The following is a 576,716-nucleotide window of genomic DNA, read 5'->3' as shown; positions in this document are numbered from 1 at the left end:
TCACTCTTCTTTTGAGCAATACTCAATTTGCCTCCTCCACATCCTTCTCTTTGGGCTTTTCAAGAAGCTTAAAACTCCTTCTTCAATGTCCCCAAGTCAGGCGTAGTTCCACAGTCTCCTTTGTGCATCCACAGCCTGTCGTATTTCTCATGACGTTCGCATATCACATATAACACCTGTTAAGTAATACCCTGCACATTAAGCAGTGTGAGGGCTTGGACCATGAGAGTCTTATGTGTTGGGGTACCCCCAGTCCCTAATATACTCTAGACGTACCACAGAAATTAGTAAATCTGGAGAAAATGAGTAGATCTGGGGAAAAATTGGAGGGAAAAAGAGAAAGTTATCATACTACTGGATACTTGCCAAAATCTAGCACATCTAGAATAGATGTGTTTGAACTGTGTCACAGCCTAAGCTAAAATGGCCAAGCTTAAATTGACTATGAAGAGGAGAAGGCATACAGGAGGGCTGTCAGCCATGCAGCCTCATTCTCAGCCAGCATCTCAAATGGTCAAGGGCGACCAGCAAGAAGTCAGGCAAGTGGAAACCTGTGGGTTTTATGACTTTTGCTGCAACTAGGAAATTGGGAAGGAGCAGAAGAGCTGAAGGGGGAAAAGTTGTGGGCTGATGAGGAAAAGTTTGTTTTTACACACTTTTGCATTTGACTATTTATTGTTTTGATAGATTTTGTTTGGGTTCTCCCAAAGCAAACCCTAAATCAATAACTTGAGTGAAGGTAACTTAATTAGGATATGATCTTAGGAAACACATTTGAGGGAGGGGTCAAGCTAGTAGATGGTGCATTAAAGAGCAAGTTATCACTGAAAGCAACAGGACCTAATTCCATGGGGCCTCTAAGGACTGGGGACACAGAGCTTGAAGTTTAGCCACAGATGTCAAATCCCCAGCCCTTCTGGATCTTACCTGTATACAAGTTCAGCCAGCTATTATGGAAAAGGAGAGAGGATGGAGAAACAGAGAGATGTCAATCTAGGGTGAAGCTGCCAACATGAGGGATACTGCCTTCTGTGACCACAGGTGAACTCAGAGGCAGGCCGAGGGTCTATGCAATTGGGCATCAACATCACCAGGCAGAACAGGCCTCTAATTTTTCGTGATTGTTAGTACAGACATTATGGAAAACATAATGGCTGTTCCTCAAAAAATTAAATGTAGAACTACCATATGGTCTAGTAAGCCTACTTCCGTGTTTATTGTATATATCAAGGAAAGGAAATCAGCATGCCAAGGAGATATTTGCACTTCCATGTTTATTACAGCATTATTCACAATAGTTAAGATAACCTAAGTAACCATCAATAGATAAGTGGATAAAGGAAATGTGGTGTGTATATTGCATATTGTGTATATTGTACAATATGTACTATGTAGAATATTATTCAGCCACAATAAAGAAGGAAATCCTCCCATGTGGCACAATGTGGAAAATTTATGCTAAGTGAAGTAAGCTAAACCCAAAGGACAAAAGCTGCATTGTCTTATATGTGGAATCTAAAAATATATTACTCATAGAAGCAAAGAGTAGAATGGATGGATGTTGGTCAAAGGATACAAACTTTCAGTTATAAGATAAACAAGTTCTGAGGATCTAAAGTATAACACTGTTTCTACAGTTAATAATGCTGTATTATATACTTGGAATTCAATAAGAGATCTTAAACATTCTCACCATACATGGACCAAAAAAAAAATAACTGTGTGAGATGAGGTATATGTTAAATAGCTTGATTAAAGTAATAATTTCACCATGTACATTGTGTTAGCTTTGTGCTACTATGACCAAAGTTCCTGAGAAGAACAACTTAGAAGGGGAAAGTTTACTGGCTCACAGTTTTAGAGATTTAGTCCATGGTAAGCCAACTCCATTGCTCTGGGCCCAAGGTAAGGCAGCACATCATAGAGGAAGAGTCAGACAGAGGAAGCTGCTCAGGACATGGCAGTTGGAAATCAGAGAGAGGGAAGTGGGGAAGGGGACCATAAGGAAAATGAACCCTTCCACAGTACACTCCCAGTGACTCACCTCCTTCTGCGACATGCCAACTGCCTACAGTTACCACCCAGTCCATTCAAAATAGGGTGGACTGATAAGGTTACAGCTCTCAGAATGCAATTGTCTTACCTCTGAACATTACTGCACTAACATGGGAGCTTTGGGGGAAATATCTGTTTTCGTTAGCTTTTTGATGCTGTGACCAAAAGACCTGACAAGAAAAACTTAGAGGAATAAAAGTTTATTTGGGCTCACAATCTCAGAGGTTCAGTACATGGTCGGCCAACTCCATAGTTCTGGGCCCAAGGTGAGGCAGATCATCATGGCAGAAAGGCCCCGTGCAGAAAAGCAGCTCAGGACATGGCAACCAGGAAGCAGAGAGAGAGAGCTCTTGCCCACTGGGACAAAATATAAACCCTAAAAGTACACCCCCAGTGATTTCCTTCCTCCAGCCACAACCTACCTGCCTACAGTTACATCCAATGAATCCATCAGAGGATTTACCCATGGATTCCATTAGACCTTTCATAATCGTTTCATTTGACCTCTGAAAATTCTTGCATTGTCTCACACATGAACTTTTGAGGGGTACCTCGTATCCGAACCATAACATATCTCACATTATCCCCTTGTGTACCTTAAGAATATAGTGTTTATTTGTCAGTTAAACCTCAGTTTAAGACTGGAGGTGGGTATTTATGATATGGTAATCCTTATCCATTCCAGAAGTGTATAATTTCCCTGAAGTTAAGAATCGTCTCATTTTTTTTTCATACTCTGTATTGAAATCTTCACATGGTTGAGACTATTGTTCAGACTTTACAAAAGTTGAATGGAAAAGCTGCCATGTCTACCATCTTCCCCTGTAGCTTCTTGTGCTTATGAAATGTGAGGCTCAGGAGGCCAATCCATAAAGCTTGGAAGAGAACCCAAAGAAATAAAAGCTGCTTTTATAGTAGAGTGCTGCAATAAGAAATGGATTTCTAAATCTTTCTTTGGTATTCATCTGTTATTTTTTTAAATATAAAATACAATTAAAGTTGTTATAATAGAACTAAATGTCAGATCAAAATCTCATTTAAAAGATTTTGGAAAATTAGAATTAAATAGTTTTTCCCATGGTATTTGGCTATTCGCTTTCTAGACAATAGACAAAAGAATTGGTTTAGCATTGCACCAGATAACTCAGTAGGCAACACTTGGTGATTTATGAGAAGCAGCCAAAGAAGTCCTTGAAAATAAAGACATATTATTTTCGAAGTCTCTTTTTCATAATCCTTCTTCATTCACAAGAAGTTTAGTGTTGCAAAACTGCATTCCCTAGATAAAAATGCAGAGACTCCATTGTGGAAGCCAAAATCAGGAAGTTGTTGAGTGGCAGCTAAACTCTCCCTCTTCGTACTCCACTAATTACATGATTTTATGCCCAGAATAATAACCAGCTCTGTACACAGACTACTCTTTGTTTTGAAACTTGACCAGAGTGTCTTTGAATGTTACTTTTCTCTTTTACTATCACTCGTTCATATGCTTCTCTTTTCACTATCTAGATTTACCTTTTGAGCCTTTTTTCTTTAACTTTAGTTTTGGACCTCTAGTGTAAAAAAATTAATTGACCACATCCTCAATTAAGATCCCCTTTGTTGCTGAATTTGTTCTTTTTTATCTCCATACCTCATTCATTTTTTCCTCATTGCCATAAACAAACATTTTCATGTGTTTTATGTGTGTCTTTAAATGTGTTGTTGCAAAATGTGTATTGTTGTTATATTAATTTTTATTTTCATGAGTTTGTTGCATTCTATTTCTGACAAAGAGTTTTAAGATCTAGCCATGTGGCTTGGGAGGCTGAGACAGACGGATCACAAGCTCAAAGCCAGTCTCAGCAATTTAGTGAGGTCTTAAGCAACCTACCAAGACCCTGTCTCAAAAAAATAAAAAGGGCCAGGGATGTGGCTCAGTGGCTAAGTTTCCCCGGGTTCAACCCCTGGTACCCAAAACAAAACAAAACAAAAAGCAGCCATGCTGAGGTATGTAGGTCTAATTTTTTGCATTAAATCATGTGTTTAATGTTATACAACCAGCACAAGATTACTCAGTACTTTTCCAAAAATTGACTTACAGATTAATATCAACAACTCACCACCATACCACAGGGCTGCTTGAATGAGCTCCCAACATGGTAACTGGCATCCCCCCGGGGTCCATGAGAGAGCAAAGCAGAAGTCATATAATCTTTTATGACCTAAACTTGGAAGTCACAAATCATCATGACAATGAGATCCTCCTGGTTCTCAGTAGGTCAGCCCTACTCAATGGCGTAAATACAAGGAGGGAGAATTGGAGTCTTCTTGGACGATGACTGCCACGCACCTTTGGCCACTACTTTGTCCTTTTTTCCTTCAGGTTTCTGGATTTCCCAGGTAGATATACTTCTTTGTTCTCTGTTATTTGCATGAGTTGGTTAGTTGTCATGATAACTTGGCTTCCCAGGAGATGCACGTTATCTTCCTGTGCATGCCAAACCTCACTCACGAGAGTTCTATTATAAGAGTTGACAAATGGTTGCCAAATGCCTTTTCATAAAGAGAGAAAGCATGATAGATTTCCAAAACCTGGAAGAGAAGCCTATCATAGTAAGGACTCTGAATTTCAATTAAGTCATGGTGTTTTTGCCAACCTCAACTCTTCTATCCTTTTAAGTTGTGAGATTTGTTTCACTTGATTTCATATTTTCAAATACTTATATTAATGAGATATTTGGCCATTTCTAGAAGTCAGAGGAGGTATAGGAAGGGAGATCTATCCTCTTTAACACTTTTATAGGTTTCTAAAATAATGTTTTCTTAAAAACAAAAAAGAAAAAAATGTTATTATAATAGTTCTGAAATGATACTGCTTGGAAAACAAAAACCAATAAGTGTTCTTTGTGTTTCTGCTGGTTTGTGGCCCTTGAGTTTTTTCACAAATGAAGATATTGATGCACATCAAATAAAAGATAAAGAGTCATGACTAATAGCAATGGGAATCGAATATTCATTTTGCATTAGGAAAAATCATATAAATTTATTTCTGTTACTTTCAATCTGTTGAAACAAAAATGTTCAGCACAAATTCAGCCATTACCATCAAAATGGGACATATATTAGCACTGAGAGTGTAAAGGTACGGCGAAACGTTGGAGGGAGAGACCACCCAAGAGACTGACTCCATGCAATTGGCAAAAGGGGATTTATTAGGGATCCATTCCAGCGCACTGGGGCTCCGTGCTTACTCAAGAAGGGAGAGCAGCCCAGAGCCCAGAGCAAAGGTCAAGCAGAGCTTAAGTACACTTTTTGGAGAGGGCAGTGGGCTTTGCATACATCAGAACAAATCATCATGTGGCGCGGGGAAATTGAACAACAACTCTGAGAGGTGATTGGCACATTCATTGGCGGGAACAGGTCGGGCAGGGGTGATTGGTCATTCGTAAGCGGGTTACACATTCAAACTGATTGGTCCGGGCCCTGTGATGAACTGCACAGGGCCCTAGGCTACATGGCCAGTAGGGTGTTGTTTTAACTATCTCAGGAATTTCAGGTTCTGGGTGTAACAGAGGAACTTAATAATACCTAATCTTTTACATTCAAGCTTTCCAGCTTAGAAACTTTACCCTTTCAAGAGTCCAAGGGGAAAGAGAAGTCCCTCAGCCTGAGTGTTTCTCCCATGATGTTGGCCAAAGAGTCAAACTACTGCCTGAGAGTCTCACCTGAGTTTGTAGAGTCAGCAGAATTCAGAGTCTTACTATAACATAATCTTTACCTTGGCTACTCATTCCTTTTATGCTGAGGTTCCCAGTATGTTTGAGAGCATCAAAGAACACTTTGTCATGTGCTGATATAAGCATACGAAGGACCATTAACAGCCTCCTAAAGGAAACCTACCTCTAGATAAGCATGGTCCACACTGCTCGACCTATGTCCGACTTGAGGCAGAGACACACGCCCTTCGTAAATGGCACATCTAGTCAAGCCAGACTACACATTTTTTTTTCCCTTCCATGATCTTTCCAGAGATTTGTACTAAGGAATGGGAAATTGGAGGAATTAAAGACAGATGGTATTAACAACATCCATTACAGGTCAAGTTTCTGATTCCACTGTTAGGAATGAACTAACGTTAGGATATGTGGTAAGAAATACCTGAGTCAATAAGTAAAAGGGCTCTAAAACTGTACAGGCCATTCTAATAAAAGGCCTGTTTGTCTGTTTGTCAGCTTTTTGTGACTGTAACAAATATTTGAGCTAAATTAATTTAAAGAGGGAGAGTTTTATTTTGACTCACCATTTGGAGGTTTTAGTCCATGTCTGCTGGCCACGTGGCTTTTGGGCCTTTGGTGATATAGCATAGCAGAGCAGGAGCACATGGCAGAACAAGTCACTCACCTCATGGCAACTGGAAAACAAAGAGGGATAAAGATGAGGGGGTATGCAGGCTCCTCCCAGACCTCTAAGGGCACACCCCCATGACCTAACTTCCTTCCACTTGGCCCTACCTTCCAATAGCACTAAACTGGGGATTAATCCTTTAATACCAGGGCTTTCTGGGGATATTCAAGATGCAAACTATCACAGAGCTTATGTCCACAGATGGAAGAATCCTTAGAATTACTTTAAGAAAATGCACCGGGGGCTGAGGATGTGGCTCAAGCGGTAGTGCGCTTGCCTGGCATGCCTGTGGCCCAGGTTCGATCCTCAGCACCACATACCAACAAAGATGTTGTGTCCGCCGAGAACTAAAAAATAAATATTAAAAATTCTCTCTCTCTCTCTCTCTCTCTCTCTCTCTCTCTCTCTCTCTCTCCCCCCCCCCCCACTCTCACTCTCTCTTTAAAAAAAAAAAAAAAAGAAAGAAAATGCACCGGGCTTGGCAATGCCAGACAACATGCACCAAAACGAAGCACCCTGAATTTTTTCTGGTAAATGTATCTTCTCCACTTGACAGCAAGGAATCTAGGCCAGGACAAGTTTAGGCCTCAGATGATATGGAGTGATATATGAGTGGGTGTTTTCCCCACAGACTATTCTGCTTCTCATTTACCACTTCAGAGTCTTCAACAGAGCACGCCAGCAAGACATTACAGACATTAATCAGGGAAGCCTAAGGGGAGACTTAGTATAAGAATTGGCTCTTGAGTTTATGAATGCCAAGAGTCCCGCCATCTGATAACAAGCATTGCTATTGCTTTGGGTGTCAGATATCTGAGGATCCATTGCCATTTCCAAGGTCATAAAGACTTCTCTCAATGTTTTTTTCTGTAAGTTTTATAATGTTGACTCTTACATTTAGATCTCTGATCTATTTTTAAAAAATATTTTTAATTGTAGATGGACACAATATCTTTATTTATTTATTTATTTATTATTTATTTTTATGTGGTGCTGAGGATCAAACCCAGCGCCTCACACATGAGAGGCAAGCGCTCTGCCACTGAGCCACAACCCCAGCCCCTCTGATCTATTTTTGATTTTGTATATCGTGAGATAAGTGTCCAGCTTCACTCTTGCATGTAGCTATCCTGTTGTCTCAGCGCTGTCTATTGAAAAGACTACAGGGGAGGGAGGGTGTGATACCTTTCCTCCCCATCATAAGGGTCATCTCTAACACATCAGGTTAACAAGAAAAAAGCATAACAATTTATTTAATCAATTTACGTGAGGTGGGAGACTTCAGAAATAAAAGCCTAGAGACCCAGGGAAAACTGTCTGATTATTATGCTTAGATTCCATGAGGAAGGAACAGCCTTGTAGGCATGGGATTCGAGGAGAGGGTATGTAGGATCTAATGGCAATAGACTGAGGGAGGACCCTCCCAAGGCCTGCCTGTTCAGATTCTTCTTCCTCTCTCTCTCTCTGCAGCATTCCTTCCTTAAGGGTATAGAGTAGGGCCTCTTCTAGAACAAGGGTCTTATGATCTCCTATCAGGCAAGTTAGCTCAGAGAATTTCTTTATCATCAGCTCTTATACAGAAAAAGCAGGAAAAGATTAGATTAGAGTACTATCTCTAGTTTCAATGACCCTCCCTGGGGAAGAGGAATTCTGGTTTCTAAGAATTGCTTCAGGGGCAGGTGGGGAGAAAACCGCTGGGAGTCAGCAGGGCAGAAGGTCAGAAACTTTGCTTCTGAGGCTATTTTTGAGGAATTTCAATCTCCTTTAGTTAAAAGGACTTAGCATGCCAAAGCCATACTTTGGGGTGTCGTTTTCTGAGTTCCAATTAGTCTTTCCCCATGGGTTTTGTACTCCTGTTGAAAACCAATTTCTGTAGATACATGAATTCATTCCTGAGCTTCCAGTTCTATTCCATTAATCTATATGTTTATCCTTATGCCAATACTGCACTGCCTGGATCACTGTGACTGGTAATAAGTTTTGAAATTGGGAAGTGGGTCTTCCAATTTGTTCTTTTTATTCAAGATTGTTTTGGCTATTCTGGATCTTTTGATTTCCAATCAAAATTTAGGATCGGCATGTCAGGTTCTACAGAGAACCAACTGGTATTCAGATACAGATTGCACTGAATCTACAGTCAATTTGGAGAGTAATATTATTTTAACAATATTAAATCTTTCCACTCATGAAGAAGAGATGTCTGCTTTAATTTCTTTCAGCAATGTTTTGTAGCTTTCAGAGTTTATTTCTTCTTTTGTTAAATTTAACAATGCATACATTTTTAGTATAAGTATTCCTTATGCATACTTATTCCAAAGTATGTGACATACTTGTACTAAAAACCAACTATTCCCTGTTTATCTGAAATTCAAAATTTAAGCGGGCACACTGCATTTTATCTAGTCACTCTAACTCAAAAATGACCGAAGAAAAGAAGAAAGCACGTGAGCGCAGAGCTGCGAAGGGCATCTGAGCACCCAGGGACTAGAAGAGAAACAAAGACAATTGGAACTATATGAAAGCAAATATTTAGCTCATAGGAGGTAATAACAGTTAGATTGCAGTAAGCTATTTTGTTCCTAGAAGTTATTCTACTTTAAACTTTACTCTGAAATATCATGTTGCTTTGAAGAAAAAAGTAAACATTTTGAAAATGAGTGCCATTCATCTGAGCTTCCAAAAAAAAAAAAAAAAAAAAGAAAATTTTGGTATTAAGGTCCAAGATGGTAAAGCCTGTGTTATAATGGTATTGTCATCATTCTTCTACGGATGTAAACTCAAAATGCCTGTGAAGTCTATGTGATACTGTGACACTGGATGGCATGGCGATGTATTACACTTTGAGCTCTTACTGGGATTGTTTCATGTTTGAGAAATTGTTTCAGTCTGGTGTCTATTAAAAAATAACTCTTTGATTCCTCATAAAACTTGGAATGGAACCACCTTTTGACCCAGTTATCCCACTCTAGGTTTATACCCAAAGGACTTAAAATCAGCATACTACAGTGAAGAAGCCACATGGATATTTATAGCTGCTCCAACCCAGGTGCCCTTCAACAGATGAATGGATAAAGAAAATGTGGCATATATATACAATAGAATGTTATTCATCCTTAAAGAAGAATAAAATTATGGCATTTGCCAGTAAATGGATGGAACTGGAGACTATCATGCTAAGCAAAATAACCAATCCCAAGAGACCAATGGCACAATGTTTTTCTAGATATGCAGTTGCTAATTCACAATAAAAGGGGAGGAGAAAAGAGGTGCTTTGGATTAGACAGAGGGGAGTGAAGGGAGGAGGGGGGATATGGGGATAGGAATGATAGTAGAATGAATCAAAAATTTTACCCTATGTGTATATGTGATTACACAACCTGTGTAACTCTACGTCATATAAATGAATGTAAAAATGAAATGAATGAAAAAAGTTATATTCCATTTATGTATGATGTGTCAAAATGCTTTCTACTGTCATGTATAACTAATTAGATTAAATTATAAATTTTTTTAAAAAGAAATAACTCTTCATATCAAAATCATAAATGATCTAAGTATTACCCTGATTAACATTACTATGAAAGAGAAAAGAGTCAGCAAAGATTGAAAATGTTAGGACAGAGAAAAACAGATACGTAAAAGGCCCACATAAGAGAGAGAGGAGACATTGTTGGGGTAACAAGGGGCCTAACACCAGGAACTTTTGCAAAGTAGATTGGAGAAGGCAAAAAGACCTTAGAAATCAAATTTTAAAATAGTACTTAAATAAACTTGAAGTATCTGGAGTTGCAAAATCTATGCCTAATGAAAGCCTGACACAAAGATGCAACATCCCAGGCAGATCAGCCTGAGTCAAGGATACCAAGAATCTCACAGAAATGAATCAGCACAACTGGACAATGTTTTGTTATAAGAGGTAAACGGCAACTCTTCCTTATGTTACACTAAGGGTTCTTACTATATCTTTAGAGAAGGAATATGGTGTATGATAGAAACTGCATGCTTATATAAACTTACAAGTATATTGATTTTATACAAATATTTTATTATACCTATATTCAATTTACATGTGTCGGCATGTCCAATCACATGAGATGGATAGCTTTTGGGGGCCATTTTATAAAAAGCCAGCTCTTGCCCATGTCCTGCATGGGTGGTGGAAATGGGGTTCCCCTCAGAGGAATGGGCTGGTTGAGAAATAAAAGCTAGGAAAAATAGAACCAACAACAACAACAAAAAAAGCATAGGACACAGAAAATAATTTCAAAAGTGGAGGCAGGATGGGCAAGCCGATCAGATGGATAGAGCTTCTCTGGCAAAATGGAGCCTGTGCCTGCTTTGTTTATATCAGGAAACATCAAAGGCTTTCCATAGAATGTTCTTCACCAATAAAGGTTAAAGGTGGATTGTCCAGTTCCCAGTGGGTTACACCCATCTCCGGAGCTACTATGAGGTATCTTCCTAGTAGAGCAGAGATAAAGGTCACGTGCGTTGGGCAATCTTTTGCTGTGGGAGAGCCCCACATAGTTTGCAATACCTAAATCTCCCCGGCTACCATACTGAGAGAAGACTCTCAAGTAATTCACAGATGGCTGCCCGAAGCCAGCCAAATATCAGGTACTCCTTTTCCATTAGAATCCAGGCCTTTTGCAGGCCTTGTACTGTTCTCAGCCAGGTTTAGACTCATGTGATGAGCCAAGTTTACCCAGACCCTAACATCTAGGTAAGCTCATTTTCTTCCACAGAACTAGGTTTTTACTCTTTATTCTAATTCAGTGAGGGAAAGATCCAAACAAAATGTCAAACTTTAACTGCAAATTTTAAACTATTAAAAAAGTAAGCAAGGGGCTGGGATTGTGGCTCAGTGGCAGAACACTAGCCCTGCATGTGTGAGGCGCTGAGTTCGATCCTCAGCACCACATAAAAATAAGTAAATAAAAAATAAAGGTATTGTGTCCATCTACAACTAAAAAAAAAAAAAAATTTAAAGTAAGCAAACACTTTGACCTTAACTTTTAAATTAGAACTCTGACAGGAAGTAAGTGAAAATTGATTTACACTGTAAATAAACCACCCGAATTGTGTACACCGTTTTTTTGAAAACAAACACTTCTTGAAATTATGCACAATTGGATATTTGCAAATTGAACATTGTTTTTTTTTTGTCTATGTATACACTTTATTTTTTTTTAAATTTTTTTTATTGGTTGTTCACAACATTACAAAGCTCTTGACATATCATATTTCATACATTAGATTCAAGTGGGTTATGAACTCCCAATTTTACTCCAAATGCAGATTGCAGAATCACGTCGGTTACACATCCACAATTTTACATAATGCCCTATTAGTAACTGTTGTAATCTGCTGCCTTTCCTATCCCCTACTATCCCCCCTCCCCTCCCCTCACATCTTCTCTCTCTACCCCATCTACTCTAATTCATTTCTCTCTGCAGATTGAACATTGTAGACAAATAAATTAGTCAAGCAGAAAACAATCTTGAAAATTTGCTAGATGGAGAAAAATTATTAGATGATGATGATGATGATGAGAATAAAGTGAGATATTTAGGACATTTTCAAGAAATGAAATATAGTTATGCTAAAACTTTCAGAAGAAGTCAGAGCAGAAGCCATATCTAAAGAAATAACTGAAGAAAACTTTGCTAATTCAAAGAAAGGCCTGAATCTTACAAATAAAATAAATAAATAAAATTTAATCATTACCATCAAGCAAAATAAACTGAAAGAGATAAATATCTTAAACCAATCTTTCCCAAAAAGTACTCTATAGAATCTCATGAGATTTTAATATGAAAAAAAAGTGTTCTGTAGGTAAGAAGTTTGGGGTTTATAATTTTCTTTAAATCTTTTCAGTACCTTAATATGATTCTGAGATTATTAATCTCAAAGAAATAGAGATAAATAAACTGCAGTGTTTTTTAAATTCATTAGACCACTGAACTCTTTTTTGTCACAAAATGCCTCTTTGCCTGTCATACAGTTCACTTTAGGAGATGCTGGGTTTTGTTTAAAAATCAGTTTTACTTAAGAAATAGGTATTTGCAAAGGAGGAAAAAGATTGGAATTAAAAATAGGGAACTGTTAGCTGAGCTTATCTCTGCTAAAAACTCACTGTTCTTCTTTATGCTTTTCTGATTTCCCAAAGATTTTATAATACTTTTAGAGTCAAAATTAGAGGGTTTGTTAATTATGTAATATGAAAGAGATATTTTCCAGAACTGCATGTGGGGCACTTAAAGATGAAATATGGTGTGATTTTTCAGCTTGCTTTAAAAAAGAACAGGGGAAAAAAACTAAGCATTTACAGAGAAAGAGTAAATGTGGCACAAAGCAAACATTTTTTGAACCGAGGTGATATTATATATGAAAACTACTACTTTTTCAACTTTAATATGTTTGAACGTTTTCATGATGAAAGTTGAGGATAATAAAAATAAACTCATCTTTAATGACATGAAAACATAAAAACATTATACAAAGTGCCTGAAGGGAGATACTACAATGTCTGTGATCATTAACACTTGTCAACACCTGTTATGCAGTAGACACTTAATATACAGGACTTGTGATTTGTTTTTATCCCCATTACTCTTTGATATAAGCATCCCATTTTATGAAGGAAAAACATAGCTCTAAACATCTATAAAGTTTGTGAAAGGCTACACAGGACAAATTCTGCTGACCTGGAAAATACAAATGCTGAATTGATCTTTATAATTAAAATTCAACACAACACTGCCATGGGTAATGAGTGGGTCAGCTCTTTATTCTCTAAGGTTGCTCCATTACTGTGAATTAAAGGCTTTTAAGCACAAAAGAAAAAACAAAATGTCTGAAGTACATATCTGTACTCAGGTACAGATGGTCCCCAACTTATGATGGTTCAACTTAAACAACTTCTTGACTTTATGCTGGTATAAAAGTGATGCACATGCAGTAGAAGTGTACTTTGACTTTCAGTTTTGATATTTCCCAGCCTAGTGTCATGTAGTGTGTGACACTAGACAGAGGTGGCAGCAGTTAGGGTAAACCACAGCTCCCAGTCATCCATGAGACAACAAGGGTAAACCACCAACCCTCTACAGAGTTTGAGCTATGATGTTCTATGCATTTAATTCTTTTTTTTTTGAGTTATGATATTTCCATCAAACAATGGGTCTATCTGGACATAACCCCATAATGAAATAAGGAACATCTATATATAATGTATAGAAATCCTGTATGAAATTGCACATGAAATAGTGGGTGCTTCTGGGAATGAAAATGAGCATTGTAGTGAAGATTTCAACTTTATCTCTAATGTATCATATGTTTCCAGAGTAACGCTCCAGCTTTAGAACTGTTTGGTTATGTGTTCCAACAATGAAGAGATGATTCTGTGACATGATCCAATGGAAGACTTTGGAAGACTATTGAAGACTTTGGCCATGCAAGAAGGCTGAGCTCTTTTCTGAGTTTAAAGAACAGTATGACTGCTTTGGGTTATTTGCCAAGAAATTCTGTCATGGCTGGGAATTTCATCTGAGACTTCCTTTAGCTGTAACATACCACAGAGAGTGGTGGAGGGTACTTGTTTGGATATGAGGTGTTCCTTCCAAAGCTCCTGTTAATGCAGGAGTATCCAGAAGTGAAATGATTGGATTATGGGAACTGTAATGTCATCTCTCCATCCTAGTTTGAATGGACTGACTAGGTGGTAACTGTAGGCAGGTAGGGATGGCTAGAGAGGTGGGTCACTGGGGGTCTGCCCTGGAAGTTTTTTTTTTCCCCCTGCTACCGCTTCTCTCTCTCTCTCTATTTCCTGAGTCTGCCATGAGCTGAACAGGGCCTTTCTCCAATGGGCATCTTGGATGTCCATTGATGTGTGCATGATGTGTGCATCTTGGATCCCCACTTATCCAACATGGAGGTAAGATATATGGGCTAGCCAATTTGGAGCTGCTGGCTTCACCAGCAGCCAGGAATGGTGAGATTTCCCACCCAGACCTGGACTCCATCTTCGATCCAATTCCTGTGTCCAAACCAGCTCTGTGGACTGAGACCTCTGAAACCATGAGCCCCAAATAAACTTCTCCTCCTCTAAGTTGTTCTTGTCAGGTATTTTGGTCACAGTGACTCAAAAGCTGACTAAAAGAATACCACCATAGGACCCAATAGGAAAGGTAGCAGAATACAACAGTCACTAATAGGGCATTATGTAAAAATGTGGATGTGTAACCAATGTGATTCTGCAATCTGCATTTGGGGTAAAAATGGGAGTTCATAACCCACTTGAATCTAATGTATGAAATATGATATGTCAAGAGCTTTGTAATGTTTTGAACAACCAATAAAAAAAAACCCAAAAAACAAAAAAAATTAGCTTAAGGCAGTTCACAAAATTCCTTTTTCTCTAGCCTGTTACTGAGTTCAGGTAGTAAATGGAAATGAAAATGAGTACCATGCTTCTTTCTCCTTTGGCCTCCCAACCACTTAATTCTCTCCCTCATTTTTAAGAATGTATATTATCCAGTCCTTTCTCACTGTTGCTTAAGACTGGTCCTCGCTCAGTCATTCTGTAGTACCTGCCCACCCCATCCTTATACCCAACACAGGGTTCTGAGACTCCTGCCAAGAGACCTGGATTCCCCACTTATCCAACATGGAGGTAAGATCTATGGGATAGCCAACTTGGAACTTCTGGCTTCACCAGCAACCAGGAATGGTGAGAGTTCCCACCCAGACCTGGACTCCATCTTTGATCCAATTCCTGTGTCCAGCCGGCTCTGCCAAGGATCCCCTGAGTTTCCTGTATGGCTCTGCCACTCTTAAAGAGTCCTTCAGGTTTCTTCCACGAGGCTGACCAATGAGAAGTAGTGCTGCCCATACTAACCCGATTTTTAAAGCAAGAACTACAAATGGGGAAAAAAGAAAACTGATAAGTTTCTCACCCCAGTCCTCTGCCATTTGGCGAAGGGGGTGTAAAAAGAGGCATTTCTTCAGAGTGGGCTGTCTGATAATTAATTATCTAAATGAAACTCAGAAGCTGCGGTTGATGGTGCACTCCTTTCACCCCAGCGACTTGGGAGACTGAGACAGGAGGATGGCAAGTTCAAGGCCAGCCTCAGCAACTGAGAACCTGTCTCAAAATAAGAAATTTTAAAGATGGACTTGGGATGTAACTCAGTGGTAAAGTGCTCTGTGCTCAATTCCCAGTCACAAAAATAATAATAATAATAAAATAAAAATTTAAAAACTAAAAATCAGAGCACATGACCCCAATCTACGTGAATCAGTGGAGAAATTGTTCAAATGGTGCAGCTGCCAATTTTAGATACAGGATATGCTCAACTTCCTTCCTTCCTTCCTTCCTTCCTTCCTTCCTTCCTTCCTTCCTTTCTTTCTCTTTCCATAGTCGTCATTGTCTGTTGATGCTGGGGGTGGAGCCCAGGGCCTCACACATGCTAGGAGCACCCTGCCACTGAGCCACATCCACAGCCCCAACATGCTCATGTTTCTTTCTTTTTTTTTTCATTGGTTGTTCAAAACATTACAAAGCTCTTGACATATCATATTTCATACTTTAGATTCAAGTGGGTTATGAACTCCCATTTTTACCCCAAATACAGATTGCAGAATCACATCAGTTACACATCCACATTTTTACATAATGCCATAGTAGTGACTGCTGTATTCTGCTACCTTTCCTATCCCCTACTATCCCCCCTCCCCTCCCCTCCCATCTTCTCTCTCTACCCCATCTGCTGTAATTTAATTCTCTCCCTTGTTTTTTTTTCTTTCCCCTCACAACCTCTTATATGTAATTTTGTATAACAATGAGGGTCTCCTTCCATTTCCATGCAATTTTCCTTTTCTCTCCCACCTCATGTCTCTGTTTAATGTTAATCTTTTCCTCTTGCTCTTCCTCCCTGCTCTGTTCTTAGTTGCTCTCATTATATCAAAGAAGACATTTGGCATTTGTTTTTTAGGGATTGGCTAGCTTCACTTAGCATAATCTGCTCTAATGCCATCCATTTCCCTGCAAATTCCATGATTTTGTCATTTTTTAGTGCAGAGTAATACTCCATTGTGTATAAATGCCACATTTTTTTTATCTATTCATCTATTGAAGGGCATCTGGGTTGGTTCTACAGTCTAACTATTGTGAATTGTGCTGCTATGAACATCGATGTGGCAGTATCCCTGTAGTATGCTCTTTTAAGGTCTTCAGGGAATAGTCTGAGAAGGGCAATAGCTGGGTCAAATGGTGGTTCCATTCCCAGCTTTCCCAGAAATCTCCATACTGCTTTCCAAATTGGCTGCACCAATTTGCAGTCCCACCAGCAATATACAAGAGTACCCTTTTCCCCACATCCTCGCCAGCACTTGTTGTTGTTTGACTTCAGAATGGCTTCTAATCTTACTGGAGTGAGATGGTATCTTAGGGTGGTTTTGATTTGCATTTCTCTGACGGCTAGAGATGGTGAGCATTTTTTCATGTACTTGTTGATTGATTGTGTATCCTCCTCTGAGAAGTGTCTGTTCAGATCTGCCAAAGTCTCGGCTTGGCACAGAATCACGAGCCACCACACACCTTGTAGATTCAAACAGCAATTCTTTATTCCCGAACTCACAGCGGCCTCCACACAGGTTCAGGGGAAATCTAAATCTGCCCACACAATCCACCTCCTCCACGAGGCTTTTTTTCCAAATCCCATTTGAATCTCAATGAGAACTCAATGGGAACAAGCAGCAGGAACACCCTAATCCCAGCAGCAATAATCTTCAACCTCCAACTTCCCTAAAACCCCTATTGTCTTAAATCGGGAACGCCTTAAACCAGGAACACCCTAAACCCAAGGACCAGGATACTTCCTCAAACCTGTAGGATACTTCCTCAAACCTGGATCCACCCTCGATCACCTTGAGCAGGGTCATCTTTCTCAAACACACATGCAAGGTCACAGCAAATTTCCAAGGCAAGTCCATTTAACATGGGGTACGCTGGCAAGGAAATATCGATGCGTCATTCCTACTTGGCAATGGCCCTCGGCAAGGTCTTTGGCCCATTTGTTGATTGGGTTATTTGTTATCTTATTGTTTAATTTTTTGAGTTTGATTTATGACACACATAAATCAAAGGCATTCCTGTATATCAGTGACAAATCTTCTGAAATTGAAATGAGGACATCCACCCCATTCACAATATCCTCAAAAAAAAATAAAATACTTGGGAATCAACCTAACAAAAGAGGTGAAAGATTTATACAATGAAAACTACAGAACCCTAAAGAGAGAAATAGAAGAAGACCTTAGAAGATGGAAAAATATACCCTGTTCATGGATAGGAAGAACTAACATCATCAAAATGGCGATATTACCCAAAGTTCTCTATAGGTTTAATGCAATGCCAATCAAAATCCCAACGGCATTTCTTATAGAAATAGATAAAGCAATCATGAAATTCATATAGAAAATCAAAAGACTCAGAATAGCAAAAGCAATTCTAAGCAGGAAGTGTGAATCAGGCAGTATAGCGATACCAGATTTCAAACTATATTACAGAGCAATAGTGACAAAAACAGCATGGTACTGGTACCAAAACAGGTGGGTGGACCAATGGTACAGAATAGAGGACACAGAGACCAATCCACAAAACTACAACTTTCTTATATTTGATAAAGGGGCTAAAAGCATGCAATGGAGGAAGGATAGCATCTTCAACAAATGGTGCTGGGAAAACTGGAAATCCATATGCAACAAAATGAAACTGAATCCCTTTCTCTCGCCATGCACAAAAGTTAACTCAAAATGGATCAAGGAGCTTGATATCAAATCAGAGACTCTGTGTCTAATAGAAGAAAAAGTTGGCTCCGATCTACATATTGTGGGGTCGGGCTCCAAATTCCTTAATAGGACACCCATAGCACAAGAGTTAATAACAAGAATCAACAAATGGGACTTACTTAAACTAAAAAGTTTTTTCACAGCAAGAGAAACAATAAGAGAGGTAAATAGGGAGCCTACATCATGGGAACAAATTTTTACTCCTCACACTTCAGATAGAGCCCTAATATCCAGAGTATACAAAGAACTCAAAAAATGCTCATGTTTCTATAGAAACCTATTGAAATTTTAACTTTCTATTATCCACACAGGGTACATATGAATACAAAGATCTGATAATCCTTAGATTAACAGTCTCAGCCTCCTTTTCAATTATCCTATAAAACAAGCCATCAGCTAGTTACCTATTGTCACAATTCATGTTGCTTGACGACTTCAAAATCCAGTGGCTTGCAATGACGATCATTATTCTTGCTTGTGTGTCTGTGGTTGCACGGAGGTCAGCTGATCTGGGCTGAGTGAGTCAGGCTGCTTCATGTCTCTCCTGCTTCTCCCTGAAACACTGGGGCTGGGTAGAGGGTTCCCTTCCCCTGATAATGGCAAAGCACCAAAGACAATGGAGAACAAAGTACCTGTTAAGGACAAAGCCCAGGAAATCTGCACAATGTCACTCTGCTCACATCCCATGGGCCACAGCAGGCCACATATTCAAACCCTCACAGCACTCACCTGCCCTGCCTCAAATTAAATATGAGCCTCCAACCCTTCCTGGAGAAAAATCACCCTGATTTAAGTATTTTTGAATATGCTGTTTTGTCCTTTTTAGAGATCATCGTTTTGTGGAATCTCTGATGTGTTTTCCTGCAACAAAATATTCATCTCATTCTTTTGTTTTCCCAAAGACTTAATAAGGTCCTGGCCATGTTTTCCTTACTACAAATCAGGCTGCACAGGCTGATAGGGAGGAGGGCAGCAGGAAAGGCTATTTAAAACCGGCAATTGCTGCTTTTGACATATTGCCTATTACTGAGAATTTGTATTCTTCATCTTTCTCCTCACAAGGTATTAAATTTTGATTAAACCCAAGGACCTCTGACTATCTCCCATAAATAGGAAGAACTCTGTAGAGTCCTAGGCAATGTTTTCATATGCAAAATGAGTTACTAACTTATCATGCTAATTGTTCTGGTGTTTATCCCCCTAAGTCCTAACTGCTCCCTTTAGATTGCACTAAATCTTTCTACCAGCCTATGGCATTCTGGGTTATAAGTAATTTTTTTAATGAGCTTTCACTTTCACAAATATTATATTACCTCTATAAGAAGTATATGCTTCTGTTTGCCAGGATCTTGGGCCAAAAACTTTCAAATAAAAGATGTGAAAGATTCCTAGGAGTAAATAGAGGTCGATGTCACTGTATTTAGGTATCTTGGGCACAATCCAATCCTACAAAAATAACATCAGATCTCACTGTGCACCAGTCCCCTATTACTAAATGCCTTATGTACACCGTCCTAGCAAATTCTCACAAGAACCCTGTGAAATAGGTGCTTTTGCCTCCTAGGATACTGATGAGAAATCTGACCTGCCAAGCACTTGTAGATATTGGCAGAACCTGGATTTGGACTCTGATGCATCTGACCCCATAGTTTTTCACTTTTGAATGGTTCCCTGACTTCTGTCTTCATGTGAGAAGAGTTATAATGGAACTCCAAACCTAACCTCAGATGTGTTACCAAAGCCTGCTTCTTGTTACATACTGTAACAAGACCCAACAAGAAGAAATTCTTGCTACTAACCCATCAGAGCAAATCCTAATTTCCCCAATATATCTCCTGTATTTCCTCAAGAATATAGTTTTCAGAGTCCCTTGATTCCCTAGTGTGCATATTGAACCCAGGACCCAGATACTTCCACAGTGGACAGTTCCAGACTATTTATCCTAAGTTTTCTCCCAATGCATATGATTAATATAAGCATTTTTCTTCCACATGTTTTATTTGTTGCCTTATTTACTAATGAAAGTTTCTTGCTTGGAAAGACAACTACAATGCAAATATTGACAGCAACATTATTCATAGTACCAAAAAACTAGAAGCAATCCAAATGCCCATCAACTAGTAAATAGACAAGCATAGTGTGATACGTCAGTCCAATGGAATACTGCTTAGCAATAGAAATAATAGAATTCTGATAAATGATCCACATGGGTAAACCTCAAAAATATTATGCTAAGCGAAAGAAACCAGATCCCCAAAAGCACATGTATAATTCAATTTTATAAAAAGCCCAGAAAAGGAAAACATGAAAGCCTTTATGAACAGTAGACAGACTCTTGACTGGAGGGATCGTACTGTAGAGAGGAAGGGGGGGGATTTCTTGGGGGAGTTGAAAATGTTCTAAAACTGGACAACAGCAATGACTGTACAGCTCAGTAAATTTACTAACTATTGAATTGTACATTGCAATTAGGGAATTTCACAGTATATAAATGACATTTGATGCCATGTATTTTGAAAACAATGAATTCAAGGATAACATTTTTAGTCACACAAAACATGGGTCAAATTCTTTGCACAGTCAGGTGTTGAGAGATTAATCTCTTAATCAGTACAAAAAAGATAGAAATTCTTACCTCAAAAACCGTTGTCTGAATATTAAGTGAGATATTAAAATTAAAGTGCTTTGAAAAACTGGAAAATGTAAATAGATTGATTTCTTCCACTAAGCTGGGAATGAAATTATCTCATACTCACCTCTAGGTGGCGCTAGAATCTAAAAATGAGCAGCCCCCTGGCAAATGTGGCTGCTTTACAAAAAAGCACCTTTCCTAAGAGGTTCTGTCACAAAGGGGAGTTTTCAGCCCAATGTCTTTTGAATCCAGAGCCTTCTTCTGAATTGTTCTTAGGATAACAGATGTGCAACTTCAGTTCCAGACTTCTAGCCTCACAATTTTTTAGCTGTCAATCACACAGTCCAAGTTGTATGATTCCCTCTGTCCTATTAGACCACATTTATCGTTCATTCCTTTCCACTTTCATGGAACTTTAGTTTCTTTTGTAACTACACATTGCTTTCTAATTACATTTTCAGTACTCTCAGTGCTTTGGGATGTAAGCGGGAAAAGGAAGCTGATCTCATAAATAAACTCAAACATAGCAGGTACTGACGACATCCAGGAAAAAAAATGCAACCAAAGTGCCCTCACCTCTGCCACCTGTTTCGGTGCCAGAGATGGAATCACTGTGTAGCTTTTTATATAAGAAAGTTCATGCATTCAAAGTTGCAATAAGAGCTTCTATGTTATGTTCAGGACTTCCGTGTTTAGCCCAGTTCTACCCTTCTATTAAAAAAAAAAAAAGGTTATAGGTTGTTCCATATCTGATGGTTTCTAAAGGCATTCAGATCAAGCAGGAGAGCAAAGTCCATTGCACAAGATACAGAGGGGCCTGCTGTGCAACAAGGATACACAATGCCATTATTTGCACCCCTGAACTCCTGCATGATCACTTTACTCAGTTCCAACAGGCGGCAGGGCTGGTCTTTCAAGGGAGTATGAAAGCCGAAGCTTGTGTCCCACCATGCATCTTGCAAAAGGAAGAATACTGAAGCAGCATGAGAGCCACACTTGGGAGATGTACAAACTGACAGCACATTACCAAGAATTCCTCAGTGATAGAAATGCACAAGGAGAAGGGCTTGAAAGACAGCTCCAGCCTCCTGGAGCACTTTCTGCGTGGAAACAAATCAGCTTTTCAAAGACAATACCATAGTACCTTTAAAAAGTGGTATTTAAGCAACATGGAAATAGCCTACGAGAAATTAATGCAAAATCAATTCAGGCACATAATTTACATCTGCTGTGTTACCCAGAATGGCTCTCTTCTATAACTGGAAATCTATGGACCTAATTCTGGGATGACTGGAAGGAGTTTAATGTCTTCTGGGATGTAGCTGAGCAATCTGTCACTGGGAGGGAAAACCTGTAGCCCTCAGAGCCAGCAGAAACTGGGGTCTTTGTGTTAGAAAAAACACAGCAAATTAACACCTAAGGAACTAGGTGATGTTCACAAGTCCAGGTCATTAAACCCAGCCCTCTGCCCAAACCTGCAGTCTTCCCACACTTCAAGGGGTTTGTCTTTTCTAGATAGTGTGTAGCAAACCATGAGCTGCTCCTGCTTTGAAGGTCAACAGTAAATGTCCAGAAAAGACTCAAACTTATTGGTGAGCGGGCATTGCATGCAGACTTCTCATTGAGTCTCTAGGCAAACTGATTGTCAGAGTTTTCCTATCACCATGATGAGGATGATGCTGATTTTTAGTTCACTGAAATCATTAAGAGTTAGTTTTGTTCAAAACACATTTAAAGTTTCTGATAATTATAATGAAAGAAACTAAAAAGGAGCAACTGAGGAGTGCAAGAGGAATGGGGGGAAGGGTGGTCTAGGGAAGTCTTGGAAAGTGGCCATTGTTTCAAGAAAGACACTTTCAAGGAGAAAGGATTGCCAAATGCCTCAGAGAAGATGAATAAGATAAGGATCCTGATGTCCACTAAGTCCAGCCCCTAGGGGGACACCTTTTACCTTGGGGCGTGGTTTTGCAGAGTGGGCGGGCAAGCGGTGGGTTTAGAGAGGATGATGACTGACAGGTGAGACCGCCAGCTCCTAGGGAGCTAGGGCTGGTGGGAGGGGCATTGCCACCCGGACACATTGAATGAGAGAGGTTTTTCTATTGCAGAGACTTTCTCATCACATTGCATGTCTCTATCCAGTGCTGAAAACGCAGACTAGGAATTGTAATCTTGCCTGAGGCACCGTTTTCCTGTGAATAGCTAAAAGTAGGTTTTCAACCAATATTTGTGAAAGGAAGCCAGTTCGCCCTCTCCGAACTGTCTGCTTGCAGCTTGTGTTGAAAGCAGAAATTCTTTTTAATCAGATCGAAAGATTTCCACTTATTTTTTTAAGGATTTGCATTTCTTAATTGTGTGTGACCTTGGACATGTGGTTTCACTTCTCTGGGCCTCTATTTCTTCATGTATAAGAGGGCATGGCTTATGCAAGAGGGGATGGTCGCCCGTGGTACACACCTGTAATCCCAGTCACTCCGGAGGCTGAGACAGAAGGATCACAAGTTCAAGGCCAGCCTCAGCAACTTAGTAAGGCTCTGTCTCAAAATAAAAAGAACTGAGAATATAGGTCATGGTGAGCACCCCTGGTGGTTCAGTCTACGTACCAAAAAAAAAAAAAAAAGCACATGTTTCACAGTAAACAGATTAACAGATTATACTCTTCGTTGTTTTTATTATTATCATAACCATCTGCCATACAGAGGCAGGCAGAGGAGGGTAACATTTGCCCTGAATGTCCAAATAACTCACAAAATATTTTTTTCATATGGGGAATTTCAAAAACAACTCCTGCCTCCTGAGGTCCTTCCTGTATTGAAAATAAATTAGCTTTGAAAATATAATGCCATAAAAACTCCTTTAAAAGATACCAAATACACTTCGCCCCCCCCCCAAAAAAAAATATTGAAAGAAAGGAAAGCCTTTCTTTCCTAATGATGCCTTGCCTAATTGGATTTTCAAAAAGAAAACCAAAGCATCCTGCCAGAAACTCATGCCCAGCAGCTGAGGCTCTGGAGGGCCAGGTGGGATGCAGTCTCTGGGTGCTGTAAGAGGTCCAGAGGGAGGGGCTGCGGAGGACCAGGGCTCTGACAGTGCTTTGTGAGACACTGTCTAACTGCACAGAAATATTCCGTGGATTTTCCTGTGCTATTAGTCCTAACGATAGGTGCACCCCAGGGGAAGCACCCAGGTTGGATACCTCTGTCACCGAGTCTCAAGTACACTGTCCATATTCATGTTTAGGTGTTTTCTAAGACACAGAGAGGTGTATTAGAAAACACCCATACTGAGACAGTGACCAACTCTCAGAAGTGATCTTTGTTGATAAGGCAGCAGTGACAAGAGGTATCTGCCCTACTTTGAAAATTGGTCCTCAGTGCCAAGCTGAAAAGCCGTGGGCAAGTCACTAAACTGGAAATCTTCAGCTTCTTATCTAAATGGGGACGATAGCAGAGCCCAACTCCAGGAGCAGGTGGGACTGAGGAACTGGTGTGTGAGGAACTCACTGTGCTTGGTCCACAGGGGCTATTTTTTTAAGTTGGTGGCTCTAGCACCACCTTAACTTTTGTCCTTCATGCATTCCCAACATTCTGTCAGTTTCTAGAAGGCACGGCTTTCTTTCCTTGTTCCACAAAGATCCAGGATTGAAGCAGGAGAGGGATTAGTGATAAAATTGTTTTTCTCCTTTCTAAAGGTCAGACCCTAAATTCACGTTTCTCTGACGGGTTTCTCTCTGACTCATCTTAGTGCCTGAGGCAAATTACACATTTCCTGTCTTGTTTTCTTTATCTGAAAAATGGGCTTTAGTTTACTGTTTTCCCTGCCTGCCTTTCGGCACCTCACTGTTTTGAAGCTATATTCAGTAACATACCCTGCTTGTTCTGCTTCCTCTTTTCCTCTTTCAGCTTGTTTTAGATCCTTTCCAGTAGTACACAGTGAGGGAAGCATTTCTCTAAGGGCATCTGTGGAGAACACCACCACAGTGCAGTGTGTCTCAGTCCAGGGGACTTTGTCCCCAGGAGGGATATTGGCAATGCCTACAGACATTCTTGGTTATAACAACTGGGGCTGGGAAATGCTACTGGTATCTAATGGTTAGAAGCAAGGGATATTGCTAAATATCTTATAATGAAAGGGTCACACTCCCATCCATTTGGCCTCAAGTGCCACCTCTCTGCTAAATGGAAGAGTAGGGTCCTGAAACTTCTTACCAACCTGTCACAACTTTGGCTTGAGCAGCCCAAAGCAGGGGAACCACCATGTATAGCCCAGTTCTTCTCCGAGCTGCCTTCACCACCCCCAGCCCCCCTTGCTGGGCTGAACTGAAGGGAGTGTCTATTTCCCAAGCCCTTTCTCAGAGGTGAGGGTATGGGGGAGCTTGGGGCCTTGCTTGTCATCAAGTTCCCACAAGGCAGGCCTCATCTGGGACGCCCCTCCCTCTGTGTGTGACTCACTGCCACCGTCTGCATCTGCTTTCCTGTCTGGGGATGGTATGACACCAGATTCATCTGGTTAAACAAAAAAATGCTTACTGGTTCATTTCTTTACTGGGGACAAGATCTGCACAGTTGTCCTCTGAAAATCCTCCAAAGTTCACACAGGCCTCGTTGCCAGGATCAAAGCCTCAAGGCCTGCAAGGAGAACTGCTCTGGTCAGGGTCTGGCTTAGCTTCCAAAGGAGACAAAGCTTTCCTTTGTTGGGGTGACCCCTGCCTCTGAGTCCATGTCCCATTTCAGATCTGCCTTCCCTTCCCTTCCCTTCCCAGAGCTCCCCCAGCAGGCAGAAAATACCTAACAAAGAACTTTTCCCAAATTCTTTGGGGAGCAACATGCTGACATTTGCAGAGAGTGATGAGGGGCAATGTTTAATCCAAAGACATGACTAACTGGTTCCCAGGTGTCCTGAGGGACTGTTTGACCAACTGGCATCCCCAAAGCTTTTCCTGGAGGCCATGTCTGCTTTGCTCCCACTGGAAGAGTCAGAGAAGGAAGGAAACCCAAATTCATTGACCCTGTGGTGTGCTGGGCATAGTGCCAAGCGCTCTCCGTGGGTTTCCCTATTTATTCTTCACATTGGCCATTGTTACTTTGATTTTTTTTTAATCATTAAAATTTGTTCTGTTTAAATATACACAACAGTAGCATGCATTTTGACATATTATACATACATGGAGTATAACTTAAGATCCCATTCTTGTGGTTGGGTTACTTTGATTTTTTGTGATAAAGGTACTGGGGATTGAACTCAGAGCATTCGACCACTGAGCCACATCCCCAGCCCTATTTTGTATTTTATTTAAAAGCAAGGTCTCACTTAGTTGTTTAGTACCTCACTTTTTGCTGAGGTTGGCTTTGAACTCACAATCCTCCTGTCTCAGCCTCCCAAACCACTGGGATTACAGGTGTGCACCACCGTGCCCAGCATGTTACTTCAATTTTAATATAGAATAATTGGAATTGAAGCCAACAAATGTTAATTACAATGTTACATCGTCATGCTACTCCCATAATACTAGGACCTGTATATTTTCACAGAAACAAACAAAAACAAAAATAGCTGAGCCCTTAATCAGCGTCCTTCTACACTCCAATGTTTAGGTTAGTACAGCTTATCAACATCTAATGGAGACCTTTTGCGTCAGCTGTCTGAGACAATAGACAAAGGAAAAGAAAAGTCTCCTCCAATTCACTTGCTTTGACTGATTATTGCTTCCACTGCCTTCATCCTTCCATTGTAATTGCTTGTGCACAGTCACAAAGGTGAGCCACAGAGGACCTGGAGCAGAAAGTCCTTCAAGTGTGGTCCCCAGACCAGCAATTTTTGGCATCTCCTGGAAATTTGTTGGAATCTTATTTCTTAGACTCCATCCCACACCTGAATCAGAGATGGGAAAGTCGTCAAACTGTATTTTACCGAACGCTGCAAGAGATCCTGATACACTAAACCTGAGAATCACTGACCTAGAGAATGTCATTGGCATAAATCCTCAGCTCTACATCTAATGAGTTGCTAAACTCTGCAGATTCTGCCTCTGACTCCTGGTTGGCCTGTATTTGTCCTGGTTCAGGCTCTGTTAACTCCTGCTAGCAGGCTCCCCACTTCTTATTCCTCATTTTCTTCCGGTTCGTGAACCCATCTGATGTGACATTAACTCCCTCCTCTGGGGTTATCATGCAGCTGTAGGAATAGGGGGAGCATGGGAGGAATAGATGAACTCTAGATAGGGCAGAGGGGTGGGAGGGGAAGGGAGGGGAAGGGAGGTGGCAGGGGTGAGCAATGATGGTGGAATGTGATGGACGTCATTATCCAAAGTACATGTATGAAGACACGAATTGGTGTGAATATACCATACAACCAGAGGTATAAAAAAGTGTGCTCTGTATGTGTAATATGAAACAAACAAAAACCCAACTCCTTAGCCCTGGAGAAAAGAGTCCTGAAAATAAACATCCAACTTTTATTTTGAATCTTATTTCTTACTCTTACCTTCATGCACGTGATACTCAAGTCATACAAAAGACTCACAGTTTGCTACAGATTCAGACCTTCTCACCTCTGCCTCTGCCTTTGCTTCTGCAGCACCCTCTGGCTGGTGATGCCTCCTACTCATTTGCATACATTTTTTCAACGTCCAGCTCTATTACAAATCTTCCTTGATCCTTTTAATTACAGAATCCCACACAGAGTTTGTCTTTACTTCTCTTAAAACTCTTTGTAGACAATATGCTTGCTTGTGAGCATGTCTTAGATTCCTCCCTACTAGATGACAGGGAGAGAACTGTGTCCTTTTCCATCATTTCATTTCCTACAGCTCCCCAATCCGTGGCAAAGCTTCACAGAGTCATTGAGTGAATCAGTGAAAGTTGGGTCTACATAAAAAACTGACTTTCCATTCCTTAGTTTCTTAAAAAGTTTCTATCAAAATCAGTGATAAGACTCTTGCTGTTTTTCTTTTTTAATTATTTTTTTATTTATATATGAAAGCAGAATGCATTACAATTCATATTACACACACACAGAGCACAAATTTTTTGTATCTCTGGTTGTATACAAAGTATATTCACACCAATTCATGTACATGTACTTTGGATAATGATGACCATCACATTCCACCATCATTTATTTCTAACCCCAGCCCCCTCCCTTGCCCTCCCACCCCTCTGCTCTACCTAGAGTTTATCTATTCCTCCCATACTCCCCGCTCTCTACCCCACTATGAATCAGCCTCCTTATATCAGAGAAAACACTCAGCATTTGTTTTTTGGGGATTTTTTTTAATTCTTTTTTTTTTTTTTAAGAGAGAGGAGTGAGAGAGAGAGAGAGAAAGAGAGAGAGAGAGAGAGAGAGAGAGATCAAACCGGGCCGCAGGAATGCCAGGCGAGCGCGTTACCGCTTGAGCCACATCCCCAGCCCCTTTTTGGGGATTTTTCTAGTAAAATACCTTTTCCATTTTATCTCTTCAAATTGGGCCAGTTAGAAATCAGAGATTACAACACAAAGGTATCAAGGATGACATTGTTGTAGAACCAGATCATTGTTCCCATGGTGACTCGAACAATATTTAAGAAGGAGATTACAAATTTTGCTGCTAACATTCACCTTGACCCACACAATGGATAGCCAAGTCCTAGCAGTCTCTCTTGCTAAGCAAAGTAAGAATACAGCAGAAACGCCTCTCAAAGAAACACGGGCTGGTTCCTTAAAAGTGCCCAGTTACCATCGCTGGCCTGGCTTAATTCCAAAGCTGAAAAAGAAAACTTCTGCTTGGACAAAATTAGCTGGGCAGGTCATAAAATCTTGGCTCAATCTTAACATCCCCATTCATTGAAGACCTTTTTTTCCACATGGGTCAAAAAGATGAGAAGGGACATTTTTCAGGCATTCCACCATCATGTGTTAAGCGCTGAGCAGAAACCAAAGCAGAAGCCCAGGGTTGACTTTAAGCCTGGGTTTACCTACAGACAGGATGTGTTGCCATGGAGAGGCAGAAGCATTGGGTGCACTTTCAAGAGCAGTCATGATGCTTGCTGGTAGGTTTTAAGCATCCCTAGAAATCCAGGGATTAGCCATATAGCTTCTCCCACCACGGGCTCTGGCCCCCTGCTCTGTGCGGGGCGTAGGTCTTATCATCTATCTGCCTCAACAGTTACCTTTTCTTGGTAAAGACTTTGCAACCTTTCTGAGCACTGCTGTCTCCAGTGGGTCTTTTCTACTGACTCTTAGGCAGGCAGAGGGAAGGCGAGGGCACAGCCTATGGCTGCAGAGTTGCGCCAGCTGGCATGACAGACCTGAATGAAAGCAATCTCTCCTGCTTCCACCTGGCTGAGTTGGATGACCCTCTAGCCATGAGCAGCCCCTTCTGCTATTGACTCAGCTCTGGGGCTTGCCTCACATGTGCAAGCTTTGAGAGATGGGTCCCTGGATGATCCTTTGTTGTTCTGGTTTTATTTCTGTCATATGAAGTTTCTTCTGAGAAGCACAATCATTTCCCAGGTCTATACATCATTTTGTGTCTGTGAAAGCCTTTTCTTGGATGTCTTGTGGTGCCTGGCTACCTGTCCTTGGCAGAAAGCTCAACAGTCTTCTCTTTATGTCAAGATTAGGTTGGAAAGGGGCAGCGCATGTCAGAATAGGTGTCACTGGTTGGCAGTGCCAGTGTGCTCTGCTCTTAGCATCATGGGGCAGGCGAGAGGAGTTGCTGGCATTTTACATGACCCCAAATACTCATAGTACAATGCTCCCTCCTTGTGTCCCCACCTATGGGAAACCTTCCTCCTAATGAGCTAAGAAAGATGCTCAAGAAATATTTTCAGAGGTTCTTATTTTTACATGAAAGATCTCTGGAATTCACAAGCCAGGCATGAAGAAAGGGTCTTGAGCTTCAGGACAATGGAGAGTCCCGCCTCACCAGCTTTGAAGAAATAGATGTCTGGTGTACACCAATGATCAGCAGCTGGTTGCTGGGAAGTAAATGAGGATGCATGGATCGGTGTGGTCCCTGCAGCATGACGGGACATAACAGAACACGTTCCTGCAAGCGAGGGCACCTCAGATCATAAAATTATGTATATCAAAGTTAACCGATTCTAAATAAATAAATAATAAACTTGTTCTTGAAAGGTTTAAACCAGACTTAAACAGGGTGTGTGTTATGAAGGCTAATTACTCTCTAGGCTTAAAGTAAACCCAGGGCTTCCGCTTTGGTTTCTTCTGCTCAGCGCTTAACACATGATGGTGGAATGCTCTTGATAGCAAAGCAGATGTTCTACTGCATGGTGGCGGTGATGTCCTTTTTATTTTTAAAGTAGCCTGCCTCAGGTTACTATTAAAATTCTGATTGGTTTGGTGGGCACAGTGGTACCTTCCTGTACTCAGCTACTCAGGAGGCTGAGGCAGGAGGATGGCAAGTTCAACGCCAGCCTGGGCAACTTAGTGAGACTCTGTCTCAAAATAAAAAATAAAAAGGGCTGGGGATGTTGCTCCGTGGTAGAGCACCCCTGGGTTCAATCCTATTCCTCCCATGGTTAAAACCTTCTAATGACTCAGAATGAGGTCTGAAACTTATACAGGCCTATGAGACACGCATGATATTTCTTTCTCTGACCATATTTCTCTGACCATATCTTCATTAGTTTGTTTTCATGACTATAAAAATTTATGAAATCACAGTGTAGTTCCTTTCTGAGTAGCCTGTTAACTAAGGTGTACCAGCTCCTCTTATAATTCTATAAGCCAACCAAGAATTTTTTTTTTTTATCCTGAGGATTGAACCCAGGGGTACTCTACCACTGAGCCACATCCCCAGCCCTTTTTATTTTTTATTTTGAGACAGAGTCTCACTAAGTTGCCCAGACTGGCGTTGAACTTGCCATCCTCCTGCCTCAGCCTCCTGAGTAGCTGAGTACAGGAAGGTACCACTGTGCTCACCAAACCAATCAGAATTTTAAAAGTAAACTTCTTTTCTGTCACAATTAGCTGGAGTCCTTTTCTTTTCTTTTCTTTTTAAATATTTTATTAGTTATTAGTGTGTTAAGGTCTGTAGACAAGTCAAAATAACACCTGGTATTTTGCCTGAGAAATGTTAGAGTTCGTAAACAAGTCTGGATGGTGCCTGGCAAAATGTCAGAGGGAGTGGTTTGAGAAGTAACAAAAGCGAGCCATTAAGTGTGGAGATTCCTTATTGGTTGATTGGTGTATCTAGTTTATGCTAATTAAGATAAACTGTGCAAAATGTATAAATAGCTCTGTTGCCCTACAATAAACGGCTCCTATTCCTGCTGCATCAATCTACAGAAGTTATTCGTCACCCCCCGGTTATTCTGCTGCAGCCGGACTGTGGCATTAGTGGCCATTTATTTATTTTTATGTGGTGCTGAGAATCGAACCCAGTGCCTCACACATGCTAGGCAAGTGCTCTACCACTGAGCCACAACCCCAGCCCCGAGTCCTTTTCTTTTGATGAGGCCTAAGAAACTTGACTGATACAAACTCCAGCCTCTGTGTTGTTGAAAGCGAAGCTGCTTTTTCTGGGCCTCAGCTTATTCAGCCCCTCAAGCAACATCTGACACAGTTGATCCATTACTTCCTTCCTGCAACGCTTTCAGAACCACTTGGCATTTTGTGGCCACTCCAAGGACTTCTCCAAATCCCAGTGGTTACTCCTCTGTCTCCTTTCTGCTTCCTAACTCCAAAGGTGGCTTTGTAACTCATCCAGTGTCGTGAATGCATCTCCAGCCCTGGCCTTTCTCCTCAGGACCAGTCTCACATCTGACACCTCAGCATATACATCTACTACGGGGATATCTGGCAGATTCCTCAAGTTGGACAAGCCCTTCATCCCTCTCAGAACTGTTCTTCCCCAGGTCTCCAACTTCAACAACCAGTTTCCTCATCCGCCCAGATGCTCAAGCCAAGAATGAAAAGGTCAGACCTGTTTTCTTTTTCTCATCTTCAACATGCAACTATCAAGACTTCTCAGCACCAATGTCCAATCCTAAGCCAGGCTTGTCTTTCTATCTCAGCATCTTTATTGGATCCATCCTGCCATCAACATCTCAAACTCCCTGCCTCCTTTCCCACTTTTTAAAAAATTAATTAATTTATTTTAATTAGGTAAATATGACATCAGAATGCATTTTGATTCATTATACACAGTTGCAGCACAGATTTTCATTTCTCTGGTAGTACATGATGTAGCGTCACACCATATTTGCAATCATATGTGTACCTACCCTTTCCCACTCTTCACTCTATGTTCCAAACAGAAACCAGTGTGATTAAAAAAAAAAAGAACCAAATAAACATAAATCAGATCCTATTCTTCCCATGGTTAAAACCTTCTAATGACTCAGAATGAGGTCTGAAACTTACACAGGCCTATGAGACACCCATGATATTTCTCTCTCTGACCATATCTTCATTAGTTTTCATGACTATAATGAAATACCTGAGGCAGGCTATAAAAAGAAAAAGAGTTTATTTTGATTCATGGTTCTAGAGGTGCAAGGTCTAGGGGTCTCAACTGGTGATGGCCTTCTTGACAGCAGAGTCCCAAGGCAGTATAGAGCATCACATGGCAAGAGACAGGGAGTACATGTGTGTCCCTTTGTTTATAAAGCTGCTAGGTTGCAATTATGTGGGCTCCACCTCTTACCATTTACTAATGACCTTATGTAATCGAAAGCACTTCCAGAAGGCCCCACGTTTTACCCTAGTCAAATTAAGTTTCTCTTAAAACCAGTAACATAAGACTTTGGGGCTTAACCTTCTGCTTGAGTGTGTGGTGACAACCTATATTTAAAACAGAGCATTCTACTCCTGACCTCCTGAAACTCATGTCCTTCTCACTCACAACATGCAATCACTCCATCCAAATAGCTCCAAAGTCCCACTAATTCAAAAGTTCAAAATCCAAAGCCCCATCTGATACTCAATACCAATTCCTTGCCATTTGAGCTTGTAAATTAAGTCAAGTTATCTACTTCCAATATACAGAGGTGGAATAAGCACACAGTAAACACTCCCTTTGCAAAAGGGAAGAATAGGCAAGTAGAAGGGGAAAACTTTCTGTATTAGTCAGCTTTTCATTGCTATAATGAAATACCTGACACAATCTGATTTTATAAAGTGAAGATATTTATTTAACTCATGGTTTGGGGGGCTGAAAGTCTAAAGAACATAGCACAGGGCCCCATGCAGATGATAGGGCTTCTGTGAGAGGAGACATCACATTCGCAACTAGGAAGCAGAAAGGGGAGGGAGTCAACCTTTTTCTTTTTATAACCACACAAGGATACCCCACCCCTCCAAGGTTGCCAACACCACCACCCTAGGATCAAATCTTTAGCACATGGACCCTTGGAGAACACTCAAACCATGTATGTTATTCTGCCCCTTTATGTTTCAGTCACATGGGTCACTTACTGTCACTGTAACCTGTCAAGGTTGCTTCAGCCCAGGCCTTAGCACTTGTTCTCCCCTCTACCTGGAATTGTCTCCTCCTAGATATTTGCATTCTTCACTTTTCCTCATTCAGGTCCCAGTTCAAAACAATCTGGAATATACAGAACAAGCATTTGATACATATTATATTTTTAATAGATTCATTAATACTTTACTAAAAAAATACATTATTTCACCACTTGGAGAATCTTAGTTGTTTTTTTTTTTTTTAAAGGTCACCTTCCCTTCCTGCCTTATAATATATTAGGCAGTGAACAGAACTTTTCTTTCTCTGATAACCAGACATCTTATAGCAAGGAAGCATCGTTGTGGCCAATCAGATGTCCACATGGAAAGGGGATGGGTCTCTGAGCTAAACTTGGACTTCAGTCCCATTTCTGACATTCATTTATTCATTCATTCTACCCAACAGAAGATATGGATCAGGGAGTGGTCAGTGCATGGAGGGGATCACTAAAATCAAGGATATGGATGCACGGGAGGAAAAAAGACCAGGGAAGAGCTCTGTGTGATGGCAAGGTGTAGGCACTGGACCAGGAGAAAGATTCCAACAACGTGATTCATAGGAACACAAAGCACGTGTGGTCAGCCTACCGAGCGTGCTCAAGTCTGGTGAGATATGGGCTGAATCTGTAAGGTGGAACAGATCATTAAGAGCAAGGGTGACTTATAGGCTGAACAGAAATACTCTGTGATATGATCCATTAACATCCCACGCAAAATTCATTTCCCACTCAGCACAATGAGGATCTGTCTTCCACTTTAGACAACGGCTGTCAAAGAAGATGTGTTAGTGTGGGATTTCCAAGACCTATACGTTTGCAGGGAATTTATTGGCAGAGAAGAAGGGCAGTAGGGAGGCTGGAAAGTCATGGAACAAAGATGTAGATCTGATCCTTATGTAGGGAAGAGGAGAGGAAGGAAGGCTGGGTTAAAAAAAAAAAAAAAAAAACTCTTGTCCCTCCCTGTGGTCTCCCAGGATAGGCCTCCCTAGCTCCTGCCCAACTCAGTCCTTGCTCAGACCTGTAGGGCCTGTGGCTTTGGCATCAATGGATGGATTGCAACACAGCAGGGGAGGCCAGAGGTTTGTTAAGCTCCCACACTCAGATCAGAAGGGTGCATTTTATGGCCATCGTGTTAGTTAAGAGATTTCAAAGTCCTATATAAATGTGGAACAGGTGACTAACTCAAGCTGCCATTTTTAATCAACAACTGTTTAATGTTGGTTGCTGAGTGGATAAGAAAAGGAAAGTGCTCAGCTTACACATTCAAGTTGCTGAAAATCAATTAAGGGGCATTTCCATTGCACATTGCCACCGATATAGGCGAGGAAATCAATCAGACTGATTGCTATACGGATCTCAGGGCACATGGAATAGGATTAGAAGAGTTTTATCCCTAATTTTAATTTTCTTATTATGTGCTCTTTCACCTAAAATCAGCAGGAGACCAGGGTTTTAGTTAACAGGGAATTATAAATAGGTGAATTCTGGTTAATGAAAAATTTGGCCTTAATGCCAATTGGACTTGGTAAATTCAAAGTAACTATCATCTAGGTTTCAGCAAAGCTCTTAAACATTTATGCCCCAGCATTAAGTCCATCTAGTAAATGACCAGTTTCAGACAAACCACTTGTTTTCCAAGGCCTGGATAAAGGTGGTGCTAACAATTTTGAAAGCTGCCTTCTCTCTGAGCTCTTTAGAAAGTCTGCATAACTGTACATAGTGCTACTCTCCTGATGCAGCAGCTTTGCATTTCATTTTCTCTGCCTCTTCCTTTTGCTCTCAACCACTCGGGGAGTCAACCGCACTCATCTCTGAAACTGCCTCATGGAAGGGCAATCATCTGTGTGGTTCTGGGGTGTGTTCTAATCAGGGAACACTTTTGAGAGATGCACTCGGTGACAGCATTAGGGGTCCCTGTGCCTTGAATCCGGCCAGGCTGGACCAAAGCAAGCACTGGAACTCCTGGCACTGGTGCCCTCCACCTTGCAGAGGAGTTCCTCACCCAGCGTTCACCTTGAAGTCTTCACCTTGACTATGAACATGATAGGAAATGTGCTCATCCGGTGTCCGTCCACCGTCTTGCTGAAGCACTTGGGTTCTAGTTGGTGCTACCCAGTCTGTTTAAAGCTTGAGGCTGAACATATGGCCATTTAGTATGAGCTTCTTTTTCATTTATCTTTTTACACTGAAAACTCTTATTTGCTCTGTCTTCTCTATTGTGGACTCTTCTTCCCATAGAAATCATGCATTTGTAATTCCTTGGCATGTGAGAGGTACATCTGGATGCCCCCCCCCAAAGGGTTTTTTAAAATCTAATGGTTTAGCTGGGCACACAGCCACTTAGGAGACTGAGGCAGGAGGATTGCAAGCTTGAGGCCAGCCTCGGCAACTTGTTGAAAACCTGTCTCAAAATAAAAAGTGCTGGGGATGTCACCCAGTGGTAGAGTACCCCTGAGTTTCAACGTAATACTAGTGCTTCTAAGGAAAAAAAAAATCAAAGATTTGCTAGGAGATAACAAAAGGAATAGAAAATCGGAATTGTTTCCTAAGTCATTTTTTTTTTTAATTTGTCATTCGGAACAGGTGCTTAGAAGTCACATCTAAGATGTACATGGACAAGAATTTGAGATTTGGGTTGCATGGCTTAAGTCCAGTAAAATTCTAACCCATGGCGTTTTTTTCAGAACTATTGAATCTCTTCTCTCAGTAGGTAAAACTCTGTCCTGAACAAATGTTCCTGTCTCCCCCAGACCAATGAGATTTTTATTACAAACAAATTAAATGATGTAGCCTTCCATCTTCCCTCCGAGAGATTTCATAATGTCCTGAAAAGCTAAGTGTTACTTCAAAAGATGAGACTAGAAAGTGCTCAACTACAGTTTAACAGATCTGCCTAAGCATAGGAAAAATTCTCCAGAAAATGTGCCAGAATGAAATCTGGGGGTGGTAAGTTTAGGGGAGATTGCTATTTTCTTCTTTTATTTTCCACAATAGGAAAATGAGTGGCTTTATTGTTACAGGGAAATTAACTACTTAATTTCCAGTGGGTTGTTGAACTACCTTTATCTTGTGGCTCATGGAATCAGCTTTTTGATTTTATAGTCAAGCAAACTCTACATGGAAGCAAACTGATCTGTAGTTCAGTTCTCTTTAACATGTGTCTCACTTATCTGCAGGGTCAGCAGATCACTGAGGACTCACAACTGCTTGGATCACATTTAAGAGAAATATATTTTTTTTCAGCAACAACAGAAAATTCCAGCTGTCAGGAAGCCAAATTCACAAAAAGAAAGCTTTTGAAGAAGAAGCCGTTTTTCCCCACCCTTCCCAAATTCCTGCCAGTGGCCAAGGCCGTGTCAATGACAGAACTCCTGCAAGTGGACATGTGTTGGGAAGTTCCTACAATACAGGGCTGCTTTGTAAGGAAAGCCTGTGTGTCCCGGATGCCCATAGCAGCTGCGTGCCCCTAGGTCACCATGAACAAATTCCCTGCAAGAGGGAGTCTCACTTGGTAGCTAAATAAAATGGACTCATAAGAATGTGCTCATTAAGGGCTAAATCTGCTATAAAGATTCAACAAGTTTGAAATCTACAGAAGTGAACCCTGGAAATAACCAGCTTATCCTGAGACTCCTTTTCAACTTCAATTTAGGGGTTGGGGAGAATCTCTCATTGCATTCACCTTTTCTTTCCCCCACCATTGATTTAAGCCTCTTTCCTAATAAGAGCTTCTTTGTCCTTAACTGACCTCCAAGAATCAAGGAGAGAGAGAGTTAGAAAATAAGTCAGGGACCTAAGCTGGGTGATATCACTTACCATGAGCAAGATATTGAAAAGGCTCATTCTGTGACTGTAATGGAGATCTTGGCTTTAGGGGATTTATAGGAAGAGACCTGGGAGATTACATCATCAGGTCTCAGAGGGGAGAGCTCAGAAAGTATTAAAAAAAGGAAATGCAAAGCTTCGTAGTCCTGTAATTCTTCGCCTATATGGCTGCTGAGGCCCAGTATCCTCTGAGGACCTAGACTTTCTGGGGATCAGGGTGGGAAGCAGAGTGACTGAGATAGCCCACGGATTGCAAACTCCAATGCCTTACAGGGGCCAGGATAGTAACAGAAATGGATGAAGAAGACTGGATATGAGATAATAAGGGATGTCAGGGGCTGCCGCAAATCAGAAAGGCATGCAAATGCGGGCCAAAGAAAACCCAGCTACTGGTACACACTGTCTTTGTGACATACAGATAATCGACATTTATTTTGCAGATGAAGAAATAAAGAGAAGTGAAGGGACTCACTGAAAGTCTCAGAGCCAAGTGGCAGCAGAACCAGCAATGGCAGCTCAGTCTCTAGGGTTCTCCCCATCATATCCTGCCATCCATTTCTTGCACCTGTGGCAGAAATTGGGTGTCACTGGAGAGACCCTCTTTCTACTCTGAAAGCTGATACTGAGCATATTAGTGAGAATAAGAGAATTTATTTCAGTAATTCCACACGGATTCTAGTTTACCCAACAATTGATGGCAGCTGTACATGCTACCGCCACTGATGGTCTTTCTCACACTCTGAATTCCTTCTTTGACCTCATACAAACAGGTCCCTCTGTTGGATCCCCTGTGGGTACGATTTGAGAACCAGTTCCCCTCAGTTCAAGACTTTGGGCAACAAAGCCGTAAACCGGGTCTGAAACTTCTGAGTAAGACATCTTGAGCACCAGCGTAAGTTTCCTGAAAGTTACCTTTGAATTTGTCTCTAGGGTGTTATAGGAATTAATTACTAGTTGTAAAACACTTTGAAAATTAGGGATGAAAGGATTCAGGATCCACAAAATATTATAATTAATGAAGGCCTACCAATGAACCATGATTAAGAATAATGGGCCTTCTTTCCAGATTATCAAACGGAGCCGTCATTCACACAAGTCCATTAGCTATTTTTCCAGAAATGTTCTCTGTGTGATTTGCTTATGGGAATTTTGTCCAATGCAAAACAGTGCATTTTGTACTTTTTAAGAAAGTATCATTGATGTTTTTATAGGCCATGAATTAATAACAATGGATATACATACTTAATTTTCACTTACAATTTCTTATCCTTGAAAACTTCAAATTTTCTCAAGCTTGGTTTCAAAAACAACCTTGTCAGGTGATACATATTTTTAGGAAGTTTCCTCTCCAGCTGGTCCTCTAACCAAGAATTCACTGACCTTCTGTTTTACTGGCTAGGAGGGACTCTTTTGGTGTATGAATATCAAATATCTTTCAGAGCTCAGGATATGCATGTAGCAAATGCTCAATGAACACTTCTTGGCTGAGTGGAGGAGTGGGTGGCTGGCCACAGTTGCCTGAGCTCAGTTTGGGACCATGGTGGATACAAGCACACTGTGAGGTAGGAGGCCACAGTAGCTCTTTAGGAAATGTCCTCCAGTTAGAGGACTTGGCTGGGACTTGATTTGGAATTCTAGTCAATTGTGCAATCCCATCTAGTAGTGATTGGTAGTGGCCTCATTGCTCCGTGGTGATGGAGCCTGGTATGGACCATACGTAAAACTTTCAAAGCTACTGAAGTCTAAAAACAGAGCAAAATAATTATGAGGATGTCCATGAGTCTCACAAACCACACAGGCACAGATTTTTATACCTTTATTTTGTTTACTTTTTTTTTTTTTTTAATGCAGTGCTGGAGGTTAAACCCAGTGCCAAGCACTCTGCCACTGAGCCACCACCCCAGCCCCACAGGAACAGCTTTGAAACAGACATTTACTTAAGTTTAAATCCTATCCAATAATAGCAGCAAATATTTAAGCAGCAATTATATAATGCCTGGTCCTGCATAAAGCCCTTTTTGTGCATTTTCTCATTTAATCCTTGTAACTACCTTATGAGGGAGATACTAATATTGTGCTCATATTTAATTTGAGAAATCAGAGACAGATGAGTAAAATAATTTATCCCAAGTTACACTGAAAAGTAGCAGAATTGAGATTTGGGCTCAGGTCTGAGGGGTTCTAGGCTTTGATTTCTAGATCTCTTGTAGTATGGTTTCTCATTAGTCACAGCTGTGCCACTTTATGACCTCTGGATCAATGAGTCCCTGACCTCTCCAGGACTGGGTTATTTCATTTTTAAAATGATGAGACCCTGGCTAGCCACTCTGCAGAGGTATACCTGAACATGTCCCTCTTCATGGTTCCTCCTTCTGACTCCACCCACAGGTCCAAAGAGGGCTGCTGCTCTCTTCTTTCACAGTGCCGTATCTGACCCTTTTCATTGGCCAAAGAGTGAGCACACAAGCTAAAGAGGACCAATAAAGATCGCCAATCTCCTTGGCTATAGTTATTTGACTAAAATCAAACCAACCAAGCTCTTCTCTGGAATTTTTTTTCACTTGGCACTAGAGAAGGTGAATCTCAGCCCTTGCAGGGTAATAAAGGAGAGAGATGGGGCCAGGCTGTGCTTCCTGGCAAGAGGAAAAAGCTTACAGGAGAGTGAAATCAACACAAAGACAAAAGCAGAGGAAACCAATGTAGAAAATGCTCAGGTCTAAAAAAACCCTAAGTTCCAATAGCTCCTCTGCCATTTCTCCAGTATAGTTAGAAAACCAACGAATAACCATTATGTGCCTAAGCTGATATGAGTTTTTCTGTTACTGTGCACACATAAAGCCACAACAGACATCTTGACAAGTGCATAGCATTGGGCCTGTATAAGCCTATATGAATACATGTATAGCGACTATGATGATTAAACTTGTTTGCCAGTTTGATAGGATTGAGAGACACCTGGGAAATTATTAAAGCACATTTCAGGGTGTGTCTGTAAGGGAGTTTCCCAAGAAGATTGACATGTGGGACTGCAAACTGAGGGAAGAGATCTGCCCTGAATGTGAATGGCACCATCCCATAGGCCCAGTGCTAGGAAGGAACAAAAGCAGAAGAAGGAAGCCTGTCAATGAGTCAGCCCAATTCTTCTTGAGCAGGGGCATCTGTGGTTGCCACCATCACCCCTGAATATCAGACTCCCTGGACTTTAGCTCCAGGGAGCTTCCAGACGGTGAGCCTTGGACTGTGGCTGCACACTGGTCGTTCTTGTTCTGAGGCTATAACTTCTTGAACTGAACAGCTGGCTACTTGTTCCTTGGGCTCTCCAGCCTTCGGACAGCCATTGTGGGATATCCACCTTCTGATAGAAGCCAATCTAATAAATTCCTGTTTATAATTACACATATTCTGTTGGTTGTTTCTCTAGAGAACCCTGACGCACACAGAGATCTGTTTATAATGGATCCAGGTTTTAAAGATCAGCATTTTGAGGGCTAAAGAAGAGACTACATCAGCATCTATATCAGGAAAGATGTCCACTGCGGGTTTACAGGACACAGCCTCTGCACTGAGTCATGGACATGATCCCAACATCTCCAAAACTTTATACCTGACCCATGTCCAGTTAATGTAAACTTATTGCTCATCACAGACCTTTGAAATCTTGGCCTTTGCCAGGAGATCTATTTTGCTGGAACTAGTGCCAAGTATCAGAAAGGCAAGGAATTGAATATATGCTAAGTGCTCTGAAAAGCAGGAAATGGTGATTTTATTCAGGGTTTCTCAAGATTGTAAGTATCAATGTTCTTTTGTTCAATTCATTTTAGCACCTAAACTCCTTATAGATAGTACCAGGATACCACTTTATTTCTATCTCATTTGGCACCTGGATTCACACAAAATGGTGAGAGTTTCAAGTGTCAAGCAAGATTCAGAGTTAGTTCTTCTAATCTCAGACACTTGGCATGATTCTTGGCATAACCATTCCCTTCTGGAGGTAGGAAGTGGGCATCTTTTTTAAAAAAAATCTGTAAATGAGAAATTAATTCACAGAAATAACATTAAGAGAGTAGAATCCATGCCATTATATTATGGGTATGAGCCCAGTAAATGTTAGTTACACACACAGCATATGCATACAGTTATCTCTTGCTTTCAAGCTATCGCTATGTGAACTCAAGGACCAAACAGATACATGGACAATGTGGGGTTCTGTTCCTTCTGTTCTAATTATTCTCCCTTTGCTCTCTAGATCCCTTGACCACCCTCCAGTGCCTACATATTGCCCCTAGAGGCTGGCACCTAGGCTGTATCAACACCTTGCCTTCCAGCTTTTCATTGGGTATGGCCAATGGGATATCAATGGTGAGTGTGTTGGGGTATCTATTTCCCTCTTTTCCTGTGTGAACACTCCTAGTACTGTACCCACATGCCTGCTGCATGTGTCCGTTTCCTGGTTTCTTTGTCCTTTGCTTCTGTTGGCTGGCTCCTGCACCTTTCTTCTGGAAACCACCTATAGGCGGGTACAGTACTATAGGTGGTACAGTACTTCTTGCAGTACTGGTAGAGAGCTGGGAGTACCTAGGAGCTTATGTCCCTCTAGAGATTAACCAATAACTGGTATAGAGTGTGAGAGCCCAATTCCTTTGCCTTGAGGTGGGACAAAAATCATATTTTGACATATGATTTCACTTCAGAACAATCTTAGGGTTGGACCATGGTTGGGCTTTCTTGAGCTTGCTCTCTTACAAAGCTTTGTCCCTTTCCCCTCTCTTGCCTCTGCTGTTCTCTGATGTCTTAATTATTCATTTACACACAAATGCTTGTCTCAGGGTCTACCTCAATAGGATCTGCCCCATAGTCTTTCCATCAGAACTGAATCACAACCTCAGTAGTGGCTGAGCCCCTCTACAGCCACAGAGCCTACTATGATTTGGATATGTGATATTCCCCGCCCCCCCAAAGCTCATGTGTATGACAAAGCAGGAAAGTTTAGAGGTGAAATGATTGGGTTATGAGAGCCTAAACCTAATCAGAGCTTAAATCCACTTGGATGGATTAACTAGGTGGGAGGTAACACTAGGCATTTAGGGTGTGGTTGGAGGAGGAAGGTCACTGGGGGTATGCCTTTTGGGTTTCTATTTTGTACCTGGTGAGCAGAGCTCTCTTTCTCTGCTTTTTGATTGCCATGCCCTGAGCTCCTTTCTTCCTCCACAACACCATGATATGCTTTTTCACCTCCAACCCAGAGCAAAGAAGTCAGCTATCTATGGACTGAGACCTCTGAAACTGTGAGGCCCAAATAAATTTTGTCCCCTCTGTATTGTTCTTGTCAGTTCTTTTGATCAATCCAAGAAAAAGCTGACTAAAATAGAGCCTGTTGGATGGATCACCTCCCAGGACTCCAGTTGTCATGGAAGCTCTGAAAATGAGCTTCTCCCTTTAAGACTAAGGATATTAACTGCTTCCTGTTGGTACTAGTGTTTGGGTTGTTGTTGGTTCCCTTAACCTTGTCCATCAATCTCTAAATAGTGTTCTCCTTTACTCCTCTTCCATTAAACCCTTTGGGCTATACTGTCTTTTTCTGACTGGGCCAAGGTAGAACTTAACAGAAACTCTTCTCTGCCTTTTCAGAAGCTGAAAGTTAATACATGACAAAGTGATTCAGATAACTAGGTATCCCTTGCCAACCAAACTCTGTCAAGAATTTCTCATGTGGAGCAGGCCTGTAATCCCAACAGCTCTAGAGGCTGAAGCAGAGAATTGTGACTTTAAAGCCAGTCTCAGCAAAAGCAAGTTGCTAAGCAACTCAGTGAGACCCTGTCTCTAAATAAAATACAAAACAGGACTGGGGATGTGGCTCAGTGGTAGAGTGTCCCTGAGTTCAATCCCCAATACCCCTCCCCCCCAAAAAAAAATTAAATGAGGCTGAGAAATGTTGACTTTCCCATCAGTCATAATAGAGACCTCATAATGCAAGGGACATTGGCAGGGGACTCAGAGGGTATTGTTTTCCTAGTGAGACTAAATTAACCCTAAAGCAAAAACTTCTCTGGATCTAACCTACCAAAGCTTAAAAGCGAAGCTTGAGAAAATCAAGTTATTTCTAAGCAATTTAACTACATGTCAGAACAAAGCCCACAATTATTCAAAAGAATAACAAAGCCCAGCCACCATAAATAAAAGAACACAAGCAAATGAAAAATTCACAATATCTGTCACTTAATGAAAAATTACCATGCATAAGAATAAGCTGGAAAATAGGATTCATAATCAAGGTAACAATCAATGAGCACAAAGAAAACTAGAATTTACAGAGATGATGGAATTAGAGGAATTGACCATGAAGCAGTTTTTAGAAATATTCTCTACATGCTCAAAGATATAAAGAAAATGAGGATTTAATGATGTGAAAAATGGAAGATATTTTTAAAAATTAAATGACGCATACAGAGATGAAAGTGAAATATTTTAAATAAAGTCATACTGTATGAAGTAACAGCAGATTAATATGAAAAATATTTTTAAAAATAGTGAACATGAAGACATAGGAGAACACAAATTACTCAACATGAAGTAAAGGAGGAAAAATATTTTTTCATCAATAAAGCCACAGTGACATCTGGAGAAATGTCAAGCAGTGTAACATATGGTAAATGGATTTATAAGAGGGGAAACAAAATATTTGAAGAAATACTGAATGGCAAATATATAGGTCCAAGAATCTCAATAATCCTCAAATGATTCAACATAAAGAAAAATACACAAAAGAAGTTAGGCTACCTTGCTGAAAAACAGTGACAAAGAACAGCCAGAGAAAAGAAGTCCCTTTACATACTGAGGAATGAGATAGAATCACAGCATATTTCTTGTCAGAAACTATGCAAGTCAGAAGACAATGCAATCATATCTTTACAGCACTAAGAGAAAAACATAAGTCTAGAATTGCATTCCCACTGAAAATATCTTTCAAAAACCAAACCTAATTAAAGGCTTTTTCATAAAAAACAAAAGCTAACCGTTAGTTACTGCAATGAATGTTAAAAGAATTCTTCAGGCAGAAATAAACTGAAATGAATTGGGAATTTGGATCTAAGGAGTAAATAACAATGGAAATGAAAAACATGGTGTCAAGGACTAATGAGGGAAAAAGAAGGAAGATTCTCATCCATTAGTAGAGCTGAAGGTAGACTGTCAGCTAAAGACGTACAAAGCAAAAACTAGAGCAAACACTAAAAGTAAACAAGTAAGCAACAACAAAATGCAAGAAACAACAACTAATAAACTAGTAGTGAAAAGAAAAGGGGGTTATAGAAAATAAAGTAAAATAAAGGTGTAAAGGAAGAAGGAAAAGAAACAAACAACCAATAGGACAAAATAGTAAACAAACAGCAAGATGGTATCTTTAAATAAAACATCAGTGATTATATTAAATATAAATAGTCTAAACAAATGCTATAGTTTGGATCTGAAATATCCCCCAAAGGCTCATGTAAGCTGGGTCCTAGCTTGTGGTGGGTGTTGGAGATGATGGAGACTTTAGAAGGCAATGCCTAGTTGAAGGAAGAAGGAAGTAGGTCATTGGTTGCATGTCCTTGAAGATTGTATCATGTCCATAGCGCATGAGCTCACTCGCGCTCTATCTATCTATCTATCTATCTTACCATGAGGTGAGCAGCTCTGCTACACACTCTCTGCCATGATGTCCTCTGTCACCACAGGCCCAGAATCCACAAAGCCAAATGACCATGGACTAAAACTTCTGAGATTATGAACCAAAATAAACATTTCCTTCTTTAAGTTGTTTTGCTCAGGTATTTTGCAATAGTGACAGAAAGCTAACACAATATTTCAGTTAAAATACAGTGATTGTCAGATTGTCTCTAAGAAACATGCTTTAGGTAAAACAACACAACTGGATTGAAAGGAAAGAATGACAGAAGATGACTCTATGAACACTAATATAAAGAAAGCTAGATTATTAATATCAAAGTAGTCAATGGTCTAAGTGTCAACTGAAGAATTTAGAAAAATAAGAAAAAATTAAACTCAAGGTAAAAAAAATTATGTAAAGAACAGAGATCAAGAAACAGAAACCAAAAATAATAGATAAAATCAATGACTCCAAATCTGGTTCACTGAAAAGATCAGTGCAATTATAAACTCCTAATCAGACTGATAAGGAAAAAAAGAGAAGGCACAAAACTACCAATATCAGGAATAAAATAGGACCATCACTGCAGATCTTGCAGTTATTAATAAAATCAACATATAATACTAAATATATAAATATACATAAAATAACATGTAAATAATATAATATATTATAATAAGGGAATACCATAGATAAATATCTAACAATAAATTCCATAAATACCATAAATAAATATCTGACAACAAATTTCCATTAGAAATCATGGAAAAATTTCTTCAAAGTCATGATTTGCCAAAACTTAGCAAGGAAAAAGAAATAAGGGGACTAAATTAAACTCCCTAACTCATTTTCTAAATCTGGCATTATCCTGATACCCAAAGTAGGCAAAATCACTACAATAAAAGAAACCTACTGGCCAGTCTCTCTACTGAATATAAATGCAAAATTATCAAAACGTGTTTAAACTGAATCCAACAATTTGTGAAATAATAATTCATCCAGACAAATGACAATTTCTTTTTAACTGCAGCAAACTTCGAAGTGACCTGTCAACAGAAGAATAGCTAGGAAATTTAAAGATATTAATATGGCTAGTACATAGGTCCTCTAGAAAAAAATAATGGAAATGTTAACAATATGATATCTGGAAGAGTAAATATAATATGCTCCTAACACCTAACACGGTGAGCATGGAATAGAAGTACACCAGGGGTGACAGAGGCTGAGATCCTGAGATCCTGAGACCCCACCCCCACCCCTCCACCCCCTGTCACCTTTTTCCCCAGCTATATTGGCTGATGATGGCTCTTAACAATGATGGAACCTTCTCATAAGAGCTCACTTGGTCCACAGGAGGTTAAGCCACCACCTTCCCAGGATGCTTGTGTGGTCAGTGACTGTCTGACCTAAGCACTCAGGACTCTTAATCAAGGTGAGACAATCCCTGGTGCCCTTCATATTCTAAAGCTTCCTTGCAGGGTGGGGGAAGAGGGTCAGATTGAGATGAAATTTCTGCTGAGCCTACTGCAGACTCCTTTCCCTGCTGGGTTCTGCTTCCCATGCTTCTTGGTCGGTTTCACCTAGGAAAACTGCCCCCAAATTACTTGCATAAGACACCTCTCCTTAGGCATCCTGGAGGGAATCTGACCTAATGGTTGGTGCCCAGAGTGTGGCTGGGAATCAAACTCCAGTGGTGGGATTCTGCAGTTGGTTTATCACCTACCAGATGACAATGAGGACTTCATCAGTGGTGCTGGGTACTGAAGATTTCTGTTGTGCTATAAGAGAGTAATTGCCCAGACTTTCACTTGTGGAGAACAAGGATGGAATACAGGAGAAGAGTCTGCACTAGGGTGTGTAGTGTCTCTGACATTTGAAAAGTAGGAGGGAAATTAATTCTAAATACGGTGGAATTGAGTGGCTGAATTAAAATGAAGTGTGACTGTCAGAGGGACTCCCAGATAGCATTTGAGAAGACCCTTACTTTCTTCACTCAGAAGTGCAAAGAGAGCTGAGTGCCAGCTCAGCAACTGTAAAAGAAGTGGGGCTCTAAGAGAAGCTGAATTCTCAGTGCAGCCAAGTCCTATTCCAAAGTCAGAGCCTTGATGGGGAAGGGGTGGGGGACTAAAGCTTAGAGTGGGGATATCTAAGTCAAGGGCCCTGAGAACATTGATCTACCTGAATATGCTGGGCTTGCTACTTCTCCCCTTGCTTGAATACGATATTCAAATCAGGTAGATGCTTTAAAAGACAATATTTTTCCTCCTTAGGATCTGCCACCACCTCCTCTCCTGGCACAGAGTCAAAGCTAACTACGACCCAACTGAAGAAGTCTGGGCTGTCAAATGAAGGGGAAGGTTACATGCCACAGGAGCAACAGGACCTGGATGGCACAGGCCAGCAGGAATCGGTAGAGCATTCCTTTCCTGGGAGAGGATCATGAGGGTGCTGTTTGAGGGGAGAGGAGTGGAATATCAAGTGGCATAAAGGAGAATTTGTCAATATGTGATCAACCTCCTGAAAAATAGAATTTAATACTCTGGTAGGGCCTCAGGAGCCTGCTCTTTTTAATCTGCTCCTAGGAAGGCCCCTGGAATCATGTAAAGAAGCAATGACTCACATTAAAACAAGTATGAAGGAAAAAAATCAAAAAGCACAGAAAGTGAGACAACAGAAAAGATCTACTATATCAAACTAGAAAGCCAACCAGCAGACAGGTTCCTTGGAGCATTGTTAGGGACTGAATTTCGTGCCTTCCAAATTCATTTATTGAAGCACTGAACCCCAATGTGACACTATTTGAAGAAAGGGGTTTTGAAGATGTCATTAATGTTAAATGAGGTCAGAACACTGAGATCCTAATCTACAGAACTGGTGCCTTTATAGGAGAAAGAGAGAGCAGACTTCTATCTCTCTATGCACATAGAAAGCCATCTAAGAACAGTGAGAAGGTAGCAATTTGCCAGGCAGGAAGAAAAGTCTTAGTAGAAACTAAACCTGTTGGTACATTGATCTTCTGCTTCCAACCTCAAGAACTGTGAAAAAATCAATTTCAGTTGCTTAAACCACCAAACCTACAGTATTTTGTTCTGGTGATCCTAGTGGACTGGCACAGAAGATACCCTCCCTGACTTTCAAGACAACCAAAAATGATCTGCCAGTATTACTGAGAAGGTCAAATGGAAACACTTAACCATCATAACTGGGTGAACATAATGAAGATGATGGGCAGTAAAGTCAGAATGGAAGCCAGGCATGTCTGATCCATGGAATCAATGGAGATGACCAAAAGAATGTGGTGTTCCTGAAGGCAAGGTAAATGGGCCACTGGCAAGGATTACTCTTGTGTGCATGTTCTCTATCTATCTATCTATCTATCTCTATCTCATAAATTTTATAAATCATAATCCATCCAATTCCCCAAACAAATCCTGTGGTTATTTCCCTATTTCCAGAATATACAATTATCATAGATATATTCAGCAGCTGGCAGAACATAATCCCACATTTGTTCCTGACCTGTGGAATGAGGGCTATTTCGGTGGGAAAAGCCAAAGTAAAGCCATTAGATCTACCTCTACCAAGAAATATAGTAAACCAAAACCAATGCCAAATTTCTGGAGGGATTGTAGAGATTAATACTACCGGACTTCCAAGAAGCAGGTGTGGTGATTCCACATTCCATTCAACTCACCTATTTTGGCCTTCATAGAAGACAGAGGGATCATGGAGAATGACAGTGGCTTATTGTAAGCTGAACCAGGTAGTGACTCCAATTGCACTTTCTGTTCCAGATGTGGATTCATTGCTCAAGCAACTTAACACATCCCTCGGCACCTGACATGCAGCTATTGATCTGGAAAATGCCTTTTCCTCTATGCTGTCCAGGAGAGGACACAGTATGCTTCCAGCTGGCAAGACCAGCAATACACCTTCACTTCATGCCACAGAGATACATCCACTCTCCAGCCCCGTGTCACAATTAGTTCACAAGGATCTTGATCACCTGTGCCTTCCATAAGATATCACACTGATTCATTACTTTGATGACATTATGCTGATTGGAACCACTAAGCAAGAAGTAGCAATTACTCTAAACTTATTGGTAAGACATTTGCGTGTTGGCAGTGCTGATCATAATCCTAAAAGATTAGTATCCCAAAAGCTGAATTCCTGGAAAATACATAATTTCTATTGAAAAGAAGCCTATATAAAAGGAACAGAAAGATAAACCTAGGGAAAAGAGTAGTTTGTTTTCAGTTATGTGCAAAAGAATTGCAATGTTAGGCAGAATCCATACTTCGAAACTTGATAAACCCCCATCTTGGGTGAGTCTATGAGGGTCTCTCCGTAAGAGACGAATGTGTGGGTCCGAGTAAACAAAGTGGGAAAGATCCACTCTCAATGTGGCAGGCATCATCCAATCTCCCGAGGAGCCCAGAGAGGACAAATACAGAGGGTGAACTCTCTCTCTGAGAGTTGGGATACAGTTTTTTTCTTTTACCTTGGACACTAGAATTCTAGGCTCCTAACCTTGAATCTGGGATTTATACCCTCCTCCTCCTCAGTCCCCAGGGCTCTCAGGCTTTCTGACTAGACTAATAGGCTATCAGCTTCCCTGGTTCTTAGGGCTTCAGACTGGGATTAGGCCACTCTCTGCATCCCAGGGTCTCTGTGTAACATTGTGCATGTATATCAAAATATTAAAACTTCCTCAGTAAATGAATAGATACTGTTTCTGTACATCCTTTGTGAAAATTTAAATTTCTCGAGTTTTCTGCCCTTTGGGCAATTGCAAATGTTGTAGTTTTTTATTTATCTCATCAAAACTTAGGTGATCCAACATGATATTACAGATGATCATAGCTATAAACCTGGGGGCACAAAATTACCAACTGTAGTGATATGTGCTGATGCATTTTTCTTTTTTACCTACTTCTTTATAAATATTATCTATTTATAACTGTGATACTTGTGCAACACAGATTTTTGTTGCTCATAAAAATATTTATGTTATTATTTCCTCTTTTATTTTATGAAGTAGCCCAAGGAATATTCCATCATGCTTATATACATAAATCCCCCTTAGAATGTAAATGAATGTCTTTTAAATAATTTTTTAAATATTTTTCTCAGAATTATGTTTTGGGGACCAAACCCACAAGTCAGAGGGTAAGAAATAAATTCAAATAAAATTCAGGGGCTTCTCATTGAATTTCTAGAAGGACAGTGGTATGGGGCATATTGAGATATTCCTCCTAGATGAAGAAGCAGTCATTGCATCTGGGCCTCCTGAGAACTTAGCAAGAAGCACAACACCCCCATGATCCCCTCTCAGTTTTAAAGGAAACACATTCCTCATCTGAGTACGCTACTCTGGCACATTTACCAAGTGATCTATAAAGTTGCTAGTTTGGAGCGAGGCCTGGAACAAGAGAAGGCTCTGTTAAGAGTTCCAGGTTGCTCTGTAAACTTCTCTGCTACTAGAATCATATGAGCCAGCAGACTCAGTGGAGTTTGATGTAATAGTGGCAGTCTCCCACATGTGAACTACAGCACAGGCTCTTAGGATTTTGCAGCAAAGCCCCGCCACTCTCAACACATGACTATTCTCCTATTGAGAAACAGCTCTGAACCTGCCACTAGGTTTTAATAGAAGCTGAACACTTAAACATGGATCACCAAATTACCATGCAACCTGAGCTGACCATCAGGAACTGGGTTTGTATAGGATGCCCTAAGCCATAAAGCCGGGCATGCACAGCAACGCTCCACCATCAACATGATCCCCACTCCTGCCTTCTCTCTCCCAGTCTGCACCTGTTGGCTTCTAGATAATTCTGCACAACCAAGAGTAGACAGCTGTAGCACTATAGCTTCTCTCTGGGACATGACTGAAGGACAGCTGTGAAGGAAAATCCTCCCAGTGGGCATTCCTTCAAGCAGAGAAACTGGTTGTTCCCTTGGTTTGGCAGAAAAAAATGAGCAGACATGCAACTATATAGTGATTCATGGGCTATGGCCAATGGTTTGGATAGATGATCAGGGACTTGGAAGGAACATGAGTGCAAAATTGGTGACAAAGAAATTTGGGAAAATGTAGATGAAAGGCCTCTCTTAATGAGCTAAATATATAATATTGGTATCTTATGTAAATGTTTACCAGCGGATGACAATAAGTCTGCTTTTGAGTATAGACCTGACTAAAATAAAGGATACCCAGAAAACTGGTAAAGCATTACTCTTTCTCAATCATTCTATGAATTATTCTCAATGCCATAAACCCTCATACCATCCACTTCTGCTAAGAGGGAAATCCAGGTGGTTTGGCATTTGATTAGAATGGTCGTGCTGCCCCAGTGTGTGTCTATGAGAATATAATGGGAGGAGATTGGCATGTGAGTTAGTGGACTGAGTGGGAAAGACCTGTTCTAAATCAGAGTGGGAACCATCCAATTGTCTGGGGACTTAGATAGAATAAAAAGGTAGAGGAAAGGCAAATTCATGCTCTCTCTCTCCTGGAGCCAGTGAGCCCTTCTTTTCTTGCCATTGGACATTAGAACTCTAGGTTCTCTGGCTTTTGAACTCTAAGACTCACTCAGGGGTCCCATGGGCTCTTATACCTTCAACCTTTGACTGAGAGTTATTCCACTAGCTTCCTTCATTCTGAGACCTTCAGACTTGGACTGAGCTATACTACTGGCTTTATTCACTCTCCAACTTGTGGATAGACTATAGGGAAGCATCTGGACCTCCATATTGAACGAGTATACCAGCTCCTCTAATATTGGCTCTATCCCTGAAGAGCACCCTTGCTAAAACTGTGTACTTACAGAGAGGGATTTTAGCAATCTAATGAATAGGAAGACCCATTTCATGGACAACAGTCGATTTCTTTCCCCAGACACCCCTGTCACCATCCAGTGGGCTCATGTTGTATATGGGTGCCTAGTTGACAAGGGGGAAGCTAGTGATTCTTCTTGTTGTTTTGTTTTATTTTGTAGTACTGGAAATGGAACACAGGGACTTGCACTTGCTAGGCAAGCTCTCTACCACTGAGCTATACCCACAGTCTGTAGTATTTAATTTTATGTGTCAACTTGGCTGGGCCGTAGAACACCCAGGTTTGTTTGTGGGAGTGTTTTTAGATGAGATCAGCATTTGAATTGGTGGACTAAAATAAAGCAGATGACCCTTTCCAGTATGGGTATTCTTCATCCAATCTGTTGAAGGCTTGAATAGAATGAAAGAGCAAGAAAAAAGGAAAGGAACATGCCCCTCCCCCCTTTTTTTGACTCACTGCTCTAACTGGGATGTCTCATCTCATCTTCTCCTGCCCTCAAATTGGGATTTATATTATTTGCTCCCCTGGTTCTTAAGCCCTTGGACTTGGGATGAATCATACCACTAGTTTCTCTGGGTCTTCAGTTGTAATCTGCAAGCCGATCAGGAGACTTCTCAGTTTCTTTGATCATGTGTACCAGTTTCTCCTGATAGATGATTGATAGATAGCTTATTGGTTCTGTTTCTCTGGAGAACTTTGCCTAATACACTATCTAGTCCCCCCCCTTTAAAAAAATAGATGAAAAATAATGGATAGAAGACCGTGCTCAACCACCCAGTGAAAGACAAAATTCCTTCCTACTCTCTGACCTATGTCAGTTCTCAGAGCCCAAATTCCTCCATCAATAGGTCACTTTCCCATGAGAAAGGATCTTGCGATACCATAGCAGGGAATTCGGTAGTGATTCCTTCAGTCCTTCTCCCCAAGAGGCTTATGACCATTTGCTTAAGAAATCATACATCAAGGAATAAGGAATAACTACATCTTTGGAGAGATACAGAGTTCAGGTTGTCACTGGTTCCCTGAAAAGTCTCCCCAAAGAAAGTTGTATTAAATTCAGCAATTCCACTCCCAAGATAAATGAAGCACATGTCTCCAAATATTCTAGTACAGGAATGTTATAACTGCTTTATATCATAATAGTCGAACACCAAAAGTATCCCAAATTTCTATGGTATAATAAAGTATATATATCTGGTCTTTGTCTCCAGTTCCTGGCTTAGAGCTTCAAAATCCCTTGTATTTTCCTGAAGAATAGGGATTTTTGTTATGCAAATGAGGTACAAGTGGCAGAGGTCAGGGGCATGGCTAGATAGCTCCAGGATGGGACTGGTCACCAGAAAATCAGTCATATACAAGTTGGAACTCAGATCCAACCTGACCGCTGGGCAAGGTAGGGAGTTGGAGGTTGAATTCAATCCTGTACACAATAATTTAATCAATCATACTTCTATAATAATACATAATGAAGCTGCACTAAATCTTCAGTGTATCCAGTGGTTGGTGGATACACTGATATACTGGGAAATAACATGTTCTGATGTCACCAGGAGAGAACTTGGCAGTTCTATGTTCCCTCCGAAGGCTTATGCTGTAGAATTCTTTACAATAAAACTGAAATTATAATACAGTGCTTTCCTAAGTTCTCTGAGTTGTTCTAGCAAATTATCAAACCTGAGGTAGTAATAGGAACCCCAAAATATACAGCTAATTGGTCAGAAGTGTAGGTGTTGGATCAATCCAATTAAAAAAATGTAAAAGTAAGCATTTTATTTGGAGTCTTAGGAATTACATTTCAGAAAACACAGGCTCAAATAATTTGAATCAGTATTTTGAAGAAGGTAGGAAAAGTGGGAACTTATATAGGCAAGAAGCTCTTTATATCATTACCAGATAATTAAAATTGTTTAAAGAATCTTCTATTGAAATTGGAATAGAAAGCAAAGGCTACTTAGCAGGGCTATGTAACCAATACAAGAAAAAGAAAAAAATATATAAACCAAAGGGAAATGTCCATAAGACAAGAGGCAATAACCTCCTGACATGCATCTTGAGTTCCTAGGCTCTATGAGTTGTTCTGTCTGCTCTGGATGCTAAGAGTCAAAGTTCACATTGCAGCCAGTAGCCTGAGACATGCATAAATCCTGTTCCCAGCATGGCCTCCCAACTCCATTTTGAAAACTTCTTTCAAAGTTGTTGCCATTGTGATTTTCCTTTTATTTTCATACTGTGGATCCCCAAAGTGCATCTGACATCTAAGGGCAGTCTTGTGGAGGATTTTGCCTTTGATCTGTGGAGCCTGTTCTAACTCTGGGGAGTTCATATTGAATTGATTTGCGGTACACTCAGTTGGTGTGAGACTAGTTAGCTGAAGCAGAATATGCTCATCAACAGGAAAACATATGCCATGGTACATTTTTTTTCAATAGAATATTACTTAGCAATAAAAAGGGATAAACTATTGATTCATACAATAATAAGAATGATTCACAAATTTTATGTTGAGTGAAAGAAGGCAGCTACAAAAAAAATATGACATGAACTGAGCATTGAAAGCTAAGTAGGGGTTTAATAGAAAAGGTAGGAATGGAGAGTGCATTCCAGATTGAAGGAGCTTTTTTAAGCAAAGGTAGGAAGTTGGCAAATAGATGGGAATATTGGGAATGAAAAGCAATTTCAGATCTGTAAATGTGTGCACGTGCATGAATGTACACATGTGCTCATGTGTGGGTATGTTCATACATGCGCCTGTACATGCATGTGTATGCATGTGTGTACATTTGCATAGGAATGGAAATTATAGGCTTTCTTTGTTAGCAAAGTATGTCAACACATGCCACAGCGTCTCATACAAAATTCTTTTTCGGGGGGTGGGGCAGGTACCAGGGATTGAACTCAGGGGCACTCAACCACTGAGTCACATCCCCAGCCCTATTTTGTATTTTATTTAGAGACAGGGTCTTACTGAGTTGCTTAATGCCTCGCTGTTGCTGTGGCTGGCTTTGAACTCAGGATCCTCCTGCCTCAGCCTCCCCAGCTGCTGGGATTATAGGAGTGAACTATCACGCCAAGCCTCATACAAAAGTCTTCCCAAATTCAATTGCTTTGAAGAATTGGCCTACAGAAAATTCTGAGAGTTCCTGAAAAATCCAGGGTAGACATGTAACAGTAGTCATTGTTACATGCACAGGCAAAGTGTATACAACTGCCTTTGACGTGGCAGCTCTACTGCCTGCTCCATCAAGCAGCCAGGGGTTTGCCTTGTAATCCTGGAGTAGCAAATTCCTGGAGTGCCTTTCTCAGTGTGCTTCATGTCCCTGTTCTTGTCTTTAGAGGAGAGCTGATCTTCTGAGTACATTTAATTTCTTTCTTGAGGTTCTTTTAGGTTGAATAGGGTAGTGGCAGGCAAATTCTGCTGCATGATTGGGGCTGAATTTTGAAGAAGAGAGTAGCAGAATTATTACCCTGGAGAAAGTTTTGGGAAAGTTTTCCCAGCTATATGGATTTAGAAACATTTTGCTAGTCTTAGTTCAGCAGAAAATCCTTTTAGTTATAGTTTAGCAAGGAAGAAATAGAAACATTCTCATTCCTAAAATGATCTGCTTTTAAGAAGGACTTTTAATGTATTTGAGAGTTTCCATCTTATTGTAGCACATTTCAATCCATTTTCAATTTGCCTTAATTCCCAGTCTTTTCATCTGAACCTCTAATGAAATACGAATGGTGTGACCTCAACTAAATACAGACTTCCTCTAATCACATCAAATTGTTTACCGAGGTGGCTCTGGAACTAGCTATACTCTATCAGTTGCATTTTCTGAATTTTGTTGGTTTTCATCCTATGTTTCAAATGCTCTGACCGTGTTAGATCCTCTCCCTATTTGGGGCCTTTCGGGATGAAGATAACTTTATTAGTAGTAGCTAAACATGGCGACTCATTTTTTTTCATTGGTGTATTTGGAAAGAGCACTCTTACCTGAGGTAAGTGGTCGAAATCTCCTGAGCAGACAGACAGTCCCTCTGGTATGGCTAGCCCCTAAGCAGAGCTGCCCTTGATCCTGACTGGCCATCTAGCCACAGTCTACTTCTTACTGCAAAATAGTGCTATTTATTTTTGTATTTAGAAAATCCTTTAAGATTTTTATTTGTTCTAACTAAACATCATTTAACAAATATTTATAGAGTTTCTCTGACATATCTGTCTCTTTGCTGGTTAAGACATACATAGATCAAAAATATAGATAAAAATCCCTTCCGCCATGGAGCATTTTACTGTAGAGCAACTAGGAGATTCTACAGAAGAAATATCAAAACACAATATTTAAATTGAAAACACAGGTCTTCAAGACATACAAAGAAAAAACATTCAACTCATCATCAGGGAAATGCAAATTAAAGCCACAGGGAAGTATCATCTCACTCTAAAAGGAAACTACTATCAAAAAGACAAGACATAGCAAGTGTTGGTGAGGATCTAGAGAAAAGGGAACCCTTGTACAGCATTGGTGTTTTGGATATAAATCATTATAGCCACTTTGGAAAACAGTCTTATGGTGGTTCCCCAAAAAATTAGAAATAGAACCACAAGTCCCACTTCTGGGTATATATCCAAAGGAAATAAAAAACAGTATTTTTTTTTTTTTTTAGAATTTGAATCTAGGAGGTCTGTTTTCAGATCCCTCATTTTATTAATTTGTTTATTTACTTTTCATTCTAATTTGTTATATATGACAGCAGAATGCATTACAATTCATATTACACATACAGAACACAAGTTTTCATATCTCTGGTTGTATACAAAGTATATTCACACCATTTGTGTCTTCATACATGTACTTAGGGTAATGATGTCCATCTCATTCCATCATCTTTTCTAACTCCCTGCCCTCTCCCTTCCCCTCCCACCCCTTTGCCCTATCTAGAGTTCATCTAATCCTCCCATGCTCCCCCTCTCAACCCCACTATGAATCAGCCTCCTTATATCACAGAAAAGATTCAGCATTTGTAAAACCAGTATCTTGAGAAGATATTTTCATTGCACTACAATTTACAATAGCCAAGAAATGGAAACAACCTAAGTATTCATCAGTGGATTAATGGATAAATAAAACATGGTGTGTACACACACATACAATGAAACACTATTCAGCCTTTTAAAGAAAAAATTCTTTCATTTGCAACAATATGGACGAACCTACAGAACATCATGCTAAGTGACATAAACCAGCAACAGAAAATCAAATACTGCATAATCTCATTTATATGTGGAATCTTAGAAAGTCAAACTCACAGAAGCAGAGAGCAAAATGGTGGTTTCCAGGGGCTGAGAGACAGAGAGTGAGCAGATGCTAATCAGAGTGTACAAAGTTCCAGTCAATATTACTAAGTTCTGTACGTCTATTATATAGCATGGTGACTATAGTTAATAATGAATTATTTACCTGAAAATTGCTGAAAGAGTAGATCTTATGTGTCTTATAACACATACATGCACACACATATACACACACATACACACACACAAAACATAAATATGTGAGGTGATAAATGTGTTAATCAGTTGGGTTGTAGTAATTGTTTCATAATATATACATACATAAAAGCACCCTTTTCTTCACTGTAAATATGTATGATTTTCATTTGCCAATTATTTCTCAATAAGACTGGGAAATAAAACACAATGTCTCCATCCCTATAAAACTAATAGAAGTACAGAAAATTCTATAAATACAGTTGTGGTTATGTTCTAGGAAGTCCTACTGCCAAGGCTGAGTTAGTGAATATTGAACCACGGCTCCTAGGGCTGAGATCATGAAAGCTTCAGATCTCAAGTGGTCAATATGTAATCTTGCTTTTGTGTTCTTTTCTTTAAAGACGCCCTATTTAATATACATCACTGACCCATTAACTGTTGTAGTTAAAGCTTTGTCCCAGGGTTTCATAAACTGACTTCTAGACCACTCACGGATAATTGAATCAAGCCTTTATTGAAGTGCACTGGTGGTGGCTGACCAGAACATAAAGCTGTTACCCTGATCAGCCCCGAACAATTGCAAGGGAGCTCCTTACAAGACTGAAAACCGCAAAAGGGATGTTGGGGGGGGGAGGGGGTCTAGCCAATGCAAGCAAGCCAGGTTACAGAAGCGCGAGAGTGCAGTCAGGCAGTGGGAAGCCTAACCAATCACAGTCAGCCCAGTCACCCCAGTTACAGAAACAGAGCCCTGTTTCCCTAGTTACAGAAACAATGCCCCATTAGGTGGTTCTGTGTTCTTAAAGGTTTCTATAGCAAAAGGAAAAGAACATTTTGCCTTGGTCATGACCCTTCTCCTTGGCATGGTTGTTTTACAGGATGAAGTCATAAAACAAAATGGAGTCACATTTGCTTCTACTATCACAAACATTGAAATCGGAGTCAGACAACACCATAACCCAGGTCTGAACAAAGCCGATCTAACACTGATTCCTTTTAATGATCGGGAACACTGGACTTCTGCACTATACTTGGGGATCATTTTAAACAGCAAAATCACCAAAAAGAACAAAAAAAAAATATGAAAACCATTGGCACTAAATAGATCCCCAAAAAAGACACCATTCACAGTCTGAGTTAAACAAGAAGGCAGAATGTCATCTTGATCTAATCTTAACTGGAAATGTACTTGTTGGGTTAATTCAAATTTTCCACTACTCTGTGCTCGTTCAAGAATGATCACGAGATTCTATCCCTAGCACCAGAAAGAAAAAAATTCATGAAGGTGCTTCAAATAATTCTGGTGAGTAGGTGAATTTGCAAATACAGAATCTGTGGTAATAAGGATGGACAGCATATGCTTACTTATAATTTATAATTTGGGAAATCTACCCTTGTGTCAATTATATTTTTCCTTAGGTTGTTGAGAGGTACCTGGTCTAGTGCCCTTTGCATATTAAAGGACTTCACTGGGGGTCACCTGGTCACCTTTCCCAGTGATTCTGAACTTATGCTTCCTTTTGAACCCATGCCTTCTTATTCTTCTATCCAGATAAAGTTGACCCTCTTCTTCTGTCACTTGGATTAGAAATCTTAGCATTATTTATAATACCTTTCTTTTCTCCCCATCTAGCCAATAAGCACAGATAGCTAACCCCTTGTCTACAACATCTGTAACTTCCTCCACACCTACTCCATTTCTCCTATCTTAGCCACAAGAACCCTCTGCCTTTAATAATATGATATAATATAATTAATATACCCCCACGTCCTGCTTTTGTGTCTCTTCCCTCTGGTTAATTCTTTACCTTGATGGTATAATCTTTCAAACTCATGCCACTCAGGTCCAAAACCTACAAGGACTACTCACTATTTAACATATTAAAGACGTCTCATTTCCTTTTATGATATTCAAGGCCCTCTGCAATGTCAATCAACTAACTTCCCACTCACCCCTCCCACAAATTCTCACACCGATTTTATGTTGTAATGCTAGAATAGGTGCTAGAGTGACTATTTTTCAAAACCCAAATCAAGACACTTGCTTTGATTGCATTCAATAAATGTGAAGATGTTGGGATAAGAGGACTTCAATCCATACAGTATTGGAAAAGTCCAGGTCCTCTGCTTAAAATTTCTTATTCCCAGTTCTTTCCTGTCTCTGTCACCATGTCTTGAGGGTTTTGCTTTGTTTTTTCTCGTGCCTAGAAGCATGCACGGCTTCCCTTTGTCTTCCTCATTCACTAACCAGTTGATTGTCCAATTGTCTGCCCAGGTCCAAATCAAATCCTCACCCTCCACTGCACAATTTAAATTAGTTGCTCTGCTCTCCGTGCTCTCAAGACATTTTTTAAATCCTTTAACTATTTTTTCCTGCTCTAAAATATGTGTCTGTCTTATTCTCCTTCGATTTCCCCGTAGTACCTAGTGAGAATAAGCCTTTTCTCAGGTCTGTTGTACAAAAAGGACTCTAAACACCTCACTTCTTTCTCACAAGGAGCTTCTCCCAGGCCATTGCCCTTTTACCACACCACAGCAAACAACATCCTGTGGTGGTTAAGTGGCTCATCCAGATCCACATGGTAGTAAATGGTCAGCCTGGAACTTGAGCCCAGTCATCTGTGGCATCAGAGGTGCACACACAGGGAGCACTCACGAGAGATTTTCAAGAACTGCACTTGAAACAGGTGCACCAAGAGATAAGCAGACTGTTCTGCTAAGAAGTCAGAATTGAGAGAAGTCCTGATGTTCTTTCTCCTTAACAAGGAAGATACCAAATAATTGATTAGATTTCAAAGATCATTGTGGGTGAAGTACAAGAGAGATGAACAAAAGCAGAGAGTAAAAACAATATTTAGACAGTTTTTAAACATCATGTTCAAAGTGCATTTCCTCTCTCCTTTATTAAACACTTTCTCACTGTTTGCCCAGCAGTTGCTCAAACATCCCAGCATGCGCTGAGTCATGCAGAGACAGCCACACAGCAGCCCCTGATGGGACAGGATAGGACAGCAGACCACACCTAGGGGTACAGGCCATGCCTGTTGGACTCAGTAGCCCTCAACTCTCTCCCATACCGTCATTTACCTCCCTACATCATTTACTTTCCCCAGTGAGAGATGTCACCTTGGAAACACAATGATGAGGCCCAGACAGCAAAGCTTACACAGCTCCTTTGGAAGCATGTAGAAGAGCCAATGGTGAAAAGGCAGAAAGCCTTAAGTGACCTTGGAAAATATTCTTTGTCTCCTTCTGGCACAGGATGTAGGACAGGGCCCAGGCTTATCTTATGGGCAGGGACTGCAATGGGGAGTGGTATCATAATTATTACTGCCATTAATATTAATGCAAGGATTCCACCTCTATCAACCCATCTTTATGACCTTATAATGCGGTTCATTGCAGGTCTGACTAGTCCAAAGCTTCCAGAACAAAATTGACTCATCAAATGTGGACTTTCCTGATGAGATGCCTCTGGCTTCATCATGTGATCAGCTCTCACGGAGTTGAAAGCAGGCTGTGATGCTATTTTTATTTTTTTCTTTTCTCTTCTCACCCTTAGGGATTTTGGATAACAGAGTTTATTACCTAGGTTTATTTACCTAGGTTCGCTGGCTTGTTTCCCCAAAGCCTGAAACTACACTACAAATTTAGCCAATGCCTTTCTTTGTGAGCATGCCAAGTTCAGAAGAACACAGACAAGCAGGTGCAAACTGTTCAAGTCATCCTTCCTGCAGAAAGCTCGAGAGCAAGCCAGGCCAGGCAGCCGAGTGACGTTCCCAGCAGCAGAAAGCATGGATACCACGATCACTTTCATAGTCCGAATATGATCTTGAATTTCTTTTTTTTAAAATTTGTTTTAATTAGTTACACATGACAGTACAATGACCTTGACATATCATACATGATCTTGAACTTCTAAAGTCTAAAAAGCTCTGAAAAAATAAAAACATTTATTTCATTTTGCTTAGAAATCTGTAGTAAGCTTATTTGGTGGCAAAATCTGCCGGAACTGTCATGAAACTATCATCTTTATAGGCTTTACTTTATTTAGAAGGAAAATTTACACATTGTGCTACAAGACATAATATGTTTAATTATAAGGTATTCCTTGCTGAAGTGTGTGTATATTTATCTGAAATAGTCAAAATCTCAAAGCACACATAAATAACCTCAAGGATTGTCAATAAGGAATTATAGACACATAGCACAAAAAAGTTATTAAAATTCCTGCTTAAAAACAAATGAAAAGTTTTGCTCCATCTATATGTTCATGAATTCCATTTCTTTCACCTACTGGATTGGAACTTGCTTGCTGGCCTAAGAAAAATTACTTAGTTGTCATGGAACTGGTTCCTAATTGTGAATTTGGAGGCCTGAAGGAAGTCAATTTCTCTGAGCTTCGGCATCCCCATCTGTGGAATGGAGATGAAAATCCCAGCCCTGAATTTCCTATTTCTCATACTTTAGAAAGAGTATGAAGTGTGAGTTTGAGACTCAAATACATTCTACATACTGTGTCTATTTAGCGATATTTGTAAAACCATCCCCAACTCCAGCTTACCACAATCATTCCTATCTCTCGTGATACCCTGAATTCACTGGCCTCAACGGAGCAGTCCTCTTTTAGGATTTCAGATAGTGGCTATACGAAGTGGCTGAGGCTGGAGTCATCTGGTGACTCACCTGCACCCAACATCTTTTGCTAGCTTCTTTGCTCATGTCTGACTCCTTAGCTGGGTAGTAGGACATCTTGATGCTGCTGAATTGGTCTCTTTTCTCTTTAGGTCTTTTGCCATTATAAAAATATCAGATATGATTAGCAGAGCCAAGCTATCTGACTCCTTGATGTCCTTTACAAAAAAAAAAAAAACAACTTTCCGATAAAAAAATATATACAGCACATTCGTTCATCTAGGCCTGACTTCATCAATATCCTAAATCTTGTCCTCTCAGTCTTCAGTCATACTGAGTAAGTGCTGACCTGACATATTTATGACTCTATCTTTGCATACACTTAAAAGCATGGGAATACTCCTTCTTAGATTGCATTGTGGTTAAAATATTCCAGAATAAATGCTTCTGGTCCTTTGATTAATAAATGTCTTTAGTACTACAAAAAGACTTTAAAAGATTCTTTTTCCAATTTGGAAAAAGAGCAAGACAGAGAGAAGGAGTTTATGCCAACGGGCAACTAGCACAGTTGTGTACGGTAATTAATGTTAAGTGGTTTGTATTGGTGGATCAAAGGAACACTCTAAGCACAGCAGATAAGATCCTAGTCCCAGGCTGAAACTAGAGTGGGCAGAAACAGCCCAACAAATCCAGATCTAAAGAATTCGAGAAAAAGACTTCACAGCAAAGGGTAGGGAGTCCAGAAATCCCTAGGGCTTTTGGCTAATGTAGGTTTACCTTCCAAGGGGGCGAATACTTTGTTAGTTCTCAGAGTTTTAAAATATGCATGCGTGGAGCAAATTTGTATGAGTTAGCTATTTTTTTTAAAGGTAAATCCCCTGGGTTTATTTTTTTAAAACATTTATTTTTTTAGTTCTCGGCGGACACAACATCTTTGTTGGTATGCGGTGCTGAGGATTGAACCCGGGCCGCACGCATGCCAGGTGAGCACGCTACCGCTTGAGCCACATCCCCAGCCTGAGTTAGCTATTTTAAATAGGACTTCAGTAAGGCCTAGAAACAAATTTAACAATAATAATAATGCTTTATGTTTTACTGACTGCCTGCTATGTTCTGGGCACCTAAATACATGTAATCTTCATACTGTTTCTATATGACAGGCCTGATGATCATCCTCGTGTATTCTCCCTACTTACTGACATGTTAAAAACCACCCCAAAGCTGAGCAGCTTACAACAAGCACTTCATGTCTCATAATTCTGTGAGTTAACTGGGCTCAGCTGAGCATGTCTCCTTGGGGGTTTCAGGCAGTGGCTATAAGAAGCGGCCGGAGCTGGAAATGTTGGATGACCAAATATACCTGACATATAGGCTGGCTTCTTTACTTATAGGTCTGCCTCCTTAGCTGGGTAGTGGGAACATCTAGGGGCTGGCTTGGTATCTTTTTGATCCTGGTCTTCTTCACAGGCCTGTGTGGGCTTCCTCAAAACATGGCCACCGCAGGGTAGTTAGACTTCTGACATGGCAGCTTCTTCCCCCTGATGAAATGTCCCAAGGGAACTAGGTAGAAGCTTCGGGCTTCTTTTGACCCAGCCTCAGAGGTCATTTTGAGTTAATCTCCAACAATTCTATTAGCTAAAAGTGAATTACAGGACCAGCTCCCAAGAGGAGGTTCTAAAAGGTGTGGCTCATCAGAAGACCATCTTTGGAGACTAGCATATAAATGAATGAATGAATCAATCAATCAATCTATCTAGTTCTCTATGATTTCACTATACAATGCTTTACATACCAAGTAAAATTATCTGTAGAAAATTAGTTAATTTACCTAAGTGGTATTTATCAAGGTATTCTACAAAAAAGGCACAAACATCTGATCATCATCCTCCAAAACCTCTAGAAGGCTGAAGTTTAGAGTGAAAATAACATTGGACTTGGAGTTAGAAGTTCAGAGTTTGACTCCCCACCCTGCAACTCTGGACAACTCTTTTAACCTCTTTGAGACTCAATTTCCTCAAAAGGAAAGTGGAGGTAACTATGTATTCCTACAGGATTGATAGAAAATAAAATAAAACAAGGTATGTGAGCTTGATATTTTTAGTGACAGAGTAGTGCATAAAGGGTGGGCTTTTAGTTGTGAAGAAATCATGGTCCACCGAAGGTTATATAACCATGGAAAAGAAGAAAAGAAACGTCAGATGACCAAATATACCTGACATATAGGCTGGCTATATGGAAAAGAAGACAGCATCTCTTCCTGAGCCGTGTGCAAATTCAGCCTAATGAGTGTCAGTCAAGAAGGAGCTAGAAGTGATTCCTGCAGTCAGTGAGACGTTGTACCCAGATGCCCTGCAAATCTCCTTCCATCCCTGTTCTCTCTGACATTGTGTTTTCTTGGGAAATTCATATAATCCTTAAGAGTTGGATTCCTTTCCTTCATATGATGGCACACTGACATTTTGTCAGGCACTAAAGAGGATCCTAGAAAACCAGAGTGAAATGTTAAAATTTACTCTTGGATTTGATTTTTTTTTTTTTACCCAACCTTAACTTCATGGGATGAGAATGAAATACTATAAAAATGCAGGGGGAGCCATAGCTGAACCCTAGTTTGAGCTTGAGTTAAACCGTGCCTGATGAACTGGGATCAGAGTCCAGTAACACAATCCTGCAGAGATGGCTGAGGATAGAGAACAGCCCAAGTCCTGAGCTGTGCTGATCGACCAAGTCTGGAACCCTGAAGAAAGGGTGTTGCCGCTACAGGTGGAAATGCAAGAGCTCAAACTCACAAATGCTCTCTGTGATGCTCTGGGGAAGAGGCAGTATGGCTTTCAGGAGCAAGTGGTAAAGACTTAAAGAAGGATTTGGTCACTTTATCTTTTCTTTCTGGATTTCTTTATAGTTGGCACAGAGAAGCCTGTCTGGGTACCAGGGGTGTTACATAGGAAGGGGCAATGAACCTTTGAATTCTAAGTAGTGTGAATGCCACCTTGTTTGCATGGAGGTGGGTAAATTCAGGATACAGAACAGCTTGTTCTTAACATAGATTCAATCTATGTAGAGCAATGTTTCCAGACCTCTTCCCAAGGATTCATTTCATTCCGTTGTCATGAACCCATTTTAAGTAATGAACCATGGAACAAATTTAACTTTCTTAGTTTTTTTAAATGTCCAGATTAGTGGTTTTTAGTATATTCATAAAGTTATAATCATTGTCAATAATTATATCAAATGAAACCTATTAGCAGTCACTTCTCACTCCCACCTCTGATCTTTGACAAACACTAAATCCTTTGACTCCATGGATTTGCCTGATCTTGACATTGCATTTCAGTGGAATCATATAGGTCTTTTCCATCTTCTTGTACTTAGTATAATGTTTTCATGATTCACCTACATTGTAGCCTATGTCAGTACTTCAGTTTTTTTCTTGACAAATAATATTCCATTATATGGATACACCACATTTTAGTTCATTCATTCATCAGTTGACAGACATTTGGATTATTTCCACTTTGGGGCTATTAGAAATATTACTGCCATGAACATTCGTGCACAAGCTTCTGTGTGGATATATGTTTTCAATTCTCTTGCATATATACCCAGGAGTGAAATTTCTAGGTTATATGGTAACCTTCTGAGAAAGTGCCAAACTATTTCAAATTAAACATTTTGATCAGTAATTTTTCTTTTTGTCTTGGTGAAGATATTAATCAGTGTTTCTGATCCACAGGAGATAACCCTTGTTAAGCATATTGAATTCATATTTTTTTAGCCAAAAGCAGAGAAATTTGCAGTATAATCTATGTAGACTAATTTTGGGGAAATGGAACTTTTCTTTAGACTTTTTGAAATATTGACCTTTGAAGTCTTTCAGGGGCCAAATGTTAGGTTGGAAACAAGGCAAAGACTAAAAACAGCTCTGAAACGCTTACTGGACTGTAGGATCCCCTATTTTCTTCTCCCATCTTTTTTTCTCTTGAATGGAGACTGGAGGTCTTTTTCTTTTCTGTTTTTTCCTGCCTGCTCCCCGACCCTTTTAAACTTTCTTTTTAGATTTCTCTTTTAAGCAAACATTGGATTGCTCCTTCTTTCCAAGAAAATTCAATTTCTCTGCCACAAACATTACTAGGCTTTTGTGATATGAAAATGGGAAAGATCGCAAGAGATGATTAAAAAGAGGCCAAGTTGATGTACATGATAAAGAGCCAGGAAGGAGAAGGGTGAAGAATATTGAGAAGGAGAAAAACACCCTCTGGGCCAAAGGCAGTTTTCTTTAGTTGGGTGCAGTGCTGGGGATGCCAGATGCCAGAAAGTATATGTGGTGGGAAGGATTTAGGGATGAGGAATAAGAAAAAAAAATATGAAATACTGCTTAGATAAAATAGGGCCTCTTTATTGTTTTTCAGAAGAATTAAACCAAAATCTTGGAATTCCTTTTCTTAAAAAAAATTTTAAAGTCTAGATCTCATGACCTAGGACCTAAAAGTCACACAAAATCTACCAGTGTATGATGTTCAGATTTAGACTATCAATCTCCCTTAAAAATTAGTGTGTCTTTTATTGGGGCGGGTCTATTCTTTTTTTTTTTTTGGTACCTATAAATTATATAGAATAATGGATTATATTATGGCATAATCATATGTGCATGTAACATAATAATTTAATCAATGTATTTCTTTTTTTTTTTTTTAGAGAGAGTGAAAGAGGAGAGAGAGAGAGAGAGAGGGAGAGAGAGAGAGAATTTTTTTTTAATATTTATTTTCTAGTTCTCGGCAGACACAACATCTTTGTTGGTATGTGGTGCTGAGGATCGAACCCGGGTCGCACGCATGCCAGGCGAGCGGGCTACCTCCTGAGCCACATCCCCAGCCCCAATGTATTTCTTAATACCCCTGCTTACCCTTTCTTCTTCTCTCCCCGGCCCCTGATCCCCTTCCTCCAGCCTAATGGTCTCCATTCTACTTTTATGGTGTCCTGTGTTTTCTTTTCTCTCTAGCTTCCACATATGAGAGAAACCATAAGATACTTGTCTTTCTGAGTCTGGCTTATTTCACTTAGAATTATAGACTCTGGTTCCATCCATTTTCCTGAAAATTACATAATTTTGCTTTTCTTTGGGGAAGAATAAAACTCGATTTACATTTTCCTTATCTACTCATTTGTTTACAGACACCTGGTTTCATAACTTGGCTATTGTACATAGGCTGCAATGATCAGGAGTATGCCTGTATCTCTAGAATCTGACTTTAATTCTCTAGAAGAAATATTGAGGAGTGGTATAGTTGAACAATGTGATAGTTCTATTTTTAGTTTTTTGAGGAAGCTCCATGATGATTTTCATAGTGGCTGTAACAATTTACATTCCCACCAACAGAGTATATAACTTCCTTTTCCCCGAAATACTTACCAGCATTTATTACTATATGGTTGTTGGGTTTTTTGGTGGGTTTTTTTTTTTTTTTGGTACCAGGGGTTGAACACAGAGGCACTCAACCACAGAGCCACACCCCCAGCCCTATCCAGCCCTATTTTGTATTTTATTTAGAGACAGGATCTCACTGAGTTGCTTAGTGCCTCACTTTTCCTGAGGCTGGCTTTGAACTCACAGTCCTCCTGACTCAGCCTCCCAAACTGCTGGGATTATAAGTATGTGCCACTGAACCCAGTATTAGTTTTTTTTTATATATTCTGGCTACTGGTCTTCTCAGAAGAGTAGCTGACAAAGATTTTCTTCCATTCTATAGGTTTTCTCTTCACACTTTCAATAGCATTTCTTTAGTTCTTCTCCAAGACACTCTGGCTTGATTTTTCTACCTCCTACAAGAAGAAATAAAGAATTTTTTTTTTTGGTACAAGAATAGTATATCGGACTTCTCAGAAGAAGATATACATTTGATCCACAGATATATGAAAAAGTGTTCAATATCTCTAGTAATTAGAGAAATGCAAATCAAAACTACTCTAAGATTTCATCTCATGCCAATCAGAATGGCAGTTATCAAAAATTCAGACAATTATAAATGTTGGCGAGGATGTGGGGGAAAAGGCACACTTCTACATTGCCGGTGGGAATGCAAATTGGTGCAGCCAATATGGAAAGCAGTGTGGAGATTCCTTAGAAAACTTGTAATGGAACCACCATTTGACCCAGCTATCCCACACCTTTGTCTATACCCAAAGGACTTAAAAACAGCATACTATAGTAACACAGCCACATCAATGTTTATAGCAGCTCAATTCACAATAGCTAGACTGTGGAATCAATCTAGATCCCCTTCAATAGATGAGTGCATAAAGAAACTGTGGTGTATATATACACAATGGGATATTACTCAACATTAAAAGAGAATAAAATAATGTGTTTGCAGGTAAATGGATGGAGTTGGAGAATATTATTCTAAGTGAAGTAAGCCAATCCCCCAAAACCAAATGCCGAATGTTCTATCTGATAAGTGGATGCTGATCCATAACGGGGGTGGGGAGGCATGGGAAAAATGGAGGAACTTTGATTGGGCAAAGGGGAGGGAGAGATGAGGAGGGGGCATGGGGTCAGGAAAGATGGTGGAATGAGATGGACATCATTACCCTAGCTACATGTATGACCTCACATATGGTACAATGCTACATCATGTACAACCAGAGAAATGAAAAGTTGTGCTGCAATTGTGTACAATAAATCAAAATGTATTCTGCTATCATATAAGTAAAATAAATTAATTTTAAAAAATAATGGTATGTCTAGATACATAGATATGAATAATTATTCATTTGGTGGAGAAATTCCTTTTTTCATTCTTTAAATTTATTCATACTAAGTGAAACACTTTTACCAAAGGGCTATATATAGACAAATTTAATACCTACACCTTAAATTGTAAAATATTTTTTCTTCAGACATGTGAAGAAAGGAAGGAAGGAAAGAAGGAAGGAAGGAAAGAAGGAAGGAAGGAAAGGAGGAAGGAAGGAAGGAAAGAAGGAAGGAAGGAACTACAATAGCACACTGTAACAGTACAATAAGCCACAGAGGAGGAAGTGAGACAGGGGCAGCAGGAATCCATGACAAAATCCTCAATGTATCCACTCCCTTTTGGAATGTGGCTTTTCATTTTCTTAAGCTTAATAAGATATACAGCATTGAAACAGTCAGATTTGGGTGGGGAGAACATTCCTGGAAGAAAGAACAGGGAAGACTTAGTTCAGGGAGGAGAGACTGTAAAAAGTATTAAAGCCTGGAAACTTAACCAGCAAAGGAGTTGCTACAATCCCTGGGATGTGAGTAGTTTGCATCCTAAGCCACCTTAACTGACAAAGCCCCTGCCCCCTAAGGATCAATACAATACCCTCTACTGATCCTAAGGTGTACCTGAAAGCCAAGATAGATCACATCAGCCGTGGTAAAAATAGCAGTGCTCTGTTCAGCTCTGTTAGGTGGAATCATGGGATGCTCCCCTCCTGCTTCTTCTTGTCATGAATTCCTATCTACCCTCCTAGCGTGCACTTCTACCTTGTAAACTCACCCTGTAGGTTTCTTCACTTGGTGTTTAACCTTGGTTAGTCAGATGGATTCATGAGTAGAAGTTCTAACTAACGAGAATGGGTTAAAAACTCTAGCAACACTGGGGTCACTTCTCAGCCATGCTACTTGCCACTGTGTTTTCATGAACAGGTTATATCTTAACCTTTCTGATCTTCACTTATGTACAAAGTAATAATAAGAGACTCTACTACATAGTAGGATCTACTACATAGTAGGTACTCAATAGGTAAGTAATGTGAATGGACAAGTTGCAAGAGGAAACATCCCCAAACTCTAACAAGGTAGGGTTCTGTCTCATACTCCAAAACATGCAGAAGAGAAAAGGTGAAACAAACCAATTCTCTTTATCAGAAATTGGCAGAAAGGTATCAGGGAATCAGTTTCCCCAGTGTTCACCTTTTATGTTCCTACCACCTCACCAAATCCTTCCCTTCCTTGTCTGGAGGTGGGCTTTTAAAGTGCAACTCAGATGTCGGTGTGATATTGACCTAATGTGCTTTCACATTGCTAAATAAAACTAATGTACATTGCCGCAGGTTCTATTCTGTTTCCCCCCAAAAGACATTTCCCAGTCTTCAATTTTGATTTCCATGGAAGTGACTTTATTTGGAAAGAGGGACTTTGCAGATGTAAGGAAATCAAGATGAAGTCATGTTGGATTAGGGTGGATCCTAAATCCAATAACTGGATGACATTTTTTTTATGAAGAAAAGAAAAGGGAGATTCAAACACAGAGACAGAGAGACTTGCACAGGGAAGAAAGCCATCCATGATGGAAACAGATATTGGAGTGATGCACCTGCAAGCCAGGGAATGACAATGAACTCTGATAACGACACGAATCAGAAGAGGAGGCAAGAACAGATTCCACAGAGGGAACAGGACCTAACTGAAACTTTGATTTCAACTTCCAGTCATTGGAACTCTGAGGGAAAAAATTTCTGTCATTGTAAACCACCCAATTTGTAGCAATTTGTTATGATAACCCTTGAAAATCAGCACACATACAAATTTTCAGGCAACAGACCATGTTCAACAGCATGAAAATTAGTAGTGATAAGAGTAAAGTAGGGGGAAAGGAGAATAAGCAAGAGAAGGCAACAGTGGAGGTGAGAGCTAAAGGGAACTCACGATGGCAACTGTGGGCATCAGCGGGTAACAGCTGGCAGTGTTGGCCAGACCCAGCTTCCATCGGAGAGGAATGAGATGGGGCTGGCGTTCACAGCTGCCGCAGAGGACAGGTGTCTGAAGTCAGCCTGCTTAGGACAATTGCTAAGGTCGTACAAGGTCAAGCCAGAAGCCAGGCTGGAAGTGCCCATGTTAGTTCTTGCCGGGCATTTGATTCTTCCTTCCATCCCACATCACAGGGGCTCCTGGTTTGCTTTCACTTGCAAAGGGCCAGTTTGATAAGTAGATATCTCAATCATTCTGGAAAGTTGTGTTTCATGTAAATTTATAGTATCAGTCCCTATGCAACCTTCAATCAGGCACTAATGCACCACCTTATTTGTGTAGTACCTATGGGGACGTGGGTCAGTCCCTTCTCCCCACCTTCTGTATTCTAAGGTTGGGCCCATGCTCAATAAGTAGGCAGGACTCACCAGGTTTAGGGAAGGGAAACAAAGCAGTGTTGAAGTGCTCCTAGGCGCTCACAGCAGAACCCAGAGAACTGGCTTTGTCCCAAATAAATGGGTCTCCCCTCCCTCTGCCTCAGATGAGAGACAGAAATCTATGGGCCACATATAGTTTAAAATTTTGTGAACCACATATAGTTTAAAATTTTTAACTTGTACATGTCTAATTTTGAAAGACTCTAGGCCAAAAGCTGATTATAAAATGTTATTCAGAAATCATCCTTAAGGCCGCTCTATGTGCAAGACACTGAACTAAGCCTGTGGGAATTTTAGTCAGAGATTAAAACCATTAAAATCTCAGAATTTGGTGTGGAAGAGGGAGCTAAGCAGACATTCAGACACAGGCATGGAAGAAGGGGCAGAAGAAGGGCCAGTGGGAAGGCCGGTGGTGGAAGGATCAATCTTACAGACTGTGTCAGCCCATGGAAATACAAAGAATAAGCCACTAGAAGAGTAAGAGATCTTCTTCAGGAAGACCACAGTCGAAATAGGTTCAACAGCCAGGTACCACACACACACAAAAATGTTCAATATATGTAGTTTGTTTCTAGCAACTTCTCTCCTCCCCCTTTCTCTACCCACTCACCTACCCTCAATCACTATGGTGTTTCTTTATGGTTTTGTTTGGTTTGGTTTTGAGACAGGGTCTCCCTATGTTGCCCAGGATGAACAGTGATCCCTCCTCCTCAGCCTCCCCAGTAGCTGAGTCTATAGGCATGCACCACTTGGGTAGGAAACTGGCCTATTTTTCACCACCCCCCATAGGCTTTATTACTCCCTGAAACCATCTGGCTCATTTATTCGGTGACATGTTTTATTACCCTAACCACTAGAATGGAGTCTGGAAGTTGATGATTGTTCCATGAACATTCATTGACTGAATGAAATACAGCCCAACAGGAGCAGGAGACACTCATGAAAGAGATCAAAGGAGAGTAGGCCTGGGTCCACCCCGCCACTGGCAGACACCAGCCTGAGTTCAGGCTCTGGCACAGGACCACCACCTCCTCCAACCAGCAGACCCCTGCCAGAACTCAGGCCCAGCCCAGATCTGCCTCTGCCCACCTGAGCAAGACCCAGCCAGGCCCAGGGTAAGTCCAGGACTGTCACTCCCCACACACATCTGGGAGCCCAGCCCACTTTCATATTGGGACACTACAGACATTGCCATAGCCTTCCCCACACAATAACCTCTACCTTTTGGCAACAGACAGGGCCTAGAAGCAGCTACATCTCAGAGCAGGCATCTCAAAGCCTTTGTAAGGCCCACCCTTTCAGCCCCATTTCTGAAATACTTTGCATCCACCTTGGGACATTTTTACTGTATCTCAGGTTACCTCCGTTAAATTGACACCACCAACTTTAGTTGCAGTAGCATCCATTGTGGGAACCCACAGGGTATGGAAGTCCAGCATCAAGGTGAGATATAGACAGCATAAAAAAACAAGGGAGGAAAGTGCCCCAACAAACCAGGATACTACAATAACAGAACCCATGGACAGAGAAGTTGGTGAAATGTCAGAGAAGGAATTCATAAGGTTCACAATTAAAATGATCTGTGAATTAAAGAATGGCCTAAATGAGCAAGTACAGGCAAAAATTGATCACTCCAACCAAGAGATAAGAGAGCAAATGCAGGTAGCAAAAGATTACTTCAAGAAAGAGATAAAGGGTGGCTAGGGTTGTGGCTCAGTGGGAGAGCACTTGCCTAGCAGGCGTGAGGCACTGGGTTCGATCCCTGGCACCACATAAAAATAAAAACAAATAAAAATAAAGGTATAAGAGGCTGGGGATGTGGCTCAAGTGGTAGCGCGCTTGCCTGGCATGCGTGAGACCCAGGTTCGATCCTCAGTACCACATACCAACAAAGATGTTGTGTCTGCCAAAAACTAAAAAATAAATATTAAAAATTCTCTCTCTCTCTCACCTCTCTCTTTAAAAAAAGAAAAAGAAAGAAAGATAAAGATTCTAAAAAAAAATTAGAAATCCTTGAAATGAAGGAAACAATAAGCCAAAGAAAAAACTCAATGAAAGCATCACCAACAGACCAAATCACTTGGAAGACAGAACGTCAGATAATAAAGACAAAGTATACAATCTGGAAAATAAAGTTGACCACACAGTGAAGATAGTAAGAAACCATGAACAAAACATCCAACAGAAATATGGGACAGCATCAAAAGACCAAACCTATTATTGGGATGGAGGAAGGCATAGAGTTTCAAACCAAAGGAATGCACCATCTCTTCAATGAGATAATATCAGAAAATTTCTCAAACATGAAGAACGAATTGGAAAATCAAATATAAGAGGCTTATAGGACACCAAATATACAAAATTATAACAGATCTACACCAAGGTACATTAGAACAAAAATGCCTAGCATACAGAGTAAGGATAGAATCTTAAAGGCCGCAAGAAGGAGGAATCAGATCACATAGAGGGGGAGACCAATTTGTTTCTCAGCAGATTTTCCAACCTAGACCCTCAAATCCAGGAGATCATGGAACAACATATACCAAGCTCTGAAAGAAATAACTTAGACTTAACTGACATATATAGAATATTTCATCCTCCAGCAAGCAAATACACATTCGTCTCACCAGTACATGGATCCTTCTCTAAAATAGACAATATATTATGCCACAAACAACTCTTAGCAATACAAAAAAGTAAAGAGATACTACCCCAAATTCTATGAGATCATAATGGAATGAAACTAGAAAACAATGATAAAATAAAAAATAAAAGCTACTCCAACACCTGGAAGCTAAATAATATGCTACCGAATGAACAATGAGTTGCCAAAGACATCAAGGAGGAGATCAAAAAATTCTTAGAGGTAAATGAGAATACCGATACAACATATCAAAATCTCTGGGATGTATGAAGGCAGTACTAAGAGGAAAGTTCATTGCATGGAATTCATTCCTTAAAAGAAGAAAAAGCCAACAAATAAATGACCTAATATTATATTGCAAAGCCCTAGGTAAAGGAGAACAAACCAAAATTAGTAGAAGACAGGAAATAATTAACATCAGAGCTGAAATAAATAAAGCTGAAACAAAAGAAATAATTGAAAAAATTGACAAAACAAAAAGTTGGTTCTTTGAAAACATAAATAAAATTGATAAACCCTGAGCCATGCTAACAAAGAGAAAGAGAGAGAAAACTCAAATTACTAACATACATGATAAAAAGGAAATATCACAACAGACACTACAGAAATACAGAAGATAATTAGAAATTATTTTGAAAACGTGTACTCCAATAAAAGAGATAATATTGAAGTCATTGACACATCTCTAGAGGCATATGATTTTCCCAGATTGAATCAGGATGATATATACAATTTAAACAGATAAATTTCAAGCAATGAAATAAAAGATGAAATCAGAAGCCTACCAACCAAGAAAAGCCCAGGACCAGATGGATACACAGGTGAGTTCTGCAAGACCTTTAATGAAGAACTAATACCAATATTCCTCAAATTATTTTGTGAAATAGAAAAAGAGGGAGCACTTACAAACTCATTCTATGAGGCCAGTATCACCCTGATTCCCAAACCAGGCAAAGACACATTAAAGAAAGAAAACTTCAGACCAATATCGCTAATGAACATAGATGCAAAAATTCTTAATAAAATTCTGGCAAATCAAATTAAAAAAAGGTATCAAAAACTTAGTGCACCATGATCATGTGGGATTAAAACCAGGGATGAAGTTTGGTCCAACATACAGAAATGAATAAATGTAGTTCATCACATCAACAGACTTAATGATAAGAATTATAGGATCATCTCAATAAATGCAGAAAAAGCATTCGAAAAAATACAGCACCCCTTCATGTTCAAAACACTAGAAAAACTAGGGACAACAGGAACATATCTCAACATCATAAAAACTGCCTATGCTAACCCCAGGCCAATATCATTCTAAATGGAGAAAAATTGAAAGCATTCCCTCTACAAACTGGAAAAAGAGAGGGTTGCCCTTTTCACCACCTCTATTTAACATAGTTCTTGAAACACTAGCTGGAGAAATTAGACAGATGAAAGAAATTAAAGGATATGGATAGGAAAAGAAGAACTCAAATTAGCACTCTTTGTTGATGATATGATTCTATACCTAGAAGACCCAAAAAATTCCACCAGAAAACATCTAGAACTAATAAATAAATTCAACAAAGTAGCAGGATGTAAAATCAACACCCATAAATCAAAGGCATTTCTGTATATCAGTGACAAAGCCTCTGAAAGAGAAATGAGGAAAATTACCCCATTTACAATAGCCTCAAAAAAAAAAGAAAGAAAGAAAGAAAAGAGAAGAAAAAAAACTTGGGAGTCAACTTAATAAAAGAGGTAAAAGACCTCCACAAGAACGCTAAAGAAAGAAATCAAAGAAGACCTTAAAAGATTGAAAGATCTACCTTGTCCTTGGATAGGAAGAATTAATATTTTCAAAATGACCATACTACCAAAAGCACTATACAGATTTAATGCAATTCCAATCAAAATCCCAATGACATTCCTCATAGAAATAGAAAAAGCAGTGATAAAATTCATCTGGAAAAATAAAAGACTTAGAATAGCTAAAGCAATCCTTAGCAAGAAGAGTGAAGAAGGTGGCATCACAATACCAGACTTAAACTATACTACAGAGCAATAGTAACAAAACAGCATGGTATTGGCACCAAAATAGACTTGTAAACCAATGGTATAGAATAGAGGGCACAGAGACTAACCCATATAACTACAATTATCTTATCTTAGACAAAGGTGCCAAAAACATGCATTGGAGAAAAGATAGCCTCTTCAATAAATGGTGCTGGGAAAACCGGAAATCCACATGCAGCAAAAAGAAATTAAACCCCTGTCTCTCACCATGCACAAAACTCAACTGAAAGTGGATCAAGGACCTAGGAATTAAACCAGAGACCCTACATCTTGGGAGCAAATCTTTACACCTCACACATCAGATACAGCACTAATATCTAGGATATATAAAGAACTCAAAAATTTTAACACTAAAAAATTAAATAAATAACCCAATCAATAAATGGGCCAAGGAATTGGACACTTCTCAGAAGATAATATACAATCAATCAACAAATATATGAGAAAATGTTCAACATCTCTAGCAATTAGAGAAATGCAAATCAAAACTACTCTAAGATTTCATCTCATGCCAGTCAGAATTGCAGTTAATAAGAATACAAAAAAACAATAAGTGTTGGTGAGGATGTGGGGGAAAAGGTACACTCATACATTGCTGGTGGGACTGCAAATTGGTGCAGCCAATGTGGAAAGCAGTGTGGAGAATCCTTGGAAAACTGGGAATGGAACCACCTTTTGACCCAGCTATCCCACTCCTCAGCCTATATCAAAGGACTTAAAAACAGCACACTACTGGGACACAGCCACATCAATGTTTATAGCAGCACAATTCACCATAGCTAAATTGTGGAACCAACCTAGATGCCCTGCAGTAGATGAATGGATAAAGAAACAATAGTCTATATACACACAATGGAATATTACTCAGCATTAAAAGAGAATAAAGTCGTGGAATCTGCAGGTAAATGGATGAATATAATGCTGAGTGAAGTTAGCCAATTTCAAAAAACAAAATGCCGAATGTTTTGTCTGATATAAGGAGGCTGATTCATAATGGGCTTTGCTGGGGGGAGGGGAACATGGGAGGAATAGACGAACTCTAGATAGGGCAAAGGGGAGGAAGGGGAAGGGAGGGAGAATGGGGGTAGTAAATGGTGGAATGAGGTGAACATCATTACCCTAAGTACATATATGAAGACATAAATGGTGACTCTATTTTGTGTGCAACCAGAGATATGAAAACTTGTGCTCTATATGTGTAATATTTTAAAGCATTCTGCTGTCGTACATAACAAATACAAATAAGAAAATACATTTTTTAAAAAAGAGATCAAGGGCAAGGCTCTGGATTCAGACTTCCTGGGCTCAAACTTCAACTCTTCTCTTTACTCCCTGTTTGACTTTGATCTAGTCACTCCATCTTTTTATGCCTCACTTTCCTCAAGTGAAAAACGGGGATCCTAAATCTGGTAGGAAGATTGAATAAGCCAACTAACATATGCTAAAAAACTCCTAAAGCCGGGATTAGCAGACACTTCATTAAAGAGACAGATAATAAATATTTTAGAGTCTGTGCTCCATATGGTCTCTTGCAAAGACTCAACTCTGCCCTTGTAACACAAAAGTAGCCATAGTCATAAGTGAAGGAGTATGGCCCTGTTCCAATTTCAATATTAAGAAATTATAGCACAACATAAACATAACATCTGTGAATAATAACAAAATAGTCATCAATTGACCAGGGAAGTAGAAGTCTTTGTTTTGCAACAGATTTACCATGTGATCCCAAAGTCTCTGAGCCACAGTTTAGTCATCTGCAAAATAGAGATAATAACTGCCCTGCCCTACCTGGATTGTGTGGCAATCAGCCAAGGCAAAAGACGACATGAAAAGTGCAAATGTACTGTGTACAAATAAGGCAAAGTGCCTACAAATAGGGGTAAAAGTGATGTTTGGATCCAAGGTCTCTACCCAGCAGATAGGTCAAATATTATTTTACTCATTCTACAGATGAGGGAGCCAGAAACATTAAATGACTCATCTGAGGTTACACTGCTGATAAATGGAAGAGCTAAATTGAAACCCAATTTTTTATTCTAGCAAAAGATTCCTAACAACAACACAGCACCTCTCCCCACATACACAACACAACACAAACCTTACACTACAGTGTTTCTTTTTTTTTTTCTTTTACCCTCCTTACCCATTTTCTAGGCACCACCCACACCAAAGAGTTCCATAATTACTAGAGAAGTTGCTTCCTGTCCTTGCAGTTATCAAGAAATAATTTTAAACTCGGACCATACATTTTTTTCAAGTCCCCCCCAACCCCTGTAAAAAAATTAAAAAGCCAATTAAAACTGTTCCTTAATTAGCTTTCATGTAAAAATATAAAGGAGAAAATTTCACAGCACAATTCTGTTCTATCTCCATTCCCTTCCCAACCCCCAATGCACACATGTTTGAGAAGCACAAAAGTATATTTTGGTCAGTTTTATGTGGGTTGAGTAGCATTTTATGTGCTGCTGTAAGAAATCTACTTGGTATAAACCTATAGAAACAAGGAAATGAAGATCTTGATAGTTGATGAAGACTTAAGCTTACTTTTGATTTAAATGCCGGAGACCTCCAATCCGGGAAACTCGAGATCCCAGCTTTCAGTCACCATGTGACTAGAAATTACAGCCATGCTGACAACTCAATTCCTGGAAGAGAACTGTCCAAGTATTTTCACCCACTACAACAGCTAAAATTTAAAAAGACCAATAATACCAAGTATTGGCAAGAATGTGGGGAAACTGGTATCCTTTTGCATTGCTGTCAAGTATGCAAAATGATATGGTCACTTTGGAAATAGGTTGGCAATTCCTTAAAAATAAACTTACATTTCTCATATGACCCAGAAATTCCATTCCTAGATAGCTACCCAAGGGATATAAAAATGTATGTCCAGATGAATGGATAAAGAAAATGTGGTATATATACAATGTGATATTACTCAGCCATAAAATAGAATGAAATCATGACATTTGCTGGTAAATGAATAGAACTGAAGACTATCACGCTAAGTGAAATAAGCCTGTCCCCCAAATCCAAAGGCTGAATATTCTCTCTGATATACGGATGCTAACACACAATAAGGGGGTGGGAGAGAATAGAAGTGCATTGGATTAATCAAAGGTGAATTAAGGGAAGGGAGAGAAGATGTGAATAGGAAAGACAGTAAAATGAATCGGACATAACTTTCCTGTGTTCCTATATGAATTACACCACCAGTGAAACTCCACATCACGTACAACCACAAGAATGGGATCCTAATTAGAATAAGTTATACCGCATGTATGTATAATATGTCAAAATACATTCTTACTGTTATGTATATCTAAAAAGAACTAATTTTTAAAAATGTATGTCCATGCAGAGATTTGTAAGCACATGTCCATTGCATCATTATTCATAAGAGCCAAAGTCTGGAAACAACACAAATGCTCATCAATGGGTGAATGGATAAACACAATATGGCATTTCCATACAACAGAACACTACTTAGCAATAAAAAGGAATGAACTATTGATAGCACATATGACAACTTGAATGAACCTCAAAAACATCATGCTGAGTCAAGAACAGATATGAAAGAGTACATAGCCCCATTCATGTGAAATCTCTAGCAGAAGCTAAATACACAGTAACAGAAAACAAATCAAAGGGCTATGCATAGGAGCAGGGATGCACTACAAAAAGGGCATGAATGAATTTGGGGCTGTTGGAAGGATTCTAAATTTGTATCATAGTGATGGTTACGTGACTATAAATTTGCATCATAGTGATGGTTACGTGACTATAAATTTGCTAAAACACCTGTAACTGTATAGGTTGACTATTCAAAGTATATAAATAGAACTTTAGTGAATCCATAAAACAAATGTGAATTTTTAGTCAACATTTTTCTTAAAATTTTACATATTTATTTTAGAAAGTGCACAAGATATGAAAATGGGGGAAAGAACACTTTAACCAGTAGTGACCACTATTAATGTTTTCAGTGCATCACACTGGAAACTCCCCATGCTTTACAGTTTTTTGCCCCATGTTACTCCTAAGCATTGTAACATCCATTATAAATTATTCAAAAATATGATATTTGGTGGCTACACAATATTACATTATATGTACTACAGTAGTGGATTTACTGATTCTCCTTTGTTAAATATTTAAGTATTCCTCATTTTTCAGTTTTATTCTTATAAATATATATTCTTAAGATGTAATTGAAGTTCAAAGTTTACCACTAACTGCTGAGGTTCTTGAATATACATTTCCAAATTGTTTTTCAGAAATATTTCATAATTAGTGTAAGAAAATTACCATAGTACTGTTACTTTGGCAACACTGGGTATTTTTTTTAATTCAAATATTTTAGATTACTTTGATTTCCAATGAGTGTTTTGATTGCTGTCTTTATATATATATATATATACACACACACACACCAGGGATTGAACCCAGGAACGCTTAACCACCAGCCACATCCCCAGTCCTTTTAAATATTTTATTTTTAGGCAGGGTCTCACTAAGTTTCTTAGGGCCTCCCTCAGTTGCTGTGGCTGGTTTTGAATTTACAATCCTGCCTCAGCCTCCCAAGCTGTTGGGATGATAGGCGTGTGCCACCGCACCTAGCAAGGCTGATTCTTTCTTCAGTACTGTGGCAATCATCAAGGCTATTCACACATATTTCAATTGGGGGATGTAATGGGTTTGGACTTCTCTCCCTTTGAAGCTCAGCTTGGCCTTGAGACTTGTTTTGGTCAGTGAAATGTGAATGAAGTGACATGTCATTTCTGGCCAGAAGCATTAAGAGTCAGTGAAGTAATATGCCATATTCCCTATCTCCTGCCTGCATGATCATGAAAGCAGGGTGAGATGGAGCCTCTGCTAGCCAGAGGCCCTGAATGACCTCCTTGACCAGAGCTCGCTGGCCAACCCAAACACAAAGAAGCATGTGTGAGAAATAAACCTTTTGAAATCAATGAAATTCAAGATTGGTTTTTACTAGAGCATAATTGATATTATCCTTACTGTTACAGACCTTTGAATTTTTGTATGACAATAAGATAAAAATTTGATCAACATCATTTCACTTTGAGAAAATGTGTAACTTAGTACAGGACTCCGAATCAGAAGCAAAGGAAAAATAAGTTTTCACAATCAATGACTTTCCAATTTGAAAATAATTTCACAATACATTTCCATAAGTAAAGTGAAGAAAGGCTATTGCTTGACTTCCACAAATAAAGTAAACAGTATTTTTTTTTTCTGAAAGTGGTACCCAAAACTCAGAAAAAGTGAACTCCAAGACTCTGGATTAATCCATTCCTATTTTGACAAGTGTCCTTCTACATTGTTACCCAGACAACCCTGTGGGCAATGTGATTTAGCAGGCGTGTCCAGTGCTGCTCTGCGGAGGACAGGTGTTTAGAAGTCTTACACAGACATGTTATGACAATCAAGTTTCTGCCAATGAGAAAAGCACTTTGGATCCCAAATAGGAAGTTACTTGTCAAAGGAAAGAAACCACTTTATCTTCCCCAGGGCCACAATGGCAGAAATACACACAGGATGCAGAAGGTCAGGAAGAGCCACAGAGGCAAGGAAAGACAGGTTCATGAGTATAGCAAGATAATCGTGTTTTATAAATTAGGTTTTTGGATAGACCAGAAATATTCATCCATAAAAATGAAGCATATCTAAGAAGTGACTTCTCAGTACAAATAGCCTACAACTTGCAGCCAGAATCCAGACAGAACCCACAGAGCTTGTTTATACAAAGAGAAAAGAAACACCAAATGACTATGCATTCTCATCTTTTGAAACGATAACAGGACTCTCCTACACAGTGTTCCTTGTTGATACACATAATATGCAGTGTGTGTCTGTGTGTGCATGTGTGCCTGCATACATATATATGAATTCATAGTCTAAGTACAATCATTCTCAAAAAATTTTTTGCTGTCTTTACGAAGTTCCAAGTGTTAGGTACAGTGGCTTTTACCTGTAATCTCAGCTGTGGCAGGAGGATCAAAAGTTCAAGGCCAGCCTCAGAGACTTAGTGAGGCTCTAGGAAACTTAGCAAGATCCTGAGTCAAAATTTTAAAAAATAATAATAATAAAAAGGCCTTGGAATGTGGCTCCTGGTAAAGTGCCCCTAGATTCAATTCCCAGTACCAATAAATAAATAAATGAATAAATAAGAATCTCAACTACATTACCAGATGATGAGAGACTACTAGAAAGAGACTGTGGGGAATGAGAGACCATCCTGGACACTGCAGCCTCTCCAAGCATCCAGGTGTATGTTGTTGAGTAAGAGATAAAAGCAAAACCAGCTAAAGAATCCCAGGTGAACCCCAACCTACAGAATAATAATTTTTTAAAAAATGTTTTAAGCCACTACACTTGGGGGTGATTTTATATATATATATATATATATATATATATATATATATATATATATATATAATTTTTTTGTAGTTGGACATAATACCTTTTTTTTTTTTTGGACATAATACCTTTATTTTTTTATGTGGTGCTGAGGATGGAACCCAGCGCCTAGGCGATCCCTCTACCACTGAGCCATAACCCCAGCCCCTTGGGGGTGATTTTTAACACAGCAATACATAGCTAAAATGTGAGTAATGTAATTTACAATTGACAAATATGTAAATTGGAACTAAGAAAGTTAAAAACATTGTCAATCTTATAATAAGATTGTAACTCCAAATGTATCATAAAATCCTATGTTTCATTCACTATACTCTCCTCTAAGTTCCAGGCTTATATATATAAATTGCTTATTTGGTGGCATGTTTCCTTGGTCCTCTAATAGGCATCTTAAATATAACACAAAAAAAGGCTCTTGAAAACACTTCACTCCCAAATTTTCTGCTCCTTTTGGGGGGTTCCCTACCTCAGTCAGTGGCACTGGCACCCATCTAATTGCTCTGGCCAAAATTCTGGAATTTGTATTGACTTCTCTCTTTCACTCACACTCCTAAAACAATCTATCAGTAAATTCCTGTCAGCAATAATCTCTAAAATTACCTCCAGACTAAGGACACAGCTCAGTGGTAGAGCACTTGCCTCATATGCATGAGGACTTGTGTTCAGTCCCCAGCAACACATACACACACACACATACACACACAAACATACACACACACACAAATACACCTTTGAATCCAAATATACCTTTGCTATTAAAATACACCTTTGAACCTGACCCCAACTGTTCATTAGCTCCCTTCAACCACCTTAGTTCTGCCATGATCATGACAGAGTTGAACTAGCACAATAGCATTTGGGAGAGAGAAAATAGGGGTAAAATGGCACTGCAGAGAGCAGAGGGTAAAGGGAAGGTAGAGGGCACCTTCTGATTCCACAGCTCTTGCTGTCATCCCCACCCCCACCATCCTTCTTTATCTTCAGGAAGTGGGGCTGGAGTCTGGCAGGAAGAGAGGTGGCTATCTCCCTTTCCCCTCTGCCACAGAAGCTTTGTTTGTTTCTAGAAAAAGCTTAGTGAGTGGGTATTTGTGTATCACACCCTCTGCAATCGACTCAGAAATAAGGTTCTATATTTGACATGGGGAAGATTACAACTGGAGGGGACTAAGGTCTTGAACAAGCATGAGCCCTTGCTCTGCACACGGAAATGTTGCTTTGGATCTTGATGGTTTATTCCCCAAGAGAGTAGATCTGGCCAGGAGAAGGTTAATTGACAAAGCAAAGCCATGACTTCCAATAGAGAATGTTCTTTTAAAATAAAAAAAGGACCAAGATGCGTTAGCTCAATAAATAATTCATTGGACTGCCTATTCACAGTCTAATAGAAAAAAAATATTACAGAATGCCTACATGTCAATCAGTCTGCAGTAAGTTAAATAAACATTCTATGCAGATGTCACTTGCAAAACCCAGATTTATACATTAATTGTATGTCTTACCCAGGAAAAACACAGTATCTAGTAACTTCATTTCAAAGACTATTAAAATCTCACGGTCTTGGAAAGGTTGCCTGACATCTTGTAGGCCAGATCCAGGGCTGAATAGACATGTCCCCTGCCACTGAGTATACAATAGCCACTCAAATGACACTTCAGTTACATTTGCTGCCCTTACAGAGAAACATGAAGAGCTGTGATCCTTCTGGGCCTTTTGGAATTCTCTTGGCTTCAGGGGGCACAGCTGCAGCAGCAAATGGAAAGGCAAAATGGGCATCTGCTAAAGCCCCCATCCAGCCCCAGCAGCAACTCCCATCTTCACTTAAACAATTCCCTAATTATTTGATGTGCTTTTAAAAGAAAAAAAAATGAGAATGACAATATCCTACTATGTCCTAGGAATTGTGCCAAGTGATTTTCATGCCATTTTTCCCCCATTTAATGCTTACAATCACTATATGAGGCAAGTACTACCATTACCCTACTTTTTAGATTAAAACATCTACAACAGGATATTTTCAACACCATGTAAAATATCTAGAACATGACGATCTAGAAGACACAGAGTGATCAAAGTTAGCATCATGGATAACAAGACAAATGGATACCATGGGGCTCCTGATAAGATGCACTCAGGAAACTGGTTGTGTGATGTCCTTACAGAAAGAGCATAATCCAAACTCAATCCATATCGGCCAAATCCAAATTGAGGGATGTTCTAAAAGATTCTTGTATAGTACCCTTCATATGCGTCAAGGGCATGAAAGATTATAAAATAGACTGCAAATCTGTTACAGATCAAGGGAGACAACCAGACAAGAAAACTAAATGCAACAAGTGAAACCAGGACCAGATACTGGACCAGAAAAAGAACATGAAGTGGGGCAATTGATGAATTTGAGGACTGTAGGTGAGGGGATGGTACCTCATCAGTGTTAACTTTTTGATTTTAACATTTCTCTATGGCATAAAAAGGTCAACATTTGGAGAAACTAAGTGAAGGGTATTAAGGAATTATTTTGTGCTACTTTTCTAACTTCTTTCTTTAAATGTTTTTATTAGTGCTTATAGTTTTACATAATAGTGGGGTTCACTCTGGCATAATCATGCATGCATGGAATATAATTTGCTCCATTTCAGTCCCTAGTACTTCCTCTTTCTCTCCCTTCTCCCCTACCCATGTTCCTCTTCCTCTATTCTACTGGCCTTTCTTCTATTTATTGTTCGTTTGATTTTGTGGTACTGGGGGTTGAACCCAGGGGTGCTCCACCACTGAGCAATACCTTGCCCTTTTATTTAATATTAAATGAGACAGGGTCTTTCTGAGATGCCCCAGGCTGGCCTCGATCTTATGATCCTCCTGCTTCTAATTTTTTTAATTGATGCTTTAAGATATACATAAAAATGGGATTCACCTTGGTATATTCATATTTGTGTATAACATAATTCGGTCAATTTCATTCCTCCCTTTTCCTGTCCCTCCTCTCCCCTCTTAATCCCCTTTCTCTATTTCACTGATTTCCCTTCTGTTTTCATGGAATCCACCCTTTCTTTCCCCCTAATTTCTTTTTCTAAGTATGTGATAATAATAATTATTATTACAATTATAATAATTCAAAATTAAAAGTTAAAAAATGGAAAAAAGAAAAATAAAAACACAAAATGTACATTCAGCAGGGAATCTGGGGTGACAAAGGAGGTAGCCCCACATTTGGGATGAAAATAAATTCTCTTCCATCTGCTGCGGATACCATTTGAGGTTTGCCCTTGGAGTGGCTTATCCAGAAGATGGATTTCTCTTGTGTGAAATTCTTGTGAATGAAAGACTGTTGGAGTTGGAAGAGAATGAAGAGGGACTCTGAGGGTCCCCAGCTTGCAGGTAAGGCCCAGAAGGGCATGAGCATGATGGGCCTTAGTAGTTGTGTGACAACTAGAGAAACAGGATTAGGATCTAGCTCTTCTAGGTCACATGATATAGTTTCTGTGCTACCACTCATTCCTAAAGAGGACACCTCTAACCATGATGAAACTCAAGGCCAGAATCAATAATGTAGGGGCTTTCCCCTTTAGTCATGTGACTACCCACCTACTAGAGATTTGCTTCCAGAACCACATAATAAATCATTTATTTACTCATTTAACTAATACTTATTTGAGTGCTTCCCTGTGCCAGGCACTACTTGAAGGGTTGAGGATACAGCAACTATCAAACACAAAGTCCTCACATAATGATGGATGGATCCAGCCTCCACCATTAATAACCTGCATGACCTTGGGCATGTCCTATGACCTCTCTTAAGTCTCTGTTTGCTCTTTTGCAATACAAAGTTTTTAGAATCATTCAAAGTATTAAATAAGATATTGCACTTAAACTTGCAGCACCATTGTCTGGTAAACATTAAGAATTACCATTATTATGTTTTCTTCTCTAACCCGGAACTATTTCAGTTACACCAGAGTGGGGAGATATCCGGGTTCACTTGGAAATTCTATAGAGTATTTCTAAATGTGTTGAAAACTCATATTTAGAAAGGTAGGTTTTTCCAACAGAGTAATTTTCCATTTCCCACTCCATTTCTTTGTTATTTTCAAAGGTAGATAAGCAATAAAAAGAAGGGCAAGAAAGGCCAGCTGAGAAAATTGTTGCTGAGTGAGGAATTCAAATAGGAGTTGTAATAGGCAGCATATCTGATAGGGTTTATCTAGATTCAAATGAGACTAAGCTGGCTGTATCTCACCTCTTTATGGGCAAAATTTGAAATGCCACTTTGTCCAGCCCTTGATTATTTCCACAAATGGAAAGAATAATAGATAACTGTACATAAAACAAGATAAGCAGAACCCTCTAGTGCTGACTGGAGTAAGCTTCTGGTGCCCGCTCTATTGTTATATCCTAAGACTATGGTCATTGTCCTGTTGGCTGAAATTATCTCACTGCATCCTATAACTGTGTACAAATATCCCAGGTCAATTAAAAATAAAAAATGTCTATTTGTCCACATGCAAATGGTTGGTTCTTAAATAGGAAGTACTTTGGTTTCATGTACTTCCTACATAAAAATTTTCAATGAGAAAATTTTAGGGTTACTTCTTATATTCTGTAGTATCCGCTCTTAAAAGGAATTGCACTAAATCTATTTGAAAGATTTAGTTTGGCTGTATGTCTAGGAGCAGAATTAATGGGTCCTATGATGTACGCATCTTTAAATTCTTTGATAAACAGAGATGGATCAGTAGTTTTTAGAAGTGGTTCAGATGTGCTGGGTGCTGTGGTTCATGCTTGTGATCCCAGCTACTCAAGAGGCTGAGGCAGGAGGATTGCAAGTTACAAGTCAGCCTGGGCAACTTAGAAAGACTCTGTCTCAAAAATAAAAATTTGAAGGGCTGAGGATATAACTCAGTAATAGAGTACCTATCTAGTGTGCATGAGGCCCTGGGTTCAATCCTCAGTGCCTCAAAATCTTTTTAAAAATTAAAAAATAAATAAATAAAGCATCCTAGATGATTGATTGGGGCAGACAAGGTTGAGAATCCATGTTGCTGTCATGTACATAGTCAAGTACACAGCCTAACAGATTGTGGCATTTGTCAGTACCAACTTCAAATTCTTAGAGGAAAATCTGGGTGGCTCACCATGGGCCAGGTGTCTGCCTCAATTCCAGGCAAGCTGGCCAGATAGGTAAGATCACATAGAACAAGTACATTTGCTAGAGGTCTCCTCTCTGTGATAGCTCAAGCAATTCTTTAAAATGAGGGGAGATTTTTGTAGGTTGGACAGAATGTGATTTGACAAATATTTAGAATTGTTGTTCTTACTTGTTACAGGAAAAATTTAAGATAGCTTGCAAAGGCACAAGCAATGCAAGATTTAAAAGATATGCCAACTAAATGAAGAGAGCTAATGCAACCTAAAGAGGTTGTAGGAGGAATCAGGTATGAAATAAGTTAAGACTGGTGTTCCAAATTATGCATCAGGCCTAGCCCATGCTATTAGAAGGGGATCCCAAATTCAACTGTGAGTTTCCTTGCAGCAAACACACAAGAAAAGAAAATCAGCTATACATTTCCCTGTCTGCATAAGATAAAACAACAGTTGCAGCTTTCCCTGAAAAAGGTGAGGGCTTAGGAATTTATCTCAGTGGTAGAGTGCTTGTCTAGCATGCGTGAGGTCCTGAGTTTTAGTCCCAGTAGTGAAAGAAAAAAAAAAAAAAAAGAAAGAAAGAAAGAAAAGAAAAGGTAAAAAAAGGTGACTTCTTAGCTGGGAAGAATTGTTCTTGGGTGGTTCAGCGAACCTTATCCTTAATGGTCCTGCTGCAGAAAAGAGGATAATTGCTATGATGTCACTTGTCACCTAAGGCCAGGTGTAGAAGACAGGGTGAGGGCAAGAGAAGAGGACACAACCCAACACGTGAGGGAACCGAGAACAACTCTCAGTTGAGACTTCATGCTCTTTTCTGAAGACAAATCTCCTCTCAAACTCTCCCTCAAACCTGCTTTTGCTCTCCTCCAACCACACCCCCCTGACCCCCACCACAAACTTTCTGCTGTCAAAATTGGGTTGTTTACTTACACCAGAGCTTCAGAGTTAACTGGACAGAAACCACATTAGGGCTGGTCCTCTTTAAAGAGCCCTGAGGAAGTTGTTTGAGGTTCTCTGTGTGACTGACACTAGTCAGTTCTCAGAGGAAAGATGGGCGTGTGTGAGGTAGAGATGCGAAATGAAAAGGAAATGAAACTTGACAGTCGGGGTGCTGTTGTTGGAGTCCACTTTCCAGAAAACCTGCCCTACCTTGTATCCTCTATCTAGCTCTACCTACACCTGTCTCCAAAATAGACTTTGTTCTCAGTTCCATTTTGCCTCATTTAATCAGGTAATTTCTATTGCCCTGAATTGCATGGAGTCAACACATGGAGCAAAAAGCAATCAGAGCAAAACACGTCTGCTGTGTTGGCAAATAGCATGGAGAGGGGAGTAATTCAGCCAGGGGACATTTGGAGATCGAGTAGGCAGCTGTCTGCCTGGGTTCCACTTCGTGGCCTATCCAGACACAGATTCCTAATCCTGTGCTCTTCTTTCCCAGCAGCACTTGACTGGGCCACTGAGTAAGGCCTGGATTCTAATCCTACTCTGTTCAGCAACCCAAGCTCTGTTAGATTCAGTTTCGCCTCCTCTAAACTGGGAAGAATTCCTATCGAAGCTACAGATGATGTCAGGATTAGCAACAATGCCAAGCATTAGAACTAGGACAGCATATATTAGGACCTGGCAAATAAATCAGAGGTACTCTATAAGTGAAAGCGATGAATCCATTCAGCCATCAAACTGCTCATTGATTTTATTTATTTTTCCTGCTCTGTGCCAGGTCTGAGGACCAGCTACTCAGCCAAGCCAGGTGGAAAGAACAGAGTAGTAAGGAGAGATTTCATGGGCTTCCTTCAAAAAGCCTCATTCGGGAGGCCTCCTTGCATGCCTCCAGAGAAGCGACCGTGGGGCTTTGTGGCTAGTGCTCTCCAATTGTTCCACTGTTCAGAGCAATGGGAGTGGCAAAGCTCTCCTGGCCATCTTCACAGTGGAGTGTGGATGGACGGATGATGGACATGCTACAGCCCATCCACTGACTCTTGGGTGTTGGTTGTCCGCCTGCCCTTACCACCCTGTAGCACAGCACTGCTAAATACTCCTACATACAGTCCCCTCACGCTTCTCCGCTTGGAAAAAAGGGTTCTAAGGCTACTTGTCTTTGTGTTCCTGAAATGGGCCTGTCTGACCTTAGAATGCTTTTAATCACTTGATTAATTTAATCATTAATTTATTTCCCATTATCAAAGGTATGTGTATCATTCTAATTCCTGGAAGGTTCGTAAAAACTCAAAAAAAGAAAAGAGCAATTCCTGCAAATTTTCCCTGATAACTCCTCCAGGCTCTCTGTACTTAGCGCCCATCCATTCATTTTTTTTTTCCATTCGTTTTTCCAAAAAAAAAGAATATCATCTTCACATGACAACGTGTTATAAGCAGTGCCTCAATGCCATCATATATTTCTTTTTTTTTTTTTAAAGAGCGAGTGAGAGAGGAGAGAGAGAGAGAGAGAGAGAGAATTTTTAATATTTATTTTTTAGTTCTCGGCAGACACAACATCTTTGTTGGTATGTGGTGCTGAGGATTGAACCCGGGCCGCACGCATGCCAGGCGAGCGCGCTACCACTGAGCCACATCTCCAGCCCCATATATTTCTTTTTATTGTTAAGTCTCTTTTATTTGCTTAGAACCATTATGAAAGCACAAAAATCAGGAAGTTGAGATACCTGGTCCCACCTGGCTAGGTGACGCTGGGCAAATTACTCAGTCTTCACCAAGATGACCTGCAAACTCTGTCCAAGCCTGAAAGGTTTATGATTCTGAGCAAGGTAGTTATCTTTAAAAAGCACCACAAAACAGACTCCGGATTTAAAAAACAAAAACAAAAACAGATGCCCTGTTAAGCCCAGGGTTTTCACAAGCTCATACCTGTATGATCTATAGAAGGGGAGAACTGATGACCATCAAGGGTCTCTGTGCATGTCGGGAGTTATTCAGGAAGGACCAAGAAATGCCTCAAGTGCTCCAGTGAGAAATGCTCCTCTCTCTCTGCTGGCCTGTGTCACTGTGTAAGTCTTTGCAGTTGCTATTTCTGGAGCTTTAGGAATTTGAACTCTAATCTCTACTCAACCTTGACACTTTCAGAGGTTATTGAAGTGATTCGTATGGCTATGGAGGAGACAATTGAGGCCTCTATTTTTTGCTTTTTTAGCACTCTAACTTCTCACATAAGCCCTGTGTACGTTATTTGTAAGAAATATTTCAAGGAGATCCAGAATTTTCGTTTTCTACCAAACCAAACCAAACATGGGGTTGGTAGTGTAGCTCAATAGTAGAGTACATGCTTAGCATGTCAGAGGCCCTGGGTTTGATCCCCCAAGGAGGAATAAAAAGGGATAGATTTTGTGACTAACAGATGCTCATTTTATCCAGCCAACTGTTCACCATTAAACCTACTTTTTTTCAGATTTTATTTCATAAGTCTTATTTTTTTAAATCCTAATATTTCAAGGACCATTTCAACCAAAAATACTTTCTAATTTCTCTAACTACAAGGCAAGTAAACAAAAAAATCAAAACAAACAACAAAAATTTAAATGAGTCAAACGTGGTGGCCCATGCCTGAAATCCCAGTGGTTCAGTAGGCTGAGGCAGGAGGGTTGTGAGTTCAAAGCCAGCCTCAGCAAAAGCAAGGTGCTAAGCAACTCAGTTGAGACTCTGTCTCTAAATAAAATACAAAATAGAGCTGGGGATGTGGCTCAGTGGCCGAGTGTCCTGAGTTTAATCCAGTACCAACAAACAAGCAAACAAATAAACAAAGGTAGATGAAATAAACAAGTCATAGTGTCAGAAGAGAATAGGGAAATAAAAGCATATAAAACATCTGTCTATGCTCATGTGCGTGCGTGCGCACACACACACACACACACACACACTACACATAGATCCAACACATTTGTGAAAAATAGTTATCACACATCATAGTTATTTCACATAAATGTTTTAGAGGAGTCCAGTGCATAAAATTTGGAATCCAAACACTGGCTGGATGTGTCATCCTGAGCAAGCTTTTCCGGCTCTCATTGTAATAGAACAATAACACTGTCCATGAGAATTAAATGAGAAAGTGAAAATAAAACCAAATCTAAACCAAGGCATAATCCAAATATAAAGATAAAAAAGTTCAGCGTGGTTTCTTGCCACTCATAACAGGAAGACTGAAAAGATGCCAATTCCCCCAAACCATTTTGCTTTCTTTCACAGAGGTTTCTAAGAATGAATCTCAGAATTTTTCTTTTGTATTCCTCATGCTGACTAAGACAGCCTCAGGGTCCAGCTTCCCTCTGGCAACGAACAACCCAAGTGGAGTCCAGTGTGCAGAACGGTGAATTCATAAGCCTCCCTCGCTGACTGCTGGCTTCCGCTTGGCCCAATTGAGCTGCCCTCACTCACTGGGCTACATATTCACCTTCTTGGCAAGTCACTCTCTTCGATTCTAAATGGAGACAATCAGCCTCACCATCTGCCTCACTCAGTGGGTTATAATCAAGAAATATGAAGATGGGAGAAGGAGGATTTTTATGATGTTGGGAAATCTTTCCTATAGACTGAGGGACAGGAAGGTGTGGGTTGGTACAGTGGTGAGTGTGCAAGAGTCAGGCTCAAGATGCTTTGGCTGGTACTCTCTGTGTCTACTGAACCTCAGTTGTGTTGTTGAGAAAATGAAATTATTTGGGGCTCTAAATAAATTAATTTTCATAACTATTCTAGTTAAAGAGTGATTTATAATTTATAAACATAATGTTGCTTGATTTTGTTCTCAGGAGAAGGTGAAGAGAGTGTTTGAAAGTTAACAGTCTCCCATACTACAGTAAAGAAATGTGGACATTATGCATTAAAATGTTCAAGTGGTTAAAACATACTTCAATAGCTTCCAAATGGTTCTATCATTTAGTTCAAACTCCTCAGCTCGGTTGTTGTTCTAACATTTGATCTTGTCTTCAGCTTCAATGCCACTCATACTACTTATAGTTTCTCTAAAGCAGTGGTTGTCCAAGTATGGTCCCTGGACCAGGGGCACTGGTATCACCTAGGAACTTGTTAGAAATGCAAATTCTTGGGCTGGGAATGTGGCTCAAGCGGTAGCGTGCTTGCCTGGCATGCGTGCGGCCCGGGTTCGATCCTCAGCACCACATACAAAAAAAAAAAAAAATGCAAATTCTTGGTTTCCATCTGGGCCCAATGAGACAGACATTGTGGGGATGATACTTAGTTATCTATCCTTAACAAACCCTCGAGGAGATTCTGATGGGTGCTTAAGCTAGAGAAGCACTAGAAAGCATTCCATTTCTTCTCTCACCCGCAGGTCTTTAAAGGGCTGCTCCATTAACATGGAAAGCTCTCCAGCCCTGACTCAGGGCTACATACATCCCCACATTCCTCACCCCTCACCCATCTCGTCCTTGCCCAACACCCCTTCAGCTGGCACACTCCAACTATCCCAAGTCTGAGAAGTCTTCCCTGGGTTGATTACCCTCCTGCATGCTCTCAGAGGAACCTATCCCATCTCTCTGGGGAACCTCATGTCACATTGCTCACCATTAAATTGTCTGTCTTACATTATAGGCCACATGCTTCCTCAGATCAAGGTTATCTGTTTCTGTATCTGGGTCTAGTCTAGTATTTGGAACATACAAGGTGTCTGTCTAATAAAGATTTGATGAGTGGAGAAATGAATGATTGAATGAATGAATGCAATTAGTCACCATGTGACACAACTAAGACTTAAATTTGTATCAGCTGACTCCAAATCAGACAGGATTATGTAAGGGCTCAGCATGAAACCTGGGTCACAGTAAAGGATTCACAATTCTCTGTTTTCTTCCCCTTTGCTTCCTTTTCTCTCTTTGAAAACACTTGGCACAAAAATTCAAGCAATGGATAAAGACAATGTTCTATTTTGACTTTTTTTTTTTAGTTGTAGATGGACATAATACCTTCATTTTATTTGTTTATTTTTATGTGGTGCTGAGGATCAAACCCAGTGCCTCACACATGTTAGGCAAGCACTGTGTCACTGAGCCACAACCCCAACCCCCTGTTTTTGATTTTTTGACTGTAAGAAAATGAGAAGTGGTTTTCATCCACCTGGGTTTTTGTTGTTGGTGGTGGTGATTCTAGGAATTGACCCAGGGCACTTTACCACTGAGCTATATCCCTAATTCTTTTTATTTTTTATCTTAAAACAGGGTCTTGCTAAGTTGCTTAGGGCTTTGCTAAATTGCTGAAACTGGCCTTGAACTTATGGTCCTCCTATTTTGGCCTCCCAAATCCCTGGGATTACAGGTGTACACCACCACAGCTGGGGTTTTTACTAGCAGGCCTATCACAATTAAAACATTTGGCCATCAGCAATAAAAATTTTATTGTTGACTAGTTGGAAAGCTGTTTTTTTTCTTCTCATATTTTAATTTCACTTCAAACTCCCCTTAATAAAAATTTTAAAATATTTTGGACAGTTGAGAAAGTTAGACCATAATCATCTGTACATTTATTGCTTGGGTCAAATATTCTCAGCTTCAGCACAATGATGTTTTAAGAGATAATTCTTTTTGTTGGGGGCAGTCCTGTGCCATACAGGATGTTAACAGCATTCCTAGCTTCTACCCACTAGATGCGAGTGGTACCGTGTGTGTGTGTGTTTTAACTGGCTACTTCTGGTGCTGTATCTGAAAGATTACACAATCGTGTTTAACTATTAAATTGGGGCAAATAATTTGATTCCAAATGGCTTCATTCAACTTCAATGTCCTAATTAAGTATCTATCATTAAACTATGGCATTGTTGCACCAGGGCATTCAATTTTTTAAAAATAATAAAAATAAAGACCTTTAACAATGAACTACTAATCACATTGGTTGGCAAGCTGTAGACTTTGGTACTTTGCCTAAATACTTCCATTTTCTCTTTTCATCATTCTTTTTTTTCCCCCATGGTGAGTGTCCTTTTACTTATTTATTTATTTTTTACTTTGTTCTAATTAGTTATACATGACAATAGAATGCATTTTGACACATTGTACACAACGGAGCACAACTTCTTCCTCTAGTTGAACATGGTGCAGAGTCACCCCAGTAGTATAATCATACATGTATATAGGGTAATAATACTTCTCATTCCACCTTCCTTCTCATCCTTAAACTCCTACCCCTCCCATCCCTCCCTTCTGCACACTCTAAGTTTCCTTCTTTCTCTACCGTCCCCTTCCCCCAATATGGATTAGCATCCACTTATCAGAAAAAAACATTTGGCCTTTGTTTTTTGGGGTTTGGCTTATTTCACTTAGCATGATATTCTCCAGCTCCATCCATTTACCTGCAAATACCATAATTTCATTCTTATTTAAGGCTGAGTAATATTCCATTTTGTGTGTGTGTGTGTGTGTGTGTGTGTATCACATTTTCTGTATCCATTCATCTGTTGAAGGATTCCTAGGTTGGTTCCATAATTTCCACACAACTTTGATAACTGGTCCATCATTCTATGATCAATTTTTAATTGACTCCTCATCTTGTTTGCTCCACTGTCCTTCATTTACAATTCCTGGTAGATGGATAGCCTTTAAAGAATAGAACTGTTGTTACCTTCTCACATACACCAAGTATCCCAAGGTTTGTTGAAGAAAAATCACCCAAATTGATGCTACTATAAATGCTTGGTCCCCATATTCAGCTGGGTTTCTGATGCCTAGAAATCTTATGATATATTCATTATCTAATCTCCAGTGGCCCTTTCTTAGATTTCTAGCCTCTGCCCACTCACATTAGATGACCTCACTTTTGACTCACTGAGTCCACAGGAGTAATTCAATAAGAGAGTCTTCAACTTCCAGCCAGGCAGGCACCCTAAAAACGCACCTCCATTCTCATCTAGACTTTCTTCCTGGTTCCTGACTTAAAAGATGGCCCAACCTTCTTCCCAAGGCCCATGCCTTTTACTCTGATAAGGAGTCTCTCTGTCAATTTGGGCCTTGTTCTTCCAATTGAATATTCCTCTCACCTGCAGGGTCTCCAATTCCTCCTGCCTACTCATCTAAACACGGGTCAAGTCTCTCCCATTTCAAAAAGATTGTCTGTATGCCAATCTTCAACCATGTCATGATTTCACACATCATCTTAACAGACAAACTCTGGGAAGATATTTGTGGGAAAATGTTCATAGACTCCATGAGATTCTCATCTTTTCAATCCCATCACAGATTAAAAACCTCTTCTCCACACCCCTTTCCTGAGAACTCTTGTCCACCCTTACGGTTTCAGTTATTCTCCGTGTGCTACTGACTCTTGCTATGTCTTCTAAGTTCCATTTCCTAGATTTCCAACTTGACAGAAATCCAAACTCAACAGGGTCCCAGGCTGAACTTGTGACTTTGCCCCACCCTCAAACACGCTTCTGCTTGTTTCCCATCTTCATGAGTGACACAATCTCCTCTCTACTTCCCAAGGCCCAGGCTGGGATGCATCCTAGAAAGTTCTCACCCTAACCCTGCACACCTAATCAGAACAAGTGCTACAAGAGCTCTGCTTTCTAGATGTGTCAGATCCACATGCTTTTTCTCTGGGATTCCAGCCCCATCCAGATGGCCTAAGTGATGGGGGCAGCCATATAACTAACCTCTGCTTCAGGTCTTGCTCTACTCTAGTTCATTAACCACGACGGAAACTCCATAAACTCTCTAAAATGGAAATCCAATAATCTCAATGCTTTAAAATTCACTTGTTGCCTGGCAAAGTGGCACATGGCCTTAATTCTAGTGGCTCAGGAGGCTGAGGCAGGAGGATGGCAAGTTCAAAGCCAGCCTCAGCAACTTAACCAGGCCCTAAGCAACTCAGCAAGATACTGTCTCTAAAAAAAAAAAAAAAACAAGGCTTGGGATGTTGCTCAGTGGTTAAGCACCCCTGGGTTCAATCCCTGGTCCCTAAATAAATAAATAAACGCTACTTAGCCACTTATGGTTTGCTGTTGTCCTTAGAAAAAATGCAAAACTCTTTCATGCTTGTTTGTTCATTACTTGTCCACTTTTCCAAACTCACCCTGAGCTCTTTGCTCTCAACACCACCCACTCACATATGTAATATTCCAAACATAAGAATTATTTTCCCTGCATGCAAACTCAAGTCAACAATGGTCAACAGTCTTGGAATTTACTGGAGAAATATTTCTTTGGTGATAGTTGAATATTCTACATTTAAAGCCAAAGTCATTCTGCAAATAATGAAAGTTCCTTGTGGCTTACATGGTGCTTCATTTTTTTGTAGAAGTAATATATATTCCTGATAGGGAATTAGAAAAATCAGACTTGCATGTAGCATAGATTGTGAGTGTGTGTAAAATTTAGGTGTATATAACATGTACATATTAGATGTAGCTAATATATATACATTTAAAAATGGATTTTATACACACACACACACACACATTTTGAAAACCAAACACTTAGTTTGTGCTGAAAATTTCAGTAAATAATTTCATAACACCTCCAGTTGTATGCCAGTAGAATAGTCACAAACCAAAAGAAACCACTGTGGCTTCACATAAAAACTGTTTTTGACCTTACTGAGAACTTCCTACAATCTTCCAGCTACCTTTTTTAAAATACTGTGGCAACATTATAACACAAAATTTACTATTTAACCACTTCTGCAATTCTGTGACATTAGGTGCTATTCTCAGGGATGTGCAGCCACCACTATTATCCATTATCACAACTCTTTTTTTATCCTTAAACAGAAACTTTGTACCCATTGAATAGTTTCCTGTTTCTCACTCCCTCTAGCCTCTGGTAACCAATGCTTGCAAATATTGCTTTGTAACTGTTTCATTTTGTTTTAATTTTCTGTACCTTTAACTTTTCTCCAACATAATATTGTGTGTGGCGGGGTGGTACTGGGGCTTGAACTCAGGGGCACTTTACCACTGAGCTATATTCCCAGTACTTTTTAATTTTTATTTAGAGACAGTATCTAACTAAGTTGCTGAATAGCTTGCTAAGTTGCTGAGGCTGGCCTTGAACATGTGATCCTCCTGCCTCAGCCTCCTGAGTCGCTGGGATTCCAGGTGTGTGCCGCCATAACTGGTCCCAACAAAATATTTTAATGATTACAGAGATTTTGTTGATTGCATCATAATTTATTTAACCAGGTTCCTGTGTAGGTTAAGTCTGCTTTAAATTTTTTACTCTCACTACAACACTACACTCTATTTCTTTGTCTTATGTTTTTTTTTCTTTTAACAGTTTTTATCTTCTCAAGTCCCTGTGAGAATCTGAATTGATCATGTTATCTCTCCATTAAAGATAACTAAATAAAACTCAGGAAGGTTATGGCAGAACTGGAACTAGGACCCAGGCCTTCTAACTCCATACCACTGTCCCAGTCTCATTATTTCTCAATTTAGCAAAAGATGGCAGTTTGGACAGAAAGAAGTATCAGAAGATAAAAAAGCTCATGTGGGGAGATGGTCACACAAAGACATCAAGCAGGGGTTTTATGATATGCTTATGGCCTGTAAGCCACATTGGGATGTCACAAGTCAAAAAAGCAGGGAGCTAAATAAAGTGAAAGTGAAAGATATCTGGGACCTAAGGATGGGCACTACCTGACCTGCTGGTTCCCCCAAAATCCTCCATGTGAAGAACTTGCTAGCAGGAATTCCCAGCCTCTGCAGTCTACCCATGTTTGATGTGCCAATTTGATAGGCAATACATTATAATAATCACATTTGGGAAACTGGTTGGAACAAGTCTTAAGGAAACACACACATTCGGTCACACAGTGTTAAGTAGGCTACTGTAGTTAATTATAAAACTCCAGTCTTCCTTGCTTTTTGGTTAAAATGCTGTTATATTCATGGAGCAAACACTGAAACAGTAATTTTTTACCTTAAAACAATAGCATCTAGGCTGGGGTTGTGGCCCAGCGGTAGAGTGCTCCCCTAGCACATGTGAGGCCCTGGGTTCCATCCTCAGCACCACATAAAAATAAAGTAATAAACAATAGTATTGTGTCCAACTACAAAAATAAAACAGCAACAACAATAACATCTATTACTTTTTCAACAATTAATTTGTAGGGAATCTTTAAAACACTGGGTCTGCAGTGGAGAAGCAACAAAAGGGTTTATTCAAGGCAAATTCTTTCTAACTTTTCCATCTTTACTCACTTAGCCATTTTGTCACTTCTATAATTTTGAATTATGTGGGTTTCCCTGAAACAGAGACTAAGATGAAGAGTTGTGTGTAGGCAGCTAATTTTTGAGGAGAACCCAGGAAAGAAAACGTGGAAAGGAGGAAAGCCAATACAGTGTTTGTTGAGCAGTGGGCTTTCATTTTGGTACCTCTAACAAAATCTTGCTTGACTGAGGCTTCCCTGGAAATTGGTGCCTAATCCATTTTTATGGTTTAGATATGAGGTGCCCCCAAAAGCTCATATGTGAGACCATGCAAGAAAGTTTAGAGGTGAAATGATTGGGTTTTGAGAGCCTAAACATAATCAGTGCATTAATCCACTGATAGAGATTAGCTGGAGGGTAACTGTAGGCAGGTAGGGTGTGGCTGGAGGAGGTGGGTCACTGAGGGCAGGCCTTTGGGGTTTATATTTTGTCTGTGGGAAGGGGAGCTCTGTCTCTGCTTCCTGAGCTGCTTTCCTTCTCCACACCCTTCCACCATGATGATCAGCCTCACCTCAGGCCCAGAGCAATGGAGTCCACCAACTATGGACTGAGACCTCTGCAACTGTGAGCTGCAAATGAACATTTCCTCCTCTAAAATTGTTCTCGGCAGTTCTTTTGGTCACAGCAGTGAAAAAGCTACTAAAAGAACCATCCTTCTATTCTTAGGAAACCCTGTTATTTCTGGGCTCAAGAATGTAGCCAACTGTGTACAATGAATTGAAGAGCTTTCTACTGTCATGTATAACTGATTAGAACTAGTAAACAAATTAATTTTTTAAAAGATTTAATAATTACACACACATACACACACTCACACACACACATCAATAGCTGCAGAGAAAGCCCTGAGGGAATGGAGACCTTCACACACTGCTGTGCGGGCAACACAAAATACTATGGCTCCTTTAAAAAACAGATTGGCAGTTTCTTAAAAAAAAAAAAAAAAAGGAAAGTTAGAGGTCCATATGATCCAGTAATTCTACGCCTAGTAAGAGATTGGAAATGTGGAAATGTATCTTCACATAAAAAGTTTTTATACAAATGTTCATAGAAACTTTATTCATATTAGGTCAAAGTGGAAACATCCCAAATCCAATATATGATGAATGGGTAAATAAAATGTTTTATATCTATGCAATAGAATATTAATATAAAAGGAATGGAGTGCTACAACTTGGATTGGCCTTGAAGACATCATGCTAAGTGAAAGAAGCCACATATTATATGATTCTTTCTGTATGAAATGCCAGAATAGGCAAATTCACAGTTGCATGCATGAAGATTCTATTCCTGGATACAAAACACAGGTCTTATCCCTAGATTAGTGGTTGCCTGTGGAAAAAATAATAATGCCGACCCACTGTGGAGATTAAACTGAGTAATGTAAATAAGGTGTCTGATACATAGAACATACTTCCTAAGTATATAGTTATTGTTACTATTACTACTCCTATGATTATTATTAGGGAGAAAGAACACAGCGGGAGGGAATAAGAGACACAAAGAGCACAGTGGGCATAGACTTGGTGCCGAGATCACATCTTTGTCAATAATTTGATCACTATAAAGCATCAAGGTCTGCTTTATTTCACTTCTAACTATTAATATAGTAGATTAATGATGGCCTTTTCTCTTTAAAAAGAAATTCTTAGAAAGTTTTGTTAACTTAATGATGAAAATGATATTATTTTTGAAGTACCAAGCATACAAGAGGAATTTTTGTGTGTGTAGTTTTGTTCACTGATTTTCTTTCTTTCTTTCCTTCCTTCCTTCCCCCCTCCTCCTTTCCCTCCTTCCCCGCCCCCCCTCCCCTTTCTTTGTAACAGGAATTGAACCAAGGAGTGTTCTACCACTGAACTACATCCCCAGCCCTTTTTGTGTTTTATTTTCACAATTCAGTTTGCTGAATTGCCCAGACTAGCCTCAATTTTGTGATCCTCCTGCCTCAGCTCCCCACTCCTACCCCAAGGAAGTGGCTGAGATTACAAGTGTGCAACACTGCTCCCAGCAAAGGAAATGGAATTTTAACTTTAAAAAAAATGGATGGTAATTCTGTTGGTATCCAGGGGGAACTGGTTCCAGGACCCCCCTTGAACACTGAAATCTGCAGGTGCCCAAGTCCTTTATGTAAAATGCCATAGTATTTGCATATAACCTACACACACCCTCCTTTACACTTCAAATCACCCCTAGATGACTAGCAATACCTAATGCTATGGAAATACTATGGAAATAGCGTTACACTTATTGTCTGGGGAAGAATGACAAGAAAAACGAGTCTGTGTTCAGAAGAGTTGCATTTTTTTCCCAGATATTTTCAACCTGCAGTTAATTGAATCCAGGGATGGGGAACGCTGGACATTGAGGGTCAGCTGCTGTCAATTACGGACGGTGTTATTTCCACCCATAGGTCAACTTGGCAATAACTAGGAGTTTTCACCTTTGACTTGGAGTGCCAGGGCCCAGGTATTTCAGCAGATTTTTGGAGGCCAATCCCTAAGATCCCACTTCAGATGTGGAGTCTGACATGGTATATCAGCAACTTACTAAATAAATGGCTTATAGGACCAGTCTCAAAATCCTAGGTATTAAAGCTTAGTCCCCAACTGAAGTTATAATAGTATTTTTAATTATTGCAAATCCAATAACCATATCTGAAGTTTCTCAGATATTCTTAATTACTTTTTAAAAAAATCTTAAATGAAAGGTGGATCAATTCAAATAAATCTGAAGGGTTGCATTCATGGTAGCTTAAAATTTAATTACACATTTAATAATGTATTAATAATTAAACATTCAAAAACTGTATTGAGATATCACCCTTTAAGTAAAGCTTTCAAATCTAAACTACTGCCCAAGAATCACTGAAAACGAACATACTGAATCAAGTATGTGAAACATGCCAAGGCTGTGGATTGATCATAGTGAAGATTTTCAAAGAGGAAAATTCTTTGTTATTGCCATATAATAATTAAACTAATACCTCTATTCTAATAATGCCTAACAGTTAACACAGCTGTTTCACATTCATCTTTTTATTGATTCCTCACAACGAAAGGAGATATTATCATTCTCCTTTTACAGGCGTAGAAACAGAGTGAAATATGGTGGTTTTCAAACACTTTTGCAACTTCACAATTCTCATTAAGAACTCAAATATACAAAACCAGCAGGCACAAAGGGACTCTCTGCCCCCAAACTGCTGGGACCAACCACTCCCAGGAGATTCTTTATACACAATTTGAAAACCACCCATGCAATCTGAAAAACAGCATGGGTTTGGGATTCATACAAACCCCAATACTGAAGACTGGCTGATATTCATAAGCTAAGTATTTCTTGGAGTGCATTATTTAACTTTTCCAATCCTCTGTTTCCAAATTTGTAAAGTAAAAATGATAACATTGTAGAGTGCTTGCACTATAAGCTTCCTAAACTTAACCCTTTGTCTCCTGAAAGGCTTAAGTGATTTTTCTCAATGTATTGAAAGAGTGACTTCTTCGGCCAACAAACCCAGGACTTTTCTCTCTATATCCTAACACTGTATTCCTGTATTCCTGACCATGTGGGAGGAGATTGGTAGTATATAGCACCCTGTCCTAAAGGAATGATGGACACACATGACCTATCAATAGTGGCCTTCTTGTGACTAGCCACGATAGACTAACAGATTGGGAAGGAACATTTAAGGCATGTTTTTTGGGAGGGTGGGTGTACCAGGGATTGAACTCAGGGACACTCAACCACTGAGCCATATTCCCAGCCCTATTTTGTATTTTATTTAGAGACAGGGTCTCCCTGAATTGCTTAGTGTCTTGCTTTTGCTGAGACTGGCTTTGAACTCATGATCCTCCTGCCTCAACCTCCAGAGCCACTGGGATTACAGGCATGTGCCACCGGGCCTGGCTAAGGCATGTATTCTTAATGCAGGTCCTAGACACTCAGGTGGGCTTCAAGTGCTCTTTGAAGCACCCTTAAATCATTTAACAAAAATTCTGAACCAGATGTGCATTTTTTCTGGGTGCATGGTTCCTAGCTCCCAAATTATTGAAAGCATTCACAAACTAAGAAGAGTTCAGGACTGATGAATTAAGGAGTCAATACCTTGATCATGGATTTTTATTTTCCTTTGACAAAAAGAGCCAGAGGTTGTTAATCAGCTCATCCAATCTCTGTCCATCAGAGGTCTATGTTTCCCAAGTTTTCATAAGTGTAAGAATAATCAGAATATAGCAACCAAATAAAATAGGACTGAGTATTAGGTAATAAGCAAACATTGTTATTTTTGTTAAGTGCCTTTAAGGAAAAAATTTCCAATAATTTAATTGTTACCATGTGTGGAAATTTTGTTGCCATAAATTTTTGGTGCCATGCAAAGAAAAATGTCCTCCCTCAAGTCCATTCAAAGACTTGTTATTTTATTTTATGAGAAAAGAGACTAGTAAAATATTCAACATAGAACATATTTAAAAATAAAGAATGCTAATTATCACTTGACTCTTGTCTGGCAACCATTAGGGTAGATCAGTAACGAGTTTCCAGAATAAGCCTTGATTCTGTTCAAGTTCATCAGAAAAGTGCTTATAATTTTTATTATGAATGCAAATATCTTTGCAGAAGGTGATTATAAATTATATTATGCAAAAATGTTCTGTCTTTGACATGGTTTAGTACAATTTTTCATTTTAAGTGTAATAGTGACATTGTAGTTGTCCTGCCCCTCACCTTTTTAAATAAGAAAGTTTAAAAATTGTAGAATACTGAGAAGTTGCAAAGTAGACTCTCTATCCAATTTCTCCTTTTGAAACATCTTATATTACTCCTGTGCATGTGTCACAGCTAAGGAACCAATATTGTTACATGACTGTTAAGTGAACTACACCCTACTCAGATTTTACTAGTACTTTTCTTATTATATCAGAGTGAGGGTACTTAATATCAATGTGAATTATCACTGATGCTGTGACCGATGATGTTAATCTTGTTCATTGGCTAAGGTCCTGTTTACTGTTTGCTAGATTTCTCCACTGTGAAGCAGTCACGCCTCCCCCTTTTCATGCTCTATGCTTTGAAAGCACATCACTAAGCACAGCCTAGGTTCGAGTCCCTCCCCGTTTATTAACATGCATACTGAAATATTTAAAAGTAAAATGACACAATGTCAGATCTGTTTTAAAATAGTCTACCAAAATAAAAAAAATGCATGGAGATGGAAGATAAATAAAAATAAGTACGGTGACATGCTGATGACTGTTGAAGCAGGTGATTTATACAGGGAATTTAGATTTGCTCTATGCTTATGCATGTGTTTGGAATTTTTCAAATAAGTGCTTAAAAGTAAAAGAATCACCACAGAGGTCTTCTTCCTAAATTGCAGAGGTTTCAAATGTAATGATGCCATGTTCTCAGACATACCCATTGGAAAACAGAGCAACTGCAAGGCGTGACTTGAGAGGGATGGGTTTGAATTGCAAGAGGAATTTAACATCAACAACAACAACAAAATATCACCAGAGAATGGGCTCGTGATTTTTCTTTTTTTCAGCCTGTATTAGTCTGTGGGCAGAGGGTAGTGTGGATTCAATTTACAAATGTTCCAAGTTCTTAGGGTCATGCTAGAGGCAGAAAGTTTTAGTATTGGTGAAAAGACAAAACAAGGGCTGGGAATATAGCTCAGTTGGTAGAGTGCTTGCCTCTCATGCACATGGCACTGGGTTCCATCCCCAGCACCACCAAAAAAAAAAAAAAAAAAAAGAAAAAAAGAAAGAAAAAAAGAAAAGACAAAACAATAGAATGGCCTGATTGCTTTTCTACCACAAACCTGGAGCAAGGCTGACCTGATGCTTTGGTGAAGCCTTAGAATGTTCAGGTTGCTATAATAAAATACCATAAACCAGGTGGCTGAAAAAGAACAGACATTTATTTCTTGCTGTTCTAGAGACTGGGAAGTTCAAGATCAAGGCACCAGCAAATTTGGCATCTGGGAAGGGGTATTTCCTCATAGATAGTGGCCTCCTTGCTGTGTCTCTGCCCTCAGGTCCTGGCCACCACCCCAAAAGGCCCTACCTCCTAATACAACCCTCTTTGGGGAGTAGGATTTCAACATATGAATATGCAGGGGACACAAATCTTCAGGTCACAGCACTGTCCCAAAGAAGGAGCTCTTGGTTTGGTTCTGTTTCCAGAATTTCTAGCATGGTGCAGTCCTGAATCCTCAGCAGCTTTTCTGGGTCTGCTTCACTGAGAATTTACCAACAATACTCTGTCTCTGAATCCTTGAATCCTTTCCACCTTTGTCAGCTCTTTTGCAGTCACTTAGCCTATGTTTCATTACATTTGTTTGTAAGATTGGCTTTTGTCTCTTGCAGTGCTATAATCTGCTCCCGTTGCTGCCATTATAAATTCAGTCTAACCAAGGAGGGCCTTGCTTACCATAGGCACTCACCAAATATTTGGGAACGGGAAGAAAGGCACCTGAGAGGATACTTGTTTAAAAGTGAAGATTTGCCAGGTACAGTGGCACATACCTGTAATCTCAGTGACTCTGCAGGCTGAGACTGAGGCATGAGGATCATAAGTCTGAGGCCAGCCTGGGCAACTCAGCAAGACCTTGTCTCAAAATAAAAATATAAAAGGTTGAGGATGTAGCTCAGTGGTAGAGCATTCTACTGAAAAAAGAATACTTATTTACGTGTGTGTGTGTGTATACGACAGGTTGAAAATGTTGACACTTAGAGGGCTTCAAAGACTAGTCCAAAATTTACTGGCTTCAGAGTGGCTAGTTCTGTCTATCTTTAAGCAGCTGTTTCACTAGATTTCATGATTTATTGATTCATTTTTTAAATAAGCATCACTTTTATTCAAGTGTTCATTGAAGTCATTTAATATTTTAGGCATTATAGTTGGCACTAGAGAAATAGAGCTGAACCAGCAGCATTAGAAAAAAAAAAAAGCCAACAATATAATCTAATCTCTCAAGCACTGAAAGAGAAAGTATTTTCTGGTGTGTGCCTTAATATTCATCTAAGTAACCACATGATGAGAGTGTGATAGATCTTTGGGGATGTTGGGCTTCCACCCTCTTTGACCAGCTGATCCCCAAACCCCTCCTTCCTTGATTTATTCCTTGGACCCAAGGAACCTACTCATACAAGCACTGGCTCCGTTTTGACAACTTCTTCCCAGTAGAGCCAATGCAGGCACAGCAAACCAACTCATTTATCTTAAGCTCATAGGATGCCCACACTGTAAGGGAAATGCAACCAGGTATGGTGGTTTTTTATCTTAAAGGAACTGTACAGTTCCTTTAAGATAAAAAACACCACAAAAGTGGAGAGTACTTTAAAAGTCTGGGACACAATAGGGTATCATAGAAGGAGTAGTGGACTGGGAATCTCATGGGAAACAATATCAATAAATACAACCTTGCTTTTTTTTTTTTTTTTTGTTAAGTACAAAGCCTTCAGTCCTCAAAGCCCTTTTCTTGACACTGAGTAAGTCACATAGTGTCTCTGGACCTTGATTTCCTTATCTGTAAAATGAGGGGGTTGGACTTGGTTATCTCTAAACTCCCTTCTAGCTTTAAAAGTCTGATAAAAAAAAAGTTTTATCTATTCTATGACTTCATGGACAGACCCAGCTGGCCTTCCATCCCTTCCCCCAGCTCTAGCTGACCTGTGGGGTTGTGACTCTTTGTATATGTGGCTATCAAATGCAACACTGGAGGTTATTTTGTATGGATGATGGAGTAGGGGAAACTTTAAATCTAAAAATTAAACAGGACATGGTCCTGTAGAAAAGTTATGTGGAAAAAGTGGAAGCAAATTGAGATAGTCCGAAGGGAGTAAAGCACAGAAGGCTTCCGGCATGGTCTGGATAGGCCCTTGGTGATCCGAATAAATGTCCTTTAATCATTTCCATTACAGTATGTTTGGTCACTGAACGGATGTGTATTGAAGTGTTACTGTTGCAAGGTGCTAGGTTAGTCCCTAAAAATTATTGAAGGAAAAGCAAGCTGAAAACTCCATTATTTGGCCAGAATACAATTAAATTTAAAACTGCTTCAGGATTTAAGGAGATTAAGCAACTTCCAAGAAATTATAAACAATTAAATTTTTCAATAAATATTGAAGGATTACAGCTGCATATTAAAATTTTAATGCATATTTGTTGTTGGGAAATTCTCAAAGAATAAAAACAGAAAATGTTTTGGAAGTTCGTGCCAAATTTCTAATAAAAATAGTTTTCTGTGTTTAGAGAAAGTGTAATACTGGTATTTTAGATAAAGTGTTGTGTTTGTCTTTGGGCTTCAGTGATGCTGCATAATTAAGAAAATCGCTCCAAACTCATTTTATACAAAAGAGATGTAGTCACTTGGCATTATTGTTCCAAGGGTAACTAGATTTTTCTTTTAAACTATCTTTCTTCCTTCCTTCCTTCCTTCCTTCCTTCCTTCCTTCCTTCCTTCCTTCCTTCCTTTCCTCCTTCCTTCTTTTCTTTCTTCTTCCTTCCTTCCTTCCTTCCTTCCTTCCTTCCTTCCTTCCTTCCTTTCCTCCTTCCTTCTTTTCTTTCTTCTTCCTTCCTTCCTTCCTTCCTTCCTTCCTTCCTTCCTTCCTTCCTTCCTTCCTTCCTTTCCTCCTTCCTTCTTTTCTTTCTTCTTCCTTCCTTCCTTCCTTCCTTCCTTCCTTCCTTTCCTCCTTCCTTCTTTTCTTTCTTCTTCCTTCCTTCCTTCCTTCCTTCCTTCCTTCCTTCCTTCCTTCCTTCCTTCCTTTCCTCCTTCCTTCTTTTCTTTCTTCTTCCTTCCTTCCTTCCTTCCTTCCTTTCCTCCTTCCTTCTTTTCTTTCTTCTTCCTTCCTTCCTTCCTTCCTTCCTTCCTTCCTTCCTTCCTTCCTTCCTTTCCTCCTTCCTTCTTTTCTTTCTTCTTCCTTCCTTCCTTCCTTCCTTCCTTCCTTCCTTCCTTCCTTCTTTCCTTCCTCCTTTCTTTCTTTCTTCAATTCTTTCTATCATCAATGGAAAACAATAAGACTATGTTACTTTTCTTTTTTTATTTTGAGATTTGACCTCAAGCAGCACAGCTCCAGGGCCATTTCTTGCCCTCAGATCAGGTTGCATGGAATATGGTATATTGAATTTCAGGCTCCTGAACACTTTGAGGTCCTGCTTAGAAACAGAAAGGGAAATGGGCAAGAGGGTAAACCAATGGGAAAGTAATGAAGAATTCTACCAATGGACAGACATGGCACCTCAGAGAGGCAGAAAACAGTGGCGATGGCACAAGAGGCTACCAGGAAGTCATAAGTATAAGGTGAGCAATAGACAAAAGGAAATTGAAGCTTTTGTTTTCTAAGTAAGAGAGGTTTAAGATGATGATAAATTTCTGGTTGGATTCCTGGGAGCAAGTTTAAGTACAATGGAAAACAAAGGCCATTCTAGTTTTAAAAAGTTCCAAGAATTGTGAATTATATATCTAGATAAATATATTATATATATATTTAGATAAATATTTAGATAAATCTATTACATGAATGTTGACATATCCTAGTGATGTGGCCTGAAAATAGACATAAATGATTGATACTTTTTGGAAATTATCAAACATTACAGTTTGGTCAAAGTTCATGAATTTGCAATGCAAGATTTGAAAACCATGTGTATTATTATTATTATTATTATTATTATTATTATTATTATTTGGTGGAAGGTGGAGGCTGTGGGGTATTGGGTACCAGGGATTGACCTCAGAGGCACTCAACCACTGAGCCACATCCCCAGCTCTATTTTGTGATTTACTTAGATACAGGGTCTCACTGAGTTGCTTAGCTCCTTGCTTTTGCTGAGGCTGGCTTTGAACTTTGTTCCTCCTGTCTCAGCTTCCTGAGCCACTGGGATGACAGGCGTGCTCTACTGTGCCTGGCAGCATGTGTATTCTTAATTTAATGGGGTTATTTTGCTTTGTTTTTAAGCACTCTGAAAGCTTCTGTCTTTTAATAAGAAATTTAAATATTTTTCCTTATTCTGATACACATATACTTAGGCCTGCTACATTATTCTTTGATTTCAATGAAAAGCAGAAACCAGTTTTGGTTAACATGAGCAAAAAAGACCAAATATAGAGCACAGAGAATTGACAGTAAAGTTTGCAGAATGTGGTAGTTTTAATTTTCAAAAAATACTGGAATGGCATCCTCTGTCCCACATGCTCATTTTCAACGTGACTTCAATACTTCATTCATTGAAAGATGGGGCATATGTGCCGTCCTTCTGAATCTGCGTAGATTCATGACAGTGGTGAATTTAAGTTACAAGACTGCTGAGCCCAGTTCATAAAAGGTAACCAACTTCTCCCTGATTCTCATGGGACGCTTGTTCTTGCAACTTAGCCACATTGCTACAAAGAAGCCCTGACAACCCATGGAGACACCCACCTGGAGAGGAACTGAAGCTTCCAGCCATCATCCCTGACTGAACACTCCTGATAGTCCAGCACAAAACTATAAGCTCTTCATTGTTTTGAGTCCCTTCATTTTGAGATGGTTTATTATGCAGGAATAAATAACTAGCACAGGGAAACAAGCTTGGAACTGAGCAGGAAGCAAGGAAACATAACTTCCTATTCCAAGGACTAGAAAGGAGGAATTTTCTCCTGTGGGTTACCTCATGGGTGGGGTGGCTTAACTGGAGTGAAGGAACACTAGCCACTTCCAGTCTGGTGGTCATCCATCCTCAAGTTCCAGGTTTCAGGGAAGGGCCTTCCACTCTTCCAACTTCACACACCTCCTCACCCTTTGACTGCCAATGAGCAGAAATCTTGAATAACAGCCCCGATTATCCATAACTGAAATAAAAGAGAGATTACTTAAGAGGAAATTTGGAAAAAGGAAGTCTGTATTTTTTTTTTTTTTAATCACTGTGTGACAAACTGCCTCAAACTCGGTGGCTTTTAGCAACACAAATTTATTGCCTCTATAGTCTGTAGTTCAGAAGTTCAAAATAGGTCTTACTGGGCTAAAACATAGGTGCTAGCAGGACCACTTTTCTTCCTGGAAGCTCTGAGAGAGAATTTGTTTCCTTATCCTATGCAGCTTCTAGAGGCTGCTCACTCTGTGACATATGGTCCCCTTCCTTCATTCTCAAAATTGCATTTCTGTGTGCCTTTTCTGTATCACATCTTGCTCTACTTCTTTACTGTCTCCTTTTGTCACTTTTAAGGAACCTTGTGATTACTTTGGGTACAATTTGATAAGGAGTTGGGATGGTCTTTCCATCTCAGATTCCTTGACTTGAACACACCTGGGAAGTCCCTTTCCCTTGTTGGGCAACATAATCATGGGTTTCAGGCCCTGGACCATGGACATCTTTTAGGAACCATTATTCTGCCTACTATGGTACCCAAAAGTAAAATCAATGCTAGAAGGGCCAAATTGCCTAAAAATATGTCCTTTATGCTGTATATTCTATTTTATATTTTCTTTTATTCACTTTATTGAATTTGTCAAGTTACCCTTGTTTTTTTTTCCATTCAAATAGTTTATACTTTAAATATTCAACTTATATTCACTTATATGGTGACCTTATATTGATCATGCATCAATAAATTTTTTTCTGTGTATTTAAAAATAATACAATGTCTATATACATCTCCGAATAAGACAAAAATCTTAGCCTGATTTTCTCTCTCCTTTCTATTTATTCCCATGATATAATACTTTTATAGATTGTCATTATTTCTTTTTATTTTACAAATTAGCAATGATAGAGATTTAATCAAGTTTTGATTTTTATTTTAGGAAGTGTTTGGCTGCAAATAACAGAATACTCAACTAAATGTGACTTAAAAATGAGAAAAACTTATTTTTCATAGAAAAAAAAATTCACAGGTATGTTGTTTCTGGATTAATTTAGTGGTTCAGTGATGTCACAAAGGACCCAAGTGCTTTTCACTTTTTTCTCAAGTTCATCTGTCCTGGTAGGAAGAAGACATCTATAGCTCCAGCTATTATATTCTCATACTCCTTGTGGGAAGATAATGTATGACAAATCAAATGACTTAATCATAAAATGTATTATCTGTCATGTTTTCTGTGGGTCAGGGATTTGGGAGCAGCTGTTCTGGTTGGTTCTAGCTCAGGGTCTCTCATGAGGTGATAGTCAGGAGATGGAATGGCAGTCATCTGAGGACTTTGGCTGAGGATGTGCTTCAAGCTGGCTTTCTCACATGACTGGTAAGGAGCATGAGTGTCTGTAGGACACGGTGGCCGACATCTTTGAGAGCAGTTGTTCTCAAGGGTGATTTTGCTTACCAGGGGACATTCAACAATGTATGGAGACATTTTTGTTGTCACAAACTAGAAGATACTATTGATACCTGGTGGATGGAGACCAAGGCTGCTGATGAACATCTTACAGTACACAGGAGAGCCTCCTGTAACATGAATTATCAGACTCAAAATGCCCATTGTGCTAAAACCGAGGAACTCCTCTGCCATAGAGCAAGGAGCTAAGAGAGCAAAGTAAAAGCAGCAATTGCCATTTATTATCCAGCTTTGGAACTTCTTTGTGTTCTGTGTTGGATGAATCCATGTGAAGGCGTGAATACCAGGAGGTGCGTCTCTTTGGGGGCCATCTTAGGAATAGGCTGGAGGTTTTTCCTGGACAAATTATCTTCTTCCTTCCTCCCTCCCTCCCTTCATTTTTGATTTTCAAAGGAGAAGTCCATTCTCATAACTCCCACCAGACTTCTCTTTCCTCCTCGTTTGTCAGTGTTCTGTGATAAGCCTATGTCTAAACCAATCACTAGGGGACAGAATGGAATTACTATGATGAGTTTACATAATATAACATTCACTCTCCCACTGGGGCAGGAGAGAACTCGTATTCTTTAAAAATATGGAGTATAAATTCTCAAAATCAGTGTCTTACCAGTAAGGAAGGAGAATGGCTTCGAGTGGGTAGTAAACAGAGTTTGCTGGGCTGAGAGTAGGTCAGAGTTAGAGAATTTACTTAGCATGTGCAAGGCCCAGGGCTGGATACCCAACACTTAAAAAAAAAAAAATTGTATCACACATTTTCTTTTTGGATTCAGTTTCTCTTTAGTGGAATGTATTTTCTAAAAATAATTTCAGAGATGGTCAGTCATCTGAATCCTTATGTGTCTAAAAATATCTGTCATTATTTTGTATTCTCTCTTAAATGTTAATTTAGTTGGGTAGAGAATTCCAGGTTAAAAATAGGTCCCTTAGAATACTACTTTGTTCTATATTAACCTTCACTGTTGCTGATAAAAAAATAAAATAGGTAACTTAGCATTTTCTTTTTAGCTTTCATGCTCTGAAATTCCATTATGATGCGTTCAAGTATGATATTTTATATTTATGCATTTGGCTCAGCACCAAATGAGAACTTTAAACCTGAAGATACTGGAATATTTCCTATCATTTCCTTGAGTATTTTCTTCCAACCATCATCTAGATTTCCCATTAGATGAATATTGGAATTTCTGGATTTATTTGCTATGTTACTTAAATTTTCTCTTTATCCTCTTTCCTGAAAAAAAAAAAAAAAACTGGGCCCAGTTTTTTCTTTCACTAACTCACCCTTCAGTTCAGCTTGCATCCCTACAGCATGGTATTGAAGAGACTAAGTTCAAATCCTGGTTCAGTCACTTTTATTGTGTTGCTTTGGGTAAGTTGAACCTTTATATTCTTCAGTTTTCTCATGTGTAAAATGGATGTGCTAATAATATTGCCTGCTCTTTAAGATTATAAATATTAAATATGTAATGCTTTCTTAGTCCATTTGGGTGGCTGTAACAAGATACCTTAGACTAGGTAATTTGTAAACAACAGAAATTTATGGCTCACAATTTCAGAGGCTGGAAAAACCAGTATCAAGGCACCATCAATATGTTGGGCGAATGATCTTTCTATCTTTCCTCATATGGCAGAAGGACAAGCAGGCTCCTTTAAGCCTTATTTATAAAGAATAACCTAATCAGAAGGGTTCTGCACTCATGATCTAATCATCTTCTAAGGGCAATACCTCTTAATACCATTGCTATTAAGGTTAGGTTTCAACATTTGAATTTTTTTTTGGGGGGGGGACACAAACATTCAGACCATATAAAATTCTTAGAATAATTGTAGTATAAATACTTTATTATTAAATTACTCATTTTAAAAATTTCAATAAACATTCTTAATTAGTTCTCTAACTGGTTTGCTTTTAAAATAACCTTGCTGTTTTATGAATGCAAGCTCCCATATTATGCCTCTAAGGATTACAAAAATGTATATTATAAACTTTTTGCTGAGTGCAATGGTGCACACCTGTAATATCAGTGGCTAGGAAGCCTAAGTCATGAGGATTGTGAGTTCAAAGCCAGCCTCAGCAATTTAGTGAAGTCCTAAGCAACTTAGTGAGACACTGTCTCAAAATAAAAAATAAAAAAGGGCTGGGGATGTGGTTCAGTGGTGAAGCACCTATGGGTTCAATCCCTAGTATCAAAACAAACAAAAATTTTTTTTTCTTATAATAATATTAACTTTGGGTGTTGATTCTGTTTGTTGACTGAAGTGTCTCTCTTTCACAGTAATAGATTTCCACAAATGAATGGTGCTTTGGGGTTGGTTGTCCACTCATCCTGCTGTTGAAACTCTTATTTGTCTATGTATGGTGTCAATTCTGACTTATAAGTGCTTGCTTTGCTGATTGTGATGAGAGGAGGTCTGGAAAGTACATGGTGCAGGGAAGAGGATATTGGTAATCTTCTGTGTGTGCATGTGGTCCCATTTCCCCCAGCAATTGGTGATCCACTCTCTGGGATGCTAGTTTGCTCATTGGCCCAAGTACCCACACTCAAAACAGTATGTGTCAGGGCTGAAGGTAGTCATGTCCACCGGTGAGGCTTACATTCCTTCATATCACTCATCACTATATGACTAAAATAATCTTAGTTATTGATTATTTATTTACAAGTTTATTGTTCTCTATGAAGGCAGGGACTTTTTTTTTTTTTAACCAAAGTTTTGTCTCTAGGGCCTAGTACTGGTCTTACACAGAATGATTCACATATTTGTTGAATGAATGAAAGAGTGAATTAATATTGTTCTTTCATTACTCACCATATGAATGACATCTTTTCTGAGCTTGACCCTGCCCCAGATGATCCCAGTCCCTCCCTTTATAGTCTGGTTTGTGATTCTACTGGAAATCCAGTCCTGCCTGCTTTATATAATCCACAAAGTCCTCAGAGTCACTAGACCACTGATGTCGTTAGTCTTTTACAACTCCAACAAATGACTAAAAATCTACTTTCTGTTGTACTTAGAGATTTGTGGTGATAGAGGTGTATGGCATGTACTTTTGGAAATTCCACAAGTGGTATTTCTGATTTCTACTGTGTAGTTTTAGTTGGTGCAGACATTGACACTAATTAACACTGAATGTAATAGGGAGAGTATAACCTCCTTTGGGATTCTTTTTCTTTTATAAATATCTTTAAGTTATAAAAATATTTCAAATATATAAAGATACTGAAGATAATATAATGAATAACCATTACTAATCATCCAGATTTAACAATTCAAACATTAAAAAAAAAAAAAGGGTATCTCTCTTGGAGGCTCCTTTGTGCCTTCCCATTCCACTCCTCCTCCTCCCTTCTCACTAGTTGATCTGTATGCTTCCTGCCCATGTTGGTGCTTTTTATAGTTTATTGCCTATTTATCCCAGGCATAAATAGCATATCGTATTGTTCCGCAGGCTTTCAAACTGCTCATAGATGGCATCAGTTCCCTCAGTCCTTCAGATTACCCCAAGAGGAAAATATCACTTTGGTTGAATCTTGAATGCTCTTTCTGGCATTTGCCATTCTCTCTCCTAACAAACTAAGAGCGGGTCTTAGGCTAGAAGGGGGGGGGGATGGGGGGATGGGGAGGTGGAGGGGTGGGGGGGTGGGGAGGTGGGGGGAGGGGAGGCAATGATAGCTAGCTAGAATTTAATAATACTGCTTTATTTTCTATTATATTTATTTTAAAGGTTTCCTTCCTTTTCTTAAATCGAGTGTTGCTAGCTTTCCATTTATAGTAGTGATTTATGTTTTCTTTTAAATTAAAGGTAGGGAAAAATAAAAGTGTTGATTTAAAGAAAAATGTTAAGTAGTAATAGTTACAGGCAGTATACTGAAGAGGCCAAAAAAAAAAAAAATCAGGAAGTTTGTACTCATGTAGCTGAAGGTTGTTCTACACTTGATCTAAAGGATAAAGTTCAAGTTCCTAAATGAGGCATGCAAAGCTCCACCTGATCTGACCTCTGTTTTCTTCCCAAGTTCCAAGAATCACAATCATTACTTCACCTCCAGCTGTACAAACTGCTTGGAGCTTCCGCCTCCTCACCTGTGGCACTAGTTGGAGGTACATTTGCTATGCTAATCATTCCTTTTATGGCATTTCCTGTAGCCAGCTCCCCTACCTTCACCTGGCTCTTACCTCTGATGAGTAGGAGCTCTAAGGAAGCCCTCTCCATTTAGTACCTATCACTGTGCTGCATGTACAATCCTCTAATCCCATCCTAAACCCAAGAGTTGAATTTAGTGCCAGTGTCACTGTATGTATCTTCATGGCCTGAACAGGTTACTAATGATAAAAGAACTGACCTGCTTGCGATGTGGCAGATAAACTCTGGGGTATAAAATGAAAGCTCTCTGTAGTGGGAAAAAAGTTTATCTCACATTTCCATGTTTGACCTTTTAAAAATAGTTCTGTTTATGTGTCAATACCTGATCTTAAATTTTCTTTCACACTGAGACAATACATTAACCTATTGTTCAGATAAAGGGTAAAGATGAATAATAATAAAGAGGACACAGAAGGGGAAAATGATAATGATGGAAAATAATGTTTTTTATGTCATTCTGACATGGTGGTTTACTGCATGGTACTTATTACATCGACTTGGATGGCTTCATTAGAAAATGAGAAGTCAAAGAGCACAATTTTAATATAACACGTTTGACATATAACATTTAAAGATAAAAGCTCCCAAACTGTTACAGCTATTGAGATGTTGCAACAATTTTCAAGTTTCATGGTCTCTGATCCACAGTGCATAGGAATAAATTCAGTATTACTAACAAAAACAGTACAGCAAACACTGAATGCTGTTTAAAAGTCCTTTAATGTTAGCAGTCTTGATGAACTAACTGCATAAGTTTCCATTCATTCATTCAAAAAAATCTTATTCTGAAGCTCATCTTCACGCTACGTAATTAAAACCCTTCACTGTATTTGGCCATAGGTAGATCCCCGTCTTAACAGAGATTCAAAGAATATTTTATGAGCTGCTGGTATGTTTGTAGGGGAAAGTTCAGATTTTGCGTTTTCTTCCAAGATATTTCGCTTGGCTAAGGCCTCGAGAGCGCGGGGAAGCTGCGGGAAGTGACTTCACTTTCTTGATCACAGAATGTCACGTTTGCCACTGTAAACACCCAGCGTTTAAATGAGAAAGCAGGCGAAGTGAAATAGCTCTCACGCGTACGTCTTCCATGTTACATCTTATCCACCAGCCAAACTTTCTCCATCAATCTGGGTAGGTCAGCTCCGAAATGCCGCCTGAAGGAGAAATACTGTCCTAATGTGGCTTACCCAATGCCAGCCTTGGAGTTACCTGAAACATTCTAGCTAGTGCACCCAGAGAATAAGCTTCTCGTTTCAATTCGGTCATTTCCGTGGGGAATTGCGGCACGAGCAGGTCTTGGGTGTGGTGATGTCAAGAGGGAGCTCAAATCCCCTAGCTTTCCCGCTACTGGCAAACCTTCCCAGCCCCGAAGCAGCGAGTGACCGGCGTCCTGGGCCTGTCATCCAGCTTACCGGGGGCCACCGGTGGCCCCGACCTCGCGTCCCCTACACACTGCTGAAGCGCCAGGCTGCGCGCCCTGCGTGTGCGCTTCTCCCCCACTCGTTCCGCGTCTGGAGGCGGATCCCCTTCCCTGCACACAAGTCCTTATATGCACCGGTTGCACCAGCCCGCCTTACTCCAGCCCCACAAATAATTAATGGGGAGGGAGGGCGTCGTTCTTTTTTTTTCCTCAGGCTTCTTTTTCAGCGCTAGAGCTTTCGAACCCCTCCGAGAACCCCCAAAATGCGGCTGAAGGGCCATTTTGCTGCAGTGCATAAATCGGACACACAAAAATAGAGCTTGAGTCCTTGCGATAAGCACGCCTAGGTTCAGGAACAGCTCTTCCGATCCATCCCCATTAGCCCGCAAAAGCCTGGGCGGAAAGGGCGCGCGCCCCTCCCCCAATCCACGCTAGTGCAGAGGGACAGGGTCAGGAAGCGTGGCCTCTCCCCAGTCGGAGACCACGCCTCCTCCGCCTCCCCCCGCTTTTACTCCTCCCAGGAAGCGGTGATAGACAGTTCTGTGTGGTTCTCCACCCCCACCCCCCCAGCTGAGTGGAGGAGTTGATGTGTCTCATTATAACAGCCAATGCAGCCGCCATCCACGCACAAGCAAAGAAGCATGTCCCATTTAAATACACCCACGCAGCCCCAGCGCCCTTAGCCGATCAGGGCGCGCAGCCCACACGCACCGCGGCTCCGGGCTTGGAGATCCGTGCAGGTTGGGCTCCCGGACCGGCGGACAGACGCGCGGAGGATCGTGCTCAGGCTCTGTGGGGCTGGGGTGGGCGGGGGAGGTTTGGCCCGGGGCCTCTGGCGCGACACCCGCATGAGGACGCGAGTGAAATAGACCAAGGTGGAATTTCCAAGGGAGAAGCTTCGGGGTGGTTTTGGTCCATTTCTCCGGCAAAGTAGAAGACATGGCGAGCGACTCCCCGGCTCGCAGCCTGGATGAAATCGATCTCTCGGCTCTGAGGGTGAGCAGAAACGTGCTTTCTGGTTTCTTTCCAGTGGTTTGGGGCAGGGAGAGTGGGCTCCGGTGAGTGGACTGGGGCTGGGGCTGGTGGGCAGCAGCGGAAGCATGCAACCCCGAGGGAACCTGCATTCGGATTTTGATTCGGGGGTTGCTGCTCCTGGCTGAGCCCCTACGGCAGGGGCTGTGCGGTACGTTTTCTCCTCTGGCTGTGGCCGATGCTCCCCGAGAGCTCGGGAAGCTTATGCCAATTTCAAATTAGACCGGTGTAAGAGCATTAAAATGAAAGGCTCGTGGTGTGTGTGTGTGTGTGTGTGTGTGTGTGTGTGTGTGTGTGTGTATACACGCCCTGGGCAGCCGTCTCTTGCCAAGGCGCGAGACCCAACTGTCCCTTTCGGCCAAAAGAATAACCGCGTGAATAAAGCCACTGGCCCCCTCACGTTTTCCAGCTACCTGCAAGATGACATTGTGAGCCTCCTGTCCCCGCCAAGCCGAACCCACTGCTCCAAGGGGGCAGTTTTTGCTCTGCGGGTCTTGTAGATGGCAACTGCGTCCCCCTCCCCCTTTTCTGCCTCCCACCCTGGCTCCCTCTCAGCGCTCGCTGAAATGCCAGTCTGCCACTCACCTTTATTTATGGTTTTAACTCAGCCCTGCCTGTGCTTTCCGACTTTGTGACTGTGACATTTCAGTTTTATGGCTTGAACTTAAGCAGGTGAAAGGGATGTGTTTTCAGTTCTCTCCCAATCAGACCGGAACTCCCTGGAGTGTGTGAGAGTGTGTGTGTGTGTGTGTGTGTGTGTGTGTGTGTTTTCCCCGTGTCTGTGGCCATTCTTTGGTAGAGCACCTCCCTTCCCCCTGCCCCTCTGCTTCGCGTTTACCTTCACGTGAATTACCTCAGACGCTTTTCATTGTATTGACTAAGACATCACTGATACAGAATCCATTTTGCTGTTGTTTTGAGATCAGAACACCAGGAATCCCAGTGCAGCCTGCACATTTCCCCACCCCCAACCCCGGATCCCAACACACTCCTTCGGGGAAGGGGGCTGAGCTTTCTTGCCATTTTAATTAGATGTTGCCTGCTAGGAAGGGGGTGAGGGGTGGCGGTGGTGGGAGCAGCCGGAATCTGAGAAATATTGGACACCAATCTGGGGACGGTGTCTTCCTCTCGTGAACCAAAAAAATAAAATTAAAAAGAAAATAGCAAGTGCATGTACTTGATGTATGGAGTGTGGGTGAAACCCAGTCCAGGGTGGCTCTGTGGTCGCTGAGACAGGCAGTAGGGGTGGAAGTTCACTTGCCCTCCAGAGGAATACATTGTTAGATTGATGCTGAATCTTGGGGCCATTTACCTGAATGTCTAATGTTTCTTCTGACATTACCTCTCCTTGGATATTTGAAAGAGCTACCTCTCTAATCAAAGTGTTACTTTTTCTTTAGTCTCCATAAACCTTTTCCCCGATCTCTTTTTCTAGTCCTTTTCCCCTTCCCCTTAATCGGTTGGTCCAGGAGTTGAGGTTTTAGCAAGGCAGTGTTGGAGTTGAGAAGAAACAGGATGTCATTTGACATGGGCTGTTCTGATAGTTGTGTGGCCAGAGCTCATTCATGCATTATTACAGTAAGCCGGCTGTTTTCTTGGTGCCGGAATACCACATCCAGAACCCCTTGCCCTCTGGGCAGCTAGGGGTGGGGTTGGTAACAGGGTGGGTGCTTTGGACCAGTCTGTGGCTTCCTGCTTTAGGGACTGTGTGTGTTCACTTGCCCTACTTTCTGGATGGGAGTTGCTGCTGGCGGTTAATGTTAATCGGGTGGATGGATGACTGGGATTTGGGGAGGAGGGGAGTGGCAAAGGGGAAGGGGGTCTGAACAATGAGCAAGATTTGCAGTGATTCCCCTGAGCTGCAATCTGGACATTATTCCTAAATGGAAAGCACTCTGATGTGTTTTTAAGTTGAGCTGGGACTTGTCTCATGTGGGCTTTCTGTTGGCTGAGGTTTTCTGAGACACCAGACACAGTGCCTGCCTGTAGGCTTAAGAGTAACCATGAAGACTCCTGGGCCCACCTTGAAGGCATTTCTCATTGGGAAAACCTGTACCCTGGTAATCTGTATTTTGAAAAGATATCTTTGCATGATTCACGGAAATTGTTCTTTGTGGCCTGAGCTGCTGGCTTAGTTCTCTGCCTGCCTGGAGATGTACTAAGAGGGAAGGCAGTTTATCCCAGTGACTGCTGGCAGGAAGACTTAAATGATGGTGTGCAGACATTTGCTCCCCGCATTGATGGGGTCTTCCACCAGCCTTGTGTGCAGGCCAGTGTGGCTCCAAAGGCCAGAGGTGATTTCCACAAATCAGAGGGTGATCATCTCTGCCTCCTCAAATTTGGAGAGGTGGGCTCATGGAGATGAGAAGTCTGATTTGTCCCTTAGCCCTCCATAAGGCCTGCCTGCTGAGTACCTCCTGGGGAGTGAGTGCCTGACCCCTGAAATGCAGCCAAGGTCAGTGGCTTCTAGGAGAATTTGCTTCGGCCTTACCAGTCCCTTGCTGTTTCGGTGGCTCTTTAATGTACACAATCAATGCTCTTTTTGTAAACCCTGGGCTCAATGCATTAAAAAAGAGATCCTGTCTGGAGAGGCCTTATCTTTCTCACTTTGGGGGCTTATTGTTCTCAGCCAGTGATCCTAGACTGGACCCAGTCTAATTTTCCCCAAATAGGAACAATGCATAATTCAAACCAGAACAACCAGTGACAGTACTGATCATTTAAATTATGCAAGATTTGGATGGTTTTTAAAAGTAAAACGAAGCTGAGTCTTTTTTGGTTAGAAAATAATCAGAATTCAATTTTAGTCTTGATTTTTAGAACTCATGAAACTGAATCTTGGGGGTGGAGATATTTTCACAGATTTAGAACTGAAAGAAAATTGAAGATTGCTCTGCCACACCTTACATTTAACACACGGGAAGGAGAAACCCAGAGAGGTTGAAGTCTGTTGCTCTATGTCCACAGCCACAGGGGTTGGGGGGATGGGGATTAGGGGAGGTAAGAAGAATGGTTTGAGGAGAGATTCTAGGTTTTCTGACTCTTTATCCAGTGCTCTTTGCTCTAAGTCACGTTGTCTGTGGCTGAATCAGAAATCAATAATACATTTTCTGCCTGAGCACCAAAAAATGGCAGAGAGGAATAATTTCAGTGGGGTGATGGAATTTTATTTATGCAGAAGGGAAACTGCTTCATGCAAGTAAATTGGTAATACAGATAACCATGGAGCTTTAAGGCACCTCTGAAATTCATTTTGTCCCCCTCCTCTCTGTGCTTCCTTTGCAGGCAGATGACTGAATGATACAAGGCAGATGGCTGTCCTGCACGGGTAGCCTCTCCTAGTAACCCATCTCCATCTGAACATGTCCCAAGGGGTCAGTCTAGACACACACATTATTCAGATGTCTACACGAGAGGTTTATGGAGTCTGTGGATGTTTTGTACAATCTATGTGGATACGGATATTATATATATAGTATTATGGATATAAACTCTATCCATGTGGGTGTATGGAAATGTGTGTATACATACATAGGCTACAGCAAACAATTTACTCATTCAAACCTGGGCCTTGAGTCATTCTTGCTTCAAGACATCATGATATTAAAAGATGAAACTTGCCACCAGGATGCTTTATTGCACATGAGGTGAGCTCAGCCCAGAAAGCTTTTTGAAGATTAAAATATTTCTGAACCTGAGCATCTTGGCTGTCTTTAGCTTGGCCCACGGGGTAAGGCATTCAAGGCCAGGATTTGGCCACTGCTGATCTCATACTCTTGGCTTCTGCCAGGGCTCACACATACTTTTCTATTTGAATGGAATTAGATGACCTACACTTGTCTTTTCCAAACCCCTCACTCCGTTTTGGGCCTAACTGTTCCTTTTTCCATCAAAACCCAGATTTAAGCATTGACTATACCTGGAATCTTGCACATATTCTTAACTACACTTTTTATGCTTGTGATATCATTGGTGTGAGGTTTTCTTTCTGTCTCCTCACCAGACTGTGGGCTTGCTTATGGCCCACAGGGTCATCTTTGAGTCCCAAGTCCCCATTATTTAGATAAATGAATGAAAGTGGGAATGAATGTTTAAGCGAATGGAGTAGAATGAGCACTAGCTTTGGGTTCTGTGTCCACATCTTCTTAGTCAACCTAAAAATGGGAATGATCACAACTGCTTGCCTTCCTTGTTCACTGGTTTCAAAAAATCAAATATTTATGGCAGTGCTTTCAAAAGCCCAGCACACCATTACAAACGTGCTATTCCGTGTTAGGTAGAACTTTTGGGGGGAAATTGATTCCACCAACATTTGATCCTGGTGATTGCACCTGATAGAAAATGATCCTGGGAAAAAAGTATCAGAAGAGGCTTCTTTCCGGTAGCACCTCAGTAGACCTTCGTTGCCTGTTCCCTTTTATGTGCCAATCTGACCTTGTATGTTTCTCTGATGTCCTCAGTTGAGCTTAGCCTTGGGTATCAGCATTCATTGCATGTGAGGTAAGCTTGGCTCAGACGCTTTTTGGAGATTACCATATTTCTGAGCTAGTATCAACTATCGGGCATTATTCATTCAAACCTTCTTCTGTCTTTCTTTTTAAGTTTTTTCTCTTTGTAGGTGATCTGTTATTCAAATGCAAGCAATTTTATTAAATGCCTGGGCCTTTTCAAAGTGTTTGTTTTCTTTTTCTAGGAGGGTGAGGTGGACACCTAAAATGATAACACTAATAACCCAGTACTTAAAGCCTGGTCAGAGGTCTCCTGGGTCTTAAAGAAATCTCGAAACATTATTAATTCATTACCCCAGAGCACTTAATTAAATTTGGTCTAAAATGAGATTTCTGTAAAGTTACACAAATTGATGAGATAACGGTATCTTCAGACAACAACAGCATGGCAGTTTTTCTTTAGATGTATTTGTTGTTTTTCAGGGGTATTAAACAGGTGTTTTCTTTGCAATGAAACTGCCTTGAAATAAAATAGGGTGTATCAGTAGTTATCAGAACATCAGAGAAATGTGCATAAGCATTTTTAGTATTCATTACTAATTGCAGTAGTATTTAGTACAAAAGCTGATTTAAGTCATGGTTTGTTGTCTGAATAGTTATCTACTTAGGAGGTCATGGAATATTTTCTGGAAAAAATATCCATTATTTTTCCTTCTTGGACATATCTCATTTTGCCCCCTTATTTCTGAGACTCTTTGAAATCTTGTAATTTTGAGTCTTGCTAGCGAGGCCTTCTTTCACCTCTAGAATGCATCTTTTGTGCCTTCTGGTTTCAACAGGATTCCTTCTTCCAGTCATGGTGGTTCTAATGTCCACCCAGCCAGGGCTGCTGTGATTGAATCGTGGTCGCCATGCCCAGCTGAGCACAACCATACTGATTCTGTTTCTGATAGAATTTGGGATAACTTGAGTCTGAAAGATGCTTTAATGTCAAATTGGTTCTTCTATCCTGTGGAGGAAGTAGTTCTCTGAGAATAGGACCTAAACTAGTTTGTTAGTAGTGTGCTGAGAATTCAAGAGAATCTCTATGATATTTTTTTTGAATGAAATGTTATTCTGTGCTTATAAAAATAAAGTTCCTAGTGGAGAGAGAGGGAGGACTTAAGTAGATAATGTTGGATGAATTCTGCTTGAAAATTCTTCCATTCTGTTTGGAAGTTTATTTCCCTCTAGAGACAGATGATTCCATCCACCTTATTTATTTATTTATTTATTTTATAAAACATGCCCAGGATGATGGCTGTTGTCTCGAGAAGGTGCCCTTAAATTCTGAAAATGTATTTTGTTTCCTCCCAACCTTTAAAGTCCTTTCTTAGTATCTTTTGCATGGGTCTCCTTGTCTTTTTCTTCACTTCATCTGCTGTTGTTACTCTTCCCCTGGGAGCATTTGTGATAAGACCTATCTCCTATGTCTCTACCCCTAGCCTTCTACTCACTAGTGTCTCTTGAACACTGAAGCCAAAGTAGGGTTTCAGTCTGGCTATTTCTTTTTTCAAGGTCTTCCCTGACTCTCCAGTCTACAGTCCAAAGACTAGAACTTGGTATCAGGACCAGCTGTAAGTCAGCTGAATCTCCCACCAAGCTCTGCTGTTGTAATAATGACCACTCCTTCACTACCCCAGGGGCCAACCTCCTTCTTCCCATGGATGCTCTTTAGGGGGCGCCCTACCTTATTTTCCTTTTCTGCACCTGCTACTGTAAAGTAAACACTCATAGGCCACCTTTTCCATACAGTTTTCCCTGGTTTCTCTCAGAGAGATGTTCTTTCTCCCACTTACAGACTCTCTCAGAACTGACCTCACATCTCTTTCCTAAAACTCAGAACGTTCTATCTTGGATTCTATTCACTAATACACAATAAATCAAATATGCACATTGCCTTCATGAAGGCAATGTGCATATTTGATTTTCCTAGGGATCCCTACCAGTGAGTTTTTCACAGCAGGGGCTCAATAAATAAATATCGAACAAGCGAAATATATAATGTGCAGCCCTTTTAGAAAGGCTGGAGGTGGTGCTGCTTGGAGCAGGAATTGAAACTCCAGAAAGGTGGGGCCAATGCTGACCATAGCACAATTTCAGGGAACACGAATCCCATTATATCCTACTTGCACAACTCCAGGGGACACATTTTATGTAGGGTACAACTCCACTGGATGCCAATTACATAGAGTACAATCCCAGGGGCACCAATTATGAGGAATGTACTGTCGAGTCCTGGTAAGAATCCCTATTTGTAAAATTTTCTTACTATGGAAAATTGCTTCCATTGTGTCCACATTTTGAGTTTTTTAAAATATATATATATATATTTTTAGTTGGAGATGGACACAATACCTTTATTTTATTTATTTTTGTGTGGTGCTGAGGATCAAACCAGTGCCTCACCCATTTGAGATGAGCACTCTACCATTGAGCCACAACCCCAGCCCCCATATTTTGGTTTTGGGAGACTTAGTGCTCTGGGTTAGACTCTCAAAGCCAGTGTTGTGTGTGTGTGTGTGTGTGTGTGTGTGTGTGTGTAGGGTATTTCAGTCTTTTTACTGTCCTCTTAATTTTTGTGACTACTATTTTTATTAAATAATATTAGAGGGTAGGAAGGACTATTCCTGTACATTTCCCCACTGGAGGATGACCTTGAGTTTTTATCTTGACAGAGTTGGTTGGAAAAATTTTATACAATAAAATAGGAGAGATACCATCTGGGAGTTACCCGGAGTGCTGGCTCTGACCCCTCACCTTCAGAACCTTAGTATATTCACATGTAAGAGGAATGGTTTGGACCAGAAAATACTGGCGGTGACTTCTAAAGTTGTTATTCTTCTGTGATAAAATCTGGGATATGTAAAGAAGCCAGAGGCAGAACTGTGGATTCTTATTCTAGGAGACTCCTAGATACTGCAAGCTAAGCACCACAGAAAACCAGGAATTACCATTGAAAAGTAATATCTTGTTCTCATTTTTAGGTGAGTTATTTTTTCCAGTATAGATTCTGATTTATTATTTAAAATGTCATTCTGTTGTAGCTCAGTGGTAGAGTGCTTGCCTAGGATGTGTGAGGCACTGAGTTCGATCCTCGGCACCACATAAAAATAATAAATATAATAAAGACTACTGTCTGGTGTAGCTAATTAGAACAAATAAAAAAAGATTTTAAAAAATGAAAAAAAAATGTCATTCTGGTGTTTGAAAATGAAGTAATAGGACAAGAACTGACTTTTATTTAGACTCTGAAGTAAGGATAAGATATTAAGTACTCTCTCTCTGATCAGTGAAATCAGAACATTGGCAGTGTGCATCAAACTGAAAATTTGTAGACTTTTAACAATACATTATATATATATATATATATATATATATATATATATATATATATAATACTAGTGTTTGTTTGATTAATGTATTAGAAGTATAATAAGTCTGGGTGCAGTGTAAATTTGGAAGCAGTCCCCTATTCTATGATTCTGTGAAATATGATTAACTGAAGGATAAGGATGCATATGGTAGGTGTCCATCATTCATTCATTGATTTCTTCAGGTGTACAGTCACTCAGCACATGATCATGGACCACTAGTGGCTGGATTGTAGTTCTCCATGCCAAGAAATATTCTCATCAAATTTTCACATGGGGGGGCTTCATCTTGTTTTTTGGGTTTCAGATCAGATGCTCCTATATTATTACTTATCTATTGCTGCATTAACAAATGACCCCCAGACTTAGTGGTTTAAAGCAACTATAACCATTTGTTATTTCACCATTTCAGTGCCTCAGCAATTCAGAAGTGGCTTACCTGGTGGTTTTGGTTCAAGGGTTCTGAGGACTCAGCTCGGGCTGGAGAACCTCTTTCTAAGATGGTTCATGCATGTGATATTGACTGTTGGCAGGACGCCCTTCCATGGGCTGCTTGAACATCTTTATGGTATGGTGCTGCCTCTCCCTGGACAGAGCATTCCAAGAAAGCAAAACAGAGGCAACACAGTCTTTATGACCTAGCATTGGAAATCATATTACCATGATTTCCACCTGATTTTGCGGGTAATCCAGGTCAGCTTTATTCTGTGACCGTGTGGGAACATTAATACCAGGAGGCGGGTGTCATTGAAATCCCTTGTGGAAGCTGTCTATCACAGGGAGAGGCTTTCTTTGATACATATCACTAAATTAACATTCACTCCTACCCTGTAGCCATCCTATTCCGGTGTTTTATTGTCTTTAAAGCAGTTATGATTATCTGAAATTTAAGATAAAATTTTGTCTTCCTCCTGCATAGTTTCTGGTGTTTAGAACTGTGAATGGCTTGTAATAAATATTGATTAAGTAAATATCAGTTGAATGAATGAAATTAATTAATTTAAAAGGGATGTTATTTATTTATTGTACCTCATACCTGCAGAAAATTGGTTTTAGCAGCTTCTGATAAAAACTGTAAATAGGATTAAGTCATTAGATCATTGAGCTAAGGAGGAGTAAAATGAAAATCAGCAGGGGATTGTGGGGTTGGGGCTGTGGTTCAGTAGTAGAGCACTTGCCTGGAGTGTGTGAGGCACTGGGTTTGATCCTCAGTACCACATAAAAATAAATAAATAAAATAAAGGTATAAAGAAAAGTGACTGCATTTGTGTATCTTGCTCTTTATATCTTATCTATTTGTCTGTCTTCTAGGGTTTAATGATCTAACTTATACTTTTGTAGGTAGATGTTGGGGGTAAGAGAAGTTCCTTGTCTTGTTGAAGACCGAGCTAGGTCCTGTTATGACATACCACTCAATGGGGCTGTGAACATCCTAGCCATTTGAGTGAAGCAGTTATTCTCACCATACAAAAATAAGCCTGAAAACAATGGCTACAAAGATGGTCAAGTTGCTTGAATGTATAAAACACTCCTAAGACAATCTGGTAGTCAGTAGATTGGAAAGGAGAGCATAACTCAGTCAGGATAGGTAAATGGCAAAGTCTTTGATGTAGAATTAAAAAATTAAGATTCTGTGTGCTGAGAACCCAACTGTAGGAGCTTGAAATATATATAGGATCCTAACCGGAGTGAGTGACCAGAATGACCTCTGGGGCTGTAGGGGGGGGCCTGGGAAACCAAAGTAAATGAGAGCTAAGACTACTGAATTGTTAAAAATTTGTTTAAGAAACAAGGGACTAAGGTTGTGGCTCATCGATAGAGTGAGTACTTGCTTGGCACATGTGAGGCTCTGGGTTTGATCCTCAGCACCACATAAAAATGAATAAATAAATAAAATAAAGGTATTGTGTCCATCTACAACTAAAGAAAAATAAATAAATATTTAAAAAAAAACAAAAAGCTTTTTCTTCGCATAATAAAAGCAATGTATAATCATTGAAGAAAATTTGGAAAATGAAGAAAAGGCAAAAAGTTCCCATATCATCCAAATTTGTAATTCTTAGGATAACCATGATATCATAATCCATGTACTTTAGTATATGGATTAGTAGTTTGTTCTATGCAAAAGTAAATAGGTAGCTTTAAAAATTAAGATCATGTTGTATGTATTTTCTGCAATGTGTTTTTACAACTGAACAGTCATTCCTCGTGCTATTAATGTTTTTTTTTTTTCTGGGATAATTTATAAAACTCTTTATCTATATGGCTCTGGAGGCTGAGTCAGGAAGATCACAAGTTTAAACCTAGCCTCAATAAGGGTGAGGCACTAAGCAACTCAGTGAAACCCTGTCTCTAAATAAAATACAAAATAGGGCTGAGGATGTGGCTCAGTGGTTGAGTGCCCCTGAGTTCAATCCAGGGTGCTAAAAAAATGAACAAACAAGAAAACCCCCAAACTCTTTATCCTAGAGAATTTTGAATATATGTGAAAGTTGACAGAATATTGGAGTTTACATACATTACAGGTGGGAATGTGTAAAATGTACAGCAATTTTGGAAAATGGTTTGTCAGTTTCTCAAAATGTTAAATACAGATAGAGTTATGATGTGACCTAGCAAATCTCCTTCTAGGTATATATTCAAGAAAAGCAAAAGCAAAAACTTGTACAAGAATGTTTACTGTAGTCCCAAAAAAGAAACCTCCCAAACGTTTCATCAACGAATTAGTGAAAAAACAAAATGTAGTTTATCCATTCAGCAATAAAAGGTAGTGCTGACACAGCCTACAACCTGAGTGAATAATATATTAGTGAAAGAAGCCAAAAACAAACCATACCATGTTGCATGATCCCATTTATAAGAAATGGCACTTCTATAGAGATTTAAAGTGATAGTGGTTACTGGGGCTGATGGAAAGAGTGGGAGTGACGGCTATGCCCTAAATCAGGTAGTTTGGATTGTCATTCAGCTCTATAAGTATACCAGAAGTCACCTGAACACTTCAAAGAGTGAATTTTACAAAATGTGAATGAAATTTCAATGAAACTATTATAAAAAATAGAATAGGGGGTTGAGGTTGTAGCTCAATGGTAGTAGAGCTCTTGCTTAGCATGTGTGAGGCACTGGGTTTGATGTATAAATAAATAAAATACAGGTCCATTGACAACTAAAAAAGAAAAAAAATAGAATAATAGAATGATTCCCCCTTCTTAATGATGACCTCATGACTACTCTTGTTTCTGCTATAATTCTGTCCACTTCAATGTTGAAATTTCTAATATGCTTTTATACTGCTTAGCATTTTATTGCTGAGATGTATCATAATATATTTCACCAACTCCTATTGGTGACTCGAGGTTACTTTTAGCTTTTCAATTCTTAGAATGTTTCAATAAACATCCTTTACATAAGTCTTTGTATGTGTAATTTTCCTTCGGATAATTTCTTAGATGTGAAATTGAGAATGAAGCAACAGGACTGATCTCTAAGGCTCTTGACATTGTCAGATTACCCTCCAATTTCTTGTGAGGTTGATGTGTATCATTTACAGATGAACACACAAAGCTTAGAAAAATCAATTAATTTAGCAAAGGCAGGTCATAGAGCTACTAAATGTCCCAGCTTATGACTGACTGGCCCCAAAGCCAGGGCCCACAGGGACTTAAATGACCCTGTTTTGACTTATAGACCTTGTCATAACATCATAATTATCTAAGGCATCATCTTTCTGGCTTTCACATTTGGTGTTGGGGACAAGTTCTCTTTGATAGCCTTGTAGTGATTGTAAGCGTTATTCTAAAGCATTTCCTCCTTGTGATACTGTGTTTTAAGTAACCAGAGTCAGCTTGGAGTGTGTGAAACATAATTTATGAACCAGTTTATGATTAGCATATTTATCCTTGGACAAAATGTAGAGATATTTACAGTTAATCTGTCATTCTTTTTGGTAGACATCCACCAAGTGTGTTTGGAAAAGGTGTGGAATCAGGCTCAGAGGTCTCTGTTTTCTAAGCATTGGAGATCACTGAATTTGTGATCATCACAGAAGATAACAGGATGATTGCAGAAGCCTTACTCAACCTTTTATCTGCCAGATAGTTGTTAACATCAAAATCTTGAGTTGTAATTTAAGTTTTTCATATGAGTATAGATATTTTAAGATTACAATGGAGAAAATAGAAGATAGATTCAGGAACCAAAAGAGTAAAGAACTCTTGTATTTTGGAGTACAGTCTACTTTCTACCCAGTTTATAAGTAAGAAACTATTAAAACTGACACAACTTTATGACTGTACATTTTCTGGAGGCCAGTTCCCTTGATTTACTGGATTTTATGTCCAAACCCTCCATTTCAAATGCCTATAAATTATTTATGCCTAGGTTATACATCCAGAACTTCACATGGACATGGTTTCATCATTTCTACCTCTAGGTATTTTTTTTTAACTGCCTGTAATCAAATTATAGCAGAGTGGTGGGTGGGATAGGTTGTAAGCAGTAATTGCAAACTGTATTTAAATAATAATAATAATAATATTTAGCATTTATAGGGCACTTTATATCTTCAAAGTACTTGCAAACATTATCCAATTAAATACCTTCTCTGATTGCAATCTGGATATAAATGCACTTAAATCCAGAGCAGGGTCATGAGAAAAGTATGCATTTGAAAGTTAATGCTAGCAATGCTTAGAAACCTCTGCAGTGATGGGAAAGTTATAGTCAGAAGTTCCGTTGGATTGTGTTTGCATTTTGGTTCAGCCCAATGTCGGGATTATATTATAGCTGTACTTTATCGATGCCTCAGCTTAATTTCTGATCACTGAGGACAGAACGTTGACCATGACTTTGGTGCTTAGATATGTGAAAATACAAACAACATAAATAAGATTTAAAAGGGGCTCCCTCGTTACATTTTGTGTCTGGCCTCTGATGAAACTCCCATTAGTGAGTGAAATGAAATGAGGTAGTACAAGGAAGAAAAGCTGTGCATTGTGGTTTGGTAATGTCTATCTGAGAATAGTTAATTAAATTGCACAGTAGGATACATTATCAAGAAATGCATTGGAGAAATGAAACATCTTTAGTTTGACTGTACTAATTATTTCTTGCTGTTTTGGACATGTGTGTATGTATTGTCCCTTTACAGGTATATCCATGCATTGCCAATTTAGATAGTGTTTGGAGCAAGGACCTGTGCTGCTTACCCAGCAGGGAGTAGAGGGCTCTGTAGCCTGTAGATTCTCAGTAAATATTCATCCATGCATTGAGATTTTTGTAGGAGCTTTACCTTTACAGTTTTACTTCCAAGTCAGTGGTTCTCAAAGGGACATCCTTAGATCAGCAACTTTGAATCAGCTCTTAGGTCTGTTTCTCTGACCTCCTGAGTCAGAAACTTTCGGGATGGGTCCAGCAACCTGTGCATTAAGAAGTCTTCCTGTTAATTCGGTTGCACTTTATGAAGCTTGTGGGGTCTTGTTTGTTTTTGGTGCTAAGGACTGAACCCAGGACCACACACACAACCCTTCAGTTGCACTTTATAATCTCAGACCATTATCATAAATATTTAAAAGACAGTTTTCTCTCCTCTTGTTTCTTTCATGTCAGTTTACTTATTCTTTTAGCAGATATTTATTGAGCAACTGCTGTGTGACCAGCACTGGGCTAGATGTTGGAGATATAGTAATAAAATAATGCTAGTGAGTGGAAGAAGCTTGTGTTAATGAAATGGTAATAAAACTGGTTTACTAAATACAGATTTCTTTTAGAAAGACATGGAATATATCTCCAGAACTTTGAGTGTGTCTGAAAATGTTGGAGAGTAAGAATTAGTGATTTGTAAAAAGTAACTGCAGCTTCCCATAAGGGGTTTTGGCCTCAAAGAAATTGTGGAAGGCACACATTTTTAGGAATATGGAATTTAAAACCACACTAATTATGTGTGCATTTGGATTGTTTGTAAGGAAAAGGGGATCAAAGAGTCTATGATCAATCCTGAATTGGTCTTTGTATTGCCATTTTTTTTTTTTTTTTTTGCACCAGGGATTGAACTCAGGGGCACTTAACCACTCGGCCACATCCCCATCCCTTTTTGGTATTTTATTTAGAGACAGGGTTTTGCTGAGTTGCTCAGTGCCTTGCTGAGTTGCTGATGCTGGCTTTGAACTTGAGATCCTCCTGCCTCAGCTTCCCGAGTTGCTGGGATTACAGACATGTGCCATTGCACCCAGCGCCAATATTTTTTAATTCAGTGAGCTTTTTCAAGATGCAGAAAAGCTTCATCCCCATGATCAAAAAGTTGTATCTTTCCCTAGTACTGGAAAAAAAAAAAAGTACATCTTTCTGATGTTGATTTTCCATTTTTCCTTATAGGCCTAGAGGGATTTTTAATTTAAAGATCAGGAGATGCTGACTTTTGCCTGGAAGCTGAAAAAAAAGAAACCATACCCACAACCTTTTTCAGTCCGACTTTTATTTGAAGGATATGTTCTTTGGGTTATGTTGTAAATCCTGGGAAATGGAATGGGTGTCTGGAATCTTGATACCAGGTAAATGATTTCCTTACTGAGAAATTCCACAGAATTTCTTTGGAACAACCCATAAACTTTTCTTAGCCACAAAGAATGTCCCATGTTGTTATTTAATCTACATTTCTTAGAAAAGTAGACTACTTACATTGTGTGTGTATTTATTTGTGGGAAGGTTGATAGCAATCGTGGTTGTCAAGGCAACTGTATATACAACTTGAGCAGATATCCAAATTTTATTTAATGAATAAAATTTGGGGAAGGTGCTTTGGAAAAAGTGAGTTTGAAGATGCCATCTCAGAATACCTATTTTATTTTATATATATATATATATGTATATATATATATATATATATATATATATATTTTAATACGTAGTTTTTTTAGTTGTAGTTGGACACAAAAACTTTATTTTATTTATTTTTATATGGTGCTGAGGATCAAACCCAGTGCCTCATGAGTGCCAGGCAAGTGCTCTACCACTGAGCCCCAGCCCCAGCCTCAGCCCCAAATACCTATTTTAAATGGAAAAGATGGTTTGATAATCATCATTAAGCTAGAAGTGAAAGGTATCTTGTTGCAAACCATTAGGTTTTTCCCAATTTTGATTATTTGAGGGACAGATTCAACTTTCTCAGAAGTGGTTTTAATGTCATTATAGCATCAGAGAGTTACTTGAGCATTTTAGGAGTGTTACATTATTCTCTAGAAGGGGCTATGTATTCCATCTCCTAAAAGGTTTGGACAGTTTTCTGTCTAGGTGGTGATGTCATAGGCTTTTTTCTAAGAAAACTGACTTTCAAATGACTTTGCAGCCTCTCTACCCAGTTCCTGCCACACCCGTGGGGATTACAGTGCTATCATTAACTTGATTGAAAGGCCTTTGACTTGGGGAGTGCTGGGCTTTCCAGCTGAACTCTGAAGCTCCTGTAGAGCACAGGGATTCTGGGGACCCGGAGCTCATTGGTTTGGTGCTGGTGTCTTACTCCTTAATGGTCGGGAAGAAGATCAAATCCAAAGCACTCGCTCTTCCTACAGGCCTGTCCTCTTCTCTTTCCTTTAAACCGGTAGCTTCAGCACCAGAGAGAACTTAGTTTTCATTCTGGGCAGTTGAATAAGCAAAGCACTGTGGTGTGTTCCAGATCTTAATACCTGTATGCTGCTAGGAGGCCAGGAGCGTTGCAGACACTCTTGGGTCTGAACAATAAGTCATTGACTTGCGCTGGTATTGTAGTCATTATTTCCTAAATATGAGCGTCTCTTATTTTAGGAGAACAGACGTAAAAGTGTGAAATATACACATCTACACATTTGGGAGGAGGGGCCGGGGGAAGAGGAATAGTGTTTCTTTAAATCACGGTAACCTAATCTTAGTTACGCCTTTGTTTTCCTTGAGTGACTGAAAATCACCAGGGGAAATCTCCTGGAACCTGCCCAGCTGGGTACCTAAGTGTCCCTATGACTGATTGCACCAGAAAAAAGTGCTAGTGGATTGTAGGTCCTCATCATTAGGTACAAAAAATGTCCTTCCCCAGGAAGAAGCCCTTTGTGAAGAGAGGAAATTATCCACATTCTATGAAATGGGTATGAGGCTTGAAATAAAATCTTAGAGATTCAGAGATGGAGATCCCAGGTAGGGAGTTTGTTTTCCAGATTGGAAAGGGAAGGGGTTTGAAAGCCTGGTGTCCTCTGGGATCTCTGAACTAGAGCTCTTGCCAGTTCTCCAAAGCCCTCTTTTAATTTGTGTGCATATTTGCCAGAGGTGCCTCGGGTTTTCAAAGCAACAGGGGCTTTCTTGTGACTATTAGGCTCTCTGTCCCCTGGAGGTCAGGTCTGTTTCTTTTCTTTTTGGCAGCAGGGTCTCTGTTTTATTTTTCATGACCTCATACAATGCAAGTTGCATCAGAATTAAAGAAATAGTTCTGTGACCTTCTGTAAGCTGCTTCTGGTTTGTGGGATTCACAGTTACATTTATGTCCCTTGTAAGACTCATTTTCATATGCAGTGCCCATTCCCATTTGTTGTGCTTATTAGCTCCTTGATAAGTTCCTTTTGACATTTTGGTCAAATTTCCTATGACCATTAGGTTTGCTTAGTTGTTGGGTATTGTGTTTTTGATACCAAATGACTTTAATGATGTCCATGTTTTGAAATGGACATCTCCGGCAATTTTTTAAAATAAAATTTAAGGGAAATTTGGAATGCAAATCAATTATGAGGCCACGTGAACTCCACAGTTCACACACTTGCTCATCAAAATTTTATCTGGTTTATGCTTCCATCACAATAAATGTCAATAGGAATTTAACACTAAATTATACCTGACAATATAGATAAACTGTCACTCTCACATATTGCTGGTGGGAGTGGAATCTGGATCAGCCACTTTGTAAAACAATTTGGCTGTTTCTGAAAATGTTACAAAGGAATTTCCAATAGGAGCTAACAATTCCGCTTCTGATAAGAGAAATGAAAACATACTACAAAACCCTGTATGTGAACATTCATAGCAATATGATCCACAACGACCCCAAAGTGGAAATAACTCAAGTGTCTGTCAACTGATGAATAGGTAAACAAGATGTGCTTCCCTACCATGGAATACTGTTCAGCAATAAAAAGGAATGAAGTATTGATACATGCCACAACATGGATAAACCTAAAAAAATGATTCAATTTGTATGAAATTTTTGGAAAAGGCAAATCTAATAAAAACAAAAAGTAGATTAATGGTTGGCCGAGGCAGGAGATGAAGACGGTATGACTACAGACGGGCATGAGCGATCTTTTGAGGTGATAGAAATGTTCTAAAATTGGGTGGCGGTAACATGAAAGAATTTTAGGATATATAAATTATACTTCAGTAAAGGTCTTAAAATATAATAGGCCTGAAATACCACTTCATAGTTGGGCCAGCTCCATACACCGCAGGGGCAAATTCCCCAGTCAGGCCACAAAGTGGTACTTCTAGAAAGCCTGTATCTTCAGTACCTGGAGGAATGTGGGCTCTGACACTATCTTATGTTTTCTACTTTTCTTCATTCTATCCTTTATTCTGGAAGGCTTGTCATATTTTGCAGACACAATCATGATGCCTTCCATTGAGATAAGATGTCCTAGATAATGAAGCTCCCTCTGTAAAAAGCAGGATTTTGGAGCCAGGGATAGCATAGCTGTTCCTGCCTGAAACTATTCCTTGAGAGCACTTTCTGCTTTCTCAATGTGTTTTCTCTCACTTGTCTGTGCATTATTCTCCTGTCTGAAACTCTTCTCCAGACCCGTCATGATGCCATTTGTGAACATATCCTTTATTTGTTTGTCTCTGTCTACACCTCTGCCCCCATCCCAGAGGAGACTGTAAGCACCACAAAGGCAAGACCTATATTCCACGAATCTCCATATCCATTTATTTATGAAATGGATGACTTCTGACCCACAGCACTAGGCTTACCTCCTGAAGTCAGCAAGGCCTTCTATGATCTGACCATTCCTCACTTCTTTATAGCAACCACTCCCCTACTCTCCCTTTGTACACTTACTCAGTTTTTAAAATTGTTTTGAGTTGTGGAGGAAGTTTAATGTATTGTAATAAATCAGCTTTGGGGAAAAATTAGGTAGAATATGGAAGAAAAATATTATTCTACACATATTGTGTATGTGTGTGTATTGGGTCATAGTGGGGAGTGTATTTTTTTTTTTTTTTTGGTACTGAGGATTGAACTCAGGGACACTCATTTATTGAGACACATCTCTAGCCCTTTTTTGTATTTTGTTTAGAGACAGGGTCTCACTGAGTTGCTTAGAGCCTTGCTAAGTTGCTCAGACTGGCTTTGAACTCATGATCCTCCTGCCTCAGCCACCCAAGCCACTGGGATTACAGGCATGCACCATTGTACCCTGCTAGGAGTATACTTCTTGCAGAGTATAAGGACTGAAAGTTTGAAGTTCATTTTTTTTCTAGCTCAGGCTGTAGACTGCCTGAGACTCAACTGGAGGGATTTTAATGTACAAATTCTAATTCAGGAAATCAAGCCCTGATGTTCACACATCCTCACCCCTGTAGCTTCCACATGTGTTAAAGAACTATGATAAACTGCAGTTCCTGACATCTGCATAGCTGCCATAGGCCTCTCCCTCACTTATTAGGTACCTACTAAAAGCTGGGCGCATAGGATCCTGAAAGCAGCTGTGAACCCATGAGATACAGTAGCTGTGCGGACCAATGGTAGGTACCATTGGTCCTTCTGCTGGGAACCTTTCTCTCCCATCTTTGGTCCTGAGCAGCAATTCATCTTTTACTTTTTAACACAGAAGAATTAGACACATCGTCCCTATTTTTCACAAAGTTCAATGACATTTGATATCTGTGTAGCGATTCCAGGAGGGCAAGATACTTAAAGGAGCTCTGTTCACTTGAGTAAAGGCATTTTTCAACTTTGTGGGAGCAGAAGAGCTGAGTCCTACAGGTAGTAGTGGATGACAGGAAGAGGTGGTATTCAAGGAGGAACGAGTTACTGGAAACTTCAGTAGCCACCATGGCTCAGAGCTCCCTCTAGGAAATCTGGGGAGGGGAGAAGGCCTGGGAGGGTTGAGAGCAGGCAGTGGAACTGGAGGGTCCTTCAAGTAATCATTGTGGTCATTCCTCCAGGCTGGCCTGGCCTTGGAGATCATAAAACCAGAGAGAACAGCCTATAGGCTCCTACCATGGGCCAGAGTGAGTCTGGGGAGGCAGAGAGAGTGTGCCCTTTCCCTCAGAGCAATTGGGACACTCGATAGAAAGTTCATGAAACCACTGTGGAGACTGAGCACGTGCTTAGCTTTTGGGGACTGCCTGTGCCAGGTGCTGGTTGAGAGGCTAGGAGCACGTGGATCTGGCTGGTGGTTCACTCTGCCAAGGCAGGGCTTTCCTGGAGGATTTTGTAGTTCAGGGATTTGGTCCTCAACTTTGTGGTTCCTACAACTGCACTGTGATGTAGCCAGCAAATCTCAGGTCATAACAACACACAGATGTACTTGGAACTGATCTGCAGCATAATTTATATAATAATTATAATAATGATAGTAATGCTTATATTACATGTATTATGCATGATTTATACTAAAATATTTAAAATAACGTTATTAAAATATTGGGTATTTTTGCAGCTACTTGCCATAGGTCAAGCAGTAGGTTAATTTTTTAAACAATAAAACTCCAGTCTTATCAATGCCACCTAATTTTGAAATATGTACTGTTCTTCTAATTTTGCAGATGTGGAACGTGAGACCTGGGTTAAAGAGCCTGTTTTGTTTTGTTTTTGGTTGTTGTGGTAGATGGATAGATGCCTTTATTATATGTGGTGTGTTGAGGATCGAACCCAGGGCCTCAGATGTGCTAGGCAAGAGCTGCCAGTGAGCTACAGCCCCAGCCCAAAGAGCCTGTTTTTTGAACCTGGGTTGGTCTAATTTAAATTAGATCCATTAAATGTAAGCACTGTGCTATTGTTTCTTCCCATTTTCTAATATAGAGAAAACACCTTTCTAGTAGTAAAGCTATTGTCTACTCTCCAGGGATGTGTATTCTTGATTTTAAAAGGATCTGGGACTATGAAATTTTTATTGGAGATGTGCTTGTTGGGGTTAGAATGAGGCTGGCAGTGAGCCTGGAACTTGAGGTCAGAAGACCAATCCACCATGGGAGCAATGGTTGATCTGGATAAACCCACAGTCACCCATTTTAGACCCTAATCAATTTACAAAAGTCCCTGTTACTAAGACACCTTCTTAAGGAAAATATGTCATCTAGAGTTGTTCATCGGCTGGATCTACTGGTTAAAATTAACCTCTGCTTTGTTTTTGAGTCTTGCTTTGTTCACATTCTCTATAACCTGGGTTTCTGTTTTATTTTAAAACCATTTGTCTCATGTAGCCATTGGTGGCTTTAAACTATAAATGGCATAAGGGCAGGAGTAGCCTCTGGTTTGCATTTATGACCCATAGTATGTCCGATACATAACTCAGCCTGAGGTGCCTTTTCAGAACCATCCTGTCTGGATCCTGCATTTCCACTAAATACCAAGTGAAGAGAGGCCTGGCTATAAACTTAGTATGTTTTTGACCTTTGAGAGGAGAGATTGTGAAATTGGAAAAACAAACCTTTAGAAAGTGCAGAAACTCCTGAGAAATGGAAAGACCTGTGTCCCAGCTGTGGGGTTTAATGTTGGCATTGTCAGAAACGTCCTGTGTCTCCCAAGGTCAATGCGAAGAAGTAGATAGGGGCCCCCAAGTGGTGTAATGACCCTTACTGTTGCTTCTCTGTCTCCACTTCACACTTTAAAGTGGTTCATTTTTTTTTCCAAATATTTTTTAGATGAACACAATACCTTTATTTATTTATGTTTATGTGGTGCTGAGGATGGACCCAGTACCACACGTGTGTGAGGCAAGCGCTCTACCACTGAGCCACAACCCCAGCCCTAAGGTGGTTCATTAGCACAGCTGACTATTCACCTCTTAATAAGTGCAGGTTCAGTAGATGAGATGTGGGTGAATTTTTACTGGTGACGATCGGGTGGTGAGGGACGGTCTTTGTGTTCCTACTTCTGTTCATTGGACTCTCAAAGGCACTGCTGGTGGGCAGCTTCCCCAGGACCAGCAGGAAAGCAGGGGAAAGGACACTGTGAAGCTTCGTGGTGTGGACAGTAGCTAGCTGATTAGCTGGCCATCAGCCCCTAATTTCCTCATCATCTGTCATCAGTGGCACATGGTAGGCACTTGGAGCTCTGTCGAATGAGATCATGTTAGTCTGCTTTTTGTCATGGGGACCAGCATACCTGAAATAGACAACTTAAAGGAGAAAAGGTTATGGTTTCAGTTCATGGTCAGTTGGCTTTGTTGTAGAAGTGGAAGGGTGTGGCAGAGGAGAGCTGTTCACCTCATGGCAGTAAGGAGGCAGAGAGTGAGAGAGGAAAGGGCTGGGGACAAGATATAGTCCCCAGGGGCATATCCTGCAGGACCCCCTCTCTTTAACCAGGTCTCACTCCCATAGCCTCTGTCACCACCCCACTTCCCCGCAGTCCATTCAGCTATGAGTAGATTAATCCACTGATGAGAGCAGGTCCCTTATGATCCAGTCACTTCCCAAAGCCCCACCTCTGAATACTACTGCATTGGACACCAAGCCACCTACACACGCACCTTTGAGGGACAATCCAGTGCAAACCATAACAGAAGTCATCTGGCGCCTTCTAAGTTTGCTTCTAAGAAACATATGAAAGAGAAGCATCCTGTCCCTCTAATACAGGGCATCAGGTAAAGTTCAAGGATGGCTCTATTATGCTGTAGATGTGGCCCAGTGGGAGATTGCTTGTCCAGTAAGCAAAAGGCCCTGGAGTTGAAGGCAGATGACTCAGGGAGTTGGGATGCTGGAGCCAATCTGGTAGCAGACTCACTCTCACTCTCTCAACTTCCTTGACTGCTGACTGCTGGGGTAGAGGCCTGCACTGGCTGGGCTGGGCTGGGTTGGGACGCAAGGGAAGGACCAGACTGTATTTCTTGGCTGTCATGTTTGAGTCCATCAAGCAACTGACAATCTCTGTAACAGTTGCAAATGTTGGTTAGAATTTGGTCTTGGGAGCACCTGTGCTGCCTACCTGTGCTGACACTCATTTCATTCTTGGCTTAATTTTTAGCTTCTAAATATTGATGATCTTAAGCTAGTACTCACTGGCTCCTTTGGTCCCCTTTCAGTTGTAGGAGGCAGTTAAATGGAATTCTTAGAGCAAGGTGGAGGGGATATTTATTTATTTATTTATTTAAACGAGGTCTGCAAAATACAGTTCATGTCTTCCATGTTCTTTATTAGGTCCCCCGTACTAAGCGTGGGTACATTTTTTTTTTTTTTTCCAAATGTAGACTGTTGTACTTGACAGTAATTAGCTCTGACTATAATGGACTATGGCTTCCTTGGATAGCATCTTTGAAATCAGGTGTATTAAATTGACGCTTCCTTTCTCAGGTAATTCCAGCTATCCACAGAATTAATAGATTCCAAGCTTTTATAGGCTCTGGGGCAGTAATGAGGAGAGGGGAGCTGGTGCAGGTGTGGCTGCACTTGATTTAATTTTTTGCTATTATTGTTTTTGAGGTGTGCTGAGATTCCAGACAAGCTGGCCAAGTGATCCCAAGGGGACAAATACACCATGGGTTCTGTGTGAGGACCAGGAAAGGACAGTTGAGGTGGACTCAGTGCCTATTCCAATGCAGATTTGTGTTGATGTTCCAATCTTCAGCCTATTCCCAGTCTTTTTAAAATCAAGAAGTATAAAAATGAATGACAATGGCTCTGGCCTCTGGTTAGGATTCTCCAGATGACACCTTGGCGTGGAATTCAGCCAGAGCATTTCTGGCAGTTCCATATAGGTTCACCTGTATGGAGAGATCACAGTGAAATAATTCGGACTCATTTCTGAGCTTGTGGTTTTTCTCATTTGTTTTCAGAGTCAGAGGAAGAGAATGACTTAGAGGTTACATCAGCGTCAGGCTGTGGGTACTGCTTGCTAGCTTTTCAGCTTGGGACAAGTTATGTAAAAATGTCTAGGCTTTTCCTACACCTGTGCAATAGAGATGGTAATTACAAAGATATGTTTTATTTAAAGTACTTAGGTCAGTGCTTGCCATATGGCCAATGTATAATAACTGTTCAATACTTTGAATACCAGCATAATTTCTTTAATTTGGGAGCCCATTTTGAATCTGGTATGGTACAAGCGACTGGGTATATTTAGGTCTATGAGGTATTAGGTTTTGCCCTTAAGAAGCTTCTAGTGTAGTGGTAGAGGAGGAGATGGCTATTGGTATAGGGATGGGCGAGATGAGGCTGTGGACCAAAGTGGGTAGTGAGGTGTGCCATGGAGTTGAAATGGCCTAAAGCAATGGGAGCAGCAGTGATTTAAATGTCCATGTAGATGAAGGTTGAGTTTTTCTTTAGAAAAGGCCTTTGAAGGTCCCATGCTATCCTGCCCTGTTGCCCACACTCCAGAATCAGCCATATCACTCCCATGTCTGGATTGTCATATCTATCTTTCCTGCCTGCCACCTTCTCTCTCTAGTTTTTCCCCTCTTAAATCTTTCTGGCATAAGGTCTGGAAAAATCTCATATGAAGTATTATTTGTAATAAGCAGCAGTGCGTGTGTCCTGCTTTGAAAATAATCTGAAAGTTGCTCATCAACAATATGGAACTGAAAACACAGAAAGCCCCACTTAAGTACCCTTCTTTCCCTCTTAGGCAACCTATTAATATAACACGTTAGTGGACCAAAAGATTTTCACTGTAAAATCATTTCAACAGATGCCAGAAAGGCATTGGTAAAATGTAGCAGTCATTCCTGATTTAAGATTACTCTTAACTTGATAAAGGATATATCTAAAACCAGTAGTCAACCCCATATCTGATCTTTAACCACCAGAGACTCTTTGTGGTGGACATTGTTTGTTACCTGCTGTGGTCATCCCAATCCCCTTTCTCACAGGCAGAACTCTGAATTTCTTCTGGTATTTACCCTTTCACATTCTCAGTTAAAATGACCCTTTTCTCAACCTCATCCTGGAGTAGGTGGAATGGATTAAGTCAGTCTTTAAGCTTCTTGTTGATGATTGGGTTATACAAGTCATGTGACACAACCTGTCTAATGAGAGAACCAAAGAAAGCCTTTCAGTGTGGACTTGGGGGGTGTTATGGTTTAAATATGAGGTATCCCCCAGAAGCTCATGTGTGAGACAATGCAAAAACATTTGGAGATAAGATGATTAGATTATGAGAGTTGTGAGCTCATCATTGGATTAGTCCACTGATAGGGATTAACTGGATGGTAGCCATAGTCAGGTAGGGTGTGACTGGAGAAAGTAGGTCACCTGAGGCTACCTTTGGGGTTTATATTTAGTCCCTGGTGAGTGGAGCTCTCTGTCTCTGCTTCCTGGCTATGTCCTGAGCTGCTTTCCTCCACCACACTCTTCTGCCATGATGTTCTTCCATACCTTGGGCCCAAAGCAATGTAGCTAACTGTCTATGGACTGAGATTCTGAAACCATCAGTGCCAAATAAACTTCTCTTCTAAATTTGTTCTTGTTAGGTTGTTTGGTCATAGTCGTGGTGATAAAGTTAACCAAAACAGGGTGGTTTCCCTCATTTTTACATGTGGATTTTTAAAATGTGCCTTTCCCTATCCCAAATTTGGATATTATTTATAAGTCTGTGATATCTAGATTTGTTGCAGCTGTTTGGCAATTGTGAGGGGCAGATCTGAAGAATCTAAGAAAAATTGACTCCGGCCCTGTATTAGTTTCACATTACTATAACCAAATACTTGCATCGGTTAACTTAGAAAAGGTTTATTTTGGTTCACAGATCTGGAGGTTCAAGTTCAAAATTGAGTGACCTCATCCCTTTGGTGAGGGCTGCAAATCCTGGTAAGAGTGCTTGAAAAATCAGCCACTTACCTCATGATTCAGGAAGTAGAGCAGCTGACAGGCAGGTCTCTTACAGTCCCCTTTAAGGCATTCCCCCAGTGACCTAAGGACCTTGCACTAGCCTCTACCTCTTACAGGCTCCATCAGCTCTCAATAGTACCATCCTGGTGAACAAGCTTTAAACTTTGGAGGACACTCATCTAAATCATGGCAGGTCTTTCTGTTGTTGATCAGCAGAATTAATCTACCCTGGAACTGAACTCACTCCAAACTTAAAATTATATTGCATAGTATAGTGTTCACACTGTTTAAGGCCCTCCTGTTTGTATATTCTTTAACTTGCAGTTGCAAACATCCTAATTGGTATATATTCATTTTAAAGGATGATACAATGATGACAGGGTTAAGGTAAGGACCAATAATAATATAGAATGCTCTGGAAATCTTAGCCATTGAAAAAGGACATGTCATAGAAGAAACAAAGAATTTTAAGTGTTAGGTTACAGGAACAATTTTGTCATTATATAGATGATAACTTGAAAATATAAGAGAATCAAATGGAGGAAATTATTAGACCAATAATAATTCAGTAATTCGACTGGATAAAAAATAAATATAGCAAAATCAATAGTATTCTTATTAGACAGCTGAAATAAATAACTAGCAAATATATTTGAAAAAGATACCTTTTGCAATAGTAACAAAAATGTAAAATAGCTAGAAAAAATTTTAACAAGAAGTATGTAAGACTTATAAGAAGAAAAATTTAAAATTTGATGAGACAAAATGAAGACCTAAATGAACATAAAATATCCTATGTTCCTGAATAGGAAAACTTAGTGAAGGTTTGTATTCTTCCCACATTAAGAAGGGATTCCAATAAAAATATCAAGCAAGACTTCATTTTAGCATCTGACAATATGATTCTAAATTTTATTTGGAAGCATTATCAGATAAGAATAACTTAGACTTTGTGTTTCTATCATTTGTATGTGTATGTGTGTGAGTGTGAGTGTGTGTATGATATGCCTGTACTGCAATACTTGCTGCACAAAAGCTTTAACAGTTACAATTTCATTTTGGATTATGATTTTTGCTTATATAAACACACTCTGTTTCAGGTGATGGGTTTTCCTAGGAATTATATTTAGTTTTGTAATATTGTTATGCTTATTTTACTTGGTGTTTGATCAATACATTTGATCTTCCTTTGATTTCTAAACTTTGTCTTGATTTGTTTTTGCTGTATCTCTATATTTGTTTTTACAGCAAATATGGTAACTCCCTTTAACAGAAACCTCTCAGATTAGGAACCTAATCTGAGAGGTTTCTGTTAAAGGGAGTGTTTAAACCATTTGGTTTTATTGCTATAAATGATATGTTTATTTCATTTATTCCACATTCTTTAGTGTTTTCTTTGTTTTTCTTTATAAATTTGTGTTTAAAAATCCAATCTTGGGGCTGGGATTGTGGCTCAGTGGTAGAGTGCTTGCCTAGCATGTGTGAGGTCTTGGGTTTGATCCTCAGCACCACATAAAAATAAATAAATAAAGATATTTAAAAAATCCAATCTCAATATACACTTAAACTAGTTCTGTAATTATGTAAATTAATAATAAGATTGTATTCTTTGATATCTTCATTGCATAATAGGATTGAGTGAAACCTTATTTCCCCTACCTTCATCTTTCTGCACTCCCCAGGGCTTGTTTATATTGTGTTATATCAGTTTAAAGTTATACACTTTTTTAAAAAAGAAAAAAAAGATTAAGTTTTAAATTAAAATGTGAAGATACTGGGCTAGGGGTATAGTTTAGTGGTAGAGCACTTGTGTAGCATATTCGAGGCCCTAACAATGCAAAGAAAAAAGAAGAAGATATTAAATAAAACACATTGTTTTTCAAGGATGCTTTTTGCCTTTTGCGTTAAATTGGTTATCATATGAAATGAGTCATTTCCTGCTGTTATTTGAGTTCGCTATGTTGCTTTTTCTTTCAATGAGCTGAAATGTATATCTTGAATAATTTTGTTTTATGGGAATGTTATATATGTGTCATGTTTTATGAATTCTCACATAGCTCAAAATTTTTCTCTTACCTTTTTTCATGAACAATGAAAAACTCTCTTAAGAGTACAATCATTTTATCACCACTTCTCCGCATCAGACTTTGTAAATGGTTTATAGGTTTGTAGTGTTCACTTATGTTTTAGGAGGCTTACGCTCTTTTGATATTCATCTCTGTGTAGTTAACCTGGTTTTCTGTCTAGGTAGTTGTATGAATTTTAAAAATATTTTAAATTGCCTTTTGGGGGGCATAGGTAGAATTTGTTTGCATTTATTTTGTTTAGAAATTGGTGCCTTTTTGCTCTAGGAGTTGGTATTTGTCTAAGTATGAATGTTTACCTTTGCTATTATTATTAGTTCTGTTCCTCACTATTGAATTTCTTCCTGTTGAACATCCATCTGCTCAGTTTGTGTCTCTGTACCCTGGGTTTCCTGTGTATCAACTGTTTTGTCTTCACTTTCTGACTTTTAAAACTGCATCTGGTAGAGTTTCATATTTGTCTTTCACAGCATGGATATTTTTCCCATGGTGTTCCAGTATCAGTTTTGTTCTTTACTGCTTTCAGTTTTCTAGTCGCATTTTTAGACTTCCTTGTGTTCTTTTTAAAATTTCTACCCTCACCTCAATCTTTTCTTTCCTTTTGACCCTTTGCTCTAGTCTTCAGGAGCTATCCCTTCTTATCCTTTTTCTTCTTGAGAACATCATGACAGTACATCTTAGTTTTGTTTTTTTTTTTTTTTTTTGTACCAGGGACTGAACTCAGGGGCACTTGACCTTTGAGTCATATCCCCAGCCCTATTTTGTATTTTATTTAGAGATAGGGTCTCACTGAGTTGCTTAGTGCCTCACTGTTGCTGAGGCTGGCTTTGATCTTGCGATCCTCCTGCCTCAGCCTCCTGAGCTGCTGGGATTGTAGGAGTGTGTCACCACTCCTGGATAAAATTTTTATATGTATATGTTTTATTTTTTTATTATATGTATTTAATAAACCTATAACAGGTTTATTATTGATGTTGTTTTTGCTTATGTATTCTCAAAAAGAGGTAATTAACCAGTCTTGGGATTTTTCCCAGAAGGCCTGGTGGAAGCTGACAGTCTTCTCATGGATGACTTTAGTAACATTGTTATCAGTCTTCATGTGTTTGAATCCCATGTAAAAGTACTTAATTTCTGACTCTTTTTTTTTTGTCTGTAAAATTAAGAGTATTGATTTCATCCATCTCAGAGGGTTGTTGTGGAGATTAAATGACATGAAAAAAGCCCCAAAGAGTATTCACTAAATGTAGAGGTCAGTTTTTGTACGCGTGCTTACATAAAACATGATGTTTTTAAAATTGTTTTTATATTTTAAAAGTTAACATATTTATTGAAAAAATTGGTTATTATAAAAACAAAAAATAGTACAAAAATATATGTAAATCCCTATTCAATGGAACACCTGTTAATATTTTGGCATACCTGTTTCCTGTTCAGTTAAAAAAATTGCATTAAAAAGAATGTACTTACATATGAACCCTGGACATTTGCCAATAAAACTCCAAAAGAAGCTAGGTTAACAAAAATACATTAAGACTTGGTATAGTAGCTATCATTGTGTTCTGCTTGTAGTAGATGTGAAAAGAAAAAGTTGGTTGATATAAGGAACAAATGAAGCATGTTATACTATTTCAAGATATTTTTAGTGTTAATTATTATTTTCTCTTTTATCCAGAAGATGGTATTTTTATTTTAGGCCCTTTTGATTTAGTTTTTCTTAAATAGTAATTGTCTAAAGACTTAAAGCAAGCATGGTGGATGTGTCAGTCAAATTCCTGTTACTGTAACACAGACCTGAGATGAGGTAAAGAGATAAGGTTTATTGTGGCTCACAGTTCCAGAGGTTGGCCTTGTGCTTCAGGCCTTCCAGGAGATGTAGCACATCATGGAGGGAGCAGGGAGTAGAATAAAGCTGCTCACCTAATGGCCTGGGAAGTGAAAGAGGAAAGGGTTGCAGTCTTCTTCAGGTGCACCCCCCAATGACCTGAAGCCCTCCCACTAGGCCACGCCTCTTAAAAACACCACCGTCTCCCAATGGCTCCATATTTGGAAACAAGCCTTTAACATACAGGCCTTTGGAAGAAGTTTAAAATCCCAACTATAGCAATAAGCCTATTATGTAAGTATGTAGCTCATTATTACTGTATTTCCTGAAAGCAGAATGTTAAATCTGGTCTAGTTTGGCTTCGCTCTACTTTTCATGTTTTACAACAAGCAAATTGTTTAAAATTAAGGCTTAGCGTTCTCTTTGCAGGCGTTTTTATTTAGCCATCTTTTCCTGTGTTCACCATTAAGGTACAACCTGAAAACTTTACAGCCGTTTTTCTAAAGTTGAAATATATAGAAAATACAAAAAAAAAAAAAAAAGAGTCTCTGCTAACTTTAGTAATATTAAATTTTTTATTATTAACTAAAATGATTATAATTTTATTTATTTAAAAACAATTTTAATTAATTTTCCTGGTTCATGGCCTAAAGCCAGAGGACTGTGCTATTTAGTGTAATGGTTTTTTTTTGTTTTTGCTTTTATTTTTCAAAGTTAATGCTTGGAGGCAAAATTCAATGTATGTTTCCTGTGATGAAACTACTGGAAACAGTGTTGCAAAACTGGTTCCTTGAAGGACAGCTATACACTAGATACTGTAAGTTGATATTTTGCATATTGTTTATTTGGCAAGATCAAACAATGTTAGGCTGTGTTTTATAAGTCAGCGCTTCTCAAACTTTAGCATGACATTAGCTTTACCTGGAGAGCTTGTGAAATCACAAATTGCTGGGCTCTTCTGGAGAGTCTGAGTCAGTAGGCCTGGGGCGGAGTCCAGTAATTTGCTTTGTAACAAGGTTATGCTGATTCTTCTAGTCCCAGGACCACAGTTTGAGAATCACTGATGGCAGGTTACACAGAAGCGGTAAGGACAGTTCTAGGGTGATCGGGGCAGGAAAGTTGTGCACCAAACTTGGGGGGATGTGAATGGATGGCTCCTGGGTCAAGATCGGATTTGAGCAGGACCCTGATGAGTAGGTAGCATAGGGTGGGGAAGAGGACCTGGAAGACAGAGCCACCTGAGAGTGTGACAGTGGTACAGAAGGAATAATGTGCAGGGCCTGCCCGAGGGATGGAGAGACCATCTGCAAAGGGAAAATGTAACTACTAGGAAGTTTATTTGAAAGAAAAGCAAAATATGAAAGCAGGCCCTAGCAAGCATTCTCTAGTTCTCTCTCCTTCCCCCTCTCCTCCTATTTCTCTCAACTTCTGAATCCAATGTAGAACTTATATAATGGATCAGATGTATGGTATGGACAAAATAGTGTTTTAGAAAATTAAGCTGGTAGTATTATGAGATGAGTTGAAGAGGATGGAAGGGAGGCCCTTCTAGAAATCCTAGCTTGAGGAGATACAGGGTTTTACATGGGAATTGTCATATCCTTATCATCAGTAGGGTCAGTGGGAATAAGCAGCTTGCTCTGGGGAGGGGTAATCATGATGGGGGTTTGGTTTAGGCTGGTGAATTGACAGGGCAGCATGACTGGTAACAGGATATGTGGCTCACGGTGTGGATATAGAGCTGTAGCTTGGGAGACAGGTGAAAACTAAATACAGAAACCCAACAATTGATGGGCTGGTTGATTCATTCATTGGTTCAATAAGTGAACAAATTTGGGTGCTAGGGGCCCTCTTTAGAGAATAGCCAGAATGGCTGAGAGTCAGGTCCTGACAGCTTTGCTCAGAGGAATGTAGAGACCAGTTCAGAGGATGTAGTATTTGAAAGAAGAGACGAAAAAGGAGATGAGGAAAAAAGAAGAGAAGAACGCACGTGGAAGGACTGCCCACAGCCGCCATAGCAAATGGGGGCAGTGGATCTCCCCAACAAGAAGAGAATTTGAGGATGGAAGTGTTAGGCAGTGCCTCTGGTGTGGGTGATGAGAGGTTGCCTTGCAGGAGTGTCCTCTGGAAGGGAAGGAGGTGCCCCTTGTGGTGGTGGTGGGGGGGCAGAGGGTCCTGAAGGAGTCAACGGCATTGGCTATAAGAAGTTGTTCAGGAAGCTTAGCGTTAAGCTGTAGGAGAGATTAGAGTAGTGGAAGGCTAATGTGCCTTCTTTTCTTTTCTCAGTGAGCAAGACCTTTGCTGGTTGACTGTCAGGGGCAGGAAGCAATGGCGGGGAGAGATAAAGGTATCACCCCGAAGTCTTGTGCATCTCGGTGTAGAACCACTCCATCCTCCCAGTGACATGGGGCCAGACCCCTGGGAGACATCTTAGGCTTCTCCTTTTCTTTGCATTGCTGTTTGGACCCATCAGCAAATCCTTTTGGTACAATATTCCCTTGAAAAATATATCCACGATCTAACTGCTTCTGACCTTTACGGCTATCAATTGGCTAATGTCCGTCTTTCTCCTGAACTGTTGAAATAGACTAACTAGTCTCCTCTTCCTTCCTTGACCCTGGGACTGTTCTCAGCACTGTGTCTAAAGTTGGATCAAGCCACTGTACAAAATCCACCAGGGACTCCTCTTTTATTCAGTCAGAGTAAACGCTGAGTTCCTGACAGTGGCTTCCAAGGCCCTGTGTGGTCTGGTGGGATCCCCCACTGTCAACCCCAAACACACACTTTTCTCAGATCTCACACCCTGCAGGATGGGTCAGCCTCAGCCTTCCCAGGGGTACTTTTCTCCGGATATCTGCCAGGCCTCTCACCTCTTTCAGGTCTTTGCTCACATGTTCTCTGTGAAATGAAGCCTCCCAAGACATTCCTTGTAAATTGGAGCTCCATAGGACTTAAGCACCTCACATCCTATTTATCATCAGGCTCTTCCTATTAAGTTGTACATTTCCTGAGGGTTAGGATCTTTCGCTTGATTTTTGTTCACTACTATATGCTTAGTGGTTAGAACATCTCTTAGAGGCTCTTGATGAAATCTTACTGTGAGAGGAAGTGGGCATGGTAGTAGTTGAAGGAGACAGGCCTTAGAAGATAATAATAGCTACTATTTGTTAAGCACCTTACTGTGTGGTAGTTGTTTTATTTTTATTTAATTTTATTTTAAAAATTTTTATCTAATTTTTAAATGATACACAAAAACAAAGAAGTTGTACATATTTGTACATGAATATATTGAATAATGTTTAAGTCAGGTTAAACATCTCTCTTCAAACTTCATTTCTTTGTGGTGAAAACTTTTTGTTTTTTGGTGCTGGGGATCAAACTCAGGGCCTTGTACATGCAAGGCAAGCACTCTACCAACTGAGCTATATTCCCAGCCCTGTGGTGAAAACTTTTAAAATCATTTCTTCTAAGTTTTGAAATATACAGTATGTAATTGTTGTCTCTAGTCACCTACTGTGCATTAATACTCTAGAGCTTCTTGCTCCTACCCAACTATAACAGACCTCATCCATCAATCAGTATGCCAGGTGCTTTGATATGTGGTTGTATTTAACTGTAACAGCTGCCTTGCCCAACGGGCATTATGTTCCACGTATATCTAAGGGAACTGAGTGAGTGTTGGGTAGGTTGATAATCTTTCACAAAGTTAATAAATTTATGTAAGCTGTTTAGATCATAGAGACAGTCTAATTAGGCAGAAGATTTGATCTTAGATATCAGGAAGGATTTTTCTCAAATAAGAAGAAAGGAAGAGAAGAAACGTGAGAGCTGAGACCGAAAGGGGAATGTGTGAGGCATCTTTTTTTTTCTAATGACCTTCATTTTATTAAAGATCAAAGCCAATTTATCCATTGAAATTGAGAGGAGGTGAGCGGAGAGTTTAGAAGGGTAGCAAAGGTTACATTCTGCTGAAGACTCAGATCAACAGCATGGTTCTTGATGTGTTTAGGCTCCATGTAGAATAATGAGCCCACCAACCAAAGGTGTTAGCCATGGATGGCATCGTTGAGATCATTTAATTCAGCTCCCAACTTCATCACTTTTGTCTGTGATCTGCCAAGGCCATGGTCACTTCCATTTATCTTACACCTGTTTTCCATTGGCTTTTTGTTTGCTTATTGTCTTCATCATTGTTGAGTGAATTATTTGTCCTGTAGACAATATCCAATGCCTGTATCTCTTCCTTCATTGACCTCCCCTTCTTCAGTGACCCCCTCAGTCCACCTGTACCTGTGGCTGGGCTTCAGGAGTCTGTGGCTTTACCAGGAAAGCAGTGGAGGGTTGACGGTGGCAGGGCAGGGTGAGAGGGGTTACTGGACAGGGGGCCAAGGAAAGGAGAACTTTTGGTGGGAGTCTAGAGAAGATGGAGCTCCAGTTCAAAGTGGGTTAGAGGCAGGGTGTACCTGAAGAAAATTCATTCCTGTTTAAAGTGGTTCTTTGGATACTCTTAAGATGATTTTATTTATTTATTTATTGGAACTGGGGATTGAACTCAGGGGTGCTTGACCACTGAGCCACATCCCCAGCCTTATTTTGTATTTTATTTAGAGACAGGGTCTCACTGAGTTGCTTAGCACCTCACTTTTTCTGAGGCTCCTTTGAATTCGTGATTCTCCTACCTCAGCCTCCTGAGCTGCTGGGATTACAGGTGTGCACTACCATGCCTGATTCTGATGTTTAAGCACTATGCATTTTTACATTCATGGGGCTGTCATTTCTTCCTTTATTGTTTTTTTTTTAATTTATTTTGTTTATTCTTTTTAGTTTTAATTCGAATTTGTTATATGTGACAATAGGATGCGTTCACAACTCATATTACACATATAGAGCATAATTTTTCATATCTCTGGTTGTACACAAAGTAGAGTCGCATCCTTTGTGTTTTCATACGTGTACTTAGGGTGATGATGACCATCGCATTCCACTGTCTTTTCTACTCCTATGCTCCCTCCCTCCCCTTTTCCCCTCTGTCCTAGCTAGAGTTCATTTAATCCTCCTACCCCTGCCCCCACAGCATATTATGGATCAGCATCCTTAAATCAGAGAAATCATTCGGCATTTGGTTTTTAGGGATTGGCTAATTTCACTTAGCATTATGTTCTCCAGTTCCATTCATTTACCTGCAAATGCCATAATTTTATTCTCCTTTAATGCTGTATTTTTTTTTGTTATTGTTATTTTTTTTTTATTTTAGAGAAACCAGTAAAACATTTTTTAAAACATGGAAAAAATTACTAGTGAAATATTTGATGCATAGAATTAAGGATAAACACTGTGTAGATATGGGTAATAAATATAGCTTGGGTAATAAATATAATTTCTTAAAATTGGAATTTGTACATAGTCTAATTATGCATCCTTGTCGTTATATTTAGCCAGAGAGGTGTTACAGAATTGGCATTTATATTGGTGTGAACTAATGTTAATATTTATAACACCACTAACATTTAGCTGAAAATTGTTAGTTTGTATATCAGTTTCCCAGTATTTGCCATGTTGTTTAAATTGTAGTTTTTGAAATTGGTACATGTATATTTTTTAAAAAGCAAGTATTAATTTCATTGCTTTCTTCCAAACACACAAGTGAATCATACACAAGTCAAATGGGAGTACGCATAATGAAACCTCCTAGTTTATGTGAACTTGGATTTTTTTTTTAATATTTATTTATTTATTTTTAGTTTTCAGCGGACACAACATCTTTGTTTGTATGTGGTGCTGAGTATCGAACCCGGGCCGCACGCATGCCAGGCGAGCGCGCTACCGCTTGAGCCACATCCCCAGCCCCTGAACTTGGATTTTTTAAAAAAATTATGAAGAGTTTGTTTTTAAACAATTTGAGTGATTGCAGTCATTTCCTCTATTTAGCAATGTGTACTCAGACTTTTGTAGTTATGCAATAAATACATATTCACAGGTTGACACAGGGTCAAGCATCAACTCATTTGCACATTGGTGGTGGCCATGGAAGCTGATAAAACAGAGGAAAGGTTCATCTGGGGCTTACATGGCAATGAGAATCACGTTTTCCTTGGAAAAGGGATGTGATGGGCTGCTTGGGTCCAGTGTTCTCATTTGTGCAGCTGAAGACTCTGAGGTCCTGAAGGTTTCAATTGCTCAAAGCCACTGGGCTGGGAGCTGTTAGGGCACTGAGGAGCACGTTTATACCCACAAAGAGAATCTTTGATTGAAAAAGAAATTTTATCATGGTTTCTCTGGGCTGTAAGGTCCTCAAGGGCCCCAGCTAACTGGGCCCCCTGCTATTCATCTTTGTATCTGAGTGCATGGCTATTTCCGGTACCTGTTAGATATTTGATGAATGCATAATTTCCAAAAGTAAGTTATTTCCCCCTTTCTGAGAGTAGTTCTTTAAAAAAAATATTAGCAAAACAAAACGGTCGGTGCCGTAGCTCAGTGGCAGAGTGCTTGCCTATCATGTGTGAGACACCGGGTTCAATCCTTAGCACCATATAAAAATAAACAAATAAAATAAAGGCATTCTGTCCATCTACAGCTACAAACAAAACAAAACAAAAGGGTGTTTCAGAAAATACAGTTTAAAAAACAGGCTTAATAAATTGAGTTAAAGCATTTACTTCATTTTTTAAACTATAAATATTATCATTGTTTACAATCTAATTTACAATAGAGGGCCCATTTGCAAATAGTGTGTGTGTTTGAATGCGTATGTATAAACAAGTACATATGTGAGTTGTTTGTGTGTAAGGAATTTGATATTTTACTTATGTATGCATTTATATTATATTATTATTATTTTTTGGTTGTAGTTGGACACAGTACCTTTATTTTATTTATTTATTTTTATGTGGTGCTGAGGACTGAACCTAGCACCTCGCTTATACCGTATACCACTAATCAGGAGTAGAGCTGGGTCTTCTAATTCAATGTTCCTGTCTTTTTCCCAGCAGAACAGCCTGTCTTTGAGGTTAGCTTCTTCATATGCTACCCTGTGTACTGTGATTGGGGTAGAGCTGAAGGTGAGGGTAAATGCATTTCAGGAATATGTATTTTAACAGTTGAGAACTCTTATTTACAATCAAGAGGACCGAAGGTACTGTGATGTGAGAAGGAAACTAGACATCAAAGTCAAATCACAGCATTCCTTACACAGAGTCCATAAAAGGATCATAGAAAGAGGTGTGTGTTTTCTTGATGACATCCTGGTGGGCTGTCTTCCAAGAGAGCTTCTCTTACATGGGTCCATTGACCATGGTGGGTCAGTTCTGCCATGCAGCCTCAGGGACCTTACTTTGTATTTTCTGGGGTATTTATGCATACATGTGTCTTACAAGGAGGGATGCAGTTTCTGCATTTTCTTTAGAACATTGTGCCAATATGTCAGTTTATGGTGATAACTAGAACTGTCCCCGGCACTCAGATTATGTGTAATGAGAATATCTATCACTCCTCAGTGATGGAGACCCTAGTTGACTGTCTAGCCAGGCCTTTCATAACACGGTCATGGAAGCAGACATGAAGGAGTGGGTTTATACTTGTAGCTGTTCTGTAGCAGATTTGGGAATAGAACTAACTTCTCACCCCTGGCCCATAGTTCTTTCCACTGGTTTTGGAGTGGACCTGGGCCTCAGAAGTGCTGGGAGAGGGGGTACCACCTTGAGTGTTGGTACTGCTTTTAATTGCCTTCTCATGTATTCAGCAGTTTTATTGTTTATTCATGTGGAGAGCAGGACATTGGCCAAATGAAAGTGGAAATCAATCTTAAAATTAGTTTTAGGACTGAAGCTAGAATATGATGTCCTGAAGGCAGGGACCAGCTGTGTTCCTCTCTGTGTCCCCAGAGGCCCCAAGAGCCACAGAGAGGTGGGCCTGTCTCACCCACACTTATTAAATGCTGGCTGAAATAGAAGTCTTCATGATCCAGGAGTGGATACTGAGCATCATCAGCTAGCTTTGGTCCTGTCCTTGAGATCATTTGACCACTTGGAAATTTGTTGTAATTCTCCATTGGAACTAGACATGCTAAAAGCCTATTGGTTTTACTGACATGCCTTGCCTGGAGTCACAAACACATTCATAGGACAGCAGGCACTTGCTGTGTTGTCAAGAGATGAAGAATAAGTACTTCCAGGGGTGCACTAACTGTTAAGATCTTGAGGTCAAATTCATTGCCTCAGCTTTGAAATTGTCCATTCCAAAAAAGCAACCCGTTCTATCCAGGAAACGTATTAATATCAACCACAGCATCACTTACCAAGTGGCTCAGGACATGTTGGACTCTGTGTCACCTCATTTCCTTCCCAGCCAACAAGAGCAGAGTGCTCCCGGCTTCACAGGTCAGAGAGACTGGCCAGGCTCACACAGAGAGTGGGCGTGGGGAACTTGAACCCAGGACACAGTGAGTGGGCATGGGGGACTTGGGCCTAGGGCTTGTCTCTAAAGAACTTTTTCTTTCATCCTTGGTCAGTCATCTTGGGCCTGGTCTACTTATTTATTATTTCAAAAGAGTTTTACTGAGATGTAGCATATAATTCATCTATTCGAAGTGTACAGTTCAGTGGATTTTAATACCTTCACTGTTGTGCAGCCATGATCACAATTGTATCACATTCTCCTTACCCCCCCAAAAGAAACCTGATAACCCATTAGCAGTTATTCTGTTTTCCTCCAGCTCTCTTCCCACCCCAGCCCTAGGAAATCAGTAATCTACTTTCTGTCTCTGTAGATTTGCCCATTTTTGACATTTCATATGAATAGATTATGCAATACGTGGTGTTTTGTGACTTGGAGTTATTTTGGTTAGCATCCGTTCATCCAAGATGCTGTTTATTGACCCCCCCACCCCCATTCATATGTTGAATTTCTAACCTTCCTGTGACTGTACTTGGAAGACAGGGCCTGTGAGGGAGGAGACAAGGAAGGGTAAGTGAGGTGGTAAGGGTGGGCCCTAATCTGGGAGGATTATTGGCCTTATAGGAAAAGATTCTAAGGGCTTGCTGTGAAGATAGAACTGCAAGCCAGGGAGAGAGCCCTTACCAGACACTGACCCTGTCTGACCTTGACCTGGGCGTCTAGGCTTCCAAACTACAAAGCAATCATCTTCTGTTTAAACCACCCAGTCTATCATGTTTTGTTGTGGTCATTCCTAGCCAACAAAATATACCATGTATTTCATACCGTTGTGTGGATATAGTCCATTTTGCTTATTTATTCAATAATTGATGGACATTTGGCTAGCACCTCACTGGCAACCACTCTTTTCTTTTCTTCTTGGTTCTTTTTGTTTATATATAACATCAGGATTCATTTTGGCATAATTATAAAAGCTTAGAATATAATCTGCTCTAATTTAGTCCCCACTACTTATGTTTTCCCTCTCCTCCTCCCTCTCTCTGTTCCTTTCCCTCCTCTCTACTGATCTTTCTGCTATTTACATATTTTTTTTTAGTTAGTGACTTGTGGATGTAGATGAATATGACTGTGGCATATTCATATATGTACATAATAAAGTTAAGTCAGATTTATTCCATTGGCAACCACTAATTTAATTTTTATTTATAGATTTCCCTGTTCTGGATATTTCCTATGAATGAAATCATATAATATGTGAATTTTTGTGACTGGTGACTTTCATTTAGTACAATATTTTCCAGGTTCATCCCTGTAGTACCATATCAGTACTTTGTTCTTTTTTATGGCTGAATAATATTTTATTCTAAGATGGTAGTAAGATTTGTTTATCCATTGGTCAGTTGATGGCCATTTGGGTTGTTTTCACTATTTGGCTATTATGAATAATGCTGCTATGAACATTTGTGCACAACATTTTATACAGACATTATTTCTCTTGAGTATACACCTAGAAGTGGAAGTATATACCTATGTTTTAGGCCATACTTTAAGCTTTTCTCACCCCCGAGGTGCTAAGGATTGAACCCTTGGCCTTGAGCTTGCTATGATGTGCTCTCTACCACTGAGCTACATTCCCAACCCTTGATCTATAAGTTTTTATAAGTCCTTTTGGAAGTTGTCAGAGTACCCAAAATATATTACCTATGGGTTTATGCTGTATTTTTGAAATTTGACAGTCTTTGCCCCCTCTGTGCCATTTAGGAACATGCAATGGAATTATAGAATCCTTGAGGTGTGAGTTGGGTGAGAGGTGAGGAAACCAAAATTTCCTTTCCAGGATTGTGCCACTGCATAGTGGCTGAATCTGCACCAAACACCTGATCTCTTTTTCTCCTGGGCTGTGCTTTCCATGTGATGGCCTCTCAAGATGGAGCAGTTCTTACAAACAAGGCTCCGTTGCTCAAGTAAAGATGTTTTGTATGTTGTTTGCCTCTGGCTGAAATCTATTCAGAGTGACATTCTAGAACTAGTCATAGTACTTTGGGGTGTGCCTCAGAGAAAGCTTGCCATTCAAAGCACTTTGATGGTAGGAAGGTGGCAGGATGGGGCTCCACCAAGGTGAGGTTCTTGGGGATTGTCAGGAACGGGTGCTAGTAATTGAAGTTCTGTGAGCTCTCATTTCAGTTCTGTAGAATGGCAGTGTCTTGGAGCCTGGTGATCCAGGACATTTACAAATGTCAAGATTCACAAATGGAAATGGCAATTTAAAAAGCAAAGTTTGAGATGAAAAGCGGAAAATTACATGATTTTTAAAATGTTATGATACCTTTCACACCCCTGGAACCAATTCAGTAAGTACTAAAGAAATAAGCAACTGTGAAAATTCTTACTGAAGAGGGTCAAGTGCAGGTGCAGGTGGTATGAACAGGGAAAGATGTATAAATCATGAGACAGGGAAGATTTGCCAAGTTAGTTGGCAAAGCAAACCTTGTTAGCAAGCTAGGAAAGAGTATCCAAAAACTGCAATCACAATTTGAAATAAGGTGTGGTTCTGACTTGTTGCATCAATTATTGAATTTTTTATATGTGAAAAGAAAGCCTTGATTTTCTAATTCCTTAAAAAATACATTTTTTTGAGACGTGAAGAGTAGTTTAATTGTTAAATATTTCATGATATGCTTAAGAAGCAATTGAATAAAAGTTGTAAAATCTGAAAGTATTAGTCTTTTTAGTATATTTTGTAGCACAGATATACAAGGTCATTTAAAACTTCAAGCAAATAAGCAGTCATTATGTGGTCTAAATTATAGTAATTTAAAAAATTCAACAAACGTTTATGAGCTGTGTACTCTGTATAAGCCATTGTTAGCCTCTTGGGAATGTAAAGATTAGCTAGGTATCATCTCTACTGTCAAGGAATTTATTATTTAGTGGCTGAAGTAGTATTTAATAAGAACTTTACTAAATGTTATTGGCAGAGGGAGGGGGAGAGGGAATAAAATAGAAACACAAAAAGACAGGCTTAAGGAATATAGTTTTCATAATCACAAATAAAGATTTATAAACTGTGTCTCCTCCAATTAGTATTAAAAACATCCTGTGGCAGCCTGGCTCTATTGAACTGAGGATATAGATCTTACTGTGACACAATGTATATAACTGGAGGACATGATAGATGTGGAAAGTGCATAGTGATTTCATGTAGGAGTGAATAATGATAAATTGGATCTGGGTTTTAACGACTATGAGCACGTGGGTGTACCTCATGGAGCTTTTGAGACCTGTACAACCTACAGTCAACTCTCCCAGTTTATGAATATTATTACTGCCCTCTCTCCCCCCACCGTCCCAAAGAATTTACGATCTAATCCAGTTTTCTTTTTTTTTTTTAATTAAATCTAAGCGAATCCTTTAGACATTAATTTTTTTTTTTTTTTTTTTGAAGAATCCCGACCAGTTGTCTTGTCTAAAGTCCTACATTGTGGACCTGTGGATGCTTGCCTCATAGTTGCATTTAGGTTAACTATTTTTAGCAAGCATGCTTCGTGGCTGATGTTGAGTAGTTATTAGATCAGATTAGATGTCAAGTAGTTCTTCTTCCCTTTGATGATTATCAGTTTACTATTATGAATGTAAATATACAAGAAGTACCTTGGGTTTTCTTTCTGAAAGGATGGCCTACATAATTTATCTCTTGGTTTTTCACTTACCCCAAGGGTGAGGTACATTTGCCCTAGGCAGTGAGAGGACTCTTGGGTGGGAATGGAAAAGGAATGTTGGTCATTCACTTTTCTTCCTAGTCCATGGCCTAAGCCAGGGGTTGGTGCTCCAGGGAATTGGCCAGGACAGAGATATAGAGGTAGGAATGAACAAGGTAGGGGTGTGTGTGTGTGTGTGTGTGTGTGTGTGTGTGCATGTGTGTGTGTGTGTGTGTGCACGTGCGTATGCGTGTGTGTGTATATTATTATTATTATTATTTTCAAGGACCAGTGGGCTGAGAGACCCTGTCCTATGTACAAGGAAAGTTGCTAATGTTTGTAATCTATTATGTTGGGTTCATATCCTGGGGATTCTAGCCTTTGTTTATCATTCCATCTATGCATTAAATTTTCTTTGCATTTGTCCTAGTTGTGCTACTGATGGAGACCAATTATAAACAGATTAAAAACTTGTGGCATGTCAAATACTGATGAGTGCTATGATGAAACAGTAGTCAAGATGGTGTGTGTGTGGGTGTGAACGGGATAAGATGGGTTGACAACCTATCTGAGGAGGCATTATTTGTGTAGAAATGTGAATGAGGTAAGGGAGCAGGCCATGCATGCAAAGAGCCCCATGAACAGGTACCCAGAAGGAACATGCTTTCTGTGGATGTCTCAGGAAGAACCAACCAAGCAGCTGGTTGGGCAGCTGGAGGGCAGTGAGGAAGGGCAAGTCGGGTAGAAAACTGAATGTAGGAAGAGTATTTAAATGTGCTTTGTGCTGAGCATAGTTACAGGGAATCCCAGGAGGCTGAAACTGAATACTTTTATTTTCCTTATAGGAAAGTAAATGTAAAAGACCATGAAAATGGTGAGTGTAAAAATAGACATTCAACTAAGGTCTTCCACTTAGTCTCATGAGGTATAGAACTGAATTAAATACAATTTGACTGTTTTGCTTTACATTGTATCTCCAAGATGACAATACAAGTATTTTAGCCAAAATGCAAATTAGCCATGGGTTCCACACTTTCCAGCTGGGTATCTCTTTGTAAAGATGTGCAAATAGTTTTAAATCCCATGGTGCCTTTAACAAAACATTGAAATAGGACTTGAAAGATCTAAACCAAGGAACTGGCCTCTGGGAAAACTCTTGAGCCCCCAGGAGTCTGAGCATTCCCATTTATCACACTGAGATAAGCTCTCTGGGTATCTGATGGGGCTACTGGAAGGACTGACTGGCATGATGGATATGAATGTGCTTTATAAACTGTGATGCACTACATGAGCCTAAGGTATTATTATCATTTAGATCTTTATTATAGTTTTGCTAAACAGAGGCAGTCTATTATCTACCTTTCATTTGAAAGCAAATGACAAATAGTTACTTCAAGGTAAAAATGCTTTTTAAGAGCAGAATCTGATCAATGCACCTTAAAGGACCTGATGAATTATTCAGCTGTTCTTCCAACCAGCGTATCAGAACTAGGGAAATGATCACTTTTTATGTCTATTCCAGGCTCCTAGATATCAGCATGCTCTGTGTGAAACCCTATCTGGGGGAATCTTCTTGAGTTTCAATGATGGATTAAGAAACTAGAAAAGCTTTATGCATCTGGAAGAAATGAAAATTTGAGAAGGATTGACACATTTAAATTAGAAAACTGGCAAAGATTCATTGAGTCTTTAACATGCATGAATGGATGAATGGGTGGGTGGGTGGGTAGGTGGATAGGTAAATAGATGATTGGCACTATGGGATAGAAAAGAATGTGAGAAATGGATATTGGCATGAGCATAGCTGACATTATTTAGCACTTAGATATTCCAGGCATGAATCACACCCTAAACCCTATGAGATAACTACAGTTATTATCCCATTTTATGGAGGGGGAGATTCTATTTGGAGAGATTTAAGCTTACTCAAGGTCACATAGCTAGAAAATGGCAGAGCTGGGATTTGACTGTAAGTCTCCACCCTTAACCATGAGCTTTCTCAAGTTGCATATGGTATCACTGAGGAGAAAATTTTTCTTTAAGGAAAGTGATATAATAATACTGAGTTAAGCATAAATGCAATCGAAAGAAAAAGCTATATATGCAAGAATCTAGAAGAAGAATAGAACAGATAACTGAGGGCTGAGTTGGTCATGAGTCATGAGACTTGTTGGAAGAGGAGGGCTTTTAGCAGGATCCACAGGACTTGAACTGAAAAAAAAAGGAGCCAGAGGTTGGTGCTCCAGGGGGTCAGCCAGGGCAAAGACATAAGAGGTAGGAATGAACAAGGTGTATGGGTGTGTATCATTATTATCATTATTATTACTTTCAAAGGCCAATGGACTGAGAGACCTTGTCCTATGTACAAGGAAAATGGCTGATGAGGCATAGTGGTGGTAGAAGAAGGGTGATAGGATTAGAATGGAAACCTGAAAGGTACCTGAAAGGTAGAGGAGGACAGACCCAAAGAGACTGAATTTTATCCTCTTGCCATTAAAGATCTTTAGATGACTCTGAAGTCAGCTAGTGATTTAATCAGTGTTGTCCCTGATTTAGAATCAGATTTAGAATCAGATTTAAGGACCTAGCAAAGTCGGGAGAGATTGAATGAATGTAAGCAAAAATATGCACATATGTATGATATTGTCATATATTTATGTATGGCTAGGTAAAGAGAAGGAAAATGTACATTGCTTGCTTGAGTTTCAAACATAGAATATTCAAATTCTCCCAGAATTATCCCAGTTGATGTTTACAGAGAGGCATTTGGCTCTGGAGGGGAAATGGTCTCCAAGGTGGTTTTCCTGTGGGGCTGGGGATAGAGAGTGGATGTTCCTAATGCTTCCAGGTTTCCTTCTGATTCTTATGGTTCATTATTCTTTTAAGCTTGGGTGTGTTCCTTCTGGTCTTCATAATAAAAACAGCTACCATTTTCAAAAACCTGCTACATTCTGAGAGTTCAGGGCAACTATATGAATTAGATGGTATGATCCCTGTTTTGCTAGTGAGGAACTGAAGCCCAGAAATGTTGACAACTGAAGTCACAGAAATAGCACAGTATTTGGTGGAGATGGGGTGAGAAACTAGCCTTCTCTGGTCAGAAAAGCCCTGTTCCTTCTCTATTCTGTGTAAATGTGAGAGTTGGCCAATCCTACCTCCTATTGTAAGTGCCCTTGGGAATGTTATTAAATATCTTTGTTCTTCATTTTCTCTCCTATTAAATAGGAATAGTCATGACATCCAGGTGACATGCCATAAGGGTTCCATTAATAGCTCTTTTAGGGTTATTTATTATTATCTATGACTGAGTCCTTCTGTTGACTGTAACATGCTGGACCTCAAAAAAAAAAAAGGTTTAAATTCAGGTGCAAAGAAAAGAGGAACATCTTTGAAAATTCATTTTAGATTGTGCATATTAATTTGGAAACTCTAATTAGCTCTCTGTGTTTTCCCTGGGATTTTCTTAACCCAGTTTCGCACCGATGCTGCCTACCTTTTTGCTCTCTCTGTCATCAGCAGTGACTTTTCGATACTGCTCTGGGCTGGACGTGCACCTAGTGATGGACAGCAGGAAGGAAACTGATGTCTGCCTTACTGTTATCCTCACTAGGGAGGAACCACTTCTTCTCAAACAGGAAGGAGTAACTAGACCTGCCTTACCTTATTTTGACCTTGTGGGGCAAGGACAGGCTCAAGTAGGATGGTTTGAGATTGCTGAAGAAGTCCCTCAGCAGGTTTGACAAAGGATATTTTTAAATCCCAGATAACCAGAGTGGGGGCTGGGAGACCACACACTGGGTTGCAGTTACAAGGAAGAGAAAGAGAAAAGAGAGAGAACCAATAGGTTTAATAGTCATCCCAAACTGAAATTCCCCGCCTTGTCCTTTGTGTGTTCTTCCAAGGCGTAGAACACCAGAGATATTCATTAACAGGTCGCTAGTGGGGATAAGCTTCAGTATAATTGCTAAATTGGCCTTTGTAGGAGTGACTTCCTCCTTCCCTGGCTTTAATGAGCAGTTTTATATGCAGATATATTCTCTGGTACTAGTAATATTGATTTCTGGGTCTAATTTTAAAATAACCTGAAGTTATCCTGCTCATCTAAAGGAATATTCACAACAGGCATTCAAATGCAAGTTTGCATGGCTAATGCTGTGAAAATCTGTATGCCCAGTACTGCAAGATTATCCATTTGTTTCCACTGGTAAGACTAGTGTAAGAAGATGAGCTGTGAGCTCTTTCATTGATCAAAATTTGAAATTAAACCCATTGCGCGCCCATGCAAAATACTAACGGTTATTATTTTTTACACAGGACATATTATAAATACCCCAAAACATTTATTTATTAACTTGATTATTACCACTAATCAAAGTCAACTCTTTTATTTAATTGTTTTTCTAATAAGTTCTCCAACTTTGGAGGTTGTCAGTGAAATGAAAATAAAATACCCTGAACAATTAACTAGCCCAATTGTCCAGTGTCTCTGTTTCTCAGCATTAAGATCTTGATGTCCTAAGGGGAGTAGCCATTTGTATACAAATCTGATCGATGATATTCTCTATGTCTTATCTCTGTGATGGAGACCATACCAGGCCTCTCAGCATGTAATCATGCTCATTATCTCCTCAATGATATGGATAGTGAGGGCCTTTTTTGAGTCTGGAGTTGGAGTTTGGAGTTGGAGTTTAAGTAGTTTGGAGTTGAAGACCATACACACTTAGCAGGAGTCCTCCTCATTCATAGGCAATACCTTCTGAGACCCCCCATTGGGTGCCTGCTATGTTCTTCTCCTAGATGCCTATGATGAAATTTAATTTATAAATTAGGTGCACTAAGAGATAACAACAATAACTAGTAATAAGTCAAGCAATTATGACAATTTGCTGCAGTGAAAGTTATTAAAATTATGACAATTTACTGTAATGAAAGTTATTAAGATTCTGGAATTGTTTATTTCTGGAATTTTTGATTTTAATAATTTTAAGATAGTGGTTGACCATAGTTAACTGAAACCATAGCAAGAAAAACCTTGTGTAGGGGGACTATAATCTACCCATGGCCCTACTAGGAAACAGTCAATGGAACGATGAATATTAATCTAGCAGATTCAGTTTTGAGCCCCTTCTTTTTATCCATGGGCGGTAGATTGAGGTCATGTTTCTGCAGTCGACAAGTATCATCTATCAAGTGCCTTCCCTGTGCCAGGTACTTTGCTCATGTTGAGGATTCTAAGGAAGGTTTGTCCCAGAGGACCTCAGAGAGCTTTTGTTTTTGAAGCTTACTTTTCTTTACCTGACTACCTGTTTTCCAGATATTCAACTCCTTTTGGATCTTTGGTCCAAGGATAAGCAAATATTAAATTGCTTGCTACTAATGTATGCCATTAGCATTTCAAATTCTGGTTTTCTCAGATTTTACCCCTGGGTATGAGGACAGAACTCAAAAAAAAAAAAAAAAGCATTAATTAAATGAACACAATGAAAAGGAAAATAGCTGTAAAGTATGGTTGAGTCCCTCTCAGGGGGCTCTGATGTAAAAATATATTAACATACAGTGCTAAACAGGTGGGGGTGGAAAGAAACCACCTGAGAGATGTTCTTTGCTGCTGTTCCATGAGGTGCACTTGAATGACTGGAGCCAGTAACAATATTTCTCAGCATTTGTGTGTTTACATACATTATCTTTTTATGGTTTGCAGTGAGGAGAGTGATTTTTAGAGTTGCTCAGCTTCCCATAATCCTGGTCTGAGGTTCAGCCAGAGGGGAGGCAAGGGGACGAGGGAGAGGGCTGACCTAACTTGTATTTTAGTCACCATTTTCATTGCAGTGACTGAAAGACCTGACAAAAACAACATAGAAGAGGGAAAATTTATTTTGGCTCATGGTTTCAGAAGTTCAGTCCATGATCAGCCAACTCCATAGCTCTGGGCCTGAAGAGAGGCCAGAACATCATGGTGGAAGGGCATGGCTGAAGAAAGCAGCTCAGGACCTGGTGACCAGGAAGGAAGCAGGACAAAATATAAACCTCACCAAGCACAAAATATAACCCCCAAAGACAACCCCCCCACCCCCGGGACCTACTTCTTCTGGCCACACCCCACCTGCCTACAGTTACTACCCAGTTAGTGCTTACCAGTGGATTAATCCACCATTGGGTTATAGCTCTCCCAAACCAATCTTTTCCCCTCTGAAAATTCTTGCTTTGTCTCACGTATGAGCTTTTGGGGGACACCTCATATTGAAATCTTCTATGTCTGGAGTGTACCAGATTCTTTAACTTGTCACTTCTTTTTGTATCACTTCCTAACCCACCGAGGTGGGTATGGTTGTAATCATCCTCATCTGTCCGTCAGAGGAACTGTGGCTAAGGGAGATGAAGATACATGGCTGAGGCAGTTAATGAGTGTGAGGACTCAACTTTGATCCAGATCTGCTTGTTTTCTGGTGTCTTGCATCCCAAGAGTAGAGAATCTTGGTCATCTTATCCCGGGCCTTCCTTGATAAGTCTCTGTCCTTGGTGGATCTTCTCTTCCTTGCTAAATGATGACCGTGGTGTTCTCATTTCATAAAATCAGGGCTTCCATAAGTAAATGATCCTACTTTGCCAAAAATTCCCAAATTAAATGGGGAAAAAAGTCCTAATGTAGTATTTGAGTTCTCTGTGTAGACTTTCCCACTTCCATTTAATGAAGACATAGAATTTCTATAAGGTACCGCTCAGAAACATAATGTGAGAGATGTTATGTTTACTTTGTCATCTTTTTTAGAAGAAGCTGCCACCAAAACGATTTTAATGGAAATTATATCTTGTTATGATTTCCATTTTACTGTGTTATGATTTTTTTCTTTTTATCTTTAGCCATTTTATGGGTATTATTATATCAGAATATGTGCTTCAGAGTCGATGTGCCGTTTGCTGTGGGATATGAAAGCTGACTCAGAACCGTGATTACGGAGGAGATTGGAGATGGGAGGCTGTGGTGAGGCTGCGGTGAGGAGCCTGAACTCTTTCCTTTCTGGACAGTTAAATGATCCTTCTTGTTTTAATGAACCTGCCAAGATTGATGGGCACAGCTCCCAACTCTTGAGATTCTCCTGTGCGTTTTGTAGCCCGAGATGTTGGCATGTCACTGATGACACTTGGGGAAGCCTAACCTGTAGAATCACCTCAGAATTCTTGTTATATTCCATTTAAAAGCATTTACCCTTTGGATGTTTCTGGGAAGTGGAGATGTAAGTTCTTGGGTCCCACAAAAGGGCGTTTGCTCAGTGCTGATTTGCAGAGAGGGCAGGTGCAGTTTCAGTGGCTGCCTTCTCTCTCTTTGCCAATGTAGAGCAAGCAGAGAGGAAGAGGAACTCCCAGACTACTTGAAGTCCCATGAACTCGTTGAAAATGTGTGGTTTTAATAATGGTGGCCGATGGTCCTCTAACTCTATTACTCTCTAAGTGAGAAGAAATGTGCTTGTGTTTTACAAATAAAACGGTTTCTAAGCTTGGAGCAGGTAACTGGAAAGCCTATAGAATCTTACCATGGTTAAAGGTCATCTAGCTGGATGCTTGGATTCTCTCTGGCATCCCTACCAAGACTGGAATCACCAGTAGAGACTCCAACCTGCCATCCCCAGTCCTGAGTCCCCTTTAAGAGTCTCCTGACTTCTCCTCCCTGACAACTACTGACGGGGGCCCTTCTGCCCTCCTGTGCTTCTCCCTGCTTCCAGTTCCTCCACTAAGCATGACTGGCAGGGCCTCTCCCCTCCTATTCTTCCCGTCTTCCCCCGTGTCCTCTAGGTAGGGCCTCATGGAATTGGTTAGTCTCTGTGTCAGGAAATTGCTGTGTCATCTTGGGTGTTCAGTATTGACTCAGTGATTTGAGGAGTAACACAGTTCTAGATGCTTCCATTTGCCATCTGCCAAGGGGTCATGACCTCTTACTCTGGCTGGTTAACTTATGGGATCTCTGCTAGAGGGACTTGCAAAATCATGTTTGTTCTCAGTGCGTGGAGGGCTCTTCTGCATGGCTATAGCGTGTAGTGCTGTTCCCATTCCCTGACTCTCGATTGGTCTGGCCCCAGGGCCCTCCCTGCCAGGCGGCTTCTTCAATGTGTGATAGGATGGACTCAGATTTTCATCACCTGGGCAGGCAGAGTACTGAGGTAGCCGGAGGGTTCTGTGAGGAAGGAATGCTTGCTCACAGCCTTTATCACCACTGAGCCAAAGGCAAGTAGGTGCTATGGGTTTTTTTCTTCTAGCTCTTCTTTGGTCATGGATCAAAGATATTGAATTCTGGGGGCTGGGGCTGTAGCTCAGTGGCAGAGTGCTTGCCTGGCATGTGTGAGGCACTGGGTTCAATCCTTAGCACCATAATAAAAATAAATAAAAGAAAAGCATGTTGTCCATCTACAACTACAAAAAAATAAAAAAGATATTGAATTCTTCACTCGATTGTGTGTTTGTGGTTCTGATGTTAAAGATCCAGGTTTGCTTACCAACCTATATTGTAGGTTGATTATGAATTATCAGAGTGTAGGCCACACAGACTTTTAACGGATGGCTGCATCTTCTTCAAACTGTGCCATTCTTAACTCTGTGGAGCTGTGGTTCCCCTGAGAAGTTAGACAGATGCTATGGCTCAGGCTTTCTCTTAGTTCTTATTTGCCCTCAACCTGGCTATTTTCACCATGCACCTACCTCATTGTTCAGGCACGACTGCTACCATTTGTTTGTTTTATTTAACTAGTGCTGTTGGATGATTGTGAGATTTTATCTTTAAAGGTGTCTTTTAGCATGATATCACCCTCTTATTTCTGGAGTTTAAATTTGGTTGAGCAATTGAATTTTAGGATGCTCTGTGGAAATGTTAGAGGCAAATGCATATCCATCTTCTGCGTTGGTTATTGATCACAAGCATCATAATTTGCTACATGGAGTAGAGTCAAGCCAATGTCTTTGAAGTTGTTTAAATAAAATGGATCTGTTTTCTCCAAATTGCTGTTTTACTCAGTGTATTGTCTCTGGTTGTTTCTGTTGTGATCTTCTTACCAAATTGATGTTTTGGAGTTCTTTGCATATTTGTTTTTATAAAGTTTTTTTTTCAAGGTATAAATTGGTAAACTAAGGGTACAAAAAGTTTTAAATTTGTCACATCATCTAAATAAAATGTCCCAAAGCCTTATTTGATTATTTCAGGGATGTTTTGTTTCTGTTAAAATATTAGAATAGGACAATAATTTAAAATGCTGGTTTCAGAGGGGAATGAGTTCCTTGTTCTTAGATTTTGAGGTGACTTTTATACACCAGCAAAAAAGTTTTGAAGGATCTTGGTTTACATGTTACTTTCAGGGCTGAAGAGAACATTTCATTGTTAATCTAAAGCATTCTACCTACCAATTTTTATCATCATTCATCTTTCAGTTAAATCTTGGAAGTTTGTCCCACTGAGTTAGATAGCCTGCATTCAAATCCCCACTCTTGCTAGTAAGTGACTTTAAGTAACACAGCTGTTACCCTTTCTCTGCCTCCATTTCCTCATCTGTAAAATGGGGTGGTACCTACCTCGAAGAGCGATTGAGGGATCAAATAAGTTGGTTTGTATTAAGCACTCTGTGAGTTGCATTGATTTTTCTAATTGTGCTGTTTTATATGTGACACATTGATTTAAAAGGAAGAGGCTGGGTTTCAAATTTATAATTATTAGGTTAGAGATTTGAATCAAGCTTATGTATTGTAGGCTTGGCATAGAGGAAATGCTATCTCCAGTGAATATTTTAGCTGAGGGAAAAAAACTGCCTGACGGGTAAAACCAAAAGTTCTGATTTCTACTCCCAAGTTCTGCCAATTACAAGCTTGGAAAAAAAATCACTTAACTGCTCTGAGCTTTAGACTCCCCGTCTGTGAAAATGGGTAAAATAATATTTTTCTTGCCAAGCTTACAGGACTCTTAAGAGAATTAATTAGCATAATCAATGAGAATACATATATAAGAACTTTTTTTTTTATTATTAAAACGCACACTATGCAGTTATGAAGCAGGAGGTTTGACTGAAGCCTGGCAGGGATTCTAGATTCCTCAGATTTTCTTTAGCTCAGTTTTTTTTTTTAAACTCAACTCACAAACTATCTTTAGTAACAGCTGAACATTTGTAAGATCAGATTGCTCATGATTTCTGAACAAAACGTGTTATAAAGATTCATTAAATTAATGAACTGATGAAAATTAGGTGCAGTGATAGGCAAGAAAGAAGACAGACTTTTTAAAAAAAAATTTAAAAATGTATTCCTTGCAGTGGTTTTCAGTCAGGCTTTTGAAAATGCATGGAGAGAGACATTTTCGATTGCCCCAATGACTGGGGGTGGGGGGGTCACATTGGCATTTGATGGACAGGGGCCAGGGATTCTAAACTCTTCAAAATGCACATGACATTCTGACTTAAAGAATTCCACTACTCAAAAGCCTCAAGGAGCCCCATTTAAAAAAAGTTGTTATCCTATCTGATGTCTGCAGGTCATACCACAGGGACATAACCAGTACTACTTTCTGGAAAATAAGTGGTTGTACTTTATATTTTGATACATGGAAAATGCTTGTGCCACTTTTCTCATCTTCATGAGGGAAGAAACCATATCCTGTGGCCTCTTTGCCTTTGATTCTGTGGGTATGTGCAACACAGAAAGCAAAGTGTAGGTCAACAGCTGTTTCTGGGAAGAAAACATGGAAAGCCGCTGGCCTATCCCTATTGATAGGAAACAAAATCCTTTTATTATTCTTAGAATTTGCTTTCTTGTTATTTGCTTTTGAATAGGGAATCCATCCACATGGCTCAAAAATTAAAACATCCACGAAGGGTGCAGTATTTTAAAAAGCTTCCCTCCTAGTCCTGATCTGCCCATTCTCCTTCTCTGCTTCCTCTGAGTAGTCATTTTGGCTAATTTCTTATGCTTCCATTGTTTCCTCCTGCAAGCAGATGGGTGCATTCCATTCACCCCACTTTCTAGCACAGGAGCTCTTGTCTGTTGGCTTGTTCTGAGTCTCTTCTGTATTCATCTCTAGGTATCTGCAGGAGTCTGTCTGTCTCATTTGCTTGGAGTCCTCTCTTCTGAAGCCTCTGCTTATCTTCAACCTGGACTGCCCTAGCTCCAGGCCTGCTACTCTTGGGGAGTGGATAGGATAGAATCTCCTATCACCATCTTCTGCCCCTTGTCTTGGCTTCTTTTTCCAGATTCCATTTCCTCTTTCTTAGCTTACTCCCTTATTTTCATAGAACACATCTTTTAGTAGTTTTCCCAAAAAGAATAGAAAAGTTTTAAGCATTGCATGTTTGAACATGTCGTTACTGTGTCTTGAAGAGTTTTTGATAGTTTTGTTAGATAATTCTAAGTTGACTTTATTTGTAGACAAGTGATCATATAAGTTGTGTGTAAGTATGTGAATTTATTTCCTTCCATAAATGGGGACATTAATTTACTCATATAGATATATTTAAAAATGGTTCTGCCTAATGTGGAATAAAAAGGACTAATAAGTAATATAGAATTAGATCTGCTTTCTGAATTTTGGAGACCTACTCTTTAATTCTAGTACCTTGTCTCTTCTATCGGTAATAAAAGGGTGTTTTTTGAAGATGAAGGGAGAATGTATTTTAAGGTGATTAAGCCTTGCTGAAAATATGTATAATAGACATTGTTCTTTATATCATTCAATTTATGGAGAATTTTTTTTTTTTAATGAAATCTCAATAACAAGCAGTACCAGTGTCTCCCCTGAGTTTTGGAAGCTATGCGTTATATCACAGATCCCTTTTCTCTCTTTGCATTCACTGCCAGGTAGCTCACAGCCAAATTTGAGACCCACTTCTAGCACCCTGAAAGGGAACTATTTGCATGTCCATTCATGCCCACTGGGTACCAAATATATTTTTCCCTACCCCTTAATTTGTTTTTTAAGAGTGATTGTCCTACTTTCTTTTCTTAATTCTGTTCTGCCTGTGTCCTTGGCAACCTCCACAGATCCTTTTTGAATGGGGTGAGGGCTGCAATAACCAATACAGGCTCACAATGTCTCACCCTAAAACAACCTCACTTGGGCTTTCTGAAGAGAACATTTTTCATTTTTTTTTTTTTTTTTTAGTCTTTTGTACTGCCAGATTTGTAGCAAAAATGGTACCAGCTAGCTATCTTTAGTCATTATCACAAGAATGCTCAACCACTAACTATTCAGTCAATGGGAACTTATAGAAATGTATGGTCATTAGCAGCTCTTGTTGAGGGGCTTAGCACTCCACAGAGTTTGTGAATTTTCTCTGTTAATTGAGGAGTAACTGCTGACTTCTTTTTTACAGGTCCCTAAGAAACAGATGTGATCATTTTGCTTGGTTCTAGAAATAAATAACAACAGCAGTAGCAGCAATTACAGTAACAGCTAACATTTATCGAACTCTCATTTTGTATCAGACACTGGGCTATGTTTAAATGCATTATTTAGTTCTTCCAACAGCCCTGTGAGATGGATATTAAATTGCTTCCTTGTTCTTTCATGCCAGTTCCCCCAGAAGCTCCCACATACAGATTCATTGGATCACCTGCTTCTCACTTGCTCTCTCTGCATTGCTGAACCCTACTGGGACACAGTCACTCCATGATGTACCTCGGTGCTCCTGGACATCATACAGAGTGGCTTCGCTTCCTTGTTCTGGGCAGCACCTCTCTGTGCCTGCTGCTGCTGCTATCTCCCTTCGCAGACCTTAATTCCTAGTCCTTCCTTCTAGCTGGGCCTCCGGATCACCAGGGAACTTTTAGCAATTACTGGGCCTCATCCCTGTCCCTGAAGATGACAGTTCCGCACGACTGTCACAGGAGACCAGCCTGTGGTGGTTGCAGAATTGCCTCAGGAGATTCTGATGGGGCTCCTGGTTCAGGATCCCTGGGTGGGGTCCAAATGACAGAGAACCGTCTTTGTTCAAGGGAGACCCCTCCCCCCAGGCCCCCGCTGTCCAGAGCCTCCCTTTTTCTTTTCTCCAGGACTAGATCTGCTTTCTCTGAATTTCCATGGACCCCTTGGCCCTGTGTGCTCCACTGTGGCTTCAAACACACATTCATATTTTTCTCTTTGGTCCTGGAAGCGCTGGTCAGATTCCCTCCCATTCTTAGATGAACTTGTAAGGAAGAGTATATAAGGTGCATCCTTCATTATTCTGCCTTTGTTTTTTTCCAAGTTGCTTTTACAAAGGTCACCAGCACCCAAATCTATAGGACGCTCTGGGAAGCGCCTGCTGTCAGCTTTAATGGGGCACATAGTGTGGGGGAGACTCTTCCTTGGCCTTTTTTGGTACCATCTCTGCCTAGGTCTCCTGCTCACTCACCTCCATGTCTTAAGTGGTTCTAAAAAAATTTTTTTTTCAAGCAACTTTAAGAATAAAATAGAATCTTACTTCATTTATAAACAAGAGGATGTGAAATAATATGGTTGGGGAAGAAATGTCTTTCTTCTAGAGATCTGGATCTAACATATTTTTAATGAGGAAAATGTGGACATGAGGGAATGGATTTGGCAGAATTTCTTAAGACCCCTGTAAGCCAATTTCAGAAAACCTCAGTTTTGGGTCTTAGGTTTTCTCCTGGAAGGGGGAGGCAATTGTGGGTGCAGAGGATGGTTTCCACCAACTTAGGAAAACCCATCAGTCCTCAGGTCCTCGGAGGCTGATAAACCTCTTGGCAGCTGTCAGATGGAAGGCCCTTGTGTGTGATCCTGGGGGAGCTTTGCTACCCATGTGTCCTGTGACTGTGACAGTGCACCTGCTTCCCAGAACCAAGGGACATCTAGGTTCAGCCCCGAGCAGCACAGCTCAGCAGTTTGAACTCTACTTCTTTCTGCTTTGGCTTTTTTTGATTTTGTTCTTATCCCTTTCCTTCTTTCTTCTTCCCGTACTGAAGTGAAGCTTTGCTGAAGTGAAGCATGCGTGCTATAGAAAATTTGGAAAATACTGAAGAAGAATGAAGAATGAAATCAATTTTTTTAACAACCATTATTCTGTCACTCAGATGTAGGCACCATAAACATGGTGGCTCTTTCTTTTCTATCTTCTTACTTGTGCAAACACTCACATTTTTTTCCTTTCCTTTTCTTTTCTTTTTTTTTTTTTTGTAGTTCTGGAGATTGAACTTAGGGGTTCTCTATCACTGAACCACATCCCCAGCCATTTTCAGTTTTTATGTTGAGACAGGGTTTCGCTAAGTTGCCCAGACTTACCTTGATCCATTCTCCAGCCCCAGCCTCCCTGAGTTGCTGGGAAGACAGGCGTGTGCCACTGTGCTTGGCCTCACACAAATGTTTTTTATAAGTAAAATTTGGATCAAACTACATGTGAGAGTGTTTATTCTGTTTTTGTTTGGTAATGATATCTATGTCATGAAAAATTCTTTTTTTTTTTTTTTTTTTTTTGGTACTAGGGATTGAACCTAGGGGTGCTTAGTCACTGAGCCACATCCCCAGCTCTTTTTATGTTTTGTTTTGTTTTTAATTTTGAGTCAGAATTTCCCTAAGTTGCTTAGGTCCTCACTAAGTTGTTTAGGGCCTTGCTAAGTTCTTGAGGCTGGCATTGAACTCATAATCCCCCTCCCAAGCCACTGGGATTACAGGCCTGTGCCACCATGCCCAGATCATGAAAAATTCTTATTGAGATCGTTTTTTTGTTTTTTTTTTAAATGGTTGCCTAGTATTTTGTCTCAGAGATATTCATAATTTATTTAACTAATCCCCTGTTGTTGAACATTTAGACAGTTTCCAATTTGTGCTCTTATAAATAAATAATGCTACATTTAATAACCTTGAACATAATTGCTTGTGCATTGCTGAGTATTTCTTTAGGACATATTTTTAGATGTTGGGTATTGCTGGGTTTCAGGGTAAGACCAACACTCTTGTGATTGATTGGCCTCCAGCTAGACAAATCTTCCTTGAGGGAGGGAGGTTCAGAGGCCAAGAGATTCTGCCTGCTTGCTGTTCACATCTGCTTGAAATCTAGGCTGTATGCTGGATTTCAGAAGAAGGCTGTAAAGCATTTATTCGGGAATGCCTAAGTGGGAAGCTCCCTGCACCCCCAGGTGAAATTAAGCACATGTGTTTCCAGATCAATCTCTATTTGCTAGAGGCTGGTTCTGAATTTTCTCAGTTCTTTGCATGCTTTGGAGAAGTTCCGAATTATCTTAGAAAGCAGCAATGGAAAAATCTAATATTTGTCATTATTTTACTTAATTTTGGAGATACAAAAGTAAGTAAGCCCTCAAGGGACTAACTGCCATGTAGCAGACAGGCAGGGAAAAGTCTCATCATGTCATCATGGGTGAGAAGCATTGTGGGGGCAGAGAGGATTCTCCAATTTTGAGGGGTTGGGTGTCACCTCTGCTGCAGAGCTGATGTATGTATGAGCTGAATCTAGAAGAACAAGAAATATTTCTTTTGTAGAGAGGGAAAAGTGTTCCAGGGAGAGGAAACAGCATGTGCAAGCCACAGAATTGTGACGATTCTGTGACATGTCAAGGGAGCCATGAATACATGCTCATAGGTGGTATCTAGGCAGAACTTTTCCACCTCTGTGCTGCACCAGGTGATGAAATCTGTGCAGACAATGACACTCTTGGTCCTAGGACTCAAGAGCAATTTTGTTCATTTATCTCAGTGTGCCAAATGGCACGAATACTGATTTGTAGAAGAGTAACGGGACCTGAGATGGAAAGTTGGACAGGGTGCCAAACATGAAGGACAGTGTAGGCCACACAGAAAGGAGTTTAGATTGCTTTGTGAGCTATTTAGAGACAGTCCCCATTACAGACTACTATGGAGACAGGAGATAAGCTAAGCTGGTGTCCTTCTTTGCTCTCCTAACAATTCCACGACATACATCCCCACACAACAATTTGATGCTATTAACTCTGCATACTGACCTGCTTCACACTCCTTTGGGGGAATATCGCAGCATTGGAACTATACAGTGGAAACTCACAGTTGTGAAGTCTGTTCTGGGTTGGCAAAAGGTGACAGTCTAAGGAGGAATGATTTGAAAAGTGCTAATAGTAAAACATCAGTTATTTTGGTATCTCCAAAAGTGCTGTGCTATTTACTGTGACTGGTGTGAAAAGAATCAGTAAATGGGAAAATTGTGTTTTGGCCAACATAAATTAAGCCTCCACATATCACCAGTCTGTTGTATTTTTGTTTTCTGGCATTTCTTATTCATTACATACCACTTCATATCTGAGGTCTTAAGAATTCTTCAGCTATGAGGCTAAGAAAAAAATAAAAATGTTGGAATTCTCAAAGGGCTATTAGACAGGAATTTGCTTTACTATTTGTTTTGTTTTTGTTTTAGTAAACGGTGTAAATCTAGACCTTAGAAAATAAAAAAAAAATAGAAATAGTTTTATTTTTAAACTTTACATGCTAATGCTTGATATGGGAATCATCTGAAGGTGTTTGGATTTTAGGAAATGAAACAAGCTTTTGTCATGACACATTATTTTCTTTTAGATACAAATACATTACAATGATATCTCTGTGTTTCAAATGTAAATATAATTTTAAAAAAATTGTTTTACATAGTTGTAGATGGACAGCATGCCTTTATTTTATTTATTCATTTTTTTATGTGGTGCTGAGGATTGAACCCAGTGCCTCACATATGCTAGGCCAGTGCTCTGCCATTGAGCCACAGCCCCAGCCCTAAATATAATTATCATTTTTTTGCGGGGGGGGGGGTAAGTTGTCATTCTACAAGAGGTATTTCATTTTCTTTTCCCTTCTCTTAACTAATTCCACTTCAAGACCAGGAGAACATGTAGTTCACATGGGTAGCTGAGCAGTCAGCATATTTTCATGCCAATCACTGTAGGGAATTTAGAATTACCACTTCCTGGAGCCCACCCCACATCTCCCTCAGCAATGGTAGAACATGAGTCAAACACACCAGAAATTTCATATTAAAATTCAGAGGCATCTATGTGTTGACCAATTCTTAACCCCCTCAACAGAGCTCACGTAAAGGTAAGTGATGTATTCCTTGGTCAGTCACCTCGCTCTGTCCATCAATCTATACATGACTAACAAAAGAGGAGTGCAGCAGACCGTGGAGAACAAGGCAGGTATTCAGAAGGAAAATCAGAGACAGATGCCCTTCGCACTCTGGTGTCGAAGGCCACAGCGGCTGGCATGTCACACCTGCAATGATTTGTGAGAGTGGATAGATTTTCCAGATGCTACTTTTCTCAGGCTCCAATAGAAGCTCCTGCTCCTACCATTGGCATATTCCTGCAATTCTGACTCCTGGGTGGGAAGCAGATTTCTTGTTTATTTATTTGGTACTAAGATTGAACCCAGAATACCCTACCATGGAGCTGCATCCCCAGCTGACAGAGTCTTGCTAAATTTCCCAGGTGGGTCTTGAACTTGCAGGCCTCCTGCTCAGCCTCCTGAGTCTCTGAGATTACAGATGTGCCTCACCACACCCAACTGCTTTCTTTTAAATTTTATAAACATACTTGCTACAATTAATTGATCTGAAAAAATAGATCATGTCTCACAAATTGATACTTTTGTAAATCTTCAGTATCCACCCATTATTGTATTCCAGCTTTAGTGGCCTCATTAAAACAGTCATCCACCAACAAAGTGAATTGAGGCCACAAGAAATAAGGCTGCATAAATGGCATCTTGAGAATTGGAGGAGTCAATTGAGAGTGGCCAAGAAGTGGGGAGGCCCATTGCTTTCTTGTCTTGTGACTGGCTTTTTTTTTTTTTTTTTTAAGCTGGAAAATATCAGTTCTTACAAGATGGTGCTGCACAATATGAATAATTGATGTATAATTATTAGGTGAATGAAGAGTTTCTTTTGGCAGCAAGAGTCAACCCTTTGCCGAATAGGTTGGTTTCATACACCAAGTTACTAGTATATTTTGGTCTTTCTGTCTCCTGGGAATTAGTGTAAAAGCTGGTGAGTCCATTTCCTCAAAATGTCAGACAGGGTTAGTACGTGTGTGACAGAGAAGTGCTACCCTTAGGTGGAATGTACCCCATAGAAATGAAGACTTATGTTCACACAAAAATGTTGCATGCAGACATTCTTTGATCATCATTCACAATAGTCAAAACGTGACAATAACAGCAATGCCATCAACCTTCATGAAGAATATATCAAATTTGGTTATCTCCAAATAATGGAATATGATTTGGCCATAACAAGAATGAAGTGCTGATACATTGTCTGCAGAAACTTTGGAACCATTATCCTGACAGAAAGAGGCTAGTCACAAAAGGTCAAATATTGTATGTTTTTATTCATGTGAAATTTCCAGAGCAGAGAAATCTATAAAGATGGAAAGTAGATTAGTGGCTACTTAGGGCTTTGGGTGGGGAGGATAAGGAGATGGAGACTGAGAGCCAACAGGTATGGAGTTTATTTTTGAGATGATAAAATGTTTTAAAATTGCCTGTGGTGGTAGTTACACGTATTTGTAAGTACTATGCCCCAAACTGTTGACTTGTAAACTTCATTTGGGTGATTGTGTGGCTTATGAATTATATCTCAATAGAGCTGTTAAAAATCCCCACTTAAAACATAAAACTGTGGCTGTTACTGTGGAATGTGACAGGAGGGTGCTTCAGGGAGGAACATTTAGATGACTTGAGCCATAATGTTCCGTTTCAAAGCTAGATGGTAGGTACACAGATGTTCACTGTGTTCAATTTACTGTTTTTATTTAAATTCATGGATCTGTCATCAATATGGTTGGTGTATGTGATATATTTTGTAAACAAAAATGTCCCTGACCCATACTTCAAAAGCTCTGGTGAATCATGGAAAAGTATGCTTTATTATACATACTTTAAAAGGATCAAATTTTTTTCTGTGAAAGCTTGCTAATGCATCTCATTGTCATTCATCACCATCACCAACACCATGGCCATTGTCCAGTATCTAGGACATCTCCAGGGTGCCCTATCATACAATGTGGTCCGGTATTTCACTGGAGAAGGGTTTAGTTTTAGTTGTAGTAATGGTGGCCATTTATTTGGGACCTGTGAAATGCTAGGCTCTGTTAGAGGGGCTTTTTGTATGCGATCTTCAATTCAATTATGAGATGTGTCTACTCATCGTTCTTTTACTGAAGATGCCACCAGGTCTGGAGAGATTAAGTTTTGAGAATCGAGGAACTAGTTAGTAAAGAGCAGGTCTGGAATTTGAACCCCTGTCTAACACTAGAGTTTGCTCTTAACGACAGCACCATGCAGCTTTTACTATCCTACTGCTTCATGAACTTCTGAAATCCATGTCCCTCTTTGATAGACTTCACGAAAATATCATACCTTCTCTCCAGGTGAGAATCACAATCTTTTTTCTGTCTCCATGAGCCAAGACCACTTTGCTAAGCCTTATATTGTTTGTTTGCAATGCAGACAGTGTTTGTTTTGCAGGTATAAAATTAGACTGAATATGCATTTTCAAATGAGATATTTCCCCTGGAGTTTTAGACATACTCTTCCCTCTTCTCCCAACACATATACCTCCATCTTAAAGACTTAAATCCATTTTCAAAAAGATGCTCTGCAGTGGAGAGTAGTACTTGATTAACTCCTGATGAGGAGAGTAGCAGGTTGTTTTTATTGAGCATAAATAACAGAACTGTAGGATGGAAGGGAACTTTGGAGATCAATCATTTTAGAGTTTTCATTTTTCAGATGAGGGACCTGAGACCTAAAATAAGAAGGAGAGGTGAGATGGTCTGGTTGCAGGTGACCTCTGGAAGTCGGGTGTGAGTTGAGGAGGAGAATGTCCTGAGATCTGTTCTTTTGTGCTTTCTCTAGTTATGTTCTTACCTCTAACTCTATGCCAGCCAGTGTACCTGCACCTTTGCTTCAAAAGTGTACAAACAACAGCCTTTGTTCTTGGATATCACGGTCTATTAGGGGGGGTGAGAGTCTGATAATTCTAGAATAAAGCATAGGAGGTTGGGAATCACAGAAGAGGGACCTTTATTTTAGCCTTGGGGATGGGAGGATGGAGATATTAGAGAAGGAGGTTTCAGGTAATTAGTATTTGAGCTGAATCCTGAAAGTTGTATTGAGTTGAGAGACACTTGGTATATTGAGGAAAATGCCCATAATTTAGAGGAGGCAGGGAAGGGGAGATGGCACTGTGGTGTAGGACTGGGACATGTCATGAAGGGCTTCTTACGCTGTGCTTACCTTCAGGTAGGGGACTTATTGACTGATTTAAACATGACCAGATTTACTGTTGAGAAATCACTCTGGTAGCAGTGTCTGAGGTTTCCTTGGAGAGGGAAGGACAAGTTCAAGGAAAAAGATGACTTTACTCCGTTGAAAAGTATTAAGTAGTCTCTGTGTGGCATGGACAACTGATTATTTGCTGCATTATTTTATTTACTAAAACATGGAAATCAGTATCGTAATTTTCAGGTGCCTTCCAATTCCATAAATGTTCAAATGTGAAAAAATATGGGTTTTAGGATTGATTTAAGTCCTTAATCAATATTTGTTAGAAGAATGAATGAATCAATCTTTTCTGGCAGTGCCCTGTGTAGATGTGGAAGGGAATAAATGCCTGAGAAATGAGCATTACATTTGCTCTCTAAGTTGTGTGACACATTTTGTGAGAAATCACCAATTGTTTTCCTTGAACAATTTTCCTTTTTTTTAAAAAAAAAATTTAGTTGTAGATAAACACAATATCTTTATTTATTTATTTTTAGGTGGTGCTGAGGATCGAACCTAGAGCCTCCAACGTGCTAGACAGGTGCTCTAGCACTGAGCCACAACCCCAGCCCCAAACACTTGTCCTTTTACATTTTCTTATTGGTACATTAGAGTTGTATGCAATGATGGGGTTTGTCGTTCCGTATTCGTACATGCAATAATACAACAATATAATTTGGCCACTATCACTCCCCTCTACATCACTCGTGATAGAATTTTTGGAAAACAGATTTGAGAAATGACTGAAGGAGCAAGTTACTCTATGGGAGAGTGATGCTATTTCATTTAGATTTCAGGTCAAATAGTGGAAGCTGTGTTTGGGAACCCGCAGGCTGCCATTGGGCCCTTCCTATGGTTCAAGAGTCGGGGCTTAAAAACAAGTGATAAGGTCACCACACAGCTGAGAAGAAAACCTGGGGACAATTTAGAGGTCAGCCTTTGGTGGCACTCCTAGAGGGAAATTGCTGTTTGTAAGTTTGGCTTAAGTTTTTGATGACTGCTCAGTCCTGCAGCAGCTGGGTATTTCCTGGACCTCAGTCAGTCTTATCCTTTCTTCCCACTATTTGCTCAGTGGGATTCCAGCCAGGAATGTCTAAGAGACAAGGACAGCTGGGTCTGCCTTGACCTTGGGATTGCATTTTGCTTCTGTGGCTGTTTTGCTTCAGTTTGCACCATTTCAGGGGCACTTCCACAGGCAGAATGCAGTGGGCCTGCCAAACTGAGATGCATTCTTCACATTCTCCATGTGTCTGTACTTGTGCAACCTGAGAAAGTGAGCTGAGCTAGGAGAGAAGGGTCAAAGGAGGTGGTAGAAAGTGCTGTCTGTCCTTAGATATACTGATAGAGTGGCCTCTTTTACCGTGGTTCCTAGAAATGTGACTTATATGAGCCTGCCACATCACCTTGAAGGGAGAAGGCCCACTGTCTCTATGAGACAGAATGACCAAAAGGTTTTGGAACCTGTTTCTTTGGGACTAACTAGGATGATTATTCTAAAGCCCAGTAAAACGGTTGAAAATTTCTTCTCTTGGGAGACAAAGGTCTGTATGGAAAAAGATCCTTGTGTATGCTAGTTGTATTTTCTTAACAAGAAAACACTGATGGTCTCTGAGTGGACTGAAGATGGGCTATTTTTATTTTCTCAAGACGCTGCACACTAATTCTTTTAGGTGGGACCCTACAAGAAGGGATTTCTGCCATAAGCTTTAGTCTGATTGGCTGACTCCAGCCGTCTCCTTCCATCTCGCACAGCCACCAGTTTCCACATTGCAACCAGAGGAACTTGCTGGAAACACCCACCTGTCCACCAGTCCTTCGCTGTATTGGGGCCTTCAACTTCTGTGCCTGATTTTAGTTCTTTTTTTTTTTTTTTTACATGCAGTTTAAGAACATGTGAAGTTAATCTACTATAATAAAGGACAGAATAGTGGCTATCTTTGGGGAAAACACTGACTGAGAGAAAGCACAAGGGAGGATAAGAGTGTTCTGTACTTTATCTGGCCAATGATTACATGGATATATACATGTGTAAAACTTGACTGAAATGTGCACATGAGATTTGTGGATTTTTTTTTTTTAAATTTTTTTATTGTTGGAAAATCAGGCCGGCGTGGTAGACACGTCACCCTGATTTTAGTTCTTTTGATGGGCTTCTGTTTGCTGTCCAGATTCTATCTTTAAGCCATCTAGGCTCAAGATCAGGTTTCCAACAAAGCTTTTCCTACTTTGGAGGTAATCTCTCTCCTTTCTGAGCTGACTTGGCTTCATTCAATCTTTTTAGGGTGCCACTTGACTACTTTCCACCTCATGTCACAGACGCAGTCGTTAATATATTTCTGAAAACCAGAAATTCTGCTGGAGAAGCTACCAAGGGCAGGTTTCCTTTTTTACTAAGTGGGAAAAATGATAATGTATTACATTTCAAAGCTCTCAAAGCCCTAACCAGTTCTCCAAAAGTGCAGCTAAAACACAGTAAGTACCTATAAATAAGCTCATTTTTCAGGATAAAAATTGCTCAAATCCTAGTTTTTTGTGATTGCTAAGGATTCTTTTGAGTTCACTCATGAACATAGCCAGCATCTGGGACCACACCGCTGTATTTACCCTAACACTTTTCAAGTCATCTCCACGACATTCTGAGGTCTCACCAATTACATTTGAAGTAACTTTGGTCTCTACCATGTTTTGCTTAAAATGTTTTGAATTTTGAAATCATAAATACCCTTTGAACAGTTGTCCAGATTTTGTTTTATTGAGAGTTGGGTACCTTCTTTGAATCTTTAGAATTGGAAACCAAGAGTCATTCTCCTGGGAAGCACATGAGGTGAGGACATTGCACAAGTGTCCTGCGCCCACCTGTGGGTTTCATCTCCCTCTGTAGGACTAATGCACATAGAAAATACAATCCACACCCAGTTCAGGTTTGTGTTCTAAGACCAAGCACAACTACTCCTTCTGGTTGCTTAAAACCTTTTTTATTTTTCTTTATAAATTAGATGAGAACTTGAAAGGAGGTTTTGAGCTGTTCATTAAAATCTAGACAGTTACTCTTCAGCAATTATAGAGTGTTGGAAACTTGTGAATCATAAAGTTCTTTTCTTTCAAGCATTAGCAGATTTTTTTTCTCCCTGGGTGTCTACTTTTTAAAAATCTTGTCCACATCCCCTGGCTTTTTATACAGTTATCAAAAAAAGAAAGAAATTATTCCATGAATGTCTTGTGACAGAGATCAGAAATAGATATTTCTGAAAACTGAAGTTTGCTTTGTGTCATCACAGTTATTGTATATATTCCAGGAGGAAAACCCTTTTTAGTCTACCATCTTGGATTTATCTGTGGCTCAGTAAATTAAACTGAAAAAGAAAGATTTTATTAAAAGAAAAGAACAGATTTAATTACATCCATGTGCAGGGGAGTTCTCAAATATGATCAAAGAAGTGGTTCGAATTTGGGATGTATATACCATCTTGGCAAAAAAGCAATAAATGACAGAGTTGTGACAAGAAAAAGGATAAGGATTTGGGGATGGTAGGGGCGGTCAATTATGAGAAGTTAAGAATATGAGGGAAGCTAAGGGGAGATAAAGGCTCTTGCAGTAGGGTTGCTTAGCAGATTCAGGTCACTGCCATCTCCAGTGAAAAGAGTTCTCTAACTTGGTATGGGAGAGAGAAGGGGACACCTTCACAAAGGGAAATTTATCCCCTGCCTTTGGGTAGATAGGGAAGGGTAGAGAGTTTTATTCTACATCTGTTGTTTCTCTGTTGCCTTCTGCTCAAAATAATCTTCATGCCAAAATGGCATATTTTGGAGTGGCAGATTCTGATCCTCATCCATACAAACACCCCTTCCCTTTTTACACACACACACACACATACACACACACATACACGAGACAGATAAAAATACTTTCTGTACTTAGGCCTGAAAGTCTAGCTCAAAGACAAGTCTTCCCAGCCATGGCACTCTGTGGGTTAGCCTTATACATGGAGGTACATTGTCTGGGAAGATACCGATCAGGAGCAGGAAGGCTCCTAAACTTATACTCAGGCAAGTACCCCTCAAAACTTGTTTCTTCCCATATAAAATGGAGGTGATGAATGTATCACCTACCCAGCTTGTATTGAGGACTGTTGAAGGGTCAGCTAAGATTCTAGATAATAGAGTTCTTTCAGATGACCAATGCAATGCTTGGACTTTGTTTCCTAAACACACACACAAAACATGGGATCTAGTTGTAGGGAGGGTCACAGATACCAATGGGCCCACAGGTTCAGAGTCCTTGAGCAAGATAGGCCAGCACACTCATTTCGTGAAGGATAGGTGTGAGGTTAACATGCATCTTCCCAGATAGGCAGGGAAGCAGATTGGTGGTTTTGGAAGTTCATGTGGCAAGAGGTGCGTCCATGGCACCATGTTCTTCTGGAAGTGAAAGCCAAGTGCAGCAGGACAGTTTGTTGGCAGCTTCTGTGAGCCTAACCAAGGCATTTAGTTCTATTAATTGAGTGGCTATGTGGGAGACCCTCTGAAATAGGGGCTCTCCAGAGGAGTTTGTAAACAATAATTGCTCAGTCCGCCAGGGAACGATGTTGAGAACAGAAGGTCTAGAAAAGAGATCAACGGTAGTTACGGCGACAAAAGGCATAAAATGAGGCTGCAATCTTGTACCGCTCTTATTTATTATCCACTTTTGGTCTTATTTGTGCTGCTTTCAAAGATGGTGTGGCAGTTATTAACGCTGAGTGGAGGTCTGACAGGAGCATATTCAGTGAGGTGGCGTTTTAATAGCTCAACTAAAGCTCTGGGAGTAATTACTCAGGATCTCTTCTGTGTGGCTGATTGTGCACTTGTGCTTCGGGCAGGAAGAGGTACCTTACTTGGTGGGCTTTGCTTCCCTTTGGTTGCTCTGTGCCAGAAAGGCATGGAGATCTTGTCACATGTTGCTTGAAAATTGGGCATGCTGGTGAAGCTTTGCAGCTGACGGTGCCTGGGAGCTCTAGTTACTGTTAGTTAGGACCACTCTGGTGCACAGCTTTGGGGGGACTGTTCCAGCATATTTGTGTCATGTTGTGCTGTATGTGGATGATGCCTTTTGGAGTTGTGTACAGAGGCACAGCAGGTTGCCAGCCTCAATGGATGCCATGGGCTGGTGGAAACAAGGGGCTCCTTTAGGGGGCGGTTGGCTGGGTGTTTGTGGTGAAAGTCTCCATAATGAGAGGCTTTTATGTCTTGATGCTCACTGCCTTGCTAAGTGGCAGCCATATTACCATTTCATTGGAAACCCTGTTCTATTCTTTAAGTACTCCCCTGTAGGAGTCCATCTGTGGGCTGCTCTTCCATTGTCACACGAAGGTTGGCAAATGGAGGACATTATCTACCTGAAAGAATATTCTGTGGTCACACACACATGGCCCCAAACAAGTTGCTCTGTGTTCTGTTAAATGATTCATAGATCCCCTCATGGCAGGCTAATGGCATGGAACATCTGCCAATTAAGAACACGTGCTCCAGTCCCTCTCAAGTTCCTGCAGCCGGCACTCCACAAATGCCGGTATCTCCCTGTGTCTGCTCCTTGGGGCTGAGATTGTGACTTTTCATCCTCGGATTCCCAGTGCATAGTACAAAGCTGGCCCAGAGCAGCCACTTGGAAAATATGTTGGCGATGATTAATGAGTGGCTGAAAAAAACTCTTGATGCGTGCTGATGCAGAATCTGGTGGAACCAGCTTGTTGGGGCAGATTTCCCAAGTTTTAGTGTTATCCAGTACCCATGGAGTTCTTGCTTGGACCTTAGTCCCTGAAGACCACACTAAACATGGAATCTAGGTAGGAGGTTCACAGATATCAGTGCACCCACACAGGTTCTGGGATGTCTGTTACAGAAGTCATGCTCTCATTATTGTTTGAGCAAAGGAAGGACGGTGGCATCTTCTGAGGGCCCAGTAAATACTGGGTGTTGGGTTAGATCTTTCATGGGCAGATAAGAGGTGGCTCAAAACTTGATATTAATTGCTCACTTGCTTCGTTTAGGCCTCATTTTTATCATCTCTGGAATTAAACTCTTGATGTCCACCTTACAGTGTTCTTGTTAGGGTGACAGAGGATGCCTGTGGGTGCTTACAGTGCTCCAGAAACGAATACTGCTCTAGTGAATTCAGTCACTCATTTAATACTTGCCATAAACCCATTAGAAGCTGTTAGGAAGTATAGGTACTTCAGGCAGCTCCCTCAGTCTAGAGGAGAAGGTCAGATACTTAAATATAGAATTAAAATACATGGCAGGTGTTAGTCATTTTCTAGAACAAATACTATGAGAACACAGAGGAGGGGGACTAAGATCTCCTGGGGAGAAGGCATGGGTTTTAGGCTTGTTAGGTTCTATAATTTGGTCACCAGCCTGTGGCACTATGGAGGAGTGGTGGAACTTGTGGAAGGTGGGGCCTCGTGGAAGGATGTTAACTCGTTGGGGGGCTATGCCCTTGAAGGGCTATTGGGACACTTGTCCCTTCGTCTCTCCTTACATCCTGGCTGCCATGAGGTAAATAGTCTTCCTCCTTCCTCTGCTACACGCTTCTGCTGCTGTGAGGTGCCGTGCCACACAGACCCAAAGCCACGGGCCAGGAGACCATGGACGCAAACCTCTGAAACCATGAACCAAAAGGAACCATATTTGTTTGAAATAGATTTCTCAGGTATTTTGTCAGAGTGACGGAAGCTGACCAACACAGTGAATAGGATGTTTAATCCGATTTAAAGGGTGGAAACCAGCCTTTAAGGAAGTCACTTATGAACAGAGGAATCGAAAGCAGTGAAAGAAGAGCAGGGTCGTGGTGTGTGTGAGGGTGTGTCCGTGTGTGCACAAGGGGTAGGGAGGAAGTCACCCTTGGTGGGAGAAATATTCCCAAGGCATTTAGGAAATTTGGCAAGAAGGTAAAATAGCCTACTCATTCACATAGTTCAAAAGTAGCAGGGCCTGAAATTTGAACTGAAATGATTTCTATGACACCTGGGCTCTTTCTACTTTTTAAATACCTGATCTTGAAAATGTGTACATTGCTACATTTTTTAAGTGTTGCATTATTACCTCCTTCCCAAGAGGACAGTATTTGAGTTAATGGGTGTCCATGGGAAATTTTTGTATTATAAAAGTGAGGTTCTAAGTCAGACCTTTGAGGAGTGGCTGTTTTGGGGTAAAGTGAGAGGTACTAGTCTTCTCCAATAAGACAAGAGACTTCTCTGTCAAGAGAAAATGAAGACTGGACCTCCTGCTCAGGAGAGATGAGATGGTCCCAGGAGCCAGAGGCTGAGCATGGTGGTATTGATGGAAATTCATGGAAATGACTCACATGAATTATGCTATATGTTCTATTATGATGATGATGCCTGGAGACGGTTCAAGTAAAAGAAAGACCCCACATCAAATAGCCAAGTCCTTAACTGGCAGGAATCTTTGGGAAGATGTGTCTGCCTCCCCGAGTTGTCCCTACCACTGTGTATTCTTTTCATCTTACAGTGTTGGTTTAGTTCTGCTGGAGCCCAGGTTCCAAGCTACTGAGCCGTTTCTAGAGTACGTTTCTCTTTTGAGAATTTAGAATCAACCTCATTCATCTAGAAGACCTCTAGGAAGAAGAGAGCCAGGGTCTCCCTGCTGGTGAGAAACTTCACCTTCCTTGCCGGCAGTGGTGGAATCTCATGGGACCACAGGTAGCTTTGGTATCAATTGAATGGCTCTCCTCCAAAAGGGAGGTTCAGTGACACGTGGATTTTTCATTATAATTGCTGTCATTATTCTTTTTACAATAATTTTTTAAAAAAATGTTTTTAGTTCTTTTTTATGTATATGTGGTGCTGAACCCAGTGCCTCACCTATGTGAGGCAAGTGCTTGTACCAATGAGCCAAAGCCCTAACCTGATGTCATTATTCTTAATTCATTACTTGACTTATTCACTTGCATAAAAATCCCACTTTTCATTACCTCTCTAGCCACATATGCCTCAAGTTTCTTGTTTCAAAACAACATTTGAGTACAGTGGCTGAGCAAGATACATGAGAAGAATGCTAGAAAGAACTATCCCTAGAAAGATTTGGGGCCATGTGGAGGATGTGAGAGCTGATACCGGGTTTGGGGGATGTTGCCATAAGCCCGTTTTAATTACACATCTACTGGCAAACTTTGGTATCTCAATGAAGCAGGACTCTACTTGCAAGTATTATGAGCTGAGCATTTTGCTATGTGATATGGTTAAAGCCAGAGTGGAATTAAGTAATAAGGTTGAAGATTTCTGCTCTGTAACAAAATATGCCTTTTTTTTTTTTGTAGTACACTTTACAACTGAGCTACATCCCCAGTCTTTTTTAGTTTTTGAGATAATGTCTCACTAACTTATTGAGGTAGCCTTGAACTTTCAATCCTCCTGCCTCAGCTTCCTGAGTCACCTAGGATTACAGGCATGTTCTACCATGCCTGGTTTAGCTTCTGGGTTTTAAGTAAGTTAACACCTTAGTGACTGAGCTCTGAACCATCCTAGGGTAGGGTTTTTTTTTTTTTTAATTGTTGGATTGTTCATATCTATTTTCTCTTTCTTTTAAATTGAAGATGACCTCATAATGACTCCATTGTTTTTTTAAACCTCTTAATTGTGAAGTACTTGCTGAAAAGTGCACAAGACAAACGTATTCTGCTTGCATGAGCGGCACCAGTGTAACCATGTCACCATTCAAGGAACAAAACCATCCTGTTATTAGCCTCAGAGAACCACTTCACTGATCACAAATATTGAGAGTATCAGCAGACATTTTGTCAGTGAAAAGCAATTCTTAATAATAATTCAAAAAGAAACTTAGTTTTCTTCTACAGACAATAACTTAGAAACCCTAAAATGATATTTAACAGAGGTTTTGGAACATCAGCCCTAGTGGAGAACCCTGGTTTAATAGAGAAATCTGATTGTAATTAGCAATTGATTGAATGAAAAAAATACACACACACACATACACACACAACAAGAACAACAATACCAAGTATTCCTCTCATTACCTTTTAAAAAATAATATTACTTTTTCTTGAAATCTATTCTGCATGGCAATAGAAAATTAAACTGGTCTTCAGTTCTAATCTCAGTAATTATAAATTGTGAGTAGAGGTGCAATAAAGAATATTTTCTGATTTTGAAAATTGGGGCTGTGAATTGTACAGGTGAACAATGTGCTTCTCTCCCCACCCCCGCTCATTTTTTCTTTCCTTTTCTTTGAGTCAGGGATTGAACTCAGGGGCACCCAACCACTGAACCACATCCCCAGCCCCTTTTGTGTTTTATTCAGAGACAGGGTCTCACTGAGTTGCTTAGCGCCTTGCTTTTGCTGAGGCTGGCTTGGAACTCCCCTTGCCCTGTCCTCCCAAGACTCTGGGATTACAGGCTTGCTCCATGGTGCCCAGCTGAAAAATGCACTTTTGAGCCTGCTTGCCAAAACATTCCTATTGGTGAAGGAGAGGAAATGGGAAACCCTAAGATGCTAGTGTACTCACTGAGAAGCCTGCAGCAGAAGCCTGAGCTTTATTAGCATCTTCTCTGCTTTATTTTAAAATTGGTACTGAGGTTTCCATGTTTAATATATTTTAAAAAATCCACACACCAATATCTTTATGGAAAACAGGCTTTCCAGAAGGTGAGCTATATTTGAATGTGGCTTCACAGATTATCAAGCGTCAGCCGGTTCTCCCAAAGGAATGTATATTCAATCTTCCATGTGCATCTCTGCATTTCCCCAGAGAAAAAAGTAACAGCTTATATATGTGTCCTTGTTAATTTTGGTAAAATCATTTATTTACCTAGCTGACCATTATCAGCTCCCTCCGACTCCCATCCTGGTGTCTGCATATTGCTCAAACCGCCAGGATGAAGAGCCCAGCCCTGTTCCTGGGGAAGCAGGGACACTGGGTTGTGAGGAAGGTGGATATAAAGAAATAATCTCAGCAATGTAATTGATGTCGCTTTGTTGGGAGAAGTGAGGCATCAGACATTGTGTTTTGTTTAAGAAAATGAATGGCTTCATGGTCTTGATTCCACGTGTGCCTGCCGTTTTGTCTGCACTGTGCCTTCGGTATTTGAAGTCCACCTGCCCTGTGAGATGCTCCTGGAATCGTGGATTCTAGAAATACCCTCACCCTGGAGGGATGCTGTTAGGTGCTATCTCCAAATGATATGACTTGAAATTTCTGACAAAGTGACACTTGCCTTGATGTGTATACTGTTAAAACAGCACCACAATAGAGGCAGGTGTATTCCTTCTGCCGATCTCTCTTCCCTTGTTCAAATCCTGCTTGTGTTTTGAAGTCCCGCCTGATGCCACTTTCCCTCTCCGCATTCTTGACTGTTGGTCTGTATTGATTTCCTGCCTGTATGAACTCTCCTAGCATTTATGGTGTGTTCTTCCCATCTGGCTGGGTAGAGCCGACATCCCTGTTGCCATCCCTTCTCCTTCCAGGATCAGGATTCTTGTGAAGTGGGTGAGAGCAGTCCCTGCAGCAGATGTTTCCTCCCTACCCTCATCAGAGTGGCGGAGCTTCTCCTCCATCCGGCCTCAGGCTCTTGCCCTGGCAGCCCCAAGGCCTCCCCCGTGGTTCTGTCTTTAGCTCTGGCACCAAGAGGGTCCAAGTCTGCAATGAATTTCTTTTCTCCTGGAATCCACACTGGCATCCCCTCTCGCTCCCTTCCCCAGCATTTTGAAAGCAGTGGCCATTCTATAGCCCTATTCATACCAGCTTAGGTGACTTGTCAGTCAGAGCCAGTGGCTTTCAGCTGTTTCTCCATTTCCATTAAAACTCCACCCATAGGACTGGAGAGGTAGCTCAGTTGGTAGAGTGCTTTCCTTGCATGCACAAGACGCTGGGTTCAATCCCCAGCACCACCATAAACTGAATATTCTTCTGCAGGGGCCTTCATGTGCTGTTTTTCATCTGTGTGTCCTTCAGGGGTGGCCACCATGAGTTCCCTTTCTGATGGGCACATTTTATTTCAGTATTAACTGATAAAAACCAATTTAATCATTGCTTTGTATTTGGCAAAATTCTTTCGTTCTTTTTATCTCATCTCATTTTTAGTACAGCTCTGAGAGGCAGGCAACCTGCCAATATTCTTATTTCTGATGTATGGGAAGAGAAACCAAGGGCTAGAAGATTTCAGTGGATTTGCTCAATGTCAGACAAAAATTGTAAACGATGAAGTCAGTTTGTCAAATTGTTCCAAACCACAATCCTTCTGCTTCCCTTCATTTACATTTCCTGTATGTTAATCTATTATGACTAATTAGACTTGCTCCGTGAGGGACATCTCATTTTATAATGTCCCCTATAATAACAAATGGTTTAATTTGCCATTTGATTATGGGAGCTAAATAGTGGTTTCTCCAGTTAGTGTCTCTGACTCTGGGCTGGGTGTTTCCCTACACTTTCCTTACATCTTACATGTCTCTGCTAGATAAATTTTGTCAATACTTTTGGATCATTTATGTGCATTTGAATCACCTGTGGATGTTGTTAAAATGTTAATTCTGATTCAGTAGGTCTGGGTGGGCCAGATCTCTGCATTTCTTTCAAGGTTCCCAGGTGATGGGGATACTGCTGGTCACAGAACTCACTTTAAGGAGTGAGTTCTTCACCTCTTTATAGGTGAAGGAACTTTGGCTCAAGACATCAAGTAGTTTTTCAAAAATGCCACACTTGGAAGTGTAAAGTCCAGCTCAGATCCTAAACTTGCTCCCTGGAGAGTTGCCTTCCAGGGTGGTAAGGCAGACACGTTCAAGGACATCTTTGGGGTGTACTTTAATGTAGAATTTACTCCAGTGGAGTGGATTGGGAGGGACTTAGAGATGAATGATGATTTGAGTTGGGCCTTGAAGGTCTACATAACAAAGATGGAATCAGAGGAATATCTGGATAGCAGCAATAAAACAAGAATAAGACCACCAATGGGAGAGTCTATGGGACATCTTCTGGGAACAGGCTGGAGCTGATGCCTGGGGAGAGGTAGGGTGCAGCTTTAGGTAAAGTCTGAGTTGGATGCAGAGTAGAGCAGCCAAGGGAGCTCCTGGGAGACCTGGAGGAGGGTCGGTGATAGCACATTGGAGGTGCCCAGGAAATGAGCATGGATCAATGCACCGCCCATTCTCTGGTTGTTAGCCGTCCACTGCCAGTGGTGTGCCTTGGCATCTCCATGGAGCTCTGTGGCTTGGTCGAAAGCCACAGAATTGCTCTGTGACAGCCTTTACTGTTGTTCCTATAGAGCCCGCCATTGTAAAGTCTGTTCACTTTTGGCAATAAAGGGTGCATCACCCCCTCCCTGCCCCCCCCCACCTTTCCATATTTTCTTCCAGGCTATGAAAAAAGGCTGTTTTTCCACAGACCAGTAATACACATTCTTAAAAGAAGCATTGTTCCTTTAGTAGCAATCTGCAATGGGAAAAGTAGAACACAGACAAAGTGCAATCCTGGTCTGAATGGAGACCGGTTTTTCTTTGTGTGAATAACCAGCATTCCAGTCAGGTTGCCACGGTGATGCTGAGATTATAACTGTTCATGCCAGCAGTCAGAGAATGTTGCCCAATTAGTTATTCTCAGCTGCTGGGTTACCTTGACAGTGGCTCAGACAGCAGGTTTTGAGTTCAAAGGCCTTCAAATGAGCAGTCAGGAGACCTGTAGTTCTGCTTCCCTGGATGGGGCGCAGGGACTACAAGTCCCAGCATGCTCTGGATTAGGCTATATGTGGACATGAAAGCAGGTGCCATTTTTAATTTCTTTGCGCCTTTTGGTAAGAATGGGCTACCAGAATCTTTGGATTGTTAGCTACATGTTTTGTAAGGGCTTTCCTAGGCTGTGTTTACATGTTTGGATTGGAGACAGAGAGAATGTGCATTTTGTCACTGGACATAGCTTTAGTTTTTTCTTTTGTTTTAACTTGCAAGATGCCCTGTATGATTTCTGGGGTGTAGGAGGTATCCAGGGAAATGTGGCTTATTCTAATATTATTTCAGAAATCATCAAGCATTATACAGTGCAATTATTATTATTATTAGCATCTTTTTGTCACTTTATTCTCTTGGTCACAATGGCCTAGGATGTGCTATGGTAACAAACAGTTTTTGAGGCTTTATATGACTTTGATTTATTTCTTGTCCCTGCCACATGCCCATTGTGGGTCAGTAGAGGACTCTATTCATCAGCAACCTAAGAACATAGACTCCTGGAGGCTTTGTGACCACATGTGTGTCCACAGTCATCACAGTGCTTTGTACAGGAGATCATATATTCCATCTGGAAGTGGCACATTCCTTCCAGCCACACTTCATCAGTTACAGTAAATCAAGTGCTCCTACTCAGCTTCAGGAAGGGCGGGGAGTGCCATCTTACAACATGCCCACAGAAGGAGAAGTGGAATATTTGTTGAAAAGCTCTAATGACTACAACCTCTGCCAAAAGCAAGAAGGCTGATGGAGAAGAGTGTTTTAAAGCAGGACTACTAGTTAGACATAAAAATATAAAAATATCTAAAGAGTAAATCAATTAGAATTCAGTTGCATCATAGCAAACCCAAGAAATCAATGCATTAAGGAAGACAGAAGTTTATTTCTCTCTCATGTCCAGAAATAGGCAGGTCAGTAGTGGCATGGTAGTTCCATGGCCTTGAGAGGCTTAGGATCATTTTATGGTTCTACTGTAACAGTATAGCATAAGCCTTCTATTTTTCAGTTAACCTTAGGATCAGATGTGACTGCAGGGTTCCAGCTATCACATCTTCACTTCAGGAAACTAGTGGGAGAAGGGAAAAATAACAAAAGAGCAAAAGAGCTCTTCTTCCAGCTAATCCAGTTTCATTTGAGTAGACCTTTTGAATGTCCCATCCAATACTTTTGATATTGGCTAAATTATATTGTCATACTTTGTGCATGTATGAATATGTAAAAATAATTTCCATCATATGGGCAATTATAATGCACCAATCAAAAACATGGAAAAATACGTCTGCTTTTATGTAATTGACTTAGTCACATATTCACTTCTGACTTCATTGGAGTTGGGGCATGTATTTTTGAGGTGCATACTTTGCCTCCCAAATAAAATTGAGATTTTTATAACTAAGAAGCAAGTGGAGAGTCGACATTGGATGACACTGAACAGTCCTGGTAACATTAACTTAAGAAGCAAATTTTGGTTAAGTAGGAGTGACAAGGGAAAGATGGCTGTGTGCATCAGCACTTTGCAGCCTGTGCTCTGCAGTACCCCAGTCTGTAGAGGAGATAGGATTCTCCTTAAGGGAGTGTGATGAGGCCAGACAGATTTGGGAAGTGCAGAAAGCTTGTCTCTAGAGATTTGCAGGGTACATTAACACATTAAAATCTCTGAGAAGCTCTGCTCTAAAGAAACCCCCAACCAATGGGGAGGGGTGGTGGTACACACCTGTAATCCCAGCGGCTCAGGAGTTCAAAGCCAGCCTCAACAAAGGCAAGGCACTAAGCAACTCAGTGAGACCCTGTCTCTAAAATGAAATTCAAAAAATACAAAATAGGGCTGGGGATGTGGCTCAGTGGCCAAGTGCACCTGAGTTCAATCCCCTGTACTCACCCCACTTCGCTGCAAAAAAAAAAAAAAAAGAGAGAAAGAGAAAGAAAAGAAACCCCTAGCCTACTATTTTATTTCATTTTTTTTTGGTTCCAATGTTCCCAGATTTATTTGACAGTGGAAACTCAGTACCCATGGAAATCTGTAGGGACTCAGGGAGATTTAGCTATAGCTTCTTGAATTTGCCAAAAATTTCTAGATCCTTGATCAGATGCTATAAAGGCTGTATTCCAAAATTGTCTGTCTTGCTTAACCAACCACCCAGCCAACAAATCAACCAACTATGGTAGGAATGAAAGCCTTGGGGGGAGGAGTTATGCAAATGAGGTCCCGTTATAAACAACCTGTCCTAGTTGGTATTTACCAGCCATCTGTTCCATTAGTTGTGACACCAGATGATGGGCTGAGATTGGCTTGGATATCTTTCTGCCAAATGACAGGCCACTGCCCCAGGTAGCTGTTGATAGACTCTGGGGCCATCCCACCATCTCTGGAAGTGAGAGTGTTAGAAGATCCAGCCAGCTTGTCTTTCCTTCCTTGAGAATCCAGAGAGAAGTCCTAGGTTCTTGGCCCAAAGGTGTTGGCCCCGCCCCCATCTGCACAACCCTGGCCTTCAAGTGGAGGCTCCCATGCAAAGGGGCAGAGAAAGGTGCTCCTTCCATTTAGGGGTCACTGGTGGGGGGTGTCTGGTGGGGGTCAGGAGGGGGCGGGAGGAGGGTAGATAGACAGCCAGTGAAAGGTGGCTTGCATCCTTATTACCATAGAGTGGAGTTGGCTGTCTCACTAGTTTTACTCCTGCCTGGCTCCTTTTGGGGAAAGAACTCCTGAGAACAAGTTCAAGAGCACATACCTGTTGTTGGTCTTTTGTGAGCAGGTGATAAGTGAATAGCTGTGGGGAAGTGGTCCTGTTAAGGCTCTTCTTTCCAAAATAGAACCTGGGATGGCTTCCTAATCTTTCTTACTTAATTATTTAGGTAATCGGTTCTTGTCTTTAAAGTCCATCTGCTGCAGTTGCTATCTTTTTTCTTCATCTAAACATCTTTGAAGGGCAAAATGCCAAAATCTTTGCTAGTCTGGTTCCCATCAATTGGACCTCTTGCTGCTGGAAATACTGGAACATCACCCTGTCTTGACAGGTCTAGAGGGATCTGATGCTTGTACCTCCTCCCCGCCCTGACGCCCCCCTATAAAGGAAGGAGCACCTTTCTCTGCCCCTTTTTATGCAAGCCAGGGTTGTGCAGATGGGCGGGGATGGGCGGGGCAGAGGGGGGTAACATCTTTGGGCCAAGAACCTAGGCCTTCTCTCTGGATTCTCAAGGAAGGAAAGACAAGCTGGCTGGATCATCTAACACTCTCACTTCCAGAGATGGTGGGATGGCCCAGAGTCCATCAACAGCTACCTGGGGCAGTGGCCTGTCATTTGGCAGAAAGATATCCAAGCCAATCTCAGCCCATCATCTGGTGTCACAACTAATGAAATAGATGGCTGATAAATACCAACTAGGACAGGTTGTGTGATATACTTCCCCACAATAGTTGTATCATCTCTGCAGCAATCTGATGATGGGAGGGACCCAGGTAGGGAGCTCTGTGAACCTGTTGACTTGCAGAGCAAATTGTGTTGTGTGACCTTGAGGATACTTTGGGAGGGTGGAGGAAAATTCTGTAGGGTGTAGATATAGCTCTTGTTGTGCAAAATTTGCCTGTGTCCTGTTACCCTGGAGAATTCATTCTCTTAAGTTGCTTTATGGAGTTGGTGTGCCTTTTCCTGATTGTTGATGTGTTGGAACATAATCTCTGAACATGAATTTGGGATTTGTACTTTCTACATGTTGCCTTGGCAAGTTTGTAGCCATGACATGGGAATATCAGGCCAGGAAGCATGAGAAGTGCTGGCCAGCAAATTGCAACAGCTCACAGGGGATTAAAATAGCTGTGCACTAGAGCCAGAGAAAAAATAGTCAAGTTAATGTTGTAAGTCCTTTCTGGATTGTTCTCATCTTTGTTTTATGTTTTTTAATTTTATGTCCAAATTTTTTTTTCATTGTAAGCCCGTGGACAACAATCAGTTTATATGCAATCCTTTGTTTTCATCTGTAAGGAAATAAGTTGGAACTGAGCTAAATGTGAGTGTGAATATGTAAAATCTATGAACTGAGAAAAATGTGTTTTTGAAAAATTTCATTTATCTCCTATGCTGATGTTTACATGTGACCTACCAAATAGACTGTCTCAAAGATAATCAAATCAACCACGTGTGATAATATCAGTTATATCAGCTCTGGGCATGAATTAAATTTCTTTCTCACGCCAAGCACCTGAAATTTACAATTGCCTACCCATCCTCCCCATGACCCCTGCTTCCTTCCCTTCCAAGCCCACTATTTAGGGAGCGATGAGTGATTCCTTTGATCTGTCAAAGGATTTTTTAAATGAGAGGTCCAAAAAAAGAGAGGTCTTGACTTTACACTGTAACCAGTTGAGACCTTGGACAAGTCACCTAAGCTTATTTTGTTGGAAATTCTGTGATTTTATGAGTGTATAGTTTCTCACTCTGGGCCTCCAGTAGCCCTTCTATAAAATGGGGAGAGGGATCTCTTGATTTGATATTGGAAATCCCTGCTCTGGTTGCCAGAGATCCTATTGTGGCCGTGGATGGCAGAACTGTGATGTGGAGCCGTCATTCATCCAGCTGATACTCACTGAGTGTCTTTATGTACTAGCTGTGATCTAGTACTGGGGATACTGTGCTGAACAAAACCAATAGAACTTATTCCTTCTTGGACGAAGAATTTTTAGCAAACACTTTTTGAGAACTTACAATATGCTTGGCTTGAGGTTACCGCCCCTTCTCTGGCTCCACTGTTAAACCACAAAGACTTCAACAGTCCCCATCGCCCCAAGTCAGTTTCAGCATTGGCCTCTAGTAGAGAAGTGTGTAATGATGGACTTGAATTCAGAATACCCAATTTGAATACTGGCTTTACCATTTTGGGTAATTTTTAATAATGCCAGCAGCACTATTAAGCACTGCTACACATTGTGTTTAATACTATGTTGTTTCTGATCTTCAGGATAATCCTCCTGGTGTGTGTTCGAATCTTCACATTGTCATCTACTCTTGGCTGCTACCTCTTCCATTTTACCTTGTGCAAGTTACTTAATTCCTTGAAGCCTTAGTTTCATTGTGGGGGTTAGGAATATCTATTTCCTAGGTTGCTGTAAGGATTGGATGTGAAAATGTTTAGAAAGCATGTAGGCCATTGCATGTTCCAGGGGTAGTGATAATGTCTATTATAGCCTGTTCTATAGCAGAAGGTCTTGCAGCTATTAATCTGAGGACTCAGGTTTCCATTCCACTTGTAAAGGCTGCCTTCATGATGCCAGGCCTGAGCTGCAGAGTGCTGAGGAGAGCAGGTGAGCAGCAGGAGGGTGCAGGGAAGGCTGGTTCTCTACTGGCTGCTGCACTGTACCAGGTGGAACTAAACCGACAGCAATTCAGGCAGGAGAAGAGGAGGTTCCAATCCCTGTCTTGAGAACTCAAAGTCTCCAGCATTGAGAACAGTGTTCCCAGAGGCTCAGTTCAGCCTAGGTCTTGACCCTACCAAGAGCTGGCTGGTCATCGAGGATCCAGTATGGTAATAAGACACCAATCCCAGCCAGGCACAGAGGTGTTAGGGCTGGTGGAGTCCTGGAAGCCAGCCTGTGCTCATAACTTCCCTTCCCAAAGACTGTGCGCGCATGGAGCTGGGGAGTTGCTGAGGAGGTTCACAGTCAGTTTCAGCATTGGCCTCTAGTGGAGAAGTGTGTAATGATGGACTCGCAAAGAAGGCAGGCTGAGTGGTATGATCCCTTTTGCAGATGGGAGACCAGAGTATGGGAAGTGGAATAACAATAGCCATGAGTAGAATCCAGACTGGACCCCCATTTTGGATCAGTCCTCTAATAGGTCTGCATAGTTTATATGTCTATACAAGACGTTCACCCAGGAAAAATCAGTGTTTTATCTTCATTTTATCGTATATAATTTTTTACTTGAAATATCCACTCTACTTCAGATGCATGGCTTGGACTAGTTTGTTAATGAACAGAAGCTCCTGGGCCCTAGTCTGCATCTCCTGGATGACTGCTCTTGGAGCACTGTTTTTTTCTGTATGCCACTTGTGGTGGTAATTTAATGACTGTTTGCATGTCATCATTTGCTCATGTCTCTTTCTCTCCTTAGACTGGAAGCACCGTGAGTTGGAGGTCAGGTGCCTTCTACTTCTACTTTTGGATAGTACATCACACCTAGCAGGTGGCTGTGAAGGGGTTCAGGTGACTATCGGAACTAAATAAACCTGATAGTGTGAGGCAAGACCTTTGATCTCTCAGATATTTAGAAGAGAGGATATCACTGTCCCCCTATATTAGAAAAGGAGACAGTAAGTAAAATGTTGCCTTTAAGGGACCTTCCCTGGCTGTGAGTCAGCGGGGACTGAACCCAGGAGAGGTTGAGTCAGCCCACCTTTCCTAAGGCTCTACTTACTCAGGAAGGACAATGGTGTTGAAAAAGCCTGAAGGCGCAAGATAAATATGGAGAGTTCTCTTACTTTTCTGTTTTCTTTGTTCTGTTTTGCTTTTGTTCGCATATGCCTGTCAGTTGTGGCTGAAACAGAACAAAACAGCTGCTAAATTTGGTTCCAGGAGAAATAATGTTTTGGTCTTTAAGGCTGGTAAGTTTAGAGAAAGCACAGTGGTTTGGCAGATGTCAGTAGCCAGTCCCGGGTAGACAGTCCTACCAAGGGCTATCTGTATTCTGTTAGAGTCTGTTTCACCCTGCCAAAGGACTGGTGGCCTCAAGTCAAAGATTCTGTCACAGAATGACTATGAGGAGTATTGGACAAGTGGTGTCTAGAGTTAGGCCATAGTCCCTTTCTTAACTTCATTTTCAAAGAAGGGCAGGTTTGGGGAAGAATAGGTGGCCTCTTTTACCATGCTAAGGAGTCGTTGCCCTTATAGATAGATCCGTTTGCCATTTGCAATCTTTGGGATTTAGTCTCAAGATGTTATTTAGTATTCCCATTAATCTAGTATCAAGAATATCTGCTCCCAGGGCCTTTGTAATTCGTCAAGGGAGAGAAATGTGTAAGGGGATAGCAGACTTGTCCCTAGATCCTAAATCTCTTCCCTCTGCTGCAGAGTTTGACTGGAGTCTGCCAATGCTGCCCACATTTCATCAGCTGATGGATGAGAGAATTTGTTCCAACGTCCCAGGAGCCCGAAAAACTTCATGTGTCTTCTCAATTGCCTCACTCATTTCTAAAGAGACATCTGTTTGTCCATAAATATCTGACCCTGTTTGCTAAGCATGTGGTGACATTATTGGTGGAAAAGCAATAGGTCTTCTTTTACTGGCCTTTGTATGGTTTATAGACTTTGTTTAGTTGAAAATCTATGAAATGCAGATTGGATTTTCCTGTGACATATTTCTTGTTTATTAACTGAACTGGTTTGCAAAGAGCAAGAAAGGAAATGGAAGGAAGGAGATGAATATTTATGGAAGTCCCATTGTGTATCAGGTCCTGTGCTAGTCTGGACACACATGGTCCTCAGGATGAACCTGGAGAGAGGTAATACTGTTCCCATTTTAAAGACGAAGGCTCTGAGGCTCAGAGCAGTTAGGAAACTTGCCCAAGGTTGGAGAGCTTAGTTTATCACTTGAGTGATATCACTTGATTCATCACTCACTGAGGGATAAATCAGAGCTGATACTTCTGATGCCATGGAACTGACAGTGTATGTAGTGAGGAGCTCAGAGTTTGCAATCTGACATGCTGAGGTTATATCTTCTCTCCTGCTCCTCAGTGCCATGACCTTGACCAAGTGTTTACTCTCTGCATGCCTCATTTTTCTCACTTGTAAAATCAGAGGTAATGATAGCATCCATTTGATAGAGTTGTGATCATGAAATAAAAGACTCATGGAAAATTCTTATAATCGTCCCTGGCATAAAACATTGTCTATTATGATTTTTATTACCACGACTGACCACATTTGCCTTTGTCAGCGCTTGTCGAAAAGTAACATTTTCTTTTAGGGAACAGCCTGCCTTTGGATATGTGGTTATATTTCATTATGAAATAATGTAAACTACTCTACCTTAGAATTAAATTCTCTTCTCGGCCTCCCGGCAAAGGTTAAGATCTGAATAAAGGCATGTGTAGCCAACAGGGATTCCTGACTTTGGTAAATGTCAATGATTTGCTCTTTTCTCCTTGGTGGATGTAACATTCTTCCAGGCCGCCCATCCTGGCTTAGAGCAGCTAAGCAAACACGGGAGGGAGAATGAAGCTGACTCTTGTCTGAGCTTTCCTGTCTATGTAACATGATTATTAGGTACAGTTCTTCTGCCTGCTGCACTGCAGCTTCCACATCCTGACAGCCTGTCTTCTCCAGGCACATGCGGCCCAGCTCCCCCAACAAGCTTTATGGATGTCTTTGGAGCTGAGAGTCCTCGAGGGACTTACACATGTGATAGCTCCGTGTATCTGGGATTGGTGTGAGAGGGGTGGGGCTGAGCGGTTGGAACAGCTTGTCTAGATTGAAAAGAAATGACACAAATGTGGGTTCGACCTTTGGCTCTACATTGTGATCCCCCTCCCTTTTTTTGGGGGCCAACTTCCTCTACATATGTCGTGGAGAATTGGGAGTAGGATGTCAACCTTATTTAGTAAATAATTATGTCCAGCAGTTTTATGTCGGACATGGTGCTAAGTGCTGAGAACTACGAAGATGAATATGACATTCTCTGCTCCCAGGGCATTTGTAATTCATCAAGGGGGAGAAATGTGTGAGAGGACAGCACCGTGTGAAAACTGTTTTCCTAGAGCTGAGCACGAAATGCTGCAGGTGGAGAGAAGGGAGGTAGCATTGATTGGAGAAAGGCTACACAGAGGAGGTTGCACAGATTGGCCTCTCGAGGATGGGCTTGCCTGCTGGAGAATGGCTGAAGAAAGATCTCTCTCAGCAAATGGGCTTTATGATAACCAAGGCACAGGGCTGAGTGTGGGGTGTCAGGGAAACAGCTGGTCTGAGGTGTCAGCTGGGTGTAACTTGAGGCTGGAAATGGAGGCGGGGCCTCAGAATGACAAGACCTTGAGTTTTCATTTGAAACGTATTGTATGGAATTTTAAATGAGGGATTGTCAGGGTTAGAATATGTACAGTAGAAGGATTCGTGTGGTGAGTAGGTTGAAAGGATGGAGGTGCAGACAGAAAGCAAGTAGTGCCACGCAGAAATGGCGAGGCCTGTTGTGTGATTGAGGTGGAGTAGATGGACATGGGGGACATTTGAAGGTCATTAGCATTTACTGAACAAAATGAGGGAGGTGGTAGCGAGGGTGGCACCTGGAGGGATGCCTACGTTGAGGAAACAGTCTGTGAGAGACTGAAGGGTGTGATGGAGGATGGAGGAGGATGTCCATTTTCAACAAGAGTGGTGTGCAGCTGGGGAATGCCTCAAAAGGGGCAAACAGGACAAGACTGAGAAGAGGTCATTACACTGAAGACTTGAGGGGTCATGGCCCATCCTTGGGAGAATTTTTCCCCCCACTTTCCCCCTATTGTTACTAGTGCATTATAATCGTACATAATAGTGAGAATTGCTGTTACATATTTACACGTGCATACAAGATCATAATATAATTTGGTCAATATAATTTGGTCTCCATTCCCTCCCCTTGGGAGACATAACTTTAGAGGTCTTGCTGGAGTAGAGAAAAAAGCTGGATGCTCACCTTGTTTGAGCTCCACAAGAACATAACTAACACTGATATGTGTTTATGTAAAGGAACATTTGCAAAAATTCCATTCTCCAGGTTCTTGGATCTAGGTAATTGGAAAGTTGGGGCAAGAGCCTCCATGGATCAGGTGGAGTGTGTGTGTCCACTGCCTTATAGTGCAGTCAGCCTCTGCATGGTCCAGTCCTACCTCCTTCAACCCCAGCAGGTGTGGATTCTGAGGATGCCACAGTAAACTCACTCTGTAAATCAGAGATTCTTCATCTGCTTCTCAGAGAACCAATCTGATATGATGATCGTTTCCGCTGCTGTTGTCCACTTAAGGCCCCTTAGCAGTGGGCTTCCTTAGTTCCTTCAGCCTTTGTTCCTTTGGATGTGTCCAGCAAAATGCCTCCCTCTCTCCTAGCAGGTGGAATAAAGTCTATATTAAGCTACCTTGGCTCTGACTACCTGGGTCATGTGCCCATTAGTAGATGATTGGAGGAGAGAAGGGGCTTTGGAAGTTATCATCAGTCCAGATCCTCCTGAGACCCCGCTGTGAACCCCAGCCCTGATGAGATCCAGGAGGTGGGGAGAGCCCTGGGTGTGGAAGCTGATCCCTGTCCTGCACCTGTTCCTGCTCCTGCCCTCCCTCACACCCTTGATGGATTGATTATGGGGCTCCTTAAGGCAGCCGCTCCTCACCATCCTGCTTCTCCTCGTTCACATTTATTTCTACTCAAGAAAAATAAATGTTGAAAGCACAATTGAGATATTTCAAGCAAATGTAGAACCTCACTCCAAATATGTTGCAGAAACACTACTGAGCAAACAAACTACTGGGAAGCACAGCTTAGAAACAAACAGCAGCTGCCACCGTTTATGGGCTGTTTTTTTTCCTTTTCCTCATTCCTTTCTAATTCTGTTTGTAATAAAACCTGCTGCTCTAATGGCCTAGTCGTTTAACAACTGAAGTTTTTCTTCCCCATCCTGAGGCCTCCCAGGTGGCCCTGTCTGCGTCTTGCAGCTCCGGGGTGTCGGTGGCCTCAGAGGTCTGGTTCTTTCACAATGTTTTCTTGTGGTTCTGATGGAACATTGTCCACATCTGCCTGGATCAGGAGGGACCTCACTGGACCTTCTGCATTGTTGATTTTCAAGGACATGAGCCCAGAGTGTGCTCTTTTTCACATCACACTTTGTGAGAGTGGGTAATGGGCTCTCCAGCACTTCCTCATGACAAAATGCTTACTCTTTTTTTTTTTCATTTACTTTTTATATAGAATCTTCAAAGGCACATAGCCAAGAACCTTGAATTTAAAGACTCTACATCAGACTCTTTGCCTACTTTCCCCATTTAAAGGCTACTGGTGCGTGGAAGTCCTCAACTTACAAACGATTACTCTTAGGTGTTAATAGATTGTTGCCTGTGTGCGAGTCATTGTGTTGGCACTTCTCTTCACAAGGCTTCAGCAAGGTGGAGGACAGCACTGTTTTATAGGCTCAAATATTAAGTTGCTCCTCCAGGCTCCCCCAGGCTCTCAGGCTCCCACAACCAGCCAGGACAAAGCTGGTGTTCAACCCAGGTCTGTCCATAGCTCAGGTTGCTTCCCTCCTGCCTCAAGGCCACCCACCACCATAATATATGGTAGTGTTCACACGTGTGTTCACTCAAGATGGGCTAAGATTTGCAGTCTTTTTTGTGTCTCAGAGCATTTTTAAAAATTAGGTGCTTAACAATTAAGATCTCACATTAAACTGATTTTTTTTTAAATGTCATTAGACTTGGCAGAATAGTTGCTACTGTGTTGACAGGATGACAGCTGGATCCCAGCTAAGTCAACTCTCCCCCGCTCCTCTTCCTTAGCCTCACCTAATGGTGCATGACTTCTCCAGTTTGGCTCACGCCCCAACGGGGCCACTTTACTCATTTGCTTCTCTCGCTTGTCCTTTGTAGGCCTTTAAGTTTGTGACTTGATTTATACCTTTAAAGAAGCTATTTCTTTCCAGTTAGGAATCAGTAGAGGTAAAAGTCAATTTCTGTCTCTGAGTTGAATTTTATAGGCTTTGATATTTTTCTTTTGAACTGTTTGGAATTGTAATTCAGTAATAATAGCTGTAATTATTGGACATTTACTGAGCACTTCACATTTAACTGATTCCGAGGGTTTGCAGACACCTGTTTTGGTGATAAGAATGCACATAATTCTCCAATTTAGTATGTACTCTTAAGTCCTGCAGTTACCCTTCATGTACTGCAAAAGCATGTTTGGCAAGGGCAGCATTATAGAGAGGGGAGATGAATCCAGAGAATAGCATTCCAAGAGAGTTAAGTATGTTGATAGTATTTTCTTTTGGAAGCTTTTGACTCTCATAGGTAAGATTGCCCCAAGATGCAGGAACATCCTCCAATGTTCACCACAGTGTGTAGACATTTCAAGAGAAATAGCCTAAAGAATTGGAAGTGCCTCAGGATGATGAGTCTTTCATTTTATATTGTTTACCTGGAAGTATATTTTCATTTGCTGATGAGAAACATATTCTTCATATTGTTTTAATAGAACAAATGCCTCTTTCTGTCTGATTTAAACCCATTTTGGAGAAATGTGAAATAGAAACAAAATGGAATTTGATTGACTTCATAGTTGCTGCTGAATTAAATATTTAAAATTTTGATAATATTAACATGTGAGAGCCCCCCCCCCAAACTAAAATTACTTACTTATTTCTTTTAAGTTTTTGCTTTTTAAAAAAATTTTTAAAAGATGTTGATGGGCCTTTATTTTATTCATTTATTTATATGCAGTGCTGAGAATTGAACCCAGTGCCTCACACATGCTAGGCAAGTGCTCTACCACTGAGCCACAACTCCAGCCCCAAATATTTACTTTTGATTAAGACAATACCTGGAATATTGCTTTGAATATTTGTTTGTTTGTCTGTTTGTTTGTTTATTTATTTATTTATTTATTTTCCAGGACCCTGCAGGGATCTTTGAATTGGTGGAACTTGTTGGAAATGGAACGTATGGGCAAGTTTATAAGGTAAGAGCATTGACCTTGACCATGGCTTATGTGTGACTTTGGTTCTTGAATGCGGAATGGTAATGTTGTCTGTACTTGCTCATAAATGCCTCACAACAGATGTAGTGAAATAATATACTTGTCACTCAACGCTGTCTTTTTAAATATATCTATAGTCATGTTGCCTGAGCTGGATCCTGTGACTTGGGCTTTTCCCCTTATTATAGATTACTGTGTTTGCATCTGACACATGAATTTGGATGCCCCAGAGTTGGAACTTAGGTGGTTAGTTTCCTTTACTTCAAGCACTGCCAGAGTTGGTTTTCAAAGGAGCAAAGGATGCCATTTACTTTAGAAATTTAAGCTATTAGACTCTGGCAGCTGGGAAAGTAGATTTGTTTTAGGCCTAGGGCACACGTTAAATGAGTTTAGCGATCAGTATTAGAGGAAGACTGGCCATCTCACAGGGCTAAGGTCTAACGGCAGCAATGAATTTTACAAGTTAGGAAATAATTAAAGTTAAACTTGGAATTGAGCTTCTGTCCTTTTACTAATTTTTGCTTTCTAATTCACCCCCAAAATGTTTTTAGAATGTATTTTTCCCCCAATAAATGATCTAAATTTTTTTTAATATGGATTGATTTTTTTTTTTTTTTGATTATCAAAAGAAAATGCAGGGGCTGGGATTGTGGCTCAGCTGTAGAACCCTTGCCTAGCATATGAGAGGTCCTGGGTTTGATCCTCAGCACCACATTAAAAAAAAAATTAAATAAAGATTGTGTCCAACTATAACTAAAAAATAATTTTTTTAAAAAAGAAAATACAACTGAACTGTTTTTAGACTAAAATTTTAGGGATTTTGGTCAATGAACTCTTGAAATGCCTTCAAAACAAACCAGCTGTTTCCTCATGATTATTTCTAGGGAAATAGCCATCATTTCCCTAGTGTTAGTGATATGGGACGGCATTTCCATTACAAATTATCTCTTATTGGTCTATTTTTAAAAATTCCTTCTCTGAGCCCTAAACTTCTCTCAGCTGATTAAAATTATTATAGAAGTCAGATTGTAATATTTCCAATTCTGTAGAATATCAATAATATATGTATAAGATGTTCTTGAGAATCTGGTTTTTAAAGTGCAATTATGAGTAAGTACACAATTTATGCTCCTATCTGGAGGAACTATTTGGTGTCCACTCCAGGGGAACATTTTTTCCTTGCAAATGACAATAATTTCCTAAAACGTCAACCCCCTACAATTAGACAAAGTGTAGTCTACCCAAGCTGTTCACTTGATGTTGATCTTGTCTGACACAGAAAGGAATGTGTCTCGGCAAATGCTTTTAAATACTTTCAATGAAGATAATTAGGTTGGAAGATTGTGTTATTGCATTTCGAGAAATTGGATTGAACTTGTGAAGTAATGTGGCTAATGAATTAAGGTCTGATTTAGGTAGAGAATTACTTCTGACTCGCCGTCAGTGAGGAGGAGCTGCTCTGCAGCAGGCTCTTGGTTTGATGGCGCCACTTCATAGAGCCCTTTCATCATGGGGTGCCTCCCACCTGTACATCTGGGAGATAGTTCATGTGTTTGTCCACTAATCCAAGAGGTGGAACTGTATGCTCCAACAAAGGGTTTTGAGAATATTTGGAAAATCCAGAATTATCCCTAATTTCATGTCACCTAATGAGGAACAGGGAAGGAGTGGCAAGAAGACTCAAATCTTATTAAGGTGTTTAGCAACTGGGTCGTTAATGTTAGTATTCTGCAGGGTTCCATTCTCTTAGTGGTTGACCCAGTAACTGGCACCTTCCAAGTGAAGGGGAGGCCCTGTAGTGTATGGTTGTGGAGAACGCACTGGACTTTGTGGACAAGAGATGTGGTCTTTTTTTTACCAGTCCCATTTGCTGTTTTGCGGCCATTGCCGATTTCTGTGCTTGAGTCAAATGAGAATGTCGTCTGAGATGCTTTTGGGACTTCCGATGATTGACCTAAAGAGTTCTGTCTCCCCATGTAGTTAAGGGTTGGGTTTCTAGGCTGCCAGGTGATATTAGGTGGCATTACTCATGAACAGAGACACCTGTGCTCACTGAGGACAAATCCAGAGTGCTGAAAGACTAAAAGAGCAGATCTGAACTTTAAAAAATGAGATCCTAAAAAAAATGAAATCAGGAAGTGATTTTCTTCATACTATATGTTTTATAACTTTCACGGAGTACATATTTCTAAAATACTACAGGCATAACCGAGGCTTTATTATCTTAGGAGGGGGTCCTTATATTTAAAAATATGATAAATATTTTCTTTACATTAAATATTAAACTTTTTGTTTTAATTTTTTGCAAATTTACCTTTCAGAATTCCTGGTTTTCACTAAGTGAGGTATAATTTTATGAATAAACTGGTTGGATATGACCTTTATTTGTGGAAACATTTATCATACTTTTTAAATAAGCTGCACTATGACAGTCATAGTACACATTTATTTTCAAATAGTTTTTAAGAAACCTACTTCATACAATAAATAAAAACATAGTTATTAAGAGAATATTTTCTGAATTATATCCTGATACAACTGGATTAGAAATATAGATATTTTGTAAAAATGTGTTGTTTTTCAAAATTGTCTCTAGTCTTTCTCCCAAGTCTAGCTCTTGGTTACCTGTTCTTGGAAGACTAGATTTGATTCTCTTTAGCATTTTGGGTCCTGAGTGATCAGGTAGCAATTTGGGATTTATTATTGTTGTTTGCTTTTTACTTATCTGCTAGACAGTCTAGATAAATATAATGAATAAAGATTGTCTATCAGGACTTTTAATGCGGAAGCTGTCTTTATATATTCATGGCTCCCACTAAAAAACAGACCAACACAAAACCACATACCTGTTTGCAGAAGGTCTTGGTTATTGGTTGGCATGTCACCTATAGGGAACCTAATGGACTCTGGACACATTTTTGGTAAAATACAGTAATTATTTTAATAAGTTAAAATGATTGTTTAATGTTTACTCCCCAAACACCATTTCAGATTAACCATTTAAAATGAATGTTGGTCTATCCTGTTTCTTAATTGCCCTTTTGAAATATATATTTTATTACAGAATACGATGGATTCCTCAGCACGCCTCATGCCTCTTTTCAATCCCCTTTAATGCTGTCAAGTGCACAATAGAGAGGCCTTCTTGGTAGCTACAGTGCTTGAAAGAGAGAGTCACTGGGAGTATAGGCCAACCATGGGGCATCTCGTCTAGTTGTTCCCCTGCCCACTGGCTGTTTCCTTGGTCACCTTTGACCAGGTGGAACTCATTGCCTCCCAATTAGTTCATTTGCTGGCAACTTCTTTGAATGTTCATTACCATACTGAAGTGAAATTTTGCCTTCCTGAAATGTTTACTATTTTAACCCATTTCATAAAATTGGAGCTACATAAAATTTAAAATGAAATCTTCTGTAAGAACTTCACCCCCTCATCCCAAATATATGCTTGTATCTTCTTTCCTCCATCCACTTACAGCCCCAGTTGCTTAATTCATTCTTTATATGACATAGATCTGAGGCTCTATATTATTCCAGCTTCTGTCCTAAAACTTTCCTAATATTTTTTACTAAAAATTGTTTATACTTGTCCATAGTTTTTCATTTTATGAAATCTTTTTGTATATATCATTTAATTTCCATCATAATTTCACAAGAACCTTGTTCTCACCTCAGGTTCATTACAATTACAGTTCCCTGTGCTTCAAACACTTCACCCCCAGCCCTCTCAATATGGCCTCCTCCTTCAGGTCTCTCTTCAAATGTTCCTCCTCAAGGGAGCCACCTTTCATGCCTGTAGTGGTTAGAGCCAGCCACTGCTTCTTCCTCCCTTTGTCCTAGACTTGTAACATCAACTGTCATGTTAACTAAAGGACTGCTCTCTGGATGATTTTACTTCTTTGTTTATGCATGTGCCAAGCAATTTAAATACATAAATGGGCAAAACAAGGGTGAGGCCTACTCTGTTTAGTTTGTACTGTTTTTCTAGAAAGTTCTTTTTATATTTGTTTCCAGTTTTATCAACATTTCTCATAAAATATTAGTCTGCTTACTTCATAAAACCATATTTGCCCAAAAGTAATCAACAAAATGCTCGGTTTTTATGGTGGGAGATGGATATGAATTTTATATTAAATTAATTGTCAATAATCTGTATGCTGGGAATTTACAAAATAAGTCAAGACAGTCTTGTGGAATTCAGTCTCCTCATAGCAGTTCTCATACTTTGCTGTGTAAAATGAATATTTGGGAAAGTATTAAAAAAGTAGATTTCTGCAGCTGGGGTTATAGCTCAGTGGTAGAGTGCTTGCTTAGCATGCATGAAGCACAGGGTTTGATCCTCAGCACCAAGTGAAATAAAGTTATCATGTCCATCTACAACTAAAAAAAATATTTTAAAAAATGTAGATTTCTAGGCCCCAAACTCTGAAATTTAATTCAGGAGTTCTTGGGTGTGGTCCAGGGATGTGTACTTGTAATAAGTGCATAGGTTTATTCTGATGTTCAAGGCCCTGAGACCAACACCCCTAAAGACTTTGCATACATGATTGTCTCTATTCCTGTAGTAAGGTCGTTTGAGTGAATGCTCAGTCTAATACTTTTTTGATCATTTACTTTAGAATTTCTAAGCTGATTCAGACTTGCAGAAATTGAGAAAAGGGGTGAGGGGAGATCTTGACCTGAGATGTGATACTGACCAGTTCTGCTTCACTCATTCAGAGATTGGACTTTCACTGTTTTTATTTGACATGCCTGTGATTACAGTTTAAGGTTATTCTTGAGTAATTCACCCCAAAACCAGAGAATCAATACATTGTCAAAACTGACCTGGTATGGAAGAATTGGGAATTGCCTGTTGCATGAGATTTCCTCAGATTTGTGCACTGTGATCTCTTCATTAACCTTCTGTTTAAAAACAGAGAAAACATTTTGATAGTAAGCTTATTGCTTGTCTTGACAGGAGGGTAATTCTGCGGCATTTCCCAGGATGCAGTGTAGCTTTCCATAGTTGGTTGCAGTGAATCATGTATTATACTATTCATTTCTTGTTTGGCAAGGAGTTAGTATGGGAGAATGTTGTGTTTTTTAAATAATAGTGGCATTTGTTTTTTTTAATCAGAAATACCCAATATAAAGAATACATTCTTTGACATTTGTTGAGTACCAGTGAGACAAAGCTCTGTGTTTTGTGTGGGAATAATGCAGAGCTAACTGAGGTGATTCCTACTCTTTTTTTTTTTTAATATTTTTAGCTGTAGACAGACACAATACCTTTGTTTTATTTATTTATTTTTATATGGTGCTGAGAATTGAACCCAGTGCCTCACACATGCTAGGCAAGCACTTTGCCAATGAGCTACAGCCCCAGCCTGATTCCTACTCTTTAGAAGTATGCAATCAGATTATCTAATGAGGACTCAGAGTGTTTCATCTCCTTTGTCTTAGTTATTCCTCCTGTTAGTTATGGTCCCATTTTATAGGGAGGAAGTTCATTTGTTAAATCATGTCACTCTAAGGCAGGTTTTCTTAGCCTCAGTGCTGTGGAGATTTTGTGCTGGATAATTCTTTCTCATGGAGGTTCTTCTGAGTATTGTAGGCTGCTTAGCAGTATCTTTGGCCTCTAACCTACTGGACCCCCAGTAGCATCCTGCAAAGCTGTGACAATTGAAATGTCACCAGACCCCGCCAAACATCCTCCAAAGGACAAAACTGATCCTAGTTGGGGACCACTGCTAAAATGATAAGAGAAAATGATAAAACTTTAAAAACTGAGGTATAAGCAGAGACAGTGGGTTGTAGAATACAGAGCAGTAAATACTGCTCAGGCAGAGTGGGGTCCTGAGCGGGCTGTAGGACAGAGGTTCAGGAAAAGATTAGAAATCGCCGGGTATGGCAGCGCACACCTGTAATCCCAGTGGCCAGGGAGGCTGAGGCAGGGGGATCCTGAGTAGTTCAAAGCCAGCCTCAGCAAGGATGAGGCACTAAGCAAGTCAATGAGACCCTTTCTCTAAATAAAATACAAAATAGGTCTGGGGATGTGACCTAGTGGTCGAGTGTCCCTGAGTTCCATCCCTGGTACCAAAAAAAGAAAAAAAAAATTAGAAATTCTGGCATTTGCACTCTATCTGGGAGTGCCATTCAGTGATTTTGAAAATGGAAAGGTCTTTGGAGCAGTTCTGAGCTGGAGTCCCAGTCTGCTCCTGCCTTGCTATAATTTTGTGAAGATAACCAACTCTCTCTGAGTCTGAATTTCTTCATTCATTAACAGTGCAGAGTAGAGTTATTATGAAAACTCAAGTTGGAAACACATGGAGCCCTAGGCAACCCTCCCACCCCTTCCTGACACATAGTAGGCATTCAGCGACCTTTCTTTTCCCAAACATTTGCCAGTTCTCTCCATGGTCCTGGCTATATAGAATATTTTATGATCTGAGAGAAATATTTATGGAAGAATGAAGTCAGAAACACACATTTCGGTGCTTTACCTTCTAAATTTGATTTCTTTGTATCTGTGTGTACTCAAAATAACATTGTTTGTATTAAATCCAATTCTCAATACTTCTTCTAGGCATTTGATGATATAATTGCTAGGTAGGTGCTATCATTGATCTTGAGGTTTGAAAAAAGACAATTTCTTGATGATTCTTAAGGAGAAATGCATTATCAGAAGATGTTAGCATTGGCTCTGGGACTCTGGAATTTTTATAGGGTAAGAATATAATTTTCGAATAGTTACAGATTTTACGTGTTTGAGGGGAGAACTGACAATATTTCCTCTTTGGCACTCAAAAGTTTAAATAGAGAGCCTTTATGGTGATATTAGTGGAGGGTAGGGTTCCTCACTTAGGAACCGAGGACCTGTCTTGAGGCTTTGGTTCTCCCCCTAACTTGTTATAGCTTTGAGTTTGTCATAGACCCACTAAGAGCCTCAGTTATTCTCACCTGTGAAATGAGAATAAAAACATCTTTCCTGATATACCCCACCAGGACATGGTGAGTTTGAAGGCCTATGAAATTATTCTGTTAAATATAAATGCTGTGAATAGCTAAGGTTTGATTATTGCTGTTGTCACTCATCCTGGAACAGGTACTTGATACAGGTGTAGGGAAGTCTAGTCCTAACTCTTCTTTCTCTTCTTCATCCTTGAGCTCATCATGCTATCTATGGTAAATGATGCTCCTTCCTGAATAGCCTGACTCCAGCTACAGATTGATTCTTGTACCTCTTCCTCTACTCATATTAGGATCTTTAAGCAAACCAGGGGCATTGGATTGAGTGGGAGGTCACTCTGGCTTTGCCTTTGCCTGACCTTTGTCTCATTGACATATATGTTAGCTAGTTTGCTGTATTTCCCAAAGTGCATTCAGGGGAACCCCAGGACAAGTTTCTATGGACAGAGGGTTGAGAGACAGAAGAGGTTGCATACCTCTGCTGACCATTCCTCTCTCTTAAAGGGACACGGTGACATTAGCTTACTGCTTTGTTTTACCCAGCATTCCTCCAGTTTATTTAACTTTGGAATCTTCTTTCCTCCTCCAAGTAACCCCTATTAATACCTATTAAACCATGCCGTATATATCCCACAGATAAATCAAGGTGGTTTTTGTTCCTGTATCACAGGACAACCATTTTAGTTCAAAATACTTACCTGTTCTGCAGGTTCCCTATCCTCCCATTCCTTTGGATCGAGGGCAGTTAATGTCAAATGTGGCTTCAGGCTGTTTTTCCCCTTTTCTTTTAAACCAGGCTATTGGGCCAGGGCTGGTATGTTGATATTCAAAAAGAGTTTTTGTATTGTTTAGAATAGCACATTTTGCCTCTTTAAAAAATTAATTATATGGTCAAGGGTATTTTTAATTGACTAAGACCAAATAGTTGGTCTTAGTCAATTAAAAAAAAAAAAAAGTTGGACTGGGGCTATAGCTCAGCAGCAGAGCGCTTGCCTTGCACGTGTGAGGCACTGGGTTCGATCCTCAGCACCATGTAAAAATAAACAAATAAAATAAAGGCATGCTGTCCATCTACAACTACCAGAAAAAGAAAAGAAAAAAAGGTAACTGCAGCATACCCAAGCATTGTTTTTCTAGAAGTGCAGAGACTGATTTTTCTTTTTAGTGGCAAATAGACTTTTATTTACAAAATGTCTCTAAGATGCTGTAGCATATACAAGCATTGTTCTTGGTAATAGATTCATTTGATTATAGTTAAGGCTTTAGGATTATTATCTAATCTCAGATTTGTACTTCATGTGCAGTTGACCAGAGTTGTAGGTAACAATTTTATACCTGTTCTCCAATAAGGAGAATCATTTCCCTTGGAAATGTGTGGCCTGCTGAGCTTTATGTCCTCATAGACCCTATGTGGTGCCCAGGTGTGCTATGAGCTGCTGGGTATAATGAATTAGATGAATGCTGTCCAAGTATGGGGGGAAGACCTTCATGAGTGCCTGCATGCCAGGTACCTTGTCACTTTCTTTGCCAGGTGGTAGAATCTCCAACAACCTCCATTTTGGTGAGTGCTACCAAAATTTGCTACAGGGGACTGTGAAGGATTTCTTGTGGTTACTTGTGGTTCTCAAACTTCAAGGTGCATATAAATCACCTGGACAGCTTTGAAAAACTACAACTATGTGGGCCCTTCTCTGGAGATTTGGGTTTAATTAGTCTACTCTGGGGCTGGATAAAGTATCCCCCCGCAAAAAATCTTCCCAGATCCAGCCAGGATTGAGAGCCACTGGGCTAAGGTGTGGTTGCTTAGGTGGTGTAAGTGCTCTTTGGGGTGTTTTTGACATTAGAGATGAGACTTTTGCACTCCTAGCTCTATCCTGGTGGGTTTCTTTTGTTTGTTTGTTTGCTTTGTTTTGTTTCATTTCTGTTTTTTAACATTGATCCATGTACTCAGCATCAGCCTGAATCATAAGCATCTAATCTGCTTGACACTGCTTTGAGGGCAGGGTTTATAGACCTGAAAGTAGCATAACACTGCCCTCAAATCTTTGAGTAGCAAGACCTGTAAGTGAGTTGCTTCAGTGGTGTATTGCAGGGCCCAGCGAAGGACCATGCAGGGATGAGCCAATTCTTTGAGAGCTGTGGGAAGACCAGGACAGGCCTCATGTAGGAGGTGACGCTTGAGTCTTGAAAGATGGTAGATGTGTTCAGAAGGAGAATTAGGAGGACTTTCTAGGGAGCAGTGCTACTCCTGGTATAGATTGCCTAGGTCAGGGTCATTGACCTGAGGTGAAGCAAGACTGGGAAGCATGTAGGATGTGTAATAGATAGATCATGGATCTTGGACAATGGCTCTTTTTAGCTTTGTGTCTTGGCCTTGGGGCATATTAGCTCTATGTGCTTAAGCAAGCCATTTAGTTTTTCTGGTTCTCAACCATTTTAGTTCAAAATACTTTCATTCCACCTCATATCAATGAGTGAATTGCCCAATAACTTGATGCACAACACCCTCATGACTTGTAGTTTTTATGTCTCATAATACCCACAATGACTTGGTGATGATAAGGTACTTTCCAGTAATTAAATAATCAATAGTTACTCTGTAATTAACTGTTATTCTGGGGTTATTTGTAACATGTAAAATGAAACCCTGCTAGTATCATAGGTGCAGAATTTAGGGCTGCTCACATTTTAACTGTTTTGTATATGGAAAATATCTGAGACACTCTAAAATGAATAACCAATCAATTGGGGCACTGAGTTTAAATTTCTTATCGCTGTAATTTAACCTCAAGGGTAATTTTATTAAATCCACTTGGATATTTTGCATTTGCAAGAAGAAATATCTGCTGTTTGGCAAGCAAATATAGTATGTACTCTCCGCTAAGCAGGAACCTTGCTGGATGGTGAGGGGCTGGGACTGGATGAAGCCTGGCCAGGGTTTACAAGTGGGACTGGGTTCCACCTCTGTTGCTGAGTGCTGTGGCCTTGGGCATGGTTTCAGATCTCAGTTGTGTTACTCGATTCCAAGGCAGTGCACAGAACTTCTGTATCCACTTTGTTCCCATCTATAACAAAGGAAGGAAGGGGTAGCTACTCACTCATGGAGGACTAAAAATAAATACAGTTATTATAATATTAACCACGTCATCTTTGTGGACTGCAGGGAATAGTTAGGAACTAAATTATGTGAAGAAGTCTGCCTCCTTTAGAGAGAAGATGGTCTGTTGTTTTAGGAGACTTGCCCATAATTGCATAATGTGGCCCACTGGGACACGCAGTCTTTGGCAGGCCACTTGCATGTTGGAATTGATGCTTTTCTATAAAGCCTTTTTAGAGAAAGTTAGTTTTGACCCATGTATCATGTTCAAGGAAGCAGTGTAAGGTTCCTAACTTACTGGAAAACTTACTACTTTTTAGTTTCGCCCCTCTCTTTTTCTTTCTTATTGTAGTAAGACATGCATGCTGTAAAAATGAACCATTTCAGCCAGTTGTTAAGGATGCAGTTCAACAGCATTAAGAAGATTCACAATGTTGCACAACCATGACTACCATCCGCCTCCAAGACTGTTTTATCTTCCCAAACGGAAACTTGGTACCCAGTAAACACTAATTTCCCATATCCTGCTCCTTGGCCTTGCACCCCTAGACCTAGTCTCTCATTTAAAAAAAATTTCCCAGTAAACTTGACTGCAGAGGCTGTGTTTTCCCAGATAACATCCTACAGCACTGAATCTCCAACAAGCCTGATAGGTGCTGCCTATGTCTCCCTGGCATTCCTCCCAGGTGACACGCTCACAGCCCACGTTGTCCTTAGGAGACTGACCACCCAGCACTGCAGGGCTACATCCTGTTCTCAGAAGCTGAAGCCCTTGATTTTTCTACCTTGTTTATACCCAAATGGAAAAAAAAAAAAAGCAAAAAAACAAACAGAAAAAACCCCAGGTCCTTCTTAGGTAGAGGTCAACTAAAATCATACAAGCATTTTGTATTGTGAATGTTTTCTGTACTAAAATGTCTGGACTATGGTTATTTCTATTGCAGTTTTGTAAGTGTGATTCCCCTTTACCCTTACATATATCAACTATTTTCTTTTTTAGTAGCAAAACAGTTTTTCTTCATAGGAAACCTGAATATTTCATACAGAAGCAGAATGTTCTGGATAGAAAATAGTCGGGGTCCACCTCATGTAGCTGTTCCTTTGCTAGTGCACCACTCCCCTGACCCCATCCATCTGCAGAGTGGCCACTCCCCTGGGCGGAGTCACACTCCGGGGAACACAGTCCTAGATCCCAGTCCCTTGTTTTCATGACATGACCTCTGCCTCCCCCTCCAGCCTCTTCTTTGACGGACCTGACTCCCTTATGTGCTTCAGGTATCGCGTTGCTTGCCATTTGTTTGCAAGGCCCACCTTTTCTGGTTATTCGTGCTGTGCCTTTCCCTGCTCCCAGTCTTCTAGGGCCAGTGACAATAATGCCTGGTTTGGGCAGCAGCCCCCTCAGGAATGGAGTGCTGTGGTCTTCCCTGAAGAGGAAAAAACAAATCTCCTTACATATTTGGCGAGTATTGGTTTTGCCCTGCCCATGCATTGCATGTTTAGAATTTATTTTAAGCAGATCTCTGGTATGTATGGATTTAAAATATACAGCAAGCTGTACATGGTGATGCATATCTGTATCCTAGCTACTTGGGAGGCTGAGGCAGGAGGATCAAGAGTTTGAGGACAGCTTTGCAACTTAGCATGATTCCACCTCATAAAAAGAAAAAAAAATGTGTGTATGTGGAGGGGGGAGAGTGATGACATAACTCATTTCAATATATGCTTCTAATCTGTATATTTGAAATACTGAAGAGTGATTGCTAGCTGAGTAATTAATCACCGACTTCTTAGTAAGTGGAGACACTGTATTTTTATATAACAAACAATAAAGATAAGATGGGAATTCTTGTCCATCTCCCAAAAAGGAAGTAGCATGCCTTGGGCTAGTTACATTTTACCATATGAAATACTTATGTACTGATCATTTGAGGGAGTTGGTTGGTTGTTTTCTTATGATTTGTTTTTGGTGAGAGAGGGAATGAAAAGCGTAATTCTTAGACTTCTTCAAAAATCAGCACCAATAGCCAGGTGCATGATTTTTTTTTTTTTCCTTCGAGAAAGATTCTGCAATCAGACTGGAACTTGCTAAATGTTTGTTGAACTGAATTGATTTATTCTCTCAGCTGCAGCCATGTACTTTTGTGAGCAAATGGATGAATCTCACAGCTCTGGAAACCATGCAAATATTTGCCAGGTGCATAATCTGTACATTTTCTCTATTCTGAGCAGGCGGAAGTCCAGTTACCTACAACCTGGTGTGGGATTGTAGCAAATTGCTTACTCTTTTTGGCTTTATATTTCCTACTTTTGGGGGCATGCAGATTTTCATGTTTGGGCTTGAAGATGGGGGTGGTGGTGGAAATAATGAAACAGGATGGGAGGAATTTCTGGGTAATAAAGTTGAAGGCCACCTGGCTACAATATCAAAATACAAGTACTTTTTAGATTATTTATTGTGAATGCAAGTTAGGAATACCTCTGTATCCATTTCCGTTTCCATTAAGGGCCACACTGTTCCTCCATCCCCCATGGATTTTATATACATAGTGACAGCCACCCAGGAACACCAACAATGCTTCTGAAGGCTATTCTCAGACTTCAATGACAAATTTTACTCACATTATCTCGTTCTCTCTCTTTATGTGCCAAAACAGTGAAAGTTAGGGAAGACACAGGACAGCATGTCCTCTTTGGATGGAGGCAGAGTTGATTGTACATTATCTTAAAAGGAGTTTTAAATTAGGCAGATTCTGATTTTCCCCAGCTAACGCTTCTGGTGATTTCACTGGAGGAAAGGAAATGTTTTGTGACCTAAATGTGTAGTACGTTTTGTTCTACCATTTTGTACCCACTTACCTATTTTGAGAGATATTAAGAACTTTTGAAAACACTCATTCCCCAAAGAAGCTTGTCGCCAAGTCTCCCTCTTTGCTGTGTGAACATGCCCCTCTGCGAGCTCTCCAAGGAAGAGGTGCTGGGCACCTTGTGAGGTAGCCTAAGCTCTCTTGGTCAGCAGAAGGACATGGAAGTGGGATGAGCAGATGTTCATAAGCAACCGTGCTGCCCTTCTCTTTGGGGCTCGGGTTTATCTATTGCTCGAGAAGAGACTTGCTCGAACAAGACTCATACCTACAGTTAATCATCTGAGTACATATGCCATCAATTAAGGTGTGGCCAAGAAACCAGTGTTGATAGGGGGATGAGGGAAACACACACACACACACACAACAAGCCTGCCAACCTAACCCCAAACAAAATAGCAACCTCCAAAAACAAAAAGCTCTTTGTTTGAATATTGTTTGGCAGTCTGAAAGCATGATCTATGAATACCTGGCTAAGTAGATGAGTAATAGCGTGGTCAAATGTACTCTTTGAAATTTGGCCTAAATCCTGGACATCATGGGATAGCTATCACTCAGATCCCTGTACCTATGAGCATCTAAAAGTAACACTGGCATTGCTAGTATTTCTCTTTACCCTCATCCATCAAGTACATTGCTTCCTCCTGGACAGTCTCTCCTCTGTATTATCTATGGTTCAATTTCTTGCTGCCTGAAAGGGAGTATCTTTGCATTTCTAACAGTCAAATTCAGAGATTCATTGGGATTTGAGTTCCATTTACTGGTGGAGAACATGAACATCCAGAGGTTTCACATCTTACTCAGGTTTTTGCTCCTCAGGAACCCCGAGGCTGACGACTTGGGAACGCCTAGGCTTTCAGGCTCATGGCCATCCTTGCTTTTGGCCCTCCAAGGGGCTGGTTAAAGCTCAGAGATTTTCTTTCCAAGTTTCCTTGAAGAGTCAGCTGAGGTGTTCAAGTTTCAACATGAATCTGGAGCACTGGGGGTCAACTACTTCTCTGTGGCTGGTATTTATTTGCATAATAAGAGGAAGAAGAATGTCCCCTCTTCACAGTCAGTGGATCTGGTTAAAATAGAAGAAATGGAGATGCTAAGTGCTGAGCAGTGGCTTAAAAAGGGAGATGACTAAGGGTGTGTGTGTGTGTGTGTGTGTGTGCGCGCGCGCGTGTGCGCGCACATGCACGCACGCACATACATGTGTATGTTCATTTGGTATGTGTGCTTGGTGTACTGTGCTCTACTGGGATTGGATTCTTCTCTGTGATAGTAGCAGTTCAAGACAGATCTTTTCCTAGTGGTATGGAGTCACCCTAAGGTAGATACAGATGTAGCCTTAAAACTTAATTCTGCTAGAATACAGGCAAGTTCTGCTAAAATAAACTCTTTGTTTGAATATTGTTTTCCAGTCTGGAAGCATTGTTTGATAAATTCAACTTTATACAAATACAATTTTGGGGTGGATTTGGAGGATAGAAAATATTTACAGAAAAAAAAATCCTCCAAAACAAAAATTTTAAGAAATAGCAAATATCAACTTCGAAAGAAATACTGGGACTATAAATATTACTGCCTGTTATCACTAAGAGAAGGAAAAAAGTTAACTGTTTAACCCTGGCTCAGATGAAGGGCTGGGCATCCCAGAGACTGTGGCCTGACAGGCAAAGGGTGGGCCCTGTGAAAGGTCACCTTGGGGAAGAGTGATAACTTTCTCTCTGGATTTGAACCTTGAGGTTGAAGTTCCTTTAGAGCTCTCCCAATAATTAAAGAGCCATCTCTTTTGTTTTTTACTGGTTAGAAAGTTCATAGGTTTAAAATGTGCTTTGGGTAGCAGCTTTTCCCTGTGACTTGTGGCTAATGTGTCTTTTCAAAGCCAAGTTAATGCCTAAGGCCTGACCTTGCTCTGAGAACTAGAATCAGCACAGAAACACGTGCGTATAGTGCTGCCAGTTGAATGAAAGGCTCTGTACCCAGCCTCCATACCAGAATGTCACGGAGTACATTCTTACCATCTCTGCTTTACAGATAGAGTCTGAACCCTGGATCACACTGTTAGTAAGGGACACAACCTTGAGTTGAACCCACAACCTTTTGACACCAGTGACTTAAACAATGAAAATTCATTGCATAATGGAAGCATGGTGGGGCTAACTGATCAGTTCAAGTATTCAGGGATCTAACCTGTAATTTAAAAAATTCTGCTTTAACTAAAAAAATGGTTTCTTGTTCTTGGAATTCCTTCTAAATAGGAATCCCACTGGCAAGCCACTCTTCATTCAGCAGTGTTTACAGGCTTTATTTCTCTTCCCTGACCATTTTTTTAAAAGGAGAAGAGTTATTCTGTGGCTCAAGAAGGACCTAGTGATGCTGCCCATGGCTGAAATAAATGTCCTTTAAAATAGCCCACTTGAGAGGTGATTTAAAGGAAGAAGCCCAGCCAAAATATTTTGCTATTCTAGAAAGTTCTTTGGCTTGAGTCAATCAAGTAACCTTGACACCACTTCTGCATTTCTGAGTACATTAAAACCTCATTAATTTTCAAAGAGCAGACCTGAACTGAACTTGACCTTTTAAAATGCCTGAGAAGGAAGAATTTACCTAGCAATTTAAGAGTATAAACAGAAGTTTAAGAAGTTTGTTGTAAAGCTTCTGACCTTGAGTGCCCTCAGGTATCTTAAACTGTTTATTTATGCTAATGATATGCTAATCACAAGTCATCCTTCAATATTAAAGCATTTCCTCTAAAGAATTTATACTTTTTCCTTAAATTGTTTTTCTGCATGTACTTGGTTCATTATACATACAGTAAAATAATTATACAGTAAAACAACTCCTTATTTACATAGTAGTGCCTACTTTTGCATCCAAAGTAGCCTGAGTTGGTGAGACCTTGCTTGAACATTTATGCCAAAACTTCACCATTTTGGAGAATTTGACAATATTCCTTAGGTAATTGAACATAAGAAAACCTGAAACTAAGTATAGTATCAGGTTTAATATTATGTATGAAAAAATTTAATATTAATAATAATATTAAGATTATGTATGAAAAAATGTCTCTCTCCTTACTTGGGGTGAGGTAGCCTGGTATATAGCCCCAAAGGCTTAAGAAACGAATAGATACTCCTGAGAGTTGTTTAGAGTTTTAAATGCCACACAGAGGTACGTAAAAGTTTGTGGATTAGAACCCAGAGTAAATCTTCCAAATATTCAAACACATGCTTTTCTTTGAAGCACACTTTTGCCCCTCTCTATGAGCTGGACCCGTGCTGCTCCAGGTGTGGCCAGCTGTCCAGCAGTATATTTCTCACCCTCGGGGGATTGTGAGAAGTGCAGGATTTCAGGTCTTCCCAATCCTCCTGGATCTCAATCTGCTTCTTAACAAGATATTCCCAGATAATTTCTGTGTGCATTTATATTTAGGAAGCACACAATTAGACCATCTCATTGGCCCCGAGGACTGGAGATAGCTCGATTAGTGCAATGCCTTTTCTAAAGAGAGGGCATAAATCCCGGGTTCAGCGTGGGCAGGTTGCCTGCGATGGACCATTTAATCTTTGCATTGAACAGTTGGTTCTCCTGGGAACTGAGGGAGGCGAAGGCAAGGCCTTGATGCCTGTGCTGGTTGGCTTGTCATCCCCACAGAGATAAATCACACTTTTTGAGAAAGTGAAGAGGGGAAGGCAGAGCATCTCAGTTCTGGCAATGACTGGGACACATGATGTGGAGTCTTATAGTGCTTAAGTGAAGAGTGCAAACAGATTTGAGACATTTGGCTGCTACTGTACGTTGGAAATTTTCCCTCCCAACTCTTATAAATTCAATGATTGTCCTAAACTCTGTCCTTTAAGATATTTTAGATGTTTATCTGGTGCCATTATTGTTCATATTAAAATGAAAAAAAAAAGAACACCAGAATAAATGATTTCTGTTCTTGAAAACAAAATCAAATCAATACACTTAATGGAAATACAAGAAGGATGATACATGATGCAATTTTTGTGTGAGTAGTTCTTCATGTGATTAATCTTGTGGAGTATTGAAGATGGCTTTCTTTCAAGGGTCCAGAGATGTATCAGGTGGTTTGATAATGATAGGACAGGGGTAGATTCATTCACATACACATACACACAGGCCACCGCTGTATGCGCATGCATTCCTGCACACATCTGCTCATGCATGCTTCCATATATTCTTCTATGGCTTTGGGAACAGTAAAATGAGATAGTGCGCATATGGGTCTATGAGGCAGATTAAAGTGTTCAGTGTTGGTTACTAGAGGAAGCTGCAATGCAAAATGGTTAAGAGCACAAGCACTGGAGTGATAATCCTTGGGTCCAGAATCTTGGCTCTTTCACTTATTAGATGTTTGACGGAGGATTAATTGCTTACTTCTCTGTATCTCCGTTTTCTCTGAAAAACAGGAATAATAGTAGTTTCTACCTCTTAAGAATTCAATGAAATTAGAATTCAATGCATTTAGAAGAATTTTGGATATAGACTAAAAAATTAACTAGATTTTATGTATGCACGATGTGCCGTTATTTGGAATCCAGTGAATTTGGGTAGACATTCCTTTTTACTTTGTGTGTGGAAATCTTTCACTTCCTTTCTTGGTTAATTTTATGGTTGATGTTCCTTACCCTAAGTGAATTTCAACAAGCAGTAGAATTAACAGTAAATATTCGAATATGGCATTGTCAGATATGGCCCTCTAATCTGTGCAGGCATTGTGTTATGGTTTAGATGTGAGGTGTCCCTCAACAGCTCATGTGTGAAGCAAATGCAAGACAGTTTAGAGGTGAAATGATTGGATTATGAGAACCTTAACATAATCAATGCATGAATCCCCTGATAGGGATTAACTGGGTGGTAACTGTAGCAGGTAGGGTGTGGCTGGATTAGGTGGGTCATAGAGGGCATGCCTTTTTGGGGTACAGATTTTTGTCCTTGGTGAGGGGAGCTTTCTGTCTGCTTCCTCGTGGCCATGTTCTGAGCCACTTCCCTCTATACCCTCTCTGCTGTGATGTTCTGTCTCATCTCAGGCCTGGCGCAATGGAATCAGCTGTCTTTGGACAGAGACCTCTGAATCCATGACCCCCAAAGTAAACATTTCCTCCTCTAAATTTGTTCGTGTCAGGTCTTTTGGTCACAGCAGTGAAAAAGCTGATTAAAACACATTGAAAGTAGCTTGCATTCTGGGAGTTGAGATGAACTGTAAAGTAGTTCCAGGAATACTTCAGAATCCTGGATCCAACAACCTGTTTCCCACCCTAGATTCCGATTTAGCAAAGAGCATATTGGCTACCAGCTTTATTTCAGGCGGTGTTCTAATTCAGGGGCTGAGAACCTAAGTTTGGGTCCATGCAGATCTGAGGTCAAATCCTGATTCTGTTTGTGACTAGCTGTAGTATTTTGTGCTGTTATTGACAGAGGTGAGTGAACTCATTGAGAATCTTACTCAGTTTCGTCATAATGTTGTATTTTATTTCCACTGTAGTTTGAAAGTTTAACGTTGGAACTTCCTGGCCAATGTTTTAGTATTCTGGGGTGGGGCCTGTTGGAGACCATGAAACCATGAGGGCAAAGTCCTTGTACAAAGAAGTTAGAGGCCAGATGTGGTGGCATACACCTGAAATCCCAGCAGATCCTGAGGCTGAGGCAGGAGGAGTTCAAGTTCAAAAGCCAGCCTCAGCAATTTAATGATACCCTAAACAACTTAGTGATACCCTGTTTCAAAATAAAAAATTAAGAAAGGCGGGGGCACTGGGCATGTGGCTCAGTGGTTAAGCCCCCTTGGGTTCAATCCCTGATACCAAGAAGAAGAAGAAGAAGAAATATTTACAGGGTATTAGCTTGGCCCCTTTTGCCCTCTGTCCCTCTTGCCTTCTAAGGATACCGAAACAGTGCCACCATTGAGGAATATGTCCCAAATAGACCTGAAAATATGGGAGGACTCCTCCTTCACCAGACCCTAAACCTTCAGTCCCTTTGATCTTAGATTTCTCAGCCTCTAGAGTTTTGAGAAATAAAATTCTAATACTTACAGATTACCAAGTCTCAAATATTTTGTTTTAGCAACACAAATGCACTAAGACAACCTCTTACTTGTTTGGTAATTCTTCTAAATGTTCATGAGAATTGTATAGAATATTTTGTGAGGAAAAAAAACTGTCTTCATTATCTTTTAAAAACAACTTAAGGACTTCTTGCTTCGGCAGTAGGTAAGTCCATTTCCTCTGGGTCAACAACTATTAAGATATACAAGAAAAACATGAAACTCTAGAATACTACTTTTAGAAGATCCTAAATACCATGGGCTTCTTTTGATTCAACAATGAATCTGTGTTCTGGGAAGCTAAGACATGCAAGAATGCACTGCTCTCAGTGGGGAAAATATCCTTCTCTATACCCAAACATGACTGAAATGGAATAATTATAGGTATATTAGAAATACTGGGCCAGAAAATTATTCTGAGTTTTTAGTATCTTGTTTTGACAAGATGCCAGAAGAGAGTTTGGGGACAATGTGTCACATGCATGTCGGGCAAGGGTGAACAGTCTCCTTGTGTGACGTGGCCTCTTGGGAGTCAGGAGTCAGCCTCCTCCAGACTCATCAGGGCTGATTAGTTGATGCCCTGGGGCTGTCTGTCTTTTGTAAAATTATCCCAGCTGGTAGGATTGGCCTTGCTGATCTCATTTTTGTGTGAATGTCTCATTCTTGTGGGGGATCTTTATCAATTATCTGCCTCTACCCGTGCAATGCAAGAGTTATTGTAGGATCATTTCATGGGCTACTGAAAGGAGATGCTTTGTCCCAGCCAACAAACGTTTCTTGGTCTCCTAGCACTGTGAACCAGTAATTTGGAAAACCATTATGATATGTGATTTGAAACAGAATTAAGCCACTGTCTAACAGGCCACTGTCCAACAATTCCAATTTTCCCAGTAGATCAGTATTAGAAATTCTGGTGCTATTTTGCTGTTTTTCTTGAGAGATGAAGGTAGCTCATGATCTATATGGAACCTTTCTCTATCTATTTATCTATCTATCTATCTATCTATCTATCTATCTATCTATCTATCTATTATATTTCAGTTATTCTTAGTATTTCCCAAGCTTCAGCCAAATGTATACCAAGCTCATGATTTCCCCCTCCCCCAGAACTTGGTAATATTTTCACTTAACTTTTTTCACCAAGTTGCTTCATTTACTTATTTACAATTTTGAAAAAGGAAATTATTGCTACCTTAAATAGGAAACCCACTATTTCCAGCTATGCTTTAAAATATAGTACATGATTTATAAATTAAGGTGTTTGCTCATTTCTCACCAAATCACCATAGTTTTAAAGAATACCTTATGAAATATCACCTTCTCTGGGTGTTAGACCAGCATAGCAGACTACTAGGGCTGTGTATTAGACTGGCAGGAGACCCTTGGCATCTAGGCATTTGGGGCTTCTTTCTCTGTAAAAAAAATTAATTAAAATTTAGGTTTATAGCTGCTTCTGTATAAAGCAAATACTTTATATATTAAATCTTTTTTTGACCTAATAGTTTAAATTTTTGTTCTGATTTTAAAATTAATAGGACATTGTCCTTGGCTGTCAGAAGTGTTGCAGGCCCTGGGCACAGTTCCTAGTGCCCAAACGGATCTGGAACTATCCATCCTCATCCAGAGGTCTAGAGGCTTTCTTCAGGGTGGTAGTGGTAAACCCCCAAACTGATGTGTGTTTGAAGTCTTGAAGATGGATTTTCCCCCTATACTATGACATAGTCATTGTTGCCTCAATTTAAAATTATTTTAACATAATTCCAACAGAAAAGTAGAATTATAAAAAGATCTGTGGCTTCTTGCTGCTGTTTGGCATAGAGCCATGTGCCCTGGGGAGACCACGTGTCACAGTTAGGAACAGGCAGGAGGCATATTAAGCTTCAAAAGGCTTTCTTGTTCTTTCTTTTCTTTTTCTCCCTTCCTCCCTCTCTCCCTCCCTCCCTCCCTCCCTTCCTTTTCTTCTTCTTCTTCTTCTTTTTTTTTTTTTTTAACATCTATGCTCAAGGGAAGGGATTGGGTTTCTGATGGATTTTCTTATTGTCAAAAACAAATAAACTGCTGATACCACCCGTGAGTGATCTTATGGTGACTAAAAGTCCACTGGGGTTCTTAGAAGAGGGTAGAAGGATGTGTACTGCCCTGTTGGGTTTCGAGCTCATTTATCAATACCTCCTTTCTTAGAGCCTGGTGAGTGATTTAGACTCAGCTATTTCTAGCAGAGAGGAGGAACAGTCACTCATGAAGACACTGAAATTCTTCTTGTCACCTGCTCCTTTTTAGGAAGTTCCTGCAGAGGTCTCCTTGGTGTGAAGAGGAGGACGGCATTCCTCTTTGTCCTCTCATTACTGTCTCATCTAGGACAGGCTGTGATAAAGGCTTTTTGTTTGTGAGATCACTTCTCTGATTTCTGACTTCCCCTTTCAGACCTAAATGCCACACTGCTTCTCCCACATTGCCACCGCTGCCACTGCTCCCAGGGCTTCTGTTTTTTAGTTTTTTTTAAGGATCTTTGTCAGACTTTTTGGTCTCTTGAAAAGAAAACCCTAATGAGTCATCCAGTTTGCTAATGTCTTTGTAGGTGCAACCAGCTAAGTGCTATTGGTATGGAGTTGAAACAGAAATCTTTGGACCAAAAGCCCACTTATCCTGAGTCTAACGTGGGATGCTGGCTTCTCTATAATTTTTTTTTTCTTATGATGACCTATGCTACTTAAGTGAGGGCCAACTCTGAGGGCACACCAAGGATCCAGATTCCACTTAAAACTAGCTGTGTTGGGGGCTGGGGTTGTGGCTCAGCAGGAGAGCCTGCACCTAGCATGTGTGAGGCCCTGGGTTCGATCCATAGCACCACATAAAATAAATAAAATAAAGGTATTGTGTCCAAATGCAACTAAAAAAAAATAAGTATTAAAAAATAACAAAAACAAAAACAAAAAACTAGCTGTGTTGGCTGTGTGCAGTGGCACATGTCTGTTATCCCAGCAACTTGGGAGACTCAGGCAGGAGGGTTGCAAGTTTGAGGCCAGCCTCAGCAACTGAGAGAGACCCTCAACAACTCAGTGAGACCCTGTTTCAAAATAAAAAGGGCTAGGGGTGTAGCTCAGTGGTAGAGCACCCCCTGGGTTCAGTCTCCAGTACCCTTCTACCCCCCCAAAACAAACAAACAAACAAACAAACAAACAAACAAACAAACATAGAAACAAATAAAAAACTAGCTTGACTGCCAAGGAGAAGAAACATACTGTTTTCTACCGTGTTCTCCATGATGTTTGGTGCCTGAGCTAGGGTATCTTGTCTTTTTTTTTCAGTACGTGAACAAATGAATGAAGAGCATTTTTTAAAAATTTTTTATTTATTTTTTAGTTTTCGGTGGACATAACATCTTTGTTTGTATGTGGTGCTGAGGATCGAACCCGGCCCGCATGCATGCCAGCAGAGCGCACTACCGCTTGAGCCACATCCCCAGCCCAAGAACATTTTTTTTTTAAATAAAAAATTCAAGAGTCCCCCATGATGTCATCTCCTGTAATTGAATCTGTCAACAGGCCTAGCTGATTCTGTTTTCCTAAATGGTTCTTGATTTCCCTCTGCTGTTTTCTGTCTCCACTGCCACTGTGCTGGTCCAGGAAAGGGACGCCTCTCATCTGAATGCTGGCAGTAGGTTGTCCACTAATGTGATCCTTGCAGCCCTCCATGCCTACTGTGCAGCCATTGAAGTCTTATTAAAATGCTTATTTGATCTCTTTCCCGCTTAAGATCTTCCAAATGGTTTTCTGTTTGCTTGAGACCAAACTTTGGCTCTGGAACCCTGCACAGTCTGATCCCAGCCTTCTTCTCCAGACTATCATATTGTTGCTCCTCTTCACTTTCAGGGATCCAGAAATATCTCTTTTCTTTTAGATCAGCAAGCCTAGTTTGCTCCCTCTCACCTCAGGACCTTTGTACATTTCTACTTCTGGACTGTTTTCTCATTAATTCTATGCCATTTCCTTGAAAACCCTTTTCTTGTCCTCCATAAGATCCAGGAGCCTGTTTTGAGCTCTCATAGCCCCCAGCACATTCCTTTAGGAAGCTCAGTTCAGATTATAACAGCACATTGAATAATTGATAAAGACTGTAAGCTCCCTGAGGGCAGGCACGTGTGTCTACTTTCCTTACTATAGTATTCTCAGTAACCAGCACAGTGCTGAGCAAATACTAGAGGCCCCAAAAGTAAAGAATAGTGTGCAGTGCATGGGTTGCATGTTTAATATGTATGAATAAATAAAGGATGATATTAGAGTCATTAGGAGAGACTTAATTATGGACCACATTGCTAACAGGGCACAGGGCTATGTAACACTTTTAACATTTTTGTTTTTCAAAATTATAAAATCAATGTTTGGGGACTTAAAGGAGAAGGTATTTATCGATAGGGACTTAATTCTGCATAGAACACCAAGCTTTCTGGAGTCATTGGTGCAGTGCCCGCGAACCTGCCCTGTCACTTGGATTCCTCTCCTCACACCCTCATGTCATCTGCCCCCTCAGGTCCTTCCAGTGTCTGCTCAAATGTTGTTTTATAGAGTGGTCTTCTCTGACTTTCTCATTAAAAGCAGCACCCCACCCCTGGGACCTGTCTTCTCTGCTGTCCCTATTGTGCTTAAGTTTTTTCCCCACAATGCTCATGGGCCACTTATTGGTTCATTGATTCATTCATCATTCATCTCCTCTCTTTCCACTAGGCTGCATGTGGAGGATAAGGATTCTGTTTGTTGAATACTCTGTTCCTAGCACCTAGAACAACGTTAAACACCTTGGTGACAAAAGAAAAGCCCACTTTCTGAATGCACGAATGATCTCGATGAAGGAAACTTCACTATTTCTTCCCCTTACCCCTAAGGGGGAAAAAAAAAAGTCCATTTTCATCTTTGATCTCTTCTTGCCCTTCATCCAAAACTGAGTTTCCTAGTGAAGGTCAGGTTCCTACCCTATCGGTTTGTGTGCTCCATTACAGCTCTTGACAGTCCATTAGAAATCCATGACTCATTAATGCAGTTCCTCTGCTTCTAGGGCTTTCTCATGAGCTTGAAGGCTCAGCTACACACTCTTTGCTATGTTGCAAAAGTAAAAATACAAAAAAGAAAGCCAAACAAAAAGAAAGTTAGGGTATTTTTACCTAAAAATAGCACTTGCTCTTCATGAAGTGGCAGCCTGCCCCCGGCTCTCACATCCAGTTCTTCTCCAGCAAGATGTACCATAACAAAGGGAGAGGCTGGTGGTCACAAGCCAGGACATTGCAGGGCTCATTAATTACTTGGAAAATGGTGCCTGGGCTGCAGCCAGAATCCCAAACAAAGAAAGAAAATAGCTCCTGTTTCCCCATTGACAAGTTGATGAGTGAGGTAAGAATGAAAATCATTTGGGTAAGCAAAAGAGGGAAGAAATCAAATGCAAGCAGTCCTTTTGTTCAAGAATAAGTGTACAATTAAGACATATTCCTACCCCCGAGAGGGTTGATTCTTATCAGTTCAGACCATGCAAGTCACTGTTCTGCTCCTGGCTATGAAATGAATTCCTTGTCTCTAATAAAAGGATTGGGAACACCAATTTAGGAAAAGCGTGGATGGTGTTGGAGCCTGGACCCAAGTACATGATATGTATACAAATCAGTTATTCGTCTCAGTAGCTCCTAAATCACTTGGTCCTTATGAGAACTGTATTGCAAATACACAGAGTTAAATATCCTCACTCCAGAAAATAGAATCCATAATTTTGGCAAAGCTAAAAGTCCTAAGCCATTTTAGCAAATATGTGGTTATTAAATGAGGATAGAGAATTTCTTAATGTTGATGTGAAAAGAGATAACTTAAGAAAAATAGGCTCAGTCGGTTAAAAACTGATTTTTCTAAGTGTGATTGTATTTTCAGGCAATGTTCATAAGAGTTAGCCCATGACTCTCTCAGTTCAGAGCTGTTCAAGGTACATAGTGAGTCCTGATCATACAATACTTAGATAAGAGGCCATTGGTAACCTCTTTCTATTGTGAGCTAGATAGTGAGCAAGCTTTCAGCATCTGAATGGGCATATGTCTCTGCCATAAAAACCGTGGCATTAGGCAAAAAAGAAAATGAATACTGTATCTGTCCCCCACCCCCACCCCCCACATCACCACAGATTCTGCACATAGAAGTAAGGTCTTCTTAGTTGTCACATCCCCTCAGGCTCCTCTTGGCAATGACAATGTCTCAGCTTTGCTTATTTTGGTAACCATGATGGTGTTGAGTCCTATTAGGGGTTTTGTAGGCTGGCCCCTCAACAGCTGCATGTTTTTCTCATGAACTAGATTGATTTGGGGGGAGCAAGAGCACAGAGGCAAAGTGCTGATTTATTACTTCTTATCATGTCTTGACTTGTTGACCTTGACCTTGAACACCTGGCTGAGAGTGTGAGTCAGGTTTCCCCACTGTGTATTTACTTCACCCTCCCCTTCCACACTGTGCTCTTTGAAAAGAAGTCTGTCTGCCCAGTGGACACCTAAGGAGTGGGGAGTTAGACTCTTCCTTGAGGGCAGACTTATCTGGGCATTTTTTTTTTAAAAATTCTGCATAGGAGATTTATGTTTTTCTCTAATTCAGTCTTTATTCATATCATTATGAACTCATGAATATTTTATTTTATACTTTGGGTTATACTCTATTTTATTGATTTAGTTGCTCAACTTGTTCTGTTCTTGCCAACTCTTTTGGCTGTGTCTCTTGTGCCACCGGAGACCCTCTTTTCCTCCCTTCCTCTCTTCCTTCTTTTTTGATGCAATCCTTCCTTTCTAACACTACAGGTGCTTCAGAACCCAGGTTTCTGAGTGATTGCAAAAAAAAAAAAAAAAAAAAAAAGCCTTCCTGTCAGTCTGTGAAGGACACTTAGTCTTTTGAGAAAACACAATTCTGTAAGGCCTCTTGAGATTCCAGAGTTGTTTGTTTCAAAATTTAATCTAGACCAGTGGTTCTCAAAATATGTTCCCCGGGAGCAGCTGCATCACCTGGAAACATGTCATATATGCAGGTGATGTGGTCACCTCAGTGGTAGCGTGCTTGCCTACTATATGCGAGGCCCTAGGTTCAATCCCCAACACACAAAAAATAAGGATACAAAAGATGGTGGCTTGGAATGAATTGTGGGATTATTCTTCTTTTGGGCCTTTCCCTTATGAGACCATAAACACCATCAAGATAAAGACTAGGCTGTCACCAGTGCCTAGAACAGTGCCGAGACACACAAGGTATGTCTACAGTGAACATTTGTGAAATGATTGTGTTATTTTTCAGGCTTTTGTTCATATAGTACTTTGGGATTTCTACCTCATGTGCATACCAACTCTACTATTCTACTACTTTTTTAAAAAAATGGAGATAAAAGTTATGTACAACGAAATATAAGGTTCTTAAGGATACATTGTATTGGGGTTTAATAGATGCAAGTATACCTTACTAGTTTTCTTTAAATTGACTCTTTTTGTTGTATTTATGACTGCATTAATAGAACCATGGCTGGTAGTCTTTGATATTTATTTTCCAATCAGCACTAAAAATCAGTGCATATTTGTTAAAATAGACCTATCAGTCCAAGTGCCACCTAGAACACTAAAACTCTTTTGAGAAACATTTCAAAGAAAGTACTGCCCACGGTGGGTGGAACTTTCTCGATCACTAACTGGTGGATGTTAAATGTGTGAGTGAAGTTTGGGGTTTGGGGAGGGCAAGGGTGAGGTTGTGATAAGGAAATCTGCTTGGGTTCCTGGGGTCACCATGGCACAGCCTCAATTATTAATCATCTGAGCCGGTTCTCTCAATACCTGGGTTATTGAGATACTTCAACCACCCCCATCTGCCTCTCAATTTGCTTTCATTTCAGAACTTTGTTCTCACTTGGGGGAGAGGGTCAGCTTGCTGACTTCTGAATTTGTAGATGGCTTTATTATTGAATATTTTTATGCCATTGTGATAAAAGGGACAGGGAAGAGACTTTTTGATTAGAGGGGGGATTGTTTCCAGTTGACTGCTTGGTTATGTTTTCCCAGAATCACTTTGGAAGAAGCTTGGGAACCAGTTTATAACTTGGAAAATTAATTTGCTTGATAGGCATCGTGGTTATACCAGTTCCATGTGGGGCTCTGTGTTAGGCCTTGGAGGATGTTCTTTAGGGACCCAGCAGGGAGCCTTGTGGGAGAAGAGAGAGGCCCACGGTTAAGTACAACTAACTGGCACCATTTGGGCATTCCAGAAGCTTGAGCTATGTGATGAGGCTGTATCCTACCTCAGTCTGTGGGGGCTTCACTAGCTTGAAAGAAAATAGGAATAAATTAAAATTCAAACTGCATTTATCCTATTTAATTAGGTTTACTGACATCCATAGACTAATAATTCGGATCCTAATGGCTTGGAAGCTTGAGCTAAGTATTGTCATGGCACAGCAATATCTGCTTTAGGATATGTTTACAACATTACATTTAGTGTCTTTTTTACTATTATGAAAGTAATATATGCTTATGTGGACATTTAGGAACACACGCAAGAGTGTAGATGAAACACCTAATCACCCATAATTCAATACCTAGAGATTATTGCTGTCTTTTAAAAAAATGTGTTTTCCCATATGAGTATATTGTATAACTTTAAAAAAAAATTTTTAATGTTATCAAATGTTTTTAGGATGGCAGAATTAAAGCCCATTAACAGTCTTGTTATTCATTCCAGTTTTTTTTCCTAAAATAATAGCTTTGAACATAAATCTCAATAATTTTTGCATGTAAGTGTATAAAAATATTTCTGGATATAACTAGGTAAAGAATAATTAACAGAGCCAAAGGAGGCATGCTGGGCGGGGCTGAGAAGTGGGCCCCTGAGCCAGCAAGTGCCAGTGAACACCTTGCACGCGCAGGCAGGGGGCCTGAGCTGGCAACCAAGGCTCTTGATCTGAAACTTAAAGGAACAGACTGGGTTCTGGTAGGCGTGTGGAGTCAGGGGATCCAGGGAGCTGTGGGGCATCTCAAGAAGTTAAGTTAGATGGTGTCAGGAGGGGAAAATAGGCAGTAAGTATCTGGCTCTGGCCTTGGGTCCCAGGCTGACCTAGCTAGCGGCAGCATGGCCATCAACCAGCCTGGGATCCTCAGTCTTCAACCAAACATCATTGAGGGCCTATTATGCACCTGGCACTGTGCTGCAAGCTTAGGATACAAACCAATCCAGATTGTCATCTTGGAGAAATTTATACTCTAGTGAGGAAAATCTTCCATGGATGCAGACTGACAAAAGCAACCCATAGCTCTGGTTTTAGAGAAACTGGATGTTGATTGTAGTCCAAGACAGACTTAGGTAACAGGAACAGGCAGAAATCAGAACTAGCTCCTGAGAGATGCTGGTAGAAACTCAGGAACGGTACTGATGGTCAGCCTGGGACCCAAGGCCAGAGTCAGAGCCAAACCCAGCAAGGATGACTTATCAAGCAATGGGGTGAAGCCTAGACATGCATCTTTCTGGTTTAAAGCCACATTGGTCTAACAGGGAAGCCTCCTTCAGCCTGTAGAAGCGGGGAGGGGTCCAGGGCTGGACCTGCATACTGATACCTGGTTGTGGGAGATGGGAGGAAACTTTAGTGACAGAATGAAGAAGTCAGAAACTCGCGTCGAGCTTTCTGCCCAGCATGTATTATAGTTGGAGATCAATGAAGATTTGTTGAATGGATGTATTGGTTAAAGAAGAAGGAGGAGGAGAAGGAGGAAGATGGGGAGGGGGAGGGGGAGAGGGAGGAGGAGGAGAAAGAGAAAAGACCAGCGTTAGGGAGGAAGCATGGGAGAGAAAATAGGACTGCAGATAGGGTGCAGGTGCAATGAGCTGGGGTGAAGTCAGTCCCTCAAATCTTACTTCTTCCAGTTCTGTCTCTGTGACCTTGGACAGATGATGTAAGATCTTTGAACCTCAGTTTCCTCACCTGTAAATTGAGCTAAGAGCAGTACCTAACTCACTGTAGGATTGTTAGGTAGTTCTTTTTTTAATATTAATTTTTTTTTAAATTTTAGGTGGACACAATATCTTTATTTTACATTTATGAGGTGCTGAGGATCGAACCCAGTGCCTCATGCATGCTAGCCGAGCGTTCTGCCACTGAGTCACAATTTTAGCCCTGTTAGGCAGTTCTTATAAAGAGCCAAGCACATTTCTTGGCACATAGTTAGTACACATTCAATAAATATTTGTTAACTAAAACAACATTAATACTTTTAAATGTATTTTATTATTAACATTTTACATATTCTGTGGTGAGGTCCATCTTTCTTTCTTTCTTTCTTTTTTTAATCAATATCATGACCTTAAAAATCAAGAAAGGTTATTATGTTGATAGAGAAGATGGGCTTTCATATATCCTCACCTATACACTTCACCTGCTTACTTCTTGAAATGAGAATGTCTCCAGGTTAGAAATGAGTCAAGAGAGCATGGAAAGATTAGCATATGCAATATTATTATTATTATTTAAAAAAATTTTTTTAGTTGTAGTTGATACAATATCTTTATTTATTTATTTATTTTTATGTGGTGCTGAGGATCAAACCCAATACCTCATACATGCCAGGCAAGTGCTCTACCACTGAGCTACAGTCCTAGCCCTGCAATATTATTGTTTTGATTAAAAATAAAAGACTTGGATTGTGGAGTCATAAGATAAACATGTCTTCCTTCAATCTACATTACTAAAATAATTACAGAAAATCGGTCCAAGTAAGAGAACCTGATCAAATTAGAGACTCAGTGGTACATGGTTCAGATTAAATACTAAAGAACTTTGTCCTTCACTCTTTGTGGGAACGCCTTCTCTCTCTTCTGTTCATGTAGAGATGTGTAGACATGGGCTTCACTATCAGTTCCTGCTATGTTTTGGCTTTTGCTTGTTGATCCCTAGGCCATTTTCAAGTTCTCCCTCTGGAGAGGGTCTGTTGCGTGCATAGTGAAGCTAAAGAAAATATTTCTAGAAGTGAATCTAATGGTTCAGTGCTTCATTTAAGCAGATGCTCTTTTACCTTCTATGGAACACAGGCCTGTATAAAAATCAGAAAAGATGCTATCTCAGAAGATGCAGGCAGTGGGTGAGAAGTATATGTAAAAACGCCTGGTTTTTGTGGTGGTTGTTAGTGTGTGTGTGTGTGTGTGTGTGTGTGGGTGTGTGTGTTTTGTATGGTGCTGGGGATCAAACCCAGGATCTTACGCCTGCTGGGTGCATGCTCTACTCTACTTCTGAGCTACACCCGCAGTCCTAGACATTTGTTTGTGTGGAGCAGGGACATTAAGTGGGAATAAGAGAGCAGACGTCTCTTTGAAAGTCTTTCAGGCTACAGACTCAAGAATGAAACGAGGCACCCAAATAGGATGCCTGGGTTTGAACTGCCTTCAAACCACGCAGGCGTCCACAGTGCCCAACATTGACTTTCTTTATTCCTCCTTTGGACTTCACGCCCCCTCCTCACCTTGGCTTTTCCCTGCTCAGACCCTGCCTTCTGTTTCCCTCAAGTAACTTCGTTTTTCTAGGCAGCACGATGTGTGCTCCATTTTCTCTGTGAGGATCCATCCTCTCAGTCTGGGTAAAGGGGATGTGTTTTTCTTCATAGGAACTTTCTGCTTCTGCATGAGATTATGGATTCTTGGTAAGCCCAGCCTCCTTCCCTTCCAGCAGGGATATTCGGGTTTCCTATAGTCACAGACTCTTCTCATACCACTCCTGTGTGCTCTTTTGTGTTTGACTGGCATAGGACGCTCCGAGTTCGGCAGAATGTCACTTTTTAGATGAGGAAGACTGGCTCTCCCAGGAAGGGCCCGAAGGGATGGGGAAGGTGAGGGAATGTCTTGGTTTCTCTCCCTTACCAGGGGTTCAGAGACATGAGGCTCTTTACAGAGGGAGTTGAGCTGTTAAAATGAACAAAATGGAAGGCCAAGAACTTATTTTAGGACACTGCACTGGAGCATCAACCCCACTCCAGCCACAACTTGCAAGACTTCATTAGGGTCGTATTTGTGTAGTGTCATTTATGGCTGTGGAACTAGAAAAATGGGGCCATTCAGGGATCACTCAGTGTTGGTTGATAAGTTCTACTAAGCTTTCTGGTACATCTGGAAATGCTGACAGAGATTCTCTTCATTGATTCCAAAGAGGCAAAGAAGTATGGGATTCATCCTGGGAAGTTTTTCTTGGAAAAAAAAATGGAGGAAAGCAAAAATTATTTTGACAGTCCTGATGATTTGACAAGATTATTGACATTAATCAAAACGTATTGGAGAAATTCAAATGAACAATGTCCTTTTGATTTCCATTGAAAGATATTTGGTTCAATAAAGATTATATGATTGGCCTGAAAGTACACATATACCTATTGATCATCAGGCAAGTACAAATTAAAATTGCAGTGAGAGATACCATGCACTGTGAGTATGACCAAGATCAAAAAGACGGACACTATTAAGTGTCCACAATGATATGAAGCACCTGGAACACTCATGCATTGCTAATAAGAATGTAAAATGATACAGCCACTTTGGAAAACCCTTTGGCCATTAATTGTAAGGTTGCTCCCACACTGCTCATATGACCTGGCAAATCTACTTGTACATATTTTACCCAGGAGAAATAAAACACATGTCAACATGTGTCACCAGCTGGCCAGGCTGACAAGATGAGCTGCATTCAAGGAGCTAGCTGTATCAATAACTATGAAAATGGCGAAGAAACCACACAAACATGAAAATACCTTTTTCTCCATTGCTGGGATCAGGAATGGCTCTGAGACCTCAGGTGTCATCTCCCACGCTGGAGGGCAAAGGGAGCAAGGGAGGGAAGAGGCAAGAGAGTGAACACACCCCAACCCCTCTATTTATTGGGAGAAGGACATTCAATAAAAAGTTCCACCCAAATAAGGCAAGGGATTGGGTTTCGAAGGGTGGAATCTTGCTTGGTGAAGTCTTGTGGTCAGCAGATTGATTGACATCTTGGCAAGTCACCCCCATCTCAGGTGTTATGTGGGATCACAGGCAGAGAGAGAAAAGGCACGCTTGTGTTGCACAGCCCAAAATGCACGTAACGCCAGACCAGTCCTCTCATACACTCAAATGCGCATAGCTCACACACACAGCCCATGGATGGCTCGAGACAAACATGAGGATCCGTATGTGAGGGTTCATGGTAGCTTTCCTCATAATCACCAAAAGTTGGAAATGATCTAATTATCTTATCAACTTGGGAATGGAAAAACAAATCTAGGTCCATCTATGTAACAGCACACTACTCAGCAATAAAAGTGAATGAACTGCTTGTACACGCAGCAGCCTGAGTGGATCTTCAAAATCATTATGCCAAAGGAGAGAAGCCAACTTCCAAAGACTGTACATTTTGTGATTTCGTGAATATCACGTTTTAGAAATGGCAAAAGTATAGAGATGGAGAACAGATCAGTGGAGTAGGATTGAGGGGAGGAATTTGACCACAGAGGGACATAAGGGAACGTTTTAGGGTGGATTATGATGGTGATCATATGACAACATATATTTGTCACCACTCTTCCAACTGTACACTTAACAAGGGTGGATTTTATTGCATACGTATTATGCCCCAATGTAAAAGCTGTGGACATTGCATTGCTAAATTAATAAACAACCTAAGCATTTTCTTTTGTTTTTCTAGCCTTTCCACTAAATTTTATTACATGTCAACAGTGTCCCAGTCACCCCACTTGTCCCTGGGGTCAGAAATATGAATAAAATTAGACTCTAACCTGACCACTCTTACTCTTATATGATAGTAACTAAGCTAACTGAAGTTTATTAGTGATTGTTTATTAGGAGTTTTTTTGTTTTTGTTTTTAGAGGAGCTTGCATTTTGTTAAATTATCTGTCTCTCTAAAAACACTCTGAAAGTCATTTCAAATGACAGTGATCTCTTGTGAGCACTAGCAGAGTAACAGAATCTGTCTTCAAAGGGATTGCAACAGTTTATGGTAAAAAATAGCTCACACAGTAAAGATCAGCTGCACGGGATTCGGGTTTTGAAATTTAATTCAGGCTCTCCTCTTTTCATACTTCACTTCTCCCAAGGAAGTTGCTGGATGTCTGAGGCCCAGAAGCTTGCTATAGTCCCTAGAAGCAATCTGGTGATGTCATATGTGATAGGTGAACAGCAGCACCTGTTCCAGGCTTCTCCCAGACTCGCCCCAGTCATTTTGTCACAGCCTAAGGGGTGGTTAATCTTTAAAGGAGCAAAAAAGGAATGGGCCTGAAGGTAGCTTCCTTCCATATTATTTTTAGAAGACTCTTCCCGCAGGGATCTGAGTGTCATTATTTTGAGGTCCTTGCAGGGCAAGGCCATTTCTGGATGCCCTGGTGCAGACATGAATGAGTTCTGTGGGCAGGTAAGTCTCTGGTGCCCACCGATCCTCCTAGAAGCTGACTGCTTTCTATTCTGCCCTCTCTCTGCATAGGCTCCTCGGTCTCCCCAGGTACCCATTCCCAGCCTTCTGTTTCACATACCCTTTCTTCTCTTAGGAGGGCCCTCCAGTTCCTGCACTCACCATGGAGGGGATGAACTAAAACAGCAAATATTGCTTGTCTAGCCTTTCTGAAAGCTAAAACTGACGCGAGTCTTCCAGTTCTTAATGCTCTTCCTCCCATTTTAATTTGTTCATTAGGACAAAACCCCAGTGGCCTGTCATGGGATGCACAGTCCTTGTAACTCAGTCCCAGCTCTGTTCCAGTGTCCTACTTGACTCTGCCCCCACCCCCACTTGCCTTTCCTTAGAAGCCCCAGGCAGGGCACTCACTCTTTATGCAGTTGCTTTGTGCTTGTGAGCAGAGGGCCTGTGATCTGCAAGGCCTCTCTTTGTCTTCTGGGTGAATTTTTGGTAAGGCCTTTAAGTTGAACCTAAGCTCTTCCCTGTCCTCCCTGATTTCTTCACCTTCCTTCATGGGGAGGTAGTCACTACCCTGCCCCCACCCATACTGCATTTTTTGAGATAACTGTGTGTTTTTATGCTTAATTCTGCCACTACAGTTTGATTTTTTTTTGAAGTTGTGATTTTCTTTTGTATTCTTTTTTTTAAATTTTTATTGTTGGTAGTTCAAAACATTACACAATTCTTAATATATCGTATTTCACAATTTGATTCAAGTGGGTTATGAACTCCCATTTTTACCCCGTGTACAGATTGCTGTATCACATCAGTTACACTTCCATTGATTGACATATTGCCATTCTAGTGTCTGATGTATTCTGCTGTCTATCCTATTCTCTACTATCCCCCCTCCCCTCCCCTCCCTTCCCCTCCCCTCTTCTCTCTCTACCCCCTCTACTGTAAATCATTTCTTCCACTTGTATTATTCTTTTGTATTCTTATACCCAGCATACCGAAGGTATATTACTGCTTGTTCGGTACAAACAACAATGAAAGAAACCAACCTAGACCAGAGTTTAGGAAAGAGCTAATCGTACTACCTTCTATCCAGAGGCAGATAAGGTAATGAATATATTATTGTTCCAGATGCAGCTATCAAGGCAAGGAGATGTTACCCTGAATGTAGAAGAGGTCAGAGCATTATTAACTTGCTTCCCATGGCTTAAAATATTGTATTAGTCAAGCTGTTCGTTACTGTGACCAGGATACCTGGCAAGAACGACTTAGAGGAGGAAAAGTTGATTTTGGTCCATGGTTTCAGAGGTGTAGTCCATTGGTCAATAAGTCCATTGCTCTGGGCCCAAAGTGAAGCAGAACATTATGGCAGAAGGACGTTGGGGAAGGAGCTGCTCCATTCATGGTGGCCAGGAAGCAGAGAGAGAAAGGGGAAGGGTCTGCAGGGAAGATGACCCTTTCCAAGGCACACTCCCAGTGACCTATCTCCTCCAGCCATGTCCCACCTGCCTACAGTTACCACCCAGTTAGTCTGTTCAACTAGGATGGACTGATTGGGTTACAGCTTGTCTCAGAACAGACTTGCATTAACACAGGAGCTTTGGGGGGACCCCCTCACATCCAAGCCATACCAATATATGGAGCCCGTCTGCCATGGCCCAGAACGGACAGTTTCACAGATCTTGTTTACACCTCATGACAACCTTGTGAAGGATGTCTCGTTGTCCCTACTTGACAGATGAGAAGACTGGGACTTAGAGGGACTCAGTGACAAGGTTTGTGGTAAATGAACAGCAGGCTCCACCTCCTTTGTGGTGTCCTTACTGTTATCTTCATCTTCCATTTCCTTGGCTCCATGCCCCTCCTGAGGCTTTTTGGTATTGGGCTTCTGATGGATCTGCGGAAGTTCCTGTCTAGTTGGGGCAGGGATGCTTTGGGGAGGATGGCCTAGGGAATGGCAGTGGGGTTGGGGAAGAAGCAAGACACTGGCCCTTTAAGTCTGGCTCTCAGTCCCCAGGAAGGGGACTTCTGGGTTGGCCTGGGATATGACGATTAAAGGATGAATATACTGTTCCAGAATGAAAACTGCCTTTGGTGGTGGTGGTGGGGGGAGTCCCTGGTGCTGTTCTCCTCCACTCACCAGTGAGCATGCTGGGGAAGGGGCCCTGAAACTGCCTGAGCTGTCCCAGAATTTCCCTGGACTAAGGAATGGAGGAGTATGAAATATGATATGTCAAGAGCTTTGTAATGTTGTGAACAACCAATAATAAAAAAAAATTTAAATAAATAAATATTCACCAAAAAAAAAAAAAAAAAAAAAAAGGAATGGAGGAAACCTTTGAAAAATCTTGCCTGAGATGGGGCATTGGAAATTTGGATGCCTCCAGGGTCAGCAGGTAATTCTGAGTGAAATGGCCAATCCCCTCAACCCGAGTGGACAGCCACTATTCATTTCTCACCAGTTGTTGCCATAGGAATTTAGGGCCCAGTGTTGCCAGGCCTTATGATTTTTTTTTTTTTTTGAGAGAAGCCAGATTTCACATAAAACTTCCAAATTATTCAATATGAATGTAAAACTAAAAAGAAACATAAAGACATCTCCTTCTTCCTCTGCACTTCCACTGCTATGGTCAAACAAAATATCTTGAAGCAGAATTTACCTTGGAGGCACCAGCTGGGTCCCCTGCCTGAGGAGTTGTAGCTACAGTATCAAGAACATCACTGATTGCAATTGAGAAGGGTTTATTTGATGTACTTAGATGCTCCATTGTTGGGGGCATAAATATTTACAATTGTTATGTCTTGTTGATGTATAATTCCCTTAAGCAGAATTGAAATGGCCTTCTTTGTCCCTTCTTATTAACTTTGGCTTAAAGTCCACTTTATCTGATATGAGGATATAAACTCCTGCTTGTTTACATGATCCATGTGAGTGATATGTTTTTCCCATCCTTTCACCTTCAGTTTGTGGATGTCTTTGCCTATGAAGTGAGTCTCTTGGAGACAGGATATTGTTGGGTCTTGTTTTTTTTTTTTTTAATCCAGTCTTTTAGTCTGTGTCTTTTGATTGAAGAGTTTAGGCCATTAATATTCAAGGTTATTATTGAGATATGATTCATATTTCTGGTCATTTGGGTTTAATTCTAGATTCTAGTTTGAATTAGTTTCTCCTTTGATTGACTATTTCTTTAGTATAGTTCCTCCCTTTGCTGGTTTTCACTTTTATTTTTTTTCATTTCATCTTCGTGGAATATTTTGTTGAGAATGTCCAGTAGTGCAGGCTTTCTAGTTGTGAATTCTTTTTTAACTTTTGTTTACCGTGCAAGGTTTTTATTTCATCTTCTAATCTGAAGCTTAATTTTGCTGGATATAGGATTAGAATTCTATGGTTGGCATCCATTTTCTTTCAGAGCTTATTCCAGGACCACAACACAATAATACTAGGTAACTTTAACATGCCTCTGTCACCACTGGATTGATCCTCTAAACAAAAACTAAATAAAGAAGCTATAGAGGTAAAAAAAATATACAATTGATAATTTAGACTTTACAGACATATATAGAAGAATATTTTATCCATCAATGACTGAATACACTTTATTCTCAGCAGCACATGGATCCTTCTCTAACATAGACCATGTTATATAAGCTATCATATATGGTGGCATACAATTTTAATATTACCTTAATATATTTTTAGTATCTGTAGGGTTATTTTGATAGCTCCCTTTCCAATGATATTAATTTTTGTGTTCTTGCTTTTTAAAAATTAGATTTGCTTGATTTTTATCAAATTTTAACTGTATTATTTCGTCTCTGTTTCTTATATTTCTGCTCCTACTCTTATATTTTTCTTCCTACCATGTAATTTGAAAATTACTTGATTGTTATTCTAGGTTCCTTTTGACACAGGTACTGTAAGTTATAAATGTTCAGCTGAGAACTGTTTCATTCCAAAGATCCTGATACTTTAAGCTTTTATTATCACTTAGTTCAAAGCACTTTTTATTTCCTTTTCTTGGGCTTTCTTCCTTGAGCTCTGAGATATTTATAAGTGTGTCATTTAATTTTGAAATAGTTGATATGTGGGGGTGGGGTTCTATATGTCTTAAGGTGATTGATTTCTAATGCAATAAATCATACAGGAACACAATCTGCATGACTTCAAATTTATAAAAAGTAATGGAAATGCTTTTTATATTGATTGTATTAGTTACATACCTGTCAAAATTGATCAAATTGCATACTGTCAAGTATGTGCATTTTATTGTACTTCAATTTTATCTCAATAAAACTATGGAAAAAACAAAACAAAACAACAACAACAAAAGAACACCAATTCTGTGGACCTAAAAGTGCAGAATATGCTTCTTTCTATGGAAGAACTCATTTCTGCATCACAGATTCCTAGCTTTTCTACTCCTTGATTCACCCCAAATTGCCTTAATGTCATTCTGACAAAAATCTCTGAATTTGCAGATAACTCCTACAGAAACAATATCCCTGCTCTGAGCTGAGGTTTTTCCAGTTTTAATATAGACAATATCCACATATCTCAGTTTGTGCTTCCATTTCTGGGAATCAGCTTGGACCAAATATGACATTTCAAAGTCATAGTAAAATCTTTGTCTTATTATTCATTATTCCTGTTCCTCTCATTTCAGTGGGTTCTGTTTGGGTAAATGCACCTGGCCTTTGATTATAGCTGAATCAGGAGGGGGTTGGCTGGCAGGAGGATTACCTGGAGACATTTCTGCATCTCTCACTGTTCCTTGGCCACCGCAGCCCGCACTCACAGCAGATATTCTGTCCTGAGGCTCTTCCCAGGAAGTGCCACTGCTTGGAAGATTGGCAGTATTCCTGCCAGTTTGGAGGTTATCAGATGTGGCAGTGTGGGGTGATGCACTCTTTAGGAAAACATTCATTTTCTGGAAAACAGTTTGGCCATCTCTAAAAATGTCCATCCATCTCTGAGAAAGGATCAAAAATATGAAAAATCTTTATGCACAATTATATTGTTTTTAAAGGTAATTTTGGTAGCCAAAAAGAAACAAGTTCAATATTCCACAGTAGCAGAAGGATTAAACAAATTTTGGTGTAGCTACATGGCCTAATGGTAAGTGGCCCTTTAAAAGAATGCTTATGAAGAATTTTTAATGACATGGGGAAATTCCCTGTCAATCAAAGGATGACAGATCTGTAACTACATCTATACACAGAGTTAGAGATATAGTTAAACCTATTTCATACCTATATACCTATTTTATAGGTGTTTTTCTTGTTTACACATTTCTGTAGTTTTCCACATGTTCTACAGTGAAAAAGAAGTGTTACCTTTTAAAAAATAATATTTTTATTTAAAAATAGCTTTAGATTCAAATAAAAGTTGTAAATATAGTGGAGACTTCTGGGATACCTTACTCATTTCCTTTATATTTTGTTATTTTAAAAAATTACAGTAAACAGTATTTTTAAAATAATTAAGACTATGTCCTACTGTTTACAATGCCACAAAGATAACTTTTCTTAGTTATGTAGTTATTTTTTTTTAAAGGAGGCTTTCAAAGGAAAAAAATACATTCAATAAGAAGAGATTAATTTTAGGCATTATTTATTTATTTATTAGCACTATTATCTATAACTGGGATCCCAAGCATTTTTACTTATCCTGGATGGAGCATTGGGAGATTAAAAAATCTCTTTAACTTTGCTGTTTGTCCTAAAATGATTTCAACAAATCTATTTTTTAGATTTTTTTTTTTTTTTACTTTGGGATTTGATTCCAAAATCGTGCAGTTGAGACAAAAGAACTTCCTCATTCCTCCTCTTTGTGCTAGACGTTTATTATTCCTTCTCAAACTTCCTTAAAACTGCATAAACGTCAGTTTTATATGAGACGATAGTGGATGAGAGTTTAGGATGCAGTCATCTGAAATTGAATTTACCAAGTAGATGCTATTTTAATACTTTGTTTTGACTGATCAACTCACCAAAGCTGGAAGCTAAAAATAATAAACACTGTCATTTTAGCAAGTCAAGCCATCATGGAGATTATTAAGAAATGACAGCGTTGGTATTGAGAGGATTCTCTCGATGTGCTGATCTCTGGTGAGAGCCCTTCAGGAAGGGGCCAGGGTGTGGTCGTGGACCCTGTGGGGAAAAGTGAATTTATGGAGTGAAGCTGTGTCCAGAAGGGAGAGGTCTGATTCACAGAGGGGTGAGAACTCTGTGCTTCTCTCCCGACAAGGATCAGGACATGGGCTGCTGTTTTAGAGCATCTCAAAATCTTGTCTTCATATCACAGTTTCAAAGGCGTCTGTTGTTCAATTTGAACATTTAGTCACAGACAGGAAGCTGGCATTCCTGTAACTCATGTATTTCTGCTATTTTGTGGGAGGACCTTCTATGCCTTTTGTTCCCTACCTTTTGCAGTGAGGCCAGACAGACCTGTCGCATCTTCTCACATGGCGTTTGGGGATTGTTTGGGGATTGTTTGGGGATTCCGGGGTGTTGCAATGCAGGGTCTGCAGGCCAGAATGAAATGACCTGATGCATGGGTTTATTGTGATCATAAATTGGAAATGGAAGGTTGGAGGAGAGAACAGTGGTTCTTATTTAGGTTTGGTTTGGAGAAGAGAGCGGGAATATGTGTAAGATGTCATCTGTGGGTAAGGTTCACCCAAACTTTTCCCCCCATGTCCCCCATCTGCCTGGTTAAGAATCCCCAACAAGGGTTGGGGTTGTAGCTTATTGATAGATAGCTTGCCTAGCACGTGTGAGGCGCTGGGTTCGATCCCCAGCACCACATATAAATAAATAAATAAATGAATAATAAAAAAATAAAATAAATTTACAACTTAAAAAAAAAAAGAATCCCCAACAATATGATTTTCCATCTCTCCTCTCCTTAATAAGGCAGAATTCCTGGCACTTGAGAAACAAAACAAAAGCAAGAAGCTCACCCTGTTACAGTATTCTGCTACCTCCCTCCTGAGTTAATAGTCTAAGGGAAAATCTATACACTGCATCTCTAAAAGGCCAGAGAGGGAGAAGGAAAGAAAATTAAGACACAGTTTAGTTGGTGATCTTTAATGCTTGCTCAGCCCTGTGGGAAAATGAGCATTATTTCTTCTACCTACGTTATCGGGTAGATTTAGGTTCAAGAATACTGGAGGCCACCAAGGAAAAGTCAGTGGTCTTTACAAAGATACTCCAAAGCAGCTGAAATGTATATTTCTTTAAGTATGTCACTGTCTGATTCAGTGGCACTTAACTGACTTGGAATCAGCTTCTACTCAGCACATGTGTCCTCATCCAGCAGGTTGGTCTCTTCTCCGGAGCCCACACCTGGACATTTCTACTCATACTTCTCAAGAAGGGAGAGGATCATTCACGGTTGCATTTTTTTTGCAAACTTTCCAATCCTGAGATCTGAATCATCTATTTAGGGCAGTCAGAGCTGCCTAATGGAAACTGAATAATTGAGTGGAATTAAAAACCACTTTCCTGTAGGTCTCCTCCCCATCCCCCATCTGCAGCAACCTTTGACATTGCATAGATTTTGAAAGTCACACTGTAAGATGACTGCTAGGGGGTCTTTCAAAGGGTGCTTGTAGCTGAAAATCTGTTTTCTTATCCTTCAAAGCTGCAAATCATGAAGTAAAGAAAAACTTTCTGCTGCTTTTAATGAACAGTCTTTGCAGAATCAGCTTCTTACAACTTCAATCCTTCATGTGAATCAAAAATAGCAGAAAGTAGGTCATAGTGTAAAAGTGAATTAGGCTTCACTTCATTTTATTGACTTTACTAGGCTTTTTTTTTTTTTTTTTTTTTCTCCCATTCACAGTGGCTGATGGTTAGCTAATGACTGGCATAAATAAGGAGGCATTGATTCTCGTTTTCTTTATTTTACCATCTACTTCTTTCGACTATCAGTGCGGCCTGCTTGCTATGTGCTCAGGATTTTAACTTTTTCATTTCTCATCTTCACAACAACCTTGAAAGTTGGAATTTTTATCCTCATCTTATGTATGAGGGAACTGAAGCTCATAGAATTTAAGTTAAATGGCCCAAGGACACACAGCTCATTAGTAAAAGATATGAGACTTGGACATATTGCTCTGTCTGGAAGCCTTGATGCTATCAACTACATTTTCTTGATGTTAAAAAAAAAAAGGCAATTTTATTTTTGGAGCATGGTAGTGGAAATAATTAAATTGAACTAATATTGCCAAATCTTAATGCCTCATGAGACAATGAAAGATACTTGCCATGTCATTAAATCCTTTTTTAAAATGGCAATAACAAAATACTTATTTAAATTAACACTTAGTATGGGCCAGGCATTATGAGGAAGGGAAATATATAATATACAAATAAACAAGAACATTTAATATGTCAGAAGAGAAAAATAAAATAGGGAGGGGGGGAGAGAGAGAGAGAGAGACAGAGAGAGAGAGAGAGAGACAGAGACAGAGGGAATCACGCACATGCAATGAGGAGCTTTTGTTTCAGAGAAGGCCTCAGGAGTATCTTGAAATTTGAACAGAAACATAAGGGAAGTGCTGGAGCAAATCTTTCAGATAGCTGAAAGAAAACTGTAGACGTAATAGCAAGTTCAAAGGCCCTGAGGTGGGGTGGTGTTGTTCTATTTGAGAATCAGGGAAATGACAGTCTCCATAGAGTGGTTGGGCTGGAGTTCTTCAGTGACTTCATGCCACAGCTCAGTCGTCTGGGTGACTGACTGCCTTTGTTCTCAAGGGGCAGAGAGACTTCTATAATGATTGGGAAAGGCAGGCAGTAGCTGCCCCCAAGCTGGAAAAGTTGGGGAGCCAGTTTTATTATCATATTTAAATATTTTCCCTCACAAGCGAAAAAACTCAACACATTTTAATTGAACATTTAAATCTTTCTTACTGCTAGGTATTTCAGGCATTGGGCTTTATGCCAATTATTGCATCATCTTAAAAGAGAAGCTTTTATATTAATTAAACCCATTACACCTGAATATTTGATTTTGATTCCTGCCAACACATAATTTTAAATTCTCACTTAAAAATAATTTGGTAAGGATTAGTAAATTTATCAAAATGTCCTAATCTGTGCCCTTGGCGATGCACTACCCAGTGTCCTGAAGGGGCAAAGTGGACTTTTGAAGGGGACTTTTCACTCTAGGCCTGGGAAGGCAAATCTGTGGTGTCTCAGACCATATGGTATAATAGGAATACCCTAAACTAGGGGGCTTCAACAGCAAGCTCTTATTTTTTATAGTTCTGGAGGGTGGAGAATTCCAGATCCAGGTGCCAGGAGATCCAGTGTCTGGTGAGGGTTGGCTTCCTGGTTCACAGTCTTCTTTCTGTGTCTTCATGGGGCACGGGTCCTCTGGGACCTCTCTTATAACAGAGCCTCACCTCCTAATGCCATCACATTGGGGGTTAGTGTTTCTACATGGATTTTGTGGAAACACAAAGGTTCATTCAGTGTATAGCTTGCAGTGTGTCTCTGAAGTGGTTTGGCCACAGCAGTGAAGGGGCAGTCCTTGTACCTGCCTTCGTATGGCTGCATTAGTTAGCCAAGGCTGTGCTATGCTGCAGAAACACATAGCCCCCTGGCTCACTCTTGGAAGTTAGTTCTTTCTTATGCAAAGTATAGGGCCAGGACCAACATCTGGAAAGGCAGATTTTCTCCAAATGGTGCCATGGACATCCTGGTGACTTCCACTCAGTCACACTGTGTCCCCTTAGGGCCTCCTCAGAGAATTCTGCAGTCAGCTCAAGAAAGAGAATATCCATTTTTGTGGGTTGTTTTACAGACCAACTGGGCCCCATGCAGACCTTCTGCCTGTGTTCCACTGGGTACAGCTAGTCCTTTAGCACCTTCCAGGTTCAAGGAGGCTGGGAAAGATAGTTCTCCCATGTGCTCAGAGGCAAGAGAGATCTTTGTCTAACATACACACAACACTGGCTCTGTAATTGTGATCCTGGGGCTACCTGAATGCAGTGTTCTGCAGTTTACTAGTGTTTTTCCATCCAGGTCTGCCCCAAATTTCAAGGTACTGCATACCGAGGATTACTGACCTCTCTACCTTCAACCCTCATTCACCTTGGCACCAAGTCTGCTTGGTCTTATCGACAGAGTGGTGTTTAGGGGCCAGAGTAGATAAGAATTGTGATTCTAAGTATGATGTTCAGGAGTTGGGAACTTTCTGGACAGTCTATTATTAGGGAAGATCTGAACCCTAAGGGCATACCCAGCAGCAGAGATGGTCTGTATCCTTGGTGAGACAAATCTTAAGTACTCAGTGTGAACAAATGAATTAAACAACATCATTACCTATAATTGCACAGTGACCATTCTCAGAGAATGTGCATCCCTAGTGGATGACCCCAGCCAGGTTGCCAGATAAAACACAGAACTTCTGCCTGTGTTCCATTGGGTACAGATTTATATTTTAAATAAACCATAAATACCATTTTAGGATGATTATGTCCCATAACTCTAAGTATGTACTCTATGAATAAGTTGAATATTTGAATATAGAATTATTATAAATGTTGAATTTCAGATAAACAGATAAATTCTTTTCCATATAAGTAGGTCCCATACTACGTACTCAGTTACACTCTATATTTATACTAAGAAGTTACTTTATCTGAAATTTGAATTTAACTGGGCATCCTCAACTTTTAGTAGCTAAATAGTTTTTATTGGTCACAACTCTCGTGCCTGTGGCCAAGAGTTCCTTGGAGGCTGCCAAGACGTCCAGAGTTGCTTAAGAATCTCTAGATGTAGCCCCTGAGAACTTGGATTCTTTGTTTGTGAAGCTGTCATGACCTCACCATTGTCCCTCTGGATTGGCGCACCCCTTCCTTCTGCTCTCCTGGTGTTTGCCTTCCTGGTCTTCACCCTGCCTGCAGAGACAAGGGCTGACCTATTAGCAGCAGCACCAGCCACTCTGAGGTCCTCCCTTTATCAAACTGGTTTCTCCCTGAAAATTAGATTCATCTTTCTATTTTGGAGCAAGATGATGACTGAATATTTCTGGGACAAGAAACCTGGCATTTCTGGAAGCTGAGCTAACTGCAATTCTCTTGGGGGGGAAAAAAACCCCAACCAAACAACAACAACAAAAAAACACATCTTTGGTGAATCACAAAACCTTTCTGTCTCTCCAAGTGTGTTCTTTGTCTAGGTAATGGGAGCCCATCTAATTAGGACAATTAGATGAATAAGGACACCTGGCCCCCACCAACTTGGGTCCTAATGAGACTCCAGTGCAGACAGTGTCAGATAGGACCAGACTAAACAGGCTCTCTCACCCTTCTGTGTGGAAATAACAGAGGCCTAGCAGCCACAGCAGCAGGGTAAAGTCACTTTGTTCTCTCTGTCCTAGATTCCAGCCGCTGCTTTGCTCTAGAGACCTTTTATGCTTGTTTAGTTCTCTATGAAATCAACAGAAACATGGAACACTAAGGAAGCCCATAGGAGTGAGAGACGCTGACCTAATTTGAATGTCCTCCTCCTACATTTACTCAAAAGAATTCAAGCCTTAAAGGCGCAGAGCCTCTAAGTTGCTAGAGCTTTACCTAAACTCCCCTTGGGCTGGGAGACTGCAGAAGACTGCTGAAATAGCCTTTCTTTCCTGCCCTCTTCTCCCTTGCATGTTGTGGATTTCTTTATATAAAAAAAAGTCATGTTGATTTTATCTGGATGAAGTTCTGCTTGGGGATGGTCAGCTGTCACTGGCTGTCACTGCTGGGATTACATTGTGGAATGAAGCAGGGTGGACTTTTTTGTTATTGTTCTTTAATGTTTTTAATGGCAGTAGATAGTTATTAGTTGTGTTGCAGAGAGTGGTAATCTCATTTCTGTTTTCCATGGAGGGTACAGATGTAGTGTTTGGGATGGAAACATAGAAAATGAAATTTAAACTCTCAATCTGTTGGTGGTTCAGAGCACGCATAGCTTGACATTCGTCATACACCGAGTTCAGGTCCTGTCTTAAATCAGAGGCTAAAATAATCCTTCTGCTCTAAATCATAGCTTATAAAGAACAAGTCAGAGGACACGGAGGCAGCGAGTGGTGGCCGTTTCATTGCCACTCACTTTCTTGTGCAATAACTGCATTATTTTTAAGAGTTTTCAATCTGAAATTACAGGAAGTACTTCCAGTCTTGTCTAATCCCATTCTGTCCTTCAGTTTGTATTCAGTCCTCTTATAGGTTTTCACAATTGTAACAAAACAGACTGGGCTGAGAGTCCCAGAAAGCAGAGAAAGTCCATCTGTTGACCCTGGAAGTGTCAGTACCAGGAACAGTATGGATGCTCACCAGACAGATCAAAGTTAGACTCTAGAGCAGTCTACCCCAGTCATTAGCAGATTATACAAAATTTCTTAGGAATAACAGAGTTTTCTGAAGATCTAGAGAGAGAAACTGGAAGTTTGTCCAAATATAAATGGTCTCTTTATTGGATTACAAGATCATTTTATATGGCACCACCATTCCCCTCCCAGCATACTTCTGGTTATTTTTACTCTCTGAAAGGGTGTGCACATGGAATATAAAGAACCTATTTACAAGTAAGATAGGAGGAAAATAAATCTCATGTCCTAAAACAGGGGTTGTCTAACTTGTTCAGCAAAGGGCCAGAAAGTAAATGCTATAGTTTAGGTCTTGAATGTCCCCCCTAAAAGGTGGGTGGTATAATTGATGAAATGGTGAGAACTTTAAGAGGTGGGGCCTTGTGGGAGGACTTTAGGTCATTGGGGGCGGGTATTTGAAGGGGATTGTGGGACCCAACCCCTTTCTCACTGTCTGTTGCCTTCTGGCCATGAGATGGGTGGTTTTGCTCTGCCACTTGCTTCTGATGTGATGTGCTGCCTCACCATGGGCCAAGAACAATAGGGTCAATGAGTCGTGGGGCTGGAACCCCCCAAAATGGTAGTCAAAATAAACCTTTTCTCCTTATACGTTGATTATCTCAGTTTTTTTCTTTTAAATACTGTACATATTTCATTCTTTTTTGAAAATAAGATCTTTGTCCCAGCACCTCAGCTACTGCCCTTGGAGTCCGAAAGCTGCTGTAGACAGTGTGCAAAGGAACAGTCATGGCTATGTTCCAGTCACTTTTCATTTGTGGATACTGACATGAATTTCTTAAATTTCTCATATCATGAAATGCAGTTCTTTAAAAAATAAAATTCCCCCCAAAATTTAACAATGTGAAAACATTCTTAACTCACTGACTGTATAAGAACACGTGGTAGACCAGATTTGACCTATTGGCCAGGGATGGACAATATCCATGCACTAAAAAGTATTACTAACACCAAAGGCAAAGCTTGGTGAAGAAAGAGGCATTTTTGCTCTATCTGGTTCCAGGGCTTCCCTATGCATAGAAATGAGGGACAAAGGGGCCTTTGCTGAGTGGCTTATTTTTATACCCTTCTGTGTTTGTTTATGTGCATATTTGCCTAAGTGCACCCATGTGTGTATGATGGGAGGAGGACCGGGTTTTCATGTTATATTTGATCTATTTTCTTAGCAATTTGGAACAATGAGAGAGAATTGTAGAAAATACAGCATGAATGCAATTTTTAAAAAGTACATTATATGAAAAAATGATATACAATTATATGCTTGTCAAACACTCTGGAAGGTATTTACTAAATGGTAATAGTGGTCACCCATGAGAATTACCTTTGGGATTGTTAAAGAGTAGGGTTCTTGACCTTCTTCTGAATTATTTGGTGATTTAGAATTTGAGTTGTGTTATTTGTGGATTTAAAAATAGTTAAAGATTTAATTAAGAAGATATTCATGAATCAGAAAACACTGTACCTGCTTCTGTGAATCTAATTCATCCGTGATTTTTAATGATACCAGCTTTTTATATTGATGCTTTCTGAAATACAGTTTCTGAGAAAATCCCTTCTCTATAAGAGAATTGATAAATAGGAGTGTTTAGGTTTTATAGTAGTAAGAATATCTTCTCCAGTGATCTTGATATTCAAAAATAATGCAAATATACACTAAAAATCCCACAATCTAACTCTACTATGGATCTGAGCCACATACCCGGAGTTTTAGAATACATGTCTTACTAAAACACAAAATGCTGTGAAAGCAGGTGGTGTCTTTGTCCCTTGGTACCAATGTTTTTTAATAAGGTTTCACTAGATTTTCAAAGTCTTTGGTTAAATTGAAACTGACATTTATGGTAATTAGCTGGGTTCAGGAACAAAACAGGTAAAATTGAATTAAGATGTGCTCTAAATTATGTTTATTTTTAACATGGTGACTCTGAAGAATGTTAGTTCCATTTGTTGGTGATTTTATATCTTGCTTTTTTTCTCATTCCTTCCTTGCCCAGTGTGTTAATCTGGTCATCTGAAATCTTTTTGTCTGCCTGTAATATGATAGCCCATTTTGCTGTATTCCATCTGTCTCCCACAGGAGGTGAAAGTGCTTTCCAGAAATGGCTTGGGTTGATATTATTAATCTTTATAAGCAGAGAAATTCCTTGAATAATTTAATGGCCAAATGGCATTTGGGGGACTTGGTAGGAAAATGAATTTTCTTGTCAGCTTTAAAAAATCACAGCATGGCTTGCCTTTCATCTGTGCACCTCAAATATCAAAACGCTGGATGTTTATACTTTTTTGTAGGTTTTTCTATTTTGCACCACCTAAGACCATAAGAAAACATCTAGAACATTTTTGTTTACTTTTTCCCTGTTTTTTAAAAATACCTCACAATAAACTAATCACCCCAAAAGAAAGCCCTTCTTGTTCTCTGAAATAACAGATGCTGTCTTCGACCTTGGGAGTTAAGGGCAAATCTATTCTTGTTTACATGTCTTGAATTTCTTGGATTTGGCTGTGTGAAGGCAGAAGTTGGGACTGTGTGCTTTAGAAAGTATATGAATGATTTTTTAAAAAATCAGTCTGCACAGCTGTTCTGCTGCTAAAGAAACCATTGTTCTCCTTCCTTCCAATTCATTGATATAAAGGTTCTTAAAATTATTCTTATTATTTTGGATTTTTTCTCCCTATTATTAATTGGAATGAGCCTTGCTTACAAATGTCACAGCCTCTAGGTGTCTGGCCTTCCATCTGACACCTGTCTCATTGTGAAGGTACCCAGGGTTGGATATGACACATTTGATTTGCAGGGTCCCATTGTTGCTGTGTGTTGGGTAAGGAAATACAGCCCGTCCAGTGTTAGGCAGGCCAGCGGGAGTGGGAATATTGATAGCCAAACATGTTTTTTTTTTTTTCTTTTCCCCTCTCTCTGACAGCATCTATACAATGCTGCTTATTTGCCCTGTCTTTTGGAAAGTCATGTGAAGGCAGAGAAAGCTTTCTAAGAAATATGAGGGCCACGTAAAATTACTCTGCAGGAAGTATGTCCACATGGATTTATTAATATTTTGTTAGAAGACCTCTAGCAAGTTTAGTGTTTTTTTTTGTTTGTTTGTTTTTTTTTTTGTTTTTTTAAATCAAAACCAAGGGCTGGGGCTGTAGCTCAGTGGTCGAGAGCTTACCTAGCATGTGTGAGGCATGGGTTCGATCCTCAGCACTACATAAAAATAAACAAATAGAATAAATGAATTTAATGTTCATATACAACTACAAAGAAATGAAAAAATCAAAACCAACAGATATATATTGAAAATTTTTATTTATTTTTTTGTAAGTCATGTATTTGAGAACTAACCCCCATGCCCCCTTCCAACCTGGAATTGGGAATTGAACCTAGGGCCTCTTGGGCAACTCCCACTGAGCTATGTTCCCTGCCCCAGAAGGAAACCTTAGTGATGAAAAATTCTTCCTTTTGAGCAGTGCAGACTTAAGTGGTAGCTTTATCCTTTTCATGATGCTGAAACCAGAAATACTTTTCCCCTTTAAATGTCATAAAATGCAATGACATTTCTTTCTATATTATATTTTCAACCTGAGCAAATTGATGTTGAGGTGGCCAAATCATTCTTTGCTTCTCTTCATAGGTAGTTTCACTGTGTTTTTCTATTTATCTTCTTGATGCCGTATTTTATTTGTGGGCCATTATAATGAAGCCTATTACTAGCAGTTTGTGTAATTTTATTAGTCCATTTATAGACAACAGGCAAGACATTAGAATGTTACTTAATTAGAAAATTTAAGTGAAGAGATCTTTGTTCTGGTAGCCACATCTTCTAATTATAGAATAAGTAAGCTGCTCAGGTGTGTTGGGCCAATATGGAAGAAACCAGAGAGCATAGAAAGTCTGCTTCCCTCTGGCTTGATAATTCAAAAGGGAGCAAACTGGCCAGCTGGTCAGCTTCCTCTAGGAGTGGATTCTTTTGCAGGCCCCAGCAGTTCTGTGCCTACTGAGTGGTCACCTACAGGGTGAACTGTCCTCTCCGGATGCTTTCAGGATCATCCTCCAAGATGCTTTCTGCATCCCTTCAAGGTGAGTTGAGGGCTGACGTTCTCAGTGTTGGAGTTCAGGGACTGACACTCCTTCTGAGGAAGGAGCTAAGACATCCTCTCCTCTCAAGTGAACGTTTTTGGAAGACATCATTAGGATATCCATTAGGGTATTTTGATATACAACGTGGTGGTTATAATTTATTGGAAAATATCTTTCATCTTTTAAAGGCATTTTCCCTGTTAATTTTTGGTACCTTGAAAGAGTGTCAGTGATTTTGGTGAGTGCCTTGAGACACTTAGGCAAGCCCAAAAAGGATTTTTTTTTTTTTTTGAGAGAGAGAGAGAGAGAGAGAGAGAGAGAGAGAGAGAGAGAATCTTTTTTGTAGATAGACACAACCCAATTTTTTTTTTTATTTCTTTATTTTTATGTGGTGCTGAGAATTGAACCTGGGTCACGCCCGTGCGAGACGAGCACTCTACCCATGAGCCACAATCCCAACCCCAAAAAGGATTAGTTCTCTAATCAACTGCTCATAAATCCATTTTATTGTCTCAAATGCTCAAGATGGATGTTTAAAATTTATTTGTCCCATTAACCAATTACTGAGTCAGAAAACCAACCTCACTGAATATGTCTTGCTATGAAACTCTTCCCCCACCTACAATTTTCCTAAAGCTTTTAAAAACTATCAAGTAAGGATGATAAAGGTGTGCTTTACATACCATAACAATTAAACCTGGGAACATACGACTAAGGGGAAAACAACCCTATCTGTTCTTTTATCTTCATGCTGAATTCTTTCCACATTAGGGTTAGAGCTAACTGTGCGGATTTCTTGCCCAATAGTGGAAACATTTTCTATATAATAAAGGAAAATTGTCCATTCAGGAACACGCTGAACTAAAAAGGATAAAAAGTTCTTCAAAATAAAATTTTGCTCCTAGAGTCTTTACACACACACACACACACACATTTTCTTTTTGTGGTGCTGGGGATCAAACTCATGCATGCCAGCCAAGTGCTCTAACCACTGAAGTACATCTCTAGCCCTGCCATTTTTGACACTATGTATGTAGCATAAGTTTTTATTTGTAGTCACTGAGATATTTGTAGATATGTTGTTAATTATTGGACTCTACTGGAATGAAATATATTGCATTTCACTTTAAACCACTTTTCTTTAATTTTGAGTTTATAAAAGAAGGTTTGATCCTAGAGTGTTTTATAAGTTGCTTTTTTCAAACTTATTTTTCTTTTAACTTGCTTTATTGGCAAAAAGATGGTGTCCATACTCCATGTGAAGAACTGCAGCTTTAAAATAATTAGCTTATGAAGAGTTATTCTTCACTCTTTGTGAGAACTTAGCTAGGGTTTTCAGGAGAATACGTATGAACAGGAGATTTACACCGTTTCTTAATGAGAGCTAGATTATTCATAAAATAGGAATTGACTTTAAAAAAAATTCTTTAAACTTAACTACATCCATCCAAGTTTATTCTCTGAAGAGATTTTGTACTATTTGTAACCAAACCCTTATCTGCAGTTTGGAAAATGATTACTTGGACTTAATGTTTGGGATATTGGTGCTTTTTCATATTATGCCTATATATGGATCAGTAATTAAATAATCGACACACCCCTAGTGAATAGTTATACAGATCATCTATCTTGGAAGGCTGGAGAACATTAGCCAGCCTATTTTCAAATCCTTTCACAAGGCCAAGTTCAGTATAAATTATACAGTTGGACATTTCTTCTTTCTATAGTATATTGAAAAAGCATAGGTTTTTGGATATAGACAGATCTAGTACAAATCTAAGTCTCTTATTTATTAGCTCTTTAGCAGCATGTAAGTTATTTAAGCTTCCTGAATCTTGAGCATGGGATGTTTTCTAAATTCTAGGCACCATGCTAGGAATTAGTAGACCCTTTTCTTTTTTCCTCTTTTTAAAAAAATTTTTTTTAGTTGTCAGTGGACCTTTATGTTATTTATTTATATGCAGAGCTGAGAATCAAACCCAGCACTCTACCCCTGAGCCACAACCTCAGCCCTGACCTCTTTTCTTTACTTGAGCTGGTTGCTGTCCCATGGGGAAGGTAGCCCCTAGGGCATAATTTCACCATCTGTGATGGTTATTTCCAAGTTCAGAGAAGCCTGCTCTGGGCCACTCCTGCCTGGCTACCTACTTCTGTCCAGCACACATAGGCCTAGGTGTGTGCTGGGTGTAGCTTAGGATACAAATGTGAACAAAAAAGCACTGTCCTTTCTGATGTCTTACAGTCTAAACAACAGAGGTGAGCACCTTTCCTACAGGGTTTTGTGAGAATGAAATGAGTTTTCCCTTTCCTTCACGCCATCTCCATCCTCTGCCCTCTGCCCTGTTCAAGCGCCAAGTCTCCCATCTTCCTGAGCAGGCAATGGAGGCAGATCTTTCTCTTGGTTGACAGTTCCATATACAGAATCCCTTTATAGGCACATGGCTGAAATGCCTTCCTGCGAGTGTTAGCATTAGCATCAAACACTCTTGGAGGCATGGAGACCACAAGAAGTACCTCTTTGTTTGGCAGGTGTTCAGCCACTCAGCAGACAGACCTCCATGGGTGGCTGGGGTGTCTCCCTCAGGTCCCAGTGTGAAGGTGCCTCCTCCTGTTCTGATGGCCTAGGTGATAACTGGGATCCCTAATGCTTCCTGAAGACAAGGACAGATAGTAACCCCATCCTGCCTCGAATATGAATTCTTTTTGTCTCTGGACTTTCCAGGCTCATGCAGAAGCCAAAGAATCTGGCCTGACCTGGAAGTCAGATGCTTTGTTATGGGGGAAAGTCCTCTTCCTTCCTTTGGTAGCTCATCCATCTCCCCTGAGGCTTTAAATTCCAGAGTCTTCTCCTGAGGAGAGAGTTTTGAGACCTGGCCTTCATCTATTTTAAGTACTTTTCAGATATGACCTTTTAACTATAAAATGTACATAACTAACTATATAATTTATATGATAAGACGTAGTCTATATAATAAACATATCATGTAATGGATTGTGTAACCAATTTTAAAATATAATTACTTGTATGTGACTCTAAGTTCCTCAGGCGAAACAAGGAGGTAAATAGTAGATGCACAGGTAGATATCAAACACTCAAGTACTCTTTGTAATAAGATAAGAACTGCCACTCAGGCAGGAGGATAAAGAGGATCCCATGCACGGAACCATCTCTACATATTTTTTCTTTCCTTCTGAAGCTCAGGTGGGATTACATCACTTCCCTTCTCAACAAGATGCCCCGGGTTCTGCTGTACTCAGAATAGCCTGGGTTCACAGGCCGCCGTGGGCTGCCTTTCTAGTGTATTCACGTCCCTTTGGGCACCCTTTGTTCCAGCTTACCTGGTCTATTAACTGTTCCCCCAAAGACCGTGCTTTACATCCGCAGGCCTTTGCTCCTACTCTTTGGTCAGCAGGGAATCAATTTTACTCATTCATTTCTAAAACCCCACTGATGCCACAAGGCTGAGATAAAATACCTCCTCTTTCAGGAAACTTCCATATTCCTACTAATCAGAATCGATTACTGTTTCCTCTCTGTTCCTCACTGTTGGCCTATCATGGGGTTCCTCTATTACTCACGTAGGCTTTTCTCATTCTTGCTTCTGTCTGGTTAATTCCTTCACCTGTCCATGTGCCCATTCAATGGTTAGTTCTTCAAAGCTTTATCCCTGGGACTGTGTAGTGGGGAACAGAAAACAGAGATGGCGCCTGTGTTCTGGGAGCTCACCGTCTCCAGGTGGAGGTGGGTGGTGAGGACATGACCACACCCACGGAGCTAAACCTGTGGCTGTGGTAAGAGCAAAGAAGACAGATTTGTGTGTCTACCTTTCTAGACTGTAAACAGCTGGATGTCAGTAAGAGCCTCTTGCTTGGTAGAGAACTTAGATAAGCCAACTATGACCACATAGTGGAGTATATATTCTCCACTGTTGTTGAATTGTGTTTCCCAAAAATATATGTGGAATTCCTAATGCCCACTACTTGTGCATATGACTTTATTTGGAAAGTGGGACTTTACAGATGTGTTAAGATGTGGTCAGGGGCTGGGGCTGGGGCTCAGCAGTAGCACACTTGCTTGGCAGGTTTGAGGCATTGGGTTCAATTCTCAGCACAGCATATAGATAAACAAAATAAAGGTCTATCAACAACTAAAAAAAAAATCTTTCAAAAAAAAGATGTGGTCATTCTTATTTTTTAAATAGGTTTTTTTAGTTGTGGATGGACACCTTTATTTTATTTATTTATTTTTATAGGGTTCTGAGGATTGAACCCAGTACCTCACACCTGCCAGGCAAGCGCTCTACCACTGACCTATGACCCCAACCCAAGATGTGGTCGTTTTTGAGTGGAGTAAGTCCTAATTCTGTATGATTGGTGTCCCATAAGAAAAGGAGAAAAGACAGACACAGATGTGGGGGACACCCCAGGTGAAGACGGAAGCAGAGACTGAAGGGTGGTGAGTCAAGGAACATTAAAAAATGGCGGCAACCACCAGAAGCTGGGAAAGAGGCATGGAACTGGTTCTTCCTCAAGCCCTGAAACATCTGGATTCCAGACCTCTAACCTGTAAAACTGAGAGAATAAATTTCTGATGTTTTAGGCCCCTAGTTTGTGATACTTTGTTATGGCAGCTCTCAGCAACTAATACCCTCTCCTAGAGGGAAGTTCGTATGAACTAAAGCACAACACCACAGTAGTGTCATGTGTAGGCGAATGAACGAATTTGGATGAGAGAAAAAATGAATGAATGAATGTAGTGTTTGTTCTCTGGAGTGATAAGAGACCAGGGTAAGTTCAGGATATTTATTCTGTTCCAACTCTATTAAGAGGAAAAAAACTGAGGATTCAGTTAACAACATGGTCATCAGTTGAAGAAGCTGAATGAATTACTCAATTGCCCACAGGGCTCTGTCTTTAGAAATAAAGCTGTGTTTTTGTCACTGTGGCTAGTTTAAAAAGAAAAGCTGGAATCACTTAATATTGCAATAGTAGCAACTCTTTTCCTTCTCCTTACAAAATAGAGTCTCAGTCTCTCATCTCCAGCCCTTGTCCCCTCAGGCAATTTGTATTGGTCCCTCTGGTTGATTGACTCATTTCAAGGTAAAGCAACAATTACAGTATTGCTGTTGTTTATGTTTGTTAAAAATCTTGTTGCATGTTTTATTTTCAGAACATTTTACAGTTGCCACTGAGTTCCATAGCATTGAGGAATTCATGGTGTTAAAATGTTCTTTTGTTTGTAAGGGGAGGACCAAGATGTACAGGGGCTGTACTGAAAGCTACGATAATGTAGGGTACAGCCCCGCTTCTGCCTAGAAACGGGTCCTCTCCTTCTACTGCCTGAATCCTTCTGCTGGCTCTACGTTCCATGCAGTGCCACCTCTCTGAACCCTCCCTGACCTCCTCAAGTCTCACAGATCTCTGTTGACATTACAGCATGAGGTCTGGTTTATGTGGGCTTTAGGCTTCGAGTCCCTGGAGGACCAGCAACCAAACTCGACTAGTAGGCGTGCTGGGACCATCTCTTGAGGGAATGAGTGAATGAACGCATGAAGTTCCCAGAGCTGAGTGAAGCCAGGAATTCCCAGTCTTTTAGCGGGGACTTGCTATTTTTATCCTCTAAGACCATATCCATGAAACTCTAAGCAAATCACAGAAGGCAGAAATGGGACAGCAGTGCCAGCTTGGAGAACTTCCAGGCCAGCCCGAGGCTCTGTGTGGATCTCCTAGTTTTTTTTTTCTTGTCAGTGGAGGAGTCAGCTGTATTTAAAGCTATCCTGGCAGCCTAAGGTTGCAGGATGATTGCTAGAGAGGCAGCCCAGGTTGGCCACTATGGCTGAGTCTAGGCGGTAGGTTGAAGGAGATGTTCACCTAACCCAGAAACCTGCTCTGATGCCTGAAGTTCACAGGCTGCATGGAGGGATGTGGTTGTAAAATGACTCCAGCCACAGGGAGCAGAGCAGTCTGCAATCTGCAGAGAATGGCTCTCATTTTCCTCCTATTCCTTGTTCTCCCTCTACTTATCTATGTGTTGAAGAGCCTCCTGTGATCTGTCATAAGTGATCAACATCCAAGGGGGCACCTGAATCCTTCAGAGTAGAACATTTAAGCTAGGTTTGGTCTCTCTGCCTCCCTTCCAGGCTGTGTGTTTTCTTCTTTATGCCCCAGCCACCCCCAGCACTGCCTGGGAAGCCCCTTACACGGATCCCATGATTTCACCCCTAATCACTCAGGAGTGAAAGCTAGTTCTAAGAGCACTTGGGAAGGCAGACTTTGAGCAGTTCATAAATTAATCATAGTTTGTTAGCAGGAATCATACATTCTCAGAACTTCTATCAGTATTTATTCTCCAGGTCAGGGGATTGGAATTGTAACCCTCTAGGTGACAGATCTGCCCTGTTTTTTTTGTGTTTTTTCCTCCTTGTTAAATGTTGGGACCTTTCCTTCTCACTTATCACCCAGCTAGAACCTTGCTTTGAGGAAATATGGCTGTGTGTCGGTTATTTTCTAATGCGCTAATTTATTCTTAATGAGAAATGAACATTGTTAGAATGATTTAACAGCAAACGAATTTGTCATTATTTGAATTATTTTTACTTGGCAAGAATATTCCTTTGTAGACTATCTTTCTGAGGATGAAAGGAGAAATTATGGATGTTGCTTTTCTAGGATTGGTAGATAAGGAAAACAGCAAGCTATGTTTTGGAACCCACTTTATAGCAATTCTTTGTCCTCCATCAAGTCACCTAAACTTCCATATTTCACAATGAGCAGTTGAGGGTCCCCTAAATTCATTTCCAGCCCTACCGTTCTGTGATTCTAGTTGGTAAACAGTTCTGAAATAATAACAAAGATAAATTTTTTCAAAATTGGACAAGCTGGGATCCGTGGAGGCAGTATTCCTGGCTTTGAATTTGTAAACTACCTGCTGGTAAAATCTCTTGAGTAGTTTCTAAACATTTGCATTCTTGCTTCCTCCATTTTCAAAACACTGCATGATTCCAAAGTGATTCCCCTGAAATGTAATCTCTTGCTCCGCGTAGCATGCTGGGAGAACGCAGGATCCACGTGGAGAAGTTAAGCACACACAGATCTTGAAGGTCAGCAGTACATTTAATGGCACTCTGCGGTCCAATTCCCTCGTCTTTAAGCGTTAGTAATTGCTATGAATACTCAAAGAAGTGCCCCACGTGGGAGCTGCTGGATTTGGGCCATAAACCAGAATTCGGGAATATGTGCCTTGTGAAAGCCAAAGTAATGTTGTCAGAGACAGGCAGGTAAGGCTACTGCGTTAACCAGCTGGGCAGTGTGCCACTCCTGCTGGAAAAAGAAAAAAAGAGGCAGTTTATTAGATTTCACTACAATAGATGAAACTGGTGCATCTACTAGATATGTTTTAGAACCTTGGAAATTGATAATGAAACAGGAAAGAGATCTCAGTTTAAAAAAAAAAAAGAGATGCCTAGCACAAAAGGTTGAAAGTCCTCAGTTAAATGGATCTTCTGTCTCCTTGGATACTTCCCAAGAAGAGGGCAATTTGGACAAGCATATGCAAAGTGGTTTGTGCAGGTTGTAGTTGAAATCTCAACATGAGTCCTCTAGTTACTAGGGACCCAATAGAGAGCTGTTGCTCTGGACAGTCGAGCTATCACTCTCCTGTTCCAACTATTTTAAAATTTTGAAAAGGGAAATATTTAAAATGATATGCCACATAGAGTTGTATAGACATTTTTCTTCTAAAAAAATGATACTTTTTTTTTTCCTGATAATTGTCTAAGAGTTAGAAAGACAGCTTGCAGTTGGTAATCCCACTTGCTCAGGGATGGTTTTATTAAACTTTTGGTGTATTGCCTTCCTGTCTTTTTTTTCTTTTCCTTTTTTAAACTCCATATTTTAACATAGCATATATACATTTTTAAAAATCAAATTTGCCAGGCACCATCTAGCCTGTTTGGATCTGGGCTGGCATCAGGGACTGCTGAGGAGAAGGACAAAGCAATAACACAAAATATCTTCCCTCCCTCTTCTTTCCCCTACAGTCCAGAGGGCTGGGGGTTGGGATAGATGGGCAAAGACTGCCTATGGGAAGTCACAGGTATCCTTGGGGCTTTAGTGCTTCCTGACCTTGCATCTTCTGTAGTTGCTGAATCCCTTCCTTAGCCCTGCCAATCCTGCTATCAAAATATAGATGGCCGAACTCTTGCTTATCTGAATTACAGCAAAGTTCATGATGAAAGAGAAAAACATCAATAATGGGTCTTGTTCTTTAAATTTCTTTGTAAAGAAAAAGTAGTATTTGTTATATTGTTCCATTCCCCAAACTTGTTGAACTCGAGGGAAAGTGCATGGAGAAATTTTATGATTCGTACTTCCGGGTTAGCTGATCTCAGGGGACATGCTTGTTTTTTGGGCAGGTTCTTGAGACTAAGAGATTGCTGCCAGGAAGCAGCCTATCAATCAGACAGACCTGGAATTGAATTTTGGTTTCTTTTCACTCCTCTATGTGATCCTGAGTGAGTGACCTAACTTCTCTGAGCATGAGTTTCCTCATTTGTGAACCACAATTGGTGGTGCATACATTCCAGATGTGTAGAGAGCTTGAATGGAAGTATATGTGGAGTTCTCAGCACGCAGTAGGGCTTCCTAGTGAGCTTCTCCCCTTCTGCTTTCCCCTGTGGTTTCAGGGAACTTTGTAGAAGGAATACATTTCATCAGTGAGTCATTGAGTGATGATAATGGTATGCTAATATTTACCCAGATAAGCACTTTGCACAAAACTATTTGTATAATGTTAATCAGAGGAAAAGGTTCTCATCATATATCATGATGCGAATTTTCCTTCCTTCCTATTAACAAGATTTGAGTGAGAGAAAGTCACTGAATTGAAAAGAAAATTTTTCCATGCTTTGCTGTGGGGGACATGCTTTTATATTTATGAATAAAGCTTGCAACTTCTCTTTTTTATTAATTCTCACCACCCCACAAGTATTCTAGTGAATGGGAGTGGGGAGTGGAAATATTTGAGGGTCACTTGGTGTTTGCATTGACAAGGTATTCATCTGTGTTTGGGAAAATAGATCAGGATCTGAAATAACTGGACGGCACCTGTGTTTCCTAAGTGTTTGATATATTCCTGGAAAAAAAAATAGGAAACTGAATATTTTGCTTTTTGCTCTGGCCGCCATTCTAAAGAATGTGGCCTCAGCTTTCTGTTCTGCTTCTTATCATGTATGGTGTGGTACTCGTAAATTCTCATACATTTTTCCAAGTATTGCAATGCTTGAAATAAACTACTTAAATATTAATATGTAACAAAAGATTGCTTAACTGTAGTGTAGCACAAAGAATGGAGAAAATTTTCATGCCCCCAAAGTGAAAGACGTTGTTGAATGAAATTTCTTATTTTTCAACTCTGGTTTTTAATGCCACTCACTGTTCACCCTAGTTTTCTAAGCTCGATGCATTTTCTTCCAATCCTTGAGTTCCCTTCAGTTTCTCCCCCCCAACTTTTTTTTTTTTTTTTTTGGCATCCTGACTGCTTTTGTCTTTGAACTCATCTTGAAAGGAGAGACAGGTGTGCAGTAGGGGAAGAGCAAATCTGGGCTCTGTCTTTAGGAATAGGTGCTGTGGGTTCCTTCAGAAGTTCCACTGCCTTGAAGGACTGCCAATATATCCTCAAATGGGAAATTCCAACTTCATATGAACTTCCCTCTAGGAGCATTAGTTTACAATGAGTGTTCATTAAACATCTATTCTAGGTAGTGGAGGGGAACAAATAAAGCCCAGCCCCTATTTTCTTTTCTCCGTTGGCCTTCAGGAAAGTCAGAATCAGATTCAGTGGACTATTAGAAATGTGTTACAGCTTGGCTGGTTCATTCATTTGCTCCCCCCTGTATTCTCTTAAAATTTTTTAATTTCTAAATTGAGTCCTACATTCACTAGTGGATTTGGTCATTAAGCATCTTTTCTATGCTAGTTATAGGGGAAAGAAAAAAAAATCTATGAATCTCACCATCTTTGATGTGTTGAAATCCCATAAAGAAAAACCGGTAGTTGGTCAGCTCTGTAAGAAGTTAGATACTTCCTGTGGAGGGAGAAGATACAGACCAACAGCCCATTTTTTTTTTTTTTTAAAGGAGATGCACTGTTAGGTGTGGTGGCGCTCACCTGTAATCCTAGAGGCTCGGGAGGCTGAGGCAGGAGAATAGCAAGTTCAAAGCCAGCCTCAGTGAATTTGCAAGGCCCTAAGCAACTTAGCAAAACCCTGTTTCAAAATAAAAAATAAAAACCGGGCAGGGATGTAGCTCTATGGTTAAGCACCACTGGGTTCAATCCCCAGTATCCCAAACAAATACATAACAATAAAGACACGTTCTAAATAATAATTAAAAATGCAGTGACATGTAACCATAACGAGGGGAAGTTGAAGAAGAGATGAGGAGGTGTGTGATTAAGAGCCCCAATGAGCTGCTGTGATGATGGAATGTCAGAAAAAGGATTTATCTGCAAAAACAGGAATCCTTTGTAAGAGGAGAAGTGGAAACAGGACACTGTAGAGAGCAAGGCCCAGCAGCTGGACAGAGCTGGAGATGGCTGGATTCTAGCCCATCAAGAAAAGGATTGAAGGACTTTATGTTTCTTCATTTTTTAAGTACCCTATTGCTCGTGTTGCATCCTGTTACCAAGTTACGGTTTAGTAAGTTTCAAAATGCAAGGTCCCTACTCCTTACAGAATTGTGACCTCAGAACCACTTTACAGTCTTCACAGTATCGGGGACTCCAGAAAGCTTTGTTACAGTGGGTTTATATCTATCCGTGTTTACTGTGGGATCGTGAAGGGGGACTTAGTAATTTAATGAATAATTTTTAAAGTCTGAGAGCCTGAGAACACATGACCTGTTAGCTGCAGGGTGGTGATGTCATCTCTTGACAATTAAACTCCTGGTGGGTGACAGTGAAAGTGACACATGACATCTCAGTATTGTGATTAAAAATGGTTTGACCTCCTAGACCTCTGACTGGGTTGCAGAGGCCCTCAGAGGGCCCCAAACCACTCTGAAAATCCTTCTAGCTATTTCTGCTCAAAACTGGGGGGTGATTGTGCACATTCTTTCATTCAGTAAGTCCTCAGTCATTTCTTTTTCCTGGACAAGTAGCTGTGTGCGCAGGTTTAAAAATAAAGAGGGCTGAATTTCACAGATTGCTTGTGGTCTGGAATTGGTACTGCTGGTAGTAAGAAAGAAAACACAATAGCAACAGAGGAAAAAGTCCAGTTGCTGATTTTTCTGTAATTATTTTTAAACCTTTTAGGTTAGACCTATGAATCAAGAGAATGTACTTTAGACATGTAACACAAGGAACTTCTTGAGTCCTTAGCGTAAGTGAACTTCGAGATATGTGCAGTCTCCGGGCTGGGGAACATTTAAGAAGAGATGTTCCCTCAAGGCCTGGTTGATGTGGATGAAGTGGGACGCAGGGTTTGAGTTCACTGACCATGGTTTGGCTGGACTTGTAGCTTTCAAGGTTCTACTCCAAGGGGATAGCCCAGAATGGCAGTTCTGCCATTAGCAGAACTGTTTTCCCTGTCCCCTCTCCACCCACATAAAACTTAAGAGCAATAAATAGAAAATGGAGGTTTGGGGAACATATACAGGACAGTTTGGTATTAGGGATGATTGTTTTGAGACCTACTGTCCTTTCTGCAATTAGCCTCTGACAGTAGCCATGAATTCCTTTGTCTCAATCCATTTTTTTTCTGAAGATGCACAGTTGATGAACCTTTCTACAACAGGAGGCTTGCTTTGGACTTTATTACCAGGTCTGGTGTCTTGCTAGATCTGACTACTGAGTTCCCATCGCTGCCGGCTGAGATTTTTCCCATCACCAGGACATCAGAGCCTATCTCCCCTTAGAGGGTTTGTTATTTCAAGAAAAGCCGAGCATGGAATTGCTGGGAATCGCTGCTGCTGCTGACCACCGGGAGCACATTTTCCCTACTGGTTGTTTTTCTTTCCAGCTTCCTGGGGCTTTAGTGGTATTTACATTAAGACCCTGTCATTTCACTCTTTCATGAAAATCCATTTGAGTGAGATGCCTGGATCCAAATACAATTTTTTTCTCGCAGTTGTTTAAAATGAGCCCAAATGTCCAACAGTCTTGCCGTTGGTCACTGAAATGGAAAGACTAAAAAATAAAATTGATTTGCTTAGTTTTTCCTGCCTTAAATCTAGTCAAAAAGTCATTTTGCATGCCCTGAGGAACATGGCAGGCATCAGTAACCTGCCTTTTTATTTTATATAGCATCACTTTCTACTTCACACTTTTCAGATTTGTGATGCAAAGCTGCTGAAAGAATTCCGAATGATTTCCAAGTGAAGTATCCTCTCTAATGTGTAAAGAATGCTTCAAGTCTTCAAATGGCCTTGCACTCAGTGTGGGCTTTAGAGAAAGATGGACAAGTAGATAACGTGTGCTGCGTGATGGCCCCATAAAAGCCAGGTTCAACTTTAGCTCTCCATATTACTGTGTCTGCTGATCTAGTGGTGTTAACACTGTCCTCAAATCCCAGTCTCACTGAAAGCTAGCCCATGGCCCGGTCATTCTTATCCCCATCATCATGCTCCATCTCTGCTTTCCTTGCTTGGCACCCACCAACTTTACAGCAGACATTTTTCTACCGTTTCTCAATAGCTAACAGACCAGGGCCACCTCACTTACCTGCAGATATCCCATGCTTGATTCCTTCTGTCTCTCCTTTTGCATCTCGTTTTCCTTCCCACATGATCTAACTCAGGCCGTCATCCCTCCCCAGAGCCATGCTCAACTGTTGTGAGTCCTTATTGATTGGAGTTCTCTCATGTATTGATTGACTTCTTCTCGGCTCCTCTGCATTCTCCAGTCTGCCCTCTAGAAAACCATTCCTTGCCACAGACTGTCTCCATGACTTGCCTTCATTATATTAATAGTCCTGCTGTTGCCTTCCCTCTGAGGACAGGGCCATAGGCTAGCAATGATCTTTTTCCTTACACCATCAAGAGACTCAGGTGGAGTTGGGGGTATGTGAGTAGAGTGTTTACTCACACAGCCTCGCTTTTGGAAAGCAGTCATTTAAGTACATATGTTTGACATACTGGAGATGCAAAGAAAAAAATGAGTGAGCTGAACCTTGGGGTGCGTGGTTCTAGGGTTTATGTGTGAAGGCTATGCCATATAATGGCCCACATTCTTAATGGAAAGGCAAACATGTAGTCACATAATCCAAATGTTTTGAAATGTCACTTATTTTTTGATACTTATATACAATGTATTTTATATATTTAGAAAAACAAGGAAGTGTGGACAGACCATTAAAAATGTATTTCCTGGGCTGGGGATGTAGCTCAGTTGGTAGAGTGCTTGCCTTGCATGCACAAGGGCCTTGGTTCAATCCCCAGCACCACCACCAAAATAATAATGATAATAATAATAATAATAATAATATTTTTCCTTATGTTGATGATAACTTTGATACCTGACCTAGGTGTTTCACAATGTAAAATGAAAGTTATGGTATGAACACACCACAGACAATTCACTTGAATAGAGCTAATGCCATATATTAGGCCACCTAGATTGTGATGTTTGGGGCTGAAGGATTGAAAGTGGATGTTCAGATTCTCTCGACTGGGAAATGAGACAGAGCTGACTGATTCCAATTCTAGCATTTCTCCGGTGGCCGCTGCCTGTTTACTGAACACTATCATTGAGCAATAAAAGATAAGGGAAGGGTTGTTTTGATTTTGTCTAACTTTAGTACAAATATTACTTTCGAGTGAAACTTGATTTTGTTGGACCTTACAAATTTTGGTAGGTGTGAACTCTGTCACCTTCGAAATGAGATATTTTATGATGATGTCATTATCAGACAAGTTGTCAAGACAAGTAATCACTCTGTAGTATGAATCTGACTTTTCATCTTGGAGACCCAACTGGAAAGGCTGCTTGATAATGATAAGGAAACCAGATGACGTGAGCCAGAGAGACTTGGGCTAGATGGGGAGCAGATGGTGGAGGCGACAGGGACTCTCCCAAGGAAATAGCTCAGTGTTTTCTGCAGGTGCAAAGGACAGGGAGAGAGGGCGGAAGATTTGGACCTTGAGATCTTACTCCTTTTTGTCCTTTGGATTTTTTTTTTCTTTATAGATATCAAAATGTTATTTACAAAGAATTTATGACTTCCCTTTAAAACGTATAATGAATTCATTCATATGTGGACTTCTGCCAGGATTTTACGGCATATGCTCTTGACTATTCAGCAGAGAATTCATAATTCAAAAGAAAAAATTTAAAATCTGATGTTTGGGTTCCCATTTGAGCCAGGGTTCAATTATGACCACGTGCAGGGGTGTCAGAACCCTTACCGTCACTGTCCCAAAGCTGTGTTGACACTGTTCCTGAAGTCAGTAATGGAGCAGTTCATAATAGTTCATTTTAGAGTTTGTGCTGTGTTTCAGTAGTTTCTGTAACAAGTGAAATATCCTTTTTCTGATATAGGAAATAATGCCCATTTCCTTACTTTAAATCTCCATACCAAAATAGATGAATCTCTTTATTCTTCTATTGGATGTAGAAGTTGGAGGGTCTTGACCCATTCTGAACCTGGAGAGCACTATCTGGACTGTCCTCTCCATCAGATGGAGAGGCTTGTGAGGCCAAGCATGCAGGCTTCACTCATTGGCCTCGGAGCTTCGCTGTTTTCCATGACCCACAACTGAAACAAACAGCTCAATCAGATGTTAGGTTTTCCCCCTCTATACCCTCCCCCAACTTTTTTTTTTTTTTTTTGTAAATAAAAAGCTCCAAATTATACAGACAGCTGTGAGAGTGGTGCAGTACATACCTATATACGTTTCATCTAAATTTGCCAATTATGAACATTTTACTATTATTTTGCTCTGTCTCCTTCTATATGTGTTTATATGTATGTGCATAAACTTTTTTTTTTTTTTCCTGAACCAGTTGAAAGTCACTTGATGACATCATGCTATTTAGCCCTCTGTACATCAGCATTTGTCACTGAAGAACCAGGGCTTGGGGAATCTGGTGAAAATAGAAGGGAGTCGGATAGAGCAGGGGAAGGTAGAGTCGAATGGGGGGTGGGATACTGGGGGATGAAACTGACCAAATTATAGTGTTCTATTGTGTGCATGTACACATATGTAACAATGAATCCCATTATTATATATAATTATAATGTATCGATTTAAAAAGTGGAAAAAATACACAGTTCACATCAAGATTTCTCTCAGTAGTTCCAATAATTATCTGTATAGCTACTCTTTCTAATCAAGGATCACATGCAGCCTTTAGTTGTTCTGTCTCTTTGGTCTTCTTTAATTTGGATAAGTTCCCTGTGATTTTGTCTTGTGTAATAGTTGCAGGTTGGCGTGGAGATGTCCAGGTCATTCTTTTGGCATAGTTTCCCCCTAATCTGTGTTTACTTTCTCATGATCAGACTCAGCAATGACTTTTGACAGAGTCCTGTGTAGTTAATGTTTGTCCTTCCTATTAATTCAGACCAGGAGCCACTTAATGTTTGCTTGGGCCATGATTGGTGGTACTAAATTTAATCCCTGGTTAAAATGGTACCGCACTAGGTTTTCTTTTTATTAAAAAAGAAAAAAAACATGTTAGTAAATAACCTTTGGAGTAATATTCTGACTCTCCTCTTCACCTCCAAACTTTTGTCTAATGTTGTTGGTATCCATTGAGAATCCATGCCTGAATCATGATTATTTCGGTGGTTTCCGAGACCCCAAAGCCTTGAAATTGAACACTGCTGGTGACTGCAGGAGCCAAGGAGGAGTGGGGAAGTAGAGTTTCAAGACAGAAACAGCACCCAGACCCTGACTGACCAAAGCTGTATCCAATTCGTCTTTGTGCTCTTTCTGCCTAGCATCATGCCTGACACAGAGAAAGGCCTAGATAAACATTATGGTTCAGAGAATAATAGAAAGAACAGCCTTTTTCAATTCCTTTTTAATTAGGCCTTAACAGTTTCTGCCTAGAACATGAGGTTATTTCCCTCAGAAGGGCATGGCTGTTGGAGTGCGCCATCAGGGTGCTCTCTGGTTTTTACCAGCAGGCAGCATTTCTTCCATCAGCATCCTTTATATTGAAAGCACAGATTTTTATTTTAACTCATAATTCTTTGCCCAGAATCATTAAAATAGCCTGTTTCCAAGTCCTATAAGGAAATATGTTCTCTCTTCCAGAAATAATGTCAGATATATTTGTTCCTTTCTCTTTCTCAGAAAGTCTCTCCCTTACAACCATCAAAATATGTCCTGGTGATTCTTACTCAACAGGACATACGCAGACTTGAGAGAAGCAAACTGTGCTGCCATTCTACAGGGTAGCATGGGGCACAACCATGCATTGTGCTTTCTAGCAGGGGTTGCTATATGTGGCTGCACCATTTTCCTGAGTAGGTTTACTGTTCACAAAGTTATCCATACATTTACTCACACCGAAGTCTCCAGAGCCGAGGTGTATTTCTGGACTCCATTGCCAAGGCAGAAACATGATTCTTCTTGGGGAACTTTTGGTTTATGTCTAAAGATAGAATCCCATTTATCTTTGTAAACCCTTTTTTTTTTTTCCACACAATTCCTGATGTTTAGTAGTCAGTGAACACATTTGCATACCATTCATGTTTATTAATATTCAGGAGATTTAGTGTTAGCATTGCTGTTTTTGATTTAAGTTGAAGGAAATTATTCATCATTGTGATGTGTGTCTAATTCACTGGAATGGCAAAAATGTAAAATGCCACAAATTATTCCCTTGTGTGTTAGACGGTGTGTTGACTTTTCTCTTAGGGGTTCTGCCAAAGTTCGTGGCCACCACTCATCGCGCTTCAGACTTAACCAGGTGGTGTCGCCAAATGAAATGAGGCTCCAATGGTTGGAGGCTCCTAAAATTTGGATGCACACTTTATAAGATGCTGAAGAAGCAAAAGTGGTTGGAGACCAAGCTTACTTTTCTTTTTGCCAACCTCGAGTCAGATTTTGGAGATCTGATGAAGCCCCTTTTCATTTCCTCAAGCAGAAGAAAGAGCCCAGCATAAAACCCTCTGAGGTCAAGCAACCAGGAGTTACAAAAATCACCTTTTACTGTTGTCAAGTGGTTAAGTAGTCCCCATGCTGTATGGTGGCTAGGGCAATGACTGGGCTGGCTTCCCACAGCTCCATAGATTTGGCTGGTAAGGTGGCAGCAAGTCCAGGTGAAGTTTTGCACAGGCAGTGAAAGCAAAATGAGCATGGCAGCAGCCCCCTGCTTCCCTGGTCCCACACAGAATAACGCCGAAATGGAGAGACCACATGACAGGTGGCATGTGAGATGGGCCACTTTGCCCTGGAGAAGCATCTTCTTATTTATAGTCAAGCAGTTTCAACAGCAGCCTGCAGCTGTGCCTCAAGGGGAAGGGGACCCAAGGCAGAAAGTCTGAGCGAAACGAGGAAGATGGATGGGAGAGGTCTTGTGGCAGTCCTCCACAAGATGGTGACATAGATGACAAGGACACTTGCATCCCTTTATTCCAGGAAAAATTGCCAGAGCATCTCCCAAAATGTGGATCATACTACTATGACAGTTAAGATTTATCCACTTGACCTGTGGAGATATCCAGGGTGCCATAGCCCACCTCTTCCCTGCACATTACCCCCCTCATCCATTAATATGAGAAGTTCACAGAAATAAGGACTAAGGAATTTTGTGAAGCAGGTTGGGTGGAAATGTGAAGATGTTTTGGACTTTAGCTATTGTGTTATTCAGAATAAGATAGATGTGCTGCAGAAACAAATAACCTTGTCTTTGGTGGTTTCCCCCACAATGGTTGGTTTCTTACTCACTGTATATATCCAACAAGAAGAGCTGGAGTCAGGTGTACCTCACACAGTCAACCAGGACCCAGACTGATGGCAGCAGTTAATACCATCATGGCTCCCTCAGAAGACATAGCCAGAAGACCCTGTGACAGGTTTTCTATGCTTTGGCCTAAAAGTGATACTAGTTACTTCTGCTCTTAACATATTGTTCAAAGAACTGTCCCATGACCCATCCTAATTGCAAGGGGCTGGAAAGAGAGGGAACAGGTGGAATATTTAGTGAACATCCTTATCTTTTCCACAAGCATGTGTTTCTCCAAAGTCAACCTATCAGTCTAGCTTAGTATTTTTATAAGTGAGTATTGACCAATAAAATAAAATAAAATAAAATTCTTCTGTGACTGCTTTAAATTTTACAAAGTGCTTTTCCAGGAATCGTTCATAAAAGAGACAAAGAACTGGACGTTCAGGGGAAGGGACTTACTCATGACCAAAGCAATGAGGGATGATGTTCCAGACTTCTGAAATTATAGGTGGTCCACGTAATGATACTTAGATAGAAACCAAGTTGTGCTTTAGCTTATGTTGATTTTGGTGGGAGGTAGTCTCATCATTTTGTACTTATTCATGTTGAATGGAAATCATGTGGTGGTTGGAACACCATCACAAATCACTGAAGCCACTGCACTATTCTTCAAACAGTTTGCATCCACACTCTGACCCAAAGTCTACAGTGTGAAGAGCTAAACCCCTGCGCAGTTGGAGGAAATGAAATGGTATCAGGACTGCAGGTGCAGAACAAGTAACTCTCCACACAAGTCTAAGCAGAGATTTAATTGCTGCTCTTCAAAAGTACAAAACAAGAGAATGTAATAATTAGAACTGTCATTATATACTTTCTCTCACCCTGATGCTGATATTAACTAGTTTTAAGTATATTTTTAACCTTTACTTTGGTATAATTATGAAATTTTTAGTATAAAATCCAAATTGATTTTATATTTTACATTTAGAATACTTTAAAATAACAGGCCCAGGTTTAGTTAGCTGATGAAGATGAATGAGAGAAGTCACAAAATTATATTTGGGGGTTTAATTTTTCTCAAAGAAAAAAAAGCGACCTCTGAATTTTATATGATCTGTTATTATTTTGTTGGGATATAAATAAAAGTTGATAATTGCAGGGGAGGGCGGGGGACATTATTGAAACAACCTTTCTCCAAGCGATACAATTTTGATGTTATCATGTGCGGCACTGATAGGGATTGCCAATAAGTGATTTATATTTCTAGAACTTGGGGAACCTCCATTTATATTGGCACTGTGAGACCCAGCAAGAAGCCATTCCCTTTTCGCAGTGCATTGCTTACATGTGAAAGTTGCTTTTGGTACAAAAACAACCAAAACAACAACCAAAACACACACACACACACACACACACACACACACACACACACACACGAGCCGAGCCCAGCATACTGCATTATGTCTGTCTGCTCTATGGGCACAGTATCTGTGTTTTGAAGAATCAATGGTGAGAAAACAGAGCTGTATTGGTACCTGAGATGGAGTACAGCATACTCTTTCTGCTGGTCTCCCCATCAACCCCACCTAGATCCCAAGGGCAGGTATGGAGGATTCACTCTGGGATTTCAGAGTGAATCCTAAGCTGCATCCAGATTCCTAGAAACATGACTTGCTTATTATTTTTTTTTATTGGTTGTTCACAACATTACAAAGCTCATGACATATCATATTTCATACATTAGATTGAAGTGGGTTATGAACTCCCAATTTTACCCCAAATGCAGATTGCAGAATCACGTCGGTTACACATCCACAATTATGACTTGCTTATAAGAGGCAAGGACTGCAGTAAAATTCACATCAAAATTTTGATTTCTTTTTGTGTTGGAACAATTGATGGTAGAGCAAGAAAAAAAATAAGGCTTTCCTTCCTCCAGTTCCTTCCCATTAACCTGTGGGAACAGGGAAGCCCAAAGAAAATTGTTCTGCAGTTCCTAATAAGGATGGAATTCCCAACAGATTGTCTAACATTTATCTCTGGAGAAGAGAAGAAAGCTGTTCATTGAAAGGAGGCATTAATAAACGACTTATATTTCTGATCATTATGAAGAAGTGTCATTTAAGAATTGGTTCAGAAAATGTCAGACACATGAAAGTGGATAGAATGAGTTGACCCATCTTCCATAGGCATGGAGATCTTGCCCCTTCTGCTTCAGTTCATTTCATTTTGCCTGGCTTGTCACTGCCACCCCCTCTTTTATTTTTTTGGTTGGAGAATTAAAAGCAAGTCTTAGCCATTGTGAAGGAATTTGCTTCATGTCTCATAACTAGAAAGTGGTGAGAAAATGGAACAAGGCAGCCAAGACCCCCCCAGATCGAGGTGTTCTTCAAGGTATGGTAGCTGCCAAGCAAGCCATCTCTTTCCACAGTACCTCCATGCCCTTGTGTCTGTGCTCCAAACATTTATCAGAAGGGTGATGGGTGTGTGCAGGGTGTTTAGGACCCAGCATTGGAGACTCTTTGCTAGTACAGCATTTTACCGACATGAAATGCCAGTTTATTGCAGGGCCTGCCTCTCCCCTGAACATATTTATAGAAATTAATATCTGCTCACGTGCTTCTGCCAACAGTTCACAGGAATTTAAAACAGTGGGGTCAAGCTCAGGTCACTGTTGAGTGAAGGCTTGAGTCGTGGGGTTCCTGTGTTCTGCTCTGACAAAGTGTCAGGGGTTGACTCTTTAATTATAGCATTTGGGAAATGACCAAAGATTTGACACCGACTGTTCTTGATTGTTTAAAAATATACTGTTTTTAGGGAGTACAGAGAACACAATATCATGGCTGCTGATGTCTGAAAGGTGCTGATCAATATTTTGAAATCAGTTTGGTTACCCTCACTGAGCCCAGGCCTAGAACTCAGAGCCTGCATTGGTCTCTGTTATCTGGGGACATCAAAGCTAACCCTGGGGAGGGGTGTTTCCTGCTTTTAAAGAGCTGGTGCCCACTGTGAGTTGAGGGGTGGCCAGCTAGGACCAGCCGGATGTTCTAGAAGTGGGGTTGGTGGATTGACTGTGGTTCCATTGGAAAGGCCCCACCCTCCCAGATGGGGGTCTCTCTATGGCCTGAGGTGGCCCAGGCAGGGGCTGTAGTTGCCTCGTCTGGCTAGGACACATTCAGAATCGCAACGTGACTCCAAGAAGCCTCCATATAAAATGTTCCTAATTTCCCTGGAGGGAAGTAAGGAAGAGCTTTCAATTAACACTAATACTGGTTACTTTTTCAAGCTAGCTAATTGAACTCTCAGAAAGCAAAGACTTTGTGGAAAAGACAAGAGACAGGATTAGTAAATTGGGATCATAAAACAGCTAGGAAGGAAAAGGCAGCCTGGAGCTGGAAGCCAGTACCCAGGCTATGTGTGTGGAAGTCTCCCGACATGGATAAGAATCTCTGAGGTCTGTTTGTCTGTCTCTCTACTTTTCTGGGGTAGATGCCAGATGCTGGGGACTGGAAGGCAAGTCAGATGGAGAGATATTAATCTTCAAAGTCAGTATTTTTTTTTTTTTTTTTTTTTGGAACCGGGTATTGAACTCAGGAGTACTTGACCACTGAGCCACATTCCCATCCCTATTTTGTATTTTATTTAGAGACAGGGTCTCACTGAGTTGCTTAGTGCCTTACTCTTGCTTGTCTCAGCCTCCCAAGCCACTGGGATCACAGGTGTGTGCCACCATGCCCGGCCCAAGTCAGGTTTTGCTTCCCCTCTGTTTTAAAGGAATATAACCTAGTACATAGTTTCTTGACCTTGAGTGAGTTTCCCAAACCTTAGGCTCATCAAAACTCAAAACTCTCTTGTGGGCATAGAGCTGGACTCATTTCCTGCCTGCCTGCCTCACAGTGAAGGTGCCATAGACTGAGTTCCAGCCAATGGAGTGTGAGCAGCAGGGGTATGTCAACCCTAAGCCTGGCCTGGAGCAGTCTCCCACACTGTCTGCTATTCTTCTTCTCCTTCCTCTTCTTTTCTTTCCCCGTCTGGTGGCCAGATATGCTCAGAGTGGTATTGAATCCAGGCTGAGATTCCATCATCCTTAGTTGCGGAAGGAACACATGGAAAACTGCCACAGACCAGAAAAAAACCCAAAGAGAATTATCGGCACTTTCATGAGCAAGAAGCAAGTTGATTGGGGATGGGGACAGATATTATAGCAACTAGAGTTATCTACTATAAATATTTTCCCAATTATCTACATATGAACTATACTGTCATTTAGTGTTTTTTTTAAATTGATTCACCTTTTGTGAATTTTGATTTTAAAAGTAAACTTTTCTATCATTAACACAATTGGAAAACAATATCCCTACAAATAGAAGGTTGCTAAAAATAGATTGAGTGAGAACAAAATAATGGTAGTCATTTCTAGCTAGATGCTATTGCCTGGAGAAGTCTCTTCATGTGAGCCCTGCTGCCTCTGTGTTGTAAAGGGGAAATTAGGTGCTATTAGGAAGGTGTTAAAGGCATATTAGCACCAAACTTGAGATTTATTCCTTGACAGAATAAGAAGAGTTGAAGAGGAATTGAAAATAACTTCACCCTACTGAGATTCAGTGCTATTTAATGTGCATCTCAGCCATCTGCAGTCATCTCGTTTACCAGTGTAACATGCTGCACTTGGGAATCAAAGGCTTAGCAAATGGAGACCAGATAAGAATGATGGCTTGAAAGGAGTTGAAATGCCCAGTGGAGAATGCTTATGTGCCATAGGAAGTAAACCCAGTGCATCTCTTGGAGGGGTGGGGTAAAACTACACTTCTGTGGGCACAGAAAGACTTGGCAATGTATGGATCATCTGTTTTCCCCATTATCTATAGATGACCTATATTGGATCCTGTGTGCATTGGACAGACTCAAAGCAGCACCAGTTAATAATGAAAAGAATCAGACCAGATTGATATGTTGCTTCTTGCAGACAAAACCAGGTTTGGTTTAACACAAGTTAATTGCCTGTTAAAATAAACACTGTTTGAAGGAATATAATAGGATCTGTAATGCCCACAACAGCTTTCCCAATGTTCAGGATACAATCCCAAATTACTATACCGACAAAGAATCTGGAAAATGGGACTACTCTCAGGAGAAGATAGATAGAAGCCAACACTCAAAATGATCTAAATGTTGGAATTATTGCATAATGCTTAAAAGAAGCAGTATAATTGAGATAGAGGAAAATATTCTTGTACAAATGAATGAAAATATAAGGATTTTGGCAGGAAAACACAAAATACTAAACAAAAGGGGAATTTTAGAACTAAGAAATACAATATTTGAAATGTCAAAAACCCCCTCAATATACTTCATTAATAGCAGAAGAAAAATAATAGGAGGAAGATTTGGTAAACACTAAGAGAAATCAAAAGAGAAAAAGATTTTAAAAGAGTGAATGGAACTCTAGGACCTGTGGGGCAAAATTAAGAATTAACATGTATTTACTGTTTCAGAAGGAAAGGAGAGGAAATGGAGCAAGGAAAAAAAAATTGAAGAAATAATGGCCATAATTTTTCCAAACTTCATGAAAAACATAAATTTAAAGATTCAAAAAAAAAACCCCAAAAAACTCAAGTGAAGCTCAAATAAGGTAAACACAAAGAAAGCCACACCAAAGCCCATTACAGTCAAATTGCTGAAAGAAAAGATAAACTGAAAATCTTGAAAGAAGCCAGAGGAAAAGGGCCCACGGTGTGCACCAGGTAACTGATGCAAATGGTGGCTGCCTCCCTCTGAATGTGTGAAGCAGATGAGCCGAACAGTATCTTTCATGTCCTAACAGAGGAAAAAACTGTCAAGCCAGACATCTAAATCCACTGTAAATCTCCATTGAGAACAGAGGAAAAGACATTTTTTTTTTTTAAATAAAAGGAAATATAAGAAACTTCACTGCCTGGAGGTCTGCATGACAAGAAGTATTAAAAGTTCATTAAGTGCATGGAAATGACATGAGAGGAAGCCTGATTTTCCATGAGGTGATGCACAGTGTTGGATATGATAGGTATCTATGTGAATAAAAGAGGTGGTGCCTTCACTCAGTTTATTTAAAATACATGTAGTGATTTTTAAAAAATCATCTCTGGGTAGATGTAGCACAGGAGACAACAGCATAAAGTACAGAACTGGCGTGGGGGTGGGGTAGGGGTGGGGGTGTTAAATGGAATATGTGGTTACAAGACTTGTGTGTTTTTCCCTGAAGGGGGATATAATAAATCTCGTAGATTTGGAAGAGTTAAGAGGGCATATTACATTCTCTAGAGCAACATTAAAGAATGGTGCAAAGAAGCCTAGCTAAGAAGATAATAGGTAAATGAGAAGGAATTCTAAAAAACCAATCAATGTGTTTGTGGTATGGAGCGACTAGAGAACAGATCTTTGCTCAATTCTTTGAGTTCCTCATGGAATTTATATTTGAGTGATTGTTTCTTTCTTCCTATTCCTCTGGTTATTTTCATTGAATTACCTCATCCTGTCCACGACACTTTGTCACACGTGTTCCTGTCCTCCATAGTGAGTGAATGCAAACTTCCAGTGCTGTTCCTTCAGTAGTTGTGGAGGTGTGGATTTGGAAGTTTGAAATGGAGAAAGATATTTAACTTGTATCTTCTGTAGAGACTGTCTTTTCTTACAGATAAGGAAGGTCCTGGAAAGTTAAAAGAAAAAGGTTACTGTGGGAGGCTTAAAAGCAGCCCATAATATTATTAGTACTAGGTAGGTAAGTAGGATCTGATGCTTGAGTTTTCATCATAAAATCCATTTTTGAGAAGTAATGATCACTGCCATTTCAGCATACCTATTAAATGCCAGGGCCATACTGGGCCCTGTAAATGTCATATATTACGTAATACTCAAAGTTAGGCCAATGAGAAAAATTATTACCTCCCATTTTACAGAAGATCCACTAACTTGTTTTAGGGTATGCAATTAATGGTGGTGATTGGATTCAAATCCAGTTGGCTTGGATTTGAATCCCTTCCCACATATCACATACCCTTCTCTTTGAAGTTTATCAAATTTAAATGTTACCACTTGCTTTGTCATCATCATTCATCCATAGGTATTCATGGGCACCACAGATGCACCACAAGATGCACCACAATACATGATCTGGTGTTGATGGTGGGGGTAGTTTGGGCCTTTGCAAGAGCCCAGAATGCTGGAAGCCCTTTCCCCATCCTCCTCCACGTCTATCTGAAAAACATCAGTTTACAAAAATCTGACAGCATTTGCCAGCATGATTTGTTATTTTCCACTGTGTAGAGGAATCGACTGGAGCCCAAATGAATGATATTGGAGAGGCGGGGTATGAAGTCATATGCCTCGGCTCAAATCTAAAGTGGGGCCTCCACACTTTAAATTTGAATCTCTAGAAATTTGGTGATAAAGACATGTTTTTCAAAGTGTTCCAGAACTGAACTGGCTGCTGGCAAAGTCAGGCTAGCGAGAGGATGGGAATAGAATCTCTATCAGCCAGCCACGTTTTCTCCTGTCTCACGTCTGGAATGTCATGGCAGGATATCAGATCAGTAGTGACATTTATAGGAGACTGAACATTTTTGACAGCAAAGATGGAGAGTTTTAAAGACCTTATTAAGACCAATCTCCAGGTTTCCTTAGAACCATAGCCCTTTAAAGGCGTGAAGGAATGTTAGAGAACACCATTCTTCTGTTCTCTTTCCACAGAGTTTTAACATCTACTCTAGAGGCAAGGATACACAATTAGTCCTTCCTGTGTCCTGGCTCCCAGTTTGGGCATTCCTCACCATGATTTACTTCTCACTCACCCTCCAGTTGCTTCTTGAAGGAGTGAACTTGTGTGAGGCTTCCTACTATGCCTCCTGAACTACTATCCTGAAAGGATGCCAAGGGTAAAAATGTGTGTGTTATAACTTAAATTGTTAACCCATCTTGGAACAAGTTATCCTATAACTTGTTGGATAGCATGCAAGATTTTATTGCCACGAATGAACTTGAAGAGGGGTAAGAAACATGAAGGAGGAAGTTTACTGCCTCTAATGGTCTTAAATAGTTTTCTCAGTACTGTAAATTCTGTCTTTGGATAAAATACTAAACATTCAAGACATTACTTGGCCTGATGTTGCATTAGATGTGATCGGAATCAAAACTTGTTATCTTCTAAAGTTATGTCATTGTGAAAGAGAGTAAAAATCCCCAGAAAGTTTCCAAAAATATGTCCTAAAATATTACTTGGTAGAAATTTTAGTAGAGATCAAAGACATCATTCTAAGTTAAAACCAGTGGACACAGACATCCTGTTGGATTTCCTTTTCTTACTTAGATGGTCTTATTCTAGAGTTTGCATTAAACCCAAGGAAAAGCTGCAAAATAATTGATTCGATGTATCTAAGACCATATTTTAAATATATTGAACTTGGAGTTTAAATATATTGAATTTGAAAGGATCAATGATAAAATAGGATTTGATGTTATATACTAAGATAATGAGTTGGCAACTTTTTCAACAATGAAAATAAGAATTTTTTGTATAGTTTTTGAGTTGGACTAGGGGGAAAAAGGTAAGATCTGCAACAGCATGCAATACCCAGGATCATCCTGACTTTATTGAGGACCATAGGGGCACCCCCTAGTTTGTGCCTCAGTATATTCCCGGAAACAATACCATAAAGTGGCTTATTGGGAATAGGTGTTTTTCTATGAGGACAATATTGAGGAGTGACTTTTCTGATCAAAGACGCGGCATCATAGAAACCATCCTTCCAACAATAAGTCATATAAAGAGATATGAAGACATAGAATAAAGTTCCGTTGTTGTAAAGCTTCGTACCACAATTGATTTTTACCAAAGGTTTCCATGACGAGTCCAGTTGTCACAGAGCTCTTGAAACTAAAGCCTTTCGTCAGGGATGGGGCTGTCTAAATGGAAGGACCTTGCGTGACTCCAGCTTGTACTTGGTATCTCGTGATGTCAGCTGAGTCAGAACAAATATTAAACATGTATTTATTCCCCAAAGTGACATTTCTGCCTCTAAATTTTTATGTTTCTATTTACAGTGCACACTCTTGCATTCTTAGACTATGAGAGAATGACTTAAATTGTGGACAAGTTTCAGAAGACCTAGGTTTCTTCCTGAGGTATCTGAATAAGACCCCACCCCACCCCCACCCTCACGGAATTTCTATAGGATGAGTCAAGGCCTTTGTGAACTGACCTCTTATTGGTTCACATTCTGAGGGCTGTGTTATTGTGGTATGTGTTATTGTGGTGGACAAAGAAGAAGGAAGAGGAGACAGAGAAGACTTTTAAAAAAGAATAGCAGCTAACCTAGCCTCTGTCCCTGTGTCTCTTCTATTGTCCCAGTTAATTCACATGCTGTTTCTCTGGTTCATCCTCAGATGCCACCTCTTCCTTCACCATAGCAATAAGAAGGAAGTATTGGATTTATACTTCTTTCTCTTTTATAACCATGGGGTTATAAGAGATAATAAGAGCTGAGAACTTTTTCAACAATGAAAATAAGAATTTTTTTGTATAGTTTTTGAGTTGGACTGGGTGGGGGAGATAAGATCTGCAACTAACCATCTCTAATAATGCTAACACAGGCTAAGATGTCCTACTCTTGATCCTTCAGAATGGAACAGGTCACTTCAGGAAATGACCTAGTCCTAGACCAGCCAATTTTCCCTCAAATTGATTTTTGTATATAAAAAAAATCCACCTAGAATAATGTTTTCTCAGTTCTCATATATGTACCTAATTCATCAATGCCTGGTGCTCTCCCCAAGTTACTGTGATCCAGTTTTTCTATGGTAGGGTGGCAGTTAAAAAAAGAAGAAAAAATTCTCTAGGCTATTCTCATATACAGCTAGGATTTTACTACTGGGTTAGAGCCTTTTCATCTGCTAAATAATGAAAGAAAGAATGAAAGGAGAAGGGTTCATTTTACTAACATCTAGTGACTAGATTGAAAGTGTAAATGATTGCTTCTAAATCCTAATGACAGTATGTACTAGTATTTACTATAATGCGCTGTACATGCATGAAGCCAGTGAACCTACCCAACAGCCCTTACTTTCCAGATGAAGAAATTAAGCACTGAGTGTCACAGAGAATCCAGCTCTCCTCAAAAAACAAACAAACAAACAAACAAACCACTTTCCACTTTTCCTCCCTGTCCTAGCACCTCTACATCTTTACTTTCTCATCTTATTTTTCCTTGAGTAAATGCAGTGCAAGTCAGGCAGGCAAACATGTACTATTGCTGGTCACATGCTTAGCAGCCGGAGTATTGCTAAGGAATTTCAACAGCTGATATGTTTGTCTCAATCTTGGGTAGAAATGATATATTATGAACAGCTTATGAAGAAAATGTTTTATTAAAAAAATTTGTCTGCTTGAATTCCATGATTAAGGACAGGTAATTTCTGTCCATGCAAGATAAATAGCCTGTATCCTTTAAATAATTTAAAGCATATTTCATGCTAATATTCTGCATTTGCCTATGTCTTTTATTTAAAAAGTATTGACCCAGTATCCTAAAGCAGGGCAATGATGAACTTAGTTCTCAGGGAATGGAGATTTTTAAATAATTTTCTCCATCCCTCTTACTGTAAGCACGTAGCAAAGTCTTGGCATCTGTTCAGAATAAATGTTCTGCTTCTTTTCTGTCTTTTAGTCAATATGCATTTTATCTGAGTTCTCCCGCCCTTTCCCCACCCCTTGGTAATCTACAGGAAACCAGACCTTACTAATGTGAGTGCTTTATTCCCAGAGTTACTTATTATTGCACTAGTCCATATTTGCCAGAGCTTGTACAGGATTTGTGTTTCTTTAGGTGTCATAAAAATTACAAAAGACAGACCCTTTAAATAATGTGTGATTGTGAGGGAAGCTACAAAAGCAGGAAGATTTATTTGGACTGACTCTCTGCAATAAATTGCTCCTTTAAAAATGCTGCCATGTAAGAGAATTTTGTTTTTTCTTTCTTTCTTTTTTGGCAAAGAACTCTTAAGTAAAACAATTTGTAGTGAAACTTACTGTGGTCAGAGAGGGTTTCTTCTCTTTGGACACCTGTTCTGATGCCCAGCACCCAGATGTCTTCAAGTCTAACTTTTCATGATTGTGCTGCTCTAGAATGTTCAATGATTCTCCAACTTTAACGTGCAACAGAATCCTAGGAAGGTTTGTTAAGGCCCAAATGGCTGACTGTCCTTCCCAGAGTTTCAAATTCTTAGGTCTGAGTTGGGGCTGAGTATTTGCATACATGGTCAAATTCCCAGGTGAAGCTGATGTTTCTCAGGTAATAGGTAAATGATGGTGAAACCCAGCAGGTTTTTATTTTAGCGATGAGATGTCCATACAGTCTACTTGAGTAAAGTAGAGCTGTAGTTGCATTTTACTGGTAGATCACCTGAAGGAACCTGTAGGCATTGCAGGAGACTTCGAAGATGGCTGAGAGGCAGTACCCTTGGGGTAGCTGTGGGGTGCCATACCTGCCTGGCATCTCCACATTCCTGTGACTTGAGGCACTTCTCTGGGGACCAGTTACTGGTGTTGCAATTCACCATGGCTTGCAGAATCCCAGTGGCACAGTGGGAATTCCTGTTTCTCCCCTGCACTCCCACAACCCTGAATCCACAAGATTTCTTCCCATCTACAGGAAAATCCATTTTCCCTTCCTTGGTTTGCAGAGGCAGGCGCCATGGATTTTCCTGGATGGCCTGTTTTGAACAATCTGAATGGCTTTCTGTCTTACTCAGAGCTCTTACCTTTTAGTTAGCAAACTAAACCTCTCTGCTGCTTAGTAGGTGGAGCATTTGGTGAAATGGTGATGGTTATTATTCAGAAGACTTAGCACCCAAGTTTGAAATTCTCCTAAGCAGTGATTTGGGGGATCTACTTCCTTTAGTTATACAGTTGGCTTTCTCCTATGTTCATTCAAGTTGCCAAATCTTCTGTATAATTCTCATCCCCCATCAAAACAGGAAAAAGAAAAAAAGAGAAAAAAAGTACTTCTATTTTTGAGGAAAAAGAGGAAAGAATCCAGGAAACATTTCTGAGGACTGTATGTTTTCTTAGCTTCTTCTGCTATGCATGTGAAATTCAAGGACAGTTTGTCCAGTCACTAACATTGCATGAGAATTTTTAGAAATTAATACAAAATTTAGCTTTCTCTGCCCCTACCCCTTAAGAAACTATAAGAAATACCCAGTTTGCATAATTTAAGTCAAACAGTTCTTTTGTAAAGATCATATTTTTCTTGTCTCTCAGAGTTGTCATAGGAGGGTGGCATGGGAAGGTGTCCCTATGTGCCTGGGTTCCATTGGCACTGTGTGGGTAGCACAGCTGGGCCAGCCTTTGGGGGACCAGGCTTCGTCCCTCTGCTGGGATAATTAAAAACAGGTTTGTTGTGAAGTTAGGGCTCTAGCCACCCCTAGAACTGTCTCCTTCTCTCTCTCTTGCTTGAAGCTTTACATTCTAGATTTTTGTTCTGAATCTTCCTAAGGTAAGAAAATTTATATTCTCCTGAGACTTTACATCATCTGTTGATGAGCATCAGAGTTCATTAACATTTTTTTTGAAATCTCTATTTTTCTTTTTCAGTTTTATTATTTTTCTATCATCATCATCATCATTTTCATTATTGTTATTGTTATGTTGCCTTACTGGGGATTGAGCCCAAGATTTTACATGTGCTAGGCAATCCCTCTACCACTGAGTTATATCCCCAGTCCATTTAAAAATTTTATTTCAAGATAGTGTCTCACTGAACCGCTGAGGCTGGCCATGAACTTGCCGATCTCCTGCCTCAGCCTCCGGAGTAGCTGGGATTACTGGTGTGCACCATCATGCCTGATGCATTTGTTATTTTTAAAAGGCTTCAAGATACCATTAAGAGAATCCACAGATAGTTCTTTTGGCAGATACGTTGGTTACAAAAATCCTTGGCCACATACCAAGTCAGTGACCTATAAATACTCCATGCTGGCTCTGCTTTCTCCTCTTTGTGATTCATTGGAATGGAGATCTTGGACCAGTGCCTTGAGGGAAATGTTATTTTGATGATAACCAAAGATTTTAATCTGAAGAATTGAAGGCACTGATTATAGACTGGAGGATTTCTCTTAGCCTAAAAATTCATTCTCTCCATCACACTCAAGCATATGCTGAGTTTGGGGAGAGGATAGCACTTCACATAATCACTGTTTTTAAATTGTAATGTATAATGGCAGCAGACTTTGCCCTCGATGACCTTTAGGTATGATAAGACCCAGATTACTGTCTGAGATGTGCAGAAAAGCATGTATGTAAGAAAAATAAAAATGGAATATATACTTGGTACAGTTTTAGTGTTAACTGTGGGATTTTGAAAATATCAATATTTGAAATGTGGAGCTTTTCATTCTGAGTGTCTGTTAAGTACTGCATGGGCATTAGCTTATTTTCTCCTCACAACAGCCCTTTGAGGGAAATTTTCTACTTCTACCATTTGCAGATTAAGGAAATAAGACTTTAAGAAGATAAATATCTTGTTCATGATTTCATAGAGGGTCAGTAGTAGCATCAGAATTTGAACTCATCTCTGTCTGACTTCAAAGCAAAGTCCTTATGTACTTTGTTCCCCGAAGGAAGCTTCTGGCTGAAAAAACTGTGATCTGATGTGGTCAAAATTGTGTCCTGGGCAATGCCATTCTGCCTCCGTGCCATCTTTGGATCTTTCATGTAAGAAAGAGCATGGGTGTTCTTCCCCTCTGTCCCAGTGCTTCACCTTTACACTGCCTTTTAATTTAAAAAAAAAAAAAATGGAATGAGGAAAACAGAAGGTAGCTCTCATCCAAGCAAAACCTGGGAACTGAAGGTCTATCTCTATTTAACCAGAGTATTTCCTACCAGTAGATAGATAGTGTTTAATACTGTGCTATTCTGTAAAGACATCATTACTCCTTAACTTTTTCAAAGGGATACTTTCTTAAAGTGTGACTATTTATTCAGCAGGTTGCAAGCACCCTGTCTTACTGACTGTTCTAGATTTTAGATTCTTCCTGTGGAATCACAGTCAAGCCACAATGTAACATTATATGCAGCACATGTAGTAACAGGAAGTAAGAGACACCAATTCCTCTATTTTATTATGGGAATATCATAACGTTGCATTAATAAATTATTAATGGCTGATATCAATATTTATAAATTCTGTTAATATTGATAATTGATATGTTGGGTGTATAGTAACCGAATAGTCCTAGGACCTATAGATCTGATACTAAGAAAATTTTATATGCTATCGTATATTAATATTGATTCCTTTAAGGGATGAATGCTTCTATTTAATCTATCGATGCATCTCTGAAAGATGGTTCTGTTGAAGGCAATTTTGCCTTTAGAGATCACTGGAACTATATAGCATCATGGTACTTTTCTGGGTGATGAGAATATCAAACAGAAATAACAAAAGGAACTAACACTTGACATGGGGGAAAATTACAGTGACTTCTACTTACCAAGGCTTTGCTACGTGGCAGGCTTAGTTAGCACGGTTTCTTACATCAGCCAAACATGCCATACACATTTTTATCCTCACTTCACAGGTAAAAACATTGAGGCTCACAGGGATTAAGCTCTGATCCAATGACACGTAACTTCTAAATGGTGGATCTGGAAAGCCAGAACCTTGTTTGTGGTGTTCAGTGCCTTTTAAAACCTGAGATTCTGTTGTTGAACTTGTTCAAGCTGGGACTCAGCCGAGACTTCACCAAACCATTCATCTGGACCATGCGGATATTAGGCACCGTAAGTCATTAGCAGGACCTTGGGCTCAGGGCTGAAGGAAGTGGCAAGATAGTGTGGTACAGAGAGCTAGTGCCTGGTCATCCATGAGCCACATATCCAGGAGTGAATGGGCAGGACATAGTTTTGATTTTAAAGGGAACAGATTCCAGGTGAGAAAGAACTTAACTAATTATATTCAAGTGAGTGACAATCTATGGAACTGCAGAACTACACCCATGTCTGCGGGCAGGAAAGGATGGTGATCTATCTGTTTTCATCGATCTTTTTCTTTATGGTACAGGAACTGTTACCAGGTATGTATTACACCTGAGCAGGCAAGATAGATTCGGAAGGACTCTAAAGCCAGATTGCATGCATTTGAATCCTTGTTTTATCTCTTATTAGCTTTGTAGGTCTGCACACTTTATATCTCTCTGTACTCCCTTCTCTCCTTGTAAAATGGAGACAATGATAACAAAATGTCCCTTCACAGGTTTCTGTGAAAAGCTTAGAACAAAGGCACTGTATAAATGTTTTGTGGCTGTTGTCCTGGACATCATTATCGCCATCACAATCATCATCACCTATCATTGCTGTTGTCAAAAATGCTAAGTACATTTAATATCGGCCTTAGAGCAGCTCAAACAAAGCCCTTAGCCAAACTATGAACCATTTTGAAGTAGTAGTATTTGGAAATGGATGCTAATAGCCAGAGTTGGCCATGGGGTTGGCATTTAGCTATATCATGTACTCGTAGGAGGGCAAATTGGTGCAGTTTTGGGGAGGTCAGTTAAGAGCTTTGTTACCAAAATTCCTAAATAGCTGCAACCTCTGTAGTCTAGGAGCTCTGCTTCTAGAAAGTTCTACAGGTGCCTAACCAGTGTACAAGGATAAATGAAGGTGTTAACAGTTTATAGAGACTTATATTTATGGACAAGGAAAGATTTAATAATAGGGGGAAAAGCGACTTATAAACAATATAAAGGGGGCTCTCATCAGAAATATAGGTATTGGTAGATACTTTATAATGAGTTTTTGCTTTTAAGTTCAATTATAGCCAGAGGTAATAATCACACCCCACTTTCAAAAAACTTGCTTATATTTTTTGTGCCTAGTTACAGTTAGTTCTTTTCATCCATGTCCATGTACAACTTTTTATCCAAATACTGAGAATTTTGAGATCCTGTGAGATGACTTTTCTCTCCCTAAAGAGGAGAAAACACCACGGAGTGTGATTGATTATTTGATGTTCATTATGAGTACACAATTTAGACAAAGTCAGCCCTTGTCATTTAGGAGGAATACTGCCATTTTAAAAAATGGTTTCTTTAGCAGATCATTAGTTTCTCTCCTATTTGTTCTTCCTATAAATTGGATTTACCTCCAGGTAACATTTCAATTTAAAGAATTGTGATGAGAAAAGGCCGAGGACATGGCATTGAAACTAGTGTGGCTTTTGTTGTTTGAAACAAGTATCTATGATGTGTCTTTGAATGCCCAGCTGCCCAGTCTGTGGCCTATAAGGCTGAATGCTTTTCTTAGGAGATATTGAATAAGCTTCATTCCAATACATTGAGATACAGGCAAAAAAAAAAAAAAAAAAATTGGGGGGTGGGGTGGCAGGTCCTGGGGACTGAACTCAGGGGTGCTTGACCACTTAGCCTTATTTTGTATTATATTTAGAGACAGGGTCTCACTGAGTTGCTTAGCACCTTGCTTTTTGCTGAGGCTGGCTTTGAATTCACGGTCCTCCTTCCTCAGCCTCCCGAGCTGCTGAGATTAGAAGTGTGTGCTGCCGCACCCCGCACAAAATTCATTTTAATGTCAGCATGTACAGACTGCTCTGTTTTAGGACAGGTAATGTCCAGCATGTAGCACTACAACACAAGGGCTAGGTCCTGACTCTCATCTGAAAGGTCAGGAGAATGATCAAATATTAGACACCAGGTCTTTGAGGCATGTTGTGCCTATTCTCAGCAGGTTGATGGGGGTGGGGGGAGGAGGAAAAGAGAAAGAAAGAGAGGCAGACCCCACTTAAAAACTGACTCTTTTCTAAAAGTCAACTTGACTGTGATAACATTTCCCCAGAAATCCAAGGATTTTCTGTAAAGGGCAGAAATAAGTTTTGTGGGCTGTATGGTCTTTGATGGACTTACTCAACTCTGTTGTAGCAGAAAATAGCCCTTGAAATATGAAAACAAATGAGTGGGATTGTGTTCCAATAAAACTTTATTTATAAAAACAGGAAGATTGTTTGTTGACTGGTAGTGCAAATGATCATTAATTTCTCAGACCAGCCCATGGATATTTATTTGGTAACTTGCTGTAAATTACACATTTACAATATGATTTCATTTTATTATTTTTTTGTAATCAAAATGATGTTAGGACATGTCTAAAAACAACAATGTATTTCTACTTAGCACTTCCCAGATCTGTTTCCTAAAAGCAATTACCTTTTATTTTTGCTGTTTCTTCTGGGTACTTCCTTCAAGACTCAATTAAATAGGCTTTAATTGTTGTTTCCTAATTTATTAGTTTTAGAGATGTGTTGACTTTGTATCAAGATGGTTGGGAATTTGGTTGCCTGATACCCTCAAATGGCCCAGTCCTCTCAATATGATTTTGTTACTTTTGTTTCTGATTACTAAAATAAACACAGTAAAAAAACTTGCACACTTCTTAAGTGTACATTTTGACCTATTTTCATTAATATGCACTAGCTTTCAGATTCCCTACTTTTTTTTTTTTTTTTTTGCTACTGCAGATTGAACTCAAGGGCACTCGACCACTGAGCCATATCCCGATCCCTATTTTGTACTTAAATATTTCAGGGTCTCACTGAGTTGCTTAGGGCCTCGCTAAATTCCTGAGGGTGGCTTTGAACTCACAGTCCTCCTGCCTCCACCTCTGAGCCACTGGGATCAGTTCTCCTCACTTACTCATCTCGATTGTGTTTTTTCCTGGAAGTTTTCCTAATGTGCCTGGGAGCCATAATTGCCCATTCTTAATTAGGAGTGAGGCCCATTCATCGGCTGCTTAGTGACTATCTCTGTGGGCTTTGTTTTATGATGATCAAGTGGGTTGGGGCCTCTTTTCTCTCTCTTTCTTTCTTTCTTTCTTTCTTTCTTTCTTTCTTTCTTTCTTTCTTTCTTTCTTTCTTTCTTTATTTTTTTAGGCCTTACAATTTTTGTACAAAAGATTGCTCCAAAATTTGTTTTCTTTTTCGGGGGAGGGGGTGCAATAGTGGAGAGGGGGAAAGAGGGAGTATTAGAATGGAGCAGGGCACGAGTTAGGGTCCGTGATTGGTCGTTCCATGTACATTACTTCAGATAATTTCTCCACCCTGCCCCATATCTGGCACTTAGCCTCTGTCCTTCAGGATCAGGAATCTCAGGTGCTGTCCAGTTCTGCAGGGCCAGTTGGGTTCTGCACATGGAGTTTTACACGGTAGACGGTTGGCCCTGTTTCAGTCATTCTGTTTTCTGTAGAGAAAGAGATTTGTTTAGACCTCCTCGGGACCCTTTGCATGTTTTTTTTTTTTTAATTTATTGTTATAAGTTTATGCCATTTCCCCCCTGGACTTTAAAAAATATTTTTTTTGACAGCAGAGTGTATTTTGACATATTATATATACATGGAGTATAACTTATTCTAATTAGGATCCCATTCTTGTGGTTGTACATGTAGAGTTTCACTGGTGGGGTATTCATATATTAACATAGAAAAGTTATGTTCAGTTCATTCTACTGTCTTTCCTGTTGCTATCCCCTCTCAGTTTCCTTCATTCCCCCTTGTGTAACCAGTGAACTTCTAAGCTTCTTCAGTCTGCCTTCTATTGTGTGTTAGCTTCCGCATATCAGACAGAACATGTAGCCTTTGGTTTTTGGGACTGGCTAATTTTACTTAATTTAGCATAATGGTCTCCAGTTCCATCCATTTACTGGCAAATGCATTAATTTCATTCTTCCTTATGGCTAAGTAATATTCCATTTTGTATCTGTACCACATTTTCTTTATCCATTCATCTGTTGAAGGGCACCTAGGTTGGTTCCATAATTTAGCTGTTGTGAGCTGAGCTGCTGTAAACATCGATATGGTTGTGTCACTGTAGTTGGCTGACTTTAAGTCCTTTGGGTACATGCTGAGCAGTGGATAACTGTCAATGGTGGTTCCATTTCAAGTTTCCTGAGGAATCTCCATTCTGCTTTCCAGAGTGGTTGCACCAATTTGCAGTCCCACCAGCAATGTATGAGTGTACCCTTTTCCCCCGGACATCCTCACCAGCATTTATTGTTACTTGTATTCTTGATAATTGCCACTCTGATTGAAGTGAGATGAAATGTTAAGAGTAGTTTGATTTGCATTTAATTACTCTAATTACTAGCGATGTTGAACATTTGTTCGTGTATTTGTTGACCATTTATATTTCTTCTTCTGTGAAGTGAGTTTATGCCATTTTAATCTCTTAACTCTCATTTTAATGAGGTTGATTGAAGGAGAGAAGATGACTTGTGTGGGTGATCAGAAGTCACATTATCCTTTTCCTCACCTGTATTTTGAATTGTAATTAGACAATATTTTATTGTCTGCTGTTGATTTTATTCTGCTGTTGAGTGGCATGGTGTGCTTAACTTAACCTTCCTGGATGTGAGAATTGTTGGAAACCCAGGATTCTAGAGACCACATTTTGATCCTATGTAATAACCTTCCTCTCCTCCTTCACTCTCCTTGACTTTCTCCTCCTGGCGGTGTGATGCTTGGCCAAGATGGGACTAGAGGAAGTATCTCCTTACTCCTTAGGAAGGCAGTAGCTGTGAACTGTTTTTGAAGTGATTTCCAGGGCTTCCTGGGCTCAGTTCCCATAAGGAACACAAGAGAGACTGACTCAGATTATTCATAACTCTAGCAATAAATTATATTTTGGTAAGTTGGAACAACCGACTTGTGATTATGTCTTGCTCTTTGGTTCTACAAATTCCACACATACCAAATTAACTCCTGAGAATTACAGAAAATTGGAATGAAGACATTCTTGCTTCTTGTGGGCTTTTCTTTTGCTAAAACTTTTCCCTGTATGCTAAAGAATGCGCGCTGGCTGGTCCCCCTCTGGGACGCAGGGCCTAGGGGTGCCTGTTTCACCTTAAGCATAGAAAGGGGTATTGTTGAAAACAGGGCCTGTTATCTCAGGCTCCAAATGGACATACAAGCTTTTGTTCTGCAGAATGAGGGAGAGAAATGGGGTGTTGGATGTCAGTATGTTTCAGCCCCTCAGGAAGGCTTTCATATCTCTTCCATGGGCCAGACTTCTTCATAAAGTTTAAAGTAAATCAAGCTATGAATTCACCAATTTTCTCACATGGGCTTCCCTCCTGGAAAAACGAAACAAATGGTTACTGTGGTTCATTGTCAGTTGTCAGAACAGCTATTTACATTCCTGTGCTACTTTCTTTAGGCTCAAATTTTTAGTTAATACTGAGTGTTTTTTGTTTGTTTTGAGTTTTTGAGCAAATAGTAAGCTCTGAGGCACCCAGGGTTAAAGAGTTATGAGAAGCTATAGGCTTCTGCTTTTGAAACTGAGGGTAATTCTCTAAGCCTTCCAACAGCCTCAGAAATAGTCCCACCCAGAGCTTCCATGACACTGTCCAGATGAAGTCCTGGTGGTGGCATTTCACATAGGAGTTGAGGCTCCATCCAGTTCCACTTGAGCCCATGGCTTTGTGTTATGGTTTAGATCCTAAATGTCCCTCAAAGGCCCTTAAGCTAACAGCTTGGTTGCCAGTCTGTGGCATGATTGGCAGGCAGGTGGTGACACTTTCAGGAGGTGAGGCCTAGTGGATGGAGGTTAGGTGCCTAGGTGTGTGCCCTTGAAGGGCACATTGGGCCCTCTTGCCTCTTCTTTTTCTCTCTACCATCTGGTCACCATGAGACAAGTAGCTCTGCTCTGCCACATGTTCCCTGCCATGATGCTCTTCCTCACCACAGGCCCAGAAACAGCAGAACCAAGTGATCATGATTGGCAACCACAGAAACCATTAGCCAGAATAAATTTCTCCCCCTAAAGTTGATTTTCTCAGGTATTTTGTCACAGAGAGGGACAGCTGACAGACACACCTTGTATGTGAGTGTGGAATGGTCATTTTTCTACACCTACATCCCTTATTTGGAGTATTGTCCATGGGGTACCAACCATCATTTTCTTCCCAGTGCTTGTGGGTGTTCCTGGAAGCTTGTTCAGACTTGTCTTCAGAAAACCAGACACACATGGACTTATGAGAAAGTGTCTAAGTGGTGACCCTGACCCATGTGGGAGGGTCTTTCAGTTAGACAAGACATGTCTCTGGAATAGGAGAGTCTCTCTGGGCACTGGGTATGCCGTTGTGGATATTAAATAAAAATGCAATGGGAAATAGGGGAATGGCAAAAAAGGATAGAGGAGCTCTCAATCCTAAGTACATTTAGTTCTGATGGCCACAAGCTACTCTTTTGTCTTCAAATTTGACCTAAGTACTGTAAAGCCCTCTCTTTGGAGCGGGCTTGCTACGACAGCCCTGGCCTGAGCAGGTCCCCCCTTGACATTGGCATCCAACCCCATGCATGAAATTGAACAAGAGGTAAGTCTTAACACACTTCTAGGAAGGGGTTAGTATTATGAAGATCCAAGTGGCTCCCTGGGAAATGACTTTTGCTGTGTATTTACCTAATCATCATACATTTTTCTGCCCATGAGAGGTATTATATGAGACGTTGTGGGTCACTTAAATAATGTGTCACAATATTTAAGTGACACCAGTGATCTAATGCCGTGGATAAGGTAAAATATGAAAATAACTTTAATACTGTGCCAATGTATTCTGTAATGTTATGACTAAAATACTAATTACAGTATATAATTATTTTGTGATATATTTAATACAGTTTATACATACACTAACTCTAATGTACAGTAGAATGAGAGAGGTAAACCAACTCAGTAAACTCTCTGGGTTATTATTGCTTTCTCACAATTATAATAAATACAAACTGATTTAATTTATTTAAAAAAAAGATTGGGCAATATCCAAAGTATGATTTAAAAAAAAATATTTGCTAGAGACTTCCAGCTTGTGAATATGATATAGGCATCATTAAAAATACATATTACTGCTTTATCAATTGGTACTGCCATTTGGTACTGTGGTGTTTAGAGATGGGGCCTTCAGGAAGCAATTAGGATTAGATAAGGGCAGTAGGGTGGAGCCCCCATGATTGAATTCTGGTGGCTCTCTGGGACAGAGCAACCAGGAGAGATGTATGTACACATGTATGTTGCCTGTCTCTTACTGCATGACGTGCTCCACCACACTGGGACTCTATCAACACCAAGGCCATCACCAGATGTGGTCCCGTTGACCTTTGGATGTTGTGTTAATCAGCTTTTTATTGCTGTAACCAAAATGCCTGACAAGAACAAGCTAGAGGAGGAAAAGTTTATTTTGACTCATAGTTTCAGAGTTCATCATGGTTGGCTGACTCCATTGCTCTGGGCCTGAAGTGAGGCAGAACATCATGGTGGAAGGGAGTGGAGGAGGAAAACACTCAGCTCATGGCAGCCAGGAAGCAGAGAAAGCAGGAGCTAGGGACAAAATGCATAATTCCCAAGGCATGTTCCAGTGATCCACCTCCAGTCACACCCCACCTGCCTATAATTACCACCCAGTAATCCCTCCAAATTATTTATCCACCAAATAGATCAACCCACTAATTAGGTTACAGCTCTCATAATCTAATCACAGGAAGTGTTAATGAGGGACAGCTCACAACCCAATCATGACAAACATCCAGAACTGAGAATCCAAGGAAACCTCTTTTCTTTACAACTTATCCATTCTGTGGTATTGTGATATTAAGCAATAGAAAATGGACCAGTAACACTCAGTATCTAAAAATATATTCATGAGCATAAGTGAAACAAATTGTAGGAGAGTCCTTGAGACATGGATTATGATTGTCATTCTCTCAACCTCTCATAATCTTTTTTGATTTCTCTTTCCTATTCTCATCTTGAGTAGTTAGCCTGAAGTTCATTTTTTTTTTCTTTGCAATCCTGGGACTGGAACCCAAGGCCTCATGCAGGCTAGACAAGTGTGTGGTCACTGAGCTACATCCCAGTCCTAAAGCTCATTCTTCTGAAAAACAAAACAAAACAAAACAAAAACAAAAAATGATAACAAGGAAAAAAAGAAAATCAGTGAAAGCCCAATGGTAGCTAAGTCAAAAAGAACAGAGTGCATTTTGTTAATTGAACACCTGGAATTTTGTATTTGATACTTGCTTTTAAATTCTTCTTGCCATTTGTAAGAAAAATGTAAGGGTTTTCCAGAATATGCATGATCCTCAGTAGTGACCTAGGGACTTTGGAAGGTATTGCCAAATATGCTGATTAACCGTAGCTACTGAAACAGATGCTCAAACAAACAAATCCTTAGAAAGCTCATATATGATAATAGTTTATTTCTAGCTTATGTAAGGTGTTCTTTATTATTATTTTTAGGAAAAGCAGCTTTCACTCAGTGATTTTGGGAGTTGAACTCCTTCCATCTTATGGCTCTGCTATCTTAAAATTCGTCTTGCAGTGCTTGTCTGAATTAAGCCAGTGGTAGAGAAAGGATTTGGCTAGGGGTATCCGGTAGCAGGACCACATTGAAGGATATTATTAGTCAAGATTAGAGGTGTTGTGTGTCACTTCAGTTTAAATTTTATTGCCTAGAAATATGCGTCTATGCCTTACAACAAGGGAATAGGGTATTATAATCTATTTATAGTTTAGTTTTCAAAATACCTAACTGATTTCTGATTTGTATGCTTTCAGGCTGTGTAGACAAAAGTGGGTGACTTTGAAAGTTTTAGTTCCAGGCATGGTGGCACATGACTATAATCCTAATGGCTTGGGAGTCTGAGGCAGGAGGACTGTGAATTCAAAGCCAGCCTCAGCAACTTGTCGAGGCCTTAAGTAACTTAGTAGATCCTGTCTCAAAATAAAATATACAAAAAAGGCTGGGGATGTGGCTCAGTGGTTAAGCACCCCTGGTTTCAATTCCTGGTACAAAAAAAAAAAAAAGAAAGAAAGAAAGAAAGTTTTTATTAATTCACAGCTGGTTCTCACCTCAAACTTCCTTTTCCCTTGGAACCTGGATATGTATAGAGTAATAAAAATAGTACTTTATACCAGCTACAATTGTGCTGAAGGAGAATCTTTGATGATATAGGTCATTTCATAATTATTTGCTGATAGTACTCCACCGACTTTTATTCTGTTGTGGGAGGAGGCAGAAAGATATTCTGAATCCAGCTTGTACCATGCCATACTACATCTCTTCCCAGCCCTGAGTTTATGGACAGCACGTTGATAGCTTCGAATTGGCCCTGATGTACTTCCACTATAAAAACTGGCAAGCAGGAAGCCTCTTTCCCTAGAGAGCCAGTTGTTAAACATTTGCCATCCCATCCCTGGATACTTCTCCTGTTATCCAGTGGTTCATGGTTTACTGAGCTAGAATGGTGAAGGATACTTTGTCAGAATTGAGAGGGAACAACAATCCATAAAGAATTTAATGAATGAAATACATGTAGGGTTAATAAGTAAGAAATTTTGTCTGCCTTCCTCTTCTTTATCCCAAGGACAGCCACTTTGGGGATTCCCCTTCCTGGCTCCTCAGCTGTCTCCACTGCAGGGTGCCATCTTAGGAGAGATACCTTAGCAACTCACAGGCAAAGGGCGCTAATCCATGATTGAGAAGGAGAAATCTTTTCCCCAGCTGCTGAAGGCCTTCTTTCCAGGTCCTGGCCTTCCCCAGTAGCTGACATGGTATTGGCCTTATCTGTTATGAAGATTTTGCCACCCATGCCTTGCCTTATAGACCTCAACAGGAGGACTTTGGCAGTCCCAACACCAGTTATGGCTCCAGTAAGCAGGGAAAGGTCAGGCACAATCTGAGTGGTGCATGTGTCTGCAGGTGACTAGAGTCTAGCAAAGGGGCTGCTTCGCCTGTTCTTTCCCCTCAGTATCATCATGTCTTATAGCGGTCACTATGACCATGTGAATCTCCTACTTTGATCCAAGTCCATGAATTTTCCAGAGAGAACGAATTCAACAATTAAATTCAGTAAATGTTTTGTAAGTTACTTTTGTGTGCAAGATGGCTTTAGACATATAAAGGAGACTTTGAGAAGGTCATCAAATAGTGGGGTTCAGACAAGTGTCTAAAGCTCCAGGGTAACTCTTAAAAAGAAATCTAATTGGAACTCGATTAATTGAAATAAATTTAAATTTGCTTATAAGCAGATAAAAGTCTTAGCATCTTAGGTGTCGATTTTTTTTTTTTCCTTTTTAACTCTGTTTAAATAACTGCGTATGGTAAGCTGTGGAACACTGTTTTCAGTACACTCTTAGATATAGATATGATTAAGTTATGGTCCTTTTCTTAAGAACTTAGTATATGTAAATACTAAAGTCAAAACAGTTATAAGTACTTTAATAAAAATAGCTTTCCTAGAGAGAGTGCTTTGGGACTATATGGAAGGTAGAGATTAATTTTGGAAGGAACTTTGCATGGAGGGAATGGCATTTGGTCTTGGCCTTGACAAATAAGGAAGAGTTTAACAGATGGACATGAGGGCTTCCAGGATCTTCCAGGATGAAGGCTCAGCTGGAGCCCAGGCTTGGAGACAGGAAATGCAAGGTAAGTTAGAGGGTGTGTGTTGGGCAGGTCATGGGAAGTGATGTTGAAAAGATAAGTCAGGATCTTATTGTAAAGGAGTCTCTGTGCCAGCAAGGGAGGTTGAACTTGATGTTGACAATCTTGGAGTGAAGCCACTGATGACCATTTTCTTTTTCAAAAAATAACCTGAGACTTTTAGATTATCCAGATAACCATGTAAGGGAATGGAGGAGGAAGGTATATTCTTAGACTAATACAGAAATGCAAGTGTGTGTAAATGCGAAAACCATTAAATTGGCAACACAAGTAGGAGAGGTGTACAGTTAGAGGCAGAATTGTTACAGACTTTTATTACTGAGACTTTGAACCCAGGCACAGTATATATATTCTGCTAAGGCAGAACTCAGTCCCCTCATCATGTATGTATGAACCTGTACCTCTGTCATGTACTGTGCTCAGAGGAACTACCAGTTTCAGGAGCTAGTCGGGTTGTGGACAGAGGTAAGAGAGGAGTCAGCAAGGTGGGGAACAATGCTTCATGATATGAAATTGACACATAGAGAACATTTTGGGAAGATGGTTGGAGATTAGAGATGAGTTTTACCTTATGACTGATTTGAACTGCTAATGGGATATTTAAGTGGTGATGACTCTCAAAGGAGATGAGTGTTGTTGCATAAGTTCTCAGACATCTCCTCTTTGACCTTTTTCCTCTCCACATTCATGGACATTCAGGATGACATCCCATTCGTGTTCCATCTCTGTGCAAACAGGGAAATAGATCTCAATGAGGAAGATGTAATAATACCTTTTGACCTTTTCTAAGCAGATCAATTGATCATTAAGAATCGATTCCCATTTAATTATCAAACAATATTTTAAATAGCTGTGGGTGCTGTGTGAATACAATTTGGGGGGGGTGTGTTCCCCAACCGTGGCAATGGCTGCGTAGCTACTTCTAAACTCGGAAAGATGACTAGCTAAGGAAAACCTATCATCTTTGCAGTGTGCAAGCAGAAATTGAATTGTTCAAAGCAAGCGTGAATTGCATGTGTGTGTGTGTGTGTGTATGTAAATATGTATGTGTGTTTATGTGAGTGACTTTTCCATTGAGATGAAGGGATCAGTGTAGATGAGTGTGACTGATCTCATAGAGCAGGGAGAAGTCAAAAGTTTCCCAGATACTCAGTCTTTCTGAAGTCCTCTGAAACTTACTTTAGATTAACAAAGGGAAATCTCTGTGGTTCTTAGCTAAGAAGCCTTGGCTTGGTTTCCTTTCCTATAACGTGTTATATTCTGATCTTAATGCAACACTGTCATGTCACCTTCTCTGAAAGGAGGGGTGGAACTACAGTCTTCCTAGCAGGGGCCATTTCCATGGTCTTTCATGTAGGAAATTTCAAAAGTACATCAGCCATGGTCATGGTTTATGGGACAACAATTTCATAATAATGGCAAAAACCGCATATAGAGACAATCCCTAAAAATTGATGCTTTTTCTATGGTTCTGTTTTGAGTGGTACCACTAAATTAAACTATCCAAGGAAATTAAATATGGAGGCGGGGGAGCATTGTGTGATGTATGGTGGCTGAAATACTAAACACTCCAATATAACATCAATACATAATTTGTATGGTTACAAATATTATTGGCATACATAATTCATGCTGTTGCTTTGTATTCACTTGATTAACGGCGTCTTTGTCATTTTTATCAGTCATGATGCCATTGCAATCTTGTGCATTGTGTTTAAAGAATACTTGGGGAAATGTTTCAACTGTGTGTCTGGATGGTAGAATGTATTTATTCATTTAGTCAGATGAAATGAAATAGAGGGTGTTTAATATGCATGTCTGCATTACACTAGATACTCTCTAAATAAATTACAGACAGTATTAGTCCCTTTCATTGTAAGAAAAATTATAGTTTGATTTTTTTCAAGTAGCCAAAATGCTGCCATTCTGTATGTTTAATTACAATTTTTTGAGGCTTTTCAAATGAGCTTTGAAGAATCCTGAACATTTTTGCTTTGAGATGTCAATAGGGAAACTTTGCTTAGTTAAGTGAGAGTCTAATTACTCCATAAAGAATGTAGAGTAGTTTTCTTCTTATGGGAAGAATGTACTCAGCTCTATCTCAGTACTGAGCCTTTCTATCCCATCCCCTGCTGCTACTGCCATTATTTTGCTTCTGGAGCACTTCTGAGGGCTGCTCACTGGAACTTCCCTGGCATGGTCCACTTTGTTCCTTGTCTAGTCCTCTTCTCCTGGGATTCAGATCTTGGGCCTGTGCAGTGTCTTCCTTTGCAGCCACTGTATGTCGTACCTTCCTCTTCCTCTCGCCTTCTCTCCCTGAAACTCCCAATTCCTTTTCATAGCTGGTTTCTGCTTGAAGTTAGAGCTCATAGAGTAATTGAAGTAATTTATGCTCAGCTTTAGATGACCACTATCAAAGACAATCAGAGCTGGGCAGCAATTAAAGCAGTGAAAACAGATTTTATTGGGGGCTTTTGGGATAGGGCAAGACAGACCTCAGGATAGAACTGGGCAACATTCTGAATGCAACAGCAAGTAGGGATTTATAGCCAGGGAACGGTCCCATATCACCTGGATGGTGGGTGATGAGGAGGGTGATAAAATATTGAGGGTAAGGGATTCTGGTTAAACCAGCTTGACAAGATTCTTGCTAGAATTGGGTTACACAGACATTGACATGGGAGTCCAAACACTGAGGCCTCCTTGGAAAGAGAATTCAGAGGAGCCTGACTTAAGTTTGATCCAAGAGAGATACTGTTACTGGTAAACATGATTTTCTGGGGTGTGAGTGGGGGAGGTGTGTTTCAAATGAGGGGAAATCAACTCCAGATCAAGCCCAAGCTTGAGACTGTCTTCTGGGGGTACTCCCCAGGGTGGAGTCCTGAAGTGGTGTGTGGAAGAGCCAAGCTGGATTTCTTCTGATGAAGAGGGGAAAGGGAGCTGAGGGTTGGGGCCATCGTCAAGATTTGGAATTGGCAGGGGGTGGATGTGAAGTTGGGGACTTACTTGCATTCCTGTTGAATCCTTAGTCCGTAGTACAGAGCCTGACATACATTGTGGGAGCTCAGTCAACGTGTTGGGTGCAAATGAATTTCACAGACAAGGAAATTGGCACATAGAGAGGATGAAGAACTCTCTGCACAATTCTTTCATATATCCATTAGGTAAAAAATTGCTTTTATTTTTCCTGCCCTACCTAGAAGTTATGCTCACTAGATAATTAGCAGTTCTTTCGTCATAGAGAGCTCTGTAATTCTTCCATACGATGGCATATTATTACTAGGATTACTGCCACATAAGTACGTAGTCTCTGGAATCAAAAAATAGGAGGACAAAGCATTTTGCTGTCAAACTCACATATTGTAGTCGTGAGTTGCCTTGAAGAATCTCTGAACTCATGGCTTTCTGCCACGATTGGAACATTCAGATGGTGAACGTGTAGCTGGTGGAAAGATGGGTAACACTGGTCTAAGAGTATCTGAGTTCTGACTGCAGGCCCCTTTCTGTCTGCTTTTCTATATTAACTCTGCTTGCTTTGCTGGATCTTCTTTCGTTTTGGAAGAGGCTGACCCTACTTTCCTTAAGGATCTGCTGAGCCAGGAGTTCTTTGGTACTGTATTGAACAAAGCCAGGTGGAGAGAGAGCGGCTGCACGAGAGGCCTTGGCTGGCATTCTGAGAACCTTCTGGCTCCTCCTCGCAAGATGTGGATTCTATATTTACCAGTTCTTACACTGTGACTCATCTCTGCCATATTGGGCCAATACTACTGTAACACTGAGATGGTTTGATCAAAAGTTCCCCTTCATTGCATACCCTGAATAAAAGATATATATATATTTTTTACTAATCCTTAAAAAATAAAGTTAAGTGCATCCTAAAAAATAGAATGTGGGTTCATCTGTGCCAGTTTTTAAAACTAGAAAGAAAAAAAAAACAATCAAGTAAACCTGAAAATGTCATTTGCCTTAACTAGGCATTTTATTATAAGAGAAGCATTTTACACAACAATCTGAGAGTGAAATGTTTTTGGATTTACGCTGGCCAGGCTGTTCCGAACAGACTCTGGGCGAGAATAGTCCAATATGAGGATCATCTGCGATGGGGAACAGAAGGAAGCCAGCTTTACTGAAGCTGGACAGATTTTTTTTTCAACTTGGAAGACACTGGCTCCTGGTTTCTCAAGCAAGGCCAGAGGAAGGAAGTGTTTTCAAGGCAGCCTATAATTTTTTTTTCAGGTTGTTTTTCCAAATCTCTGTTTGGTTCCCTTTGTGAAAAATGTACTCTTTTTTTTTTTTTTTTCCTGCTGGAGCCCATTTTCCCATGCAAGCATCCAGATTTCACAACGTGGTTGGCTTAGACACTTGGCAGATCTCACAGAAGTGTGGTGGAGCAGGGCTGCATCCTAATGAGCAGGGCCACATAGTCATCCAACAGAGAGCTCCACACAGTTATCTCGAGAGGAGCCTGGCACTGTGTGTGCCCAGGTGAGGGAACCTGTCCTTCCTCCCCACTCTGAGAGAGGATGAAAGGAACCCAACATGGCAGAGGTGGAGTGGGGGGTTGGATATCTCCAGATTCCATCTGCCTCTCTTTTTAAATGCTCCTGGGTATTAGACCTTATCATGGGCTTTTTCTAGTTTTAAAAATATTTAGGATTCTTTCTCTCCTGAGCAACTACCTGCTGGGAATGGAGGTGAAATGACAATTCCTGGAAACTTCTTAGCAAGGTGATTTTAGGTTTTCTAAATTTCATGCCCACGATTATTTATTAATAATAACCTCAACCATGGGCTAGGAACCCTTCCATTCGTGCCCTTTCCTTCCCTTTTCTTTCTCCTTTCTTCCTACTTCCTTGTTTTTTTTTCTTTCTCATCTTCTCTTCCCTTCTTTTCTTTTTATCTGTCCACCCTGAGAGCTTTCTGGGCTCATGCTCCATTGGCATCTGACACCTCTTGATTCTTGACAGCCTTTGGAGGCATGTTGAGCCCTGATGCCTGTCTGCCTTAGAGCTGCCTCTGGGGCCCCAGGGAACAGCAGGCAACTGATGGTAATCCTTGCCCTTCTCCTGGCTTTGGGGGTGGGGGGATTGTGCTTAAATACTATTGACACAGTTCCGTCCCCTTTCCCTCCTGTATTCCAGGTAACCTTGTTTAAATTTACATGGGTTTATCCATCATGGTTGGCTTTCACAAAATGAATTGCTTTATGAAGATGATTTTAATTACCATTTTCTTGCAACCTTTAACCATTCCTGCATATGTATTCGCTGGGAGCATCTGTTTGAATTGCAAATGCAAAGAAATTAAACACTTGAAGAGTGGCCGCTTTCCAGTTTTTTTTTTTTTTCTTTTTTTCACCAGTTTTGAAATCCAAGTCGAAGGGAGTGAATGTAGGTCTGGGACCACACAGACCTGTTACATCATGAAGGACAAAAAGAATCATGTTCTATCAAAGCAATTTTTCTAGCCTGTGACTTTTCTGAAAGGAAGTTAGTGGAGAAGAATGAGCATCCACATATCTTTTTAAACTGAGTATTATCTGTTTAGGTCCTGTCTCACAATTCCTCTAGACTTTATTCTATTATTTGAAATATTTTCAGTTTTTGATTCCTCAAGTGGTAAACAGCTGTGCCAGTTTTCTTTGATTATGTCAATTGCCAGCTTTTTCTGTTGAAAACTCACTTCGTGCACCATATTCTACTTCTTGGTGTTTACATTTGGAGAATACTGGGTTCATTTTCACATTCTCAAGTTGCATGAGCAATTGCAGCAGGATCTTTGCTTCTCCAGTGAATGCATAACAGCACTCACATGCCATGTCAATCATGTCCATGTCTTCATGGAGCCTATGGTCAAGGTGCTTAGGAAGGTAAGTGTATGTGTTAGCTTTTCACCACTGTAACAGTGCCCGAGAAAATCAAAAGGAGGAAAGATTTAGGCTCATGGTTTCAGAGTCCATGGTCAGTTGGCTGTGTTGTTCCTGGGTCTGTGGTGAGATAGAACAACATGGCGGGTACATGTGGTAGAGCAAGGAAAAGAGAGGGGCAAGGAAAGGGTCAGAGATGAAATATGCCCTTCAAAAACATGCCTCCAGTGACCTACTTCCTCTAACTAAGCCCCACCTCCTGAAGTTTCTACCACCTCCCAATAGCTCATTAAGGTGTGAACTCATCACTGGATTAATCCATTGGTGATATTAGATCCCTCATGATCCAGTCACCTTCCAAAGACCCCCACCTCTGAGCACTGCTGCATTAGGGTCCAAGCCTGCACCACATGAGCATTTGGGGGACATTTCAGATTCAGACCAAACAGAGAGGAAGACTGTCCTTAGCAGTCCAAGCTCAATAGCCTTGGAAGAGAACCCAGCACCACTACCTGAAGATGACTCTGTCTAGTGGCAGAGGTCTGAGATGCCATGGGTGAACCTGTGGAACATTCCAAAACATTTCTAGGCCTCTGTTTCCACGCCTGTAAATTTATCTGATGGAACATGGTCTCTAAGATCCCTTTATAATCCCCTTACATAGCTTCTTTCTTCTGTGTTAAGGGATTATCACCCTTTAAAGCACATGATTGTACTGCAAGCTGTGATCATTCATTTATTCCATAGTAGAAGCCAGTTTATGAGATTTCTTCCAACTTAAGAGCCTCTGGCGAACATCAGGGAAGGGGGAATAGGATCCTTGGAGGTAGGTGAGGAAGAAAGATACTACAAAGTTCCTTTTGCTTTTGTAGGACTCTCAAATGCTGAGCTCACAAATGCCTTAGCATGTGCCATCTGACGACGCCCCAGCCTGTATCTCTCTAGCAACACAGATCCCAACTCACACCCAATACTTCATTCTTATTAAAGCACTGTTTCGCCCCAGTGGGCCAGGTACCTCCCACACCTCCTGCTGTACCCTAATCATTCCAAGTCTCGGCCTACATGTTGTTTTCATTAGGAAGCCACCTTACATCACCTGTTCTAGTTTAGGATAAGCACCTCTTCACTGGCTTCTGAGACTCCCTTGTACTTTCTTCTAATAACAGTTTCCCTCCCCAGAAATATTAATAAATTTTAACCCTCTGTGACCCTCACTATCCTGTTCACTCCTCGAGGAAAGGAATTGTACATTCAACATCATTGCGTTGGGCATCACCTGACAGATAATAGGTGCTCCATTAATATTTGTTGAATGGATAAATGAATCAATGGAGGTTTTAAAAAGTTAACATCATTGAAATTACTTTTAAATCATTGAAATTTGAAGACCTCAAAATGGCTGAGGGGGAGAAGGCCAATCACCTACAAGAGGGCTGAGATGATCAAGATAGGTCAGAAGTGGGAACTGTATCATTTCATTGAGGGATACATAGTAGAAGAAAATCGAGGTTTCTTTATCAACGAGAAAAGGGGAAAAATTGTATTAGTAGGCAACTGATGGCCTGTTAATAAACTTGAATCCGTTTGTAGTTTTCTGTAATTGTGTTGGTCTAACTTTTCTCTACAGTGCTTTAACTGCAGGCCTTTACAAATGCTACTGAGCTTGGGAAGCCAGGTGAATTTACTCCAAGGTTAAAAATGGATGACTTTATTCCTCACTTGTTGATTCTGCCCTGAATGCCTGAGAGAAGTTGCTTCCAGACATCGATCTTTCATCTTCCAGAGTACTTTTAGGAGTTGTGTAGAATTTTTCCGCTTTATTTATGGGCTGGGGGGGGGGGCTGGTAAGCCGATAAATTGAGATGTGAAGCACCAACTTTTGTTCTTTCTGTCAGTGTCCAGATGGGAGTGATGAAGAATGACATTCCCGTTCTTTTCAGAGAGGAGACGGGGTGGAGTGCAGGGTGATGGGAGGAGGACCTGAGCAGGACAGGCAGGAGCTCAATCTGATTTGGTTGCTTTATTAAAAGGTCAGTGAAATCAAACAGAGCAGACAGTTTTATAAACAGAAACAAGGGAAGGTAAGCCTCTATAGGTCAGCCTGCCCCGGCTCTAAGATGGTTAATCAGCAGTCATGAAAAATCTCTTGGACAGACCTAGGGTGAGCTGTCCTGGTCCTGCCCCCACTGTCCCCTGGGAAGTCTACCATGGACCGTCTGGCTGGGTTAGGATTGAAGAGATTGTCAACAGTAGTGCTCATGTTTGACTCTAGTTGCCCACACAACCCGGCATCTTGTTAGTCAGGAATCAGCTCAAATGTCATCTCTTTGCAGAGGCTTTTTCTACCCAAACCAATTTAACTTTTGTATCCTCTCCCCCAGTCCCTGTTGCCCTGGTGTTTTGACTCCTTTTTCATTTTCCGAATAGCCCATGTCATCATCTGGAATGGCCTTTGTGATGGTTTTGTTGTGAGGTGTTTCCCAAAAGTTCATGTGTGAGACAATGCAAGAAGGTTGAGAGGGGAGACGATTGGGTGATGAGAGCCTTAACCCATTCAGTGAATTGATCCCCTGATAGGGATTAACTGAGGGTAAATGAAGGCAGGTAGGGTGTGGCTAGAGGAGGTAGGTCATTGGGGCATGCCTTTGGGGTATATGTTTTGTATCTGTTGAGTGGAGTCTCTCTCCCTGCTTTCTGGCAGCTATGACCAGACCTGTTTTCCTCTGTCACATTATTCCACCATGATGTTCTAAGTCACCACCAGCCTTAAGGAATGGAACCCACTATCTGTGGACTGCTATTTCTGAAACTGAGCCCCCAAATAAACTTTTCCTCCTCTTACTGTTCTTATCCGGTCCTTGGTCACAGCAGTGAAAAAGCTGACTAAAACAGCTTTTAAATTTCATTAAAATAGAGGCCTTGTCTGCCTCACTCATTGCTGTGGTCCAACCAGTCTAGAACAATGACCCGTGGAATAGGTGCTCATTGTTAAACAAATGAGTCATACTTTGTACAAGGAAGCCAGGAAATTAAAATAGATTGCATTTGGAACATGATCATTTGCCTTGATTTCAGCAAAAAGGATATCCATTTATCTTCCCATCCAACCAAGAAACATTTTTTTTTGATTATTTAGTGGGAACTATCTACTCAAGGCAACACTCAAAAATAACAGAGCTTTAAATATCATCTTACATATAATACAGGAGTAGACACATATCCAAATAAAATTCTATCTTTGCAGCAAATTCTGAATTGAGTTCTTGTACCACAAATCATTAATAGTGTTTCCTCCATCACCATTTCTAACTTAGAATTAGGCATTATCCAGCCACAAGAGGCTGAGGAGGTCCCTAAGAGTTGAATCAGTTATATAATCCTGCTCCTCAACTTAGAGCTCCTCACTCCTAAACCAACTCCTAAATCTTCTGAATAAGATTCTGTTTGTACTAATGGTATAGACCTCCAGTGAGTATGCTTATTTGCATGTAGTAGGTTGATAAAATGAAAGATTAATTTACTTTAGAGCAGTTGGGTCGATGAATGATATTAAGTTAGTGTTTGCATAGAATAATTAGGCTTTCTCTTATCACATCAAAAATCAAAATCAAAATTACTCTTAAACAAAAATACCACAAATAAGAAACACATTTATGAGCTATTTATTTACTCTAGGGTTAAAAATGGAGTAAATGGAGTCTCCTCTCTTTGGTGGAGCTGGTAATTGTGGTGGCATGAACGAACTTCCCGAGCATCTCCATAAAATGCACCTTTCCTTATTCTGGATTTTTTTTTTATATGTACTACTCATTTCATGAAGGCAGACTCTTTAAGAAGCAAGGACAGATGAGGATCTGAGGCTCAGAGTGGAACATTTTGCCAGGATCACATGGCTTGGTTACTGGCAGGCCAAGGATTTAAACCCAGAGATCTTCAGAACCTGTTTCTCTTTGATTTCAAAAAGGAGAGCTCTGTGGATGCAACAGGAAGACAAAGCATGCAGCTAGACCTTTGAGGATCACAACATTAGTGAAAAACCACAGAATTGTGCTTCAGAATTTTAAAATGACATGTGTAGCTCTCCTTTGAATCACCATTCTTTCAAAGCGAGAATATATAGAGATGGTAGATAGATAACAGGAAAAATAAGTGGATGGGTTTATGTGTGAATGGACAGACAGGAAATTGTAAGTACTAGCAGTTAAGGAACTTTAACCTAAAGTCAAATCACATATATGCTAACTTGTCAAGCTTCCGGCTATCCTTATTTCTCATAAACATTGTGTAGAGGCAATTTGTGAAAAGGATTTATCATCTTTTTTATGTACTGTACATTCTGTGGAACTGTTACAAAGACATTTATTGAAGTTGATCATTCTTCTATTACTTTGTGAAATATGGTAGGCTAAAGGGGCAAGCCAATTGCCTCCAAGCAGTTTCCCTCAAAGAAGCAGTGTTAAGGAAAGTGCTGGAAAATGCTGCTGCTATTCACCCCTACTCCTGTCCCCACCCAAAGAGTGCATTGCATTGATTCTTATTTAGCTCTCACAGTGACCAGAAGTGGCTAGGTTTACCCTTGGCTAATGAAGACTTGAGAGGGTACTCAAGGACGTTCTCTAGTGGCAGGCGAGACCCTTGGTGGGGCTTCTCATGCCAGGTGCTTTACTTGCTCTTGAACACCACAGCAGTGAAATGCACTGGGCTTTTTCACTACTGAATCCCTACACTTCACATAGTGCCTAGCGCTTAGTAGGCCTTTTATGAGGGGAAAAAAAAAAGAGTAAACAGAGTCTATAAAATATGACTCTTGAGCTTTTAAACAGTCTATTATTTGGGGTCCTAGATTTTTATTAAATACCAAATGTAAAACAAGCCCTTTGACTAGGAAAAGATTTAAAAATAAAAATCAGTAATATTGAGCGGGTGAGAAGTTGTTGTGTAATATCTTTGAATAATGAGGGCTTTGGCAAACACCCCATTTGATTGAAAGCAATTTTGCAAAGCATTTTAGCCACTAAAAGGAAAGGAAAGTTCTATTGAGTTTTTAAAACGGACTATGTGAGCCCATTTGTTTAAACTAAACACTGAAGAGCCTTAGGTTTTAATGAATCTAACAGAAATTTTAGCTAAAAAGAACTCATTGGAAACCAGATGGCACAGCCACCATTGTGAGCTGAGCCTAACTCTCTTGTTTTCTGAAGTGCATGTCAATTTAGCTCCACAGAACTCATAGTACAAAGATGCTATTAATTCTAGAAGCCTCTGTACCCTACTCACCCTCTCCAGCCATCCCGACCAAAGCAATACTTCCGTTCCCTGGAAATTAATGCTTTCAATAAAATGTGTGTCTTGGGCAGGAAGTGGGGCTGGGAAGGATGTCACTTCTCTTGGTTTTTAATTTATTAAAAAATGAAATTATTCAGTGGCACTGGTCAAAGCATGGTCAGGTAGACTTTACTCAAGACCATCAAGAAAGGTATGGGGACTGCTGTAACAGGTCTTGGAGAAAGGGAGAGAGATGGGGCTTCACCTTCACAACACAGCCAAGTGGGAATTTATAGCCAATGAGTGGGCTGGGGGTCGGTGGGGAACATTGTGAGGGGGGATCTGGCTAAACCTGACCCAACCAGGATTCTCCTGAAGAAAGGCCATCACCTGGGGAAGGTGGAGCTTGACGGAAGTTCAACCAAGCAAAGACTCTATCTTATGTCCTCTTACATGGCCCGAGACACCAGGCTCTACACCACAGATCGATGTCTCGAAGACTTTAGTTGGTAAGGGCAAGAAGAGAGAAAGTCCATCAGGAATGCAAGGCAAGTGATGCATTCTCTGGATCTCTTGAGGAGCCTGGGGAGGGTCAAGGGCAGTGAAAACACAATGGGGGGGGTTCAGAACTCTTGATTGCATGCTATATAGGAAGCGCCTGGTTTGTAAATATAAAAAGTGAGCGCTTTTTAGTTTTTTGCCTTTATCTTTGTGAATTCTTGACCTTTGTCAGTGAAGTTAGGTAGTTTTGGTTTCTCTTCACTCTTTATGTAGTAATCAGATGGGTTATTCCCCCTCATTTATGGGTGGTTAGGTCTTTCCAGCAATGAGTGAAGCACCTTGTAAGACATAAGAATTCTTCCAGCTCTCATGGTTCAAGGGCTTAATGCTAACGATTCCAAGTTTCTGGGTTGGACTTCTATAGCGTCAGCTTCTAGGCCACTAGGCAGTTTCCAGGAGTGGTGGTCAACTACTTACTGAAAACTGACAATTATTCATTAATCCTAAAACCTGGCTCTTTTCCCATCTGCCATGGTATAAGATTTCCAGTGGTGACTCCTGAAGACTAAAGAGGGCCGCTTCCTGATTATGTTACGCTTGACACACACCCTGCACTTTGTTGCCTGAATGAAAGACCTAGGTCTAAGATGTATTCCCTAAACATATTAAGCACACACTGTGTGCCAGGGTGCACAGGCGCACTCATGCACACGCACGCGCGCTCGCGCGCACACACACACACACGACCCGTGGTCATTAACTTTGTGGGACATGAGCTGTGTGCACCAGAATCACAAAGAGATCGTTGCAACACACTGCAAAGCTGGCAAGCCCGTGGCCATTTATAGTGAAGAATCAAACTTAAATGTTGTGTGTGAGAGAAGAAGTGGGTGAGCAAGAGAGCTCACTCCTGAGCTGTTGGAGTAGATGGGGATGATGGCTACGAGACTGTAATGACATTGCCATCGTTGATTTGCCTTAGCTGATACTTCATTGTGAAGATAAATACCAGTCCCAGCGTCACTGAGAGGGTCAGGTGAACAGAGAGAGAAATCATGGAAACCCCACTGAATGGTCAAAAAGGGGGCAAGTCTAGGCATGATGTCCCTAGAAGAAATGGAGCTTAATTGGGGGCTGACTTGGAAGAAGTTCATTGTCATCTCTTTTAAGCTGTTTTAAGAACTTGACTGACCCCACCCAAGAGGAGCTTGGACATCGCTTCCCTTTAATGGCTTCATAGGCGGCTTGTGCAGTGCTTATACGCGATTGTTTTGCAGCTGGGTCCCTGTTGGCTAACCTTTCCTTGATTGACAGGGGGCATTGGAAATAGGTGAGGGGAATTAGAAAACAGCTAGAGGGAGAAACAAAGGAGCCATCCTCCCATCTCCTAGGCCTTTGTTATTGGCATTTTCTCTCTGCAAGTTGATTCAGGTCAGTAGGGAAATCATTAGCGGGATAGAGAAGCTTTTTAAGGGTTCCTTATTTATTGATGCTGAAGGCTTTGGGATTGTGCATTTTCTTTGTTCTGTGCCTCCACAGTGGTAGGAGTTCTAGATAAAATATTAATCATAAAGTTTTTTTTATCATTTCCAGTTGCCCAGAGATATTAAGAGTTATGGCCATGAAGCCTTGGTACAGCTATATTTTACTACCCACGTGTCTTCCCAGAGACGACACATATGCTTTTCATTTTGCTGCCATTATTCTTCTTGAGATCACAGGGCATCAATCATTACTGTGGTGGAAAAATGAAGATGAGGGAGAAAAGCATGGGTCTGTAAGCACAAGATGATGTGTTTGTCTGCAGTGCCAAGGGACAATCTCTGAATTCAGGAACCAGAAAAGGCTCTGTGACTGGTACTTCAGAAAGAAGATTCATCAGCAAGGAAATCAGAGCCCCCAGCCAGCAGTCAGTATTCAGAGGTGTTTCTAGAAGCTGTGTTGCATTGTGAAATTCCACCTTCCTGGCAGTGTAATACAATCAGACTGGGCTGGGGTGAAAGAGTTGAGATGCCTCCTCTCCAGAATGTCATATTAATTGCAACTGTGTCAATGGAAAAGATGAATGAGGTGTTAATGTCCTCAAAAAGGTGCTCTGCGTAGATGGTCTCCCTGGCTCATACTAGCCAGCGAAAACCCTGGCTGGCTTTTGCAAATGGAAAGGGTTCTCAAGTCCCTGTCCTGTCCAGCATGCTTTTATTCTCATCAGAAGGTTATTTTCCATTCTGAGACACCAAATCGCAAGGATAGAGTGCCGTGATGAGTGTAAATACATTTAAAAGAGGTCCCCTGTGGTAGTGACAGTTGTTGAGTCATGAGCCTCTGCTTCATGTTTTACGTGGACTCTCTCCCAGCTCCTATATGGGAGGAAGGGGTTAGCAGGCTTAGATGAGGAGACTGAGGCCCAAAGTGGTGGTTAAGGTGCCAAGGTCACGTGGCTGCTAGGGGTAGAGCTGGGATTTGAATTCCTTTGATGCTAAATAAATTTGTATTCTGCCACTTGGACAATAATATGTAAATCATTGAAAACTTTTATTTATTTTGAGCCTATGGGAAGTGGGGTCCGAGTCCTAGAGCTCCTGTCCTGAGATCCCATCAACATTGTTCCTTGATTCTTCCAGCACTCTGGGACCTCAGCAGAAACCCCCACCCTGGCAGAGCAGAGCCTTCCTTTGAAATGTAACAGACCTAGTGCTGCCTCTTGCATGACTTCATGTCCTCTCCTGCCCACTTCTCTGCAGCCACTTGCCGTGCCAGAACAAGTTTGATCCAGAGCAAATACTTCCTGGTGGGTACTTTGAAGTTTAAAGAAAGTTTAGAGAAAGGCTCTGCAGACCTGGGGAGGAAATGTGTCTCTCTGCCGCAATTCTTTTGTTCCTAATGGTTTTATACCAACCTGAAAACATGCTTCACACATTCTCACCCTTGGGAAAGGGCAGAGGACTGTCCACATGGAGACCAAAGTTGCTGCACTGTCGTGAGGGAGCATGCAGTTTGTTTTGATCCCTGGCCTTAACTCCAGTCTTCATCACAGGTGCCCTTCTGGAGCCAGAACCCACCTATTTCTACCAGTGGCAATAAATGGCTTCTCTTTGGGGTCAGGAGGAAGTAAACCAGATGAGCACTCAGGTAGTCATCCTCTTTAAGGTCTGACTTTGAAACTTAGAGGAAACTGGCCGGAGGAGAATATGGTGTTCCTTGAAGCATATGTAAAGTAGGTCCCAACAGTCTTCATGGCCAGCCCTTTGTCCTTCTGTCTGTGGCCTTTGTTTTCATGTGTTCCTAAGTATTGCAGAAGAGAGGATTGCATCACACTTGGTTAAGAAGATAGCGTCTGTCCTTTGGGACCTCCTATTTCCCAGCAAATTCTTCAGCCTCCCTAGACTGTACCGCATACACTAATTAATCTCCTTATAGATTTTCCTCCTTCTTATTTTAATTCTCAACTGGTGTTTCTCAAGGACGTGGGCCTTGGGAATTGTAGGGTCATTTGTTGAATTTTTGGCAGTGTGAGAATTTCTAATAGTTTGCCTTTTGTTCTTATGCATCATGAAGTAGGCATCAGAGGCAGAGAAAATAATTGAGGAAGAAAAACAAAACTTGAAAAAGCCCGGAAACAACAGCCTTGCTCAAAATAGCCAGGGGTTGGGGCACTGGATGCCTGTTCTTTTTACCTTGATAGGAGCTATATTTTCCTTATTTTTTTTTTTCTTATTGGCTGCTCAGAATACTTTGTTGTATAATTCTATTCTTTTCTATGGTTCTAGAGAACTACCTTCCTTCTAGTTTCTCCTGGAGAACTAGGACAATCTCCCCAACCCCATGTCACATTACCCCACACCCATTGTGACTGTGAACCCAATAGGTGAGACAAATTTCAAAAACCATAGAGTTGAAAGTACAAAGCAAACTGCCATGGTATTGATGGCTTCTCAATGTCCATCCACCAGAAGACTGTTTATGAAAGGCTGAGCTCCAACAATACCTGTGGTCCCTAACAGTACTTAGGGATAGAAGCCATGGCACCTGAGAAGGTGCAATGGCATCAGCTTGTTCTCTGTGGCCTCTGGCACAGAACATTCTTTTGCCAGCGTTTGGACACTTCACCTGGAATTCATCTCACTTCCAACTAATCAGACAACTTTGTGTTTACTCTTGCTCCTTTTGAAGAGGAGCTATGTACTCAGGCTACCTGGAAAAACCTTTTTTGGAAATTTGCCTCAGCAAGATGTTTTAAAATCTGTTGACAAGCAGGTGATGTCTAGGTAGTGAGTAGAAAAATAGCTAAAGCTTGTATCCAGTGTTTGCAAAACAGGGCACTTTGGAAGTGATTTGTAGTTTGATTCTGAAATGTCTTAGCTCTGGCTAAGCCATGGAGCATTGCTTCTGACCAGATACCATTTGTCACCCTGACAACTTTAGAAATATCTACTGTATCTTCATGGGGAATAGAGGAGTCTTCTTGGCTTCTTTGAACCTGAAATTTTTGCATAATCCAAAGTGAAGATTAATATTTTCTCTGGCCATGTGAGGTTTCATTGGCCAGACTTTTTTTTTCCCCTGAGAACATTACACCTTTATTTTCCAAATTGAATCAGCATCAAGTAAAACACGTTGCAACCTCAAAATCAGTTGCACTCCAGCTGAATAAGATTGGTTATAAACCAAAATTAGGGGGTAAAGCTGGGGTGGGGTGGCCTTGTAAATTCTGAGTGATTTCTAGATACATTAGAAATGGCTTTCTCATTTTGAATCTTTGGGAAAGCCATGTAATTAATCTACATACTAAATTTCTTTTTATTTTGCTTCTCAGAACAATTCCCCAAACCATTACCATACTCTAAATGAGAACATATTTGTCTTACTTATTTGAACTCAGTGAAAAATCAGATCCTATTTTCTGCAAATAGCTTTTCTGCACTTATATTTTCCATATCACTTCTTTATTATGATATAGCATTAAAAGAAGGAGGTGTCTGTTTTTGTGTTACCTGCTCACATACTTTATCACAAAATGAGGGACCCGTGCTGTGAAATCAGAATTTCTATTTAGCCCTTAAATGTTGGTACAATAATGGAAATTTGGTCAGTAATAATATTATTATTTTCTTTTTTTTAATTGGTTGTTCAAAACATTACAAAGCTCATGACATATCATCTTTCATACATTTGATTCAAGTGGGTTATGAACTCCCATTTTTACCCCAAGTACAGGTTGCAGAATCACATCGGTTACACATCCACATTTTTACATAATGCCATATTAGTGACTGTTGTATTCTGCTACCTTTCCTATCCCCTACTATCCCCCATCCCCTTCCCTCCCATCTTCCCTCTCTACCCCATCTGCTGTTATTCAATTCTCTCCCTTGTTTTTTTCCCCCCTTTCCCTTCACAAACTCTTATATGTAATTTTGTGTAACAATGAGTGTCTCCTTCCATTTCCATACAGTTTCCCTTCTCTCTCTCTTTCCCTCCCATCACTCATCTCTGTTTAATGCTAGTCTTTTCCTCATGCTCTTCCTCCCTGCTCTGTTCTTAGTTGCTCTCCTTATATCAAAGAAGACATTTGGCATTTGTTTTTTAAGGATTGGCTAGCTTCACTTAGCATAATCTGCTCTAATGCCATCCATTTCCCTGCAAATTCCATGATTTTGTCGTTTTTTAGTGCTGCGTAATACTCCATTGTGTATAAATGCCACATTTTTTTTTATCCATTCATCTATTGAAGGGCATCTAGGTTGATTCCAGAGTCTATTGTGAATTGTGCTGCTATGATCATTGATGTGGCAGTATCCTTATAGTATGCTCTTTTAAGTAATATTATTATTTTCTACCAACAAAGAAACATACCAGGCTTATGAGATTATTAACATCAACACACTGCAAAACTTCTGAGTGATACCTGTATCTAACTTAATTTATATTGGTGATATATTTACCTAGAAATGGCAAATCTTGAGTTTATAGTGAGACCTTGGTCGACAGGAGTTGGGGGACAAGCAAATATTAAAACACTAAGAATTGACTTCTCTACTAGTGTTGGTCAATTTGAAATTCTGAAAATTATTTCATCCTCTTGTGGCAGTCTGATAGCAAAGGGTCTGGTTATGGTCTTTGGGGTCAGAAGAACTGAAGAATGAACATAAAAACGTTAATTCATCTTTTTTTATTTTTAATTTTTTTATTGGTTGTTCATAACATTACAAAGCTCTTGACATATCATATTTCATACATTAGATTGAAGTGGGTTATGAACTCCCAATTTTACCCCAAATGCAGATTTCAGAATCACGTGGGTTACACATCCACAATTTTACATAATGCCCTATTAGTAATTGTTGTAATCTGCTACCTTTCCTATCCCCTACTATCCCCCATCCCCTTCCCTCACATCTTCTCTCTCTACCCCATCTACTGTAATTTATTTCTCTCCTTGTTTATTTTCCCATGTTAATTCATCTTTTCAAGACTATTTCAAGGTTTTATTTTGTAAAATGCCTCTAGCAATAGACAACCTACATTAAGAAGGTCAACAGAAATAAGCAATAGAAGATCTTTGTTGTGTTCTGCAAATGCTAGAAGTTAGTAGTATTTTCTTACTAAAATGAACATAGCCCCAAAGAAAGCGGAAATGATATAGTTATTGGTCATTTGCATCCTGATGTGAATTAAAGACTTAAGAACAGATTTTTTTTTAAATGAAATGTAACAAAGGATAAAAATGGCTGGTTTTTTTAGCCATGTTCTGAAAGCAGATCCTGAAAGAAAATTTTACAATTTTGCCAGTTGTGTTTTTGTTTAAACCATGGAAGGCTGCATAATTAGTCTTTAATCTGTGGACTTCTGCAAAAGTGTGAATGTTTAAAGACATTTCCTTCTATTTTCCCATCTCTGAGACTTGATTTTTAACTTAATTTGTTTCTTTCTCTCTTTAAGGAAGAATGTGGCTGGGTCTGGTTCATCAAGGTTCCCTTTGGGGAGCATGGTGGAAAAGTTGCAAGACTTGTTATTCAGGTTTACTCTAGAGCCTTGATGGTCCAGCCAGGTGAATCTCTGGAATTTTTAGAAAGACATCTTGTCATTTCACATATTCTCCACATCAGATCCATGGGAAAAGAGGTCCACCCAGTTCTTGAGCCAAGTGCAAAGTAAGGCTTGATGTGACTGAGGAGAAAGCTGGCATCTCGTTGCAGATTTTGCTTTTAGCTGGATTTATCAGACAAGCCAAAGCTGAGGATGGAAGGATGGAGGTGGAAGAAGGTGCCTGCAATTGAGACTTTCCCAGACCCACTGAGGCTGCCTCCTGGGGGGCGGGCAGGGTGCTGCTGCTTGGAAGTCATGGTTTAATATTTCCAGATATTTTCATTATTTCACAAAGTTGAGTGAGAGTATTTTCCATATCCCCATTCTGTAGTATATTAAATATTCTCTGTACCCCACCTCATTTAAATTTTCTGAAATGGCAATTTTTCTTGTCTTACAAAGCCAAAATCCTAGCTATTGATTCTCCTGTTCTTTAGGATTTAGATTGTATCACAGAGACCTAATGCTGCCCCCATCCCTGTTTTGCTATTTGACAGAATCTGGGTTAGATTTTTCCTTCATAAAGAGATGGAACTCACCAAGGTTCTTTCTTATATCCAAGTTACGTTGTGAATATCAAAGAACTAATTCTATGCAGTGATGTAAAATATGGTTCTAATTTACTTCACGCTGTCAGGCTGATGCTTTACCTTCTCTCCAGGTGGGGAGAGCGATGGGGAATTAGCACGGTTATATGTTGATATGCAAACTACCTATTTTGAATTATCAGGAGACAGTTTCTTAATGGTATAAAATGAAAATTTATGACACTGTCAGTGTTGTGCAAAAGAAGTGTGTTTTTTTTTAATGATTTTGTTCATGTTCTCTTCTTTCCTCTGTCCTCTCCCATTTTAAATCACACCTGCCTTTATAAGTGAACATGTTAATTTTCCACCAGCTGCCCATATCCCTATGGTTTCCTAGTTCCTTTGCTCAGAACATTTAGGCAGAGATAAGTTTTTTTGAATTGTAATCAGTCATTTATTCAGTACCAACTCTTGTCCAACACTAAGCTGTCATCAGCTGGTAAACATTCGCTATGACCTGGTTAAGGGGACAATCACTGGAGGGAAACAAGAGGGTTGGTTTTATGTTTTTTGTTTGGGGGCTTTGGGGGGTAGAGCTATTAAGTAATAAGGTTTCCCCTCCCCCTTGCACACATATGCATACACACACACACACACACACACACACACACACACACACACACCCCAGCATTTAACTGTGTAACTGAGTGTCCGTTTCTTCAAAATGGAAGATTGTACCTGTTTCTTTGAAAGTGTTGCAATGGCCCTGCATATTTGAGATCAACCTTCTTTTGGTGATGAAATGCACAAACCACAAAAGTTCTTTTTTACCCTCCTCTTATCATTTAACTTTCCAACACTTTTATTCCCTCTTACCAGTTTAGAATGATCTTAAATGCAAAAAAAAAAAAATCAAACATACTCTTAACAGATGGGCCATAATTCTTTTTCAATATTCAGAGGGATGTGATGATGGCAATTTCAAAAATGATTTAAGCATCAGTATTATTAGAGCCTAGAGACAAAAATCCACTCTAAGTGCAAGTCCTTATAGTTTTGTTAAATAAAATTGGATGCATTACTTATGATAATATGTGTGTGAAATTCAAGTTCTGGATAAATTAGACCTTGGCTAAGTGCGCATACTATGGTCTGACTTAGATGAAAAATATGCTAATAAGGAGCATCTTGCAACAGCCCTGAACCATGTTCCCATCTCAGCTAACCTGCTCAGGCCAGAGAAAATTATCCCAGGACCATCACAGTAAGGTTGATAACTATTATGACATGACATATTTCTCATTGATGGACCTATCCTAGTTGTCATCCCAAGTCATTACCCATTTTAGGCCTCCCAAAGTGCAAGTAACCAGCCTCTTTCTGGAACAGATCGAAGGAATCCTGACACTCTTGAAATTTTCATTTTTTAAAATGACAAGGTAGCAGAATACAACAGTCACTAATATGGCATTATGTAAAAACTTGGATGTGTAACCGATGTGATTCTGCAATCTGTATTTGGGGTAAAAATGGGAGTTCATAACCCATTTGAATCAAATGTATGAAAGATTATATGTCAAGAGCTTTGTAATGTTTTGAACAACCAATAAAAAAAATTTAATTAGTTGTACATGACAGTAGAATGCACTTATATACTTTGATGTATCATACATAGATGGGATATAATTTCTCATTTTTCTGAGTGTACATATTGTAGAATCACATTGATCATATAGTCACATACATACATACAATAATAATGTCTGTTTCATTCTACTATCTTTCTTATCCCCATATCCTCTGCCTTCCCCTCCTTTCACTCCTCTCTACCTAATCTAAGGTAACACCATTTCTTTTTTTTTTTTGCATTACAATTATTAATACGCATATATACCACAGTTTTTGTATTTTGGACTCATCACTTCTTCCTCATTTAGCAAGTCCTCACATTCATGCCCTGGTCTTTGCTATTCGTCAACCTTCTTCCTGACCCTGCACTGGTTCCAATGTGTACTTTGGCCTAGTCTCCTCTCCAATTGCCCACCTCTAATGGTCTGGTATTTGGCACACATGGATGATACCTTTAGGCTTTCCTTCTGCTGTTTAGATGAGCTCCAGCCATTCTATGGTGATACACAAACTTTCAAAGACATCATAACATATCAAATTTGTAACCATTTGTATTGGAGCTTTTCAACAGCATACATTGAATTTGACAATGGTCTTAGACAACTACTGATGGTTGAAACAGAGGAGTATAAGAAAAAAAATGCTGTCACCAAAGTTAGAAACTTCAAATGTAGAACAATAATATAAATTTGTAGCACTTTAGAGCATTATGTATTTTACAAAACTTTCATGTTAGCTAATTTTGTTCTTACAGTGGGCTTAGGTATCATGCTCTGGTTTTACTGAGGCTGAGATATGAGTGATTTGCTCCTGGTCACACAGCTAAAGGGTGACAGTGCCCGGTGCAGATCTGAGGGTCTGCATTGTTCCAATGTCCCACCACTGAAGGTGTCCTTGCTTTCCTCTGAGTCAGCTGCATGGCCTTGGAGGAGAAGTGTGGAAGGGGTTAATAATACCAGCAGGCACAGATGTCCCTAGAGCTCCAATATTTGCTTTTTCCTAGACTTTCAATTCTGCTGGGTTTGGGCCCAAGAGATTTTTAAAAGGCATAATTCAGATTTCCAAGAACCCCTATGCCTGACCAAACAATTTAGGGAAGCAGGGCTTGAGTTGCATCTTAGATTTTTTTATTTATTTATTTTTTTTTTTAGAGAGAGAGAGAGAGAGAGAGAGAGAGAGAGAGAGAGAGAGAGAGAGAGAATTTTAATATTTATTTTTTAGTTATTGGTGGACACAACAATTTGTTTGTATGTGGTGCGCTGAGGATCGAACCCGGGCCGCACGCATGCCAGGCAAGCGCGCTACCACTTGAGCCACATCCGTAGCCCCACATCTTAGAACTTTTAAGTTGCTGAATGAAGCTCTTTAACCTAAGCCCCCACTTTGGTGGAGAAGCTGCCCTATCCATCAGCACCAGTTTCTCGGGCAAACAGAGCCAATGGGTCTCTCCCATGCTTGCCCCCCAAAAATCAGAGGGTGCAGATGCTCCTAGAAAGCAGAGCTTCCAACTGGACAGGGATGAGTTCCCTCTGAGAAGGGAGAGATCAGCGTAGACTGAAGTAGATAGGGAGTCTTCTTGAACACGTGGCATCTGAGCTGTGGAGGAGAAGTTGGGGGAAATTTGAATGGGATTCTACAAGGCAGAGGCATATGGGCATGGCTAAGAGCCTGGCCCACTGTGTCTCGCTCTGCTCTTTGGAAGATTGAGGACGGCAGTAGTTCCTCCTTCACTTGAGGGTTTTGGGGATTAAATAGTAATTAGTTTAAGCAAGCACATACCCAATAAAAGCAAGTTATATTGCCAGGTCAGTAGAAACCAGGATAACCAGGAAAGGTTGGAGGGGATTGGTAGGTTGAGTTGGATGGGTTGATGAGCCCCACCTGCCTCAAGAATGAATGAAATAAATGGTTATAGAGGAACTGTATGTGAGAATGCTTTCCTGATGACTCCTCACTTACGCCATAATCAAGGGCAGTAATAGCTAATATGATAGGTAGCAAACTTGACATTTTTTTTCATTTGACTTTTTCATAATGAATTATTCAAGATAGAATTATGCTAATGTTTACCACCATTATTCCATTTGAATATGTCTTTAAACCTAAAATGTCCTAAGGGCTGCCCAGGACTGACTGAACTAACTGCAAATGAGGCCCCTAATTTGCCATTTCCGCCCTAGCACCCCATCCCCTCGTGCCCGGCTTAGGTTGGCAGCAGGCACTCTGTCTTGTCTGGTGATGATAATAGAGGGCCCGAGTGATTCTCAATCAAAGAAAATGACAGTTCAATTTACATCTGAACGAATCTGATATTCATATTTGCATGCCTAAATGTACCTGGGTTGAAAATGTGTGGTCCAACATTGTTTCAGTTTCCTAAATCATCATGACGTAGCCTTGTACTTGATAGGCAGTGGGATCCAATACAGAGAAATAATGATGGCCGTGCCACCTCAGGCTGGATTTATGTGGCATGAGATAAAATCTTTCTTAACTATTTTTGTTGCCATGTCAGCTAGCTAGTTACTGTTAATGCTTCTATAATAAGAAAACACTAGGCAAAGGAACATTTTTAACAGAACTTCATAAGCTTCTACATGCCAGGTAATAACCAGAACACTGAAAATAAAACTGTCACTTTCACTTGCATTTTAAGTCAGATTTATAGCTTGCTTTCATCATAACTTGGTCCTAGACTGAAAGCAAGATCACTATTTGTTATTTCCTATTAAAGGTGGAAATCAAAAGATACTAAATGAAACAATTTTACATAAACTGTTCATAGGATTTGGTGACAGAGGCTTGCTTTGGAAGCTGGGCTTTGCCATTAGCTAGCTGGGACTCTGAATAAGTCTCCTATTGTCTGACTTATTTGTAAAATGGTAAGCATTAATACTATAGTTATATTACTATTACCTGGATGACACCCCACTTTGAAGACTCATACCCTCCATTATGACCCAGGTCTGTTCTGTTTTCAAAATCATGAATTCGCAGTATCCCAGTCTCAGACTACAGCCTCTGATTTGTTGGTTTATTCTCCTCATACCCTATACAGCTGCCCTTTGATGTTGAATGAGCCCTCTGGTCCCTTTTATCAGTTTCTCAGTCCCCATGAGACTTTAATAACTTGTCTCTTCAGCCTTGGGCCTCATGATTCCCCAATTTCATCATTTTAAACCAGCCTGTACTACCTCCTTTGCCCTTTACTCTTCCAGAATATTCACTTTGAAGACCCCTTACCAAGAGCCTTTGGACTATTTGATTGCTTTTTCTGCATTTCGGCTGCACAACTCAACTCCGCACTGCTTAATAATCTGCCGTAGGGACCTGCTCAGCTCCTCCTCCTTTCCCTGAAAATCACTCTGCAAATTCACCTCTTTGCACTCCTCCCTTTTACTGCCCCTGCCTTCATAACAATATGCAGGTGACCTTCTCCAGCACCTCTTACAAAAAGTGGAGCCATTGGACAGAGATATCCACAAGCTCATCAGTGCCCACCCACATTCTCATCTTCTGTCCTGTCTTGGTGCAAGGTTTGTCCTTCCAGGGTGAGAACTCCTCCTCTCCTAATCCTCGAGTTTCCCGCCTTTCTTTTCATGTTGCCTCTTTCAGATCCTGATTGGTTTAATAAAAGACTCGAAATCTTGGTGGATAATGGAAAAAGTGCTGTCCGGAGCTTGGTGGCAGTCCTTGGACCTGGGGAAAGGGCAGGGAAGATGATGACTAAATGACCTCTCTGCCCAGTCTGATCCTGACTTCCGTCTTAAGCTCTTTAATGCCATATTCCTTAGCAAGAGATGGGAAGCACTTCTAGGTTGGGACACAATCTGCTGTTCCAACCTTATTTCATCATTTTTTTTTTTTTTTTAGACACATGTGATGTCACAGCCGAATACAGATTCAGGTCCTTCCTGATGTGTTGGCCAGGCCCTTACTCAGGCATTTAGTGCCCTTCCCTCTCTTTCTCTGATGTAATCCTATGGGAGATCCTTTTAGACTGAACTGAAGTCTTCCCTTTGTACCTACTGCTCCTGTCCTGCCCCATCTGAGTTGGCTGCTGTAGCGCTGATGCTGTGGCATGGTGGGTTACAACATCACTTTCTCAAGCTAGGGATTTGTTTCTGAAACCTCCATCGTGAGACATCATAGATGAAAGCCCAAGGTTTGAAAGAAGAAGTTAGTGGTAGAGAGATTGAGGTTGTTAAGTGGAATCCTGAAAGATATTTTCAACTAAAATGAGGCGACAAAGAAACTGCAGTAATCCAAGATGAGCCTCAGTGAGATGCTACCTGTGTTAAATAACAGGTATTTTAGAAAGTCCGGTAACTTGTTTGTGCCTCATCTCCTCATATGTAAAATGAAGATTACAACAATACCTACTACCCAGTTTGCTGTGGTGAATTATGTACATATATGCATGTGTCTCGGTACATAATGTGTATGTTGGAAATGCTTAGAATGGACATAGTAGGTATTAATCTTCATTTATCATCTATGATTGCCATATCCTATTTCTTACTTCCACTCCCTTATATTATGAAGTGATTAGAATTTGTTCTGTTTTGAAGTGTGAATATCAAGGCACATATTTTTGGGGAGGGGGTTCTGTACCCAAGTGTTCATTGGGTCTAATTCATTACTCGTCATTGTTAAGCCATCTCAATTTCCACTGTGGTCTCAAAGATGCACCTTTTCATTTGACTTGGGAAGCTCTGAGGTGAGGTTTATCTCAGCAAGTTCAGCTCAGGGCATGTGGAGGACAGTCTCACCTGGCTTTGTCAACCTCTCCTGCAACAATCTTGCTCTTTGGTTCTCCTCCCACCCCCCAGCTCTTTTCCCTTTACCTCAAGTTGTGGGATTCAACTTTCCCTTGCCTCTGCTATTTCCAGTGCTCTTCTACACAAACATCTACTTCTGTTCCCCACTCCCAGGTCCCTTTTTGCTTTACCGTTTCCAACAGGACATGTTATTCATTTACTTATATTAAAATATTCACAATATTAAAAAATCTATAACAAAAAAAGCCATGACTGTGAGTTCCATGAGACAAGAAACCGTGTTTTATTCATATTTGTGTTAAGAGTGGGCATTCAACAATTAGGGAACAAATGCTCATACAGAGGAAAATTATTGGAAGCAAATGAGGTGATTCACAGGAAAAAAATGTATAAACTGTAAGGATCATGACATGGATTTTATGAATCTGTTCTTTCCTGTTTCTACTATAGATCACTACAGCACCATTGTAGGAAAATATTGAGGATCAAATTGTATTTTTGCCAAAGTAGCTTAAAAATGTGTCCCAGCCTTCCTAAGTAACTCTGACCCTTTAATCCCTGTCACAAATCTACTTTATCAGAAAATTTAAAAATTTAAATTATGGTGTTAATCTATTGTTTCTCTTATTTTGATATAAAAATGTGATTGGTCATTGTAGTGACATTCATACATTTAATATATATTTTATAGATTTTTTAATATTGAATTCAGGAGCACTCAACCACTGAGCCACATCCCCAGCCCTATTTTGTATTTTATTTAGAGGTAGGGTCTAACTGAGTTGCTCAGTGCCTCGATTTTTGCTGAGGCTGGCTCTGAATTCACGTTCCTCCTGCCTCAGCCTCCCCACCTGCTGGGATTACAGGCATGTGCCACCAAGCCTGGCAATAGTTCTTATTTATCCAATCATTTCAGATCATTTTCCCAAGATTCTTCAAATTCTCTAACTTTGATTCAGGTTGTGCTAATTACATCCTTAACTAAGTGCAGTGTTGAAAGTCCCAAGACCTTATTTCAAAGGGGCTCAAACCTCTAAGGAGCTAGCACTATTGGGCAGAGCCCCTTTATTCCAACTTCCTAGTCATTGGTTTCAAAACTATATTTCCTAAGATTATCTTTCTGGCAATCCAGAAAGAAATTGTTCATAAGTAGTTACTGGTCTTGTTAGATGCAAAATAAATTTAGTGGTTGAAAAGTTCAAGCAAATTTAAGTAGCTTCCTTTCTCGTTTTGAATAATCCCATAGTAATTTCAGGACTTTGTTGAAATCAAGGCAAGATCCTGTGTGATAGATACAGAACCAGTAAGTTGTCATACTCTCACAAACTGACTTTACTGAAAAGTGAAGGATGCTGGGCTAACCCCCAACATGCTGGGGTTGTAGCTCAGTGGCAGAGCGCTTGCCTAGCATGTATGAGGCACTGGTTCGATCCTCAGCACCACATACAAATAAATGAACAAAATAAAGGTATTGTGACCATCTACAACTAACAAAAGTATTTAAAAAATGAAGCATATCAGATACGAATGGGTTGATGAATAAAATACAATAATAAAATTCATTTCCATATGACCTTTATAATGCCTCTGCATTAATGCCAATGAATGAAATTCTAAGTTGAAAATATAATGATTTTCTTAATAATATCTTCACCTACAGCTGTGGAAGAAATAATATGTTTTAAAGAGTGATTTTTATGCTAATATAAATTGAAATGCAGGAAATCTTTTTTAAAAAATTATTTATTAAGCTTTTTGAGAAAGGCCCCCCTACCCTGCAAAGTGAGTACATTTGAGAAGTATTAGAATGTTGATTATTTGAGTAGATGAGTATCTCGGCTGAGAGTAGTCTAGCACAAATTAAAAATCTTATCAGAACCTAAGAAAACAGCCTCTTGGACTCCATCCTCCTCAATAGCTTTCTGCACCTGGGTTATTCTTGGAGGACCTTGCAGCTTAAATTAAGGAGGAACATTCGGTTCTTTCTCAGGGAGATAATCTAGGCGATTTCTTTCTTTGTGTTTTTTCTTTGTGGTAAATCATGTTTCCCAAAAGAACTCATAAATTAGAGTTTTCAATGCTGTCTTCTCCAAAATCAGATGCTATGATATGATCTTGATCATGATTGACTCTGAGGAGGCCTCTGAAAAATGGAACAGGGAAGAATAAAAACGCTTATATTTTTGTTAACCTTTTACTTCCTTTAGAAGAAAAATCCATTAAGATGAAATTAAATTAGTTGTGCAAGAAATTAAAATAATTTAAATATTATTATTATTACATTAATAATATTACATTTTAAAATAATTTTGGACTTTGGGGAAAAAGACCTCAAGTTGTGTAAAATGTGACTCGTGACTAGGATAAGAAGGTGTATTTAAAAATACTTATTATAAATATTATGTTCATTTCATGTGAAATTAGTAGATTTTCTTCATAAGGCCTTCCTTTGTATAAACTTGGCCGTGTTCCAGTGTGTACTGAAATCCACTACAGTGTATAGAAATGACACCCTTTTGGAACTGTTTTATTGTCTGCTGTTTTCCTTAATAGAGGAGTAGTACTGATTGTATTTATGATATGCTGTGAACTCCTGGACAGGAATTGTCAAGGTTAGGCAACTGCATTGGAATTTATCTTGAACAACAAAAATGAAATGTTAACTCAATAAGGTGGGTCATAAGAACTCATTCTGCCTATTCATTGCTGTTTGCATCTTAGTCTTGTAAGAGAAAAAGGCACAGCAAGTATTTCCATTTGTCTTCTTTATGAAATCCATGAAAAGTTAAGGAGTTTTGCCTAGAGCTTTATTGAAAAATTGAAAACTGATCAAATTCTAAATAGAATGTGTATTTTTACTCCTTTAGCTCCTCTGCATTTATCTTTCACAGATTTTTCTTGCCTTCCAAATTTGTTTTCTGAAATATTTTTTTCTCAGAAAGATTTTCAAAAATGTAAGTCAGAAATATAATGTTTAAAAAGTATAATACAGTCCTTAAAAAGCATCATATGTGCACAATAGGCATGTTTTTAAACAATCAAATCTATAAACTGTTGAATGTCTATCAATACTTAACATTAGTATATTTTATTATTGGTTTCAAAATTACTCTCACTTATTTGTTATTATGTCAAGATTTTCTGGTTAGGAGTTTTTGGGATAGCATAAGTTACCTTTTGAAAATTGAAGACCCACAGTTTGGTTATTTTGCTTAAATGAGCACCATTTTAATTTTCTTAGTGTCTTTTCTATTTGAAGATAGAAACCACCAAAAAAAAAAAACATTAATGTTGCAAATATAAAAATGTCTAAGTTAAATGCTAGAGAAATTCAGGTTTGCTCTACTGAATGGTAGGCAAGTACCTGATGCCCAAAGTGATTGAAATCAGGTGCTGAAGACTAGGTTGAAATTAGGTTTGGTATTTTCAGAGAGGAGATTCTGTTTTCTAGTCTTTAACCACAGGCTTGCCCCTGTGCCACAGCTGGAAATGAGGAAGGTGAGGATGGAGGAAGGCAAGCCAGTGCTTCCTGCTTCCATGCAGACGACCTTAGCTGGGTGAGGTCTGCAAGGTTTAAGAAAGTTTTTTAACTCTTCTTTCCATTTGGGTCAAGAAAGGGTTATCAATTTTTTTTTTTTTTTTTTTTTTTTTTTGGTTCTGAAAGCAAAGCCACATGCTTCTTTGTTACCTGTAAGCTTGATCTGTTGGCTGTTGCTGGCAGAAATTTAATTCAGAGATGGAATCACCACTACTTCTTACTGTGTCTGTATTACTTTTCAATACTCTTCAATATCTGTGTTGTTAACATTTAAATAACAATCACATTTTTGCAAAAATAAATCTTCCTGGTTAGAAAATATATCGTGATTATCAAATATTTTAATTTATCCTTTGAGCTTTAGAGAGAACTTAAATAGAATAAGAAGAGGAAGACAATATCTTCTTGCTCCATTTACTTTGATACAGGGCCATTATGAAAAGAAAATATGACCTATGAAAAACTTATTTCTTTGAGCTTCAGATTTCTTCTCTGATGACAGGACTTGTTCCATCAGAGTTGTTATTTTTTCAAGGAGGTGCTTTTTTTTTTTTTTTCCCCAAAAAGAGAACAGAGGGCCTTAGAAAAGTGGGTCTGCAAAGAGGTCGGGAGTTCATCACATAGCACATGCATGGGCACCGAGATGCTCCTGAAAATAGAATAGTGAACAAGACAACAAGAAGCCCCTGACCTCAAGATACTCTTTCTACAGCAGGGAATACCCAGCACACAGGATAAATACATAAATCAGATGTAGAGTTTGTTATATGATCCAAACACAGGGAAAGGGAGTAGTCAAAATTAGTGTGGAGTTAAAAATTTATATATGGTGTCTAAGGAAGGATTCTTGGAGAAGGTGACATTTGGGGTCAAGATCTAAGAAGTGAGCAAGCAGGTACAACAGAAGGAAGAGAAGTAAAGACCCCATGGTACCTTGGAGGAGAGGGAGGAAGGCACAGGGTTCAGGGTCTTCAGTGTGGTGAATAAGAAGGGATGGGAACAGCAGAAGAGATCAGAAATAGACCTCACAATATGCTAAACACTGCAGCATCTCCATCTTTTACCCAGGCATTCTACCAAGTGTTTCTACAGATATTGACTTAATCCTTACTACATGCTAGAGAGCTAATAATTTTAAACTGTAGACCCCAAGTAACTCTAGACCCACTAAGGCATCCAAATGTATCTCATAGCTCCCCCAAATTCTTTTCCTCTTAACCTCCAGTCTTCTCTAATGGGTCTACAAAACACTAGCTATAGATCCATGATTGCCTCTACGCCTGTGTGAAATAAACTGCTTGAGAAGAGAAGATTGTCCAAAGAGCCAGGAAGATGCTCTCCCCACTCTTCTTAATAATCTCTGAGCAGGAAACCTAGGCTGGAGGCATGAAAGCATGGTGTAGAGAATTGCACTGGAGTCAGGGAAACCTCACCCTCCTGGAGGGGAAGCTACCTGCCACAGCACTGGTAGATTGCAGCTAAATTTAGCTGCAAATCAATACGTTTTCTAACTCACCAGCTACCTCCCGTTCAGGCCTGCCTAGAGCTGGGGGCATGCCTTATTTATTTAAAAGAGTCCTCATTCTTTCTCAGGGTATCATCACATTTCATCCACTTTTAAGATTTCAGACAAAAGTGTTCCCAGCATTATCGTCCTGGAGGGGAAGACAGAGGTGTCCCATGAGGCACTTGTATCCTTGCTCCCAGAGACTAGCTTCCTGGGGATGGATGTGTTTGATGACCAATCGCTGTCATCTATGATGGCCATCCACTTTGAAAGAATATGAATATATAAGTGCCACCTGCCTTTAAAAACAACTTTCTGTTTTCTGATGTCCTTTATGTCCTCTTGCATTCCTACCCAAACAATAACATTCAGATCTTTGCTCAGAAAGCACAATTGCTGGTGCAGCCTGTGAGGACAGGAAGACATCCATCAGGGGGAGAGATTTTCAGCAGAGATTTCTATTGCAGCTGAAGTGATCCTCCCAAACACAGCGAGGGATCCATATTTGTATATTCTTTGCCTGTGTCCAGGAAGCTTGGGTTCTTTAATCCTTAAGTACCTCAAAGGCGGTGATGGTTGTCAGTGATATAGAATCATGTTGCTCATCTTATTCTTTCTATAAAGCTATGATTCTACTTTCCTTATTTATTGGAAACAGATCTGGTACAGCAATTGCAAGATTCCCATATCCTTGCACATGAAGACCTTCCATTGAATAAAGGCAGATACTGCTATCTTCTTATAATTGATCATTTATTTTAAGTTCATCATGATTTATATTTTAAACAAAATTATTTTATTCCTGCCTCAAGCTGCCAATAGTTAAAAACCATAAGTGTTTGTGAGGATGGAATGCATACACACATGCGAACTTTTATTACAAAGATCTAAATATTGTTGAAAAGCAATAATAGGACAACTTTTTAAAAGGACAGACTTTCAAAAATTAATATAATTAGCAGAAATGGTACCTCTGTGTCCAAATATCATAAACCAAATTCCGTTTAGTCCTAATGCTACTTTACTGCGTTTTTTAAAAAAACTAGAATATGCTACTTAATGATAGTGAAGATCTTAGAATTGCCCTATTACATGAAAAAACCCAGAAGGAAAGTGGTCTCAGGTGCCGTTACATTAGTGTTAATATTACCTGTATTCTTTTAAAGAATCTATGTAGATATTGGGATTTCAGAAGTATTCCCTTCCTCAAAAAACAAACAAAAAACCAATTTTTTTTTCATTTTTAAAATGCTACTAAGCAAAGAAAGAATAATGCTGTTCCCATCCACCCTGTCTCTCCTCCTACCTATGAGAAATCCCTGAGGACAAGGCCTTACCTTTTCATCTTTGTAATATTAGTGACACTAGCATAGCATTCAGCATCCACAGGGCACCCATTAAACGTCAAATTCTCTTAAAACAGGTTTTTCAACTTGATCCCGTTGATATTTTGTGTACAATAATTCTTTGTTGGAGGAAGGGGGGTACTCTGAGAAATACGGAAGGTTTCCTAGCATTCCTGGCCTCTATGTATTAGATGCCAGTAGCACTAGATGCCAGTAGCACCAGTCACAGCAGTCAGATGTCCCCTGGAGGGCACAATTACCCTGTTGAAAACCATGTTTTATAGGGTGTGATGTCAAGTTTATATATTTTTTTAAAGAATAAAACATAGATGAGTCTTAACCCCTCCCCCATATATAATACAGATTCTATAATGCACACATACAGTTTCTTATCGAGAGACATTTGGTTAGGAGGGCTCATCATAGTCTTTTTTTCCCTTCCATTGGGAATCATTATGACTCCAGTAAATTGCTCACTAAATTTCATCTGTCGCTCGTGTTCCTGCTCAGATACAACTAAAGCCTACCGAAATTGATTTTTGTGTCAGCAACAGAGCAGGGATTCAGTAAGAACATGAAAGCTTTCCTTTCATTACTTGTCTCCCCCCACCACCCCCGTATTACTTGAGGTGTGGTGGGCCCTAATTATATTCCAGTGCTTTCCTGTTTGACATTTCTTTTGTTTTAATTAAAACTTCTGGAGGTTTGAGGACACTGTGGGAGAGGGTTTATTCACCAGCAGCCCCGATAAAGAGTCAAATGGATCCCCATTTGTGTTCCTAGGGCTCCGAGAATGACAGCTGGGAACACTGTGGTCCTTTTCTTTGTGAACTGCACTGGACTTGAAGCCCTGATCTTGCTGCTGCAGCTCCTGTCTGCGGGTGGCTGGCTTCATGTTGAAGCCATACCGTAGGTGCAGTGAAATGTAGCCCTGTCAGTGGGCAGACCTGTGCAGGGCCAAGGGAAAAAGACATAATATATCTTTTTAATCTGCAGCGGGGAGGTGGGATGGAGTGAGCGCAGGGCCTGCCAGAGCTCCTAAGGGGAGCTGCCTTGTGCAGCAGTCCGCAGAGGAGCCATTGATTAGACATCTTAAAAAATGAGCCGTGGGTCCTCCAGCCTCCAGTTAGCATTGTCTGAGGAAAAGGGAGCCAGAGGTGGAGGGCTTGGGCAGGCATTGTCTAGTCTTGCTTTTCTCCTGTAGTGACTTTCTCTGCCTGACCCTGTCCTCAGGGAAACCAGTGAGATTATGAAATGCACAGTGCTAATGGCCACTGAGGTCCCCAGGGCCTACTTGCATTTGTTAGTTAACACTTGGAAAAGAAAACAAAAACAAAACCTTGTGGAGCAAAACAGGTCAGATGCTGCAGGTTATCCCCTCCAGTTAAGGTACTTGAGCCCTTCTCTGGTCCCCTTTTCTTTAAGGAATAGTGGAAGCAGTCTCTCTGCAAGCTTTATCAGGGTTCTTCCAGCTGGATCTTCTTCTGATGGATCACTGGAGTCTGCGCATTGTGATTTGTGGCAACGTAAAGGGCTCACTAGGCCTACAAGCTTGCATGTTTCCAAGCATCATTTAACACTTGCAGGTTAAAAAAGCTCCCTCAGGAAGGTCAGAGGATCAAACAGATGTCAGGCAGAGGCCCTGCCTTTGAGAAGCTTCCCCTTCAATTGTGTGCAGGGCAGGGGCCTGAGACACTCACTGCATCTTAAGGCCCAAAGGCATTAAGACTTGGGGGCTAGAGCAGAAGAGAAGTTGGTTTCTGTGCAAGTCACACAGGCTAGTGCAAGCTGTTGAGGGCTAAGCCCTTTCACATGTCACTTTTTACAGTTTGCATCAAGAACAGCCCATCTTTGTGTCTGAAGAGAGTTACTGACCCCGCTACCATTACTATATCCATGTACTTCTAAAATACTTCTTCCTCCAAGATTTCAGAGTATTAAAATCTTACTTTGTCACCCACAGTAGAAAACCAAAAACAACCATTGGGAACTGACAGAAGCCTATTAACTATGGTTAAGCTTTAAAAATTAAGAACATTCCATTAATTTTGATACCCACATTTTTAAAAATAAAAGATTCTTGCTTAATTTGAATGCCTCTTGTCTGTGGGGGAGAAAAAACCCAGTTCACCACAGGGTTCTCATATTTGTTCCTCTTTGGATTATACACTTCATCTTGGACTGGGGTCCAGGTCCCAAGGCTTTAAAACACTGTTTCTGTCCCTGGATGCCACCCCTGATTTGGAGGACAGAGAAGACTATTGTGCCCGTGGGAAGGAGCAGAATATTTGAGGAGGCTGAAGAGTTGGCTGCTTGAGCATGTTCTGTCCCCATCCTTTGTACCCCCATGTCCAGGGGATTAGGTTCTCCCAGAATAAGAGGCCACATGATGTGGTGATTCTGTGACCTAAATTAGGCAAGAGCTGGTACATCTCTGATTTGTGCTTATTTTTTGGGTGCGAGGAGGTCACTGGAAATGTGTTCTTGGCTTGAGGCCATGGCCCCGAGACTGGTTCTCCTTGCTTTCCCAGCTCCGGCCACCCCTTAGCTCATCTGCCTCGCCACGGCTGTCACTAAAGCTCTGCATGCCTTTCTTGGGTGCAGGCACTAGGCTCCCTGCCATGGAATCTGCATACATTAACCGTTGTCTGCTAAAAATTGTGACTATATGATTTGCATCCATTTTGATTTATAAACTGAGCCCAGCTGGCAGCCACCAAGACTGCCACACAGGGAAATGAAGCAGCCTCTTGTTCCCACCTTGCATCTGTGAGGAAGCCTTAGCTCTCAGCTGGCCCACCCCTGAACAGTCTTGAAAACTATCCATTCTCTGCCACTCAGAGGTGCCAGGCAGAGGAATTCACAGCGAGGGTGCCAGGGTGGGAGCGGTTGCGTGGGAACGGCCCCGTGTCAGTACCTCACTTCCCCGTGCCACCGTCTGGGAGCCGAACGAAGCAGCTGGATCGCAGTTCTGCAGACGTGCCCAGCAGGCTGTTTTAAGCTACCAGTAGAAGGCACAGGCTAGCCAAGGAAACCCAGGGGCTTCCTCTGACCTGGGGAAACCCTGGGAGTAGACCCTGTGCCAAGTGTGTTCGGTGAACATTCACGTTCTTAATCTTAAGGATTTTTGGAATCTTTCCATAAAGTTATCTTGTCTACCTCTCTCTGCCTCCAGACATATTTTCACAAAGCAAAGTTGCATTCCTGAAAGCATCCAGATAGGTGCCTTTAAGCTTTCATCTTGACGGGTAGTGAAAAGCCAGAATTCACCTTTGCTCTTGTCTGTACAGCTCGGAGGTACAGCTGAGCTAAAGCTAATTTCTAGTTTTCCTGTGATCTATGGAGGAAAAAAAAAGGAAATTGGTTTCTCTGTGGAGTTTAAAAGATCTTCATCCACTGAAATTCATCTTTCACTTTCTTATTTATGGACAAAATGATTGTAAACCTTGCTTATAATCTCACCCTATCTGGTCCCAGGCACTATGTCGAGGGCTGGATAGAAATGTAAGGGGTGAGGGAAACCAAAGTGGACATGTGGACGATACCAGGAACCCAAATGCAATCCTCAAATCTCACTCCTTCATTCAGTCTGCTATTTAGCAAATATTTCCCTGAGTCCCTGTGAGAGGCATGGGGGAAATATGTACCCAATCTCAAGTCCTGCTGCTTTGGCCTTCTGAATATCTCCTGGCTCTGTCTGCCTCTGACATCTCAGTCTCATTCTTCATTTCTGTCCTTATCCAAGCTGTCATTCTTTCTCAGCTGTCTCCAGGAGGGAGCATGCCCTCGGGAGTATGTCCCAGAGAGAGAGAGACCTGATTGAGGTGCTTCATTCTGTAATGGAGAATCTGGATGGTGCATCCCAGCCTCAATGACTGGTAGACAGATAGACACTGATATAGATGGATGTAGCCAGAACAATTGATTAATGAAGCAACAGCTGCCATTACTACATGTTCTACACTATTTTGTTTTGTTTTGTTTTATGGTGCTGGGGATCAAACCCAGGGCCTCATGCATGCTAGGCAAGCACTCTTCGATTGAATTACTCCCCCCAGGTCCTCAATTTGGTTTGATGTATTTTCATGGTTCTGGTCACACTCATTTTGAAAAATATCACGGCACTCTGATCAATGGGGTTAGCATAGGATGCTGCGAAGCTCAAAGGTAGTGCACTCATTTGCAAGTAGGAAATTGCAGACTGCCTCAGTAAAGGTGAGATTAACTCCAAGCCACATTTGAAGAATGAGCCACTCTGCCTTCATGCCAGTCCTTGGACAGGGGTGTGGAGATGGTGGGGGGACTGTCTGCATTTTCAATGACCTCACTTTGGCTTGTGTACTCTGCTAGAAACAAATGTATTTCAGTGACCTAGAAATGAAAGCGTGCTCCCTTCCAGCCTGGCCTCAGGCTAGCAGCTGGAGAGCTGTCTTGCTGTTTCTTAGAAAATAACAGCAATAACACAGGTGAGGGTTATGTGCCTATTTCAGATAAAACCGCTGTTTTTCTCTTGCATTCATTTTCGGAGGAGATAAAGGAAGGGCTAGCGTACTGTACTACTTGAGTGAGTTGGATTTTTACCTTGATGTTGAATTATTTTATATGGAACTGAAATAGGTGTAGTTCTTAACCTCAAAGTGAGGTGGAAGAAAAGAGAAGGAGAGACAAGTGTGTTTGTGAGCATGTCTGAGAATCAGACTGGCCCGGGCTCCCAGCACCCATGACCCCATATGATCTGCTTTCCCCCATGGGGGACCATTCTTCTATGCTTTAGGATATTATCTGACACTAGATTTTGGGTCAGTTTTGTGGGTTTTTTTTTTTTATAGATTTAGTTGGTTTATTAACTTTTGTTAATATTGATTATTTCAGGAGGAAAATAAATTCTTAGTTTATGCTTTTATTCAGAAATGACCCAGGCGTGGCACAGGCCTGTTATCCCAGTGACTCAGGAGGCGGAGGCAAAAGGACTGCAAGTCTGAGGCCAGCCTCCACATTTTAGTGTGACCCTGTCTCAAAATGAAAAATAAAAAAACGACTGGTGATGTGGCTCAGTGGTTAAGCACCCCTGGGTTTAATCCCTGGTACCAAGAAAAAAAAGAAAAGAAATGACTCAGGAGCTGGGAGTGATGGCACACACCTGTAATATCCCAGTGACTTGAGAGGCTGAGGAGGCAGGAAAATTACAAGTTCGAGGCCAGCTTCAGTAACTTGGCAAGACCCTGTCTCAAAATAAAAAGTAAAAAGGGCTGGGATGTGGCTCAATGGTAGAATTTCCCTGGGTTTTATCCTTGGTACAAAAAGGAAAAGAAAAAAAGAAAGAAAGAATGAATGAACTCAGCAACCGCACTCTGACAAAACATGTCCTCTATTTTTGTGGAGATATTTTTTTTAAACTCTTGTCTAGTGATTTTTTTCTTTTTATAATTTATTTTTTAGTCCTTAGTTGAACAGGTATTTTAGATTCAAATTTAGATACTGTCTATGTTTGTATTTTTAATTTCTCTTTGTAAGTGGAAATAAATTAAAGTTGAGAGCAACATGTACTTTATATTCGCTCGTGATATAACATCCTCCCTCAGTACCCTGCCCCCAAATAGAACAAGAAGTTTAAAAAACTCTGATGTGAAGCAAAAGATGAACAGTTCAGTGTGTAATTCAAGTAAAATATGAAAAAGTTTGTTTAGAAAAATCATTTTAAAATTTCACCAGTGAGGGTTTGTCAAGAGCCAGATGGCAATAAACAAGGAGAGAAATGAATTACAGTAGATGAGGTAGAGAGAAAAGATGGGAGGGGAGGGGAGGGGGGATAGTAGGGGATAGGAAAGGTAGCAAAATACAACAATTACTAATTGGGCATTATGTAAAATTGTGGATGTGTAACCGACGTGATTCTGCAATCTGCATTTGGGGTAAAATTGGGAGTTCATAACCCACTTCAATCTAATGTATGAAATATGATATGTCAAGAGCTTTGTAATGTTGTGAACAACCAATAAAAATTAAAAAAAAGAAAAAAAAAGACAATAAAATCATGACATATGCAGGTAAATGGATGAAGCTGAAGAATATAATGCTAAGTAAAGCAAGCCAATTCCCAAAAAAACAAAGGCCGAATGTTTTCTTTGATATGAGGATGCTGACTCATAATGGTGATGGTGGGGGTGGCTTGGGAGGAACGGAGGAATTTAGATAGGGCAAAGGGGAGGGAGGGAAAAGCAGGGGGAATGGGGTAGGAATGATGGTGGAATGAGTTAGACATCATTTCCCTAAGTACATGTATGAAGACACAAATGGTGTGAAAATACTTTGTGCACAACCAGAGACTTGAAAAATTGTGCTCTATATGTGTAATATGAAATGAATTGCATTCTGCCGTCATGTATAACAAATTAGAATAAAATAAAATATTTTATGCACAAAAAAAAAAAAAGAGCCAGATGGCAGCAGTGGATAGAGGTGAAGGCGTCCTGGGAGACAGGCCTCATTAGCTGTGAGATTTTGGCGTCACCTGTAAAAAACCAGGATCGTTAGGCACCTTAGGGGCTGTTCTCCTCAATTTATTGGTTTTTTTTTTGTCAGGTTGCCTCCTTAAAAATTCCTAATTGCAACTGTGCTTCAGGTTTCTGATGACCTAAAGGTCAGTTTACTCCTAGCCATTCCCTTCAGATCCCCCTCAATCTGGATCCTCATTTGATCTGATGTCCTCCAGTGATGTAGGGCTGCTTATGCTGGGCGGGTTCTTGGGCACTCCATGATCATCAGGCTCTGATAACTCTGAAGCCTTCCCAATCCAGCACGTGGGGATACCTGGATCTGGGACTGTGTTGAGGCTCCTGTTGTCCTCACCTGCAGGATCTCGCTGACTTCTCTCTGCTGTTAGATCCATGGAGAACTATTATTTCAGTTTGGAGGTGAAATTTAAAATGGAGGAAAAAATACATGCTTTTCTTTTTCACAACATAGTGGTTACTAAAAAATAAACAAAAAAAAAAACCCTAAGTTCAAAAAATAGCAGATATTTTATTGATTTCAAGCCCCAGACGACCCAGCACCTTGCATCTGAGGTATATTGTGGATTGCTTTTCTGTCTCCTTGCTTCTTGGACCAGTACTGCTGTAAGCTAGTTCTGCTCAGTCTCAGGGTGCTGTTAGAAAGAGCAAGGTGGTTGTTCTACCCTTGTAACCAATTATTCACTCAGAGAGGACTCCCTGCATCTTAAAGAGTTAAAAATCTGAGTGCTAAGTTTCTCAAACTGTATGTTGGCAAAGGTGCATTCAGCACTCCCACAGGAAAGAGTTTGAGAGGGAGGACTGACTAGACTGGGTATCAGGCCCCGGCTTGGACCAGGGAAATTCCAATTAAGGTTTTATTTCGATGAGAAAACTGAGATTTAAAAGGGGAAGGGACTTGTTTTAGGTCATGCAGCTAGGATTTGAGCCTGGCTGATCTTAGAAACTATAATATACTACCTGATAGCACTGTAGATTGAGATCCCTACTCCAAAAATCTCAAGTTTTCCAAAATCTGGAACTTTTAGCACCAACATGATGCCCCAAGTGGAAATTTCACACCTGACCTCATGGGATTGTCACCATCAAGACACAGGCACACTAAAAATACATAAAATTACCTTCAACCTGGGTGGAAGCTATACAGGAAACAAAGGGATTTCCTGTTTAGACTGGAATCCCATCTCATTTATATATATGCATATATTCTGAAATATGGGAAAAATATCTGAAACAAGCATTTCTGATAAAGGATACTCAATTTGTAGTAATAAAATGTATTTGGGGAACCATATATAAAATGTGTTTACAAGTAAGGGATCTGATCGTCTTTGCTGTTATCAGAGTATACGTTAAGTTTCTTTAAGGAGCGAGCAAAGAGAAACTGTGGGATTGCCCTGCTCTTCACTGCTGTGCCATTTTCTTCTGATTCCTCAGTGTGGTTGCTGCATTTGTTTTTGTTCCAAAATCCAAAGATGCCCACTTGTGGGGAGCTGTTGCTAAAGCTCAGCACTGTCTTGGCTACTACTATGATTAATTGCTATTTCATTTTAGATCCCCTTCTAAGATAAAGATAAATGAACAATCTCAAGTGAATTGTAGTAAAATTGTATACAGCTGATTTTGTTATAGTACTTAATATTAAGAATCAGGGCAACTAAAGTTTCTCCACTTGTTTCTTCTGATGGACATTCATGTGACCTCCATCCAGGCTGGGCTCCCCTTCCACATAAATCCACCTCTCACCCAAGCTCTTACTTACATTTTGGAGAGGAACAGAACCAAATTGTTCACCATTGCACTTTTTATTTAATTTGATACCCACTGCGAAAGTAACCCCAAAAGACAAAATGATGAGGAATGTTTTACAAAATAAATACTAACTAGAAATGAATCTTCACAACATTTGAAGTGTGTATGTGAGTGAGTTTGTGTCCCCATTGACATACAGTAACATTGACTCTGGCAATTTTTTATGGTTGGAACAGAATGCTGATATTACTCATCAGAACTAAATCTTTTTTTTTTTTTTTTCTTTACAGGGTCGTCATGTCAAAACGGGCCAGCTGGCAGCCATTAAGGTCATGGATGTCACAGGGGTAATGTATCCTTATTGTCTCAATAGCTATATATTTCTAACAAAGTAGCTAGTGATAGAAAAAAATGTTTTATTAAAGATTATTTAAAATAATCCTTCTAAATATTTAAGATCCTTACCCACTTGTGCTTCTCATATAGAGTGTGCAACAAGAGACTAGGGAGACCATGGATAAATCACTCTAATTAAATTCAGTACCTACATACCGCTGTAGGTAGAGTGAATAATGTGCCAATAATTTACATAAACATAACCATGGATATTTGCATATGAAGGCAGAACAAGGATTTCAAGGCATTAAAAGAATAATGCTGAGATTACACAGACGAGATGGGTCTTAACAGTTTCCCCAAAGGTCTACCTAACACTGGAGTAGACAAGAGCTTGGATAGCTCTAAACTTCTAGTAGGATATTTAACATGAATATTTTCCATATTCATGTTAAATATTATTTGGTCAAATTTTTTGACCAAATAATCATGTAACCACAAATTTTTATTTATTATAGAATAACACTGAAACAAGATGTCTTCCTGGATGATCAAAAGCAATCTAAGGAGCAGGTTTTATTTTAAATGCAATCTAATGCTTTCAATCCGTTTGCTAGATCTGTTTAAAATATTTTAATGCCTTTTCAAGAGTGCAGAGTGAAAATCAGACTTGAAAGGATTCACTGGACATCAAAAGCATGCTAATAATTTTTATTGTCCTGAGGATTTTTCTGAGTTATCTGTCTGCTGTACATGAAAACTAAAACACCAAAGTCCCTTTTGGCCGAGAAGTGGAATACTCAATATAAGTAGACACAGAGTGAATGAGTCACACAAAGGTATTGAGAACCAAGATACAAACAAGAAAAACACACAGTATGTCTATAGGCCAGACTTTAAACCAAAGCTTTCCAGACCGAGTCTGTTACCTTTGATAAGTATATGTTAGATGGCGATTACATACCACAATACCAATTTTACCAATTCTCATTTATACCACACATTGTGTTTTCTTTACTTGGCTATTAACTGATCTGAATTACTCTTTAAATTATATTTAAGAAGTTAGATATAATTAATGAAAATTTAAAAAAATAATTAATAAAATAAAAAAGTTTTGTTCCTATGTATGTTACTACTTGGTTGAAGTTCTACTTCTTTTTGCTTGTCTTAAGAACATTATTCCAGTTGCAGAGGTTACAAATCAGTTCAAATATTTAATCTCAATTAGGTTTTGAATTCACTTTGCCTTGACTAAAAAAGAAATTGCATTTGGATTATATTAATTAGGGTTATGCTCTCCCATTTGAAGCAGAGGGTTAAGGATGTAGAAGAGTCTTACTCTCTCATGTGGAAGAGATCTGAAAGTTGACAGTCCAGGGATGTGTGGCAGCAGTGTGGTGGAGCAGAGAAAGTACTTATCTCTCTGCCCTGTCATTCTAGCACAAAGCCTCCCTTCTTAATGTCACTCTGTGGTTCAAGATGGTTGTTGGATTTCCAATGATCATACTCTGTGACTGCAAAAACAAAAAAAGGCGGATGAGCTCAAGGATGCAGAAAGAGCCCATTCCAGTGAAATCTTTTGTACTTGGATACAACATCTTTGCTTCTGTTTCCATTAGCTATATTTAGTTGCAAAGGAGCTTGGGAAATGTAGTCTTTTTAGAATACCGATGTGTCCTATTAAAAATAAGTTATGTAGGTTAGAAATGAAGGGGAAGTGGATATTTGGGATAGTTCACTTAGCAGGGTCTGACACCAAAATCAAATTCAGATACTATAAGCCTTTGCCTTGAAACCCATTATCAGTTTGTAAATCTTTAACAAAAACCCAACCACAGAACATATCAGAGTTTGTTTTGCAATTTTGCTGAAGTCATACTACTGTGTTTTCCTTGGATTGAATCAGATCTCCACATAATGAGATGTGCTTGGCAGTTTAACAACTAATGGCTGTGGATGGAGTCCAAGACATTCATGCTGTAGATTAGGTTCTGTTGTGTGGCTCTGCAGAACTACATTCGCATCTCACTGACATCATCATTCATCTCAGTGCACAATGTTGTTGATGTACAAAGTTTGACTTGAGAACATTGAAAAGTAATTTTCCAGTTTCTGGTTCTATTGGTGAGGATTTAAATTGTTCAGAGAACCACTTGCTTAGAGCTAAAAAAAAAAAAGAAAGAAAGTCACCCAATAGTTTATCCTAGAGTGTGTTTGTTCAGATCAAGGAGGGTCAGCCCTTCTAAACTGGGTTTCATTACATAGTGAAATTCTACAGAAAATTATTTGAGAGTTACTTTCTCAGTTTTCCCAAGGCTGGTACAATACTAACACCATTTTACATGCCTGGGAGTGTCAACCCATTATGTACAATGGATGCTTTATAGTATTTGGGTTCAACTCTGTTGGAAAACCCCTGTTCAGAAAGCCAGGGAAGTTTCTGGGATAATGACATTATCGACTATTATTTAACCACTGATTTTGAACAAAGGCAAACATGGATACACACCAGGAAATGGTTTTCTTATGTCCATGGTGTCTGATGGGCATCAGGTGACTTTTGTATCATCCCCTTACGTATCACAGTCAACATAAAATTTCCTTTGTGAAATTCATGTGGGGCCTTTGTAAAACAAGCAACTCCATTTTTCCAAGTTGTCTTTTGTGTACGATGGAATGCTGCAAAAGCTTCTTACCAATTATCATAATTGTGCTCATTATAGCTGCTCTGTTAAAAACTGAGATGAATTCTCAAAGATCATCTTTGTTGATTGTGTGCTGTGACCTACTACACACTACTATAGTTTATTTTAATGAAATTTATGAAGTCATAGCTTGAAATTAATTTTTAAATTATTGTTGCTATTCAATGTCACTTCCTTTTTTATAGAAAGCAGCCACAGAGAGAATTAGATACAGTGCCTTTATCCTTCCAGCCTGAGAACTGAGGCCCTTCGAAAGTGGTCGGCATTTGCTTCAGAATTACTGCTTACTCTTGGCCTTGGTTTAGAAGTTCTTTTAGTTCCCCAAATCATTATGAAAATCTCTCCATTTCATTGCTTTATGGAGCTTTCTTCCCTGCTGGATTTGTGTTCTCTAGATTTATCTACAACAGCTAAGAGGAATCAGACTTCCAACCTCAGTGGTACTGGTCAGATACCTGCGCCTGCTGCAGAAGGTGCAGCCTCTGAATCTGTCTTTTCTATAAGCTCCTCAAGAAGGCCTATACACCCCAGAGTTAGAGATCCTTTTCCTGGATCTTGTATTAACTCTTTTCTGGACACCAAGTGTGAAGAGCCTGTGGTTCTTTAATCATCTTTTAACTAATCCCCATTTTCATTTGAATAAAAAAATCCCTGAATAAGCTAGTCCCTTTACAAAGAAAACCTAAAGTACACATAAGACTTAGTGAAATAATTACTTAATATTGTAAGCTTTTACCTTTACGATTACTGGTTATGATTACATTACTCAGAACACTTTGGAGTGTGTGTGTGTGTGGGGGGGGGGTTGCCAAAACTTTCCTCAAACTGATGAAGCTGAAATGGAACTTACTGGCTTGTATACATTAAAACAAACAGACACATGCTCACAAAAATTCAGCAGGATCCAGGAAGTCACATGATCTGATGGGAAATTTTGTCTTTGTCCATCTCTGGGCTCTGCTTTCTTCCCACCCCCAGCTCCAGGCTCCTGTTCTCATGACCTCATTGTCATTAGTCCCAGCACAAGTGTCAGTCTGAGTATCCGTGACCTCACTTGGGTCATGTCCCCATCCCTGAACCAGTCTGTGATTCTTTTTAGCCAGATTTGGGTTAGCTGCCTGGTTCTGGAATCTACACAGGGACTAAGAGTTAGGGAGAACTGATCCCTCAGAGCAAAACCCAAGAACTGTTGCAGAAATGAGCGGGCAAGGTGCTGTGGATGTGCAGAAATCAGATTTGGTCCTTAAATAAATTGTCTCTTATCCGCTTTTTTATATCTAGACAAAAATAATAATTATGATAGCTAACATTGATGGCGTGATTATTATACAGTAGAACTTCTTGAAATACTTTGTGTATATGAATCCATTTAATCCCCTCAACAACCTACACAATGGGTTCCGTTATTAATCCCATTTTAGAGATGTGGAAACAGAACATATTAAGTATCTTGCTCCATGTTACATGACTCTTCTGGGGTATGGTGAATATTTCAGCCTGAGAAGTTTAATTTCATCCTCTCAGCCACATTGCTATAGGCCTTCAATTAATATAGAGTGTTATTTAGTGTTTCATTTAGTGTGATTCCTTTTTGATGGATTTATTCAGCAAACATCTGCTAAACACCTACCTGATGACAGACAAGGAAAATTTAAAGATGAACAAATGATCCTTTGCCTGCAGAGGAGCTCATGATAACACAACTTGACTGTAAATGTTTTAAAGGAAAGTTATACCTTTTGCAATAAAGTTACAAAACTCATAAAGAAGGTTACTTATCAGGTTTGATAGGGCAGTCTTTACTACCAGCCCTGGAGAGTAACCAAGGAAATAAATTTCTGGCCAAGGACACAGGATGTGCCAAGGCATGGAGGCTGAAGAAACATGTTCTGGAAGCCGTACACAGCTTAGTTTTGATGTTGAAAACTGCCAACAAGAAATTGATACAAGAAAAATCCAGACAAATCATGACCAGGTCATGAAAGAATTGAATACTGTAACAAGGAGTTTACAAGGTTTTCATTTTTTTTCCTCCCATACACCACTTTGATCAAATAGTCTTGGGGAAACCCAATATATAAAAGAGACATACAGGTTGGTTTGTTTGATTGCTTTACTGGGGTTAGGAGGCCTTAGTACTGGCCCCTTTCCCCAAACCACTGCGGCAGCCAGTGCAGGGCCAGAGGTTGAACAGCAGCAGAGTCACATGGTTGCGTTTTGCCTGCTAGAAGGATCTGTCTTAAGCCCTGTTTTTGAGTTCAGGCTTTTGTCTTACTGAATTGTTGTAGGTGAAGCCCAGGAACAGTCTCCATCTCTTATTGAAGAGTAAGGATGTGGCCTTCTCCCAGTAGCCTGTCATACATAGGGTACTTTGCTTATGTTAAAGGGCTTAGTGGATGTTTGCTAAAATTGGACAAAAAGAAAAAAAAATCTTCCTTTCCTGGATCATGTGGTAGAGTCAAGGGGACACAGTGCTTCAAGTACTTTTGTTTCATCCCTCCCATGGGAAGGAGTTCCATGGAGTGAATACTAGCACAACCCATAATGATACTATTAATGCTAACAACAATTGCCATGGCCAAAATAAAAATGGCTAACATCAATTGAGTGCTTATTATATGCCAAGTGCTATTGCTGTTAGTGTTCAGTGTGTATTAACTCATATGATCTTTCCAACAACTCCCCTCAAGGGAATATTGTTATTATATCCATTTTACAAAGGAGGAATTGAAAGCAACTCACCAAAGCCCCATCATGAGGAAATGGCAGAAGCACAGTTCAAGTGCAGTCTGGCAGGGTGTATCCACACTTACCACAGCGGTCTCATAGGATAAGAGATGGGAGGAGTCTCCAGAGCGTGACCTTCAGATTCAGGCAGAGCTGGTTCACATCCCACTCTTCCCCTTACTGATTATGACCTTGCATAGATTTCTTAACCTTTCTGAGCCTCTCTCAGTTTTCTTGAGTTAGATGAGTATACAAATATGGTAAGCTTGTTCTGAGACTAAAGAGGGACATGCTAACTAGTATCTGACATATAGTAATACATCCTTAATACATGGTTTTAATGATGAGTCTTGGTAAGATACAGAGACTGACTGAGTGGGACAGGTCATAGGAATGAAGGGGATTCTAGAGTATCCATTGCAACTCTGCAGCTACGTGTGTGGTGGCAACCCGTCTTTAGAACTATGTTTCGTGCCATACTCGTGTGAGTTAATTGTTAATATGTATAAATAGACTTGGTCTGTCTCTCCATCTCAGTCACAGGGTTGTTAGTCCTACCCTGAATAGAATGTCTCTATTAAAATATAAGTACCCAGGAAGGATCCAGGAAAGACAGTAGGGCTAGATTCTCTCTGGAAAGCTGAAGACCAGAATCACAAAAAGGATTTCATCTTTTCACTCATCGAAAATAAGTAAATGGAAATGGTGAACTCCAAGGTGATAGAAATGAACAAGACAGAAACAGGCACCATCTTCTGGAATCTTCTATTCCAACATGTGTGAAAAGCATTTGACAGTGAGACAGTAACTTCATCAGAGTTCTGATTTGCTTTCAAGGAGTGTACAGAGGATCAAGGAAGAATTTTAAGAGAAAACTAATTTAGCTGGGTGGTCAGAAAATGTTCTCTGAGAAAGCAACTGTTTTAGTCAGCTTTTTCACCGCTGGAACCAAAAGACCCGCCATGAAGGAGGAAACGTTTATTTGGGGACTCACAGTTTCAGAGGTCTTCGTCCATAGATGACCACCTCTGGTCCTCAGGGCTGGGGGTGAGGCAGAACATCATGGCCAAAGAGTGGGAGAAGAAAGACGCAGGGAACATGGCATCAGGAAGCAGAGAGCGAGTTCTGCTCAAACAAGGACAAAATATAAACCCCAAAGGCACCCACCAAGGGACCCACCTCCTCCCGCCACACCCTACCTGCCTTCAGTTACCACTCAGTTAATCCCTGTCAGGGGATTAATGCACTGATTGGGTTAAGGCTCTCATAACCCAAATATTTCACCCCTGAACCTTCTTGCATTATCTCATACATGAGCTTTTGGGGGACATCTCACATTTACACTCTAACAGTGACCCCTAGGTGAGATCTACAGCATGGGCAGACCTTGGTTAGTGGTGGGGAGGGAGGCTCTCCACAGGTGGGAGCTGCCCCTCAGGTAGGTTCAGCACAGCCTGGGAATCCTCTCCTGAACTCCTCGTTTGCAGAGACCACCTCAGAAGTTCTCCTTTGGGGCTGTTCAGACATGTCTAGCAGGCAGAACATTCGGATAAAGCACAGAAATAAGAACTTTTCACAGAACAAAGATAAAATGTCTTTTTGTCTCCGTAATACTCTGCACCTTTGGGGCTATTTCCGGTGCTTCAGCTGTGTATGCTGTACTCCATGTACAACTTGGAAAGCTTCTAGAGTTCTAAAAGTGAGCAGATTGAGCTGCCCACTCTGTGCACACTTCAGCGTCTGTCCTTACCTTGCATGCAGATTATACCCCTTTGGTGGCTTGTGTGTGTCTGGGTCTTTGCACATTCGTGTGTGCTGGTGTATGGCCTGGATATTGGGCTTGTTCTGTGTGTATGCTTACATGTTAGGGAGATTGCTTAAAAGCAAACACATGGACCTGGGAGCTACTATCCATACCTCCAAACTAATAAAGATGGGAACTTGTTTTAAAAAAAGATTTTTGCATCATAATGGTTTGTATTCATTGGTGTCTTTTGTTCATATATCTCCAAACATTTGGTTAAAATCTTATTTAAAGCTCTCAGTCCCTTGTGAGGTTCAGAAGCATGCAGATGAGGAAATTGGCTCAAGAAGTTGGGGTGCTTGGAATTCTTGGGTGCTCAGATGCAGAATAACAGGAGAGTTCCTCCTCTATGGACTGTAGGGGTCTCCTCTGGAGGCCCATTCCCTCCTTTGTACTGTCCACACTTCTCCACCTCATGGGTCTGCCCCCTTTCTTTTCTGGGCTTTCTCTTATTGTTTTGTGGGGTTGGTTGGTTGTTTTTTTGTGGCTTGACTTCCTTGTCAATATTTTGGCTTTCTTCCTGATGACTTAAGCTCTTCTTTGGTCTGGACCTTATGAAAAGTCCTGCATCATTTAAAGCCTACTGATTTCCATGAGCTCTAAAGCCAGGAACAGAAGCTGTGCTTGTTCCACCATGGTCTCCCCTGCAGAGCTTGCTAATGTAGAACCTGGCCCATAGTAGGTGCTACACAAAATGATGATGTACATATAAACATGAAATATAAAGAGTTGAAAGCCAGATGAAAGTAAAATCCAAATTGCAGACCACAGAAAATATTTTTGCATCATAGTGTTTGTACTCATTGGTGCCTTTTGTTCATATATCTCCAAACATTTGGTCAAGATTTTATTTAAAGCTCTCAGTCCCTCGTGAGGTTCAGAAGCATGCAGATGAGGAAATTGGCTCAAGAAGTTGGGGTGCTTGGAATCGTTGGGTGTTCAGATAACTTGGTAGTTATTTTTCCTGATAACCAAAGTCACAGAGGGAGACATGATCAATTACATTATCTTTGCTGTTAGAAAACACAATTCATTCCAATCCCTGTGGCCTTTTACCAGGATCTTTGAGGATATAAGCTATCTCATTATTGGTGGACTTTAGCCAAATGAATGACATCATCCTGGGGTTACAATTGGTTTACTTCTGGGTCACTTGAGTTTAGATCTTTTTATTTATTTAATTCATGGTTTTCTTTTATGCTTCAGTAGAGGCTTTGGTATGAGAAAGATACACATCCTACTTCATTATGCGTTCCTCTAAGTAAGAGAGTGAAGGTTGGCCCAATGATCAGTCTCTTCCAGAGCTCTACTTTTGACACTTCATGGTTCTCTTACCCTGGGCATATTGCTTAACTTTCTCTATTCTATATCTAGAAATGTGAATAAAATCACTTCTTTGATAAAGTTAGTGTAAGAAGTAAATATAGTTACAAAGCATTAGATATGGCAGACATGGTGTGCAAGGCACATTGCTGTTAGTTACTGGGCCTCTTGTAGACAGTTCGTTTTTCTTCCTCGGGCACAATGACCCATCTTAGGAAGTTGTATGCAATCCCCCTGCAGCTACAGGGCCTTGGCATGTGCTGTTTTCTCCAAGAAAAATGATTCCTTCCCCAATTTTAGATATCATGCTTTCTCTTTCCTGTCCCTCAGTGGATGACTTCCACATGGAATTCAGAACTCAACACAAACTCGCAATTCTTGGGTCCAGTAAGATCAGCTATGACATATGTCTCATGGCAGTAATTTTGCATACATCTATATCATTCTTTGTTGTACATGTTTGTCTCCCACTAGACTCCAGAAAGTTTCATTTTGGCAGAGCTTGAATCTAGTATGCTCATGGTTATATTACTATGTTATTAGCGCTGAGCATTATGCCTAGGATAGAGTTGGTATTTAGTAAATATTTGTTTAATGAATTCATTGAGCTTAGGATGGATACATACAACAAATCCATTGCTGCCTGCAGAATGTCATGGCAAAGTCCTCAGTTGTCAATGCTGCAATGAAGAGGTGCAGAATTAGGCAACTTATTGAGCCACTCTGGGCTTGTTTCTCAGCTTTGTAAAAATATAGATTGCAAGCACATAACCCTACATTGATTTTTTGGTGATTCACAGGTGCTTAATTTTCATTTATTTTCTAATGTATTTTAACATTAAACTGTGATTTAAAAAGCAGATCTCAAATCGTTTGTTAGATATCAACTTTGACTAAATTAGAAAATGCCTGCCTCTTAATTTGGATGCTAGGTCACCCCATTCACATGCAGAATGTCATTTAGTATGAAGTTACTACTGAAATTTCAGGGTGAACTCTAAAAACAGCTTTTACCATTTGCAACTACTTATCTCAGGAAATGGAGATTTTTCTCTTTGCCTTCAAACTGAAACAAAACTAAAAATTAGTTGACATTGAAGCAAATACATGACTTTAAATTTCTTTTACAAATTCTAATTTTATAGTCACTAAAGCAGTCTCTCCTTACTGTGTAAGTAAATATTATACAATTAAAGCTATAAAAGTGAATGTTTATTGATTTAAAATTAGCTTTTGTCTGCTATAGATTGTCATCCTGAATAAAATTTCTATCAAGAATTTCACTACTACAGATTATTACAAAAAAAATTTAAGACCACTTTCTGAGTCATAGAGATAATCTCCTTAAATCCTAGTCCTCTATGATCCTTGAACAATAAATTATCTTCACATTTTTGTCACATTCAGTCAATGCTGAAGGTTAGAATGATAGATATGTTAAAACAAACACCTGTCTAACAGCAACAGCTACTATGAAAGAGAAAGTTCTAGCCAGTGTCCCAAGTTTGCACACTTATAGGGTAAAGCATTTACGAGTCTGGACTTAATGATGATGATCAGTCCCTTGGATTGTTATAGGAATAACATAGGTTTATTCTTGTTCCATAGATCAAGAGTTAAATGTTGGGCAAAGTTTTTGTTATAGGACACAGTAATATTAAATGTCTGATTAATTCCACTTTTAAATTCTGGCATATTGTGGGTACTTAGAATGTGTTTCCCTATATAATAGATATGAAACTTAAAACTCCATCTTTTATTCCTTGAAATTAAGCATAAACAAGTTCTGTTGTATGCTAACAGGCTCTTTTAACTGGAGCACAAATGTCAGGGTTCTCTTCACCCCTGATTTAAGTCTCTCCTAAACTCTTCATAGAGCTCTTTGGTTTTAGACATCGTGGGTAATTGCCCTTTTATATAGGAGTTTTCTGTATAGAGTTACTGGCTTTGGAGTCTGACAGATCTCGAATTAGATCTGAGCTTTAACATTTAAATTGAGTGAATTTAGGGAAGTAACTGAGACTCATTTTCCTCATTTGTAAAATCAGATCATTGAAAACACTGACATCAAATGGCAATTATCAAGAACACAAGCAACAATAAATGGTGAGGATGTGGGGAAAAAGGTACACTCATACATTGCTGGTTGGACTGCAAATTGGTGCAACCACTACGGAAACCAGTATGGGGATTCCTAAGAAAACTTGCAATGGAACCATCAGTTATTCCACTCCTAGCTTTATACCCAAAGGACTTAAAAACAGCATACTTTTCGGTGATGCAGCATCGATGATTATAGCAGCTCAATTCACAATAGCTAAACTATGGAACCAACCTAGGTGCCCTTCAACAGATAAATGAATAAAGAAACTGTGGTATATATACACTAAAGAATATTACTCAGCCTTAAAGAAGAATGAAATTATGGCATTTGCCAGTAAATGGATGGAACTGGAGAATATTATGTTAAGTGAAATAAGCTAATCCCAAAGAACCAAAGGCCGAATGTTTTCTGTTATGTGGATGCTTATTCATACTAAGGGGTGGGGAGAGAATAAAGAGATTGCAGCTAGATAGAGGGGAGAGAAGGAAGGGGAGGAGGCATGGGGGTATGAATGACAGTAGAATGAAAAGACATCATTACCCTATGTGCACATGTGATTTTGTAACTACATCATGTACCACCAAATGAATGAGAATTCACACTGCATTTATATATAATGTGTCAAAAAGCATTCTACTGTCATCTAGAACGAGTCAGAACAAATACAAAATATGCTTTAAAAAGGAAACACTGACACCATAGAGCTGTGTTGAGTATTAAATGAGATAGTGCATACACAACCCATGGTATACAATGAACATTATGTCTGGTTGGCTTTGGCTATACTTTATGAACATAGTCTGAGCATCATATTGCCATCAGAGGTTGTCACCAGCTTGAAAGCCTGGCCTAGAATCACCAGTTTGTTTGCATTTGAAAGTTGCCATCTCTTTGCACAGTTTTTCATCCTCTGGAGGCCAGTTCCTACATGCTGGAAGGATTTTTTGTAAGCAGTAGAGGGCCATCCTCAAAGCACAAGTGCCTCCCGTGTCTCTGCTGCAGGACATTTGTTAATGTCCTGCTGGTCAAAGCAACTCATGTGGCCAAACCCCATTTTAAGAAAAGTATTAGCTGCCACCTTTGTTGGGGACAGTCAAATATCAGCCATTTTTTCCCTCTGTCTACCACCAATACTAAAAAATAAACAGATTCCCATGATCTTAAGGGCAAACAAAGGAAAAAACCCTCAAAGCTCCTTTATGTTGATTCTAAAGCTATAATTCAGTCAGAACTGCATCATTTCTAAGCCTCAGAAGGACTTCAACAGGTTTCTTATTCCCATTTACAGCTGAAAATAACTTGACATTAGAGTTTAAATGTCGTGCCTAAAGTTAACACAATAAATCAGAATTGATTTTGAAGTCTTTTGGTTGAAGTAATAGATCTTCCTAAAGTACTGGACTTGGCTTATTAAAATTACTCTTCTTTTTAAACTTCAGACAACTGGGTTCCACTATTTTTTGTTATGAGGTAGCTTCTCAGTGATCTTGTCTCTGTGCCTAGTAATTAAGTTGTAGGAATACTTACACAATAGCTGATGACTCTTCTTCTAAGACTGTTTAGTCTAATTCTAGCCTCAGTTGTTCTCTTGGAAACATTCTAACTCATTTCCTTCAATGGGCCATATTGTAACTGGCTGGACCATTTGTGTCATGGTTAAATGAATTCTTGTCATCTCTAGTAAGATCCTCCCTGTTTCACTGAATCACTAACTGCCATTAGTGCCTCGGACTAGAAATCTGGATAAATAGGGTCCCTGAAGCCCTGATAAATTGCATGCTCACTTACTGGGCCATAGAAGGTCAAGATCAAAATTGACTGTTGGAGCTACATGACCATGACCCAATGTTCCATAACTGTGTTTGGAAACAATGCAATTTAAACTTGAAATTCAAATGACTAGCATTCCTGCTCTCCTACCTTTTTTTTGTTGTTGTTGTTTATTTACTTTAGTTGAAAACATTAACAATGATGTTTATTTTGTATTACACTTTATAACTTTCATCTTATTTAATTATCTCAAAAAACTGGGACTTATAATACCTGTATTTCAATATAGATGAGAAAACTTAGGCTCCAAAAAGGTAGGTTACTTTCCTGAGCTCTTACAACATGTGCCTACCTTCCCACCCCCATCTTTCTTTTTTTCTTTTTCTTTTTGCGGTGTTAGTGATCAAGCCCAGAGTCATGCATATGCTAACCCCCCCATCTTTCTAACCCCAAAATCAATGCATATATTTCCTGCATGTTCCTAATTGCCTCAGTTTACCTTTGCAAAGTGATAGAGAATGTACTGACTTTATAGCAACCTCCAACACTATTTATTGTAGACTTAATTCCATACTAAATTACACTGTTTTTTGGCTCTTTCATAAGCTCTTAATTTTCTTAATGATACAGTAAGCTTTTTTAGGGCACATTACCCACCATCTTGCAGAGCACCCAAGAGGCAGGAAGCAAGTACTTGTGGAACCTGCTTGCCTTCTCACTAAGGATGGCCGAAGCCAAGACTGTCAGCTGCTGTTAGAAAGTGATCTCTTTCTTTCAGTGCCTCACATAGTTGCCTTTTTAATCAAAGCAGCTGTCAGCGATGGGGCCGTGCTCTCCACAGAAACCCTCAAGTTGGTTTTCTCCCCTTCTACTTAGGCTTCCCCGAAGTACATCTGCTCGCATCTCACATTCATGCACAATTATTTGGCTCCACACTGCGAGTTTAAAATAGCTGATGCACACTGTAGTAAGGCTTTTGTGGTGTGCTGCCCGGACCCTTCCACAAATGGAAGATATGTGAAGGTCATTCTTCCCGTCGGCCTGCAGCGAAGGCGTGGGCGGTTTCCCACTACTGCAGGGAAGATGCGTGGGTCAGCAGTGTGCCAGTAATGCCCTCAGCCACCATCCCAGCTCCTCTAACTTCAGCTCTCTTCCTCAGTGCTGGGGCCACATGCACCTCCTTAGCTCAGCATCCCTATCATATGTTCTATTTTGAGATCACCTAGTGTTCCATTTAGTTGTGTCTCATGGTGTGTAATATGCTTTAGTTCTCCTGGGTTTGCAATCTTCATTTTCTTTCACCAACACTTTTGTTTGGTCAGGAAATGTTAGCATTCTCCCACTGTCCTCCTTCTATTCCTGCTGGTTCTTTGAACATCACTAGTCTTGCTCTAAGTGTTGGACCCTTTGCAGGTCTTCTTTCTTGTATTCACTTTTGTTCACAGGCAGTTTGCTGGGTGCTTGAGATGGGACAGAGAGACAAACACAGGCAGGATTCCTGGGCACACGGTTGCTGCAGACTTGTAGGAGTGGCACTTCTGATAGTTACTGCAAGGGAGATGCATGGTAATTCCTGTGGCTAGAACCAAGATTGTTAGATCAGGCAGCTTGGCCAGTAGGAACTCTAGAACTGAGATCGGAAGTGGAAGAGGCCTTTCTATGGAGGAGAGAGTAAGCAACAGGGCGATTATGGCACAGGGAGCTGCATTTCAGCATGAAGAACAGTAGTGGGCTGTGACAACATTTAGTCGGGGAACTGGACATTGCTTGATAGAATCAGGACGACATCTCTGGGTGTCAACTTAACTCAATCAGGAATGGTGTGTAGAAAAGAAGAGGAAGAAGAAGGAAAGAAGACATCACACATGGGAGACTACAGAAGGCCCCAGATACACTGGAAGGAGGCCAGGCAGCTGGGAGGGACTGACAGTGCATACAGGGGACATACCAGGCAGGTCTTTCAATCATGGTACTGTAACATCTTACATGGAGGAATAGTCCCCTTTTAAGACGGCATCTAAAATAATTATCTTGAGGCAGAAGTCTTTTACAACAACCTCCAAATTAAAACACTTACTTCTCAGTCCAACTGATATGTACCCATCCATAAAATAAAATTAGGAGAGAACACACACTCTCCACCAGGAATTTTGGTAGATTTTCCAAGTTGAAACTCAAAATGAATGAAACTTGAATATCAGGAAACTAACTCTGTAGGGGAGTTGTCTCCTTTTACATCCTGGGCCCCACCACATCTCCCCTTTCCTTTTCATGTTGAGTTTCCTGAAGGTGATGTAGGTACTCCTGCTTTGTGAACTTCCTCAGATCCCGAGAACTTACTTTGCTCCTTTTCCCTTCTGACTTTCATCACCTTCACTCAGGCACTTCAATAAAGGCAGGCTTCAAAGAAAATGAACCTAACCAAATTTAAATCTGAGAGCCTGTGTTTTTCTCTTTCGCTTTTCTGAACCTTTCCCGTAGCAGATGTGACCAGTGATAGTAGCTCATTGGGCCTAGTTCCAGAGGCCTAGTGTGGACTGTCTAACAGCCTGACCACCTTCATCTCCCCAGCTGATTACGTGCAATACCTGTTAGCTGGACTAAAAGAAGACCCCTTTGGGCCACCGTTGTGTGGTTTTGTGAACTTTTTCATTTTAGTCAGAAATAATAATTATGCTCTTTTATCGCCTGAAAGAAAAGACGTTAAGAAGGAGTTTACCACAGTTTAGTTGATATCCATGGTTTGAAGGATGGAATTCCACTATAGACCATGGATTTTCATGACAGATTCTTTACTGTTCTAGGATGAAGAGGAAGAAATCAAGCAAGAAATTAACATGTTGAAGAAATATTCTCATCACCGGAATATTGCTACATACTATGGTGCTTTTATCAAAAAGAATCCTCCAGGCATGGATGACCAACTTTGGGTAAGTCGTTTCTTTTATTATGGGAAGAACATTCAGTGCCAAATGGACCCATTTCTCCATTATCATTACTAGACTTGATTAAGTACCTTCAAATATGAAACCGTTTGCCTCATGGTTTCCAAAATATTGTGTTTTTGAGGTTTTTTTTTTCCCATTTTCGTGAACACCATTTCATCTTTTCAATATCTTTAAATCCTCTATCCTTTAATACAGACCATCCCCAAAGATGGTTGTTAATTCTGTTTTTTTTAACCCATTACTAATCAATACTTCTTTATTGCATTTAATTATATTTTAGGTACCATGCTATTTACTGTTTATGAATTATATAACTTATTTCAATTCATTGAGGTAAATAGCATTCTAATTTCTTACATGATAAAACTATAGTTTATGGGGAGGATAAACTGTTTTAAGTCTGTGTAGCTAGCAGTGGGGGCGGTTGGATCTAACTATGGAATTCTTTATCCTCTCTATGACTAAAATGTGGATAATTCTGAAATATAAATTACAATTTGATAAGTAAGGGAATTCATAACCCACTTGAATCAAATGTATGAAATATGATATGTCAAGAGCTGTGTAATGTTTTGAACAACTAATAATAAAAAAAAATTTTTTGATAAGTAAAATACCTAGCATAGTAGTGTCTGATCCCACTGTAGGGATTCTGCAAATGTTTCCTCTCCTGCATCCCCAGTCCACTTAGCTAAGTACCCTAGTCCTGGATCTTTGAGAGTCTATAAGAGAGCTCTGATTGACAGGCCCACCAATAAGAATTTCAACAGGTTTGGTACCAGAACCACTACTTCTTGTTGCTGCTCTGCCTGGTCCACATCATCTTCTTCTCACCTTCCTCATTTCCGTCACAGGAAATGTTATTCATTTAGCCCTTCAGCTGACTTGAAAAGCCATCGTGGTGGTTTGACTTTCCCTTTCCAGTTTTATAATCACTCCTTCTAGTAGGGGACTTTTGGTGGAAGCCTAGACTGTGCTGCAGCTTTCTACTTAATCTACTTCCCTGTCTTAAATTTCAGTTCATCGCACATGATGCTATTAGATTAGTGACTCTAAAACACCCTTTTACACACTTCCTGTCTTGCTCATCTTCCAGAGGTCTTGGTATGAACCTAACACACAAAATTCATTGAATTATCATGTGCCTACTAAAAGCCTGTGCTAAACCCTGTGGCTCCAGTGGTGACTATTTTTTTTTTTTAAAGAGAGAGAGAAAGAGAGAGAGAGAGAGAGAGAGAGAGAGAGAGAGAGAGAGAGAGAGAATTTTTTTTAATATTTACTTTTTAGTTTTTGGTGGACACAACATCTTTATTTTATTTGTATGTGGTGCTGAGGATCGAACCCAGCGCCTCTCGCATGCAAGGCAAGCGCGCTACTGCTTGAGCCACATCCCCAGCCCCCAGTGGTGACTATTTCATGGATAATTCTTAAAGGTCTCAGACTTGGATAGAAGTTACCTATGGCATTTGCAATGTGGCTGAGAAGACCAAGATTTTCATGTCATTTGGTATTGAATACTCCACCTTTGGAAGTGAAAAGAGCTGCTGAGACATTTTGTTTTTTCCCTGTAAGAGTCATCTCCAAATTTAAAATTCAAAACAAAACAAAACACAACTTTGGAATGAACACATTTGTTTTGTGTAATCACTGATTTTATAAAATATTTTATGTGATTTCTGAAAAGGTTACATTAGATTTTAATTATGGCCTCTAAATGCAAGAAGATATGGATGTGAAGATTAAAAATGTAAAAGTAGCAAGAGAAAATGAATTTATAAATTTATAAAAATAAATTTCTAAAGTGAGATCAATGACAACAAAAAAATTTTGATGGATTTGACGATGAGCATTTTAAAAAATTTCCCATTACCTAAAAATAAAAATGCAAATAACTAATTTAGGAAAAATATTTATTTCAAATACAGTGAGTAAAGAATTTAATAGCTTTCAGAGATGAAGAATTTTCACAAATCAAAAGAAAAAATAGGAAACTACTCAGAGAAAGATTGAGTTAAGGACAAGGCAGCAACTAAAAAAGTAAGAAATGTCAGTTACCAAAAAATATGTTTTTAAAATGTTATTGTTACTAATAATATAAATGTAATAGAAATGAAGGTTTGATAACCATGTTTACCTTGTACATTGCAATTATTTTTATTTTGTTGTTGTTTTTTAATTTTTATTTATTTTTTTTTAGTCATACAGGACAGCAGAATGTATTTTGACATATAATACATACATGGAATGTACATACATCAATCATATTGTCTATTCTATTCTGCTGCCCTTCCTATCCTCCCTACTTCTCCCCTCCTCTCCCATTCTTTCTCTCTATCCAATCTAATGTGACACACTTTTTTTTTCTTTTTCTCATTACAACATCATGTATGTATTCTGTATAACAATGAGGTTCTCCTTCCATCTTCTGTGCAACTCCCCTTCTCCCTCTTTTTCCCTCCCACCTCTCTTCCCTATTTAGTGGTAGTCTTCTTCTTATGCTCTTGCAATTATTTTTAAATGAACACAAATACACACTGCTTATGGATATGGATATTGGTACAACTTAACTCAAGTGCAACTGAGCACACACAGATGCACACAGACACAACACATACATGCACATATGTATGCATACAGACATGCAGATATTTGGAGATAGAAATGTCTTTAAAGAATGTGTTTGGACTGGGGCTGTGGCTCAGTGGTAGAGCACTCACCTAGCATGTACGAGGCGCTGGGTTTGATCCTCAGCACCACATAAAAATAAACAAAATAAAGGTATTCTGTCCAATTACAACTAAAAATCATTAAAAAGAAAGTGGTTTACTTTTGAACCAGTTTTCCACCTACAAAAATGCATTCTAAATAAATATTGGTGACATACAAAGTTGAATGAACAAGTTAACCAATAAGAAATCATTTAAGAGACATGATGCAAGGAATTAATTGATGAAGATCTATATTTATAAATGGATGATTATTCACAATTTTCTAAATACAAAAGAAAAAGGAAAATACCATATTGACATAGTTGAGATGTCTGAAATAATACTGATGGTTTGGAAAAATATTTACTCCTGGATAGTAACTTCATTAATTTAATTTTTAAAACATTGTCTCTTTCTTGTCTACTTTTTTTCTGGTTTTTCTCATGAAGATGGTATCTAAACCACTTCCTGCTTCTCTCTCTCTCTCTTTTTTTTTTTTTCGTGCTTCTTGTTGGGCTGTCCTCACTCCTCACAATGACAGTCAGATCTCTGAGAATATGGACTGTGCCTTTTGCATCTTTGCATCCTCCTTAGCACTTGGGAAATACAGAGCAATATTCTGTTGAAAAAAAACCCATTTATCAATGGAAGTGATATTGCTGCTACAGGTACTTTCAAGAACAGGTTCCCGTAGGCCTGCAGGTTTAACTGTTTATAACGAGGTGGCATTAGTTGGAATGTCTTTGTGTTCCTAAAGGATTTCTATATTGTCAAGAATCTACCAGTTTAGGGGCTGGGTTTGTGGCTCAGTGGTGGAATGCTTGCCTAACATGTGTGAGGCCATGGGTTTGATCCTTGGCACCACATAAAAATGAATAAATAAAATAAAAGTATAAAAATGTTGTATCTGTTTAAAAAAAAAAGGAATCCTCCAGTTTAGTCGTAATCCCATATTGCCATGAGTTGTAGGAGATGACACATAGAAAATGATAGTTATTTTTCCCCAATTCATTACCAGCACCATGGAGGATCCCTTATACTTCCTCCTAATCAACAGTTCAAGGGAAACCACTATCTTGAGGGTTTTTTGTTGTTGTTCTTGTTGTTTTTCAGTGCTAGGGTTTGAAGGAAACCAGGGCCTCACACATGGTAGGCAAGTGCTCTACCACTGATGTATGCCCCAGTCCCTATCCTGCCCTACTGCTGGTTTTATTGAAGTATAATTGACAAACAAAAATTGCATTATGTTGGCAAGGATGTGGAGAAAAGGGAATCCTTGCACATTGCTGGTGGGAATGTAAATTAGTATAGTCTTTATGGAAATATGATGTCTCAACTACTGGCCATCCCTCAGTATATGGGGGTCCCTCAAAACGTTAGAAATAGAACTGCCAGATCATCTAGCAGTTCCACTCTGGTTTATAGCCAAAAGAAATGAAATCAGTATGTCCAAGAGACATCTGCACACCTGTGTTCATTGGAGCATTGTAGACAACAGACAGAGAATGATAGCTATTTTTATGCTATCTGTAGAAAGCATTTTCATTTGGTCAGGACTGTAGTTCCAAATTAAAAAAAAAAAAAAAGATTGCTTTGGGACCACCTTCCAACTTATCATCTGAAGCAGTGCAGCTGTTTTTAGATGAGTCACTTCTAACCATTAATTCCATTCCTTTTGTGAGTTGGGCCAAGAAAGATAGTTGATTTTCTTGGATATTGTTTTATTCAGCTTTCTTCGCTGCTGTGATTAATGGACCCGGCCAAAACATTGTAGAGGAGGAAGAGTTTATTTGGAGGCTTATGTTTTTAAAGGTCTCAATCCATAGACAGCAGGCTCCATTCCTCAGGGCTCGAGGTGAGGTAGAGAAGATCATGGTGGAAGAGTAGCAGAGGGAAACAGTGCACATATAGATCAGAAAGCAGAACGAAAGAGAATCCACTCTTCCCATGGAGATGGCTTTGATTGCTGGGAACCAAGAGTCTGGAAGTGAATATGTTCATGCACAGGGCTGTTCTGACCATCTCTGCTAGCAATTGTCCAGTAGTTTCTGTACCACTACAGATGAGATAAAAGCTAGGAACAGCCTCATAGAGGCAAGAAAGTCCTTTTTTTTTTTTCTGGTTGCACTTCTGTGTGATAACAGACTAAGGAGTAATTTTGAAATAGCAAAGGCAGTGTAGAAACATAATAGGAAATTAATATCAGATTACAAATTTGATGGGAATTTGGTTACAGAGTATGATAGTGTGTATTATTACAATTCAGAACTCACTGGAATTTGGGTTTTCTGTGACTGAGGACAGTGGTGCATAATATTTATCACCTTATTATCAATATGCCAAGGATTATGTTTGCTAACATTGTCATATTATTTCATTAGATCTTTGTAGCCACTCTACAAATGCATGATTATTATCTCCACTCTACAAATGAAGAAGTGAGGCTCAGAGAAGTTAGGAAGTTTTCCCAAGCCCAGAGCTTGTCAGTGATGGAGCCAGTGTGTAGCTAACCCCAGCTGTCTGATGTCAGAATCAAGCCCTTAAACCCTACATTTTTCTCCTTTCGATTTCATAAAAGATGGTTTTGAAATCAAAGGTTGGTGTTGAATGGAATTGAAGCTTTTTGTATAAATAAACTTGTTTTAACTTCACTTTTAATCTTCATTCCTCAGTTTCCCTGCCATTCAAAGAGGGTAGTAGGACCTGTTAGCTATTACTGCTAAGACTGCTGTATAGTCTAAGAAATACATTATGAGAATTACATTAAACCTTTTGAGAATCTTTCAACAAATAATTGCAAAGGTCACAGTTAGTTGACTCTTTGGACTATTAGTATTTTGTTAGGATTATGTTGATATAAAAATATTATTATGGATCATATATATGGAGACATAGTTTATGCCACTAAGACCAGTGCTTTCTAACATTTATTCCCTGTGTTCAGTCTACATAAAATACTCCCCAGATATTTCTTTGGCTGTGACTGGGGGACAGAAGTTTGCAATATCTCTCCAGCCAATGTATGTGCTATTTCAGGTGTCTGATTGAAATATAATCTGTGTGAATTCTATCAGTCTCACCGTGGAGATAAACTCTTGTTTAGTACCAGCTCTTTGTAGAAACACAACTACTTCTGATAATGGCCAAGTGATTCTCCTTTATCAACTGCTCAGGGCCTGATCCGGAAATCAAAAAAAGAGAGCTCTTTCAATAAAGATTCTGATCTCTGAGAAACAAGTCAAACTCTGACACACAACATTACCATCTCATTCTGCTGATCTCAGGGCAGGGAGGCTGTCCTGTTTTGCTGTATGCCCATCAGATAGCAGGAGTGAGGAGTACTATCAATTAAATGGACTAATTTCTCTAAAATGAAAGCACAAAATCTACTTTCTTTTGCTTTCTCTTTTGAAACCACCAAAACAATCACAGGCCATAATGTCTTATAAAAGCAAATACATTTCTAATTAGTTTCCTAAATACACAGTGATCAAAATATCACAGGTTATTACAGTGTAATGGTTCAATATGCCTTTAACTATATTGTAATGCTCCAGTCTTGCAGAACAGGAGTCAGGAAATTATATTGTATGCTTTTGAGAAATGTTCTAGCAGTTAGCTGCAACCTAGCCTGAGAATCCAGAGACCTGTTTTCTAGCCTTGGCACAGGCAAGTGTCTCTGGCATTTGGTTTTTACCTGATAAAAATGATGATTTTGTTAGCCAGGCATGGTGGTGCATGCCTGTAATTCCAGCTTCTCGGGAGGCTGAGGCAGGAGGATCATGAGTTCAAAGCCAGCCTCAGCACTAAAGCAAAGGTGCTAAGCAACTCAGTGAGACCCTGTCTTTAAATAAAATACAAAATAGGATTGGGGATGTGGCTCAGTGAGTGGTGGAGGGTCCCTGAGTTCAATCCTCAGTACCAAAGATAGATAGATAGATGATAGATAGATAGATAGATAGATAGATAGATAAAATAATAATGTTGGACTAGGTCTGAGTTGGCAAACTGGTACACAGAGGCTAAATATGTTTAGTTTGGTTCACAGAAGGTAATAGTGTTTTAATTATGCCAACATTAGAAAAATTGAGCAGTTTCACACAAAAGTCTGGATTTCTTGAAAAGTTTGAAAAATCAAATGATCTAAAAATATTGGTCCTGAAATCCTAAATAGCAGCAATATGTTAGAACAGTCTGCCAGCTGCTAGTAGGACACATGCCACTCCACTTTGTACCAGAGGCCCCATCAGTCTCTTGTCTCCCCTTCATCCTCAACCTCACGCTCTTGCAGTACTTGCACAGGCTTGTGTAAGACCATCCAGAAAAGCCACCGAGATGAACTAAGATGTGAACTCATTTCAAACCCAAATAGAGACCCTTTCTAGAATCTGCATTGCCATTGGCCAGAACCCCCAAACTGAAATCTGCCATAGTTTAGATTTAAATTGCTGTGGCATTTGGCTTGGCAGAAACCACGCCTACTTCATTTTTGATTGTTTTACAATCTAAAAGTAAGGGGCTACAGGTAACACTATTAAAAATTCGACCACCAGAGCCTTTGAATAGTTAAATTTTCTCTTAGTTCTATGTACCAGAAATGAGATTTTCCCTTTTAAAAAAAAATGTTTTTAATCAGTGATCTTCTCTTTTATGAGTGAAGAACTCCCTTCATAGGTAGAAGCTAGGTCACTCGTCTGGAGAAGTGTTTGAATCTCATTATTTGTGAATAGAAGATTTCTAAAGTTTGAATTTAGTCAATACAGGAGTGCCTGAAATGGTAGGAAGAATAATTATAAACAATCTGCCAGGTGTCGCAGTTGCATGACCTACAGAGACAAAACATAAGATGCCCAGATATCAACAGATTTTATGCTACACCTAAATTAATGGATGATTCCTTGACAATAATGAGACAACCAATTCCTTCTTCTACCCAAAAAGAACTCCATTAGAATTGTGTTTAAATTGCTTTTCATCTTAGCAAAAGGACTTCATGTATGTCCCAAGTTATTTTGCTAATGGTCTAAGTAAAACTTCTAGTTCCTTTTTCAGGTTAATTTTCAGCTAATGTTCCTATTTACACTGAGCACGCCTCAAAATTCTTCACTACCAAGATGCTTATTCCCAAATGCTCTAAGGCGAGTATTTCTCTTTTCCTTTTCTTTTTCTTTTTTTTTTTTTTTTAAAGTACTAGGGAGTGAATGCAGGGGCACTCAACTGCTAAGCTACACCCCTGCTCCTTTTTATTTTGAGACAGGGTCTCACTACGTTGCTTGGGGTCTCACTAAGTTGCTTGGGGCTGGCTTTGAACTTGTGATGCACCTAACTCAACCTCCCGAGTCTCTGGGATTACAGTTGGTATGTGCCAGCACGCCTGGCTTCTCTTCTCCTATTTTTAACTTGTCTGAAAACTTACTCCTTCTCACCCCAAATTCTTCTATTTGGTTGTAACATTCTGAGATACAGAATTGTACCATTTCTTACTTCCTGAAGGTTAGCTTCTACAGTTGGGCTTGTGGACATAATGGACATTAATGATTTACTCCTCCCAACAACAATTCTGCAGAAGATCACGCATGCCTACTGTGAAATTCGAGTCCCAGCATAGCTAATTTCTCCAGCATTTCCTTGAATGTTCTCATGCTGAGTCTGAGCTGGCTGTCTGTTCAACATGAGCAGCTATTGAGCATGAGTGGGAGGGTGCCCTTTGGACAGGCTCTGGTTGCTCAAAATACAAAATGGGCTCAGTATATTCAAAGTGCCTTTGTCATTCTCAAAGTATAAAGTTATTCATTGTCCAGAAGACTTATTGACCAAGTTTGAGACACTTCACAACCATGGGACTCATTTTCTTATCTTTGCAAAACTTAGAATTGGTACTTCAAGCATTCTCTTTTCAAGTCTAAAAATAAAATACAGAAACCAAAAGAGCCCCCCCCATTACATGCTAATTTCAAAATGATAGCAAAAGGCTGTTGAGGTTGCTTTTCAAATTTGAAATGCTTAACAGTCTTACTTTACTTTAGTTGGTCAGTTGAATGATAAATGTATTCATGTGTGGACCAACCTATTTTTGTTTTATGTTCCTATATACATATTTTTTATATTGTGAGACTTAAACTGCTTTTGGTGAATGAAGCAGCTCTTCTCTAACAAAGTTACAGAATGTGGGTTTGGTTTACACCTTCATAAATCATGCAGATGAGAGCCATGGCTGTTCTAACCACACATGTTAAAAAAATATCTTGTGTCTCACTGAGGTTTCTGGACTTTCAAGGTCAGTACCCTGATCATTTGCAGAGTTGTGAATCCTTGGAAAATTTTTTTCCCACCCTTTTTTCTTTTTTCTTTCTTTCTTTCTTTCTTTCTTTTTTTTTTTTTTTTTTTGTTAGCAGGGATTAAACCAAGAGGTGCTTAACCACTGAGTCACATCCCCAGCCCTTTCTAGTTTTTATTTTGAAGCAGTTTCACTAAGTTGCTGAGGCTGGCCTTGAACTTGTGATCCTCCTGTCTTAGTCTCCTGAGCCACTGGGATTGCAGATGTGTACCACATACTTTCCCATCCTTTTTTAGGGTGTCTCTTCACCTGCTTGGTTCATTTTACGAAGCCCTTCATCTGCCTGCTCCCCTTTCTTACCTCTTGCTCCTACACCTCCTTTTACTATTAAAGAGAGGTATCTGTTAATAGTTATTTATTCTGTGGGTGACTGACCAGTGACATTGGGGCAGGGGGCAGGGGAGGATAATGAGTTCTTTTCACTGTATTCAGGGTTAGTACACACCATTTTAAAAATACTATCTTAGGGCTTTGTTTCAGGAACTAAAAACCGATTAACTAGAAAGTGAGCAAATCCTTTAGGGACCTCAGAAATCACCCTAGCTTCTGAGAATTAACCTTTTTAAAAATTTTCAGGGGTTTCTGGGGTTGGAAAAGGAAGGCTCTAAATGACCTCATCTGGTGATTCTGTTCCACAGGCCCTTGTCTGTGTCTTGGGAAGGAGGTGAGTTTAGGGTGATCTTGGTGCTTCTGACACTGCTCTGGGATCAACTGAGGCTGGAGCCTCTTTCATCAGTTGTCAACCTGGGGGTGGGAGCGCACCAGAGGGTGTAATAAGTGCCTCCCAACCTCTGAGAGAAAAATCTCACACTTGTCAGAAATGTGAGACAGCTGACAAAAATATGTAACAATCGACCATGCAAATGGTGAAATATGTCAAAACTCTGTTTCAAAAACTTAGTCTCTTTTTATTTATATAGGAATGACTATTCATGTCCACCTCATGCAGGAATCCTCATTTCTGATCCTTTGATGGTGCTGCATTGAGCTCTTTTCAGAATACATGCTCCAGGCCAGGCCCAGCATGCCTGAGCACGTTTCTTTCCCAACTTCAACTTCACCTTCCTTCTTTCCTTCCGGTGGCAAGCATGTTAATTTGTTTCTGACCCATTATTTGTTTAGTTGGTATTGAATGGGAGTTTCAAATGGAAGAGTGCTTTTCATCTCTCCTTCCCCGACTTGCATTACCATCACCTTCCAAACCGAAAGATCCACTGTCCTCATATGTATTATTGTGTCTTCTTGCTGTGATAAAAACTTTTAAAACCGTGCCATGTGTCCTTGGTACTCTTTTCTTAATAGAAGTTTTAGGAACATATGTGCCTGATACCCTTTCAGCATCTCTCACTCTGACTCTTCACCAATCCCAGAAATGGGCCTTGAGGACTTATCGATGTCCCCCTCCAAGTCAGAAATTCCTCCTTCTTGCCTTTTACAATACAAACCAAACAATGGAAAAATGCTCACGCCTGTAATCCCGGCGGCTTGGGAGGCTGAGACAGGAGGGTCTGTGTTCAAAGCCAGCCTCAGCAAGGGTGAAGCGGTAAGCAACTTTGTGAGACCCTGTCTCTAAATAAAATACAGATCAGGGATGGGGATATGATTCAGTAGTCGAGTGCCCCTGAGTTGAATCCCTGGTACCTCCCCCCAGCCCAAAAAAGAAAAAGAAAAGTAATAGATATATTTTGAGATTTCTGGCCATGAGAAATTTTATATCAATACACTCAAGAAATGCTCACATCAAGCCTATAAAGTTGATGCTTTTATTTTGTATTTTAGCATAGTGGTGATGGGTGGTTAGGGAACCTGCCCAAAGTCTCAAAGCTGGTAATTTAGAAAGCAGTATGCTTTATAACTGTGTTAGCTGATTAATGAGTATATACTATGCATAATGCTGTAGACCATAACAATGTCCGCTTCCAAAAAAATAAAGGAATTAAGAGAAGGAGACTAGAAAGACAACAGTTTTGTAACGATTAAGTGGTAAATCATTTCACCCAGTCCTTGGCACATGGTAAATTCTCAGCAAACGTTAACAAATATGTTTGTTCCAGCATAAACTCTTTGAGAACTTTCTTTGAGGAGAATATTAATGATCCATCATGTCTTCCTTGTGAGATGTGAAGTTATTGACTTATTGCTGCTGGGCTTGGCATGTGGAGCCCTGTCTCTGTTTATTAATGTGATGAGGTTGCTTGTGGGGAGGCCTCCCCACTGTGTGGTGGCAGTAATTATCAGTATTGCTGTGTGGCTGCAGGAACCCCTTGCTACCAAGTGCTGGTTTCTTTCTTTCTTAAAAAAAAAAAAAAATCCCATTACATAATTTAACAATCATTTTGTTCCACTGTGAGATGAAAAGAATTCAGCAGCCTTCAGCTGGAGCTGAATGGAGAAGCAAATTATAGAAATCACTGACATTAGTGCCTGGCTAGAGTAGAATTGTTTCCTACTGAAGACTTGAAAGTATTTTGTCCAATCTAATTTTGAAAGACTAGAGTCACTGGGCTTCCACTGCTTTCCCTGGGAACTACAATTATGTGGCCTAATGCAGCACAGTCCCAGGACAGTGTCTCCAGCTGATCCCGGAGCAGTGGACACAGTCATGGGAGGTCTGGTCGCTTGGTTTTTTCAAAATGAGATTGATTGAAAGAAAAGGCACAAGTGTTTTGTTCACTTGAGAAAATATTTCTTTCCATTCTCCACAAGGACGTTTCTTTGGACTGTTCTGCTGGCATTGAATTGTAGTCAGCTACATAATGGTTTTTGTTGAACTTGGTTTTATGGAGGATCCCCCCCAAAATCACATATCTAGAGCAGTGTGATGAACACTTTTCCACCAGTGGCTAATCCCACTCTATCTACAAATTCATCAAATTCCCCCTCTTCTAGGATTAATTTGAAACATATTTATAATTTTTTTTAAAAATTCTGATAAAATACACATGACACCATATTTACCTAAATTTTAATCATTTTGAAGTGTACAATTCAGTGGCATTCAGTATATTCACAATGTGGAACAATCCATTATTATTATTTGGTTCCAGAATTTTCCATCATCCTAAAAGAAAACTGTATTCATTAATCAGTCACTCCTGTTTTCCCCACCCAGTACCTGGAAGCCACTAATCTGCTCTCTCTCTTCATGGATTTGCCTATTTTGGATATTTCATATAAATGGAATATATATATATATATATATATATATATATATATATATATATATTCTTTTTCTGGCTGCTTTCACTTTCACTTAGCATAATGTTTTCTTGATTCATCCATGATGTATCCTCTATCGAGACTTCATCCATTACATGGATATACCACTTTTTGTTTGTTCATCTGTTGATGGATATTTTGGTTATTTCCAACTTTTATCTATTGTGAATAGCACTACTTTGGACATTCTTATTCAGGTTTTTTAAAAACATCTGTTTTCAGTGTTTGGGGTATACATCTAGAAGTAGAATTACTGAGTTCTTTATATCAATTCTGTGTTCATCTCATTGAGGGTCTCATGAACTGCTGGCCACAGTGACTACACCATGTTACAGTGCCTTCAGCAATGGATGAAGATTCTGATTTCCCTACATTTTTAAAAATCATAGTCATCCTCATGGGTATAAAGTGACACTTCCCTATGGTTTTAATGTGTATTTTCCTAATGACCAATGATGTTCAACAGCTTTTCATGTGATTATTAGCCATTTTTTGGTTATCCTTCTTTAGAGAGATGTTAAGTCTTTTGCCCATTAAATTGAATTTCTTTTCTTCTCATTGTTGAGTTGTAAATGTTCTTTATATATTCTGGATACTAGGCCCTTGCAGGTAAACAATTTGTAAATATATTTATATTCTATCAGTTATCCCTTCACTTTCTTAATAAAGTGCCCTTTAATGCACAATAGTGTATAATTTTGATGAAATCAATATTTTTTTTCTTTTGTCACTAGTGAATTGTTGCAATGTCTAAGAAACCATTGAAAGGTTTCAAGAAGAGTCATTGAAAGGATTCAAGAAGAAAGGTCCCTGAGAATTTTTTTTTTTCTCTTAAAAGTTTAATAGTTTTAGCTCTTACATTTAGGTCTCTAATGCTAAAAACAAACAAACAATCAAAAATTTAGGTCTTTGATTATTTTTGAGTTAACATTTTTGCATATGGTGGGAGGTAAAGGTCGAACACCATTGTTCTACATGTGGATATCCAGTTGAGTTGTCCCACCATCATTTGTAGAAGAAACTGTGATACACTTTTATCCATAAGTATGTCTGCATATTTCTTTAAAAGATAAGAACATTTTTTTACTAACCACAGAACCATTATCACACTTCTAAAAATGCTAATCTTATTTCCTTAGCATCATCAACTATCTAAGTCAGTACGAAAAGTTGTAACAGTCTCAAAAATATTTTAGCTTTTTTTTTTTAGAAATTTAGTAATTTCTTTATATTTATGTATCTGTTTTAGTGTCCAAATAAGATGTATCCATTGCAATTTGTTGATTTATTTTTTAAATTGAAAAAATTTTTTGTAGTTGTAGATGGACAGCATGCATTTATTTGTTTATTTTTATGTGATGCTAGGGATCAAACCCAGTACCTCATGCGTGCTAGGCAAGTGCTCTGCCACGGAGAGACAGCCCCAGCCCCTGTTGATTTACTTTAAAAAACATTTTATATCTATAGGTTTCCCTTCCATCTCTCTTTTCTTTCCCTTTGCAACTCATTTGGTGAAGAAACAATTTGTCTAGACAAGTTTCCTAGTCTAGACTTAGCTGATTTCCTGTAAGTTGTGGGTGGAAAGAACTAGAGGCTCGAACAGATTCAGGTTTTTGTTTTTTTTTGTTTTTGGCAACACTACCTCTTAGGTGATGCTTTGCTCTTCTATCGAGAAGCAAATCTTAAGTTATTTCTTACTTGTTTATGTTAGCAACAACTGATAATCATTACCTAAGTCTGTTCATTAGGAGATACAAATCATGACATTGTAGTTCTATTATGTCCTCATCATTTGTTAAATGAAATATCTGCTTTCATGAATAGAAGTTTTCCATGTTTTATTATTTAGCTATCCAGTGGTAAAATTAGTGTAAGAAAGAATACATTTCTGTCACTAAAAGTAAATCTTACAGTTAAAGAAAAACAAAGAATAAACCAGAACCCTCCCCCCACTTTAACTAGTTCTCAAAAGAATAAGTTGGTTTGTTATTTTCTGCTAATATTGCCAATTTTGTTCTTGGGAGGTTACTTTATTAACACATTTAATTAAGCATATTTAATGTGTTTCTAGACATTGCCAGTATTGTTCTAGTCAATGACTAGAGTCCTTTTTGACATGAATCTTTGGTCTTTGATAGCTTCCCTTACATATGGGAAATTTGTCACTTATTCTGGTTGGAATGTAGTCTGTTGTAGCACCTCCCTGTAAAAGCTTCTTGTAAGCCTTGAAACTTCTGCTCCTCCTTTGGAGAAGATGGGTGGGTTCCATTTTTATAAGGAACCCAGGCTTTTTGAAATCATAAGTCAAGTCAGACCAGGCATTGGAAACTCACTCATGGAACTCATTTCGTAACTTTTTATTGAGTTTCTATTAGACACACAGACAAAAAGAAAACTGGATTCCTGCCTGCAGATTTTGCATCCTGGTGGGTATCTTTTAGGATCTAGTGACACAGTGCTGATATCAGACATACACATTTGCACAAAGCCAAAACCATCAATGTGATTTTACCATCTACCTGTTTTAGTTCTTTCTCTACTGTCAAGTCAGGGATTGATTACAAATTATTCTGAATTACTTTTATATAATTACCAAAAGCAATATAAATACCTAAGAAGATGACTTTGTTGAGAAATGCATTTGAAGGCAAAAAGATACAAATGGATATTTCCTTTCTAAGCCTAGAAAATGGATGTAAAAGCATGTAGACTCCTGTTCCTCTTCTAGGCGCTACTTTGCTGTTAAGTAAGGGCAATGTTTATTTTCTGCCTATTTTATAAAGTTGCTGAGTGCCGTAATGAGTTTATATTTATAGAGTGCTTGGAGCTTTTTGGATGAAAGGTGCTAAATTAGAGTTTATTGTTTATTGAATTTATTTGATGTGTCCAACCTCCTGGGAACATTTACCGAAGTTAATTAAAAACAGATCGTCCCCACTCTGACAGCTTACAGTGCCAGTTACAAACCAATAACATAAACAATGTGCACTTCTGTTGTCCTGACTTGGCACTGACTGCAGAACCATAGGTCTTCAGACAGGGGAATGGTCCTGCTTTTGTAGGAGAGATGCATTCTTGTACTGGGGAGAAAGTACAGATAATCTCAACCGATTCTGAGCCACCTACCTGACCCCAGTTAAAAAAAAAAAAAAAAGCAATTTAGAATATGGATATTTCCCTCAATTTCCAACTGTTAACTTATAGGTTGAAAAATTTAAAAACAATCTTTCTATCACTGTAGTATGACATTAAGATAAGCACTTCTGTTTTAGCCTCACATTTTCTTTGCAGGTTTGGCATTCCCAAACAGCCAACTAGAATACCATCTGCTTTCTTCACCCGACTTGGTAGACGCTGTGAAGTGTAACAATAACAATGGCTCGTTTGCTTCCTTTGACAGTTGGTGATGGAGTTTTGTGGCGCTGGCTCTGTCACTGACCTGATCAAGAACACGAAAGGTAACACACTGAAAGAAGAATGGATCGCATACATCTGCAGGGAGATCTTGCGGGTAGGTAACAAATGGGGACCAACCTATTTCCCAAAGTCATCAAGCAAAACAGGGTATGTTGGGGGGTGCTGTGGTGCTGTGGCCTTCTAGTGTGCTTCACAAGTGTGCCATCTCTGCCTCCCTCCTTGAAGGTTACTCTAACTGCTGGTGGTGATGGTGGTTGGGCACTCAGTTCTGCTCTGATGGGCCTGCGCCATTTTCCTAGGTCATATGCACTGTCATTTGGAGGTTGACATCAGGTGATTTCCTTTAGCCAAGGATTCACTTCCAATGATATATCTAATTAGAAATCTGATTTTTTTTTTATCTTAAAGGTAGTGTAGTATAAAGATAGATTTAGGAAATGGGTTGTTTTAAGATGGGTCATTTGAGGTAATCCATTTGTATTAATATGGTGATACCTTCCCTGCAATTAAAGTGTTTCAGGATTATGTGATTTTAGTAATTTCTTTACATAGAAGCTAGTTTAACTAATTTTACTTTTAAAAGACTCTTTGAGGCCTAATTACTTAAAGTAATCAAAAGAGCTAGATAAGACTGTGCTTGTTCTACCAGTTTTACCCACAAATCTCATCATCAGGAGGTAAAGACAATCCTGTCATATTTACTGCACTCAGTTTGGGGAGAAGAAGGTAATTGGGTGCATTGTAGTTCACTCAGACTAGTTTAATTTTTCTCTTGCTGCTAATACAGAGCTGATTATAGGTCCATAGAGCATTCTTGCTAGATTCGCCTGATGATCATCATTTATTTATAAGCTCAGTCTTCTTAATTTAAGGGAACAAAAGTTAAAATTGTTGTTCACTACATGTCCAAGATATGCCTTTGAGAGACAGATTACATGCTGCAAATGGATGAATCAGTGGATGAGCATTAAAAAGGAAGGAAGATGTAAATAGATACTGACCGGGCCTTAAATGCAAACCAAATTAAGCAAAATACAAATAGAAATAAAAATTTAAAATGATAGCATTGACAGTAGTATAAAAAGTCAAATATCTAAAACTATACAGAAAGAAGTGAATGGCATTTACTCTAAAAATGACACAAAGTTCCTGAGAGAGATTTATAAAGACCTTAATAATTTGAGTTGTATGCCATTTAATGGATCAGAGACTCAGTGTGGTAAAGATGTCATTTCTCCCCAGTTTTATCCATTTCTTTTGAACTCCCAATCAAAATTCCTGTAGGTATATTTGTGCACAGTGATGATCTGATTTTTAAAAATTATATGGAAATGTCACCAAAGCAATCCTAAAGAAGAAAAACTAAAGTGGAAGACTTATACCCTCAGTTATCAGGATTTCTTTAAAAAACTAGTAAGTAATTAAAACAGAGTGGTATTGTCGTAGACTAGACAGGGACCAAAGGAACAGACTCAAGGCCCCTTGAACAGCCAGGCATGATGGTGCACCCCTGTAATCCCAGCAACTCAGGAGGCTGAGGCAGGAGGATCACAAGGTCAAGGACAGCTTCAGCAACTTAGCAAAACTCTGTCTCAAAATAAAAAATAAAAAAGTTCTGGGGGTGTAGCTCAGTGGTTAGGCAACCCTGGGTTTAATCCCTATTACCAAAAGGGGAGGGAAAAAAAAAGTCTCTGAACAGACCTGTATCACATGAACACCGTGTTTATGGCAAAACTAATGTTGTTATGGATTAAAAAAAATGCTCTTATGAGCAAAAGTTGATGACTCATATGTAAACATGAGATTGATACCTGCTTTATGCCATATTTAAAAACTTAAAATAGGTGAAAGTTTGTATCATCCCTTGTTTTAAAATTTGTGAAAATAGTGGTTTTTCTTCTTCTTTCCAATACCTTCTCCCAAATGATACCAGGATTTGACATAAGGTAACTCCTTGGTAGGAATAGTTGATCACCTGGAAGTGATCAGAAGAATTATCAGAACTGATCCTCCCTATATTGTATGATCCCATTCAGTACAGGCTTTGGCTCACTTGTATGCACTTGGTGTCTGCTTCTGAACACTCATAGGGTAGAGGAGGGAGGGGGATCCTCAGTCCTTCTCTTGAGGATTTATGGGTTGTTCATAGACTGTAAAACTATGCATTTAAATCTGTTTGATGCCCACCTTGAGCCAAACTGACTAGATAAAAAAGGTAGTTTTTTACCTAGACCGGTGCCTCAAACTGTCTTGTTGCATGATTTATGTTTACTAATACCCTAAGTGTACATGTGAATATTTCTTGGACATCTGTACTCTAGTGCTGAATCTCATTTCTTCAACTGGGAAATTCAGATAGTGAGTGTGTGCATGCACATACCTTTTATTCTATTTTGTGTTTGTAGCCAACAATTAAAAGAAGAAAATCATAAATAATAAGAGACACTTGGATACACAGTTCTTTGAACTAATAATGGTAGAATATAGCATGCTTTCCTTCAAGGCTCTAATTTTAGCTTCTTTTAGATTATAATTTATCTGAAAAATATGTGACAACCTTAGAGTAAATCTGTAGCTTATAGAACTCACAGCGCAAAAAAGCCAAAATCAGAGTAATTCATGGAAATATGGTACATCATCAAGTGTGGATGTCACAGAATGATTGTCTCATATAATGAGCACAAAGTCACCAAAGTCATAAAGCACTAAAAATGACAGTGACAAAATGCCCACTGAGTGAATAGAGATGGTTTTCTTTTTTAATGTGAACCACATTGGCTAAAACCAGTGGGAAAGTTCTTGGCTGTCCTTAGAAATATTTTATTGTGTTCAGTTATAAAATTGTAAAACTCAAGGTAACTTTTAACTTTTCAATTCAAGTATTGCTTCCTCCACGTGAAGATTTAGTTAAATCAGGGTGGTCTTCTGTGCAAAGAGTGTTGATGTGTCTCATGCAAATTAGCACATCGAGGCAGCCCTCGCTTCTCATGGTACCGTGTTAACTGAAACTCATGCGCGTGGGAATCTAACCATGCCATCCAGAGTGTGCTCTGGTGGTCTCTAGTGTCAGATCCAATATGCAGGGATTTGTTTAACACAGTGCCATGAATTGCAAAGATAACCAATAAATGCCCATTTATATTGATCAATAGCCTACTGTTGAGAACAACACTATGAGTATGTCAAAGATGTGAATGTCATTCTGTAAAAGTATCTCTGAGTGAGTTTAATTTGGGGAGAATCATTCAAAATAGGTTGTTTTCATCTTGGCTTATCCTGCTATTAACTCTCCCACCTTTTCATTCCTGCAGGGGCTGAGTCACCTGCACCAGCATAAAGTGATTCATCGAGATATTAAAGGGCAGAATGTCTTGCTGACTGAAAATGCGGAAGTTAAACTAGGTGAGAACAGAGTCCTGTGAGCTGAGGGACTGCTAGAATTGTTAAAATGATCTCAACAGCTCTTTCTTTAAATTAATGTATATTCGTTACTCATGGGTTTGGGGGCCATTGCCCTAAAAGTGGAAAAAAATGTTTTTTCTGTTTCAAAGATATTTTCTAAAAGCATTTTGAGGAATAAGTTGTAAATGCTATGATGAACAGAAGAAACTTGTGCTTAATCAATGTGTAGAAATATTTGGGATTTTTTTTTCAGTAAAGATTAGAAGCGATAGACCTTAAAATCATCTCCTGCATCTCACATTTTTTTATATGTTTGCTGTTATGACAGAACACTGATGACCCAATTTTTCATTGAAAATATTCATAGTTAGGCATATTTAAAATAAGCAAATTCGCTGTGTTCCCATATGTTTAAGTTATGTGTATATTGATTTTATGATTACCTAGGCCACCTGTAAAAAATGGGTGCTTGGTAGTCTGCTTTAGGTGCATAATGATTACTCTCCTACATGTGCCGGTTGCCAGTGGGGGATCCCTTTCTTTGGCATATCTATTAGAGCCCTTCCCACAGCAGGTCTGGGGTTCTCTAGATGAGGTGCAGAACCCCCATGTGCATTTGCCTGCTTGAGTAAAAGTGTAAACTGACCAATACCCTGTAGGATTCATGACTCATCATCTAGAAAAGGATGACTGTCCATAGGTTGTTTATTTTCATTGAGATTTAAATATTTGCTCTTTTTGTTAAAAATATATAAATTCCTCTTATTGTATTTGGAGCTAAACTTTCATCTCATGAATATTCCGTTTTAAAAAATCAAAGCATACATTTTATAGGCTAAGCAGTCACATATGTGCAGACTAGATGAGCTGTTGAAAGATTTGGTCATCCCTGTTTAACAGTTACTTGTTGAGAGTATAGCAGTGCCATGTCCCTTACAGGGCACTTAGATGATCTCATGTAAACATTAGAGCACTGTATGTAGGTGACATCATCCTCATTTCATAAGTTAGGAAGCCCAAGCTCAAAGAGGTTGATCCACTCATCCTAGGTCACAACACTAGTAAGTGGCAGAAACAGGATGCGAACTTTGGCCTCTGACTCCAGCCCTCAGCCCTTAATCACTTTTTTTGTACTACCCTTTATGGCAACCAAGCTTGCCTTTTATTGAACACCTGTTTTTGGTCATTATGGAGTCTTGGTGTAACCAAATATAACACTTGGTGTTTTTTCATTGTACACTCCATGCATTTATCATGAAGCTGAAAATATATATGTTCACAGTATGGAATAGGCAGAAGCCACCCCAGTGTTCATTGAAATGACAAGACAAACAAAATGTGGTGTATATATATATATACACACACACACACACACACACACACACACAGTGGAATGTTATTCAGCATTACCAAGGAAGGGATTCTGGTACACGATACAACATGGGTGACCTTTGCGGACATTATGCTGAGTAAAATAAGCCATACCAAAAGAAAAACACTATATGATTCCATGCATCTGAGCAGTCAATTTAGAGAGACAGAAAGTGGGAGGTTGCCAGGGCTTGGGAGAAGGCAGTAGGGCAGTTCTTGCTTAATGGCTCAGAGCCTCAGTTAGGGAAGATGAAAATTTTTGGTGGTGATGGTTGCACAAGTGTTAATGGACTTAGTTCCACAGATGAAAAATGGTTAAAATGGTAAATTTTTACATCTTGCCATGTTAAAAACCACACATCCATTTTCCCATGTTAAACCTGAGATCGTGGAATAAATAGTAATTTGGCTGTTTTCTCTTCATTAGTGGACTTTGGAGTCAGTGCCCAGCTTGACCGAACAGTGGGCAGGAGGAACACTTTCATTGGGACCCCCTACTGGATGGCACCAGAAGTCATTGCCTGCGACGAAAACCCAGATGCCACATATGATTTCAAGGTATGACTTCTTCTTTGTGTTTTAAAACTACACCTAAATTCATCCTGAGTCTTGAAGTGGAAGAATTCTCTTGTGCTTTCAGATTTGGGATTTATGTGACCCAATGGGAGAACTGGAGAAAAAAAGGACATTTTGTGAGAATCTTTATAATGAATCCACCTCACATGCCTATTTAAAAAAAATTTCTTTAAAAGTTTGAATCATATTCTATGTTCTTTTTCTTGGAAAATAGGTTGGATTTCCATTTTGATTATTGTCTAGATTTTTGGCAAAGTACATATTCTCTTCTTTGTCCAGTTCATTTACTAGTTCTTGTTTTACCATTTTGATTATTGTCTAGATTTTTGGCAAAGTACATATTCTCTGACAGTTCATTTATTAGTTCTTGTTTTTAAATTTATTATTTTACATATTAACAGGGTACCATGTGATATTTTGAAACATGTATACATTGCCTGTTGTTTAAATCAAGTTAAACATATTTCTCTACGCGAACTTTAATAATTTCTTCAAGCTGAAAAATTTCAAAATCTTTTTTTCTAGCTTTTAAAAGCTACAGTACACTATCATTCTAGTCACCCCACTGTACACTGATAACACAAAATAACTTTTTGCTTCTAGGTAACTATAATTTGGTCCCCACTGATCATCCTTTACCTATTCCTTCCACTCCCAAGTACATATTCTGATAGCTTTTAATAATACAAGAAGCCAAGATATGCATGTGTTATCTTGGGTCATCTTTTTCTGAAAAGAATAATCAGACTTCCTCATTTCTGTATTGTTCAGAGTCTAATTATTCAGGTCTCTTTTCTGTGAGAACAAAATGAGATGTTGATCACTACTCTATGGTGATTTTTCCAGAAATTTGATTCGCAGCTTATCACTTTGTATTTTAAGCTGGAGATTTTCTAATAAATTCAAAGCCATGTTCAAATAGAGGTCTCCAAGAAGCCTTCCCCCATCTCTTCCACAAGCCAACCACCGAACATGAATTTGGGTTGCTTCCCCACTGCTAGCTCAAGTGTCCATTGACATTGTTTTTTCCTGGCTAAGAACAGATACCATAGAACTGGGTGCAGTGATGTGTAGGTAGGAACAGTGGGTTTTCAGGCTGAGCACTAGGTAGAGAGACACCCTGTGGACAAAACGTGGTACTGCCTGGTTTTAGAGGTTCACGTTCCTTCCCAAAATGACTGGCTTTTTTTGCAAGTGCTTACTCAGTTAGTGATCTTCTCTGCATTGGGTCTTGAACCCAGGTCTCCCAACTTTCTGAAGATAGCTCTGTTCCTCCATAACTTACTTCAGCGTAAGCCTCCAGTTTACCAAAAGAAGAGTATATTTGACAAAATCCTGTTTTAAAGACCATTTAGTTCTTCACATGTGGGATTATTATTGAAATCAGGCCACAACGATGCAAACCTTGCAGTGTCTTTGGGATCCAATATTTCAGGGCATTGACAAAATTACTTGCTTCCCTGGGGAAATGCAAGCTTGAAGGTCTGAAAACCTAATCTCCTGTAAATATGCTCCTTCCTCTAAAGTTAGTCACTGCCATAACCTGACAACAATCTGAAAACAGCTGCCAAGTTAAAAATGAATCTCCTGCCAAAATGAATGACATTTATTTAAACTGCTAATGATAAACATGTTTAAGTAATTCCATTTGCAAATCTCTTCAGAGGAGCCACCACAAAATATATGTCCCAGGCTAGACATGTATGTCATACTGGCCATGAGCAATTCTTCATACTTTAGTTATATTTTACAGTTGCTAACTATTCTAAGTCTGGGACATGGATGTTTTAGATGACCTGAACATATACCAGGAGGAATCAGTGTTTTGGGACTTATCTCAAACTTAAACCTTTTTTGTATTATGACAGATGCATTATATGTGGGACTTCGCCTCTGTGGCACAGAGTAGATCCCTCTGATAGATTCTATTGAGAGGCATAACTAGAAAAGACCTTTCTTCTTTCCAAGCCAAAGCTTGGAATTAAAATCATTTCTTGGAGGCTTGGATTGTAGCTCAGTGGTAGAGCACTTGCCTAGCATGTGCGAGGCACTGGTTTTCGATTCTCAGCACCGCATATAAATAAATTAAATAACGGTCCATCAATAACTAAAAACAAATTTAAAAAATAATATCATGGGGCTGAGGATATAGTTCAGTTGGTAGAGTGCTTGCTGCTCATGCACAAGGCCCTGGGTTCAATCCCCAGCACCACACACACACACACACATACACACACCAAAAAAAAAAAAAAAAAGAATCCCTACAGAACAGGTTCCTCTCCATCAGTCATTTAGACCTTCTTCTGAATTAGTTTATCAGGCTCATCATGAGTGTAGGCTGTTTGAAAGGAAGAAAAACTCATGGCAATAATATGGGCTTCACTGGTCACCTGTCACGGGTACAAAAGAAGGCACATAACCGAAGGGTGAATCAGGAAAATTGGGCAGAAATGACGATTTTGGGGGTTCTTTGAAGATTTATTTCAATCACTTCACAGTTTCACTATAGGCCAGAGAAGATGCTAATCTTTAAAAAAAAAAAAAAAGCAAACTTCCTTCTTTATTGCCACTATATCTTACCCTTTTTATTTTCTGTCCAGATTCTCTTAGGAATGTGGTCTGTCACCAGGGGACAACTTGACAATAACACCCCATGTGCCTTAGTGAATACCCACTGTGTGCACGGAGTTGGCCAGGCTCTATCTGTGGCAGCGGTTGGGTTGCTGACTGGAGTTCATTTGAGACCCCGTCAGAGATTTGGTCCTGTGTGTTTGATGTTCCATTGACCAGCAGGGTCTCCCAGGCTCAGCATCTGGTGTCAACACTAGGGGCTGTCACACGTGATAGATGCTTTCAGCCAAGATGACATGTTTAGAATAAAAGATGACTTGAGGGCCAGTGGATATTTCTAAATTTCCTGCCATGAGATCCCTTGCTTTAAAATAAAGGCAAAATGTAAGCCAGGACAGGATAGTTTTGATTTTGTTGATTATTGATATTATTGATTCTTTTTTGACTTAAGATGTCTTTAAAAACGGTTTCAAGTTTTTGTTTGTTGTCTGATTTTTAAAACTGAAGCCATTCAGCGTTATGAGGGCCTCTGTAGGAAAGTAGTCTGAGAGCTCATGGCTTTTATTGCAGGCTGGCTTTGTGGGTTATCTACTGGGCTCAGTAAGTCACTCTCTGCAATAGAGTCTCCTCAGGAGGAGTGGCAGAATCTCATTCGCCTGGTGTGTTGGCTTCCCCTGGAGGCCCTGCCTTTCTTGTTTTCAGAAATTCTGTCAAAACACTTCAAGCGAAAGGAAAGGTTTCATTTCCCTGATAAGTATGCGGGGCAATAATGAAAGCTTTCCCATTTAATAATAAGCATTCAAAAGATGTGAAATTAATAAAACTACTCAAAATTCCTAGGCTGTTTAAACTGTTATATTTTTAAAACTTACTCTGAATTTTATTTCAGTTGGATGGAATCTGCCAAGCATTTTATCGTCCTGTGTACTTATTACTGTTAATAGAACCACCCACTAAAGAAAGTTCTCTGTGGCCAAATGCCCATCAATGGGAAGCAGGTTGAACAGAGACCACAGCATCTGTCCAGTAGAATATTACATAGCTATTTTGGCAAAGGGGTACAGATGTGTTGGATCCAAAGAGACCCCAAGATAGCCTGTAAGTGTAGAGTATGGAATAGAACTATCTCATAACATCGACTTACTCTACCCCAATGCCTTGGAGAGAGACACATGAGAAATCTAGAAGGAATCTGGAATATCCCAAGAGTGTTTTACCTCTGAACAGGGCATGTGGATGGTGAACTTAAAATTCTTATTTTCTGTCTCCTCTTGTCCTGTTTTAATGTTTTTGCCATTAGCAGGCCTTGTACTCATATTAAATGAGTGAAGAGAAATGAAGTGGATGGCCAGTCCTCCCGCCCCATACCTGCTAGGCTCTTATACCCCAGACCAGATCTGTGCCAACACTGTGTGCTATTCACCTACACTCTGTTTACGAGAGTTTTCACACAAGTGCTGTGGATTATTTGTAAGCCTAGGGGTCTCCTCTGGTATTTGGGTGAATATTGTGTTCAGGCTGTGGAGAAACTGCTCAATTCATTATCCCACGTCCCAGGTATTGGCTTAATAAGCAGGGTAGAAATAGTGCTTCTAAGAGGCTCAGCCAGAGATGACATAAACAACTGCCTGATAGGAGAGTCACGGTGATGAAGGTGTCACCCAAGAGGACAATATTCAGGCTACAAAATGGTACAGTTATACTTTCATAGGAGTCCAGGCCTCTGTCTGCTGAAATCCAAACAGGGATTCTTCCCTATTTGCTCAAAAGGAAGATGATACAGCTGGGTACGTGGGTATATGCCTGTGTCCCAGCAACTAGGAGGCTGAGGCAGGAGGATGGCAAGTTCAAGGCTAGCCTCAGCAACGTATCAGCAAGACCCTCAACAACTTAGTAAGACTCTGTCTCTAAATAAATAAACAAATAAACAAATAAAGGCTCAAGATGTAGTTCAGTGGTAAAGTGCCTTGGGTTCAATCCCCAGTGCAAAAAAAGAAAAAAAAAAGGTGGGGGTGGGGAGATGGTACCAACAACCATGTTAGTGCCACTAGCAGGAAACTGACACCTGTTATACATGTTCATAAATGTCCATGTTCACACACACCTAGATAGGACTCCTCAGTCAGGCCCAGCACCTCCTCCAGGTAACACACACATCTCAGTAGTTTTCCTTTGGTCCAATAACGTGATAATGGATGGGGACTGCAGAAAGGTATTTCTTCAGTTTATGTTTAAACAGGATTTTTAATACCTACCTCTCTTGGGAATATCACCAGTGACCCTGAACTCACCACCTTAGTTCTGTTTATATATAATGTAGTAAGTGTGTGACATAATGAATAAGTGAGTCTTTGGAAGTCAGACAAAACAGGTTTAAACCATATATTTGCCTCCTATTTGCTGTATTGGCTCAAGGGAATTATTTAACCTTTCTGAGCCTGTATAAAAGGAGAATCATAGATTCTATATCACGGCTGTAATAGAATAAGGCGTGTTAATAGATATAAAGACATAAATGCAATGCCTAATACTTAATCTATAAACTTGGTATATAAATATATATATAATGTGTATGTATTAACTTTGTAGTTTTATATTTATGTATCATTTGAAGAAGCACTGCTATATTAGGGGTCATTTTTTACCTAGAAAAACAGTTTCATATTTGTATTGCACATCTCTGATTGTCTTCTGTTGAACCAGAATGTGCTTCTCTCTAACTTTTACCACTAGATCAAGATGCTGTCCGTAGGGACCACACATGCAATGCATACAGTTTCCTTTTTCCTATTGGGATATTTCAAAATGAGTACGTAACCACAAATCAGTTACCAAATGAAAGATTATTTTCTGGTCTGTGAAACCTGGTAGAATCCATTGTCCTGATTGTGCCCATGATTAAGCTGTTGTCTGTCTACTCTTGACCTCCATGCTGCCCCTTGCTGTGGGGTCATGGGGCTAGGACTCCACCATGTCCATTTCTGCTCAACAGCCTGACTACTTATCAGGCACTGCCATTAGGGGGCGACAGAGAGACTGCCAGGCTGGAGGAGGGAAGAAGACAGCCTCTGCCTGTTGGCTTCCTCTAGCTTCCTGTGTCTGCCTGCCTTGGTCCACTCAGTGCTAGACTCACTGCCATCTGATCTGACTCAGGTTTACCTGCTGAGCTGCCATTTGATAATAACTGGCCTAAGGATCTGTCTGCACCCTTTTCTGTTAAACACCAACTCTGTGCACTGCACTCTTAAGTGCTTGGTGTATATTATCTTACTGAATTCTCACACCGGCCCTGAAGGATATGTGTGCTCTTCACCTTACAGCTGAGGAAATTGGGATCTTTCCTCAGATGGCCTCCCTTTCCTTGTGTGGCTGGTTTGGCCTTCTGAGAGTGCTGCTCTGCACTGAGTTTGGCAGCCCAGCCCAAAAGGAACGCTCTCTTTTTCTGTTCAAGCTCCAGTGTGCCGCTGTCCCCAGCTCCCAACCAGAAGTTGTGTCTTATGTCTGCCTCTTCAGAGCCACCACAATGTGTCCCTGTTCTGTTTGTAATGCACACAGCACTGGTCTATTAATCATGCCACGGGCCAGGCTACGCAGCCAGCACCTCTGGAATAATGAATTACCCAGCTCCTGCCAAAATGAGTCACGCCATGGCCACGAAAGAAACTTATCTCTTCCTGACTCTCTCGCTATCTTGTTCCTCCCTCTTCCCTTTCTTGTCTCCTGTGATCTGTCTTACCAGTGGTAATTGGAATATTTTCTCCCATATTTAACTTCTGAAGTGTCTTTGGGACTTGCTAATGTATCCGAGGGCTTTTACAAGGCCCGTCAAGGACATTTAAGGCTTCCGAGCACGGCAGTTAAGCATAGCTTACCAGCAACTTTGGGTATGTATGGCCGGCAATATAAATGTTCCTTTTGGAAAAGAAGGAAACCCCAGCAAAAGAAAAAGAAATCCTAACAGTGATATGAAATGAAAACTTAAAAGAAGCCGCAGTAGCTGGCCTGGTTATGTGACTTCACCCAGGATGCAGGGAGTTGGAATGGAGTAGCTTCTGATTTGAAGGGGAGTATTTGTGGATTGGGGGCAGGCATGCCCAAGAGGGACATGTCTTCACTGACCCTCCCTGCTTCCAGTAGAATGGATCCAGGATCACTTAACAAGTGAGACCTCCTATTCCCCTACTGTCAAAAATCTGCTTTCTTTTTTTATTGCTGTATATGCATTATCATTTAGGAATGCCTTTGGATATATATATATATATATATATATATATATATATATATATGTATTTGTGTTTCTTCCATACCCAGAAGCCTAGATGCAGGTACTCCAAGACTGACATGGGGCTCATCAGTGTCTTTAGAATTCTAGGTTTCTACATTTCTACCCTGTCAACAATGGCTTATTGCCTCATGAATGCAAGATGACTGCTGTAGCTGCAGATACCATGTTTTGATTCAAGGCACAAAGAAGTGGGGATGAGTTGGCAGGACACAAGCTGTGTTAGTTCCCTATTTTTGGGAAAAGTGGAAGCTCTCTGAAGATGGCTGTTTATGTCTCATTGGCTATAACTGTGTCAGATCCATAACTTGTAGGAGAGTCAGGATAGAGCAAGTGTAGCTCTCCTATTCTCTGAAATAGAGACAGCAATGGAAATAGGGGCTGAAAGTGCCTGTTGGGTAAGCCACAGCCAGATGGAGGGTAATCACAGAAGACTAAACCGCGCAGAACAGAGGCAGTCTTTAGAGGAGAAGGAAATCGATACTCTTGAGCTTCAGTGTGTGCCAGGTTTTGTGCCCGGGAGCATACCTGAACATATGCGTTTCAGTTACCTCTTTTATACAGCTGAGAAAGCTAAACTCTAAGCAGCATTCTGTGGGTAGCTAAATTAGGAACCCAGATTTAAATCCAGGTCTGTCTGACTGAAAAGCCAACCCATGTTGCCTCGAAGAATGAGGCCAGTTTCTTAGCATGGAACTGGGGTGCTTCACTGTATCTTAACACCTTCATTGAGTTGCCAGCACATTCAGTCACCTGTGAAGTAGGAATCTGGAAGGATTATTTTATGGACCCCTGACTTTAAAAAAATAAAGCATGCATGCTCTTCTCTTTGGTAATAGAGGACTGGCCTGGAAGGCAGGAGACCCAGCTCTGTTGAAAAATGTTGGTGATTGGTGCTTCTTTGCACTATGATCTTGGCTCTGTCGCTTTCCCCAGCTGTGAAGTACAAGGTTGGACGTGAAGGTCTACCAGGGTCCTGCCAGCCCTCAGACACTCAGGCTCTGCATCCTTCTCTCGTGTCTTTGGCTTGTTCATTCATTCAGTACCTCTTTATTAGATGTCTACTCAGTGCCAAGCGGTGTTCTAGGTACTTGGAATATATAAGTCACCAAAATGAAGATCCTTGTCCTGTAGGCCTTATGTTCTTGTGGTAGGGAGTGTGCACGTGGGTGTGCTGGGGGCAAGGGCACAACCCATAAACACAAAGCACGGTCAATTAGCTGTGAGCAAACGCACAGCATGTTAGAAAGGGACAGTTTATGGGGGACTGTCCTGGGAAAGGCAGGGGATGGACAGCACTGGGGGAGGACATAGGACTTAAAGGAAGACCTCATGGAGGGGAGCCAGGCAGCCTGCAGGTCACTGGGAGGTGCTACTGGCCCAGAGACAAGCTTGAACGCAGACCCAAAGGCAGGAGAGTGCTGGGTCTTCTGTGCATTTTCTGCCCCACCTGAGGCAGGTCCTGGAGCCGTCCCCTTGCCAGACCAGCATGTTCTCTTTCAGACATGTGGGCTGTTCAGCCAGTTCAGTCTCCTAAACTTGGAGGCCATCTGCGTTTGACTCTGCTGTGGCAGTCAGGGGGCAGAGCCTGGCCTCCTCCATCCTGCTCGCACCTCATTTCGGTCTGCAGTTTCTAGGGATACTGGACACATGCTGGCAGAACTGCCAAGGCCTGCCGATCAAAATAGCACAGGGACCTTTGGAGCTGACCCTCCATTTCCAGACAATTCTCACTGTTTCCTGCCTGATGCCTCCTGCACAGAGTGACTCAGTGTTTGCATCAGGCTCCTGAACAACTGTCTTTGTCTACCAACCATAAAACCCCACGTATAAGCGAGCTGTTTCCCTCTGTACCAGTTACTGCTCCTGTGCCAGCCTGTGACAGGTGGGCCAGGCCTTCTCCTTTAGCTCTGGAAATGTTCTCCTGAGCAAGGCCAAGAGCCCGTAGGAAACACAGTCCTTTTCGAGGCTGTGCACTCACTGGGGGTGTACGTGGTTCCTGAAACCTCTGAATCCTTCTTGAAGCATAGCAAGAAGGTACGAGCTGCCTCCTTTGAGCACTGCTGAAAGCAGAGAAGTTACCTGGCACCCAAGGACAATGGTATCGATCTGACAACTGGTGACAGGCAAAGAATCTACCACTGAAGTCCTCATGTGTGGTTCATATGTGCCCAGCATCTGTGGTAAAGTAGGTGGCATGCTAGGCAAGAGGCCAATGCCCTGGAAAGTCCTCATCACATTGTGTAGGTCTCAGCTCCAACACTGGACAGGCCTGGGGGGATCACTCACAGGATATTGAGAAATTTAGTTGTAGGGAATGACTCAGCATGAGTTTCATGGTCCTCTTCCAGTTACATGTGTTTTATGGACCCATGACATTTGTTTGATGGGAATATAAGGAAACTTAACTTTGGTCTCTCTGATCTGAGTGAGGTTGCAGGTGAGGTTTTGAATAATATACACAATGCATCATGTATTTAAAATGCAAGGAGGGTGAGACTATATCAGGATGTGGGCCACTGAACCAAATTTTCTCTCAGGTTGGAAAACTCCCATCTGCTGGGAAACAAATGCAGCCATCATCTGTTTGAGGTTTCCTAACCTGGTTTTCCCATCTATTGATTTGACCCCCTCTCCTGCCATCTTTCGAGCCACTGAGCCATAGACACAGAGTGTGGGAGAAGCATATTGTTAGAGATGGAGACCGCACAGTTAAAGGGGAATCATTGGTCTAGAAAATGCTGATCAGAGCAAAAAATCAGTCTGAGCATAAGCAAGAATATAAGGGTATAAAAACCTCTATTTGAGAGCTGGAGATATAGCTCAGTTGGTAGCATACTTGCCTCGCATGCACAAGGCCCTAGGTTCAATCCCCAGCATCACAAAAAAAAAAAAAGATATTTATTTCAAATGATAGTCTACTTACAAGAAGGAGGATAGTTCATTCCTAAACAAATGTATTGAGCACCTACAACTATTCCAAACTCTCTTCCAAACACTAGGAAGAAACTAGTGAACACCATCATCAAAGTCTCTCTGTCCTCATCTAATTAAAAAATATGGGGGATGTCTTGCAGGTTAAAAACCATTGAAAATAGATAAACCTACTATCTGATCCAGCTGTGTTCCCCTCCTGTCTATTTTCTCAAAAGAAATAAAAATGCACACCTTTGTATTGACTAGCTCAAACTGGGAACAATCCAAATGTCTGTCAACCACTGAAAGCAAACTGCACTATGTCCACCCAATGGAGTACTACTGAGAAAATAAAAAGGAGTGAGGTACAGATACATGCTACAAGGGTGGACCTCAAAACATTATGCTAAGTGAAACAAACTGATTGCAAAAAGGCATTATCTTACATGACTCTTAATAGAAGACTTTGGAAGATGCACACTAATTCGTAGGGACAGAAAAGAGATCAGTGGTTGCCTATGGATGGTGGGGTGGGGCCATAGATAGCAGGGACTACAATACAGAAGGGCAAGTAGGATCTTTGGGGAGTGATGGGTATGTTTACTATCTTGATTGGGGTGATGGGATCCCGAGAGTATTCATGTGTCATACCTTATTAGATGGCACACTTTATGAATGTGCAGTTTGTTTCATGACAATTAGAACTCAGTAAAGATGTTCAGAAGAAATAGCAGTAACTTCATATGGTTCCATTGACAGATGAATTTCAGTGATAAGTGGATTTTTAAAAACTTGTATTCATTTACCATATATTTGTTGAAAACTGACCCTGAGTTAAGCATCATGCAAAGTATCATCAGTAAAAAAGTGAACGAGGGCTTCTCACCTTGGAGCTTGGTTGGGGGGATGAAGTTGGTAGCAGGACAACTGAAGGATTTTCCCACAGGCAGCTCTCAAGCCATTCCCAGGTTTAACTAAGTGTTCCTTTGTTGACTGAATTTATGCACGTGTCTGTACCTTCCTTGTTTTTCAGAGTGACTTGTGGTCTTTGGGAATCACCGCCATTGAGATGGCAGAAGGTGCTCCCCGTAAGTATCCTCCTCTGGGGTGGAATCTGTTGCTGGTCCACGCTGTGGGGACTGGAGGTTCTTTGCCAGGAGCTGCAGTTGCTTTACTTCTGCTACGCTGAGCCCTGCATGGATTCGAGCTGGCATATTTAGAAAGCAGAGTCATCTTAAATTAACCAGGAATCCGTTCATTTCAGAGCAGCGTGAGGATCTTGTTTCCATGAAGAAAAAATGAAAAAAAAAAATGAAAGCAAACTCTGAGAGTCTTATTTGTCTTACAGATTTGGTGTGTAGTTTATTCTCGAACTTCTCGTCACCTAACATAAAACTGTGAGCAACCCACAAAGACTATAAGCTCCAGCGTACAAAAAATTCAAAAGCTGGTTTTTCAGGGCCAGGTTATACAAACACTTATATTCTATTGCTGCCATTTTTTTTTTTACAACAACTATACATTGAACCAGGACCTTACCCATACAAGGCTAGCATTGTACCATTGAATTACACCCTCAACCTTTGCATTTTATTTTGAGATGGGGGCGGGGGGTCTAAGTTGCCCAGGCTGGCCTCAAACTTGTGATCCTCCTGCCTCAGCCTCTTGAGTAGCTGGGATGACAGGCATGTGCCATCATACTAGGCAACTCTAACTTTATTGATGTTTAGATTTTTAGATTTCCCTGCCCTTATTTGAGGCAGGATGGTCAGGACTCTGGCAATCCTGAGACCCTCTCAAGTTCCTTAGGATCTGGCACACTGGTATGGCAAAGCATTGCTATCTGCTGTGTGGTGGCCATGAGAATGTACTTCTCAGGCTTCCACACAGGTGATGCCATTCCATGCTGCCAGAAGGGTGCTGAGCCTGCCTCTCCCAAGGACCGCTCCCCATCAAAGACCAAGTATGTCTGGGAACAAGAAGGCACACCCTTTCCTGGAAGACAAGATTTCTTTTAGGCCCCTGGGGCTCGAAGCAACCCCTTGTGACTTTGCTCACCTGCCTTGGATTGCAGGGCAGTCAGACTTGCAGAGCCACCAGAGGACCCTGCCCATCCTTCCTGGGTCCCTCCCTAATTCTAATTCCCTTCCCACTGGAACTTTCCCCAGTAGTATCCTTGCATATTTAATGTCACCTTGGTGTCTGCTTCTGAAAGGACCAGTTCCAAACCATCCTTCTCACCAATGGACAGGTCATTGTATTCATAGCTGTTTACCTTCATGTTATCATACTCTTCTTATTTCTCAATCCTGATTTGGTTGATTTCATCTGTCCCATGATTGATTGGGAGTATTTGTTGACACCACTCCTTTCATTCACAAATGTTGATGGGCATTTATGAATCAGAAAAGCAATATACGACAGTCGACAGTCTTTAAACAATTATCATTCTTGATATGTGGTAGGTAGGGCTAAAAATAAACATAAACCCACAGAACCCTTCGTTTTTAGTCTAGGTACAAAGAAAAAGGTAGTCCCAGCTGTTTGAAAAGTAAACTAACAAAATATTTTGATTAAAATATGACTATATGAGAGCTTTCACTGGAAAAGATAATCTCATGTTGACACATGGAGATATTTTTGTAACTTGGTCTTTCTGCCAGACTCAATTTGCCTTAATTCATTGGTCTTCCTGGGGTTTTCCGTGAATTTAAAAAATAAAAACAAACCAAAAAAAAATCATGAAACCTGGGAAGCCACTTGAGATATCTGGAGACAGTGAATGATGTTCTAGGATAGTACTTTGGACTCTAGAAATCCACAGAGATCGCACTGAGCTTGGATGAGCCTTCAATGTATAAGGAACTATACTTTGGATCATCAAATACCTTCTATTTTATGGCTTAGGCTTTTGCCAACTAAAAACAACTTAACCGTCCCCATTAGACTTGTCATCTAATGCTGTGTGCTTTGAATGTCAGATGGTTATTTACAGCAAAGATCGTTGACACTTTAAATTATTTTCCTTAAATGTGAAGTAAGAGTATTCCTTAGAAATGTTAACATATCTATTTGAAAGGGGTGATATCTAATGCGGTTCTTTTAATTAGATACCAGCTCTTCTAAGTGCTTTCCAGATGGAAGCTTTTGGATCCTGTGTCCTGGGCTGCACTGGGCTTGCATGAGCCCAGAGGGTCAGTTGGCAGTATTCGTTGCACTGCAGGATGGACTTGGCCTGGCTTTAGCCTCCTAACCAGAGCTGGCCCTTGTTTTGGTCTCTTGCAGCTCTCTGTGACATGCACCCCATGAGAGCCCTCTTCCTCATCCCCCGGAACCCAGCGCCTCGGCTCAAGTCTAAGAAGTGGTGAGTTTGGTCCTCAGTGTTCTGCAGATCTAAGGGGGAAGTTTTCCTGGATATCCCTCTTGAATGAGCTTGGATCCCTGGGTCCTGCTGAATGGATTAAACTAATATAACTATGGCGTGGTGGGTGACTTTCCACATGTCATTCATCTTAGAATAGTAGCTGCATTGCCTGCTATTTGTGCAGCACATCATTGCCTACCAGGTAAGGAGCTACTAGGTAAAATGGGTGGTAGAGCCCAAGTAATGACATGAAAGCTGTACTCCAAGTGGTATCTTTCCTGGCTTCACACAGCATCTTATCAGAGAGGGTGATAGTTTAGAGTCAGCCTGTTAGAGTGGCTGATTTCTCTCCTGTTTCTCAACAATGCACACACACACACCTGGGTATCCCCTGAGATGATTTCTCTGGCATGTGCTTGAGCATTTGTAGTTTTTTGTGGTTTTCCCATTGCTTTCTCTTTATGGCAGGTGATACTGGTTTCTTTTTTTGGACAGTGATGTAAGCTTTGCTTTTAATTAGCTTATTCTTAAAAAGGTGACGTATTACAAAGGAAAGCATTACTTAAATATTATGGCCACACATAGGTACAGCAGAAAGTTTTGGAGAGAATATGACTGGTTATGCCAGATGTCAGACTTTTCCTTTCTTGTGTACGTCTGTGGGGACCCGTGTATACATCTGTGGGGACCCGTGTATCTTATTCTGTAACAAAAATCGTGGCTTCCTCCTTCTTCCTGCAGAAGTGGTGTATCTGCCCCAATGAACTCTTCCGTTTCTGAGACCTCTCGCCCTGGGGTTGATTCCTGCCCACTTGTGACCTCCCAACCCTTTTCCTAGAGACACATCCTGGCCCCTTAGACCAGGAAGGGACAGCCCTTTGTCCCTTTTCATGCCACTTCAGGATCAGATCTCCTTGGGGGGGCTCTGATGTTCCCACCCACAGGTTCACCCCCCACCACCACCACCCAGGGAGCAGTCTTAATTAATACCAGTCATCTGGTAATGACATAGCAACCCTGGTGAACAAGAGAAAGGCCCTGCACAGCGAGAGAGGGAAGGAGACCGCCAGGAAAGAGGCGACAGCCTCCCAGCTGCCAGGCCTGCCAGGCGCCAGTGAGTTGCTATTGGTAACAGGAGGCAGAGCCTCTCGGAGGGTCAGTGAGGTAGGAGACACCACTCTCTCCCCAGCAACAGCCTTCTATTGGGCACTGAATCGCATGTGATCCCGGAGCGCCTAAGGCCCCATTCCTCTCCCCTCCTGGATCAGGCTCCCAAGAAGAGGAGCCAGCTCATTCCCTCCCCTGGAAATCACAGGAACATTACAGAGCCCCCTGGCTGCTAGGTTTCTGCCTGTCACTGTGCCAGGCCTCCCTTGGAGCCAGGTGTATACAGGGGACTTTACTTCCTGTGCCCCCTTCCACCTTTTCCACCTTTTCCACCTCTCCCTTCTCTGCTCCAGGGTGCATATTTTGAGCTTTTTCACAGAGAAGGACAGACTGTCCACAGATGTGTTTTGTCTGATGGTATAATGAGGCCACACACTAGTCTTAAAATATTTGTATTAATTGCCAACTTTTAAAAATGTGTCAATTTAGCTTTCTGTTTCTGTTGTTGGTTTCTTTTCCCGAAGGGCACAGTATAGCCCTTGCTGAGTAGTGCCGGCTCCTTTTTTGGGACAAGAGATTGTCCTTCTGCCCCAAGTGCCACTTCTACCCAACTCCTAAACCTCAGTAAGCTGGTTGGCACACTGGTTCTGCTTTCTTCTTGACCTTGGTCTGCACTGACCCCACTGAAGATTGAGTCACAACCCTGCACTGGTGGAGGTTTTCAGTGACCCTGCTCCCAAAAGACCACCCACGCTGACTTTGCTGGAGAAATAGACACTTCAAGGGGAAAATGTAGGCTGACTTTTCCACTTCAGAATTTGACACGGAGAATTAATTTTGATGATGCTGAAGGAAGCTGGTGAGGGTTCAGAAACTGAGGAGGCCCAGCCAGTTTCATCTTATCCAAGGCACACCCTTACCAGACTGGAAAGGAACCAGTCAAAACAGGAGACCTATGCTGGCCAGGGACACAGAGGCAGCTTGGCAGTTGGAGAGCCAATTTCTCACTGAAATCACTACCCTTGTAACTGGTTGACAGTGCATCCTCCAGCCAGGCCACACGATACCCTAATACGCACCCTGGCTCCCACTTCTCTGCAACAGAACTCCAGTTTTTAAGTGAAAATATTTAAGCTCTTCAGAGTTCTTGATCTTAAAACACTAGATCCAATGTGATTTGAAATAGTATGGAGTTTTCTTTAATAGGCTCTAATGTTTAGGAGGAAATGAAACATCTTGTTTATTCTTCGTTCGTTTGTTTGTTTATTTTTGGTACCAGGGATTGAACACAGGTACTTAATCAGTGAGCCACATCTCCAGCCCTTTTTATTTAGAGACAGGATCTCACTAAGTTGCTCAGGGACTCACTAAGTTGCTGAGGCTGGCTTTGAACTCACGATCATCCTGCCTCAGCCTCCTGAGCCGCTAGGATTACAGGCATGCATCAGGATGCCCAGCTTTTGTATTTTTAAAGGAAAGGAATTCTCCATACCCCAACCAAAAGAAACAAAACTCCAAAGTGTGCTGTCATTCCCAGATGTTTTCTGCCTAAGAGACTTGTCAGGTCAAGTGTGGTGTTCTCAGTGTACAGAGCAACACATTACCAAAGTTGGTGCCTTTGTAGTGGACATGGGCTCCTGAACTTACTTCATCAGGAGCAACCAGTTGAGGGTGATTTTCAGCTAACACTTCTGACTTCAATGTACAAGACATCTAGTCTCTTAGTGAGAACACTCTTTCTTGTGCCTTTAAGTTTGGGGAGAAAAGGCAATAGGCAGCTATTGCCATCACTCGCAGGACCTTAGCTCCTCCCATCAGTGCAACAGGACAGGCCTGGGTGCCGGTGGAGTCCTAAGGCTAGGGAGCCACATATTGGTCTCAGTCCATAACCAGAGGAAACCCAGGATGCTCTCACTCCCTCTCCTTTCCCCACCAGCAAGTGAACTGTCAGGCTGGGGCCCTTTTTCCTCCTCCTGTCTCCCCTGCTGCCCAGGTGGGTCAATCATCTCCTCCTACCTGCTCCTCCACACCTGCCCTGTACTTTCAGTGCCATAGCTTCCCTCCGGGGGCTTCTTCAGGACAGCATGACTCTCTTCCTGTAAGCAGATGGTCAGTCTTATTCTTTTCATGCGCCCTTTAAATTTGAAGAGTCCACACAGCAAAGCAGAGGTTGGATGAGTCCATTTGGAAAACTATAACCACTCATACACGCAAGATCCCTGGTCCAGACCATGCAACCAGGCAGAGTCTGGGCTCCTCCTCTCTGGTAGAGCGGCCCAGCCTGCAACCCCAGGCTCCTGCTGCATTCCAGAGCTTACAGTCACCCCGTGACTTCATGAACCTCCTCTTCTGATTCTTGCTGGGTTGTCAGGAACTTTTTTTGAGATATGATAGAGCTCTTTGTGTGTGTGTGTGTGTGTGTGTGTATGTGTGTGTGTGTGTGTGTGCTTACTAAAGAAAATAATGGTACTATAAAGCAAACGTCATGAAATAATTTAAATACAATGAATTTGCAAGTTGTAATGGGATTATTGAGTTTATGAAATGCAAAACAAACACCGCCCCCCACAGACCTTTCCCTTTAGCCTTTTCTGTCCAGTCTCCTTGGCAGCCCTGTTGACCCTTCCTGCTGACTCACCTCACTCAAAGATACAGAAAATAATTCCCTCAGAGGACACCACGTAATGGTGTATTGGTCTACAGTGGGCCACACGTAAGACAGAATTGAGTCTCCTGGTGACGTTGCAGCCACCTCAGCCTGTGCAGGTGTGCTCTGCAAAGTTGGCACAGTGACCAAATCACCAAACGGCACATTTCTCAGAACATGTCCCTGTCCTTAAACAATGTAATGAATAGAGTCATAAGTGAATATGACTTCAGATTCCTGCTCCCTAGTGTTAAAGGCAGTTGCTCTGTTCCTTAAGCCTGGTGACAAAGGAAGGGTGCTGTGATACTGTCCTCATAGTCATAGTAATAAGAACAAAAGAGCAAACACAGAGAGGGCGTGTGTGCTGTCTGGCACTGTTCTAAGTTTGTGATGTGAATTAATTCATTGGATCATCACAGCAGTCTTTGGAGGTCAGTACTGATAATATTCCCATTTGCAGCCAGAGACACAGACACAGAGAAGTTAAGTGCTTTGCTCAAAGCCACACAGTAAATGACTGAGCCCCAAGGAGAGAAAGAAGGTAGTTCTATGAAATAGGACAGGGCCACTGTGAATTTTCAAGTTCATATTGCATTTAGAGAATCCCATGATTACCCAAAAATATTAAGCCCAATAATTATAATGGTTTATGTAACCATCTTTAAAGCATTTTAAATTCCCCTAACATAATTTAATGTATAAACAAGATTAGGCTGGGGGAGATAAAGTGTTTACGGATACTGGGAGTGGAATTAGTGCCTCAAACTGTAAATACCACTAGTTACCATTCACTTCTCCCTTCCCACCCTTGGGAAGTTAGTATTACTAATCTTAGGTGAGTTTTTTTGTTTTGTTTTGCTTTTTTAAGAAGATAGACTGCTGGGGGTGGTGACACATGCCTGTAACCCTAGCAATTCAGGAGGCTCAGTTAGAAGGATCACAAGTTCAAAGCCAACCTCAGCAATTTATTGAGACCCTAAGCAACTTAGCAAGACCCTGTCTCAAAATAAAAGGGCTGGTGATGTGGTCCAGTGGATAAACACCCGTGGGTTCAATTCCCAGCCAAAAAAAAAAAGACAGGAGTAGATTAAAGAGATTAAAGCAGTAAAATTATACAAATGTACTTTAAACCCATCAGAACACTCAGCAAACAGGAAATATTCAATAGAGGTAAAGTGTTTTCACATTCAATTAAACGTGTAATTAAGCACATCCATTCTTTGGTCACACTAACGTAAATAAGGGACAGTAAATCCTTCTTCAAGGACATGTTTTAGGTAAGATGGTTTTCTCGTCAGACTCTGCCATTTGAACAAGACGTGTCATACACACCCAGCTTCGTAGCCCTGCACATCCAGGCCCTCCTTGGGCCCAAAGTGATTCTCTTGGCTGCCTGTGTTCCTTCCACCAGGAAGGCACCAGAACTGGGACTCTGGTGGCTGGATCCATGAAGCTCCATGAGCCAGGCTCCTTCCTGGAGATCTGGAGAATTCTCTGGCTTTTTTTAATTTTAGACATCAGTGTGGGGAGTGGAATGTACTGTCTATTAAGTCTGGGACTCATTTTTTAAATTGAATGTGAGTTCTTTTATTTATTGCCCTCTAATTAATAGTGGAGCACTTTATAAAATATAAGCACTTCCTCCTAGTCACCAGCAAGAGAGAGGACTGCCATTTGCATTCTTGTGAATATTTAATTGCCTTCTGTCTTCATTTGTTTTTGTTTTCTTCTTTAAAAAAAAAAATGGATTCTCCTATCTAGCAATGCGCTGCGTGGCGTTGTCTGTTTCTATTATGGAGGTCAACCTCGTTCTTTCCAGTTTATTCCTTAAGGGAGTCCATTATCTCATTAGGCTTTTCTTGCAAGGTCTCTCCATAGATGGTACCAGGTGGACATTGGCACAGATTTATTCAATGGATCAGAGAAAGGAAACCCCACCTCCCCTCCAGTTCTTCCATTCAGTCCTTCACACGCACTGAGTTGAGGGTCCTCATAGCGTAGCCCTTGCCCAGCCCTTCTATCCATGCATTTATTCATTTATCAAACATAGAGCACAGCAATTATTCTCACGATGCAAGATGACCCAGACAGATCCTGACACTGCTGAGAATTTCCAGTATGGGAGAAGCAGAAACATGGGCTGAAGGACTGAATAGGCAGGTGCATAATATCCATCCTCTTGTCACTATTTCTAGTCTATGATGTGGCCTATCCTGATTCATCCTGGGATAACCCCAAGCACAGTAGATTACTTTTATTTCTATGCAAACTATTTCTAAGACTTAAACTTAGCTTAGAAATTTTTTGGGGAAAAAAATACCAATAATTCAGTACTTCAAAAACACGGAATACCAATTTTAAAAATATGGGGGAAAATTTAAAAACATGGATTAAAATGAAAAATCATTTTGACGGAGGCAAAATAGAAAGTAGACCATATAGAAGTGCCTCTCACATTTGAATATTGAAGTACGCACTCCCCAGTTTGTTCAGGCCTGAAATAAATATGGCTTTCTGGGAAACTTGGGAAAGCTGTGGGGATCCACAGGGCACCACAGGAGGGTGACAGAGAGCATAGAATGGGCCTTTCCTGCTCTGGGTTAGGTGGACAGGATGTCCAAGGTTCCACCCTGGTCTCCAGGGACGAAGTACTGAGCTGTCAGTGGAGTGCCTTGGAAAGGCAGAGTCAGTCGTGAGCTTAATTATTTATGACTGGATGATTTCTTGGAACCTTCAGCAAGAACATGTGTGCCCAGCTCATGAATCATGGCTAAAGTCCACCATTAATTTCAACCACATGTGGACTTGCTGCCATCTCTTGTTGGTGTGTTATCTCTTTACGGATTGACCTGCCCCTGTGCATCTCTGGCACAGAGTTAATCTTTGAGGAAATAGGGCCTTTCCAGAGGGAGATATATGTGCTTCTAGGTGTGAACTTAGATCCAAATTTTCAAGTCCTTGGGTTGATGGCAAAAATACGTACATCCTGTTCCAATTCATTGGAAACCAAAGTTCAAAGTGATTCAGAAATTACCTGTTAAAAAATGTGCCTGATCAGTGTTCACTTTCCCATGTAAGAATGTTGCTTGTGGTGCACCCTCCTCACCCCTCCCTCCCTCTGCCTTTCTCCAGTCTGTCTCATTTAATCGACTCATCTTAATGCCCCTGCATATGTAGCCTCCCTCCTAGCTTCAGTTTTCCCCTGATTGTTTTGCCTACCTGAACTATCTTTTCTCTAGAGTGATTTTTCTCCTCATTCTTTAAGGCCCCACTTTGGTTTCCTCATTCCAGTAGCCCTTCCAGCAAGGGTCCTCAGGGAGAGCTTTTTCTTCCCTAATTCCTTTTGGTCTTCTGTGTAATGTTATGTATACACTGTGCAGATGCTTTCATATGCTAACTACCATATGTTACCTCAGTTCTGTGTGTTGATGGTGACGATGCCTTTGGCCCCCATTGTACCTAATATAGTGCTAGACCTATTTTGTGATTGGTTGATATCTATGCTGACCCATGGATGGGGCCTTTTTATTTTTTTAATTCCAGCATTTCAAAAATATATATATTTGTTTTTGGAGGGATTGTCATTTTATCTGCGGATTCATCTCTTTTGTTTGACAGGTCAAAAAAATTCCAGTCATTTATTGAGAGCTGCTTGGTAAAGAATCACAGCCAGCGACCGGCAACAGAACAGCTGATGAAGCACCCGTTTATACGAGACCAGCCAAATGAGCGACAGGTCCGCATCCAGCTCAAGGACCATATTGATAGAACCAAGAAGAAGCGCGGAGAAAAAGGTTAGATGCACATTTGCATTTGAGCAAGAGAAACAAAAGATGGAGCGTGAGCCGTGGGCTCTTGGTGGATTCAGAGGTGACTAGAGATTTCAGATGCGTTGCTCTCTTAGTGCTGGGGACCACCATTGAGATCGAAGTCTTAAGACATCAGTGGAGTGAAATCCACTGCTGAAGTAGAATCTTCCATGAAAAAAATAGATCCGTGTGAAACATCCCCTCTTCCAGGCACTGAGCAAACTTGTGTGGCGTGATACTATGAAGCACTTTAAAATGACAAGTGATTTTCTTAATTCAAATGAATATTCATGCTCAGAAGACTAAAAATCTACAGAAGACAGACAACCTGAAAAAAACCAAAATTCATCCAGTTGACATTTTTCTCTACTGACAGTCTTCAGCATTTAAGTTTCTGTGCTCTGAGGCTCATTTCTAATTCAGTTATTTAGAAGTCAGAAAGAATTTTCTCAGAGCTGCAGTGATATCAAAGATCATTAGGTTGCCAGACTTGCTATATGGAACATCAGAGTTTGAGCTGAAGGTCATTTGAGGCACTTCTTTATTTCACAGATGCAAAAACTCCTCTCTCATACCACGAAGTGTTTTCAGTGCTTCTTTGGAAAGGATATGCGTCCCGACGTGGGGCTCTAGTAGTTCACCCTCATTGTTTGAAAGCTTGCCCCTCCTTCACTTGCACCCTGACCAAGAGAAGGATCACGTGACCTGGGGCAGGTTTTATGGCCAGATGAGCATAGTTTAGGGAGATAGGGAAGGTTGGGGTATGGAAGACAGAGATGGAGAAGACAGTAGCAAAGACTTGCTGGATGGAGAGCAGGAAGGACAGTGGGCAGGGAGAGGACAGCAGGAGGCAGTGTGGGCTGGAGGGGTGAGAGTGGAGCTTAGAGCAGAGGACCAGAGGCTCATGGGGTGGGAAGGCACTGGTGATGTGCTCTTCCTTGCTTCCCTCTTCTCCACCCCCTCCTCTTTTTTTTCAGTTCAGAGGGAGCCCAGGAGGGTGGCAGACAGGTAGGACAGAAGTCCTCCTTTATTTCCATTTTTCTCCCTTTTTGCCTCTATAATTAGCAACCTCAATGCAGCTAGGTGTGTGAGCTGAGGCTTAGGGAAGGGCACCAGTAGATTGATGGAGAGGGAAGATCAGCAGAGGACCCAGGTAGGAGGAAAAATCCTTAGTGAAGGTTCTGGTCAAAATCCCCTTATACAGCCAGCCTCAGGGAGTCGAAGGAAAGTATGTGATCAGGAGTGGGAGGTCATGAGGCTGAAACGAAAAGGAGGCCCATCTCCAGCCATGAGTGGGGGGATAGGGATAAGATGTCAATGAGGCTCCAAGAAACAGGGAGGCCAGACCAAGCTGAAGGAACTAGGCCTGAGGAGAAACCCATAGGGCAGTATCGAGAAGTTCCAAGACTGACATTTCAGCTGCTCTTTTTCCATCATGGTCTTGGGGCCACTCCCTGAAGTCAAAACTTAAAAGAGAATGTTTTAGGGCAACATATCAAACATCTAAACATTAAATGCCAACTTCTCTAAAAGGGAAATTTGATTGTACTATGGGTATACAGACTAGGTGAAATGTTCAGTCTGTTTTGAGAATCAAATTCTGTGTTCCAGTTCCAGCCCTGCCTCTTATCAGTTATGTGAATTTCATCCAAGTTTTCTCATCTCCAAAATAGGATTGGGGGTATAAAAATAATAATACCTATTTCCTGGCCTTGTTGCAAAGATAAAATAATGTGTGTAAAATAGTTATACCATTTCTGGCACATAGGTGCTTTCAGTAGCATTCTTATTTAGGCAATTCTTTATGAGCCTATTTTTTCAGTGCTCTTCAGGGATACCTTCTAGAAATCATGATCTGTGAATAAGACTGGGAAACCTGGAACCCACTATGCAATGAAGCGTAGACTACTTTTAATGTGTTTATTCTGTAGAGTGGCAGTAGGTCTATTCAAGAGTTACATTGTAGTTTAAGGAATCTCATCCTGTTTAGGTTTAGGGTCCCATAATTACAGTTCCAGCCTCATCTTTGCTCTGCAAGGAAGGGCATTTGATCAACTGAAATCTCCTTCCATTTGCTGTTGATCAAATCACTTAATTTGCTCCCCCTCATAACTTTTTTCCCTCCTAGTAGCTTCCTCTGTGACCAGCTTCTGGTAGAATCAAGCAATTTTAATTTGCATTGCTTTATGGTTTATTTAATCTGATACTTTTCCTTAAGGTATGTTGACATGTACTAATTTAACCCAGAAGTACAAAAGCAATCAAACCAAATTCTGGTGAGGTATTAAAATTGAGAAGCCTGACAAATGAAGCTTTTACCTTAGAGAGTGGAATTACACAATTAGGAATAATTGTGCGCTTCTTTCCCTTGCTGCAATTTACTTTATTAGATAAAATGTCTTCATTTTACTTTGAACTCTATGTTTATCCATTTTAGAAAAGTTTGAAGTATTAAACTTTTGATATGGCGTATTAAGACACTTTATGCAGGATTTTACATTTAGGTGAAAAAAAACCTGTAAAAATAAAAAGTAGCCTGAAAACTTCACACTTAACCTAAAGATATGAAACTAATTTGTGATTTTAAAAAATACAGTTGAACTCATCACACATGAGTTTTTTTCATTATCTCTTTGCTGCCTGCTTAGTGTCAAAGTTGTAACCTGTTTTTCCCCTGTGAATGCTGCCTCCTAGTGGTAACAAAACCAAATTGCCATTTTAATTCCCTTGTAGGGGTGCCAAAATATCTTTGAAGTTGTAATTACAAACTCAGATCTAGGAGGAGATAACAGTAATGTTCCATCGTTAAAGCCTCCTCATCACCCACAGATATATCTCCAGCATGACATATATAAGGATTAGTGAGCTATTTCACCATTTCACCCCCTTCTGTCCTCTTCCCTCCATCTACTTCTCCCACACCTGGACGCCTAGCTACACACAACTCATGGTTTCTTGCACATGTAATACCACTAGCCTTGTTCACGTGGATACGCATCTTGGAATGCCCTTTCCCTGCCAATTCCAGCTACCAGTGCTGGAGAAGGGCCACTGACCTTCTAAGGCCCAGCTCATTCCCACCTCAGTACTTCACTGTTCCTTTCTTCCTTTCTGAGCTGTGGAACTAGCTGCTCTTTTCTTTCATGTTTTCATGGCTCTTTTTATGTACTTCTGTTTAGCATATAACATGTTGGAAAGAAGCTCTGGTTTTAAGGTTGAAAAGTTCTGGATTGAATTCTAAATCCACATCCCAGCCTGACATTTTATTATAAGGTGATGACACTGGCCAAGGCACTTCACCTTTTGTAATATGAGTAGCTTCAGTTGGAAAATAGGCTTTATGTTAGAGGATTATTATGAGAAATAAACAAAGACTGCAGGTAAAGTAACTCAACACTAGTTGTTTGCATGTGAGACATTCAACCTCCATGACACACGACTAAACCGGTCAAGGTCACTCTAGGAGAACTGGGCTGGCATGAAATAATGACACACAGACAGAAATACCTTTGTCTTTGGGTTCTGTGACAGCCCCTCTGCCCCAGCTTCCACCAAAGAAGCAAGGCAGGCAAGAAAAAGAGGGAGCACGCCTCTAACACAGGTTTTTATTAATGGCAGGGGCGGGGGAGACGAATCCATGGAACATTCTATCCAAAAAAGGGCAGAAGGGTAGGATTACAATAAAACAGGTGGTGTAATTCAACCCTATTGGGTAACAACCACTCCTGGAGCTGTGCCTTTTTTATCCAAGCGGAGGTAAAGTCCACTTGCATTGTGGGGTACAATACCAGTCCAGTACCTCTTTACTCAGGACTTAAAGGTGTGTGCATAGCTCCTGAACAGGGCGGCCCCTGACACTTGACAAATATTCATTCCCTTTCTTTGTGGACATGGTAGTTCTGATTATTGATTTGTCTTGCCTGTTACATTCTGATATCCTCTGAAGCACAGACTCAATCTTATTCATGTTAACTTGCTTACTGTCAATAAAAACACATTCTAACTACATGTTAATCATACCAGTTGTCAAAAGTTTCTTTCTGGTATTTATCAAGATATCTAAAGGCAATTTGTGAGGCCATGTAAGTCATAACAAAATATCACTTTCAAAATGGCTGATAACATGATAAATCATTTAGTGATAAGTTAATAGTGGGCCAAAAAGTTTGATATGGTGATTCTACAATAGAGGTTACACAGAAGTTATTTTTCAACTCCTTAGTTTCTTTTTCATGTGAATGTTAGTCACTGGGGACCGCTATTTAAGGTCAGCTGGGACAGTCTTGATGGCAGTTAAGGCCAGGTACCTAAATCCAGTTGGTGGGAACTGCTGTATGACAAGTCAGGAGGCCTAGAGGACACCCCAGTCCCATGTTAGCCACAACTCTGTGGGCCTCAATTTACTTATACAGTCACACATCACTTGATGACAAGATGTGTTCTGAGAGTTGTCATTAAACGATGTCGTCATTCAGCGATTATCATCCAGTATACTTATATAGACCAGGTCACATAGGTCAGTCACTGGACATGTTCTCTTGATGTAGTCAAGAGATGCAACAAACCACAGAAGATGTCTGAGGCTACTGCCAGCATTACACAGCATATGTTGTTTTTTTATTTGTTTTGGATTTTTTGTTTGTTTTTTGCAGTGCTGGGGATCAAGTGGTAGACAAGTGCTCTACCACTGAGCTACACCCCCAACCTGGCATACTGCTTTATGGGAATTAAAAAACAAGTGGCAGGAGAATACGCTAAAATAATGAGAAAAAGCATAGTAGGGTGAATACTTTTATATGACTGGCAGGGCAGTGGGCTTGTTGGCACCAGCATTACCACCAACAGGTGAGGCATGCTTGTGCTGTGAAGATAGGACAGCTCCCATGTCACTGGGTAGCATGATATTTTCAGTTTCATTATAATCTTAAAGGACTGATGCTGTGTTCATGGTCTGTTGTTGACCAAGGTGGCATGATGTGAGTTATGACTGGACATGAATAGGGGTGGAGGGTTCACTCGGCTGTCACTGTCCTGTGCACTGATGCACTATGAATCTCTCTTTAGATGAGACAGAGTATGAGTACAGCGGCAGTGAGGAGGAAGAGGAGGAGAACGATTCGGGAGAACCCAGGTATGAACTCGGAAGCCAGGTCTTCTGATTTCCACATTCTGAATTGTGTTTGTGAGCATTCACTTTCCTTTTGATTTATAGGTTCATTTTTAAGAATCCACCAAGGTGGTCTTATTTAATTTATTGCCTACAAACATAGCTCATTAATTTGGGGAAGTTTCCTTAGGCAGACTCTGAAGAAAATGTGGAAATCAGCATATTCTTTATCTTGTCCCCCAAGATTTATGGTCTCTATTCAAGATCTTGTTTCTTCACATATGCATCATGTAAAGTGGGTATTTATCTGGGTAATGCAGAACGAAAAGTACTTAAACCGGAGACTTTGGGGAGACCTAAGTGATATTATCAGACTTGAGTTATTCAGCTCATTACCTTGTACTTTTGAGAAGGCCGCTGTCCTTGTCATATGCCTCGGCATGCTCACTGCAGCCTAATCCAAGAGAAAATGATTTCCAAGAAATCAAATTACACTCTGGAGGTGAGCCCCGAGTGGAAGCTTCCATGCCAGTCTCATTGTCACACGTCAGGCCTGGAGTCAAGTGCTGCTTCACCTTCGCTGTCGTCATCCCTACGTTGTGCATTCCACTTGACTTTGCTTCCAACTTTCTTCCAGTCTGTGTTTATAAATAATTAAGACTTGGGTGCTGGCACTGCCAGGATTTCTCTTTAGTAAGAGAATTCAGCTGGCAGAAGCTCAGCGAGGCAAGAGCCATGCATACCAGAGGGCTATGCACTATAAATTCAAAGTAAGCTCTATTGGCCCACACAGAGGGCCACCAGATGTAGGGGTCTCCAAACTGTAGCCATCCAAGGAGTGGATGCATTCAAAGGACCAATTCTTATATTGCTGACACCAAGCCTCCTGACCAGGAGCAGGGTTGTTGCAACTGGAATGAGCTGGATGTCTGTGTTCTCTTGAGCTAGCTCAGACCTGCGGACCAGGAGCCTTGCTAAAAGGGTGAGACTGAACACACAGGGCCATCATTTTTTCTGTCTTCACCTGCCACAGGATTTCTCAAGGTCCATCACGGAAGGAGAATTGTTTCCTTCCAACTAATACATAGCATGTCGGCCACCCCCACTTTAGCTACATAAAAATGAGGACTGTCAAGCAGTGACGTGGAAAACGAACATTCCTCTAAGGCAAAGGTCCAAATGCCCTGCTTTCTGAGAAATGGTATGCTATTTTTTGAAAGCTTACCCAGATGGTCATATCAGCCCTCTGACCATTCTCTGAAGAACTGAGAAACCCCGTCTCTCCAGCACTTGCTAAGCTGTGCGTTAGGAGGCACTTAGTGATCCAACCAGCAATCATTTTAACATGTCATTATTTCGTACCCTGTGGAAGATGGTGTGCCAAGTCCTGTTTTTATGGATGCATCTAATTAATCTTCATGAAATCCTAAGAAATAGAAAAGGCAATGGTTATCTCATTTTAGAAATGAAGCGACAGCTCAAGGGTGGCAATCGGGTCACTAATAATTGAGTCACTAATGCAGCTCAGGTCTCCTGACATTGATTCAACATTGATTAATATTAAAGGGGCATCCTCTGGTACACGTGAGGTGAAGTTCCCAAGCCCCCATCCCCTCTGCACAGAGCAAGTGGCCTGTGCATAGAAGCACTATCATTTAGGGGTTTGTCTTAGAGTTTTACACAAAGGCAGTAAGTTTTAGAGGAGGCTTGTTAATGGACTGTGGGATTGTCTGTGGAATATCACAAACAAAGCCTTTTTATGACATTTATGGCAGGATCTCACACAGCATGCTAACAACTCTCCTAAACCAAATCCTCTTGTCAGCTGCCACCAAAACTACATTCCTCATTCCAGTCCTCCTCACCACCACCACCAGCTGCCGAGACAAAACCTGCAAGTCATCCCTCCCTCCACACATCAGGCCTGTCCGGGGTCTCCATAACTCTATCCCCAAACACTCTTCCAGCCTCCGTCCCTACTGCTCCTGTCCTGCTTGGAGCCCCTATGCAGAACCATTGCTGGAGTAGACCTGCTGTTAGCTTCACAGACTGTGATCCATGCTGCAGCCATACAGGCCTGCTCCTGGGACTCCTCTCCTCAAAGCCTTTCCATGCATGGCTCAATGTCCACACGCTTTTGCACAATCTGCTTCTCTACCTCCTCATGCCGTAATCCTCTCGCTTCCTCAATTCTGGGAGAACGGGCTGGTGTTCAGTTCCTGGGAAAGGCCACACTTGTCCTAACCTGGGCTCTAAACTTGTTTTTGTTCTGCTTGGGACACTCTTTCCCTTCATTTTGATTCCATAGAGCCTGTTATAGTAGTGCCTGTCACATAGCAGGTGCTAGTAAATATGTTTAATGAGTTTATTTCAGGTGGAAGCTTCCAGAAAGATTTAAAGGGCTAAGTATGAAAAACAGAAGCCATTTTCCACCTTTCTGCTAGGCTGCAATGCAGAACCAGGGAGGCTAGAACTGTAAGCTGCTCCCTTGCAGTTAGATTGGGGTAGAGCAGACCCAGACTACCAGCAAACCAGCCAAATGCGTGAGTTCGTCCTCTTGCTCTCTGTGCTGTGTGCACGTGCAAACACATGCAAACCACCTTCTTATGGATGAGGAAACTTTTACTGAAACAGAATCTAGGAGTCAGTGATCTAGATTGCGACTCCAGCTGCACACTCTGCTGACAGAACCAAGTCTCTTAACTACAATTCACTGGATCGAGCTCCAAACTCCTTAGACTTTAGCAAACTTGAGTTCCATCCTGGCTCTGTGTTGATATGGCCTCTAGCCTTTTCCTTCCCTGACTGAGTCTTCACAGGAGCAGCCTGACCTCTGCCTCCTGGGGTTTGGTGTGAGCGGGAGGGTAGTGGTATGAGTGAGGGTGATCTGTGCTTGTCTAAGTGAGTGGTTCCCCTGTCTGCTCCAGAAGGTTCACTTTTCTTTGCTTTGTCTTCTCATAATGTGGAGACAGCCAACCTGGGGCCCAGGGCTTGCACACTCGCTAGTCTTAAACAAATCTCTGCTACTGGACTGTGGTATTGACAGTTCTGGAGGAATGTGGCATCCCTCTGGGGATGGAGATGGCATATATATGCACCAGTCCCACTGCAAGAAGGCTAAACATGCCTCTCCTTCCCAGACCCCCATTTTGGAGGTAAATGTTTGAACTAATGGAGAAACTAGGAGCCTGTGCTCTGGCCCTGCTGCCCTCCCCCAGGACCCACAGTAGCCATGGCCCCTGCCCCATGCAGAATCCTAATGGCTCTTTCCTGCCCACAGCTCCATTCTGAACCTGCCAGGGGAGTCCACACTGCGACGGGACTTCCTGAGACTCCAACTGGCCAACAAGGAGCGTTCAGAGGCCTTGCGGCGACAGCAGCTGGAGCAGCAGCAGCGGGAGAACGAGGAGCACAAGCGGCAGCTGCTGGCAGAGCGCCAGAAGCGCATTGAGGAGCAGAAGGAGCAGCGCCGGCGGCTGGAGGAGGTGAGCATGCTGCAGGCCACCCTACACCCTCTCCCAGCTGTGGCCACTCCCCAAGCTTCCACAGAGAGCCCAGATCCCACTCTCGAGGCTGGGGCCACTGCCTGGTGGGTGCACGCACACACACCTTGACTGAAAAGGGGGATGAGGCCTGAGTGCTCTCAGACCCAGAAGACAGATGGTGTGGTCACTGTAGACATGTTGGTGAAGGCCCCCACCCCTTCAAGTCTTGTTCGGTATCACCTTCTTGGTGAGGCCTTCCTTGACCACCTTACTTAAATTGCACCTCTCTCCCTGTGGCATGTTCTATTCCCATCCCTGTTTACCGCACTCTGACCACCTTCAGACATGCTCTGTGTAAGTCTCTACCTTCCTGCTAGAATGTAAGCTCCACAGACTTGATCTCTTATTCCCTCATTCCCTAATGTGCCTATAGAACCGTGCCCAGCACACAGTAGGTGACTCATGAACATTTATGGAATGGATGAGTTATATAAGTATGATCAAGAGGTGGGATACAGGTGTTAACTAAACCACAGAGAATAGGCAAATAAGTGAGATGCCAAGTGTGGAAAAGCAGCGCCTGCCTATTGGTTCTCCTGTTAACTCTGGGAACAGCATTTCATGAGTCCTTCCCCACACCCTCCTTCAGGGCCTGTTCTTTAGCTGGTAGGCAAGGCCCACCTTCAGCAGCAGATGCTACTGTCAGCTGCATGGGAAACCGCACTGCCAGCCACAGTCTCTTGCATGGCAGGTCCCCAGTGAGGCTGTGAACCTTGTGGTCACACAGACCTTTATTCAGGTCTCCTTCCCAGAAGCTTTCTCACATCTCCAAGACCTCCATCCTCTCCAAGATAAATCAAAGCCTCTGGACAATTATGAAACTGAGAGTGCTGAGCTACTGGGGAAATTGGGCTGCAAATGAAAGGTTCACTAACTGCACAGTAATTGGGTAGTAATTTCACAGGTCTCCCAAACACCAGCTTCCTCCTCATTAATAGGTTTACAATGGTCTACTTGTTTTGTCAGGTGTCCACTGTAGAGTTAGAGGGTGGTGAATTGCAGACACCAAGAGCAGATTGCTTTTTAAATGGTACATCAAGGTCCGGCCTCCCTTGTTTAAATCAGCGAGGGCCTCAGTTCTACTTTGCAGTAAATCTCATCAACATCATTATGTCCCTGGAATATTAGTTTCAGACCAGCAACAATAATACCCAACAGCTGCAATTATTAAGTGATTTCTGTGTGCTAGTTATCAGGCAGGATGCTTTGCTTATATCCCATATCTCATATCATTTTGCACATGTTCATTATCTGTGTGTAAAGTTCATATAGTTTTCATTTAACAAAGAGGAAACTGAGATTCAGGGAGGGGAAGTAACTGGTACCATATCACAGGGCTGGGAAGTGAAAGCAAGGATTTACACCCTGCGGTCCCTGGTCCCAGTGCAGGCCTTTTAAATGTAGCTGTGTAATCAGAGCCTTGAACTGTGATCCCTAAAACTGGACCTTGAGGCTTTGGCAAGGAGCCAGTTTCTTTGCAATAGGCAAATAAAGCCCTTTGCAATCTAAGTTTTTATTGTTGGTGTAAAGAATGCTAGCACATGTCGTGTGTGAAGTGCATCTGTTATCTGGTGTTCCAAGATTTATGATGCCAAAGACAGAGAGGCACTGTGGTGCTGTGGGACAGACACCTTCCAAGGAGCAGATGGGAGCAGGGTGAAGTGAGGCGTGGGCATGAGGCAGGTCTCAGAGGTGACGTGGATGGCACAGAAATGGGAGGCATCTGCATGACCTCTGGTTACCTCCCAGGCATAAGTGAAAATTCTCAGGCACTCACAGATATCCTCAGGTTTTGTCTTTCAGCCCTCCCAGGTCATTTGTGATTTCTTGTCTTGGCCCCCCAGCCTGGGGCCACACCATTCCTTCAATCTCTCAGGCCACTCAAGGACCAGGGCCTCTGCTGTTTAGACAAGGCCTCCTCCTTCAGACTTAGGACCAAATCCTGCCTTTCCTGATGCTTTCCTGGTGGGGCTCCTTCCCTTCAAGTGCATTTCCCAGGCCCCACTGACTCGAGCAGCTCAGCCCAGAATCCTTGTCTTTTGATTCTCCTGTCTGACTACTTCACACATTAATTTCAGGCTGTAGGACCTTATCATGCAACCCTAGAAAGTTCTCCCAATCATCCCTTAAAGCATTTAAGATTCTCAAGGATGCACACAGGCATGCACTTATACAAATTCCCTTCTTTTTCCTTTTTAATTGTAACACACACTCTTGGACTTACATCCTCTCAATGGCCGCAGTCTGTTTTCAGAGGGCACATTCTTTCGTTCTGTTTTTATTTTTTAGATTTTCTTCCCCTCACACATGATGTGATTTGTTTGAACTTCATATGTTTATTCATTGAGTTACTAGAATAGTCATTTCTAATGATTATGAAGCGCTGACCACGTGACAGGCACTCGGGTCCGTATGTTACATGAATTGTCTCATTTAATCCTCACGATAATCCTCAGTCTAAAGATAATGCGGCTGAGTCTTAGAGAGGTTAATAACTTGCTAAAGGTCACCCAGCTCAAGAAGAAACCAGGTTTCAAGTACAGGGGATTGGACTGCAGAGTCTAAGCACCAAGTCACTGCCTGTGTCCTGCCTCTGCAGGGACAAACTGTCTTTGGTGCTTTCCATGTTCTTTACCAGGCCTAGACTTCTGTGGTCTTTTTTGTTGGTATGTTTAACTTCAGTACTGAGGATTGAACCCAGGGCCCCACACATACTAGAAAGCACTGTACCGCTGCTATCCCTCAGCCCTTTTTATTTGTTATTTTGAGCCATGGTCTTGCTAAGTTGCCCAGGCTGGCCTTGAACTTGTGATCTTTCTCCCTCCTCCTCCTCCCAAATAGCTGGGTTTACAGGCCTGTGCTACCATGCCTGTGGTCTTCTACCCTGGACATTTAGGGATTTTTGAGCAAGACCAAAGAAGCTATGCCCAGCAGGTACTCAGCTCTGAGCTGTGAGACCTCCTTTGTGGCTCTTCTTTTGTGGAATATAATGGAGATTCTGTCATGAATGCAATCAGAACTCAGCTCAGTGAGGCCCAGGCATCCGAAGGCACACCAAGATGTGGCTTGCACAGGAGGAGTCTTCACACATGAGGACATGACCCTCTGCTCCATGTGACAATGAGAATGAACCTTGGATTCTCACTAGAAACAGGAATGCTTATGGACACAGGCATCAGCCTATACTAGCGTCATCTTTCTGTCCCTTATCTTGGCCTAGAGCTCAGTAGAGCAGAATAAGAAATACTTGACACTCAGATGGTTATAAATTCTGAACCCCTAATGATGGTACTGTCTTCCACCAGGGACAGACCCTTCTCCTGCATCCTACTCTTGCTGGATCCTATCAATGACTGCCATCCCAGCCAGGGTGAGCAGTTTGTGTGTCCTGAGCAGGAACTTGGCTTACAAAGGCACATAGAAAGAGCTAAAGTCCATGGGTCATCTTGAGAATTTAGCTTTCTTGGGGTCAGATGGACTTTTCTAGGCATCCTGGGAGAGAGAGAGAGAGAGAGAGAGAGAGAGATTATAGGTTCCAAAGAAAGGCCACAGCCACCCCCTTTGGTCACATGGGACTGTGTAGGAGGCCCTGCATGTCCTTTGCTATTTATGGGTAATCATGTGGATCTGAGTAGGTTAGTAATCAGTACCTGTATATTCTTGGAAGGACAGTGACTCTACACTGAATAGTGTCATTTATCAGCTTTATGAAAAGCACATGACTCTGGCCAATTAGAAAGTGCAGACCATACTCAGGTGTTGGCCAGTGATAAATTATAATTAATAACTTAAGTTCCAGGACTTGATTCAACTCAGCTAAGATGAACAAATTCATCAGTAGTGAGAAAAGACATAGATAACCTCCTTAACTTCCACTCAGTTCAGCAAGAATTTCCATTACTTAACTTAGATTTACAACTTCTTTCATTATGTATCACAGAGTTAGTGTGTGAGAATGGGGTCTCCGGTTACCGGCACCCATCATCCCAACTGCTCAGGAGGCAGAGGCAGAAGAATTGGAAGTTCAAGGCCATCATGAGCAACTTCATGAGATCCTGTCTCAAAACAAAATATAAAAAGGACTGAGGATGCAGCTCAGTGGTACAGCACTTGCCAACATGTGTAAGCCCTCTGGGTTCAATCCCCAGTACTTGGGTTGGAATAGGGTGCTGAAGATATTACACCTCCTACTCTGGTTATCTCAGACTAATTTTATGACAGATTCATGGTGATTTTTTGATGCTGCTTAAGAATTCTGAGCCAGGCGCAGTGGCACATGCCTGTCATCCTAATGGCTCCTGAGGCTGAAGCAAGTGGATGGCAAGTTCAAAGCCAACCTCAGTGACTTAGTGAGGCCCTAAGCAACTTAGTGAGACCCTGTCTCAAAATAAAATAGAAAAAGTGCTGGGGATTGGCTTGTGGTTAAGTGCCCTGGTGTTCAATCCCTGGTACCAAAATAATAAAAGAATTTTTATGGGATAATAGTGTTTGTATATTTTGTTTCAACTGTCTGAGAGCATTCTGTACCCTCATTTTAGGGGGATATCTTGAAGTTACAGGAAGGACCAAATTGACCTGAGGAGTACCAGCCTGCTTCACAATTTTATTTTTCAGAGAATTGAGTTGTTTTTCAAGCCATCAAGGTCTCATCTAGTTCCCTTCAAGACCTTGATAACATTGTCCAGTTGCAAAAGCAGCAGGTTTTTTAGCTAAAAACTACTCTGCTATTTGGTTCCATCACCTGAAAAAAAAAAAAAAAAACATTTAAAAGAAATACCACTAGTATCTTATTAGCCATTAACAGTGGAGCATGAATTTACAAAATAGTGCCTTGCAGCCTAAAAATGTGAATTATAAATAAGTCTCTAACATTTAACTGTGAGTGAATAGGGGCTTTCAAGGACATTGGGCTCATTTGTTTTTATAAGTGTAAGGTGGAATTGAAACCTTTTTCTTATGCCTGCAGGCAGTCATCCAGTAAATATTTAGTAAGCCCCTCTGCTGCGCAGGCCCCATGCCGGACACTTGGAATACAGACTGCCCTTATGAAGACCAGATCAGTGAGGAAGATAGGCAGTTAGTCCCAGAGCAGTCAGTAATTGTCTTTATGGTGACCACAGTGGAAGAGAAGGCCTGCTAAGAGAGAGGACACCCCAGGGACAATGAGCGGAGCCTGGCTTGGAGGTCAGATGGCCAGAGTCCCTCTAAGGAAGCTGAGCACAGACTGGGAAGATGTGAGGCAAGGAAACCCAGGCACAACCCTGCAGGCCAGCTCAGTTACTTTTTTTTTTTTTGGTACCGGGGATTGAACCCAGGCATGCTTTAACCACTGAGCCATAAACCCAGCCCTTTTATAAATACCTTTATTTTATTTGTTTATTTTTTTGTGGTGCTGAGGATCAAACCCAGTGCCTCACACATGCTAGGCAAGTGCTCTACCACTGAGCCATAACCCCAGACCCCAGCCCTTTTATTATTATTATTATTATTATTATTATTATTATTGTCTTATTCTGAAACAGGGTCTTACTATGTTGCTAAGGTGGCTTTGAACTTGGGATCTTCCTATCTCAGCCTTCTGAGTCCCTGAGATTACAGGTATATGCCACCAAACCCAGCCCAACTCAGATACTTTTGAATTTCATTTTAAAAAGAGTGGGGAAACCATTCCATCAATGGAATACAGTCACATCTACCTGTGCAAAGTGAAACCGTGGCTACTGCAAGTAAAGCAATGGGAAGGGAGTGAGTGCGGGTGGGGAGATGAGTTAGTCCAGAGAGGGGTGCTGCTCTGCACAGCTGGTTTTAGAGTGGGGATTGAGGCAGCTCTGGCTCGTGGAACATGCAGGACGTGATGATCGATTAGTCCTCAGATGAAGGAGAGCGAGTAGTGGCAGAAGGTTCCCCCATGTTGGACTGGGCCATGTGGGTGGGAAAAGAAGAGAAAGACCAGTTCAGACGTAATGAGACCGAGACACGTATGAGCTTGCCCATGGTGATGCCCAGGATGCAGTTGGTTGAGGATGATACAACCACCCAAGAGGGGCTGGGATGGAAAGCAGGGGAAGTGTTGGTTGGTGGTAATACAGGTATACATTGAGAAGTGGACAGAATCTGGGCCTAAGCTCTGGGAACTCAGAGGGAGAGAAGCCAGTAAAGAAAACTGATAAGGAAGTGGGAGGCACACCAGGAGAGTCCCATGCTGTTGAAGCAAAGAAAACTGAAGCTTCAGCAGGAGGGTGAGTTGAAGGGGCCAGCTCTGCAGAATGCTACCCAAAGACCAAGTAAGACAGCAGCACCTTTTGGTTTCAGTGACAATGACAAAATTTAACATGTAGTTTCTGTGTCGTGCTCTCTAGAAAATGCTGTCCTTTCCTCTCTGTGGGAAGGGGAGCAGCCTCTCAGGCAGTGAAAGTTGTCAGTTTGAACCTGAGGGCACTGTGTGCTCCCAGCATGGCCTGGCCACCCTCTTCCATCCCCACTTCCTGGGCCAAGCTTATGTCTACCACCAAAGCCATCCTGAGGATTATCCAGGAAAATGGAAAGAACTTTATCCACTGCCAAGAGCTGGACGGATTATTTTAGTCAGCTTTTTCGCTGCTGTGACTAAAGGCTCTGACCAGAACAACTGTTAAGGAGGAAAAGTTTATTTGAGGGCTCACAATTTCAAAGATCTAAGTCTAGAGAAGGTCAGCTCCCTTCCTCGGGCTCAGGGTGAGGCTGAACATCATGGCAGAAGAATGTGGCAAAGGGAAACAGCTCACATCATGGTAATCATATAGCAGAGAGAGACTCCAGCTCTGGATACAAAATATATACCCCATAGCCACGCCCCCAATTAGCCACTTCCTCCAACCACCTGCCTCTCATTACCACTCAGTTAATCTGATCAGGGATTAATTCACTGATTGGGTTAAGAGTCTCACAATCCAATCATTTCTCCTCTGAAAATTCTTTCATTCTCACACATGAACTTTTGGGGAACACCTCACATCCAACCCATAACACGGATCTTACTTTTCAAAGATGTGTCTAATTCAGCCCAAAAGTTGCTAAGGACGTTTGGAGACCTTTGGTGGCTAGGTGCTTATCCATTTGTCATCAGCTTTTGCTCATGTTCTCTAGCATTTGCTTTGCACTTGGGGTAACCGGATGGTCTCACAGAACCTATCCAGCTGGAGGCCAGACCCAGGGAAGTCACCAGAGTAAACATGTGTTTGTTGAACCTAAGTAATTTCTCCCAGATGCTCTGAGACAACCCCCCCACCACCACCACCATCCCCACCAAAAAGTAGAAGAGCAGAGGGAAGCTACACGTCTGTTGAAGAGTCACCATGCAGGACACATGTTGAAGCTCTAAAACTTCTTGGACAACAGGGTGTGAATTAAAATATGTTGGAAGGAAAGTAGGATTTTGGTTATGAGCAGCAACTCTAGACCCCAAGACTGCCAAGGACCAGTCCCAGCTTTCTTCCTTAGATGTATGATTCTGGGTAAATCTGTTCACATTCCTGTGCCTCAGTTTCCTCATTTGGAAACCTGGGAATGACAATAGCCTTTGCTTTATGAGGCCAAGAGGAAGCATAACTGAGGTTGTTCATAGAAAGCCTCAGAACCTCAGCATACATACTGAAGTTGCTATAGTTACTGACATGGGTACCTTAGACTAAAATCAAGAGGAATGAATTTTCGAAGTTTGAGCTCCTGTATGTCCTGCAATGCAGAATTCTTGAATTCATTAATGCAGAATTCTTTTCATATTTTAGGAAGAATATTGTTACAGTGCTAAGAGGAATTCAGTTATGTCATTAAGAGAAAAAATATCTAATAGTTTTTAATTGGCTAGCTGGTAAGTTAGTGCAGAAGTAAAGTTCATCAGCACTGCAGGCCAGGAGGCCAAGCTTGAGAAAACCCCTCAACCTTGCTGCACCTCACCTTCCTTACATGTACATATAGTACAGTGATATTTAGTTTGCAGGATTATATATATATATATTATATATAATATTTGATACTGGGGATTGAACCCAGGGGCCTTTTACCACTGAGCCACATCCCCAGACCTTTTTTGCATTTAATTTCGGATCTCACTGAGTTGCTTAGGGCCTCACTAAGTTGCTGAAGCTGGTTTTGAACTCATGGTCCTCCTGCCTCAGCCTCCCGAGCCACTGGGATTACAGGTGTGAGCCATTGTGCCCAGCTCCAGGATAATTTTGAGAAAAAAATAAACCATATACATAGTAACCTGGCACAATGCCAGACACAAGAAATGGATTGATTTTGCTAGGTGAATATTTTGTTATTTTGGAAACAATAATTGCAAAGTATTGTTAGTTTTTATCTTAACAATTCTCTGTGTAGACAGCATTTTTCTATTCCCCGCTCTCCTTAATGCCCTTACATACCTTCCCTGGTTACTATAAAACCTGGACTTTTCCATCTTCTTTTGAGGGACTGAAAGCAGCCCTTCCTTTGTGCCTGTCTGTTTGCTGTTCGTTTTGCCAGCATCCCCATCCTTGCCTGTGGTTGTGCCCCGCTTAGCAGGGCCAGCTGCTACCTTGGGAAGTCAGCTCTTCCCAGGGAAGCCCAGAGGACTTCCCCTGGAGATACTTTGCCTCTTAAAGGATGCTCTCTCCAGTGTGTCTTGCCATCATTTCCAACATGTGTAATTATGATCCCGTTTTTGCCACCAAATGGCTACATGAAGTCTCATCTCCTACCAGTATCTAAACAAACCCCAAAAGAAGATAAGAGATCTTATGTTGTCTGAATAGTAAGTTTCGAGGGCACTAGGGATACAGCACCTCCAGAGTGATCCTTTCACCAGGAAGGTGGGCACCAGGCAGTCCAGTCAGAGATTACCTGGGTTTCAATCCTAGCTCTGCCACTTACTGCCTTTGTCATTTTGAGCCAGGCACAACTTCTTTATGTCTAAATTTGCCCATTTATAAAATAGGCTAGTAATTACAGATAGTGAGTTAATATATATGAAGCATTTAGGATAGTACCTGGCACCTGGTAAATACCTAAATAAGTTCAAAAAGAGGGTAGCGCATGAAGGGAAAAATCTTTACTTCCCATTACCAGCCTGGTTGTTCCTATCCTACATCTTGTCTTTCCAGGGTGAGGGTTCCCAGTTGCATGCAGTCTGAGCATGCTCAGTGGGCAAAGCAGGAAATAGGAAAATCAGTGTAGCTTTTCACCCATGCTGCTTTTCCACCTGTTGGACACACACTGAGGCCCTCAGCCAGAAGAAAGCACTGTAAGGATAATTCCACTTCAGAACCTGGAGTGTTAATTCATTGGCACTGCTGAGAAGCAGCCTTTATGTCACGTAATCATTAACTCTAGGCATCCCAGTATGTCCTGTGAGCTGCAGCCCGCTGGTCAGGTGCAGAGTGGCCTTTTGTTCCTAGACGTTATTAGCATCAGCACAAAGCCGGATGACTTCCTTGCTGGGCTTTTGCTCTGTTATTTCGGTAGCTGAACAGAAATTAGGAAACCACTGGGAGCCAGGCTGGCAAAGTGGATGCTCATTGTCTGGGATGGGGCCTGCCCACAGCTTCTGACAGTCGTCACAGTCACATGAATGTCTGAATCACACTCCTTGCTTCAGGAAGGCGTGCCGTCTGCGTGGACATAAGGAACCCTGCTTCCCAGCAGATCCCAGAGGGGCTTTTTGTCCTCTCTTGCCTGCCCTGCCACAGGAGGTGTGGCCTTGTCTGCCCATCCCGGGATCCCACCAAACTGAGGAAGTTGGGATGAAATTCCTACGCCGTAGTTTAAAATGCTGCTAAGATTTGAAGTCCTTGGGCCCAGACCTCTTCCTATATTTTTAAGGAATGAGAAAGCATTTTATACTCAAAGCATTTCAGACTGATCCCCTAGAGTTAGGCAGCTGCTGCCCTCCTCCCTCTCCAGGATGCCTCCCGTGGATATAGGGTGTGCTTCCAGTGCCCACTGGTCTGGGCACCACGCACCTGCCTTCCATGGCCCAGGGTCTTCATGGAGCCTTTTTTATTAGATCTAGTCTATGTTTCTGGTATTCCACAGTTTTCCTTCTTATTTACAACCACAGAACTATGACAACAAAATAGTTTCACTCAAAGAATTATTTCACATGACATTTAAATTGAATTGTTTTCATCTCAACTCGTGTTTTCAGGGAGCAGTTTTATAGGATCATAGAACCTATGAAACATAAGGGACTTCAAAAGTGATCTGAACCCATTCTTCTCTGAAAGCAAGAATCCCTTTGAGACACAGTATTCCTCAAACAGGGTCATTTAACCTGTTTGGCATATCTTGCCTTACACATCCATGGACTTGATGTGGTACCTTCTAATATTAGAAAATGTATCTTGTTATTGATTGAAGTCCTTGTGATAGCTCTGCATTGATGCCAATTATGCCAAATAAACTAAAATGCCTTCCACATCATTCTTTGAAATGTTTTAGGGTAATAATCCTATTCTTCTCCAAACATCAACCCGTTTCTTTCTAAATATGATATAATTTAACATCTTCGGTGTCATCTCAGGTGTGCTGGAGTGGCCCTCTCTTTAATAAACTGGCTTTATAATATGCTTAATAACACTCAGCGTGCATCATAACACTCTGCATCTGAGGCTCTGCAATAGTCAGCTGTCCTGTTTCTGTGGCAAAATACCCGAGAAAAACAAAGGAGGAAAGGTTTATTTTGGCTCACAGTTTTAGAGTTTTCTATCCATGGTTATCTGGCTCTACTCTTAGGGGCCTATGGTGAGGCAGAACATCATGGCAGAGAGCCTATGGTGGAGCAAAGCTACTTACCTAATGATTGCCAAGAAGCAGAGAGAAAGAGAGAAAAAGGCTGAGATCCTTGAAGGTTATGCCCCTGATGACCTGCTTCTTCCAACAAGGCCCTACCTCCTTGAGTTTCCACCACCTCCCAAAAGCTGGGGACCAAGCCTTCAACCCATGGGCCTTTGGGAGGACATTCCAGGTCAAACCTATAACAAGAGCTCATTCAAAGGCTTTGGAATCATGACAGAAGGAATTTGAGGCTTTCGACTGCACCTGACTTGTGCACTTTCCTGCAGAGCCATCAGCACCAGGTATTACAATCGTGCTATTTTTGTCCCTCTCTGTGATGCCCAGGAAAACCCAAGTAGCTGTTCTCCTTGGGGAAACAGAGGTTCAGAGATGCTAAGGAGCTGGTGACTAATCACATGGACTAGCATCCATAGAAAAGGCAGGACAGAATTCTTCATTAGACGGCCCGAGGCTCAGGCAGCTAACACCTTTGTCTCTCTTTCTTGGAGCACAGAGACTGACTTGTGCATGTGTGTGCTTGATAGCACTTGGCCATAGGGCTGCCTGTGCATCAAAAGTTGCCCTGGGAGTGCAAAGAAAAGGCTTCGTTTGGCAGCTAATTAAAGTAGATACAGAGAGAAAGGAATGACATCTATCTAGCCTGTCTAGCTTTACTAGTGTTCTCTGGTTGTTTCTGTGAAGAAATGAGAGGGTACAGTGAAATCAGAGAGAGATAATGGCCACTTGAAAAAGCAAAAAAACATCCTTCACTTTGGATATGCAGATGCCTCAACCTACTTCTTGCAAATCCATGGTGGCGGCACAGCCAGAGCCAGACACAGAGTACATCTGGCTTAGCCCTTACCAACTGGGCAACATGCTGGCCTGAGTGTGCCTTGATTTCCTTTTCTGTCAAATGGAAGTGATGATGTAGTAGTATCTATCCCAAAGCGCTGTGGTGGGAATTAAATGTGCTAATAGGAATAAGGGCTCAGAACCATCATAGGAAGCTCTGCCTATTTGTTCTTACTGACAATGATGATTATTATCTTATTATTATTATTATTTTTATTTCATTTATTATGTTGCTGTGTAATGAATTCAGAGGATGACTGCTTTATCATTCTCGTGTCTTACTAAAATAGATGATTTGGAATCCCAGTTTTGGTTGCAAGGAATCATGTCCTTGCCCTGCAGTGGTTGGTTTGCAATGGTCTTTCCAAAGCTGCAACTTTAGCAACTGGTAAACGGACAAATGAAGTGCCCAGAAGTTTGAATACCTCATGTCACACATACATCTCCTGTGCAACTTGTCTGGACTCGTCCTGTTTAAAGCGAGGAGCATGTGTGATGTGCAGTCCATTCAAAAGACCACACTGGGTCCTTTCATTCCTAGTGCCTTTGAACAGAGCCCCTGTGTTCAGGGGATTGTTTGAGGTACTTCCCAAGGAGCCCAACGTGATGCGGCACAGACTGCTTTCCTGTCCTCTGGAGGCCAAGCCAGGTCTTCCACACTCACAGTAGGGTCCCTTTTTCACCATTTCTAGGAGGTCACCCAAGCTGAAAAACAAAAGAAGCTCCCAAGGGCAACTCAGAATTCTGCTTTTTCTCACTTCTTATTCTGAATTGCTAGTAGAATTTTGCTTTGTGAGGTAGCACATCCTTGCTCAGGCTCTTGGAATAAACACAAGGTTACCTGATGTGACCCCCTCATGGAAAGTGTGGGTGGAGGTGACTTATTCAAGGTCATAAAACATTCCCTCATTTTTTAAACAAATATTTGGAGAGCACACTGCTATGTGGTCTTCCGTGTTCACCTTAGTGGCTGTGCAGGACCAGAATCTAGTCTGTTTCTGATCACACATTCTTCCCCTCACTATCACCTTCTGTCCTCCTGGTATGACATGTGACACTGCAGCTATCAGATGTTCATTCTCAAATGTAGATGTTACCTCTGAGTCCAGATATCAGAAATGTGGTGTGTGTAAAAGACAGGCTCAGGACAAAGTTTCTTTTTCTTCTATTTGTTTATGTCTTTCTTTATGACTTTTCATCATTCTGTGTTTTAGTCAGCTTTTTGATCGCTGCGACCAAGAGATCTGACAAGAACAGTTAGAGGAGGAAAAAATTATTGGGGACTCATGGTTTCAGAGGTCTCAGTCCACAGACAGCTGACTTCATTTGTCAGGGCCTGAGATGAGGCAGATCATCATGGCAGAAGTGTGAGGCAGAGCAAAGCAGCTGGGAACATGGCACCAGGAAGCGGAGAGAGAGATCCCCTCAACAAGGACAAAATGTGTACCCCAAGGGTACCCAAGTACCCACCTTCTCCAGCCACACCCTACCTGCCTTCAGTTGCCACTTAGTTAATCCCTATCAGGAGATTAATACACTGATTAGGTTAAGGCTATAACCCAAACATTTCACCTCTAAACTCTCCTGCATTTCCTCACATATTAGCTTTTGGGGCTCACCTCATATCTAAACCATAACATCCTAAAAAGAGGACTGAAGGTAGTCTACAGAGTTTACTCCAGCCACTGTGCACAAAATACACAAGGAAAGAAAATAACATGAAAGCAGGAGCAGGGTGGGCTCACAGCATGCCTGCATGACATGGTATCCAGCGCAGTTGCCTGAGGTGGCCCCAGTCCAACCCTGAGAGTCTTAGCACCAAAGAAAAGAGGCAAACTCAAGCAGCCCGGAGTTGGGAGTTGTGCTGTCCATCAGAGAAGAGCAAACCAGTCACTCAGGGCGGTTTTCTGGGGCCACTGAAAGCCTGCACACTTGTCCAGGAGTGGTTGGGTGGATTCTGCTTTGAAGGCTCGGGATAATATTCCTGCCATAAACACAGTGATTACTCATATTCAGCTATTCCCATGACATTGTAAAATGCCATTTTATGGCACTACAGTTCATCAAAATCACTCTTCCAAGAACTAGAGCACCCTGGTGCAGGCGCACACCTTTCTGCTGATCTAAAGTGATCCAAGAAGGGCATTACAAAAGGAAAGGAGGACCATTTCACAGCCTTGGTGATGAACATCCATGAGGGCGATTTCTTACAACCTGGCCTTTAATAAGAATGCTAGTACTTAAGGGTTGAGGCGGTATTCTCTGGCAAGAATTTAAAGAGCAAAAATGCTGCAGGGTCAACTTGGGATAAATGTGTTACTTTTGGAAGTCCCCTGAGCAGGGAGACAGGATTAATATTTCCTCATTACAATTAACTAACCTGTTCACTTGATAGTACAGACCACAGCCTCCACCTGGAGGTATCCCAAGGAGAACATCCATGGGGAAAAATCATAATTTCCCCCAAAAAAGTCATTCTTGGGGGACACTAACTGAAGACAACAGGTGCTAAAAGATCCTACAGACCTACTCCATAGAGTAAGACAACAGCCATTTTAACCTAAAAAAAAAAAAAAATTTCAGGATAGATTCTATCAATCATCCCCCAAACAGGAAAACATACTTAGAAATTTATAAGAGCCCACCAAATGGCTAATTTTAAGGGATATCCCTTTTGACAATGCTTCCAAGAAGATTTAGATGAAAATAAACTTCTTGGCCATGGAGAATCTATCAAGAGAAATTGACAGAAGGACCACTATAAATGTTATGCATCATTTGAATATAATCTAAAAATACTGTTTGAGTCTTCCCTGCCCCATTCGTTCCAGCTTAGACTTGTATTCCCTTATTTTATCTTTCTATCTTTCTTTTTTATTTATTTTTTATTGGTTGTTCACAACATTACAAAGCTCTTGACATATCATATTTCATACATTAGATTCAAGTGGGTTATGAACTCCTAATTTTTACCCCAAATGCAGATTGCAGAATCACGTCGGTTACACATCCACAATTTTACATAATGCCCTATGGCAAATGGGTACCTTGCCAGCACTAGTTATAGGTGACTATCTTTTTAGATACATATTCTCATGTCCTATATGTACTCATAATAAAAGGATGTTCTGGCCAGTAAGGGCTAAGGAGGGGCATAAAAAGTCAAGGACCTGGTCCCAAGCTCTGCAGGCTGTTGTTTATCTAGTGCAGTATTCAATATGGCAAACATCAGTGACGTCAGCCCAGAGTGAGAAATCATGGGAGATAAAACCTGAAATGGAGACACCTTTCAACCTAGATTGTGAAGTTGGTAATGATGTGATATAAACTGTAAGTATTGATTGGATGAAAAGTGCCACAAAAAAATGTAAGGGGATACTCACATCCTCTGGGGCCCCAAGTTTCTTAACTCCGTTCAGTTCAACAAACCTTGATGTATAGCCAAGCCCTGTGTGAGAGGTGGAGGGTTAAGAGAGAATCAAGCATGGGCCTTGTCCTCAAGGAGCTGCTTCAAACAAGAGTCATTGGAGCTCTGTAACAGTGCCTGCTTGGAGCCCTGGTCTTTCTTTGACATGTTTTGATATGTCCCCTCAAAACCCCCATGCCCAGGAGGAGAGAGAGCAAACTTCTTTCCAGGAAAGACACCAACATTGAGACACAGCAGCTGGAAATTGGCAGGGTGCCCTTAGAAGACTGAGGAAGTAATTTATTTTTCCAGCTTCGCCACAGGAACTGAAGCCCGGGCATATGCCTCCATGTGTCAGCAGTGGCTGATCGGAGTGAGATCATTCTTAATTATTAGTCACTTTTGAGTGTCTTCCTCCAAAACTGTGGAGTACTTGGGAAGCCAGACCCTCTTGAGTTGTAATCAATACTGTATACACCTTGCCCAGGAACCTGCCTGGCATGTAATTATAAAACAGTATTGATTCCTGGCAGAGGGGTTGAAAATGTACAAATTCTTCACCAAAAAAAAAAAAGCTAAATCTTCAGAAGGCTTAATTTTTCTCCCTCAAGAAAGAGACCAATGGTTGGAGTTCAAAAAAAAAACAACTTGAAATATTAGATAAATTAGGGCTATTTCCTGCCAGGAGACAGATCTGTACACATAATTATTTTATTCTCTGGGCTGGCACTGATTCACTTCTGTTGAGTGTTGGAAACGTCTCTGTTTTGGGTCTGTAATCCAAATTATTCAGTCGGTTCCTATGATGATGTTTTCTCCGTGTGTCCTCCAGTGTTGTTTTTCTATAAAACAAATAATTGCTTGTCTGGTACCAATGAGTTCCTGCTTTTCCAGCTCTTCTTTGTCGTACCATCTAGTATGCCCCATGGCCAGGAGCTCCACCCTCTCAAACATGCCCATCATCACCAAATTCTGCCCATTTAATTTTGGCTGGTTTCTGATTTCTGCTTCTCAGTTGGCATCCACTGCAGTCCTATTCGAGTGACTGGAATCTGGATAGGTTTCAGTCTTCCTTCCTTTTGGCCGCATCTCCAAAGGCGGTCTTTGTGAAACACCCTCACAGCCTGCCTTTGCTACCTCCTCCATGCCCCGTCACCTCCTACCTCACCCAGAGAAAGTCTTCTTACTGCCTTTCATCTTCCAGCCTGGCCCCTTCCCACGGCTGTTGGGGTTGTTTTGAAAATGCACATCTGATCGTGTCATTTGGCTGCAGCAAGCCCTCGCTCCAGTGGCTCCCTGTTACCTGTAATCTAAGATGGACAACTGCTCACCAATCTGGAAATGATAGATGTTGACTCTCAATGATGCAGCTTACCTCCCAAGACCCAGAGGTTCCCGGAAGATGGCAGATATGGAGGACTGCAGTGAGGGCTACAGTGGGAAAGTTGCTTTGGGGGCTTCTTGGCATTTTGAGTATCTGTGGTTGGCTTAGCTGGGGCTTCGACAGTGAGCTTTTGCTCAAGGCTCCTTCTCTGGTTGTGCAGAGCTGGCTTGTCAGTGTGAGATGGTTATGATCTACTCTGTCCCAGGAACCTCATGCCTCCATAGCCACACGGTGAAGGGTCCTTGAGAATCTCTCAAGGGAGTGGGCCCCTTGGTCTGTTCCTTCTGAACCTTGTATTTAAAGAACAAATCTCAGTGCCACTACAGTGATCTGACACAAAAGGCCTGTAGCCTTTCTCAGATGGGTGCTGAGGACATGTTGTATGGGGAAATACTTGGTTTTGTGTGACAGTCCTATGCACTGCAACATTTTTGGCATTTCTGGCCCCTCATAGTAAATGCCAATCATGTTCCTCAGTCACTGGGACAACCTGAAAAAAAAAAACCCTCCCATGCCCCCACAGTTCTGTATGACCAGATATGGGTAACAGTACCACCCCCACTTGAGAACCATCAGCTCCTATAACCACTTGGCTTCATTGGAACTTCCCCTAAAATGTTCTCTTTTCTGAGAGTACAATGAATGGCCAGATCTTTCTTTTCCCTTCATCTGATACAATGTTAAGAGCTTAGATGCTGGTGACACATTGCTGACTTTGAAATCAAGCTCCACTATTTAAGGGCCATGACCTTGAACAAGGGCATGACCTTGAACAATTACTTAAACTCCCTGTTCCTCAGTTTTCCCCTATAAAATGGGGATAATAGTATAATATTTAACTCCGAAGACCTGTGAAGATTAAATAAAGCATCTAAGGCACTTATCCCACTGTCCAGTATCACGGGCTCGGTAGTGGTTTGAGATAATGACTGTCAGTGATCATGATGATGTCCCTGAGCATAAGGTTTTACTGTGAGAGAAGTAGAAGTTAATGCTTACAAAGGAATAATTCTAAAAACAGAGGCAGCTTGATATACGAGAGTCTTGGCCTGGGTGGGACTTAATAAGTTTTGTTCCCCCTTAGCCATTAGTGTTACTGGTTACTGTATAGTCTTGAATGTGCCCTTCACTCCTCTGGTTCTTAGATTCTCTATAAAATATTTCTGTTTTGTCGTGTCAAAAAGATCGAATGACATAGCACAGTAGAAAATCCTGTGAATAGTTTGATGATAGGTAATAAGCAGCTGTCAAGCCTTGGCCTTTCCTAGCCCTGGTTTGAAAACCCACCCACTCCTGGGAAAGCACATAACAGGAACTCCTTGGCGAGAGTCCTCTCTCATGGTAAATGGCAGGTGTTCTGCATGACCCCCTTCCTGCCCTGTGCCCCCAATAGCCCAGGACACACAGAGCCTTGGAGCAGTCGGCATCTCTCCCTAGGTGCTCAAGTCCATGTCCAGGAGGTTTCTTACAGCACACCCTGCCCCCTCCCAGCTCGTGTCCACTGACATCATGGTTGTCTGCTTGTGGCCCCACAGCAACAAAGGCGAGAGAAGGAACTGAGGAAGCAGCAGGAGAGGGAGCAGCGCCGGCACTACGAGGAGCAGATGCGCCGGGAGGAGGAGAGGAGGCGGGCGGAACATGAGCAGGTAACATGCAGCAGGATGGGAGTTCCAGGCTTGGTCCCCATGTGACCACCACGTGTCTCTCATGTTGTGGGTCACCTGCTCCTGGACTCTTGGTTAAGGTTTTTATTCTTTCTCCAGCAACTGTTCTCACCTATTCAAAAAGTCAAAAGCACAGCCTTGGCAATGGCCATTGGTTCAGTCTTGCTCCCTACCCAGGCCAGAGTCCCCTGACATGTCTGGGTCTTCAGATTCACAGCCCTGGGGATCTGATGGGAAGGTAGCACTGAAGCATGAAAAACAAACCAAGCCCTACTCCTCCAGTGCTTGAGGGGAAGTTTTCCTCTCTTGTACTCCCTGTGCATCGATTCAGACCCCTCTCTTTGCTAGAATCGTATACTGATAGCAAGTGAGCCTGCAGGAGGATTCCATTGCAAAGACGGTGCATGATGGCATTTCACAATTGTTTTACACCTGCTGCTTGCACAAGAGCCTTAGAACTTTATAGCATTGTTAATTCTGGGTACTCCATAAAGGGAGGAACCTGGAATGGAAAACTTTTAAAATGTAACTGTGGGTTTATTAAAACCAAGTAGTAACAGTAAAATGCCAAGCCATCTCAGTCAGCTGTTGTAGGCAGAGGGCTGGTGCTTCTGACTATGTTGAAAGGCTTTGGCTTTGGCTTGGCAAACTCTTCCTGTTTGTTAAGGGTGTTGGGTATTTTTTTCCCCTCCTTCTTTCTGTACTTTTCTTGCAGCACTTGTCACCTTTGAAATTACTGGTTCTTTTTCTCTCTCTTTCTTTCTTTCTCTTCCTCCGAATTCTCTGCTGCCTACCTCTCCAGGAATACATCAGGCGACAGTTAGAGGAGGAGCAAAGACAGTTAGAGATCTTGCAGCAGCAGCTACTGCATGAACAAGCTCTACTTCTGGTAATGGGAAAGCCACGAGCCAGCTGTCCTGCTCTGTATTCATTGTGTGTGTGTGTGTGTGTGTGTGTGTGTGTGTGTGTGTGTGTGCGCTCGCGCATGGTGACACTTGTCTATAATCCCAGCTCCTTGGGAGGTCAAGGCAGGAGGATTGCAAGTTTGAAGCCAATCTCAGCAACTTAGCAAGCACAGACTGCTAAGGGCCAGGGATATAGTTCAGTGGTAAAGCACCCCAGTGTCCTACCAATAAAAGGAGGGGGGCAGTTCTCCAAGCCTTGAAGACCGGAAAATCTCACAGAAACTTAATGCATTTCCTGACCCAATTTGCCGAGGCCTAATACTTTTAATACAATTGTTATGCATTCTTTATTAAATCCATCTATTTGTGAAACTCTAACATGAATCCAGCCTTATTATAAGTTCAGACTGCTTTTGAGACCCACTGTGTTTATTGCAGAGTAATTTTTGAGACCATTTGCACCATGCTGGAATACAATCACAGCAAAATGCACCTTTTCCCTAAGAACCCACTCTGCTCTGCAGTCATATTTCATTTGCAGACTATTAGTTTTACCCTTATGATGGGAACATTTTGTGTTCCCTGCTCATGCGGTGTCCACTTGAAGTACTTTTTTTTATTATTATTGCATTGCTCTCCAAATGGGCTGCTTGGTGTATTTTTTTTTTAACTGAACTGATATTTTTTAGCCTGTACTTAAGCTTGCTAATGACTTTTGTTCGTCTAAGTTTTATTAAACAAAAGATGATTTAGGTTTATTTTTAGTTCTGTACTTAACTATGCATGTTTGAATGATTTAATCACTAAATTAGGAAGTGGTTGGCTACTTATGGAGGTTGTGTGCTGACCATCCAACTGTCCTTGTTACTGCCATTTTCTTGGTTGCAATTCATCAGGGACAAGTCACTTTGAGTGTGGTGGTAGTTTGTAGGATTGCCACTAAAATGACAGTCTTCTCCTTAAATGACACATTCTTGTGTGGATACTAACCCAAAACTGGAGTTTATTTCTGTACATACCTGACATCCTCCTGTATTTCTATTAATGTGTAAGGTCCTTTGTTGCTTAGATTTTTGCATCACTGCATGCTTCATCACTACTGCCCAGTGGTTTTTCCTGGGATGATTTGGCCTTTTTTTTTTTTTTTAAACTCATCTTTCCTGGTCTGGGCAGGAGTATAAGCGCAAACAATTGGAAGAACAGAGACAAGCAGAAAGACTGCAAAGACAGCTTAAGCAAGAGAGAGACTACTTGGTTTCTCTTCAGCATCAGCGTCAGGAGCAGAGACCCATAGAGAAGAAGCCACTGTACCACTACAAAGAAGGGATCAGCCCCAGTGAGAAGCCAGCGTGGGCCAAGGAGGTAAGTAAGCAAGGGTAGCCATGCCCTCCAGCCAGGCTTTCCCCTGCACGAGTGCATCCCTCAGAAGTGCAGAATCCCGCTCCATGCCATAGTTGGAAGACAGCTCATCACAGGACACAATTTTTGCCACTGGAAGAACCACAACATCCTTTCTGTAGAGAAATAGCCAGGCATCTTCCTCTGCTGTGGTTCTATTTTGTATGTGTGTCTTTGTGGTCATACTGGGGTTTTGTAAGTAAAACAGGAAGTAGAAAAATACTTTTCCTTATATGAGTCCAGCTGAAGTTATAGCAGAAGGAATTTTTTTTTTTTTTTTTACTGATTTCTCCTTGGAAGAGTGGGATTAGGGCTTGGGAGATTGTGGGCAAACTCATTTACTGTCTGTACCTGGAGCCTGGACAACACGTGGGTATTGTCATTATACTACCCTGTTCATTGTGCAACAGCGGGCGCACAATGGAAGTCACTCATAGTTATCCAGTAGTTCCAAAGTAATGGTCCTGAATTTGCTCTACGACTAGAGTAAGGGAGGGTTTTTAGCAACTTAGTTCTGTGATGAGCTGGTTTAAAAATGTGATTAAAAAAAAAAAAAAACAACTGTTTGGATCAGAGAGGGAAAAAAAGGGTGATAACGAAATGGGTAAAGGAAACAAACAAAATACTAGCTGTAGCCAAGATCAGCCACTGCTCAGGGAGCCACTGTGTCTGCTCCTGTACATGACACCCTGGTTTTCAGTTGTTATTACTTGTGGCACCTAGTGACTTCCTTTATTTTCTTGTGAGCATAGCTTGTCACTTAAAAGGATGTTTTGGCTTACTTTGTATTTTTATCTAACTTCTTTAGATATTTATAGCTAGAATTTTTTTTTCAAATTATCTAGACAACAATATTACCAGAACTAGATTTCTTATATAAGATCCTGTTTTTATAAAAACAGTTCTTTTTGTTTTTCTAACCTATTTTACCTGTATACAAGAAATGCTGAAAATGATATCTTGATGTTAATTATGGTGGTTAATGGAAGGTGGAAATGTTTTTAAAAACTGAATTTTTCTTTTAAACTTTTTTGTGGTTCCATATCTTCTTAAAATCCCTCATGATTATCATGCATTATTACAAAATAACTTTTATCTTTAAAATCTTTAAAAAATTAAGTCCGTACAGAAGATTAGTTTTGACGAGGGGAAGTATATTTTTCATCGCTTTCCTTTAACATTTGTAAACATGATCCATATTTATCTCTATCTGTAACAGCTACTCTTTCTCTTAGATCAGTAACTCAGTTTTGTAATCCTACTCCCAGGTACAGCAACGACCCCTTAATAATCCACCTGTTCTTCCACCTAAGCAGAATCACTATGCTGCTAAACAGCAGCTGACACGCTTCCTGGCTGGCAGAGGTGTGCCATCTTCCTCCACTGCCAAACTACTTTCTAGCCATGCCAAGTCAAAAGCTCCAGCTAGACCAGACTCACAGAGCCTGACTGTGGCAGGTATTCAGAAAGCTGAAAAACTGACCTCCACAAAGTTAATGCCACTAGCACCCACAGGAATTCATGATTCCAGATCAAGACTCCTGTTTCAGCGTCGCTCATGGAAGAAAGATGGATCAGCAGCTTGCCCTATTAGACGTGGTTTGGAAGAACAACTGAAACCTCAGGAAACCTCAAGGACTGGAGGGAGATGGCCAAAGCAATCTCGCTCCCAAGGATGTAGCCCAACTCAAGATTTAGAGTCTAAGGTCATTTCTGCGTCCTCTCCTAACATCTCCAAAATGACAAGTCCCCAGATGCCCATTAGGGCAATTAAGGAGGGCCTTAGACACTCCCATGGACCTCAGGAAAGGAGGGGCATGAATTCCTATGTCTTTACTCTCCTAAGAAATGCTGCATCACTAAATGACTTCTCCTTGATGCATGACCACCAGGCCTTCAGTGTTCCCAGCTCTAAGCATGACTTTAGAAAACAGACACCTGCAGATTCCATCCAAGAGGACTGTGATTCCTTGCAAAGCATCCCAGAATTCCTTCTTTCCCCTAGGCAGCTCCCTCATGCACAAATGCACCAGAAAAGATGGGACAGCATGGAGCAGTTTCCATTTCCTCCCTTCGGCCTCTACCCAGTCTATTCTGATTTGAACTTGACCACTTTAGCTTCATTGTTTTCTGGGTGCTGTTTGTCCTCATCATTAAACTTCCTGGCCTGTCCTCTCTATTCAGAACAAGTTCACAGTTCCCAAGCTTTCAGGAGCCCTGGCATCCCTGGGGACAAGTTTCTGAAGATGTCATCGAGGCCATTTTCTAGACCTCCTAATTTCCCTATGCTTCCTAGCCAGGCTCCTAGCAGGAAGAGAAACCTCGCTGCTGGGCGTGCAAACGGCATGGCTGTGTCATCAAGCACTCCTGATGTGAGGGTCCTTGGCCAGCCTAAGTCTGTGCCACCTCTGGTGGGTGACATCTTCCAAGGTCCCTGGCTTCCCAGTCCCCTGGTATTCCTCCTTTGGGCTTCATGCACTTCCAGACACATGTGGGGAATCCTTTGGGAGTTTCACATGTAATCCTCTCCTCCTGGGTGTGGTTAACATACTCCAGCTTCCAATTAACCCTGCATCTAGTCATCAAACTATTCCCAAGTCCTAGAGTGGGTGATTATATTTTAGAAGAAATAAAATTATTTAGATGGTAAAAAGTGACAGTGCTAAATTTGGGACTGAAGCAACTAGTATACAAATCAGAGCCTTCTTTGGTTTGACTCATCATTTTTTGAACACCCGATTTCGTTAAATTGGGAATAAAATGAACATGAGAATTCTTATCTTCTTGATCTTGTAATGCTTCTCATCAGCCATGTACGAACGTTTCTTCTAATTCATTATTTTCAGATCTCATTTCTTATACTAGGAAGGAGAGTGGGGCTCAAAGTAGCCAAACAATAACATGCCTCAAGACTTGAAATATGAACAGAATTTATAGCTTAGTGTTTTAACTATTGCCTGATAAGAAAACTTGGGTTAAACTCTCTGGAGGTAAAGAGAACTTTTCAAGTGCATCTTCTGTCAGGATATAAATTTGAAGACATCCTCAGCAGTGAAGAGCAGGCAGCTGTGCCCACGCCACTGTCTCCTGTGACATGGGGTCTGGACATTTTCGGCCCTTGTGCTAAGGAAGACACTACCCAGCCATCTCTACCCACTTGCAACCTCTTCATTAATCAGCTCCAGCATGTTTCCTAACTCAGCTCTGAAGCTTCTTGTTGGATATTTTTTTCATCTTTGATGACCCTTCCATCCACTTCTTCTCTTGCTCATTGCAGAGCAGCCGTTTTTCATTGGTATTATAGTGTTGTCACGCTTCATCCTCTTTGTCTTCATTCTTCATTTTGTGAAAGAGAAGTGATCATTGCATCTCATTATCTTTCCCACTTCTTACTGGATACGCTCTGAGCAAATGAAAATGCTTGATCATTTACAAATCGTGTTGTGCTCTTCCTTCCCTCCTTTTCCTGAGTATTCCATCTGTCCTGAATGTCACATTGGCTTTGCTTTTCAGATTTCAGCCAGGAAGGAAGTTGTCTCTGAATTAAAAGAATAGGGATGGTCATGCCCCCCATCCTGCACCTGCTTTCAAATTCTGTACTATTTCTGGATTGGGATGAAAGTCAGACTTGTTCTGTGAAAACAGAAGCATGATGTTCTGTTGAACCTCAGGAAAATTTGAAGGTCTTTTTTTTCTCATTTTTTGGACCTTGGGATTCCTTTTTTTTTTTTTCTGCTGTACCTTAAAATGGCATGTGATAGTCTGGGCCTGGTAGTAACTCTGTAGCACCCCCCTTCCTTCCCCAAATACATAAAAAAAAAAAAATTGCCCTCACACCCAACAGTGACAGAATGCTCTGTTTCCATAGTGTTACACGAGATAGTATTTTAATTTTTTTTAACACTCCATCATGTTCTCTCTCCGCCATGCGTGTCAGTCATCTGGCTATAGTTTTATTTGGCAAACAATGATCTGATCAGGGCCAAGATAGCTTTTTATTTCCCATCATCCCATTGGACCTTGAAATCTCTATATAAAAACTTCTACACTTGGATCTCTCTGTTGTGCACTGATTTTTTTTTCCATTTTTATATGAGTTACTTTATATATGAGGTTTCCAAATTATGAGTGTTTGCAGCTCTGCTTTTTTTGTTCTTCAGTTTCTGCTTATATTTCTTAAGATTTGACATAAAAGAAACCTGGACCCAAATAGTAGGGAGCACCTTTGAGTTTATGTTCTTCCATTTCCTTGCAGTGTGGCCTGGGCAAGTCTTGGGGCCTTCCTGAGATGCACTTCCTGGGCACCTCCAGCCTCACAGTTAGAAGGATCAGGGCAGTCTCATGTGTCTGTTGACACTGAAACTCTGGTACCAATGCAAATCAAGTATGGATTCTCATTTAATTCCCAAGGCCACTGCAACCACAAGGAATGTTTTGTCTTTGTTGTTTCTGATTTGGATTTCACGTGACTGATTCACATGCATCTCTATCACCTCACTCACCTCTCCCCAGTAATAGATAAGCACTTTGCTAAGGACTTGCTTCACTACTTTTAAGTTATGTGCTCCTTTCAAGTGGGATCTGTACTTTTTCTTGGAATATTCGTTATGAGTGGACCTTAGAAAAGTCTTTCTAGCCCTTATCTTCAGACAAGATTGCATTTTAAACATTCCACAGGAATGAGAGTCTCTCCTATGCTCAAAGGTGCCCTGGAGAAGAGAGGATCCTTCTTGCCCAGTAAACATCTGCCTCGTGGTTTTGCCAAAGAACCATATGACTCACCCTTTATGTGCTGGTGAGCACAGGGTCAAAGTATCTAATGAGCCCTTAGAAGTTATTTATTGACTTTTTTCCCTTTATCTAGCATTGCCAGTAAAATACAGAAAACACATTATTTTGTTCAGTAAGAGAAAAAAAATTCTCATACAATTATGCTGAATTTAGCAATTAAGTAAAACCTTCTAAGGCTTGTGTAGACCCAGTGTAACCAACATCATATAAAATATTATGAAAATGACTTAAATATATTTAACTGTCTGCATGTTTGAAACTACTTCTATCATTTTGTTTAGAAAACCTCAAAAAATATTCATTATTGTGAAGTGAAACAATCTACAGACTGTTTTCAAATATACAAGCCAGTTTGATAATTGATATTGTTAGAATGTTTCTCCTCTACATGTTTAAACATTTTTATTTATTTTGAAGTTGTTTTATGACTCTTGGAATCAACAAATTTACTTTTAGCTGGGCATAGTAGTGCACGCCTATAATCCCAGTGACTCTGGAGGCTGAAACAGGAGATCACAAGTTCAGAGCCAGCCTCAGCATCTTAACGAGGCCCTAAGCAACTCAGCAAAACCCTGTCTCTAAATAAAATATGAGAAAATGGGATCCTGGGGGCTGGGGATGTGGCTCAGTGGTTAAGTGCCCCTGAGTTCAATTCCCAATACCCTCCCAAAAAAGTTACTTTTTGATCTTCTATATTTGTGTAGCCTTTCTGCATCTCATAGGCCTTGTCTGGCACCCCCATAGTGCCCAGTGGACAGCTCAATCCTTCCTGAAGTGGAATTGTATTTCTGAGACCAGTTTTTTCTTTCTCTTTATAAGGCTATAGTAAATAGTGTAGTATTTTTGCAGAGGTAATTCAAGTCTCTTTAAAGTTATTTTATTTTACATGGTAAAATGATTCTTTTATTAAGAAAAAGAAGCTGCTTTGATAGTGAAATTTGATCAATCTCTGCTAATCCTGTGCTCTGTGTTCATGGTAATCCCGTCAACGAGAAACCTTTTGTAACAGGTTTTTGTTGTTATCATCTAGAACCTGGACACGCTATCAGAATTACTAGAAATCTCTTTTGGGTAATGTTCCTGATATTTTACGTCTTGGCAACAGGAGTTGCAGCAGATGCTCTGCTACTAGAATTTTCTGAGTATCCTCAGGCAGATTGAAACATATCTTGATTGTGCCCCAGTTTTTAATCACATATAAGCTTATTCTAGGCAGAGGGGACCTGTTTCTTTTTTTGTCTCTTTCTCATATCTATCTCTAATTAGTAGACATACGTTGTCATAAGAGGCCTTTTTGCCTGGTCTCAATATACTCAGAAGGACCATCTTCTAAATATACTATCCAGCTTTCCCTCTGAAGCACCATTTCCAGTGTTTGTTTTTGGTATCTTTGCTCCAATTCTTCAGGTGATCCTTTGGTGCAAGCTCTGTGCAGCATTGCCTTCCCAAACACCTTAAGACAAGATTTTCTTGAGGTAAAATGTGTAGCCAGATACCTTATTATTACAGCCTTCTCATAGATTTTTCAAGTTTCTTTGGACACACTCAATTCCAGGAAATTACAGCACACTGTACCCATCCTGAAATAATTTTTAAAGTGTAACAAATTGTTATTTAGACCATACCTTTTAGAATGCTATGCCTGGAACATATTAATGGTAGAATTTAGTCCATAAACTAAGTGAGAGAAAGCATAGGAAATTCTTCTAGAAGTGCATTAGTAACATTTGCACACAACAATCAAATCCATTAACTGCCTGTGAAAATCAGCACCCAACTTTCTGCCCTGTTTGTTTTCTAGTGTAGTTTTAGACTCCCGGGTGGCCTGTGGGTCTATAAGCAGGAACACTTATTTTACTGGAAGCTTTCTGCTGTCATTGGTTAAAGGAATTCTTTATCTCAAAAGTGATTTCTTTGCTCAAGATGGAGTCTTGGAGGCAGACTTTTCTACTATTGCTTTTTAAAGTGCTGTGTCTTAGTGTGTATTTTAAACTAAATGTATTTTACAGTTAAAAATAATATTAATTACAAGTATCCCCTCACTCTGAATACATTTGGTTTCTGAATTTGGGATAACAGGTGGGTAGAGTGCAGACAGCCAGGTGTTCATCTGATGTGTGTCTGAAATTCTTGGGTTCCTGAGCTCAGACATAAATGGTTTGTATAGTAAAGAGTTCAGATGTTAAGAGGGACTTGTAGGGATAATCAACCTGTATTTCCAAGTAACACATGTTCTGGATTTTGAATTTAATAAAGAGAGATTAATGTCTGTAAAAAAAAAAAGAGGGACTTGTACCTGTCATTCATCTATTAACAATATTCCCTGGACATAAGAAAATGGCTGATATTTGACTAATTCCAGTGGTCTAGAAATATTCGCCTTCTTTTCCAGGTGTCTAGCATTTGGAAAGCAGTATGTTACACGCCTTCGTCTCACTTTATGTATTGCTGTCACTGTGGGATTCTTTCCTCTTTGTGGTCTTGTATCAGGGTTGCTTTATTCTTTTGCTCGATGCAATCATCAAATAATGATTGCTGATATAATACTTGGTATGCATGCACACATGAAGTATACCAGTTCTGGTTTATATTCCTGGCTTTTTGCAGCTAATCTCATTTGGTGTGTGGTGAGTTTGTGGGACATGGAATCTCAAAACTCAAGCCAACTGGATGCAACTGTATGTTCCCTGCACAGCCATGGTGGGAGATGAGACGTTCTAATTACCCCCTTAGTGGGGCAGAAGGGTTCTTTCCTATTGGCTTATCTTACCATGTTTAAACATTAGCAAACTTATTTTGTATATGAGACGGAGTCTGCCTCTAGAAAGATCCAAAATGGGACAAGGGATGGGAAAGAACAGCATTTTTGAAGTTTTACTTCAAATCAAGGAGTAAAATGAATAACATGGTACAACTGTGCAGACAGAACTGAATACTGAGTCAGCAAAAGAGAACTAATTGCCCAGTCTGAGGAGTCATCAGGGAGAGGAGAAGGGCAGCATTGCCCTGGCAGGTTTGGGAAGCTGGACAATTAGCTTGACCCTGAAGAAATATAGGAGATAAAGATGGGGAAAGACAGATCTGAAAGGAAAAACTGAGGCCTCTTGAAGTTGTGTAAGATCTTACATCATGTCTCACAGTATATGTCTAAAAATCAAAAATTTTCTTCAAGATTGTCCTCTGCGATAGTCATTCTGCCCTAAATATGTACTGTGGGGTAACTGAACCTTCCCTGTGAAGAGCCTGAGGTCTGTTCCCTGCTTTGGGCTGAAAGAGACCCTAGATGATAGGGAATGACAAGAGAATGAAGTGGCCTGAGAGGATAGGGCTGGAGGAGAGAGAGGGGGAGTGGAGGCAAGGACATTGCCACGTGTGGAGAGCAGAGGGGAGGAGGGGAGAGCAAGGCAGGGGAGGCCATGCTGGGAATGGAAAGAATGAGGAGCAGCAGCATATTTTAGGGAGCAGGGAGGGACCATTGAAGAGAAAAAGCCCTAAAGAGAGAAAAAGAAAATGATACAGGGAGTCTGTTTAAGACAGGCGGTGCTCATTAAGGGGGCAGCCTGGAACACCCACATGCCTATCAGAAGCGTGTGAAGAAGTACAGGGTTCATGGACTCAACTTCACTCTCTGCCAGCCCTCCCCATGGTTCTTTCCCTCCTCGTCCCATGAGTCAACCCAACCCAAGTTTCTATTTTCTCCCAAGCAATCTTAATGCCTCGTACAGTTCCCTTTGATCATCTAGGGTGCAGACTGTCTCCCTGGCTAACCCCAAGGCTTTGTGACCAACCTGCAAGATATTATTCCAATCAATGTAAGATAAGCTCTTAGTAGGCTCAGCTAACTGCAATAATACAAGGTAACGGGTTATGGCTCAGAGTTCTGCACTTTTTTGTTTTTTGTTATTTTTGGTGCCATAGTGTTTGCTCACGTTTTAAAAAAATTAAATTAAAGCTTTCTGCAAATTTTTGAGGCAGAGCAGAAAGGAAGACTCATGGCTCTTTGAATTGATCAGAGGGACACAAAAATGGCTGTGCAGGTGACTACAGAAAATCCTTACTGGGAATTAATTAACTTCTATCCATTGAGGCTCTCTTTTCCTTTGGCTTCTAGGTAGAAGAACGGTCAAGGCTGAACCGACAGAGTTCACCTGCCATGCCTCACAAGGTTGCCAACAGGATATCTGACCCCAATCTGCCCCCGAGGTCTGAGTCCTTCAGCATTAGTGGGGTTCAGCCTGCTCGGACACCCCCTATGCTCAGACCTGTTGATCCCCAGGTATAATCTCTTCTTTATTTCACTGGGCATTAGGATGTATGATAAAACTCAGTAAAAGCCCAGGGGAGCCGCTGGGACTATGGCTCAGTGGTAGGGCACTTTCCTAGCATGTGTGAGGCACTGGGTTCAACCCTCAGCACCACATATAAACAAATAAAATAATGGTATAAAAAATACTACAAAAACAACATCAACAAAAAGCCCACGGGATTATAAAATGGATTTAGGCATAGGAGTAGTCAAATGACAACCCTTAATGTCAAAGTTATATAGCAACATAGAAAGTTCCACTGAATTTGAAGGATAGAGGAAAGAATGAGAAAGGAAAAAGCACCACCCTTCACTTGGAGTCAACCACACCATTCCTTCTTGGTAAACTGGCTCCTCTGAAGACTCCTAAGAGTTTTGCAAGGTGAGGACAAAAATCTTTTTGGTTATAATTACCAAGACTAAAATTCCTATAGACCTTTGAGGTCTACACACACACACACACACAGCCTTTTGTTTCTCGGTATTTTGCACTGGAGTCTGAACCTAGAAAAATTAAATGAACTTGGCATAGTAAAACGGAGTCTTCTAAGCCAGCCGTTTCCCCCAGCAAGCTTACCCCCCAACGGCTTCAGCATCACCCAGGAACTAAAGAAATGCAGAACGTCCAGCCCCACTCAGCACCTTGGGTGGGGCCTGGCAGTGTATGATTTAACAAGACTTCCAAGTGATTCTGCTGCCTTTAGAGTCTGCAAACCACTGTCTTAAGCAACTCAGTGAGGAAAAGAGATTATTTCACTTTTAGGAAAGGAGAAAATTTCTCGAAGCTCTAGAGGACTTTTAAATTAAATACGCCTGAAATGGAATATGAAGTGAAACAGAGTTTGGAATTCCATAGAAAGATATAGGTAATGCAGCTTTTTACACCTGTCTAGAGTTTCTTCCAGGCATCCACCTGTGTTAGGACTTTCCACAATGTATTTTAAGGTCACTTTTGAAATATGGAATACTATCTGAACAGGAGTTCAAAGAGCAGTGATAAAATCAAGTATTCTTTGTGATTTAAGTTCACCTCTAATCGATGGCATCCAAGATTTTTGAGAGTCAGCCAGCTCAACATAGCTTCTTCTGGGTTGTTTTTCTATGTACATAATTCTTTTATGCCTATCTTCAAAAGGATACATTTTTTTACAAGAACTTCTCTTTTAAAACCCCCAACTCTGACCTTATAAGGTTTATTTTTCCCCCCTGGGAGTTTAGGGAGTTTAGGAGGAGACACTTCTTTCTAAAAGTGACCAGAAAATGAAAAATATATTTTATACCAGCTAATTGGGGGAAATATTTTTCACGTGCCTCAGTTTTTGGTTTTATTTTTATTGATTGATTGATTTAGGTTCTTTTTAAAGTAAGTTTGTGTCTTGCAGTAGATATTTTTTAAATGTGCTCTGGTTTTAAGTCCTATTTAATGTATTTAGTGATGATATTTAGCATTGGTGTAATTTTCATTGATTCTGTTCCGATCGAAGCCTTAACATTCAGTGGAACTGGGCTTTGAGGACTCTCTCCAAATTGTCATTAATAACATGCCAACTAAAATTTCAGACTAGACAAGTTTGACAAGTCCTGTACAAAGCAGATACTAAACGCTTGTTGAATTCATGGTTTGAGTTAGAAAGCTCTCTAGATTTCTTTCTCAGCCAAGATCTATGGAACACCTTCCATAGATGGACACAGAGCTAAACTCAGCATGACAGGCGTAGCTCCTGTCTCCAGGGAACTGAGCTTCCTGAATGAGAGTGTTGGGTTAAAGAATCATTAAAGATAATAAAGTGCGAGCAGTGCTATGATAAAGGGGTAACCAGTGCCCTGGGTTCTGATGATTACTCTTAAGGACCCCTAGTATCACTTCAAGACTGCATGTCTTGTCTGCACAAGCAATATCACCAGATGGCCAGTGGTGAGACTTAGAACTCACAAGACACATCCTGGTGCCAAGCGATGGTTAATGCTGTAGATGGTCAGAGGCAGCAGCACAGAAAGCAGGACATGCAGAGGTTAGGCGTGTGGGCCATGGGAATTAGATACTAGGTCCCAATCCAGGCTCTAGCACCTGTCAGCTGAGGACTCACCATGTGGCTTAACCTCTTTGCATCTTATGATGCTCATGTGTAAGATGAGGGAAATGGTTGTGTCCACCTCATGGTGGACTCAGTGAGTTGACAAGAAGTTTAGAGCAGTCCTGCTTTTACAGAGCAACAACACTCTCAAAGTTAGGTGTTTTAAAGGAGGAAGTTTGTAATGTTAGAAGAGAAGTGTGTAAATAGATTGCTGGTCAATAAACGCAGGCTCAATACAGCTATTGTCACTAGCATCACACGATCCACGGCTTCTCAGAAAGCCATTTAACTTGTTGCCAAAACTCCAATTCAGCCCTACACATTGCTCTAGATGGGAGATTCTGAAGGGCTGTTTAAAGTGTGCTGTGGGCATGATGGACCCTGTAATTCAATTCTCAGGCCCTGGAATTTTTTCCCCTCCTTCAACTGATTGAGACACTGGCAGATCTTCTTCTAATAATGTTGCTCTGATGTTGGTTTGTGCTTAGATCCCGCAGCTGGTAGCTGTAAAATCCCAGGGTCCTGCCTTGACCGCCTCCCAGTCAGTGCATGAGCAGCCCACGAAGGGCCTCTCCGGGTTTCAGGAGGCCCTGAGCGTCACCTCTCACCGCGTGGAGATGCCACGCCAAAACTCGGACCCCACCTCCGAAAACCCTCCTCTCCCCACTCGTATTGAGAAGTTTGACCGAAGCTCTTGGTTACGACAGGAAGAAGACATTCCACCAAAGGTAATGTCACCATCGTGCCACCATCCCCATCATGATGGTCATGAGCACACCACCACTGGTCCACCATGAAAAGCCTGGTGATGCTGACTTCCTCCCTCCTCATGCTTGTCTTGGTCCCTCCTCATTCCCAAGCTGCGACTTGGATTATCACTTTTCATTTCTGACTGTCATCTCCCCAAAAGAGCTGAGACTCAGGTCAGTTGAATGGCTTAGAAGTATGTGTCCTGTACCAGAATTGGCGCTCTCAACCCAAGCATTCCAGACCACTTTACTATCCATATTAAAAATAGAATAATGGATATTTCCAATGATGACCACATCTACTTGTAGACAAGTTGAAAACATCCAGATAAAAAGTAGAACATTTATTTAATGTAAAACTAGATTTCAGGAATTCAGAAGGTGCTATTTGCCCTTGCAAACTTCTGGTTGGCTCCATGTAAGGACAGCTTCTTCTAGGCTAAGTCACAATTCAGTTCCAGCCCTGATTAATTACTAAGGATGAAACTTTAGGGTAAAATACCAGCCTTTCCACTGGACAGAACAGTCCTGAGTTCGAGTTCTTTTGTTCTCCTGTACCAAGTCATTGTTAGTTCCCAGAAATGTTTTGGACTGGGACTGTAACGGGCTACAAACAACAAGATGTTTTTCAAAATACTGAAAACATCTTTATATTAGTTTCTTCCTAGTTCAGGAATCCCCTTTCTCCTGAACTCAGTGTAGAGAGCTGTGACAGATACATGGAATGACCCACAATTTCCAGGAAACAATGCCATCATTAATTCTATGAAAAAAGATAGTATAATATTACAGCAGAATTCTATTATTTTGAAAATGAAAACAGTTGATGATGGCTTTTTTTTTTTTGGTGGTGTCCTCCTCTTGTTGAAGCAGAAGTACCATCAGAAAAGGTTACTTAGGAGCAAAGATTAATGTGACAAATGAGGTAAGTCAGAGAGACGGAAAGTGGAAGCTATTGGTCCACTCTAAATACATACAGCTGTGTATTTATTTGTAAAGGAGGTGGAAACTCCAAATTGATTCAGATACTTAAGTTTTAATAATTAAATTAGACTCAACTCTTCCAATGTTCATGTTTACGAAAAGAAAAAGGGAAAATAGCAGTAGTAATATTTAACTTGAATGGATGGTAGCACCGCTGTGGTCACTCTCCTTCACTTCCTCATCTTTATATTAAAATGGGCTGTAATAAAAAAATTAATTTTTCAAACAGAGGCTGACACTTTACGCTGAAAGTCATTTTCTACACTAGAAGTCATAATGTGACTCTTTCAAACCGTGGACTCCTTTGGTACTCTGACAATATTTGATTTCATAAAAAAGGGTTTGCATGAGTTTCATCAAAGGAGACATACTTGAATCTACCTTGAGCTTTTCCCAGATAAGCTAATAACTCATTTTCCTGCTGTACCTCACAGTCTCCTTGGTATTCACACAGACTTTTTGATGGCCCTTTCAGTCTTCAAAAAGTCTTCTGACCTGAGGGTTTAAATGGTAATTGCAGGTTAATTAGCAAGTGGAAATTTCAGGGAGCCATTGTATCAGGTTCTCCAGTCTCACTGAAATGACTTAATGTCCTGAGTTCTAGCCTGATATCCCAGTTTCTCTGTGGATTTCATAGCCTGTTAGAGGTAATGTGAGCTAAAAATGGAACTGGGCATTGTCTGGGCGGCTTTCATCTGATGCAGCCACCAGTGAGGTAATGGTACCCTGAAAAGGTTTCAGGAATCTACCACTCTTGGCCAAACTAGAGACGTTAATCACACAGAGCTCAGAAAAATCAAGACTATTAACTTAATCTGTCTTTAAGTTTGCTTTTAAGATTGGAAATCACCCTCCTTCATGGTTGCTGGTATGCTTCAGAGTCTTTGGTCTGCAGATCTTTGTTTGGTTTTATTTGGGGAGTTGAATATTTCTTTGAGGAACAAATAATATATAATTCTTCCATATTTCAGGTAGTTTCTGTAACTTCTGCTTATCATTATAAAGGAGTAAGATTTTCAGAGAGGAGCCTGTGGTCACTGTTTTCTGGAAAATATTCCTGAATTCTGCTTTTCTTCCAGGTGCCTCAAAGAACAACTTCTATTTCCCCAGCATTAGCCAGAAAGAATTCTCCTGGGAACGGTAGTGCTTTGGGACCCAGACTAGGCTCTCAACCCATCAGAGCAAGGTAAGGGAAGGAAGGTGACAAGTAAAGGAAGAAGCTTCATCCGCCATTGTCATCATTGCTTTCCTAAAAAAAAAAAAAAAAAAAAAATTAAAAAAAGTCCCCTGTTTGTTTGTTTTTTTGCTTCAGAAGCTTGTTAACTTACCACCTGGACGTTAAGCATTGACGGACCAGACCACATGCCTCTTGCCACTTCAATAAATCTTAGAAAACAGTGTTACGGTGGGGGTCCAAGAATGAATGAAGCGACTGGATGAGTGAATGAAGCAACCCAGGAGGCAGTCAGGTGTATTGAACTGACAGTTTTTAAAATCTAGGAGCAACATTGCAAATATAAATCAGATTGCAGTATCCCGAACCGTAGCTTCGGAGTCCCATTTGAAGGGAGTCGGCAAATCAAAATGGTCTGTTATGAGGTGATTTTTAGCATCCAGTCAAGAAATGAGCCCTGGGAACCATTGAGACATTACAAAACAACTGCAAGGAAAAGAGTGACCAACTGCAGAGCTCCTCCAGCCTGGCACTTAGGAAAGGACCAGCTCCAGTAGGGAGATCACTTATTGGGCATTGTTGAGGGTCTCTGAAATGCAGTTATGCTTTCTCCGTTATTCTCTGCTCTCCTTCCAGAATTTTCCATCAACAATGTATACTCTTATAGTCAGGAAATTGCATCCACTCCCACTGGTTAGTATAGCAGTCTCGACAAGCTAGAAAGTAAGCAATATCTTTGCAGTATCTGGGCAGATTTTATGTGGTAACAGATGCTGTTTGCTGCTGCCGTTCATCAAGCTTCCCTCAGATTTTTCATGATGAATACATTCCTTTTTAGGATCCACTGAAATAGCAAATGGCCTCTGCTGAGGCTATAAAAAGGATGAGCTTGGGCAGGCTGTTTTCTTCTCCTTCATTGTGTTCATAATAAGAGAAAGACCCTCCTTTCCTAGTAAGAGAAAGAGAGAGACTAGAAATGAAGCTTGCAGTTATTTGTACACATTTTAAAAATATGGAATGTTTTTGATCTTAACGCTTTTTCTTCTTCACATGAAAAGCCGTAGGAAGGGGTCAGTCCATAAATAAGATGAAATTATGCTAAGAGCAGCATGCATCCCTTGAGGGCAAAGATGCTAGCTCATTCCGAGTGGAATTACCAATCACAGGAGGCTCTGAATGAGCCATTTTTTTCTTCCCAGTGACTTGTCAGACTCACTCTGAGCTGGTGTTGCTAAGCAGCACCAAGCAGACCCAGACACACTGTGGCTGGGGAGCCAGAGGAATGCCAGCCCTGGCTCTCCAGCAAACTTCCTCCATCCCCTTCCTAGAGCAGCAATAAGCCCCCGATTGTCAGGGCTTCTTGCTCTTTTGAACCCTGCCCTTAGGGCTCTGTTCATTAAATCAGTTGCTTAGAATTGAGGTTTCTTTAGATCCAGAATTATTTCAACTTTTAAGTATTTTTCCTTCTGTCGACCAAAAAGTAAAAAGAAAGATCTACCATTATGTAGTCAAATAAAAGGCAGCTTTCTATTCTCTCCAAAGTGAGATTTTAATGACATTGGGGCCCCATCTAATCAGTGTTTGATGGTCAGATGATTATAAAATATGAGTTTTTACCTGGAACCACTTAAATATTTTTACCTTTTTTTTTTCAATATTTCCAATATTTCTCAATAGTTCCAAAGAATGCATGAGATATGGTCAACAATTTTCTACTTAGGTAGAAAGGAAGCAAGCTAAAATGTAATAATTATTTACCTACAGTGGAAGAAAATTTGGGACTGTGGAGAATCCCTCTCTCTGCATGTGGAACAGTCCAATAGAACACCCCCATGTCTTGCTAACACATATCTCCATGTGACCAACATTTAAGATGTAAATTAGGTTTTGCATCTCCAGATTGGATTGCATTTATAAAAGCTTAAAAATACAGTTTACTGTATAGAGATAGCTCTCATTCACTTTTCCTGGGTAATAAACCACCCCAAAACTCAGTGGCCTGAAAGATAGCAGTTTATTTCGCCTATACCTCTTTTCCACAAGGTCTTTCATCTGTGTATCTTTACCCCTTAGCAATCTCAGAGCAGCATTCTAAGAGTGACACTCCAGTACACACAGATCTGTTTTTTGTTTTGTTGCAGTACTGTGCATCAAACCCCCACATAGTATTTTTTTTCCTTTGCTTCACCTTTGTTGCTGTCCCACTGGCCACAACTCTGAACCATGGAAAGGTACCACATAATTTCATGGACAGGGAAAAGTGTGATTACCTGGGGCTTCTAAACTGCATTTCTTATTCTTGGTTGATAGTCCTTCTTTTCTTCCCAGTCTTTTCTTTGAAGTGATAATAAGGGAAATTAAAAAATTAGCAAAATTAGAATAAATGCCAGTGAAAGCTATAGTTAATTAGGGACAGATTCAGGAAACTTCTGTTATTATTTTTAATTCATTTGCTAAATTTAGCTAATATGTATTAAAAATCTGCTGTATGCAGGGCTGCACACAGCCCTGGGACCCAGTGACTCCAACCAAGACTGCCTGAGTCATAGGGCCTACTATTTCCTGCTATAATTAAGGTATACTTAAGGGCAAATTATATTTGTTTGCCTCACCTTTTTGTTGTTTTTCTTTGGTGTAAATATGTGAATTAGCTTATTTGTAAAAGGCAGACCCTCTCTCTTCTCCTGTGGCAAACTTACAGACCCCAAGTTTAAAATAACAGTGTTTCAACACCAAAGGATCTCAGGCTCCCAAGTTACCATATGGAGAAGAGCCATCAAGGAGAGCAGTTTGCCCTATGGATGATATGATGTGTGTGAGAAACAACCCATTTATGAAACCAATAACAACCACCAAAAAAAAATTGGCAGATTATAATGGTTAAGAAGCTCGGATTTTTAATATTAGTACTAATATTAAACAGAAACTGCAGAATGTGTGTTTTGTATTTGATAATTTGGAAAACAGTACATTTGAATAAAAAGAAAACTCCTTCGTATCCTTGAAGGGAAGACTCTTGGCAGTGTCAGGCAGTATACTGACATGTAGCTGTTACAAAATAAAAGCAGAGCTTTATTCTAAATACCCTTCCTTCTCCCAGAAACAACTCCCTGGTATTTCTTCTGCTATCTACGCACACTGTACCAAATCAGAAAAAGTCCTCTAGAGAGCATGCTTTTGCAGTTTTGAGCAGGTTTAGCTGTGCTGCAGTCAGTTGCTCAACCAAGTGTTATTGGGCAACCTTTGCAGGTCTTTGTTTATTTAGTGAACACCTCTGGAGCACTTATATGTATGGTATACTGCTCTAAGTGCATTGCAAATATTAAATGTTTAAACTCTATAGCAACTCTGTGAAGTAGTGACTGAAGTCATCCCCATGTTTTAAATGCACAAACTGAGATAAACAAAAGTTGAGCAAATTGCCCAATGTGATGAAGTTAATAAGGCGGTATTTGAATTCTGGTAGTCTTACACCAAAGTCTACTCTCTGAAGTGCCACTTTATGTTGATCACAGGACCAGTGCAGCTGCCACTGCTGCCTGGTTTTCCTAGGGGAAAGGGACCCTTGATTCATTGACGGACTCCACACTGTTTTTCCTGTTTCTCACTCTGGGGTAGATGAATGTGTTGACGTTCCTCCTAATCCTAAGATTATCGATCCTTATTCTGTGAGACTCAATACCTTGTAAATATCATTGTCTTGGGAGACGTATTTATACTCTGAACTCTTACGCACTCAAGCTGGAACTGGTATTGTCTGTCACATGCTGGTGATGATTCCCTTCCTAAATGGCTGAAGTCTTGGTGATCCCACAGTTCAGTGACCCCAGGCAACCATCCTGGCTCCTCTTTCTCCTGTGTATACTGCTGAGCATTGCTCAAGCTGCCAGATCCAAGAGCGGTTCTCACCTACCCTGTGGATAATCCTGTCAGGGCAATCAGTTGAGTTTAAATCAAGTTTTGATAACTAGATTGTTTTTAAAACTCCCAGACAGCTTAATATTTAACTTTGATTCATGTGTTCTTTTAAAGCAAATTAAAATTCGATCAAACAAGTATACTCAGAATATAAAAAGATTTAAATTGAGCCAGAAACACCCAGTCAAAACCCAATGACTAAAAGCTTAATTTCAAAATAATTCTCTGTCCCATCCCAAGCCTATCTTCTTATGACTTGTTTATTCTCATTGACTGTATCATCAGAGAACAAAGTAAAGTGAATTTTGGCAGCCAGCCAGTTAATTAAAAGACTTGGCCCAAGTACTTGGGCACAAAATCACTTTGTAATCCTCATTTTCTATTTTGACTTTTTATATGATTCAAGTGGATGGAATAATTGCCACATTTTACTTTACTATGTGTTTTATAGACCAAACATCATTGTCTGCACAATAGCAAATGTAGGAATTAAAAGTTAGCATTTAAAGAATTCTATTTGGATGTTTTCAAATTTTTACATGTTTAGATTGAGTAGACTCAGTAATACATGAACAAGAGAAATCTATTATTTAATGGAATTCTTCTGAAATTGAACCTAGAGCCTTTATCTCAGACCCCTTGTACCCAAAGCCACACCATACATACATAATAAAGAAAAGAAAAATGTGAACAGTATGACATTTTCTCAAATTGCTAGTGTTTGACAAAAAAAAATAAAAATAAAAAGGTAGGAAAGCATTGTAAGTTCTCCCTTTTTCTATGGGTGGTTACATAGAAACCAAAGACTTCATTTAGTCTACCCCAGCAAAAATAGCAGCCTGTCAAGATCAGCACCCACCCTGGTTAGCTCCAGTGGGAGGACTTGTGCTAATGAGGCCCAGGTCAGGGATTTAATGCCCATGGGATCCAATTAGCTTCACATAGGAAGAGTCTCTGAGCCCCATCAGAGATGCATGCTCATCTAAACTGATTCTGCTAATGCCCTTGCTCTTGTTCTTCGCTGGGACAGCCCTGGCCCAGGCCTCACCATCTAACATGGCAACAGCCTCTCACTGTTCTGCCTGCCCTTCTCCTCGCCAGTCATGCATAGGCCTCCCTTGGGGGATGCACCTTCTCTGCCAGGCTTTAAAGGCTGGTGCCTGATACGGCTATAACCTGACCTTTCCTTCTGATCACCCTCCTCTCCAACTTGGCACTCCTTCCTGTTGGTGTCCCCTCCACACCCACATACACCTGGAAACCCCAGCCCTAGTCTTTACACAGGCTCTTTCCAGCCTCCCAGCTTACTGCTCCAAGACCCAGTCAAGCTCTCCCTCCTTCATCCCACTGCCCTTGACCCCTCCAGTCTGCAAGAATTGTTCCCCAAGCTCCAGCAGTATTTACAGCCTCTTTCACAGACAACATTCAAAGTTACCATGTTTAATGTTGTCTCCATTGTGTGTATCTCATTGCCACCATCATGTTGTAACTTGAGTGTTCGCCCTGTGACCTGTGTTTCTCCATCCCTCTTCCCAATCCAGTGAGACTCACAAAATAAATGCTTACTAGAAAGATTTTGGCTAAAGAGTCAAAGAAATGCTACATCTGTATACATATGTGCACTTACACATACCTAAATTCATGCCTTTCACCCAAGAATTCCATTTCCAGGAAATAGAGATATGATTTAGTATTGGTGTGCAGACAGATGATTATCTCATCATTATTTGTCACAGCAATGTATTGGAAGCACCTTAATATCTAAGAGCAGGGGATGGCCAAACTAATTCATCTATACAATGGACTATAATGCAGCCATTCCTTTTTTCCAAAACATAAGAAAATGCTCACAATGCAGTATTAAAAGCTAAAAAAAAAAGCAAAAATAAAAACTAAATATATGATGTGCTGCCATATATACAAAAGAAAAAAGATGAGAAGATAATTTACCAAATAGTGAAATAAAGTTGAATGTCTTCTTTTTCAGGGATTTTGAGTGTTGCTGCCTATATTTCAAGTTTAGTATAATGCACACAGGAAAAAGTCAAGGAAGCTTCCCTTTAAGATTCACCATCTCAGAGCTAGTGCTTTTAGTGTAATGACTGAAAGATTGAGTCAGGAGTTCATTCCCTGCATGCCCAGGAGCTGGCCAGGAGCTCCATGAGGAAGTCAAGCTGCCATCTTCTGAGACTCCTTCAGTGCATGGTATCTTGAGTGCCCCCTTTACCCCTTGACCTTGCAGACAAGTGCTGTACGGTGCTGCTCCACCAATGGCAAGTTATTTCCCCCCAGGCTTATTGATGAACAGCTGACAAATAAAATTTACACACACACACAGCATCAATGTGATGTTTTGAATCTGTATAAATTAGCATATCTATCATTTCACATAGTTTTCATGTTTTCTGATGAAAACATTTAAAATCTACTTCAAGTATACATTATTACTAATTATAGTCACATAGTGTACAAGAGATCTTCAGAACTTATTCATCCTAACTGAAACTGTTCCCTTTGATCAGCATCTCCCTGGTCTCCTCCTACTGATCCCAGAGGCCCTGATAACCTCGTTGCTTTTCAGAGTTGGACTTGTCCACATATGAGGAAGATCATGTCATGCTTGCTTTTTTGTGTGTCTGATGTTTTTGTGTTTAAAACACATATGTGACGGTGGCACCGGCCTGCAATCAGGGGCTTGGGGAGCTGAGGCAGGAGGATCACAAGTTCTGGGCCAGCCTCTGCAGATTAGCCAGGCCCTAAGCAACTTAGGGAGACCATGTCTCAAAAAAATAGAAAGTACTGGAGATGTACTCAGTGGTTAAGTACCTCTGTGTTCAATCCACAGTGTGTGTGTGTATGTGTGTGTGTGTGTGTGTGTGTGTGTGTACACACACATATACAAACATGTACATATACACAAACACACATATATATATATATATATATGATATATGGCCATATTAATTTACATTACCATCAGCAGTGTGCAAGTGTTTCATTTTCTCTGTATCTTATCAACACTTATCATCTCATTCTGATAATTGCCATTCTAACAGGTGTCAGGCGATAACTCCTTGTGTTTTTAATTTGGTTTCTCTATGCTTAGTGATGTGGAGCATTTTTACATAAGTCTGTTGGCTATTTTCTGTCTTCTTTTGACAGATGTCCATTCAGATCCTTGGCCCATTTTTAAATCTATTTGTTTTCTTGCTATTGTGTTGAGCTCCTTATATATTTTGGATACGGAACCCTTATCAGATGTGTGGTTTGAAAAACTGGCCAAGTCTTGAGGATGTAATCAATGTGCTCCACCACTGCAGCAACCCGGATCTCCGGAGAACGGAGCCAGTCTTGGAGAGCCCCTTGCAGAGGACCAGCAGTGGCAGTTCCTCCAGCTCCAGCACCCCCAGCTCCCAGCCCAGTTCTCAAGGAGGCTCCCAGCCTGGGTCACAAGCGGGATCCAGTGAACGCACCAGAGTTCGAGGTAAAACCTATCTTACCTTTCCCCAGGGACACTGTCCGTGGAGGAAAGCCACGGGTGGAAAGAGGGGTCTTTATTGACCCTGGTCCCGGTGTGGTCATCACTCTGTGACCCCAAATAGCCCCTTTGCTGCCTCAGTCTTCCACAGGGACTGGGTCACCATCCTTCATTGTGTGGACCAAATTCTTGCTAGTTTCAGGTACTAGTGTTTTCCAGAGAAACCGTCAAACTGTGGTCTTATTTAAAAATAGTTACTAGTCACTGAATTTCCATTTTTATTTGATTGCCTTTAGAATTTTATGTACCTCTGAATGTCCTGTTCCCAATGTGCCAATCATCCCTTTTAGAATTCTGAACATAGTTCATAATTCTAGGTATTTTTCAAAATGAAATTTAATAAAGACTAACATTTAGAATAAATACACTTGAGGGAAGAAATAAGATTTCTGACTTGAAAAAAATATATTTGACTTTTCTGGTTATTAGATAGGTAAAAATTAGTCTCTCTAAGCATTTAATGCAAATCATTCATCACTGTTTACTTTTCATTAATGGAGAATCTTATTGAAAACCATTAATATTGTACATGTAATTATATGTAATAATACATTTTCTAGCTAGTCAAAATTCACTCTGGATCACCTTCTGCAAAAGGTGATGAAAACCAGTACTTTTGAAGTGCATTTAATAAATATTTATATACTTATAAACCACTTTGTTCAATGAGAACCATGTCTTGTTTATTCTTTCTTGGCCTCTGCAGTGGAGACAACTGTAGTTTATGTCCTAGTATCCCTTTCCGGTTGTAAATAAATGGAATCGCCCTGTGTCCATTCTTAATAGCTTGGTGTCTAACACCTGATATCCATGTCGGTGACTTGGGACATAGACTGGCCCACGGCTGCCCCTATATACATTCTTCTGACTTTTGTTTCATAGACCAGAGCTATGTATGTCTTTGTGTCTGAACACAAATTTTCTTAACTTAGAAAAGTGTCATTCCCTTCTATTCACAAGCAACTTAATTAGAGCAAATACTAAAGAAAACAAAAATTATATATATCATTTTATTCTCTGACCTAGATGAGGTTTAATTCTTCATATTCTTTCCTTCAGTTCCTAGTTCTGGATTTAAAGTGTTTTTGTGTCCCTGGTATGTCCCTGCATAGGAAAGACCACTTTAAAACACAACAAAATATCTCTTGTACCCTGGACTGTGTCTTTTCTACCTATAAGCCCATCAACAAAAGAAAAGTTGGGAGCCTCCCCCACCCTTACCTCTTATTCTGGAGCCCTTCACTTTATCACCAACACTTTCCTACCCCCACCTCATTCTTCCTTCCTCAAAGGTCCCAGACCACTTCCAGTCCTGTTTAAAAATTATTCCGCATAAGGGTTTTTTTTCCCTACAAAATTACATCCTGGTGAGTAAGTAGTAAAAGAGGAAATCAAGCATAGAACCTTAACTTGGAAGCTGGTTTAGTGTAGTGATGAAGAACAGAACTTGGAGAACTCAGAAAGAATCCCCACTTAACCCATAATAGCATCATGACTTCAGGCCAGTTGTGTCATCTTTCTAGTCTGCATTCACCTGTAATATAGAAAAATAGTGCCACACCACTAGGTTGGAGCAAGAATTAAATGAGATAATCGACACAGAAAGCATGGAGCCCTTTACCTGATACATGGGTACTCAGTTCATGATGGTGGTAGTGTGCTTGCTACAGTTTTTCTTATTATTACTACCGACTTCTAGGTTACAGGTCTAAATGTGTCTTCCTTATTTTGTCTGAACATTTATTATTTTTCCATGTATATGCTTGAGGATTTGCCTAAGTGAATGACAAGTCCATCCAGTAATCCTGAGGGGGATGATACTCCATTGATGGCTCACCTGGGGCATGAGTCTGCATTTTTTGATGGTCCTGTCTCTCTTGACCCTCCCTTTTCCCTCTAGCCAACAGTAAGTCAGAAGGATCACCTGTGCTCCCCCATGAGCCTTCCAAGGTGAAACCAGAAGAATCCAGGGACATTACCCGGCCCAGTCGACCAGCTGTGAGTGCCTTCCTCTATGAGTTTTTAAACTCTTTTAATTTACCGGAGAACCCACAACATAAAGCAGTCGGGGATACATTCATGATTATAATGAGCAAAAATTGAGATGAATAAAAGAAAGGATGCTGGGAATGTCCAGAGGGAAGGGATACCTGATTTAAAAAGAACTGAGCAGATCTCGGATTGTGTCCTCTGCCTTTGAATGTTTTGCTGATCATCAGTGCTTCTTTAGAGAGTAAAGCAGTAAGAGGAATAACTCGTGTCTTTCCATAATTTCTGCTCAGAAATGGCAAAAAAGATGTTGAACTAGCAGTTAAGGATGCTCGAGCACTTACTATGGATTTCTCTTATCTCTTCTGCTCTTTCTCATATTATTTTCCATATGAATGAACATTACAGTTTTTCTGCTACTTTTCTTGCCTTCCGGAGCTGTTTTATGGATCCAAACTTGATAAGCATGGTGTGAACGGGGACCTAACAATTTGAAATCCAGCATCATTGCTGGACACCATGTACACTTACAGAAAGAAATAAGAGCATGCAGGCTGAAATTTGAAAGTGGAAAATTTAATTGGGAAGAGTTACTATCCACCCAATTTATTTCAATTTTCTGAGACTCTTTTCTACAAAATGAATGTGAAGCCTTTTGGGTTTATTGTGTTCTTTTTTTTTTTTTTTTTTTTAAGATCTTAACGTAAGGAGGTATACTGAATAATACTGAAAGAAATGTGCATGGTCCTGGGTTGAACTTCTCTTTGCCTTTTGTCTTTCTTAGTTTTGTTCTAATGATTGCAATTCTGAGTCTAACCTGCTTCCTTTCTTCTGGATTTTCCCCTTCTGTGGATTCTTCTGGATTGGGTCCCTCTTATCTCAGAGCTATAAGAAAGCTATAGATGAGGTTAGTATTACCTTTTCTTGGTCATACTTTCACAGAATGTAAATATTAAATTAATTTCCTGATGTTGACATTCAGAAGAGGCTGGGGGAATCACAAGTTCAAAGTCCAGTCTTCTACTGGGAGGAGAGCCCCTTCGATGGAAGGCAGCCTGAGACCTTCATCCCTCCCCATGTAAAGCTTACAGCCTACTCTCAGAAAAATGTCACCTTCCCAATGTTCCATCTGGCTAACACCAAGTGTTAGTGCTTTATTAATGGCAGAGTTTCTCCTTCCAGTACCTTCCAATAGCAAACCTGTCCTCACCAGTCTTGCTAAGAGATGGCTCTCTGGTTAATAAAACCGCTAAAAGAGAGAGACAGACAGACAGACTGACAGACAGACAGACATCATTCCAGGGCACTCCAAATTTATAGTGTGTGATTTGTGAACAAGGAGTTACTGAGTATTGTTAGATTAATTCTGTGGGGCATTAACAAGAGCATCAGCAGCAACATCAATTTTAGTTAATGAATCCTGGTGAGTTAAGTGACTTTATTTCCTTATCTGTGGAGACATTTTTCCATTAGAGAAGTATATGGCTTTGCCAATCGGAGGTAGCTTGCTAAGAAGGATGACTGCCTCACTGCTGTTTGTCAGGCCTGCATGAGTACAGCATAGTGGGATTTCTTTTCAGAGCCAGACCTTGCAGAGTCCTCAATGCATGGAATCTGAAGTCTATCCTGATGGCTTTAAGGCTGAACCTCTGCTGAGCATTATTTTTGTGAAATTACATGGAAAAAGCACTGGCTTGGGGGATCAGCAAGCTGCATTTAAATCTTGGCTCCCCCAGAAAATAGCTGGCTAGTATGAGTCTCATAACCTCTCTGGGCCAGAGTTTTTTCATCTGTAAAATGAGGATAAAAACACCTGCCCAACCTCAACTATGAGATTGTTTAGATCACTCAAGGTCATGTGTGTAGAAGTACTTTGTGATGCGTAAAACCCTATGAAAAACCAAGAAGTTGTCATGATTGTTAGGATTTGGGCCTGAGTCATAGAGCTGGTCTCAAGTGGGAAGAGCACATTTCTATGCATCTGGGCTTTACCAGATAGCCTCGCTTTTTCAGAATTAGGACAATCTCACCATTCAGTGATTTATAAAGTTATCCTAGGTAAAGGATTATTGTTTATAAAGGAATGAGCCTCTACATGTCTACCGTGTGGGGATGGTATTTACGGAGAGGGAAGAGAGGAATATTCTTAATGGCTCTCTGCCAAGGCCTTGCCAGATCGTTTCCCTCATAATAGTGAGAAGAATGGGAAATTGTCACAACTTTTGACAATTTTTTCCCAGAACAGGTGAAGAAAGAGAATTATTTTCTGATGCCATGGTTACCAGTAAAATGGTTGAGTGTTTATGCACAATTCAAGGCAATTTTATGAGTCCCAAAAAATGGCCTAGGAGTGGCTCTCATGTGGGACAGAGCTCTAGTGGATTTCCTCTGGTTAACCCTGGATATTTTAGACTTTCCAAATTTGCTTTATTTACCTGGGTGTATTCCACCACATTGGACAGAGATGGAAAGAGGCAACAGAAGTATAATTAATTAATTATATAATTAATTAGAAGGAACTGAGGCGATGTGAACCATACACCAACATCTCTGGGACCATGTGTAGCTAGAAAAAGCCCCTTGGGTGACCCTGTCAACCCCATCTCTTGGGTATCATTGATCCAAAGCACTAAAAATACTGGATTACTTGACTCTCCCTAACTCTGTTGCTCGTAGCTGAGGACGATTCCTCCACTCCACCACCCTTAGGAGACAGATTTGGCTGTCATATTGAGGGCAGAAGGCACTGCTACCAGATAGAGCAGAGGGATGCTACTAAAAACCCTATAGTGCACAAGAGAACTTCCCACAATAAAGAATTATCTGGCCCAAAATGTCAATAGCGCCACAGTGGAGAAACCTAGAATTTAACTAGAGCTAACCCTGACCCTTCCTTCTCCAGTCCACTGGTTTCAATATGGCTTCCTTCTCAGTGACTGTTCTGCCATTTAGATAACTGAGGGTTGAAATGAAAAGTCTTAAACTCTTGTTTGAGAACTTGTTACTTTTTAGTGCTGATTTAATGGTTTAATTTTTCATAAAAGTCAGTCTGGGAAGTAGTCATTAATTTTACATTACTTTCTCATAAGAAAATGACATTTTTACAGCCATAGTCTGTGATCACTTAGTACAGCCTTTGAAAATAAGTACTTTTTACTTTAGCACAATCACGTATTTGACATGCAGATTATTTGCATAAGCAAACTCTGGCTTTGCCACCATTTTTTTTTTTCATTAGTATACAGGAATCTGAAAAACTCCCAAGCACATTCTTAGATGGGATGGAACTTGAGAAAGAACTAATCATCCAAACACTTTTCTTCAGATGAGTATACTGAAGTTAAGTGACTTAGCCAGTGTCAGATCTTTTGATTTCCTAAATAGGAAGTAATTTATTTTACTACATAAGGAAAAGACTAGCTTCAGTTCCTTAACAATATAATGGTTAAAGAAGTTGGGCTAAAATTTTAATGAACTATATTATTTCCAAAAAGAGGCCTAAAAGAATACCTTTCTATCTTCATATTCACTTCATAGTTTTAAAAAAAAATCAACCATTTTTCCATATTTTTTTAATACATTCTCGGATTTTTTTTGGTAAATAGTTCTTTTATTTCCCCTTTTTAATACCTTTTTAGCATCAGGCTTGACACAGCCATGCAATAAATTACCAGAAAGTCTCATTATATGAAGAATATTGTTATTGTCTGAGAATAAAATGTATGAAAATGGATCTGAACCCAGTGGTGTCAATTTTAGATCTCGTCTATTTTCTAGAACTTTGTTATTATACATTTTTCCATAGTAGACGGCTAAGAAACAAAATGTCAGCTGAACACACAGGCTGTTGGTGTGGAGAATTAATTTTCTTTGACTGGGGGTATTACTTTTGAGTTACTCATTAATGTTACCCTGAAATTTTCACATATGCCTCATCCTCCAAGCTGTTACCAATTAAACTTAAAAGGAATTTGCAATTATTTCTAATGTTTCAGGAAGGAGATTTTTAATAACAGAAACAAAACAAATTCTGATTAAAAGCAAAATTATAAAGCAGGTCAGAACTTTAAAGTGTTTCTAAATAACAGTGTTTAGGAAGATGTAGGTCATTTTAACAAGTGAAAGTTTCTTGAAATCAATGGGCTGTGGACTAGCTAAATATTTCTAAATAATTTTGATTTTTCTAAAATCTCTTTTAGTTGTGTTTTGAGGTGTCAAAATAAGCAAAAGTAGGCCCTGGGGGAAAATGTGCTTTAATTTAAGTAAGTCATAGCTGATAGTATTATATTTTATTCAGAATTATTGATTTAAAATAAACTCTTTTAAACCATATTCTCTCTTTACACTATAATAAAATGTAGTTTTTAATGACAAGTAACATTTTAAATTCTAGTTACATTCTTTGATGAGTCTTAACAAGGTCTTAACGTACTATAATCAGAACACAAAAGAAATCTATCTAATTTGTTATCATTTTACTAGTTTGGAAGATTATAATACCCTTTTCCTTTCATGGCTTTAAAAAATATCTAGACACTATGTTCCCATTATATTCAAGTATAGTATACTCTTTACTTTCTTTTCCATTTGATGAAAATAGGCATTAGCAATTACCAAGAGGAAATAAATAAAAAGCTGAAATGTGCATATGAGCTTTTCCTATTTTGGCTCATTGCCAAAGAAACCCAAAATAAATTTGCACAAAATTCTATGTGTGTGGTAGTTTTCCTCTTCCTTAATAGTATGCATTTTATTTAAACACCATTGAGCCTTTTTAATACAATTCTACTTTCACTTTCACAAATGGGATAAATTTAAGTGCTGAGACTGAGGCTATTTTGTTTATGCAAGTGTGCTTGTATAGAAAAGCCCTTGCAAGGCTGTTTGTATATATAATGCACAGTTAGAAATTGCAGAAGCTTCCCTTTTTCCGAGGGCTCCAATTTGACTTCAGGACAAATTTTAAAGTCATCATTGCTTCCCCTTTGATTTTTATGAAATTAGAAAGAAATGGCTCTTTCACTTAACACCTTGAATTTCCTAAATTTCAACCGAAACGCCCGAAGTGTTTCCTCCCCTGGTCTCACTCAAAATAGTCATCCCTGGCATGTGGGTAAGCAATAGAGAAATATGATGGTTTGTAGTCTTTTCAAAATAAAATCATAATTATAATTCATACATGGTTATCACAGCTCTTCTTCTATCCAATTGGGAGAGATTATGTAATGTCATTTAGGTCACCTAGATTACTCTAATCCTACTTCAGGTGAATCGAACAAATACATTTCTGGAATGAAATAAAGAGAGAATATGGCCATAAGAAAATTGTAGGATTTAGTTTTTTTTTTTTTTTTTCAATGAGTTTCTTTCTCCCTAATCCCCTGTCTCTCACTGAATGCTCTGATTCCCACATGGGTCACTAAATAGGGAGAAATGGTAAGACTGATGTCAAATTGCTTTTTCCTCATTTGCATGCTGTGTGCCATGGGCAGTTTAACCCATGCAAATTAGAGCGGCCATGCTTCTGCAGAACTGCTTCCCTCTGCATTGCTCTGATAGCATGCCAAATAAAAGGTAGTCAGATATTCAGCACACTGCCTGCAGTATGCCTGGTGATTAAATCCCACATCATCACATCCATAAGGCTAAAGGTTTCATCATACTCATGGAAAACTGAAAAATTCTCTCTTCCTTTTGGTGTTTGCACATCCATTTCAGTGTTCTTTGCCAGGGTTCTGCCAGGTGACTGGAATTTAAAACTTGAGACAGTGAAACACCTATAATTCTGGAAGAGAACTCCTTTTCTCCTTTTTTTTTTCTTTTTCTTTTTTTTTTTTTCCCCTCTTGATTAACTCCACTCTGTGGCTATCAATTTTGATGGCTCTGGGCTTTGGGGTGGGCCATCATTTGATGTGGTGCCTCTGCTCTCCAGGGAATGATCACACACCAAATGAACCTTGGGAATCGCTCTGTTCTATGACTGATGCTAGATTTTGGTCCAGCGGTGATTGTAAGAAAGGAAAGGCCATCTATGGCTTGGGTGGGAGTCCCAGCATACTGGGGAACCATTTTTAATCCCACGTATTTTCCTCTTAACTCTGAGGGTGACCATCTCCACCTTCTCAAAATAAAATGAGAGCACAATCTTGTATGTATGTGTATGCGCATAACATGGCCTACACACACATGCACCTGTCTATTCAGAACGGGTCAGTCTCGGTCTAGCTATTGGTTTTGAACAAAGTTTAAAGTGATTTCATCTTTCTTTTCTAGCTTCTACACACCACAAACATCGTTTTCTTAGTTCCATGCAGTAACTATGTTTGTCACAGTTCTCTATAGAGCTTTTTTCTTTCTTTTTTTTTTCCCCCCCTTTGTTGCTTAAGCTGGAGCACTAACTTGCTGAGAGATGTGGCTTTGGTCATGTCTAAAATTCATACGCTGAACAACCTTTCTTTTGTAGGATCTGACGGCATTAGCCAAAGAACTAAGAGAACTCCGGATTGAAGAAACAAACCGCCCCCTGAAGAAGGTGACCGATTATTCCTCCTCCAGTGAGGAGTCTGAGAGTAGTGAAGAAGAGGAGGAAGACGGAGAGAGTGAGACCCACGATGGGACAGTGGCTGTCAGCGACATACCCAGACTGATGTAAGAGAACTTTGGGTTTTTTTTTATTTGTTTGTTTGTTTTTGAGGTGGGGTCCTAGCTAGGTTTCCCAGGCTGGCCCTGAACTCCTGGGCTCAAGGGATCCTCCTGACTCAGCCTCCCAAGTAACTGATACTACAAAAGTGTGTACCACCATGCCCAGCTCTAGACTACTTCTTAAGTGCAGACCAGAAGGCGACTAGGTCTCCAAAGCTAAAGGACAAAAATAGGAACTAAATATAAATCGTAGATGGAGCACTGGTAAGGCAAATTGACTTTGGAGTTTGGGGTTCTTATTAGAACATAATACAGTTATGTTCTAATCTCTCTCCATAGACATAATCACTTAGAATTTGTACATTTCTAGAACTGTGTGTCCATTACCTTCCCATGGCTATGGGAAGGTAACATATTCCTTTTGGTGAATTTTTTCTTTTCTTTCTTTCTTTTTTTTTTTGTTTTTGTTTTTTGTTCTTTTCATCTCTAGGACAGACAGTATTGTCATTGGTGCAAGCCTTTCTCCCTAGAACTACAAAAGAGAGTTTGTGAACAATGGCATTTAGGGAATAAAATGAAAAAAGAAATGAGACATCTATTCCATTGCCACCACTGCCACCAGTAAATAAGGATGAATGTACATGGCATCCTGGGTTAGCATCCCACTGACAGAATCAGGAGTCACACAATCAGGGAGAGAAACTTCCCAGCATTTGGTTTGATATACCTTTAAATCTTACCCTTAGGATTTTCTACGTCATCACCTTCATTGTCTGTATTCGCAGTCTTCCTTTTGACTATATCTATGCCTGCCATTATTTCCCTTAGTAGTTATAGCCTTTACTTCTTTTTTTTTTCTTTTTCTGTTTTTTTAGCATGAGGAAGGAGCTTACTGTTCTTTCACATTGGAGTGAATCCCAGCGAGATATCCCCATTCTCTGTTGCTTCCCCATCTCTTCTCCTGATACACACAAGGTCTCATTGCCCTGGTTTACCAGAACCTTGACAGAATGCAACACTGAGTTTTCCAGCTTCACTTTTCCTTTCCAGTCCTGTGACTTAGCTATCAGTATTGATCACCAGACCTCGCTCACTCTTCTCACTCTGTATTGAGAAGATGCCTCACGGCCACAGGTCATTGTCCTGTTCCAGAAGGATGAGACACAGGTCTGGTTAGCCTGCAGGAAATGCCATCCATTGTTTCACTTTTGTTACATTACAAGCAAGTCTGAGAGGCAAATCCAGTTATTATTGCCAAAAATCTATGCTTGGTGTTTTACTATTGATTACCCAGTTACCGACAACCATAAATACACTAAAATATGATATTTTGAAACATTGTATTAAATTGCTTTTTTTTAAACAGCAAATAATATTGTTCTAGAGGCAAAATCACTATTCTAAAACATTTGTGCCAAACAGGCTGGCCCTTTCGGGTTTTATCTTGATTCAGCATTAATTCTTCTCACAGATGTTCAGAATTCCCTTTAAGCACTAAGCATACACTATCAGGATGAGAGCGGATTATGAAATTAAAAGATTGTTGAAATTCCCATTCTATGTTCGACACCATGCTGAAGGCTTTGATACACTTGAGAAGTATGTACACTTGTATTTGACCTTCCAAAAGTTTATATTCCAGTTGGACAGAGACCAAATTATACATGGACAACTGCAGGTTAATATTAACATTTAGAAGAACAACCAGGGCTGGGGCTATAGCACAGTTGGTAGAGTGCCTGCCTCATATGCACAAGGCCCTGGGTTCAATCCACAGCACCACAAAAAAAAAAAAAAAAAAAAAAAAAAGAAAAAAAAATAGAATAACCCACAAGATAGTTTATGAGGAAATGCTAAAAAACATTTGGTTGTTGTTTTTTTTAATAAACAAAGGAATTTTTTAAATTTATTTTTTAGTTGTAGTTGGACACAATATCGTTTATTTGTTTTTATGTGGTGCTGAGGATCAAACCCAGGGCCTCTCACATTCTAGGCGAGCCCTCTACCGCTGAGCCACAATCCCAGCCCATAACATTTGGTTTTAAGCCCCCCACCCCCCACCTCTAGTCATATTTTGCAAAGCTATGTATAGTGTTTGTCCTTGTCCCTCTAAAGGCAGATCTGGAATTCCGCTCCATCCCCAGTAGCAGAAAACCCACCTTCCTACAGTTCCCCATTTAGACCAGGCTACACTTCTCTTCTGCTGTCTGGCACTCTCTTGTCCCTTTAGAAGTCACTGACTCACAGCCCAGCTTGCAGAGGTAGAATCCATACAGTCTTCTGAGCTGCCACTGCATCTCATGTTTATTCCTGCATTTTCTTTCTTTCTTTTTTTTCTTGGTATCAGGGATTGAACCCAAGGGTGCTTAACCACTGAGCCACATCCACAGCCTTTTTTTATTTTTTATTTTGAGACAGTTACTAAAAACCATAAATATGCTAAAATATGATATTTTGAAACATTGTATTAAATTACTTTTTTAAACATTGTATTAAATTACTTTTTTAACAGCAAATAATATTGTTCTAGAGGCAAAATCACTATTCTAAGTTGCTTGCTAAGTTGCTGAGGCTGGCTTTGAAGCTCTGATCCTCTTGCCTCAGCCTTCCAAGCTGCTAGGATTACAGCTGCACCACTGGAATTCCTGCATTTTCATTTAGTGCCTGGAATCAGGATTATTTACCATGCGCCTTTCTTCTCTCTGGGCCATGAGATCCCTGAGCATGTGGATAGCATCTTACCCATCTCTCTACTCTGAACACCTTGAATGTTGTCTGGCACAGAATGGGTGGGTCATCAGCAACTATAAATTGCATTTAATCACACTGAATAGAATTTGCAGGTCTTTACTTCAAAGAGTTTGTAGCTTAATCCAAACAAAAGAAAGATATGTGTAAACAACTTTCTGCAGGATAGAAAGAACAAGGGATAGTATTAGAATTCTAGGTAGGGGAAAGAGTTAAGTAAAAGGCACAGAGGTTGAGTTTGATGGAAAGAGATGCTTAACAGTGGGGAAGGGATTCTGGAAACCAGACCAAGATGTGCACTTTATCATGTAGCCATTGGGAACCAGTAGGGTTTCTTGAACCAGGGAGTAACAGGATTCGTACTATGTTTTTGAGGGAGTTTGTTTCAGCAAGATAATTTGGGGGAAAAAAGATGAGATGCTAGTATTGCGATCCAGATGATCTAGTACTATGATTCAGGTAAGAAATAATAAACTGAAGCTACTGTGAAATGCTTATAGTGGAAGCAAGATTTCACATAGTTCTTGAAGAACTGGTAAATTTTATATTGTTCAATGATCATCCACCAAAGAACATTTAAAATATTATATATGTGTGTGTGTGTGTTATTATACATATATGTGTGTGTATGCACATATATATGATATATGATATATATTTTGGGGAAAAAACATACAAACATATATGTGTGTTTATGTGTGTTTACTCCAATCTGGTCAATGCTGTGGATGTACTTTAAATGGATATAAAATCGATGCTGTCTCTTCTTCTCCAGCATGATAGTTGTATGCCTACCAAATTTCACACTATTAAAAATCCATTATAAAACAGTTACTTCTTTAAAATAGACTGTTTTGAGGCTACAGTGCTTTTTTTGCACAATGTTACTACCTTTGTTTTCTTTTGTTAAGATAAACCTTTATAGTTTGTGCTCTCTATTTTTTCTTTTTATTTTTAATTTTATTTATTCTAATTTGTTATATATAACCCACAGTGTGCTCTATATTTTTAGAGCATAAAATAAAAATATATTATAACACAGTTAATTCCCATAGAGTGTAAACAAAAGAGCTTCTCAGAAATGGACCCCAGCCTTTCAGGAAAACAGCTGTGGATTCCAGTGTTTAAAGCTGTAGCTTTTTTCTGTATATGGTTTTCTATTTCCATATTTATTGTATAAGACATGACCTGTAGGACAACACAGATATAAGTTTGTGCTCCTTAACTAACCAAGTGCACTATGTCCCAATGCCTCATGCATAGAAAAATAATGAGTGGAGGGAAATAGACCAAAATTAGGAAATGATCATCTCTGGATTATACAGTTGTGAGGGACTTTTATTTTATGTATATCCCCGATTTTGTGATGGGCATGCACTACTTATATAATCAGGAAAAGAGAAAAGTTTCATAAAACAAGAAGAAGAGAAGGAAAGACAAGGCAAGTTGATTTGCATCACACCAAGCCAGCCACAGAGCATCCTTTTGTATTGTATTGGTATCTTCCCTCAGGTACCAGCACATTTCCAAACAGTACTTGTGAGGCACAGTTTTACTCATTAGGATCATCTACTGATAGCACAGTCAATAAATTTTATCGTCAACGTCATCTGGACAATGAAAACCACATACATTTGTGTCCATTCCTTTCTGTTTTCACTAAAGAGCCAACCTCCTGTGGCCTGCCCCCAGGCTATGGAGTGTCTCCCTTGCCATAAGTCCTCTGCCCTCCTAGTCCTTGTTCAAGGAGTGGCCTGGTTAATATTGCAGAATGGAGATTGGTCATGTCTAGCCCCCATTCCTTGCAGCCTTTTGCATTCCTGGGTCCTGTGATCACCCCTAGCACGCTCCAGCCAAACTGAGTCCTCATCAGCCCTTCAAAGACCTTGCCCTGTTCCAATAGGGATCATCCCTTCCTCTGTCCTTTCTCATTAACATCTTGCCTTTTATTTGAGTGTATTTGTGATCCTCTGTGCTCTTGTGGATGCCAACCCTTTCAGTTTCAGGAACCATATTTTGTTCAGCTTTTATATCCACTACCCAATGCCAAACTAAGGCCCTTTCATACAGCAGGTGCTTAGTAACCATGTATTGAATTGAATTAAATCAATACCTCCAGGAACACTTTGACAAATCCAATTAGAGGAAATTATTGTTCTAAACCTACAGCCTAATTACAGTAAATTTCCTGTAGTTTTCCTTCAAATCAGTGGAGTTTTTTTGTTTGTTTGTTTGGTTTGTTTTGATTTGATTCAGTTTTGTTTGTTTGTTTTTATTAACAGTCTTTATAGGATTTTGGACAACGAGTATTTCCAATCCAATCTCTAGATTGGAAAAATCATTTTTAGAACAAAGGATTACCTTAACTATAAAATGTTACAGCTGTTTTAGCCTTAGTGGGGTTTTATAAATTGCCTTTTCCCCCTATTCTTAATAAATGTTATATTTTAAAATAGTTGTAGATTTACAGAAAAATTGAGGAGACGGTACAGGGAGTTGCCCTGTTATGACACCACCATTTTCTCCCCACAGTTTCCTCCATTGTTAGTGTGGCACAAATGTTATAAGTAGTAAACCAGTACTGATAGGTCATTATTTATGAAAAGCCATGGCTTATGCAGCTTTTCTTACTTTTTACCATAATGTCCCTTTTTCTTCCCAGGATCCCATCCAGGCTACCATGTTACATTTAATTACCATATCTCCTTAGATTCTTCCTGGCTGTGTCTGTTTCTCAGAATGTCATTGTCTTGATGAGCTTGATCCTTTTGAGGAGTCCTGGTGAGAGGTATTTTAGGATGCCCCTCTATCGGAATTTCCAAGGTCCCTTAGGTCAACTGCCTTCCCATCCCCATTCCTCCTCACTGAAGTGGTTCATTCATTTGTGATATAGTTAGATTCTCTTGTCACAGTTTACATTTTCCCTGGCCTCTTCCAACATCCTCACTGAGCTTTTAAAATTTAAATACATTAAGGCTCACTCTTTGTACTATAAAGTTCTATAACATATCTAAATAGATTTGTTGTTCCCCTGTTTACACATCCTAGTGAACCCAGTGTCAGAGTTATTTTTTTAAGTTATAAAAATGGCAAAAGTTACCATTGTCATTTAGGACTTTTCAACGTGCTAATAATTATCCTTATAGTTAATAATTCATCAATTTTCAGAAAGGATATATTTTGACAATAAGCCTGAATGAAATCTCTACTAGGAGCATTAAATAAAACCTTTGACCCAAGACCTTTAGTGATGTAATAAACATTTACTAGGTGCTACTCACATGCCACATCAGTGTTGTCATGAAGAGGCCAATACTAATGATATCTGATCATTGCAGGAGGGTGGACTTGGCTCAGTGGTAGAGGTGCACCCAGGACAGTGTGACAGCAGAGTGGAGACTGCCTGAACCATCCCCTGCTGGGATGGGTTTAGGGTTGCCTGAACTGCAACATAAAGGTTAAGTTAGCCAGGGGAAAGCAGAAGAGAGAAAAGAACCTTCTAAGGAGAGGGGATGGAGTAAACTCATCAAGGGTTTTATGGTATAATGTGTTTAGGAACCGACTCTACATTAGGGTTTTTAGGGTTGGGGGGACGGGGGGCAGGATTTTATTTAAAATTCAGGTTAGGGAGATAGGCAAGGACCAGATAATGGAAGTCCTTTACACCAGAGCGAGGGGCTTTGAGTTTGTCCTGTGGTTCATGAGGAGCCACTGAAAGTTAAAAGCAGAAAAGTCACAGGGTCAAATTTGTGTTTGCAAGAGCTCACTTTTGCAGCTGTGTGGAATGACTGAACAGGACTTGGGGGACAGGACTAGAGATGGGGGAATCAGCAAAAATACTGTTGTTCAGGTAACAAAGGAAGCTGACCTACTGGGACAGTTACAGAAAGGACAGAAAATATTTGGGACATGTTTAGGAGGTAGATAGGAAGGGACTAGACTGAATGTGAGGGGTGAATGAGAGAAAGGAATCCAGGAAGGCTTGGAGTTTCTAGCATGATAATGGCACTCCCTGAGATCACTAAGTCAGGAGGAAGATGATGATGTCAGTTGCCACCCAGGTAGAAATATCCAACAGGAAGTTGAATGAATAAGTTACTGAGTAAAGAGATTAGATTATTTATTTAGGATTATTCTGTAAATGGCTGATTATAATAAAGGTCATAGATAAGAGCATGCCAAAAGGTTATGCAGAATGAAGCAGAATCCTAAGAACCCTACGAACATTCAAGAAGAGCCTCTGAAGGAGACAGGTAAGGAACAGAGGGGTCAATGGAAAACCAGAGAAAGGTCATGATACAAAAGCCAAGAGAGCAAAAAGGATGTGGGGAGTGATCCACAGTTAGCCAGGCATGGAGGTGCACACCTGTAGTGATAGCTACTTGGGAGGCTGAGGCTGGAGAATCAGAAGTTCAAGGTCAGTCTCAGCAACTTAGCACAACCCTATCTTGAAATAATAAATAGAAAGAGCTGGTATGTAGCTCAGTGATGGAGCTCCCTTGGGTTCAATCCCCAGTACTGAAAAAAAAAAAAAAAAAGTCCCGGGGAAATAATAGCCTCTGTAAAAACATTCAACAAAAGTTAAAACTGTAGAACTTGCTATTGACTAATTATTGACACACAAATCAAATCCTCTCAGTAAAATTTAAACCTTCAGAACTGATCCAAATAAATTGAACTTGGTAAAGAGGATATGGATAAAAAAGACTATTAAACCTTTGCTATGAATTTATGTAGAAAAGAATTGGACCAGTGATAATTTTAGTAAAATAATGATGAAAATGCAAAAAGTAGGAATAGCTTAACTGAAATATGTGGAGAATTAATTGAGGAATTACCTTGCTGGAATTAGCTCTAAAAGTACTTTTTGCATGAAATTCATCTGTATTCACATAGTTCTGATTAAAATGTTTGGGTAGAATTAGAACATTATCTTGGTAGAAAAATAAGTGGAGCCAAAATACTCTCAACCTTTGGACTTCCTGGGATGGTCTATGGCAGCAAAGAACCTGACTGCTCAGTGTCAGCTGGCAATGGCCACCAGACCCACCCAGCCCCTGACAGTGGCAAAGGATGCCTGACTGATAAGGAGGGGGACGGACTCCTTGCCTGGAAGGCCCTTGATAAACACTTCATTCATTGATTTATTGGCTTGCCCAAAGAAGGATTTAAGAAGAAAAGGACTTAAGAAGAAAGGAAAGAGACAGATAAAATTAAATTTCAAATAAGTGAGCAAAGAAATCACAAGTTTTGAGAATAAGTCCGATTTACCCATATATCGATATACCAGAAATTATTACGATAATTTTTTTCTGAGTCTCTGGGACGCTATTAATAGCTCCTTTCTGGGTCTGAAATATTGAAAATGAAAAGACTTCTTTGAAATTTCTTCCCAAACACATCAGTCCTAGCCTGCGTTGAGTTCATTCAACCCCGGCTTAGTGATTTTTCCAAGTGAACGTCTTGCTGTATATTTTCTTGTCTGGACTCACGAGCTCTCTCATCTTTTTGCCTCTTTTTGATGAAAATCCTTGAAATATGTCTACTTGGCCACAGAGATGGCATAAATCAGGCATATTTCTTGCTTCTTAGAGTGAATATTTCATCAGGTCCTTGAACTTTCATTCCAGAGGCCACGGATATTTTTCAAATAAGAAACAATTAAAATTGAAGAATAGAAATAATAAAAAGGTGCCGTTAATATACCTGAGAGAAATAAACCTTGATCCCTTTCCTGTTTTTAAAATACTCATTTTTAAATAGAGGCAGATGTCAAAATAGGAAAACCAAAAATGTAGCCTTGAAACCCGAAACCTTATCACCTGCCAGGCTCTGGGTTTCTGGAGCTCCTGAATCAGAGAATTCCTGTGTCCTGCGAATGAGGCACTTCACAGATTTCTGAAGTCCAGGGGAAGCCCATGTGGGCAGTCATTCACTCCTTGTTGAGCCCTAGAGCTGTGCCCTGTGCCACAGGACATATAGGAAACTCAGTCTGCGCCCCCACAGAGGGTGTCCACTGAGCATGTCCACATCCTGTTAGCTTCTTCCATTGTGTCTTCAGCAGAATAACAAGAGAAAAAAAGTATATCACAATGTAGACTGAATACAGAAATTTTAAGAAGTGCTAAATACTGTTTGAGTTAAGCCATCCTAGTTCTTGGCTGCCCCAATGAATTAGTGTTCTTAATTGATGTCTATTTTTAATAAATAGCATAAAATCTATCTTATAATATCTTTAAGGGCTCCTAATATGTGCTATATGCTGGGTACTGGGTATATAATGATGAGCAGAGAGACAAAGACTGTCTCACAAATGTATATTCTAAGGAGACAGAGGAAGAAAATGAACAGAGAATGAGTTAAAGAATTGCACATTACAATGGGAACTATTAAGAGAAAAAGGGAGAAGAGAAAACAGAGGGGCTGGTAGAATAAGACATAGATGACTTAGGCTTCTTGGAAAAAAAATATATAATTTAAAATGAAATCAAATGAATGAAAAGGAGTCAGCCAAAGGGGGAAGAGCTTCCCAAGAAGCGGAAACAGCAAGTGCTAAAGCAGGTCAGGGTGTCTGCTGGTCAGAGATGGAGGTGGAGGTGGAGAGAGGTCATGAATAGCCTGATAGACCCCAAAGCCGACTGCAGCATTTTTTACATGGATACCAGAAGCCCACTCACTCTATCCACTGGGTAGAGAATAGGAGGGGACACTTCAGTCACCTCAGGGACCCCATTCCAGGCATCAGTGCACACTGAAGTTAATATGCAGTGTACTTAAGGCCACTGAAATGCACACTTGAAAACAGTCGAGATGGTGAATTTTAATATATGTATTTTACCACAATAAAAATAATTAATATAGACAGGAAATGGTATTCTCCCCAAATACACCTGACCCTCAGTACTGTTCCTTCGCATTTCAGTCCAACAGGGGCTCCGGGGAGCAATGAGCAGTACAACGTGGGAATGGTTGGGACCCATGGGCTGGAGACCTCTCATGCAGACACCTTTAGCAGCAGTATTTCAAGAGAAGGGACCCTGATGATTAGAGAGGTAAGTTGGTATAATAACTGTGCAGAGGAAGTGCATTTCTTAAGTGGTTTTTATATTAGAGCATTTACAGGGAATGCTTTCAGCATGTATTTTAAGCATGGGGAGTGGGGGGAAAAAACCTGTGCTTCTTAATGGTTGAGTAATTTTAATTGTCTGCTGCCTTCGTTCCTGCATCCTTCTAAGCTTTTGCCGGGTGATTTAATTACATTAGTCCAAATTCTTTGGTAGGAGTTATGCAAATCAGAATATAAAATTTGAGCCTCAGGATATAAAACCAAGGAATCCAGATGTTCCCTACCACAGGAAAGCAGAAATGAATGGTCTCTCTGCAGCATCAGTAGTTTTGTTTTTATCCTTGTGGATTTCTTATAAAAAAATTCTCAGTAGTTCCAAGAAGTAGTGATACCATCTTATCTCATTAAATTAACATTTTAAAAGCCAGTACACTATTTTGGTGAAAGAACAAAGAAACATGAAGATCTGATTTAAAATGTGCCTTAGCATTTTGGGTAATATTTTTTTTCTTTTTCTTTTTTTAACTCTGGGAATATCATTTCATTTGTTGAGAGGCACATGTGTGCTTTTATGGTCCTTCCAACATGCAGTGGCTCCCCACTGTGTCTGAACCAACCAGAAAGGCCCTGACAAATTAGAGTCACCTTTTCTTCTTTTCACTTCATTATTCACCATTGCAAGTTTGAGAGCAGGTCTCTACATGGAAAAAAATATATATATAATAATGACTAATAACAGTGAGCAATAAAATTAGACCTATCCTTGCATCCATTTTAACATCTGTAAAATTCATAAATAGCACTTATAAGATGGTTGAGGTTGTCACATGGGTTTGTGAATTAAGTGAAGTGTTCAATGAGGGTTAGCTATTTTATTTTATTTCTTTCTCTCTCTCCATAGACCGAATTCTCTTTTTACTTCTTTTCACAACCTACTTTTCTATGTGAAACATAAACATTTATCATGTGTCCTTCTCCCTCTTCAGCCAGGAGAGAGTTGGGAAAACCTAATAGCACACTTGACTCTGTAAAAAAGGCAGAGGGCATCTCACTTTTGTAAGAAAGAAGGGAACTGTAGTTTGGAGATGAATAAGGCCTTTGAAGTAATAATTGGCAGTAGGGCTATAACTAGAAGACTAGTTCACAAAGCAACTTGCTAGAATTTCATTTTATGGCCTTGTCGAATCTTTCAAGTAGGCTTTAAAGAATCCTTTCACGTAGGCCTTGAGTGGAAAATGGACTTGGCTACTGAGGTTGACATTGTGCAGTGCTGGTAGATAAATCTCCCAGTGTGGTGAATGGATAATTTCAATGGAAGCATAGAGGGCTTCTGTCACGATAGCTTGCCACTTGAGAAAACATGAGGGAGAATGTTCTGGACTGAGTTTCCCTTTAACTCCAAATAAAAGGATTCCAGTTTCTAATGTGTCCTAAAATTTACCTGCATCTTTATGATGGTCAGTACCTCCAAGTAGATATTTGGAGCACATTTTCAGGTCTATTGTGGGCCACCTCTGGTTGACTCCCTCCAGTATTCTATGACCACAACCAATCACCTTGAAAATTGCATTCACCAGTGTCTTGAATGAATTTGATCTACAGAGAGGGACCCTCAAATCTTTCTTTCCTCTCAGATTCTGTATTCTGCTTTTCCCAAATATAGGCTTTTAAAATAAAAATCTGAATTAATCAGGGTTCTCCAGAGAAACAATATTTATAGATATAGATTGATTATGAGGAAGTGGCTTATGATGATTAAGGCTGAGAGGTTCAATGATTGGCCATCTGGAAACTGGAGACCCACAGGAGCTGGCAGAGTAGGTAAAGATGAGATAAGATACCCCAACTCCAGTGTGAGGCCAGAAAATAAAAGAGGCACATTCTTTCTTCCTCCTCCTTTTTTTCTATTCATGCTCTCAGCAGAAACACTGATGTCACCCAATTTGGGGTTGGTAATCTACTGCGTGTACCAGTTCAAATGCTAATCTCATCTCCAGAAATACTTTCAGACACTCATCCAGAAGTAATGTTTAACCTGGGTACCTGTGGCTCAGTCACATGGACAGGAAATTAAATACCACACAACCCTTATGTTAAGATCCATTAAAAGGACGAGTATTAAAATGATAAATGCAGGCTAAAGTAAATCCCTAACAAATAGGAAAATAAGATCTTACTGCAATAAGATTAAGCTTCGAAATCTCAACTGAACTTCTAGTTCAATTCCCCCAAGAAGAACATCCACAGCCTTCAGCTCATTTTCTGCATGTGAGTGGACTAGAGGGTCCCGTCAGTTTACACTGGCTCTGCCACCGCTGATCTTGTCAGATCCACAGATTCCCCGTGTAGCACACACCCCTGTCCCTGTGGTTCTAATTTTCCCATCCCACAGCTCCACAGAAACATTTTTAATCTAGTTCTAGAACATGCCACACCAGCTGTGATCTGCCATTTTGTCTACAGGAGGCTGTTAGCTGGACTTGCTGTCCTCCCTTCCCCATGGCTGCTCATTCTTCTCCCAGCAGAACCCTGGTCTGGCTCCAGGTTCCCTTTATCCTTGAAGTCCCCACTGGAACTCAGCGGGCCTCTGTTCATAGCACCTTCTTGGAATCAGCTGGGATCTCTCCAGTGTCTACCCACAACACTGAGCCAGAACACTGCCATCACAAGACCTCTCAGTCACAAATGCTATGGAAGAGAACCCACTTGAACACCTCTTAAGGGAAAAAAAAAAAAAAAGTGGAAGAATGGTAGATACCAGGAATAGGGGAGTAAAGCTTCCGAGGTCTTTCATGGAAAGACCTCTTTTTCCTGACAAACCAGCGTTCCCTCCCTCCTTCCCTCCTTCTGTCTCCCCGTCTCTCTTTCTCTCCACACCCCCCACACCTGCTGATGCGGTCACCTCTCTTCCCACCTTTGGAAGACATTCACCACATTCTAGTTCACCTACTGGCAGTGATTGGCCTGTATCTCCCAGGCAGGGTATTCCATATTACTGGGAATCTGGGCCCACTTGCCTGAAGTGTCCACCACTGGCCTACTTCTATGGCCAGGAGGACAGCCCCTTATATAGTAGTGTAGCCCAGAGCTCTTGGGTTCTGCCCCCAGATAGCCCAGATTTGAACTCTAATGTCACCACTTAGAACTCTTGTCACTTGGGACAAGTTAATTGACTTTCTTGTACTGTGATTTTTTTTTCCATCTGTGAAATGGGAATGATAAAAGCTAACTCTTGGTATTATTGTGAGGATCCAGTGGAATACTATGCACAAGGTGGTTAGCCCAGCTCGGTGTACAGAATACCTTAGCTCCCATTCCTATGGGAATGAGCAGAACATAAAGATCAGAGACACTGTTGGGGTTCTGCTAATGAGGTCCTCGAGGGGAGGGCTGGTGTTCATTTCCCTTGTCTTCACAGAGTGCCCAGCACCCAGAAGGTATCTAATAAGGAGGTTCTGTTTGAATGAACAAGGGGCAGTGACTCAGAAGTGGGCAGACTCCCGGGTCACTGCTTCCTCCTCACCATCTGGGCTGCTTCCCTGCTTAGCCTCTTCCGCTCCTTCTATGTTAACTAATGTTTCTGCATCGATTTTGGCTGGAGGTTGAATGCTACTGTACGTGAAAGACTGAAAAATTATCAAGGGGCAAGGTGTGATTTATACTACTGGAAAACGGGGGGGGGGGGGGGAAGCTTTTCCGTATTTGAACAGGAGTATTGGGAAGTGAGTGTGAAAAGCAGGGACACGAAGATATATTAAGACTGAACTCCCTAAATGGCCTCTAGAAGATGAAATGTTTGACTCTGGGAATAGGCACTAGTACAAGCTCCAGATGACCACTGTGTCAACATCAATTCAAAAAGGCCCCTCTCTGGGGGCAGTCTGTAGTCCAGGATTGTGTCGCCAGGAGACAGAGGACACTGGGCTTCCGGTTATTCCACAAGCTTCCCTGTGCATCAGTGGCCTGACCCTTTCAGGAGCTTAGGAGGCTGTTGAAATGCCGACTTTTACTTGCAGACAGGCAGGTACAGAGCTGGAACTGGAGACCAAGGAGGGCTCTCGAAGGAGGGAGCCAGGTCAACGAGATGGTCAGAGGATTGACATGAACATCTTTCCTTCACCAGCCCCAAAGAGAGTGTTCCAAGTGCACACTTGGTTTCACACGTAGTAGGCACTCGAAAGTGTTGAGCTGATGAATGAAAGAAAGAAAAGGCAGAGAAGAAAACCATCCCTTTGGTCTCCTCTAAGAATCCTCAGTGAGGTAGTCACATGTAAAATCAAAAAACGCAGGATGATGCCCAGCAAAGGGAGCGATCAGCAGGAGGGAGCCAGCCTGTAGAATGGCAGAAAACATCTGCAAACTACCTCTGATGAGGATCGACGACCAGGATATATAAGGAAACTCAAGAGCCTCCATAGCAAAAAAAAAAAAAAAATGAACTCAATTAAAAAATGGGCAATAGCTCTAAAGAGACATGTCTCCAAAGAAGACTTACAAATGGCCAACAGGCATATGTAAAAATATTTATTATCACTAATCAACAGGGAAATGCAAATCAAGATCATACTAAGATATTCCCTCACCCTACCTAGAAAGAATGGTTGTTATCAAGAAGACTGATAGTAAGTACTGGAAAGGATGCGGAGACAAGAAGACTCTTAGACACTGATGATGGGGATGTAAATTGGTACAGCCATCGTGGAAAAGAGTATAGAAATGCCTCAAAAAATTTAAAAAAAAAAAAGCTTCCATATGATCCAACAATGCCACTCCTGGGTATAAATCCCAAGGAACTGAAATTGGTGTGATGAAGAGACATCCAGTATTTATAGCAGTACTTTTCACAATAGACAAAAAATGGAAACCACTTCCGTGCCCTTCATCTGATGAAGGGTTAAAGAACATGTGGTACGTGTACACAGTGGAGTACCATTCAGCCATGAAAAGGATGATATCCTGCTTTTGTGACAAGATGGATGGAACTGGAGATCATTATGAACAGTGAATGAAATCGGCACAGAAAGAGAAGCACCACATGATCTTACTCATATATGGAATCTAAAAAAGTTGATCCATAAAAAATTAGGGTATAATGGTAGTTATAAGAGGCTTCGGAGAGATGGGGAAAGGATAGTGAATGGGCACTTAATTACAGTTACATAGGAGGAAAAAATAAAGAAGTGTAAGACTAGCCAGGCCTATGATACGGGCACTGGCTTTTGGGAACCAGAACTGTTTTTTAATCCTGTCTTCATCCCCAGGATTTTGGACAAAAGACTGCTCACCAGAGCAGTGTTTTCCAAATGAGCTAGAGCATATAACCCTGTCAGTAAAAATTTCAGAGCATCCACATAGAGCATGCTCAGTGGCTTTCCTGCTGCATGAATACACATATTATAAAGTACCCTTAAAAACATTAAAAGAGATGCTTTAAACAGTATTTCAAATGCTTCGCTAGTCACCGTGACTTCGTTTCTTTACTGACTCTATCACAAAGCACCATCGTTGCTTACGGAGGAATTGGACATTAATGATAGTGGATATAAATCCCTATTTTCAAACAGTCTTCTAGATCAGTTTAATGTTTCTTTGCAACCCCTGTCAGATCTGATTAGTTCATTATTATTTTGACCTTGTGAGTGACAAAGAGCCCTGTTGGGTAAGTCTGATCTCCGCATTTCCTTAGAAAACAGTTGTAGGGGGATTGTTAATATTGCTACAGGCCGCTGCTCCTTACCAGCAATATTTCAGGTCATGGATCTGGGTTGTGTGTTTGTTTCATGGTAACCTCAAAATATGGTGTGTAAATCCAATTAACCAGTAGTGTGCACACGAGCCTACACACACACACACACACACACACACACACACACTGTGAAGAGAAACTTGCAAGTGTGGGCCCTGCTCAGCCCTCCATCTGGCAGCGTCCCTGTCTCACCACAGGAGACCCTCACACCACACATGACTGTCCCTCATGCAGGAGCATTAGGCTCGGGGTCAATGCATTTAGTAAATATTAGCAAAGCTTAATTTTTAAAAAATTTTCTTAAGATAGAAATGTAAATATTACCTTCCCACATCCCAGTCAGTCAGTTTGGAGTCCTTGGTCCCTGGGCTGAGTGAGGGGTGACATTGCTCTAGGGCACTTTCTTCCTTCTCTAATGACCACCCTGTGTCGTGCTCCTCAGACGGCTGGAGAGAAGAAGCGATCTGGCCACAGTGACAGCAATGGCTTTGCTGGCCACATCAATCTCCCTGACCTGGTGCAGCAGAGCCACTCCCCAGCTGGGACCCCCACCGAGGGCCTGGGACGCGTCTCCACCCATTCCCAGGAGATGGACACCGGGACTGAAGTAGGTGCTAGGTTCTCTTCAAGAACGAGGCCTTGCCAAACTCCTCACAGTGTGTGGGTTGGTTTCTAGTATTCAGCTGTGGGTACAGATATTCAGGAGGAGAAATCATAGACGCAGAGTAGTGAAAAGTTTTCAGATATGGTCTGGACCAGTGCCTGTTTTTATAGATGAAAGTACTGAGGCTTGGAGAGGTGAAGTGACTTGCCCGAGGTGCACAGGTAGTTTAGGATAGAGCTCCTGTGCCACAAGCCAGTGGTAGAAAAAATCTGTTAGGCAATGCTCATAGGAGTCATTGACCATTTGCATGAGTTCATGGGGCATGGTCAAATTTCATGAATATCCCCATGAATCGCACCAAAAGCCCTTAAGTGTGTTTCTAAAGCCATGCACTGTGTCTTCTGACATTGTCCACATACTGAATTTTTATGATGTCTGCTTTGGATTCTAAAGTTATAAGCAGATAAGCTTTGCTTGCCCCAAGGAAAAGAACACAGGGCACATTGGAAAGTACAGCATCCTATTGCAGCTCTTGTAGCCAGTGCCAGCCCAAATGCAGCCCAGCCACAGTGGAAGGGCCCAAAGGCCACCCCTCCAACAGGAACCTCTCAGGTTGACTGTGTGCCCAGGGTGACATGCTGTGTAGACATGCTTTTACTAGTTTATTGCCCATTGTGTCAGTATAAGACCATTTGACCAACATGAGATTGCTTTTACTTAAAGATAAAATGTTATCTTCCAGGTAAGATATTGAGGTGCTATATGTCATCCAAAACCTCATTTTCTTGTTGCAACTCTTAGAGTCTGATAGTTGATGAAGCCCTACAAATGCAAGCTGGCTCATCAGCCACCAATACCAGGAGCAATTGAAGAGAAGCACACACTTTGGCAGGGGGGTTGGGTGTGTGCAGCTGAACAGATGGAGGAGTCTACAGCCACTGTAAAGCCCACACAAGGTATTATTAGCACTGTCTGTTCCTGCAGTATTTATTTATCCATTTTTCCTGATCTCCCTGTTTATTGAGCAGTATGGTATGGGAAGCAGCACCAAAGCCTCCTTCACCCCCTTTGTGGACCCCAGAGTATACCAGACATCTCCCACTGATGAAGACGAAGAGGATGAAGAATCATCCGCTGCAGGTAAGTGAGAAGGCCATGTTTTTTTTTTTTAGCAGCAAATCAATTTTCTTTCTGGTGTGGCCTGATGAGAAAATTTAATCAATGCTTAGGCCATGCCTTAAAAGGAAGATCTTGTTAATTATTATTTTTGTAGGATTCCTAAAACAAATCTCTCTCCTTCCTCCCACCCCATCTTTTCTATTTTGCTTCTGGTAGGAATCCAGAGGTATCCAGGAGCCCTAGGAAAAGCTGTTCCCCAGCGATCTCTGAACTTACCACATATTTCCCAAAAACAATTTATGGGTACAATGCTATGCACGCAGTAGATATTTAATAAGTGTGTGTTGGATTGTGTTGAGTTCTAGATGTGCGCTTCCCACCACAGAGGCCTGGCTGACTTGGAGCCTGGACTTGCTTTCTGAACTTTTGTAACTCACTAATCATTAAAGTCACCATAGGCCAACTTTCCCATTGAGAATGTGAAATTTCCAAAATCAATCTTACATGCGTATATTTATAGGAGGTGGTGATGATACATTTAATTTTATGGGATTAATATTAATTTTCTAAACCATCCAAATAGTATCTGTAAGGCTGTTTGGCTAGTGAATGGGGCATGGTCATATTTCATGAATAACCCCATGAATCACACCAAAAGCCCTAAGTGTGTTCATAAAGCATATGCTTCTATGACTTACGCTTTATTCTACTAAAAAAGGAGTAAAATAGGTATAATTTCAGAGTTTCTGTGCCTTTCCTATAATACATACTAAACAAGGGGAAATCAGTGTTTTGAAGCCCCTTCACCAAATCTCCACTGGTTATCTTTTAAGATGCCATTGACTTTTCTGATTCTTTTTCTCAAAGCTCTGTTTACTAGCGAACTTCTTAGGCAAGAACAGGCCAAGCTCAATGAAGCAAGAAAGATTTCTGTGGTAAATGTAAACCCAACCAACATTCGGCCTCATAGCGACACACCGGAAATCAGAAAATACAAGAAACGATTCAACTCAGAAATACTTTGTGCGGCTCTGTGGGGTACGTCAGTACTTCTGTCCTTGTTCATTAATGAACTGGCCCTCAAACGTCAAATGCCTGTGGATTTTACCATGAGGAAACACTAATTGAATGGGAGGGGTTAGCAGCCTGGGACTATCTTGGCCTCCAGAGAAACCAAAAGCAGTGCTGTATGTAGAGAGAACCTAAAGCCTACCATACCTAAGGCCAAGGATGACTTCTATAGCGATAGGCAAAAGGCGACCACAGAACCAGCCACCACTTCTTTCACACCCATTGTGTTCCCACTGGGTGATGTGCCCCATATTCTGTCTCTGTGATCCCTGCAGCATCCTGCAAGGGGGAAATGGCTATACCTTCATTTCACAGCTCCAGTGCAGGATAATTTAGTGAATGCCCCAAGGCCATACCATCAGTAGTAAGAGAACTTGAAATGAACAACAAATGATGAGCCTTCCTTTTTAATTCGCAATTCTCATGGAAGTGATCTGCAGGTGTTAGCTGACCTCCCACTCAATATAGGCATGATGAGAGTCTATCAAAGTCCTGGTCTGGGTCACTGTAAGCATCACAGGCAGATCAGGACATGGCCCATCTGTGTCCATCTAGGCCCGAACAGGGCTACCATACCTTCAACTAAAAGCATTTGGGATGTTAGCAAGAAAAGTGTGCAGTCTGGGGATCATAAAGAGGTATGACAGCTCTGTCCTCTGGGGCTGAGACAGGAGAGCAAGATAGCCACAGTTCATATGGCAAGGCTTGACCAGTGGATGAAAGAGCAGACATGTTCTCAGAAGATAGAAGTACCAAGAAGAGGGGTTTCAAAAGGGACATATTCATGAATATAGTCCACTGTGCAGTGAACCTCTTGACAGATGTATGTTGTGGTGGGTGGATGATTGATGTCCTGAAGTATGAATATTTAGGATGCTGAACTTTACCAGAGAAACCACTTACCTGCCAGAGCTTTTGCAATCAGGGTGTCTGCATGCCAGGTGGGATGGACGAGCATTAGATCCCTGAGTGTTCATGTGACTCTCAACCTGTTAACACCCTCTCTGGATGTCCTGTTTCCCCAACAGGAAGCTGAGCCTGGAATGTAGGGGACATAAGAGAGTCAAATTTTGATTTGAGGAGGAGGAAGGGCTTTTGTTCCCATGGAGTATAGAAGTGGAAACTCTATTGGATGCCCAAGGTGGATTGTTAGGTTCCTGAGAAATCACTGCAGGAGTAAATGTGGGGTGAACACTGGGGAAAGAGAAGTGGATTATTTAAGGGAAGCCATGAAAGAGGCGGTTGTTACAGGAAGGGAATAAAGGGAAATTGTGCCACCTTCACAGCTGTGCCTAAGGCTCCCCTTGACAAGGTTTCTCTGCATCAGGTAGTCAATGGCTCGATGCAGCTACCACTTTATAAAAGAAAACTGTAATTCCATTACTAGAGGGACAGTGATTTAATTACTGTGCCGGAGTTTCTACACTCCCTACTGTAGTGGTGACTTGCCCATTATTTATATTTACAAAGCAGTTCCTTAGATGTTACGGGAACCCCAGATGCAGAAGGTCAAAGCTCACAGAAAGTCAGTCTTAGGGTGTTTCTTAAATTTGCAGGTGTAAACCTTCTGGTGGGAACTGAAAATGGCCTGATGCTTTTGGACCGAAGTGGGCAAGGCAAAGTGTATAATCTGATCAATCGGAGACGATTTCAGCAGATGGATGTGCTAGAGGGACTAAATGTTCTTGTAACCATATCAGGTATGTTACCAGGTCGATCACCATGGTTCCCCAGGTCTGTGCAAGTAGGAAAGGTAATTACCTCGTTTCTGAAGAAATTCAAAACTCTGTCGTTCCTGTCCAAGAAGCAGCACAGAAAGTGGTAACAGGGTGGCTGGCATGAGATCACCCATTGGGAAGCCTCTCACCTCTGCATTAAATCTGAGTGACACAAAATGTTCCACAAAAGCTGTGTGTTCATGGTGCTTTACCTCTATCAGGACTCAGCAAGGAATTTTTTAAAGATGCCTGCATCCTGAGATGGAGAATGTCAAAATGTAGGCTCCTGGGAGGAGAATTGAGTAAGCAGAAATTTCTCTGAGCTCTTCTCTTCTCCCACTTGTGGTCCATTGATACCTTGGGAAGTGCAGCTAGACCTTTGGGGTGACCAAGTCGGCAGAGCAGAGGGGACCAGTCATGACTGGTACACTCTGCAGATCTTTCGGGTTCCCAAAAAAGATTTTTCTTTTTTTTTTTTTAAGGTTGGAGATAAAAGTGAAAGCATTGTTATTTTATTTATATATATATATATATATATATATATATATATATATATATATATATATATATATTTTAGTTGTCAACGGATCTTTTGTTTTATTTATTTATATGTGGTACTGAAGATTAGAACCCAGGGCCTCATCATATGCCAGCAAGTGTTCTCTCACTGAGCCACAACTCTAGCCCTGAAAGCCTTATTATTGGTAAAATGCATCCTGAAAGAGTCTGGGTTTGTTGAAGGGAAGGATTTTTTTTTTTCTTTCTCATAATCCTTGAAGGAGTTTAGCAAATGCCCTCCCATTCCATCTACATATGGAGCTGCCTGGGGAGAAGTAAAAATAAAAGCTGCACTTCAGACCAGGGTCAGGACCTCTGGGAGTGGGGCCCAGGCATGCACAGCGTTCAGAGCTCCCGAGGGAGCAACCAAGTTTGTGAACAGGGATCTGCACTCAGCTTTCACCACACAGAGACAATGCAACCTTGCACCAAACCTCAACTCTTCAACTGTACTTTATATTTGGAGAAAATGCTTCACTTGACACTCCAGTTCCCTGTTTGTTTTATCTTTCCACTGAATGCTTAGAGATTTGTTTTGCTTTGTTGTTTGTTTGGTTTTGGGACTAGAGATTGAATTGAGGAGTGCTCATCCCCAACCCCAGTTTTTATTTATTTTGGGACAGGGTCTCACTAAATTGCCAAGGGCCTTGCCAAGCTGCTGAGGCTGACCTCGAACTTGCAATCCTCCTGCCTCAGGCTTCCGAGTCACTGGGATTACAATTGTACACCCCTGTGCCTGGCCGAGGACTTGTTTTATCCTTCCCCAAAACGGGTTAACCAAGTCAATTCTTCCTGTATTGTGAACTGAGTTTAATTCTGTGTTGTCCTTTGTTCTGGCTAATTGCTTTTTTGATTGCTACATTACCAAATCAAAATTAGAAGCACATGTCTGTCAGTCATCTACCCAAAGTGGAAATGCTACCAGAAAATTCATGTTCGGGCTTTATTATGTTGTTAGTAGCACATCCTCATTCTTAACTATTTCCTGTTATCATGAGGCACAGATGGGGAAAAGAGAAAATTAAAATAGGAGCACAAGGTGCTTGAGTTGACCTTGGATCCATAGTGTCATAGAAAGGAGGAAGCACTGGTGTCCCTGCCCCTCCTGGCTGTCCCGAGCAATGCATGTTCTACCTTCTGGTTACAAAAGCGAATAGCCACTGCATCATGACTCCTGGATTTCAGGTCCGAATGCACCAACTCTTGTGTCAAATCCAGTGCATGGATTCTCTTCTTCTGGTATATATCACATCTGTGAAATGTAAAACATCTTTAAAGACAAAGAGAAATCAAAGGAAAATAAGTTTTCAAGAAGTAAAACCTACATGCCCATATTTCTCATTACTTAGGAAGAGCCACCCCAGTGCTCCTCAGATAATCTAATGGAGATAATGTCCATTTTCCTCTTTGCATGCTCTTCCTGCAATCCAGAGGTTTTCTTACCATCCTATGAATTCTTTACTCCAGATTACTTTAGTAAAAGGAGCTTCTAAGTTGTTTTCAGATCCACATCTTTTTTCTTCTTTCCCATTTTTTTTCAGTGACCACATCCCCGTGAACCTGTCCAATATCAATTTCTGAACCCAAACTGCCTTTGTTGAACTTGACTCCCCGTCTCCTTCTAAAATCCTTTTTTTCGTTAGTTAGATAAAACCACTAACAATTGTTATCTCTAATTCACTAAGTCCCCAATTTTTAATTCTGCAAATATTTCAGTGAAATTGACACAGATGCATTAAAGTAAGTTAGAAATTATAATCTAGAGCTTCTATATTATAGTGTTCATTGGTATTAATTTAAATATTATAATTATTGCAAAATAATTTTTATCTGAATATAATTATATTGTCTATGATAGTTTAAGTTTTTATAGGTATTCCACATCTGGGATCATAGGACAAAGTAGATTCAAGGGATAGAGAAGAGGCTTTCCATTGCCACCCACTGCCAGGTCAGAGCGTGAGGGAAAGACAGGACTCGTGAGAGGCTAAAACACTCAGCTGTCAACGCTGCTTCATGGGCTCAGATCTAGAATGTCCTGAAACTGTGATCAGCCACGCTGTTGCAGATTCGGGTCTTAGTGAGTTTAGCAGATGCTGGCAAGAGAGAATGAGCAGCTTGCTCAAGTAAGAAACCACCTGAAGGTAAAGACAGATTGTAATTTTGTAATTTGTCCAAAACACTTGGAGCTGTTTAAACCACAAGTCCTGCTAGAGAAAACACTTTAATTGTGAAGCACGGGGGACACTGGTTATTATACTCTCACATACACAAACTGTAAACAAAAAGATGAAAAAAAAAGTGGAGGTAAGGGAGGAGGGAGAAAAAGCTATCACAGGGACTTGGAATTAAAGCTCTGCTGTTTCAATAGGAAAGAAGAATAAGCTGCGAGTTTACTACCTTTCATGGTTAAGAAACAGAATATTACACAATGATCCAGAAGTGGAAAAGAAGCAAGGCTGGATCACCGTCGGGGACCTGGAAGGCTGTATACATTACAAAGTTGGTAAGTCTCCAGACACGGGATTGCAAATTCAGTGTATTTACTTCGTCAGAGTTATTCAGTTAAGTTTCATTCAGTTTTTCAGTCAGATATTGATGATGCCTGTGTGACCAGCTTAAGATGTTGCTGGAACCTAAAAGTATATTCAAATTATTCCCCCAGAAGTCAAATTTGTGAAGTTCAAAGAAAGCATTCAGAATTAAGTCCTAGGCTCCAGTTTGAACTTTTATAGGTACTTCCTCCCAAGGACACATTAAAAGAATAAAAATGAACTAAGTCTACAAGGTCAAAGGGACCAAGAGGAGAGAAGCCAGCAAATAATAGATGTCAAAAAAAGTGAACAAGAGGAACAGACCTAGCAGACCAGGAAATGCTAAACCTATAGTTGGGAAAATTATCAAAATAATCCAGTCACTCTGCAGAACGCAGAAAGGCCCAGGGACTGAGGGCCCAGGAGAATCTGAGGCAGAGTTATAAGGTAGGTCTGAAAAAGGAAGGATTTGGGGAAAGCGGATCAACAGCAAGGCCTCCAGGACCCAGGACCTACCCAGCAGGCAGGGTGCTCCCTCCCTCACTACAGCAAAAGAGGAAAGGTTTACATGGCCAGTTGATGCCACCATCAACTGAGGACATACATATGCATGACCCTCCCTTTGCCTCTTTAGCACCCAAAGTGTTGGCAACTATGATGATGATCATATTCTCAAGGAAGAGTTTGAAAGACTTGTCTTTGAAGAAACTAAATGGCCAGAAAGAAAAGATGTACAGGTACTAACATTTGAAGTCATGAAGAAAAAGGTCTGCTATCTAGCTACTCAGCCAGCAATGAATCTCAGCAGCTGATAGGTCTCCTATAAATAAGTGGAGACATGGAACATGAGGGAAAGTGAAACAGAATGTAAGGACCTTAGAAGAAACAAAGATAATGAGGAGTGAAGAAAATACAGGGAGGAAAGGAAGGAAAGAATTTTAGAGGATTAGAAAAATTGTTTCAGTAACAGAAGAATAGGGCTGTTTAGAAAGGGAGAGCAGGTGGGGAGAGATCATTAAGAAACCAATCTTACAAACTGTCGCATATTGGCAGAAATAAAAATTTTAATAGAAATGTTGAAAGATAAAGATGAGGAAATGTCCTAGAAAGAAGAATAAAAGAAAAGGGAAAGGAAAGAAAAAGAGAAGAAAAAAATGAACCCAGATGTTCAAAATCTGAGTCTTAGAAAAAAGGGAAAAAAGAAGAATGTAAAAAACTTTTCTAGAACCGAAGGCCTTGACATCCCAGATTAAAAGGATTCTGAGTACCCAGTTTACTTACTTAAAAAAAAAAAAAAGACTTCAAAGAAGGCCCACCAACTGGATATTTCAGTACCAAGATGGCAGAAGTCCTTAAAGCTTCTGTATTCTAAGTAAATTGATAAATATTTTATATATAGTAGATACAGAAACAGAGGCTTGGTATTTCTCAACAGCAATCCTGGAAGTTTAAAACTTCTGCCTTCAAAATCTGAAGGCAAAATTATTTCCAACTTGTGTTTTGTAACTGTCAGTATTGGGGTTCGTGTGTGTGTGTGTGTGTGTGTGTGTAGAGATGTATTATAAGGAATTGGCTCACGTGATGATGAGACCATGAAGTCCCTGCAGTCAGCAAGCTGGAGACCCAGGGAAGCCAATCTTGTAGTTCCAGTTTAAAAGCCAGCAAGCTCAAGACCCAAGAAGAACTGGTGATGCAGCCTGAGTCCAAAGGCCAGAAAAGACTAATTTCCCAGCTCAGTCAGGCAAGAGGATGCAGACTTTTGCTTTTATCCAAGTGTTCAATTGATCAAATTATACCCACCTATACTGGGGAGGACAGTCTGCTCTCATTTAGAAATGCCCTCACAGACACATGCAGAATAATTGACCAAATATTTGGGCACCCTGTAGCCCAGTCAAGTTGACAAATAAAATTAATCATCATATCATCAAACCATTGATCAACTTTGGTGAACACATTTTCAGGTATGCAGGGTCTCTAAAAATGAAAATTTCATACACCATGCTCAGTAGCTACTAGAAGATGTGTTCCACCAAAATGAAGAACTAAACCTGGTAATCCAGGAAAAAGATGAAGAAAATACCCAGAATAATGGTGAAAGGAACCAAAATGATAACTCTGCCACTAACCTGGAAAGAAATCAGTCCCAACTCGGCAGGATTCCAGGAGAGTGACTTCAAGAAAAATAAAATGGTACCAATGGATTCCCTGCTGCGGTTGGCCTTGATGAAAGGCATGTCTTAGCACAAAGTTTACACATGCTTAGAGTAGGTAAAATAGGGTAGTGAGGAAAAAATAAGGAAATGTAATTATGGTATATCACATGCCCCAGCTGTGAACATTGACAATCTGAACACTTCATGTTGCTTTAACCAAAAATATAAACACTAACTGTGTTGGAGGTGTGAGGAAGAAAGTGATTTATGTGTATGTAGAGATAAAAGGAGATTATATTAGAAACTACACCCTTTTCTTATTGTGAGGTTTGGTAGATAGTGTCTACAATTGAAGAAAATTAAAAAAAAAAAAAAGAACTGAATAAGCACATTACTTGGAAATCCGGAAATAAATTGCCAAATAAGAAGTTTAAAAAGTTGCAAGTATTTGTATGTGGGAAACAGGACTTGGGGCTGAGGCAGGGACTTGTTTTTTATATGCCTTATATGACCATTTGACTTTTTAAAATATGTTTCTATGAAACATGTTCAAAGTTGATTAAAATTGAGAAAGAGAATGTGTGGAGGTTGTTAAATGTGACCTGGATAGGATGGATTATTTAATGTAAGGAGTGTCCATAGAGGGACAGCAGAGTAGCTTTCCACACCTTCACTTCAATAGTGTCTGTGACATAGTGATAGAAAAGCATGGTGCACAGTTGAAATTGTTACTTGAAGAGCTGGTCCAGTCGTGTGTGTTATGTGACAGAGGTTGAAAGCTACTTAGGTGTGTTAAAGACAGAGTATGAAACAGGGCCATGCTACAGAAGAGCTCAGAAAGCTAGAATTTGGTCATTTATCCTGGCCCGTCCTAGCAAGAACCCCAGTATGTTGTCTTCTGCCAACTAAAGAGGGGACTGTTCTGAAGCAAAGTCTTCATGTACCTTTCCTCTAATTTCATTTCAAGTGACCTTCCCAGATACCTTGACACTAGGAAGCATTGGTGCTATATAGTGAACTTGAAGGTACCAGTGCCTAAAGAGATAAACCCCCACTATTTATCAACATTATTTGGGTTTTATTTCTTTAAAATTATCCTTATAACACAGTGAGCTTATTAGTATGCATTTAAAGCAGGTGTTGAAGAAAATAAACATTAAATGCCTGTAAACATATGTGACCACAGCTGCAGTCAAATCTAGCGTAGGCAATGCACAGAGAAACAAGTTAAGTGGTATTTCTAAAGACAGGAATGGATGCTCAAAAGATACAGTATTATTCACAAACTAGACCACATGGGGGAGCATTTTTCCATAGCAAGCTGGGAAGGTACAAGCTCTTCTCTGCTCCACTGTGTATTTTTGTGGGATTCAGAATTATTCAGTACTTGCTAATAAGATACCCTAGAATTCTAATTTTTTTTCTTGTTTGTAATCTGATTATTTGGCAAAATATCAAAGAAGCATCTCATTATTCTTACCAGGAAGAATGCAGATTCATATGCCCATTTGGTCTTCTTTTAGAGTGTAGGCTTCTTTTGGGGGAAAATAGACCCTGCATTCATAGGAAAACAATGTAGTTTAAGTACTACTATGGAAATGGTTTGAAATCTATTTCTAGATACTTCTCTCAGAAAACTTTTAGGATTTTCTTTCAGTATTTTACCTTTATTACTTGGCATTTGTAATATTCCTAGTGATCAAATGTTATGTACAAAAACTAATATTATATAACTACAGAGCAATAAAATTCATTACAGGAAATAATAAAGTTTGTATGTGTTGTCTCTTGCATATACCTGGCAAGTGTTCTTTCAAAACTCTGAAGCTGCAAAAGTCTTTGGCAAATGTTAGACGGGCCAGTGCGAATCTGACCTCTTCCTCCTAATTATTGCTATCTCTTTTCATTGCCCTAACATTAGAAGACTGACGTATATGGATACATGCAAAATGAAATATAATCAGAGAGCAATAACTGATCATTATCTACCAGAATATTGAGACAAGTTTAATTTTCAGAACATTTTTTGCCTCAGTTATCCAGAGAACTACTTTGGGCTCCATTTTGCTTTCTTTGAGGGATTTCGGTCAAAACACTGAGATCTTTTTATAGTGCCTGGTTACTTTAGTATACTCAAATTTCCATGAAATTTTAAAAACATAAAATGGGAGAAAACAGAAAAACAAGTTATATATCCAAGATTCATTTATATTTATCTATTGCTCTTAGCCGATACATATTTTGATACACTTGTATTTTCAAGGTTATTTTAAGCTTTAATCTTGAATCTTTGCATAAGTTTTAAGTGAGAAGATTAGAGAATAGTCTCATAAAGAATTCATATAATGAAAAATTGTGGAGACAATTGGAAACTTAACATGTCATCTAATAAGTGCATTAGTATTTTCCTACCCAGTTTCTTCAGGATAGAGAATATTCTTTTTCAACAGATATTTTATGAAGAAAACGCCTGGTATGTGCATCAGTTGTAGATTACAGACTTTCTAAGAATTAAAATCTACATTTAATATTTAAAGATCCTGAGGCATTTAAAGGATTCTGTAACCTCTCAAGGTCATCACTATAAATATCAATCACTATGATATCAAAGACACATAGGCCACAGAAGATCAGACAACAAAATATATTCTTCCATTCAATAAACATTATTATTACTTTGTATAAGGTAAAAATAAAATATACAACAATGAAATTTTATCAAGATTCTATCCATGGAATTTAAAATGTTTAATATTGCACTTTCCTAGAGAATAAAAAGGAATTGGCAAAGTATGTGAAACTCTTAAAAATAGGCCATTATCAGAATTCAGATCTCCTGATATTCCAAAATTCAATACAAACACAAACAAGCAATTATTCTACTTAATAATTAGAACTTGGGGCTGGTGATGTGGCTCAAGTGGTAACGCACTCACCTGGCATGCACAGGACGCTGGGTTCGATCCTCAGCACCACATAAAAATAAAATAAAGATGTTGTGTCCACTGAAAACTAAAAAATAAATATTAAAAAATTCTCTCTCTCTCTCAAAAATAAATAAATAAATAGAACTCTAATCTGAATAATAAGCAATTGGCACCTTTTATGTCTCTACCCATTTGCATTTTTTCTATCACCTTGCCATACCAGCTTTAGCTACTTACATTTGGTTGAACCTAAAATCCAGGAAAAGTAACATAAAAGACAAAAAAAAAAAAAGATTCTGCTGACTAGGTATGGTAAAGGTAGTGAAATCTGTATCTATGAAAAAAATCCCACGCCAGGAGCATCACCCCCAAATATGGAGTGTGTATATGTGTGTGTATATTTACATCTTGTGACTTATACATTCAATGATACAAATTATTGAATAAATTGATGTACTTTTTAATTTACAACTATTCTATTACAGTTAAATATGAAAGGATCAAATTCTTGGTGATTGCCTTAAAGAATGCTGTGGAGATATATGCCTGGGCTCCTAAACCATATCACAAGTTCATGGCATTTAAGGTAAGTGGGCCTGTGTTTGCTTGGTTTTCTGTATCCTCCAGTCATCTGTTCTCCACATAAACCAATACCAATTTTACTACATATGATAAATAATAAACCTATTTTGGAACTGTAGGAACTCATAGATTTATTATTTTTAAAAATACTATGAGATTAGTCAAACTAAATTTCTTTAAATATTTATTTTTTAGTTGTAGTTAGACACAAAATCTTTAATTAATTCATTTATTTTTATGTGGTGCTGAGGGTTGAACCCAGGACCTCGCGTATGCTAGGGGAGCACTCTACTGCTGAGCCACAACCCCAGCCCAGTCAAACTAAATTTTATGTTTACCCTCCTTCATTTGAGATCTGCAAATCATCATCTGCAAGAGACATTTGGTACAGGATGGTTACCAGGCAAAGTATTGATTATGAAGCTGTGCAATGATATCTGTTTTAAAAGCATCTAGAGTGCTATCTGGTGTTTGGGCTCAAAAAGGCAGACCACTGGCAGCACTGAATCTCCAAGGTCTTACAATCATGAGCCTTTCTGGACCAAGTCTCTAAAACTCAGTTGATGCTATCTCCCTGTTGCTATTAGACTTCCCTGAAATGAACACTGAGTGTAGTCATTCATGGAAATGACCTAGTTTTTCTGCATTTTCCCAGGGGATTCATGAGATTGAGTGGGAGTGGGATCGGAATATGTTTAGTCCCATCTACCTGAGCTCATGAAAGCTGACCCCCAAATGCCAGAAAGACTTGTACTTGCAGGCCCCCTGATGTGTTCAGACTGCATAGCCAGTGTGATTTTATCTTCTGTTTTCTCTCTGCCTGTGTCTGTCTTTCTCAGTAGCTCTTTGGCCCTTGACTTTTCTCCATTTTTATAATTACTATCTCTCTTTGGCTTTTTATTTATTTTCTCCTGCCACATATGTCATGTGGGAGCCAAAGCTGTCCCTCTTCAGGGCTGAATCACCCCACTTCTCTGTTGTTCCCTTAGTGCAAGTGGCTCATTTGTGGTGTGCTCAGGAAGACAGATTGATCAGTGGAAATGGGCTCCCCTCCATAACCCCACTTTTATGGAAAGGAATTTTTGGAATGCATTAGGTTCATAATAACACTTAAGGGATGTCTCCAAAAATCTACTGTGCTGCTGCTCCTGTTGTGCCAGATTCTCTCGGTAAAAGCTTTTCAGTGGAGATCCCATTCCCATTCTGAAGTTGAAGTCACTGCCATCAGGTTACTAGCCAAAGCAATGAGAGAATGCAAAATGCTCTGTTCAGCAGACCCGCCCCAGCCTGCAAGAGGGAAAAGCAAAGGCAAGAACTTGAATAGGGAGGACTAGAGCTGACCCCTAGGGACAGGAGGGGAAAGCTTCCTATGCTGTGAGATGCTAGCAGAAAATGAGGGGAGAAGGGTATATTAGGTAGCAGCGATAGTATCACCAGGGCAATGGTGGTTTCCCCTAGATTTCAAGATGCAGTAAAGGTAGTGTGTGAGTAAGTCATAGCAAAGGAAGAGGAACACTCAACAGCTGGTTGGGGCTTTGGTCCACAGAAGCTCAGCTAGAACTTTCTAGTTAAACCTTAGTTGTCAATGCAAGTCATAAGTCTTGTGATATTTCACCTCCATCCCTTTCTCTTATTGCCCAAACCTAAGTCTTAGATCTCAATACTGAGTTTAGAGAGAGCCTCTCTGATTCCCACTCAGTAACTGAAGGAAAGTGGGGGCCAGAGCATGCTCACCCCAGGCTGTCTCTGAAAGGTAGCAACCACAGATGGGCCTTGCTGCCACATAGCAAAGAGAAGGGTCAGAGAGGTGGCAGGACCTTCTCCAGAGAGCAAAGGCCAGAAGTAAACAGAACAGCAGCACCCAGACACCAAGTTTTAAAGATAGAATGACACTATAAACATGGCTGTAAACCACCTTCTCTGCTGTAAACCCTGTACTGCCCTGAGGACCAGAGATGGGGAAAGGAGGCAAAAAGGGCTGATAGACCCTTCCTCCTGGAGCTAGAATATGAATAGACCTACCAAAGAGAAATATCCTGGCTTTTCAGCTTTTCAGAAATTAACTTAGTGGCTAAATATTATTCAGATAATGTCTTTAAATGATGTGGATACTAACAGGGTGATTTTAAAGTCTTTTTCAGATCTTCAGCACAAGCCCCTGCTAGTTGATCTCACTGTAGAAGAAGGTCAAAGATTAAAGGTTATTTTTGGCTCCCACACCGGTTTCCATGTAATTGATGTTGATTCAGGAAACTCTTATGATATCTACATACCATCTCATGTAAGTTTCCCAAAGTAGACTATAAAGGGCCTTCTGCATGTAAAAGATTTGTTTTGCACATTATTAGAAGTCATGCTAACCCTTACTAATTAGTAAAGCAGATAGACTTCTGGCCTTCACCAGGAAGACAGAATGTTTTTAACCCAACTTTTCAATTCTGCAGCTATTTCAATGAAATTTTCACAGAGGCATTAAAATAGGTTGAAAGTCAAAATCTAGAGCTTCTATGTATAATCATATTAGTATTATTATGTAATAATTATTATAATGTAATTATATTCTTATTACTGTTTTATTATACTATATATTATATCTATATATGTAACCTATATATATAGTAATATACTATATTTAAGTTTTTATAGGTGCTCCACATCTGGGATTATGGGACAAAATAGTTTAATAAGTAAAACATATAAATTTAGCTAATTTTTATTACTTCCTAAAACAGAGTAACATATAAAGAGATTATGTGACATTAATCTACATATTGTTTCTTTGGACTTTATTAAAATGTATTTTAATTTTTCCTTCAGGGCATGGATAAGTTTCCATTTTCAGTTTTGAATGGAAATTGTGTCATATTGTGTGGGAGAAAAACAATGATCAGATACTAATTTCCTGGAGAAAATCCCTTTTCAGCTAGTTTTAGTTCCTCATTACACTATACTGCCTGGAGTAGCAGAGCTCAGCCCCTTGCCTTTATCTGAATGGGCTTTGCAGATGGACCCGTTAGACAGCTTCTGCAACCTTCAGCTTGCACGTCTGTCAATGGGAATGCCAGAACCTACCCCATAGGGTTATCATCAGCATTAAATTAAAAAATGGATATAACATTCATTCAAATTTGTAGTTGTTTTTTTAAAAAAATATTTTTAGTAGTAGATGAACACAATACCTTGATTTTTTATTTATTTATTTTGTGTGGTGCTGAGGATGGAACCCAGTGCCTCACATGTGCTAGGCAAGTGCTCTACCACTGAGCCATAACCCCAGCCCTGTAGTTCTTCTTCTTAACAATATAATATCCCAATTACTATGCTGATATTGCTGCCTAAAACATGACTCCTGGAGGGAACTGCTGCACAGATTCACTGTCTAGAACTGTGCAGTATAAATTGTGCATCCTGTGTGTGATCCTCAGGTGACACACAGAAGACACTGTCAGGAGAGTCTGAGGTCTTTTATGTTGCTGATGGTATGTGAAGAGTTTGGAGACTCTAAAGAAGCACAGTCACAGAAAAAGATTGTTTTAGTGCATTGTTGTACACATGCACGCACACACACTAGTCATTCATTGCTGCATTACGGCTGTTCATACCTGTGTGCGTGTGCACATAGAGCTCCCAACTCAGGCTCTCTGTGAGGGCATCACTGTGCTTGTTCCTGATCCCAACGTTCCTATCCATCTATCCATCAAGCACATACTGGGCTGCTGCGACATCCTCAACCAGGGATTATAGCAGCACCACATCTTCTAGGACAGGTCAGTTGACACTTATTTCAATTGTATGTTTTTTTTTTTTTTAATTAGTGCTAATTCTAATTTTTTTCTAAACAAACCATTAATTTGGATTATTTTGGTATTTCAGCACCCAGATAAACAATCTGAGTCATGTACTCATAGCCTGCCTGGTGGGGACCGTCTTAGCCCCATTACAGCTGCCTCGCCTCATTCAGCTGCATTGCTTTCTCTTCATCTTTTTGGAAAGCCATTGTTCTAACAGAAAACACATGAATTTCAATGCCAGAAACTGATATGCTCAAATGCCAGTTCTCCCACCAAATACTAGCATAGCTTTGGTCAAGTTACCTAACCTTTCTGAGATACAGTCTCCTTATCTGTGAACAAAGATAACTCCCATGGGGATCTGTTCTAAGAGCCAGAGATCATATATGTAAAGGGTGCCTCACAAATACTAGGCACCCCATCAATACTGTGTTGTTGCTTTTAGGAACAAGTAAATTGGATTTGTTATCGAGCAACTAAGTCCATATTTATCATGGCATCCGACAGATCCGTGATTAAATTAAGCAAAGAAAATTGTAGAGTGAAAGTTTCCATAAAAGCTTTTTTAAATTGCAAGAGATGAAAATCAAGGTGTTGTCTTATTTTCAAAAAGAATAATGCATGGCTTTTCTTTGTCTTTCAGATTCAGGGCAATATCACTCCTCATGCTATCGTCATCTTGCCTAAAACAGATGGGATGGAAATGCTTGTTTGCTATGAGGATGAGGGGGTGTATGTGAACACCTATGGCCGGATAACTAAGGATGTGGTGCTCCAATGGGGAGAAATGCCCACGTCTGTGGGTAGGTTAACCATTCCTTATCTCCTTCAGCAGTTACACCCCCCAAATGAAACGAAAGTCAAGAAATGTGAAACAACCATTTGAGTCCACAAAAAAAAAAAAAAAAAAAAAAAATCTGTGAATAACACTTGTAAGACTTACTTTGTCTGTTTATCTCAAGTCGTTTGTCATTTATGTGGTTAAGATGTGAACAGATGCTGTGAGTTATTGCCCATCTAATGTTTTTAATGCAGTTTTGGAAATTCCTTTTGACAGCCTACATTCATTCCAATCAGATAATGGGCTGGGGCGAGAAAGCTATTGAGATCCGGTCAGTGGAAACAGGACATTTGGATGGAGTATTTATGCATAAGCGAGCTCAAAGGTTAAAGTTTCTATGTGAAAGAAATGATAAGGTAAATCCGTTTCAACATTTGCATTAGTGTTTGCATTTTAAGAGACCACCAGGTACCTGTGAAACCTTCATTCTCCTTTATACTGATCTGAATCACCTCTGTGTTAAACAATCAGTAGTATCTTGAAATGGCATTAACTGGTTTGACTCATGTGAACACTCAAGATATATTACTCACATATCAAAACAAACATCTAGAAATTTCTCGTAAGCTCTTATATATAACTTCTGTGGCCTGCGGGCCTTCTGACAACTCAACAGACACCCCCAGATTCTCCTACGCACTTAGAGCAGTTGGCCCATCATCTTCATCTCCCAGTGGGTCAGCTTCACAATTCCCCTCTTAGACTCTTCACAAAGTCACTATCAAAACCTAACTCTACTCTTATATTCACCCGTAAGTGTAAAACATTTGACATGTATAAATATAAACTTTTGAAAGTTGTCACCCATTCCTTAAGAAATGCACAATCACAAACTCAACTAGTGCCATGTTCTGTGTCATTCCAGCCATGTCTCTTCTGAAATGTCATAGGGGGACTGTTCTCCAGTGGAATTGGCTGTGTCCATGCAGCATGATCAGTCGCTTCTGAGGGGTATCCTGCAGCAGTGCTTCTTCTACCGTGCCCTCCCTGTAGAGTAACCCAGTTTTTAGTAGCTAAGCTGTATTTGCATTTGTAAATCCCACCTTTGTGGCCAAGGCCAACAAAGAGATGCTGCCCCCGTGCAGCCGGCATAAACACCTCTAGGAAAGAACGGGAAAGGTTGGGCTGCTGTATACCTCTTCATTCACCCTGGGGCTCCCCATTGGCCAGGCTGGTCTTTGTCCAGCCCTGGTGGAATGGGCCTAGATTACATCCAACCCTGGCCAACTTCCCTGACCTGGTGTGGTCTAGGTGGACAACAGCTATGGGTGGCAAGGATGTACCAGAGACTGAGGAGTATTATCAAAAAAAAAAAAAAAAAACCCAGCTAACCTAGTAAGATTCCAACAGCCACGCAGTCTCTGGGATCACAGGATGAGGAGTGATCTGAGTATGAACACCCACACTCTGGTTCACTGATGACCCACTCTAGCAGGCCTATTTCAAGCCAGGCCCACACCATCAAAAGAAGGCTGGACCACACCAGTGTCTAGACCTGAGGTTGAGAGCCCAGGACACACAGCCTGGAGAGAACAGCAGCCCTTTCCTTCCCTCATTATGGCCTTCCATGGGTTCTCTCTGTCCTTCCCCATTTTGATTCAATGACCCTAAGAATAGCTTTACTTTCATATGTAGCATTAACTGAATGAAAAGCATTTCCACAGACTTCTTAAGAAGTTGTTGGGAGAGAACATTCTTCTGAAGAAGTCATGGAAATGAAGTAGCAGAGACTTTATACTAGTGATAAAAGCAAAATAAATGCCTTGGACCAAAGTTAGGTGTTGGCTGATGAAGGGCTATGTCACAGCCCCAATCCTATTTTCCAAGGGCAGTGGTTCATTTACATTCAGCTCAAGCAAGCAGTAACCCGAATTTTGCTCACTTCTCTCAGTCATTTGATAAAATGATTTAACAGGCTCAGACCTAATGGACTGTGGTTCTACTTATTAATGCCATTATCTGCTCTGGCCACAAATATGCCAGCATCAGCAGAGAAGCTAAGTGTTAACTCCCGAAATGCCACAGTAAAGAAGCATTAAACACTTGACTGTGTTTGAGCACAGCCATTGAAATTGCTTGATTTGAAATTTTAAAAATTGGAAATGGAAGTTATATAATAGTAGACCCAAAGTTTGCCCATGACTTTGGAAATTTGAAAGGATCCTCTTCCACCTTAAAGTCTGCCTTCATGTCATTTAGGAGGGAGAGAAGGGGAGCCTCTGTGCCTTTCTGAAAATCATCAAAGGACCTGTTGTGTCCCGGGCCAGAAGTCAGGACTTTTATCCTAGCAGGAAACTCTCTTTTAAAATGTGAGCATTCCAAAAGATGTCACAATGACATCCAGCCCCTGCAGCATCCCTGGAGGCCAATACCTTAATAGTAGTTGATATCAAACCAGAGTAATAAAGGCAGGTGTGTTTACATAGGCTGCACTGTCTCAGAAGGCACTTTATAAGCACTAGCCATTGAGTCTTAAGAGCTGACACATGGCAGGGCTAGGACATGTGAGAGGAAATGGATGGACGGTTGAAGAAAAGAGGGGAAAAAAACATGCAGTCGAACTAACTTGTTTTTAATTTCAAACAGGTATTTTTTGCATCCGTGCGATCTGGAGGAAGTAGCCAAGTGTTTTTCATGACCCTCAACAGAAATTCCATGATGAACTGGTAACAGAAGAGCACTTGGCACTTATCTTCATGGCGTTATTTCTAATGTAAAAGAACATAACTCATGTGGACTTATGCCAGTCTAGAGGCAGAATCAGAAGGCTTGGTCGAACATACCACTTTCCCCTTTTCCTCTCCCTCCACCCCTCCCGATACAGTCCATCTTTCAGTGTTGCAGCCCGGTTGAGAAGGAGAGAAAAAGGTGGCAGGAATGTCCAGGAGATCCCCAAGGATGCTGCGTTGTCCGTGGACAAAGATGGACCATGTGCCCTTCGGAGTTAGGGATAGAAACAGATATTGTGTGCTCTTCTGAGTAAGCTGTGTTATGGTGGCTTTTGAGGTTTTTTTTGTTTTGTTTTTGGTTTTTTTTTTACCTTTTTTCTTTACTCCCTTACTTTGTAAGAATGGGGAGAGAATGCTCACTGAGAAAATGAGTCTGTTTTTAATTGTCTGCCTGCTAGCTTTAAGTATACAGTATGTTGTAAAATTTCCGATTTCCAATGGTGAGAGACAGCACAATAAATGTACTTTATCTCCTTTCACTGAAGGCCATCACTGCATAGTGGGGTGATTTAAGAACTCTCTTGCCTTCAGCAACCCCAAAGGTTGCTTTTTGATAGCAACTGGCTAATGAGTTTTTAAAAGAGAAGAAAAAATACTAGTTTTCCCCTCTTTGGGGAAATAGATTTTAAATGGCTAAACTACTAGCCTTAGTCTAATAAAATCAACTACCACTTTTGTGAGTCTGACAGGTCATATTTTTATATGGCCCTTTATAGAATGGAGCGTGTTGAATGGGATAGAAATGCCATTGAACAAGTTGGCCTGGCCACTGAGGCAGGGCTATAATGCACCCTTCCCTCAGCTATTATGCAACAGATCAGGGCAAAAGGGGACAACAGACGGAGTCAGACAGAAAGAGCCTCTGGGAAACAAGCTTATATACGTGTATATGTACACACACACACACACACACACACACACACACACACATTGTTTTTTAAATGCACAAAGCGTCCCAGTAAGAGGTCACTTATTTGGGGCTTCATTTGGACTGAGACTTTGTTTTTGTGGGAATTGGGGAGTGGGTGACATCCAGGCTCTGGACATTCCCAGCTCTCTCCTGAGGGTGCCACTTTCTCAAGATGAAAACTGTGACTGAAAAAAAAAAAAATCAATAACAAATGTTTCTGAGCTGCCAGTGTTCTCCTTAGGTCGGTGAGAGAAGGGAGTAGACTCCTAAGCCTGCCGCAGACAACAGCGGGCATCGTTGGCTCAGATTTTAATGAACTTGAAAGCAAGGCTTTGGCCAAAATTCTGAGACCCTAATCACTTTACCTTCCTCCAAATTACCCAACATACGGTAAACAACATTTGTGCAGAGATATGTATGTATTTAGTTCAGGTTGACTTGTGTCCTTATAAACTCTTACTCAAATGATTTGAACTTTTACGTGACTGTCTGGTATTTTTTTTCCAAAGCTACAAGCATGGCCGCCTGTGGTATCGAGGTGTTGCAAAAACGATATCTGTGTTGCGCTTCCTGTTTTAACCTACCTCGTTTTGTTTGTTTTTGTTTCACTGTTCATCACAGCAGTGTTATCTCCAGGAGACATATAGAGAGCTCAACTGGCAATCTCAGGAGTATAGACTATCTTAAAAACGAAACAGTAGTTGACCAAATTGTTCTTTAAAAATTGGGGGGCGGGGAGAGGGGGTCCAATGACAAAAACTAATATGGCTTGTTTTGGGAGAAAGCAATTACTGTGAATGGATCCAAAGAAAAATCTGTGATCCTACTGATTTTGCCTAAATACAAGAGCAGCTGATGTACTATTAATGAGAACGAAATATATTAGAAAACTGGTACCATTTCAATCCTGTGGTTTGGGGCAAGGGGAGAAGGGAGGGGAAATAATCTGATTTCCAGACCAGTTGTTTATGCCCCCCTGCCAAAGGTGGTTGTCATTTGCATTTATTTTAAGCATTTAGCACACAGGAATGCAACTGAGGATCATCTTCAGGCAATCACAAGAGGTCCTCATCATGGTCCCTTTAGTTCACAAAAACAATGAATTGCTCCCGTTCTCATTTTTACTGCTGTGATTATGCTGCCGAACAACACTGTCTTCACAAATTCCATGCAACAAATTCAGCAATAACTTTTTGGACTGAACTTAACAACTACTGTATTTGGATGCCGATGTGGACAAAATGCATTGATCTGGTCTCATCCCCAATGTGATTGCCACCAGCTCTTTATATTGCTGCTGTGGTATTTTAAACCAGAGCTTCTTTAAATTATGTTGCAAACTGATCTTTGTTTTTATGTTTTGTTTTGTTTTGATTTCTAAGTGATGAGTTCGAAAACACACAGCTTTAAATGATTTTTTTATTGTGGGTTTTGGGTACAGTTAAGAAATAAAAGGGAATCATTGTGTTTAAACATAAGGTAGTTTGTGAATGTATTTTTTAAAATCTAGATTCATTGAAACAAAAAAAATAAGAAAACAATATTAATGCAGTCTTGTTTACAGTATGTACAGTGACATGACATAGAACATGAGCTTTTCTGGTGCCAACAACAATAAAACACAAACGTTAAACATCAAGCCATGCCTTTTATATTTTTGTACAAATATCTTACAACTGAGTATAAGGCAAAATCAAATTTAAAAGGGACCCCCACAAATCTCCTTAAAACATAGTTCTGGAATTCCTTGAAAGTTTTATCTTCAAAAAAAGATATTTCCCTATCAGGACAGGGCCCAGCCATGACACATCCAGGCCTCGCTCATGCAAATTTTATCAGAATTATGTCCTTGTGGCTCATACCATCCCCGAGTTTTTGATTTGCTTTATTTTGGAGGGAGGGACGGGTGTTCTCTTCATTCCTTTTAATAGCATCTTAATAAAAATGTTTTTAGTTTTGATCTTCACACAGAAATTGGCTCATTTTTTTTTTCTACAAAATTGGAGAATTGAACTCTCCCTCCCCAAAGTAAGCTTAACTAGATCTCTCAGTCTTCTTCACCGAATTGATCATTATACAGCAAAATAATCATCCAGCAAAATCCACCAAGCCTGCCCACACCATAGTCTTGGTCCAGGGTCTGGCAGGTGATCCTCGTTTCCGGTTACTGGTCAGGGGACTTGTTGCACGGGTTCCTGCATCCAGTGGGTAGTAGAAATGGATGAGCTATAAGGCCCCTTTGCAATGGGAGTCACTCGTCTCCATGACAGTTTCATTCAGATGCTTGTCAGTGCACACAATGTAGAGGAAGACAACTTGTACTACACTGCACATAAAATCTAATGACTGTTTGGATAGATCTCATTTTTCTTGGAGACTCAAATAATGCTTCAAGAAGACCCAGAGCTATTCACTTATTGGACAGGGTAGATTAAGGCATGGGTAAAATCTCTCAAGGCCACTTGGACAGGAGCTCCATTTTTCTAACACTTTTGACATCACTTTCTAAGCTGCATTCCTAACACACCTTCGTCAAGAACACATTTATTAAAAGCATCCTAATATCTGGTTGTCACGAACTACTAACAGTTTTCTGTCTGCTCTTGTGACTCATTGGTAATTGGTGTCTCTGGTCCCTCCTGTGCTATAGATTAGAAAGAGGTGTAATATTAAGACTGGAGCCATTTTGGTATTATGTGTTGCCCAAGGAGGAAGGGCTCAAGTCTGACCTCCCGTTCCAAGAAGTTTAAAAAAAAAAAAATGCTAACCCTACCACTATGTGTACCAGGTCCCGTCACTGTATCCTTGAAAAGTGGAAGAGCTCTTTGTGTTAGTAGTGTGTGCTGTCTTTGAAAGTCTGCTTGAATAGGCATCACTTGCATTTGTGCTGGTTGCTTTGAGATGTAAGATGTGCTGCATTATTTTTAAGAAGGAATGTGCAGTTATTGGTCAAAGCTTAATCTTAACCTATAGCAGGAAAACCTGAGAAGATCCACAACATGCTGATAGCAATTCTGAATCACCCTACCATGCACCTTTCCATGCAAACCATCTGCTACTATGTTCTGACAATTTCAACAATTTGTATAAATTGTTAGGTACTTTTTAGTTCACTCCTCAAATATTTAAATCTATACCAAATCAAACAAAGCATAACCAACCGACCAATCAAGCAAAAACTGGCTTCTCCTGAGACTACATAGTACAACATAAAATCTAAAATCCAAGATTCAAAATTTGATTTACTTTACTTGTCAATATTGTCTCATAAATGCTTCTGTACTTTTGCCTTGGTCAACATAGCAATATCAGGAACTCCAAAATGAGCTGTCTTAAATGAGTCTAAAATAAAATGGTTATAAACTGATCTCTTTTCGGGAGTCTCAACAAAGAAGAGAATCTCTTGAGAATTGCACATTTAAAACTGAAAATCTATACATTTCTACCAAATATTTTCTAATACTGTTTTGATTTCCATACTGTATCTTTGTTCTGATATTTTTTCCATAGACATCTAGAATATTCAACAATTTGCAAAGCATTAAACAGTGTGAGATCATAACCTGTGCTTTGAAATTTATTCTCCTAGAAGTACCATTCCATGAAGGGCCAGACTGCACCAAATAAAAATCTCCAAATGAATATTTTTTAACAAAAATCCCTGGATAACATTTGAGCTATTTTAAATCCAGATCAAAATCTTGGACTCTATATCTGTGATGCCAAACATTTTGGATAAAAACTAGAAAATACTGTTAAAAATAAAAATGTCCTAAAGTTTCCAGATTTTTAGCTTTGGGTAGTTTTCCTCAAGCTAACTCACTCTTGGCATAAGAAGGTTTGGTTTTAATGGTTTATTTTTATCAGCATCAAGTTACATTGCATTATTGAAGTCAAGCAAATGCAGGTGGAAAGATGAGTTTTCATTTCTAGCAATGGATCATTATTTGTATATAGCAAATATCCATGTCCCAATTGCCCATTACCATTCTCTCTTCCCTTGGGGCAAATGTTAAGCCATGGTATGTATTACTACATACCATGGCTTAGGAAAGCCCAGGCATTACCCGGAATCAGAATTTCAAATGTTAGGTGGCAGCATGGAAAAATAGAGTTGACAGCCAGGGAGAACTTTTAAAATGAATGTTGTAAAATTGTTTTTGTGCATTTCAGTTGTCTTACTTTTAATGTTAGCGTAACTGTAGAAAGATGCTAAATTTATAATATTAGAATGGAAAACTCATTTTGCTGTGCCAGTGATTAGTTATATCTTTTCAATCTTCAGGTTTCAAAAGTGTTTTAAATTGTCAAAAACCACTGAGATTAAATATTGTCATACCTATGTATCTTCCTGGCATATTTTCTAATCTGAAACTTTTAGTTATTTTCCAGTGTTTTTTTCCCACTGCATACAAAAATTCTTCAGGATGTACTTTACACAGCTGTTCCAAGCAGTAGCTAGAAATGCTTTTGTAAGTTCTAAGCCAAGGCTTTGTCATACCCATGTCCTCGAATATATTATTTTATGCTATCTCTATCAAAATATAAATACTGAAACATTAATAATAGTAGGACACCTTTGTTGTTGGAGATTTCAGTATCCATTTAGACAATTCTACAAAGATCCTGGCTTCCTAATTTCCTTATCTTGTCCAATGAATTTATCATTATTGATTACTAATTAAGTGATAGTGAGCAGCTCTTCCTATTGGCTCCAGGGATGTTCTATCCAAACTCTCAAAATAAAGGCCATTATCTTAGGATATCCTTCTGTCTCTTGCATCAACAATATTTCCTATTTTCCTGCAAGACTTTGCTGCACTCATGCTGTGGTCTCTCCTGTGTTATAAACACCCATCTCCTCTAATCCACCCATCTTACTTGTCTGTACCCCTTGACAAAAAAAAAAAAAAAACTCCCTAGGAAGAATTGTGCATGCTTACTATCTAAATTTGACCCCTTCCTTGGTCTTTTGAACAACTCAAATCAGTCTTTCATTACCACTGCAGTAGCTTTTGCTAAGGACACCAGTGATCTCCCACACAGTCAAATGCAGTGGTCAAGTTGACTAACTTCATGCTGCTTAATTTATTTGTGGTGTTTGACACAATGAATAATTACTTCCTTCCTGAAATACTTTCTTGGACCGAGGACATCCTTCTTAAGTTCCCTTACCACTCTCTTCAGTGGATTCTTGGCATAACCCAGTACTAGATATGCCATCTCTTTCAGTCTTGGGACTTTCAAAAAACATATGCACTGACAAAACCCATTTTTATCTCCAGCCCCAGCCCTTTCCTGAATGCCCGGATTTATGTCTAACTTCCTAGTCAGCATCTTCATTTTGATGTTTAACAGCATCTCAAAGTTGACATGTCCAAAACTAAGAATTTGCTCCTATCCATCAATATATAGCCCCTACAATCTTCCCTATGTTAGCAAATGGCTTCTCCGTTTTTCCACACCATAAAATCTTATTGAAACCCCGGCTCTTTCATATACCATACCTAATCCATTTTTTAAAAAATATTTATTTTTTAGTTGTAGTTGGACACAAAACCTTTATTATATTTATTTTTATGTGGTGCTGAGGATTCAACCCAGGGCCCTGCAGGTGCTAGGCAAGCACTCTACCATTGAGCCCCAATCCCAGCCCACCTAATCCATTTTGTAAAAATCAGTTTTTCTTAGCTTCAGAATGTATTCATAGTCCAGTGTGGGTCCAAGCCACTTCTTGTCTGACATCATGCTTTTCAAACACAGGCCAAGGTGTGTCCACTATTGGCCAAGTCCCTCAATACCGCCCCATCTTCTCCACAACATTATCTTCCTCCCAGGGCTGATAAGGCCATAGAGGTAATCTGCCATATCTTTTGTACCTCCCTATCTACATCCACCACTCCACCTGACTCAGGATCTATGCCCTTGCTGTCATCCAGTCTGGAAATCTCTTCCGTCCACATGTCTGTATGACTTGCTCCTTCCTTTCCTTCAGGTCTGTGCACAAATATTGCTTTCCTCTCAGAGACCTAAATAAAATCACCTCCAGCCACCACCACACCAGTCATTTTCTGCTTCACTACCTCTCTGGCTGTCTCCAGTACTTTAAAGAATCCCTGACAAGTAGCAGTCAGTAAGTATCTGTTGGATGAAAATTTTAAATGTCATTTTGGGATTTAAAAGCTATTTAATTTCAATGTTGAACAACAACAAAAAAAAACTGTCTCAAAAAATTTATCAGAAAAGTGTTTTCTTTCATGTAGAAAATAGAAAACCCTCTAGACTTTCTTTTCTGGAACGCTATTGTAGATGGAAGGCACCTGACTCTGACCCCGTCTGTACTTTATAGCTCCATGTTTCATCTTTACAGACCAAGTGGCAGGGTTGGAAGAGAGGCTGTTATATAGGATCTGGAGAAAAGAGGCATTTCAAAACCCTTAGATGTATACAGATAATGATCCATTTTAAGCTATTTTCATTGCACTAAGTGCAGTTTTGGGATGTGGGGAGAGATTCTGAATTTTGTTTTCTGATCTAAATGTTTAAAAACCACAACAATTTTTCCCCCAAAAGAAGTAGTAAACAACAGTAAAATTATTCCTCCTCAAAAAAAGCCTAATGACATTTTGGGTCTTAATCTTCCAAGTGACCATGGTTCTGAGGCCTCTCTGGGTGGCCTCTAACATCTGTATATATTCAGCTTCACTGAATGTTGTTGCATGAAGTTTCATTGTAGGAAATTGACACATGCCTTCTGATGAATTAATTTATTGTTTCACTCAGTCTTGTAAAGGGCACACCTTGTAGTTTCAATTTGTTCAATCATGTATTTTCCTGCTCATTTAATAAAAGAAATATTTTAAAAAATAAAGAAAGAAGATAGTGAAATGATGTAATATGAAGCAGTATATGACAGTGAAAGAATTTTTTTGTTCCTCTATTATTTTCTGTGTCTTTTCACAAATCTGTTGAGATGAAGGATAATATATAATTCCTTCTAAAAAGCCAAGGTCAAGGTCTTAATCAATCTTTTCCAGGACCAAAACCATTTTGTGGTTCCCTGGTGCTTAGTTGCACATTCCTGAAATCTTTTAAGGCATTAGTCCCCAGGTGCAGATGGAGAATGTGAAACAGATGCTAAGAAATGCACAAAGTGTCAGTGGCAGTCCTTGTGGACAATCACTCAAGTTGTTACAATACAATAAATGTTTTCAAAGTGAGTTCTCAATAATTTACATGAAAAGAATATTTTAGAGTGTTGTTTTTCTTTTTCATTGTATTTCACCAGCTTGAACACATATTTTTGTAGTTTCATAAGCAACTATGTCCATGTTTTGTGACAGTAACAACTTGATATAGGGTCACTGCCTGCAAAAAAAAAAAAGAAAGAAAAAAAAAGTCATGGTTTCCAAAATTCAAAGTTAACTTGCCAAGTGATGGCAGAAGTACCAAGAGCAGCAACGCCGTGGTCTGAAACATTTTCCAGCCCTGCATCTGGCTCCATGATTCCAGGTTATCTTTTATTTTTAACCCATTCAATAAAAGAGGGATTTAGAGCTAGAAGCCATCACTTATGAAGAAAAAAAAACAGAATAACCATTCACTATTGGACTCCAATCAATCAGTGCAGGCCAAAGTCATCACCAGTCAAGGCAAAATAACCACAAAGGACAACACTGTGAGTTATTAAATCTCGCCAGAGATGAACTTATGTTACTGTAAAGATGCATTTGAGTCCTGATTTCTGGCCCCAGCCCCCACCACCTCCCCCAAAAAAGAGGCATTTGAGAGCTGTGATAAGCAGTAGCTGTCAGTAGCTGTTTATTTTATTAAATGTTCTGGTTTGGCAAAATTAAAAGTTGGAAGCCTTTTTGTTGATCTTCACAAGATTTGGAGTTGGGTGGGGGAGGCTTCAATTATGTTTTTTATATTTTCCTAACCAATGGGATGGAGTATGTGGCAACTATTGTAGACTACTTGTAAAGTTCTAGACATTTCTTCAATATTAAAATATACTGCCCATGTCCAAATCAATGGGGTAAATATAAATATAAAAAAAATCAACAGCATCACCCAGTACCCCACTGGTGTCCAAGATTTAAACTTATGTTGTTGGCTTCCACAAAGTAAGTGGTAACTAACCTCATGTGGCATTCCAGAAACTTCTACAGGCTGTAGTGCCAACCTAGAGGGAGCATGCTGTGAGATATAAGACGCCGAAAAGCTCAAAATTTATCAGCTAACTGCATCCAGGTCATCTTATTAGCCCAAGAAAGATTGGCTCCCAAATATTTTAAAATATAATTAGTTCCCATCACAACTACTTCAGCAATTTAAAAGCAAGAGAAAGTTCAATGACACTTTTCGGTGAAACTCAAAATATTTTTAAAAGCCACATTCATTTGAAAAACAATGCTTCTACATGAGTCACTTATCTACAAACAATGCATAGTGTACACTGCGATTGCTGGATCCCTTACTATATATAACTCCGAAACTCCCAGCCCTGTTGAAGTTCTAACTCAGAGTTTAGAAAACAAAATTATGCATTTTCCCTAAAATCTCCCATTTGTGACTTGATTTTTGTGTTTTATGTCGATGTTTCAATGTGGACAATGTTAACGATCATTGGTTCAGATCATTTTAATAAGGCTGCCTTAATCACTTTCAGTTGTCAAAGGACTCAAAAAAATCATAGTATTTACTTTGCCTGTTATATGTCATATTATTTTTGAAGTATTCAAAGCAGCTAAGATCTCACTTGACAAGCCATTAAGGAAAACTTAGCATGTTCTATTCATGCCACAGAAAGAAAGCAGCCATGCATTTATCAGCACCTGTTCTGTAGGAGGCCCCACGCTGGATGCTGGGGTAGGAACCACTGAGGAAGCTGGGCCCTGCACTTGAGCTGCAGTCTCCCCGTATTGCAGCTGAGATACAGAAGGCAGGGACGGGAGAGAAATGTGCTCTGAGGCAAGAACAAAATTCAGAGTCTATTTTCTGATAGAAGAATGCAGGAACTTATATGGAACCAAAGAGAAAGGGGCCTCTGCCTGGAAGGGCTTCAAGGAGGAGATGGCCTTTGCCAATTTATGGGAAAGGAAAAAAAGGTTTTCTAACCAGCAGGAGCTTTGAGCAAAGGCACAGAGGAATGGAAAAAAATAGAATGCTCATGTGGGTGCAGAAGTGGCCAGTAGTTCAGCAAGACTAGAGAAAGTACTGGAAGAGCAGGAAAATAAAATCCTTCGAACACATGAATATACAGCACACTCTCTTGACCCCTATGCCCATCCTTCTGACGAGCCACAGGTGGTTCAGAATCCTGATTCAGCCAGCTGCCTGCCCCCTGGTGGGCAATGTTTGGTGAATAGATATCAGCATCAGTTAGGAACGGCCATGATGCCCACGTGTGGGTGGAAGCTCTCCCACTTGCCCATCCCCTGCCCCAGGAGTGGGTCGTTTTGCCTGTGCAGTTCTGATCTTTCTTTCAGTTGCTTCCTGTAGAACTTCCTGGAGAAATTTCCAAATTTTCTCACTGAACCCCAGCTTTGAAGCATGAAACTGTTCTGAGACTCAAGAGAGTTAGAAATAACTTGCTCAAGATCTCAGGGTGAGTAGTTACAGAATAAAAATCAGAAGTTGGCTCTTTGGATTTCTAGGCTAGAGCTCTTTCTGCCAAAGCACTCCAGTGATAATGAGGGGATGAAGGGCATCTTTTTTTGAAATAAAGAACCCTCAGTAACATCTCACCAAAGAGCATTTAGCCTCTGTGACTTCACAATCGAGGCTGTAAATGTCAATGACAGCACCCTGGGAGCAGGCTGAAATAAGAAAATAAATTGAGAAGGGGAAAGCTGAGCAATGGAACATTTTTCCTAAAATAAACAGAAGAATAGACTCTGAAGTCAGAATACATTATGCCAGTTGGGTGACCCTAGATAAATCACCTCTCCAAGCTTCTGTTTTGTTTCCTAAAGAGGGATAATGAGACCAGCCCTACCTGCGTCACAACTGCATGCTTTCACATCAGATCTTGGTAAATTTTGTCCCTAGTTGTTCTTATAACATACCAATAAAATCCAAGAAAAAGTTTAAAGGAATGACTACATAAAAAGAATACCATATTACAGTTAGGGTGTGTGTCCATCTGTTTATCTAAAAAGGGAAACATCTGTATATGTTGTCTATGTCACTCTCAACACCCAAACTCATATTTTCCATCCCCTCTCCCTTTTATAGAATAAAAACCAAATTACTTTTTATTGACTTTCTACTGTTTGATGCACATTTCCATCTGGTGCTTTTGGGTACTTCTGTATCAGCCTGCTTCACTCCTTAAGCTTTAATGCTTTAAAAAAAGATCAATGTACCTCAAGGTAAGATCCTTTGTAAGAATGCCATCTTCAGACTGCAGTTTAGCCTCACCAACCAAGCAGTGGCTTCTGTGGCCAATCTACAGCTTCTTCCCTGATCTGTTTCCACCAACATTCCATCTTCCATCTTTGTGAAAGTTCACAATGACGATCAGGTAAAAGCATTACTTTATGCATCTGGTAGTGAGTTGCTTTTTTATTTTATTACTCAAAAAACTTTCCAGATAGCAATCATTTCAGTGTCTCAGCATCTGGAGTAGTTAGCTCCTCAGCAGAGATGGCTCTGCAGCAGCAAACTCATAGATTAAAATGCTAAGTGAAATCCGTAAGGACAGTAGATGAGTCACATTGGGTGCTCTGTGATGAGGACAGAAGGATCAGGGATGCTCTGATGTGGGGACTACCTCTTGGCCAGGATTATAATGACTAGAAGAAAATTTGTCACTCAGGATGTTTACATATGGAACACTCGGAATTTCTCTCTGCTACTTAGACTGAAGCCATCAACAAGGGACCTGCCTGTTGTTCTTGCTGTGCTCTCCTACATGTCCTGAAAGTACAAAATGGTGAATCTATAAGGAACAAAGCTTAATCCTTCAGATGCCATAGCCCCAAGCAGTCAAGTGGCCTGGAGGGCTGCAGCAGCACTGGGACCAGGCAGTGCCCTTCCTACTCCGCCTGAGCTCTCACCCTTTCAGTGCTCCCCCTGGCGAAACGGATGGAACCTCTGGCTCCTGTCGGTGGCAAAGATAGGGCAATGGCCTTGGTGTATGTTATGTCCATGGAGCCTGCCCCTGGTGCTTGCTGGACTCTTTCAGTGGGCTCAGGTAAGGGAAACACGGAACTGTGCTCTTACTGAAGCAAAACGAAGCGATTTCCCTTTCAGTTCAGCCTGGCACCTGAGAAGAGTTTGAGAAGAAAGAGGGAAAAGAAATGGGGACAAAGGGTACAGCCTTGGGGCAGACTCCACACCTTGGGAGGAGAGGGTTGCCACCACAAGCCAAGGCTCCACACTGCAGCTGCCCTGAACATCCCTATGATACCGCCGGTTATGGGTGACGAGTCCTGCTCCCTGACATGTTGAAGTTTGAACATTAGAGAAGCATGCAGAGGCAAGCATATAAAGCAGGGTTTATTTTTAAAGGGGTAACATAGACTTTTCCCTGGAGGGAGAAGGGGGCCATAGCTGGTATCCTGGTATCCCAACAAGTGAGGGCATTCTGTCTTTTTTATATGTCCTAGACATCCTTTGTTCTCCTGCTCTCTTCCCCTTATCTCTCTCCTTCCTGCATACCTACCTACATGACTAGACCTAGGAGATGCTCAGTGAGATGACCAAAAAGGTGAGAAGCAGATAGGTTGGAGGGGCCAAACAGGAAGAGGGCATAATTAATAATTCCCTGTAGGGACAATGCCTGGGATAGGTTACCTTAGCAACAGGTTGGAGTAGGGGCAGTTACCTTGATTCTGGCTTCACCTAGATACTCCTAACATTGCTCCCAGGACTATGGAAACAGCTTTGTCTACTTTGCAGAAGCACTGACCTTCAATTCTGGACATTCTCACTTAAATTACTGAAGACAGAAAAGGACTGTTTCCTCTCTCCTCCAACTACCACAAACTGCTTGCACAATTCCATGTGCCCTGCTCTAATACAGGAAATGACTTCAACTCATAAGGAAGAGGGAACTTTTATTTTCCTTGGGGATCGAACTCAGGGGCAATCAACCAGTGAGCCATATTCCCAGCCCTATTTTGTATTTTGTTTAAAGATAGGGTCTCACTGAGTTGCTTAGCCTTGCTTTTGCTGAGGTTTTGAACATGCAATCCTCCTACCTCAGCCTCCTGAGCCTCTGGGATTACAGGCATGCATCACCGTGCTGGGCAGAAGAGAGAACTTCTGTTTGGGCTTATCACACCAATCTTGCCACTGTTCTCAGCAGGTCAAAAGAGACACTGGAAGTCAACATTTAGTGTTCACACACATTGGGGATTTTCTGGGGAGAGTGGAGCTTATTGAAGCTGATTGTGTTTCTTAGAGATTCATAAGACAAAGGACTGCCTGGGTCAACAATTTGTCCACCACCGAGTTGCACCATCTGCTTGTTACAGTACATTCCTGGAACTCTGGAAAACAGCTGACAGAAGAACCCTTTCTCCCTGACTCTGCTCCATTTATTGGTGACCTATTGGTCAACAGCACAGAGCAACATTGTTTGTTAAACCTTAACAATGACCTCATGATCTTCGCTCCCACTTTCTTATGTCAACCTCATAAGCCTCCCTCAGCACCCAACAAATGAGCGGTAAACGGTTTTCAAGGCAATGACAGAAAATAGCACAAAGAGTATCTGAAATGATTAACCTGCTGACATTAAAGAGACAAACTCATAACAGAAAGATGCCCTGCAGAGTTACTGTGGCCATTTAGGCATATTTGACTAAAAAAAAAATGGTTTGGAACAGAGACTTTTAATAGACTTAAAATGATTCGAGAATTGCAAACAAAAATTTTCTGCATGCCGCAGTGCCATTCAATTTAGATTGAATTGCCTGGTGATTAATTAATTTAGAACAGTGTTCACGGAAAAATTGCCATAGATTCACAACTGTCAAAGGAATTTGCCACACATTATTGAACCTCTGAGGCATGAACAGCATAAATTCAGGGGACGCCTGCTCAGTAAGTGACCCCTTGCTCTTTTAATTAGAATTGCCCTCGTTGCCAAATATCACAAGCTCCAGGCTGAAAGAAGGAGCAGCACTTACCTAGCTAGGCAACCAAGAGGGACACAGGACCTTGTGTTAACTTCTGAAGAGGATATTAGATTGAGAATAATCAATCACAGAAACTGAGGGCAGAAAAATAACAATAGCTGACATCAGCAAGTGATTATCATGTGCTGGGCCTTGTTCTAAGCACTACATCCAAACAATTTTATTTAATCCTTACAACAATCCCATGAAGCAGATACTACTCCCATCTTGCTTGTGAAAAAATTTAAAAGAGATTGTCTAATTAGTTTTATAGATAATGTTTATAAAAAAGTTAAGCAAGATTTACCCATGATTAAATGACCTTTTACCCTTGCAGAGGGAAAACCAAATCAGGTCTCAGTCCTATTCCAGTGCTCCAAACTCTTGTGAGCATGAATTGCATTTTACAAGATAACTTGGGTTCATATGAGACAAAACCATTCCAGGAAAGGTAATCTCGTCTTCCTTAACAAAACCAGAGCCAGTAAGTTAAAGGGGTCAGGCAGGCATTGTCTGACCTGCAAAAATGGCAACACATTCAGTCCTTTCTCAAGTTCTTTCTTAAACCAGCAAGGGTCTGGGGTGCTGGGAAAGGGTATCCAGACACCCAAGTTTAGACTGAGAAATTTGGTGCCACTTGCTATAGATTTCTATGTCATACTAAGAAAAGCAAACTAAGAGAAGCTTCTTGATAAGCAATTACATTAAAACTACATTGTAATAGGATCCAGGGAAACAAATAGAAGTCTTAAAGAGGATGGTGGATTGAACTAGCAAACTACAAACTGCAGGTGATTTCTGAGGAGGTATCCAAGGTACAAGGTGGTGGCAGAGGGTCATTTTTTATTTTTCTATAACTTATTAAAATTTCCTAATGAGAATGGCCTAAGTATGTGTGTTTAACTTGATATTAAAATAAAGCAAATATTTTTGAAAGCAGAAGAAGAAGTAAACAAAAGGTGGAAACAGTACCTACACTTGGACAAGCTATTTCATCTGACACCTATGGCCCCAGCATGGGCCATTACATGGCTAAGGTCACTGCCACTGTCCAAGAAGTCTTGACAGTCCCAGTCCCAGTGACCAGTACTGCTTCCTCTGCCCTGTACCTGATGCCACATTTGGGATATGATAAAAGATTCCACAGGACTTAAAGCCAACAATAATGTGTTATATACTTAAAAATGAAGAGGGTAGATCTCAGGGTAAGCATTCTATGACAATTTAAAAAAATACAAGTAGTTCTATAATGGCACTAATGAAATGATAATTTCTGGTTCAGAAATTGGTCATTTATCTTGCTGGTCATTATGTTCAAATTAAATGAAACAATATACTACAAAATTATTCTGTCCTTATCAACAAATATGTAGTATGAAAAAAATGAATTATGGCTCAGAGAAATCTCTAAAATGTTAAATACTCTCTTTTGTGTGTGTGTGTTTTTTAAGTAAGTTGTAGCCTAAGAATTAAACACAGGAGGGCTGGAGTTGTAGCTAAGTGGCAGAATGCTTGCCTAGCACGCATGAGGCTCTGGGTTCGACTTTTACCACCGCATAAAAATAAACAAATAAAGGCATTCTGTACATCTACAACTACAGGAAAAATTTTTTTAAAAAAGAAAGAATTTAAACACAGGAAAAACTTTTTCTAAACTGTTAGAAAACTAATAAGTTTTCTAATACGTTCTAGGCCCTAGTTCTCCTGTTCTCCATGGTTAAGAATGGGAGCTGCACACTGTGCATATTACAAGAGCTATAAGAACAGTCATATTATACACAGAGGGCCAAAAATATGTGAAAAAGTGTTTAATATCCTTAGCAATCAGGGAAATTAAAATCAAAACTACACTGATATTTCATCTCATTCCAGTTAGAATGGCAAGAATAAAAGAACAATAACTGCGGGCAAGGGGGGCAGGGGGAGGTACACTTATGCGTTGTTGGTGGGACTACAAATTAGTACAACCACTTTGGAAAGCACTATGGAGATCCCTCAAAAGACCAGGAATGGAACCACCAGATGACTCAGATATACCACTCTTGGTATTTACACAAAAGACCTAAAATCAGCATACTAGAGTGATACATGCATACCAATATTTATAGAAGCACAATTCACAAGAGCCAAGTTCTAAAACCAGCCTTGGTCTCCATCAACAGACGAGTGATTAAAGAAAATGTGGCATATATAAACAATGGAATTTTACTCAGCCATAGGAAAAATGAAATTTCGTAAGTTGCAGGTAAATGAATAGAATTAGAGAACATCCTACTAAATGAAATAAACCAGATTCAGACTGTCATGGGTTGAATGTTTTCTCTCGTATGTAAAAGCTAGGAGGGGAGAGAAGAAATATTAAAAAGTATAGCAGGAAATCTCATGAAAATAGAAGACAGACCAACTGTAGGGAGAAAGGAAATCGAGGAGGAGGGGAGGACATGGGGAAGAATGAGGAAATGAAGTCAACCAAATTATGCTGTGTCTATATATTAATATACAATTATAATGCACTAATTAAGACAGTAACAATAATAAATCAGTAGAGTAGAAATCAGTAGAGTAGAATAAGCACATGGGGGAGGGAAGGTACGGGGGAATGAGGTTGATTAAATTATATTATGTGTACATACAAATATGGCATAATAAATCCCAATATTATGCATAATTATAAGACAGCAATTTTAAAAAGAATAGTCTTATAAATTGCTACATAATTTTTTCCTGTTAATTAATTATAACTGGGAGAAAAGCAAACCTTTCCCATCAAGTGCTAAAATTTATGACTTAATTTTGAATAAAGCAAAGTTGAGGCCATTTTAAAAATACTTTTTTACTCTTGTTCTCATACATTATTTCTATGTGGAACATTGTAAGATTGATCATTTATTATTTGGACTTGTATCATTTACTAGAGCATGCTTGGGTCTGGGTCTTCTACTTATGTATGTAAAAAAGTATGTATTCATCTATTCATTTAGCAAGCATAAAACTCACAAAATGCTTTGTATTTGAAGAGGTACACTATTCTTCAGAGTAAGAGGAGTTGAATCTTTTTATTTCTTTATTTTTCTCTTTCTGTAAACATTATTCCTTTACTTCTTTACATATCATTTTTTCATCCTGGATCTACTATTATATTATTAGGCTATTATAGCTCCTGGATATCTCTCTCTCTCTCTCTCTCTCTCTCTCTCTCTCTCTCTCTCTCTCTCTCCTCTCTCTCTTTCTCCCTTCTTCCCTCCCTCCTCCACTAATTTTTCTTTGATCTGTTATGAGAAATATTCTACCATTTAAGGTTTCAAACATAAGTATTCATCAGTTTTTACTAAAGTATTATTCATATACATTAAAATCACTAGATTGCGTTAAAAGAGAGGGAGATGGTCCCATAGTCTCTATGTACCTCTGGGTTTGTCACCTTGGATCGTCAAGACTCTCCAGTGACCCATTTATATTATATAGAAGAATTCCCAAATCCCTTACTAATCCACCTACAAAGATCCATTAGACTGAATTTTAGGCAACTTTAAAGAAGGAAAAGAAAAGGAATAAAGGAAATAAGCCTGTTGCTTAGCTACCACAGACAGAATTGGCACCAACAGCTGCCTTGTGTTCCTCCCTAAAATATAGCCCTGGACACCTTCTTAGAGTCCTAGGCAGGCAACCCCAGCATAGACGTGTCTGGATCATAACTTGCCCTCCCTGGACCTCTCTCTGGTAAGGCTCATTTCCAGAAGAAGTATAAGAGATGAGTGTGGGTCCCAGGACATCATCCAAACATGATGCCAGCCTTAGCAGGCTCCCCTGGAGACTCAAAGTCCACTCTTTTTAGTGTCCTTCTCTCCCTTTCCATCAAGTACCTGGCCCAACCCACACTCACACTACTGTCTTGTCATAGAGATAACTTCTCTTTATCAAATCCTCTCCCTCAAATCTATTACATCAAAGCTCAAGCTTTTGGTTCTTATTGGCTTATTTATCCCTGAGGGCTACTCTAAGAAATATATTCTAATTACTACTGGCCCACTGCTTCATATTGCTTATAGGTAAAAGTTCAAATTAAGACATTTTTGTGGTCACTTATTTACTCAAAGCAGGGTTTTCCAAAACTAAATGATCTCAAGGGTTCAACCTCAATATAATCAATAAAAAATAAAATATTGTGTCCACCTACAACTAAAAAAAAATTAAATAACAAAGGAGAGTCTGATATCTTCAGATGATTATAGCAGCAATTAAGAACCCATTCTAGAAGAATCCAGTTTTGCAGCTGCTTCCTTGTTCTTCCAACTTCTATCCACCAACGCCATCATCCTATTGGTTGGTGCAGCCTACACTTAAGGAGGGTCTCTATTCAGTTGGCTATTCCACATGCCAATCATTCCTAGACCCACCCTCACTGACACACCCATAATCTTCAGTATCTCTTACTCCAATCAAGTTGACAATTCAAATTAAGCATTACATGAATTATACCCCAATAGCTCATGTGTGAGACAATGCAAGAAGGTTCAGAAGAGAAATGATCCGGTTAAAAGAGTCATACCCAATCAGTGACTTAATCCCCTGGTAGGGATTAACTGATTAATAACTAAAGTGTAGGGTGCGGCTGGAAGAGGTAGAAATTGGGTAATGGCTATAAGTATATATTTGTATCTAGCAAGTGGAGTCTTTCTCTCTCTGCTTCTTAGTCACAACAATGTAAGCTGCTTCCCTCTACCACCACCTACCACCATGATGTTCAGCTTCATCTCAAGCCCCAAGAAATGGAGCTGGGCTTCTATGGTCTAAGACCTCTGAAACTGTGAACCCTCAAATAACCTTTTTCTCCTTATAGTTGTTCTGGTCAGATCCTTTAGTCATAGCAGTGAAAAAGCTGACTAAAACACTACCCCTCCCTTGGGTGTCAATAGAGGCTGAAGGGACAACCTGGACTTCTATTTTCACCTGGTAATAAGACGCAAATCCATATTTATAGTTGTCAGTTTCAACACTCCTATCTTAACAATTGACAGAATAACTAGACCAAAGAACTACAGGATCTCAATGACACCATCAACCAATAGGCTATAATACTTACAGAACTCCCTACCCAACAACAGCAGAATGCATATTCAAGTGTTCATTGAACGTATACAAACCATACATATACAGACCATATGTGGAGCCATGAAAAAAGATCAACAAATTTAAAAAAATTGAAATTATGCAGATTGTTTCATTTACCACAATGAAATCAAACTAGAAATCACTAACCAGAAAATATCCAAATACTCAAAAACAGAACACTTCTAAAGTAACCCACAGTCTAGAGGAAATTCCAAGGGAAATTATACAAAAACACATTAAACTGAATGAAAATTGAAATAAAATTTGTCAAAAATTTTGGGACACCACAAAATCCGTGCTTAGAGAGGGAAAATTAAAGCACTAAATGCATATATTAGAAAAGAGGGAAAAGTGGCTGGATGTGTGGCACATGCCTATAATTCCAGAGACTCTGGATGCTGAGACAGAATTGTGAGTTCAAAGCCAGCCTCAGCAACTTGGTGAGGCCCTAAGCAACTCAATAAGACCCTGTCTCTAAACAAAATATAAAAAAGGGCTGGTTGTTAAGCACCCCTGGGTTTAATTCCTAGTATCAAAAAAGAAAAGAAAGAGGAAAAGTCCCAAATCATTTAAGTTTCTGTCTCAAAAAAGTAGAAAAAAGAGGAGCAAAATAAAGGCAAAGCAAGAAAAGGAAAGGAACTAATAAAGAGAAAAAAATCAATAAAATAGAAAAATAATACAAAGAGGTTCATTGGAAAAAATTAATTTACAAACTTTCCAACAAAAAGAGAGAGAGAGAAGGCTTAGTTTACTGAAACTGGAAATAAAACAGTATTATCACAATAGAACCTACAGACATTAAAATAATGATAAGGAAATATTGGGAACAAACTTCTACATAAATTTGAGAACTTAGACAAAATATACCTTGAAAAACACAAACTACCACAACTCATTCAGTATGAAATAATTTAAATAGTTTGGTAACTTTTAAAGAAACTAAATTTATAACTTAAAATGCTGTAAAAATAAATCTCCAAATTCAGATTGTTTCACTGGAGAATCTTAGCAAATGTCAATTTTACACAATCTATTCCAGAAAAATGAAGAGCACAGATGACTTCCAAGTTCATTTAATGAAGTTAGTATTAAACTGATACCCAAGCAGATAAAAACAGTACCCCCTCAGAAAAAAAAAAAAAACACTGAAAACTATAAACTAATATCCCTCATAAGAGCAAGTAGCTGGGCACATACCTGTAATCCCAGTTGCTCTTGAAGCTGAGACAGGAGGATCACAAGTTTGAAGCCAGCCTGGGCAACTTAGAGTGCCTACATCAAAACAGAAAATATAGAGGGCTGGAATATAACTCACAATAGAGTGCCCTGGGTACAAACCTTGGCACTGGGGGAAAAAAAGATTGCTTAGCAAATGAAATTCATCAATATGTAAAAAATATTATATACCAAGACCAAATGGAGCTTATTTCAGAAAAGCAAGACTGCTTTGACATTTGAAAATCAATCAATGTAATCTACCATTTCAATAGTCTAAAGAAGAAAAATCAACAGATGCAGAAAAAGCATATAACAAAATTCAACTACCACTCACAATTCTCATGACTTGGGGGGGGGGAAACTTTTGGAAAAATAGGAATAGAGGGGATCTTCCTCAACTTGATAAAGAAGTTAAATAGAAAATCTCCAACTAACATTGTGCTTAACTGTGAAAGACCAATGCTTTCCCTCAAATAATAGAAACAGTCTAAGCTTAATCCTCATTACACTTACTCAGCATAGCACTAGAAGTCATGGCCAGTGTCATAAGACAAGAAAGGGAAATAAAAATCATGTAGAGGGGCTGGGGTTGTGGCTCAGTGGCAAAGAGCTTGTTTAGTATGCATGAGGCACTGGGTTCAATCTCTGGCACCACATAAACAAACAACAAACAAAGAAAAAAACAACCAAATAAAATAAATGTACTGTATCGATCTACAACTAAAAAGAAAAAATTTAAAAATCATATAGATTTTTAAAAAGAACAAATAAAACTCTGTTTTCAAATGATATGTTTACATAGAAAATACCAAAACTCTAAGAATTAATAAGTGAGCTCAACAAGATTTCAGGGTACATGATGAGCACACAAAAATCAATCATACTTCTATATTTTAGGAATGAACACCTGGACACTGAAATTTAAAATTCTAGTTACTAAGAAAAATAAAAGTTAGGTGTGAATCTAATAAAACTTATACAAGACTTGTGATGCTTAAAATGAAAAATACTGATCAAGGAAATCAAAGAAGATCTAAATTAATGAAGAGCATGTTTATTATTAGAAGACTCAGTAAATATGTCAATTCCCCTCAAATTAATATACAGGCTTTGTACAACTCCTATCGAAATCCCAGCATGATATTTTATAAAACAGATAACTTACTCTAAAATTTATACAAAAAAGCAAAAGAACTAAAAGTTCCAGAAAGAAGAATGAAGTGGGAGCTATCAGTTTACCAATTATGAGACTTGTTAGAGGCTGTTACAATATCAAGACTGTGGTATTAGTGAAGGGACAGATACACAGACCAATGGAACAGGATAGAGAACCAAGAAATAGACCCACATAAAGAAGCCCAGATGATTTCCAGTTTAGCAAAACTGCAGAATCAATTCAATGGAGGAAAAACAGCCTGTAGAACAAATGGTGTTGGAATAATGAGACATCCATAGGTAAACAATGAAAAACAACTGAGGTATCACATTTTATTTAAAAAAATGAATTGCCAATCTAAATATCAATTCTAAAACTATAATACTTATAGGATAGAAATAACAGGAGAAAATATTCATGAGCAAAAAGTTCCTAGACTTAAAACCAAAAGCAAAATTTATAAAAAGAAAAATTGATAAATCAGACTTCGATCAATATTAAACCATTTGCTCTGTGAAAATCCTAGTAAGTGTAGACACACTACAGAATGGGAGAAAACATTTGCCAACCATATGTCCAATAAAGGATTAGTATGTGAAATATATAAAGAACTGTCAAAATCCAAAGTAAGTGTGTGTGTGTGTGTGTGTATATATATATATATATATATATATATATATATATATATATCTCCCCAAAACCAGTAAAAATAAAATCCAATTAGAAAATGAATAAAAGTTATAAAGAAACTTTTCATTTAAGAGGATAAATACAAATGTCAAATAAACAAATAAAAATATATCAAATGTCATTGACCATTAGAGAAATGAAAATTAAGACCAAATTTATTACATGATTCATAAAAGCTAATTTTTAAAAAAAAATGGATAATATCAAATGTTGGTGAGGATACAGAAAAATTGTCACTTACACAACATTGGTAGAAAAACAACAGTACAGTCCTCCTGGAAAACACCAGAGCAATTTCTGGAAAAAAAATCTAAATATACAATTGCTGTATGTCTCAGCAACTACATTTATTCCAGAGAAAAGATGACTTATGTTCATACAAAAACGTTTTTTAAATATGAATACGTAACACTATGTTTAATAGCAGCTTTATCTCGCATAGCCAAAATAGCTGGAAACAACTCAGATGTTCTTGAAAGACAAAAGGGTAAACTACAATACATCCACACCACATAGAGTACTGCTAGCAAGAAAAATAAACTATTGATACAACTACTTGATGCATCTTGAGGAAATTCTGCTGAGTGAAAACAGACAATCTCAAAGGTTACTTGCTGTAATAGCTAATTTTACATGTCAACTTGCCTAGGCCATAAGTGTCCATATATTTGATTAAAAATTATTCTGGATGCTTCTGTGAAGATTTTTTAAATAAGACATTTAAATTGGTAGACCCAGAGTAAAGCATTGTCCTCTAAAAGGAACTTCATCTAATCAAGTGAAGACATGATAGACCAAAAAGTTGACCCCCACCCCACCTTACCCCCACGCCCCTTGAGCAAGAGGGAATTCTCCAGAGACTGTCTTTGGACTATATCTGCAATATCTACTCTTCCTGATTTTCCAGCATCCTGGCTTTGGACTCAAACTCCAAGTCTTCCTTGAGTCTCCAGCTTGCCAGCCTCTCCCATCCGATTTGGGACTCACCAAGCCTTCATAATCATGTAAGTCAATTACTTAAAATAAATATCTTCCTGTATACACACATCCTATTGGTTCTATTTCTCCAGAGAACCATGACTGATAAACACCTTATATGATTCCATTTTGATAGCTTGCTTGAAATGACAGAACTAAGGAAGAGGAAAAGAGTTATCGATTACCAGAATTTGTGTCCTTGAGGGTAAGAAAATAGTTGTGGTTATAGTAGGACAACATGAGGGATTCTTATGCCAACAGAATTTTCTGGATCTAATACTACTGATATTAATATCCTGATTGTAACATTGTACCATAGTCTTGCAAACTGTTACCACTGGGGGAAATAGGCTAAAGTGTACTGTGCTGTGTTACTTCTTACTGCAGGTGAATCTACAATTACCTCAAAATTTTTATTTTTTTTTTACAAGTGGAACAAATTGTATCTGATTATTATATTGTGATCTACATGAGGTGTGGGGGATAAACCTGGGTTACTACTCAGATGATTAAACAATCACCTATAATATTAAATGGTTTCAGCGTTATCTTAGTTGAATGAGCAAGAAAACAACCTGTCATCTTGAGTTCTCCCATTTCTTCCTTTCCAAAAAATAATTATGTACATTAACCATCTGTTTTACCCACCAGAACATATCATGAATTTATGACTTCTCTTTCTCTACCACCATTGGTGGTCACTAGCAAGCATGAACTGTGGCCACAGCTTTGCAATTTTTTCTCTCCTCTTTCCTGGATACCAACCCATTCCTCACTCAACAGCAGAAGTAATCTTAAAACATATATTGAATCATCACTCCCTTGCTTAACCCCTCCAGTGATTTCCCCGTGCTCCTCAGATGGATTTCAACTCATTCCCATGGTCGAATGACCATGGCTGCTGTCTATCTCGCCGATGCTATCCCTTTCTGCTTTCTCTTGCTCCCCTAGTTTCACCAAATTTCTCTTCTTCAATGTAAGACTCTTCCTTTCTCAAAATCCATACATAGTTTCCCCCTGCATCTTGCCTGCCCATTCTTCAGGCCTCAAGGAAAAAGTCACTTCTATAGAGAATGTGTCCCTGGGTATCTTTTCTAAAGTGGGCATATCCTATTATTGTTCTCTTCCTCAGCATTCTTTTTGCTTATTTCATAGAATGTCAGCCCACAAGAGCAGAGACCCCGTATATGCTGTTCACGGTTGGAACTGATGCCTGGCAAAATATTCTGTAAATATCACATTTATTGAATGTTAAATCAATAAATGTCCCAATTTACACACCTGTAATCCCAGCAGCTCAGAAGGCTGAGGCAAGAGGATGGGGAGTTCAAAGCCAGCCTCAGCAATTTAGTGAATCTCTAAGCAACTTAATAAGATTCTGTCTCTAAATATTAAAAAGGGCTGGAGGTGTGGCTCAGCGGTTGAGCACCCCTGGATTCAGTCCTTGGTAGCAGAATAAAAAAAAAAAAAGTCCCAATTACAGTTTCAGATGCTCCCTGTGTAGGAGTGGCAATTCATTTGGACTTCTATTAGACAAATACTTACTGAGTGTCTACTATGCACCAGGCACTATTATAGGCAACAGAGAAAATGATATGGGCAAGGTGTCCACATTCCTAGAACTTAGATTTGGTAGGGAGAGTGGAAAACATACTAAATAGACAAATTAGTAATAAAATCTCAAGCATAAGTGCTAGGAAGGAAATAGAGTTGAGTGACAGGCTGGGATGTGTTGGAGAGTGAAGGTGGAAACTATCTTTTGCAAAATGGTGGGGGGTCCTCTCCTCTCTGAGCCTTCAACTGAGTGAAGAGAAACCAGTGGGATTCAAGCATGGGGACAGGCTCTCCAAGCAAGGCTCCTCCAATAGGTGGATGCTGCACCTAGGACATATTAGAGGTCAGTTTGGGTGGACCCAGAGGAGGAAAGACAGTCTCAGGGTCAGGCAGGACCTACATCAAATCAGCCTCTTGGGCCATAGTAAGGAATGTGGGTTTCCATCTAAAATCAACCTGGAGGCCTGGAGAGACTTTAAAACAGGAGGCATTGTGATCTGATTTAACTTTTTGTATCAATTTTGATTTCTGTGCCAAGAAGTTACCGTGGGGCAAGAGTGGGAGCAAAGAGGCCAATGAAGAGCTTTGCAGACACACAGGAGAGACGCTGATGGTGTGGACCAGAGAGGTATCTGTGGAAAGGATGAGACAGATAAGGGTGTGCACAGTTTACCTTTGCTCTTTGGTATCCTACAGTGCCAAATTTGGGTCAGAAATTTTAAAAATACATTGACTTTCTTCAGGGACTCAGACTTTCAGATATTCTGTTGGATAATGCCTGGGTTGGCCAAGTGAGTTGAACTCACTGATGTAGGTCCAAAGAGACCCTTTCTACCTTATGGGACACTTTCCCCCAATCAGAAAGGAATGCAGCAGGCTCATTTTCTTTCCTTCTATTTTAGCAAAGAAACCACTCTGATTTTACTGAAAGGAAGGGTAACAATGGGGAGAAAAGGTGTGGTGGTTCTCTTCTCTGGCCGTCACCACTTAGAACCTTTGGCATCTGCTAGTTAATGAAGTAGTCATGATGAGATCTGAAGATTTGAAAGTGTGAAGTCAAAAGAACTGATTTCCCCAGCCAAGCGGGTCTCTTGGGTGATTCTGGACACTCGCTGAGTAGACCCCATCACGACAGCTCAGTACCCACAGCCTGACTTTATCTTACAGCCAAGAAACTGGAAACACCTACGTGATAGGACCTGCAGCTCCTAAGGTGAGTGCGTGAATGCGAAGGTCAATTCTCCAGGAATGGAATCAAATACCAGTTCTCCCAGAGCCAAGTCAGTCAGCAGAACGGGTGTGACTTAATCCCTGGACCTCTACGCGGGAGATAGTTTTAGCCCATCCCTAAATACTACAGACGTTACTCATTTCTGAGCAAGAGCAGAACAAGAGAAGCCCGGACTAAACCAGAAGAAGCCGGTCAGCGTGGCTCGAGATGAGTAGCAGGTGGCGCAGCCAATGAGAAAGGAGACTACTTCCCGCAGCCCCGAGGTGCCCGCAGGGACTTAGCCCTGGAAGTCACGGGCTCATCTGCCTCGCGCTGCGCTCCTGCAAACTTAAAAGGAGAGTTCCAAAGACTAAGGTAGGTAAACAGCAGAGGATAACTGTATTTGTTACGACCCCACAACCCTCTTTCTCGCGGTATTTTGCCGCTGGAAAACGACTGCCGAAGAACCTCTTCTGATTGCAGACTGCTGTGACATTGAAGCCTGCGCATCACCCGAGAAACGGGGACGAAAGTCAGTGCCGTTACCTGAGTGTGTAAAAGCTGTGTCAAAGCTTTGCTCTACCAACTAGAGGACCTCCTTGTTATGAGTAGACAAACTAGTCCAAGTCAGTGCTGAGAGCAGCACCTGGCACAGAGCAAGAATTCAATAAAGATTGTCATTACTGTTTACGTGCGTTCATGCTTTTCCACTAAGAAATTATTGTATTGTGTGTTTGTGTTTACATACATCTCACCTTACACATCATAAACTCTGAGCCAGAGGAGGCTGCAGCTTATTTATGTCATGCAACTTCAGAGCTGTGCTGGGCTCCATTAAAGATTGTGGTTTAAATGTAAAATTATTCACCTTCAGAAACTAAACATGCAGGTGTGTGTCACCTTGAAAAAGCGAAAGAAAAGAAAAAAATGTGGAAAAAAGAAAGAGATCTGAGTTTTCTCTGTCCTCTTACTTTCTCGTCCCTGGCTTTTCATAGTGCCTCTTCTTTTGCTGCTGTTATATTTCCTTTGCTGCAAACTGGTTTCATTTGAGCCCCAGTGACCCTAGTTGCCTGCACAGTTAAAGCTTAATCTATTTTGATGTCTGCTCATATCACAGAGGATACCTCTGTGACATAGATCCAAGAAAAGATACATGAGCAGATTTGAGAATGCTGAACTGTCACTTCCAGAAAATGCATCTTGACATATAGTGAATCAGTAATAATAATAATAGTAATAACAACAACTGTTGCCATTTGCTGAACCAAACGGTGTGCCAAACACTTTCATATATTATCTCATTTAACCGCCCCCCAACAAAGTGTGTGTTCTGTTATTTCCATTTTATCAGGTAAAGAAACTAAAGGTACATACAGAAAAGTCACAAGAAGCCACTTGTTTAAGGTCACCATCAATAAAGTGTTGAGATTCAAACCCAAGCCCTTTACTCTCTGAAGCTCATTCAAGTACTGTTTAAGTCTGTAACAGCCTCTGGCCACCCAGCCCAGCTCTGAAGCACAAACTCCACAGTACTGGTTCTCCATAGAGAAGAGTGTATTTGCCTCCCATGTCCCTGTCTTTGTCATTCCCATAACACAGCATGACAACCCAGCATATTTCAGCTTCTACAAAAGACCCCCCAGATTCCTCCTTTCTCCTGATCCCCATAATTGCCATACTTAACACATGTGATCACCTCTGGTTTGTAATTTACTCCTAAAAAGATCTGTGCCCATTTTCTTTCCTGATGGAACAAAGGTATTGCCCCAGGTCGCTGAAGCAAAGGATTTATTGATTAGCTTCCATCAATATTCAGCCTCTGTTTGGGAAGATTAGACTTGGACTCTTGGTTTGAGGTAGCCCTGCTCCTCCCTCACCTTGCTCCTCCTCCTACAATGTATAACTAGAGCTTGGACATTCAGGCAGGGGCTGTCACTACACACTCAACACGGGACCTGGAATTAAGAGGAGGACTCCAGCCCAGTACAATGACAGAAGATAAGGTAAAGCAGCACCTTATCTTTGAATAAGGTTCTCTTTGAATCTGTCTTTGAGGAAATGAATAGGAGAATCTGTTCAAGTCAGTAAGAGGGTTTGGGGATGCTGGGTGAAGCTACCACAGATCAAGGCTATTTCCCTTTATTTGGCCAACTGATCATTAATTTGACCGCTTTAAAAAAGCAAACAAACAGTTTCTTATTCAATCACTGGGGTTTTAAGGACATTGCTGTTTTCTGACTAGTCCGCATAACTTTTTTCAAGTAATTCTGCATAACCACCTTGCTGAAGGAATGTGACTCTCCCCACACAGGATAGATTCACCTGAATACAACCATAAAAACTGATCTAGAATTTTCAAAAATGTCAGTGCATGAAAGACCAAAGAAGTGGAAGGACTGTTTAGGTTAAAAGAGACTAAGAAGAACGGACAATGAAATGTGACATGTGACCTTAGGTCATGGAAGAAGAAAACAGCTGTGTGGGACAAATGGGGATAGCTGGAAATTTTCGAATATGAACTCTACCTTAGTTAATATGAACATGTCAATAGTACATTCTTGGAGGTGATAATAGTGTTGCAATCATGTAGGAAGGTGGCTTTGTTTTTAGTACTCGTTGAAATATTTAGTAATGAGATGACAGAAATAACTGCAGCTTATTTTTAAATAGTTCAGACGTGCACACGCACACACACAGTGAGAGTTAAATGAATGTAAATGTTAACCACTGGTGAATATAGGTGAAGACTATGGCGTGTTAACTGCATTACTAGTTCATCTTCTCTGTAGATATGATGCTTTTCACAATAAAAAAAATTTAAGGGATGTACACTCTTGATTCCTTATAAGTTTGCCCCGACCAAACCCATCCACCCTGTACAGTCATACAGCTGATAAACCTGTGTCTGTGTTAGAGTAGGACCTTTAAGCTCTGACCTGATCACTCTTGCTCTGCTGAGCAGTCCTGCCTGTCAGTGAGTGGCACGGTTTGGAGCAGGAGTTCTGGAGTCAGCCAGGTTCAGATCGGGTGTTAGCAGATCTGCCTCCCTGCTGTGAGACCTGGGTTAAGTTATTCAATTGAGCTTTTGGTTTTATATACTATGATAAAATAAGAACATATTGGGATATAATATGCCCTATTCAGGGATTGTCCTAGTACTTTAGTTTTGAGAATAATTAAATGATAGTAGTAGAAAGGCACCTTAAATGACAGTTTTTTAATGATAATAATTGTCTATGTAATGTGAGTTTAAAGAATAGTTAGCATTCATTATTTTATTGGTGTTATAGCCCACGATAAAGCTAAGGTAATTGGAACTTTAAAGATCATATAAAGATTAATATTCAATTAATAACTATGTAGATGGAATGTATTTTGGGCAAAAATCATGAAGGTTGTATTTAAATAATTAAAATTTGGATGATATTTGCAAAGGGGAAGGTAATGTGCCTCACATAGAGTCAGGCATAAAGCAGATGCTCAGGGTTCATTTAGAAGTATAATTAAATTCCCTTAGGGGATTATCAATTAGATTGTAGGACTCTCCTTGAGAACCAAGGAATTGCCTAATAACAGACCCCACAAAGAATGAGAACCTATTTGAAGAACAATGTTTTCAGCCTCATGAATCCACCCAGTGTTTGAAATGGGTAGGATAATCACCGGACTGTGAGTCAGGAGCCCTAGGGTGCAGCTCTGGATGTGCCCTGACTGTGCATAGAACTCACATGAGGGGTGTGGCCTGGAACTTCAGTTTCTTCAGCAGAACTGGGAGAACAGATAAAAATCCATTGCTCTCTATGCTCTTTTTCAGCCTGAATATTCTGTAGCTTGAGAAGCCCCTGGGCTTTTCCAAAGTTGGGTGCAAGATCACTTTGGCTTTGGCTTTTAGAAGCATGTAGTTTAGAGGAAAGTGCATAAAATTGTGTTCCCTACATAGTGAATCTACTGTTGCTGGAAAATCTACTCTTTTGCTTAGCAGTGAGAGTTAAGAACCTCAGCTCAGAGTCCCATAGTAGGGTGTCTGTCACACTCGAACAGTGTGGTGGGAGGCATGCCCCTTACTCTTCCCTGACCCTATTTTCCACAGCTTTAAATTGGGAATAATTCAACAGATTTATAGTATTATTGTGAAGATTATTGGTAATATATAAAAAGTTAGCACATGATTATGTGGCAAAAGCAATTAATGAGATGATAATGTAATTAAAGATGCACTTGTTTCTTTAAAGAAAGACCAAATTGTTTTTCTTTAGTTTTTACAGTAATCCTATGCATTAACTATTATTATATGTGGTTCATACTCAAAGAAACTGAGGCTCAGGGTGATAGAAGCCAGTTAGCACTCTTTTTTAGTTTTTTTTTGGGGGGGGCACGTTTGAACTCAGGGGCAATCAACCACTGAGCCACATCCCCAGCCCTATTTTGTACTTTATTTAGAGGCAGGGTCTCACTGAGTTGTTTAGCGCCTTACCATTGCTGAGAACTCACGATCCTCCTGCTTCAGCCTCCTATGCCACTGGGATTACAGGCATGTGCCACCACATCTGGCTCTTTTTTAATTTTATGAAATCCACATCTACTTTTTTTTTCTGGACAGACACCATCTGACTTCTAAGCTACAAAACACATACCATGTTTTGTTTTATGTTATGGTTCAGCTTCTTGCTTAATTTAACCTTCCACATTTATCCTGCAGTATATTTTACCTGGATATGGGACCTTGTTTCTCTAACTTAAAATTATTGAGCTCTAAGTTAAAGGTCAGCTTTTAGAAGTTCCAGCTGAATATCTTGTAGTCTATGAAGAACTTTAGAGAAAAAGACTTGAAGATCTTCTGCCACTAGGTTGTGGCCTTTATACAGCTAGCCCTTTCCATATACACTTGCTCATACTTGAAATTATATCACCAATTCCTTATACAGGGTTATTAAGATAACAGATTCTGGATGGAGTAAGTTCCTCTCTAAGTTCTCATTATTTTCTTTTTATGTACATATCCTGTCAAACTCTGAACATCAGAGTGAATGGATAAAGGCTGATGGGGCTTTTTCAGACTTAGTAGTTTTCAGAAAAATTTCCCTCTCATAAGCAAAACTTTCTTGGACTAAGTCTAGTGTCAGGTCACATAGAAGGCAAAATGTACTTTGCACATGTGATTAAGGTTACAGACCTTAAGATGGTGAGATTTTCCTGGATTGTCCAGATAGATCAAATCTAATCCCATGCATTCTTAAAAGGGAAGAACTTTCCTGACTGTTTTCAGCATCAGAGCGATGCAACATGAAAACTGGACCTGCCATTGCTGGTTGTGAAGATGGAGGAAGGCCACCATTAGCCAAAAGACTATGGTGGTCTCTGCAGCTGAGAATGGCCCTCAGCTCACAGCCAGGATGAAAACTATACAGCTCAGTCCTACAACCATGAGGAACTGAATTCTACCATCAACCCACATTTTCTTCTACAACCTCCAGAAGGAACATAGCCTGCTAACACCTTGATTTTAATCTGCTGAGATGCGTACCGGACTGCTGACCTACAGAACTGTAAGATAAATAAGTTTGTGCTGTTTAAACCACTGAGTTGGTGGTAATTTGTTAGAGCAGCAATAGAAATCACAAGGAGTACATGAGATAACCCACCCAGAGCAGTAAGCAGGCATGCAGTAAACACGGATACTCAGCATTAGACACGGAAGCTGTGTCTGCACTGTGCCTCACACCATGCTGTCCAGACTGGAGTGATGGAACATGACAGAGGGAGGCTGAAACCCTTCCCAGGCCCCCGGCGCCCTCACTGCTGTGATAACTAGTAGTCTGGAGGGGAAAAGAATTTGAGGAGAAAACACCAAGCAAGTCAATGGTACCCTATCTTAGCTTTGTCTATCTGGCCACTGGGTTCTAGATGTATAGTTACATTTTAGCAGATAGTCAAAGTTTTTCATAATCCTGTTACCATATAGTGTGTGTTCATGCCCATACTTTAGATATAATATGTACTAGTTATTTCTAATAAACATAGTATATATAATATGGTATGTGTATATATTATATTATATTATAATCATATATTTTGGGTCAGCTTTGAAATATTTCAGAGAAGGAAGTTGTTGGGAGGGAAAGTCTACAGAGATGACACCTACAATTAGTGAAAAGAAAGGGAATTTTGTAAACCTGCAGATTCCCAACCCCAATTTAAGATTCCAATCCAGCAGAAAGTCTGGGTAAGTCTCTGGAAGCTACATACATAACAAGCTCTCTAAGTAGGGGTCTGGTTTTAGAGCCAACAGACTCCATAACTTTTTCAGCTTTATCGGGAAATCAAGGTCCTGGTTACTAAGCTATACTTCATGCCTGAGTGGGGAGATTTATAATCATCCTACAATTTAGACAAAACCAAAGCTCCTATTGAGGAAGTGGGTTGAGTCATATATCACTGAAGTAAAAAACTGGAAACTGGAATTCATGATTCATTCCTTCATCCAACAATGTGCCTATTATAACCCATGCTTTTTATTTAAAAATTTAAATTATATAATTAAATATATCAAATATTTTCTCTATAAAATATCTAATAATATAAATAAAAGAACATGTAACATTCCTTCTCAAAGATTATCATCTTATTCTTCAAGAAAATATTCTATGCAACATTCACAAATCAAAGAATATTCATGTTTAAGGTTTTTATAAAAACATTCATATGATCAACAACTTCTTTTACTACTTAAAAATAAATTATTGCATACAATCACTTTATTTATTTATTATTTAATGGTACTGAGTGCTGAACCCAGGAGCTTTCTACTATTGAGCTACATCCCAGCCCTTTATATTCTTTATTTTTGAGACAGGATCCTGCTAAGTAGCTATGGCTGCTTTCAAACTTGTGATCCTCCTGCCTCAGCCTCCCAAGTAGCTGTGATTACAGATGTGCACCACCATGCCTTACTATTTACTAACATTTTAAAGGATTTTTACATTTATATTCTTTTTGACTGCTATGCAATATATTGTATGTATCTGACATATGTACCAGGATGTATCTGAATCTATTTGACATTTGTCATTGAAAAACATCAAAATTCTTTCTACAATTTTTCCATTACCCACAAATGTGAATCTGCATGTATCATATAATTTTCCTATAGTTGGTTAGATATATAATTATAGGTTGATGGAGATGAAAATGCTCTGTAATAGCTTCATGGAGTTGGCCCCTGGCTCTAGGCTCAATTAGATGCAAATCCTTTAAGGTAGATCACAGTGAGGCTAGTTGATGCCTCTTACATGAGTGCTGAAGTGTTTCTGTAACATGGCAGTGTCCAGAGAGCTCCCTGTCCTTTCATTGTATGTAACTTCTCCCAACAACATAAATGTTTCCATCTTGGCAATTTTTTTTTCTTCAGCAGAATTCTAGTTCTCAGTTCAGATTCTGAATTCTAAAAAATATATATGTAAGGAAAAAGATGTTTGGTTCCTCCCCTGGGAAAAGCCATTCCAAACCTTTTTCAGTTCTAGAAGTGTAAGAAAAGTGAATGGTTTTCACATTCTCCTGTGAATAACCCCTACCCTGCCAAAGGGCATAGTGGATACCGAGGGGAAAGAACCAGCCTGTGGATCCGTTGAGAAGCCCACACTGCAGCCTGATGGGATGATGAGGAGCTGAAACTGCCTGCTGTTTCCCAACTCTGTGTTTCATCCCACAGATCACTGGAACTTTGATTTTTGCTGTCTTCACTGCTGCCCTGAGTTCCTTCCAGTTTGGGTATGACATTGGTGTGATCAATGCACCTCAAGAGGCAAGTGAAACATACACAAGTTCTTTGGGGGGCATGTCCTATGAGTTCCCCATGTCCAGAGAGTATCACATATTCCCCATGTATAAGATAAAGAGTGTCCACGTGGTAGACACGGGGTAATCCTGGCCTGCCAAGTACAATGTGCATGGTTCCAAAGCTGATAAGTTGGCCTTGACTCTCCAGTTAACAATCCTCCCAGAAAGAGTGAAACTAATTCTTGATCTCTGGCTCTGCTAATCGCTGAGCTCATAGAAATCTCTAACTAGAGTACCACATGCTCAGGATGTTTTTTGAAAAAGAGTTTATTGAAGCATTCTTCAGAGCTCTCATCCATACATGAATGAAAAATGCCAGAGAATAACGAAAACAGCAGAAGGCTATGTTTCACTCAGTGAACCTTTATTGGACACTTACTGCAACAGGTACTTCAACTATCCCCAATGAAGCCTCCCAACAACTTTATTAGGCCTGTTGCCAGGCCAGATTATAAACTTTAGGAACCCTAACACTAAAAAGGTTACAGTCCTTTCCTTCCTGCCTGCCTCCCATGGGTTATTCAACATAAAATAATACAAAATTTTAGAACCAGAGTGAAAAAATCCAATAAAGTTTAGATTTTCTCCATGATGAGTATTTTCCTGGTAACTAAAAATGTATATCAGGTAATTTCTACCATTGTTCTCATTATTTTTTTACATCTCTACTCAGTTATCTAGAGAATATAAGAAAATGAGATTTTATCCTCTCAAGGTCCCATAGCCTACAAAGGGGGGCAAGGAGGGGACCAGAACTTCATCCCCCTCTGTCACTATTGTCAAGCACAATAGTTGACATACAGAAGGTGCTCAAAAAAGTGTTAATGAATAATGGAGAGGGAGGGAGGGAGGAAGAGAGAGAGAGAGAGAGAGGGAGCACACCTGGGAGAGGGTGGTATAAGGTGGAGTTATGAAAATTGAACATCATGTGAATCCACCATGTTTCATCTGCTTCTCTTACAGCACAGAACTTCAAGAAAAATTCGACACTACAAGTTGTGAATGTGTGTAATGTATAGGGTACAATCCATTACCTGAAAAGAGCTTCTCCTTTGGCCAAAAGATGTGTCCCCATTAGGGGATGTGGCTCAGTGGTTAAGTGCCCCTGGGCTCAATCCCCAGTACCAAAACAAACAAACAAAAAACAAGATGTGTCCCCATTAGGTACCACATCCCATCATGAGTATGGCAGCCTCACTATGGCTAAGATCCAGGGAATAATACCGGGGTCAACAGACGGGGCTTATATCTTTTTTTCTTTCTTTCTTTTTTAAAAAAATTGTTTTAGTTGTAGTTGGACACAATACTTTTATTTTATTTTTATGTGGCACTGAGGACCGAACCCAGCGCCCTGCATGTGCTAGGCGATCCCTCTACAACTTAGCCCCAGACCCAGCCCCTCATATCTTTTTTTCTTGGGTGATAACAAGTGTCAATTTAGGAAGTTTTCTAAAATTCAGTTCCACATTACCATGACTTCAAAAGAGAAATTGGTAGAACTTCTATTTTTATGGAAGACCTTTTTACATCTTATTTAACCATCCTCTCCAGTCTTAGAATGAATATTAGGCTAAGATCTCCCATCTCTCAATCTCCCATCTCTCTGACTCTCCTAAGTCAGAGCTGAAAAACAGGGACCATTATTATTTTTTTTTAACATTTTTTTAGCTGTCAACGAATGTTTAGCTTATTTATTTATATGTGGTGCTGAGAATTGAATCCAGTGCCCTCACACATGCTAGGCAAGTGCTCCACCACTGAGCCACAACCCCAGCCTGAAAACAGGGACCCTTCTAATTTATCAGATTAGTGCCTTCTTGACAAACCCCTCTGTGTTTAGAGATCTGCTTAAACACCATTAATAATAATGGGCATTTAGGTCCTCTATTTCTTCATTAGCTGAATGATATTTGGAATGTATTTTAAAGTCATATTTTTATAATTCTAAAGCTACAGATACCTAGCACAGAAAATATATGAAAAAAACATCCATAATTCTATGTTATAGAGCAAACTGCTAAGAACATTCTGAATATTTCCTTCCAGACTTTTTTTTTTTTAAATGGCATGTTATCCATGTAAGGCAGCCATCTAGTGATTCTCTCCTTCACTCAAGTGGCTTTACCAAACAGGACTTTCCTTATAACTGGTAATACAGAGCAACTACATTCCAGGAACTGTCAGAGAGGACCCCCAGCTCACTATGGCTGAATAGTGATCTAATCAGCAAGAAAAATGACATGGGAGAAAGATGACCTGAAGGATATATTTCTACATGATTTTTCTTTGGTATCATATTTGTCTCTACCAAAGCACATTATAAAATATGCCTCTGTAAAATTTAGTTTTGAACATCGTTCCTTCTGTTACACACTGAACTCTATGAGGACCCACAGGACAAACTTTCTTCAGTCATTGTACCTTCTCAGGGCCCACTAGGATATGTTTTTCTTTGTAATTCATCAATCATATACCTGATTGTTTTCCTCTGCACTGACCACCTAGAAGTTAACTGCTAAATTTATAACTCAATTCTCCCAAGGATACAATACCTAGTGTTTTAATTTTGTGTAGTACCAACTTTATTTTTGACCCTCATCTTATCTTCCCTAATCATTTTTCTTTTATGTTTCTATTTCAGTATTTAAGTTAATTTAAATCCTGCTGTGCAGAAGTAATTCTGGTGTAAACACATCTTTTAACTTGAAGAATATTTTCAATATTTAAAGAGTTGCCAGAATTTAAAACCTGAAATGTTTAATATAAAAAAAACTAGAATTCTGGTTTCAGTTAAAAAAATTAAAGGTCATCCAACACTAGTCTAACCTTTTAGCTTCCTCCTTTAGGTGGAGGAAATGCTACCATTCCACAAGCCCACACTCCTTATTCTAGCCCCGGGGTGGGGGGTGAGGGAGGTGGGGGGGGGTGGATATGCACTTCAGGACTCTAGTCACCAGGTACCATGCCTCCTTCACTCATCTATCTGTCCCTGCCTGGTTCCTGGTGGCCTCTGTTTTATAAGATATGATCAACGTAAATACATCTATCCATGTTTATTAATGGAATGGTCCTGTTTAAATACCTAACAAACATTTTAATGAAAAAAATCAAAGTATATAGAATGTTCAATATATTGAATTAACTTTTCTTTATTTTATTTTCTCAGATAATAATATCCCATTATAGACATGTCTTGGGGATTCCACTGGATGACCGAAAGGCTATCAACAACTATGCTGTCAACAGCACAGAGGCACTGCCCACAGTCACATACCCAGGGAACCTAGTACCAGCTGGGGAAGAGGCTATGGCATCTGCTGGCCTAATCACCATGCTCTGGTCCCTGTCTGTGTCCAGCTTTGCAGTTGGTGGAATGATTGCATCATTTTTTGGTGGATGGCTTGGGGACAAGCTTGGAAGGTGGGCATAAATTCATAAATATGTAAAAATGCAAAAATTTTAGTATCTTGGAGGTGTTAGAATTTTTTTTTTGAAAGATGCCATCTTTCTTTTTATGGAGTAGTTTTAGAGTTGTTTTCTCAACTCATAAACATATGAAGCAGGTCAGTGTTAGACCAAATCAGCAGACAATGTTCCTGCAAGTTTCTAGTTAATTATGTAGTCAAAATAGCAAAAGTGAATTTATTGTGTATTTCTAGATAACTACTTTGATACTTTGGCTTTGTAAGTTATAGAACATACTAGAAAACCATTGCATAATGGTTACCTCTGGAACTTAGAAGAAGAGCTTAAATTGGATTTTTTTTTTTAAAACTGGGAATTGAATCCAGGTGGTGGTTAATCACTGAGCCATACTCTCAGCACCCCCAGTCTCCCTGTCTCCCTTTCAAATTTTGAGACAGGGTCTTGATAAGTTGCTTAGGGCTTCACTCAGTTGCTGCAGCTGGCCTTGAACTTGCCATCTCTTTGCCACCGCCTCCCAAGTCTTTGGGATTACAGGCACGAATCACCATGTCCATCCTAGATAGGAATCTTTAAACTGGGAGTCCATTGTATGCTTCACCAAATCATATCGTTTCTCAAACATCAGTTTTTTCATTTGTAAATTAGAACTTGGCTTTTGGTTTAGTCAAGTCCTAAGGTCAAGTCAACATTCCCGATTCCCAGTAACCCTGTGTACTTGGCATGCGTTTCTAGCTGCTGCTTTGGCTACTGCTCTCAAAATCTGGACCCGAGTGAAGCAAGATGAAACATTTCTCAATTCTGGCTTCTATTAGACATTTTGCATGGAAAATATCTGTGAAACTCCTTTACCCTCAAGCTGCACTGAGACAGAGGATATACTATATATAGCTGCTGGGGTTTTCCTACCATATAGGAAGGAAATAAGATTAGAAAATCAAATGATATTTCTTTAGCTTTATTTCCTGCTCTTTGAGCCCATATTTTGTGTATTAATTATCTTTTATTCTTATAATAAAAATAATACACAGATCAGGAGGCTGAGGCAGGAGGATCACAAGTTTAAAGCCAGCCTCAGCAAATTAGTGAGGCCCTAAGCAACTTAGCAAGACCCTGTTTCTAAATAAAAATATTTTTTAAAGGGCTGGGAATGTAGCTCGAGTATCCTTAGGTCAATCTCCAATACCAAAATAATAATAAAAATAACAATAATAATAATAATAATACATGCCAAATTTGGAAAATTTTGGATGTGCAAAAACTTCTAAAGGTATAAATAAAAATATATATAACTAACTTAATAATTCTGAATTACAAATTATTTAGTATTTCCAATTTTGCTACTATAAATTAGAGTCTTTAGTTTTCTGGTTATATAATTGTGATGATTTCTTCCTCTTACACTAGAATTTTATATAATAACACTGTAAGACATTTTCTCAAGTAAAAGGCATCATGGTAACTCAAGTTTTATTACTTAAATTGGAGTCTCCTTCAATTTCTTACATTTTTACCAATATACTGGTATTTGGTTGAAAACAGATTATGTATACAACAGAATAAATAAATTGCCTTTCATCATTTAAAAAATGTTAAAAATTAGCCGGGGCACAGTGGCACATGCCTGTAATCCCAGGGATTTGGGAGGTTTCTGCAAAGAGGATTATAAATTCAAGGCCAACCTCAGTAACTTAGTGAGGCCTTGTCTCAAAAGAAAAAATAGAAGATAAAAAGGTCTGGGGATGTAGCTCAAATGATAAGACCCCTGGGTTCAATTCCCAATACCACACACACACACACAAAAGTAAGAGTCATTTCAAATTGCATCAGATTGGCTTAAACAGTAAATGGAGAATTTTCTAGATTATTTATAAGTCAAATCAAACTGAGAAAAATTAAATTTTAAAATATGAACAAATCAATTGGAGCTACTTCCCATTCCTAAAGGAAAAATTAAACCCTTCCTATATTCAGAGATGAGATTCTCACAGGCCTAGTGACTTACCCTGAAACATGTAACCAGTGGCCTAGCAATAAAGCCAGGATGCATATCCTCTGAAGCCAAGATTTAGCATCAACAACAGTCATAACCATATCAAATGACCATTTATTAAATAACCTATTATAAGGAAATTGAAACTTCTTCCAGCACAATAAAAAAATCATCTTCCTTGAAAAACAGCCATAAATCTCATAAATTCAACTTAAAAATTAAGATAAAAGAGTTCAGTATCTCTTGTGAAAGTTTTTTTTTTTTTTCTGGAGAAAATCACTGAGAAATGACATGAATAAAAGTGTTTCTAGGATGATTTCTCTATTAGTTAAAAGTAAGTAAATAAAAATGTATTCCTTCCATTATAGCTTTAAAAAAAAGTCTTTCCCTGAAACTGTGTAGTAGTCAATAGACCAACATTTTATAGACTGGGTTTGCAAGGTCAATTTTCCCAAACACTGTGCACTTACCTTTTAAGTAGGAGAAAAGTGTGTTGGGCAAGACATGGTCTATGCAATTCACACTATCACAGTCAAGGGAGGCATACACAGCAAACAGAACTCATAGGGCAGGGGGGATAGCTCCAAGGTAGAGTGTTTGCTATGTCAGGAGCCTGGGCTCAGTTCCTAGCATCACACACACACAAAGGAATTTATTAAATTGCAGCATCATTAACCCTTGGTGTTGCACAGATCAGGTTCAGCTCTGTCACTTAATATTAGTATGAAAATGACCAAGTTGCTTAGGTTCTCTAAGACCGTTTTCTACCATCTGCAACATGGGATGGGGGAATATATACCTACTTCATGGCATTATTATGAGGATTAAATGAGAAGGAATATAAAAGATTTGGCCCAATGCCTCGCATATAGTCAGCAGACAACAAATGTGGCCTTATTTTGATGATGATAATAAAGACAATTATGACAATACAAGAATGATGATGATGATGACATTCATAAGAATGAAACCAACACTAACAGGGGTATTCAGAGCAGGAGCTTAAAAAAAATGCACTTAGGAAGAACTAAGTTTCTTTCTCTCTGGTTCAATTACTGCATGTATTTTTGTGATTTTCATATGATTATTTTTGAAATTATTTTCATTTATTTTTGGCCATTTCTCACATCTGAATAGAAATTAAAAATCATTTATATTGTATTTTGTGTTCCAGCAACCACTGTTTGCAGTAAGGAAGAGAAACAGTCTAGTATCAAAAATCTTCTCAGGACTTTATTGGTTTTACTTTTTGTCTTTTTTCCCTCCTAACAGAATGAACTATAAGCTAGCTGCTAATAATTTCTTAGGGTTAATTGGTGAATTTGCATGCTCTCTGTCCTTGTGAAAAGAAAAATCATTTCACTGTAGTCTAGCAGAGAAAAAAACACCCTTTAACTATTTTTCTACGTGGCAGCTCAGGGACTGGCAAGTTCTTTTTAACTGTTCCCTATCTTTGGATAGTTAATAATTTCCTTATATTAATTTCCTATTGCTGTTGTAATTAATTACCACCAACTTGATGACTTAAAACAACACAAAATAATTTTCTTACAGTTTTGGAGGTCAGAAGTCCAAAATCAGTTTCACTTGGCTAAAGTCGTGATATCAATTGGGCTGGTTTCTTCTGGAGGCTCAGAGAGGAGAGAATTTCTTCCTCTCCTTTTTCCAGTTTGCAGTGGCCCCTTCCTCCACCTTAGAAGTGCATCAATTCAATCTCCACTTCTATCACATCATCTTCTCTTCTGCCTTCCTCTTATGAGGTCACTTGTGATTACATTGTTGGGTTCACCTGGATAATCAGACACTCTCCCTATGTCAAGAAACATCATCACATTTGCAAAATCCCTTTTGCCACATAAGGTATCATTTACAGAATCTGAGGATTGAGACTTGAACTCTTGAGGGACATTATTCAGCCTATCACATAGTTGTTGGGAAATCATTTCACTATGAGATTTTAAAGTTTTACTCTCTAGAAAATAATGTGTTTAGTGTTAAAGATATTTGCTTAGAAAAGGCCAACCTATCGGAGTTTGAAACAATGAAATAGAATACAGCAAGGTGCTTACATATCTTCATGGCAAAAACATTTTTATACTGACCAGTCAGATTCTTTTATTTACTTTGGCTATTTAACTTTTAACAAGGTTTATGTGCGATTTTTGTATGATTATTTTTGAAAGTGATGTTTTCGTTGCCATTGTCAGCTTTGTAACACATTTGACCTTGGTTGACATTAATTCATGGATTCTGGAAACATGCTAGCGTACAGTGTTAAAATGAGGATAATTATAATTATAATTATGATAAGCTTTAAAAAGTATGTTGTAGTTATCCAAATAATTTATACTAAAGGAAATTTGACTTTGAAAGTTCCTCTTCAATCTACATCAACTGAAACCTTTACATTGAAAGAAAACAAAAAGAAAGAAACAAGTTATAGATTATAACCACAAAATTGAATTCATCTATCACCAGATGATTATTCCTTAAAACAATCAATTTCTGGAAAACTTAGTTAACTGTTTGGAAAAGTGTCAGAAGTATTATCTTAAATCAAACTAGTCACCATTGTGAGTGAATCATCTCTATCAAAATATGGAGATTAAGTGTATAAAACCCAGGTTGTCTCATCATAAATATTACTTTTGTTAACACGTTGGTCCACAGATGAGTCAAAGTAACAATACTGGTTTAAGATTTCTGAACTAGCATTTATGGCAAAATTAAAATAATTGAACTTAGGTAAAAAAAAAAAAGCTCAACAAGCTCTGGAAGCCAATAACTTTATTAAGTTTTGATGCCTAATTTGTAATTCTGGCTTTATGAAATTTCAGAATCAAGGCCTTGATGGTAGCAAACATTCTCTCATTAGCTGGAGCTCTTTTGATGGGGTTTTCCAAATTGGGACCATCTCATATTCTTATAATTGCAGGAAGAAGCATATCAGGACTCTACTGTGGTAAGTGACAAAAACACATATATACATCTTTTCTGAAAATCACTCTGCAGCACATGTGTTAACTTTCAGGGACATTTTTGAGCTTAGGGTTAAGTCACAGAGGGAAAGACAATTGCATAAAATTAGGTCCTGAGTTGGGAGTTTTGGACCAGTAAATGGGAATTGTGATGCTATCTTAGGATCCTGTACACCGCAATAGCAGCATCTTTAGTTGTCTGATTTCAGACAAATTATTTAACTCTGACTCTTAGTTCCTTCATCTGTGAAATGAAGAGAATGAAAGTTTCTACCCTACAGGGTAATTGTTAGAATACATGTAAAACACTAATCATGGAATCTGATATACAAAAACTGCTGTTATTACTTTTGTGGTGCAGTAAACAGTGGAAGACTGCTGCACTCAGACCCCCAGTGCTGACCTGTGGTCTACCTGGCTGTCTCTGTTTCTCATACCTGACCAGACCTAGACACCTGTACCCATCTTTTTAACCATACACCCCAGCCCTGTCTGATCCCAAGCATGGCTGAGTGAAGCATTAAAGAGGTGGTGTCTGTAGGGAGAGAGAATCAGGCAAAAGCAGCAGCAAAGTTCATAAATCTCCTCCCAGGAAATTCATGTCTGAATATGGGAATCACTAGTTTTTGGATACAGCTTTTCAAATGTCCAGAAGCAACAAATTAGCAGAGATTTGAACAAAGGCAGGAACATTCACTCACTAAAACAGACAAATATTTAATTTCCCAAGGCCAGTGGATCCTTAATTCTGATGGTTCTGGGCTGATGTTTTAACCTATTCTCACAAACTGGAGTTGCCCTTCAATGCACTAATACCAAGCGGGGCAGGGAAGGAATGATGAGGGCACAGAATTTGTATGTAAAGTATTTCTAATATTCTGACTGTTAAAGTTGCTAAAATTTATAGGAAATATAATTTGACTTCAGATTCATATGATTTCAGACTTGTGAAGTTAGCTGTATCATTTTGATTTTGAGATATAGTATTAGATATTATGGAAAGATAGTACAACCTCAAATGTTTTTTTTTTTCCTTATTGAAGCTGAATAGGCAGCATGTTATAATCACATGTAAAATTCTCCAGAAGTTCAGATGCCATATCAGATATTCAAATATTCACTGGAGATATTAAGAATTTGGAGCATTAAATATGCACATTGAAAATAGTTGCCAAAGCATCTTTCACACAGAGACCATCCACTTCCATTTGATAATCAGTAGGCAACCTCTAAGAGATTGCCTTCTGACAGATCTTAATTTTTAAGAAAATGCCAAACACTGCAATCAGCCAATGGCTGGATGGGTATGCCACCTTTTCAACATGACTGATCAAATTTTTCATATTCCTTTACAGCACAAAAGTCTTTTTTCAAATAAAATCTTTTCTGAAGCCTAATACGTAGAGGGAATAAAGGAGCTGGGTTGCGCTGACAACTGGGGGAAGAGTCCTTGAGTTCCTTAACTCTTCCAACTCTTCCACCTATCTCTCCACCCCAACAGGGACCTTGCCATACTTCCACATTGTGGAGATTGGTAGTTCTCATGCTAACCCTCCACACCATGGGATCTTGGCACATCATTTCTCACCTCCATTGAGAGGATGGCCTGTTGGTGTCCTAGTTTCCTTTAATTCCATGAGTCTATTAAGAATATTATTTAAACATTCTTCAGTCTCTTTTCTCAAGAGAACTTTAGGCACTATGATGTAAACTAAACATTAAGGTAGGTTTTTCTTTTTTTTTGAAAACTGAGACAACACCATGAAGAATTGCAAAATACATGACCAAGCATTTCTTTCTATCAATATTTTCAACTACCCCTTCATCATAAGGTTGTATACAACCTTCATTGATAAGGTTGTATCAACAAATTTGTTTTGCATGAATTGTGTCTTTGGCTGAAGACAAGGGCCCTTCATCCCAAGGGATGCAGGAAGGGAGTTTCAGTCTGGATACTGGGTTTACTTAGATCAAATCATTGTTATTGAGATGTTCCTGGGTGTACTTTAACATTTGTTATATTCATGTTTCATGCAGGGTTAATCTCAGGGCTGGTTCCAATGTATATTGGTGAAATTGCTCCAACCACGCTCAGGGGTGCTCTTGGCACTTTTCACCAGCTAGCCATTGTCACCGGCATTCTTATTAGTCAGGTAAAAACTCCTCATCCTCCATTTTACTTATCCTCTACTTCACCCACTTCTCCTTTCCTTTCTATTTTCATGGTAGACTAGCACAGAGGAAGATAATGATAATAATTATTATTATTGTAATTATAGGAGCAGATTAATTATTTAAGTATAACTAACAGCAGTAGTGAAAATGGTACAGAAACACAGGCATTTTAGCTCAAAGTTAAACTATTACCACTTCTGACTTTTCTCCTTAAAAGTTGTTTGGTGGGATTGGCACTAGAATTGAAACTTCCAATACTATTCAGGAATTAAGTTATTTGATTTAGATTTCAAAAAATAGGAAACTTCATGTTTTTGACTGCATGGGTTTCCTTTGTTTTGATCATCTTTCCTGGAAACCTAGCATGCAAATGATGATTACAGGAGCTCTTGTTCTGATGGTTCTCTCCTTCCCTTCCACCCTATGGCCTCAGAGGGAATTTTAGAACCTCATATTTAATCATCCAGAAGGATCTCTGAAATAGGATTCATAAAGCTGATTTTCGCTAAGCAATTGTTCTATCTATGATGGAATAAAGGAGCCGGGTTACTGAGTAATCTAAGCAATTTCTTCTTTTTTGTACATTCTTTTTTTTTAAGAATTTAACCTTTATTTTTTATTTATTTGTTTTTATGTGGTGCTGAGAATTGAACCCAGTGCCTCACACATGCTCAGAAAGCACTCTACCACTGAGCTACAACCCCAGCCCCAAGAAATATTTTCTAAGAAAAAACTTTGGAACAAGGCCCCCAAATTATGTATGATTTTAATACAGTATTTTTCCATGTGGTTGCCTAGAGACTATAGCCATATGTTGCTTTAGATATCAAATGTATTTTTTAAAAGTTGGGTTGATTCCCAACCTAAATGTGTAAATGAAGTTAATACAAACAAGCCCAGTTGAATTATTTGCCAAGTAAATTTTCCCTATTTTGGTTAAGATTAGATGTAATGGTTTCCAACTTGTGCTTACATGAACCAGGACTGTTAGGGATTACTACTGAATAGCCAATGTGTTTTTTCAACAAATTGTAGAAGGCATATGCAGATGCAGAGCATTGTGCAGCTGATAAGTTTCTTCCTTATCCTCTCAGATTGTTGGCCTTGAGTTTATCCTGGGCAATCATGATCTATGGCACATCCTGCTTGGCCTGTCTGCTGTGAGGGCCCTTCTCCAGTTTCTGCTACTCTTCTTCTGTCCAGAAAGCCCCAGATATCTTTATATCACATTGGAAGAAGAAGCAAAAGCAAAGCAAAGTGAGTATGTAGATGTTTTTTCTTTCTTTCTATTGTTTTTGAAATACCAACTTTCTATTGTTTTTGAAACACCAAACAGTGTGTATGAATGGTTGCTGGCAAAATTATTAACAGGGACTTCCAAATGAAGTCAGTAATTACATGTAATAAGAATGTGCAAAATCACTTTGATAGGACTGGTGTGTGCCATATCACACCTGTAAGCATGCACTAAAGCCCACACACAAGGGACTTAACCAGAGACTTCCAAAAGACTGTCTAGATTTATGCTTCTATGATAATGAGGATCATAGTTTTCTGTCAAAAGATGAAGCCAACTGTTCTGCCTTTTTACATCAAAGAGCAGGATTTAATTTAACAAAAGAGAATTTCCAACCCCCATGCTATAAAGTAATAGAATGGGACATGCAGAACTATAGCTGTTTCATGAACACAGTAAAAATAAATTAATTTTTGTTTTGATCTGAGTGAATTGTTTCAACTTGATAATTTGGGGGAACAGGCTTAAAAAGACTCAGAGGAAGTGATGATGTCACCAAAGACATAAATGAGATGAAAAAAGAAAAAGAAGAAGCATCAAGTGAGCAGAAAGTCTCCATAATTCAGCTCTTCACTAATTCTAGCTACAGACAGCCTATCATTGTGTCATTGATGCTGCATGCGGCTCAGCAATTTTCTGGAATCAATGGGGTAAGTTGAGAATATCTTCTAAATTTAAGAACACAAAGTGAACTAAGAAGGAAAGAGGTTAAAGTCTAAATAACTAAAGGATGCTTTAAAACATTGACATCAAGTGTTACTACATAGATATCAAGTGTTACTAAAACAGAAAATTAAGTGAAAATTTTCTTTTCTAAAATAGGTTGCAATTCTTTAAAATGTCAGTACTCAATGGTGATTTATTTCTATTAAGATGAAACAAGGGAGGGGAGGGGGGATAGTAGAGGATAGGAAAGGTAGCAGAATACAACAGTTACTAATATGGCAGTATGTAAAAATGTGGATGTGTAACCGATGTGATTCTGCAATCTGTATTTGGGGTAAAAATGGGAGTTCATAACCCACTTGAATCTAATGTATGAAATATGATGTCAAGAGCTTTGTAATGTTTTGAACAACCAATAAAAAAAAATGAGACAAAAAAGCAAAAGTCATAGTAAATGCAATGAGAAAAAAGGAGAATAATCATCATTTCCAAAGGGGGAAGGTCCCTAAATTACAAGAGGCTTCCAGAGGTGAGAATGAAATTTAGGATTTTTGATAGTGAGGGCAATAGGGAGTCTATGGTTCTTTTTATTTAAATGAAGGATGCCAGATAGCTAGGTGCAAAGAACAGTTTCTTGCCATCAAGAAACTTTTTTATTTGTTAAGACAGCCTATAAAAATAAACAATAGAATGAGTTGGCATAATATTGATGAGTGAGGGTAGTAGATAAGACGTGATTGAAAAATATGGTAGTATCAAACTTTTAGGTTCTGATTTTAAACTCCTTACCGTTACACTGTGTGCATGTATAAATATGTTACAGTTAATCCCACTACTATGTATAGTTATAATGTGCTGATAAAAAATACACAAAGAAACCCTTGTGTCATGCAGACTAAATTAGCCACTAGAAGAAAAATGTAAGGGGGCTGAGGTTTTGGCTCAGAGGTAAAGTGCTTGCCTAGTATGTGTGAGGCACGGGTTCGATTCTCAGCACTGCATATAAATAAATAAAATAAAGATCCACTGACAACTAAAAAGTACTTAAAAAAGAAAAAGAAAAACGTAAGCTTGTTAAGAAATTAGATAAAGAAAATCACATGCCCTCATCTATTGATATTAAATTATGTGGATTAGGTTTCTATCACTAGTAAGCCAGTCCCAGATCCACAAGAGACAATTTAGAGATACTAATGGATGCTCAGAGTCTTGGAGGAGACAAAGAAAGTAATTCTTATCTGTTGAAGTAAAAGGATACCTGAGATTAACCTCACTTCATAAACCAATATTTCTCTCATATAGTCTCTAGTAAGATATCTTGATGTTTACCTGTGCACAACTTTGGAACTCACAGACCAAATTCATATCCCCTGTCTCAGTTCTGCCTGTATATCCACTAGATAATACTTAATCTTTCTGAACTTCAAGGTTCATCTTCCATCCCAGGATCTTACTTAAAGAGGTATTGAGAAAATATTGGCCCTGAGGCTGTGGAACAGCCTAAAAACAGTAGGATAGTAGTATAGCCACTGCTCACTGAACAGTCTGCACAGTTCTCCTGCATTAGTCCTGTCTGCAGGAGGAACGAGAAACAGGACATGTTGAGTGGAGGAAAAATAACAGAGGAATAACACAATGATCTAAAAGACCATTAGAAGCATATAAACATAACTAAATTTTTTAAAAAGCTATTGGGCTGTGAAATTGATTTCTCCATTCCTATTGAGATTAGTGGAAAATTCTGGATTAATCATAAAAGATAGAACTCTCCCACATTATGATGAGCACGTAAAACTGACCTAACTTCTTTTGAAAATTGTTTGGCCATTTGTACCAAAGCTGAGTATATGCATACCCTAAGGTCCAGCAATTGTCTATTCATAGGTATGATTACATATTCACCAAAAGGACTGTTACACTGTTTAGAGCAACACTATTCATAATCACCCTAAGTGCCTAAATATTCATCAGGAGTGGATTGAATAACCAAATTGTGGTGTGCTAATACAACAAAATTCTATAGAGTAATGATATGAACGGTCTGCAAATATGACAATAAGGTAACTCATAAAGGTAACTGTGAACAAAAGAAGGCAGACAAAAAATAGTACATATTATGTGGTTCCATCATCAAGTACAAAACTAGGCAAACTTTATCTATAATGTTAGATGATGGGAGAGTGATTTCTTCAGGACAGTGGATGAGGGAACAAATAGGGAGTTTCTGCAGAGTGTGCAATGATTCATTTCCAGATCTAAGAGCTGGTTATACAGGTGTGACCCATTCATTAAAACTAATTCAGTTGTACACTTATGTGTATTTTTATATGTGTTATGCTTTAACAAAGAGTCTACAAATTTAAAAAAATAGTAGCAAAGTTTTCTAACTGTAAATGTAAGGAGAACTTTCAAGCAATCAAAAGCTTTAAATGCTAAAGGAAGTCTGTTATCTACTCTGGAAAGAGAGGGTGGAGAAAATCTTTAGGAAGTTCTAGGGACTATGGTTCTAGAGGAACATGGAAAAACAAATAACCTAAAATATTTCTTGTCTTAAAGACATGAGTGTGAGACTTCCTGATTAAGGCCAAACTGTTTGTACTTTGCAGATATTCTACTACTCAACCAGCATTTTTCAGACAGCTGGAATCAGCAAACCTGTTTATGCAACCATCGGAGTTGGTGCCATCAACCTGGTTTTCACTGTTTTCTCTGTAAGTCGATACCCCAGATAAACACTGCTTGTTTTCTAGTCCAGAAATGGAGGGAAAAACTTGTGATATAAAAGTGATCAATGATTTCTGTCCACGTGCAGTGGGTGTGTAGAATTAAATGGGTCATGCAAAAAGTCCTCTCTGTAAATAAGCCAACTATTGCACTACCAATAGGCTTAACTGAGAATGTGAATCACTGGCTCACCCCACTTCTGGGATGCCATTCAATTAGCTCTTAGTGAAAGAATAACTTACTGGGAGGCACAGAGGAAATTCCGTTGGTTCCTTCTTCATCACTTTACACTTAAACCCCTTGGACTGGCTGGCAGCTTGTCATTTCTATCAATATGTAAAGTCAGTATGCATAGTTTACCCAGGATCCTCTCCTTCCATATTTGAAATACTTTTTCCATCCTGATGTCTTGGGGAGAACATTTAAAAATAATAGACAAGTTACTCTCAGATATCTTGGCCTCTAAGCAGAATTTAGCAAACTTGGGAAATTCCTATGATGTTAAGTCATTGGACAGAACTTCTAGGTAATTCCCAAGGAAGTAGCTTCTGGTGATGCATTAGAGGTTTATGTGTGCTTTAGAGAATGGGGTAGAAGTATAAAACTAGAAGTGTTGTTGATCCTTTTGCAACTACTACAAAAAAAGAGATCATATGTTCTTCTTAAAACCAAATATTGTATATAAGAAATGATTCAACATCTTCACAACAATATTTAACATAATCTAAAAGATAAAATAAGTAAACAACAAAGACAAAAACTTCCAGCTAATATAATTCACTCTAAAGTGAATTTTAATTTGAATAAAAAATATTAAAAATAAATGTGCTTGGGCCAGGGTTGTGGCTCAGAGGTAGAACACTTGCCCAGAATGCGTGAGGCACTGGGTTCGATCTCCCGCACCACATAAAAAATAAATAAAAATAAATAAAACAAAGGTATTTTAAAAATGTGCTTTTCTGTGTCAGTCATAATACTATACTCCACTTATTTTAGACACTTGTTTTTCATTCTCTGAATATGGACTTTTAACTGTTACCTTGGGGCGGTCAATAAATTACAGTCTGGCTATCTAGACCAAAAAGCAGGTTTGTCTAGACCACATTGAACAGTGCTGAACCTTGGAATGAGAAGGAAAAACAAATAGCAACAGAACACCAGGGATTCTGTAGAAATAACTCAGAGATAATACCTGCTCAGGCCAAGAGGCCACTCTCAAAGAAGGCCTGTTACTGGGATGGAATGCAAGGGACTACATGCCCTTTTTGTCTCCTGGAATAATATTTTTTATAGATACTGCTGTATCATCTTTTCACAAAATGAAGATTATTATTCAAACACTTGTGACCAATAAGATTTTCTATATAAAGTATTGAGTTGCCAAGACTGAATAACCCCAAATTTGAAAAAAAAAAACTAGAGAGGAACTATTTTTTTTACTATTATTAATTTTTTGGAATTTATATATGACAGTGGAATGCATTATAATTCTTATTAAACATATAAAGCACAAAGTTTTCATATCTGTGGTTGTATACAAATTATATTCACACCATTCATGTCTTCATACATGTACTTTGGATAATAACTTCCATCACATTCCACCATCATTTCTAACCCAATGCCCCCTCCCTTCCCCTCCAAGCCCTCTGCCCTATCTAGAGTTTGTATATTCCTCCCATGCTCCCCCTGCCAACCCCACTATGAATCAGCCTCCTTATATCAGAGGAAAATATTCAGCATTTGGTTTTTTGGGGTAGGCTAATTTCAATTAGCATTATATTCTCAAACTCCATCCATTTACCTGAAAATATCATTATTTTATTCTCTTTAAATGCTGAGTAATATTCCATTGTGTATATATGCCACATTTTTGAAATCCATTCATCTGCTGAAGAGCATCTAGGTTGGTTCCACAGTTTAGCTATTGTGAATTGTGCTGCTGTAAACATTGATGTGGCCATGTCCCTGTAGTATGCTATCTTTAAGTCCTTTGGATATAGACTGATCAAATGGTGGTTACATTTCCAGTTTTCCAAGGAATCTCCATACTGCGTTCTATATTGGCTGCACCAATTTTCAGTCCCACCAGCAGTATATGAGTGTACCTTTTCCCCCACATCCTCACCAACACTTATTGTTGTTTGTCTTCATAATAGCTGCCATTCTGACTGGATGAATGAAATCTTAAGAGTAGTTTTGATTTGCATTTCTCTAATTGCTAGAGATGTTGAACATTTTTTCATATATTTGTTGATTGATTGTATATCATCTTTTGGGAAGTGTCTGTTCGGGTCCTGGGCCAATTATTGATTGGGTTATTTGTTTGTTTGTTTGTTTTGTTTTGTTTTTGTTTTTGTTTTTGGTGCTTAGCGTTTTGAGTTCTTTATATACCCCAGAGATTAGTGTTCTATCTGATGTGTGAGGGATAAAGATTTGCTCCTAAGATGTCGGCTCTCTATTCACCTCACAGATTATTTCATTTGCTGAGAAGAAACTTTTTAGTTTGAATCCATCCCATTTATTATTTTTTTATTTTAATTCTTATGCTTTAGGAGTCTTATTAAGGAAGTTGGGGCCTAATCCCACATGATGGAGATTAGGACCTACTTTTTTTTCTATTAGATGAAGGGTCTCTGGTTTTATTCCTAGGTCCTTGATCCACTTTAAGTTTTGTGCATGGTGAGAGAAATGGGTTTAAATTCATTTTGTTGCATATGGATTTTCAGTTTTCCCAGCACCATTTGTGAAGAGGCTATCTTTTCTCTTATGTATGTTTTTGGCACCTTCATCTAATATAAGATAACTGTAGTTATGTGGGTTAGTCTCTGTGTCCTCTATTCTGTACCATTGGTCTACCAGTCTGTTTTGGTGCCAATCCCATGTTGTTTTTGTTACTATTGCTCTATAGTATAGTTTCAGGTCTGATAGTGTTGCCACCTGCTTCCCTCTTCCTGCTAAGAATTGCTTTAGCTATTCTGGGTCTCCTATTTTTCCAGATGAATTCCTTGATTGCTTTTTCTATTTCTATGAGGAATGTCTTTGGGATTTTGACTGAAATTGCATTAAATCTGTATAGTGCTTTTGATAGTATGGTAATTTTGAAAATATTAATTCTGCCTATACAAGAGCAAGGTAGATCTTTCCATCTTCTAAGGTCTTCTTTGATTTCTTTATTTAGGGCTCTGTAGTTTTCATTATATAGATCTTTCATCTCTTTCATTAAGTTGATTCCCAAGTTGTTGTTGTTGTTTGAGGCTATTGTAAATGGGGTAGTTTTCCTCGTTTCCCTTTCTGCAAGATTGTCACTGATATATAGAAATGCATTTGATTTACAGGTGTTGATTTTATATCCTGCTACATTGCTGAATTTATTTATTAATTCTAGAAGTTTTCTGGTGGAACATTTTGGGTCTTCTAGGTATAGAATCATATCATTGGCAAGTAATGCTAGTTTGAGTTCCTCTTTTCCTATGTGTATCCCTTTAATTTCTTTCGTCTGTCTAATTGCTCTGGCCAGTGTTTCAAGAACTATGTTAAATAGAAGTGGTGGAAGAGGGCATCCCTGTCTTGTTCCAGTTTTTAGAGGGAATGATTTCAATTTTTCTCCATTTAGAATGATGTTGGCCTGGGGTAAGATAGCCTTTATGATGTTGAAATATGGTCCTATTATCCCTAGTTTTTCTTGTGTTTTGAACGTGAAGTGGTGCTGTATTTTGTCAAATGCTTTTTCTGCATCTATTGAGATGACCATATGATCTATTGAGATGATCATATGATTGATCATATGATTGATGTGATGAATTACATTTATTGATTTCCATATGTTGAACCAACTTTGCATCCCTGGGATGAATCCCACTTGATTGTGGTTCACTATCTATTTGAAATGTTTTTATATTCAATTTGCCAGAATTTTATTGACAATTTTTGCATCTATATTCATTAGATATACTGATCTGAAGTTTTCTTTTTTTGATGTGTCTTTACCTGGTTTTGGAATCAGGATGATATAGGTCTTACAGAATGAGTTTGGAAATGCTGCCTCTTTTTCTATTTCCTGATATAAATTGAAGAGTATTGGTATTGGTTCTTCTTTAAAGGTCTTGTAGAACTTGGCTGTGCATCCATCCGGTCCTGGGCTTTTCTTGGTTGGTAGGCTTCTGATGGCATCTTGTATTTGGTCGCTTGAAATTGATCTGTTTATATAGTGCATATCATCCTGATTCAATTTGGGCAAATCATATGACTCTAGAAATTTGTCGATGCCTTCTATATTTTTTATTTTATTGGAGTACAAGTTTTCAAAATAATTTCTAATTATCTTCTGTATTTTTGTAGTGTCCGTTGTGATATTTCCTTTTTCATCCAGGATGTTAATAATTTGAGTTTTCTCTCTCCTTCTCTTCGTTAGCATGGATAGCATGGTTTGTCAATTTTATTTATTTTTTTCAAAGAACCAACTTTTGGTTCTGTCAATTTTTTCAATTGTTTGTTTCAATTTTACTGATTTCAGCTCCAATTTTAATTATTTCCTGTCTTCTACTGGTGTAGATTTGTTCTTTTTCCAGCTTTGAGATGTAATGTTAACTTTTTGTAATGTTGACTTTTTCTTCTTTTAAGGAATGAATTCCATGCAATGAACTTTCCGCTTAGAACTACCTTCATAGTGTCCCAGAGATTTTGATAAGTTGTATCTGTGTTATCATTCACCTCTAAATTTTTTTTAATCTCCTCCCTGATATCTTCTGCAACCCCTTGTTCATTCAGTAGCATATTATTTAGTCTCCAGGTGCTGGAGTAGCTTTTATTTCTTATTTTATCATTGATTTCTAATTTCATTCCATTATGATCTCATAGAATGCAGGGTAGTATCTCTACTTTTTTATATTTGCTAATAGTTGCTTTGTGGCATAGTATATGATCTATTCTAGAGAAGGATCCATGTTCTGCTGAGAAGAAAATATATTTACTCGTTGCAGGATAAAATATTCTATATATGTCAGTTAAGTCTAAGTTATTGATTGTATTATTGAGTTCTATAGTTTCTTTGTTCAGCTTTTGTTTGGAAGACCTATCCAGTGGTGAAAGAGGTGTGTTAAAGTCACCCAAAATTATTGTGTTGTGGTCAGTTTGACTATTGAAATTGAGAAAAGTTTGATGAATGTAGATGCTCCATTGTTTGGGGCATATATATTTATAATTGTCAAATCTTGGTGTATGGTATGGTTCCCTTGAGCAGTATGTAGGGCATATATATTTATAATTGTCAAGTCTTGGTTTCTGGTATGGTTCCCTTGAGCAGTATGTAGTGTCTTTTTTTATCCCTTTTTATTAACTTTAACTTTATTTGATATGAGGATGAAAATCCCTATTTGCTTCCCCAGTCCATGAGTGGGGAAATGAAGGATACAATAAACACTATGAATACAATATACACTATGAGTGGTATGATTTTTCTCAACCCTTCACCTTCAGTCTGTGGATGTCTTTTCCTATGAGTCTCTTGGAGGCAGCATATTGTTGGGTCTTTTTTTTTTTTTTGATCCAATCTGCTAGTCTGTCTTTTGATTGGTGAATTTAGGCCATTAATAGTCAGGGTTATTATAGAGACATGGTTTGTATTCCCAACCATTTTGGGTATTTATCGTGACTTGGTTTGCTCCTCTGATTAGATTTTCCTTTAGTGTAATACCTCCCTCTGCTGATTTTCATCATTGTTTTTCATTTCCTCTTGGTGGAATATTTTGCTGAGGATGTTCTGTAGTGCAGGCTTTCTAGTTGTAAATTCTTTTGACTTTGGTTTATTATGGAAGATTTTTATTTCATCATCAAATCTAAAGCTTAATTTTGCTGGATATAAGATTCTTTGTTGGCATCCATTTTCTTTCAATAGCTATATGTTGTTCCATGTTCTCCTGGTTTTGAGGGTCTGGGTAGAAAAATCTGCTGAGATACAAATTGATCTCCCCCATATGTGATCTGATTCCTCTCTCTTGTGGCTTTTAAGAATCTATCCTTATTCTGTATGCTAGGCGTTTTCATTATAATGTGCCTTGGTGTAGATCTGTTGTAATTTTGTACATTTGGTGTTCTGTAAGCCTCTTGTATTAGGTTTTCCAATTCATGTTTCATGTGTGGGGAATTTTCTGCTATTATCTCATTGAAGAGATTGTGCATTCCTTTGGTTTGAAACTCTGTGCCTTCCTCTATCCCAATAACTCTTAGATTTATCTTCTGATGCTGTCCCATAATTCTTGGATGTTCTGTTCATGATTTCTTACTATCTTCACTGTGTGATCAACTTTATTTTCCAGATTGTATACTTTGTCTTCATTATCTGACATTCTTTCTTCCAAGTGATCTAGTCTGTTGGTTATGCTTTCTATTGAGTTTTTTATTTGGTTATTGTAACCTTCATTTCAAGTATTTCTGACTGGTATTTTTTCAGAGTCTCTAACTCTTTCTTGAAGTAATCTTTTGCTACCTGTATTTGCTCTCTTATCTCTTTGTTGGCGTGATCAATTTTTGACTGTATTTGCTCATTTAGGTCATTCTTTAATTCACAGATCATTTTAATTATGAACCTTCTAGACTCCTTCTCTGACATTTCATTAACTTCTCTGTCCATGGGTTCCATTATTGTAGTATCCTGTTTTGTTGGGGAACTTTCCTCCCTTGTTTTTTCATGTTGTCTATGTGTCTTTCTTTCTTGCAGTATGGATCTGAAATATTACAGTTTCTACTCTATATTCTTGTAATATCTGTTCATATTGTCTGTACCTCACTTTGATGTTGGGCTTCCAGACCCTGTTGGTGTCCCTCAGCGTATGCTACTGCAACTAAAGGTGGTGGCAGCAATAGCCAAAGTAACTTGAGATAATAGTGGAGGTGCCCCAAGATGAGGCAATGACTTACAAAGATGGGGCTGAAAGGGTCGGCCTTACACTCTCTTTGGGATGCCTGCTCTGAGACGCAGCTGTGTCTAGGACCTTTCTGTTGTGGAAAAGGTAGGGGCTACTGCATGGGGTAGTCTATGGCGATGACTGCAGTGTCCCAAGATGAAAGTGAGTTAGGCTTGGGTTCCCAGGTGGTGGTGGTGGGGAAGAACTCGGACTTGCCTGGCAAGTCTAGTCAGTCCAGTCAGTCTGTGAAGGCAGATCTGGTCTGGCCTGATCTCCTGTGTTAGTCTGCTGGTTGGAAGGTGTGGTCCTGTGCTGGAGGCTGGGCTCGGTTGGGTGTCTGCCAGTGACAGGATGGACCTGGTCCTACTGTGAGCCTGGGTCCCATGCAGGCTGATGTTGAGAGAAACATTCTTTAAAATTTTATTTTTGCACTTTGCACCTAATCTCATTGGTGAGAGAGGAGTCATTGTATTTATAATAGTTTCTTAATTATTTTGAACATAACTTCTGGAGCTCATCCTTTTATTCTGTAAAAATTTTGAGCAGATGAGTGACATTATTTAAAAAAAATCAGTTCAAATCATTTCATTAACTCTCCACGCCTACAGGTAACATTTTAAAATTTTAATTATATTTGTTTTAAAAAGTCATGTTAAAGTTCAATAGTACAAAAAGAAGGGTAACTTAGTCACCCAGTTTCTCTTCCCAGAATTAACCAATTCTACCAAGTCCTGTGCATTCTTTTCAAATAAATAGGATAATATATTATTGATAATATAGTAATATTTCACCAGCTTGGAAGCAACATAATCAATCTGTTTTTTTCTGAATTAGTATTTGGGAAAAAGAGATTTTCCCAATAACAAAATGAACTATGTTCCATATTCCATGTTTTCTTTCATGCTAATGAGCTGGTAGAAGGGAGCCTATAATCTTGAGAGAGAAAACAGGAAGAAATGCGGAGGGAACTCGGAAGCAAGGTGGGTCTGGGGCATCAGGAGTGGCTACCAAACTCTAACTAGGTACCACCTAGGATGTGAATGATGCACAGAGTCTGGCAAAGGTGAATGTTAGGTGGGACAGATGTCTCCAGCTACTGGCCATGTCTCACCCTTGTCATAGGCATCCCTGAGAGAATACCCAGTCTCAAGGAGATAGTCCAACTCAATTTTCAGGACATACAGTTTTAGGGTTTATTATCCAGTAAATACACATTGTTTTAGAAACAGCAGAAACATATAGTAAGAGGCCTTATTCCTGAAGAAATGTTTCTATTTTTCCCAGTATCTTGACATGCATCATCAAGACAGCTTTGAAAGTCAGAATTAAAGAATCAAAATGTATACTGATATTTGATGAATTTGAGAAAGGTTCGTTTTTCTACTTCTTCCTTAATACTTAAATGTGGGCCCTTTGTTTATCATCATATCTGAAGTGATTTGAAGTTCTGACATGCATGTGTCTCTTAGATGAAAAGGGTTTTCACTGTAGGTGAAAAGAAAAGAAATACTTCTCAGGTGTTTTCAGAGCTAGAGCTCACCATACTAAGCATTTTGTATTGCTATTAATTTATTGATAGAATGATGAAACTAACTGATTTACTCACCAAGATGAGAAATTGTGACAGGTGTGTTTGTGTGTGAGTGAGTGTGCATGTTACCAGCTTTGGTAGTATTCCATGGATCATGGAGGCAAGAGCATATTCAACAAATGGTGATCTTGGTTCATTGTAAATCTTAACCATTAATGCAAAGGTACCCAGACTCAAAGGAATCAGTGACATATTTTCTCAATTAGAATAGAAAAGCACTCTAACCCTTTGCCTTAAAATTTTCTCTCTTTAAATGCATAGTTCACTTCCAATACCAGGTACATTTAAGTGCACCAGAAAAATGCAGACCTGTCTATTTTGGTACAATGATCAAATTCTGTATGTTGCCAGGTGAGTGGTCATAATTTGACTTTATTAAGCAGTGAGAAAGTTGGATGAGAAAAGTTGACACAGCTGTCCTGTTTCATTTGCAACAGTAACTTAATCACCAGGAGAGAAATTAATGTCACTTTTTAATGTAGATCTTTCACATTTTAAATGTACAGGTAATCTATTGGGAGAGATGCAAGCTGTACAGCCTCTGACTCTTGTACTCAAGGGGATAATCCTAGAGAGGTGGTAACACTATGGTTCTATCTCTAGAATGGCCTATTTAAATCAACATAAACAAATTAAACAGATATCTGTTAATTATCTCTGTTCACTGAGTCAATTCTGCCACCTGAGGCCAGAGTCCCTCCCTGCCTCGGTCTCACATCTATAAAATGGAATAACAGCACTGCCTCCTCCCCTACTGTATAAATTAAAATGACCTCTCTTGCAATAAAGTTGATTTAAAGGCAAGATTTTGTGACTCACAAAACTAAGATAATATTTTCCAAAACTTTCCTAGGTATTGCTTGTGGAGAAGGCAGGGCGGCGCTCTCTGTTTCTAATTGGAATGAGTGGGATGTTTTTCTGTACCATCTTCATGTCACTGGGACTTGTTCTTCTGGTGAGTTTTGGTGTCTGGATAGATGTTTGGTTATCAAAAAATAACATCTCTGTGTTCCAGGCTAAAGTGCTTTCCGTGTCAAAAACATTTCAGAATGGTTTATGGAATAAAGCCAGAGGGACAGCACATAATAAAATAAGACTAAATGGGGAACTCATTTCTTCACCTTAGACTGAATATCAGTGTGTCACTTACACTTGTTTTCCAGGGAGGCAGTGTGGTCATGTGGTTAGGGAATAGGCTTTAGAGTCAGCTCCAATGAGATTCAAATTCTAGCTCTGCACCTGGCTGCCTGTGCCTCTCTGGTGAGTATTTGAACTTCTCCCAACTCAGGGTCCTCATCCACCACTTCACAAGAAAAATACACCTTGCCTAGCTACTTTGGTATAATTAGGAGCAAAGGATATTGGATCTTTCATAGGAAAGAGCAAGTAAGGATCAAATAAAAAAATCTAATCAAGGGGCTGGGGTTGTGGCTCAGTGGTAGAGCACTCACCTAGCATGTGTGAGACCCTGGGTTTGATCCTTAGCAACACATAAAGATAAATAAATAAATGTATTGTGTCCATCTACAACTGAAAAATATTTTTAAAAAAATCTAATCCAGCCAGTGCAGTGGCACATGCCTGCACTTGGGAGTCTGAGGCAGGAGGATTGCAAGTTCAAAGCCAGCCTCCGCAATTTAGTGAGGCCCTAGCAACTTAACAATACCCTATCTCAAAATTTTAAAAAATAAAAAGGGCTGGAGGTGTGGCTCAGAGATTAAGGGCGCCTGGGTTCAATGCTCTGTATCAAGAAACAAAACAAAACAAAAACTCTAAATCTACATGATTTGCCTTAATATAAGGACTATCCAGACTAGAATAGTCTGAGACTAGAATATTTTGTACTCAACAGAACATAAACACATTAGGAAGAGAGCTGTGTCCACCTCTGAACTCAGAGGGGTCACTTAGCTAAAGGAAACAGCAGCCAGTGAGCCCAGCCCCACTTTTGATCTTGTTTTGCTTTTTTCTTTAGGATAAGTTTGCTTGGATGAGTTACGTGAGCATGACGGCCATCTTCCTCTTTGTCAGTTTCTTTGAAATTGGACCAGGCCCCATCCCCTGGTTCATGGTGGCTGAGTTTTTCAGTCAAGGACCACGCCCCACCGCTTTAGCACTAGCTGCATTCAGCAACTGGTTCTGCAATTTCCTTGTAGCTCTGTGTTTCCAGTACATTGCGGTAAGTAGCCTGATGCTGTGCAAATTTACCGAGCAGGAGATGGGTCAAACCGCTGCTAATTGGACCTCTGTGTTTGTTCTTCATCCAGGACTTCTGTGGACCTTATGTGTTTTTCCTTTTTTCTGGGGTGGTCCTGGCCTTTATAGTGTTTACGTTTTTTAAAGTTCCAGAAACCAAGGGAAAGTCTTTTGAGGAAATCGCTGCAGAGTTTCGAAAGAAGAGTGGCTCAGCCCGAAGGCCAAAAGCGGCTGTAGAAATGGAATTCCTTGGAGCTACAGAGACTGCGTAAAGATGACTGCTTTTTTATATGAACAGGAAGGAAACTGTTTTTAAGTGACTCCTTGAGAATTTTGTATCTACATCTTCAAGTATGCTTTATTTTTTTAGAGTTTGGTAGGCTCTGATCAGAAATATCAACAAATATTACCACAGAAAGTATTTTTATAATTTAAAGAATATATTTTTGATGGGAAAACTCTGTAATTAAGTAAACCAAAAAGGGTAGCTCATTTTGCTACTGTCAAAAGCAAGTATGTCCTAATCTTCTGACCCCTATTTTTTAAATAATAATGCTTCCTTAAATTTGAAAGGCTTTTAAGGTATGATATTATTGCTTCACGAAGCACAGGACTAGAAGACCAAGGATACAACTGTCATTTATATAGTTAAATCTGATTAAACTGGAATTTTCTTACTAATCTCATTCTAAGGGAGTTACAGGTAGTGGAAGTATGATTCATGTTAAATTAACTTTCATTTCTCTCACTCAGCTTCTTTCTTGTGTATTTGAACTTCTATTTTGCTTAAAATACTATTTTTTTTTTGTATTTTCATGTGGGATATTTTGGGTTCATTAAAATACGTTTATAAAGAAAAAGCTTAATTTAGTACTCAGAAAAAAAATCATTTTAGTTCCTTTGATGACCAAATGGTTTTTTGCAATGTTGAACATTCAAAAAAATTTAACTGGTTATATACCCTGAATTATCAGTTATTATTAACATCTATTTCAAAACCATGTTAATTTCTTGCAGGTTCAATTCTTTTGTTTTACTTTTAAATTGAGTATAGCCTGGTTGTTTGAGCTGTTATAAAATACTCTCAATCACGAGTCAGGCATTTTATGTATCTCTCATATCTCTAATAAGTTGGATCAACCTTACTTAGGAAAATCTAGGAGAGGATCGCTCTTTTAAAAAATATTTTCTGAATTAGTATGTCTCAAAATAAGTTAAAAACTTCCTAAGGGTGGGATTCTGAAACTTCATGAATTTTCAGTTTCAGATTTGATCAAATTCCCTAATTTAATTATCTTGGAAACAATGAGTTCCCTAACACAGGACAATCATCCCCATTTGACTTTTTCTTCTTTGTCTGAATAATTAACAGATCCCATCTACCCTATTCTACTGCTCTGTGTTGTATGCTACAAATGTGCAGGCACGGTTCTAAGTGCTTTGACCTTTTTGGCAAATTGAAAAGGAACAATGATTAAACAAACTTCAGCTTACAGTGAATTTTACAATTATGGAAGCACACTTCTGATGGATACTAAAGAGTTTGTGGGAACTAAAATGCCTCCAAACTGTTTTCCCCATAAAGTGGGATACTGAATAATCTCTTTATGTTTACTTTAATGTGCATTGAAGAAAAGCACTTTTTATAAAGTACTTAAGAGAGAAAGAACCCCACTGAATATTTTCCTTTCTTTCTTTTTTTTTTTTTTTTGTTGTTGTTCTGTTACTTCCCCCTTGATGAAAGTTGTTCACGTGTATGTAACTTGGCATTTCAAACAAGATGAAATTATTTCTTCTCATTTCAATTTTTTTTCCTTTGGGGCCAATTTGGGGGAAAAAAAGAAAAAGAAAAAGAAACTATTTTCACTTAGGACTTTAGGAAGCAGTCAAAATGAGCTGGACTCTGAACAAAAATGCAGAGACTCTGAATAGGGAAAGAGCAGGAAAATGGTTCATTGGTGGCTTCTGTCTTCTACCTCAGGTTGCTGATGGCCTTTGGAAAATTCAAAATTGCAATGATAAAGGAGTTTAGTATCTTTATAGGGATGGATGTGATTTATATCAAATCATGATTCCTGATTTCATTTACTACCAGAATAAAGCAGTAAAAGGTTTTTAAAAAAAGAATTACAAAGACTACTTTTAAGTTCTAATTAGTTATTTTGATGGATACACAAAAAACAGATATTCAGATTCTGAAGTTTTCTGCCTCAGAGAAATAGAAATACCTAACTGTGTTTCCTTTCCATAATTGTTTCCTGGCAGATATTATTGTACCTTGTATCCATGAGGGACTGGTTCCCAAACTCCATCCCACCCCTGCAGATACCATAATCTGCAGATGCTCAGATCCTTTGGATAAAATGGTATAGTATCTGAATATAACCTACACACATCCTCTTAATAAACTTTAAATCATCTCTAAATTACTTAAAAGATAATATAACATATCCAGTTATTGTACTATGTTGTTTAGAAAATAATGACAAGGAAAAATACCTGTATATGATCAATAGAGACACAATTTAGAGAAAACATATATTTTTAATCTAAGGATACAGAATCCACCAATAATAAATATTAAGGGAAAATAAGCTGCTAATAAAACTTTATAGGAGGATCCAAAAAACAGCTTAACATAATAAAAATCCCTAGGTCTTCACAGTATACTCCATAGTAAATAATAAAACAGGTGATATCTAGATTTAGCCCCAGGAAAATGAGATGTGAATTTGAACATTTACGAGTATTGTTTTTTATAAGATCCAAGTATTATTTTTATGGAAGGTATTTTATGTTCTAAGTTCCTTACAAATGCAACTTTTCTCTTAGCTTCTATGAAGCATGATCACACTTTCTGGTCTATCCATTCACTGGCTGCGTCTAGTTCTTGCACCTAGGACTGGGCTGTCTAACTTCCTACTCCCTGCTTTCCTCTACACTATCGCACTGCAGTGAACGCTAAGATACAATCAGACATGGTTCAGTTCCTCCATCTCAAAGATTTGCATCCTAAGGGCGAATTCAGGAAGACCAGGGTATTAGTATCCCATCTGTGTCTATTGCCTTCCATGAACCAGGCTCATGGAAGGTGGGCACAATGATGTTACCTACCTCAGAGAATTGCCATGAGGATTAAATATCAAGTGCTAAGCACAGTGCCTGGATTAAAGGGGGTGCTCAATAAGTGTTACCTAGATATAGTATTAGGTTATCATATATGAGAGTTAAAATTTTTCTTTTGACTAAAAGGAGTTTTATAAGTTAAAGATAATATTTTCTTACTTGAATAATTTCAAAACAAGAGAATGTTAAGAACCAGGGGTGATATTCATCTTTCTAATTTCTAAACCTAAACTTAACATTTCCTAGTAAGGCTTTAAGAGTTTTTATTTTATTTTTAACATTTGCTTTTGTCTAAGTTATGTTATTTCTAAGCAGTATATGTGTAATATTATTTCTCTGGATAATATTAAACACAAAACAAAATGTTGTATATCACAATTAAATGAAATTTAATACTATTATGATCACAGGAAAAGACTAAACCTGTTGATGATTCTCAAAAATTGTAAAAGTGCTAATGACATGTAAACCAGCATACACGCATACACTATTCCTTATTGCTACTTAATTATTTTATATGCAACAAATAAAACAATGTTAGGCAACATTTGTGCTTACAGTGTCTTAAGCAGAGTTGCTGTGTAGAAAGCTGAAATATGTGTGTGTGTGTGTGTGTATAATTTTTTCATTAAAATTCTACATTAGAAACCCAAGGAGAAAAAGTTTATTGCCAACCACTCTGAACACAATTTGGTGTGGGTTTTTTTTTAATATTCATTGCTTTTTTTACTATATATGGTGCTGATGATTGAACCCAGTGTCTCACGCATGCTAGGTGAGCATTCTACCTCTGAGCCACAACCCCAGTTCATGGTGTGTTTTAATTTATTTATTTATTTTTTATTGTTGGTCGTTCAAAACATTACATAGTTCCTCATACATCATATTTCACAGTTTGATTCAAATGAGTTATGAACTCCCAATTTTATCCCGTATACAGATTGCTGCATCACATCAGTTACCCTTCCATTGATTGAAATATTGCCTTTCTAGTGTCTGATGTATTCTGCTGTCTATATTATTCTCTACTATCCCCCCTCCCCTCCCCTCCCCTCCCCTTTTCTCTCTCTACCCCTTCTACTGTAAATCACTTCTTCCATTTGAATTATCTTGTCTTACCCCTCCTTTCCTCTTATATGTCATTTTGTATAACCCTGAGGATCGCCTTCCATTTCCATGCGATTCCCCTTCTCGTTTCCTTTCCCTCCCACCTCTCAACCCTGTTAATGAAAATCTTCGTCTCAAGCTCTTCGTCCCTACCCTGTCCTTGTTTCCTCCCCTTATATCAGAGGAGTCATTTGGTATTTGTTTTTTAAAGATTGACTAGCTTCACTTAGCATAATCTGCTCTAATGCCATCCATTTCCCTCCAAATTCTATGATTTTGTCATTTTTAAATGCAGAGTAATACTCCATTGTGTATAAATGCCACATTTTTTTAATCCATTCATCTATTGAAGGGCATCTAGGCTGATTCCACAATCTTGCTATCGTGAATTGTGCTGCTATGAACATCGATGTAGCAGTGTCCCTGTAGCATGCTCTTATTAGGTCTTTAGGGAATAGACCGAGAAGGGGAATAGCTGGGTCAAATGGTGGTTCCATTCCCAGCTTTCCAAGAAATCTCCATACTGCTTTCCAAATTGGCTGCACCAATTTGCAGTCCCACCAGCAATGAACAAGAGTGCCCTTTTCCCCACATCCTCTCCAGCACTTATTGTTGTTTGACTTCCTAATGGCTGCCAATCTTACTGGAGTGAGATGGTATCTTAGGGTAGTTTTGATTTGCATTTCTCTGACTGCTAGCGATGGTGAGCATTTTTTCATGTACTTATTGATTGATTGTATGTCCTCTTCTGAGAAGTGTCTGTTCAGGTCCTTTGCCCATTTATTGATTGGGTTACTTGTTGTCTTATTGTCTAATTTTTTGAGTTCTTTATATATTCTGGTTATTAGGGCTCTATCTGAAGTGTGTGGAGTAAAGATTTGTTCCCAGGATGTAGGCTCCCTGTTTATCTCTCTTATTGTTTCTTTTGCTGAGAAAAAAGTTTTTAGTTTGAGTAAGTCCCATTTGTTGATTCTAGTTGTTAACTCTTGCGCTATGGGTGTCCTATTGAGGAATTTGGAGCCTGCTCCCACAGTATGTAGATCATAACCAACTTTTTCTTCTATCAGATGCCGTGTCTCTGATTTAATATCAAGCTCCTTGATCCATTTTGAGTTAACTTTTGTGCAAGGCGAGAGATAGGGATTCAGATTCATTTTGATGCAAATGGATTTCCAGTTTTCCCAGCACCATTTGTTGAAGATGCTATCCTTCCTCCATTGCATGCTTTTAGCCCCTTTATCAAATATAAGATAGTTGTAGTTTTGTGGATTGGTTACTGTGTCCTCTATTCTATACCATTGGTCCACCCGCCTGTTTTGGTACCAGTACCATGCTGTTTTCGTTACTATTGCTCTGTAGTATAGTTTGAAGTCTGGTATCGCTATACCGCCTGATTCACACTTCCTGCTTAGTATTGTTTTTGCTATTCTGGGTCTTTTATTATTCCATATGAATTTCATGATTCTTTTATCTATTTCTACAAGAAATGCAGCTGGGATTTTGATTGGCATTGCATTGAACTTATAGAGAACTTTTGGTAATATCGCCATTTTGATGATGTTGGATCTGCCTATCCATGAGCAGGGTATATTTTTCCATCTTCTAAGGTCTTCTTCTATGTCTTTCTTTAGGGTTTTGTAATTTTCATTGTATAAATCTTTCACCTCTTTTGTTAGGTTGATTCCCAAGTATTTTATTTTTTGGGGGGATATTGTGAATGGAGTAGTTGTCCTCATTTCCATTTCAGAGGATTTGTCGCTGATATACAGGAATGCCTTTGATTTATGCGTGTTGATTTTATATCCTGCCACTTTGCTGAATTCATTTATTAGCTCTAATAGCTTCTCTGTAGACCCTTTTGGGTCTGCTAGGTATAGAATCATATCATCTGCAAATAGTGATAATTTAAGTTCTTCTTTTCCAATTTTTATCCCTTTAATTTCTTTCGTCTGTCTAATTGCTCTTGCCAGTGTTTCGAGGACTATGTTGAACAGAAGTGGTGAGAGAGGGCATCCCTGTCTTGTACCAGATCTTAGAGGGAATGCCTTCAATTTTTCTCCATTCAGAATGATGCTGGCCTGTGGCTTATCATATATTGCTTTTACAATGTTGAGGTATGATCCTGTTATCCCTAATTTTTCTAGAGTTTTGAACATAAAGGGATGCTGTACTTTGTCGAATGCTTTTTCTGCGTCTATCGAGACTATCATATGGTTCTTATTTTTTAGTCTATTGATGTGGTGGATAACATTTATTGATTTCCGTATATTGAACCAGCCTTGCATCCCATGGATGAATCCTACTTGATCATGGTGTATAATTTTTTTGATATGTATTTGAATCCGGTTCGCCAGAATTTTATTGAGAATTTTTGCGTCAAGGTTCATTAGAGATATTGGTCTGTAGTTTTCTTTCTTTGAAGTGTCTTTGTCTGGTTTCGGAATCAGGGTGATGTTGGCCTCGTAGAATGAATTTGGAAGTTCTCCCTCTTTTTCTATTTCCTGAAATAGCTTGAAAAGTATTGGTGTTAGTTCCTCTTTAAAGGTTTTGTAAAACTCTGCTGAATACCCATCCGGTCCTGGGCTTTTCTTAGTTGGTAGTCTTTTGATGGTTTCTTCTATTTCTTCTATTGTTATTGGTCTGTTTAGGTTGTCTATATCCTCCTGGTTCAATCTGGGCAGATCGTAAGACTTAAGGAATTTATCTATGCCTTCACTATCTTCTATTTTATTGGAGTATAAGGCTTCAAAATAGTCTCTGATTATCTTCTGTATTTCTGAAGTGTCTGTTGTGATATTGCCTTTTTCATCCCGTATGCTAGTAATCTGGGTTCTCTCTCTTCTTCTCTTCGTTAGCATGGCTAAGGGTCTGTCAATTTTATTTATTTTTTCAAAGAACCAGCTTTTAGTTTTGTCAATTTTTTCAATTGTTTCTTTTGTTTCAATTTCATTAATTTCAGCTCTGATTTTGATTATTTCTTGCCTTCTACTTCTTTTGCTGTTGTTTTGCTCCTCTTTTTCTAGGATTTTGAGATGAAGTATGAGATCATTTATTTGTTGGTTTTTTCTTTTTTTGAGGAATGAACTCCAAGTAATGAATTTTCCTCTTAGGACTGCTTTCAATGTGTCCCATAGATTCCGATATGTTGTGTCCGTGTTTTCATTTAACTCTAGGAATTTTTTAATTTCCTCCTTGATGTCTTCAATAACCCATATGTCACTCAGCAACCTGTTGTTCATTCTCCAAGTGATGCTTGATTTTTCCTTTCTTCTTTTATCATTGATTTTCAGTTTCATTCCATTATGATCAGATAAGATGCATGGTATTATCTCTACCCCTTTATATTGTCTAAGAGTTGCCCTGTGACATAATATATGGTCTATTTTTGAGAAGGTTCCATGTGCTGCTGAAAAAAAAGTGTAACTACTTGATGTTGGGTGGTAAAGTCTATATATGTCAATTAAGTCTAGGTTATTAATTGTGTTGTTGAGTTCTATAGTTTCCTTGTTTAACTTTTGTTTGGAAGATCTGTCCAGTGGTGAGAGAGGTGTGTTGAAGTCTCCCATGATGATTGTATGGTGGTCTATCAGACTCTTGAACTTGAGAAGAGTTTGCTTGATGAACACCGCTGCACCATTATTTGGGGCATATATATTTATGATTGTTATGTCTTGTTGGTTTATGGTTCCCTTGAGCAGTATGAAGTGTCCTTCTTTATCCCTTTTGATTAGCTTTGGCTTGAAATCTATTTTATTAGATATGAGTATGGACACGCCTGCTTGTTTCCGCTGTCCATATGAGTGGTATGATTTTTCCCAACCTTTCACCTTCAGTCTATGGATATCTTTTTCTATCAGATGCGTCTCCTGTAGACAGCATATTGTTGGGTCTTGTTTTGTGATCCATTCTACTAGCCTGTGTCTCTTAATTGGTGAGTTTAAGCCATTGACATTTAGGGTTATTATTGAGATATGGTTTGTACTTCTATCCATATTTGTTTGTTGATGTTACTAAACCTGATTTGTTATCCTCTTTGACTACTTTCCCCCCTTTACTGTCCTACCTCCCATTGTTGGTTTTCAATGTTATTTTCCATTTCCTCTTCCTGCAATGTTTTGCCAAGGATTTTTTGAAGAGATGGTTTTCTAGCTGCGAATTCTTTTAACTTTTGTTTATCATGGAAGGTTTTAATTTCATCTTCTAACCTGAAGCTTAATTTTGCCGGATACACGATTCTTGGTTGGAACCCATTTTCTTTCAGTGTTTGAAATATGTTATTCCAGGATCTTCTAGCTTTCAGAGTCTGTGTTGAGAGATCAGCTGTTATCCTGATTGGTTTACCCCTAAATGTAATCTGCTTCCTTTCCCTTGTAGCTTTTAAAATTCTTTCCTTATTCTGTATGTTGGACATCTTCACTATAATGTGTCTAGGTGTGGATCTCTTATGGTTTTGTACATTCGGCGTCCTGTAGGCTTCTAGGATTTGGGATTCTGTCTCATTCTTCAAGTCTGGGAAGTTTTCTCGTATTATTTCATTGAATAGGCTGTGTATTCCTCTGGTTTGGAGCTCTGTGCCTTCCTGTATCCCAATGACTCTTAAATTTGGTCTTTTGATATTGTCCCATATTTCTTGGATGTTCTGTTCATGGTTTCTTAGCAGACTTGCTGAGCTGTCTATGTTCTTTTCCAGTTGAAATACTTTGTCTTCATTGTCTGATGTTCTCTCTTCTAAGTGATCTACTCTGCTGGTAGTATTCTCAATTGAGTTTTTAAGTTGGTTTATTTTTTCCTGCAATTCTAGTATTTCTATTTGTTTGTTTTTTATTTCCTCTATCTCCCTGTGAAATTGATCTTTTACTTCCTGGATTTGTTTGTCAATGTGATCTTTCATTATCTGATTTTGCTGTCTCATGTCTTCCTTGAGACTCCAGATCATCTGAAGCATGTATATCCTGATCTCTCTATCTGACATTCCATCTGTTGCACCTATTACCTCTTCTAAAGTTGAGTTGACCTGCATTGCCTGTGGTCCTTTCTTTCCTTGTCTTTTCATACTGCTGGCGTTTCTTTCTGCTTGGTGAAACTGTTGTGTTTTGAAATTTTCCCTCTATTTATTTATATTGCTCTTGTATAGTTGAATAATCACCCTTGCAGGGCGTGTAGTGGCTGTGAACCTCCTCCAATTGGTGTGATCCGTCTACCACGCTGGGAGGCCCTAGGTCTGCTCTGCTGGTCGGTCAAAGGTCCGCCTACCCAGCAGGCACGAGGGGCACCTCTATCACTCCGCAGGTTGCTGGGCCTAACCTCCCGATGGGTCAAAGGTTCGCCTAGCTTGCAGGGGGCTGCTCCCGGAGTGAGAGCTAGGCCTCCCGGGGGAGCCCGGATGGTGTAGGCCGACTGCCGGTTCAGGCGGGGTGGGCCAAGCCGCACTGGGTGCCGGCGGCTTGCAAACGCGGCTGGTATCAGCAGGACTTAACTCCTGCACCCGCTGCGGGAGCACCTTTATCGCCGAGTAGCTGCGGTCGCGTGGTTGGGACCCGGGCGGGTGGGGCCGCTTCTCCCAGGGCGAGAGCTGGGCCTCCCGGGGGAGCCTGGATGGCGGAGGACTGCCGGTTCAGGCGGGGCGGGCCAAGCCGCTCCGGGATCCCGTGGGTTGCAAAGGTGGCTGGCGTCTGCAGGACTTAACTTCTGCACCCGCCGCCGGTTCGGGCGGGGCGGGCCAAGCCGCTCAGGGTTCCCGTGGGTTGCAAAGGCGGCTGGCGTCTGTAGGATTTAACTTCTGCACCCGCCACGTGGGCACCTTTATTGCCGAGTAGCTGTGGCTGCCTGGTTAGGAACCGGGCGGGTGGGGCCGCTTTTCCCAGGGCGAGAGCTAGGCCTCCCGGGGGAGCCCGTATGGTGGAGGACTGCCGGTTCAGGCGGGGCGGGCCAAGCCACTCAGGGTTCCCGGGGGTTGCAAAGGCAGTTGGCGTCTGCAGGACTTAACTTCTGCACCCGCCGCCGGTTCAGGCGGGGAGGGCCAAGCTGCTCAGGGTTCCCGCGGGTTGCAAAGGCGGCTGGCGTCTGCAGGACTTAACTTCTGCACCCGCCACGTGGGCACCTTTATTGCCTAGTAGCTGTGGCTGCCTGGTTAGGAACCGGGCGGGTGGGGCCGCTTTTCCCAGGGCGAGAGCTAGGCCTCCCGGGGGAGCCTGTATGTCGGAGGACTGTCGGTTCCGGCGGGGCGGGCCAAGCCGCTCAGGGATCCCGCGGGTTGCAAAGGTGGCTGGCGTCTGCAGGACTTAACTTCTGCACCCACCACGAGGGCACCTTTATCTCCAAGTAGCTGAGGCCACCTGGTTAGAAATCGGGCGGGTGGGGCCGCTTCTCCCAGGGCGAGAGCTAGGCCTCCCGGGGGAGCCCGTATGGCGGAGGACTGCCGGTTCGGGCGGGGCGGGCCAAGCTGCTCAGGGTTCCCGCGGGTTGCAAAGGCGGCTGGCGTCTGCAGGACTTAACTTCTGCACCCGCCACGTGGGCACCTTTATCGCTGAGTAGCTGTGGCCGCCTGGTTAGGAAGCGGGCGGGTGGGGCCGCTTCTCCCAGGGCGAGAGCTAGGCCTCCCGGGGGAGCCCGTATGGTGGAGGACTGCCGGTTCGGGCAGGGCGGGCCAAGCCGCCCAGGGATCCCGTGGGTTGCAAAGGTGGTTGGCGTCTGCAGGACTTAACTTCTGCACCCGCCGGTTCGGGCGGGGCGGGCTAAGCCGCTCAGGGTTCCCGCGGGTTGCAAAGGCGGCTGGCGTCTGCAGGACTTAACTTCTGCACCCGCCACGTGGGCACCTTTATTGCCGAGTAGCTGTGGCTGCCTGGTTAGGAACCGGGAGGGTGGGGCCGCTTCTCCCAGGGCGAGAGCTAGGCCTCCCGGGGGAGCCTGTATGGCGGAGGACTGCCGGTTCGGGCGGGGCGGGCCAAGCCACTCAGGGTTCCCGGGGGTTGCAAAGGTGGCTGGCGTCTGCAGGACTTAACTTCTGCACCCGCCACGTGGGCACCTTTATCGCTGAGTAGCTGTGGCGGCCAGGTTAGGAAGCGGGCGGGTGGGGCCGCTTCTCCCAGGGCGAGAGCTAGGCCTCCAGGGGGAGCCGCCTGCCGGAGCGGCTGATGGTTGGGGGACTAGACCTCTGTGCCCGCGTGGCCTTCCAAGATCCACTTCTCTGGGGCAACCTGTCACTTCGAGTAAACCTACCAGTTCACGGCAGCTCTCCTCTTAAGGAAGTTATGCTAGAAGTTCCTCCGTAGCTAGGCTGCAGCTGTTTCGATGAGTCTTTCATATCCCGTTAAAGTGGAGACGTTGGAGATGGTGTGTTTTAAAAAGGATTATGAAACACTACTGTTTTGTGTCAATAGACATGTTTCATTCATATATATATATATATATATATATATATATATAGAGAGAGAGAGAGAGAGAGAGAGAGAGAGAGAGAGAGAGAGACGGTGCTGGGGATTGAACCCAGGGACACTCAACCACACATCCCCAGTCCTAGTACCCAGGGACACTCAACCACACATCCCCAGTCCTAGTGTTTTTTTTTTTTTTTTTTTAGAGACAGGGTCTCACTGAGTTGCTTAGCGCCTCCTAGTTGCTGAGGCTGGCTTTGAACTCAGACATGTGCCACTATACCTGGCTGAAAATAACCATATTATTTAAAATTGATATTGGTTTACTATTTGTTTCTTTCTTGCAGTATTTTCCTTATTCTCATTTCAGGGATAAAATGGGAACTATTTTTTAACCCAAATTTTAGTTCCATCTGGTAGTTGTTTTGTTATCGGTAGTAAAAAAAAACCTAACTTAAGGCTAAAGAAGAGTTGAAAAAGAATAAATAACTCCTTTTAATGAAAATAAAAATAATTTAATTCAGTTTATCTTAACTAAGCTCCTATTATAAACTAGCAGCTATTTGGTTAAAAGATCAGGAAACATGGTCTTTACTCTCAATTACCTGCATTCTCAAAAAAGGAAAAAATATTTAAAAAACATTTATAGTACTATAAATAGTATAGCAGAGGATAGAAAAGTCCATTGTTTCCAAAATTTTAAATTGACATCCAAAATTTTAATTATATATTTATATATGATGAAAAAGGGTATAATTTTTTAGAATTTAGTATATAATAGCATTAAAAATTACTGAGCTCCAGCTATCCAATGGAATTTAAATATTATAGTAATTTGTTACCTTCAATCATTAAAAAATAAGCAAGTTTTTTAATATAATGTAGATATATACATATAAGCTTTTTATATAAAAAAGCTTTTATGTATATATGAATATATATAAACTTGCTTTAACAGAAATTTTACTTTATTCTTTCTTATTCTTATAATATCATTACATTTCCCTCAAAGAATTTTATCCGAAAGTAAAAAATATATAAGCTTTAAAATTTTTTGCTCATTATAAACACCTACAACAAAAATACTTTAATTTTTAAAATTTCTTGTGCCTACCAAAGTCAAAATATTTAACCATTTTTCTCTGAATTGAGTTAGCATCTATGATTATTATTAGTATATAATAGATGAAAAGTCTGTATTTTGAATCTTGATAAAATTAATTTTACCTGATATATATGTAAATGTAGCACTTTTCTCCTTTTGCAAATAATTGTTTTTGTTGGTGTGAAGTAGGCATCTACCTTTATTTTTTCTAATATAATAACTTTATTATAAAGATGTAGATGAGTTAAAAATAATAGGATTGAAAAACATATTATGTAAACATTTTTTAGAAGGAGGAAGAGAAGATGGCATATGAAGGGTTATATTACTACATAACTCAGTCTTCAGAACAAGGAATACTATGGAGGACAGTATGGAGAAAGAAATTATATAATTAAAAGATCAATTAAACAATATGCTATAACAATCTTAAATATGTATGTATCCAGCAACAGAGTTTCAAAATGCATGAAGAAAAACAGAAATGAAAGGGAAAAAATAGGCAAATCCACAACTATACTCGAAGACTTCAACATCCCTTGCTCAGTAATCTGTAGAACAAGTAGATGAAAAATCATCAGGAACATACAAGACCTAAACAACAAACAAATTAACCTAATTGATATTTTTAGAGCACTCTCCCCTTCGATAGCAAATACATATTCTTTTCAATGGAACACATAGAAAGCATTTGCCAAGAAAAATCATGTTCTGGGTCATGGAACATATATTAACAAATGTCAAATAATTGAAATAATAAAAAGTATATATTTTCTATAAAAAATTTTACTAGAAATCCAATAACAAAATGATGTCTGACAATAACAAGTGCTAGTAAGAATAGAGAATAACTAGAACTGCATTCATAGCTGGTGGGAATGTACAATGATAGTACCCTTTTAGAAAATAGTTTGGCATTTTCTTCTAAAGTTTTCAATATACACTTAACCATAAGAACAAGAATCTCACATGTACATATTTACTCAAGAAAAATAAAACTTACGTTTACATATAAACTGATATGCAAATACATCATGACTTTTTCCACCCATGTCATTCAACTGATGAATGGATAAATAAATAATAGAATACTCTCTGCATTAAAAAAGAACAACTGATTCATGCAAGGAGATGGAGAAATCACAAACGTATGATGCAAAGTGAAGGGAGCCAGACTGAAAAGGCTACCTAGTTCAATTTCATTGACTGGCATGTCAATGAAAGGGAAAAGTTTAGAACTAGTTTCGGAGCAGTCCTTGCAAGGAGTTGAAGATAACTTACAAAAAAAAAACAACAGCAAAAATGAATTTTAGGCAGTGATAGAACTGATCTTTGTCTTAATTGTGGAGATAGTTTACTTGTCTACATTACATCTAAACTCAGTTTGTGTGTGTGTTTTGTTGTTTTTGTTTTTTGGTAGTGAGGATTGAACCCAGCGGTGCTTAACCACTGAGCCACATCACTAGCCCCTATTTTTATTTTTTATTTTTATTTTTTTGAGAATTTTTTAATATTTATTTTTTAGTTTTTGGCGGACACAACATCTTTGTTTGTATGTGGTGATGAGGATTGAACCCGGGCTGCAGGCATGCCAGGCGAGCGTGCTACCGCTTGAGCCACATCCCCAGCCCCCTATTTTTAAATATTCTATTTAGAGACAGGGTCTCACTGAATTGCTAAGTGCCTTGCTAAGTTTGCTGAGGCTGGCTTTGAACTCGAGATCCTCCTGCCTCAGCCTCCCAAGCTGCTGGGGTTATAGGAGTGAGCCATGTACCTGGCTAAACTCAGTTTTATCATATGTATGTATATCATACAAATTTATGCAATTCATTTTTTGTAAGTTTTTAAAAAACATTTTTTAGTTGCAGATGGACACAACATCTTTTATTTATTTATTTATTTTTATGTGGTGCTGAGGACCGAACCCAATGCCTCCATATGTCAGAGGCAAGTGCTCTACCACTGAGCTATATATAACCCAGCCCCTGTTTGTAAATTTTAAAAAGTAAATTCTAATATTTTTAAAAATTCTGATATAATGACTTCTCGGGTCACTTAAGAAGTGTTTTTTCCCCATGTTTTCTGCCATGGTCATTCATCAAAATATCAATCAAAACCAATTAAGCCTTGTTTATTAAATCTGGGTTATTTGTGACAGGAGAGGCCAAGCATCAAAAGCCAGTGTTAATCCAAAAGCACATTTTGAGCTTTTCTTTACAACCTCTGGACTGAGACTCGAAACCTCTTTCCAAAACAGCCAGAGAGGCTTGATTAAGTTTCAGCATCATTTCCAGACCTCCCAAGGTGGAGCCATTAATAATTAGTGAAATGGCCCCAAAAAATAATGCACTGGAAGGAATATGATTTCAAAAAATCTGCTGTGACATAAATTTCCAAATGATTGAGAATTGAATAAAAAAACCCATATCTCCACCTTCCCTGCCTCACATCTTACCATAGCTCTGAAGCAGCAATCAAATCTGCACCAATGATCTCGTGATAGCAGCCCTGAAGAGGTCAGGGTGAGGCTGGTTGGGTCTAGAGTGTCAACTGGCACCTATAAATCTACACAGTCAGTCAAGACTATCTGTACTCAGACAACCAGTCTAGTTTAGACCTGTTCCCAAGAAACACTGGTGATTATTTTTATCTCTTAATGTTATAGTTTAACTAATTCACTAATGATTAAGACAATTTTAAAGGCTGAGCAGCTAAATGGCTGGTGCATTTTAGTTAACATGCAAAGGATGTCAGCTGCCTGCAGTTAGCTAATAATGCATTATAATTAATAATACTTGGGCAAAGTGTCCTGTCAGCAGGAGCCCTAAGGTTGTTTTCCTAATGCACCAATATGATCTCCACCAGACCTCTTCTGTTTCATTAAATAAGTAGCTGGTGCTGTTCCTACTCTGATTCTTTTAATTCTAAAAGTAATTTAGGTCCTAATTCCCAAAACTCACAGCACTTGTTTTCAATAGCATTTTCTTGTATTGACTGACATGTGGGATGCTGTGATGATAAAAGCAAATAAACCTGTTCTTTTTTACTCATTCCCCAATTCTACCTTACAAAAGCACATCTATCTCAGTGGAAGGGCCTCAGCAAGCAAGAACCCAGGGAAGTCAGGACAATGATGCATCCACCCCAGTATAGATTCCTTCATCTGCTTGTGTGTGTGCGTGTGCGTGTGCGCGTGTGTGTGTACATATGTTTTTCTTATATATAGGATCTGCACTGTCCAATTATTAATTGGTGCTAAAGTGCCTATTTTGCACAGAGGGAAACTAATCTTATATGCTTTAATTAGAATCATCTAATGCAACTTTGATGGAATATGAAACAGATGATGATGGTTTCCAAGAGCAAAGCAGTTGAGTCAGAGCCAAATTACATAATAGCATAACAGTAGTATAACAGAATGGCCAAAGACCTAGCCTCTCCTCCCATATCATTATTATTGTCAGATAAGAACACATATAAATGTTTTTCGAAATTCAGTACTCATCCTCAAATTCACCTGTCCATCTCTGTCATCCTCCTTTGCCCATTCCATGAGCCAGGGGAAGGAGCAAGAGAGAGATGAACAAGGAACACATCCCTCACTCACTACTTCCTGGGTGGTGAAAGTGTCTAAATGATGTACACTTGGAACTACCAAAAGAAAAAAATGAAAATGAGCTGTGTAAACTGTGCAATAAGAACCATAGTCCTACCGGTTCTCCAATTGTATAAAATGTCAATTTTTATGATGTTAGAAATTAGATGCCAAGGAAATTTTTACTTTGGCACTAGATCCCCTGGTGGAGAATCTAGTTGAATAGTCTGTGCTGTGGGGTAGAGTTCTATGAAAGTTGATCGGGACAAATTGTTTGGTAATGTTGTTCAGGTCTCCTACATCATTACTGATGATTGTTTTGTCTACTTTTTCCATTTACTACTGAAAGTGAAGTGTTGAAGTCCTCACCTATAACTGTGGATGTGTCTAGTTGTGTAACCTGTCATACATACTCCTCCCCAATATTTTTACCATTCTAAACTCTACTATTAATACCACCATTTTTAAAATAAGGAGCTTGAGTCACAGGGAGTTAGGCATTTTGTAAAGCTCACTCAATTAGTTAATGGTAAAACAGGATTTAAATTGAGGTAGTTTGACTCTTGAGTCCCTCTTTATCCCCACTGTACACCAAATCCTATCTCATCTACGAAATTTAAGAGCAGCTAAAATAAAGCCAAGACTTATTTGCCGCTTACAAGGTATCTGTGGCACAAGCTGACTTCTGGGAGAGTTCAAATACAGCCTCTCCCTCCCTCTCCCATCTTCTCCCTCTCAGTACAATCTCATTCGCCCTTCAAGATCATAGACAGAGGATACTCTGTGGGTGTGTTGCTGGCAGCTGCAGCTTCTAGTGGATCAGAAACAAGCAAAAGCCCCTGCTCTAGCATGAAGGACTATTTGGATTACCTCCCTCTCTCCAGTCCCCCTCAGTTCTTAAGTGTCCATAACTTCATTCTCTTGAAATACTGATATGGATAAGTATGAGGTCTGCCTTTGGGAGGGGTACCCTGCCCTGGAAAGGCTTGGAGGTGGGGAGATAAGTCAAACCCTGTTTGGGGATTTAACAATTCACCTGTCCTTACTTCTTTTTGTCATCAATATGATACGACCTCAAAGGTCAGAGTAGAGTGTAAGAAAGGGACAAGGAAGACCTATTTCCAGATTTGGCATTAGGCTAGAAAGGCAAAGGACTTGTTCTGGTTCACTCATAGTTCGGTGTAGTTTAGCAAGGCCAGATTGTCTCCCAGGAGTTGGTGTGAGTGATGTGCTCTCTCCTGGAGTGCACAACTCTCTCCTAGAGACTGAATTTGTGGACTGGGGCCACCTCTGTGTTTATCAATAAAGCAAGCCATAAGATTCTCTATGGGAAGGATAAGGAATAACCTCTTCTAAACCTGAGAAGTATAAATCCCCATTCATAACTGGCAGAAGAACTAATCTATTGTAGGCCTCAGAGATTTATTTTTTTAGACTTTCTGGTCCTTCCATTTAAATTAGGGAAAACTGAAAAATCTCAGGGCCACTGAAATCTCAGCACAGGACCGTGTGTTCAATATCTTGAAAACAAGAAGTGACCCATTACTCTCTTTTGTCTGTTGAAGATTGGTAAGTCCAAGTATAGAGCTGTTATCCAGGTACTCTGGAAGACTAGCTCCCAAAGGAATACAGATGAGACCCAACAAAGTGGTGTTTGTCTTCTTCATTAGCAAATGGTCATCCAACCTCTGCCTTGTAGGCTGAGAAGTCAGCCTGGTAGTTCCAAGAGCTTCAGGAATGCAGAGTATGGGGGCTAAAGAACAGGGACTCCAGAGTCATGGCCTCAGTTTGAATCTGGGCTGTACTTCTTACTAGTTGCAAGTTAAGTATCAGTCTCTGAATTTTAAAAATGGTGATGGTAATAATAGGTGTTGCCTATAGGGATTGTCATGATAATTAAATGAGCTAATATTTGAATAGTGTTAAGATGAACAGCTGGGCACATAGTGCTATGTGTTATTATAAAATTGGTAAAAACAACAAAGAAACAAAACAAATTTTAAAAAGAGGCCTAAAATAGCCAAAGCAATCCTTAGTAAGAAAAGTGAAACAGGAGGTATCCCAATACCAAACCTTAAATTATACTAACGGGCTATAGTAACAAAAACAGCATGGTATTGACACAAAAACAGACATGTAGACTAATGGAACAGAATAGAAGACACAGAAACAAACGCACATAAATACAGTTATCTCATCCTTTCCATAAACATACATTAGAGAAAAGATAGCCTCTTCAATAAATGGTGCTGCAAAAACTGGAAATGCAAATGTAGTAGAATGAAATTAGACCCCTATCTCTTACTCTGCACAAAATTCAATTCTTGGTGGATCAAGGACCTAGCCATTAGACCAGAGACCCTGAGCCTACTAAAAGAAAATGTAGGCCCAACACTCCATCATGTCAGCTTAGCAGTCTTTAATAAGACTCCTAAAGTGCAAGAAGCAAAATCAAGAATCAGTTAATGGGTGGAAGAGCATGGGAAGAATAGAGGAACTTTGGATAGGGGAGAGGGGAATGTGGAGAGGGGAAGGAGTATGCAGGTAGGAAAGATGGTGGAATGAGACAGACATCATTACCTTGGGCACATGTGTGATTGGATGAATAACTTTACAGAAATGAAAAGTTGTGCTCCATCTGTGTATAATGAATTGTAGTACACTCCACTGTCATGTATAACTAATTAGAACAAACTAAAAATAAAATGTTCCTTTCAAGAGTAAAAATATTATAAATGTATATACAGTTGTTGGAAAATTTTCTACAACTAAAATAGCCACAGAAATATAATTGATCATTTGTTAAAATTTCTCTGATCTCCTTTACAAGAGACCCCCACCTACTCTTTGGGGATGGGATGGTGGGCAGCTTAATGTTAAATTGATCCAGATTAAATTTAGTCTGATTTAATAATATAAACAAACTCATGTTAAAAAAAATTGAATCAGTAAATGGGATGGTATCAAAATAAAAATTTCTTCACCGCAAAGGAAATAATCAAGAACACAAAGAAAGAGCCTACATAATGGGAGAAAATCTTTGCCCCCTGCACCTCAGATAGAGCATTAATCTCCAAGACATACAAAGAACTCAAAAAACACCAAAATCCAAATAAATCCAATCAAGAAATGGGCAAAAAAACTGAACAAGTACTTCACAGAAGAAGAAATATGAATGGCCAACAAATATATGAAAAAAATGTTCAATATCTCTAACAATTAGAGAAATGCAAACTAAAACTATACTGATAATCCATCTCACTCCAATCAGAATGGCAGTTATCAAGAATATAAGCAACAATAAGTGTTGGCAAGAATGTGGGGGAAAAGGCACACTCATACATTTCTGGTGGAACTGCAAATTGGTGTAAGCACTCTGGAAAGCAGAATGGAAATTCCTCAGGAAACTTGGAATGGAACCACCATTGGACCCAATCATCCTGCTCCTTGGTATATACCCAAAGAACTTAAAATCAGCATACTACAGTGACACAGTCACATCAATGTTTATAGCAGCTCAATTCACAATAGCTAAGCTATGGAACCAACCTAGGTGCCCTTCAATAGATGAATAGATTAAGAAAATATGTAGAGCGCTGTCTAGCATGTGCGAGGCCCTGGATTTGATCCTCAGCACCATAAAAAAAAAAGAATAAATAAAATAAAGGTATTGTGTCCAACTACAACTAAAAATAAATTTAAAAAGAAAATATGTCATATATATACAATGGAAAATTACTCAGCCATAAAAAAATGACTTTCTGAGCATGCTACAGGGAAACTGCTACATCGATGTTCATAGCAGCACAATTCACAATAGCAAGACTGTGGAATCAACCTAGATGCCCTTCAATAGACGAATGGATAAAAAAAAATGTGGCATTTATACACAATGGAGTATTACTCTGCAGTAAAAAATGACAAAATCAAAGAATTTGGTGGGAAATGGATGGCATTAGAGCAGATTATGCTAAGCGAAGCTAGCCAAGCCCTAAAAAACAAATACCAAATGTCTTCTTTGATATAAGGAGAGTAACTAAGAACAGACTAGGGAAGAAGAGCACGAGAAGAAGACCAACATTAAACAAGGATGAGAGGTGGGAGGGAAAGGGAGAGAGAAGGGAAATTGCATGGAAATGGAAGGTGACCCTCAGGGTTATACAAAATTACATGCAAGAGGAAGTGAGGGGAAAGGGAAAAACAGTACAAGGGGGAGGAATGAATTACAGTAGTGGGGGTAGAGAGAGAAGAGGGGGAGGGGAGGGGAGGGGAGGGGGGATAGTAGAGGATAGGAAAGGCAGCAGAATACAACAGACATGAGTATATCAATATGTAAAGCAATGAAGTGTAACTGATGTGATTCTGCAAGCTGTACACGGGGTAAAATGGGAGTTCATAACCCGCTTGAATCAAAATGTGAAATATGATATATCAAGAACTATGTAATGTTTTGAACAACCAACATTTAAAAAAATAAATAAATTTTTAAAAAAATGACTTTCTGACAGTTGCTGCTAAATGGATGGAACAGGAGACTATAATGCTAAGTGAAACAAGTCAATTCCCCCCAAAACCCAAAAGCCAAATGTTCTCTCTGATATGTGGATGCTGACACATAATAAGGTGGGCAGGGGAATAGAAGCTCACTGGATTAGACAAAGGGGAAGGAAGGGAAAGGATGAAGGGATGCGAATAGAAGACAGTAGAATGAATCAGACATAACTTTCCTATATGCATACATGAATACACAACCAGTGAAACTCCTTATCGTGTACACCCACATGAATGAGATCCTAATCAGAATAAGTTATACTCCATGTATATATGTCAAAATACACTCTACTGTCATGTATATCTAAAAATAACAAATAGAAAAAAGAAAGTTGGTTTAAAAAAAAAAAAAAAAGCTCTCAATACGAGAGTGGCAAATTATTTTGCAGTGAGGAAATAGAGTTGTTAAGCAACTGGAGACTGATGTAGGCCTGAGCAAGGGAAGTCAATTAACATGGTTGTTCGTGAACATGGAATATCAACGAATAAGGGGAGTTGTTATGATGTAATTATCTAGTTATAGTAGCCTCTGAGGTAGTTTCATATTGGACATTTCTTCTAGAGTTATGTTAGCATATTATCTGTCAAAAATTATGACAGGGTCATCCTGTCATTACACAGTTCTTTTGTGTATGCCTGCATTTGTGTATTCCTGTAGAAGTTGTGATAATAATAATTCTGTGAGCAGTCACTGTGTCTGTTACAAATAAGTATTGTCTCATTTATTCTACCAAACACTTCTTTAAGGTAAATACTACCACACACAAGAAAACCAAGATTGAGATAAACACAGAACCTCTGGTATTTTTCCCTTGCAGTTTCCTTGCCTGGCACACACATTGCCAGTCCTGGATCACTCTTATTCATCCTCCAGGACACAGTTCTAGTATTCCCTCCTCTAGCCAGCAAGACCCAACTCCTTCCCCCTAGAGCCTCTCTGAGCAAGACACTCTTCCTCTCCTTCCTGGTACTTCTCAGCATTACTGATACAAGCACTCACTATATCATATTAATGTGTCCTTGGCTATCTCCTGCATAGGGTGGCTATGCCTTGTTCTGACTGAATATTTTTCAAAAATTATTCTTCAATAGGATAAGTACCTGAAAACCGGGTAGGTTCTTACAACTTATATGATGGTAAAGGGTTCAAACATCACATGAGTGATTGATCTAAGAACTCTAAGGTCTGTTTCAATTCTGAGACACCGGTTTGATCCTGGCTGGCTTGAATGGATATTGCCATTCTTCACTAAGAAATGTGTTTCAAGTAGAAGATGAGGAAGTCAGTTTTCAGTTAAAATAAGCCCACTTATCTAAAAGTAAAGGACTCAAACATTTTTTGAAGAAAACACTAATACTCCTATAAGGGATCATATACCACACTGCTTCCAATTTTCCAGTGTAAATTTCTACATAGTTCCTGGGTATCGTATTGATTTGAGAAATATCCTCTAAGAATAAACTACTTGGTTATATAGCACAGATTATGTCTTGACCGATGTGAAAAGACCATGCAGGAAAAGATAAGAGACCTGTCACAGAGGCAACCCTTCTGATTACCAAAAGGCTAGTGCAACAGCAACAGTGAGCTCCTGCCGGGATTTGTTCCTGCCTTGATGTACTACTGTTGACCTCTATTGATTATCCCTGTGGCCTTCACCAAGCTGCTGTACTTAGGAGTCATTCTTTTCTGCCATGTAAAGGCTTCATGAATTTGTAAATCAATTCAAAACTGATCAGTACACATCAACTCCCACTTAAAATCTGTTTCAAAGCATAGTTGTTTTCCATTAGTCCCTAATATGTCAAAAGCCTTTCATGTTAAGAACCCACAGTGAGAATCTTGCTCAATAGCAAGCACATTTATTTCACTTAAGCCTTGGCAATGTGCTTAACAAAATGTAATACAGTTCTTTTTGACTTATTTTCAATATACCTCCATTGCAGGAAAAATATTGGAAGAGGTCTTTGGTAGAAGGTTAGTTTTGATTGTGTCATAATCTAAATTTCTCCATATTGACCATATTGATTGATACAAACATAACAATAGAGTGTGGTCTCCAATTCCCTGTTAGGAAGCCTAATTTACACTGAAGATTGTGGGAATATTAATTAATTCCTTTGTGGGATTCAGTTCAAGATAATGTGCACATGTCCTGATGCAAGTCGGTAATGTGATGTTTGCCTTGCTGATAAGAGTGTCACTGTTGTACAGAATCAAAGTTTAATGTACCTTTGTTCATGTGCTCTCCAAATGATTTCAGAGTCCACTTGTAGGACAGATAAGCTCTGAAATCTGTAGTTGTGGATTTTATCCAGAGGATTCTGCAACTAAGAAAATACCTAGTTATTTTGACTTGTGAAAATCACCTCACCTCAGAGAATTTTTAGTACAATGAAACTATTCTGTATGATGCTAGACTGGTGGACACGTTAGCATACATTTTTTCAAAATTATAGAATGTACAATTCCAAGAGTGAACCCTCATGTAACCTATGGACTTTGAGTGATAATGATGTATCAACATAGGTTCATCTATTGTAACAACATACCATCCTGGTAAGGGATGTTAGTAATCAGGGAGGAAAGCTGTGTATGTGTAGGGCAGGAAGTATTTGGGAACTCATGTATTCCTTTCAATTTTGCTACAAACTGCTCTAAAACGTAAAGTCTCTTAAAACAAACCAACCAACAAACAAACAAAAAGAAACCCACCCTTCCTGAGGCAGTTGATTTCTTTCAGACAGCTCTAAATGTTGGAAACTACTTCAATTAGTGGAACTGCAATCTGCTTCACTGAAAGCTCTTCCATTTTCAGGTGGGAATGCCTTCCAGGTGAAATCTATAGGGACCTAATTTCAGACAATCATAAAGAATGACTTCCTAACAGTCCAAATGCCTTGTCAATCCACAAGTTCCCTATAAAAATGACCACTGCATGAACAGTTTATACTATGTGGCAGGCATTAATTTCAGTATGTCACCTGAAGCATACCTTCTATCATGACAGCACCTTTATGTGAGCATGTTATTGTCCCATTATGGGACAGCTGGAGTGCAAGCATTCTTATGGCCTTCGTGACATTTCTGCCAGGATTATTTCTTTTCCTTTTCTTGGTCCCCCGAACAGCCTTCCAAATATTTGTTCCATCTTCTGAAAAGGCTAGTCCATATAGAAATCATATTCTGGAACCTGAGAGACCAGGATTGGAACCTTGCCCTCACTACTGTGACCAGCTTTGGGAACATGGGAGCATGTTCTCCATGCCATGGTTTCCTCATCTGTAAATGAAATGCTAAAAGGTAAAGCATCTGACACATTGACATTTTGATAAATGTTCACTCATTAATTCCAGAGTTTCCTCCGTGGGAAGGAGTCTTTTGGCTAATGAACACAAATTATTCTGGTCACTGTAGAGTACTTTCCTCCTCTGAATAATACTTTATCATTATTGTGTGCATCTGTCCTTAAAGTGGAGGGTAGACCCACTGTGGCAAAGGCAGCTCATGAGACCTCAACAGAGCAACCAACCTGCTTCCCTTCTGCTGTCTCCCTTTCCACAGCCAACAGTTAGTTGCCTGTGGGACTGAGGCTCCTTTTCATCTGATCTTATAGTGTATTTACTCCACCTTACTTCCCTTACTTCATACAAACAGTTGCCCAGAGCCCATTATGAGCCTGACATATTGGGACCAGGGTAAAGAACCTGGGCTGCCCTCCACACATTCTCAGCACTTAGCTCACATGGGATCTTTTTTTTTCAAAACTCATCAGGAGATTTGATTCTTCATATTCAAAGATGACAATCTGGTGGTAAATTCTAGCATGGTATTCATTTAAATAACATTAGAATAACTGGCAGATCCTGCTTGTGTTGCTGACAGCCTGATGTTTGCAAAATATCTGCAGCTTCTACTGCCCAAATTACTGATTACTCTTTACCACAGGCAGTGGTGGCACGCGTAGACATACCCGGCCACTGAAGGCTGCTGTATGCCAACTGGCCTCTCTACCGTGCTCATTTTCTAGTTGCCAATGTCAACTATAGCCAAAGTACCACTTAGCTGTAGATCCCAGCATCTCTTATTTTGGCTAGTGTATACAAGAGCACTAACCTATCATTCACTTAAAATAGTACTAAGTAGTTCTCAACCCTACCTGCACATTCAAATCAACTGTGAAACTTAAAAAATACTCCCCAGAAAGATGGTGGAATGGGATGGACATCATTACCCTAAGTACATGTATGAAGACATGAATGGTGTGACTCTGTGTAAAACCAGAGACTTGAAAAATTGTCTCTATATGTGTAATATGAATTGTAATGCATTCTGTTGTTATATACAACACATTAAAATTTAAAATAAATAAATAAATAATACAATAGTTAAAAAAGAACTACCCACCACACCCTACCCCCATTCTAGTTTAATTGTTTTGAGATGAAATTGATCATGGTTTTAGATTCCTAATGTGCAGCCTGAGCTCAGAACCACTGATTTAAGAACTTTGAAAGGATACACAAAATATTAATACTGGATCTACCTGGATGGTAGAATTACATACAAATTCCATTTTGTTTACTGTGTTTTCTAATCTTTAAAAGAAAATACAATTTTTAAATGGCATTTAAAAAAATCTTTTTCTCAAAAGGGAATCCTTAAATTAAGCATGAAATTGTATTTTTATTCTTATTTCTATTAAATTCATATCCTCACTTTGTAATAAATTCAAGGTGAATTGTAAAGTAATAATGAGAGTTTTCTTAAAATATGAAGTAATTGGGATTAGTACAAACAACCCATACTCCAAATTTTAGTGGCTATAACATGCTTTCATAATCTAAAGAGTGTCCTCCCTCCCCAGAAATAGCTCCACTGGGTCAGAGCCCCATTTCTTGCTCTAATTCATTCCTTCTCCAAATCAGGCATACTAACTCATCCTTTTCTACACATTTGGCCATCTCTGCATAGACAGGAGGGATGTCAGAGACCTCTTTCTGACAAAGATTAAGCTTAAAATCAAACACATGAGACGTTCTATTTGCTGGTGGTTTTATTTGACTTGCACAGATTTGGGGCATGTGCCTGCCAACTTTAGATATCATCATTCTCTAGAGTCTCCCACCAGAAGAAAACACTCCTTGATGAGATACATACTGAGTATTTGGGGGAGATTTTATGTTAAATGGTAAAATTTTAATTTCTTGGTGAACTGCTTCTAAATTTTAGCTTTTATAAACATATCCTTAAAATTATAAACATATCCTTCCAAAATTGCTGTAGTTAGGCTCCCTCACTAAGACTTCCTGTGGGCTACGTTAAGATTAATTAAGGCCAGAAACACTGTGATTCCATATATAGACTCAAGGTCATAAACATTAATTTGTGAGCATGGGTCGCCCCATGTAACCTGTTGGCAGAGTGTCTTCTTTGTTTGGCCTGCATTAAAAAGGGCCTATGGAGATGGGCTAAGAGGGGCCAAAATGGAACTGGCTGGAGCTGAAGTTGAAATTGGGGGCTGGCTAATGGCTGTGGCCACCACTGAATAAAGCATGTCTGCTATCCTAACTGCGTCTTGCATCTTCTTCCACCTGCCAAACCCCGAATCTGTTTCCCAGGTGAGGGCTTACATGCTTTCCTTCTCACCGGACAACTCTTTTCTCCAAGCTAACATGCCTGTCGCCCCTCACAACAAAGAAGTATCTTGTCCAGAATTCCAATAGTGCCAAAGTTGAGAAACTTGGCTTTAACATACATTTATGTTTTAGGACAACTTTATATGCTTGTAAAGTGGAAATAAAAATGTTAAAAGTATTTTTCTACCCTTGAAAATATAACT

General features: G+C 40.0%; 2 protein-coding genes across 5 annotated transcripts; both read left to right on the top strand.

The window, feature by feature from the left end:
- Positions 1 to 117,107: 117,107 nt before the first annotated feature.
- On the top strand, positions 117,108 to 497,398 carry Tnik (TRAF2 and NCK interacting kinase). 2 transcript variants are annotated; one of them, XM_026394974.2, is made up of 34 exons: positions 117,108 to 117,270; positions 203,763 to 203,828; positions 337,705 to 337,761; positions 352,991 to 353,116; positions 368,799 to 368,909; positions 372,127 to 372,217; positions 374,016 to 374,146; positions 384,967 to 385,021; positions 387,219 to 387,297; positions 394,670 to 394,845; positions 399,925 to 399,991; positions 403,248 to 403,452; positions 421,487 to 421,597; positions 422,418 to 422,504; positions 423,694 to 423,882; positions 432,821 to 432,985; positions 435,579 to 435,818; positions 437,903 to 438,009; positions 445,236 to 445,399; positions 447,354 to 447,451; positions 448,326 to 448,349; positions 453,906 to 454,090; positions 463,755 to 463,884; positions 470,087 to 470,251; positions 471,277 to 471,388; positions 471,584 to 471,670; positions 472,235 to 472,405; positions 473,995 to 474,138; positions 477,086 to 477,220; positions 482,817 to 482,917; positions 485,045 to 485,194; positions 487,348 to 487,507; positions 487,762 to 487,901; positions 490,132 to 497,398. In XM_026394974.2, exons 1-34 carry the CDS (start codon positions 117,214 to 117,216, stop codon positions 490,213 to 490,215), a joined length of 4,170 nt encoding a protein of 1,389 aa, XP_026250759.2. In that variant the 5' UTR covers positions 117,108 to 117,213; the 3' UTR covers positions 490,216 to 497,398. The 2 variants fall into 2 exon arrangements, with proteins under 2 accessions (XP_026250759.2, XP_026250760.2); XM_026394975.2 differs by lacking the exon at positions 448,326 to 448,349.
- A 20,770-nt stretch (positions 497,399 to 518,168) lies between these two features.
- Slc2a2 (solute carrier family 2 member 2) lies at positions 518,169 to 553,721 on the top strand. 3 transcript variants are annotated; one of them, XM_077794083.1, is made up of 12 exons: positions 518,169 to 518,235; positions 521,473 to 521,778; positions 523,941 to 524,033; positions 527,235 to 527,488; positions 532,322 to 532,446; positions 534,500 to 534,615; positions 535,732 to 535,894; positions 536,397 to 536,584; positions 539,207 to 539,311; positions 548,674 to 548,775; positions 549,796 to 549,999; positions 550,088 to 553,721. In XM_077794083.1, the coding sequence occupies exons 2-12, from the start codon at positions 521,749 to 521,751 to the stop codon at positions 550,286 to 550,288; spliced, it is 1,581 nt and encodes a 526-aa protein (XP_077650209.1). In that variant the 5' UTR covers positions 518,169 to 518,235; positions 521,473 to 521,748; the 3' UTR covers positions 550,289 to 553,721. The 3 variants fall into 3 exon arrangements, with proteins under 3 accessions (XP_077650209.1, XP_026250777.1, XP_026250776.1); XM_026394992.2 differs by lacking the exon at positions 521,473 to 521,778 and having other exon boundaries at positions 518,186 to 518,235; XM_026394991.2 differs by lacking the exons at positions 518,169 to 518,235; positions 521,473 to 521,778; positions 523,941 to 524,033 and having other exon boundaries at positions 527,430 to 527,488; positions 532,420 to 532,446.
- The last annotated feature ends 22,995 nt before the right edge of the window (positions 553,722 to 576,716 follow it).

This window comes from Urocitellus parryii, chromosome 2 (assembly GCF_045843805.1).
Source record: "Urocitellus parryii isolate mUroPar1 chromosome 2, mUroPar1.hap1, whole genome shotgun sequence".
Lineage (NCBI taxonomy): Eukaryota > Metazoa > Chordata > Mammalia > Rodentia > Sciuridae > Urocitellus > Urocitellus parryii.
The sequence above is the reverse complement of the archived record's forward strand: the minus strand, read 5'-3'. Positions and strand labels throughout refer to the sequence as shown.

Coding starts and splice junctions, on each gene's coding strand:
- Slc2a2 (XM_077794083.1), top strand. CDS start 521,749: ATGCGTACCGGACTGCTGACCTACAGAACT. Junction 532,447..534,499: donor CATATCAGGACTCTACTGTG/GTAAGTGACAAA, acceptor TGTTTCATGCAG/GGTTAATCTCAGGGCTGGTT. Junction 550,000..550,087: donor TGTGTTTCCAGTACATTGCG/GTAAGTAGCCTG, acceptor TTCTTCATCCAG/GACTTCTGTGGACCTTATGT.
- Tnik (XM_026394974.2), top strand. CDS start 117,214: ATGGCGAGCGACTCCCCGGCTCGCAGCCTGGATGAAATCGATCTCTCG. Junction 117,271..203,762: donor TCGATCTCTCGGCTCTGAGG/GTGAGCAGAAAC, acceptor TTTATTTTCCAG/GACCCTGCAGGGATCTTTGA. Junction 374,147..384,966: donor ATGCCACATATGATTTCAAG/GTATGACTTCTT, acceptor CTTGTTTTTCAG/AGTGACTTGTGGTCTTTGGG.